The 576,716-nt window shown below is 41.8% G+C and overlaps 1 protein-coding gene across 1 annotated transcript; it reads left to right on the plus strand.

The window, feature by feature from the left end:
- Positions 1-102,606: 102,606 nt before the first annotated feature.
- On the plus strand, positions 102,607-443,642 carry LOC309563930 (melanopsin-B-like). The gene is made up of 10 exons (XM_082268561.1): positions 102,607-102,772; positions 308,474-308,613; positions 312,185-312,318; positions 322,016-322,219; positions 323,736-323,907; positions 334,153-334,308; positions 336,599-336,706; positions 351,605-351,779; positions 428,655-428,798; positions 443,070-443,642. Exons 1-10 carry the CDS (start codon positions 102,746-102,748, stop codon positions 443,481-443,483), a joined length of 1,674 nt encoding a protein of 557 aa, XP_082124687.1. The 5' UTR covers positions 102,607-102,745; the 3' UTR covers positions 443,484-443,642.
- The last annotated feature ends 133,074 nt before the right edge of the window (positions 443,643-576,716 follow it).

Raw genomic sequence — 576,716 nt, forward strand, 5'->3', positions numbered from 1 at the left:
CTTAAAAGCCATACCAGACCCAAAGGGTCCCCCCAAGCTGTTTTTACCCAAATTATTTTCATTTACATTTTGTTTTTACAATTATTTTTTTAAATTCAGCTTTCAGCAGGGAAGCCTTAACAACCTATTGCGCTCCATGGGCGAACATCCCGCTAAGTGCCAAGAAAGTTCAGGTGCTAAGCAAGTACATGAATGGGCGATGTTCAAACCAAACTTATGCTCGGCCCAAACTGTTTGCCCATCCCTAGTGGTGCCTGAACACTGCAACCCCTCACATTTACTTTTGCTGGGCGCAGGAATGGGCCCTGCTGTTAAAAATTTTAAATAAAGAATGAAACTACATGTACCTGTCACACAGGTGCAGAAAAATTGGGCCTTGGGTGTTGGTGGTGCCATAAACCAAAAATATTGTTGGAAGCTAGCATAATCAATATTCAGGAATAGGATAGGCAGCATAGGCAGTCTTCAAAAGATCCCAGATCCCTAGCAAATTCAATCAGTTACATCAGCATCTCTTTTGTTCATCACAAAACCCTCAGCAGCACTGAATGTCTGTTCAGAAAGCACACTGGAAGCAGGACAGGCCAGTAGCTCGATTGCATATTGAGCAAATTCTGGCCAGTGGTCTATCCTCAAGACCCAGTAACCCAGTGGATGCTCAATTAGAAAGGTCTCCAAGTCTGCTCTTGCCCCTAGATAATCCTGCACCATATGATGCAGACGGTTGCCTAAATCTAACAGCCCCAGGCCCTGAGGACTAAAGAATTGTTTGAAGGCATCGGTCAGCCAGCTTCCTTCTCTACTGCTCTTCCTTTGATCGAATGAAGCCTCAGAAACACATTGTCCAGGAAATGGTAACCTCCCAGTGTCTGAAAAGGTATTACACACATTTTTCTTCAAGGCATCCTCAAGTTGTTTCAACCTCTGTTCCCTTTATAAAGGCAGGATGAGCTCTGCAACTTTACCCTTTTAACGTGGATCAAGAAGGGTTGCCAAACAGTAATGAATCTGATCCCTCTCCTTGATATTACAAATCCTTTGGGTCCTTTCGCAGGCTTTGCAGAATCAGGGAGCCCATGCAGCATGAGTTTGAGGAGGCATAATATTCTGAGTCCTCTGCGTCACTAAGGATGACATTATCAGGAACTACCTCTCCCCAGCCACGTAAAACTCCTGGGGTTTCTGGGGAATAAAAACCATCCCCTGAGGATTGCTGTATGTTATCCTCTACATCCATGCTGCCACAATCCTTCTCCTCCTGTGTGTTTTGCGGCCCCGCAGGATTAGTATCTGCATAAAGGGGGCCTTGTGAGGAAAGGAAGTCCTCCTCTTCCTCCAGCTGTTCTGCCTCAAGTGCCCTGTCCATGATTACAAGAAATGTGTGCTCCAGCTGGAAGACTAGAGTGATAGTGTCACTGATGCATGCATTGTCGTGACTCACTATTCTTGTGGCCTCCTCAAATGGTGACAGGATAGTGTATGCATCCTTAATCAGCAGCCACTGGCATAGCAAAAAGAAGCCAAGCTCCCCTGAGCCTGTCCTTGTGCCATACTCACACAGGTACTCATTAATGGCCCTCTGCTGTGTGTGCAGCCACTGCAGCATTGCCAATGTTGAGTTCCACCTGGTGGACAATGAGGCAGTATACTAATCATTACTTTGGAGCACTTTATATGAACATTTAGGTTTCATCAGAGCACATATGATGGACACCATATTTTGTTGATAACACTTGTTGATTCATGTAATCACTAATTATTTTTGTGCACTTCTGGCGCAGCACGTTTTTTGATTTTTATACTCACACAGGTACTCATTGATGGCCCTCTGCTGTGTGTGCAGCCACTGCAGCATTGCCAATGTTGAGTTCCACCTGGTGGACAATGAGGCAGTTGGTGGGCAGGTTGAATTCCCATTAAATTCCCATCCGAGCACTGGCATTGTATGACCGCTGGAAATGGCCACAGACTTTTCTGGCCTGCCTCAGAAGATCTTTTAATCCCCTGGTACATGTTCAAGAAACGCTGCACCAGCAAATTCAGGACATGTGCCAAGCATGGAATGTGTCAAGTGTCCCTGTCTGAGGGCACGGAGAAGGTTAGTGCCATCGTCACATACAACCATTCCTAGCTCAAGCTGCCATGGTGTCAACCACCTCTGAGCCTGCCCCTGCAGAGCTGACAGAATCTCTGGCCCGTTGTGCCTGTGCCCCAGGACAGACCAACTGAAGCACCACATGGCATCTTTTAGCCTGACTGCTTGTGTAGCCCCTTGAACGCTTAGGGAGCACTGCTGGTTCAGAGGACAATTCAGCAGAAAAGGCCATTGAGGAAGAAGAAGAGGAGGGGGTGGAGCAGACAGATGTGGCAGAATTACCACCAGCTTTTTTGAGGCGTGGTGGCGGAACAAGCTCCAGCACTGAACCCTGTCCTGCATCCTTCCCAGTTGCCAGCATAGTTACCCAGTGTGCTGTGAAGGAAATGTAACATCCCTGGCCATGCCTGCTGGACCAAGAGTCAGCAGTAATATGAACCTTGCTGCTGAATGCTCTGTCCAACGAGGCCAAAACATTGCATTCCACATGATGGTACAAAGCTGGAATGGCCTTACGTGAAAATACATTTCTTTTTGGAACCTGCCACTATGGTACAGCTCATTCCACAAATTGACGAAAGGGGACAGAGTATACCAGATGAAAAAGCAGCAGTTGTAGTGCTAGCAATTTGTTCAAGCTAGCATTTAGACGTTGAACATGTGGATGGCTGGGACAGTATTTTTTTCTTTACGTTTCAGCAACTGGGGTAGCGAAATGTGTCTGGTGAAATGAACAGGTGGTGTGCTGCTAGCAAATTGGGTGCTCCAATTGCAATACCATCATCCCTCTCAGTGCAGATTTTTGAGAAGACTTGAGATATAGTAGGGGTAGAGATTCTAGATGAGGGGCAGGGAGAAGTCTGCATTTTTTTATGATGTGGGTCTTTCAGGTGCTGCCAATGGACTGCGTGGTAGGTCATCATATGTCTCAATGTTGCCCAAGCGGCTGGTGTATTTGCTATGCTTGATCTGCTTCAGACAGAGATTGCAAACAGCAACGCTGCGGTCTGTTGCACATGAATTGAAAAAAGCTCACACCAATGAACTTTTGGAAGTCAGTCGGGAGTTAGCAGTGCCCTATACCTGTGGAGCTTTGTGGTGTGATGCAATAGGGTGGCTGCCCTCAAGCCTGCTCTTGGAGGACATCCTGGCTCTTTGGAGTTGTGCCTCCTCCTCCTCACTTTTCCTACTCTGTTCTCTCAGACACCCAAGTACAGTCAGTGACCTTATCATCCCCTCCCTCCTCATCACTGGAGAAAACTTGGCAGTATGCTGCAGCTGGGGGGGGGCATGACTGCTAGTTTCTCATCCATCATCGGTAGCCCCTCTCTCTAGGCTTGCGTTACTCCCTTCCTCAACCTGGGAATCAACATCAGAGCATTCACATTGCTGTGCATCCTCCAGCAGCATGCAACTGACACTATGATCGAATAATTCAGGTGACTCCTCTGTGTATGATGGTGGGGCTATGGAAGGAGTAGCTGTGGACAAGGAGCCTGTGCAATAGGCTGCTTTGGCAGCTGTGGTGGTAGGCAAACTAGTATAAGCTTGGGTGACAGAGGATGAGGAGGATGAGGATGGCTTAGTTATCCACTCCACCAACTCTTCTACATTTTGTGGTTTAATAACATGGCCAGCAACAGAAATAAAAGGACTGCAGATGAATGCAGAGGAATGTCCACAACAACCACTTTTTACTGTGGACACAGAAGCTGCTTGCCCTGTTTTGGTGGCCTGCGAGTGTCTGCCTCTTCTTGTTGACCTTTTGGACATAAAGGGTTTTTTTTGGGAGGATTATAACTTGTTGTTATAGAGTGTGGGATGAAAATATGGTGCTTGGGTGCAATACTTTTGTGCTTGGTGCACTATAAACCATTTTATTAAGTTTTTTTTAATAAACAAAAAATGAATAAAGCCAAAAAAAAAAAAAAGGAAGAATTGAGGAACAGCAATTATGCCCTAAATATTATTAATGATGCTGCACCACAAGAAAATAAAAAAAAAACACTGCTGACGCAGAAGTAATAGCACCTGCGATGCAGAAGGGGGGAAAGCAATTATTATGCCATAAATATTATTAGTGCTGATGCGCCACAAAAAATAAGAAAACCACTGCTGATGCAGAAGAAATTGCACCTGCAATGGGGGGACAGAAATTATGACCTTAATATTTTTAGTGCTGCTACACTACAAAAAAAAGCAAAAACAAAAGAAAACCCTTGTTGACACAGAAGGAATAGCACCTGCAATGCAGAAGGGGGACAGCAATTATGCCCTAAATAATATTGGTGCTGCTGCGCCACAAAAAAGAAAAACACTGCTGACGCAGAAGGAATAGCACCTGCGAAGGGGGACAGCAGTTATGCCCTAAATATTATTAGTGCTGCTGCGCCACAAAAAGAAAGAAAACCACTGCTGACACAGAAGAAGTAGCACCTGTGACGCAGAAGGGGGGACAGCAATTATTCCCCAGATATTATTAGTGCTGCTGCACCACAAAAAGAAGAAAACCACTGCTGAAACAGAAGCAATAGCACCTGCGACACAGAAGAAGGGACAACAATTTTGCCCTAAATATTTTTCGTGCTGCTGCGCCACAAAAAAGAAAAACACTGCTGACGCAGAAGGAATAGCACCTGCGAAGGGGGACAGCAGTTATGCCCTAAATATTATTAGTGCTGCTGCTCCACAAAAAAAAAATAAAACCCTTGCTGACACAGATAGAATAGCACCTGCGATGCAGAAAGGGGCACAGCAATTATGCCCTAAATTTTATTAGTGCTACTGCACCACAAAAAAAAAAGAAAATCACTGCCGACGCAGAACGAATAGCACTTGCGGCACAGATGGGGAGTACTAATAATGCAGCTTTGGCCCGGCCTGACCCCGCACCTTTCGCTCCTCATTGGCTGACTTTGACAGCAGAAGGAGCTGTCTGTGCCAATGAGGAGGGAGAGTCCCGGGCAGTTGAGACACTTCTGCAACATTGCTGGATCAAGATGGGCTCAGGTATGTATTAGGGGGGCTGAGGGGGGCTGCTGCACACCAAAGGCTTGTTATCTTAATGCATGAAATGCATTAAAATAAAAAACCTTCTGACTTTACAACCAGCTTGTCTGTGCCATAGTGGCGGTAGTAAGTGCTATCTGAATTTGTCAAGCGCAGTGTTACCAACATTGCCATAATTGCTTGTCTGAATAAAGGGCAGTTAGTTCTTAGGGAACGCCAGAGTAATTTTCTACAGTGTTAGATGAAATAATAGTAATTATATTGTTTCAGTTATCTTAGACATCTGGTGACCCTGTTGATCATGCTTTACCATAAGAGTAAATTCTTTCAGAATAATTAGTTTTCTGCTGTGAATAGCAGATCTCAACATATCTCTTAATCAGGAGTTACACTAATACATATGCTATGCAGCGAAGCTAGGATTTGTTTCATAGCACCATCCTCCAGTATAATTCAATCAATCTTTTAAGCCTGTCTTAATTAATAGTGACATTTAATGTTTGATGATAGGCAAGTCCCATCATGGAAATATGATTCATAGATTAATGTGTTGTATTTTCATATTATGCTATAGAAAAGAGATGTCTGCACAGAGATATTAGATATTTTACAATTGACATAAAAGCAGTCTTCTGCCTTTTTCTTTTCTCTTTGATTGAATGACAGGCTATTTCAATAAATGGAAAGCTTAGGTCTTAAGAGAAAAGGGATTACTGCTCTTTAGTGCTGGTGCCATCATGTAAAGATAGACCTTATCCAAAGCACAATCATTCTGTCAAATGAACATCTAAATAAACAGCCATTACTCACAGGTGATCTAACTGTCTCTAATGTCAATGCAAGGAATGTGTCTTTTGAAATTGTATCGTTAGTCTCAGTGGTACATTTCACGAATGTAAAAGTAATTTGTATGAGATGTTTGTGCTGTTTAGTGGACACAAATTTGGGTTGCGCCAGAAAACTTCAGCACTGCAAGTAGATATTAAAACAAACATTTACTCCAGTTGTGTTTTTAACATGTTTTAAATACATTTAGTGTAAGTACTTGAATGTGTCTTTAAATTTGCTTCCATTATTTCCCTGCACATCAGGAAACAGACAAGCAGTGAAAAGGCAGCCAATCGACTTATACTTCCTTGCATAGTACACAGTCAAACACTGGAAGCTTGCTGACAGCAGGAGAAAGCAGAGTGTGTAACAGTATCACCAGTTAGTGCTTCCCCTTCATTATCTGAAAATATCCAACAAACACTATATTGTCAATATTATTGGGACGCCTGCCTTTACACGCACATAAACTTTAATGGCACCCCGATCTTAGTCCGTAGGATTTAATATTTAGTTGGCCTACCCTTTGCAGCTATACCCACTTTAACTCTTTTGGAAAGGCTGTCCACAAAGTTTAGGATTGTGTCTATGGGAATGTTTGACCATTCTTCCAGAAGTGCATTTGTGAGGTCAAGCACTGATGTGGAGGAGAAAGCCTGGCCCACAGTCTCTGCTCTAATTCATCCCACAGGTGTTCTATTTGGTTGAGGTCAGTATTCTGTGCAGACTAGTCAACTTCCTCCACCCCAAACTCACTCATTCATGTCTTTATGGATCTTGCTTTGTGCACTGGTGCGCAGTCATGCTGGAACAGGAAGGGGCCATTCACAAACTGTTCCCACAAAGTTAAAGTGGAGTTCCACCCTGGTTATACATTTTTTTATAAAAATACCCCCGGGACAGTCAGGGCTAGCACATTCCACAATGGCTAGCCTCTGATCTGTACCGGGTTGCACTTACCTTTCAGGAGAAGTACTTACCTTGAAATTGTCTTATCCAGCGCTGCCATCTCAGGTGTGGGCAGCTTGAAGCCAGCGCGATCCTCTTCCGCGTCCTCTTCGGTCCTCTTCCTTCTTCTTCGGTCCCACGATGCACTGGCCCCGACTTCACTTCCGGGTCGTGCGCGTCATCCCTCCAGAAGCTGTTTAGAAGGGAATGACGCGCGCGCCCCGGAACTGACGTCGGGGCCGGTGCAGGCGCAATGATTCCTGGAAGCGATGACGTTCAGCTCCCAGGAATCATTGCAAAAGCCAGGAAGTGACGAATCGCCGTGGCCGCCGAGGGGAGGAAGAAGGAAGTAAGGTGAGTATATTTTCTCTAAAAGGTAAGTGAAAAAAAAAAAAATTGCGATTATCCATTTGTTTTTCAGGTGACCGGGAGCGAGAAGATGGAGGTAAGTATACATTTCGGGTGGAACTCCACTTTAAGACAATGAAATTGTCCAAAATGTCTTGGAGTGTTCTTCACTGAGAACCCCTGAAACACAACCCTACATCATAATCCCCTCTCCACCTAATGATTTGGGCCAGTGCACAAAGCAAGGTCCATAAAAACATGGATGAGTGAGTTTGGGGTAGAGAAACTTAACTGGCCTGCACAGATTACTGACCTCAACCTGACAGAACTTCTTTGGGATGAATTAGAGCGAAGACTGCTAGCCAGGCCTTCTTGTCCAACACCAGTGCCTGACCTCACAAATGTGCTTCTGGAAGAATGGTCAAACATTCCCATAGACACACTCCTAAACCTTGTGGACAGCCTTACCAGAATAATTGAAGCTTCTATAGCTGCAAAGGGTGGGCCAACTCAATATTGAACCCTACGGACTAAGACTGGGATGCCATTAAAATTCATGTGCGTGTAAAGGCAGGTGTCCCAATACTTTTGACAATATAGTATATGAAGTGCATACAAAAATATAGGTGAGAGTTTCGTAAAATTTAATGAACTTTATATGTTGGACATTTTATGAACTCTTCTGAACAGCCTGATGCTACTGTTGCACAGGATTTCCACTTTGAATAGTATTGGTGCCCTGAGATAGTAGTACTCTTTAGGGAGTTTATATTGATTTTCTACTTAATATTTTGAGATTTTTAGCACATATTAATTTATCACTTATTTTGCACTAGGGTTTTTTTTAGTTAGTTTTTGTTAGCAATGTATAATATTAATCTATTCATACTTATATCCTAATGGATATCAATACAGCAGCTAGGATATTTATTTATTTATTTAGATTTATTTAGCATGTATTAATGATAGATAGATAGATAGATAGATAGATAGATAGATAGATAGATAGATAGATAGATAGATAGATAGATAGATAGATAGATAGATAGATAGATAGATAGATAGATAGATAGATAGATAGATAGATAGATAGATAGATAGATAGATAGATAGATAGATAGATAGATAGATAGATAGATAGATAGATAGATAGATAGATAGATAGATAGATAGATAGATAGATAGATAGATAGATAGATAGATAGATAGATAGATAGATAGATAGATAGATAGATAGATAGATAGATAGATAGATAGATAGATAGATAGATAGATAGATAGATAGATAGATAGATAGATAGATAGATAGATAGATAGATAGATAGATAGATAGATAGATAGATAGATAGATAGATAGATAGATAGATAGATAGATAGATAGATAGATAGATAGATAGATAGATAGATAGATAGATAGATAGATAGATAGATAGATAGATAGATAGATAGATAGATAGATAGATAGATAGATAGATAGATAGATAGATAGATAGATAGATAGATAGATAGATAGATAGATAGATAGATAGATAGATAGATAGATAGATAGATAGATAGATAGATAGATAGATAGATAGATAGATAGATAGATAGATAGATAGATAGATAGATAGATAGATAGATAGATAGATAGATAGATAGATAGATAGATAGATAGATAGATAGATAGATAGATAGATAGATAGATAGATAGATAGATAGATAGATAGATAGATAGATAGATAGATAGATAGATAGATAGATAGATAGATAGATAGATAGATAGATAGATAGATAGATAGATAGATAGATAGATAGATAGATAGATAGATAGATAGATAGATAGATAGATAGATAGATAGATAGATAGATAGATAGATAGATAGATAGATAGATAGATAGATAGATAGATAGATAGATAGATAGATAGATAGATAGATAGATAGATAGATAGATAGATAGATAGATAGATAGATAGATAGATAGATAGATAGATAGATAGATAGATAGATAGATAGATAGATAGATAGATAGATAGATAGATAGATAGATAGATAGATAGATAGATAGATAGATAGATAGATAGATAGATAGATAGATAGATAGATAGATAGATAGATAGATAGATAGATAGATAGATAGATAGATAGATAGATAGATAGATAGATAGATAGATAGATAGATAGATAGATAGATAGATAGATAGATAGATAGATAGATAGATAGATAGATAGATAGATAGATAGATAGATAGATAGATAGATAGATAGATAGATAGATAGATAGATAGATAGATAGATAGATAGATAGATAGATAGATAGATAGATAGATAGATAGATAGATAGATAGATAGATAGATAGATAGATAGATAGATAGATAGATAGATAGATAGATAGATAGATAGATAGATAGATAGATAGATAGATAGATAGATAGATAGATAGATAGATAGATAGATAGATAGATAGATAGATAGATAGATAGATAGATAGATAGATAGATAGATAGATAGATAGATAGATAGATAGATAGATAGATAGATAGATAGATAGATAGATAGATAGATAGATAGATAGATAGATAGATAGATAGATAGATAGATAGATAGATAGATAGATAGATAGATAGATAGATAGATAGATAGATAGATAGATAGATAGATAGATAGATAGATAGATAGATAGATAGATAGATAGATAGATAGATAGATAGATAGATAGATAGATAGATAGATAGATAGATAGATAGATAGATAGATAGATAGATAGATGGATCAAGGGTCCCTTGATCAGAGAAACTGCAGAACAAAATGCCCCATACTTTGGTGCGAAGACATTTTACAATATCATTTTTTTAATTCTATATTTGGCTGTTTACTGGTGTTGGGCTTTAAACTTTTCAGTTGATATATTCTCTCAAACTTTAAAATGGAAAAACGTGCATAACGAGGCTGATTTGCTAAAGGTGTATTTTCTCTGAAAAAAAATATGAATATTCACATCAGTTATCCAGTTGTGTGAGAAGCACATTTTGTTCACTTAAAATACCCAATCTTGTGCAGATGATCTTCACATGATTGGATGATTTAATTTAGGTGAGTATTCACACAACATTTTAAGTAAAGATTCTCAATTTCTTTGGTAAATTAACCTCATCGACTCTATACACAGTAGTGACCCTTAAACATGATTATTTGCTGCAGGCAGCAGCTATTTGTCTTTTAGCTTTCGTTGATACAATATTTATATAACAACCCATGTAGTAGCATAAAACTATAACCTAAATTCAGTTACATATTGCAGAATATTAAATAGTTCAAACAGACCACTAATGCTTTGCAAAGGCCTCATTCTCTGCACAATGTTGGTTTCCCCTATATTTACATATATTGTGAGTAGTATATTTCAGCATGCAGCAAAATACACTATGGGTTTTTTTTTTTTTTTTTACTAAGGGCTCTTTCACACACGGAGTCAGCCGATCCCCCCCTGAGCAGGCGGATTACAGTTGTGTCTCTGCGCTGTGTGCGGAGACACAGCTGTCAGGTCCCTATTCATCTCTAAGGGGGAATCAGATGGGAACGGACCGTCTGCCCGTTTTCATCCGATCCGCCAGACGAATGGAAAATAGGGTTGCCATCCGTCCGGTTTTGACGGATCGGATCAGATGTCAGCGGACATGTCTCCGCTGACATCCGATGCCCCATAGGGATGCATGGGGCGACCGTTTAGATCCACCAAAAAAACTGACAGGCGGATCTGAACAGACTCTATGTGTGAAAGGGGCCTTAAGCTGGAGAGTGCAAAATCAGTCTCACTTCAGAGGGAAACCAATCAGCTTCTAACTTCAGCTTTATCTCCATTAAGCTTGTTCAATTAAGCTTTGGCAATTAAACCTGAAAGCCGATTGGTTTCTATGCAGAAGTGAACCTGATTCTGCGCTCTCCAGCTTTAGTAAATAAATCCCTATGTTTAGCAGCATACTTAATAAGAAACTACTCTGTCATGTAGAAATTAGCAGATTTTCCAGATCATACATTCTTATTCACATAAAACATAGTTTTACAAACCTTTACTGACTGTAAATAGAAAGGGACATACATAGGCATATTTTTTATCCACCTATGTTTACCATAAGTTAAATACAATCTAGAGTATTTATGGCTGTGCATAGTGTTAACTGTGCAGAATACCAAGAATGCTTATTCCATTGGGCTGAACATAAGGCTGTAGGAGTTATCAATGTTTATAATTAAATGGAATGGTTCAAATGGTTGAAACCAGATTTGAAGGAGAAAAAGGTGCTGAAATTGCAATTATTTGTGCTAGTTGGTATAGATTATATTTACATGTAGTTTATATTTAGTTATATGTAGATTATATTTATATGTAGTTTATATTTAGTTATATGTAGATTATATTTATATGTAGTTTATATTTAGTTATATGTAGATTATATTTATATGTAGTTTATATTTAGTTATATGTAGATTATATTTATATGTAGTTGGTGCAGTGGCGGCTGGTGCTCAAAATTTTTGGGGGGGCGCAAAAACAAAAATGTAATAGGTATTGCTTCGCGGCAAAAAACGAGGTAAAAAAATTGCATGACTTTGAGGTCATGGTACAGGCATGGCACATGTGATGGTATAGGCATGGCACAGATGGTACAGGCATGGCACAGGTGATGGAATAGGCATGGCACAGATGGTATAGGCATGGAACAGGTGGTAGAATAGGCATGGCACAGGTGATGGTATAGGCATGGCACAGGTGATGGTATAGGCATGGCACAGGTGATGGTATAGGCATGGCGCAGGTGATGGAATAGGCATTGCACAGGTGATGGTACAGGCATGGCACAGGTGATGGAATAGGCATGGCACAGATGGTATAGGCATGGCACAGGTGATGGAATAGGCATGGCACAGATGGTACAGGCATGGCACAGGTGATGGTACAGGCATGGCACAGGTGATGAAATAGGCATTGCACAGGTGATGGTACAGGCATTGCACAGGTGATGGTACAGGCATGGCACAGGTGATGGAATAGGCATGGCACAGATGGTATAGGCATGGCACAGGTGATGGAATAGGCATGGCACAGATGGTACAGGCATGGCACAGGTGATGGTACAGGCATGGCACAGGTGATGGTACAGGCAGGGCACAGATGGTACAGGCATGGCACAGGTGATGGAATAGGCATGGCACAGATGGTATAGGCATGGCACAGGTGATGGAATAGGCATGGCACAGATGGTACAGGCATGGCACAGGTGGTGGAATAGGCATGGCACAGATGGTACAGGCATGGCGCAGGTGGTGGAATAGGCATGGCACAGGCATGGCGCAGGTGGTGGAATAGGCATGGCACAGATGGTATAGGCATGGCACAGGTGATGGAATAGGCATGGCACAGATGGTACAGGCATGGCACAGGTGGTGGAATAGGCATGGCACAGATGGTACAGGCATGGCGCAGGTGATGGAATAGGCATGGAACAGATGGTACAGGCATGGCACAGGTGATGGAATAGGCATGGCGCAGGTGATGGTAAGGTCATGGCACAGGTGGTGGAATAGGCATGGCACAGATGGTACAGGCATGGCGCAGGTGATGGAATAGGCATGGAACAGATGGTACAGGCATGGCACAGGTGATGGAATAGGCATGGAACAGGTGATGGTAAGGTCATGGCACAGGTGGTGGAATTGGCATGGCACAGATGGTACAGGCATGGCGCAGGTGATGGAATAGGCATGGCACAGGTAATGGAATAGGCATGGCACAGGTGATGGTAAGGTCATGGCACAGGTGGTGGAATAGGCATGGCACAGGTGATGGAATCGGCATGGCACAGGTGATGGTAAGGTCATGGCACAGGTGGTGGAATAGGCATGGCACAGATGGTACAGGCATGGCGCAGGTGATGGAATAGGCATGGCACAGGTGATGGTAAGGTCATGGCACAGGTGGTGGAATAGGCATGGCGCAGGTGGTGGAATAGGCATGGCACAGATGGTACAGGCATGGCACAGGTGATGGTAAGGTCATGGCACAGGTGGTGGAATAGGCATGGCACAGATGGTACAGGCATGGGGCAGGTGATGGAATAGGCATGGCACAGGTGATGGTAAGGCCATGGCACAGGTGGTGGAATAGGCATGGCGCAGGTGGTGGAATAGGCATGGCACAGATGGTACAGGCATGGCACAGGTGATGGTAAGGTCATGGCACAGGTGGTGGAATAGGCATGGCACAGATGGTACAGGCATGGCGCAGGTGGTGGAATAGGCATGGCACAGGTGATGGAATAGGCATGGCACAGATGGTACAGGCATGGCGCAGGTGGTGGAATAGGCATGGCACAGGTGATGGAATAGGCATGGCACAGATGGTACAGGCATGGCGCAGGTGGTGGAATAAGCATGGCACAGGCATGGCGCAGGTGGTGGAATAGGCATGGCACAGATGGTACAGGCATGGCACAGGTGGTGGAATAGGCATGCCGCAGATGGTACAGGCATGGCGCAGGTGATGGAATAGGCATGGCACAGATGTTACAGGCATGGCACAGGTGATGGAATAGGCATGGCACAGGTGATGGTAAGGTCATGGCACAGGTGGTGGAATAGGCATGGCACAGATGGTACAGGCATGGCGCAGGTGATTGAATAGGCATGGCACAGGTGATGGAATAGGCATGGCACAGGTGATGGAATAGGCATGCCGCAGATGGTACAGGCATGGCGCAGGTGATGGAATAGGCATGGCACAGATGGTACAGGCATGGCACAGGTGATGGTAAGGTCATGGCACAGGTGATGGTAAGGTCATGGCACAGGTGGTGGAATAGGCATGGCACAGATGGTACAGGCATGGCGCAGGTGGTGGAATAGGCATGGCACAGGTGATGTAATAGGCATGGCACAGATGGTACAGGCATGGCGCAGGTGGTGGAATAGGCATGGCACAGGCATGGCGCAGGTGGTGGAATAGGCATGGCACAGATGGTACAGGCATGGCACAGGTGGTGGAATAGGCATGGCACAGGCTTGGCACAGGTGATGGAATAGGCATGGCACAGATGGTACAGGCATGGCGCAGGTGGTGGAATAGGCATGGCACAGGCATGGCGCAGGTGGTGGAATAGGCATGGCACAGATGGTACAGGCATGGCACAGGTGGTGGAATAGGCATGGCGCAGATGGTACAGGCATGGCGCAGGTGATGGAATAGGCATGGCACAGATGGTACAGGCATGGCACAGGTGATGGAATAGGCATGGCACAGGTGATGGTAAGGTCATGGCACAGGTGGTGGAATAGGCATGGCACAGGCATGGCGCAGGTGGTGGAATAGGCATGGCACAGGCATGGCGCTGGTGGTGGAATGGGCATGGCACAGGCATGGCGCAGGTGGTGGAATAGGCATGGCACAGATGGTACAGGCATGGCACAGGTGGTGGAATAGGCATGGCACAGATGGTACAGGCATGGCACAGGTGATGGTAAGGTCATGGCACAGGTGATGGTAAGGTCATGGCACAGGTGGTGGAATAGGCATGGCACAGATGGTACAGGCATGGCGCAGGTGGTGGAATAGGCATGGCACAGGCATGGCGCAGGTGGTGGAATAGGCATGGCACAGGCATGGCGCTGGTGGTGGAATGGGCATGGCACAGGCATGGCGCAGGTGGTGGAATAGGCATGGCACAGATGGTACAGGCATGGCACAGGTGGTGAAATAGGCATGGCACAGATGGTACAGGCATGGCACAGGTGATGGTAAGGTCATGGCACAGGTGGTGGTAAGGTCATGGCACAGGTGATGGTAAGGTCATGGCACAGGTGGTGGTAAGGTCATGGCACAGGTGGTGGAATAGGCATGGCACAGATGGTACAGGCATGGCGCAGGTGGTGGAATAGGCATGGCACAGGCATGGCGCAGGTGGTGGAATAGGCATGGCACAGATGGTACAGGCATGGCACAGGTGATGGTAAGGTCATGGCACAGGTGGTGGTAAGGTCATGGCACAGGTGGTGGTAAGGTCATGGCACAGGTGGTGGAATAGGCATGGCACAGATGGTACAGGCATGGCGCAGGTGGTGGAATAGGCATGGCACAGGCATGGCGCAGGTGGTGGAATAGGCATGGCACAGATGGTACAGGCATGGCACAGGTGATGGTAAGGTCATGGCACAGGTGGTGGTAAGGTCATGGCACAGGTGGTGGTAAGGTCATGGCACAGGTGGTGGAATAGGCATGGCACAGATGGCACAGGTGGTGGAATAGGCATGGCACAGGCATGGCGCAGGTGGTGGAATAGGCATGGCACAGATGGCACAGGTGGTGGAATAGGCATGGCACAGGCATGGCGCAGGTGGTGGAATAGGCATGGCACAGATGGTACAGGCATGGCGCAGGTGATGGAATAGGCATGGCACAGATGGTACAGGCATGGCACAGGTGATGGAATAGGCATGGCACAGGTGATGGTAAGGTCATGGCACAGGTGGTGGAATAGGCATGGCACAGATGGTACAGGCATGGCGCAGGTGGTGGAATAGGCATGGCACAGGTGATGGAATAGGCATGGCACAGATGGTACAGGCATGGCGCAGGTGGTGGAATAGGCATGGCACAGGTGATGGAATAGGCATGGCACAGATGGTACAGGCATGGCGCAGGTGGTGGAATAAGCATGGCACAGGCATGGCGCAGGTGGTGGAATAGGCATGGCACAGATGGTACAGGCATGGCACAGGTGGTGGAATAGGCATGCCGCAGATGGTACAGGCATGGCGCAGGTGATGGAATAGGCATGGCACAGATGTTACAGGCATGGCACAGGTGATGGAATAGGCATGGCACAGGTGATGGTAAGGTCATGGCACAGGTGGTGGAATAGGCATGGCACAGATGGTACAGGCATGGCGCAGGTGATTGAATAGGCATGGCACAGGTGATGGAATAGGCATGGCACAGGTGATGGAATAGGCATGCCGCAGATGGTACAGGCATGGCGCAGGTGATGGAATAGGCATGGCACAGATGGTACAGGCATGGCACAGGTGATGGTAAGGTCATGGCACAGGTGATGGTAAGGTCATGGCACAGGTGGTGGAATAGGCATGGCACAGATGGTACAGGCATGGCGCAGGTGGTGGAATAGGCATGGCACAGGTGATGTAATAGGCATGGCACAGATGGTACAGGCATGGCGCAGGTGGTGGAATAGGCATGGCACAGGCATGGCGCAGGTGGTGGAATAGGCATGGCACAGATGGTACAGGCATGGCACAGGTGGTGGAATAGGCATGGCACAGGCTTGGCACAGGTGATGGAATAGGCATGGCACAGATGGTACAGGCATGGCGCAGGTGGTGGAATAGGCATGGCACAGGCATGGCGCAGGTGGTGGAATAGGCATGGCACAGATGGTACAGGCATGGCACAGGTGGTGGAATAGGCATGGCGCAGATGGTACAGGCATGGCGCAGGTGATGGAATAGGCATGGCACAGATGGTACAGGCATGGCACAGGTGATGGAATAGGCATGGCACAGGTGATGGTAAGGTCATGGCACAGGTGGTGGAATAGGCATGGCACAGGCATGGCGCAGGTGGTGGAATAGGCATGGCACAGGCATGGCGCTGGTGGTGGAATGGGCATGGCACAGGCATGGCGCAGGTGGTGGAATAGGCATGGCACAGATGGTACAGGCATGGCACAGGTGGTGGAATAGGCATGGCACAGATGGTACAGGCATGGCACAGGTGATGGTAAGGTCATGGCACAGGTGATGGTAAGGTCATGGCACAGGTGGTGGAATAGGCATGGCACAGATGGTACAGGCATGGCGCAGGTGGTGGAATAGGCATGGCACAGGCATGGCGCAGGTGGTGGAATAGGCATGGCACAGGCATGGCGCTGGTGGTGGAATGGGCATGGCACAGGCATGGCGCAGGTGGTGGAATAGGCATGGCACAGATGGTACAGGCATGGCACAGGTGGTGAAATAGGCATGGCACAGATGGTACAGGCATGGCACAGGTGATGGTAAGGTCATGGCACAGGTGGTGGTAAGGTCATGGCACAGGTGATGGTAAGGTCATGGCACAGGTGGTGGTAAGGTCATGGCACAGGTGGTGGAATAGGCATGGCACAGATGGTACAGGCATGGCGCAGGTGGTGGAATAGGCATGGCACAGGCATGGCGCAGGTGGTGGAATAGGCATGGCACAGATGGTACAGGCATGGCACAGGTGATGGTAAGGTCATGGCACAGGTGGTGGTAAGGTCATGGCACAGGTGGTGGTAAGGTCATGGCACAGGTGGTGGAATAGGCATGGCACAGATGGTACAGGCATGGCGCAGGTGGTGGAATAGGCATGGCACAGGCATGGCGCAGGTGGTGGAATAGGCATGGCACAGATGGTACAGGCATGGTACAGGTGATGGTAAGGTCATGGCACAGGTGGTGGTAAGGTCATGGCACAGGTGGTGGAATAGGCATGGCACAGATGGCACAGGTGGTGGAATAGGCATGGCACAGGCATGGCGCAGGTGGTGGAATAGGCATGGCACAGATGGCACAGGTGGTGGAATAGGCATGGCACAGGCATGGCGCAGGTGGTGGAATAGGCATGGCACAGGCATGGCGCAGGTGGTGGAATAGGCATGGCACAGGCATGGCGCAGGTGGTGGAATAGGCATGGCACAGGCATGGCGCAGGTGGTGGAATAGGCATGGCACAGGCATGGCGCAGGTGGTGGAATAGGCACTTACCTGGCGACGGCTCGGCTCCCGGCGGCGGCTTCTCCCCTCCTCGCGACTCTGATGTCCGTCCTCTTCTGCTCGGCTCCTGGCGGCGGCTTCTCCCCTCCTCGCGACTCCTCTTCTTCGCGGGCTGCGGCGGGAAAGTGACCGGGCGGTGACGGTGAGTGACTGATGCACGCACCGGCACCGCCCCCAACGAGGTCACCATGGATGTCCTGAATCATGATTGGTCCAGGCTGGAGTCTGGACCAATCATGATCCAAGACATCACAAAAGGGGGTGGTGTAGCGCATTTTTCTGCGCTACAGTTACGCCCCAGAAGGCCGCCAATTGGCGCCTCTGCTGGTGGAAAACCCCACCCCCCATCGGCACCAATGCGGCGGACGCCGAAAGAGGGGTGGTGGAGCGCAGAGCTCTGCGCTACAGTTACGCCCCAGAAGGCCGTCTATCGGCGCCTCTGCGGGTGGAAAACCCCACCCCCATAGGCACCAATGAGACGGGCGCCCCTTGTGGGCAAAAATTTTTTTTTTTTTTTTTTAAATCTTTTTTTTTTCTTTTTTTGGGGGGGGGGGGGGGGGGGTCGGCGCCCCTGCGCCCCCTATGGGCCGGCCGCCACTGAGTTGGTGCAAAATGGTTTATATCCATATAACCTATAGATAGAGATAAAATGTATGAATGATGTTAATAGATTCAGGGACTATTCATAGGATTCAGATATATTGGGCAGACTAGATGGGCCAAATGGTTCTTATCTGCCGACACATTCTATGTTTCTATGTTTCATTTTTATGTAGCACCTGCAGACAGGCTATTGCAAAACTGAAGAGACTAAACTCAAGAAAGACTTGCTGGACCTCAGTCTCAGGAAGATGTATTGAATGCATTCTTTCTTGAGATGGAGCATTTAAGGGAGTAAGATCCCCTTGTATAAATACATGCATAGTCCCTATAGTAAGCATGGTGCAAAGTTGTTCACTTTACAGCAGAGTTCAACCCAAAAGTGGAACTTCCACTTTAAATACTGCTGACCCCCCCCCCCTGACATGCCACATTTGACATGTAATTTTTTGGGGGGGAGAGTGGGTACCTAGATTTGACAGGTACCAGCTCCCACTTCCGCTTGGGCCGCCTAGGCGGCTCGAGCGGAAGTCCTCCTCACCCCCTCCCTGCAATCTTGTTGGACACGTCACAGGTCCCAGAAGATTGCCCAGCCTTTCACAAAGTGCAGCACGACTCGCACATGTGCAGTGCGCACCTGCCTGCTGTGAAGCCACAAGCTGTCCACACTAGAGATGCCAGTGCCACCAAGACGAGAGGGAGAGGATGGAGGCTTTGGGTGGCCGCATCGCTGGACTGTGAGACAGGTGAGTGTGTGTTTATTAAAAGTCAGCAGCTACACTTATTGTAGCTGCTGACTTTTATTAAACACAAAAATGAGTGGAACTCCGCTTTAAGGACTTTAATAGAGGAAAATAGACTTAAAGTGAAAGTAGACCCTAATAAAGTATGTTGATTCTTTACATTTTAATTCTTGCCTATGTTCCAGTTAAGGTGGGTGCCATGACCACTGCTCCAGGTTTCCTGTTTCAGGGTGGCTCCTTTCTCTAGCAGCATCCTATGTAGATACACCTGCATGCAGGGACTACAGCTGTGTCTCCTTACACTGTTATTGTCATCTGGTACATAGGATGATGTACTGTACCTCATCAATAAATATACAAAGCAAAAACAATATTCAAACCCATGGGATTTTATAGAGGGTACATCACCAAAATATACCACCCTGTTTATCGTCAAAAGTCATATATTTTATTATCACAAAATTCAGTAAAAACATATAAAGTTTATGGCTAATAGCATATAGTCACAGTATAGCGAATTTGTCACATTATCTTCATGTAAATGAGGATTAGTTACACTTAGTATTACTTCCACAGGATTAGCATTAAGCATTAGCTTTAGCATTTACACAGGTTCATCAGGTAAGGAAGCTTTTCTCTGAACATGTATTGTGAAATTTGATTCACTTCACCAGAAGCAGATATTAATTTGTACTATAGCTAAAAGAACAATAATACATTGTAAAATAAATAACATGATTATGACAATGTGTTTATACATACATGTTTTTGTGTAATTCTTTACAATGTGGATCAAACACAAAAAACATAAATATCTCTTACAGTTAACAGGGGGGTCAGGTGCCTAGGCAATCAAAGGTTAAATCAACAGAAATGGAGGGAACAAAAGTGTTGCTAATCTACTGCAGGTGTACTACATATAGATAGGGAATGATGTGATCAGTGCAAATTTGAGTAAACAAAATATCTCATATATAATCTATGGATGGAGAAATATGTGTAACTCCCAAATTGTCTAAATAAAAAAGGTGTTGAAGTGCCAATCAATTGAATAAATAATCAATGTTATATCTCACAAAATAGATAAAGATGATCTGTATGTATATGTAATAGAGTATATGTAATAGAGTAAATAGAGTGTTTGTCATTAAATACATTAAATATAGAACGTATAACAAAAACATTCCCAAAAAAAAAGTGCAAGTGTGATAACTTGTAAGAATGTATATCCTAAAAGTGCGAGTGCAATCAATCACTAAAAAATCTTCAACAAACTCTAAAAATGAATCAATGAATGAAAAATAATTAATTAAGAAGTAATCGATAAATAGTCCATTAAGAAAAAGTCCCAAGTGAAAAAAGTGCAAATAGTGATGAAATCCACTCGATGAATAAATGATCCTCAGTGATCACACGTGAAGAAAACACACCATATGTGCTCCACCGTTTCCACTAAATTTGACTAACCAGATATAGAGCTGGTCAAGCAAATTCACGTGTTAAAAATTATCCAGCATGATGGTTACAGCTTTGATCCTTTATCGGCTGATTGTCCTCATCCTGCAATATTGGGGAAGCAATGGGTGAGAGGAGAAAGAATACCCAAAATAGTGTAATTCTGTCTTAAAATCGCAATCTTTATTAAAAGAAGATAGGTTACACTCACATTTTTCAGTGTCTGCCTGACACTAGGGATCTCTGCCTCATAACTCTTATGCTCCGGCTGTAGCCCTAAACCGTGGGCATGGAGTATAGTAAGCGTGCGGTGTTTCCTCAGTGTCCTAGCCCTGCCCTACTAGTTTCGTCATTCGACGTCTTCTTGGAGCCGTCGGCTGTATCACCGAGAAGACGTCGAATGACGAAACTAGTAGGGCGGGGCTAAGACGCAGAGGAAACACCGCACGCTTACCTTACTCCACGTCCTCGGCTTGGAGAAACAGCTCGAGAGTAGGAGTTACGAGGCAGAGATCCGTAGTGTCAGGCAGAAACTGAAAAATGTGAGTGTAACCTATCTTCTTTTAATAAAGATTGTGATTTTAAGACGGAATTACACTATTTTGGGTATTATTTCTCCTCTCACACATTGTCCTCATCCTGCAATATTGGGGAAGCAATCAGCCAATGAAGGATCAAAGCTGTAACCATCATGCTGGATAATATTTAACAAGTGAATTTGCTGGTTTATAACTTGAACAGCTCTATATCTGGTGAGTCAGATTTAGTGGAAATGGTGGAGCACATATGGTGTGGTTTCTTCACATGTGATCACTGAGGATCATTTATTCATCGTTTGGATTTCATCACTATTTGCACTTTTTCACTTGGGACTTTTTCTTAATGGACTATTTATTGATTATTTATTAATTCATTCTCATTCATTCATTGATTGAATTTTAGAATTTGTTCAAGATTTTTTAGTGATTGATTGCACTCGCTCCTTTAGGATGTACGTTCCAGTAGTTTTTTGATGAATTATCGCACTTGGACTTTTTTTGGAATTTTTTTGTTTTACGTTATATAGTTAATATTGTATTTAGTGACAAATTGGCACTCTATTTGGGAGTAACATATACATACAGATCATCTTTATCTGTTTTGTGAGATATAACATTGATTATTTATTCAATTGATTGGCACTTCAGCACCTTTTTTTATTTAGACACTTTGGGAGTTACACATATTTCTCCACTCATAGTTTATATATCGAGATATTTTGGGAGTTAAACAAACTTGCGCTGATCACATCATTCCCTATAAATATCTCTTACAATCAAGCAACATTAAAATCATGGAAATCCAGAAGAGCAATGCCAGGGTTGGCCTAGCCCTGGAGCCATGGTGAACCAGGGCACAGTGACGTGTGTCATGGTAAAACGGTTTGGTCTACATGGTGCATGTGGCGCGGTGTGGGGCGGTCCCAGTGGTACTTGGGAAGCCCTGAATACATGTATATCACATTTTTGTAAATATTTTATCTTTTCACGTGACAACACTGAAGAAATGACGCTTTGCTATAATATAAAGTAGTGAGTGTATAGCTTGTATAACAGTATACATTTGCTGTCCCCTCAAAATAAGTCAACACACAGCCATTAATGTCTAAAATGCTGGCAACAAAAGTGAGTACAGTCCTAAGTCCAAATTGGGCCAAAAATGTCAATATTTTGTGTGGCCACCATTATTTTCCAGTACTGCCTTAACCGTTTTGGGCATGGAGTTCACCAGAGCTTCACAGGTTGCCACTGGAGTCCTCTTCTACTCCTCCATGACAACATCACAGAGCTGGTGTATGTTAGAGACCTTGCGCTTCTCCGCCTTCCACTTGAGGATGCCACACAGATGCTCAATAGGGTTTAGGTCTGGAGACATGCTTGGCCAGTCCACCCCTTTACCCTCAGCTTCTTTAGCAAGGCAGTGGTTGTCTTGGAGATGTGCTTGGGGTCATTATCATTCTGGAATACTGCCCTGCGGCCCAGTCTCCGAAGAGAGGGGATCATGTTCTGCTTCAAAACGTCACAGTACATGTTGGCATTCATGGTTCCCTCAATGAACTGTAGCTCTCCAGTGCCCGCAGCAGTCCTGCAGCCCCAGACCATGACACTCCCACCACCATGCTTGACTGTAGGCAAGACACAGTTGTCTTTTGAAAGAAAATGGGTGCGCAGTCCTGAAGTGATGGGGAGTGAAGTGAAAGCAGCACTGAAATTTGAATTAAACGTGAGAAGATGGCAATATGGAAAACATTACCAAAGTGCGCTAACAAATAATGAATCAAGTGTTCAAAAAGTACATGGATGGTGACCGGATTTAAAAAATCATATGCATTCAGTCCAAAACAAAAGTGCAAAAAACTGTGAAAAAGTCTTTCTTTTCAAATTGGAGTGAAGGTAAGGGAGTGTTGGGAGGTGGGTGGGGCCTCGTCCCAAAAAATGATCCAAAGTGGTTCTCAGTGGCCTGATATACACATGTGGACACCCAGTGTTAGGAGTGGACTCTTACCACAATGTGGAGAGATGTGAGCATGTACTTGGTTGTATCTAGAAGTCCCCAACTGATCAAGCTGGCAGGGATGGCTCTCGGAATGGACCGGAACAATCAGCTGCTTCCAAAGTGGGGGGGATCTGTAGGCTTCCAAGCAGGGGGAGATGCCAAGACTCCAAATCCTTTCAGCTCAGCATGGCTGTATCACTTTCCTTCGTTCCTTCGAAGCCTACAGATCCCCCCCACTTCGGAAGCAGCTGATTGTTCCGGTCCATTCCGAGAGCCATCCCTGCCAGCTTGATCAGTTGGGGACTTCTAGATACAACCAAGTACATGCTCACATCTCTCCACATTGTGGTAAGAGTCCACTCCTAACACTGGGTGTCCACATGTGTATATCAGGCCACTGAGAACCACTTTGGATCATTTTTTGGGACGAGGCCCCACCCACCTCCCAACACTCCCTTACCTTCACTCCAATTTGAAAAGAAAGACTTTTTCACAGTTTTTTGCACTTTTGTTTTGGACTGAATGCATATGATTTTTTAAATCCGGTCACCATCCATGTACTTTTTGAACACTTGATTCATTATTTGTTAGCGCACTTTGGTAATGTTTTCCATATTGCCATCTTCTCACAGTTGTCTTTGTACTCCTCACCTGGTTGCCACCACACGCTTGAAACCATCTGAACCAAATACATTTATCTTGGTCTCATCAGACCACAGGACATGGTTCCAATAATCCATGGCATTAGTCTGCTTGTCTTCAGCAAACTGTTTGCAGGCTTTCTTGTGCATCATCTTTAGAAGTGTAGAAGAGGCTTCCTTCTGGGACGACAGTCATGCAGACCAATTTGATGCAGTGTGTGGCGTATGGTCTGAGCACTCAGAGGCTGACCCCCCACCCCTTCAACCTCTGCAGCAATGCTGGCAGAACTCATACATCTATTTCCCAAAGACAACCTTTGGATATGACGCTGAGCCCGTGCACTCAACTTCTTTGGTCGACCATGGTGAGGTGAGGCCTGTTCTGAGTGGAACCTGTCCTGTTAAACCACTGTATGGTCTTGACCACCGTGCTGCAGCTCAGTTTCAGGGTCTTGGAAATCTTCATATAGCCTAGGCCATATTTATATAGAGCAACAATTCTTTTTTTCATATCCTCAGAGAGTTCTTTGCCATGAGGTGCCATGTTGAACTTTCAGTTACCAGTATTAGAGAGTGAGAGCGATAACACCAAATCGACCACACCTGCTCCCCATTCACACCTGAGACCTTGTAACACTAATGAGTCACATGACACCGGGGATGGAAAATGGCTAATTGGGCCCAATTTGGACATTTTCACTTAGGGGTGTACACACTTTTTTTGCCAGCGGTTTTGACATTAATGGCTGTGTGTTAAGTTATTTTGAGGGGACAGCAAATTTACATTGTCATACAATGTGAGGGGTGTACTCACTTTTATGAGATACTGTATATGGGGGGAGTGGTGGAGGTGGTAACAAAGGGAGGTGCCACATTGTGAGATGAGACAGGAAGAATACATACTGGCTTGGCCCTGTTACTATTCTGAGGTATGTTCTATGTTATTTATATATGCTCACCTATGCTGTTTGTTGACACGCTTATCTAACTGGGTGATCACTTTGAAACATTTGTATGTGGACTGTATTGCTATGTTTCTTCTAAATTTATTAAGTAATTTATACTTGGTAATTGGGTCCAGTGCAGGTTTTCTCTTGGAAATGGGTATGTCCCTAGTATTATGTTAAACATATAGTATGTAAATGCATATTAATAATTTCTCCATCTTTGAGCATCCAGTACTTTCAATAATATATGGAACTTTAGGTTAATGTACCTAGGCAAATTCAAGAATATTGTGAGTTTGATCTAACTCCAGACATGTGTAGCACCTTCCTACGTAGGTGCTAGAAAAGAGAGTATAGTTTTTTATTCTATAGTTGGGTAAAGTTTTTTTATTCTATTTAAAAATTAAAATTTCAGAAGATGGTTATATTCTTTATATTTTATTAATTCTTTTTTATTCTATTCTATTTAATTCTATTCATTTTCAAATTTATTCTATTTGAAATTCGAAGATGATTGTATTAGTTCTATTCTATTGTAGTCTGTTGTTTTTTTCTATACTATTCTGTTATTTGCTATTCTATTCAAATATATTATTTTCTATTCTTTTAAAATTCCAATTGATTCTATTTGAATTCTGGGACATGGTTATATTTATTCTATTCTATAGTTTTTTTAAATTCTATTATTTTCTATTATAGTCTATTCTATTCTTTTTTTTCTATTTAATTATTTTCTATTCTATTCTATTCTTTTTTTTTCTTATGTATTCAAATTTGAATTTATTCTGTTTGAAAACTCGAATTTCAAAAGATGGTTATATTCTTTATATTTTATTTAATTTTTATTCTGTTTTATTCTTTTCTATTGTGTTATTTTTTTACTCTTTTCATTTCAATTCTATTCTATTCTATTCAAATTCAAATTTATTCTGGTCAAAATTCAAATTTCAGAAGATCATTATTTTCGTTCTATTCTATTCTTTTTTTTCTATACTATTGTTATTTTCTATTCCATTCTAATATAGTCTATTCAAATTTTAATTTATTCTATTTGAATTCTGGGATATGGTTATATTTATTCTATTTTTTCAATTCTATTCTTTTCTATTCTATTATAGTCTATTCTATTCTTTTTTTCTATTCTTTTTTTTTTCTTTTCTTATGTATTTGAATTTATTCTATTTAAAAATTCCAGTTTCAGAAGATAGTTATATTCTTTATATTTTATACAATTCTTTTTTATTCTATTCTAGTCTATGTTTTCCAATTTTCATTCCTTTACTTTCTATTCTATTTTATTCTCTTTGGAGACTGGAAAACAAATCGAAAACTATTTGAAAGCTATTCAAATTTGAAAATGATTTGAATTCAAAAACTATTTGAAATTGATTTGAAAACTATTCAAATTGATTTGAATTCAAATTTTGTCTGAATTTTTTTCCAGTTATTTTTCAGGTTTGTTTAAATTTGGTACTATTGTAATTTGAAAACTCGGATACAAACGAATTTTTGAAAACGTAAAATTCGTCCTAATTTCAAATTGAACTGCACATGTCTAAAAGTGAAACTCGTATATTTTATATAGATGTGTTACAAATTGAGTGATATATTTCAAACTTTTCTTACTTTTAATTTTAATGATTATGGCTCACAGCTAGTGAAAACCTAAAATTCAGTATCTCAGAAAATTAGGATATTACATAAGACCAATTAAAAAAAAAAAAAGGATTTTTAATACAGAAATGTTGGCTTACTGAAAAGTATGTCCATGTAAAGTATAGTATGCACTCAATACTTGGTCGGGTTTCCTTTTGCATGAAATACTGCATCAATGCGGCGTGGCATGGAGGTGATCAGCCTGTGGCACTGCTGAGGTGTTATGGAAGCCCAGGTTGCTTTGATAGCAGCCTTCAGCTCATCTGCATTGTTGGGTCTGGTGTCTCTCATCTTCCTCTTGACAATACCCCACAGATTCTCTATGGGGTTTAGGTCAGGTGAGTTTGCTGGCCAATCAAGCACAGTAATACCATTAACATTAAACCAGGTATTGGTACTTTTGGCAGCCAAGTCCTGCTGTAAAATGAAATCTGCATCTCCATAAAGCTGATCAGAGAGAAGCATGAAGTGCTCTAGAATTTCCTGGTAGAGGACTGCACTGACTTTGGACTTGATAAAACACAGTGGACCAAAACCAGCAGATGACATGGCTACCCAAATCATCATATAATATATATATTTATTCACTTTTTGAATTGACTGCAATAAATTACCTTTTTGATGATATTCTAATTTTATGAGATGCACCTGTAAGTGATGTGGAGATTATAATAATTATAATGACAGTAATAATAATTATAATGACAGTGTCGAATTATAATAGCATATATTACACATAAATGGACAAGAAAGCATGATTTTGCAAGTGATGGTGAGTGTACAGAATTCACCCTCTGTGGTAGCCTGGACTTGACTTTAGTAAATCAGGATTAATAGTGTCACTACCCTTCCATTAATAACAGGCTTCAGTTATGCCCCCAAAGGTTCATTTTCCTATGGTTATTTTTCAGCACTCAAATAACAGTAGCTGGAACCTGGCTTGATTGATTTTATTTTTTGGTCACAGATGCCCTACAGTTAACATAACAAAGGAATAGTACATATTTAAATTCTCTATTACCTTTTATGCATTAGAATAAAATAGACTGTAATTACAAATTTGACTATTAAATTGTTGTTACTTCATTCTACATGCATTGTACTCTAACAATATTGTGAGCGTTCATAACAGCAAATATGTATTGTATGTTTGTAACTGTTAAAGTAATTGTAAAGGTACATTTATTTATTTATTTTTTAAAATAACAAACATGTCTATAGTTACCTACTGTGTGCAATAGAATGTCACAGAGCAGCCGCGAACCTCCTCTTTTTGGGTCCCCCCGCTGGTGCTCCTGACTCCCCTCCCTCTGTCCTGTCCCCCATGGAAAGCGGCTTTCCCGGGGGGGGGGGGCACTCATGCATGCTCGCTCGCTCCCAAGCCCGGCTGCCACGTCTATTGACACAGACATCGGGACTCGGCCCCGCCCCCTGATCCCCCATTACTTGCTTTCATTGACAGCACTTCAAACCAGTGGCTCCCGGTGACCCATGAGTGAGGGGAGAGAAGAGCTGCAAACATACACGGCGCTGGATAGAATGGGGGCTCAGGTAAGTAAAAGGGGGGGGGATGAGGGGGATGCTGATACCTAAACATTTTTTACCTCAATGCAAGGAATGCATTAAGGTGAAAAATGATTAGGCTTTAGAACCATTTTAACACAAACTATTCTTTACCAAATAAGAGCTTTTCTTGTTCTATAGCAATATGTTTAGCTATGTGTTTAATTTTTTTTATGTGTGTAAAAAATCAAGAATATATTTCAGATGCTTCAGGTCAATATCTACATATCTTGTTAGGGAACATAACGTGCCCCAATGTAATCCTAAATCCATTTTAAACAGTGTCACACTGACACTATTAGATTAGCCTACGGCCTTGACTCTCAGCATAATAAACTAATATGAATAAAATGATTAACATTTACATTGGATATAAGTGGGTATTTCCAGCAGGGTATATTCAGAAAGGTTTCCCAGGGGTATTAAGTTTGTACATACTTCTGCCATATTAGCTTCAGTTGTTTATAAAAAATCCGTAACAATTGGAGCATATAAATTGGAGAAAGGGACGCAACTACTCATGGAAACCTGTCAGCCTTTTTCTCAAATTTACCAGGGATTTCTTTCTATATTCAAATGTTCAAGTTTTCGTTCACATGCCCTTGCTCTGGTTTTTATACAGCTGTGTTTGCTCTAGCAGGTAATTATAGTATTCCATTAATTCTCTTACCCACACTAGCAAAGTGACAGCTGGAATTTGGTAGGTTGGAATAGGCACACAGACACTTTTAGGTCCTGTTATCATGCCATTGATGAACCCTGTAATTCTCATTCATGCATGTTGCTTAAGCGGGTTATGCATGCGTTTTGGGGGTACGTCACAGGAAAAAATAAATCGTATGCTAACAGTAGAATATATTTACATAGTTAGTCTAGTTAAAAAAAGGCCATACAGTTCAACCAATAGAAGGGATTTTTTTTTTTATACAATCCTATACACACAATCCTATGCTTAAATTGATCCAGAGGAAGGCAAAAAACCCACAGTAAAGCATGGTCCAATTTGCTTCGGCTGGGGAAAGAGTTCTTTCCTGATCTCCAAGGAGGCAATTTGATATTCCCTGGATCAACTTCACTATATAAATATTAGCATCCTGTTATATTATGTGCATTTAGGAAATAATCCAGGCCTTTTTTAAAACAACCTACTGAGCTAGCCAGAACCAGCCCTTGAAGGAATTTATTCCACATTTTCACAGCTCTTACTGTGAAGAAGCCTTTTAATATTTGGTGATTAAATCTTCTTTTCTCCAGACCTCTGTGAGGACTTTAAAGTGAATAACCCAACACCAAGTTCACTATATGCACCCCCTTATGTATTTATACATGTTGATCATATCCCCCCTTAAACTCCTCTTCTCAAGAGAGAATAGATTTAGTTCAGCTCCTCCTCATTCAGTTATTTCCTCATAGCTGAGCTACTCAATGCCTCTTATCAGTTTGGTTGCTCTTCTCTGCACTTTCTGCAATTCCCCGATATCCTTTTCATGAACTGGTGCCCAAAACTGAACTGCATATTCTAGTTTAGCTATAGGTAATTTGTACAGGGGTAAAATGATCTCTCTCTCTCTCTCTCTGGAGTCTATACCTTGTTTAACACAAGAAATGATTTTGTTAATTTGTGAACCTGCAGCTTGGCATTGCATGCTAATATTAAGCTAATGATCTACCAGAAACCCCAGATCCATCTCCATCATTGACTCACCTAGTTATACTCCTCCTAGTATGTATAATGCATACATATTCTTAACCCCCAAGTGCATAACTTTACATTTATCAACATTAAACCTCATCTGCCACATAGTTGCTCAATTAAACAGTGCATTGAGGATGGCTTGTAAGTTGGAAACATCCTGTAAGGATGGTATTCCAGTGCATAACTTGATGTCATCTGCAAACACTGAAATAGTACTTTTATTTCCAGACCCAATGTCATTTATAAATATTGTAGCAGGCTTTTCAATACATTTTCAATAAATTGGTGGTTTATGCCAGATTTTGAGAGAAGCAAGCATACTGATGGCTCAGGTGTGTGCTGGCTTCATAATAGAGCCAGAGTTAGAGCTGAGACCCCACTCTCCTGAGGAAGGTCAGTGTTATCTAAGGGGAGCCGTGGGAGATGCTGCGGTGTGTCAAGGTCAGGTTGGGACAGCGGAAGGCCCAAGCCTTAGAGGAAGTCCATGTGGGACGGGAGCAGCCTGGAAGCTATAGAGTCCAGGAGGGACAAGCACAGCTAGGGAGTTGCAAGGAAAGATGCCAAGCTAAAGTTCACTGGGAAGCATTTGATGGTCAGAAAAACCAAAAGCTGCAGTAAAGCTGCTGCAAGAGAGCCAGGAGGTTGACGTTATGCTTTTCCATTGATGGTTAGAACCCCCTGCGTGGAAAGACCTGTGTGAACTTTGACTTGCTTTTAAATAAAAGTGGGCTGCTATGCCCTAAAAATACAGTTTTGGACTGATGCAACTCATTGTTCACGTACCTACTATTCGAGTCTAATCACCCCAAATCTTACAATATATTAAAAAATAAGGGTCCCAACACTGAACCTTGGGGTACACCACTGATAACCTTAGACAATTCAGAGTATGAATCGTTAACCACTACTCTCTGAATACTGTCTTTTAGCTAGTTTTCTATTCATTTACAAACTGATTTTTCCAAGCCTGTAGACATTACCTTATACATTAGCTGTCAGGTCTGCCAGGAAACTCTAACCGCCCTTCCGGTTTCCTGACTGGTAGTCTTCTTATCCCAGTATCAGGTGGAAGGGCAGTGGAATCCTACAGCCAGAAATATGGGACCACAATAGAAAGTGCAAACAGACTATATCAAGAAACAAAAACAAGCACTTACAGTTAGTGGAGAGAGAAGTAAGCGAACCAAGGCAGCAGTCCATGGGGTATACCAGGAAGAGGTGTCAGGAACAGGCAGAGTCAGCAACCTCGATCAACGATATCCAAAGGAATAGTCCAGGAGGCAAGGTCGGGAACAGGCAGAGTTAGCAACAACAATCAATGATATCCAAAGGAGTAGTCGAAGAAACGTAGTTCAAGGGGAACAAAAAAAGGTATTGGGCATAACAGAGAGATTAGAAGGTGCCCGAGATTGTGCAGTCAACAAGTTCCTTTGTAGAGTCGTATCCAGTTGAGCAATAATTCCTTCAGGGGAACAATATGATTCGGAGATACTTGCAGACTCTCACAAGGAAATTGCAGAGACAGGGCATCGGCCTTGGCGTTCTTGGTGCCTGGAATGTATGTTATTACAAAGTTAAACTGGGAGAAAAAAAGTGCCCAGCGGGCTTGTCTGGAATTCAGTCTTTGAGCTTTCTCCAAGTAGGTCAGATTCTTATGGTCAGTTTGAACCGCAACCAGAATTTCCGTACCTTCTAATAAGTGTCTCCATTCGGAGAATGCTAGCTTTACTGTATAACCAAAAGCTATCTATTCCCTATGTTGTAGTTTTGTTCTGCAACAGAGATTTTCTTGAAGAAGAAGGCGACCGGATGAAGTCTTTTGGAAGTAGGTTCTAGTTGAGATAATACTGCTCTGGCGCCTACTTCGGAGGCATCAATCTCCAAGAAAAAATGAGCAGATGGCAGAGGATGGCGGAGTACAGGAGCGGAGCAAAAGGCAGATTTTAAAAGATCGAATTCCTCCAGAGCTTCTGGAGGCAACGGAGAGCAGTTGGTCCCTTTCTTAGTGAGAGCAGTGATGGGAGCCAGAATCTTGGAAAAAATCTTCATAAACTTCCGATAATATTTACAGAACCCAATGAAACGCTGAATTTCTTTTAAGGTGGTCGATCTGGGCCATAGTAAGATGGCATTGAGCTTCTTGGAATCTATCTGGAATCCTTTGGACCAAATTATATAACCCAGGAAGGGTATTTCTGGTGGCTCAAAGGAGCACTTGGAAAGTTTGGCGTACAACTTATGATCCCTTAAATGTTGGAGAACCGTGCTTACATGGCGGCGATGATGCTGTATTATGTGTGATGTTAGAGTGAATGAGTATATCATCCAAGTATACGACAACAAAAGTGTCAAGTAGATCTCTGAAAATGTCGTTTATAAACTCCTGGAATACAGCGGGGGCATTGCAAAGGCCAAATGGCATCACAAGACACTCATAATGCCCCCTACAAGTATAGAAAGAGGTCTTCCATTCGTCCCCTGCTTTGATTCTAATGAGATTGTAGGCAGAATGAAGGTTGGTAAAGATCTTTGATCCTTGAACACAGTAAAACAGTTCAGTAATGAAGGGGAGAGGATATGGATTTTTCACAGTGATACGATTGAGAGCCCTGTTGTCAACGCAGGGCCTAAGTCCTCCATCTTTTTTCTCCACAAAAAAGAATCCTGCCCCCACGGGAGAGGTGGAAGGGCGAATTAAACCCTTCCTTAGACTGTCTTTAATGTACTCTTCCTTAGCCTTATTCTCCCCGATGCTGAAGGGATAGGTTCTCCCCTTAGGTAGGGGAGCCCCAGGTAGAAAATCAATAGCTCAGTCATAAGGGCGGTGGAGAAGGAGAACCTCTGCTTCCTTTACAGAAAACACATCAGAAAAATCAGCATAGGCTTCAGGTAATTTAGGGGCAGTAGTCACCAAATGAATGGACACACTACCTTCTGGAGACAGTTGACATTGCAGGATGTGCTCAAGGCAGAAATTTGACCAGAGGACCAGTCAATAGATGGGTTGTGTTTACATAGCCATGGGAAACCAAGAATTACTGGGTACTTAGGAGACTAAATGATGTCAAACGATAAGACTTCAAAATACAGGGCATCCAATAGGATGGAAAGAGGCTTGGATTCATGAGTGAGAGTAGTTACACAGAGTGGTGGATCTTTAGGAACAGTCGGGATTTGAAGTCTCTTAACCAGTGCTGCATCGAGAAATACCCCACCAGCACCAGAATCAATAAAAGCAACTGTGGAACAGCAGTTATCATTTCAGGACAATGATAAGGGACTACAAGTCTCTCTTGAGGAGGATTCAAAATAGCATGGCCTAATGGGACTCCTCGAACACCCATTAAACTCAGAAGTATTTCGGCCGAACAGGACAAGTATGCAGGAGGTGGCCCGGCTTTCCACAATATAGACAGAGGCCTAGGGTCCTGCGTTTGGTACTATCATTGTCAGACAAATGCACAGCCCCTACATCCATGGGTTCTTCCTCAGACCCAACAGAAGAAGGGACAGAAGGGGCTAGTAATTGCACAGGGGGAGATTTAGCACCAAACCTTTGAGGAATAAATTGTCTCTGGCGTTCAGAGAAGCGAGTGTCCACCAGGATACACAAATTGGTGAAATCCTCCAGGGCTACTGAGACCTCACGGTAGGTTAATTCGTCCTTTATGCGCTCTGCAAGCCCTCTGCGGAAGGCAGCCTCAAGGGTGCAATCAGCCCAGGTAGTCTCTGCCGCAAATGTGCGGGATTTAATGGCATAAGATGCTACCGTGCGTTTACCCTGATGCAGATCGAGAATGCAGGACTCGGCTGCAGATACTCTGCTAGGATCGTCAAATACTTTCTCAAAGGTTTTCATAAATGTGGGGTAGTCAGAAAGTATAGGAGAATCTTTCTCAAGAGGAGGGGACACCCAGGACAAAGCTCTGCCCTTTAGCAAGAGAATAATAAAAGTCCCATTGGCTTGAGCAGAGGCAAACACAGAAGGTTGGTCTTTAAAATGTAAGTGGCAGTGGTTGAGAAACCCCCTGCAATCCAAAGGGTTCCCATCGTACTTCTCTGGGAAAGGAATCTTAGGGGCGGAAGAACCCTGGGGGCTAGACACAACAACAGGTTCCCTAGCCCTAGATCTTGGTTACTAGATGTAGCAGGACTAGAACCACGTACAGTGGACAAAGAAGATAACATAGCCATGATAGCATTCAATTTCTCCTCTAATGCCTGCACACGGTTGGCCTGGTCTCCCAACAGTTGTCCCTGAAGACAGACTGCCTGCATCAACTCGCTGAGGTCCATCTGGCCCTAGTATAATGTCAGGTCTGCCAGGAAACTCTAACCATCCGTCCGGTTTACTGACCGGTAGTCTTCTTATCCCAGTATCAGGTGGAAGGGCAGTAGAGACCCTACAGCCAGAAATATGGGACCACAATAGAAAGTGCAAACAGGCTATATCAAGGAACTAAAACAAGCACTCATAGTTAGTGGAGAGAGATGTCAGCGAACCAAGGCAGCAGTCCACGGGGTATACCAGGAAGAGGCGTCAGGAACAGGCAGAGTCAGCAACCTCGATCAACGATATCCAAATGAGTAGTCCAAGAGGCAAGGTCAGGAACAGAGTCGCCACTCGGCAACAACGATCAACAATATCCAAAGGAGTAGTCGAAGAAACGTAGTCGGAAACACGCAGAGTCAGTCAAAAAGGAAAGCAATGTAAATAAGAAATGTAAAAATGTTTTTAAAAATTATTTATTTTTTTTTTTTTTTTCGTACTGTCACCAGTCAGTGTCCCTGTTCACTGCCATACCAGTTATATGATGTATTGCACTGGTGATAGAATGTAAAAAAAGAAAATTGTGAAAATTATTTTTTAATTTCTTAATTTCTCAAAAAATGAGGACAAAACAATACAACTTAAAAAAACCCGCTATGCCTCTTACTATGTACCTTGGACTGTCTACTTTCCAAAAAGGGGTAGTTTGGGGAATATTTGTACTGTCTTGACATTTTTGGGCCTCAAGAAATGAGATAGGCTGTCAGAACATCGGGATTGATTAATTTTTTCCATTTATTTAGCAAAAAATAAAAAACTCAGTGGTGATTAAATACCACCAAAAGAAATCTTAAGTTGTGTGAACAAAATTGTAAAAATTTAGTTTGGGTAAAGTGTTGCATGACTGCGTAATTATCATTCAAAATGTGACAGCGCTGAAAGCTGAAAAAATTGGCCTGGGCAGGAGGAGGGCAAAGTGTGCGGTATTGAAGTGGTTACATGTAGTTGCCTTAGAGTCTTAGACTGCAAGTAGTCTTTCATAGTGAGCACTTATAAATACCACTTTGCAAGAGCCCTTTCTCTAGTCAAAACCTTTTTTCTTCAGTTTTGTTGGCTGTCATCGTGCCCGCTGGGAAATCTACCCTCACTTTTTTTCCCAGTGGCTATCAAAAGGAGGAAAAGTAAGGGAGAAAAAATGTTGTTACCAGAAAAGAAGTAGAGGGGATTTTTTCCAATGAAGGCACCTGTTGCGGTGCCAACTCTTTTTTTTTTTTTCATGCCTACGGTACAGTGTGAAAACTAAACACCAAAGGGAGCAAAAAAGTGTACTAGGGTTTGTCATGTGGCCCCCTCTCAAAGAGGAAGGACCATTTCCTGACATCTCTGGGGCACAAGTATTCTGAGAGGGGCAAGGTGCTCTGGTCCACCTAGACAAAACGCCCAAATGGACCCCTCTCCTCATAATCAGGTAAAACCAATAACTGATTAAATAGGTTAGGGGCTTTCCTGAAGAGAGACCCACCAGGCAGGATAGTAAAAACCTAAGGGCCACACATTCTCCCATTAGATTTCAGGGTAGTCCTTAGAACCCACACCCTACCATCCTGTGAGTAAAGAAGACACATAACTAACTGCAGTAACATACATGAAGAAAAAATAAAGTGCCAATGTGCAAGACAATGGTTGGGCCCATGCAGCCTGGTAACAAAAATGTCCCCGGTCTCAGCCAAAGACCTAGCCAATGAGGCGTAATGCATAAAAAAAGCTGTGGTTGTTACAATGCCAACTGTCATAGATGGGATTTTTCTTCACTTCGTAGAGATTTAGGGATTAATTTACTAAAGGCAAATAGACTATGCTCTTTGCAAAGTGCCGGTGCACTCTGTGAGTGCAGTTGTTCCAGAGCTTAGTAAATGAGCACAAGCTCTGTTGACTTCCATCATCCAATCATGTGCAAGCAACAATGCTGTTTTTTTCTTTTTTCCTTGCGTGTGATTGGGTATTCATTGCAAAGTGAAGCTTTACCTCATTTATTAAGCTCTGGAGCAACTGCACTTGTAGAGGGCAACTGCACTTTGCAAAGTGCACAGTCTGTTTGCCTTTAGTAAATCAACCCCTTATTCTCACCTGCTGTTGTGTCCAGACGTGTGGGAAGACAAGACGTGTGGGAAGACGTGTGGGAAGATTATTGGAGATATAGATAGCTATACAAACTTAGCAGATGTTTTACCTTTCTCATTCTATCCAAAGGTAAAATAAATAATAATTAAACCCCCCCCCCAAAAAAAAAAACAGTTTTATAGTAATGGGCCAATAGAAATGAGAATTGGGAGGGCCTGAGGCAATAATTGATGCTATGAGGAAGTGCGAAACCTTAAGGAGTAGTGCAGCCAAATAAGCAAAATTCTGCACCAGGGAGTAAGCAACTCTATCAGGGTAATCTCACCTTGCTGATTCTGCCATTGAACATATGTGTTCACGCTTTCGCTATCATTTTTGACAATTTCACCCAAACATAGTAAGCTTTACTATTGATTTGTAATATATGAGGCCGGATTTATAAAGTTTACATTAAAGCAAAATTAAAAGATACAGGATAAAGATTATTTTGAAAAATTGTAATTCCTCAAAGAAAGGCTCAACATATGAAGACAAGCAGGTTATACATTCTTAGCGTTGGCTGGAACTTGGTTCCAAATCCGCTGAGCAGGAAATTACTCAGTTAGAAAATGTTATTATAATATGTTGTGCAGAAATTAAGTATTTTAACTTATGCAGCAGTGGGACAATAATCTTGTTAATCCAAAGTCTTAAATGCACATCTGTTCTGACCTTCTACTGCACAGTTGACAATGTTTTGAGATGCTAAAATTAAATTCTCTGAGGCTTATTTACTAAAAGAGATTTTTTTATTAGGCAATTGTCCTGTGTTTCCTTCACCAATCATGTGATGGTAAAGCTTATTTCTTTTTTATTTTATTTTATTTTACACTGGGACAGCTTCTAGGTTTTTGTTGCTGTTTAATTATCCGCTTGCTGACCACTGACCAGGCCTTTTTCTGACACTTGTTGTTTGCAAGTAAAAATCAATATTTTTTTGATAGAAAATTACTTAGGACCACAAAAATTATATATTTAGGCAGAGACCCAAAAGAATAAAATGGCAGTTATTGCAATTTTTTATGTCACAAGGTTTTTACTCAGCAGTTTACCAAATGCAATGTTTTGGGGAAAAAAATACACTTTAATGAATAATAAAAAAACTTAATCTACACCCTAGTTTTTTTTAATAATATGTAAGACGATGTTATGCAGAGTAAATAGATACCTAACATGTCATGCTTTAAAATTGCATGCCCTCGTGGAAGGGTGCCAAACTACGATACTTAAAAGTCTCCATAGGTAATGCTTAAAAAATGTCTACAGGTTACTAGTTTAGAGTTACAGAGGAGGTCCAGTGCTAGAATTATTGCTCTTGCTCAGATGTTCGCGGGGATACCTCACATTTGTGGTGCAAGCACCGTTTACATACGTGAGCGTGACCTACATATGCGATCACCACTGCGCACCACCACATGGGGAGATGTGGGCGCTTTAAAAAAAAAAAAATAAAAATTATACATTTTATTACATTTTTTACAATTTTTACACTGTTCCTTTAAAAGAGAAAGAATGTAATGTAAATTTCAACATTTTTTTTGCAATTGCAATACAGCACAACAGGTCCACTTTATGGAGAGATCTGAGGTCTGAAGGAGCCCAAATCTCTCCTCTACCCTCTACCCTTCTCTCCTCTACCCTTAAAATCAAAAGATTTTAAAAATATGCTTTTTTGATCTCTTGCTCTTAAAAAAAGGACCTTTTTTACATGTGGCTGGAACTGGAAGTGATGTCATGATGTCGCTCCGGTCCTCCTAGGGCATAGAGATGAGTGGAGACCATCTTTCCTTCGCTCATCTCTGTGCCCAGCACCAGATCAGTTTTTGGGCTTCCTAATCCCCCAGGTAAGCCCAAAAACCACCAGAATCTTTCACCCAGAGAACTTTTATGAGAAAGACTGGCATCTGAGGGAAAAAAAATTATATCGGGCATGGCATCTAGCTACAGCCTTAACCCCAGTATTTAATGCCAAAGTAATAGCATTTTTTCCTAGTTAGGCAGTCAGCAAGTAGTTATAAAGCACTCATGTAAGCGTAAAATGTGTTGATGAATTTTCAAAAAAATATTTACAATGCTGTCAGGGCAGCAGTGTTTGTTTTCTGGGTATTATGGTAATAGCCAATTGATGGGGCATGAAGAAAATAGACTTGGAAGAAGTACAGTAAAAGTGACTATTTAGTGGTTGATATAATACTATGTAATTATTCTGAATTATAAAATGTTTCAAAATGGTATAATTATCATAATTCGCTAGGAAGAAAAATTATGGTCTGTTTCAGTTATGTGCAATTATATTCTTGCATACATTTGTATTGCATTTTGTTTATGAGAAATTCCCTTAAACATTTTTAGGAGAGGATAGTTGTCCAGCATGTAGAAACAACATCTCCACTCTCAAAGTATAAGATACAGTTTCCATTTGCAGCACCTACTGATACTATAATTTAGTAACCTGTTAGGAAATATTCTGACCAATGATAAGGTACAGTGTATGTCAATCCAAAGCTTTATATTTTTTGCTTCTTGGTCTCCTGGGGGAGATATAATTTTGCTTCCTGGCTTAGAGACACAGCAGAAAATAAAAGAAAAACTCTTCAAAGGGAATGGAATTGTCACAGGAATAGGGTTTCCCTTTGGAGGATTTTCCCTACACTGATGATAAATTAAACATTTTTGGATCACCAGGACAAAACAAGGGGTGAATCTCCACAGTGGGAACACAGAGAGGTATAAAACTGGACAAAAAGTCTGACTTTTTCCCACTCTATCCAGAAAGAACAAATACCAATAAGAAGGAAATGCCTGGAGTTTCCAATATAATCCTGTTGAATTATTAACCACTTTACCCCCACTCACTTTGCTGCTACTGCAGCAAAGTGGCTCGTTCCCGTCCAGCGACGTAGACCTACGTCGCTGGACTCCGCCCCTTGTGGGCGGCGCACGCGCGCCGCCGGAGGCTCGCTCCCGCTGTTTTCAGTCACAGCGAGAGTCGGGCCAGGGGAGGAGCGGCGGCGATCGCCGCTGCTCTTACCCGATCGTCGGGGATCGAGTCTGGAGATCCGCCCGCTGTGTGTAAACACAGTGGGCGGATCTCTGAAGTGACAGGCAGGGTCAGATTGCAGGGTTCAGCATAGCTGAACCCTGGATCTGTCCTTGTGTCACTCAGTCACCCCCCCCCCCCACACGTCAGTAAGCACCAGGCATACATTAACCCCTCCCTCTCCAATAAAATTAACCCCTTCCCTGCCAGTGTCATTTTTACAGTAACAGTGCATATATATAGCACTGATTACTGCAGTAATGTCACTGGTACCCCCAAAAGTGTCAAAAATGTCAGTCAAGGGTCCGAACTGTCCACCGCAATGTCGCAGTCCCGCAAAAAAAATCGCAGATTGCCGCCATTACGCGTTTAAAAAAAAAAACAACAAAAATGAAAAATCTTTCCCTTTGTTAGTAAACGCAATAACTTTTGCGCAAACCAATAAAAATACGCTTATTGGGATTTCTTTTACCAAAAATATGTAGCAAAAAACAAATTGGCCAAAAATTAAAAAAAAATTTGATTTTTACATTTTTTTGGGGGGGGGGGGGGGGGGGAATTTCATATAAAAAAATGTGAAAAATATTGTTATTTTTTCAAAATAAAGGCTCTTTTTTTGTTTATAGCGCAAAAACTAAAAATCGCACAGGTGATCAAATACCACCAAAAGAAAGCTCTGTTTGTGGGAAAAAAAGGACGTAAATTTCGTTTGGGTACAGTGTCGCACGACCGCGCAATTGTCAGTTAAAGTCGCACAGCGCCGAATCGCAAAAAGTGGCCTGGACGGAAGACAGCAAAATCCTCCGGTGGTAAAGTGGATAAAGGGGCATAAACAGTTCACTAAGCAAAGTGATCACTGATCAGTCACTGATGCTTTAAAATCCTAAGGTACCTGTAGGCATAGTATATGTTGTTGGAATGTTAGCAGGTCTGTTGGTCTTGCCTGGTGTATTCTAGCCAAGCATGCTCTAAAGAAAATATGATAAATCAGAACCCAGACAGCAAGGATAACTTGCCACAAGATTTGTGGCAGTGTTGAATTGCAAGTCTGTTAACGTGCTGCTTATTTTCACTGGCAAGTTGTACACATGCAGAGCATTTAAAGCTCAAGTTCTAGTTGACACTTTTCCAATTTGTAGCACATCTGTGTGGCAAGTCTCTAGCAAGAGCAAAGTTACAGTGCGGAGTCTACAGCAAGAGCTCTGCAAGTCTACAACATGAACAATTCAGCCACAGTGACCTCTGTGGTGGATGACTATTGCACAACATAACTGAATCAGAACTCGCAGAAGACTTTAAGAAAGTTTGCAAAGAAATATGATCTGGAGTCATGCAATGCGGACTTGCTGCGATTGTGCAACAAACCTGTGAAGCTTGACAAGTCTAGCAATAGTTTAGCAAGTCATATACAAAATTGCAGCACAATTGCTTGCTATCTGGGAACTGACTTTTCTGGCCAATCACAATTATTTTGCCCAGAGGCAAGCAGGTCTCTAACAATCCCACTTCTGATCTCCATAGGTACAACAATGTGAGTTTGTAGAGGTATATTTTCACGTTCATTAGAACAAACCTCCACAGCTATATTGTGCATGCACAGTTAGACACCATCTGTCTGTGGGCGCCCAATGCTGAGTTTCAAGGGTCATCAAAGTCACCAAAGATCAGAGGTATACACAGTGCAAAAAACATCTGTTTGATATAATTGAGGTGCTTGAAGCAGTAACAGCAACGTTTTGAGGACAAGCCATAATTGTCATCTATTATTGTCTTGATAAAGAATGATTGGCCTATTCATTCTTATGTTTGGCACTTGCACCTGAATTAATATGTACTACTGTCTGAGTCTATAAAAATGTTTGCCATGGTCTAAAGGCAACAGGCTGCAGAAGATGTTTGATAAGCCTGAAAAGCCAATGTTCCTTTACAATTAGGAAGAGTAATAATCTGGTTTAACTAGTTCCCATCCGCGCTACAGCCTATATACGGCTGCAGCACGGACTCGAATTTTCGGGAGGCCGTTTTTAAATGGCCTCCCAGTGACACGCCCCCCGCGCGCTCCCGCGAGCGCGCAGTGGGGACAAATCGTGGTGAATGGCCAATCACAGCGGCCATTCACCACGTGATCGGATCATCCAATGAGAGATGATCTCATATGTAAACATATGAGATCATCTCTCATCGCTGGCGCTCCTTCCTCACACGGAGCCTGCAGTGTGAGGAAGGAGGGAGAGCTGCACAGCGCCAGGGACAAAGAGACATGTAATCAGGGCACTGATCACCAGTGCCCTGATTACTAAAAGGTAAAAAACATACACAGTGCCCCCCCATCAGTGCCCACAGTGCCCGCCATCAGTGTCCCCCATCAATGCCCACAATCAGTGCCCATAGTGCTGCCAGTCAGTGCCCATCAGTGCCTGCTCATCTAGGCACTGATAAGCACTGACTGGCAGCACTATGGGCACTGAGTGTGGGCACTGATGGTGCTGCCCATCAGTGCTCATCAGTGCTGCCCATCAGTGCTCATCAGTGCCACCCGTCAGTGTCCATCAGTGCCATCCGCCAGTGCCCATCAGTGCCGCTTCTCAGTGCCCATCAGTGCCGCCCGCCAGTGCCACCTCTCAGTGCCCAGCAGTGCCACCTCAGTGCCCAGCAGTGCCACCTCTCAGTGCCCAGCAGTGCCGCCTATCAGTGCTCATCAGTGCCGCCTATCAGTGCCGCCTATCAGTGCCACCTATCAGTGCCGCCTATCAGTGCCACCTATCAATGCCGCCTATCAGTGCTCATCATTGCGGCATATTAGTACCTCCTCATCAGTGCCCATAAGTGCCACCTCATCAGTGCCCATAAGTGCCACCTCATCAGTGCCCATAAGTGCCACCTCATCAGTGCCCATCAGTGCAGCCTATCAGTGCCCATCAGTGCCGCCTCATCAGCGCCCTTCAGTGAAGGAGAAAAATTTATTTTCAAAATTTACTCACAGAAAATAAGAAAAACTTTTTTTTTTTTTCAAAATTTTCTGTCTTTATTCTTTTTTTTTGTAAAAAATAAAAAACCCAGAGATGATTAAATACCACCAAAAGAAAGCTCTATTTGTGTGAAAAAAATGATAAAAATTTCAAATGGGTACAGTGTAGCATGACCACGCAATTGTCAGTCAAAGTGTGACAGCGCTGAAAGCTGAAAATTGGCCTGGATGGGAAGGGTGTTTAAGTGCACAGTAGGCAAGTGGTTAAATGTAAGTGAAAACAGGAAAAACTTTTCACATAAATTTAGATTTGCAAATTTTCATACATTTTTTAAAGCCCCTCTCCAGGAGATATTCTTCCTCCCCACCCTCCTCTAACCGATTGCTGTATTAAAAAAAAAAAAAAAAAACAAGACTAAATGCCCCTTTTTACTTACCTAATGTTGCAGTCAGGGGATTAGGCAATTTTTATAAAAAAAAAAAGTCTTGGAAAAAAAGTCTGCACTATATTGGCACGTGAAAACATTCCAGAGACACATTGATGAAAAAATTAATCCTATCGGATTACGTGTACAAATATTTCCAACCATTGACAACATCTCTACTACATTAAAAACAGAATGGGAAAACATTCTAAACGAGTGTTCTTCCAATCTTATGCGTCTCCTCCAAGAGGAGTACAGACGACAAATTAAATCATTAGAGGACGACACCAAAATACTATATACCCAACTTACACCACTTAAAACAGGACCACTGTACAGTGATCAAGAAACAAAACTAAAGCTGCATTTGGAGGAGTACAGCAATAACATACTAAGGAACAAAGAGAAAAAGTACTGGAGAGACAAAAATGCCTTCATACAAGGCAGAGCCTACAGGTGGAACAACAATAGGAAAACAAGACCCAAACAAAATCAAGGCAACAAAACCTTTAACCCCTATTCATCCAATTCGTCCTCTTTTTCCAATGCCTCAGGCACTAAGGAATCAGTTGTTAGAAGACGAGGACCCTTCCAAAAACAACAAAATAGAGAACCACAAGTCCCAAACAAACCCAAAAAGGGCAAGGACATTAACCCCGACAATCCACAAGATGGCACCTTAGAAGTCACAAGCCAGGAAGAGGCTGAGGACACCAATACCACAGTTAGAAACCATGACATCTTCACAAGACTAAGAAGGAGAGAGCAAGAACCCTCAGCTAGTGGTCAACCTTTTTTAGGCAAAGGCAGAGCACCCCAGAAACAACCAACAGACAATTAAACACTGAAGAAGAATCACCCGGGATGTCTATCATCAACCTTTCACGTTACACCTTAACTAAAGAGGAAAAAGAAGTCCTCTCCCTTGGCTTATCTTTTTGCCCAAATCGCAAAATCGACAAATTTGAAACCATTAAAGATCTCAATCTCTTTGCTCGTAAATTACTATTTAAGCGTCTTTATGACAAAAAATATACCAGAAGCCCATTTGACGGCCGCAGAATACAGAGCCATACGGGATTTAAATCTTCTTCTCGAGGAGGGAGGACTAGATGATCCCGACGACCCCTGGAACGAAAATTCCTCAGAGGGTGACGATTCATCTGAACCGACACAGAGTCAACCCATGACATTCAAAAAGAAATCACAAAAATTTCCCTCTTTAAACCAAAACCCCGCTATAGCTCTCTTCATTAGACAGACCACCAAAGACATCGACAAAATGAAGGATGATCAACGCATGAACAACTTAACCACGGAACAACGGAAAGCTCTTAAAAACCTCAAATTAAATGACGACATCATAATTAAACCATCTGATAAAGGTGGCAACGTTGTCGTCATGGACAAGGAACAATACAAAACCATGTGTCACAGGATTCTAAACAACACAGCATATTATCAAAAAATCTCACCTGTTCTAATTCAAAGATACAACGAAGAATTCTATCTCAAGGTAGACGGAGCCCTGAATGAAGGGGTAATTTCTAAACCACTGTGGGAATTCATTCGTATACCTCATCCCCGCACACCGACCCTGTACGCACTCCCCAAAGTACACAAGAATCTCGAAGACCCCCCCGGAAGACCAATTGTGTCAGGAAATGGCAACATTACTGAGGCAATCAGCCAAGTAATCGATGCATACCTGAAGCCGCATGTTCAAAACCTTTCCTCCTACACCAAGGACACGATCCACCTTTTACAAATCCTGGAAGGGATGGAGGTCCCCATCAATGCACATCTCCCAACCGTAGATGTTGAATCTTTATACAATAATATTCCGCACAACAAGGGACTGGCTGCAGTCCAATATGTTCTCTGCCAAGAAAGTCTTCACGATATCCCATTCAACAACTTCATAATTAAAATGCTGGAATACATATTTACCCATAATTATTTTTCTTTTGCTGGTTCATATTATTTACAGATCCGTGGCGTTGCGATGGGGACAAGCTGTGCCCCATCGTACACAAACCTTTATCTTGGGGTTTGGGAGCAGGAGTTCTTAGCATCAGAAGGAAACGCATATCTCTGCAAACACATATTACTTTGGCAGAGATACATAGACGATTTGTTTATTGTCTGGAATGGCCCTGAAATCCTCATTGAAGAATGTATAAGGAAAATGAATAATAACTACAATTTGTATTTTACAAGCTCACATAGCACCCAAGAGGTTACTTTTTGGACACAAGCATAATGAAAGACCAATCAGGCAAACTCCACACCAAACTCTTCAGAAAAACAACCGCCGGCAATACTATATTGCACGCTGAGAGTTTTCATCCAACATCCCTCAAACAATCCATCCCGTATAGTCAATTTCTACGCGTCAAGCGGAATAGCACCAAATATGAAGACTTTCAAAGAGATGCTGACGCTCTCACAGTACGCCTATTGGAAAGAGGCTATACAAAATCCTGCTTAAAATGGGCATTCAACAGAGTTAGAACCCTGGACCGTCAGGACTTACTATACAAACCCCCAAAAAAACCTCAAAAACAGAGCTCTGATGAGACAAGGGTAATCCTCACTTTTTCAAATCAACACCGACAAGTTAAAAAGATACATGAAAACAATTGGTCTATACTCACAGAAGATGACCTACTTAAAAATCTTGTACCACCTAAACCACTCATAACCTACAGGAAAGCAGGTTCCATCCAAAATTCACTCGTACACAGTGAATTCAAAGAATGCTACAACAAAGATCCTTGCAAACAAAAAGGCACCTTCCCGTGCGGAAGTTGCATGCAATGTCAGGTGATCCCCAGGAGCATCTCTAAAGTACTCCCCAACGGAGAAATCTTCGAACCAAGGCATTTCGCAAACTGTCGAACAAAAGGGGTGGTATACATGATGAACTGTCAGTGTGGAGCCTTTTACATAGGCAAAACACGGCAAGAGTTTGGCCGTCGGGTTAATAAACATATGCAAACCATGACCATGGGTAACTTCCATCTCCCCTTGGAAAGACATATTACCCAAACACACGGCAATAAAATACTCCAAAAAACCATAAGGTGTGACCACCTTTCTCCTGCGCTTGGTATCCCAGCCCCACTACCGCACTCCTTACGGGACTCAATCCTGGCTTCTCAAATGGCTATGGTCTTGCTGCCCAAAATGGACTGGGGTAGTCCACCGATACTGAAAGCAAAAAAAACAAAAAGAGGGCGCACCGACCTAGCGCATTATCCTCAATAACAGGCTTTATTGTATAACATTAAAAATGGCTACTCACAGACGTAGATGATAGTAAAGCATATCGAGCTTAACTGCTCAAATGTCCGGGTCCGTCCATGTAAATGTCCATGACCGATGAGATGATGGCTGACGCGTTTCGAGGCTCAGCCTCTTCTTCAGAGCTACTGTGTCATGGCTATCTCCTTGGTTTAAATAATCAGGCAATGGTCCAGTCCCCACCCCCAGGTGGGAGTATCCCCTCCCCCGGGGAGTGGCCTGAGCACCATTACATTCTCCCTCATGACATCTTTGGTGATAGTCTCCCCATGGGGTAATATACAATGGCATATATCGATCATGCAATTAGAGTATAATACAAAAATGTGAAGGCATATGATTAAAACCATATACATAAAAAATATATATATATACATATAGCATCCAATATAGGACCAATAAGAGACCAATAAGAATCAATACACTGCAATGTTAGAGGCTAATAAAACTGCATCATCAATCCACACTGGGGCATAGTAAATTCTTTTCAGACTAGCAATGGAGGGCAGCTGGAATGTTACCTGGTATATAGTCTCCCCTGGTCTTCTATATGCTGGGGTCTCCAGTGTGGTCCAAGCCATATCCCTGTCCCTGTATGGTAGTTGTCTTAACCATACAAGCATAGTAAGCTCTTCCACTAGCTGATGTTAAGTTCCAAAGGGAGAGGGGAGAGGGGGGCGGTATCTGTGGTCAAAGCGGGGGAGACACAGAGGAAATATGGAGCCGATCGGTCACTGTATACCAATCGCCGGCCCCGTGGAACGCACGCCGCTAGACAACTTCCGGGTTGTCGCGTCATGCGTACCATCCGACGTCACTTCCTCTCACGAGAGATGTTGTATACAGGGGAACGATCTATCCCCAAGGCAACTTAGCCTAGCCCTCCATTGGGTCCGACCAGAAACGACCACGCCCCTTCAGCATAGCATCATGTCTCCACCTAGCTTCACCTCGGGGTTTTACTTGCAATCCTGCATAAATACCTCAATCATAATGCTGCCCCTTTGTAACGCTCCTGCGTTTTTATATGGTGTGGATTTTCAGCTGCAGAAATAGTTCCACGTCAGTAGCCATGTAAGAGATATGCTGAGATACCATTCCCAACCTCAATGACTCATCATTTGTGGAAGGTCTTATTTCAGCCAGTAAATACACACAATTAGCAAGCTGGTTCTTAGAGTGACTTTATGCATGTGGTAACACAATGATGAAGGTTGAGGGGAGGTGGTAGGTGATAGACACTTGAAGGTGAGACAGTAGCAGATGGATGCAGGAAGGTTTAGCAATGTTGTATGATAGCAGATGATAGAATAGCAGGTGGACATACAAAAGAGATCAACCCAGTGCAGAAAAGTAGCAGTAGTCTCAAGAGCTAGCAATCTAGTTTATGCAGATGTGATAAACAGTCTCTACTATGCAGAGCTAGATAGTGTAAGCTTAGTATAAGTTTATAGAGAATTCCCCTGCGGGGTACTTAGCACTATTAGCGATACAGCCGAAGGGTGGTTCAGGAGAGGCGGATGATCCAGTAGCGGGATACAGGGATCAGCGCAGCTAGGTTCCGTCAGCGAAGTAAGCTTGCAAGCATGGAAGCTTCAAGCAAGGTTAGCATCCAGATAAGGGTGTTTGAACGAACACATGTGAGTGAGAACCGACGCCTTAAATAGCCATCTAGTCCGGCGCTGAGTGATGACAGCTCCAGTCTTAAAGGTGTATGCGCACCTTTCCAAAAGTAAATGGTAAGACACATACACTTGTGGAAAGTGTAATTTAGGGTACCAAAAGGTACCGGAACATTACAATACCCCCCCCTTAAGGCCTGCTCCTGAAGGCCTCTGGAGCTGGTTTGTCTGGGTATCTCGCATGAAAATTGCGGATTAATCTAGGGGCATGTATGTCAGAGGTGTTTAGCCAGGTGTCGTCTTGGGGCCCATAGTTCTTCCATCTAACCAAGTACTGAAGTCTTCTTCTGTAGATACGAGAATCCAGAATCTCTTTTATCTCGTATTCTTCTCCACCTACAACTTGTACAGGAGGGGGAGGTGGAATATTAGGCCTTATTCCTTGGTCCGGAACATGGGGTTTTAGTAGCGACACATGGAAAATGGGATGGATTTTTAGGTCCATTGGCAATGTAAGCTGCACTGCAGCTTTTCCAATAAGTTTCTTGATTGGGAAAGGTCCCAAGAACAGAGGTCCAAGCTTTTTGCTAGGGATCTTCAGTCTCAAGTTTTTTGTTGAGAGCCAAACGAGGTCCCCGATAGTATACTGTGGAGAAGGTCTTCTACGAAGATCATAGTACTTCTTTTGTTGACTGTGAGCGTGTGCAATGGTAGTATTTAGTAAACCCAGAGAATCCTTTATTTGGGAAAGATAGTCTGAGGCTACTGGGTTATTTGAAGGAAGGATGCGTGGAGGGAGAATAGAGGGATGGAACCCATAGTTCAAGTAGAACGGACTCTGCTTGGTTGTACTGTGAGTTGCGTTGTTGTAGGCAAATTCTGCCAGGGGAAGAAGATCCAACCAATCATCCTGTTGGTAAGAAGTGTAACAACGTAAATACTGCTCGATGCATTGGTTGACTCTTTCAGTCTGTCCGTTGGTCTGCGGATGGTAAGGAGAAGTGAGCTTCCGCTCAATCCGTAGTATGTGACATAGTTCTTGCCAGAATTTAGAAATAAATTGGGATCCACGGTCAGACAAAAGAGTTTTTGGGATACCATGTAATCTAAAGACATGTTTCATCAGGAGTTCTGCCGTTTGTTTGGACGAAGGTAGTCTGCGAATAGCAATGAAATGTGCCATCTTTGTCAGATGGTCCACTGACACCAAGATGGTATTAAATCCTTTGGAAGGAGGCAATTCTACGATGAAGTCCAATGACAGAACCTCCCATGGAGTTTGGGGTATTGGTAGACTGCATAGTAGACCGGATGGTCTCATAGTGTCAATTTTGGACCTGGCACAGACATTGCATGAAGAGACGAATTTTTGTATAGATGTTTTCATGTCAGGCCACCAGAATTGCCGAGAAATCAAATTGAAAGTCTTTGTCATACCCATATGTCCTGCCATAGGCACATCATGCGATAATTCCAAGATCTTGGTGCGTAGGGTAGGTGGTATGTAAAGTTTGTCGTTGTAGTAGAGGAAGCCTTCTGCATTGGTATTTAGTTGTGGTGGGGGTGAATCCAACCTTATACCATGCAGAACCTCTTCCTTCAAGGAACGGACAACTCCAATAATGCGTTTGTGAGGTATTATAGGAACGGAAGGAATTTCAAAGTAGTTTTCTTCAGTTAGTCGTGATAGTGCATCCGCCTTTTTGTTCTTATCTGCAGGTGTGTAGGTCACTAGGAAGTTAAACCTTAGAAAGAATAGTGACCATCGTACCTGTCGATGCGAGAGAGTTTTGCTAGTCTTAAGATATTGGAGGTTTTTATGGTCCGTGTATATAATTATTGGTAATTGGGTGCCTTCGAGTAAATGTCGCCAATTCTCCAGAGCCAATTTTATAGCAAGCAGTTCCTTCTCACCCACGGGGTAATTTATCTCGGGACTGCTCAGGGATTTAGAAAAAAAGGCGACTGGATGAAGTGGTGAAGTGGGGGTAGGTCGTTGGGAGAGTATTGCTCCTACTGCCAGGTTTGACGCATCTACCTCCAGAATGTATTGGAGGGATGGGTCTGGATGGCGTAATATGGGAGCGGAAGTAAACCTTGTCTTTAACAAGTGGAAAGCCTTATTTGCTTCTTCTGACCATTTAAATGGTATTTTTATGCTAGTGAGCTGTGTGAGGGGTCTCACAATAGCAGAAAAGTTTTTTATGAACTTCCTGTAGAAATTTGAAAATCCCAGGAATCGCTGTAGCGCCTTGCGTGTAGTTGGTGTAGGCCAATCCTGAATGCAGGATATTTTACTCATGTCCATCTCGATTCCTGTTTTGGATATGATGTAGCCTAGAAAGAGTACCTCATCTTTATGGAACAAGCATTTCTTCAGCTTCACATAAAGATTATGTGCAAGCAATCTCGATAATACAAGTCTTACATGTCTTATGTGTTCAGACAGGGTCCGTGAATATATAAGTATATCGTCCAGATATACCACAACACAGACATCTAGTAAGTCTTTAAAAATATCGTTTATAAATCGTTGGAAAACTGCAGGGGCATTGCATAGGCCGAATGGCATCACAAGATATTCGAACAATCCGTATCTAGTTCTGAACGCAGTCTTCCACTCGTGTCCATCACGGATTCGAATGAGATTGTATGCTCCTTTCAGGTCTAATTTTGAAAAATAGGTAGCTCCACGCACCTGCTCAATGAGCTCAGGGATAAGCGGTAGAGGATAGCGATCTTTTATTGTGATAGCATTCAATTTCCTGTAGTCGATGATAGGTCTGAGACTTGAATCTTTATTGCGAACAAAAAAGAGTCCTGCTGCTGTGGAAGAAGTGGAAGGTCTAATAAAACCTTTTTCCAAGTTCTCATCCAAATAGGTTTTGAGATGGGCAAGTTCATCCCGTGAAAGAGGATAAACATGACCGAACGGCAATTTGCTATTTGGGAGTAGATCAATGCTACAATCATAGTCTCGATGAGGAGGTAATGCTTGAGCATTTTTCTCAAGAAAAACCTCAGAAAGATCCTGATAACATAGTGGTGCAATCTCATCTGTCACCACAGACAGAATCTTCCCGGAAAACGGGAGGTTACACGTTTCCTCGCAATAACAAGAAGGGAAGGTCAAGGACCGTTTCTTCCAATCTATGGTTGGTTGGTGTGTGTGCAACCAGGGAAGTCCCAACACAATGGGAAAGTGGGGTGATGGTATTAAATCGAAGGTAGAAGTCTCCCTATGAGACTCGTTAATAGTGACTAGAAGTGCTTGTGTCTGATCGGTGATCGGACCAGAGGATAACGGAACACCGGTAATAAGACTTACTGAGACAGGTTTGAGTTTAGAAATAATAGGAATTTTATTTAAAGCAGCAAAACATATATCCATATAATTTCCACAAGATCCTGTGTCAATCATGGCCTTAGTAGTAATCCTGTTCTGGTCCCACTGTAATGTCAGAAAAACAGAAATGTAGGGGTTAGTGAATGAAGTTGTCAATCCTCCTAGGGAGATATGTGAACACTCACCCTTCTTTTTGTTGACTAGGGGACAGACGTTTATCTTGTGATCCGGGGATGCACAGTACAAGCAGAGATTTTCATTTCGTCTTTTGGCTTTTTCCATAGTTGATAGCGGTGGGCGTATGGTTCCTACCTCCATAGGAACGGCCAGACTCCGAGAGAAAACGAAAAATGGCATTCCCATCTTTTCAGCCTTTCTTTCTCGTAGTCTTCTATCTATGGTAATACTGAGTTGTATTAATGCATCCAGGGTTTTTGGCAGATCCGCTCGGGCGAGCTCGTCCTTAACGGCTTCTGATAGGCCAAGCCTAAATTGGGTTTTCAGAGATGCATCATTCCATTCTGAATCAAGGGTCCATCTCTTGAACTCTGCAACAAAGTCTTCCACAGGCCTCCTTCCTTGTTTCAAGGATCTTAACTGAAGATCAGCAGTACTCTGCCTATTGGGGTCATCATATAGGCTAGTGAGCTCTGCCAGGAACAAGGCATAGGAGTTGAGAAGCTGGTCGTTTTTCTCAAAAAGAGAATCTGCCCAGGCTCGAGGATTGCTTGATAGGTAAGAAATAATAGTACAAACCTTAATGTGATCAGTAAGGTAGGTACGAGGTTTTAGCAAAAAAAGTAACTCACATGCGTTTTTAAATTCGCGAAATTTTTTGCGATCGCCTGTAAATACCAAAGGGGGATTTATCTTGGGTTCAGGGGACTGAGCAGAGGTAAGTTGTGTCAGTCTAATTACCTGCTGCGACAGAGCCTGATTGTCTTCTTTTAATTCAGCAAGTGCGTGTATTAACGCAGATACTTGCTGTTTTAATTGTGTCACCTGAGTGGTTATTTCTGGAACTATTTCTGCTGAATCCATTTTTTAGGTTCGTTCAATCTGTACCGCTCCTGCGTTTTTATATGGTGTGGATTTTCAGCTGCAGAAATAGTTCCACGTCAGTAGCCATGTAAGAGATATGCTGAGATACCATTCCCAACCTCAATGACTCATCATTTGTGGAAGGTCTTATTTCAGCCAGTAAATACACACAATTAGCAAGCTGGTTCTTAGAGTGACTTTATGCATGTGGTAACACAATGATGAAGGTTGAGGGGAGGTGGTAGGTGATAGACACTTGAAGGTGAGACAGTAGCAGATGGATGCAGGAAGGTTTAGCAATGTTGTATGATAGCAGATGATAGAATAGCAGGTGGACATACAAAAGAGATCAACCCAGTGCAGAAAAGTAGCAGTAGTCTCAAGAGCTAGCAATCTAGTTTATGCAGATGTGATAAACAGTCTCTACTATGCAGAGCTAGATAGTGTAAGCTTAGTATAAGTTTATAGAGAATTCCCCTGCGGGGTACTTAGCACTATTAGCGATACAGCCGAAGGGTGGTTCAGGAGAGGCGGATGATCCAGTAGCGGGATACAGGGATCAGCGCAGCGAGGTTCCGTCAGCGAAGTAAGCTTGCAAGCATGGAAGCTTCAAGCAAGGTTAGCATCCAGATAAGGGTGTTTGAACGAACACATGTGAGTGAGAACCGACGCCTTAAATAGCCATCTAGTCCGGCGCTGAGTGATGACAGCTCCAGTCTTAAAGGTGTATGCGCACCTTTCCAAAAGTAAATGGTAAGACACATACACTTGTGGAAAGTGTAATTTAGGGTACCAAAAGGTACCGGAACATTACACCCTTAGTGCATCGTTACTTGGTCAAATATCCACAAAGATATGTGCATCTATATAAAAGTAAGGACAGATATATACATATGTGAATATACCTATATGCTACACTGTATATCTAAAATTGTACAATACAGACTCAGTATAGTCACAAAATAGAAAAACAATTAAAATTACAATTAAAATCAATGTATATAAATAAAATATTATAACCAAGGAGAATGCTTGGATAAACCTGTACATCTACTTTTGGGGGTTGACCCGAGGGCAATCTGTTCCTCCAAGGGAAAACCCGTCCTCCAGACTGGGTGAACCGATAACCTCGTTCACTAACAGTCACAGGTTTAATTCAGGCTTTGTTCAACACTGTGCGAATAACCCTTTCGGGATCTCTTTCACTCAGGTAGTTGATGAAACCCGTTTAGTCTTTCTAGACCTGGAACTGCGAGCCGACTCCGATGGAAGTATAGTCTCTAAAACTCACTTTAAGCCGAGTGGGGGCAATGCCTACCTCCATGCAACCAGCAATCACCATCCTAGATGGATAAAAAATATCCCCTTTGGGCAGTTCTGCAGATTGCATAGGACCTGCACAAAAAGGACTGACTATGAGGAGCAAGGTGTAATCCTTAAAGAGAGGTTTGTAGAGAAGGGTTACAAAGTAGAACATATCGAAGAGGCATACGACAAATATTGGTCAATGTATGAGAGTAACATCTCTGTTAAATACCCTTCTCTGACAGATAACCCCCAATACACCAACAAAAAGCCTCCTAAAGTCAGGAGTTTCGAGTCAGTCAGGTTCAGTACTGTATATAGCAATAAAGCTTTCGACATCCAACGCGTTATTCAGCGGAACTGGAAAATTCTTAAGCAGGACCCGGTTTTGGGAAGTATACTGCCACCAAGACCGGAAATAGTGTTTAGGAAGCCAAAGGATTTGAGGAGCCAAATCGCACCCAGCAGGGTTCGTAAACCTAGAGCCCCTAGAGGGGTACCAGCATCTAATCCATGGTTCTCAACCTTTGACCAGAAGGGTAATTTCAGGTGTGGGGTCAAAAATTGTGGAGCCTGCTCCTACATGTGGCACAGAAAAAAAGAGGTAGCTGGTACAGATGGGCGTAGCCACGTGATTAAACAGTTTATTAATTGTGGCACTAACTACCTTGTCTACGCTCTTATCTGCCCATGCGGCCTACTATACATCGGACGCACCATACGACCCCTGAGAGTAAGATTCGGGGAGCACAAATGTAGCATACTCAGCAAAAAGACGAAGGAAAGACCAAGAGACCGCAATAACTACTCAGTACCCCGCCATTTCTGTCAGTTCCATGATGGAGACCCCACAGGGTTAAGGGTGTTTGGGATTGAAGCCATCAGTAAGGATCAGGATGACAGGGTGAGGTTCCAGAAACTTTGTAAGAGGGAATCATACTGGATATTCACTCTAGGGTCCCTATCACCAGGGGGTATCAATGAGGATCTTGAGATCCATGGGGTCATGTAGGGCCAAGGAGTATATATAATTTGATTAGCCCCTAGGACGAAAGGCCCATGGGTTCTTTACATGTCAGGCCGGGTACAGGGTCCGCTGGCTGGACAGTGCCACGAATACCCTTTATTTGGTCCGTTCATTTCTCTGCTTTCTGATATTTTTATAAAAACATTTTTATGAGAATTTTTTAATATTTTTAATACTAATAATATTTATAATTTCATCTGGCGTTTCTAGAACAATATGTATTGATGTTGCCTGGAATTCCAGAATTACACCTCAAATTATAGTCCCAACTAGTTGCAATTAGCCGTGCAGTCACGGGTCTGAATTAAACCTGTGACTGTTAGTGAACGAGGTTATCGGTTCACCCAGTCTGGAGGACGGGTTTTCCCTTGGAGGAACAGATTGCCCTCGGGTCAACCCCCAAAAGTAGATGTACAGGTTTATCCAAGCATTCTCCTCGGTTATAATATTTTATTTATATACATTGATTTTAATTGTAATTTTAATTGTTTTTCTATTTTGTGACTATACTGAGTCTGTATTGTACAATTTTAGATATACAGTGTAGCATATAGGCATATTCACATATGTATATATCTGTCCTTACTTTTATATAGATGCACATATCTTTGTGGATATTTGACCAAGTAACGAGGCACTAAGGGGCAGCATTATGATTGAGGTATTTATGCAGGATTGCAAGTAAAACCCCGAGGTGAAGCTAGGTGGAGACATGATGCTATGCTGAAGGGGCGTGGTCGTTTCTGGTCGGACCCAATGGAGGGCTAGGCTAAGTTGCCTTGGGGATAGATCGTTCCCCTGTATACAACATCTCTCGTGAGAGGAAGTGACGTCAGCGGAAGTGACGTCGGATGGTACGCATGACGCGACAACCCGGAAGTTGTCTAGCGGCGTGCGTTCCACGGGGCCGGCGATCGGTATACAGTGACCGATCGGCTCCATATTTCCTCCGTGTCTCCCCCGCTTTGACCACAGATCCCGCCCCCCCCTCCCCTCTCCCTTTGGAACTTAACATCAGCTAGTGGAAGAGCTTACTATGCTTATATGGTTAAGACAACTACCATACAGGGACAGGGATATGGCTTGGACCACACTGGAGACCCCAGCATATAGAAGACCAGGGGAGACTATATACCAGGTAACATTCCAGCTGCCCTCCATTGCTAGTCTGAAAAGAATTTACTATGCCCCAGTGTGGATTGATGATGCAGTTTTATTAGCCTCTAACATTGCAGTGTATTGATTCTTATTGGTCTCTTATTGGTCCTATATTGGATGCTATATGTATATATATATATTTTTTATGTATATGGTTTTAATCATATGCCTTCACATTTTTGTATTATACTCTAATTGCATGATCGATATATGCCATTGTATATTACCCCATGGGGAGACTATCACCAAAGATGTCATGAGGGAGAATGTAATGGTGCTCAGGCCACTCCCCGGGGGAGGGGATACTCCCACCTGGGGGTGGGGACTGGACCATTGCCTGATTATTTAAACCAAGGAGATAGCCATGACACAGTAGCTCTGAAGAAGAGGCTGAGCCTTGAAACGCGTCAGCCATCATCTCATCGGTCATGGACATTTACATGGACGGACCCGGACATTTGAGCAGTTAAGCTCGATATGCTTTACTATCATCTACGTCTGTGAGTAGCCATTTTTAATGTTATACAATAAAGCCTGTTATTGAGGATAATGCGCTAGGTCGTTGCGCCCTCTTTTTGTTTTTTTTACACGGCAATAAAATGCCGCAAGTAACCTTTTCAGTATTAGACAGAGTCCATATCCCCCCCCCCCCCCCGTGGGGGAGATTGGAACAAGACCTTATTACAAAGGGAAATGCGTTGGATTAAACGCCTAAAAGCTACCTCCTTTCCCAATCTCAATGAAAACGAGAGCTACCGGGCATTTTTGGAGGGTTTCTCATCTGGGAAAACAGATTAACTTTATCACATGCAGGAAACCCCCCCCCCCCCTCCCAAACATATCAAACTCCCCTTTCCCCTTTTCTCCGTTTTTTCCTCCCCTGTATATACAACAATCAATCCCTTTCCCCGCACTCTATATATTGCGGGCCAACCAAACCTTCCTGTCTTCACGTGTAACATCTATTCTTCCCTTCCTCCTTCTACCCCCCCCTTTTTCCAGTTTCAGATTGCTGTCTTAATAGGAGATTTTCTCCTTATATACAGATTGTTTACTTTCTCCCTTTGACCATGATGATATAACAAAATAATGTTTGATATTGACAGTGAATCAGAATGTGATTGTGTCCAAGTATTTCAGAGATTTTTTTCACCCATTGGGAGGATTGTGTGTCCCTTAGGTTCACCCAGGTTTTGCACCCGGCACGGTAAGCCCCCATTTGGGGGCTCTACAAGGAACTAGCTCAAAACATCCGCGCTCATGTAGCCCTCCCAGCTTATTGCTGGGACACACTAGTTCCAAACCCCGTGTCGGCGGCTTCCTCTAGTGTCCAGCCGCGACACGGTACTGACAGGCTGCGCGCGCAGCCTCCTGGCGCGCACGCGCAGCGTGCGCCCGAAGTCCGTGAGGTAGGCATACCAGCGTCGCGCGGCGTGGGACCGCGCATGCGCGACCGACATAAAAAGGACGCCGGGGATCCACAGGATGTCACTCCGCTCCAACCGGCAAGGAGTGAACATCCGGAGCGAACGGTCTGCCACCCTCCAGGACATCTCCTCCCTCCACTCTCCTTAAAGGACCCGGAGCCCAACCTTTTCGTTGACCTAGTAAGTAATGGCCCAGTGCCACCTTCTGGCAAACAATGCAGACTCCTTTTTTTTTTTTCAACAAATATATTCTCATCACCACTACCCTCATTACAGATATGGACCAAAAGGATATCTCACCCCTTTAACCAGGGATCCCTTTTTTTCGGTACTAAAGGATTCCACCATATTTGGGGACCCTTACCAAAAAGTAAGCACTCAGAAGCCCCCTCTTTCTTGAAAACCCTTTACTTTACAAAGATATCCTTGGAACTAATTGTCCCTAAACAAATATTATGCTTTAATACAGGGTTACCGGCTCCTATCACAGGGACTGTTGGAGGGTCTTCTGTGTCCCAATCTTCCATTTAAATAGAACGTGAGTCATATTTATACTCCCCACTTCCCCCAACATCTACAACACTCTCCCCTCCATGTATATACTCTTATCCATTCCTCCAGGAAACCGGACGTCTGGAATACATGAGCATAAGAGTTCAGTACTCAGATACACCCTAGGATCCTCATCCCCACCTGGATGCACCATCCGTGGGCCTGAGGTAATTAAAATTCTGTCTACTCTCAAGGGATCTGGCAATCCTTGCTTGCCCTAACACCCAATTTACTTTTTTAGACCCAACACGTTCAGGATCCAGTAGCAAACCTGGGGGCCTTGGACCACAAAACTCTCCCATCAATACTTATAGGGATAATCGTCTCTGCAATCTAGGTACACAACCAGAAAAAAACTATGTTATTATGATATAATTTGTCTTGCACAACAGTCACTAATTTTGTATTTCTTCACTTTTCACTTTATAGAGTTTGGTGATTTTTCCTTGATAAAGGCTATAAATGTAAATGCCGAAACGCGTCGGAACCCCAGTTCTACAACCGGGAATCACCACTCCGATTAAATAAGTAAAATGGTTCTTAAGTTGATTGTTATATTTTGCATATGACCTTGCATCACATCACTGGAATTTTTTCTTTGCTTTGCTTTATTTATTCATGTATATAAACTTTTTAATAAAATTGATATAATTTACCATTGCCTACAAAATCCCACCTTTTTCTTCCCCTTGGCCTGAGGAACCAAACCCCTTTTTCTCTAGTATTTTTATAAATCAAGCTGAGATTGTTTAAAAAAAAAAATCTGTCCCACTGCTCCTGCTCTGTAGACTCCTTTTCAGCAAAGTGAACAAACCACCATATATGTAAACAAAAACAAATAAAAGAGTAACGGGACTTTAAGTATGCCCATGAGAGCCCAGTAAGCACTACATTTTTTTTGTAAAAATACAACATTTTTATTCAAAATAGAAATTAAAAAGGTATCATAACATGTACCATAAAACACACAATTAAAATATACATATGATGATAAAAGGATGTAGGGGCGCTGATAAATAGGGTGTCTCAAATTATATTCATAAATATTCCAACAGTATATACTGTATACAAATGTTTAAATCATATAAGGTGAACACAATATGTTTTGGTGTGCAGTAACAAAGAAAATATTCTTGGTGTGCAGTGCTAAACCAGGCATAGATGTATTGTATACCAATGGGTGGCCTGATTAGTGAAGTAACGTGCTAAAGTGAAAATAAGTGAATCAATACATTACAATACAAAAAATAAATATATATATAAATAGCAAAAAATAATAATATATGTGAAGTGCCAGGTCCAATAGGCCTGGTTTCTATATCTAAAGTGCTGAAGTGATGGACTGAATTCCAGTACAAGTGAACTAATATACGCTGGTGATGCATTTAGTAATATTCTATGCATATAAGGGACATACAGTATGCTGTGAATATATTTCACGGTGGATCAAGTGCAAGATATTACTCAAGCAATATATATCAGTCCATATAGTGATATTCCAGAAAAAGATTTAAATAATATCCAGGTGTTCCACCGCGTGATCCTTGTGAGCTCGGTGGTAAAGATTAAATGCTCACCAGAGGTAGGCGGGTCACACAGACCAAGCGGGCTTAGTAATATTTATCTATATGGATATGTGCGGTTATGGCCACTCCTTCTTTCGCCTCTTTCCTTTATGGGATCACACACTTAGCAATTTCTTACACCTTGGGTCATCAGGGGTTTTTTACTCCATCACCTTTTTCTGCTCCAATGGGGGGTCTCTGGGTATATGTCTCAGTAATAGAGGTATAGGAGACAGGAAGCCGCATATAGTGTAACACCGTTTATTTAAATATTAAAAACGACAAGTTAAAAAATGGGTTCTTACATTTGTAGGTGCCCTACTGGTACAGATAAGAAAGCCAGGGTGTCTGCTAACAGACAGGCTCCCTCTGCAGTGACTGGTAGCGTGGCAGCGGTCGGCGTGCATTCCACCGTGCGTTTCACCGTCGGCAGGATGTGACGTAATTGGTTTTAGAGTCCTAAGCTTAGACCACAATGCATTTCGCATCAACTATGCGCCATCAAGAACTTTTGTGGTCTAAGCTTAGGACTCTGAAACCAATTACGTCACATCCTGCCGACGGTGGAACGCATATATATTATTCTTTTTTGCTATTTATATATATATATTTATTTTTTGTATTGAAATGTATTGATTCACTTATTTTCACTTTAGCACGTTACTTCACTAATTAGGCCACCCATTGGTATACAATCCATCTATGCCTGGTTTAGCAGAAGAAAGAATATTTTTCTTTGTCACTGCACACCAATACATATTGTGTTCACCTTATATGATTTAAACATTTTTATATATACCGTTGGAATATTTATGAATATAATTTGAGACACCCTATTTATCAGCACCCCTACATCCTTTTATCATCATTTATTTAAATTGTGCACACACCTTTTAAAGGAGGTAGCAGATAACCCTCCCTAGTGTCTATAGTTATTAGAAACCAGGCGCCTTCACCCCCCCCTTTTATTTAAAATATACATATAATACAGTGCTTAATTATACGTAATCAATAGAAAGATGGTCTATGCGTTTCGTGGGAGCACCCGCTTCTTAAGGACCGAGTAGATTCAATATCACAGAAAGCTCTGATTAAATATAGATATATATAAAAAAAAAAAAACAGATATATCACAGAAAATGTACAAATATCTATATAATTGCAACATCTCATTATTATGAATGATAACTCTGGAACTCGAAACTCTGGAAAGGCAGATGTGTGGGGGGGGGGGGGAACTAAACAAAATAAATAAATTGAGACGGGGGTTCTAACCCTCCATTTAAAAAAAAGAAATTATGACAGTGGTTGTAACCCTCCATAAGAAAAAAAACCCAATAAACAAACAACGATGACCATAAATTGATAAATATGAATGCACAGCAATAATCCATAATCCAAATATCAGTACACAACAGACTGAAGAGGTTTTCTGTTTGCATCCATCAAGTAGTGGCATACCTAAAATAGGCGCCATATGTTTTAATCACATTTTTAAATAGATATAGATCTTACCTGCAGTAGTAAAAGGTAATTTCTATCACTACAAGAGATATCCAAAGTATACTAAAGAAAAAAAGAGAGTAAGTGAAGACATAAATTCCCCTAGTGTTAATACGCCTACTGGCCCATGGGAGACTTCCAAGTTCTATATATGCCCAAAAAGAAAAATGAGGGAGAAAATCACCAAATAAAAAGCCACATCTCCATGCATTATCAGGGAGGAAAATTTGTAAATGTGTGCAGAAATCCATATCCATATATCAAATATTATAAAGAGAGCTTACCCAGGGGATAGAACTATTGGAAACTGCAGCTACAAGTAGCCAACGGTAACTAATGATAGTTTTGGATATATACTGTAAATAAATTCCCCAGTGTTGGATAGATAAAGGGTCCAACGCTGTCCTAGGTAGGTATGATTTACTCAGTTACACTACATAGACAGGTACAGTATATGCCTGCAAAGGTTTTATATATATATATATATATATATATATATATATATTTATACATATATATATATTGTAAGGGATTAGCTCGGTGGTAGGCGTGGATGACCCCTTTGGGGGTGCGTTTTCACAGAGAGATAGCCCAAAAGTGCTTGCAAACAACAGGTTTATTCTTCAAACAAGTGCATGCAGCAAAACATCCAAAATAAAATAAAACAAAATAAATCCTTGCCTCTGTGGGCGGCTACCTTCTCACAACTGGAACCTACCTAAGAAGTCTTTCCAACCTACTGTTGGGCCGACACTGCTGATCCTACAGCAGACACTCAAATGTCCATTTGTTTGCTTTTCACACAGCACAAACATTGTCCATTGAACATGTCCCTTTGTTTTCTTTCACACAGCACATGTCCATTTATAACAGGATCCTTTACTCTTCACACTCTTCACATGGAACACTTTGTCTTCTCACCTTTGAGACGTCTTCACTCGTGGTTACCCTCCTTAGCTTCACATCGCTGTAGGGGGTCTTCTCCCATGCTCACCAGCTTGTCGGGAGGCACACATCCGACTGTCCCCCTCTCCCAGCCTACACGGCGACAGGCGGCAGCAGTCCTTCTCCCATGCCCACCAGCTTCGGGAGGTACACGTATGTCTGTCCTCCTCTCCCAGCCTACACGGCGACAGGAGGCAGCTTCTGGAGGCAGCAAACAACAGGAATTTCTCTGAACAAATTATAGAGCCTTAACTCCCTCATTCTGAACAGGTGAAGGCCTTTCAACTTCCTGCTGGCTAGCTCTGTAGCCAACACCCTAAATTAATTAATGGACTTCTCAATCAGGTGGAAAATGTATCTCCTTCCTGTGACTACATTCCCAGATTTAGCTGACTTCCTGTCACATACCCCCCCCTCTTGTTTCAACCCTAGGGTTGGGACACATATTTCCAGGCACGCATGTGTCAGGCACTGCTGACTCACTGATAAGCCTCCTATTATCCTCAAGCTTCCGGATGAAACTGTTTTGTCATCTTCATTGACGGATTTCTCATAAATGCCACACAGTTTGTCTCTCATCTCATATACACATTCTTCAACTGCATTTTTGGCATCATTTCGCTCCTTCTCGTTTCTGTCATCTTCATTGACAGCTTTCTCATAAATGTCAGACAGCTTGTCCCTCATAACCGTCTGTCCAATCCACCATGGAGGACCGTGATCCATAGGCAACTCAATTGGGCTAGTCTTAATGTCTTCAACATTCTTAAGACGCCTCTCTCTGCAATCCATAAATGTTTTCCACAAAACTTTGAGAACCTTTGCTTCACTAAGCTTTGTTCCAAGTAGGGACTCTTGACATCCCTCTGTGACTTGAGTTGCCTCTCCATACATCTGTACACAATCATTGACTTTTTGTTGTAAAAGGGAATGATCTTCCTTCTTGAGCTTTGCTTGCTCTAAGATGCTGTGCAGAGGATTTTCCAATTGAGACAACAGGCTGTCACACATTTCTTCAAAGTGACCCCTGTTCCTTTTCCCAGAGATATCAATATCATTCACCAAACATTTCATATTCATAGGCAGATCTGAAGCATTTGCACTCATCAACTTCTTAAACTTTTCGCCCTCCTGAGCGAGTCGCAGTAAAGGCCTACTATTTGATTTGATATTGAGTTTATATTTCTTGCCAAACTCTTCACAGAAGAAGCCAACCAGAACATCATCAACTTTCCTTCCACCAACATAGGGGTCAAAGGCAACAACACAGTTGAACCCAGCGATCTGGGTGGTATCCATTATAGACCTCCTCTCTGCATCAGTGAAGAAGCATGGAACTGCAACACATTCTTTTACAGGTTTCTTCAATGCACTTTCTGCTGAACTATTTGACCGCTCAAGGTCACCTAGTTCTTTTTCTCTATCTGAATTCCACATGGAATGCATCTCAAGATCACGATCAAACTTCTGCCACCCGTCTTTCACCAGTTTCATTTTAGAAATATTCTCTGAAAGGCACTTGAAATTCATTTGCTTCACGTTTTCACCAACAGCCTTAGTTTTCTCCACTAGGTGGCGTTTGCTTTTTCCTCCCAGATTTATATCACTTGCTTTAGTTTTCTCCGCTTTAGTTTTCTCCACTAGGTTTTCAGCCTGAACTGAGAAATCATCACATTTCTTACACAACTCCTTTATTTGCTGAAGTTCTAATGATACATTTTCCAATGCTTGAAGTTTTTGAAGGAACGGTTTATTCCAAAGGGGTGATTCAAGCCACGTGTCATCACATTTCTGAGGCTCACTCAGGACAGACCCCAAAACACTGATCCTTTTAAAAACTGCATCAGGCACACTATCCCCTCTTTGGGACAGATCCTCTGTTGCCTGGAATTCCTCTTCCAGTTCCTGCAACGGAATCTTCATCTCTTCTACTTGCTGTTCTAAGGCTCGCTTAGACTTTTCTAGCTCCTGAACGCTTTTCACAACATCATCCTTGGAGCTGACCAATTCTTCCATTTCTGTACGCAGCTGTTTAACACTTTCTAGTTCAGCCTTACACTCTAGAGCTTCCTCCAAAGAGCGAGCCAAGAACAGGGCTTTGCTCTCGTTATCACGCACCTCCGTTTCTGCACGTGCGCGTTCTTCTGCATATTTTGCAGACACAGTCTTCTCTTCACCAAGCATCTGATCAAACTTCTTTTTCACATCTTCAACACACTGTAATGAACCAACGCTTTCTTCCATGCGTTTTTTCATATCCGCTATCTGAGCTTGCAATGTTGCGACTTGCTCTGATAGGTTTTTCTTTGCTTCCGCCTCCTCTTTTAATTGTTCCAGGAAGCCATTTTTCTCATCTTCCATTTGTTTGAGCTTTGTGCTAAAACTCAGCCTTTGACACCTCTCTTCCTGTAAGAGTTCCTGCGTGTCTTGCAGCTGCGATTCCAAGATAGAAAAATCTTCCGCAATTTCTCTAGATTTGCGGTCTGCTTGAGAAAGCCGATTTGTGACACTGTCCAACTCAACCTGCAATCGGTTTGCCTTCTCTGACAGCTTAGCACACAATCGGTCACCTTCTGACACCTTGACTTGCGATTCCAGAAGCTGTGCCTCTACTTTTTCCCTCTTATGTTCACAATCTCCTTTTCCCTGCATAAGAGCCTTCACCTCATTGGCTAGCATCTGGGAATAAGAATGTAATTCTGCCACACAGGCTTCTTTCTCCTTTAACTGCTGCTGGACACGTTGGGCTTCCCCTTTCCAACTTTCACAGTCCGCACGCCATTCATCTACCACATTGCTCAAAGTAGTGAGCTCATACACAGTACTCAGTAATTTAGCCTCTCTTTCACTTTTCTCTTTGTCGCTGAGAGACAATGTCGCTTTCAGAGCAACATTCTGTTCCTGCGACTCCTGCAGGTCTATTTTTGTAGCTCCCAAAGACTGAAGACTTTTTTCCAGCTGATTACGCAACTCCAACATATCAGCCATACTTTGCTTCTGCAAAGTCTGAATTTCACTTTCCTTTTCCATGAGGATGGTATCTTTCTCCATTATAGTCTCTCTGCGTTTTTGCAACTCGACCAAAAGAAGAGCAGTGGATTCTTCCCACTGTAACACATGAGACTTGAGTAGTTCATTCGTTTCCTGCAAGTTTCTATGCTCCATTTTAAGCAATTCCAAGGCTTGTTCCTTTTCTTCCATTTTCCGTTGCAAGGCATCCAACTTAGCCCTGCACACATACTCGGTTTCCTCCATACCGATGGCCTCCATTGGCTGCTGGCGTCTCTGTTTCCAGCCTGCCATGCTCTCTTGATGAGCCTTTTGTTGAGCTGCAAAGCTCTGCTGAAAATCCGCATTTGCTTGCTGTTGAGCTGCATTTGATATAATCAGATGTTTCAACATCTCCTCCATTTTGAGTTTACTTTTCATCTGAGCACACTGCGTCTCCATAGCGGTTTCATCAGTGTTGCTAGGGACAACAACCTTCCTCTTTAGTAGACTCTCTTTAGGCATGGATGGGGCTGGTTCAGACGGCAACATCCCCTCCATCCATAGAATCCGGTCTCTCATTTCATCTATCTTTGCATTCTTCAGGCGTTTGGATCGCCCCATCTTCAATAACTCCACAAACAAATTTTTCACAGTCCAGCAAACAATTTTCAGACCACTGTCTCTTCAACACATGTAGTTTTTCTCTCTCTTGCAGGATCTCTTTTCCTGCGCACACAGTTTGTGCAGTCACTTGCACCAGACACAACAAAGTTCATCAAAAAATTTTGAGACCCCTGTCTCTTTAAAACACTTTTTTTTTTTTTTTTCTGTCAGGATCTTCTCTCCTGCACACATAGATTGTGCAATCTCATGCACCAGACAAAGTTCATCAAACATTTGCACTTCCTTGCAGGGATCTCTGCTTATGCCCACTGCATACCTCCACCATATGTGAGGGATTAGCTCGGTGGTAGGCGTGGATGACCCCTTTGGGGGTGCGTTTTCACAGAGAGATAGCCCAAAAGTGCTTGCAAACAACAGGTTTATTCTTCAAACAAGTGCATGCAGCAAAACATCCAAAATAAAATAAAACAAAATAAATCCTTGCCTCTGTGGGCGGCTACCTTCTCACAACTGGAACCTACCTAAGAAGTCTTTCCAACCTACTGTTGGGCCGACACTGCTGATCCTACAGCAGACACTCAAATGTCCATTTGTTTGCTTTTCACACAGCACAAACATTGTCCATTGAACATGTCCCTTTGTTTTCTTTCACACAGCACATGTCCATTTATAACAGGATCCTTTACTCTTCACACTCTTCACATGGAACACTTTGTCTTCTCACCTTTGAGACGTCTTCACTCGTGGTTACCCTCCTTAGCTTCACATCGCTGTAGGGGGTCTTCTCCCATGCTCACCAGCTTGTCGGGAGGCACACATCCGACTGTCCCCCTCTCCCAGCCTACACGGCGACAGGCGGCAGCAGTCCTTCTCCCATGCCCACCAGCTTCGGGAGGTACACGTATGTCTGTCCTCCTCTCCCAGCCTACACGGCGACAGGAGGCAGCTTCTGGAGGCAGCAAACAACAGGAATTTCTCTGAACAAATTATAGAGCCTTAACTCCCTCATTCTGAACAGGTGAAGGCCTTTCAACTTCCTGCTGGCTAGCTCTGTAGCCAACACCCTAAATTAATTAATGGACTTCTCAATCAGGTGGAAAATGTATCTCCTTCCTGTGACTACATTCCCAGATTTAGCTGACTTCCTGTCACAATATATATATATATATTTATATTTACATTTATATATATATATATATATATATTTATACATATATATATATATATATATATATATATATTTATATTTACATTTTTGTAAATATTTTATTATATATTTATATATTTTCATGTGACAACACTGAAGAAATGACACTTTGCTACAATATAAAGTAGTGAGTGTATAGCTTGTATAACAGTGTAAATTTGCTGTCCCCTCAAAATAACTCAACACACAGCCATTAATGTCTAAACCGCTGCCAACAAAAGTGAGTACACCCCTAAGATAAAATGTCCAAATTGTGCCCAAAGTGTCATTATTTTGTGTGGCCACCCTTTTTTTCCAGCACTGCCTTAACCCTCTTGGGCATGGAGTTCACCAGAGCTTCACAGGTTGCCACTGGAGCCCTCTTCCACTCCTGCATGACGACATCACTGAGCTGGTGGATGTTAGAGACCTCAAGCTCCTCCACCTTCCATTTGAGGATGCCCCACAGATGCTCAATAGGGTTTAGGTCTGGAGACATGCTTGGCCAGTCCATCACCTTTACCCTTAGCTTCTTTAGCAAGGCAGTGGTCATCTTGGAGGTGTGTTTGGGGTCGTGAATAGTGCCCTGCAGCCCAGTCTCCAAAGGGAGGGGATCATGCTCTGCTTCAGTATGTCCTAGTACATGTTGGCAATCATGGTTCCCTCAATGAACTGTAGCTCCCCAGTGCCAGCAGCACTCATGCAGCCCCAGACCATGGCACTCCCACCACCATGCTTGACTGTAGGCAAGACACACTTGTCTTTGTACTCCTCACCTGGTTGCAGCTATAAACACTTGACACCATCTGAACCAAAAAAGTTCATCATGGTCTCATCAGACCACAGGACATGGTTCTAGTAATCCATGTCCTTAGTCTGCTTGCTTTCAGCAAACTGTTTGCGGGCTTTCTTATGCCCATCTGGGACGACAGCCATGCAGACCAATTTGATGCAGTGTGCGGTGTATGGTTTGAGCACTGACAGACTGACTCCCTCAACCCTTCAACCTCTGCAGCAATGCTGGCAACACTCATACGTCTATTTCCCAAAGACAACCTCTGGATATGACGCTGAGCACGTGCACTCAACTTCTATGGTCGACAATAACGAGGCCTGTTCTGAGTGGGACCTGTCCTGTTACCAATGTATGGTCTTGGCCACTGTGCTGCAGCTTAGTTTCAGGGTCTGGCAATCTTTTCATTGCCTAGGCCATCTTTATGTAGAGCAACAATTTTTTTTTTCAGATCTCAGAGAGTTCTTTGCCATGAGGTGCCATGTAGAGACCTTAGAACACTAACGAGTCACATGACATCGGGGAGGGAAAATGGATAATTGAGCCCAATTTGAACAATTTCTTTTAAGGGTGTACTCACTTTGTTTCCAGCGGTTTAGACATTAATGGCTGTGTGCTGAGTTGTTTTGAGGGGACAGCAAATTTACACTGTTATACAAGATGTACACTCAATACTTTAAATTGTAGCAAAGTGTAATTTCTTCAGTATAGTCACATGAAAAGATACAATAAAATATTTACATAAATGTAAGGGGGGTATACAGTATATATGCGTACACACACAGTATATCAGTAATCATCAGTATACTGTTTATAGGATCTGTTTTCCGAGTGGCACAGACACGCTTGGAACTTTTAGAGTGGAACAGGGCAGAAAACCTTAAAAGGGAAATTGGCAATGCAGAATTACAGTTTGAAAAATCATCACAATTATTATATTACAAATGTATGAAAATCATGAGGCATTTCTAGAGTACAAGCCAGAGGCGTAACTAGAACCTTCAGGGCCCCGGTGCAAGAAACCATGGAGGGCCCTCCAGACCCCTGGCCGGGGCCCTTTTCTTCAAGCCTGGGGCTCTTTCCACTGATCCTGGGGCCCTTTACTCTCGTTGCAGGGCCCCTTATTACAGTCCACACGGCGGGACCCTTTCACGAGTTCTGCAGTGGGCCCCCTTCCTGCCATCTTGGGGCCTACCCACAGTGGTAGAATGCCAGGGCCCGGTTGCAAGTTTGACCTTTGCGATCCTGCAAGCTCACCCACTGGTGTCAGTAGTTTTTATTTTTTGGTATTTTAACCACTTCCATACCGAGTCATGTAAAATGACGTCGGCAAAATGGTTGTCTAGATCCGGGCCGCCGTCATATGACGTCGGCCCGTTCTAGCTGCTACTGCGCGCCCCCGGCGGCGCGCAGTGGCGCGATCAGGGATGAGGCTCGTCCCTCGGACATAGCCCATCCCTGATCAAGGTAAACAGCCAATAGAAATTGGCTGTTTACCACGTGATCGGCTGTGTCAATCACAGCCGATCACATGAGAGGCTCCAGCACGAGCCGGGGGGCGCGCAGAGCAGCGATCGGGGACGAGGCTCGTCCCTCGGACAGAGTCGATCCCCGATCTAGGTAAAGAGCCAATGAAATTGGCTCTTTACCACGTGACCGGCTGTGTCCAATCACAGCCGGTCACAAATGTCAACAGAGAACACGGTAACTAGCTGTCACCGTGTTCTCCTCCTAACACACTGATCCTGTGTGAGGAGGAGATTGTGGTAACAGCTAGTTACCAACTACAGTGCACCCTAAACACACTGATTGCCCCCCCCCCCAATAAAGAGCACCTGTCACTAGCCCATCAAAGTACCCGAGTACCTGTCACCAGCCCATCAGGTACTCAGATGACAGGTACTTGGGTACTCTGATGGGCTGGTGACAGGTATTCGGGTACTCTGATGATAGGTACTCAGGTACTCTGATGACGGATACTCTGATGACAGGTACTCGGGTACTCTGATGACAGGTACTCGGGTACTCTGACGGGTACTCGGGTACTCTGCTGACAGGTACTCGGGTACTCTGATGACAGGTACTCGGGTACTCTGATGACGGGTACTCGGGTACTCTGATGACGGGTACTCGGGTACTCTGATGACAGGTACTCGAGTACTCTGATGACGGGTACTCGGGTACTCTGATGACGGGTACTCGGGTACTCTGATGACGGGTACTCGGGTACTCTGACAGGTACTCGGGTACTCTGATGACAGGTACTCGGGTACTCTGATGACGGGTACTCGGGTACTCTGATGACAGGTACTCGGGTACTCTGATGACAGGTACTCGGGTACTTTGAGTACCTGTCAACGGAGTACCCGTCATCAGAGTACCTGAGTACCTGTCACTTACCCATCAGAGTACCCGAGTACCTTCCACCTGCTCATCAGAGTACCTGACGCCTGAAGTACCCAAGTACTTGCCGCCTGCTCATCAGTACCCATCACTACTCATCAGTACTCATCAGTACCTATCACGTATCAGTACTGATCATCAGTACCCATCAGTACAGTATCACCTATCAGTCAGTGAGTACTACTCATCAGTACCTATCACCTGCCTGTCACCTGCCCATCAGAGTACCCGAGTACCTGTCACCTGCCTATCGGAGTACCCGAGTACCTGCCACCTGCTCATCAGTACCAGAGTACCTGTCACCTGCCCAACAAAGTACCCGAGTACCTGTCACCCTTCATACAGCCACCATGTCCAAGTCCAAAAAGGTTTATATACGTCCTCCGTTTAAACCTAAATACCGGTGTTATGGCAGCAGATAGCTGCCATAACCCTGGTATTTTTTTAAACGGTGGACGGTTGGCTTTCCGATAAGGGTGGTCCCAGCGGCGGATTCGCCGTGGGATCACCCTTCCGGGATGGCGGAAGAGGCGCCCCCCCCCTCCCGACGCGTTCGGGTCCTTTTCCCCGCTTACCGGACCCGCCGGCAGCGGGGAAAACGATCCGGTCCCGAATCCTCACAGACAGGATGTCGAGTGAGGGCAAGCTTGCCCTCACTTGACTCTATGGTCTTGGAGGACCGGAGCTACGGAAAATGTTGTTGCCTAGCAACCGGTTTAAAGGTCCTTTTTTTTTTTTTTTTCATTTTATATTATAATTATTATTTTTTTTTTCTATCTTTTAGTGTACTTGTGAGATCTGAGGACTTTTTGACCCCAGATCTCACAAAAAAGAGGTCCTGTCCTGCCTATTTCTATTACGAGGAATATTTACATTTCTTTTAATAGAAATAAAAATGATCAATTTTTTTTTTTTTTAAACGGTGTAAAAATAAAAAATAATAAATAAAATAAATAGTAAAAAAAAAAAAAAAAAAAATTAAAGCGCCCTGTCCCCGTTAGCTCGCGCGCAGAAGCGAATGCATACAGAAACCCCGCCCACATATGTAAACGGTGTAACTCAAAGATGGCAACCTGTAGAAATTTTTAAATTGTCGCCTATGGGGATTTTTAAGTACCAAAGTTTGTCACCATTCCGTGAGCGTGCGCAATTTTGAAACATGACATGTTGGGTATCTATTTACTCGGCGTAACATTATCTTTCACATTATGGAAAAAAATTGGGCTAACTTTACTGGTTTCTTATTTTTTAATTAAAAAAAGTGAATTTTTTCCAAAAAAATTGCGTTTGGAAGACCGCTACGCAAATACGGTGTGATAAAAAATATTGCAATAATCTCCATTTTATTCTCTAGGGTCTCTGCTAAAAAAAAATATATAATGTTTGGGGGTTCTAAGCAGTTTTCTAGCAAAACAACTGATTTTAGCTTGTAAACACCAAATGTCAAAAATAGGCCTAGGTAAGTGGCTAGGATGCATGATGATGCTCCTTGGATGTTAGGCCCCTCTATATGGCTAGGCTGTGAAAAAGTCTCACACATGTGGTATTGCCATACTCAGGAGGAGTGGCAGAATGTATTTTGGGGTGTCATTTTTGCTGTGTACATGCTATGTGTTAGGAATATCCTATAAATTGACAACTTTGTGTAAAAAAAAAAAGTTTTCATTTTTTTCCCACATTTTCCAAAAACCTGTGGAAAAAAATGATATGTTCAAACGACCCATAATGCCTCATAGAATATACGTTGGAGTGTTTGTTTTCCAAAATGGGGTCATTTTGTGGACTTTTCCATTGTATTGGTGCTCTAGGGCCTTGAAAAGTGTGATAGGTAGTAAGAAAGTTTTATGTGTATTTATGCTCCTAGAACGCCTGAATGTGCTTCTTGGACGTGGAGTCTCTTTTTGTGGCCAGGCTGTGTAAAAGTCTCACACATGTGGTATCGCCATACTCGGAAGGAGTAGCAGAATGTATTTTTGGGTGTAATTTTTGCTGTGTACATGCTATGTGTTAGAAATAGCTTATAAATTGACAACTTTGTGGGAAAAAAAAGAAAAAAAAAATTTTTCTTCATTTTCCCAAGAATTGTGGGAAAAAATTACAACTTCAAAAAACTCACCATGCCTCTTACTAAATACCTTGGACTGTCTACTTTACAAAAAGGGGTCATTTGGTCTGTATTTGTACTGTCCTGACATTTCAGGGCCTCAAGAAAGGAGATAGGCAGTCAGTACATCTGGTGTGATCAATTTTCAGTAATTGGTACCATAGCTTCTAGACTCAATAACTTTCACACAGACTAAATAATATACACTAATTTGGGTTAATTTTACCAGAGACATGTAGCAGTATACATTTTGGCCCAAATGTATGAAGAAAAATTTATTTTTTGCAAAATTTCATAATTGAAACTAAAAAAAAGTGTTTTTTTTTCAAAATTTTTGCTCTTTTTTTGCATATATCACGAAAAAAAAACCCCAGTTGTGATCAAATACCACCAAAAGAAAGCTATATTTGTGTGAAAAAAATGATAAAAATTTTGTTTGGTTACAGTGTAGCATGACTGAGCAATTGTATTTCAAATTGTGAGAGTGCTGAAAGCTGAAAATTGGTCTGGGCAGGAAGGGTGTCTAACTGCTCTGTATGAAAGCGGTTAATTGAATTATTTTTTATCATTTTATTTTTTTACAATGTCCCTGACTATGATTCCGTTCAGAAAAGGAAGGAGCTGGTAAATTACATATTTACTAACCCCTTTCTGGTTCTCTATTGTGACACATCCCCTACAGCAGCCGGCCAGGGAGGGTAGGGAGCACATTGGGGGGGACCGGGGAGCACACGGGGGCCCAGAGACAGCAGAACACAAGTAAACTGGATAGGGGGAGTGGTGGGGGAAGCATACAGAGGAACCAATCTCCTCCATTTTCCTCCTCAGCTACAGGAGGAAAAAGGAGGACAGTGATTTCTCTACATGCTGCCCGCGCCCCTCCTATCTAGGTGTACAGGGGATCCGCACAGGCCCCCTGGAGCATGGGGCCCGGTAGCAATTGCAACCCCTGCAACCCCTGTAGTTATGCCCCTGGTACAAGCAACCCTGTCTAAACCACTGGCCAGTATGAACTCAGTGCTGCCGGTGTTGGGGCCCTTGGATTTCTTGTGAGAGAGCACACTAACAACTGGGAGTGTTTGTAGTCCAAAGTAAGTTAACAAAATCCCCTTTCGGAAAAACTCATTTTAAAACCAGCAACGATAGTGACAATAGCAATTAAACCTTTCAAGGTGTTCTCTTGATGCATCAATTGGGACTGAGTCTAGCATTCCCTGTTCTCACCTTCAGGGGTGATTGGAACTTAGCCACAAGAAAAAACCCTCTCGTCAAATCAGCCTCAGACCAGTAGTCAGTGACTACAGTATGGTAATGAAATTCTTCATTAACCACTTTAGCGCTGGACACTTTCACCTCCCTCCTGCCCAGGCCATTTTTAAGCTTTCAGTGCTCTCATAGTTTAAATGAAAATTACTTGCAACACTGTACCAAATTACATTTTTATCATTTTTTTTTAGAATGATAGCTTATTTTTAGCTATCTAAATGAAAGTCTGTGTGAAAGTTATAGAGTCTACAAACCATGGTGTATATATGAAAAACATCAATTACAAAAGTGCGCTAAAAAATAAGGAACACAAATGTTCACAAAAAGTGGTGTCTGCTGAAATTCAGCTAAAGAATAAAGTCTATATTCCAGATAGTGAGACGGTGAATAAGGTCTTAAAAATCCAGAAAATATAGTGAGGTTGAGGAGTGATGGGAGGTGGGTGTAGCCTCTTCCTAAACGGTGATCCAAACTGTGCTCTAATGTACACGTGATGCACCCAGTGTTAGGAAAGGACTCTTACCAGATAATAAAGAGATGCAAACATATGGCGTATTTTCCTGGAGTCCGTTAGGGTCAGCTTGTTGAAGGAAATTCTCAGAAGGAATAAAGCGACCACCTGCTTCCAAAATGTGGGGATCTAGAGACTTCCACTCAGGGGGATATCGCCACAAAGAACATGCCCAAGGAAGAGAAGGGGACTATAGTGCATTACCTCAATTTATTGAACCAATAAAGGTAGAGTAACACTTACAATTTCAGGAGAAATAAACAGCATATGTCAATGTGGATCGAGGATTGAGAATATTTAATCCTTTAGCCAGAATCCAAATTAATATTTAAGCCACTTCTTTGTCCCTAGACAACGATTGTGGTATTTTTAGGGAAATTAATTTGTTAATTTTAACCCTTTTTAATCATATTTTAAAATAAATAGGTTTTTATATCTGCCAAATATTCATAAATAAGAGAATTCTGTTTGCCTTTTATTTTAAAAGAATTCCTCTTTTGATGATATTATTAACAGATGAAACTGCTTGCCCTTATATACAATCTAAATATTACTGGCACCGATAAAAGTAGATAGGTTTTTTCCCCTATACTCCGGTGTCATGGATGATTCGTTTCTATTGACATCTGATATGATTGGTCGGAGAAGTCTCCGGAAGTGCTTCTTAGGACTTCCGGGTCCTCGTTCCAACATACCATGATTGGTTGACATTTGAACCGGAATTGCGTCACAACACTTCCGGGTCCCCGCTACGGCCGCACCGGAAGTGTCCATTAGCCACATTATTTGTATGAGAGATGCGAGCAGCACGGCCACAGCTCCAATCCCAGAAGCCGACTTGTTAGTGGAAACGCGTCGGGGGGAGCTAGCCGTGCTGCTATCGGTCCCGGACTTACTGCAGAGGTCCTCGATCCACATTGACATATGCTGTTTATTTCTCCTGAAATTGTAAGTGTTACTCTACCTTTATTGGTTCAATAAATTGAGGTAATGCACTATAGTCCCCTTCTCTTCCTTGGGCATGTTCTTTGTGGCGATATCCCCCTGAGTGGAAGTCTCTAGATCCCCACATTTTGGAAGCAGGTGGTCGCTTTATTCCTTCTGAGAATTTCCTTCAACAAGCTGACCCTAACGGACTCCAGGAAAATACGCCATATGTTTGCATCTCTTTATTATCTGGTAAGAGTCCTTTCCTAACACTGGGTGCATCACGTGTACATTAGAGCACAGTTTGGATCACCGTTTAGGAAGAGGCTACACCCACCTCCCATCACTCCTCAACCTCACTATATTTTCTGGATTTTTAAGACCTTATTCACCGTCTCACTATCTGGAATATAGACTTTATTCTTTAGCTGAATTTCAGCAGACACCACTTTTTGTGAACATTTGTGTTCCTTATTTTTTAGCGCACTTTTGTAATTGATGTTTTTCATTTGTTACAACCTTCTCCTAGTTATATTATTTCAGTGCTGCTTTTCCCCACTTTTTTCTCACCCAAGGTTCGCGCACCTATTTTCTATTTACCATTGATTACACACCTTCACAGGTCAGCTGCGTCCTTTTGGAAATGGATATCTTTGAATATCATAGTTCCCGCAAACTAGCAGTGGATGATGTATTCATCAGAACGAAACCTGAATCCACTGATCTCAGAGGAATATTCATGCGACTTAAGAATGTAATGGTGGCAGAATTACATGCCGCATGGGATATAGTCTTCCTAGAGAAATATATAGAAGAAAAAATGGTTCCCCGTAGCCTCAGGTGGAACATTAATCCCGATCAGGGGGACACAGAGCTTCTTGAGTGGAGTCAGTTTTTCAATGGAGCAGGCATTAGCCTACTAAATTTCCTTGTTGACAGAAAAAGGAGGAAAACCATCAGACTCAACAAGGAGATTTTAGAAATCAAGGAGAAGCTGACACCATTCAAAGAAGAAGAGGCTTATAAAATTTACACTAAAGAACTTAGAGAAATCCTCGCCATGGAGGAGGAGGAACAAAAAATAAAGAAAAGAAAAAAGTACTTTCGGGATGTGGAAGATTATAACTCCACCCGTGTGTTCAAATGGCAATTGAACACTGGGGAAAAATCTGGCTCCACTACTAGCGGTTTAGCTAACCCCGAGGTTACTAGTACCAACCCTAAAGAGACACAGGATACTGTGAACTCCAATAACCAGAAATTCCCTTCTATGGGAGATGCGGTACCCTCCACGTCTGGAGCCTATTATTCCAAATTCAAACCCTTAAAGGAGACCATTCCCTCAAAAGGGAAGGGGAACAGTGGCAAAGGGTCCAACCACCCCCAGGTCAAAAACCTAAGGTGGGAAGAGGAAGGCCATAAATCCACTAGACATCACGCTTCACCCTCTCCTAAATTATCCAGGAGATCTTCCCTGGATTATGAAGGAAACTATCTTGGACCTTCATATCAAGATCCAAGACAGCTAGTGTCCCACAACAGATACGAATCTTTGCAAGAAGACACGGATGAGAGTGAAGATGATGAATATGAACATCCAAATAATCATCAGAAAAATACCCCCATCAGTCAGAAAACGAGGGGTTTTTTAGGGAAGGGCCACAACAAAGGCAAAAGAAAAAAACGAGGGGGTGCAGAGGAGGTGACTCCCGGAAAAAGAAAAAGATGAAGGGACAGGGCATCTTTAATTTAAGTGGAATCACGCTGACAGACTCTGAACAACGCACCCTTGATAAAGGCCTAAAATATGCACCAAAGAAAGGTATTAACAAATTTGACACATTTATTGATGTGCACAAGTTTGTTAGAAAACTCAATGTGAAGAGACATTTTCTATCAAATGCTAAGGAAAGAAATTATACTAGCTACCAAGTCTCTCCATACACCCATACCAAACTCAAAAATGCCTCACTTTTCAATCCTCAAGGTGTAAAAAGTAGCAACATCACGGTATTTAAAGACCTTGTTCTGAAAGACCTAGACGAAGCTAAATTTCACCATCATCGTCAGAAGGATTTAATGACAGGAGTTAAGTCACTGTGTGAACGGAAAGACTTAATCATCCGCCCAGCCGATAAGGGAGGCGGAGTTGTACTGCTCAAAAAAGAGGATTATATAGAGGAGATGGATCGCCTCCTGTCTGACAGCGACACGTATCGGATACTTCCAAATGATCCAACCTATTCATATAAGAGACAACTTGAGCGGTTGGTCTTAAGGGGTCACCAAGAAGGCATTCTCAATGATAAAGAGAAAGAACATCTAGTTCCTCTAGCCCCGAGAATCCCACTTATTTATTATTTACCCAAGGTCCACAAAAGTTTATTAAAACCTCCGGGCCGCCCAATAATAAGTGGCATAGATTCAGTGACCTCTCGAATAGGGAAATACGTGGATCATTTCCTCCAACCTCTGGTGCAACAAACTCCTGCATACTTGAAAGACACGTCCCAATGCATCCAGGAACTTACCAACCTGGAGGTAGAAGGTGAGGTATTGATGGTTACAGCGGATGTTTCATCCCTGTATACCATCATACCTCACCAGATGGGATATGAGGCAGTCAGCACCTTTCTGGAGAGTAATTACGACCTCCCACTTAAACAGAAAATATTCATTCTCGAGTTATTACAATTCGGAATGGAGCACAATTATTTTTTCTACGGTGGGAATTTTTATTTACAACAGACTGGCGTGGCAATGGGAGCCAAATTTGCTCCCAGCCTTGCCAATCTGTTTATGGCACTTTGGGAGGACCGCAACATTTATGCCGCTAGAGAACCCAACATCTTTCTATGGAGAAGATACATAGATGATGTTCTGTTGCTGTGGAAAGGGGATATCTCTTCTCTCCAATTATTTATGGATCGACTGAACTGTAACGATTGGGGCATTCGCCTCACTTACCAGTTCAGTGAAGTATCCATAAATTTCCTAGATCTTGTCATATACAGGATGGGATGTAAATTTGGTACGAGAACCTTTTTCAAACCCACGGACAAGAATGGGTTCATCTCCCTGGATAGTTGCCATCACCCTAATTGGCTAACCTCGGTCCCCATTAGCCAATTTAGAAGGATACGTCGTAATTGCACTGACTCCCAAGATTTTGAGGTACAAAGCAAAATACTGAAGGATAGATTTGTAGAAAAGGGGTTCAAAGAGGAAATTCTGGAACAAAATATCCTTCAAGTAAAAGATTTACCCCAAAAAGAGTTAGTGGTGCCCAAACCCAAACCAGAAAGTGCCTTTTCCAAGTTTGAATATGCCTTTATCACCTCGTTCTCTACTGGCTATAGGTGGGTCAATCACACTTTCAGGAAGTATTGGCATATATTAAAAGGAGATAAAATACTAGGACCAACACTCCCCGAGAGACCCCCTATTATCTTTAGGAGGACTAAGAATCTGAAGGACATTATTGCCCCTACTCCAGTTGAGAAACCTACTATCCCGAGAATGTTTTCTAACATGAAAGGATTTTATCCCTGTAAGAAATGTCGGGTTTGTAAAGAGTTGAACACACAGAGGACTCAGTCCTTCAACTCCACAGTAACCAAGAAAAAATACGATATCCAAAACTTCACCACCTGTCACCACAAAGGGGCTGTGTATCTCCTAACATGTGGATGTGGACTACAGTATGTTGGGAGAACGATCAGGACTCCCAGTATCAGAATAGGTGAGCATCTCACCAACATACAAATAGGTTTCCCTGGTCATAGTCTCTCCTCCCATCATGACAAGTGTCACCATAGAAGCTACTCAAAATTGAAAGCTGTTGTAATTGAGTGCTATTCCCCACATTGGAGGGGGAGTGACATGAAGAGATCTATATCTAGGAGAGAAACGTTTTGGATTCATGAACTAAAATGCTATCAGCCATGGGGTATGAATGTGGAATGGGACATTAATGCCCATATTAACAATGATTAACCACACACCTACATAGGACAATAACATTTTCCCAAGTTCTGGTTTTTTCTGGTAAACCTTTCCCTTCCCTTTTCTGCTCTGCCCTTTCCCTTCCTTTCTCTCTCCCTTTATGTTTGAAATTAATTGGAATATAAATATGTATCTATATATGTTTTTATATGCTTTTATATGCCTGTATTAACATCAAGGCTTTGTACGTTTGTATATATATATGAGATGGTGGATGGAGACTTCTGGTGTCACACACCCTAAATAATTATACAACGTTGGATGATCCCAAGATGTTTTTATATATTTTTTATATATTATGATTTTTAATAAAATATTTAATCCTTTAGCCAGAATCTAAATTAATATTTAAGCCACTTCTTTGTCCCTAGACAACGATTGTGGTATTTTTAGGGAAATTAATTTGTTAATTTTAACCCTTTTTAATCATATTTTAAAATAAATAGGTTTTTATATCTGCCAAATATTCATAAATAAGAGAATTCTGTTTGCCTTTTATTTTAAAAGAATTCCTCTTTTGATGATATTATTAACAGATGAAACTGCTTGCCCTTATATACAATCTAAATATTACTGGCACCGATAAAAGTAGATAGGTTTTTTCCCCTATACTCCGGTGTCATGGATGATTCGTTTCTATTGACATCTGATATGATTGGTCGGAGAAGTCTCCGGAAGTGCTTCTTAGGACTTCCGGGTCCTCGTTCCAACATACCATGATTGGTTGACATTTGAACCGGAATTGCGTCACAACACTTCCGGGTCCCCGCTACGGCCGCACCGGAAGTGTCCATTAGCCACATTATTTGTATGAGAGATGCGAGCAGCACGGCCACAGCTCCAATCCCAGAAGCCGACTTGTTAGTGGAAACGCGTCGGGGGGAGCTAGCCGTGCTGCTATCGGTCCCGGACTTACTGCAGAGGTCCTCGATCCACATTGACATATGCTGTTTATTTCTCCTGAAATTGTAAGTGTTACTCTACCTTTATTGGTTCAATAAATTGAGGTAATGCACTATAGTCCCCTTCTCTTCCTTGGGCATGTTCTTTGTGGCGATATCCCCCTGAGTGGAAGTCTCTAGATCCCCACATTTTGGAAGCAGGTGGTCGCTTTATTCCTTCTGAGAATTTCCTTCAACAAGCTGACCCTAACGGACTCCAGGAAAATACGCCATATGTTTGCATCTCTTTATTATCTGGTAAGAGTCCTTTCCTAACACTGGGTGCATCACGTGTACATTAGAGCACAGTTTGGATCACCGTTTAGGAAGAGGCTACACCCACCTCCCATCACTCCTCAACCTCACTATATTTTCTGGATTTTTAAGACCTTATTCACCGTCTCACTATCTGGAATATAGACTTTATTCTTTAGCTGAATTTCAGCAGACACCACTTTTTGTGAACATTTGTGTTCCTTATTTTTTAGCGCACTTTTGTAATTGATGTTTTTCATTTGTTACAACCTTCTCCTAGTTATATTATTTCAGTGCTGCTTTTCCCCACTTTTTTCTCACCCAAGGTTCGCGCACCTATTTTCTATTTACCATGGTGTATATATATTTACAGTATTTCTTAAAAGTAATTAATACAGTTCTGGTCAGTTTTTTGAAGTTCTACTTTTTCTGTCACTATTTTATGGAAAATGTAAAAAATAAATAAAATCAGTTTTTTTTTTTCTGCAAAGTTGTCATTTAGACAAGTTATGTCTCATACACAGCATATTCATACTTATAGTTATGCCTCAAAACCCATTCTGCTATGCCTCCAGAGTGTGGGGATACCACATGTGTGAGACTTTTTCAGCCTAGATGCAATAGGGGCCCAAATTCCATGGTGCACCTTTGTGCTTTCAAGCAGCATAAATTACATTTTAAATTACAGATCTACTTTCCTGACTACCTTCAACATTTTTGGAGGCCCTGGAATGCCAAGACAGTGGAAACACTCACACGATGGCTCCATTTTAAGAAGCATACACTCTAATGCATTTTCTAAGAGGCATATTTTTATTTTTTTAAATGTAATTTAAATGTAATTTTTTGTAACAAGTTTTTGGAAAAGCAGGAAAGAAAATGAAAATGTATTTTTTTTATATAAAGTTGTCAATTAATAAGATGTTTCTAACACATATCATATGCATAACACCCCAAAACACATTCTGCTCCTTATGAGTATGGGAATACTGCATGTGTGAGAGTTTTTCACAGCCTAGCTACACAGAGGAACCCAAAATCCAGGGAGCACCTTTAGGCTTTTTAGGGACATCTAATTTCCTGGCTACCTCTCACATTTTCTGAGGCCTTGGAGCACCAGAACAGTGGAAACACTCATAAAATGACTACATTTTGGAAATCAAACACACCAAGGTATTTTTTAAGAGCGATGGTGAGTCTTTTGACTCTTTGACTTTTTTTGCCACACATTTCTGGAAAATGCGGAATGAAAATGAAAATTCATTTTTTTACATAAAGTTGTCAATTTATTAAGATATTTCACACATACAGCATGGGCATAGTAATAATTATAACCTAAAACAAATTGTGCTACTCAGTATGGCGATACCACGTGTATGAGACTATTTCAGTGCCTGCACTGATTATGTACCAGACATTGTATCTTGTGTATCACACAAATCAACCAATTGTATCCAAACCAAGTTCTGTAATAGTTACTTCTATACATGTGGTCATGGAATATAGCTTTGTGTAGCATCACCTATAGCAGTCTCAATTCCTAAAAGCCAAGTAAGCCTAGCCTACTGGTACAGTGCTGCCCCCAGAAATGCCATGTTTACTGGCAAGGAAGTACAGGAGGCTAAAGAAAAGAACAACAAAAGAGTTCATGTGGCTCCCAGAATACAGTTGCCTCGTCCGCAGGGAATGGCTGGGACTGGTGTTTTACAGGAACATAGTCAATGCAGATGGGTCAGTTCAGGGGCAGGCAGAGACATTGTCAGCATACAGTCAAATGATCGGTCCAGGTAATGGGCATAAGGGCAGAAACATGGTCAATAAAAAGGCAAATCAGGAACACTGATTCTAGCTACACTGGTCTGGCAAAAAATTTAGCTGGTGTGGTTGCAATCAGAGAACTGTTTCTGGCTGCACTACTAGGGCTTGTTCATACTCAAGGTTGAGGGGTGGGCGGTAAAACATTGTGGTTGAGCCATGGTTTTACCACCCCTCAACCACTGCCAACTTTAGGTGCAGAAGCAGTGGCTGGGGGTGTGCACATGCCATGGAGCAATGCTTTGCTTCACAGCTGTGGAAGGAATTATGCACTTTGTCCACCTGCCAATAATGACTCAATCAAGTGAATGGGATTGCTTGTGTGGGGTCCAAGGGGTTAATGCAGGTGGTGAGAAGGTGATACAATGACTCTTCACTGTCTGTCAAATGCTCTCTGAAGAGCAATCTGAACATGATCACACATGTCAAGAAGTCCTAACAGTGACACAATGACTGCTGTGGCGGGGATCAGGGATACTGTAGCTGAAGTGGTGGTAATGATCAGGGACACTGTAACTGGTGAGACAGTGATCAAGGACACTATACCTTGGATGGCGGTGATCAAGGACACTGTAACTGGGATGGCAGGGATTATGACAATATGACTAATGTGGCCATGATCAGGGACAATGGGCCTGGTGTGGCGGTGACTAAGGACACTGTAAATGGTTTGGAGGTGATCAGGGACACTGTAAATGGTTTGGAGGTGATCAGGAACACTGTAACTTGTGTGGCAATGATTAGAGACAATGTGACTGGTGTGGTGGGAATTTGGGGCAATATGACTGGTGTGGCGGTGATAGGGTTGCCACCTCATCGCTTTAAACCAGGACACACATTAATTACACAGGTTCTGTGGCTGATTAAGGTGGCCATTGAAAACAACTGGTGCCTTATGTGCATTATATCAGCCTCAGAACCTGTGTAATTAATATGTGTCCTGGATTAAAGGGATGAGATGGCAACCCTAGGCGGTGATCAGGGACACTGTGCTTGGTGAGTGTAATGGTGCTGGTGGCTGAGCCTGACGTGCAGAGGTAGCCTCGTGTGATCCGGTAAAACAGGAACACGGACAGGTCACACTGGTGGTAGACACAGGCTAGCCCGAGGTGCAGAGTCTAAGTGACAGCAGGCCTTCACCAGAGCCTCTGATGGTGAGGATGGATTTTGCTGCGTGCTGAACACCAGGTCATGGTCCTCAGGGTTGCCCCACCAGGAGGTGAACAAGTCTAGAACCCGAAGCAGATAAGCCGACAAGGATAAGGCAGGAGAGTGGTCACAGGAATGAGCCAAGGTCAGGGCGGGCAGCAAGCAGACGAAGTAGTGGACAAGCCGGGAGGTCAATCAGGAAGTCAACAGGAAACAGCAGGTTCAGGAACAGGAAGTACAGGTAAAGCTGCAGACAAGACAGCAAAGACACAGTGATGCTGAGGTGTTTTAATAAGGCTGTCAGGGCTGTCATGGCAGAGCCTGACGTGATGAGGAATAACTCACTGGATGAGCAGTCTGGAACTTTGTGCGATCCCAGGACAGGTATGCTAACCGGATATCTGGCGGGAAGCAGGTTCACCAAAGGCGCGGAGTCTAAGTGCTAGCCAGTTTTCACCAGGGCCCCAGATGGTGGGGATGGACTTGGCTACATGCTAACACCAGGTCGTGATCCTCTGGGTTCCCCGGTCGAGCCAGGAGCAGGTCCAGGTCCAATAGCCGGTAACAGAGAAGCAGATCAGGGTGAGGGAGAAGAATAGTCAAGACAAGCCGAAGTCAGGGCGGGCAACAGGTAATCAAGGTCAAAAGGCAAGCCGGGTCAGATGATCAGGAACAGCAGATAATATCAGATACAGGGAACAGGAGAGCTGAAGATCACACAGCAAAGATTTAGTGTGACCGCTGGCTTTAAATAGGACACTTGGCGCCAAAGAGGATTGCGTGCGCAGGCGAGTTTGCGTGAACGCAGGATAGTCGAGAACTATCCCAAGGTAGCCTCAGCGTACGCGCATGCGCATAGGCGTTCGCCGGTTAGCAGCGCCAGTGCATCTGCGCATGTTAGTGAATCCCTGACAAAGGCAGTCTGTTGCCAATTACTGCAATTAGTCTGCACTAGGTTAACCCTTAAGTGGCAGATTCATGACAGCACTTCAGTGTGCACAGGGAGCGTTTCTAACATTGCCCCCCCCCCACTTAAGGGCAACCTCCGGGTGCCCAATAGGTTTCTCTTTGTGTGGGTGACTGCGAAAGAAACCGTAGTTCAGTTCTTTAGCATGGATATTCCGTTCCAGTTCCCAGGAATTTTCTTCCAGGCCATAACCTTTCCACTTGATGAGAAACTGTAATTGATCTCTCCTCCTCCTGCAATCCAAAATAGCCTCCACCTCATATTCTTCCTCTCCATCAACAATCACAGGTTTGGGTGGTTCCGAGCTTCTGCCCGGAAAGGAGTTAGGGACTGTAGGTTTTAACAAAGAGACATGAAACACCGGATGAATTCTAAGTGAATCAGGTAAGTGTAATTCATACGAGACCTCGTTGAGTTTCCTCTTGACCGGGAAGGGTCCAATAAACTTGGGTGCCAATTTCTTTGAGGGACAGGCTAGGCAGAGGTTGCATGTAGATAGCCATACTTGGTCACCTGGTTAAAGGATTAGTTCCCCTCTCCTCTTCTTGTCAAAAATCTTTTTAGAGGCTACTTGTGCCTTTATTATAGCATCCTGCAGCAGTTTACAATTGCGGTTGAGGAAACTAATGATATCCTGTACTGCTGGAACTGTGGGTTCAGCGGGAATGTCCGGTAAGAAGGACGGATGGAAACCGTAGTTTGCGAAGAACGGGAATTGCCCTGTCGCAGAATGTTTAGCATTGTTGTATGCAAACTCTGCCAATGGTAGTAGGGCCCCCCAGTCATCCTGGACAAATGTGGTGAAACAACGGATATACTGTTCCAACGTCTGGTTTGTCTTTTCGGTTTGTCCATTAGTCTGAGCATGGTAGGCGGAAGACAAGGACAGCTCAATCTTCAATGCGTCGCACAAGGCTTTCCAGAAGCAGGAGGTAAACTGGACCCCTCTATCTGAAACAATATTTGCAGAAACCCCATGAAGCCTAACTATCTCTTTAATAAAAACTTCTGCAGTCTCCTTGGCCATGGGCGTATTCCTGAGTGGCAGGAAATGGGCCATCTTAGATAGACGGTCAACGACCCCAAAAATGGCGGAACAGCCTTCTGAGGGGGGAAGTTCCACTATGAAGTCCATGGCGACCATCTTCCAAGGCCTGTCAGGGACTGGTAGTGGCCTGAGCAGGCCCCACGCCTTGTTTCTTACAGACTTGCTCTGGGTACAGACGGTACAAGACTTCACATACTCCCTGCAACTCTGTTCCAGATCTGGCCACCAAAATGTTTGTTGTAATAGATCCAGGGTCTTATGAGTACCAAAATGGCCCGCCAGAGAGTTGTCATGGCATAACCCTAAAACCGTCACTTGGACCTCTTCAGGGACAAAGATCTTGTCTTCAAACCATAATAACCCATCTCTGGGTACCAGGGACCCCTCAGGGAGACAGAGATACTTTGCAGAAGCTTGCTTTATTTGGGCCATGAGGTTGGTCTGTAATTACAAGAAATTACCTTCGGACAGGATGGTGTCGGTACTGGCACTTTCTTTGGATCATCAAACATGTGAGAGAGCGCATCTGGCTTGACATTTTTAAATCCCGGCCGGTAGGTAATATGGAAGGAGAATCTCGAGTAAAACAATGCCCAACGTGCCTGACGTGGCCTCAGCCGTTTAGCAGCTCTTAAATACTCGAGATTTTGTGATCTGTGAAGATGAGGATAGGATGGGCTGCCCCTTCCAACAAGTACCTCAACTCCTCAAGGGCAGCCTTAATCACCAACGTCATAGTTCCTTTCTGCTGGGGAAAGTTTACGAGAGGAGAAGGCTATAGGATGTATGAGATCTTTAGTACCCTGCCTTTGCGAAATAACTGCCCCCACTGCCGCTTCTGATGCATCTACTTCGAGAAGGTAAGGAAGGGCAGGATTCGGGTGACTCAGGATGGGAGCAGTTGTAAAGAGCCTTTTCAAGGTTAGAAAGGCAGTCTGGGCTTCAGGAGACCAATTAAACCAGGTATTCTGCTTCGTGAGCTGTGTAATGGGGTAAATGATGTCAGAGAATCCCTTAATAAACCTCCTGTAAAAGTTGGCAAAACCTACAAAGTGCTGGACCCCCTTCTTGTCTGACGGGGGTGGCCAGTCCAAGATGGCTGAGACCTTTTGGGGATCCATCTTAATTCCTTCAGTGGAAATTATGAGACCTAGGAACTGAATACTCTGACGTTCAAGATCGGACTTCTCAGGCTTGGCATATAATCCATGTTGGCGGAGTCGGCCGAGGACGTTTTTGACATGTCCCCGATGATACAATAACAAAGATATCTAACCAGTCTCTGAAAATATCATTTACAAAATGTTACAAGGTTGCTGGGGCATTGCACAGGCATCCCCAGATATTCAAAATGCCCAAACCTGGTGCGAAACGCTGTTTTCCACTCATCCCCCTCACGAATACGGACCAAATTATAGGCCCCACATAAGTCTAACTTAGTAAAAATGGAGGCTGATCTCAGTCTTTGGAAAAGTTCTGGTACCAGGGGAAGAGGGTAACGGTTCTTGACCGTTATCTTATTTAGTTCCCGGTAGTCCACACAGGGGCGGAGAGAGTGGTCCTTTTTTTCCACGAAGAAGATTCCTGCCCCTGCTGGGGATGTCAATGGAAAAATGAACCCCTTCTTTAGATTTTCATCCACATATTCTTTCAGAGCCTCCAATTCCCGTTCTGACAAAGGGAAGATCCGACCAAATGGAATGTCGGCCCCAAGAAGTAACTCGATCGGGCAGTCGTATGTGCGATGAGGAGGAAGGGACTCGGCCCCCCGTTTACTAAAAAATGTCCACGTAGCCATGATAAGGCTTAGGTACAGCAGAAAGCAGATCTGTGTCAGAGTCCAAACAGAGCAGGGTACTGGCAGGGCTGAGAGAGACCGGTAAACAGGAGTTTAACCACTTGCCGACCGCCGCAAGTACATACATATACTGCGGCGGTCAGCCCCTCCCAGGCAAAGTGACGTATATATACGTCACTAGCCTGTGAGGCTCTGGGGAGCAAGCGTGCGCCGCCGGAGGCTCGCTCCCGCGCGGTCACGGACCCCCCCCCCCGCGCGCGTGACCGGCGGACCCGATGTCCACCGGTCACTCAGCGATCGTCGGTGGAGAGGGAGAAAGGCAGGCGGCTAATGTAAACACAGTGTAGGAATAGTGATTATACGGTTCTACTATGTAGGACCGTTGATCACTGTTCCTACACCTCAAGCCACAGCCAATCACAGTTAGAATCACGCCTCTAGGGACACACACCACCCCTCCCTCTCAAAAAAAAGTTAACCCCTTCACTGCCAGTGTAATTTTACAGTAACAATGCATATGTATAGCACTGATTACTGTAGTAATGTCACTGGTAACCCCAAAAGTGTAAAAAATGTCAGTCAAGGGTCCGATCTGTCCACCCCAATGTCGCAGTCCTGCAAAAAAAATCGCAGATCGCCGCCATTATGCGTTAAAAAAAAAAAAACAAAAAAAATTACAAAAATCTTTCCCTTTGTTAGTAAACGCGATAACTTTTGCGCAAACCAATCAAAATACGCTTTTTGCAATTTTTTTTACCAAACATATGTAGCATAAAACAAATTGGCCGAAAATGTTAAAAAATTTTGATTTTTACATTTTTTTTGGGGAATTTCATATAAAAAAATGTGAAAAATATTGTTATTTTTGCAAAATTGACGCTCTTTTTTTGTTTATAGCGCATGATCAAAAAATCGCACAGGTGATCAAATACCACCAAAAGAAAGCTCTGTTTGTGGGAAAAAAAGGACGTCAAATTTGTTTAGGTACAGCGTCGCACGACTGCGCAATTGTCCGTTAAAGTCAAGCAGTGCAGAATCGCAAAAATAGGCCCTGGTCAGGAAGGGGGTAAAATCTTCCGGGGCTTAAGTGGTTAAGCAGTAATTAGACTGAAACTTGATACAGTAGTTCCTGTCATCCAATCGATTTGCGGGTTGTGGGCCTGCAGCCACGCCAATCCCAGGACGACTGGAAATAAAGGGGAAGCAATAGCATCCAGGCTGAGTAGCTCTTTGTGACCTGAAGAAGTGACCATAGGAAGTGGAGGGTTCTCCTGAGTCACAGACCAGACTTAATATGAGACCCATCTGCAAGAAAAATGGAAAGTTCTTGAGTCTTAGTTTGAAGAGGGATGTGTTGTTGGATGGCGAACGTGAGATCAATGAAACAGCTGCATGCTCCAGAATCAATAATTGCGGTGACTGGTATTGTACCTCCCGGGAGCTGAAACGAAACAGGGAGAGCTAAGTGAGTAGCGCTGGCAGCAGATGCTGGATAACTTGAAGGAGAGATGGAGAGAAACTTACATAACTTTGCTGGGCAAGAACGTACGTAATGGCCGGCTTCACCACAGTATAGGCAGAGGTTATTCTTTTGCTGGCGGTGCTGATCTTCAGCGGTTAGAGTAGACCGCATAACTCCAAGCTGCATGGGTTCTGGGGCATCTGGTGTGAAGTTAGCAGGAGCCGGGTTGGCCGGAATGGGCCTAGTGGAGGTGACATGAGCCGGAGTTGCAAACCGCAGCATCATCCAGACCAGGCGGGGGTGACAAGCGCGGGGGGGGGTGGGAATTTTATTGCAGCCACTGTCACCAGTGCTGGGGGAATTTTATAGCAGCCACTGACACCAGCACTGGAAATTAATATTTCTCCCACTAAGACCAATGCTGGGGGTAATTATTGCCCCCACTGATACAAACAATACGACTTATTTAAAGAATACAGTATGTTACCCCAACGTTTCATTTGTGCCTGTTGTACCATCTGCTTATATGAAAAAGTATCCTCTTCTGTTTGTATTGCTTCCTTTGTGTGAAATGCCTGGTGATCCTGCCAGGCTCTCTGCTTTACTAAAAAAAACTGACCATTCTGGGAACACAGTCTGCTCTCCTACAATAATAAGACTTGTGCTGACATGCCCCTCCCTACACAGTCATTCACTGGTAAGATCAGTAGTATGTGATCACTTATAAAAAAGGGAAAGAAAAGTTGTTTATAATTATTTTTATACTGTATGTATTCACAAATATTTTGCCTTTCATTTCTATTCAAGGCTGGGTTCACACTGGTGCGAGTACAGACATTGCATGTGATTTGCACCGCATTGCTGTGCAGATCACATGCGATGTCTGTATGATGCGAGTTCAGCCATACAGTTTGTATGGCTGAATATGCATCGCATCTAGATCAAAATGGTGCAGGACCCCCTTTTTTTTTGTTAACACTCATGCGATCCAATTCCTGTCCGATTTCACAGTTTGCACTACGTTATTAGAACCGATTTGGGGGTGTCTTAACTTTACATTGATACCTTCAGCAGTTTGCAGAGGGCTGTGTGAACTGCCTGCAAGTGAGATGTGATGATTGAACCAGTACTGGAATCTCACTGGTTCCCGCATCACACAAGTGTGAACCGAGCCTTAAACTAAATGTTTTATTGTTTTAGAAGGTGAAGGTTTACACATACTTTGATTAAATGTAAATGGTGCTGCGTAATTTCTATGTAAATGCATGACACGTGCACTCAAAATCAATAAAAACAATATTTGCTTTAAACATGTATTCAATCAATATAACATAAAATCTTAAGTGCACCAATATAAAATAAATGTTGGCAGTGGTTAAACAATAAAGTCCCAGTGAGATGAATTTAATATACACATAGTCCGCTAAAGTGATATGTTCTCCTTATTTCTTTTGGGGGGGCGGGGTAGACACTGTTCTTCTTCCACCAAACACCTCAGTGCTCAGAGAACTCTCACCATACTCCCATATAACAAGAGCCTAGAAGCAAGATGGGAGAAGTATGGGAGTAAGGTGAGAGTTCTTCTGAGCACTGAGGTGTTTGGTGGAAGAAGAACAGTGTCTACCCCCCCCCCCCACCCCCCCAACAAAAAAAAAAGAACATATCACTTGAGTGGACTATGTATATATTGATTTCCTCGCACTGGGACTTTATTTTTTACCCACAACCAACATTTGTTTTATATTGGTGCACTTGAGATTTTATGTTATATTGATTTCATAGAATACATGTTTGCTACAAATATTGTTTTATTGATTTTGAGTGCACGGTCACATGCATTAATTTAGGAACTGCGCAGCACCATTTACATTTAACAATTGATCTAGTGTGTATGTGTGAACACAGTTGGTGTTGCAGCAATTCCCTATTCAGATTTTCATTTTATTTTGTATAACACTTTTTATTATTTGTTGAATATTCTAAATATCCTTTAGAAGTTCATCCCTATTAACACTATCAGGTAGCGCAGGGGATAACACATATATTTTGAGTTTCACATATACTTTAATTCCCCTTTCTCTAGTGTACTCCCATACCTTAATTTATTATACTGTAAAATATAGCAAAGAAATTGGTAGGAGTTGCAAAACTACAAGCCATATGCCATGAATCGACACCAACTTGTTTAACCATGCTCACAGGTCTTCTACTGATACTGTTTATGATATAGGTTATATAGCAACTGCAATGTGCCATCTGTTCCATACTTGGAATATTATTGCTGTATGAAAATGGACAAGGGCCATCATGATTGCAGATTTATCCTTGTTACTCACCCCTGTCCTGCCACAACCTGGCTACTTCTGGCTACAGCAATTCACTGTCATCGTTCCTGCACATACTAGCCATCCACACTATGCACAGAATCAGGCACCAGCCTTTACAGCCTTGGCGCATTATATTTTATTACTTTTATTAACACCCACTTACGCGGCCCCTGTCAGATGTTTTCTACCTTAAAGGTGATGCTAAGGTCTCATTTTTTGAATACTGCAACTCCCTCCTCATTGGCTTACCATTAAATAGGCCACCCCCCTTCAGATCATCATGAATGCTCCTTCCAGACCCATTTACTTTACTAATTGTTCAGTGTCTGCTACCCCTCTCTGCCAATTAATCCTTTGGCACCAAACTCATCCAACAAATAAATACTAACAACAACTTACAAAGCCATCCACAGTTTTACCCCAAGCTACATCACTAACCTTGTCTCAAAATATCTTCTAAACCATTCCCTCCGGTCCTTAAAAGACTCCTGCTCTCTAAATTTTATATCATTAGAGTTGGGCTAACAGTTCGAGGCAAGCAAAGGTTCGGCCTGAACATTGCCTGTTCACCCGTTGACGAACACCTGGATTTGCGGGAAGGATGTTGTTCACCACCAAGCACTCCATTGTAGGGCCCGATTGTCAGGTGCAAAGCTTTGCCCAATCAGGGCACAGTCACTGTCAGAGCTGACTGGAAAAAATCATGATGACTTTGCCAAATCACGGCTCAGTGCTTATAGTCCTACACCACATTATAAAAAGTTCATTCCCACAGGAAGCTTTTGCAGTGTGTTGTTGGAGATAGATAGAGCAGTGCTTAAGTTGCTACTAGCGAGTTAGTGTGTTATTGTGATTCAGAGTGTAGAGTGTGAGTATAGTGTGTCAGTATAGTGTAGTGTCATTAAAAGTGTTTTAGTATAGTGTGAGTAGTGTTAGAGTTGAGTTAGAGCTGCACGATAAATCATTAAAAATTTGCAATCTCAATTCAACCCCCTCATGATCTTAATCCAACATTTCCACGATTCATGTATATAGTGCAGAGCAGTTCTCCTGCTCACAGCTTTTAAAAAAAAAAAAAACAGCCGGCAATGTTTATCAACAATATTGCTGAGTTCTGAAAGAGAGATAATAGGAAACATTGTATCCTTTTGTTCTTTTAGAGATCAAAGGAATGGACTTCGGTCTGTAAATGAGGTCGGTTTAGTCACCTAAAGACTAAACCTTTTTATGACACTTGTTGCTTATAAGTTAAAATCAGCATTTTTTACTAGAAAATTACTTAGATCCCCCTAAACATTATATATATATTTTTTTATCAGAGACCCTAGAGAAAAAAATGGCCATTGTTGCAATATTTTATGTCACTATATTTGTGCAGGGGTCTTTTTAACACAATTTTTGGGAAAAGAATACACTTCAATTTTTAGAAAAAAAAAAAAACTGAACAGTAAAGTTTTTTGTATAATGTAAAAGATGATGTTACGCCAAGAATTGTGATCTTTATTCTAAGCAAAAAAAATTGTGATTCTCCTTTTATCCAGAATCGTGCAGCTCTAGTGTGAGTATAGTGTGTAAGTATAGTGTGTCAGTATAGTGTGAATATAGTGTAGTGTGTCAGTATAGTGTGAGTATAGTGTAGTATGCCAGTATAGTGTGTCAGTATAGTGTGAGTATAGTGTAGTGTGCCAGTATAGTGTTTCAGTATAGTGTGAGTATAGTGTAGTGTGCCAGTATAGTGTGTGAGTATAGCGTGAGTATAGTGTAGTGAGCCAGTATAGTATGTCAGTATAGTGTGAGTATAGTGTAGTGAGTCAGTATAGTGTTTCAGTATAGTGTAGTGTGCCTGTATAGTGTGAGTATAGTGTAGTGTGCCAGTATAGTGTGTCAGTATAGTGTGAGTATAGTGTGTCAGTATAGTGTGTTAGTGTTGTGCAGTGTTTAACACAGCATTACATAACATGTAATGCTGTAAACTGTATACCCCTTTTTTTCAAAAAACTTAAAAGGAGTTTATGTAACACCTTTCCAGACTTCAGTAGGTTACCAGCTTGTGAAAAAGCTAGTTTTAAAGCTGATGCTGGTCAAAGAAGGAGCAGTGGAGAAGGGGGCCACCTCAATGATGCATTTCAGAATTTTGTCCGTGGCGCCCAGAGCTGTAAACTTCAAGATCCCATTGGCAGTGTCTGCATAGTGTCAGCCCCTTTATGATTTTTCCACATTATCATTTCCCTTTCTATAGTGATGCTGACATAGCCTAATCCCTGTTTACTTCCTTTGACTACCCTGACTCTGTCCCCACCCAGCTCCTTCCTCTGCAATGGAGGAATAAAGCCTGACCTAAAAACATGTCAGTTGCATTTCCAATCCGAGTGCCTGCATCATCCTGTTTTTAGCCCTGATGAAGGGGGAGTGTTGAGCCCCTGAAACGCATTTGCTGTTCCAAAACAAAAATATTTTAAAAGTTTCTACAAGCCGGTTTAGTGCTCCTATCCTTTCAAAACTTATTTGAACTCTGTAGTACAGTAAGTGACACCGAGCTAAGAAGAAGTGACTCAGAGGTCAGTAGTAAATGAAGCAGAGTTCCAGGGTCAGTAGTAATTAAGAGAGAGTTCAATGGTCAGTAGTAATTAACGGTCAACTTGTCTTTCGTATTAATGCAGTGTGGTTTTCCCGCACTATATGTGCAGCACATTGTACCTGTGCTTTTCATGCAGATTAACCGCACTTTGCAATGGACCCCTGTCCCATATTTTTGATGCACCAAAACCACACTTTGATTTTTTTTTCACAAAGCACAGCAAAACCGTGAGACACAATAGAAGTCTATGGCAAACTGCAGCTAACCCACAAGAAAACCATGGGTACGCTGCACTGCACCCATGGTACTGGAAAACTACATAGTATCAGTGTGAAAGCGCCCTACTGGGGAGAGAGGAACCAAAAGCATATTTTATGGGTACAGAAAGGCTTTTGTTTTTTTTTTAATCACATCCTTTTAAGCCCCTCACACTGTTAACACAAGTCGGCCTTGCTCGCTTTGGGCTTTTAGCTATGGGGTGCACACCCTAATGCAATAGGCCATGCACACCTCTGACCACTGTAAAGTATGGGCCTGTTTTTTATCCTCTGTATTCAGCTGACAGCTTTACCTTGACTACAAAAATGCAGTCTATAACATGATATGATGAACAGATTGTAAGGACACCCCGGGTATGAAAGGGGTTACAGTCGTTTAGGACATTTCATTCCAGAACACAAAAGCAGCTACCGGACACTCCACTCAGTCGAACCAGAAACCCATATGAATAATCCCCCCCCCTCCCCAAGTACGAGACGGGGCTCTGTATTGAGGGTCAAGCAGGAATTGGACTCTTTATTGAAAAGGAATACACGCTTTATATACACGTTAGAAGTAATGCAGTCATCACAGGATAATGACCCAAATCCAGCCCCCAACATCACACAATGGTTATATAACGAGCCCCCAATACACATTACTCTGAGTGTCAATACATCCCTTAGCAGACAACAGGTGAGTTCATTAGCACACTTAACAATAGGTGAATGGAAAGCCACCTCAGACAAAAGCAACATCGTTAGACAGTCAGTCTCCACATTGAACTTCCTGGAATGCCCATATTAGAAGCCTTCTTGTCAGCTCAGCCTCTACCACTTGACACTTTGACAGTAACGACCACATGACACTTTGTTCTTTCCCCTAAGCCCAGTGCTGCTGTCACATCTGCCTGCTGTCAGATGTCACTGGTACCTCTGGTAATATAATTAGTTGTTACAGTAATACAGTAATACTGGGTTAAATGAATGAATTGAATGAATATTTATATCTTTATTTATATCTTTCTCTGGCCAACCACTAGGAGTTTTATTGCCAGTGGTGCATTACGGGAAAGGGTATAAATAATTGTGACTGTCCTGGAACAAGCTCTCTTCCCCCTGGGGCTTTGGCCTGGGGAAGGTATGTGCATAGTTTTCTGGAAAATCCTGACCCAGTTAGGCATGTGGTATAGAAAGCCTTTGCAAGTGCTTAATCCTAATTCCTGAGTTAAATGTTAACTCACCCTGTCTCTGGGGGTCAGGGGGATACTACACCCACGTACAGTCATATCCTGTAGTTCATTTGTACAGATGGCTGGATAACAGCTCGTGAAAAATATTATACAGTTCTGACATTCAAGAGATAAATATATCTGCTTTCCAAAATAAAACAGTTTTGCAGTACATGTACACAATAGGTGACTAGCAATTGTCTCTGAGGTGGCTACAAATAAACACACTTTTGATAATTGCTGTTCAGCAACTTGTTTTAGGAGTGCTTTCTCTTAAGTGGCTCAATAAAATGATTTACATTTCTTACTGTGATCTCCATATGTAAAAGTAGTCCAAATTACAGTTCCAAAAAGTTTAGTGACTCATAACTTCCATACCTTGAATTACATAGTTACAGTAGATTTAGTTGTAGAAAAGATTGGTTGCACATACTGATTTCAAAATAGAATAAATGTTTCCTAAAAGCCTGTGGGAGTTACACTGCTCAAAAAAATTAAAGGAACACTTTTTAATCAGGGTATAGCATTCATTCAATAAACTCCCGGGATATAGATCTGGTCAGTTAAGTAGCAGAGGGGGTCGTTAATCAGTTTCAGCTACTTTGGTGTTAATGTAATTAACAACAGGTGCACACTAATGGGCAATGATCAGACAACCTCCAAAACAGGAATGGTTTTACAGGTTGAGGCCACTGACATTTTTTTCCCTACTCATCTTTTCTGACTGTTTTTCACTAATTTTGCATTTGGCTAGGGTCAGTGTCACTACTTGTAGCATGAGGCGATACCTGGACCCTTTAGAAGTTGCACAGGCAGTCCAACACCTCCAGGATGGTACATCAATATGCGCCTTTGCCAGAAGGTTTGCTGTGTGTCTCAGCACAGTCAGCAGAGTGTGGAGGAGAGTCCAGGAGACAGGCAGTTACTCTAGGAAAGCTAAACAGGGCCATAGAAGAACCTTAACCCATGGTGTGAATGTCTCTGACGAAACAATCAGAAACAGACTTCATGAGAGTGGCCTGAGGGCCTGACGTCCTCTAGTGGGCCCTCTGCTCACTGCCTGGCACCGTGGAGCTTGATTGGTATTTGCCATTGAACACCAGAATTGTCAGGTCTGCCACTGGCACCCTGTGCTTTTCACAAGTAAGAACAAGTTCACTCTGAGCACATGTGACAGACATGAAAGGGTCTGGAGAAGCAGTGGAGAATGTTATGCTACCTGTTTGGTGATAGGTCAGTGATGGCCCGGGGAGGCATATCCATGGAGGGATGCACAGACCTCTACAGGCTAGACAATGGCACCCTGACTGGCATTAGGTGTCGGGATGAAATCCTTGGACCCAATGTCAGACCATGCGCTAGTGCAGTCGGTCCTGGGTTCCTCCTGGTGCATAACAATGCCTGGCCTCATGTGGGAAGAGTATGCAGCCAGTTCCAGGAGGATGAAAGAATTGATACCATTGAATGGCCCCTACGCTCACCTGACCTAAATCCAATAGAACACCTCTGGGACATTATGTTTTGTCCATTTGACGCCGCCTGGTTGCACCTCAGTCTGTTCAGAAGCTCAGTGATGCCCTGGTCCAGATCTGGGAGGAAATACCCCAGGACACCATCCATCGTCTCATTAGGAGCATGCCCGATGTTGTAAGGCATGCATACAAGCATGTGGGGGCCATTCAAACTTCTGAGTTGCATTTTGATTGCTGCAATGAAATTACAGCAAAATGGACTAGCCTGCTGCATAATTTTTTTTACTTTGATTTTAGTGGTGTCTTTGAATTCAGCCTTCTATAGGATGATAAGTTTCATTTCCATCAAAAGATGTGGCATCCTTTTGTTCCTAACACATTACCCAGTTCATATCAGTATAGATATCCACCATTAAAGTTTTTTCCCATTAAGATCTGATGTGTTTTCAAAGTGTTCCTTTAATTTTTTTGAGCAGTGCATATATAATTTAGGTGTCTGATGGACTATAACAGGTCTGATATCTGTGTTTTTAGGTCTGTCAATAAGGTTAAACATTTGGAAAGGTAAGCACAGGATGCTAATATAGGCACTTTGGAATGTCGCAAGGGCATGCATTTTAATTACATGTTCTCTTTTGATCTTGCATTACTGTTTACATCATTTTTATTGCTTTAAGTAAGTGTTTGGGCTATTGACTTTGAATTGATAGTATGCTGACACCAGACAACCTAAAGGTAGCCGCTACAGCATCAGGACAGCGCACAATGGGAATATATTGACCGATATCTGTGTCTGGTCTCCAAATGTTTTAACTGCTAGAAAAAGCAATTTACTGTATTAGCTTGTAAAATGCTATGTACTAGTCTGTCGGACAGCAAAGTCTAGAAGAAGTAAGGAGGCTGGGTGTAGTGCATGGTTGTAATTTTTGAATGGTGTCCATATCACATTTTTTAATGTGCTAGAACATTTTCAAGTATTGACTTATCCTTTTCTCCTTTCCCTCCAACTATCTATGACACCCGTGTCATGAAAGAAATATTGAGGCTGTCACTGCTAACCTGTTAGGGAAAAGCTAGTTTCATGATGCTTGTCTCAATTTGCATGACAGGCGAGTGTGACAGGCTCTCAATGGAGCCAATTTACACAGGGCGGAGGCGGCCGCCGTCCACATTCCAAAAGGGTCCTGTGCATGTTTGGGTCCGGTTCAGGTGGGAATTCAGGCACAAATTTGGACCTGATTCGCACCTGAACCAGTAAACAGGAATGCACCTTACCCCATGCTGGAAACCACAGCTGCACATATGTGAACTTGGCCTTAATGAGTATGCAACTGTTAAAGTAAAAATTCCTACTCTGTGTAATTGTCATTCAGGGACCCATGAAGGACATTTTAAGCACAGGTTTCTTTTTAAACATATGTCAAGCCCAAATTTGTTTTAGTTTTGAATAGAGAGTGTAAATCGGTTGGGTTTATACTGCTATCCAGGGCTCCAAGGCATTTCCCCATACTTTCTGTCCCAGTGATAACAACATTTCTAGACAGGACTTGATAGAAAAGCCATACCAGGTATACTAGAGAAATTTGACTGGAGTTTTAGCCTTTCTTTTACTCTAATAATATGTGTTTGTTCATGGTTATATGTATCTCTCTAACAAAGCTCTGGATAGCAGTTAAAACCAAAAGGTGTTAAAATCTTCCTTACTCTATCCAAGCATAAATAAAAATTGTAGTCTGACAGGCACATACGCATTCTGGGAGTGACTAATTTATTACAATCAGTTGCGGCTCTCTGTGTTCTACTGAGAAACGTGGCACTGTCTGCATCCCTTTAAGTATCTAACTGAAATTTAATTTGCAGAAAATACCTAAAATTGGACTTGGATCTTAGTGTAGACTTCTAGGAAAATCAGTGAGCCTATTACACCAGCAATAAATTACATTTCGGGGGGCTTCCTGTACGGTACAAAACACCTCCTGGTTGCCATATTGCATTGAATTTGTAAGAAAATTACAGCAACTGTAGTTTGAAATAGAAAGGTCATTTTTAATAACACTAAATTACAATATGACTTTTGTAGCAATTGTAGATGCTCCATTTTTATTTGCTTATTTTTTGTTCATGAAATTGGAGTTACCTTTTAACACTGTTCCAATCATACAATAAAATGCTTAGGTCCGTTCTTTTTTTTAACTGTTGAAAATTTCAAAATGGGGGCATTGCATAAATTTATGGATAAATGTTTGCTAATTCGACATGTTAGTACTGTTTATTACCTGGGCGCTGTCTCCTTAGTAACAAAAATATTCTAAATATGGGATGACCATTAATTTGTCTGCTCTTACAAAAAGGTAAAACACTATGACAAGGACTTTGTGTACCGATTTGTAATGGAATAAAGGGTAAAATAGAATGATTATATATTTTTTTTATTTTGTTTTTCACTAGAATGTCAGTGATCTAAACAGTCATTCAGTTATTTACACATAGGGTTTCTTTTTTTTTGGGGGTTATTTTTATTTATTTATTTATTTTCTTGTTAGGTTTTTTTTTTTTTTTTTTTACTTGTTTTTCAAAGAAATTTGTTTCCCCTGGTTGTTATTGCTCAATGACAAATACCTTGAGTTACAAACATCCACCATAATGTAGCCGGACATTTAAAGTCAATTCCAAATGGAATACCGTGTAACAGACATTCTATTACCTACTGTTTTGTGTTGACTGTAGATGTCCACTGCGTGCTCTGCAGTCTCTCAGTAGGGTTTGCTTGTTAAGAACAGAACTTTGTTCAGATGCAACAGAAGAGTACAGAAAGCATCTGAGCACACTAAACATGCACATACAAGCATAAAATTTTAAGCGGTAACATTAATAATTCATTATTTTAACTTTGATACTAGTAAGAGCCATGAAAGAAAACCTATGTTGAGTGAACTATATAGGCTGTCATTGCTAATTTTCTTTCTGAAAATAAGTGGTTTCCTGGATGTTTTTGGTTTTAGTACTGTCATAGTCACTGGCCTGGACCACATGTGCAGAGAAAGATGTGGGAGATCTTCTAATCTGCATAGTTGATCCAAGTCAGTAGTAGAATTTACTGAAACATCATGACAGTCAAAGAACTAGTCAGCAACAGAAGCCTACATACTCCATTAGTACAGATTTTCTTTAACGCTGAAGGGCTGTAAAAAGCTTGTTGTAAAACATGTGTTTTTTCATAAGAGGCACCTATGAGAAACTGCACAGCTCAGTTATAATCTCAGATCTAGCATATTAGAACAAAACAGTTGCCCAAAACGGGTATCAGTGTCAGGGGAAGGTCCTCTAATATCCATGTTGAAGACCATGTTTGCTATTTATCACTTTTATTAAGACAATAAAAGTTAGTAAAATGTTTTTTTTTTTTAAATAACATAAATAAAAAAATGAACACTTAAACGTAGAAAGAACGTTAAACGTAGAAAGAAAATTAGAAAACAAAAAAGGCCAAATAATGAAAAGGAGGAAAGAGCTAGTAAGAGCTAATTAGCTGACTAAAGGATTATGAGATTTTCTGGGGGTTGAGATCATTTTAAGGAGATGTACAGCCAAAGCTCGTTTTGGCTGTACATCTGCTATGGATCACAGGAGTGTGACCCATTTTCAGCAGAGAGCGGACTGAAGTCGGTCCAGGCACCGTATCATCGCAACAATGGAAGTCGGGATCCGCCAGGTGCCTGGACCGATACTTTTTGTCTTATAATAAATTCTGATTTTTACTAAATATTAACCATTTCATCCTTCTAAAATCAAGTTTATTTTATTCTAAACTTAAGATCATAAACACTTGAAACCTAACAACTTTTGAATAAAATATATAACATTTTTTTCAGGAAAAATAGTTTATATAAGCTAGGGGTGTCCAATCGTTTTAAACAAAGAGCCAGTTTACTGTTCTGCAGACTTTAGGGGGGCTGTAGAACTGTGGCTAGTGCAAGTAGAAAATGCCCTGGCATCGCTGGGAGTAAATAATGTCCCATCTTTGGTATTAGTGTAAGGTTTAGTGCCTCATTGTTGGTGCCAAGAGGAGGAATAGTGCCCTATTGTTGGTGTAAGTTGGAGGAATAGTGTCCCATTGTTGGTGTCAGTGTTGGTGTTGTTGGTGTCAGTAAGAGGAAGAGTGGTACATCATTGGAGCCAGTGAGAGGTATAGTGCTCCAAGAGCAGGAAAGCAAGCACAGGGCCACCTCTAACCCTTAGGGCGCTATTTGGAGACCACTGATATAAACAATTCTAACATTGTAGCAGTATATATGGTTTAGAGGGAAACCCTACTTTTTACTAATATGGTAGGAGCATATTTTTCCAGTATACATAGATGACAATCATCTCCCCTGAAGCACGGAATGAGATTTGGCTGTCAAACTAACAAATGAGCTCTTCAGAGTATAGTGGGAATGTGAGTGTGGAAGAATATGTAATATTCATGGTTTTGAAAATCTATAGTCTAGTATTTTCACAATATAGAAATAGTGAACACATCTGAAATATGTATGTGATTGTTTCTCAGTAACATAAATCACTAGTATAATAAGTAGGTTTGTGTTTTAGATTGCAGTTTCTCAAGGACCAAACTAAATTTTCATACAGTGCTTCAGCAGCAGTTCCCTGCCTCAGCAACATTTTAAAACCTTCTCAGTTTCAGTGGTGCAGCAGGTCCCAGTGGTTCACAAATATCTACTGTCATTGGTTATTGATTATTAGTGGTTCACAAATATCTACTGTCATTGGTCATTGGTTATTAGATATATTAATATTAAAGGAATCATATACAGAAGAATCAAGGCTGCTGTCAATGGAGCCATTGCTGTCCTCCCCATCTGAAAAATGCTAGTTGACTTTCTGACTCTCTGAGATGCAACATGAATACAGATGAAAAGTTCTCACTCATTTTCTCCATCTGATTAATTCTGATTGTACTGAAGCCAGAGACAGCCGGAATTTTCAGAAGGTCACTGACAGCCAACATGTTTCAACATATTTTAGGCAAAATACTGAAAATGTTGGATCAATATGACAGCCAAAGCACAAACATTTTTAGAAAAAAGTCCAGATTCCCTGTACAGTATTTTTTTTTTACATAAACGTTATTTTTTTTAAATATTTACTGTACTTGGATTGGTCTTCTAAAATATGTATAAAAACACTTTTAATTCAGAGTATAGCATCAAGTCAATTAAACTCCTGGAATATTGATCTGGTCAGTTAAGTAGCAGAGGTGGTTGTTAATCAGTTTCAACTGCTTTGGTGTTAATGCAATTAGCAACAGGTGCACTAGATGGGCATAAAATGAGACAACCTCCAAAACAGGAATGGTTTTACAGGTGGAGGCCACAGACATTTTTTTCCCTACTCATCTTTTCTGACTGTTTTTCACTAGTTTTGCATTTGGCCAGGGTCAGTGTTACTACTAGTAGCATGAGGTGATACCTGGACCCTAGGTTGAATAGGCAGTCCAACTTTTCCAGGATGGCACATCAATATGTGCCATTGCCTGAAGGTTTGCTGTGTCTCCCAGCACAGTCTCAAGAGCATGGGGGAGAGTCCAGGAGACAGGCAGTTACTCTAGGAGAGCAGGACAGGGCCATAGAAGGTCTTTAACTCACCAGCAGGACCAGTATCTGCTCCTTTGTGCAAGAAGGAACAGGATGAGCATTGCCAGAACCCTACAAAATGACCTCCAGCAGGCCACTGGTGTGAAAGTCTCTGACGAAACAATCAGAATCAGACTTCATGAGGGTGGCCTTAGAGCCTGACATCCTCTAGTGGGCCCTAAGCTCACTGCCTGGAACTGTAGAGCTCGATTGGCATTTGCCATTGAACACCAGAATTGGCAGGTCCGCCACTGGTGCCCTGTGCTTTTCAGATGAGAGCAGGTTCACTCTGAGCACATGTGCTAGACATGAAAGGGTCTGGAGAAGCCATGGAGAACTGCCTGTAACATCATTCAGCATGACCGGTTTTGTGGTGAGTCAGTGATGGTCTGGGGAAGCATTTCCATGGAGGGATGCACAGACCTCTACAGGTTAGACAATGAAACCCTGACTGCCATTAGGTATTGGTATGAGATTCTTGGACCCATTGTCAGACCCTACACTGGTGAAGTGGGTTCTGGGTTCCTCCTGGTGCACGACAATGCCCGGCCTCATGTGGCGAGAGTATGCAGAATGTTCAGGGAGGATGAAGGAATTGATACCATTGAATGGCCCCCACGCTCATCTGACCTAAATCCAATAGAACACCTCTGGGACATTATGTTTTGGTCCATCCGATGCGACCAGGTTGCACCTCAGTCTGTTCAGGAGCTCAGTGATGGTCCAGATGTGGGAGAAAATACCCAAGGACACCATCCGTCTTCTTATTAGGAACATGCCCCGACATTGTCAGGCATGCATACAAGCATGTGGGGGCCATACAAACTGCTGTGTACCATTGTGAGTTGCTACAATGAAATTTCAGCTGAATGGACTATCCTGCTGCATCATTTTTTCACTTTGATTTTCAGGGTGTCTTTGAATTCAGCCATCTGTAGGTTAATCATTTTCATTTCCATCAAACAATGTGGCATCCTTTCATTCCTAACACTTTACCCAGTCCATAGCAGTATAGATATCTAGCATGATGTTTTTCCCCATTGAGAGTTTTAAAAGTGTTTTTTTTTTGTGTGTATAATTCCTATGTGGATAAAATGAACAAATGCCAAGTAATTTGCCAATCGTTCCACATGAGACATTTCTATGCAATGGCTTATCAGGCAAATGAAATGCAAACTATTACAACTGTATAATTAGTGGAATTAGTGATGAAAGAAGGCGAACAAATAAAATAATCCACCTGTCTCCCATCCCACTCCTCCTCCTGCTCAGTCATGGGTGGTAGATGTGTCTCACAGCAGCCACAGACAAGAACAGGGCTGTGTGCAGGCTGATGAGAGGGGGGGAGAAAGGAGATCTCAGCTGTGCTGTTGAACACCATGTGCTGAGACAGTCGCTTTTACTCAGATCTCAACAACTGCTCAGAGGACAGGAGCCCCAAATACCGCTAGGGGCTAACCTGCCACATTCACAACGCATCCACTAGTCTCATGGACAGGAGCATGGCAGAGCTGGAGGTAAGGACCTGCTGCATCCACTTTATACCCTTCTCTGATCATTTAGCTATGTCTCTTGGCTGCGTTGCTATAACTGTGATGAACTGCTTCGCAATATAAAGGACTAATGTCAAACACATACAGATGTGATGTGCTTAGTCCTTTACTGATTTTACCATCCCTGTATCGTTGCATTTGATGAAATATTCTGTGTCCATATATAAAACATCTGCAGTTATTCATATGAAAACTAAATGTGCAGTACAGAAATAGTGTCACTTCTGATCAGTTACTGTGCATTGCCTACATAATCTTTTAAATGTAATATTGATCCTTGTTTATTTTAGCATTGTGTTCATTAATATTGATTGATTTCTGTATAATTACAGGATAGCTCTACTAATACTGTGATTACAAACAATTTTTCTTGTAGTAAAGGTCATTGTTCCCAAGGTTCATGAGTCTTCTCATTTCACATTCATTTTATATTTACCTGTTGATGATTTTTTTTTTAATTTGTTATTATGAACAGTAAGTAATATTTTATTATTATGGTGCCTTCAGTTTTTTATTATTGCGAGGGCTGCTTTTTGTCAGGGCAAAGTTTATTTAAATGCAAATATTTGCTAAGGAGCACGTAATTTAATTTTCTGTAAATTACTTAAGGAAACAATCATTTTTATGATACATTTAATTAGTTAGTTTCTCTCGAGGCAAGTTAGACAATGTAGAAAATTTTGCTATGCAAAAACAACAAAAAGATATTCATTGACATGTCTTGGAGGATACGGCATAATTACTTTCAGGCAGAAAAAAATGTGTGCCTTCCCATGATGTAATATGGCAAGGAATACAAGGGTCCTTGATGCTGATATTTCTAGAATTCTTTGGGCTGCAGATCAGTCAATTGCTGAATACTGATTTTTTGTGGCACTCAAGCAGTTTGCATGCAGGCAAGAGCCTACCTATTCACAACTTAAAAAAAAAAAATATATGATTTTCCTGTTACAGTTTTTGTTGCATTTCACAATATTTTTCAAAATATATGGTATCTAGTTGATGAAACAGAATGATACAGTACATTCATAATTAATTTTAACATTACTGAACATACAATTCAGCTACTGATATTGATGCTAAAAAGCATCAAAAGAAATCATGAGATTATAAATTCATGACATTATAAACCAGCAACTGCCCAACTCTGATTTTGTTGGTCACATTATAGCGGATGTCAGCAACCAGTATATTGTAGCCAGGTGACTGGTAGATCCTGGTCTGGACTTGCTGACCCGCCATCCTGGTGCATCAAACAAAGTGTAATGCAGAGGGACTACTTGTAAAGTTGGAGCTGTAGTAGGGAGCCAGAGCCACATAAGCCAATGCCTCCTCTGTAGTGCTGGCTCCAATCCCATGCGGAATGATACTAACTGCACTCCACCTTTTATCCCAGAGTGGTGCCAGCAGCAGGAAAGAACAGATCGGGTCAGTGTGAAGCAAAACACTGGGCATAATAGTATAGGGCAGTGATGGCGAACCTTGGCACCCCAGATGCTTTGGAACTACATTTCCCATGATGCTCATGCACTCTGCAGTGTAGTCGAGCATCATGGGAAATGTAGTTCCAAAACATCTGGGGTGCCAAGGTTTGCCATCACTGGTATAGGGCTTCTTTCACACTCATGCGCTTCGGTTTACCCACACTGCGGGTGCAGTGCAGTGTGCCTGAAGCTTTCCTGGGGGTTCACAATATTTTGCAAAAGCTGGTGAAACAGAATTATACAGTACAATCATAACGCATTTTAACATCACTGAACACACAATTCCCCTACTAATATTGATGCTAAAATGCATCAAAAGAAATCAGAAATGTACCACGCCTGCAAGAGATGTATATGGCAAAGCGCAGCTAACTAACCCAGGAAAGTCACAGATGCACTGCAGGTAAAACAAAGCACATTAGTGTAAAAGCAGCCTTATATGAGAGGCTCAGAACAGTAAGGGTTCATTTACATTTGTAGTTTGGGAGGTGGTAAAACCCCATAGTTAAGTCATGTTTTTACCACCCATCCATACTGCACCCCCTTTAGCTGCAATGGCCAGGGGTGTAAATGTCGCAGCAGCAGCAGCAGGTGTTACATGCCCTGTCATAGTTAGTGGGTATAGCACCTGCCAAGCATGACCCATTCAAGTCAGGGCATTCTTCTTCTCATAGAAATGCAGTCCGGATGCGTTTAGGATGCTTTCCTGCATACGCTTTTTTGACGCATTTTCGATGTGTTCCAGTGCATTGTTGATGGGTTTTTGGTGTGTTTTTGATGTGTTCCAGTGCATTTTTCTTCACCTTAAATAAGGACATTTGTGTTCAAGTGCGCTTATAGTGCGTTCCAGTGCATTTTTTATGCGTTTTTCCGCATTCCAGTACAGTTCAGAACAAATGCAGCATGTTCTACTTTTTTTTCCTGGAACTGGAACGCACTGGAACTGACTGCACTGGAGTGAATACGCCAAAGAAAACCATATAACCTACTATCCATGCATTTCTGTTTCAGAAAAAAATGCACTGGACTGCGTGTGGTCTGAACTGGCCATGAATGAGGTCGCTCTGAAAATGCCCTGCAACCTTGTGCAGTACAGCAAAACAACAGGTTAAAGCAGGCAGTGTTGTGTTGCTTTCTCACCACCTAGACCCTAATCCCTTGGACCCTGCAGAAGCATGCAGTTATGGGTTGCTTGTAGAGTAGCCCCATTTGCTTGAATGGGTCGCGATTGGCAGGCAATGGCACCCACCAAAAGCAATAGGGAAAGAGAGCATGGAGTGTGGGTCTTTTAAGGTGCTCAGACAGAAAGTAGCAAATACATATTTATAAAAAGATAAACATTTATTTCTTAAAATATTTTGAAAACATTAAAGCACAAACTCATATTTGGTATAAAAAGAAGAAGTAAGCATCCTTCACTGCGTTTTTATTGTCTCCGACCGGTTTCGCCAACATGGCTTCTTCAGGGAAGCGCATGAAGAATTTTTGCAGAATCTTTACTAATGAGCAAAATAAAAAATACAATAAGTACTAAACTGTTGAAAAAAATGCATGTACATAAGTGCAATACATTGCAGTGATCCAAATAAACTGCACTTGATCTATCATGTAAGGTTAGACAACTGTCTCCATACCTGTAATGGCATGGAGCTCTACAGAAACGATCGATGATGAAGGTAAGTTTATCACAAGGAACCCATGCAGCAACCGATTTTGGTGGCCTACATACTAGGTCTCCCGCAGAGGGGGCAAAAGGTCTCAATAAGAATGAAGTTGACCTGCATTTACAACAGCGACATATCAAAGTGGGGCCCTCAACGACTTCTACCAAATAGATTCACAGGACTAACACAATATAATCTGTCTTATTTTACTTACAAATACAGAAAAATAGAGATCCAGGAGAGTGTGCTCTAAATGCTGGGATAGTCTGCAGAGGGCCGTGCTTCACACCAGTGTTTAGCTTTTAATGATCCCTCCGTGAGCATCTGTCACACTTGCCAGACATCACTGAGCCTTCAATAAATACCAGTCTATACAAAGGAAGAGAATCAGAAGGTAATTGTGTTCCCAAAGCAAGTATCCCATAGCTGTAGCAAAAAACCCCCCATCATTCTTATAACATTTGTCTGGGCAAATACCTGTATTCACTGTGCGGTTAAACAAACCCTTGCGCTGCTCCAGCTGGCAGGCATAATGTTAATGACTCCCTTTTATACCCATCCCACCCCACCGGCGTCTGACGTCAGTGCGGGGATGCAGATGCTAACGACAGGGCTTCGCGCACGCGCGCCGGTAGAGTCCAGCCCCTGTATACCAGCTACCTGATTCATAACCACTCCCACCTGGGAACGGCATCGCCTACTGTCCGCAATTGCCTAGAATGATACCAGGCTGATCAGGAGGGAGGAGTTGAAACTGGATGGGGTGCTGGCACTGGCGGCAATGGAGATGGAGGCTTCCTCTGTACCACGTGTACACTTACCCTGTAGGCACAGCGCCCATGTCCCCGCGGCCACAGCGCCAACCTAGGTGGAGGCATTCAGCACTGGGACTGAGCGTACTGATGGATGACTCAGGCGTCCGTACGGGGACCCATGGCAACATGAGCCATCCTATCCATGTGCACCTGATCCCCCGTGATAGACTCTAAAAATAAAAATGAAGGGAAAATGCATTAAGCCATTATACGTTATGCAAGTATGATAAAAAAAATCCTTCACATGAGAGATCTGTGCAGCTTATATCAAAACCTGGTATACATACCGAAAGATACAAAACAGTGTACAATTAATGTGATCCTTATTGCAAATACACAAATATACTAACTCAAAAACGTACACATATATATGTAGGCAGGTTGTCTTAAAAAAAACAGATCTTACATTCTACAAAGATATTATATTATGGTAAATTCTAAGCACCTATACAAATAAAAGGAGGAAGAAGTGAAAATAGCATATCCAAAAGGAAAAAAGGGGGCTATTGGTTCATGTATTACAAAAAGGGTTTATAACTAATCCCTTCATTAAATCCAGAATATTTCATAGCCTGTAAAGAGTAGATACATTGAGTCTCAAATTGTAATAGTCTCCTATCTATGTCCCCACCTCGTTCATGTGGCGGAACATGCTTCACTGTAAAAAAGTCAATAGAGTTGATATTAAACTTATGATAAAATCCTACAAGCCTACTAATAGGTGTTTCCATTTTTTTATTCTTAATGCGGAGTTCCAGCCTCAAAATTGAAAGAAATCGATTTTGGGCCATCCGCTTGCTGAGGACCACCTGAAAAAGAAATGGATGCTCCCAATTTTTTTTTTGGTCACTTACCTTGATATTGAAGAAAATATAGTCACCTTTCTTCCACCTCCTCCCTCTGCGGCCGCGGCCTGCGCCGTCACTTCCGGCTTGTGATGACTCCTAGGAGCTGAATGTCATCGCTACCAGGAGTCAATGCGCCTGCACCAGCCCCGCTCGTCACTTCCGGTGCAGGCGCGGCATTCCCTGCTAAACAGCTTCTGGGCATGCCAGCAGCTTTACAGGTACAGTTCAGAGGCTATCCATTGTGAAGTGTACTAGCCCTGACTGTCCCGGGGGTATTTTTATCTAAATTTGACCCCCCGAGGCCGGAACTCCACTTTAATCAGAGATACATGATCCCTGGTTCTTTTAAAGAAAGGGTTCTTAGTTTTTCCTATATAGATGGCATTACATTTGCATTTTATAATGTAAACTAGACCTATTGTCTGACAGGTTATTCTATGTTTTGGTGTCCATATAGAGTTATTAGAGAGCCAAATGTCTCTACCTGTCATAATCTAAGGACAGTAATTACATTTTCCACATGGGAAAGACCTTGTTGCATAGGCCCTCTTATTGGTGTTAACTGAGTGATGGGTTATTACTAGACTATCTCTAAGTGATCTTAAGCGTTTACAGTGTATGTTATTTTCGGATATGGTTTATTATATTTATTAATCTTCTGAACTGAGGTCAAGAGATACCAATATTTGTTATATATGGCTTTAATCTTTTGATCTAAATTATATTAAAAGTGCTGCACTTTCAAAATATATGTGTAAATATATCTAATAATGAAAATATAGTGGTCAAAAAATTATAAAACTTAATAGATAAATTAATGTGTTGAAGTGTGATGACTAAAAATAATCCAGTTTATAGCCTAAATATGTTTATATGCTAATATCATGAAGCATTATAAAACATATAATCCTAATAAATGCAAACACCCCATCGTGCTAATAATCCCAATTAACAATATATGTGTATCACAACATCCAAAAAATTTACCTGGTCACCTATACCAAAAAAATTGCTAAATGAGAATGATTGCAGTCTTTCATACGTGGTGATATAACAAATACAAACAAGCCACTGAGCAACACAGTATCACATAAAGATCAAAGTCCTTATTATTGTTGCATTCCAACCACCAATGTTCTGTTTAACCTTATCCTGGATAACTCTGTGACTGCTATGTAATACTGGAGATCTCCCCTTTCTCTTGCAAGTCCCCCTAATGTTATGCGGTCACCTCAATAGATGTAATGCTGTGCTCAGATATATTTAAACCCGATCCACACCAACAAGAACTACATGTTAGCCTCAGGATAATCAGTTCAGCTGTCCACTGGGATTTGCCACCACATCAATCTGATAGGAATCCTCCAAAATCAATGGCTTCTAATCCTCAGATGTGACACTTAGCCATGGATATATAAATAAGGGATGCAAAAACACAAAGTGCAAATACCATTTGATACAAAAAAATATTTATTTAAATGCACTAAAAACACTCACATGGTTCCGGTGCATGAGAGCACCAGTCTATACAAAGGAAGTAAAAATTATAAACGATCAGCCTAATGGTGACGATGCTAGTATACTCCAAAAAAATTATAATCATCTCTGTTCACTGTACCAAATCCACATCCCTAAGTATGCAAATTTGAGATTATTAAATAAGAGACCTGCTAGTCCTAACACCTAGTCATGGCCGTATTTGTATGTGGGACTTTATAGCATTGGGTACACTAAGTAAAGAAGGTAAACACATATAGAAAAAATAGAAAATATTTATTAACCTTTTCCATTGGAGTCCGCTTAAATGGTTGACAACTATGAAGTATGGTAAGCTTGTATATCTTTGAATAATGTCTTGAATACAATTCAGTTGTGATAATATTGTTATACAAAAAAGTTGTTTAGTCTTTTATGATTTATTTTTGTTCTTTTGTATTATTTCAAGTTTTGGAAGATGATTCCACTGCCCCTATTCCTGATGAAGCGGTGTCTGTTTAAATCAGTCCGTGAAACGCGTTGAATGGGCAAAACCGAATCATCTATTTATCTACATATCTGTATATAAAATTTAATGAATGTATACATTGATTCTATTGGTTTTAATATGAATTTTGTAAAAAATATTTTCTATTTTTTTATATGTGCTTACCTTCTTTACTTAGTGTACCCAATAAGTCCCACATACAAATACGACCATGACTAGGTGCTAGGACTAGCAGGTCTGTTATTTAATTAATCTCAAGCTAGTATACTCCAAGTTCACCGACAATAGCCTGGCCCTTCCCCTGGGAATACTTTTTACTTCCCAGGGAATACTTTTAACTAGGATGTGAACTTGTTGCATGTAGTACTGTGTTACCAGCTGATGGTTTTTTGTATAATGCGGAGAAGAAGACCTGCCTCATTGATGAAGATCTCCACATCCAAGAAGGAAATATTTTCTTGGTGGAAGTTGTATGTGAACTTGAGAATATGTATTACATTCCAAATTCTTCAAAAATAAAGTAAGCTCATCTCTACTTTGCTACTTTCTGTCTGAGCACCTTAAAAATCCCACACTCCATGTTCTCTTTCCCTGTTAGAATATTTGGGATGTTGGTGCATATATTTCTCTTGTAATTGGTCCCATTCATAATAATCTATACACCAAAAGCAACAGGTGGCAGCGGCAGAGTGTGTGTACACCTTTTTGGCAGATGCCTAGCTAAAGGGGGTAGGGTTTGAGGGGAGGTAAACCACAACTCAACCGCAGGGTTTTACCACTCCCCAACTTTATGTTTTGTGAATGAGCCCTAAGGGTTCTGCTGCCGATTGCAGATAAGGGCTCATTCACAAGTACAGCAGGTACTACTGCTCCTCTGAAAAGCAATCCAAGTGTATTTGGCAGGTGGTGAGGAGGCGATATGTTGATTTAAACCCATGATTTCCGTGCAATGCACGTGATTGTGATACGGTAGTACGGGAATTAGACATTTAAATCAGGTGTGAATGGGCGACACTGTGCCTGGTGATCTTCGACTTCTCCCATGTAATTCAGGTGGGTCTCCATCTCTTTAAGGATGCCTACCCCTGCATTATAGGATACTGAAAGACAATAGCTCCTACCTATATAAAGGACCAGTTTCATAATAGGGAAAATCAATAATAACCCCAGGCCTGCGAAGACAGGAGCACTGTGCAAGCAATGGAGCTTGGAACTTGAATGTGTAAAGAAGCTTACTGTATATCACAGCTTATGGTAGTAGGTAACCAGGTAGCTCTGTACTTTTCAGTGTATGGAATTGATGTGTCCTTGATGGAAACGTGTGCTCTGAGAAATATGGTGGCTTCCATAGCTGACCTCCATGTCAAAATGATTGCCTATCCTGCTAACCAATCGGTTACAAGACTTTCTAAACCATGCATGCTTGGTTTGGGTTAGTATACAAAGTACTGAAGCAAGAGGAGTAGCATGACAGCTGGGAAACTAGCATTTTCAGGAGAACACAGAAATGGCTGCCTCCATGTCTCTAACATGACTTGCTTGGTTTAAATATCTTCGGTCAGATTAAAAAATGAATAGAGTGCAACTTTTAAGTATTTATTATATATTATATTCTTAGCAAGCAGTAAATTATATTTTAGGCAACCCCACACTGACATCTGAATTGCAGGCACTGAGTAATGCATCCTCAAAGCTCACACCAGAAACATTGAAGGTATTGTCTAATCCAGCTCTTCTCATCCTGGTCCCCTCTCCCAGCAGTGATTTGGAAGCCTTGCAGTCTTTTAATCTCTAAGGCAAACACGCCTATAGCTATACAAGATCCAAATATAAGAAAATGTTGGTATAGCCACATGGGGGGGGGGGGGGGGGTTAGCCTCTAAAAAAAAAGGTTGCAAAAAGCCAAGATCTCTCAACATTTGTCAATAATCTGGGACCAGGAAATGTTATTGGATAAATTGCAATATTCATTTGGAAACTGACAGACTTAGCAAAAACATATTACTTTTCCTAATAAAATAGCTGCCTGTTTACAAAACAGAGCCTGTGGCTTATTAAAACAATAATTAATAGCATGCTATGTACATATATATATATATATATATATATATACAGCAATCTGCAAGTGGTGGATAAAATGTCTGACTATTTCATATTAAACAAATGCTACTAGACAAATCACACTGCTGACCGTTTCCACTGGCCTTGGAACCCTGACCTTCTGGTTCCAATAGAATTTGCATTAACTGACATAGCCCTTCTGTTTAAAAACAAAAAAAAAAATGTATGCAGTACATATTTGCAATGCATGCACCTTTTCCGTGTTTCATATTTTTATGACCATGCAAGTACAAACAAATACATTTTATTTGCCAGAAATGCACTTAGTTTATAAGTCCTGTTGTGGGCTGGAAAAACACAGAATTTTGGTGGCCAGAAGGGTGTCAGCCCTGCTCAGTTAACTTTTATTAAATTACTGAAGGCCTCCCATTGTCTTCATCTACACAACATATGGATTAATTGTTCTGAAGATTAAGATAGACAGTATACACAAGACACGGGATAGCTCTATATTTCTGGCATAAATACCAGGTATTTTTTCTCAACAAATATAAAAAAACACTTTTAAATGTATATTTAAATGAGCAAACAGGAGCAAAACATCTTTTATTTGCACCCCCTTTACTAATTTAAATATAATATAATATATTAGGACTATATATATTAGGGATTGTGTTAGGAATCAGGATAGAAATGAAGCCTCTGAGATTACTGATTTATCTTTGGAAGTGCAAATTCTACCAGTGGAGGTCTAGAGCAGTGGTCCTCAACCCTGGCCCTCAGGGCCCACTAAAGCTGGATACACACTATCCAACTTTTGTGGTTAGATTTCCTTCAGATTTACCTTTTCTATGTAGTGCAAGGGCCTGCCAGGTTGCATACAAATTGAAAGTGTTTAGGTTTGACCTGATATTATATGGTTTTGGTAAGTCTAAAGGAAAAAGTCTTCAGAAAATCTTATAGTGTGTATGGCCCTTAACAGGCCAGGTTTCCAAGATAACTGAAATACATCTCAGGTGATCTCATATGCTGCTCAGTGATTGCAGTACTCTAGTCTGCATCTCTCCAAGGTAATACTTAAAATCTGGCCTGTTAGTGGGCCCTGAGGAACGGAGTTTAGGACCACTGGTCTAGAGGACCCAGATACCAGATACCAATCACATAGAGCAATTACTCAGAACTGCACACTTGCTATCACTTCACAAAGTAAACTTGTAGGAAGTTGGTGTCTGATGGTGGTATGCCAATACAGATAATGCAAAGGAGTGCTGTCTAATGTACCATTTGCAATCCTTATCAATCAAAGTAAATAAAAGGGATTGTGTGCAGGCAAAGCTGCTACCTTACCAAGGATATCATTCTCCCATGTTCTATATTAGATTTTTTTCCAAAATGTAATACTAAGAGGCCCAAAGCAAGCATATGAAAGGGTCCCAACAACTGATATTTACATGCTTGTCCAGGGAATTGGCTGAGCAAGTAGTAAAAAAGGGACGAGGGTGACAGAAATTGAGCTTGGACCTTCAAAGACAAATAAGCAACTGCAACCCATATATTTCTATCCTGTCAGGTTCTTTTGGTACCTCGTGATTCACAGAGCCACCTACACTTGAACAGTTGTGTTTATTTTAGAAATGTTATAGTGTTGTTCCTTGTATGCAAATAGTTGTTAAGTACTTTATTTTAAGGTTAAAACGAATCTATGGTAAAAGAAGGACTTGGTCTAATATTTTCATTATTGTACACTGCAATGTAAAAATGTGTATATAAACATGTGAAATAGATATTCTATATCATTTTCATTCCTCCTGAATTAGGTGCTGGGTTTGTACTATATACTGTATGCACTAAGCAAAGAACTTGTATACAACATAAATAATTATTTTCCCTGGGGGAATATATAAGCACATTAAGACGTTAAAGATAAGGTTCCATAAAAATGAAATCGATGGTATAGCATAAACTGCTAACCTTACTATTTATGTGTTGCTCTATATGTGATATCACATCTGATGTGGTCCTTCTTGGTAATATGTTGAGATGAAGATCTTATCTCAAATGCTCTCTAAATTCAAATTGTTTAATTCTAGTGGAAGGGAAACATGATAGATTTTCCACTTTTATGACCTACAGTATATTTTTCATAAATGTCAACCAAAACTCTTTATTTTCGGGAAATGTCCACTATTACTCTTCACAATTATCTTGGCTAAATGACTTTTTTAGTAGATCAATTTATCAATCTTATTGCAACTTCGGGAAACAACATGTAAGCTTAGGGAATAGCTGAATCCCCTACCCCTCCATCTCCAAACACACATACGCTGGACATAAACAATATAGATCAGAGTCACATGTGTCTATTTTATAAAGACAAATTAGAAGATATCTTTGGGGGCCTAAAATGTGCTTTATGCAGCATTAACGTGAGTTGAGTTGAATGGATTGTAAACCTCAGACATGAAATATGAACAAAGTATATTCTTCTATTTATACTTGTCCTAAATAAGAGCACTAAGTGTGATTTATGGCTGCTGCCTTGTTCCTTTGCTGTCAGCATGAATCACTTCTAGCAAGCTTTCCTGACACCAAGAGAAAGAAGGTGACATGGGAGGCAGCCCCAGCTGATTGACAGCCTCAGCTCTGTCCCTGTGTGCTGTGTGATGGGGAGTTTGTGTCCCTTTCCTCCAATCAGCTTCCAGAGCTCTCCTCACTGAGCTCTGCAGAGTGTACCTTTAGTTTTCTCTGTTCCTTTTTCTGCAAGCTTTATAAGTTCTGGACTTTGAACCAATTTAGAGAAGAGAAGGCTGCAGATAAACAGGTTCAGCTCATGTAGGATAATTGGTTTTATCTCTTTTTGTCATCTGAGGCCAGTCACTTCACTAGGTATATGTAAGGGTATGCAACCACTTTAAGGCAGCCCATTCAAAACAAATTGACTACCAACACACCCTCATGTGCTGAACATTGAACATGAGTCTTTTATCAAACGTAAGACACGATACCTTGGCTTGACAGGTGTTGCAGTGCACAACAATGCATGTGCACTGCCTTAATGCTTTGGATTTGCAATGAATGTGTGTAACTTAGGGCACATTTGTATCTATGTGCGTGTTTTGTAGAGCACATAGTAACATGTATGTGCAGGTGTAAATGGGACCTTATAGTTTCCCTTTAAAATCACACTAAGCTGCAGTGCATGGATGCTAACCAGCTACATAGGAGAGAATGAGATTTATGTGTAATGCATTTTTATGTAGTGTTTTACTACACGTTGAAATAGTATGAAAATCCCCTAAAATTACACTCCAGTCAGATATGAAATGTTGCACTTTGTCTTCATCTGTCAATTGTTATATTCCTCATTGTTCGAAATTCTTATCTTACCTGTATGTTTTAGGGAAACCATTAAATAAAGAATTAGAAAAAGAAAATGTTGCATGGAATTTTAGCAACAGCCATGTCAAAGTCGTCATATATCTCTTGGGGATCTTAAGTAACAAGACAACTTCTTTATGGCCATTGGCAAGCTTACGTTTTTTTAAGGACCGTCCCCTAGCTCACGACTTTTATATTTTCTGCAGTAACTTTGCAGGTAATTTTTGAAAATGTTTTCTGCAAACATGTACTGTAAGTACATTTTTTTCACAGAATAGACAACTCAACATGGCCAAGTTTGAAGCCAGCAAGCTATTTCTTCAAATCATCGGAAAGTAAAGCAATGTGAACATCAAAAAGCCGTTACATGTTATGTACCGCGATGCTCACTTACAAGACCTTTATGATAACATAGCAACTCTTGAGAGCCTCTGAGAGACTCCTTTCTTAAAAAGTATTATGCTTTAATACACTCATTACAGTTTGCAACACAGCCAGGGAAACTATGGGGTTCAAGGTCAATGCCAGAAAAGAGGTGTAACAGTTTTTTTTTTTCCATTTGACAACAGTGTGTTTATTCAGCCTGTATATAACATGGCAACATGTATTAAATATTGTAGAATTACTAATATTGTTCTTATTATTGTGCTAATCAACATTCTGTTTTAGTATTTTTTAGATTAGATAGTCATGGTATTGAACGAATATAAGAAGATTATCTACTAAAGAAATAGAGAGTGATCTTTTAAAATTAATGTCTATTTAGTTACATTGATGTGGTGAAGCTTTGTTCAGCTTTAACCACTTAAGCCCTGGAAGATTTTACCCCCTTCCTGACCAGGCCCTATTTTGCGATTCGGCACTGTGTGAATTTAACGGACAATTGCGCAGTCGTGCGACGCTGTACCTAAACAAATTTGACGTCCTTTTTTTCCCACAAACAGAGCTTTCTTTTGGTGGTATTTGATCACCTGTACAATTCTTTGATCATGCGCTGAAAACAAAAAAAGTGCGACAATTTTGCAAATATAACAATATTTTTGACAATTTTTTATATGAAATTCCCCCCAAAAAATGTAAAAATCTAAATTTTTTAACATTTTAGGCCAATTTGTTTTTTGCTACATATGTTTGGTAAAAAAATCGCAAAAAGTGTATTTTGAATGGTTTGCGCTAAAGTTATTGTGTTTACTAATTAAGGGAAAGATTTTTGTCATTTTTGTTGTTTTTTTTTTTAACAAGTAATGGCGGCGATCTGCGATTTTTTTTTTGCGGGATTGCAACATTGGGGCGGACAGATCGGACCCTTGACTGACATTTTTTACACTTTTGGGGGTACCAGTGACATTACTACAGTAATCAGTGCTATAAATATGCACTGTTACTATAAAAATGACACTGGCAGGGAAGGGGTTAATTTTATTGGAGAGGGAGGGGTTAAGTGTGTCCCCAGGGGCGTGCTTCTAACTGTGATTGAATGTGGCTTGTGATGTAACAGCAGAGATCTACGGTCCTACATAGCAGGACCGTTTGATCTCTGCTGTTACACAGGGGAGAAAGACAGGCGGCTTTGTTTACATTAGCCTCCTGCCCTTCTCCCGGTGTAACCGACGATCGCGAGTGACCGTCGGACATCGCACTCACTCCCTAGAGCCTCACAGGCAAGCAACGTAGTACTACGTCACTTTGCCTGTGAGGGGCTGACCGCCACAGTAAATAGTCGCGCGGTGGTCGGCAAGTGGTTAATACCAAATAATATATTAGGGCAGGGGGGCCGTGTTTTTGCTTTCATATAATTGCATGATTACACTGAACATCTCTTAAAATTATTAATTGAGTTAAGTGAAAATTTGCATTGAAAAGCAAACTTTCTTTTTTTTTATCCTTTTAGTATATTAACCCTAAAGACTGCCATTATTAAGTTTTTTTTTTCATTTGCAATAATTTTTATTACATTTTCCAAAAACTGGGTAACAATCATAAACAAATTGAGCAAGTCAAATTCAAACGAACATAAAGCGTATCATAAAGAACACAGGCAACAATAAACAGTGGAACAGCATAGGTACATGAGGCAAGCATGGCCAAAAAAAAAAAAAAGGTGGAAATATAGCACATGTGCCAAGTGATTTACTCAAAAGGCAATATCCGTCCCCAACACTGATAGCAACCAGAGAATCCAGGGCGCCCAGCATTCCCATTGAGGACGCTACCCGGGCGCACCGGAAAGGTGGACATCGCCCACCCCCCACCTGGCCTCAAACATTTCAGGGCATTAAGTTTTTTTTTAAAAGGTCCTGGCTCATAGCCTGTAAAAATAGACGATTTCTGTATGACTGTTGCTCAGTAAAAATGAATACGATAAACATTTTCATCTTAAAGCAATGTGAGAAATCTTAGTAATCATAGTCATGATTACTACATTTCTGTAAACCTATTCATTCAAGGGACAATGACAGCAGATGAAAAGTCCATCTGCTGGCATTCTGATTAGGCACCTGCAACTAGTTATACTGAAAACCTAATAGCATTAAAAGAGTCATTACAACAGCAATACTTCATCAAAAGATGCCAATAAGTACTACTAGCAAGCACAGCTGGGTAATTGACAGTAAATTAGATGGGTTACTCATATGTAAGTGTTGTAATATAAGTAATTGCAAAGCCCCTTGAGGTTTTTCAGTGGGTGTAGAATATGTGTTACAACAACCTGCTCCTATTAGTTCTATAATTACTGGTGATAAATATTGTGAGAGAAAACCTCAAAATGTGTTGATGTCACAGGATAAGGCTGTTGGCTATGGAAGAGCCCTGGGGCCATCATAAAAAAATGTAAAAGATTTCTAGCTTGAAAATTTTTTTTTGCCCTGGGGCCATCATAAAGAAAAAATTTCAAAGATTTCTGAGCTTGAAACTTTTTTTTTTGAGTTTGAATATCAGAATTCTGGGTTTGAAAGTCAGATTTCTGAGATTAAAAGTCAGAATTCTGACTTTGAAAGTCAGAATTCTGAGATTACAAGTTTGGACTCTTAGACAAATTATTTATTCTGAATTATTCATTTTCACTTTTTATTTGCAACTTGAGCAACAGTTTATTTACTTTTCCTTCTTACAAAATGCTAAATCTATGTATTTTACAATGTTTCAGCATTCAAGTATCACACATTATTAGAGAGAATCCTCTAATATACTGAAAAATTATAAGATGTGACGATTGGTATTGGCGCTACCTTAAGGTGATATAAAAGATACAATGCCACGAACTGGCGTGAGTGGAAATAATATAAGAAAATAAAATACCCACAAATGTTAAAGTGTCACCAATTATTGTGAGTGGAACCTCCTTAGGAAATTAATACATGAACAATGTGTTTATTCAAATTATAAAAAGTCAAATCAACAACCAATATAGTGATGTGTGAAATAACAAAATGTATATATAATAATGTGACAAGCGTGAAATAAAGATTTCTCCCACAACCACAAGTGTATTTACCAGGTTACAATTGCCTGATATATGTGCCACACATAATGTGATTGAATGGTGAAGAAATGCTGCTACGTAGAGTCCAAACTGGCCACTAGGTGGCGTTTTCAATAATACGACCTGTACAGCGATCCACAGTCAGTATAGTGGTATTGAGGGGGTCTCTTCTCCGTTGAGGGGGAGCAGCTTTGAGCCGTTGATGTTTGCCCTAGGTGCTCACACAGAGAGAAGGCCCCATAGTGAATGAACAATCCATACAATAATGACAGAAAGCGCAGTACACTCACTCGTTACGATGATCTGGATCAGAAAAGGACAGGATGCTTCCGCGTTCCACGGCCGATAACCGGAAGTGACTTTAGACGTACGAGACTCCGCCCTACGCGTTTCGTCAGAGGGATTTTATAATTTGAATAAACACATTGTTCATGTATTAATTTCCTAAGGAGGTTCCACTCACACTAATTGGTGACACTTTAACATTTGTGGGTATTTTATTTTCTTATATTATTTCCACTCACGCCAGTTCGTGGCATTGTATCTTTTATATCACCTTAAGGTAGCGCCAATACCAATCGTCACATCTTATAATTTTTCACTTTCACCCTTGCACTCAAGGGTTGATTGGTGGCAGCTCACACCTTCTATTCACACTCTCTTCATATATTATAATCCGTAGCGCTGGTCATCTTCTCTTTATTATTCACCTCTAATATACTGCCACAAAGCAAAAGGGTGTAAAAGGAAAAAATGAAATAATACATGTTGAATGTATTTTTCAAAAATATTTTTTTTGTAAAGTCGAGCGCACGACTAAAATTATTCAGTTGCAATGCTTATATGAGAACAATTCTGCCTGTCAAAAGATTTTTAATTGTGTAGTAGAGGGGCAGCTGACAAACTGCACAGCACGTCACTGCACTGCCTTAGACCTCCCCACAGGCTTTACCATAACTGATCAATAAAAACTTTGATTAGTCCCAGCCTCAGCTCCAAAGGAGAAGCAGCACACTGATTAGATTTCACTCTGCTCTCTTCTCCTGGGAACTGGAAAGTTTGGACAGATGGGCAGCACTGTGCAATGCCTGGCTACCAAACCATCCTCTCCCAGCCTGAGTCCTACTATGCAGGGTAACATAGGAGGCTTCTTTCAAATTAGAAGTATAACTAAAGGCAAAATGCTCTTTTCGTTTTGGATTGAATGGAGAGGAATTAAAACACCTGTTATCCTTTATTGCTGTCTATGTCCCCAGCTTTATCAAAAAAATCAATGTAATGATCTCTAGTTATAGGTTAATTAAAAGCATAACTCCACTTTTGTTGAGAAAAAAAAAAACATTCCCCTCTGGGTGATCTATGTACATTGCAAGGATTATACCAAACTTTGTTGCAGATTCCTACCTTTTTGTTATTCTGAAGAAATCACTGTTTGTTCCTCTGTGCCGCTGTGAGTCTAATGGGAGTGGTTTCATAATTATCATTTAGCTGTGTAGCTGCTAAGCACCAATAAGGAAATCTGCTGGACCTACATCCCTTTAGATGTGTTCCTATTGTGAGTATCTCAACACAAATACCATTTTTGTTGCAGAGGATGCCTGAAATCTGACTTGTATCTTAGGCAGACTTCTGGGAAAATTGGTGAGCCAATCAGACAAGCAGGAAATGATGTTTCTGTGGGGTGTTCAGTACAAATTCTGTATACAAGACAACTCAAGGTAGCCATATTGCATTGCATTTTCGGGAAAAGGAAAGGGAATTTTTAATAACATTCAATTACAATATGACTTGTGTCGCAATTCTATACGCTAGATTTTTTTTAAGTGGTGGTGATGTTTTACATGTTCTTGGAGTTCAGCTTTAAGCCCCATCTGAGTCATATTTAGCCCTTCTCTCCATTACTTATATGCTGTAACCTTCTTGGAATACAATGTACTTCAAAAGAAACATCAAATAGAAAAAGATGATAAGAAATCTTAAAATTAAAGCCTGCTTTTTATTCTATAGCTTCCTCTATCTACCAACTTGTTATAGGAACATTGATACTCATTTAGAGATGGGAGGGCCTGGAAAAAAAACTGAAAAACTGGGCAAATGTTATTTCAAAGCCATTTTTTGTTTTTTGTTTTCCTGGACAAATTGGAAAAAAAAAAAAAGAAGTAAGGAATATGTCCTTTTACAATAATAAAATATATATAACATGTTATTCAAACTATATATCATGAGGACATTAACTAAAGATTTCTGAGGCTTTATGTAAAGTCTTAATTTATTGCAAGTTCTCCCCACTGAGGGCAAGCAAATCCTGGAATACAATTCAAGTAACACTGTACTTCTCAATGCAGTTCTCAAACAAGATACACATGCATATATTCCACTAGGGGGCACTGCAGGGGAAAGGCTCAGTTTAGTTTGCTTGTGGGATCCATCTTGTACCTCCTATAGTGGGGTGAGTGTTGGGATACAGTAGATAATAGTTTCTGTCCTCTCAGGCTTTAATTGACAGGTAAGAGGATACATTTGTCTGGCAAATTTAGTTTATCTTTATAACCTTTAAATGATTCCTATTAATGTTCTCCACCATAACAGGATTGTGTTTACTTATAGTCTGATCAGTAAATTGGTTCTTCTTTTCCTCCTCTCAGTAAAATCCTGAGACCAACATCTACAGTTTGGAAACATTTCCACAGGGCAATTTATGCATTGCAAAGCTGCAATTTACAAATACTGTGAGAAGAAATATTGTTTTCCGAATGCTACAGGGATGATAAAACACATCCTTGCATGCCAGAGGTGCCCTAAAGACATAAAATAATACTTTATGGAATTAAATGATTTGGACCATAATTAAAGTGCAAGGAGCTTTTTCCTCCAGATTTCTGCTTCCAGAAACAATCTTTCTGCTGCTTTCTGGATCATCACAAAGTGTTTCCCCACCTCCAGTATCTTCAAGTAAAGAAGTGTTGCAAACCATGACCTCCCAAAATTAGGAAATACCTTCATTTATAGAAAAAATTAAGTCTAAAAACGTCAACATCGATCAAGTTCTTCATATAGTAATATATGCTTCTGGATCAGCATTATCAATAACTGAAAATGCATACTGGCAGGAAGCTTTTAAATTATTATGAGGGGGGGGGGTTCCTGTTTTTATGTATAGTTGAAATGTTTTTAACATATATAGTCCTTGTTATTCAATTTCTAATTAAAAAAAATACAATTTTAAAAAGCAAGCTTAGTGTAACAAACTGACTCTCAATTTGTAAAACTACTCCACACTGATTTTTTTTTTTTCACTGTTTCCAAAATTTACATTTTTTTTCCCAGGGCTTCAAAATTTCCAAAACTTTTACATCTCTATACTTATCACACTTATTACAGTGAGGAAACTAACATATCCTGTAAGGTAGGCATACAAATAAGCAAATTAGGGCATACTGTAATCCATACGCCTCACTATGGTCTTCCTAACAGCAACAAATGTTCATCCTTTCCCACCCATCTCTGTTTCAGCATTTTTTCCACTGAAGCTGCAAGGTCCCTATCAAGACTATAAAAATGAAGGCAGACAGTCATTATTGGCTTTTAGTGGTTCCTTATTGAGCAATCTTCTTTATCAGCCCTTATGTCTCCATTTCTTTGCATTTGTTGTCAGTGAAGCTCTGTGTCAAGATGTGTCCAGACGCTGCAAGCTGCACGTTTATAGAATGCAATAAGGATTGCACCACATTGCACTTTACCCACCACAGGCTCAGGAAAGTTTATATGTTGCTGAATTACATATAATCCTATGCTGAGTGCAGAGCCTTGAATACACAGGGCATGGGAGCTGTCCAGTCAGCACCAGGTTTACTTTTGTTCTTGTCATTGAAATTAGTACAAGCCTACCTAAAATCTTTTTATTCAGCTTTGAATACAGTAGGAAAAAAATGTCAGGTTTATATTGTCATTGTTGGGGAGCTTTTAAAGCGGAGATCCAGCCTTTTCACTCACCTGTCCGACGGTCCAGCGATGCGGCCGCCCGAAGCCTCGATCCTCTTCCCTCTGGTCTCGGCGGCGCCGGGATCAATGGTGTGGGCACCCGGCTGTGACAGTTTGCGGCTTCACAGCCAGGTACGCACTGCGCATGCGCGAGTTGCGCTGCGCGTCTTGATTGGCCGGCAATCTTCTGGGACCTCTGACATGTCCCAGACGATTGCAGGGAGGGAGGGGGAGAGGAGAACTTCCGTTCAGGGCGCCGCGGCGCTCCGAGCGGAAGTGGGAGCGGGTACCTGTCAAAACTAGGTACCCGCTCCCCCCCAAAAAAAATGACATGCCAAATGTTGCATGTCAGGGGGTTATTACTACCTAAAAGTTCCACTTTTGGGTGGAACTCCGCTTTAAGTTCGGCTTTAGGTGGCATCAGTTGGCTTAGGAAGTGAGGGAAATCTCTACAATCCTGGCCTAAGAAAGCAAAAAGTGTTGCCTTCTTTGCAAAAAAAAAGCACTTTTAATGCTATCAGTGTCATTTTTTTCTTCACTTCCTATGTTCGGTTATATAGGTCACTTAATAAGAAAGTAAAGGTCCTACTAATATAAATTGGGGTTGTTCCTGTAAGTATGAGAAAGTTTGGTCTTCTTGGACTTCAAGTTGAATGCTGCTGACTATTTCCGTCTTACTCTTCAATGTTAGACAGTTAGACAGATGGTTTTCCAGCTTTTGTTCTGTGTCCTATGTAAGAATTCTGAAACTCCAAACCCCCTCCCCCCTTTCCCCCCTTTTTAAAAAAAAAAAAAGTGGCATTGTTATTTCTGTCAGTGTACGAGGTATATGCATTATGGCAATGTACGGTTGGGTCTTGTAGCCTTATTCAACTGCTACTCAGTTATGGCATTGCACTTCTGAGCCTTATTAAGCTGTATTGTCCTGTTGTTCAATAAAGCACTCCTGATTTGTTAAAAAAATAAATAAATAAAAAATAAAGTAAAGGTAAAGCTGATGGTTTGACTTGTTTGCAGTGTCATGTATTGTTTTCTGTTGATTATTGTTTTTCCAAGTGGCATTTCAATAAATAAAGAATTAAAAAAAAAAAAAAGTAAAGGTAAATCTTTGATCCCATTATACTGGGGAAAGAGATATATACCTACTATATAGGTATACTATACTGGAATAAGGGGCTGACCGGAAAATATCTTAAAACATGGGCAAATTGGTTTGAATTTAAGACTACTATGCCATAATAGTGCACTACTATGTTATACTATGAATTAATCTCAGACTCCTGAATAAAGCAAGTCAAAGTATGTCATTCAAGTTAACATTAATTATTTTTTAACCTTTTGATAGATTTATTTACTTACCTATCGTAGGCTTCTTCCCCTTTTCTCCCCTCAACCTTTTTTTTTTCTTCCTTCTGTTTTTTTTTTTTTTTTGTTTTTCCCTCCCTCCTCCCCTTATTTTTTCGTTGAAGGGGAGAGAGTGGGAATTAAAAATTAAAAACTTGCAGGTATGTGTTTAAAGGCAATGTAAGGTATACTTATGATTGGAACATATTGAAATTTGAACTACACCTGTGGCAGGGAATAACTTTGCTAGCAATAGGAATATGTGATTTAATGGTAGTTTTGATATTATTTATACAATTTGATATATAATGCATTGTATTGTTCCTCTACCTGAAATAGCAATAAAAAATTATTAAATAAAAAACATAATAAGAACGTGAGTGATCATACCCCCAGTGGCTACACATACATCAGTAAAAATCAGTTCCAATGCTTCCCAATTCTTTTTAAAATAGAAAGAAATTGTTTTGGTAAACTTTTACTTTAAAGCGGTAGTATACCGGTTTTTTCCACTTTTAACTACTGGTAAGCCTATAATAAGGCTTACCTGTAGGTACAATTAATATCTCCTAAACCGGCACGGTTTAGGAGATATTTACACTGCATGCAGCCGCTCACGCGAGCGGCGCATGCGCTCTGAAGGTCCGGCGGACCTTCAACTTTCCGTGCCGGGAGCTTGCCGGAAAATGACTCCCACGCGCTGTGATTGGCCAGAGCCGCCGAACCCAGGAGAGACGCCGAGGGATCATGTCAGCTCCCACAGCGGTGTCCGGGGGTCCGTGTTGGGGCTTCGTTCTAAGGTAAGTAATTCATAATGGGCTAGTATGTGATGCATACTAGCTCATTATGCCTTTATCTTGCAGGGTTTTTTTTTTTTTTTTTTTTTTTAGGTTTACAACCGCTTTAACCACTTGCCGACCGCCGCGCGACTATCTACGTCGGCGGTCAGCCCCTCACAGGCAAACTAACGTAGGTCTATGTCGCTTGCCTGTGAGGGTCTAGGGAGCGAGCGCGCGCCGCCGGAGGCGCGCTCCCGCTCCCGCGTGGTCACGGACCCCCCCGCGCGTGTGACCAGCGGACCCGATGTCCGCCGGTCACTCGGCGATCGACGGGGGAGAGGGAGAATGTCAGGCAGCTTGTGTAAACAAGCCACCTGTCATTCTCCTCGCTGTAAAGACACTGATCACACGGATCTAGTATGTAGATCCCTTGATCAGTGTCCTTACAGCTGAAGCCACAGCCAATCACAGTAGAAAGCACGCCCCTAGGGACACACACAGCCCCTCCCTTTCAAATAAAGTTAACCCCTTCACTACCAGTGTATTTTTACAGTAACAGTGCATATGTATAGCACTGATTACTGTAGAAATGTCACTGGGACCCCCAAAAGTGTCACAAATGTCAGTCAAGGGTCCGATCTGTCCGCTCCAATGTCGCAGTACCGCAAAAAAAATTGCAGATCGCCGCCATTACGCGTTAAAAAAAAAAACAACAAAAATGACAAAAATCTTTCCCTTTGTTAGTAAGCTTTTTGCGATTTTTTTTACCAAACATATGTAGCATAAAACAAATTGGCCGAAAATGTTAAAAAATTTTGATTTTTACATTTTTTTGGGGGGGAATTTCATATAAAAAAAATGTGAAAAATATTGCTATTTTTGCAAAATTGACGCTCTTTTTTTGTTTATAGCGAGTGATCAAAAAATCGCACAGGTGATCAAATACCACCAAAAGAAAGCTCTGTTTGTGGGAAAAAAAGGACGCCAAATTCGTTTAGGTACAGCGTCGCATGACCGCGCAATCGTCCGTTAAATTCACGCAGTGCCGAATCGCAAAATACCCCCTGGTCAGGAAGGGGGTAAAATCTTCCGGGGCTTAAGTGGTTAAGTGAAGGGCATTGTGTAACTCCCTTTCTTACCAGAGGAAAGGGGGGGGGGGTGAGACAGGTCCACATTTTCTTAAGTGATAAATAATATTTAAAATAAAGACATTTTGAATTAAAAGAATTTCATAGATTACAACGAACAAGTAGCTTTGCTCAATCTATTCAGAATGCATTTATATATAATCATTGTGTAATAATTATTTATTGAAAATTCAAATAGAAAACAGTACAATATATAAAGTATAAAAATAAAAAGTAAATGAAACATAAGATATAACCTTTATAAGTCATATATTATCATAAAAAGTTATCTTCCAGACATACTGTATGAGCTATTTTTCATTGTGTTTCAGTTTTGTCTGAGCTGCTTAGTACAAAAGTTATAGTAAAGCAGTTAAATGGTAAATACCAATGCCCGGATACTTTTTGTGTATCAATGGGGATTCTGCTAATTCTCCTCCCTCTCTACTGCAAATAGTAATAGTAATTTGAATCAAATCTTTGTAATATGGTCATATTTGGAAATTTGCTCCAGCGGGGGTAGATGTTCTCAGTTTTGCTGCCATAATAGTGCACTTATCATTTTCGCATCTGCTGTGTAGCTGAAATATCTTATAATCCTTATATTCATAGTCATGGTTCATTTGCTGCACATAATGTTTAGTGCGGCTTGTTTTGGAGCTTTATATTCTAGTTGATACATTCCATATCTAAAAAAGTAATTACAGTGATGTGTCAGATTCAACGATAATACTGTTAAGGATCGATGCGTATGGTCAGCCTGTCAGATGTTGACATTGTGGAATACCCTTTGGGTTCAGTAATACAATTCTAATGATTTGTCAGTCTAAGTAATTCTAAATCAAATGGATAAGAATTTCCTAGCTATGCAGCAATACTGTATACGACTAAGAGATACATTTGGAAAGAGTAGAAAGAGGTGGCCACATATCAACAGGTACTGTAATTTACAGAGAATGCCAGTTAACCACTTCTGGACCAGAACATTTTCCCCCTAATGACCAGGCCATTTTTTGCAATTCGGCACTGCATTACTTTAATGGACAATTGCGCAGTCCTGAGATGCTGTACCAAAATAAAATTGATGTGCCACAAATAGAGCTTTCTTTTCGTGGTATTTGATGATCAACTGTGCGATTTTTTTTTTTTTTGTGCTGTAAACAAAAATAGAGCGACAATTCTGAAAAAAAAAAAACAATGTTTTTACTTTCTGCTATTTAACATCCCCCCCCCCCCCCCCCCCAAAAAAAAAAAAAAAAAATTTTCATAATTTTAGGCCAATTTGTATTCTGCTACATATTTTTGGTAATAAAAAAACCCAGCAAGCTTATTTTGGTTGGTTTGCGCAAAAGTTATTGCGTCTACAAACTAGGGGAAAGAGTTATGTCATTTATTTTTTACTAGTAATGGTGCCGATTAGTGATTTTTAGCAGGACTGCGACATTGCAGTAGACAGATCGGACCCCTAACTGACATTTTTGACACTTTTGTGGGGACCAGTGACATTACTACAGTAATCAGTGCTAAACATATGCACTGTTACTGTAATAATGACACTGGCCGGGAAGGTGTTTAACCCAGGGGTATTTAAAGGGTTAAATGTGAGCCTAAGGGGTGTTTTCCAACTGTGGGGGTGGGTGGGCTTGTGAAATCAATAAGAGACCTGTGTTCCTAAATAGGAGGAACACAGGACCGATGTATTGATTCCAGAGAGAATAACTGTCCGCTGTGTTTACAACAGCAGAAAATCGTTCTCTCTTCACGAGGAGCGATCACGGGGGCACGGCAGCTATCGCGATTTAGCGATTTACACTGGTGTATGGGATTGCACTTTTTTTCACGGGCATTGAATCATTTATTGATGGACTGTAGATATATATTTAAAAGAAAAGATGTACTCGCATAACTTTATTATATATTGATGATATTTACACTGTTTTCAGATATTTATTGATTCACTATAATTTGAATGCACTTTAGTGAAGGAGAGCACTGCACTTTTTTGTGACAATCAATATTGAGATGGCCCACCCTTTGCAGCTATAACAGCTTCAACTTTTCTGGGAAGGCTGTCCAGAAGGTTTAGGAGTGTGTCTGTGGGAATGTTTGACCATTCTTCCAGAAGCACATTTGTGAGGTCAGGTACTGATATTGGACAAGAAGGCCTGGCTCACAGTTTCCACTATAATTCATCCCAAAGATATTCTATCGAGTTGAGGTCAGGACTCTGTGCAGGCCAGTCAAGTTCTTCCACCCCAAAACTCGCTCATCGATTGTCTTTATGGACCTTGCATTGTCCACTGGTCCAAATCATTTGGTGGAGTTGGGATTATGATGTGGGGTCATTTTTCAGGGGTTGGGCTTGGCCCCTTAGTTCCAGTGAAGGGAACTCTTAAGGCATCAGCATAACAAGACATTTTGGACAATTTCATGCTCCCAACTTCATGGGAACAGTTTAGGGATAGCCCCTTCCTGTTCCAACATGACTGTGCGCCAGTGCACAAAGCAAGGTCCATAAAGATATGGATGAGTGAGTTTGGGGTGGAGGAACTTGACTCCTGATAACCTCCCCAGAGCAGTACAGCAGAGACTGTGAGCCAGGCCTTCTCATCCAACATCCGTGCCTGACCTCACAAATGCGCTTCTAGAAGGATAGTCAAGCAAACCCATAGACACACCAGAGATCACCAGAGTTTCACAGGTTGCCACTGGAGTCCTTTTCCACTCTTCCATGACGACCTCACGGAGCTGGTGGATGTTAGAGACCTTGCGCTCCTCCACCTTTCGTTTAAAGATGCCCCACAGATGCTCAATAGGGTTTAGGTCTGGAGACATGCTTTGCCAGTCCATCACCTTTAACCTCAGCTTCTTTAGCAAGGCAGTGCTCGTCTTAGAGGTGTGTTTGGGGTCATTATCATGTAGGAATTCTTCCCTGTGGCCCAGTCTCCGAAGGGAGGGGTCCATGCTCTGCTTCAGTATGTCAAGTACATGTTGGCATTCATGGTTCCCTCAATGAACTGTAACTTCCCAGTGCCGACAGCACTCATGCAACCCCAGACCATGACACTCCCACCACTATGCTTGATTGTAGACAGGACACATTTGTCTTTGCATGCCTCACCCGGTTGCCGCCACACACACTTGACACCATCCAAACCAAATAAGTATATCTTGGTCTCATCAGACTACAGGGCATTGTTCCAGTAATCTATGTCCTTAGTCTGCTCGTCTTCAGCAAACTATTTGCTGGCTTTCTTGTGCATCATCTTTAGAAGAGGCTTCCTTCTGGGACGACAGCCATGCAGATCAATTTGATGCAGTGTGCGGCGTATGGTCTGAGCACTGACAGGCTGACCCTCCACCCCATTCAACCTTTGCAGCAATACTGGCAGCACTCATACGTTTATTTTCCAAAGACAACCTCTGGCTATGACGCTGAGCACATGCACTCAAATTCTTTGGTCGACCATGCAAGGCCTGTTCTGAGTGGAACCTGTCCTGTTAAACTGCTGTATGGTCTTGGCCACCAAACTGCAGCTCAGTTTCAGGGTCTTGGCAATCTTCTTATATCCTAGGCCATCTTTATGTAGAGCAACAATTCTTTTTCAGGATCCTCAGAGAGATCTTTGCCATGAGGTACCATGTTGAACTTCCAGTGACCAGTATGAGAGAGTGAGAGTGATAGCACCAAATTTAAGACCTGAGACCTTGTAACACTAACAAGTCACATGACACCGGTGAGGGAAAATGGCTAATCTGGCCCAATTTGGACATTTTAATCTAGGGGTGTACTCACTTTTGTTGCCAGCGGTTAAGACATTATTGGCTGTGTGTTGAGTTATTTTGAGGGGACAGCAAATTTACACTGTTATACAAGCTGTACACTCACTACTTTACATTGTAGCAAATGGTAATTTCTTCAGTGTTGTCACATGAAAAGATATAATAAAATATTTACAAAAATGTGAGAGGTGTACAGTACTCCCTTTTGTGAGATATTGTGTGTGTACAGACTGACCAGGCCACTTGGTCTTTTTATGCCTTCACTTTTCTGTGTTTATATGTAAATCTTCATTGTCTCATCTGCAGAAAAAAGAGAATTACCCTCTATTGATGGAAAAAAATATTCCATGATATTCATGAAAAATCTCTTAATTTTTAAACAGTTCTGAATGACCTGTCACAGGTGAAATGAGAGACTTTGCTTTAAAGTACATTGTCACAAGAGAATTATATCGGATGCCACTGATGACATTTTCTTCTAAAAATGTTAGTTCCCTGGCAGTCATGCTGACTCTTTGGCTTCATTACTTTTCGAGTCGCTAAACCAGAACAAACATAGAGATAAGTAATTCTGATATTCTTCATACACTCACTGCCAGCATGTTTGCTTGGGATTTAAAAATAATACATAGACACAGCCAGGGAACTGGCATTATCAGAAAAGGCCAGCAATGACAGCTGTTATACCTTTCTCGTGACACACATACTTTAAATGGGCCATATACAGTCGTTAAATACAGTAAAACCTTGGATTGTGAGCATAATCTGTTCCGGAAACGTGCTTGTAATCCAAAGCACTCTTATATCAAACTGCATTTCCCCATAAGAAATAATGAAAACTCAGATGATTCGTTCCACGATCATTTATTCATAAGTCCTTCAGTTTATAGTCCATATACAAAGATTATAGCAATGTGGTAGGTTGTGCAACTATAAAAATGTCCATCTACAAATGGCAGCCTCCACAAAGGGATTAGAAGCAAAATCCAGCAAGAGCTGTCCACATAGACCATCTTCTGCACCGCCGGCTCTCACCGCTGGCAGTAAAGCGATCTGAAAGCAAGCCTTGAAGCGCTCGTGGAGCACAGCGCGGAAGGGAGGACATTGATGGCGGTGCGAAGGAGACAATCACAGCTGTCATGTAATGTAAACACAGCCGTTGTAACGGCTTTGATCTCTTCTTTTCCTCACACAGATCCTGTCAGTGAGGAGAAGAAGAGACAATCTGTGCTGCAGCCAGGGGATCAGTGAGTTTTAAGCATTTCTTTGCTATTTACACACTGATCACCCTGTTAGTGTCCCCAAACACAGTGTCCCCAAACACAGTGTCCCCAAACACAGTGTCCCCAAAACACAGTGTCCCCAAAACACCAATATAAAAATCATCAGGCGCACATCTGTCCGTGGATCATCCCGCGCACACCGTCACCTGATCTGCTACACCTGTCTGATCTGACACATCTGTCCGTGGATCATCCCGCGCACACCGTCACCTGATCTGCTACACCTGTCTGGTCTGACACATCTGTCCGTGGATCATCCCGCGCACACCGTCACCTGATCTGCTACACCTGTCTGATCTGACACATCTGTCCGTGGATCATCCCGCGCACATCGTCACCTGATCTGCTACACCTGTCCGTGATCTGACGCACCTGTCCCAGTGAACATCTGCCGCATCTCACTTCAACACCTGTCCCAGAAATCATCTGTCCACATGGCGAAAAAATTTTATAGCGGCGAAGAGGCTGTCCAAATTATTCAGGGTATGTCGGATGAGAGTACCGGGGAACTCTCTCCGTCAGACTCGGATAGCGAGTATGAGCCAGTAGAAAGCAGTGGCTCAGAAATGGAAACGGAGGATGACAGAATCCTTACAAAGAGGATCAGGAGATTTGAGCAGGCGCAGGCTTCCACCAGCAGCGCAACAACTCCGCAGGCATCCACCAGCCGCGCAACCACTCCGCAGGCATCCACCAGCCGCGCAACCACTTCGCAGGCATCCACCAGCCGCGCAACCACTCCTCAGGCATCCACCAGCCGCGCAACCACTCCGCAGGCATCCACCAGCCGTGCAACCACTCCGCAGGCATCCACCAGCCGCGCAACAACTCCGCAGGCATCCACCAGCCGCGCAACAACTCCGCAGGCATCCACCAGCAGTGCAGCACTCCACGCAAACAGGGCATCATCCCTGCATGACAGGCCAGCTGCTGGTAACGGGGCGTCCCACCCACAACGAGGCAGGGCCCATACTAGCCTTCCGGATGTTCTGTTATATCCGACATGGCTGCCCGATACTTCAGCAGAACCTGTAATTCCCCCTTTTACAGCACAGCCAGGCCCTCAAATCCAATCGGATAATGTAACCCCACTTTATTATTTTAATTTGTTTTTCACGAATGATCTGCTGAACTACATCGTGGAGCAGTGTAATCTGTACGCCAGCCAACATATTGCCAGCAATCCGGATTCATCCTATGCCCGCCCCTTTGTTTGGAAACCCCTCACCGTGGAAGAATTTAAACTTTTCCTTGGACTGACCCTCAACATGGGTCTGACAAAAAAAAATGAACTCCACTCCTACTGGTCTACCGTACCTTGCCATCATATGCCAGTCTACTCCTCTTTGATGCCCAGACACCGTTATGAAATGATAATGCGATTTTTACATTTCAACGACAATGCCCAGTGCCTCCCCCGAAATCATCCAAATTATGATAAATTATTCAAAATTCGGCCCCTAATCAATTTTCTTTGCTCCAGCTTCAAGCAAATGTTTACCCCTGATAAAAACATTTGTGTGGATGAATCCCTAGTCCACTTCACCGGAAGACTTGGGATAAAACAATACCTCCCAAGTAAACGTGCCAGATATGGGGTAAAGTTTTACAAAGTATGCGACAGGGCCACGGGCTACATTTTTGATTTCAAAATTTATGAGGGAAAGGACAGTCAGATAAACCCCCCTGGGTGCCCTACTTATATCGGGACAAGTGGCAAAATTGTCTGGCAGCTGATTGAACCACTGCTTGGGAAGGGTTACCACCTATATGTTGACAATTTTTATACAAGTCTCCCACTTTTCCGCCATCTATACCTAAAAAACACTGTGGCTTGTGGGACAGCACGGTCCAACCGCAAGGGCTTCCCACAGATATTGATCAGCCAAAGATTAAATCGGGGGGAAAAAGCCAGTATGCGCAATGAAGAGGTACTAGCTCTGAAGTGGAAAGATAAAAGGGACGTCTACATCCTTTCCACAATACATGAGGACACCCTGGTGGAACTTCAGACAAGACGAGGTCCCATCCAGAAGCCAAAATGCATCCATGACTATAACCTATTCATGGGGGGGGGTGGATATGAGCGACCAGCTGATGCAGCCCTACTTGGCCACCAGGAGATCACTGTTCTGGTATAAAAAAGTAGCCATTTATATCATTCAGCTAGCCCTGTTAAATTCCTATGTCATTTTTTCCAAGTGTACCCAAGGATCCCTAACCTATTTAAAATATCAAGAGGACGTTATCATGGCCCTTCTCTATCCCCATGGCCACCCCCCCGAACAAATTCGCTCTGATGCATTAGCCAGACTTCATGAAAGGCACTTCCCGGATATCCTCCCTCCTACCCGCACAGGCCGCAGACACCAAAAAAAATGTCGTGTATGTTCAAGTAGAGGAATTCGCCGCGACACCAGATACTACTGTCCCCAATGTACCTCCCAGCCAGGCCTCTGTATTGTAGGGTGCTATCGTGTTTATCACACTTCAGTACACTATTAGTAAAGACATTTTCCCAGTTTCCACTATCTGCTATTTCTGTGTATGACCCGGACTGTTTATCGACTATGATGTGAAGATATTTTTCCAGTTTCTGCTATTTTTGTGTATGACCCGGACTGTTGAATGACCATTCTTTTTGCCTGCCTCCTGGAACTGATTATTTGCTCTGCCACTGTACTATTCAACACAGGGGTCTCACACAGGTGAGGGGATCCAGAATAGAAATTCCGAGTGGAGAAAACTTTTTTTTCTCCAGGTTTTTGTTTTCTCGGATTAGGGTCTGGATCTCGGAGGCTTCAAAGAGATTTGGGTGGGAGAAGCCTCTAACCCTGTCCTCAGGTCTTACCTGACCAAGGCCCCCAAGCCTTATAGTGCTGCCTGCTGCCACCTGAACTGGCCATGCCTATGCCTGCCACCTGAACTGGCCATGACTATGCCTGCTAACTGAACTACTGCCAGGACCAATACTTTGGAATATCCCTGCCTGCTGCCTGGAAAATTCCTGAACATCTCCATTGGCTGCCTGGACCAATGCTTTTCCTGTGCTGGGACCGTATTCGTGCCTGCTAAAACCACAGGTAATCATTATTTTTTACCCTTTGCTCAGCAGAATGTATTTTGGGTTGTAATTCTTGATCTGTACATGCTATGTGTTAGAAGCCTGACTGTGCTACTTGGATGTTGGGCCTCTGTATGTGGCCAGGCTGTGGAAAAGTGTCACACATGTGGTATCGCCATACTCAGGACGAGTAGCAGAATGCATTTTGGGGTGTAATTTTTGCTATGTACATGCTTTGTATTAGAAATATCTTAGAAATGGACAACTTTGTGTAAAAAAAAAAATACTTTTTTATTTTTTCAACATTTTCCAAAAACTTGTGGAAAAAAATGACATCTTCAAAAGACTCATAATGCCTCATAGAATATACATTGGGGTGTTTTCTTTCCAAAATGGGGTCATTTTGTGGGTAGTTCCATTGTCTTGGTGCTCCAGGGCCTTCAAAAATGTGATAGGTACTCAGGAAATGAAATGTGTAATTTATGCCTTTAGAACGCCTGACTGTGCAACTTGGATGTTGGACCTCTGTATGTGGCCAGGCTGTGGAAAAGTCTCACACATGTGGTATCGTCATACTCAGGACGAGTAGCAGAATGCATTTTGGGGTGTCATTTTTGCTATGTACATGCTATGTATTAGAAATATCTTATAAATTGACAACTTTGTGTAAAAAAAAATACGTTTTTATTTTTTCCCACATTTTCCAAAAACTTGTGGAAAAAAATTACATCTTCAAAAGACTTATTATGCCTCATAGAATATACATTGGGGTGTTTTCTTTCCAAAATGGGGTCATTTTGTGGGTAATTCCATTGTTCTGGTGCTCCAGGGCCTTCAAAAATGTGATAGGTTGTTAGGAAATCAAATGTGTAATTTATGGCTTTCGAACGCCTGACCGTGCTACTTGAATGTTGGGCTTCTGTATGTGGCCAGGCTGTGGAAAAGTCTCACACATGTGGTATCGCCATACTCAGGACGAGTAGCAGAATGCATTTTGGGGTGTAATTTTTGCTATGTACATGCTATGTATTAGAAATATCTTATAAATTGACAACTTTGTGTAAAAAAAAATACGTTTTTATTTTTTCCCACATTTTCCAAAAACTTGTGGAAAAAAATTACATCTTCAAAAGACTTATTATGCCTCATAGAATATACATTGGGGTGTTTTCTTTCCAAAATGGGGTCATTTTGTGGGTAATTCCATTGTTCTGGTGCTCCAGGGCCTTCAAAAATGTGATAGGTTGTTAGGAAATGAAATGTGTAATTTATGGCTTTCGAACGCCTGACCGTGCTACTTGAATGTTGGGCTTCTGTATGTGGCCAGGCTGTGGAAAAGTCTCACACATGTGGTATCGCCATACTCAGGAGGAGTAGCAGAATATATTTTGGGTTGTATTTGCAAGTTTATGTATGTCATGTGTGAGAAATACCTTGTTAATTTAACAATTTTGTGGGAAAAAAAAAAAAAAAAAAAATCTTCATTACCAAAACTATTGTGGCCAAAAAATTGCAACTTCAAAAAACTCACAATGCCTCTTACTAAATACCTTGGACTGTCCTCTTTACAAAAAGTGGTAATTTGGGGGGTATTTGTACTCTCCTGACATTTTAGGGCCTGAAGAAATGAGATAGGTAGTCAGTACATCAGGACTGTTAAATTTTCAATGATACGTAGCCTAGCTTGAGGGCGCTCTAACTTTCACAAAAACCTATTTTCATACACTTATCAGGATTTTTTTTACCAAAGACATGTAGCAGAATACATTTTGGCCTAAATTTATGACAAAATTTGATTTTATTGGATTTCTTTTAAAACAGACAATAGAAAATATATATATATTTTTTTTTTTCGCTATTTTTTCGCTTATATCACAAAAAATAAAAAATCCAGCGGTGAATAAATACCACCAAAAGAAAGCTCTATTTGTGGGAACAAAATGATAAAAAATTCATTTGGGTACAATGTAGCATGACTGAGTAATTGTGATTCAAAGTGCGAGAGCACCGAAAGCTGAAAATTGGTCTGGGAAGGAAGGGGGTTTAAGTGCCCAGTATTGAGGTGGTTAAATGGGCGGACCATATACTGCCCAAAGACAAGGCTTTACAGATCATTCAAGAATTGACAGATCTAAGTGTTTTAATTACTCCTTTATTTCATACTAATACAAAATAACATTTTTTAGCACATAGCAGGCTATTGGCCCATAGGAACTAACACTTCATTGATTTATTTCTGCACTATAGGCTGAGAAGACTAGGAATTAGCTGAGTTTTCTTCCTCTCGTTGCATCCATATTTTATGATATTGGTATTCAGAGATTGCCAGTTGTTCCTAATACACCATAAAGATACAATGCGTATACTTTCAAACCTTCCATATGATGTGTGAGTTTGTTTCAGTGTATGGCTTGTCTTAAGCTATCCATCAGCCATGAAATGACAGCTGCAAGTGGCAGGATTAGGTAACAATTTGATATCTATTGATGCATCCAAACACTGCTGTCAATTCTTAAGGGTAAATAGCCACTGAACAAATTAGGAGAAAAAAAATTGTGCTTGATTGATATTTTCTTTCCAGATAAGCCAGAGCCAAAGATATTTTGTGCACTTACCTACCTTTTATTGGTAGGTATTAACAAAAATGTATGTCTGACTGTGTTTTGATACCCATGGTCAGTTTTAATCTTGATTTTATCTATTTAGGGAAACACAGTCAGGATCAATGTAAAATTACTGAAACAGATAGAAATACAATGGCTACAGCATGATGTAATTCAAACAGCAAAAATGACTGATCACAAGTACTGATAAGATATTTAAACTTTTATTTATGTGGTATGTTGGCTAGCTGTTAATGTTACAGTATCTTTTCAAAAGTGAGTACACCCGTCACATTTTTGTAATTATTTTATATCTTTTTTTTGCGACAACACTGAAGAAATGACACTTTGCTACAATGTAAAGTAGTGAGTGTACAGCTTGTATAACAGTGTAATTTTGCTGTCCCCTCAAAATAACTCAACACAAAGCCATTAGTGTCTAAACCACTGGCAACAAAAGTGAGTACACCCCTAAATGAAATGTCCAAATTGGGCCCAAAGTGTCAATATTTTGCGTGGCCACCATTATTTTCCAGCACTGCCTTAAAACTCTTGGGCATCGAATTCACCAGAGCTTCACAGGTTGCCACTGGAGTTCTCTTCCACTCCTCCATGATGACATTACGGACCTTGCGGTCCTCCACCTTTCATTTGAGTATGCCCCACAGATGATTAATAGGGTTTAGATCTGGAGACATGCTTGGCCAGTCCATCACCTTTACCCTCAGCTTCTTTAGCAAGGCAGTGGTAGTCTTGGAGGTGTGCTTGGGGTCATTATCATGTTGGAATACTGCCCTACGGCCCAGTCTCCGAAGGGAGGGGATCATGATCTGCTTCCGTATGTCACAGTACATATTGGCATTCATGGTTCCCTCAATGAACTGTAGCTCCCCAGTGCCGGCAGCATTCATGCAGCCCCAGACCATGACACTCCCATCACCATGTTAGACTGTAGGCAGGACACACTTGTCTTTGTACTCCTCACCTGGTTGTCGCCACACACGCTTGACACCATCTGAGAAAAATAAGTTTATCTTGGTCTTATCAGACCACAGGACATGAATTCCAGTAATCCGTGTTCTTAGTCTGCTTGTTTTCAGCAAGCTGTTTGGGGGCTTTCTTGTGCATCATCTTTAGAAGAGGCTTCCTTCTGGGACGACAGCCATGCAGACCAATTTGATGCAGTGTGCGGCGTATGGTATGAGCACTGATAGAGTACTAATTTACTCTACATTTCTTTAAACTCATTTATATAGTTTAGAGTTTAGAGGTGTGGGCAGGCTTCATGTAATGTCGCTGGCTTATAGAGAGTGATTTATTTTCACATTATTTGTATTGTGTATCAACTGCTTTACTATACAGTACCTAGCACATTACAAAAATGCTCTGACATACTGCAATCAATCAGCAATCGGATTCAAAAAAAGAAGTGCAGCTTAGCTAATTAGAGTCAATTGAAACAGTAGGAGATTTTCTTGTAACTTTATATAATTGCATAGGGGGCTGAACTTTAGCATACAGCTACATTCATAATGACCAGACTACCAGAATTGAATTCCAATACAAGTATTAGTAGCAAATAACAGCTTTCAAATGCCTTGGTACCAAAATCATGTTTGAAAATGTGTCTCTTGGCTCTCTAAAGAAAAGGTCTAAAGCTAAATGTATTGAATTAAAATCCACGGGGGTCCAGTCAGTAAAGCTTTCTTCCAGCAGAGGTGCAAATCACATGTTTGATTCTTAATGGCACCTCGGAGCATCAATAAATGTGGTGCATTTTTGCGAGTGCCAATCTGCATGGTTCTGCAGCCCATGTGGCTTGCTGTGGTGCAATTTCACCACTTCAATACCGGGCACTTTTATCCCCTTCATGCCCAGGCCAAGCGAGTTGGGTGAGGCTGGGGGGAGGGCAGGGTGAGGGGCAGTAGGGTTGCAAGTGAGGGAAAGGAAGTTGAGGTTGGGGTGGATTAGGGGTTGAGGGCAGGGGTGATTGGAATGCCGCTTCTTATAAGGGGGATCCTCTCGAACTAGGAGCATGGGACCAGCTGAGCACTGCTAATATATCCTGGTCCTGTCCCTTCCTCCTGGGCAACTGGAGCTAGAGGGAACTCAGTGGGGGGTGGAGGTGGAGCAGGTGGAAAATCCAAAACTCTGTGTACCAATGATCTAATTCCCTACTGTGCAGCAATTCTTTAAAAAAGTTCTCCAGGTCCTCCTATGTTCAGTGGGTGCTTGGGGACAGAAAGCGCACTATTTAACTACTTTCGGGGGTTCGGCAGATTAATCCACAGCAGCGCTGCCCCAGTGTACTGATATAGAATTAAGGGAAACAGAAACAAAGAAAGGGCGCACTGACCTAGCGCATTATCCTCAATATTAGGCTTTATTCACGCAACATATAAAATGGCTACTCACAAACACAGGTGAAAAATGATCATATCAAGCTCAGTTGCTCCAGTGTCAGGAAAAGTCCATATGTTAGTCCATAATCCGATAAGATGACGGATGATGCGTTTCGAGGCTCAGCCTCTTCCTCTGAGCCTCTTCCTCGGTGGCTCTGAGGAAGAGGCTAAGCCTTGAAACGGGTCAGCCGTCATTGACACTGGAGCAACTGAGCTTGATATGATCATTTTTTACCTGTGTTTGTGAGTAGCCATTTTATATGTTGTGTGAATAAAGCCTAATATTGAGGATAATGCGCTAGGTCGGTGCGCCCTTTCTTTGTTTCTGTTTGCCTTTAGTACCGTTGGACTACCCCAGTCCTTTTTGGGCAGCAAGACCTTAGCCATCCAAGACGCCAGCAGTGAGTCCCGTGGGGAGTGTGGTCGGGGAGCTTGGATTCTTAGCGCAGGAGAAGGGTGGTATCACCTTGTTTTTTTACTGATATAGAATAGGCTGACCTTCGATGAAAGGGCCTAAACCTAAAAGTGGTTTAATAGTCTGCTTCCTGTCCCCCGGCATCCACTGACCATAGGAGACCCGGAGACCTTTTTTAAAAAAATTGCTGCACAGGGGGGGATTAGCTCATTGGTACACAGAATGTTGGAGTCTCCATCCGCTCTACCTCCACTCTACCTCCGCCCCCCCCACCCCACTGAGTTTGCAGAGCCGGGCCAAGACAAGAGGGCTAGAGGCTGGTGTGGTATGAGCGGTGGGGGTGGAGATGGGGCAGAAGTGACAGCTGGTGGGAGAGGAGTAGGAGGAGGTAGGGAGGGGAATCCCACGGACAGCTAAAATGTCATTGGTTGTTAAGGACGCGGTGGCCCTGCTCCTTAACCAATAATTGCAAGTATTATTTTCTTTACATTTCTGATGTTAGTGGGGTTAGGTCAGGTTTGTGTGTATTTGTGATCCAGTAAAGATTTAATCAAGGTTTTAAGCTTCAATGTATGATTGATTTAATCTTTCAAGGATGTCCTTTCCTGTACCGTTGCTGGCTTGCCTTCAGTTGTCTAGATACACTTTTACCTTTAGTATTTGTTTGGTTGAGGGAACCCCCTACACTTGCTATTGCTACAGAGTACAACAGACACCAGCAGACAGACATGCGTTGCAATAAATTCCAGGTGTGTGCCATAACCTGTCCTCTACAAAACAGAGCACTTCCTGACTAGTAGCAAATATCAAAGGTGAACCTGGCAATAGTGCACTGCTGCATAACTTCCATGTTCACCGTGATGTTTGTTTCCCCCTCCAACTGCCAGTCAACTCAAGTGAAGTGAGTTGATGGCTGCTAGAGGGGAGTTATACAAATATAAGCTTAAGCTTAAATATCAATTCACTTATGTGAATGGACCAATTTTGAAAACAAGCCATTCTCCATCTCTCCAGTGCCAGAAAAGCTATAAAAAATATAAAATGTTCCAGGTTCACTGCAATTGTGTTTGCCCCTGCCATTGCCAGTCAACTAAACACAGTGTGTGTGTGTCGTGACTCGTGACAACTGAAAAGCTTATGCAGCCTCAGCATCAACTCAACACACACACACACTGTGTGTGTGTGTTTGTGTTGAGTTAATGCTAGAGCTGCGTTATAAGCTCTTGAGTTGTCACGACAGTCAGTCAGTCACGTTACAGAAAGAAAACTTTACCTGCACTGCACTGAGCAGCTACCATGTCGATTACATCTGCAACTGAAGCCAAGCTAGCCAACAAGCCACCATTAGAGGAAGGAAAATCCTTGAGAGAATAAATTGTAAACTGAAGCTTAACCTTGAGGAAATCCTATGGGGGTCACATTCACAAACTCACAAATATAGTATAATACACAAGAATCCACAATTGGTGTATTTATTTGTGATCCAATAAGATAAGATTTACTCGAGGTTAAGCTTCAAATGTACAAGTTATTTCTCTCAATGATTTTCCTTCCTATAATGCTGCACCGTGGCTGGCTTGGTTGTCTAGAAGAAAATACACTTTAATATTATTTATTTGGTTGAGGGTTAAATGAACCCCTGCCTACTTGCCTAGACACTTTTAGTGTGAAGCAACGGAACGGATTATGGATTGGAAATGGACACATTGGACAGGACAATCTTCAAAAACAAACCATCAGTGCTATAAAGCTATAAAACAAGACTGGTGGTGTGACTGACTGGTGACTGGCGGCAGACTGAATTAGTAATTACTAATTCATTAAAAACATGAATTAGTAATTATTTCAGTGCTTAGCATTTGGGAACATGTAGGTTTTTCTGTAAAAACACTAGATGATCCACATGCTCAGGTTTCAGACTGCTTCTTTTCGCTGTTATAACATCTCCTGCAGTAGAGAAAACCCGCTCTGCAGATACACTTGTACCTGGGATACACAAGTATTGCTTTGACAGCTGAGAGAGGAGGGGGAATATGACCTCATGCTTACTAATCGATTATGCCGGCAACCCGCATCGATGCAGAATCGCGAAGGGTCGAATCGCGATGCATCGATCTTTCGATTATATTCAGCAGCCCTAATATATATATATATATATATATATATATATATATATATATATGTACAGTATCTCACAAAATTAAGTACATCCCTAACATTTTTGTAAATATTTTAATATATCTTTTCATGTGACAACACTGAAGAAATGACACTTTGCTACAATGTAAAGTAGTGAGTGTACAGCTTTTATAACAGTGTACATTTGCTGTCCCCTCAAAATAACTCAACACACAGCCATTAATGTCTAAACCACTGGCAACAAAAGTGATTACACCCCTAGGTGAAAATGTCCAAATTGGGCCCAATTAGCCTTTTTCCCTCCCCCCTGTCATTTGACGCGTTAGTGTTACAAAGTCTCAGGTGTGAATGGGGAGCAGGTGTGTTAAATTTGGTGTTATCGCTCTCCCTCATACTGGTCACTGGAAGTTTACATGGCACCTCATGGCAAAGAACTCTTTGAGGATCTGAAAAAGGAATTGTTGCTCTACATAAAGATGGCCGAGGCTTTAAGAAGATTGTCAAGACCCTGAAACTGAGCTGCAGCACGGTGGCCAAGACCATAACAGGACAGGTTCCACTCAGAACAGGCCTCGTCATGGTCGACCAAAGAAGTTGAGTGCATGTGCTCAGCATTATATCCAGAGGTTGTCTTTGGGAAATAGATGTATGAGTTCTGCCAGGATTGCTGCAGAAGTTGAAGTTGTGGGGGGTCAACCTGTCAGTGCTCAGACGATATGCGGCACACTGCATCAAATTGGTCTGCATGGCTGTCGTCCGAGAAGGAAGCCTCTTTTAAAGATGATGCAAAGGAAAGCCTGGCACTTTGCTGAAGACAAGCAGACTAAGGACATGGATTACTGGAATCATATCCTGTGGTCTGAGGAGACCAAGCTAAACTTATTTGGTTCAGATGGTGTCAGCATGTGTGGCAGCAACCAGGTGAGGAGTACAAAGACAAGTGTATCTTGCCTACAGTCAAGCATGGTGGTGGGAGTGTCATGGTCTGGGGCGGCATGAGTGCTGCCGGCACTGGGGAGCTAAAGTTCATTGAGGGAACCATGAATGCGAGTATGTACTGTGACATACTGAAGCAGAGCATGATCCCCTCCCTTCAGAGACAGGGCTGCACGGCAGTATTCCAACATAACGACCCCAAACACACCTCCAAGATGAACACTGCCTTTCTAAAGAAGCTTAGGGTAAAGGTGATGAACTGGCCAAGCATGTCCCCAGACCTAAACCCTATTGAGCATCTGTGGGGCATCCTCAAACAGAAGGTGGAGGAGCGCAAGGTCTCTAACATCCACCAGCTCCATGATTTCGTAATCGAAATAGTAACACTTTGGGCCTAATTTTTTAATTTTTACTTAGGGTTGTACTCATTTTTGTTGCCAGCGGTTTAGACAATAATGGCTGTCTCTTGAGTTATTTTGAGGGGACAGCAAATTTACACAAGCTATACACTCACTACTTCACATTGTAGCAAACTGTCATTTCTTCAGTGTTGCCACATGAAAAGATATAATAAAATATTTACAAAAATGTGAGGGGTGTATATATACACACACACATGTACAGGTGCATGCCAAAAAATCAGAATATAATCAAAAAATGTATTTATTTCAGTAATTCAATTCAAAAAGTGAAACTCATATATTATATAGATTCGTTATGCACAGAATGATATATTTCAAGCATTTCTTTCTTTTAATTTTGATGATTATGGCTTACAGCTAGTGAAAACCCAACATTCTGTATCTCCAGAAAATTAGAATATTACCTAAGACCATAAAAAAATTGATTTTTATTACAGAAATGTTGGGTTACTGAAAAGTATGTTCATGTACAGTATAATATGCACTCAATAGTTGGTCGAGATTCTTTTGCATGAATTACTGAATCAATGCGGCGTGGCATGGGGGCGATCAGCCTGTGGCACTGCTAAGGTGCTATGGAAGCCCAGGTTGCTTTGATAGTGGCCTTCAGCTCATCTGCATGGTTGGGTCTGGTGTCTCCCATCTTCATCTTGACAATACCCCACAGATTTTCTATGGTGTTTAAGTCAGACAAGTTTGCTGGCCAATCAAGCACAGTGATACCATGATCATTAAACCAGCTATTGGTACTTTTTGCAGTGTGGGCAGGTGCCAAGTCCTGCTGGAAAATTAAATCAACATCTCTAGCAGAGGGAAGCATGAAGTGCTCTAGAATTTCCTGGTAGAGGGCTGCGCTGACTTTGGACTTGATTAAACACAGTGGAACAACACCAGCAGATGACATGGATCCCCAAATCATCACTGACTGTGGAAACTTCACACTGGACCTCATGCAACTTGGATTCTGTGCCTCTCCACTCTTCCTCCAGACTCTGGGATTGATTTCCAAATGAAATGCAAAATTTACTTTCATCCAAAAAGAGAACTTTGGACCACTGAGCAACAGTCCAGTCCTTTTTCTCCTTAACCCAGGTAAGACGCTACTGACATTGTCTTGTGTTCAGGAGTAGCTTAACGCAAGGCATGTGACAGTTGTAGCCTATGTCCTGGATATCTCTATGTGTGGTGGCTCTTGAAGCACTGACACCAGCAATAGTCCACTTCTTGTGAATCTCCCCCAAATTCTTGAATGGCCTTTGCTTCACAATCCTCTCAAGACTATGGTTATCCCTGTTTTTTGTGTACCCTTTTCAATCACACTTTTTCTTTCCACTCAACTTTAAATGAATATGCTTGGATACAGCACTCTGTGAACAGCCATCTTCTTTAGCAATGACCTTTTGTGTCTTACTCTCCCTGTGGAGGGTATCAATGACTATCTTCGGAAGTCTTCCCCATGGTTGTGTAACCTACTGAACCAGACTGAGAGACCATTTAAAGGCTCAGGAAACCTTTACAGATGTTTTGAGTTAATTAGCTGATTAGAGTGTGACAACATGAGTCTACAATATTGAACTTTTTCAAACTATTCTAATTTTGAATTTAGGGTTTTCACCAGCTGTAAGTAGGGATGGGCCAAATACTCCCCTGTTTGGTTCGCAGCAGAACTCCCGAACAGGGGAAATGTTCTAACCTGAACGACAAATCCCATTGAAGTCTATAGGAGCCAAACAGGAAAAATAAAAATGCCCATTTTGAGGGCTTATATGCAAGTAATAGGCCATAAAAGTGGTATAAGGGTCTGTGTACTGCCCTGGGGAACATGTATCAATAAAAAAATAATATTTTTTTTTCAGGAGCTTTAAATATAGTGCTTGGGGGGGGGGGGGTCCCCTTAGTCTGCCGCTAAAGTGGCACATCTGTAGCATGTATAGATCTTGCTACAGCAAAAATTACATTTTCTAAAGAAAAAAAATTCCATTCCATTCAAATTCAATTCAAAATGACCTGTGATTACAATTTCCGGCTCTCAGCTATTAAAAAATTAAAGAAAGAAATGGTGTAGGGTTTTCGTCCCCCCCCCCCCCTGTTTATACCAAGCCCTTCGGGTCTGGCATGAGTTTTAAGGTGAACCTCATGCCAAAATTTTAAAGAAAAAATGGTGTTCCCCGACCCCAAAATTCATACCAGATCCTTATCTGGGCGCACAACCTGGCAGATCAGGAAACCATACAAGGCCACATGCCCTCAACATGGGGGGGGGGGATGCACCTTGTCCCCATGTTGATGGGGACAAGGGCCTCCTCCTGACAACCCTGGGCTGTGGTTGTCGGGTCTGCAGGTGGGGGGCTTATCAGAAAACTTTAAGCATTAAACGCTTCTCGCGGAAGCAGTTTAACAGTTCTTATATATATATATATATATATATATATATATATATATATATCGCTCATCCTCCTGACCTGCTAGGCTGCCTGCGAGAAGGGTCTGGCATGGATTTTGAGGGGGACCCTACGCCATTTTTTTCTTTAATTTTTTAATAGCCGGGAGCCAGCAATTGTAACCGTGAGTCATTTTAAATGGGATTTGACTTGTTTTTTTTTTCTTTAGAAATGTCATTTTTTACTGTAGCATGTTTATTGCACACTAAAGATGCACCACTTCACAGGTAGACTAAAGTGACCCCCCCAGGCACTATATTTAAAGGATTTTTATCTTTTTTTTTAACCGGCACTTTTTTTTTGTTCAGCTGTTAACGGGGAAATCCATTGACCACTGATGACTCATCGGTTGTTAACCACTTGCCGACCGCCGCACGACTATCTACGTCGGCGGTCAGCCCCTCACAGGCAAACTAACGTAGGGCTACGTTGCTTGCTTGTGAGCGTCTAGGGAGCGAGCGCGCGCCCCCGGAGGCGCGCTCCCGCTCCCGCGTGGTCACGGACCCCCCCGCGCGTGTGACCAGCGGACCCGATGTCCGCCGGCCACTCGGCGATCGGCGGTGGAGAGGGAGAATGTCAGGCAGCTTGTGTAAACAAGCTGCCTGTCATTCTCCTCGCTGTAAAGACACTGATCACATGGATCTACTATGTAGATCCGTTGATCAGTGTCCTTACAGCTCAAGCCACAGCCAATCACAGTAGAAAGCACGCCCCTAGGGACACACACAGCCCCTCCCTCCCAAATAAAGTTAACCCCTTCACTACCAGTGTATTTTTACAGTAACAGTGCATATATATAGCACTGATTACTGTAGAAATGTCACTGGTAACCCCAAAAGTGTCAAAAATGTCAGTCAAGGGTCCGATCTGTCCGCCCCAATGTCGCAGTACCGCAAAAAAAATCGCAGATCGCCGCCATTACGCGTTAAAAAAAAAACAACAAAAATGACAAAAATCTTTCCCTTTGTTAGTAAACGCGATAACTTTTGCGCAAACCAATCAAAATACGCTTTTTGAGATTTTTTTTTACCAAACATAGGTAGCATAAAACAAATTGGCTGAAAATGTTAAAAAATTTTGATTTTTACATTTCTTTTGGGGGGAATTTCATATAAAACATTTGAAAAATATTGCTATTTTTGCAAAATTGACGCTCTTTTTTTGTTTATAGCGCGTGATCAAAAAATCGCACAGGTGATCAAATACCACCAAAAGAAAGCTCTGTTTGTGGGAAAAAAAGGACGCCATATTTGTTTAGGTACAGCGTCGCACGACCGCGCAATTGTCCGTTAAAGTCACGCAGTGCCGAATCGCAAAATACCCCCTGGTCGGAATGGGGGTAAAATCTTCCGGGGCTTAAGTGGTTAAGGACACCACCACCAGCTTCCCGACTCTGTTCCATAACAACCAGCTTATACTCTGCCCTGATTTGGCAAAGCTTTGCCCAATTAGGGCGCAGCATTGCAGGGTGTTTGTCAGGGCGAACACCTGGCGAACACCCTGCAAATCGGGTGTTCAGCGAATGGCCAAAAAGGGAAATGTTCGGCCCAAACTCATGCTAGGGCTGAACCATTCGCCCATCCCTAGCTGTAAGCCATAATCATAAAAATTAAAAGAAAGAAATGCTTAAAATATATCACTCTGTGTGTAATGAATATATAACATAAGTTTCACTTTTTAATTAAATTACTGGAATAAATACACTTTTCGATAACATTCTATTTTTTTTCGGTGTGTGTGTGTATATATATATATATATATATATATATATATATATATATATATATATATATACTGCTCAAAAAAAATAAAGTAACACTTTAATCAGAGTACAGCATCAATTCAGTTAAACTCCTGGAATATTGATCTGGTCAGTTAAATAGCAGAGGGGGTTGTTAATCAGTTTCAGATGCTTTTGGTTTTGAAGAAATTAACAACAGGTGCACTAGATGGGCAACAATGAGAAAACCTCCAAAACAGGAATGGTTTTACAGGTGGAGGCCACTGACATTTTTTTCCATACTCTTTTCTGACTGTTTGTCACTAGTTTTGCTTTTGGCTTGGGTCAGTATCACTACTGGTAGCATGAGGCGATACCTGGACCCTATAGAGGTTGCACAGGCAGTCCAACTTCTCCAGGATGGCACCTCAATACGTGCCATAGCACAGTCTCAAGAGCATTAAGGAGATTCCAGGAGACAGGCAGTTACTCTAGGAGAGCTGGACAGGGCCAAAGAAGATCCTTAACCCATCAGCAGGACCTGTATCTGCTCCTTTGTGCAAGGAGGGACAGGATGAGCACTACCAGAGCCCTACAAAATGACCTCCAACAGGCCACTGGTGTGAATGTCTCTGACCAATCAATTAGAAAGAGAGTTCATAAGGGTGGCCTGAGAGTCCAATGTCCTCTAGTGGGCCATGTGCTCACTGTCTGGCACCGTGGAGCTCGATTGGCATTTGCCATTGAACACCTGAATTGGCAGGTCTGCCACTGGCATCCTGTGATTTTCACAGATGAGAGCAGGTTTACCCAGAGCACATGTGACAGACATGAAAGGGTCTGGAGAAGCCGTGGAGAAAGTTATGCTGCCTGTAACATCTTTCAGCATGACCAGTTTGGTGGTGGGTTAGGGATGGTCTGGAGAGGCATATCCTTAGAGGGACACACAGACCTTCTACAAGGTGGACAATGGCACCCTAACTGCCATTAGGAATCGGGATGAAATCCTTGGATCCATTGTCAGACCCTACGCCCTATGCAGTGGGTCCTGGGTTTCTCCTGGTGCGCGACAATGCCCGGCCTCATGTGGCTAGAGTATGCAGCCAGTCAGTTCTTGGAGGATGAAGGAATTTACACAATTGAATGACCCCCACGCTCCCTGACCTAAATCCAATAGAACACCTCTGGGACATTATGTTTCGGTTCATCTAAGGCCACCAGGTTGCACCTCAGTCTTTTAAGGAGCTCAGAGATTCCCTGTTCCAGATCAGGGAAGAAATACCCCAGGACTCCCTCCGTCGTCTCATTAGAAGCATGCCCCGATGTTGTCAGGCATTCATACAAGCATGTGGGGGCCATACTATCTAGTAATACCATTTTCAGTTGCTGCAATGAAATATTAAAATGTTATTGGGCTCCATTTAATGTGAGTTTGTGGATTTTATCTTTTAACTAAAGTATGCATTGAGGTCTTTACCTATGAATTTGCTTTTTTCTTCTTTGAGAATATTGCAACAAATGCTTTCTAGATAAATTAAAGGGTCACATGAGTTCCTGCTTATGGCGAAGATTCCAACATCTTGAGTCACATTGCTGCTGATTTCAAGCATTTATTGACCTTCCTATAAATAGGGGTCATATCATAACACCAAGCCGTTTTCCTTAGATGGTGGGATGGAATGCTAGGTATTTGAAGATATTTTATCTAGAGTTTCATATACACTTGTTACATTACACTTGTTAAGCACTTTTCTTTGATATATATACTGCATATATAGTGTTTATGTTACACTACATGTTTTTTTCACTTGTAGTTCTTCTGCATATACAGTGTTCATCTTACACTACACTTTTTTTCACTTGTAGTTCCTCTTAAAGGTGCAGTATGTATTTTAATTTGTGGGAGTAACACACAGCTACTTTTGGCACTTTGGTGGTGATGCAAGATTGTGTGCACAACCATCGGCATACTTACTTGGAAGCATGGGTACAAATGTGTGCCTAGCCGCAACTCTGCAGACACGAGCATAGATATAGTGTAAAACCAAGGTAAAAGTGAGCGCTGAGTGATTTTATAGCAGCTGGCACAAAAAAGGTGAATATACAACCTCCGAACAGTAATGGAAAAACGTTTGCAGTGCTTCAATATGTTTGGCAAAGCAAATGTCCTCCTATGCGCAATAAATACAAGTCCAAATGATGAAACTGTGACATAAGCTAGAAAAGATTGTCAATATATTAAAAAAATTGCGGCAGTAATCAGTATAAAGTGCCAAAACACTCACCAGAAACCAGACCTATTCCAGCACTGAATAAACACACTTCACCCAACGTGCTGAAGAATGATCTTCCATAGTGATTCACCTCCCCCAATCTAAACACTCACCAGATGGTAAGTAGTAGCAAGCCTTTAACTGTTGTTATGAAGTATAATAGCGTCATACTTCAGTGTGCTTATTGCGTGCTAGGCTGCAATGAGATCAGACACCGTGCAAAAGGATTATATTAGAAGGGTGACAGCGCTGTGCGAAAAGGAGACTAAGTTTCTCGTTTGCTGTTACTTACTGACTAATAAAATGTTGCTGTTTCAATTATCTAATGTGCTTATTATGTGTTTCTGTCACTTTGCTATAACCATTACATCCTTTGTGTGCTATTAAGTATCCAAAATGGAAAATAAAAAAAAATTCTTATGTTAAACCGTACTCTCTTACAAAAAAGTGCCAACGTGCTAATATAAAATGTTCCCTGTCAAACAATCTGTCGTAAAATGGCCAGGAGTAAAATGCAAATAATATGAATAAATTGTGAACCTGTGCAAACAATACCATGAGAAGAAAAATAAGAAAGACAACTAAAGGAAACATTTTTTTTTTTTTTAGTTTTGGATAGATTTGAGAGGGATAAGAACACCTGTCAGTTTTTATTTGTGTCTGTGACCCCATTAGGCAGATTCACCCTCTCCATTTGTCCTGTTTATATTGAAAGTAAAAGAAAAATCCAAAATTTTTGGTTGTCCCCAGAAAAGTAATAGAAAGAGAATCTTCCAATGGGGATACTAGTTCTGATGACCTGGGCGTCCCCAAGGAATTCCCATAATTTGCATGGATTTCCTCTCACTTCCTATGAGACAGGAAGTGAAGAGAAATTTCAGCAACAGGACACAGATGGTAAAAAATATCTGACAGTGTTTCTAAGCCTCCTTTGCTCTATCCAAAATGAAAAAAAAAAAAAATTGCCTATAATTCTACTTTCAAGCGCTGCTGTGCTAAAAACAAAAAATATATATAAATATAAAAAGTCCCACTGTAATTATCAAATATCTGTGAGCCATAGTGCTGTCAAGAAGTTTTTTTATACTTCCATATGTGGTCCACCACCATTTACTGTATGTCCCAAATAACTCACCAGATCATGTTACTGGTCAAATTATAAGCCAGCCTTTAGCGCCTTCCCTATTAAAGAAGCAATTCCAAGTTGAGGTTTCTTAATTCCAACAGCAGCAATGGTTAAATTAGATCGATTGTCTTGGTGCGGTTCACACTTCCCCTTACTGTGCAAAAGAAGCTTACCAGTCAGAGACCAACTGATAAACATATAGTTTAGCATTTTATTGAAGTTAAAAACAGGTACATCCACTGTAGGACAAAAAAAAAAACAAAACAATAATGGGCAGAACAAACTTACAAAGATAACCACCACTCCTACCACAAGGACACGGCGGTGATGACGTCAGTATGTATGCCCCTCCCAATGAACTTAATGCGCATGCACGTTCTCAAGGGATCCGCCTTGCGAACGTGCATTCGTAAGAAACTCATCGCAAGAAGCCTACATGCTGATGTCATTGCCGTTGTGTCCTCGTTGTAGGAGTGGTAGACATCTTTGTAAGTTTGTTCTGGCCATTATTGTTTGTTATGATACAGTACATGTACTTGTTTTTAACTTCAATAAAATACTACATTATATAAGTATCACTCGGGCTCCCGCTGGTGAGCTTCTTTTGCCCAGTGTCTGATCCCATTGGAGCCTACCATGCAATCAACACACCAGAGCATGACGGCATTATACTTCATAACAACAGTTCAAGGCTTGCTACTACTTACCAACTGGTGAGTGTTTAGATTGGTGGAGGTATATCACTGTGGAAGATCATTCTTCAGCACTTTGGGTGAAGTGTGTTTATTCAGTGCTGGAATATGTCTGGTTTCTGGTGAGTGTTTTGGCACTTCACACTGACTACTGCAACAATTTTTTTTTTGTATATTGAAGACCTTTCCTGGCTTATGTCAACGTTTCATCATTTGGACTTTTATTAATTGCATATAACAGGACTTTTGCTTTAGCAATTATATTGAAGTGGTGTGGACCAATATTTTCCAGTACTGCCCTAACCCACTTGGGTATGGAGTTCCCCACAGCTTCACAGGTTACCACTGTCCTCTTCTACTCCTCCATGATGACATTACAGAGCTGGTGGATGTTAGAGACCTTGCGCTCCTCCACCTTCCATTTGAGGATGCCTCACAGATGCTCAATAGGGTTTAGGTCTGGAGACATGCTTGGCCAGCCCATCACCTTTACCCTCAGCTTCTTTAGCAAGGCAGTGGTCATCTTGAAGGTGTGTTTGAGGTCATTATCATGTAGGAATACTGCCCTGTGGCCCAGTCTCCAAAGGGAGGGGATCATGTTCTGCTTCAGTATGTCACAGTACATGTTGTCATTCATGGTTCCTTCAATGAACTGTAGCTCCACAGTGTCGGCAGCACTCATGCAGCCCCAGACCATGACACTCCCACCACCATGCTTGACTGTAGGCAAGACACACTTGTCTTTGTACTACTCACCTGGTTGCCGCCACACACGCTTGACACAATCTGAATCAAATAAGTTTATCTTGGTCTCATCAGAAAACAGGACATGATTCCAGTAATCAATGTCCTTAGTCTGCTTGTCTCCAGCAAACTGCTTGCTTTCTTGTGCATCATCTTTAGAAAAGGCTTCCTTCTGACATGACAGCCATACAGACCAATTGGATGCAGTGTACAGCATATGGTCTGAGCACTGACAGGCTGACCCCCCACCCTTTCAACCTCTGCAGCAATGCTGGCAGCACTCACACATCTATTTCCCAAAGGCAACTTCTGGATATGTTGCTGAGCATGCACTCAAATTCTTTGATCGACCATGGCGAGGCCTGTTCTGAGTCCTGTCCTGTTAAACTGCTGTATGGTCTTGAACAACGTGCTGCAGCTCAGTTTCAGGGCCTTGGCAATCTTCTTATAGCCTAGGCCAGACTTTTTCAACCAGGGTGCCTAGGCACACTGGGGTGCCTTCAGATGTCTTCAGGGGTACCTTGGCAAAATGCCTAAAAACTGCCCATAACATTGTATACAAGTCAGTGGGTTGATCAAGTCTACCTATTCATTACACAAAGCCACAGGTTTTCATTGTGCACCATTACAACCTTCTAGTCGCCAGTGTCCTATCATCATCAGTTCATAACAAGGACGTCGGGCACCTGCACAATACTCTTATTTGCCCTTCTCCTGCCCCTGTCCATCAGCGCTGTGGGTCACATTAGCTGAGTGAGCGAGAGAAACTGAGGGAGAAGAGAAAAATGGAATACCTAGTCAGTACCAGTGTGCAAAAGTGTTTGTTTTGGAAGAATAAATCACTACTAATGTTGGGTGTCTTAAACATATAGGTGTCCTGAATTATGTAAAATGAATAATTTTGTTTTTTAAATTTTAGAATGGGGTGCCTTGAGATTGTGCGGAATTGTAAAGGGTGCCTTCACTGAAAAAAGGTTGAGAAACACTGGCCTAGGCCATCTTTATGTAGAGCAACAATTCTTTTTTTTCAGATCCTCAGAGAGTTCTTTGCAATGAAGTGCCATGTTGAACTTCCAGTGACCAGTATGAGAGAGTGAGAGCGATAACACTAAATTTAACACATCTGCTCTCCATTCACACCTGAGACCTTGTAACACTAACGAGTCACATGATACGGGGGTGGGAAAATGGCTAATTGGGCCCAATTTGGATATTTTCACTTAGGTGTGTACTCACTTTTTGTTACCAGCGGTTTAGATATTAATAGCTGTGCGTTGAGTTATTTTGAGGGGACAGCAAATTTACACTTTTATACAAGCTGTACACTCACTACTTTACATTGTAGCATAGTTTAATTTCTTCAGTGTTATAACATGAAAAGATATAATAAAATATTTTAAAAAATGTGAGGGGTGTACTCACTTTTGTGAGATACTGCAAAAAAAAAAAAAAATTGCAATTGCATACATTTTAAATAGACATTTTTTTACTGCCTAATTTGTGAAAAAGACTGCTTGAAAATAGTTGACAAAGATGGAATCCTTTTAATCTTTTTTGCACCTTCCTTTACTTAATGTATTCTTCTCTACTACATTGACTTCTTTCTTCATCTCAAAAAAACCTCTCACTTGTATATCCTTTTTCAACAATCTTCTGCCCCAGCTGTTTTGTAGCCTTATCATACATTTTAGTAGCTGAAGTGGCAATGTTGCATGCCCTCAGGAACTGCCCCTTAGTAATTGCTTGGTTCAGGTCGTGGTCATGTAAGCTGTCTATTCGTAGCAAATTGTTTCTATATTTTGAATAAGAATATATAGTAAGTCGGTAATGATTTTTGGACTCATTGTAAATAGTTACATCTAAATGATATATAGGAGTACCAGAGAATTTGGCTTTAATTTTTATAGTAGGGTGTGACCGATTCACTGTAGAGACCATCTAGCACAAAAGTTCTTGTGGCTCCATCTAGAGCAGCATAAACACATCCAAAAACCTGAATTATCTTAAAATATGTGACCTGTACTTATTGTTCTGAGTAAACATCTGTTTCTCTATGACCACTAAGAATATTCTGGCAAAACAAGGCGGCACATGGGACCCATAGTCATGTCTTAGGCTGTAAAAAAAAACTTATGTTCAAAATGAAAAAACATATTTTGTACAGCTACATCCAAATAATCCAATATAAACAATAAACAAATAATTCCATGGGAAATTGATGTTTCTAGTAATTTATTCTCATTATACTAAACTCATGCACTTGCAGAATAGGATATCATTTTAATGCAACTCAAAGCAAAATCTTTTTTTTTTAGTAAGGAAATGTATTTTTCCAACAGGACACAGGCAGCATAAAAAGTCAAACTGGGGCTTTTTTTGCCAAACAAGTTTTATTTGGTAGTTAAAAGCATAAACAAAATCAATGGTACAAACATTTCATACATATAAATAGCAGAGGTTAGTATGGAATATAAACAAGGGGCTTTCGTTGTAATCTTATTTTACCCTTATAACAGCGAACAAATGAGTAACAAGGTTAGGTAACGATATTGTCAAAACCATCTATTAGAGATCAAAGCTTTATTAGACAGATTTAAAATTGCGTATGGTTTGATCTCAGGTAAGGAAGAGTTGTTTTCTCAAAAATCTTATTTTATTTTTTTTCCCTCTTCCTTTCTCCTTCCCTTTTTTCGCAGGCTTGTGATGCTACTCGTGTGAGGGAGGAAAAAGGATATACTGTAGGAGTGGGTGTATGGGGGGTGTATGTAATTAGTTGTATTCTTATCAAGCGAGAGTAGGTGTGTCTTGCTGACTTTGGACGCCTCTTCTATAAAAGTGTATATGAGGCATGCATTTCCGAACAATGTTATCTTCCAAGTAATGTGGAGTTCTAAAAAAAAAAGGGTGTGTGGGGGGGGGACCTTTTCTCTTCCCTCTCTCTCCCTCCCCATCCCCAGTTTCCTGGAGGCAATAGAAATATTTGTAAGATTTCTCAGAGATCTACTCAGCAGCTTCTTTTCCACTATCTCCGGTGCATCATTGTTCATGGGGGGTAGTACTTAGGGTCCAAGTTAGTCAAAGATTTGAGTGTTATAAGAGTATAGGTGTGTGAACGAATGCGATCAGTGGTGAGTAAGCTTTAGGTAAGGTGAAGTTTGTATCCTTCAAGTTTACAATTCATCAGGCAGAGTATATAAATGTTATGTGATGTTCATTTTGCGGTGATATGTGTCTATTTCGAAAATGTGGCCAGCAAGCCCATGTCGAGTTATATTTGTCTATGTATTCCTTTGCCTATGGATTCCTTTACAATATGTATCAGTTCCTCCATTTCTGCTACTTTGTCAATCCGTGTGAACAATTCTCTTAAAGAAGGTACACATGAAGAGTTCCAATGTGCTGGTATACATGACTTAGCTGCAGTAACCATGTGCATTGTGAGCGATTTATGGTATCTTTTAGGTACTATCGGGTCATAGTGTAGCAAGTATTGAGCAGGGGAATACTCTAGGATGTCGGTTGTGACCTGATGGGTAATTGAGTGTACCTCAGTCCAGAAAGATTGGAGGGGTGGGAATTCCCACCATATGTGTAGAAGCATGCCTACTTCTTGCTGGCATCTCCAGCAACTGCTGGGATGTGAGGCATTATATTTGTTTTCCATTTCTGGAGTCCTGTACCATCTAGATAGAAGTTTATAATTGGTTTCCTGAATGGAGAAATTGGCTGAATCTTTATGGGTAAAGTGGAAAATACATTCCCAGCCCTGCTGGGGTATGTCTACAGTTAAGTCCATATCCCAGGCATGACACGATTTCCCTGTATTAGGTGGTACATGATCTCAGTGGAGACCATAGATTTTAGAAATAACATGTTGTTGACGGGTGGCTTTTGAGCTTATGTTTTCAAATGGGGTAAGCAATCGGGACATGCTTATGGAAAAGCCTGGGGTTAGGAAAGAAGTGGTGTTGTTGGATTTATGCCCAAGGGGTTATATGAGCATCTGGCCACTGGGAGGCAAGTTAGGCTTTGTTAAGATATATTCCTGTTTTGAAGAAGGGATGTGCTCTCAATACATCATTTGGGTCTGTTCCTTCTAGGAAGGCTGGGGACATCCCAGGCTGAAAGTCTGGGTTCATCCACACTGGGGTTAAGGGGCCTATTGTAGATGAGATCTTAGTTTTGTCACATGCTTTTGGAAAACAGGTGATAGTTGGTTTAATAGGTGGGTGTTCTCACACGGGAGTGGGGAGTTGATGGATTGTCAACCCCCGGAGTGACTTTTAAAGGGATTGGTGAGATTGAGGCTTCTAGTTTCACCCAATCCTTCGCTTTATTATGTGCATGCCAGTCGATAATTCTGGCCAGATGGTATGCCCAATGATATTTTTCGAGGTCGGGGAAACCTTTCCCCCTTTTTACTTAGGTAGAGTTAGTTGAGCATAGCTGATGTGCGGACGTTTCCTTCCCCATAAAAAGGTTGTGCATATTTTCTGGTAGGTGCGTAGGAATGTTAATGGTAATTGTATCAGCACAGCCTTGAGGATGTAGAGCAAACGTGGAAACACATTCATTTTGAGGATTGCCGCTCTTCCGAACCAGGAAAAAATAGGTTGGTCCCATTTTCAAAGGTCTGCAGTTATAATCTGTAAGATTGGTAGATCATTTCTAGGATATATTTCTGATAATTATGATGGTAGTTGTATGCCTAAGTATGTAATTGCTTCTGATTGCCAAGAAAATGGTTTTGTTTATATTGTTCGACTAGTGAAGCTGGTAAAGTAATATTTAGTGCGTACGTTTTGTTAAAGTTGATTTTAAGTTAGAAATAAATTGAAAGAGACTAAAGTCTTATATGAGGTTGGGGAGGGTGATGTGTGGTTCGGAGAGGAGGAGGACATTGTCCGCAAAAGCTGCTAGTTTATATTGATGATTTGCGATAGGTATACCTTAGATGTTTTCGCTTTCCCCGTATGCGCCTTAGCAGGGGTTCCAGTGTAAGTACAAACAGTAGAGGGGAAAGAGGGCACCCTTGTTTTGTACCCTTGTGTATGGAGAAGGCGTTCAACAGGAGACCATTGACCCAAACCTTAGCTGAGGGCGCAGCGTATAGAGACATAATAAAGTTTAGCATATGAGTCTGAATACCTAGTTTCTGTAGTACCACTGTTAAATAGTCCCAAGCCAGCCTATCAAACGCCTTCTCCGCATCAAGGGAAAGGAAGAAGCCTTGTTTTTTGAAGATGTATAGGGAGCTATCCTTCAACACATCCACATCCCCAGTGCGTTCAAGACCCATGGATAATAACCCCTTCTGGCATTTCCTGAGTCACCGAACCTCCAGTCTGCACCTCATAAAAGAAAGGGCTCCAATCGTGTAATATGTACAAGCTTTTTATTGCATAAAAACCAGAAGAATACTGCTCACATGAAAGTGGATGAAACAGACATGTAAACAAAGATGGCCGTGGCTAGTGCGTGCTTACGTGCGTTATGCATGCCTATTTTTTTAAATTTCCGATTTAGCCTCTCAGTTGGGAGGTGCTGGTCTTTGGCCGGTCATCTATTCATTTGTATTGTGAACTAGCGTGGCTCTTACCCCCCCCCCCCCCTTTTTTTTTCTAGAATATATTGTTTAACTGGTTATCAGCAGAGGGTGAGAAGAGTTATTGTGGAAGATCCCGTCTTCCATTAAATGGGTTTAGAGCAGATCAGCCAAGTTTGGTCGATAGTGTGTCTTTGCTGGCCGTGTTGTTGCCGTGTTGTATAATACTGAAGGCGGCTCCAGAATCGACCCTTTATCAAGAGGAAGACCTGTAAGTTGAAAGTTTCAGCAGGGGTAGTGCATGGATGTTATTGGTGTCAAAATGAAGTAACGTACCTGAACCTTTATGCTTAATGGTTCCACTTCAGATCCCCGATAACTTTGTGGAGACAGCTGAGAAAGAGAGTAATAGGGGTGGAACAAATAGCTCTCAGTCTCAACATGCTTTGCAATGTGCAGAGGAGGAGGGTTGACTCCCTCCGTGTGAAGGTCGCCAGTTAGCTTCAGCTGGGTGGACAGGCTTTGGTGATCTTGGGTGCCTGTAGGTTGGAGGTTGTCCCTGCATCTGTAGCTTCATGGGTTCTTCCTTGGGTAAAGGAGGCAGGTGTAGACCATTGTACCAGTCAGGGAGCTCCACCATAAGGAGGTCTAGGTCATCTCAAAACGATTGCAAGTCCTCAGGGCCTCTCAAATTGACTGCACGACCCAGAAGGGTTACTGAAAGACAGATTGGAAATTTCCATCTGTATGTTATGTTCCTATCTCAAAGGTGATCGAGCAGGGGACGGAGATCTTTCCTGCGCTGAAGAGTGATATGAGAGAGATGCTGATATAGCTTGATTTCAGCTCCCTGAAATAGGATACGGTTTCTATTTCTCACTTTTTGAAGGATCTCTTCTTTAATTCGAAATTTGACTATACAGCAAACTACTTCCTTGGGGGGGTCTGCATCTCTGCCCCTGGGACGTAGAGCTTGATGAAGCCTCTCCATTTCAATTGGTATATTTGGCGGTCTGTCCAAAAGCTCATTAAATATGGTTAATACAGCTTGAGTCAGTTGGCCTTGTTCAATAACCTTTGGGTGACAGGACTTCCAGAGGCTATGTCATCTTCCCCTATTATCTAGGTCTTCCAGGTGTCGGTGAAGTTCACGCAGATGAATCGTGTGCGCATCTTAGGCAAAACTTGGAGAGCAGCATCATGGCGGGTAGTAGTTACTTCTTCTACTTCTTCTAAATGTGCTACCACTCCTTGGATATTAATCCTCAGATCTAAGATTGCTGCCAACAAGGTCTCTTTTATGTCAGCAGCAATAGCTTGCAGATAATCTATGCTAGGTGATCTGTTAGGGATCGGAGCTGCATTCTCTAGCTGAGAAGAGAGTGAGCGTTTCAGACTTCTGCTAGGTGAATGCGTGGTGCGGAGAGGAGTCGCTCCCTTCTGCTGGGTACGGAATGGCTCCGGTATGTTACCGCTTAGTTGGGTATTAGTGTTCCTGGGTGTTTAGGAACGTGATCCTGAGGTATTCCATTCAGGTTTCCCATGTTTCAAGTTGGGTGGCTCCTTCAGCAGGGTTTCCCATATTTCAAGTTGGGTGGCTCCTTCGGCAGGGTATGTAAAGAGCCTTGATGTGCCGGAGCAGGAAGCTTAAGCAGCCATCTTAGTTAGCGTCCAAACCACGCCCCCCAGCTGGGGCTTCAATCATTAGCTACTATATTCAAAATCCACAAAAGAATTGCCTAGAGATACAGTAGAGATAAGTAAAAATCAGTATTTTTTGCTAGGAAATTACTTAGAACCCCAAAATATTATATATATTATTATTTTTTTTTTTTAGCAGAGACCCTAGAGAATAAAATGGCAGTTGTTACAATTTTTTATGTCACGCTGTATTTGTGCAGTGGTCTTTCTGAAAAAAATACACTTTAACCAGTTCTGGACTGGAAGGATTTACCCCCTTAATGACCAGGCCATTTTTTGCGATTCGGCGCTGCGTTACTTTAATGGACAATTGCGCGGTTGTGCGAAGCTGTACCTAAATAAAATTGATGTCCCTTTTTTCCTACTAATAAAGGTTTCTTTTCGTGGTATTTGATCACCTGTGCGATTTGTATTCTGCTACATATTTTCGGTAAAAAAAAAATCACAATAAGCGTATTTTGATTGGTTTACGCAAAAGTTATCACGTCTACAAACTAGGGGAAAGATATTTATGTCATTTTTATTTATTTATTTTTTTACTAGTAATGGTGGCAATCTGAGATTTTTAGCAGGACTGCGACATTGCTGCAGACAGATCGGACCCCTAACTGAAATTTTTGACACTTTTGGGGGGACCAGTGATATTACTACAATAATCAGTGCTAAAAATATGCAGTAACTGTAATAATGACACTTGCAGGGAAGGGGTTAACCTAGGGGTGATCAAAGGGTTAAATTTGAGCCTAGGGGGATGTTTTCCAACTGTGAGGGTAGGAACTTCTGAAATTATCACAGAGACCTGTGTTCCTATTTAGAAGGATCACAGGCGCTCTGTGGTCATTTCAGAGAGAACAACGGTCGGCTCTGTTTACAACAGCTGACCATTGTTCTCTCTCAGCGGGGAGCGATTGCGGGTGCCCGGCGGCAATCAGTGCCGCCCGTCCCGTGCATTGGCATCCCCGCTTGCCCCCCAGGACTGCTCCCGCGAGCCGACATACTCCTACGTCGGTTTGCACAGCCGAGCCCGTCTGCCGCAGTAAATATGCGGTGGGCAGTCAGCAAGCAGGTAATAAATTAACCACTTAAGCCCCGGAGGATTTAGCTGCTCAAAGACCAGGGCCTATTTTGCGATTCGGCACTGCGTGACTTTAACGGACAATTGCGCGGTCGTGCGACGCTGTACCCAAATGAAATTGACGTAATTTTTTTTCCAACAAACAGAGCTTTCTTTTGGTGGTATTTGATCACCTGTGCGATTTTTTCTTTTTGCGCTATAAACAAAAAAAGAGCGACAAATTTGAAAAAACAATATTTTTCACATTTTTTTTTTATGAAATCCCCCCCCCCCCCCCCAAAAATGTAAAAATCTAAATTTTTTAACATTTTAGGCCAATTTGTTTTCTGCTCCATTTTTTTGGTGAAAAAAATTGCAATAAGCGTATTTTGATTGGTTTGCGCAAAAGTTATTGTAGTTTACTAACTACGGGAAAGATTTATGTAATTTTTATTGTTTTTTTTTTAACTAGTAATGGTGGCGATCTGCGATTTTTTTTGCAGGACTGCGACTTTGCGGCGGACAGATCGGACCCTTGACTGACATTTTTGACACTTTTGGGGGTACCAATGACATTACTACAGTAATCAGTGCTATATATATGCACTGTTACTGTAAAAATGACACTGGCAGGGAAGGGGTTAACTTTATTAGAGATCCAGGTGTCAAGTGTGTCCCTAGGGGCATGCTTCTAACTGTCAAGAGGCGTGGCTTTTGATGTAACCACAGAGACATAAGATCCTACATAGCAGGATCGTATGATCTCTGCAGTTACATCAGGTAGAATGACAGGCGGCTTTGTTTGCATTAGCCGCCTGCCTTTCTCCCTCTCCAGCAGGAGATCGCGATTTTGGCTCTGAGGAAGAGGGTCCTCCCTCGAAACGCGTAAGCTACATCAGGTTTTGAGGATGCCATCACGCTATCCAGCAGTAGAGAAGTGTCCTGGAAGCGAGCAGTGATCATTTCCTATATGCTTGTTCATATGCTACGTTTGTGAGTATATTGTACGCTACCCTTCTTTGCTTTTAATAAACTTTTAAGTGGTGATGCACAAGGTCGGTGCGCCCTTCTCTTGTTGTTTTCTTATAAAATCAAAGCCCCTTGAGTGACTCTGTAGAAAATGGCACATCTTCCTCCTTGCAGTGATAGTGTTAATCCTATGTATACATCTACATAATGTACTAGGATCATTGAGCAATGGTATTATTCTCCAGAAAACCATTCACTGTTTTCTACCTAATTCTGCGTATAAGATGCACCATTACAAGACTGTAAAAATGAGACAAACACTGAGCCAGTGAATAAACTTTACAGGGTTAACATTGCTTACGGGAAAAGAGATGTTCTGTGGCAGCACAGTTCTGTAGCAGTGACCGCAGCATTGAGGATATTGGGGTCACTGTACTAATGTGCAATTCCAAAAGAGCAGAAAGAATGTGAATTATCAGGCAGAAATTCAAAACCTTAAACTTCAGCTTGCATTGGGATATACGTTTTATGTCCAGTTATGGTTATGAATAACCCTTTTAACTGCCAAAGACATACACTGTTTATATTGATTGTCCTCCTAAGTAACAAATGACGTATTGAATCACATCTTGTTGATTAAATTGCTTAAACAAGTTCATTGTGAGCTTGTTTTAGTGTGGCATCCATTTAAACTGAACTTTCTGATCACTTCTGGAATCCTAAAAACTAGGCTGCTTCTATAAGGAACGAACACTCTGCTGCCTTGGAGAGTGCAAATGCTGACAGTTATCTACACGTTTTTTTCTTAAACACGGCTCCTGATGAATTTGTTTGAATAATGCCATAAATGTATTTATTTATTTATTTCAGGTACTTATATAGTGCTGTCAATTTATGGAGCGCTTTACATCTACATTGCACATTCACATCAGTCCCTGCCCCAGTTAGGGAGCTTACAATCTAAGGTCCCTAACTTACATTCATACATACATAGTAGGGCCAATTTTTTTATACAGGATCCAATTAACCTACCAGCATGTCTTCGGAGTGTGGGAGGAAACCTGAGTACCCGGAAGAAACCCACGCAGGCACGGGGAGAACATGCAAACTCCAGGCAGGTAGTGTGGTGGTTGGGATTTGAACCAGCAAAAAAAAACAAACACAGAGCGCTAAAAAGACCTCCAGCATATGAGAAATAGATGAAAAAATCCAAAAAGCAACTGAGGACAGGGAAGGGGGAGGGGGGGGGGAAGGAGGGGAGGAAAAAGGCACTGTCAAGTAATAGAATTATACTACAAATGAGCATGAAAATGAAAATTGATATGGTACAATTCAATTAGGTACAACAAGATACCATGAGCATGTGGATGATCCTAAAGGAGAATGTCCATAGGCACTGAGCAGCTTTTCCACAGATGAGAAGGAAAAATCTGTGTAGACAAAAAGAAGAGGGGAGAAGCGCTCTAAGTGCAAACAGTTTATTGTTGATAACAAGGCAAAGTTATGTACACTCACTAGACGTAAAAGGTAAAAGGCTGTATCTTTCCAACAGTCCTGCAGCCATCCTCTGGGGGGTGTCCTCCGTTCACATAAGGCCGTTTGCAGTTCAAACACTGGTGGTGGGAGGAAAGGAAGCCGGCTGCCTTCCACAAACAATCAGCGGTGAGCGATCTGAGGCTCTGGTCTGCGGCTACGTTATGCGGATGGTGGCTGGAGGCACTCTCACAGGCAGGGATGGTGGGATCTGTCCGATGGGTACGGCATGCACGACGCGTTTCTGAGCATGCGTGGGGTCATCTACACCCTGCGCGCTCTTTCAGTAACCTCTACCAATCAGGCATTGTAGCAGCTATAGAGGAAGTTAAAAGCAACTTAGATGTGATAGGGATTTGAACCAGCAACTCTCTTGCTGCTAGGTGAAAGTGCTAACCACTACACCACTGTGCCGCCCCATAATAATATATATATATATATATATATATATATATACATATATATACACATATATATATACACATACACACACACATATATATATATATACACACATAGATATATACACACATATATATATATATATATATATATATATATATATATATATATATATATATATACACATATATATACATATATATGCACAGTGCTCTAAAAATGTAAAGGAACACTTTGAAAACCCATCAGATCTCAATGGGGAAAATTTGCTAGATATCTATGCTGATATGGACTGGGTAGTTTGTTAAGGAACGAAAGAGTGCCACATCGTTTGATGGAAATGAAAATGATCAAGCTTCAGAAGGCTGAAATCAAACACACTCCAAAAATCAAAGTGAAAAAATTATACAGCAGGCTAGTTAAGTTGGCTGAAATTTCATTGCAGCAACTCAAAATGGTTAGTGTTTGGCTTTATGTATGATTATACCATAATTTTCTTCTACTTGAAAACTGCTTCCATCTGTTTTTCATCCACACAAATGTCTCTGCTTCATCACAGTATCCGGATACTACGTCCTCCTAGTATCTGACCTCTTAGAGAATTTGCACTACCTGAAATAGCAATGTGAGTAACCAGCACAGCATAAAAAGTCTACATGTAGACAAATTCTTCACAAGCACCTACACAGGTTCCTTGAGTGAGTAATACCCAGAATATTTAATACTAATCTGTCTATGTTGCCGCTGCTCCTGAAGTCAAATTACTGCACTCTAAATGGCTCTCCATTTTTTTACATATTTCTCATCTTTTGTGAAGAATTTCTTTTTAATAAATATTTGACTTGTGGGGGTCTTTAGTGAACCTTCTGATGTATAGGTTTTGGTAAAAATAAAATAATATCATATAAAATAACAAAAAAAATTGTATCACCTGACGAAATATGCGCGGCGAGGCAATCCCATTCATTGACATTTCCCTTTATTTGCTCCATCTTGCTTACCTGCAGTTGCAGGATTTTGTAACCTTAAAAAGGGTAAAATGGTTTAGCCATCTGAGATGCAAAAAGAAACCCACAGGCAGTTCCAATGCAGTTAACAGCTCTACTAATAGCATTTCCATAATAAAAAGTATTTCATTTTCATATCTGTATTTTTGACCAATTAATTTACATTCCAGAAGACCTGGTAATATCTATGGGTTAATAATGTTCAACACATATATGTCAAACTGATAACAAGTTTATTTTCTTGTCACAGTGTATATAAATGATGAGAATATCAGATTTCTGAACTCCACCATTACTGCAGAAGAGACTTGAGCTGTCAAAATGGGTTGCAGTTGTCTGCTAAGCAAATAAAATGCATAATTTAATACTACATTTGCCTTATCGTTCTGTAACTGTTTTTATTTCTGGGTCATACAGTGGATATCTCATCCTTTTACACTAGGCTTTTATCACAAATGTGTTGCCTAATGTCAGGACACATCTTTCATAGTTACAGGAACATGTTTACATGTGATGCCTGGATGGACAGTTTGTGCACATATAGAGGAGCATTTAACAGCTGGGTCCCCCCTACAGTATAGTTTTAATTACAGCATTTAAATGATTTAGTGTCACATAGTGCGTAGCAGATATTCATAGCAGGCTCATTAGTGCATAGTCCTTTAGCAAATGGTAGCCATAATGAATGCCTGTCCTATACTTGAACTGTTTCACAATACTTCTTCAATTATATCTTTAAAAGGTCAAATTTAAATGATGAAACTTGTACTGCACAAACTACAGTGCAATAATCTTTTATTAGACATAATGGCTTTGATTCACCAAAACCGAAGAGTGCAAAATCTGGTGCGGCTCTGCATAGAAACCATTCATCTTCCAGGTTTTTCCAGGTTTTTGTTAAAGCTTAATTGAACAAGCTGAAGTTTGAAGCTGATTGGCTATCATGTACAGCTGCACCAGATTTTGCACTCTGCATTTTTAGTATGTAACAGGTTTTCCAGGCATTGAGCCTGATGTGGGTCTGCCATTGTTACCGGTTACCTCTCCAGCCCATGTGAGCTGGGACCCTGGGTGTGAGAACTGACACACTGATAACTCCGGCATCTTTGTTTTGTGGTTTTATTGTAGATAAGGGGATGGGAGAAGGGAATGAGTGGGATACTCCTTAGGCTCAACTAAATACACTTGGAATTTTATCCAGGAAAAATGTCTGTTAGCGCTGCCTTGACACCAGCCGATGCTAGCCAACGCTCACTGACTCTCAGAACACACTGTAACTTGATAGAAGTGCTGAATCCTCGACTTTAGGTCCAGAAGACCCAGGACTGTGGATTATAGAACTACTGACACTGCGGTACTGCAAAGTCACTGGCTACTACCCCCAGCCTTGCACTGGCTTGAGGTAGTTTGTTGTAGGTTCCTGTATGGCTGCAACTCTCAACTGACACTCTGTACAATCCAGGGCCCAAACTGCAGGTGCACCCTTTAACCTTGAACTCTTTGGGGTTCACTGACTATGTACCCCCTCGGTAACTTCAGGGTCCTCAACCTAGGTACCCCCTTTCCTCAGCTAGCTGACACTGGATCCTAGAACCTCTTCCAGAGTGGTCCCCTATGACTTTAGGCAGACCCCCAGGGGCAATCCTCAGTACTCACGACCTGTGTTGGCTTTCCTGGGACTGGACCCCTCTCGCTCTCCGCAGGTTCTCGGCGCACCCAATCCCCTCAGCTCAACTCGGCACTCTCTGGATTCCCAGGCGACACCCTGAGACATCCGCTTCCTCAGACAGGAGGAGAGACAGCCATTCTCTCCCTCCTGGGACTCTGCTCCCGCCAAAAGATGCTGAATTAGGCCGTTTGGTCTCTTTTAGTTATTCAGGGCATGTGAAGCCTGGGCATGTGACGCTGGCATCACTTCCTGCCGAGTGGTCAAGACAGGAAGTGACCCAGCTCCTTGGCCTTTTGCATTGGCCGAATCCTGGGCATGTGACGCTGACATCACTTCCTGCCGAGTGGTCACGACAGGAAGTGACCCAGCTCCTTGGCCTTTTGCATTGGCCGAATCCTGGGCATGTGACGCTGACATCACTTCCTGCCGAGTGGTCACGACAGGAAGTACCAGCTGTTCCATATCATTTCCTCCTAGATTTACTTTATATTGATTGGCGTGATGAGTGTTTTCCATACCCCCTTGACAACGTCGGTGGACGAAAAGCTTCGGGAGGTGCTGAGTCTACACTCCTTATCACGCCCGAATACCGGAGTTGCCCGCCCTGTGCCTTGGTGTCATCTATTTACACTTTTGCTGTATTACGTTCACCTCAGGGTGAGTGCATGTCTTTTACCTTTCATTAAATGTTTTAAACGTTATCACGCTATGGGCTTGTTTCCGTTTTGTATTATATGCATACTTTGCTAAAAGTGGATCCAGCCCATTCCAGTGGATTTGGAATTTATCCCAGATGGTTCGCTTCTTTTGAACAAGTTTGGGTGGACTTTCTAGGAGCTGCCTTGCAAGATATGGGTGGTAGTAGTCCCATAACTACTTACTGCTTTAACCCTTCCTTCCTCTGGTAAGAGGCTTCATGTGGTGGAGGTTTCACTGATTGTCTGTGTTTATATACATACACCTGGGTGGACGACCATATGAACTTCATTTCATCTACTTGTTATCTCTTTGGAACTGTATTGATGGTCTTATCCCTCTGTCTTAGCCTTTGTTGTTACGCATGGTTTATGGACTTTAGTTCTCTATATGAGTTCACAGTTCTGCACATTTAGCGCGACTCTTGTTTTATATTATTTGTTCCAGCATTCCAGGTGTTCAGAGTTCGCTGCTATAAAGGCGCAGGTTTCAATTTTTCAATATAAACATTATTATTTGCAAGGATTATTTTCTCAAACTAAAGCACAAACATTTGCAAAGAAAACTTGCAGAGACAAGTGTTCTCTCCTTGAAAATAAAGGTTCGATTGGCATTTACTTTTTGAGCGTATGAAGCTTTCAGTCATCCAGTGTTAGTAGAAAAAAAATCGACCTACTGATTATACTTAATCAAGAATAATCAGCAAAGTCATTACTTTTTGCTTATGCATGGAAGAGCCAGAACTTCAATTCTGTACTTTGAAGAGTCCATTCGATGTGTTGCAATAGTCAAGGCAGGTCAGGGGAGCTGAAGATGGCTTTTGATGTGATGATGGAAACATCTAGCAGAATTATGATTGGTCACAATGGGTAGCCAATCAATCAAGAATGGTTGAAGGTCAAAAGCCAGAGGTAGAAATAAGGTTATTTAAGTAAAAAAGGTCAGTCGGTGAAAACACTAGTGAAAGGAGGAAAGTCTGGTACCCATCCACAAAATAAGGAAACTTTCACATTCTGGGAAAGCTATAGATGCATCGTCTATACACTGAAGATGAGCAGGTGTAGAAACCCAGGAGAAACTGGATGAGACACTGACTGACAGAAAGACACATCATACACAGATGTTGGCAATCTACAGGCAAACAGCGAATTAGGTATCAGGGGGCTGGATCACTGGAAACAAAACACTGACAAGCAATTAAGGAACTAACAGTGAAAGAAAAATTACCTAGCATACAGGAATCAGTCCTTGAGCATAATCTCATTTAAAGTGTGCAAACCTCTGCAGTATGACTAACGTGTTTCAACCTATGTAAGGGAGGCCTTAGTCATAGCTAACTGCTAATATCCTACAATGATTGCAATACCCAACCTCACACACAGGTAGGGGGGAGTAGCATTCATCAGTTGAGACCTATTAAAAAATATCTATACAAAACTATAACATATGGCAACAACATAAAATGCAGCAATCAGGTACAATTAACATACAGAAACAATATTACATACAGTATCTCACAAAAGTGAGTACACCCCTCACATTTTTGTAAATATTTTATTGTATCTTTTCATGTGAAAACATTGAAGAAATGGCACTTTGCTACAATGTAAAAGTGTACAGCTTGTATAAAGCCCCGTACACACGCACCGATTGTCGGCCGAACGATCGGCCGTCTTTTGTCCGGTGCTGTCCTGTAGGTTGAAAAGTGCTAAAGACTGCACACGAATTTTGTCGGCCAACAACAGCCGACTGCAGAAGTGATGTCATGTGATGGTTAACTTTCCGTGTGTTTTTTCTTCTCTGAGCATGCCCAGTCTTGCTCATCTGCTGTTTGTCGGCCGAATTCTGTACTGACTGAGGAACAATCAGCCGTTCTGGTGTTGGCCAACAAAAATTTTAAAGCCTGCACACCAGATTCTGTTCGGGCCGAAAAAGTCGCAGTCGGTTGTCAGAAGCATCATACTAACAAGCCGACAAATGGCCGATCGGACGTTGGCCGATTATTTACGGCCGACAATCGGTACGTGTGTACGGGCCTTAACAATGTAAATTTGCTGTCCCCTCAAAATAACTGAACACACAGCTATTAATGTCTAAACCGCTGGCAACAAAAGTGAGTACACCCCTAAGTCAACATGTCCAAATTGGGCCCAAAGTGTCAATATTTTGTGTGGCCTCCATGTTTTACCAGCACTGCCTTAACCCTCTTGGACATGTCCAACAGATTCCCACAGGTTGCCACTGGAGTCCTCTTCCACTCCTCCATAACAACATCATGGAGCCGGTAGATGTTAGAGACCTTGCACTCCTTCACCTTCCATTTGAGGATGCCCCACAGATGCTCAATAAGATTTAGGTCTTGGCCAGTCCTTCACCTTTACCTTCAGCTTTTTTAGCAAGGCAGTGGTTGTCTTGGAGGTGTGTTTGGAGTCGTTATCGTGTTGGAATTCTGCCCTGCGGCCCAGTCTCCGAAGGGAGGGGATCATGTTCTGCTTCAGTATGTCACAATACATGTTGGCATTCATAGTTTACTCCCCAGTGTCGGCAGCACTCATGCAGGCCCAGACCATGGCATTCCAACCACCATGCCTGACTGTAGGCAAGACACACTTGTCTTCGTACTCCTCACCTGGTTGCCGCCACACATTCCTGACACCATATGAACCAAATAAGTTTATCTTGGTCTCATCAGACCACAGGACATGGTTCCAGTAATCCGTGACCTTAGTCTGCTTGTCTTTAGCAAACTGTTTGCGGGCTTTCTTGTGCATTGTCTTTAGATGAGGCTTCATTCTGGGATGACAGCCATGCAGACCAATTTGATACAGTGTACGGCGTATGGTCTGAGCACTGACAGGCTGACCCCCCACACCTTCAACCTCTGCAGCAAAGCTGGCAGCACTCATACATCTTTTGGATATGATGCTGAGCATGTCCTTAGTCTTCTTGTCTTCAGCAAACTGTTTGCGTGCTTTCTTGTGCATCATCTTTAGCAGAAGCTTACTTCTGGGATGACAGCCATGCAGACCATTTTGGTGCAGTGTGCAGTGTGTAGTCTGAGCACTGACAGGCTGACCCCCCCCCCCCACCCCTTCAACCTCTGCAGCAATGCTAGCAGCACTCATACATCTATTTCCCAAAGGCAACCTCTGGATATGATGATGAGCACGTGCACTCAACTTCTTTGGTCGACCATGGCGAGGCTGTTCTGGGTGGAATCTGTCCTGTTAAACCACTGTATGGTCTTGGCCACCTTGCTGCAGCTCCGTTTAAGGGTCTTGGCAATCTTCTTATAGCCTAGGTCATCTTTATGTAGAGCAACAATTCTTTTTTTCAGATCCTCAGAGAGTTCTTTGCCATGAGGTACCATGTTGAACTTCCAGTGACCAGTTTGAGAGAGTGAGAGCGATAACACCAAATTTAACACATCTGCTCCCCATTCACACCTGAGACCTTGTAACACTAACGAGTCATATGACACCAGGGAGGGAAAATGGCTAATTGGGCCTAACTTGGACATTTTCACTTAGGGGTGTACTCACTTTTGTTGCCAGCGGCTTAGACATCAATGTCTGTGTGTTGAGTTATTTTGAGGGGACAGTAAATATACACTGTTATACAAGCTGCACACTCACTACTTTACATTGTAGCAAAGTGTCATTTCTTCAGTGTTGTCATATCAAAAATCTGAGGAGTGTACTCACTTTTGTGAGATACTGTATGCCCATGTCATAACAGCAAACAAAAAAAAAACTCATTTAAGATACTGTATATTCTCTATTTAAGTATCCAGTACCCCGATGCTCCAGGATCCTATATAGTATGGGAAAGGGTATTTTAATAATTATGAAATATTGTCAGTTAACTATGACTAAGGCCTCTTCAAAGTCTGAAGTGTGTTAGATCTACTGCTGAGGTTTTGCATGCTTTGAATAAACTCATGCTCAAGGACTAGTATCTGTGTGCTGGATTGTTGTGCTTTTCCATATAAATAACTAAACCAATACTCCAAATACAGCTGCTTTACAAAACACACAAAGTGCTTAAATGAGTTGTAAAGGCAGAAGGTTTTTTTATCTTAACTCATTCTATGCATTAAGTTAAAAATGCCTTATGTTTGTAGCAGCCTCCCCAGCACCCCCTAATACTTATCTGAACCCCATCTCTGTCCAGCGATGTGAGACACAGCAGCGATGCCTTTGGCTCCTGCGGCTGTTAATCAAAGATAGTCAGCCAATCAGTAGAGAGAGGGGGCGGATCCAAATGGCAGCTCCATGTCTGAATGGACACCCAGAGCTGCAGTTTGGCTCGGGTGCTCCCATAGCCAGCTGCTTGCTGTGGGGGCACTCAACTGAAGGAAGGGGCTAGGAGCAGCAAAGAGGGACCCAAAAAAAGGAAGATCCAGATTGCCCTGTGCAAAACCTCTTTAGAGGGCAGGTAAGTATAACATGTTTGTTATTTTTTTTTTTTTTAAGCAAGACTTTACAATCACTTTAACTATTAATAATCCTTAGTATGCAGTGCTAAATATCTAATTCCCCTTTAACTGGTGATATGGTGCTGCTGTGTTCAACTACAAATACCTATGCCCCATGTCTTTGTTGCTCACAGGTTGTATAAATAACTCCCTATTGCATATATGTATGCTACAATGTATACATATCAACCAATAATTAGTTACAGTATATAAATAAATCACTCTCTTTTTACATATAAAGTGTTACGGTGCATATATATCAATCCCCAACTAATCAAGTGTATCCATATATGATCGAATGTTCTAAAAAATCAAAATGCCCAAATAAATGGGTCCAAATCAAAATGATTGAAAATGTCAGTTTCCAAAAATTCCATTTTATAAAGTGCTCAGTATATATGCATAAAGTATTTATATGCTTAAAGTTCCTTCAGTGCTTCAAATCCACCACCATGAAACACCACCACTCTCTAGAACTCACCAGATGGCCATAACAGCAAGGTCTCGATGCGCTTTTCCCCAAGAGTCTAAACATCCAGGGCATCTGCTTTACTCTCTGTAATAACACATGCTGTAATGTAACATTCCCCCCAAAAAAAGTAAAAATCAAAATTTTTTAACATTTTAGGCATTTGTTTTCTGCTACATATTTTTGGTAAACAAAAATCACAATAAGTGTATTTTGATTGGTTTGCGCAAAAGTTATCGAATCTACTAACTACGGGAAAGATTTATGTAATTTTTATAATTTTTTTTTTTTTACTAGTAATGGCGGCGATCTGCGATTTTTAGCGGGACTGCGACATTGTGGCGGACAGATCAGACCCCTAACTGACATTTTTGACACTTTTGGGGGGACCAGTGAAATTACTACAGTAATCAGTGCTAAAAATATGCACTGTTATTGTAATAATGACACTGGCAGGGAAGGGGTTAACACTGTGGGTGATCAAGGGGTTAAATGTGAGTCTAGGGGAGTGATTCTAACTGTTTTGGGGCAGGCTTGTGAAATAATCACAGAGAGCAGTGATCCTATATAGAAGGATCACAGGAGCTCTGTGATCACTCCAGAGAGAAGAACGATCAGCTGTGTTTACAACAGCTGACCGTTCTTCTCTCTCAGCGGAGATCGATCACAGGTGGCAGGCGGCAATCGGAGCTGCCTGCCTTGCGCATCAGAGTCCCCTAGCTGCAGGCGCGCGACCGACGAAGCCCTACGTCGGTTTGCGCAGGAGGGCCAGCCTGCCGCAGTATATATGCCGTGGGTAGTCCGAAAACCGGTTAATAAACACTTTACAAAAAGAGGACTAGGCAGAACAGGAGGTTGTCACCAATTCAGGAAACAGCAAGAATAAAAGCAGATCCAATAAAGGTAATATTATATTTCCACAGCAAGACATGATTGCAACTGGCACCCTTAGAGCAGGTTCACACTACTCCGACTTGAAGTCGCCCGTGCAGTACGACTTCATCGTGGCTTGCAAACGACTTCTCATAATAGAAGTCAATGCAAGTCGCTCCGACTTCGCCCAAAAATAGTGCAGGAACCTTTTTCTAAGTCGGAGCGACTTGAGTCGCTCTGATTAGAACGGTTCCATAGCACAGCATGGAACGCTACTTGTCAGGTGACCAAGTCGCCTGACAAGTCGGAGTAGTGTGAACCGGCTCTTATAGTAATTGTAAAGTCTTGTTTGTTTATTTATTTATTTTAAACATGTTATACTTACCTCCTCTGTGCAGTTTGTTTTGCACAGGGCAACCTGGATCCTTTTCTTCTTGGGGGCCCTTGTTGCTGCTACTGGCCCCTCCCTCCTGTTGAGTGCTTGAGCTGAGCTGCAGCTCCGTGTGTCCATTCAGAAATGGAGCTGCTATTATGCCCCACCCCCTATCTCTCCTGATCGGCTAACTGACTTTGATTGACAGCCGTGGGAGCCAATGGCGCCGCGGCTGTGTCCCAACCAATCAGGAGGGAGAGTCCTGGACGGCCAAGGGACTTGTGGACATCGCTGGACAGAGAAGGACCTTAGGTAAGTATTAGGGAGTGCTGGGGAGGCTGCCACACCTAGAAGGTTTTTATCTTAATGCAAAGAATGCATTAAGATAAAGAAAAAACCTTCTGAATTTACAACTCCTTTAAATACACAAAGGAAAAGTGCAACTGACCAATAATTGCATGCACTGGAGGGAAAACTGTAGTTTTAATTTGAATATCTTCCATGATATTCATAAGTTTTGTTTTTTGGCAAGCTGAAGGGTGAGCAGGACAAAGCACAGTGTAATCTCTGCCTTTAAAATTCTCAGCATCAGAAACACTACACTGATAATAATGTTACTTCTCAAACATCAGCACTAAATTAGTGAGTGGCTTTAATCCAGTATATAAACCTAACGTAAAGGATTCTGGCATGTAATTAAACTGACACATCTATACAGCTTAATTTGCTTACAACTGGGGAATAACAATAAGTAGAAAAGAGAATGAGGTGCTTTCATTGTCTAGAAAGAATATAGAGCTCAAAGTGGTTATATCTTATTTTTGACATTATACAGACATGCATTAAAGCTAATAACTCATTAACAACCATTCACACTCTTGTTACATTCTTTACATAAAAAGAAAGGTGAAACCTGATTGGTTGGTATTCACAGCAACTCCACTTTTGTGCTCAGTTTGCTTTCACCAGTTTTAATGAATCAAGCTTACGTTCAGACATATGGTGCAAAAGTCACATACTTTAATTGTAATGATGGGCCTGTATTACATCCTGAATAGGTGGAAATAAAAGAGTCTAAAACATACCCTTTTCTAGTTCTCATTGTGGAAGGCGACCTTGACTTGACCTTTTCATATACTTGAATATTTTCTGTCAGTAATTCTGTTGCAATAATCCTTAAAATCCTTGTCTCCTTACATTTCCATCTTTGTTTGAGATTTAGCTTTTAGACAAGCAGTCTTATATTTTTCCTCTGGAAAACGATGATATCCAAGGAGAGTTTATAAGTAACTTAATGATGGTAAGACTGCTAGGTTCTGTAACAGCAGAATAAATCCAAATCATAGAAAAGGAAGTGGAGAAGGTGTCTCTAAGTGTAGTATTAACATAGTTTATTAATGTATAAAAAGTAATACACTTACAACATGGAAGTGAAAACAGGCATGTCTGATCATCACTGCGAGACTCATCTCATGTCCCTGTGGCTCTGACTCCTCCAGCCAACCAGCAGAAGTGGGGAGGGGGGGGGGGGGGAGAGATAATGAAGCAAGCCGAAGGAAGAACCTGTCAGGAGGCTGCGGTGGCATGCACCAGGGGCGTAACTACAGGGGTTGCAGGGGTTGCAATCGCTACCGGGCCCCATGCTCCAGGGGGCCTGCGTGGCTCCCATGTACACCTGAATAGGAGGAGCGGCGGGGGCAGCATGTAGAGAAATCACTGTCCTCCTTTTTCCTCCTGTAGCTGCAGGAGGAAAATGGAGGAGATTGGTACCTCTGTATGCTGCCCCCGCCACTCCTCCCATCCAGTTCTGCTGTCTCTGGACCCCTGTGTGCTCCCCTGCCCCCCCCAACTGTGCTACCCTGCCCCCCTCCCACTGTGCTGCCCCCCCACCCCACCCCACCCCCCACTGTGCTCCCTCCCCTCTCCTGCCAACTGCTGCAGGGGATGTGTCACAATAGAGAACCAGGAAGGGGTCGGTAAATATGTAATTTACCAGCTCCTTCCTTTTCTGAATGGACAGAGTCATAGTCAGTGACATTGTAAAAAAAAAAAAAAAAATAGAATGATAAAAAATAATACAATTAAAATACCAAAAAGTAAAAACTACTGTCACCAGTGGGTGAACTTCCAGGATTGCAAAGGTCACACTTGCAACCGGGCCCTGGCATTCCGCCACCGTGGGGAGGCCCCAGGATGGCAGGAAGGGGGACCACTGCAGGACCGTAATAAAGGGCCCTGCAATGAGAGTAAAGGGCCCCAGAGTCAGTGGGAAGAGCCCCAGGCTTGAAGGGAGGGGCCAGGGGTCCGGGGGGTCCTTCATGGTTTCTTGCACCGGGGCCCTGAAGGTTCTAGTTACGCCTCTGGCATGCACCCCTCACTCGTGGACCGCATGAGGACGTTAGGGGGGCAGTAACACGTTTCGGAACATGCGCACTTTGTCAGACCAACAGTGTCAGAAGGGATGCCCGGAGTTAAAGTATAACTAAAGGCGAAACATTTTTTTAGTTTTGGATGGAGTGGAAAAGGATCAGGACACATGTCAGTTTTTATTGTTGTCTATTTCTTCGTTAGGGAGATTCACCGTCTCTTTTTGTCCTGTGTACCTTTATCATTAAAAGTAAAATAAAATCCCAAATTTTGAGTTGTCCCCAGAAAAGTAAAAGAGTGGAAATCTTCCAATGAGGACAATAGTTCTGGTGGCCTGGGGGTTCCCATGAAATTCCCTTAAATTGCAGGGGTTTCCTCTAACTTCCTGTTTGGCTATGGGGCAGGAAGTGAACGTAAATCTCCACAATGGGATGCAGATGACAAAAAAAAATTGACAAGGGTTATAACCCTCCTTTACTTTACCCAAAATTAAAAAAAAAAAGTGTTGCCTATAGTTCTTCTCTAAGAAGGGGAAGGGGGAGGGGCGGGGTGGGAAAGGGGTGTGTCTAAATACAGAGGTATACACCGCTACTGGACATCAAGGGAGAGACACAGGAGCAGTATGCATACTAATGAATGTGTCATCAAAATGAGTGAAATAATAACAAATCGCAGAATTACTTTACTAAAAATATATTAGCACATATATAAAAGTATAAGAACATACATCTGAGCCATATGACTATAGCGCTGTATGAAACCAGATAACAGAAATAAAAATAAGTAAGAAAATAAAATACATAATAGACGTTCTCTATTTCATACATGCAGAATATTTAGCTTAACTATACATGTAAGAGTTTGATCTATGCTTTAGTAATTATTATACATTCACATATACTGGAAATACACAAAAGGAGTAAATATATTGAGAATAAAACTGATATAAAAAATAATAATTTAATATAAAAGGTGTTTATGGATACAAAATGAAGCATTCATGGGCAATCCCAGTTCTAAGATTGGTGTGCTGTGGTATAAGGAGATGATGAACACCTATATGCTAGAATACATATACATATATGTGTGTGTATATATATATATATATATATATATATATATACACACACAGTATATATAAATATTGGCGTACATGCCAGGGGCAGCATGTTTCTGTATGGGAATTTACGGTACATTTACTTATCACCATCTATCGGATATGGGACTTACTGTGAATACCTAGGGGGTTGGAGCAGTGGTGTATTTTGGTTTTGTGCTGCCCTAGGCAAGACTAAAATTGCCCCCCCCCCCCCTATGTATATTTGCCCCACTCCTTCCTTTTTAACGGATGTGACTACCTCCAAAATTGAAGGACTACAAGTCCCAGCATGAATACCTGAGATCTCACAAGAGGGGGGAGGGGTGGGAGAGAAAGAGGGGGGTGGGTGAGGGAGGGAGAGAGAGAGGGGGGGATGAGAGACAGTGAGAGAGGGGGTGGGTGAGGGAGAGAGAGAGGGGGAATGAGAGGGGGGTGAGAGAGAGAGGGGGAGTGAGAGAGAGAGAAAGAGACAGAATGAGAGAGAGGGGGGGTAGATGAGAGAGAGGGGGTGAGGGGGAGAGGGGGGATGAGAGAGAGGGGGGGAGAGAGAGGGGGATGAAAGAGAGGGGGATAAGAGAGAGGAGAGAGAGAGAGGGGTGTGAGAGAGAGATGGGGGGTGAGAGAGAGAGATGGGGGGTAAGAGAGAGGGGGGTGAGAGAGAGAGGAGGGAGAGGTGAGAGGGGGGGTGAGAGAGAGAGGTTAGAGAGAGAGAGAGAGGGGGTGAGTGAGAGAGAGAGAGAAAGGGGGTGAGAGAAGCGGGTCTAGCAACAAGTGGCCAAAAGAGTCTCAGGTGGAGGGGGCAGCTTTTTTGCTGCCCCCCTGCAAAGTGCCGGCCTAGGCCTGGGCCTTGTCGGCCTAGGCCAAAATACAGCACTGGGTTGGAGGCAGTCAAAAAGCCTATGTTATTACTATGTGGTGGGTTCAAGTGTAGATGTTGGTGCCTGGAAGAATAAAAATGAACGGTTAGTGTCCTAAGATGGAGCAAAGTAAAATCATAACTGTATGCATTATGAGGCTACAAGATGGTACTAATCTCGAGTTCCTCGTTCAAACTTCCAGGAGAGAGAACATCCAGGGCATATACCCAGAATATCTCCCTTTGGCAGAGAAGCTTGAACCTCTCCACTGCAGGAAGATCTCTCTGGATGGCCTCTATACCAAAACACGGAGTCCTTTGGTGGATTTGTTGTGGTGTTTTTAAAAATGTCTGGGGACACTATGCGCGCCTTTTCCCTACTCAATAAAGCGCCTACACTCACCAAAACGCGCCCTTAGAGCACGGATGGTTCTGCCGACATAATATAGCCAGCAGGGGCAAGTTAAATAGTATACCACAAAGTAAGAGGAGAAGGAATAAAATGAGTTGGTCTTATGCGTAGATCCTTTGATGGTGAATGTTTTCTGACCATGGTTGACAAACTGGCAGGTTAGACATAGTGGTTTCCAGCACTGGTACATTCCAATGATGGAAAATAATTGGAGAGGGAAATATTTGTGCTGTTTGGTAATCAGTTTGCTGGGTGCTACTTTAGTTTTGTTACTAAGGGCTTTTCTGTATGTGAACTTGGGTTTGTTCGGCCAGAGGCCCATGCTTCGGCACTACGTGCTCCATTTGTCTGTAACAGTTGTGGAACTGGGTGGTGAATCTTATCTCGAGTTCATCATCTCTGTTGGGCTTGTAGGTGGGGGTTGGTGGATTAATATACTGATAGTATGCTTGGTCTACTAGTTCAGATGGATAGCCTTTATCAAGGAATTTTTTCTTCAGGATATCCCCTTGTGCCTGGTAGTCCATGGATTTCGTAAAGTTGTGCCTTAACCTGCAAAACGGACTCCTTGGTATGCTATGCAGCCAGCGCGGGTGGCAGCAGCTCCTGTAATGTAAGAAGTTGCCCGCTGTAGGCTTAGTATAGTTTTTGCCATAAATGCAATTACATTACAGCAGCTGCCACCCGCGCTGGCTGTAAAACGTGCCTGAGTTAGTTTTGCAGGTTTGCCTTTAAAAAATCCATCCTCTTGTCTTTTTGTTCAGTCTTTTGAATATTTACCAGATTCTAAAAAGCCTATAAATCCCTGGGCCCTTTACGAATTATAAAGCATCTTGTGGCATGCAATATTAATACATTTTCTGTCACACTCACTCCTAGGAAGAATTACAGCTGTTTTGAATAAAAAAATATTTCTTGCTGCAAAATGATGGAGTTATGACAAAATCCTAAAGTAACTTAGCAAACACATAAAGTATAAGTTTATGTATTCAGTAAGGGTTGAATGACAAATTAATTTGTTATAAGCTTCATCATTAAGACTAGTGGGTCTTTCTGTAGCAATATAAAGCCACAAGAATCAGAGTGCCAAAACGCCTTGTCTAGGGATGCTGGCATCTGCAATGCATGAGGTCTATTAAAACACTTTTAACATTGTATGACCAAATCGTAAATGCAGCATACCTTGTTAAACCATTTAGTTTAAAATTAACATTAATTCCATACCCTCTCTTGGTAGTTAAATATGCCTATAAGATAAGCCAGGCTATTGCTTCATTGCTAAAATAATTATTTTATTAGATTCTTAAGATTACCTGGAGTCTGTTGATGACTGAAGAGGCAATGAAATGATTGAATACAAAAACGACAAGATTGAATCATGTATAAATATGCTCTAGTATATTTATTCATTAGCCAGATACAGTATATAAACTGAGTTATAGTGGCTCTATCAGTTTTCAAAAAGGTCGCAAATTTAATAAGTGCTGACTTTTTCCTCTAAAAAAGGAATAAGGTCCTTTCTGCTAACCAACTCATTGCAGTACTTTTTAATGTCACTAGATGTCCTCAGTCCAATGGTCAGCATCATAAAAACTACTTCCTCTGAGCCCAGATCCTCCTGGACCTGCCCCAGGCTGTGACTGGACACTGAGAGGTGTCACTCTTTTTTCTCTTCCTATCAGCATGTTTCAAGTCAGCGCATGAATGGATTGTTTCTTTGTGTTGCTTCTTTCCTTCACACTCCAACCTTCCTTTACTGGGGCCAGGACAGACCATCAGAAATGTTGGGGCCCTTACACAGCTTTAAGTCTAGGCCCCCCTGGAGCTGACCACAAACATTCCTCAAGGCCCGCCCACTGGCTGACCCACCAAATCCACCCACTGGCCATCCCACCAAGTCCTTCAGTGCACCCACTTTTATTTTAATACTTTTACAACCTAATATATCCTCCATCCCATGTCCTCTTCCTCCTTCACTCCCATGTCCTCCTCCTTCTCCATCCCATGCACTCCTCTTCCTCTTCCTGTCCCATTTCCCCATCCCATGCCCTCCTCCTCCATCCCATGTCCTCCTGCTCCTCCAGCCCCATCTCCAACATCCTCCTCCTTCTGTAGTCCCATCTTCACCATCCCATGTCTTCTTTCTCCAGTCACTCCTCCTCCACCCCATGTCCTCCTCCTCGATCCCATGTTGTCCTTCTCCAGTCTCATCTCCCCTCTATATCAGTCCTCTCTCGCAGTGTCCTCCCACTGTAGTTGTTATATTCCTTCTGAGCCCTCAGTACAGCCCAGATCCAGTCCAGTGTAGTCCCTCCAGTATGTAGAGGAGTGTGGAGGGTATGACAGTGGCAGAATGGGAAAGGATTTATTTTAATGGCAGTCTGTGGAGTGACTAGGGAGTGATGTTGGGCAGATAAGGGTCAGAGTGATGTCCGTCAGCTGGATGTATGAAGTGGTCTGGGGGTGATGCAAACTGGGGGGAGTAGAGGGCTAAGATATGGTCAGATAGTGATGTTTAGAATTAAAAAAATATATATATTGTGCTCATCAACTAATATATACAACAATACATAATACAAAATTGGTATTTAAAGAAAGCATCCTCCTGTTATAAGATGTAAATCTATATCTACAGTATATAATCCAGCCCCCAGCACTCTGTTTATGTCCAGATGATGTGAAATTAATTTAAAATCTCAGCTCACCTCCTCCCTGTAGTGTGACCAGCCATCCCAGCCAGCAGTAGCTACAGGGCGTTTCACCTTCCTTCAGCACACTGCACTGGTGATCGGAAGGGGGGGGGGGGTTGAGTCACTGCAGGAGGTGAGGGAGGAGAGGAAGGAGCTTTGGAGATACTAAATACATACCTCGCCGGTGCAGTGTATGTATTTAGAAGCAATGACACTGATGCTGTCCCCACAGTGGCAAGTATATCCCCCCTCCACTTACCTTGGGCCCTCAGTCCGGCCCTGGTCAGAAGGGAGGAGGAGCCTACGCTCCATTGGCTAGGTGTGCTGTTTTGATAAGCAGCTGGGACCTGTCACAGAGTGGTTCATTGTGGCATCAGTCCTCAGAGAATATGCGGGGAAGGTGCCCAGAGAAGCGATCCCTGCCCGGGTCCCTAGGGACATCTGGGCCCCCTACAGGTGTATGGGCTGTACCCCCCTCATGGCAGGCCCTGACTGGGGCTGCATTAAGGGCTGATACCAGGTCAGATTTGGGTATTTACTCACATTAAAAAATACATTTAATAGGGTATTAATGGCTGCAAAGCTGCATTATTGTGTGTCTTTTATATCTGTTCAGAGTTTAGATTTAAAGGATGAGTAGGCAACAAAGAAAAACACTTTCAGTTTACCTAATTTCAGCATTGTTTCTAGAGACATGTTTGGTGCAATTACTGCTCATTTTTCACTATCAACAAAGTTTCCCAAATATATTAATCACTAGGCTTACATTTTTTTAGTCTTGTTATTGCCAGTAACTATAGCACAATCACCAACGAGATGAAGGGGAGGTTTCTAGGGTTGAGCGAACACGGACTGTATTATTCGTGTTCGTACCGAATAATTGGATTTTTGTTACCCGAACACGGACACGAAAACTTTACTGTATATTCGGGTAAAAATCCGCGTTCGGTCGTTTTATTTCCGGGTTTTGCATGCTTTGGCGCGCTTTTCATGGCGGGCTTTCAACAGCCAATCAACAAGCGTTTAACTGGTGTGCCTAAGCCATCCCAGCCATGCCTACAAATGTATCAGTAGCTGTGATTGGCCGTCTGAAGCATGTGACCAAGTCTTTATAAGTTCGAGGCAGCGCCGCTGCGGCGTCATTCTGCTGTTTAGTTCAGGGAGAGAGCACACATCAACGTGCTGGTTGCTGATTAGGGACAGACAGGAAAAAAAAAACATTTGTGTCCGGATAGAATTGAGGGACAGGTCGGAGTGTGTTAGGCAGGGCGAGTTGTAGGCATTTTAGGGAGAGAGTCTGCTGATTTTTAGGGTCAGTGTGTTCTACAAACTACAATCGATATTGCTGTGTGGGGTGGGGTTTGCAGTGACCGATCTACGATCTTAGCAATCCTTTTAGGGACAGAGTCTGCTGATTTTTAGGGTCAGACAGTGCGTTCTACAAACTACAATCGATATTGCTGTGTGGGGTGGGGTTTGCAGTGACCGATCTACGATCTTAGCAATCCTTTTAGGGAGAGAGTCTGCTGATTTTTAGGGTCAGTGTGTTCTACAAACTACAATCAATATTGCTGTGTGGGGTGGGGTTTGCAGTGACCGATCTACGATCTTATCAATCCTTTTAAGGAGAGAGTCTGCTGATTTTTAGGGTCAGTGTGTTCTACAAACTACAATAGATATTGCTGTGTGGTGTTGGATAGGAGATAGGCAGGTGTCAGTGGTCCACATCCATTTTGCTGTGTGTGGGCTGCAGTGAACACAATCTTTTTGGGCTGCAGTAAACACAATCTTTTTGGGGTGCAGTGAACACAAGCATGTGACCAAGTCTTTATAAGTTCGAGGCAGCGCCGCTGCGGCGTCATTCTGCTGTTTAGTTCAGGGAGAGAGCACACATCAACGTGCCGGGTGCTGATTAGGGACAGACAGGAAAAAAAAAACATTTGTGTCCGGATAGAATTGAGGGACAGGTCGGAGTGTGTTAGGCAGGGCGAGTTGTAGGCATTTTAGGGAGAGAGTCTGCTGATTTTTAGGGTCAGTGTGTTCTACAAACTACAATCGATATTGCTGTGTGGGGTGGGGTTTGCAGTGACCGATCTACGATCTTAGCAATCCTTTTAGGGACAGAGTCTGCTGATTTTTAGGGTCAGACAGTGCGTTCTACAAACTACAATCGATATTGCTGTGTGGGTTGGGGTTTGCAGTGACCGATCTACGATCTTAGCAATCCTTTTAGGGAGAGAGTTTGCTGATTTTTAGGGTCAGTGTGTTCTACAAACTACAATAGATATTGCTGTGTGGTGTGGGATAGGAGATAGGCAGGTGTCAGTGGTCCACATCCATTTTGCTGTGTGTGGGCTCCAGTGAACACAATCTTTTTGGGCTGCAGTAAACACAATCTTTTTGGGGTGCAGTGAACACAATCTTTTTGGGGTACAGTGAACACAATCTTTTTGGGCTGCAGTAAACACAATCTTTTTGGGGTGCAGTGAACACAATCTTTTTGGGGTACAGTGAACACAATCTTTTTGGGGTGCTGGCTGCTGATTAGGGACAGACAGGAAAAAAAAACATTTGTGTCCGGATAGAATTGAGGGACAGGTCGGAGTGTGTTAGGCAGGGCGAGTTGTAGGCATTTTAGGGAGAGAGTCTGCTGATTTTTAGGGTCAGTGTGTTCTACAAACTACAATCGATATTGCTGTGTGGGGTGGGGTTTGCAGTGACCGATCTACGATCTTATCAATCCTTTTAGGGAGAGAGTCTGCTGATTTTTAGGGTCAGTGTGTTCTACAAACTACAATCGATATTGCTGTGTGGTGTGGGATAGGAGATAGGCAGGTGTCAGTGGTCCACATCCATTTTGCTGTGTGTGGGCTGCAGTGAACACAATCTTTTTGGGCTGCAGTAAACACAATCTGTTCCATACTCCTCCTACTCCTCATTCAGCCTTTTAGGGGTACAAACAATAGTAATTGGGGCCTAGTGTGCTTCTGTACGTGTGAGATACATACACTTTTTTTGACCATATTTCCTATTCCGCTATTCAATAAAAACCTTTGGGGATGAATTAAATTGCGGGATAGTTTGTGTTGGTACGTGTGAGATCCACCTTTCCATGTTTTTGGGGTTCATCTCATACTTCTGAAGATTTGAGGGTGCTGCCTGTTCCATACTCCTCCTACTCCTCATTCAGCCTTTTAGGGGTACAAACAATAGTAATTGGGGCCTAGTGTGCTTCTGTTTGTGTGAGATACATACACTTTTTTTGATCATATTTCCTATTCCGCTATTCAATAAAAACCTTTGGGGATCAATTAAATTGCGGGATAGTTTGTGTTGGTACGTGTGAGATCCACCTTTCCAAGTTTTTGGGGTTCATCTCATACTTCTGAAGATTTGAGGGTGCTGCCTGTTCCATACTCCTCCTACTCCTCATTCAGCCTTTTAGGAGTACAAACAATAGTAATTGGGGCCTAGTGTGCTTCTGTACGTGTGAGATACATACACTTTTTTTTATCATATTTCCTATTCCGCTATTCAATAAAAACCTTTGGGGATCAATTAAATTGCGGGATAGTTTGTGTTGGTACGTTTGAGATCCACCTTTCCAAGTTTTTGGGGTTCATCTCATACTTCTGAAGATTTGAGGGTGCTTCAGTCTGCCTCCTGCCTGTTCCGAACTCCTCCTACTCCTCATCCTGCCTTTAGGGTACAAAAAATTGTAATCGGGGTCTAGATTGTGTTTGTACGTGTGAGATACAGCGTTTTGTAAAATTTGTCCTATTCCGCTATTCAATATACACCCTGTTTGAGTGTAAAAAATTAAATTGCGGGATAGTCTGTATCGGTACATGTGAGATACACCTTTTTAAATTTGTTTGGCGCATCTCCTTCTACCGCCGAGGATTTTAGGGCGCTTCAGTTTGCCTCCTGTTCCCAACTCCTCCTACTCCTCTTCCTCATCCTGCCTTTAGGGTACAAAAAATTGTAATCGGGGCCTAGTTGGTGTTTGTACGTGTGAGATACACCGTTTTGTAAAATTTGTCCTATTCCGCTATTCAATATACACCCTGTTTGAGTGTAAAAAATTAAATTGCGGGATAGTCTGTATCGGTACATGTGAGATACACCTTTTTAAATTTGTTTGGCGCATCTCCTTCTACCGCCGAGGATTGCAGGGCGCTTCAGTTTGCCTCCTGTTCCCAACTCCTCCTACTCCTCTTCCTCATCCTGCCTTTAGGGTACAAAAAATTGTAATCAGGGCCTAGTCTGTGTTTGTACGTGTGAGATACACCGTATTATAACATTTTTCCTATTCCGCTATTCAATATACACCCTTTTGGAGTGTAAGAAAATTAAATTACTGCATAGTCTGTATCGGTACGTGTGAGATAAACCTTTTAAATTTGTTTGGCGCATCTCCTTCCACCGCCAAGGATTGCAGGGCGCTTCAGTTTGCCTCCTGTTCCCAACTCCTCCTACTCCTCTTCCTCATCCTCCCTTTAGGGTACAAAAAATTTTAATCGGGGCCTAGTCTGTGTTTGTACGTGTGAGATACACCGTTTTTTTATCCTTTTTCCTATTCCACTATTCAATATACATCCTTTTGGGGTAAAAAACATTAAATTGCGGCATAGTTTGCATATTTGACTGTCAGATACACCCGTGCGATACTGTTGTTGTTTTGTTCCGCTATTCAATAAACACCTTTCTAGGGCAAGATCATAAATTACAGAAATATGAGGAGACCGTCAAATAGGGGCCGTGGCCTGGGTCGTGGTGCTGCTGGTAGAGCTCCTGTTGCAAGGAGAGGACGTGGTCGATCTGTGCCAGCTACACGCACAAGTGAAACACCTTCCTCAAGTGTTAGTAGGCGACAGAACCTGCATCAGTATTTGGTAGGGCATCATACGCCTCTAGAAGTGATGAGGCCAGAACACAGAGAGGCGATAGTAGATTGGTTTGCTGCTGACAGTGCCTCCAGTTCCTTCACATTGTCTCCCACCCAGTCTACTGCAGAAAGGTCAGAGTTGGCACCTGCAGCCGATGTCCAACCGTCTTTCACCTCACCCCCTTGCAAATCAGGCAAGCAGTCTGAGCCCCAAGCCATACAGCAGTCTCTTCTTCTTTTTGAGGACTCTGTCAGCAGGGTTTCCCAGGGCCATCCACCTAGCCCTGCCCCAGAAGTTGAAGAGATTGAGTGCAGCGATGCCCAACCACTCATTTCTCAAGATGAGTACATGCAAGGACCATCGCAGCACGTCTCCGATGATGACGAAACGAAGGTGCCAACTGCTGCGGCGTTCAGCATTGTGGAGACCGACAAGGAGGGCAGGGGTGAAGACTGGGTGGAAGATGATGTGGAGGACGATGTGGTCCTCGACCCCACATGGAATGAACGTCATGCAGGTGACCTGAGTAGTTTGGAGGAAGAGGCGGTGGTCGCACAGAGCCACCAGCACAGCAGAAGAGGGAGCAGGGTGCAGAAGCGGAGAGCCCGTGCCCTAGACACTACGCCTGCTACTGCCCAATGCAGCAAGGGAACGAGCGCACCAAAGTCAGCTCAAAGGAGTTCTCTAGCGTGAAAGTTCTTTAGAAAATGTGCTGATGACAGGACACGAGTGGTTTGCACCCTGTGCAATCAGAGCCTGAAGCGAGGCATAAACCTTCTCAACCTGAGCACAACCTGCATAATCAGGCATCTAAGTGCAAAGCACGAGCTGCAGTGGAGTAGACACCTTCAAAACCAAGAAACGTCTCTGGCTCATCCTGCTTCCTCTTCTGCTGCAGTCTCGGCCGCTCCAGCCACATCTGTAGTGATACCGGCACTTGCCACCCCGCAAACAGAGGATCTGTCAGCAACACCACCACCTGGGTCACCAACCATCTCCACAATGTCCCGTGGAAGCGTTCAGCTTTCCATCTCCCAAACACTTGAGAGGAAGAGGAAGTACCCCCCTACCCACCCGCGATCCCTGGCCCTGAATGCCAGCATTTCAAAATTCTTGGCCTTTGAAATGCTGTCATTCCGTCTGGTGGAGATGCACAGTTTTAAAAACCTTATGTCGGTGGCTGTCCCACAGTACGTCGTGCCCAGCCGCCACTACTTTTCCAGGCAAGCAATCCCTTCCCTGCACAACCAAGTGGGGGAAAAAATCAGGTGTGCACTGCGCAACGCCATCTCTGGCAAGGTCCACCTAACTACCGATACGTGGACCAGTAAGCACGGTCAGAGGCGTTATATCTCCCTAACGGCACACTGGGTAAATGCAGTGGCGGATGGGCCTGAGGCGGATAGCAATTTGGCGCATGTCCTTCCACCACCGAGGATTGCAGGGCACTTCAGTTTGCCTCCTGTTCCTAACTCCTCCTACTCCGCTTCCTCATCCTCTACCGCCTCCTCATCCGGACAGCGTAACACCTTCACCACCAACTTCAGCACGGCCAGGGGTAAACGACAGCAGGCAGTTTTAAAACTTGCCTGTTTGGGGGACAAACCACACACCACGCAGGAGTTGTGGAGGAGCATGGAACAGCAGACAAATGAGTGGTTGCTGCCAGCGAGCCTCAAGCCCGGCCTGGTGGTGTGCGATAACTGGCGAAATCTCATAGCAGCTCTGGGCCTAGCCGGTTTGACGCACATCCCTTGCCTGGCGCATGTGCTGAATTTGGTGGTGCAGAGGTTCCTTAAAAACTACCCCGATATGTCAGAGCTGCTGCAGAAAGTGCGGTCCGTCTGTGCGCACTTTCGGCGTTCTCACCCTGCTGCTGCTCGCCTGTCAGCGCTGCAGCGTAACTTCCATAGTGGAGTTTCAGCTGCAGCATGCACGCGTGAGTCGCTCTGCGGAAGAGCACCACTTCACCACCAATAACTGGGCCTCCATGCGAGACCTGTGTGCCTTGTTGCGCTGTTTTGATTACTCCACCAACATGGCCAGTGCCGATGATGCTGTTCTCAGCTTAACTATCCCACTTCTATGCCTCCTTGAAAAAACAATTCGGGCGATGATGGAAGAGGATGTGGCACAGGATGAGGAGGAGGAGGAGGATGAAGAGGTAACATTTCCAAGGCTTTCAGGGCAGTCATTCGCAAGGGGCTCCGAGGGTGGGTTCCTGCACACACAAACGCCAGGGACACAATTGTCCAGCAGGGGCACAGTTCTGGAGGATGAGGAGGATGAGGAGGAGGAGCTGGAGGAGGAGATGGAAACATGTTCACAGCAGGGTGGCACCCAGGCCAGCTCATGGCCATCACTGGTGCGTGGCTGGGGGGATACAGAGGACACGGACGATACACCTCCCACAGAGGACAGCCTTTCGTTGCCTCTGGGCAGCCTGGCACACATGAGCGATTACATGCTGCAGTGTCTCCACAATGACCGCTGAGTTGCCCACATTCTAACTTGTGCTGATTACTGGGTGGCCACGCTGCTGGATCCCCATTACAAGGACAACGTACCGTCCTTAATTCACTCACTGGAGCAAGTACAAGCGCACGCTGGTAGACGCCATGCTGCTGGCATTCCCACCTGACAGCGGGGCCACAGTGGAAGCACAAGGCAGAGGAGGAGGAGGAGGAGGAAGAGGTCGCCAACGCAACCAGGGCACCGCCAGCACCTCAGAAGGCAGGGTTAGCATGGCCGAAATGTGGAAAAGCTTTGTTAGCACGCCACAACAAACAGCAGCACCAGCAGCTCATATGGAACGTCTTAGCAGGAGGCAGCATTTCACCAACATGGTGGAGCAGTATGTGTGCACACGCCTAGACGTACTGAATGAGGGGTCTGCCCCCTTCAACTTCTGGGTCTCCAAGTTGGGCACATGGCCTGAGCTTGCCCTTTACGCCTTGGAGGTGCTGGCGTGCCCTGCAGCCAGTGTATTATCTGAACGGGTATTTAGCACGGCTGGGGGCGTTATCACAGACAAGCGCAGCCGCCTGTCCAGAGACAATGTGGACAAGCTCACGTTCATTAAAATGATCCAGGCATGGATCCCACGGGACTTTTCCGTACCTTGTGCAGAATAGCGATGGATACCGACCTTACCCAGCCATTGTTCCATTTTTGCTCTTTCTCACTCTTTTGGGGTGTACCCTCATTTAAAATTTGTGAAAAGAAGCAGTGTTGGCTACCTCGTCCTCCCTCCACCGCCGCTTCCACCTACACCGCCCATAGGTGTGCGCAGCCTATTGCATTAGGGTGTGCACCCCAAAGTTTAAATACACATGCATGTGTTTGCCTACATGTACATGGCCCCGATACATTACTCTCACTGCTGGCAAAGTGAAATAGAGCAGAGCAGGTCCGAGGGAAATCTTTCCCATCTCCTCACTGGCAAACAGAGCGATAATGCTATGTGCCCTAGGTGATTAGGGTGTGCCCAGGCACATCCGGCACACCCTGTGTGCATGCCTATGACACTGCCACATCCACCACCACCTCAACCTCCCTCCTACTCCATATGGGCCTCGTCCTTCAGAGATGAAGAACATTGTTTTATTTTTCTGTTTTTGTTTTAAGTTATTTCCCTATCCACATTTGTTTGTAAAGCACTTGCCATGCTCTTAACTACGTTTTGCTGCCATTTGCAGCACTCTAGCCCTTTCCATTGGTGTTTTAGAGCCATTTTAGTGCCTGAAAGTTCGGGTCCCCATTGACTTCAATGGGGTTCGGTGTCCGGGAAAAGTTCGGCAAAAGTCCGGGACACGGACCCGGACTTTTTTTTAAAGTTCGGCCGAACCCGCCGAACACGGACATCCAGGTGTCCGCTCAACTCTAGAGGTTTCTGTAAGACATTGTGGTCTGTGTTGAAAAGGGAGCCAACAAGAGTGCAGCAGACAGGCCCACCCATCAACCTGGGACTTTACCTGCATGAGGTTTGTATGTACGTTATGCGTGTATCTATGTGGGTTCCACATTTTACATTTTAACAGATATACTAGTAGGTAAATTAGTATCCTGCCAAATTTGGTAGAAATTGTGTGTGTGTGTGTATATATATATATATATATATATATATATATATATTCAAGCACCATCTGTATCTTAACGTAGGGCCTGTTCGTGGAAATTGGCATTCTACATTTTTTTTTTTTTTTGTAGGGCATCTAGTTAAAAAAAAACAGATAACTCTGAAGAAATGGAACTATGATGTCAACTACTTTGCTGGAGGGGGCTTTCATTATTATTCTTAAAAATGTATGTGCAGAGAGCTGCATTGCTTTATAAGAATCAATGGTTTTTGTGTGTATATGTCTCCTCCTTCTCTGACTTTGAAATCAAGAAGAATATGAGAAAAAATGTATTGAGCCCTTACTTTTGTATACACAGATGCTGATGCATTTTGAGGAACAGAACAACAGACATAGCATCTACCCTTATGTATTGAGGCAAGGGTTATAGTTGGAATATTTTGTCAATCCCATGAATTGCAAACTGCTTAGAAGTATGTTCATTTATTATAAAAATTTGACATAAACAGTATATAAAGCTAATACAACAGGAAGTCTCTCAAAAATTAAGGTATATCTCTCTTAGACAGTTGTCACCAAAACAGATTTCTCCATTGCAAGATTTCCTTTACCTGCTGTTTTCCATCCAAAAATTTGGATTTTCTTTTATGTTCTGGTCACCAAGACAAATAGAGAGTGTAATTCTCCCCAGCAGGAACATAGACAAAAATGACAACCTGACTTTGAGATATTTGGTTCAGTATCCAGGAAGCTATAAGCACAGGTGGATTTAAGGCAGCATTACCAGAATTTTTCTATACATGCAAAAATGCATGCAGCCTGAAAAAAAAACAAAAAAACTAAAAGAATGTAACCACCAAATCTATTGACTGATAAGCTGCAAAAAATTACATTTTGTTCTTGGGTTTGGGAAAATTGAATTTAAATCAGGCCTAGTTGTTGGGAAAACTGATAGTGATCTTTTGGTTCAGCTTAGTTTTATGTTTCTAAAACAAAATCTCAAAAAGCTCTGTAATCCCCATACAGACAACAGAGTATAAATGTTTGATGTCTCATGTCTATGGATTATGTTTTTCTGATACTTTAGCATATCAGTCATTTCATGCTGAAAATGACTTTTTTTTACTGATCCTGCACATTGTTTCTCACATTTATAATCTGCAATATTGTGCTCTGCTATTGTTTGTCTTTTAGATTATTCGTCTTTCATTATTATCTTTCATCTGTAGACTAAACAAGTGGATTGTCCTCAGAGTCCAGACACTACACACCAACACAAATTTTTAAGTGACATTTAATGTAGGTTTCTCCTATTACTTAACGAGTTACAAAAATTAGATTTACGAAAAATGCAAATGTTTGAAACCAAGGTTTGAAATTGAATTTCTGAATATAAAAAGTAAAACACAGAAAAAGAATGTTTAAAGGGATTGGGAACCTTGCAAGGAAAAGGGAAATTCTGTTTATCTTTTAGACCCTCATCTCCTCACCCTTCACCCTGGCTTCTGACTAGGTTAGGGTGGTGTCACTGGCTTTCCAGCAAAGATTCTGGAAAATCTTATGAAAGAATGCTCCAGCACTGTGCAGGAGTGTCTTACCATGAGTTTAGGACATTTTGGAGAACACATGATTGTTTATTAGTATTAGTAAAATATTTACTAGCATTCGCTTTACATATCTTGGAGAACTAACCACAGATCATCTGTGGATGTAGGCAGCCCTCAAATTCTCATGTCTCTTCATGTTATCCCAGACATACTCGATAATGTTGAGATCAGGGCTCTGCAGTTTAGTCATATAGTAGTTGTATGAATGTAGTGTATAGTTGTAGGATGATGATAGGTATTATGATAATTTGAGTTATTCCCAGATGACAAAATGTATTTGTAAATATTACAATGAACATCAGCCTCCAGAGTCCCATTTGTCATTAATATCCTAGCAAGCGTAAAGGCACTACAGTCCAATGTGAAATCTATATTATGCACCTAAATAGCTTCCATGCCTGCAATAATGTGTGTTACAATCTAGGCCTGTGCCTCTATCTTGATGAAGAAAGAATGTATGTATAAATGAATGCCTCCAGCAGCTAAAACTTCACCTGAAATACTAGTCTGACACTGAAGGGGTTTCTAATTGGTTGACCAAATGCATTGATCTTAACATGAACAGACCCTATTTGTAATTACTGACAATAGCTATTCAGGTCTCTAAAATGCTTACTAGGCCAACATATCACCATCTCCCATGAATAACCCCTCAAGTCTAACTACTATCAATAAATCAATAAATACTTCTTCTATGGTTCTTTATAATGCTTAAGTATGTAAACAATGTACCCTCTGAAATGCCTAATTAGATAAACAGGCTGTTCCCCACATGGCCTGCATGTCTTGAAACAGAGAAAAGAATGTGTGAGACATATATATATATATATATATATATATATATATATATATATAGTGCAAAAGTGAATATATCGGCGCAAACAATTGGCTGTATGCAATGAACTAAAAGTGCTAAAATAAGCTGCTATACCAACTGAGTTTACTACTACAAAGCAATTCAATAATCCAAAACAACGGTACAGCGCTAATAAGGTGCATTTAGTGATAATATGTAAAAATAAAAGAACATATATCTATGCAATATTAAGGTGCTATAATACATAAATCTGTGCAGTATTAAAGTGCCATAGTACAAATAACTGCACAATATTAAGGTGCTATAATAGAAATAAAGTGCTTGTAATAAATCAAATTCATATAATATATAAATAAATAATTGATAGATCCAAAGAGTCCAGTGGTCTTGTGCTAGAATTGGTGCAAAATTAGCTTGATGACGATAATCCAGCCAGGACCCCCCTACTGAAGAAGTCAAGCGTCTGATTGACAGATGACGTAATGCGTATAGGGGGGCTGAGTCTTCACCGGCAACCTGGAAGCTTACAGCTAGTTTGCTGCTCTATAAATGCGGTTTCCATGCACTATCAGTAGTGCCTGTACATGTGAGTTTTTTACCATTTTTTGTCCTGAATAAAAACCCCTGTTCATACTGAGAGCATTAGATCCTGTGCCTTTTATTTTTTATGTGATATCCATGATGAGATCCGTGTCCCTATGTTTGGCTATCTTCGGGCAGCAGTATGTCTACTGAGAGGCTGTGAGAGAACCTGCGAATCCCTGCTGGTGATTATTTGCTTATTTTGACCTTGTGGTGAAACACAGGTCAAAACTTCAGGTGAGAGGCCAATTATCTTAGGTGTTGGTGGTGGAAGACACACAGATTCACTTGTAAAACACTGGCTGGATTATCGTCATTAAGCTAATTTTGCACCAATTCTAGCACAAGACCACTGGACTCTTTGGATCTATCAATTATTTATTTATATATTATATGAATTTGATTTATTACAAGCACTTTATTTCTATTATAGCACCTTAATATTGCGCAGTTTTTTGTACTATGGCACTTTAATACTGCACAGATTTATGTATTATAGCACCTTAATATTGCATAGATATATGTTCTTTTATTTTTACATATTATCACTGAATGCACCTTATTAGCGCTGTACCGTTGTTTTGGAATATATATATATATATATATATATATATATATATATATATATATATATATATTAAATGCATACACTATCCTACATAAATCATTAACCTTGATGGGTTCTAACTGCTAGAACTGACAAATTATTCATCATCACTTCCACGACTCTTGTTGTTCTTTATGCTTAAGATAGTTCTTTAAATGACTTTGGCTGTATGTTTGGGGTCATTGTCCTGCTGCAGAATACATTTGGGTCCAATCACGTGCCTCTCTGATGGTAAGGCATGATGGATAAGTATCTGCCTTTATTTCTCAGGATTGAGGACCGCATTGATTGGGCAATGTTGAGGACCGTAGAGGCAGTGGTTGGCAAAGGATACAGCAGATGAAAGACACATTATGCTTACTTCCCTTTGACATTGGAAGATGTCCAGTGGTGCCATCAGCACACAACTGGTTGAATCTGGTGGGACCCATGTGCACCTATCTACTATCCTGAGTAAAATATTGGTTGTAGCAGGAGGCAGTTTGTTCACTGAAGGGTTGGTGAGTGCTAAAATAATGAGTGTCTGCAGGAAACAGTGAAGCATGGTAGAGGTTCCTTGTATGTTTGGGGCTGCATTTCTGCAAATGGAGTAGGAGATTTGTTTAGGATCAGTGGTGTCCTCAATGCTAGGAAAAACAGACATATACTTCTGCCATCATGTCATACCATCAGAAAGGCATTTGATTGGCCCCACATGTAGCAGCACAATGACCCCAAGTATACAGCCAATGTAATTTAGAACTATCTTCAGTGTAAAGAAGAACAAGGAGTCCTGGAAGTGATGGTTTGGCCCCCACAGAGCCTTGATCTCAATATCATTGAACCTATCTGGGATTACATGAAGAGACAGAAAGATTTTAGGATACCTACAGTACATCCACAAAATATATGTGGTTAGTTCTCCAAGATGTTTGGAACAACATAACTGCTAAGTTCATCCAAAAACTGTTTGCAAGTGTACCTAGAAGAATTGATGCATTAACAGTGTTTTGAAGGCAAAGGGTGGTAACACCAAATATTGATTTGATTTGCATTTCACTGCTCATGTCCTTTCCATCCTGTTAATTGATAAAAAATAAATTATTAACACTTATATTTCTGAAAGAATTCTTAATTTATAGCATTTTTTTCACACCTGCTTAAAACATTTGCACAGTACTGTAAATATAATGGGCTAGCTAGCTGATTCAAGAAAATTGTCAGGGCAGCAAATTATTAAAAAAAAAACATTGGTATTGTTGAATTAATTTAGTTCAATTTTTTTTATGTAATTTATTTTAGCTGATTTTATATCTATTTTCTAGTTTGTATGTACTGTGACAGGAAGTCAGGTAAATCTGTGAATGTAGTCACAGACAGGAGCTACACTTCCACCTGGGTTAGACAAATCACCAATTACTATAGGGTGTCGGCTGCAGAGGTAGCCAGAACTGTCTAAGGAAGTTGAAAGGCCTTCAGCTGTTCAGAATGAGGGAATGAAGGCCTCTATAATTTGTCCAAAGGAAGTCTAATGGATTGCTGCCTACGGAAGCTGTCTCCTGAAGCCATGTGGGCTGGGAGAAGGAGGACAGTCAGATGTGTGCCTCCCGACAAGCTGGTGAGCATGGGAGAAGACCCCCTGAAGTGATGTGTGCTAAGGAGGGTAACCAAGTGTGAAGACGTCTCAAAGGTGAGAAAACGAACTATTTCTATGTGAAAGAAATAAAGGAATGTTTGCCATGTGGAGAGACAAGCCAAGAGACATTCTCATTGTGATGAGTTAAGCGACATGTTCAATGGACATTTGTGCTGCGTGAAGAGATTATAAATGGACTATTGAGTGTCCGCTGTAGGACAAGAAAGTCTGCCCAACAGTAGGTTGGAGACAGACTCTTAGGTAGGTTCCAGTGTGTGAAGGTAGCCGCCCACCGTGGCAAGGATTTATTTTGTTTTATTTTATTTTGGCTGGTTTGATGCTTGCACTGGTATGAAGAAAAATTGCAAGAATAAAACTCATACACTGTTTTTGCAACCACTTCTCGGCTATCTTAATGTGTAAATGCACCCCCCCAAGGGGTCATCCACGCCTACCACCGAGCTAATCCCTCACAGTACAGTATGTGAAATTCCTATTATAATTGTTATGTGGCATCCGAGGAGTATTCTTGTAATATGGAGTACATAGCCTTGGTAGTGGTTTGGGGATATATAGTTCTCATAGAGGTGTCGCAAGTGCAGTAGTGATTGAGAGCCACAGTAGGGAAACAATGCTCTTCCAGGTAGCATCGCTAGAGACTTGGTCTCAGTCTGGCTGCGCCCCTTCCGTTTTTATTGGTTGCAACCCGGCGATGAGTAACTGGCACCCAACTCCTGTCTTACCTGGCAAAACATTCACGTTAGTTCTCTCTGGTTTACTGTATCGTATTTCATTTGCTACATGTGTGTATATATTCTCCAAACCATGATATTTTTGGCAATGTAGCAGCCTGTAAACTCCAATGGTACCACAGTTTTGGAATGGCCTGTAAGTGCCAGTTCACACTGATCCGACTTGTCAGGCGACTTGGTCGCCTGACAAGTAGCTTCCAATGCTGTGCAATGGAACCTTTCTAATCAGAGCGACTCAAGTCGCACCGACTTAGAAAAAGGTTCCTGCACTATTTTTTTGCAAAGTCGGAGCAACTTGCATCGACTTCCATTATGGAAGCCGCGCCGAAGTCACGGTGCACGGGCGACTTCATTAGTCACCCGAAGTCAGGGCGACTTCGAGTCGGATCAGTGTGAACCGACACTAAGAGCATTCTTTTAATACATTGTATATACTTTTTTTTGTTTTGGTTTATTTCATACCATATGGTGTTCATTTATATTTTTATTTATTTTATTTTTTCAAAATGTTCTTTATTAGAGTTTTATAGTGAACAGACATGAAAAAGCCATAATCATAGTTATAGATAATAGTTCCGACTTGGTATTAGCACAACTAATAAACAACATCTTAATAGATGAAACAGTGGGTTGCTAAATGAAGTGAAGTAGTTCAGGCAATTATATTAGTTTGAGGGGGAGAGAGAGGGAGTGGGAAGGGTATTAGGGAGACATAAAGGAGAGAACAAAGCGCCAGCTGGTTTCAAGTAGAAAGACAGATAGGTAGGTTACATTTGAACTATAATATATGAACATTACATTCACATATATCTATCATTACATATCACATCTTGGCTACCATTCTTTCCATTTCACATTGGAGGTTGAGGGTAGCTATAGTATTGGAGATAGAGGGAGTTTCACAAGCTTTCCACAACCTAGTGATGCTAAATTTTGCAGAATGTAATAAGTGGATGACAATAGAGCGAGATTGGGGTGGGTTTTTTCTATGCCTACATGATGTAGGGCTAAATCTTGTGAGAGGAATCCTGAGCGTTGTGGTCTGCCATTGCCTGTATGAGAGGAGATCTGAGATGCATGTCTGTGTAGGCCACCGGCGCCATCTTGAACGTGACCGACCTGCTCTGGCTGGAGGAAAGAAGCATGTCAGCTTTTGGGACATTTTCAGCTGTTTTCTCCTTTTGGACATTATTCTCAAGTGTTGTCTGTCTCTCTGGGGAAAGGTGGGGTCCCGTTCTGTATGCTGTGGAGCCGCTGAGAACCGAGTAATGTGCAGAGTAGCAAGATTAGACAGCCATCAGTGGTGTCGGCAAGCCACACACCTCCCCCCCCCCTTTTATATTGTTTACTTATCAATTTCCATTGATATTTTGTTGTCGTGGCTGTCCACTAGCCCTGAGAGCCAAGTCTTGAGCACCTTAATAAGTTAAGCTGCCCCCTCATTATTTGAGGGTGGAGCAAGTGGTATTGGTGATATTATGGATTTATAGTATATAAGCACACAATGATGCAGCAGACATTCAGCTCTTAGAAAGAGGAAACACCCTTAAAATGCATCAGTATCTGTGGGCCTTTTTGGGTGCCATCATGCCCATCTGGGGCATGGATAATGATTCTGGTTGAAATCTCTCCTGATTAGCACTATATTGTCACAAATATTGGGATGCGTGCCTTTACATGCAAATGATCATTATTGGCACCCCAGTCTTAGTTCGTAGGGTTAATATTAGGTTGACCTACCCTTTGCAGCTATAACATATATATATATATATATATATTCTGGGAAGGCTGTCCACAAAGTTTAGGAGTGTGTCTATGGGAATGTTTGACCATTCTTCCAGAAGGGCATTTGTGAGGTTAGGCACCGATGCTGGATGAGAAGGTCTGGCTCGCAGTTTTTGCTCTAATTCATCCCAAAGATGTTCTATCGGGTAAGCCAGTCAAGTTCCTCTCCCCCAAACCTGCTCGTCCAAGTCTTTATGGACCTTGCTTTGTGCACTGTTCCAAATATTTTGGTAGAGGGGAGGATTATGGTGTGGGCTTGAGTTTCAGGAGTTGGGCTTGGCCCCTTAGTTCCAGTAAAGGGAACTCTTAAGGCGTCATCATACCAAGACATTTTGGACAATTTCATGCTCCCAACTTTGTGGGAACAGTTTGCAAGTGGCACCTTCCTGTTCCAACATGGTTGCGCACCAGTGCACAAAGCAAGGTCCATAAAGACATGGATGAGCAAGCTTGGGGTGGAGGAACTTGACTGGCCTGCAGAGAGTCCTAACCTCAACCTGATAGAACACCTTTGATATGATTTAGTGCGGAGACTGTGATGCCAGGCCTTCTCATGCAACATCAGTGCCTGACCCCAAAAATGCACTTCTGGAAGAATGGTCAAGCATTCCCATAGACACACTCCTAAACCGTGTGGACAGCCTTCCCAGAAGAGTTGAAGCTGTTATAGCTGTAAAGGGTGGGCCAACTCAATATTGAACCCTATGGAAAACAACGGGGATGTCATGTTCATGTGCGTGTTAAGGCAGGCGTCTCAACACTTTTGACAATATAGTGTATGTGATGAGCTTTTTATGCCATTTTGTTTGTGCATATATTATCTTTAACTTTAAATAAACTATGTTTTGGATAACGCACTAGGCGGGTGCGCCCTCTTTGATCACAGTGTAACTATTACTTGCTTATGTTAAGTTGTCTGCAGGGTCCAAAACATGTTGTTTTCCGTGGAGAATTCAGTTAGCTAAGAAAGACATCAGACAGCATTCTGGATGCCCTTTCTGCATTCTATAGTAGGCTGGCTAGGATCACCTGGAATGGGCAGGTTTCTGTTTCTTCAGTGATTACATGGTTACTTTGTGGTTTGCGTAAGTTTAGTGCATTATAGAAACTATAATTTTTCAATCCTGACACAGAAGAAATAAAATCATACAGGTATTTAACAAAGCATAACTTGTAGTTTTGTTTTTTTACCTGAATGTACCTGAAGACAAGTACACATGCACAAGTGGGCAGAGATGACAACCATCATTAAAAATATTTAAACCCAAGAAAAAATGAACAGTAACTAAGCTTGTTACCCACACCACTTCTAAGAACCATACACATGCTCGAAAAATACATTTCTTTTGCATGTTCAAGAAACATGTTTTCAACATGAACCTCAATGCTAATAGTTTAGTATTACTTCTCATACGTAAAAACATGGGGGGAGGAGGAAGTAATTTCAAGACAACTGAACACTGATGCTGATACAGAAAATGGTCAGACTCTAAATCTTAGTTCTACAAATGTATTGATATAGTAAAAATGTCAGAAATATGTTAGCCATATGACCTTAAAGCGGAGTTCCACCCTAAAATTAAACTTACCTCCATCTTCTCGCTCCGGGTCACCTGAAAAACAAATGGATAATCGCAATTTTTTATTTTTTTTTTACGTACCTGTTTTAGAATAGAATATACTTACCTTACTTCCTCTTCCTCCCCTCGCCGCCCACGGCGATTCGTCACTTCCTGGCTTTGCAATGATTCCTGGGAGCTGAACATCATCGCTCCCAGGAATCAATGCGCCTGCACCGGCCCCGACGTCAGTTCCGGTGCAGGCGCCGTCATACCTTGCTCAACAGCTTCTGGGCATGCCCAGAAGCTGTGCAGGGATGACGCTGCCGCACCGGAAGTGGCGGCGGGGCCGGTGCAGTGCATCGTGGGACCGAAGAAGACGGAAGAGGACACAGAAGAGGATCGCGCTGGCTTCAAGCTGCCCACACCTGAGATGGCAGCGCTGGACAATACATTTTCAAGGTAAGTATTTCTTTTTGCAGGTAAGTGCAACCCGGGACAGATCAGAGGCTAGCCATTGTGGAATGCACTAGTCCTGACTGTCCCGGGGGTATTTTTATTAAAAAAAATGTCCCAGGGTGGAACTCCGCTTTAATGCTATTTCCCATTCTGTTCTTTGACAGTTTCCAGGACTGCACTGACAAATTAGAACAAGATAACATATAATTCTGTTTTGGGTAGGGGTCTACACCCCCAATATTTAATCCCATGTTTTATTCTATCCAATCTTTCTATTTTCCCCTGGAAATATTTCAAGATGGAATTATATTCCACAATTTCAAATGTTCCTAATAGTAATTGTCTCTCATTTGGGAAAGAATGCTACATGGGTATTAAAATATAATACATTCTCTGTGGTTCATAGTTTTGTGCAGAAGGATCATTTTGTCATGCTAAATGTGGATGATTACTGACAGCTGTCTATGGTAAAATGTCAGATTCAGCTACCTATTTATAATTATCAAGTGATCTTAGGCTAATGTAATATGGGCAATTTTGTAGCAGCTATTCTTTTCTACTACACATTGCTAATGCCAGCAATAATGCTTATTTGTAGCTAGTCAGATGGGGGTTTGTCATTAACAAGTCTTATTTCACAGATTCTTGCTACTCCACTGTGTTACTGTTTGCTGCTACAAAGCGCTCTCCTTCAGCTAATGCACAAGTGTGAATATAGAGTGATTGTCACTGAGAGCTTGTTGCCAACATGATTTGAGAATTGATTGACAGGAGGCTCAGCAAACACAGCAAAACTTCCACTAACTCCAAACATAATTCCCATTGCAGTCTACAGGAACAAAAATTTTCAAGGCAAGTTTGCAAGTTTATGTTAGAAAAGGGCATGGACATCTGTTACAAATTTACCAAAGAAAAAAAAATGTAAATACCATTCACCAGAGAGAGTGTCTTTTAATGTGGCTTAAAGGAAAAAATTAAAAAATGCATGAAAAGTAACATTTATGGTTTACAAACAGAGACCAGGGATTTGTCATTTAACCATGGTAACACCACTACCACTAAATGACAGATCCACACTGGCTTCTGTGTGTAAACAAAGAAGCCAGGAATCCTGGGTGATGTAATTTACCAAATACTGTCATGGGAATATTTGGTCAATAATATTGTATAACCTAAAATCCTGAGCCCATTTATTTACATACACAGGCCTGAAGGGTAATTGCCGTTTGCGATATGGAATAGCAGTAGGTACACATTGTTAGGCGTGCTGGGGAATCATAACTGATGTGGATGTTTATCTTTGGATGACGTGATTAACATTGGATTTGCGTCAGGGGGCATATTTTTTTTTTTTTTTAACAGGACTTTTTTCATTTTTCAAGTTTTTGTGAATGAGAAATAAGGGGTACTTATTACTTAGTTTTAAAAACATAAATTTAGCCTGTTCTAAGTTGCTATGAACAATTCTATTATTTTCCAAAAATGCAGAAATCTTTGACACAGCCATACGTTGGACCAATCATTCTAGGAATATGGTAATTCTTTTTAACCTTACCCTGCACTTAGCTTTTTCACCATAGTTAAGTTATGGTGAAAATCAATTTGTCAATTAGTCATATGGAAATTAAGCTACATACATTTTGCAGAATTGCTGCAGATTTGTACAGATGAAATGCTCTCCTTTGCCTTTCATTCTGATTCCTAGCTCATACATATACAAAATAAACAATAGAACAGATATTTGGTTATATAATTGAGAATCATTTCCATATAGATCTAGACAATATAAATGCTACTCTTTTCATTCTTTTTCAAGGTCCCTTGTGTCTACAGTCACACAAAATGTATTTTCTGTTGATTATTACATTTATTGTAATTCTAAATATGTTGAATATTTAATAGTTTGTATTGCATTCCACATTCAAGGTGTGAGTTGCACGTATCAATACCTTAAAGACAGAATTTAAAATAAATTTGAAAACTCAATATAATGTTATTTTGTTTTAAAATGCTATACTAAGTTTTTTATTTTTCTTTTTTTTTTCATGAATCTCTAGTGTAATCAAACACTTTAATATTTATCATCAGGAGCATCCTCCAGTTTTAGATTACATAAATTATTGTTTTGGGAGAAACCATATATGTCCAATAGATTAAATTTCTTATAAACATTGCTTTACAAATTTAAAGTGGTTGTTAAGTCTTTTTTCTACAATCCCCTTTGTTACATTAACTGATGTGCCCCAGTGTATGTGTTTTTATAAAAATTAGCCACTTATTTTATGGCGCTCATGTCACCGGCTGCCTCTCTGGATCTGACAGCCACAGCAGGGGGGGCAGAGAAACCACTGCTGACGTCAGCCAGGAGGAGGAAAGGGAGGGAGGAGAGAGGTGACCGGTCATGTGAGAGCTGAGTGGTGCTATTAATTAGCGGCTTTTTTTTTTTCAGACACGTACACTGGAGCACATCATTTAAAAGAGGGGATTGTAGAAAGAAGACTCGGTTATTTACCAGCCAGGGAGGAGGGGGAGAGAAAAGGATAGAGGAGAGCTATGGATGTAAACTGACTGTCAGGGCTCGGCAGCCATGATAAACCGTGGTCAGTGTACAGGAGGGAAGGCAGAACCAGGCAGGATCAACCAGGTATTTTAGATGATACAAGGGGCCAAATGATACAGCACAAGCACTGCTGTTGCTCGTGCTTTAAAGGAACAGGATCCTTTTTATGTAGGGTTACAAACACTTTAAGCTTATGTCTTACTGATGTTTATATATTTTTAATAAGTGTATGTTAGATTAGCTTTTATTCTTTGTTGAGAGTCACAGAGCATACAGCACACCCAGGGAGATAATCCAAACAAACAGGCACTGAGTAACCAGGAGTGCTGCTATTTATGGGCTGGTTAAATTGTACATTGTTCACAGCTGGACGCAGGCGGGGCTAGTGAGTTCAAAACAATGCATCAGGCTGGAAAATCACTGCAAAGACTCAAGAGCTTCCCTGTGGCACAACATGCAAGGCTGCAGGCTGCAAAACTGGGAACCGCCCAGTTCAAGGACACCCAGGTACATGACAAATATTTCACATGGAGGTTGAAACATTGCCTAATAAATGGATGAAACATATACATAATCACTAAGATATGGCCAAAAACATTGAAAAATGTATTTTAAAGAAACCAATATCTGTAGAACAGTACACGTGAACCATAGTGCTAACATGGATTGTTGAAATTATAACCCATTCAGGTTAGCTCATGTTTGCAGACTGGTAGGTCTCAGGTGAACCAGCTAGGGTGATAAAGGACCAGAGAAGTTGAATAATAAGGGGGTTAGAAAAAGGGAAGGGAAGAAGAGGGGAGGGGGGAGACAGGAATGAATGAAAACCACCTCCTTCGGACTGTGTGATCATGGTGGGCGCATAGTCGGATGTGCGTATCCTGCAGACTCCACAAAGTGGTTTTCTGGGGATCTTCTGAAGGCCGATATGTTTGAATACACATTCTCGTGCATTAACTAAATGCATGGCTAGCAAATTGAACTATCCCATCTTTTGAAGGGAGGAGTAGTGAAGGAGGAACTGGTCTGGGATGTAATCCAATGCATAGGTCATGATAAGGGTGATGAGACAATGGACCTTGGACCAAAAGGTTTGGATTACCGGGCATGGTCACCATACATTTAAGAGGGTGCCCGGTTCGGTTTGACATCTCCAGCATTGGAGAAAAAATAGATGAGATTTTATGAAGTTGTAAGGGGGTTCTATACCATCTTGAGAAGACTTTAAAGCCATTTTCCAGTATAGAGACATTAACTGTGCCCTTATGCAAGTATGTAAAAATGTGCTCCCATTCTTCCACAGAGAGGTCCAAGGCAAGGTCTTGTTCCCATTTTTGACGTGCCCTGCCAGTCTAAGGCTGATAGTTAGAGAAGAGAAATGCATAAATATCTGAGCTCAGGTGGCTTTGGGGGTCTTTTATCGTGTGTAACACTTCAAAGGGGGTTTGCGACTAGTTGGAAAGGAGATTGGGACAGCCCAAGAAGTGCCGCAACTGAACATAGGACCAGAAGGGGAATGTTTGTCCCATCATATGGGAGGCAGTGAGGCATGTGATAGAAGGGCCCCTCTGTCGAAAAAGCATTCTGTGCAGATTTAAGGATAAGGTCAGATCGCAGTCCAATAATTGTCTGACATGCCAGGGGGGACATCCGGGTTATGTTGGAGTGGGGTTAAGGGTCCAGGAGAGGAGGATATTCCATATTACTTGCAGGCTGCATGAAAAATCGGAATGGCGGGGCAAATAAGGGGGTGGTCATTTTTTATTAAAGGCGTATGGTGTGGTGGTAACCAGGGGAGTTGATGGAGAGGTGAGGGTGCCAGGGCGTGTTCCAGTTGGACCCATGCCTTGACTTGGGAATGCACATTCCAGTACACCACCCTAGATATTATTATTATTATTAGTATTATTATTATTATACAGGATTTATATAGCTTTCTTTGAAAAATATATCTCTTCTGATGGAATGTCCCACCCAATGATGGCTTACTTGATGAAGAGTCATTACAGGAATGGAGCAGCTTCTTTAATCTGAAGGGGTTGGAATTGCTCTCCTTTCTGATTAAAAGAAAGCAGAGAAAGATGAGATTGTTATAGGAACAAATTAAGGACATCCAGGTCAAAATGGAACCATTTAAGGATGATGGTGACTTTGTCAGATTGTCAGGGGACCTTAGAGCCAAAATGATGAAATGGGATAGAGAGGCCTCTGACAAGAAAAGGGACAGATTTATTAGGGATACAGGTGAATTTTCTAGAGGTGAAGTATATAGATGGCAGTCCAATCCCCCTGTGGGTTATAACCCACCTGCCCCAGGACCAGTTGTTCCTGTGGATATTCCCAGAAACACGGTTCCTAATAGACCCAATGGACCACCCACTGGGGGATCAGTGGATCATCACTATTTGCCCCCATGAGGAGTACGGGGGGGGGGGGACAGACCCCGGGGTGGGAGAAATAGGGGTAGGGGTGGAAGGGTCCATTCTCCTCCTCTGCCTGATTATATTTCCGGTCAAGGAAGGTTTCCTCCGGACCATTCACGCCAACAGAATGATTTTTACCATCATGTTACACCTGTTAGAAACTCCAATAATCATGCTATTCCTGTTCATCACCTTCATAGGAATGCATATTCACAGATTAGGGATCCGGTCCCCGTATATAATAGATTTCAGCCTCTGGGTGGTAGAGAGGATGTAGCAGACCCTCATTTTTTAGGGACCCATGGCCCAGTGAGGGGGGGGGGCTTTCCAATATACCCCCAGAGGAAAAAGAAGAGAACGAGAGGGAGGAGATCAGGAAGATGCCTCCAACAGAAAAAGATACCGATAGGAGCGGATATTTTTAATATCAGTAGTACTGATCTCACTAAGGAGGAACTTAAAGTCTTGGATAGGGGACTTAAGTTCACCCCAGTGAGGATTTTAGATAAGTTCCACACTTATGTAAATGTCCAGAAATTTGTGAGGACACTGAACATGAAAAAGTATTTTTTGACAAAACCAGGTGACAGGTCGGCATTACCCCAAGGAGGTGTTCATTCCCACCTTTCAAACAAATCCATTTTCAACCCTCTTAATAAGGATAACAAGCACCTTGAGGTGTTTAGGAATATGGTTGTGAAGAATTTGGATGAATTACAGATCAAAAGGGTGCAGGATCCTGCTTATATTAAGCAGAGGATCAAATCCCTGGAGCAGAAACGTGATTTAGTCATCCGCCGTGCTGATAGGAGGGGGGGGGGTATTCGTCATGTCAAAATCCTATTATAAGGAGGAGATGGGGCGGTTATTACCAACTTCTGAGGAAAGACCCTGTCTTTGACTTTAATAAAGACCTGCATTCTTTGGTCAAGAAGGGGAAGGACATGGGTATCCTAAACAAAAAATAATCCCTATTTCTTGATCCAGTTACATGTTGCACTCCCATCGTTTAATTCCTCCCTAAGGTGCAAAGGATGCTATCCGGCCCCCAGGGAGGCCTATAGGGAATGGGATTGGGTCTGTGACTGCACGCCTTGGTCAATACATTGATCATTTTTTGAAGCCCCTGGTATGTGAGACCAAGGCATACCTGAGGGACACTAGGCATATCATCCAGATCCTAGAGACGATTACACTCCCGTCCGAGTCTTACCTTGTGACAGCTGACGTTGGGTCGCTCTACACTATTATTGGCCATGAGGATGCCATGTCATCGGTACAGTGGGCTTTGGAAGCCTCAGAAATATGTGGAACATAGATCTTATTTATTGGAGTGTCTGGATTTTTGCCTACAAAAAAATTACTTTTGGTATGACCATTGCTTCTACCTTCAAAGTAAAGGAGTTATGATGGGAGCCCGCTTTGCTCCCAAGTGTGGCCAACTTGTTTATGACCCACTGGGAGGAAGGTGTGGTTTTCCATCAGTGCCCAGACCAACTTGTATGCTACTGAAGGTACATTGACGATGTGTTCCTGATTTGGAAGGGGGATAAGGACAGTTTGAGGTTATTCATGGAAAAGTTAAATTTTAACATCCGAAACATTGTCCTCACTTGGAACACTGATTCTGATAGAATGGTCTTTCTGGATTTGGAGATCTTTAGGGACGGTGATTCCCTTAAGACCCGGAGTTATTTTAAGCCGACTGATCGGTATGGGTACATCCCACTAAGTAGTTGCCACCATAAATTGTGGCTCTGTAATATTCCCAGGGGACAATTTGTCTATCTAAGGAGGCTGATTTTCTTTCCCAGTCGGCTCAATTACCTGAAAGGTTCATTCAAAAAGGATATCAGAAGGATGACATTGAGTTGGAAGTTGAGAGGGTGGCGAGTCTTGATAGGACCACTCTTTGTCAGGGTCTAAGCGAATTAAAGAGAATTCCCAAGAGTTTAGGATGATCCTGGATTATAATATGCAATATAAGAAAGATGAAAGGATTGTCTGTAGACATTGGGGTATTCTACTGAGGGACAAAGTTTTGGGACCTGTATTACCCCCGCCCCCCCCCCGACCTTGTTTCATTTATAGGAAGGCTGAGAGATATGATAGCCCCCGGAGTGGTGGATCCCCCTGCTCCGAGGGTTAACAGTCTTTTTTCTTTTATGTCAGGGTTTTATGCCTGTGGACGCTGTCGAGCCTGTAAACACTCCAAATGCAACCTGAAGAAAAGTAATGAATTTGTGGCAGCAGCCACGGGTAAGACTTACCCGATTAGGGAATTGATTACGTGTCAAACCCAAGGGGTTGTCTACATGCTGGAGTGCGATTGTGGCCTCCAGTATGTTGGCAGAACCTCAAGGGCTCTGGATGTTCGCATTGGCGAGCATGTTAGCAATATTATAAAGGGCCTAAGTTCACACAATGTGTCTAAACATTTCAGATTGTTTCATAATAGAGACTCCAGAGGTTTACGTTTTTGGGGCGTGGAGAAGGTCAGCAGGCATTAGAGAGGGGGTCATTTTGTTTGTTTTTAAGTCGAAGAGAATCCTACTGGATATACGAGACTAAGGTCTCCAATCCATTAGGATTGAATGTAGAATTTGATATTAATTGCTTTATTTCAGATAGGTATAAAATGTCTTTATCTTTTTGTTTCTCATTGGATTTTCCTCTTATATATATTTATGTGTATACATTTTCTTTTTATATATATATATATATATTTATTTGTATACATTTTCTTCTTATATAAATATATATATTTTTTTGTGTGTTTTTTGTTCAGTTTATTGTAATTGTATTGGTTATGTATAACAACAGCAGATGATGTCAGTATTTTTTATCAATATTCACACATTTGGCATTTTGAATTTTAGGTATGATTTTATGATTTAAATGTTCTTTTTTGTATTCGCTTTTTGTGGCGGATGCAATATATTTTATGGCCACTAGATGTCAGCATCATTTGGGCAGCTTGAGAATTTACATTGCCGCTTCCCAGAACAGCGCTCGCTCTATTTATATGCGAGGGTGATGTGGTGACTCCACCCCCGCTGACGAAGTCCCGTAGGACGTAACGCCTACGGGAGGTGGAGTCGCCCACATCTGATGTCACCCGCTGCTGTTCCGAGCACCGTGCGGCTGGCTTCATCTTAGTGGAGACCACGGTGCTATCTACTTTTATCCTGATGTTTACCGATGCGCCTACATTACACTACTACATTGTAAGCGAGATTCTTTTTAATAAAATACTTACTTACGGTTTACACTTAGAGTTGTCTCTCTTCTTTGTATGCGATTACCTGGTTCACGGTTTATCTGTGTTGTTGGACCCGGGATTTTGTCCTAATCTCTGCTGCTGATATACTTTGGATGGACCAGCAATCCATGTTCCTGCTTATTAGACCCGCTGGTAATACAGGGGTCTAATCTTGAGGTGAGCGCATGTGTGTGCTCTTGGTGAAGGGGATCAACACTGGATGTAGCCTTTCTTTCTCAGCACTTTGTGTGGATTCTCCTTATAATTTATTTATTATTTATTTACATCCTCTTGCTTGAATCTTGGGACTTTATCTTCTTCATATGGACTGCTCCTTCATTTATCACTTGTTCAGTTTATTATTTGCTTAGTTATAGATTTGCACTGCACCAATATTTTTGTATATAGGATTTATATAGCGCCAACAGTTTGTGCAGCGCTTTACAATGTGAGGGAAGACAATACAGTTACAGTACAATTCAATACAGGAGAAATCAGAGGGCCCTGCTCGTTAGAGCTTACAATCTAGAAGATATATATATATATATATATACAGTATATATATATATATATATATATATATATATATATATATATATATATATAGAGGCTCCAATGAACAATAGGGTACAATAGCAGGAATAGTAAAGCAGGACTAGGCCAATGCCAGTCCATTGAAGGAAGAAGCCTGGATGAAGTGGACTTTGTTTTGTGAACCTGAAGTTACTAAACAGCTAGGAATTTGACAGGCATTAAAATAAAATGGTTACAGAACAAGTGGGGTATGGGTGAATGGGGGAGAGGGAGGGAAGCAAGGGCATGAAGACATGATGAGATGGGGGGAGCATGGGGGACAAGGCGAAGGAGGGGGAAAAAATGGAGATTGGGGCAAGGCTATTATGGTGAGGGGAGTGAGGCTAGACCGGACTATACAATAAGGATTTTGTGATGGGAAAGTAGCAGTCTGATCCCTCCAAGCTTTTCAAACAAGGGTATACAGGATATATATACCAGATTTGACAAGTCACAGTAAAGACAGCTCAGTATTGCAGGCTAGCAAAGAGATAGGGGTGTAGCCCCATTTGGGAGCAGCTGTTCAGGTATCCTATTGCAGACAGAACAAAGCTACGGTGAGTCATATATATTTCAATAATGTTAAATGGCTAAATGTAGCTGACAGGGATCAAGGGTGCAGAATAATTAAGAGTTGTAGGCTTGGAGAATGCACTAATCCGTTAGGAGGGGCTTCTGATATGGAATACTTGATAGTAAAAAGGGACAGGAGACACAGTATAAGTCCCGAGAACAGCATGAGGAACTTCCCTCCCCTGAGATGCTTCCATTTGCAATAAGGCAGTAAGGGCTAGAAGATCCTGTGAACTATTGGAACACATAGGATTCATGTGGGGTTGGTTCAAACAAGGCATATATATGTAAAAAAAAAAAAAAAGGTAAGGGGGAGGGGAATGCGGAAACATGGGGACGAGAGGGGGGAGGAAGAAGAAAGGGAAGGAGGGGTCCAGGGGGAGGGGAGATGAAGGGGAAGGTAGAAGAAGGTGGGAGGGGAGGAAAGGGGTGGAGGGGAGCAGGAGAATCCTCTTTCAGAAAAAAAAAGGATAGATGAGGGTTATCTGAAGGTGCGGAAATCTAAAGATGATGGAACACACATTAGGGGGCAATGTTCAAAAGTCAATGAAAGCATAAATTCAACCGCTCGTCATCTGAGCATTGAGCTGTGGAATACTCGTCTGCTGGTATGTGCAGGACAGTCCTACCAAGAAAGGAGTTAAGCAGAACGAAAGACTGGGCAGGCAAAGGGGGGGAATCAAACAAGCAGTTGTGCAGGGAGTCTTCCGAGCTTGGGAGGCAGAGAGAACATGATAAAATGGAGAACAGAAGTGAGCATCCAATGGGTGATGAGGCTCTTTCACAATGGGGTAGCAAAAATAGCACATAAAGGGGGGAGCCTGGCACAAAGTCATAGGCTGCTAATCATATAGGGGGTATCTTGGCAGACATAGTGCAACAATAAGCAGGATAATGCAAAACCAGTGACTTATCTGTTCCATTGATGAAAAATGTAGGAATGATCTGGAGATTTCGTAGGGCTCGCTTCGTACTGCATCCCCTGAAAGTCCAGGTGCGAGCGTCCTCTGGCTGGGAATCGATGGCATTGGTGTCACGGAGTCTGGGAATCCATGGCCTATGCCCAGGCTGGAGGGTGCCCTGCAGGTGTCGGGCAGAAGTCTCTGTACCAATTTGGAAGATCAACCAGTGGAAGATTCAGCATTTTGCAGAAAAGCTGTAGGTCTTCCGGGACTCGGATATATGCAGTGCAGCCTAAAGCAAAAGCTGTGAGACAAAAAGTGAAATTCTATAAGTAATGTAGAGTATGCCCCTAGAATGTAGGATATCCAATAGGGGATGAAAAATGTAAAGATCTGCCCTGCTGTGTGTGATATGAATTCTTTTACAAACTTTTCGCAATATTTATTCTTTAATTTGGTAGTTTACATGGCAGCACATCACATCCCTCGGGAGGTCAGATTCTTGGCCCCTTGGGTGCAAGGCTCAGTGGATATGCTTAATTTCAATGAGGCTAAATGGTGGTTGGTCCAGGAGGTTGTTTGAAAATGCCCACTACTGTGGGGAGAGTCAGGGAGGCCATGGACCCTGAGGTTGTGTCACCTACCTTGATTACCCAGATCCTCCAAGTGACAGTGTTGGTCGTGAAGCTGGAGCGTATGTGTGTCTACCACTTGATTTATGCAGTGAATGGCGGATCCCTGTTGGGTAGCAGCCTTCTCCACATCATGCTGCCAGCCGGCTAATGCCTGTATATCATGGCGCAGATCTGGGATGGCGGCCGATAAAGTCTCTTCGATATCTGCTGTGATGATGTGTAGGTAGCTTAGCCGGGGCTGCTGCTGTGATGGCAGAACTTCTGCTGGGAAAGAGAGAGACAGGGTGCATATGAGCCAGGCTAGCATTAGGAGAGAAGAGTGCAGGCATAGATCCCTGGGAGGAGGCTGCAATAGTACTCACTGGTGTACAGAAGAGCTCCAGGATGGTTTGGCTGAGCCACACACTTGTGTCCCTCGGGGATTGAAAGTGGGAATTTAGAGTGCTGCAAGATGATTTCCGCATGGAAAGCGAACCTCTGATGGAGCTGAATGTATTCCTCTGGAGCTGAGAGCCTTGAAGCTAAGCAGCCATTCTACTCCAAGGTCAAACAAAGCCCTCTGAAATAATTATTTTTAGTATTATCGTTTAAAAAATGTTGATCTGTTTAGATTTATCACTCACCGCTATGAATGCGTGAATTTATCTGGGTTAGGTATGTGGGGAATTTTACAAGCCCATTCTGAAGACTGAATACAAAATAAAATGTTAATGCAAATTTGAGGTTGACATGGGAAAAACACCAATTCTTTCAAATACTTGCTTCGAGATGCCTTTAACCCTTGTCTACCGGCAGGGTCCAGTGTGTTGTATTTTTTTAAATGAAATTTATTATTTGATAAGAACTTTTTTTTACTGCAAATTAGACAGCTAGTTATAAATTTGAAAGCATGATTTTTTTTTATTTAGACTTTTTATGTAAATTCAAATTATAGCTTTGTACACTGGCAGGGTCCATCTGACCCATGTTGCTTTTCAGTGGTTTCTCCGTTATGACTCATCAAGTCACATGATTACTGTACTGCACTCTGTGAACCATTTTCAGCCTGCAAGTTTGGAGATGTTTCTGCATGTTAGAACTTGCTTTATTAGCTTTTGAAGATTTTTTATGCTTTCCTGACTTGGTGGTGTAGTTTCATCATGGCTCATAAATGCCTCAGTAATGAAGAAATACTTTGTTTGTTCAACTCAGATTCTGGAGAAGATCAACGTGCATTAGATTACGAGCCATCAGATGATGAAAATGAAATAGACAACATCCTTGTAGAAGACAACTCTGATTCTGATGATAGCAACGTCACAGCACCTACCACCCAAACTGATTTGTCATCTTCATCTGCGAATAGAACTATTTACTTTGAAGGGGGAGGTTTGGTGCCTCAGGTCAAGGTTTGTGGGACTTTAAAGGGGCTAATACACAAGAAAGTATCTTAAATATAATATTTATTTCAAAATAACATAAAAGTAGTTATCATACGTTTCTGGTTAGCAGGAAATATGTTACATGTGATGTATGGGCTAAGGACCCATAGGTGAGAGTGAAGAAGAGTAGTATGAAAAAAGTGACATGGTGGTAATGTGACATTAGTCTCTCTCTTGTGGTCCGAACGTCTTGAGTTGGCGTTGGATCTTTGTATGAGAGAGTATTTTAATTCCTACGCGTTTCGGCGGGGGGCCTTTGTCAAGGAAAAATGTCAACCATCTCTGCAAGATATATGAAATGGTAGTGAGGGTATTTAATTTTTTGACCATCCTGAGACATTTGTTTCACGGTTGGTCATATAATACATACTTAGATAATAAAGTGCCTGGGCCTGCTTGTGGTCCTCCGCTCATATGAATCAACAGGATATAGCTACTGGGATATAACCCTCATCCGGCACAGGTAACCCCGGTGGATAAGACCGGGGAACAAGGAGTTAAGCAGACCTCTTGTCATCTTCTGCCAATAGGACCCTGAACTGGGACCCAAACTCCGCCTCCTGTGTCGGCGGCCGCATCGGATGTATCGTTCACAACGAAGACAGGATGCGCGCGCACCCGCGACGCGTCATCCGGAAAGGATCTTCAGTTACATAAACATGCACCCACTGCGCATGCGCGAACGATATAAAAGGCCGGGAATCTCAAACAGGGCGTCACTTCCCTCGAGCTGAGGGACGGTGAGGACGCTCGGACCACGCTACTCGGACCTTCTACCTCTCTTTCTCCTAAACTGAAGGACAAAAAACTGTAAGTATACCACAGTGCAAAAGATGCACTGATGGTATCTTCATATTGGGATATATTTTTAACAAGACTTCTCCTGTTCACTGTATTTAGAACAGGAACAGTCGGACCAGCACCCCACAGTGGAGACCACTGGAACTGTATAGTGCTACAAGACCAGTTGGGACAACACGCCACCTAGTGGACAATGCTGGAACCAATACTGATTATATAACCTTATGTCGCAAAGTAAGTACTAAAATAATATGGAACATATAAAAGTAAATATTGTTCTTAAATATTTAAATAAAAACACTCCCTTCCATATACAGACCTGACCAAACACGGATTGATCTAATACCTTCTTCCCTCAACTGGTCCAGAGAATATATTTACCCAGTAAGTACATAACCAATACAACTGGCACATGTACTATAAACACACAAACGTATATTAATACCTTCACCTTATATATCCCAGTAGCTATATCCTGTTGATTCATATGAGGACCGGAGGACCACAAGCAGGCCCAGGCACTTTATTATCTAAGTATGTATTATATGACCAACCGTGAAACAAATGCCTCAGGATGGTCAAAAAATTAAATACCCTCACTACCATTTCATATATCTTGCAGAGATGGTTGACATTTTTCCTTGACAAAGGCCCCCCGCCGAAACGCGTAGGAATTAAAATACTCTCTCATACAAAGATCCAACGCCAACTCAAGACGTTCGGACCACAAGAGAGAGACTAATGTCACATTACCACCATGTCACTTTTTTCATACTACTCTTCTTCACTCTCACCTATGGGTCCTTAGCCCATACATCACATGTAACATATTTCCTGCTAACCAGAAATGTATGATAACTACTTTTATGTTATTTTGAAATAAATATTATATTTATATTTAAGATACTTTCTTGTGTATTAGCCCCTTTAAAGTCCCACAAACCTTGACCTGAGGCACCAAACCTCCCCCTTCAAAGATATTTTAGGGATTATGGCTAAAACTGAACTAAAAACTTCTTAAGGAATCGCATACCCAAAAATAGAACTATTTACTATTCATAATAAGAATGAAAAATGGAGTTCTGTGCCTATCAACAATCCACAAGGCAGAATGAGGCAAGTGAACATCATTCGAGAATCACCAGGTGCCATCCATTTTGCAAAAAGAGAGACAGACACAATCGAATCATCATTTGTGTTTTTTTTTTTCGGAAACCCTTTTTTGAAACCATCTGTAAATGGACCAAAAAAAAAAGGTTCGGCTGTATATGGAGCTCGATGGTCTTATCTACCTACAGATGAATTGTACAAGTTCATTGTTGTACTCATTTTCATCTGCGTTTGCAAGGGTAAGGATGAAGAAGTGTCTCATTTATGGAGCAGAGAACATGGTCGCCCAATATTCAACAAATCAATGAGCAGAACTCGCTTTCAGAACATTTCTAGATTTCTGAGATTTGATGATGCTGCTGCTAGACGACAAAACCGATCTACTGATAAGTTGCAGCCCATTCGAGAATGCTTCGATCTTTGGGTAAAAACTCTTTCTGAAGCATTTGTTCCTGCAACCAATTTTGGCGATGACAGCTGATGAACAACTAGTAACCTTTTGTGTTTTTTTCCCTTTCAAACAATATACTGTATTACATCGAAGCCAGGGAAATATTGCATAAAAATATGGGCAATATGCGACAGCAGATCTTCCTATGCATACGATATGCAGGTGTACACCAGGAAATGTCCAGACCAAGGAAGGGAAGTGATGAATCAGGTGGTAATGGATTTGGCTTAAGGAATATTATATTCTGGAAGAAACATCCCTGCTGATAACTTCTTCACAAGCCTACAGTTAGCTAAAAAATTACTGTAGAAGAAAATCACAGTTGTTGGAACAATTTGTAAAAACAAAAAAGAACTGCCCCAAGAATTAGTGACTACAAAAAACAAAAAAAAAAAATTTCTACTCTACTCTGTTTGGTTTCTAGAAAGACTTGACGATTGCATCATACTGTCCCAAGAAAAACAAAGTTGTTACCCTCTTGAGCTCTATGCATTCCAAACCTACTGTTCAAAATCGAGAAGACAAAAAAAAGCAGAGATAATTCAGTCATACAATGTGAGACAAAAGGAGGCGTTGATGGTTTGTACTTACAGTACTAAATGAATGACTAGAAGAGGGCCAATGGTTGTATTGTATATCATGTTGGATATTAGTGCTATCAAGGCCTATATTATCTGGATGTCGCTAAAATCAGACTGGAATGCAAATAAATCACTCAAAAGGAAGGTTTTCCTTACACATCTTGGGAAAGCACTGGCTGGAGTATCTGAGGGGCCTGACATTCCTCAAACTTCTACCTCAGAAGAACCACCAAGAAAGAAAGCATGTTGCAGTATCTGCCCTAACAGCAAAGACAGAAAGACTTGAACAGTGTGTTGTGTGTGCAAAAAAAAAAAAAATGTATGTCAAGAACATCTGAAAGTTGTGTTTAAACTGTGGACAGTGAAACTTTTTCATCATATTAGCATAACTTTTCTAACTGCCTATACTCTACACCTTCATATCAAAATTGATTTTTCTCTCAATTGACAATTTCTTTATCATTTTTATTGTTATCTGTGAATTATATATAAAATAATATAAGATAAAATACTCTTCACAGTTAGTACTCAAAATATGGAGAATGCACTTTATTATCACCAAATGAGTAAGCATTTCATAGTATTTCATGGTTATTTAATATTTTACTAGCGACAGTTATAACCTAAATTCATAATTACCCTGTTAAACAATAAAAATAATTATACTAAAACTTGATGCAACATTTATTCATGATATGTACCAAACTATAGTATAGAGCCTATTGGAACCTGGCGGTGCAAGGTGGTACAAAAAAAAGCTTGTAGACCTTAAATACAGCAGCAGCACCTCAATCTGATTCTTTACAACTTGGAAGAAAAGTTTTTTTCTTAAATACTGTAGGTTAACTGCAACACCTATTTTTTTTTCTCACTATAATAGGTTATTGGCCTGGTTAGTGAAAGTAGAAGCCACAACAGATCTAAAAGCTATAGGGAAGTGCACACTTAAAACAAAATAAGAATAAAACCCTCAACTTTATGCCAATTAGACAGTGACAAAACCATTGCATAATATACATTGTAAGCTTCCTTTTTTTTTTTTTTTGTGCAGTGCCACACTTTTTAGAATTCCATCGCACCTCTGCAACATAAATAGGTATATATCATAGGTAAAAAGGCGCTGGTAATCTTAATATATCACGTGTTATAAAAATTAATAGGTGATTTAAAGTGTAATATATGTGATTAAAAATTGCTACAAATATATATATGATCTACTATTGGTGCAATTAGCAAAGAAAAGTGCATACCAGTGCAATTTCAATTCAGAAGTGTTTGTGCTTCTCAAAGTAAATTAATCCACAAAGGTGTGGATCAGTGAACCAATAAATAGATATATAAAGAATTCCATACAAAAATCACATAAGAATATATAAAAATATAAATATATAAATGTGCTCCAAGTAGTGTTTAAAAGTCCAGGCAATAGCATGCAATCAAAATTGTGCTTGGTGGATTCTTATTAATCCCTTCACAGTGCTCCAGGTGCTGGGATGTGACAACCGTCAATTAAGAAGTGCTTGTGCTTCTCAAAGTAAATGAATCCACAAAGGTGTGGATCAGTGAACCAATAAATAAATATATAAAGAATTCCATACAAAAATCACATAAGGATATATAAAAAAATCACATAAGAATATATAAAAAAGTATAAATATATAAATGTGCTCCAAGTAGTGTTTAAAAGTCCAAGCAATAGCATGCAATCAAAATTGTGCTTGGTGAATTCTTATTAATCCATTCACAGTGCTCCAGGTGCTGGGATGTGACAACCGTGGCCTCTTACCAGCTAGCAGCAGGTCACAAGGACCCCCAACGCCTGTGATCCCTTTATTGGGTGGATCAGACCTCTCCTCGATTGCTTGGATCTCTGGCTCCTATATTACTCGAGTTGGACCATGTAGTCCCCCCATACACATAAAGATATAGAAGAACAAATAGCCTCCAATAGTGAAATACTGTTTTATTCTCCAAAAAACATACACTATAAGGTGACAATTAGCCTCTTACTATTTGTTGTGCCCTCCTGGCACTGGGCAATTCGGCAGTACAAAATCGTTTTTTTGGGTCTTAGGAAGATATTCTCCGGGGATCTGCAGCACCCTGTATCTCCTTTCCCCCTTTCTTTGTATTGCAGCGGTGGATGTGTATCCCAGCCTCTGTTCCGAATGCCTCTGTGTGTTACTTCCGGGTTAGCATTGACCACAATGCATTTCGCTTAACGAGCGTCCTCAGGCAGTCTATGCTGGCCCTGTCAGTCACATCTTAAGTATCGCTATCTCTATTATGATTGGCCGGTGTTTAATTTTGCTTTTGTAGCGCCATTCATTTATTTTTATTGACATTAAGTGCCGATCTGTATATTTAACAAGATGGTATCGATTTATTACGTGACCCTTTTATTTTATGTGTATTTGACATTTGCTGCAAATCGCCCGGGTATATTCCTATTCCCCGCATTATACAAACAGCAATTCACATCCAATAATTCTTAAAAACACATAATGTATTTCCCACAATTATAAAACTATTTATATCTAGTATTAAATCTTTATTAATAAAACATTATAAATTAAAATTGAAATTAGACATTATAAAATAAAAAAATATATATCTTTAATTGACGCCATCTAGTGGTCATCTAATTTTTCCTACATTCTTTTTAGTGTAATTCGGGACTATAACTCCATCTAGTGGCCATATATAGGAACAATTATTTTTTATTTTATCATTCTTATGGACATAGATATTAATTTATAGGGACATATGCGTATTAAAAGGTACAGTGTACATTATAAATTTTTTTAAAATAATATTATCTATATAAAAATCCATAATTTGTATTAAAAAATATATATATAAAATGGATATATAAAATATAAATATGAGATATATTATCTAAAGGCAAGGGATATATTCAATTAAATTCCTAAAAATTATTTAAAAAGCAATTAAGGTCTATGTCTGCATTTAACCCCATGGGTTTTAATGTTTTTAGTCTATGGATCCATGCGGTTTCGTTCTGCGATATCATTTTTCGCATATCTGAGCCTCTCCAATGACTGAATATTTTGTCAATTCCACAGAACCAAAGGAGGGAGGGATCTTGGTTGTGGAAAATTCTGAAGTGATTGGACAGGCTGTGCTTTTTGAAGCCTTTCTTTATGTTATCGACATGTTCTCCTATCCTAATTGCTAAAGTGCGGGTCGTGCGTCCGATGTATTTTAATCCGCAAGGGCAAGTACACATGTATGTAACAAATCTAGTATCGCAGGTGATGAATTTTTTAATCTCAAATTCCCGATTATCCGCGGAGAAGAACTTGTGTTCAATCCTTTTCTTAAATCTGCTTGTCCTGCATGCTTTACATCTTCTGCACCTATAGAAGCCATTTTTTGCAAAAAACATTTGTGTTTTTTTTGGTGGGTCTGGAACATTTTTTGATAGGATATTCCGTAGTCCCGGGGCTCTTTTATAAATAAATTTTGGATTCTTTGGGAGGAGTGTTTTTAAAGTGTCATCCCTTAATAGGATGTGCCAATTTTTCTTTATGCATTTTTCAACCTCTTTGTATTGGGTGTTGAATCCCGTAATAAAAGCTAGTTCAAAGTTTGGGTTTTCTTTCTTCTTTTTCTTCTTATTCTTTAGGAGGTCTTCTCTCTTCAATTCGGATATTTTCTTTTGTGTGATTCTCAGGTCTTTCTCTTTGTATCCCTTTTCTCTGAATCTTTCTATTAATTTATCTGTCTGTGTATTGTAGTCTTTTAAATCTGTACAATTTCTTCTAATTCGGGTGAATTGCCCTTTTGGTATCGCTTGTATCCAAGCCGGGTGATGGCAACTCCTCTTAGAGATGTAGCCATTAGTATCCACCTTTTTAAAGAAGGTTCTGGTGTTTAAAGTGCCGTTGTGCTTAAAGATCTCCAAGTCGAGAAATTGCACTGTATTTTTGTCCATATTACCTGTAAATTTGATCTGATATTTGTTTTTATTCATTTTCTTGAAGAAATGTTCCAGGGATTCTTGCGATCCTTCCCACACAACCAAGATATCATCAAGATATCGGCGGTAATACTTCAGTTGTTGTGGAAGTTTTGAGTAGATATCCTCCTCTTCCCATTTGGCTAAAAATATATTTGCTACGCTGGGAGCATAACGTGCTCCCATAGCTACACCCTTTATTTGGTTATAGTACTCATTCTTATACCAAAAATGATGATTTGACATAGCCATATTCAGGCCTTCCAATAGGAAATCTCTTTGTGGTTCCTTTAAATTGGTGTATTTTTCTAAGGCCCATTTGATAGCCCTTGATGCATCCTTCTGTCTGATGTTCGTATATAATGATTCCACATCGATCGATGCCAATATTGTGTTTTCGGTGATATTTATGTCCACTAGTGAGGTTAATGTTTCCTTGGTATCCTTTAAAAAGGATTTTCCAATAGCAGCTATAGGCTGAAAAAATGTATCCAAATATTCACCCATCCTAGCATATAAAGATTCTATGCCACTGATTATGGGTCTTCCCGGTGGCTGCTGTAGATTTTTATGAATCTTGGGGATTTGATATATCACCGGCATACGAGGGGCTTTAATATTCAGGTATTTTCCTTCTTTTTTGTTCAGGAGGCCCTTTTTCATCCCTTTATTAATCCACTGTATCATTTTGGCTTTCAATTTATTTGTAGGATTTCCAGGTAATTTAACATATGTATCTTCATCATTTACAATACGATCCAGTTCCTTGATATAATCTTCTTTTTTGAGAATCACTAGACCCCCTCCTTTATCAGCTGCTCTAATAATGATATTCTTCTTTTCTTCCAAACTTCTGATGGCTTCCCAAACTTCCTTTGTATTTTTAGTTGGCTTCCTTTTCATCATCTGTACCTCTTTTTGAACAATATTCCTGAACACTTGGATATATTGGTAGGTACTGGATTTAGGATTAAAAACTGATTTATTCCGAAGTTGGGTATGTTGGTATTCTGTTTCTTCCTCTCCTCCTATCCCTTTCTTGTGTTGTTCCGCAAAAAATTTCTTAATATTAAGTTTTCGTGTAAACTTTTCTAGATCGATAAAAGTCTCAAAATGATCTAGAGATTTAGCAGGGGCAAATTTCAGTCCCTCTTGTAATATTTTCAATTCTGATGGTGTAAATTCCACCCCTGCTAAATTGAATATCCCTTGCTCTAGACGTCCCTTTTCCGTTTTCTTTCTCCCTCCTCTACATCCTCTTTTTTTGCGTTTTCCCGCATGTTGGCCCAATAATTGTCTTTCCAAGACCTCTCTTCCCCCTGTTGCTTGAATTGTCCCGAGGGACCTGGCTTTTGTCCATCATTGGGATGAGGGTAGATATAGTGTTCTGAAGGTCCTGGTCTTTGGCCATCTGAGGGGTATGGGTAATGATGTTGGTTGTTCCTATATTCCTGATGGGAAGGGAGTCGTTCTCTCTCTCTATACATTCCCGAGGGTTCCTGTCTTAATCTGCCCGGCGGTTGATAATATTCTTGGTCATTTCTATATGTTGTCTGTCTTTCTCCTCCTCTTTGTTGTTGGTAATTGTTATAATTATCATATTGATAGTTATTTTTCTTATATCCTCTCCCTCTTCCCCGTCCTCTTCCTCTCCCTCTGCCTCTCCCTCTCCCTCTCACCGGCTTAAATTGGGGTTGTTGGAAGGTATGTTGGGGTGTATAGGGTGTAGAGTTGGAGTTCCTCCGTTCATAGTTATGATTTTCCCTTATTTTTGGGTGTTCCATATATCTAGGAGTAGAGAATTCTTCTCTATTCCTTAAGGGTGAGAATCTATTACTTGTGGTTATCAAGATGGTATTGGCAGTAGTGTCCCCCTCGTCATCTTCACAAATGATGGGAGTCATCTCTTCTCTCCTTATATTTCTATGTGGTGTTACCCTGAAGTCTTTCATAAGGTTGTATCTTACGTCCAGGCTATTAGGTTCCCTTTCTGGGGATGATTCCCTTGAATTAGTACCTATTACTTCTTGCCATTTGTAAACCACACCCTTTTTGTAATCTTCTATGTCACGTTGGTATTTCTTTATTTTTTTCCTTTTTATCTCAATGTCATATTGTGCGATATGTTTTTGCATCATTGTTATTTTATCTTTATATTCTTGGGTCTCGTTGAGTGGAGCTAGTTTTTCTTTAATATTTTGTATTTTTGATTCTATAATACTGAGTTTGGTTTTCCTCCTTTTAGTTAAGAGTTCCATTAGTTGTTTCTCTTTATTATTGAAAAATTTGAACCATTCCTCCATAGAGGTTTTGTCCTCTATTCCATCATTGGGATTGACATCCCATCTAAGGCGTCTGGGGGTAATATCTTCCTCTATGTACCTATCAAAGGTAGTGATATCCCACCAGGTTCTTATTTGTCTCTCCAAATTATATTGTAGCTGTTTAAAATTTTGGGACATATTAACCTCATTAATTGATCTTTGTTGGAAGATCTCACTAGAGTTATAGGTTCTTTCTTTTAATAAGTTAAATACATCCATTTTCTCAGTTGCTTTAGAGCCGGCTGCCATTCAATAGATACAGAGTATCTAAAATAGCAATAAAAAGAAAAGAGAAGGCGCCTGGCCCTTTAAATAAAAGATTGTTGAACCTGCTGCCCTTTTAATTGTAATAAAACAATAAATAGGTATATATCATAGGTAAAAAGGCGCTGGTAATCTTAATATATCACGTGTTATAAAAATTAATAGGTGATTTAAAGTGTAATATATGTGATTAAAAATTGCTACAAATATATATATGATCTACTATTGGTGCAATTAGCAAAGAAAAGTGCATACCAGTGCAATTTCAATTCAGAAGTGTTTGTGCTTCTCAAAGTAAATTAATCCACAAAGGTGTGGATCAGTGAACCAATAAATAGATATATAAAGAATTCCATACAAAAATCACATAAGAATATATAAAAATATAAATATATAAATGTGCTCCAAGTAGTGTTTAAAAGTCCAGGCAATAGCATGCAATCAAAATTGTGCTTGGTGGATTCTTATTAATCCCTTCACAGTGCTCCAGGTGCTGGGATGTGACAACCGTCAATTAAGAAGTGCTTGTGCTTCTCAAAGTAAATGAATCCACAAAGGTGTGGATCAGTGAACCAATAAATAAATATATAAAGAATTCCATACAAAAATCACATAAGGATATATAAAAAAATCACATAAGAATATATAAAAAAGTATAAATATATAAATGTGCTCCAAGTAGTGTTTAAAAGTCCAAGCAATAGCATGCAATCTGCAACATAAATGTCGGTGCTTGGGACTGACTCATGTTGGGAATAGGTACATGAATTTGCCATAGAAGGTGGCTGGCATCATTAAAGAAGGCCATGCCAGACACTCCATCCTCTGCAGCTCAGTAATGCTGAGCCTAATAAAATCACACGCTCAAAGTGGCCACTGCACCCATCACACAGTCAGATGTATTGGCTGAGTTTTTAGACTGTGTCCTAGCAACCAATAAAGCAAATGCAAAAGTTAACAATGCAACACCTTTGCAACCTAACAACTCTGACCTGTCTGTAGGCCCCCTTTGAGTTGATCTTAATTCGATTTGGTTTTACTATCTACAAAATGGTTGCAATTATTTAGTAATTAGTCAGCCATGTGCCTCGCAGGAAAGCAAATTGGCTTGAAAACATACAATAAACAGACTATCAGGCATAAAAACAATGAATAAATAATGTTTAAGTGTAAAAGAAAGATAGACGCAGACCAAAGAGGCTGAAAATTCAAAAACTTTAAACAGGGGGTAGTTCAAAAATAAAAAAATAATAAAATCCCAATGAAAAGTATAAGGTCCAAAAACAAAAATCAGTCCTCTGTATACTGAGCAATGGGAGTGCTGCTGCTGGTTAGCTGTGTGGGGAGCACTGCAATCTGTATAAAACAAGACGAGAGAAATAAAAAAGAAAGCACACATCTCATAGTACAGTAATATAGGGAGAGATTTAAAGCGGAGATCCAGCCGTTTCTGTGTTTATTAAAAGTCAGCAGTTACAAAAAATGTAGCTGCTTACTTTTAGTAAATATACACTCACCTGACCCAGGATCCAGCGATGTGGCCGCCCAAGCCTTCAGTTCCCTCCCTCTCTTCTCCTCGGTGCCGGCATTACTAGTGTGAACACCCAGCCGTGACAGCTTACAGCTACACAGCCAGGTGCACACTGTGCATGTGCGAGTTGCGCTGCACCTCCTCAATGGTCAGGCAATACCACATGTGTGAGACTTTTTCACTGTCTGGGCTGATCATATACCGGATATTGTATCTTGTGTATCACACAAACCAGCCGCCTCTTTGGTCAGGGGCTGGTGTGGTGGTGATTGGATAACTGTGACTGGCTGCATTATTAGGGCTCGTTCACACATTAGGTTGGAAGCTATGGTTTTACCACCTGTCTACTGCCTCCCTCCTTAGTTGCAGAGGCAGCAGCTGAGGGTGTACACCTGCCATGGCTGCGATGCGCAGCTTAGCAGCTGTGGCAGGAATTATATCCCCATGCAAGTGAATGCAGTTGCTTATTTGGGGTCCAAGGGGGTTAAAGCAGGTGGTGAGGAGGTGATTAGATGTCTGTCAAATGCTCTCTGAAGAGCAATCCAAACATGAATGGCTCTTCAGACAGCATCTATCACGTACCTGGTAGCAGAACTTGATATGGCGAGGAAGGCCTCTCTTACACCTCTGATTCAGGGCCCCTGATAGTGTAGACAGTAGGCGCAGGAGCACAGAGTGACACGAGTGTCTGTAAGTCTTGCTAGCAGTAGGGCAGATGTCCACACTTGGCAGCAGAATTTGTCAGACAGCTCAAATAAGCAGGTGGGCAGCTGATACTAGTGACAGCAGGCAGGATAGCAGAGTCAGGCAGGTCAAGTCATACACAGACAGGACCGGGTATAGGGCACAGGCAGGTGCAGGGTCAGGAAACAAGCTGAGTTTGGAACCAGTCAGTAGGGCAGGAGCCAATGGAGCAGACAAGAGCAGAGGTCAGGGGACAAGCCTAAGTCAGTTCCGGTGGGGTTCACAGTGTGGTCAAGACAAGCCGGGACAGCAGCTGGAATCAGGATACAGAATCACAGGGTCACAGGATACACAGCAGGCTGAAGGCAAAGCAGCACTGATCGTGAGCACTGGTTGAGTTTAAATAGCCCATTTGGAACCAACATCTGTCACAGGTGCATTTGAGCATCGGCACTCATGGGAAAGCATGACGGCACATGTACGCGAGTGAGTATGTGTCCTGCACATATGCATTAGCCAGTGCCTAATTCTTGTGATCACAAAAGAGAACATGTTTAACCTGTGCACAGAAGTCCTTCCAGTGGAGTCATCTTGTCTATTTGCAAGCCTTTCCTTACAGCATTGCTCAGTGCTTATGGTGATACAATGACTGCTGTGGTGGTGGTCAGGGACACTGTAACTGCTGTGGCAGTGATTAGGGACAATATGACTGGTGTGGCGGTGATCAGGGACACAGGGACTGGTGTGGCAGTTATCAGGGATATTACAACTGGTGCTGAGGTAATTAGGGATATTGTAGCTGGTATGGAGATGATTAGAGACACTGTAACTGGTGTGTCAGTGATCAGGGACACTGTAACTGGTGTGGCAGTGATTAAGGATGCTGTAACTGGTGTGGAGGTAATCAGGGACAATATGCTTGGTATGGCAGGGATCAGGGACACTGTGACTGGTGTGGTGATGAAAAGGGACACTCTATTTGGTGTGGTAGTGATTAGAGACACTGTGAGTGTCCCTCTGCCTGCAACTTATCAGCTGTGGTAAAAGTACCAACCATTTGGGTATTACATGCATGAAAAAAACACATCACAGAGCTCAGTAGCAGCGACTCAATGAGACAACTCAACAGGAAAAGGCCTTTCCCCTTAAGGCACAATGCAGTAATTCTCCTTTTATAATGCTGCAAATGTGCAATGTGGACTCAGGGACAGGCTGTGGAAAAAAAACAAATTGTAGAGAGCAACAAAAAGGAAATTAATATTTTTAAAAACACCCATACAGCCTGTTATGACTGTAGACAGCGCATGTACAGCAAATAGGACTGATCACAAATTCTGACAAGATATTTAAACTTTTATTTATGTGGTATGTTATCTAGCTGGTAATGTCACAGTATCTCACAAAAGTGAGTACACCCCTCACATTTTTGTAAATATTTTATTATATCCTTTCATGTGACAACACTGAAGAAATTACACTTTGCTACAATGTAAAGTAGTGAGTGTACAGCTTGTATTACAGTGTGAATTTGCTGTCCCCTCAAAATAACTCAACACACAGCCATTAATGTCTAAACCGCTGGCAACAAAAGTGAGTACACCCCTAAGTTAAAATGTCCAAATTGGGCCCAAAGTATTAATATGTTGTGTGGCCACCATTATTTTCCAGCACTGCCTTAACCCTTTTGGGCATGGAGTTCACCAGAGCTTCACAGGTTGCCACTGGAGTCCTCTTCCACTCCTCTGAGATGACATCACAGAGCTCGTGAATGTTAGAGACCTTGCGCTCCTTTACCTTCAGTTTGAGGAAGCCCCACAGATGCTCAATAAGGGTTTAGGTCAGTGGTGGGATTCAGCCGGTTCGCACCGGTTCCATAGAACCGGTTGCTAACTTTCTGCAAGTTCGCAGAACCGGCTGAATTCCTCTGCGCGTCTGAGGAAGCGCAGGACAATTGAATGTCCCGCGCTCGGACAGACGTGGCGGCCGGGGGGCGGAGCAGTGCGCTCCTCCCCGCCCATTCTGTGACAATAGCGAATGAGAATTAGCTATTGTCACATGATCCTCCTCCTGGCCAATCAGGGAGCGGGTCCTCCCGCTTCCTGATTGGCCAAAAGGCAAACACCGTGCCATTGGACGAGGAGGAGGCGCCGCGGGAGGACTCGGAGACGCGGGGAGCCGACTGCGAGACCGTCCATGAGGTAAGTGCATGGGTCTCGCGGGGGGGATCGCTGGCACTCTGCAATTGGGGGCAATGCTGTGGCTGGCACTCTGCAATTGGGGGCAATGTTGTGGCTGGCGCTCTGCAATTGGGGGCAATACTCTGGCTGGCACTCTGCAATTGGGGGCAATGCTGTGGCTGGCGCTCTGCAATTGGGGGCAATGTTGTGGCTGGCGCTCTGCAATTGGGGGCAATACTCTGGCTGGCACTCTGCAATTGGGGGCAATGTTGTGGCTGGCACTCTGCAATTTGGGGCAATGCTGTGGCTGGCGCTCTGCAATTGGGGGCAATACTCTGGCTGGCACTCTGCAATTGGGGGCAATGTTGTGGCTGGCACTCTGCAATTTGGGGCAATGTTGTGGCTGGCACTCTGCAATTTGGGGCAATGCTGTGGCTGGCGCTCTGCAATTGGGGGCAATACTCTGGCTGGCACTCTGCAATTGGGGGGCAATGTTGTGGCTGGCGCTCTGCAATTGGGGGCAATGTTGTGGCTGGCGCTCTGCAATTGGGGGCAATGTTGTGGCTGGCGCTCTGCAATTGGGGGCAATACTCTGGCTGGCACTCTGCAATTGGGGGCAATGTTGTGGCTGGCACTCTGCAATTTGGGGCAATGCTGTGGCTGGCGCTCTGCAATTGGGGGCAATACTCTGGCTGGCACTCTGCAATTGGGGGCAATGTTGTGGCTGGCACTCTGCAATTTGGGGCAATGCTGTGGCTGGCGCTCTGCAATTGGGGGCAATACTCTGGCTGGCACTCTGCAATTGGGGGCAATGTTGTGGCTGGTGCTCTGCAATTGGGGGCAATGTTGTGGCTGGCACTCTGCAATTTGGGGCAATGCTGGGGCTGGCACTCTGCAATTGGGATCAATGCTGTGGCTGGCGCTCTGCAATTGGGGGCAATGTTGTGGCTGGCACTCTGCAATTTGGGGCAATGTTGTGGCTGGCACTCTGCAATTTGGGGCAATGCTGGGGCTGGCACTCTGCAATTGGGGGCAATGCTGTGGCTGGCGCTCTGCAATTGGGGGCAATACTCTGGCTGGCACTCTGCAATCATTAGGGGCAATGCTGTGGCTGGCACTCTGCAATCATTGGGGGCAATGCTGTGGCTGGCACTCTGCAATCATTGGGGGCAATGCTGTGGCTGGCACTCTGCAATCATTGGGGGCAATGCTGTGGCTGGCACTCTGCAATCATTGGGGGCAATGCTGTGGCTGGCACTCTGCAATCATTGGGGGCAATGCTGTGGCTGGCACTCTGCAATTTGGGAGCAATGCTGTGGCTGACACTCTGCAATCATTGGGGGCAATGCTGTGGCTGACACTCTGCAATCATTGGGGGCAATGCTGTGGCTGGCACTCTGCAATCATTGGGGGCAATGCTGTGGCTGGCACTCTGCAATCATTGGGGGCAATGCTGCCGCTGGCACTCTGCAATTTGGGAGCAATGCTGTGGCTGGCACTCTGCAATCATTGGGGGCAATGCTGTGGCTGGCACTCTGCAATCATTGGGGGCAATGCTGTGGCTGGCACTCTGCAATCATTGGGGGCAATGCTGTGGCTGGCACTCTGCAATCATTGGGGGCAATGCTGTGGTCACTGTGCATTGAAAGGGGGCATGCTGGTCTCTCTGCATTGAAAGGGGGCACTCTGGTCACTGTGCATTGAAGGGGGCATGTACACTGGTCACTGTGCATTGAAAGGGGGCACGCTGGTCACTGTGCATTGAAAGGGGGCACGCTGGTCTCTCTGCATTGAAAGGGGGGCACGCTGGTCTCTCTGCATTGAAAGGGGGGCACGCTGGTCTCTCTGCATTGAAAGGGGGAACGCTGGTCATTCTGCTGGGAAAGTCGGAACTGGTTACTAAAATTTTTTTGAATCCCACCACTGGTTTAGGTCTATAGACATGCTTGGCCAGTCCATCACCTTTACCCACAGCTTCTTTAGCAAGGAAGTGATCATCCTGGAGGTGTGTTTGGGGTGATTATCATGTTGGAATTTTGCCCTGTGGCTCCGTTTTCGAGGGGAGGGGATCATGCTCTGCTTTAGTATGTCACAGTACATGTTGGCATTCATGGTTCCCTCAATGAACTGTAGCTCCTCAGTGTTGGCAACACTTATGCAGCCCCAGACCATGACACCCCCACCACCATGCTTGACTAGTCAAGACACACTTGACACACTTGTCTTGTATTCTTCACCTGGTTGCAGCCACACACGCTTGACATCATCCGAACCAAATACGTTTATCTTGGTCTCATCAGACCACAGGACATGGTTTCTTTAATCCATGTCCTTAGTCTGCGTGTCTTCAGCAAACTGTTTGCAGGCTTTCTTGTGCATCATCTTTAGAAGAGGCTTCCTTTAGGGATGACAGGCATGCAGACCAATTTGATGCAGTGTGCAACGTATATGTCTGAGCACTGACAGGCTGATCCCCCCACCCCTTCAACCTCTGCAGCAATGCTGGCAGCACTCATATGTATATTTCCCAAAGACAAACTCTGGATATGACGTTGAGCACGTGCACTCAACTTCTTTGGTAGACCATGGCAAGGCCTGTTCTGAGTGGAACCTGTCCTGTTAAACTGCTGTATGGTCTTGGCCTCAGTGCTGCAGCTCAGTTTCAGGGTCTTGGCAATCTTCTTATAGCCTATGCCATCTTTATGCAGAGCAACAATTATTTTTTTCAGATCCTCAGAGAGTTCTTTGCCATGAGGTGCCATGTTGAACTTCCAGTGACCAGTATGAGAGAGTGAGAGTGATAACACCAAATATAACACACCTGCTCCCCATTCACACCTGAGACCTTGTAACACTAATGAGTCACTTGACACCGGGGAGGGAAAATGGTTAATTTGGCCCAATTTGGACATTCAATTGGGGTTGTACTCACTTTTCTTGCCAGCGGTTTAGACATTAATGGCTGTGTGTTGAGTTATTTTGAAGGGACAGCAAATTTACACTGTTATACAAGCTGTACACTCACTACTTTACATTGTAGCAAAGTGTCATTTCTTCAGTGTTGTTACATGAAAAGATATAATAAAATATTTACAAAAATGTGAGGGGTGTACTCACTTTTGTCAGATCCTGTACCTGTAGAGAGGATGTAAATAGGCTGTAAGATATACATCCTTCTCTCCCCTCACCACTTTACTTACCCTAAAATTGTACTTGATGGTAGTTTTTTAGTATACAAAGTTATGTTATATATGTTGTTCTTTCATATATTGACATACTATTCCTGTCAACATGAATAGAATATTCCTTTCCTTTTATGAAATTGGCTTTAATTGATTGATAGTGCTTCCCCGTGTCGAGTGTTGGTGTGTTTCATTTGTGTTTGCCACCTGCAATTTCTCTATCAATATTAATGTTCTCACTTACTATGCACAAGGAATGAAGTTATACCACAGTGTGCAAGTGGGAGAATGGACAGTCTTAAGTATTGAGTATTGTGATTGTGTGTTTATACAAGGAATGGGGTGCAAGCCAAAATGTCTATTCATCATGACCTCATGCTGTACTAATTTTAAATTTAGCACCGTACAGGTAGGTGCTAGGTAAAATATAGTGGGCTTTGTCTGCCTAACAGCAGAGCCATGTTTTCTTTTGTACAGGTAGGTTGTCATGGCTACCAAGTGTGTCTGCTGAGAGGGGAGTCTCCTCACTGGCCCTGTGAGAGGCTTCTCATTGGGCAGTGGAGGAAACCAAATCAGAGATACAGTCAGGCTTGTAACTACCTCAGAATGCAGATTCTGCCGCAGAAGATTCTGGGAGTGGGTATAAGTCTGAGGGAGAGCATGACTCATTGTCTTTGGCAGGAAGCAGAGTCCCAGGAGGGAGAGGACATCTGTCTCTCCTCCTGTCAGAGGAGGTAGATGTCTCAGGTGCTGCCGGAGAATCCAGAGAGTGCTGAGTTGAGCTGAGGGGGATCCGGTGTGCCGAGAACCAGCGGAGAGCGAGAGGGGTCCAGTCCCAGGAAAGCCTACACAGGTCGTGAGTACTGAGGATTGCCCCTGGGGGTCTGCCTAGAGACAGTGGGGATCACTCCGGAGAAGGTTCTAGGATCCAAGTGTCAGCTAGCGACAAAGGGGGTACCTAGTCAAAGGACCCTGAAGTGACAGATGGGGTACCTAGTCAGGGGACCCTGAAGAGTTAAAGGGTGCACCTGCAGAGTGGCCCTGAAGAGACAGTGTGCAGTGTCTTAGTTGAGAGTTGCAGCCATACAGGATTTCACAACAGTCTACCTCAAGCCAGTGCAAGGCTGGGGAGGAAGTTAGTGACTTTGTGGTACAGCAGTGTTCGCAGCTCATTGCTCTACAGTCCTGGATCTTCTAAACTCAAGGTTGAGGATCTAGCACTTCATTCAAGTTACAGTGTGTTCTGAGCGTCAGTGAGCATTGGCTGGCGTCAAAGCAGCATTAACAGACTTTTTCTTGAGGAAGTCCCAAGTTGTACTTAGTTGAGCCTAAAGGAGTATTCCACTCATTGCCTTCTCCCATCCCCTAAAACTACAATAAAACAACCAAACAAAGATGCCAGAGTTGTCAATGTGTCAGTTCTCACACCCAGGGCCGCAGCTCACATGGGCTGGAGAGGTAACAGGTATCAATGGCAGACCCCTCTCAGACCACAGGCCTGGAAATCTTGCTACATAAATATTGCTTATAGATGTGGATTTTATTGCAGAAGGCTCCATTCACACCTATGCATGTTGCTTTTGAGCATTTCTATAGTGCTTTTTGATGTGCTTTCCGCGTTTTTGGTCATTTTTATGATTTTTTTCTTTTTATTTGGCCAATTTGTTGTTGGGCAGATTAAATAATAAAAAATTGAAAAAAAAAATCAAAAATGCGCTAATAACGCTCTACATGCTTTTCTGCAGCTTCCATTGAAGTCTATTGAACAAAAAAAAAACCAGCGTTTTGCGCTTGAAAAGAACACAGAGGCAAAAAAATGCATTGATATGAATGTGTTCCCTAGGAACCCGTGTTAAAAATAATTTCTTGCATTTCTGCAAAAAGCATGAAAAAACACATTGGTGTGAATGGAGTCTAACTGGTGGATGTTCCATATTTGCTGCTAAGAATTTGTGGTAACTATTTTAATTGTTTTTTGCATAGTTACTTGTGCCCCCTATCTATTCTTAAAATAGCTATTCTTTTTATAATAGTACAATTACCATTTAAGAAGAATAAATGGATGAATAGCTCTTGATTTCAAAAGACCAATATTCCTATTCACAAGGCATTCATTTTGAATTATCATAACCATACCACTAGTTATAAAAAAACAAACCGTGGTATGCTTTACATATGCATTACATTCTGCTTGTTTCGAGATTATTAAGATAGTGGAACACTATTCAAATGAATGTGTAGAAATAAAAACTCTAAGAGGAAAGTCCATTTGGGTTGACCTGTCAAAGTCATGTGACCAACCTCTTCTCCAATTATGGAGTTTTATTTTTAGTGTTAAGAAGATAAATCTCAGTAGGACACTGCAGGCTTCACATAGTGGTCTGAATTTTATGAATGGCATGTACAATTCAAACGCTGTGGTGTGGAATAACATTGTATAGTCTAGCATAGAGCAGATAGTGGAGGCATGTGCCTGACGAAGGGGTCCTGTGCGGCTCCGAAACATTGCACTATATTTTTCTGATGTGATCTTATCTGGAATAAAGTTTTTTGGACTGCTTTTGCAAGATCCTTGGTGTGCTGGCGAATATGTATCTACTTGTAATTGATCCAGTTGCTAACTAGTGATTGCTTCAGCACCCAGTACACAAGAGCCTACAAACCAGGAAGGTGTGCGATAGGAATATAAACTATACAGTAAATAGAAGGAGAACGGCTGAAGTGACAGGCAGGGTAAAAGGTTAGTAATGTAAAACGGACACAGATGATTTATTTTATGCAAAGTTGTCAAAATGAGTATACTACCGCTTTAAGATACTTATAACACCACAACTCAGTTTTTCCCCAGAAATGCTGTTAAAATGCTCAGACCAATGCATTACTTATTTATAGGCATCAATAGGTTCAGAGCAACTTTGGGACAAAAGCAGATGTATCTTGTGGCATGCAGGAGCACAAAAATACAATTAGTATTCAGCTTCTACTGCTTATCTCAAAAAGAAAAAGAAAATTGTTTTCTGATTGAATATTGCTGTATGAGTGTATTTACAAAGTATTCGTTAGCTGTTTTTGTTCTTTTTTGTTCTTTTGTTCCTTTTTGTTCTGTTAATAAATGTGGGTTTGCTATTTTTTTTCAGACTTTTTAGATTTTCATTTTTCCCACATTTTTTCAGCCATTTGATTTAGTTCATTATTATGCCAGCTTTTCAACTGTTTGCTTTAGTAATGAAACTTCAAAACAGTTAGTGCACAAACTCCAGGGAAGGGAATTTGTTTGGTCAGGTATTGCTCAAAACATGAAAAGTTGTCTACTTTTCATGTTTTGAGCAATACCCCCCCTGCATTCATATTTTATTAAAACCTGTGTAGGGATCTGGTGCCCTCTGCTGTTTGATGCTAATATTACAGTGTTTTGTATAATTATGTATTAGCACTTCCTGTCTCTGAGAAGCTGGTTGAGAAACCTCAGAAGGAGTAAGTGGAGAGCGAGAGAGAGAGAGGAGTTGACACCACATGTCCATGTATAGGAGCTGCATTACTGTAATACTGTATTTTAGCCAGACTGAAGTCTTCTGGCTGTTTAACTGTAGCTGCCCATAACGTCTTGAATTGAAGATCAAAAGCGCGGTGTGTCGCTCTGACACACCTCATGTCCGATCACGGTTAGGGGCTATGGTGTAGGCTCTTAACCATGTGATCAGCTGTGTTCAATCACAGCTGGTCACATCGTAACCAGAAAGTACAGTTTATCGGCTTTTCCTCTATTCGCAATAACAAGGCGCAAGTAGAGGAGAGCCGATCAGCACATTCATTATAAGTGCAGACCCATCAAGGATGCCCATCAGGAATGCCAGCCCATGCCCAAAGGTATGCCATACCATGTCCACCAGTGCCACCTATCAGTGCCCATCAATGCCGCCTATCAGTGCCACCTATCAGTGCCCATCAGTGCTGCATATCAGTACCGCATATCAGTGCTGCATATCAGTGCTGCCTAACAGTGATGCATATTAGTGCCTCATCAGTGCCCATCAGTGCCTAGCAGTGTGGCCTTTCAAAATTTTCGGTCTTTTTATATTTGTTTAGCATAAAAAAAAAAAAACAGTGGTGACCAAATACCACAAAAACAAAGCTCTATTTGTGGAAAAAAAAAGATAAAAGTTTCATATGGGTACAGTGTTGCATGACCGCGCAATTGTCATTCAGCGCTGAAAGCTAGCCTGGGCAGGAAGGGGATGAATGTGCCCTGTATTGAAGTGGTTAATTATTTATCAATTTATATCAATTTTTTAATTGTGAGCTTCATGAATACTTGTTATATAAAAAAAATGTTTTCCACATTTTACACCTATGACTTTATATGAACTGTAGATCTTGATCTGTTTCTTTAAAAATTATAAGTAAAAAAATAATATATTATATTACCGAAGGCTACCATTATTTGAGTCCCAAGGGTGAACAGTGCTAATAAGATTGCATATTACATTTGGGTACCCATAAACAAGTTTTATAGTCTTCACACCGACAACAACATATTGGCAGCTATTTCTATCCATTCCTATTTTATGTTATTTTATTTTGGGATTCACACTACACTTTTGCCCATTAGTGTAGATAAACTTGACTTCATGAGTGTTGTTGTGGGTGTGCACTGGTAGTATGGATCCCTCCACCATCAAGGGCTTGTTCTTTGTGAAACGAGATTGATGAAGGTTTTGTGGGAGATCCGAGTTGACCACTAACGTGCAGAGATAGACAAAGTCGTGGTTACAGGGCTTCTCTGTTTTTACATTGAGCATTGGATATGCGCCTCAGTAAGCAAGCTGCAGTCGGTCTCTCCCATTGGAGTAATGCGATCTCTCTCCAAGGGGTGTTCCTAGATAGAGTATGATCGTCCTTCCTTTCTAAGGCGTCTTGCAGGGTGGGACGATCAGTGGCATCCATGGTAACAGTTGAGTGGCTTGGGAACATAGCCCTGCCCCTAGATGTGACGCGCAGCAAGCCGGATGTGCTTCCAGCGGTTAGATCCGGTGTTCTGTTGAAATAGCCAACTCCAATTACGTCACTTTGGGTGACTCTCCAGCAGCAGATTTTCGATGAGTTGGCTCTAGTGTCCATGTGCGCGCCTTCACCCAACAGAATAACAGAAACCCCGTCCAATCTTTCAGTCGCCACAGTGTGTTGGGGACAGCTGTGTTTGTTTACGCTTTAATTAGTGGAACACTGATGGAGCGCTGCAGAGGACTGTGGGCATTGTAGTTGTAATGGTGTGTGAAGCTCAGACAGGGTTTCTGTTATTCTGTTGAGTATATGCGCGTGCATGGGCAGTAGAGCCAACTCATCTAAATCTGCTGCTGGAGAGTCACTAGTTGCTAATTCGCCAGAACACCAGAAGCCCCCTTTGGGTCAGGACTGATGGCGTGCGTTCATAATACTGGACACACAGTTTAGGGACATAGAGTGTAGATAGCGTGTGTTCCAATTACTGGATGCATGCTTCAATAATCCAGTGAGTGGTGATGGCTCTTTTGAACAAAATAGGCACATGAAGGTTCGAACGGCTACATTTTAACTATATTAGGCTGTATATGCAATACTGCCACTTTAGCAGGAACGAAAATAAAGGCATACATCCAATAATACCCTAGCGCTATAAGATCCCTGTAGCACTGCTTATAGCATCATGACTCAAGACTGACAGGTTTTTTTTTTTCCTTTGTTGTTGGTGGACGCATATCTCCCATTACCTCATTAGAGGTTTGTCCTGCCCAGTGCAGACTGTGCAGGAGAGGGATCTAGGTTTGTGGACAGTATAGAAATCTTGCCCTCAGCAAGTTGGATTAGCTCTGAGGAAGGGAGCTTGCCTCCAGAAAAACGTCAGCTTTCCAATCGCAGAGATGTTTAATCCCTGTTACTGGAGTTGTACATGACATTTTTATTTTTATTTTTTTATCCTTTTACGTTTGTGAGTATGCTTTTGGCATTTTTCAACAACATTTCTAAGGTGTCTAAAGTAATGCACTATGCTTTTGCGCCCTCCTTTTTTTTTGTTACACGGGATGTGGACTACAAGGATTCTGGGAGGTATTTCCATACAGACTAAGTTGAGTTATGGACTGAGCAAAGGGAATTTCAAATCCCAGAGTTATTAGCTTTCTTAACAGAAAGGAAAAGGCATACTGATTTTCCCAAACTGTTGGAAGGACTGAATGCACAGTCAGATGCCAGCAGACTGCTCACCATTGTAGCTGATAGGCATAGAGGCACAGTGACAGAGCATTGAACATATGGTAGATCCACAGATGTTGGTGGATTCTGCTGCCTGGCCAAAGGGGAAGGACGCTGTGGGCACTAACTGGCTATGTTTCACAAAGTGCACAGAGGGAGATGATATGCTGACACAGGAGTTGATGAGCAGCTTCTGGCCAAAATCACACTACACTTTGACCAAAGAAGGACAGAGTTATCCACAAGTAACAGTGTCAGCATTTGTATCAGTTCTTAAATGGACACTAACCAGAGCATTCCAGTTTAAAAATGTGGGCCCCAACAAGTTAGCCATCAGAAGAAAGGGGGCTATATTATAGACTGCTGAACTGTAATGGTGTTGTAATACTCCCTAGTTAGGAATTAAGAGGAGTTACTCTCTACAATAATTGATTGATTTATTTACAGGACATCTCTTTCTACTGATCACCTATTTGCAATATATTCCTTGCTTTGAATTAACTGTTTGCTGTCTCGTGTTTCTTCCGCCATTGGAATACAGCATATACATCTGCAATAAATATTCCCCACACAGGGAGATGTGTCAAAGTGTGTGTGGGGCTGTTTGCAGAGTCATGGGCACAGGAACAGGGGACCCAATACATACATCCTGATTAAAAGTTTGCAAAGTGGCAAAAATCGAAATCCCCTGTCGGAATACTAAAGCCATAAAGAAAAATCTGCTTTGCAGTGCTATTAATTGGTGGTGCTTTACTGCTCCTTTTCACAACACAAATCGCTAAGTTCCCCAACTCACTGAAAATATGTGCTTCCAATGTGGCAGATAAAGTATCTTTACAGTTGTTAAAAAATGGCTAATTCCAACAACAATAATTTCATATATTGCAGCTTACCAGTCCTTAGATGAGATGGCTGCATTATATTTCCTTTTTTAAGCGTTTTTTCCCTTCCCTGTAATCTTGTGAATAGCACACTTCCTGTTACTAGGTGACTACAATCATTCCAGTGTATCTATGGAGGAATGCATGGTTGTCACCCAGACTGAACTTGTCTTCCTCTAATAAATGCATAGTGGGGAAATTAGTCGTTTACAAAAGGAAGACATCATTGGTTGTATTTTTAGTTTGGCTCACATTAAACAACAAGGACACTTAATTTCAGGTCTTTTTCTGTACTTGCTGAAATGTTCTAAGCCTGAAAGAAGAAAATCCCCAAAGTATATATTTTCTCAAAGCAAAGACCCTATAGAAAAAAAATAATTGCATTTGCAATGTTTTGTATGTTGCCCTGAGTAAATAGACACCAAAAATGTCAAGCCTCAAAATTGTGTGAAGCAGCAAAATAATATTACAGTACCCAAAACTGTCCACAGGTGACGCTTGAAAAGCCTTTACTGCTCATCAATTTAGAGTTAACAGTGAATTATGTATGGTGTAATCATCGTTTTGGTATACAAACATTTTTGTTCGTTTGTGCATGTATGTACGGTGTACTACTGGTTAAAAATGTACATCAATTCAGCTTGGAAATAAGCACAATATGGCGTCACCAAATTACAAAGGCTCTATATTAAGGTCAAGAGTCAAGACCAAAGCGGACTAGATGAATGCATGAAGTCATTATCATCTTACCGCCTGTCCAGGTTCCTGAAGGGGGAGGAATTGGATAGACATCCGGAGTGATCATCTGCTCCAACGAAACTCAACTCTGAAGTCTGGGACAGGAATTAACTTGCGTAACCTTTGGTTTATTTATCTTCCACAAAGGATCAAGGACAAGATTTGCTGAGACCCATCGGAGGGTGGATGCTAAGACTAGACAAGAAGCCTTGGTGTGTGTGAAAGATTCAATGAGAATGCGTGCATGATAGAGTAGAGATCTCTTTTCTTCCCCTTTTCCTTGCCCACTTATTATGTTGTACCCTTTCCTATTTTTAATTACAATGTACGCATATCTGTATTTGTAAAAAAAAAAAAAGAAAACAGCCCTTATTTAAGATCTAGTCATCCTTCATTAAAATTAAGACACCCCAAGTAGAGCACATTTTACATATGGTCTGGGGGGTGGGCTGGGGGATTTAAACTTTTTTTTTGGAGTGTTTTTTAAATTATTTTAATAAAATTATATATATTATTAATATTCTACATTTTTTTCTTAACTTTATTTCTGTCACAAGGTGACTGATAACCCCACTATGCAATCAAATAGTGCAGATGACAGGTTCTCTTTAATGAGACATCAGAGGTCTATTAGACCTCTAATGTATCCTGCGCACTCCGTGTAGGAAAGGTTTAACTGTGTATAGTATAGTGAACCAGCGGCTGGGGAAAGGGTTAAATATTTTTGGTTCAATTACCAGGCTTTTGGTCCCAGCCAGCCCATCTGTGCTATAAAAAGAGGGACAGATGAGGTCCAGGAGTTCCAGGTTCTGGTGGGTCCATTGAGTTCAAGCATCAACTGTGAGTTGGCGCTGCTAAAGAGACCATGGTTTTCGGAAGACATCCAGCCATGAATAATTCCAATTTGGACTCTCACCTCACCTCACCAGGGTATTCCTGGGCCACTACACTACTCTAGTTAGGATTAGGGGACGAACATTGCTCATATTGAACTGTGTGCTGCAACTTGTTCAGTAAAGATAAATTACTATTTTGAGCCTAGTCTGAAGTTATTCAAAGGGGAGCATGTGGGTACTAGCATATCAAGAGAACTTGGGTATGTAAATGTACTACGAGGTATGAAGTAACACCGCTACAAAAGGTTAACTCGGCAAGTCAAGAAAATGAAAATTGTTGCTAAAAGTTACTAAGTTACTAAGTAAGGTACAAACTACAAGCAATCAGTCGTTAGGCATGGTACCTGGTGAGAGAGACAGGTCCTCCAGTAGCAAAGGGGACATTGGCTCTCTTCCTAGTGTTTGGTACAGAACATCAACCGGATTTGAGTCTGCATTACGAAGATCTATGGCCTGGTCACAAGGTACGGGAAGGAGGTAGTTAAGTGAGAGCTTGCATGAGGTCTGCGCTAAGTGCTCAGCAGTACCCCATTCTGTTAATGGGTGTAAGGTAGCAGAGGTAGGCTGGACTAGTGGAGTGGGCGCTGGCTCAGCACTTCCCTCCTAATGCAACATACAAGTTACAGTGTGTAATGACATGGGACAGCACCTTTCAGAGGAACTCTGTACTTCAATTATGGCACAAAGTGAAGGCTCATCTCTAAGTCGGGGAATTGCCTTAATGTTAGATTTTTCACATGACCGCAGTCTCCGCCTGGTCCCAGGCACTAAAGGGCGTGCTCTGTGTGAAAGGTACCCCCACATGCACAGGTGTAGATGATCCCACCCACAACCATGCTCCATTAGCTTCTTTACCACCCAGAGCAACTGGTGATTGACAGCTATCAACCCAGACATTCTCAGAGCTGAGTGTCCCCAGGAGAGGTCAGTGAACAGACGTTCACTGATCCCCTGCTGCTCCTCATCCTGACACTCTGATGGTCTTGGAAACCCAGGAGGAACAGATGTGCCCAGGACACTTGGCCGGGGTGGGTCAGGCAAGGGGTTATACACTCTATTTGTAGAGCTAAATTACTTCTACTAGAAGCCAATGCTTCATTGTGAAAATGTAACTGATGACTAATGACTGGGTTCTTGTTTTAAAGTTAGTGACTCTGTTGACATAATAGTTGTAGTGTTAAATATACTGTACTTTCCCTTTAAAGGATAAGTCCAGTCAAAAACTAACGCTAAACCTGCTCTTTGCCACATTCTAAGACTATTCTATCTAACCCTGTAAAGCAAAAATCACTGTACTTACCTTTTCTTCACCCTATCCGGTCTAGTCTCCAGTGACTGAAATTCTGTGGCAAAGAGCAGGTTTAGCATTATTATTATTTTTTTTTTTTTTGACTGGACTTATCTATTAATGTAAAGAAGTAAGGAAACTGTAATAGTATATTTTTGTGAATAAGGCTTTTCTCATGCAAAAAAATGTTTTGATTCTGGTTGTTGCTTTCTAATAGAACAATGCCACCACCCTGATTATTACTTATCAAATGTAAATGTGGAATTTATTTCTTACTCAAGTGTCATATCAATATTGAAATAAATACATTATTTTTATATAATAAAAGATCCTAAATGTGCTATTCAGTTATAAAGTGGCATATTTTTTTATTCATATATTCTGCAATTTGTTAACAAAATATAATTTTCTTACATTCTATAGAGCCTCAGTGAATTGAAGCAATAATCTGTATACATTTTAATTACATATTAACATATCTGCCTGATAAAAACAGACAGTAATAAGTAATCTCATCTCAGGATAAAGGGAATTGATGAATAATTATCATAACTTTATGGCTGATAAAAAAGGTGGTAAAGCTTATTTATTAAAACAGGGGGTCTCCAAACTTTCTAAACAAGGGGCCAATTTATTGTTCTTCAGACTTTAGAGGGGCTAAACTGTGGCCAGGGGGAGTGGAAATTTTCCTGTCATCAGTGGGAGAAAACATCACCACCTTTGACATAAGTAGGAGGAGTAGTGCCCCATCGTTGGTAATATTGGGAAGAATAGTGCTCCATTGTTGCTATTAGTGGGAGAAATGGTGCCCCCTTATTTATGTCAGTTGGCAAAATAGCGTCTCGTATCAGTGGGAGGAATATTGCACCAAGGTCTGCATAAAAGCAAGCAGAGGGCCACATCAGGCCCCGGGCCACAGTTTGGAGACCACTGTATTAAAATAAACAAGCGCAATGATAAAATACAAGAGTACATTTGGATCACATGCCTGCACACACATGTGGACCTCTGTAACATGTGTGATCACCATGGAGTCATATTATTATCTTTATTCTTCTTGTTTTCATAACATGTATTTAAGAACGCGTATGGAAAAAAAAAACTGATGGGTATATTCAATATGAGTGCAATACAGCATTATTATAAATAAACCTAATTTTCCATGGTAACTATTTATAAGCCCCTAACATTCCGCTACTCCAAATATAGATTCTCCTATATGTATATATCCTCACCTTATCCATAAGTTGGTTTGAGGCAGAAGAAGAAGCGTGCGTCACGTATGCGAAACGCGTTGCCTTTACGCGCCACGACCCGCCCCGCCCCTACAGCGAACCCCATCCATGCCAAGCTGATCCCCGCTGAATACGGCGTAGCACAATTGCGGAAGCCAGGAGCAAAGCTTCCGGTCTCAGCGGGGAAGTGCGGTAAGACCATGGGAGGAGTCCGTTCAAACAACCTGGCGCGAACTGCACTCAACTGCACTGAACCCAATAGCGAAAGGAATGTGTGAGCCTGCGGGACTGTGAAATCCAGAATTGCATAGGAGATCGAGTACAAGTAAGCAACAAGTGGCGGTTTCTTTCCCCCAGTGACAACAGGAATCTGGTAAGATCATTCCTCTTCTTAAACAGTGGGACTGCCATACCATCACTGTCTGGATTCATTCAGCTCATGTTTTCCCATGTGAGGCATAGCCACGCTTACCTCTCTCCTTATTAGACCATCATGGATACCTTTATACAGCTCACACTTATGTCCTCCTTTTGCTGGTCCCCCTTCCCCCACTGCACTTAAAGGACTATCAGCACTTCACTGCTGCCTTCTGAAGATTTCTCTCAGACACCCCTGTGCCATGTACTCTGATTCTCTGTATTGCAGGGAGTACTATATCTTTCAATCAGCTCTGCCAACAGCCTTCTTGAATCCAGAAATATTTTGTCCCACTTTACCACATCACTTGATTACTTTACAAATGGCCTTTTTTCAATGGTAAAATCAAGGACTTCCTTAAACACATGTGTGTTTTATTCAATGGCATCATTCTAAGTAATCCCAGGATAGATACATGGTACATTCTGGACACCTACACCAGATTTTTCCATTATTAATCACCAACCTTCATATTTGATTTTAGGGATTTTCCAAGACACCATATGAGCACCTCTACGGTGTCCTTGGAATCCCTACAGAGATTGGCATGCCAGCTTGCACACAGTATCTAGTCAGCAGTGATTCAAAGTCCTGTTTTGACCAATCACTCCTATTCACTGAACATCATGCTATATTGGTTCCTGGGGCGTGGGCATGTTATGTGTCGCGTGTGTCTGTGTTTTTATGCTGTCTGTGTTATTTGTTAGTCTGTCTACATCCTCATTGGTTGAGACCATTCAACACCTACTGTGGTGGACGGTGCACATTTTTTGTATGTTTTTATCTGTTAATAAAGCATTTTTCTAATTTCAATATATCAGAGTTGAGCATCCCTTTGTGCAACCCCTTTGAGGTTTTACCTTGCTAATTCCTCATCCTCTCTCCCCCTTTCTATGAGGCAGAAACCTGATTATGATTATTCTCATATTCTCTTTTGTTAGAAGGAGGTGCATGACCTTGAACATTAAAGGTTCCCAAGGTATGAATATTGTGAGCATTTAATGGTTTGCTAATTTTTACTAATCAAGTGAAATTACATAAAAAAAATAGATGTTGTGGGAGGCGTGGCTTGGCCGCTGATGGAGATGGCCACCTGATCTCGGAGCTCCGTTCCTCACAGCAACAATCCAGCGGCATCCAGTGGGCTCATACAGCTCAGGATCCCCTGAGCAGGACCATTGGCCACCTAGAAGCCTACAGAGCATGACCTGCCAGCGAGCAGAGTCGAAAGGATTGTGGAGGCTGCTTGAATTCTACATGAGGCCTGCTCAGCTCCCTGCCCAAGATGGCGCCAGGTGCCACAGCACGGACACACAACAGTCAGCTCCAGTACCTGAAGGGGACCATCTCTCAGATATGGAGGACACAGAGGAGAGACACAGTGCCGCTGAGCCCTCCCTTACCGACAGAGGTAAGTGTTCAGCGAACTCCCCTGCACACTTACCATCTAAAACCTCCCCAGATGAAGAAGCAACATGGGACTGAGACCTGTAGTCCCACAGACTCTGCCAACCATATCTCCTCACTAGCAGAGATTATCACCACAGACAGCCCAGCTTCTGAATATTCCCTAAAAGCAATGCTCCTCTAGCTTCAGGCTGACATGCAAAGAGAACCAAGATTCTCTATTACACAGCTGCATGACAGGATGGATGGCCTGGAAGGCCACACAGAACACATAGAGAAGCATCTCTCAGCAGCTGCTGTGGCCCATAACAGCATGGTGGACATTCAGGATGAACACTCAGAAGCAATAAGGCAAATGCGCCTCAAAATAGCTGACCTGGAGGATCGCTCCAGGCGAAACAACATCAAAATAAGGGGGTTACCTGAAGCGATCACAGCCGCAGAAATGACCCCCTACCTACAGCAATTGTTTTGCAAAATACTCCCCTCACTCACTGCGCAAAAACTGCTCATTGACAGGGCACATAGGATTCACAAGCAACAGCACTTACATGACTCAGTACCCAGAGATATTCTGGCCCGCGTCCATTTCTACCAAACTAAAGAAAACCTCATGAGAGCTGCCCGATCTATGCCAACCCTGCCTGAAACCTAAACTATCACTTTACAATGATATCTCAGCAGCCATTTCACAAGCCCGCAAGGCCCTCTCCCCAGTCACCTCGGTCCTGATTGAACACAGGATAACCAACAAATGGGCATACCCCACTAAGTTTCTGGTCACTTACCAGTGCTGGCAAATATCAATCCTAACGTCAAAGGATGGGCTCAAGCAGCTACACAACTGGGGCATACTCCCCAACTCGCCTCCTACAACCCCATTGAGCAGACCCTCCTCTAAGATTGCCAACTCGTGGGCTACGAGAGACAAAACCTGAAGTGACTGGTCCACTACCTTTGTGAGTTACCCTGCTAGAGTTACTACCAGCGCTGGCTGGCGCACTTCTTTTTTTTCTTGTGGAAATGAAAAGAGGAACCACTCTACTTTCGTTTAACTTACCCCGCCCTAGCGCCATAGTGTGCAAAGCACACGGCATTCGATAGAGTTTCATTGTTTTACTTTCAATACTGCATCATAAACTGGTTATAACCTAGTTACTTAAGCTTATATAACCTCTACAGGACACCCGTCTGCCCTGTAGATGTCGAGTACATACTTATTGAACTATTGTACACTCTTCAGTGAACTTGGTGATCTGTGCACTATCTACCTGTTTATCTCTACCGCTGCAGATCTTGGTGCCACTTTGACACTCTCATTAACTTTGCTTAACGTTAAGGGCCTCAATAGCCCATACAAAAGGTCCCTATTATGGTGGGAAGCAAATGCTCAAAAAGCTGACATCCTGTGTATACAGGAAACACACCTTTCCTCCACAAATCCCCCGCATTGCACCCACAAATTTTACCCTTATATTTTCCACGCACAAGCTACCAAAAAAAACAAAGGGGTAATAATTGTGATACGCTCCACCATAGCCTTCACTAAGTCACACATTGATCAGGACCCTTCTGGGAGATTCTTAACTCTCTCCGGAAACCTTCAACAATACGCCCTTAACAATAGTGAACATTTATGCCCCAAACACACACCAGAAACCCTTTCACAAATCGGTACTCCAAAAGCTCCAACATATTCCCAGAGACCAAAAATATAATCTGTGGTGACTTTAATGAAGTCCTCGATCACTCGCTTGACATGTCCAATACAAACGGAGGAGATCCACAGCCCTTTCCTCCCTAGTTCTCTTGGAGGAATTTTATGATCCCTGGAGATGTCAGCATGGCACCGAGAAGGACTACAACTTCTACTCAAACTCTCAGAGGACCTACTCAAGAATCGACCTGTTCCTTCTGTCTAAAATACTATTACAGTCCGTAACCACTTCCTCGATTGGGATGATCACGTGGTCTGACCACGCCTCAGTCTCTATTACACTCGCCACCTGACCTCCAACCTCCTCACATAGGTTGTGGCACCTAAACTCCTCTCTCCTGAGCTCTAAAGACCACAGGGAGCAGGTCAATTCTGCGATTAGGGGCTTTTTGGCTCTCAACACTGGCTCTGTCTCGAACTTCACCACATTATGGAACGCACACAAGTCTGTAATAAGAGGGAAGTTACTGACTTTGGGAGCCCAGGAGAAAAAGAAATGAACGACAGCCCTTAATACATTTTTAGATAAACTTAGAGATTTGGAAACACGTAGCAAGCTATCCCCCACACCTATCCTCCACGACGAGCTCAGTAAAACAAGATCCGAACTTAGCTCCTACCTGCATTCTGGCTTTCCCTTTTACCTCCAAAAACTTAAAATGACATGGTACTCTCAAGGGAATAGAGCAGGGAAGAGTTAGCACAGCAATATAAACGTATGGCAGCACAGTCCAAAATACCCTTTCTCTTAGATTCCAATGGCCAAAGGATCACAAACCCCTAAAGATATTGCCAACTGCTTCAGCTCCTTCTATTCTAAACTTTATAATCTCAATGAATCTGATGCTGAGCCACAACTAGACCGCACAGTCATTACAGAATTCCTCTCCTCCTTGGACCTCCCCTCCTTGACCTCTGACCAGGCATCTTTGCTAGCCCAACCCTTTTCGATTCAAGAAGACGCCATAAAATCACTCCCCTCACACAAAGCCCCAGGCCCCGACAGCTTTAGCAATGAGTATTACAAATCCTTCCATACATCATTGGCCCCCCCGCCTATGCAACTCCTTGACTAGGATTCTCAAAATGGGCGAAATTCCTCCCGAATCTATTGAAGCAGTCATCACGACTATCCATAAGCAGGACAAACCCTCTCATGACCCTGCCAATTACCACCCCATTTCCCTCCTTAATACAGACCTCAAGATCTACGCCAAGCTTCTAGCTTTTCGTATCGCACAACACATGCCCACTCTGGTACATCCAGACCAAGTGGGTTTATATCCCACGACAAGCCTCTGATGGAACGTGACAGTTTGTAGACCTTATTCACTGGGCAGAACATCATCAAACGCCTTCTCTGCTGATCTCTTTAGATGCAGTTCTAAGACAAACAATATTTTTTTTCTGGTTCTGGACATGCTACAGAGCTGAAACTTCACAGATACACTTTTTAGACCCCCCAGACACTAAATCCAAAGAAATCTCTTTTTTTGTTTTTCAATAATGTTTTCAATAATTGGCTCTCTATCAAAAATGACAATTTTTAAGAATTTTTTTTTGTGTGATTAATAGTCCCTGGGGCATGACCCTGAACCCTAGGCACTTTTTAGGGGCATTTATTGGGTTTTAGGGCTTCAAAATTGTGTTTTTTGATTCCAGAAGTTCGGGTCCTATTGATTTCAATGGGGTTCTGGAATCCGAACCGAACTTTCAGGAAATTCAGGTGTTCTGGTCGAACCAAACTTTTCAAAAGTTCGATCATCCCTAGTAAAGACTTTTACATATACCTAAGGATCCGCCATCTTCTCTCTGATGTTCAGACATCCTCATCGCCAACTACCAAAGAAGTTCTCTTATTGATTACTGACAAAGCAAAGAACTCATTATCAACATTATCCGGTTTCTACAAAATCCTGACCTGTCCCACCACCACTGACAAACTTGCAGCAATGACTTTTTGGGAACACAAACTACAAATCTCCTACCCCGCAACAACATGGTATCGCCCTCTTCAGCTGCCACTCACTATATCCAAAAATGTCTCGCATTGGGAAACACTTATGAAAATATATTATAAATGGTATTACCCCCTGGACAGACTCGCGAACATCTCACCCTCCTGCTCCCTAAAATGTTGGAGGAACTGTGCTGCGACTGGAGACATTCTCCACATTTAGTGGGAATGTCCAATAATCCGCCCTTACTGGAAAAAGGTTTTAAAGCTCATCTCTAATGTGACAAAAACTACTCAAGGCCTTACCCCACAAATGGCTCTCTTTGGTCTCAGCCCTTTTCCATCGTCCGAAAAATGCCCCCCAATTGCACACCATATCCTGATCTCGGCACGCATAGTATTAGCTAAGGCATGGAAAAACCCCTCTCTACCGACCATCACGGCATTAATTAATACCATCAATGAGCATTGCAACATGGAATACCTCTTTTCCAAAACACATCTAACTGAGGATAAATTCCGGAAGCAATGGTCATCATGGCTATCTCACCCTAGAAGCATTAAAATCTGATTATTATTATATCGATCTATTCTGGCATACCCGGAGCTACTCATAATTTTTATCTAAATTTTAGACCAAAGAGGGCCACAGTGGCACTTATATCTATATCAATACTAAACCTGGCTGCCTATCTATGCATGATCACCAGATCTCTGTTACAAGCACAATCTCTCTTTGATCTCAACTGACACTTAATATTTTTATCTGCTTTTTCTTACTAGTCCTTTCTACCTTCCCAGGCGGGCATCGATACCATACCCTCAGGGGTTGGATGTCGACCCCCTACTCTGTCATAGAGTTGTTTTGTTTTAGTTAGAGTAACAGTCATATTAACCACTTGCCGACCGCCGCACGACTATCTACGTCGGCGGTCAGCCCCTCACAGGCAAACTAACGTAGGTCTACGTCGCTTGCCTGTGAGGGTCTAGGGAGCGAGCGCGCGCCGCCGGAGGCGCGCTCCCGCTCCCGCGTGGTCACGGACCCCCCCGCGCGTGTGACCAGCGGACCCGATGTCCGCCGGTCACTCGGCGATCGGCGGGGGAGAGGGAGAATGTCAGGCAGCTTGTGTAAACAAGCCACCTGTCATTCTCCTCGCTGTAAAGACACTGATCACACGGATCTAGTATGTAGATCCGTTGATCAGTGTCCTTACAGCTGAAGCCACAGCCAATCACAGTAGAAAGCACGCCCCTAGGGACACACACACAGCCCCTCCCTCCCAAATAAAGTTAACCCCTTCACTACCAGTGTATTTTTACAGTAACAGTGCATATGTATAGCACTGATTACTGTAGAAATGTCACTGGGACCCCCAAAAGTGTCACAAATGTCAGTCAAGGGTCCGATCTGTCCGCCCCAATGTCGAAGTACCGCAAACAAATCGCAGCTCGCCGCCATTAACGCGTTAAAAAAAAAAAACAACAAAAATGACAAAAATCTTTCCCTTTGTTAGTAAACGCGATAACTTTTGCGCAAACCAATCAAAATACGCTTTTTGCGATTTTTTTTACCAAACATAGGTAGCATAAAACAAATTGGCCGAAAATGTTAAAAAATTTTGATTTTTACATTTTTTTGGGGGGAATTTCATATAAAAAAATGTGAAAAATATTGCTATTTTTGCAAAATTGACGCTCTTTTTTTGTTTATAGCGCGTGATCAAAAAATTGCACAGGTGATCAAATACCACCAAAAGAAAGCTCTGTTTGTGGGAAAAAAAAAAACGCCAAATTCGCTTAGGTACAGCGTCGCACGACCGCGCAATTGTCCGTTAAAGTCACGCAGTGCCGAATCGCAAAATACCCCCTGGTCAGGAAGGGGGTAAAATCTTCCGGGGCTTAAGTGGTTAAAGCTCTTAACTTGCATATTGATTACTACATGCTATGTAACTTTAATGCATACGTTAGCTGATTGCCCCATGTTTACTCATGTAGTTTGCACTGTTTATTTTTTTGTTTACTCTTTGTATAAGTGCACAAAACCCATAAAATGATTTAAAATACAAAAATAGATGTTATAAAAGCTTACTTTTTCAATATCTGTCAATAGACTTTTGAACAGACAATAAGCTTTAAATACGTTTTCCAAAATGCCACAAAACTAAATTTTGCTGTCAGAATACTAAAGCCCCAAAGACAAATCAGAAAATTATATAATTAAGTCATTTAAAATCTGTTTTTAGATGTTCAGCTTTAACAATAGGTAAATTGCATGGAATAAAAAGCGGAAACTTAATGGAGCTGTTAATTTTCTAGAAATGACTGTGAAATTATTTTTAAGAACTTGTACTTAACTTAACTTGTACTTAAATATAAGTTAACACAAGAGCATTAAACGCCAAAAAACATGGATGCAGCAAGCCTTTGGATAGGTTGCTTAGACTTAGAATGTTGTACAGTTTACATAGGAAATGTATGCATTAGGCGAGCAGCAGCCTACCTATATTTATAAATGAATCTTAAAGACATTTGCTCTACTAAAACCAATGTGATTTTTAAACTGTAAGTAATATGGCAATATACCAATTGGTTTCATTAGAAAAAGATTCTGTATGCATTCAATTTATCTAGACACTTTCCTTATGTTATTCTTGACTCAATAAATCAATATACTGTACAGCTAACCTGTATTTGCAAGCAAGGTTAAATTGGTTCAGCACACTTAGCTAAAGTGATCACTATTTGGCATAACAATTATTATTTTCTACAATAAGTGTCAGGAATAACAATTGCATGCTTGAAAATAATCACTGTTTTAGTGAATTGAACTTACTGTTTATATTGGAGGAGTAAGTCACTCGTGGCACATGGCACTTGCTACCTGTCTTTCAATAACAGTGGGATTTAACACCTTTTATTTTATTAGTAAATAACTTCAGAACAATGAGTTATAACGGAAAATTCAGATAAAAAAATGAAAAAGAGCGCTTTAAGTATATAAGTGTAAGTGACTTTCATAATGCTTATGCAACCAAGTTATTTATCCACCAAGAAAATAATAGTACTTAAAAAAAGCAGCAGTCAAAAAAAAAAAAAAAAAAAAGCCTTCAATTCAAATGAAAAGTAAACTGGTGTTTTAAAATAATATCTATTGAAAGTACTAAAATCACCAAACTAAGTTGCCAACACCTTACAACCTCTGTGCAAATAAATTCATCAAGAGCCTACTTTAAGAATCAAATTAATTTAAATCTACTCAGATGTGCTGGTAATATCTAAAGAAGGTTTTGCAATTACATTGTGTGGCCATCTTTCCTTGCAATCCAACTGCAGTTTTCGTTGTATATTTTGTATATGTTTTGTATTTTATGTGTCCATCCCTTTACTATATCATGGACACGTAGCATAGTCAGGCATATTTCCAAAAAGATTTTTTAGCAGAGCATGGTCTTTATAAAAGAGAAGGTATCTGTTTGTCTCAATTTAATCACAAATACAAGAAATAGGGGGTTTACACCTTAGTTTTGAATAGCGAACAGGACCTTGCAAATCATTCATTTTGCCCCTGGGTCAACTGCACATGCAGAAGTGATTTTTACAGAACACATGCAGGTTAATAATATAGAGCCATTCATTTCAAAGATCAATCACCTCTTTATAACCTTGCCGGTTTAGTAGCAAGCGTTTTTTTGGGCATTTTTTGGGGGACTTCGGAGGCAGGCAAAACATCTGAACTTCTGTGTAGGGGTATATATACATACACCCATGTCTGTATATATACACATGCACATATATAGGTGTGAAAATAGCAGAAATCTATGCTTGCGCTAATTCACACTAATATGGCTTCTCTCCTATAACACCTATATATGTGTATGTGTAAAATACATATAAGTGTGTGTGTATATATAACCCTATACAGAAGTTCAGATGTTTTGCCTGCCTCCAAAGACCCCAAAAAAATGCCCAAAAAAAATGCCTGCAAGAACACACCTGGGCATTTTTTTTTTGGCGCAGGCATTTTTTTGGGCATTTTTTTGGGGGGTCTTTGGAGGCAGGCAAAACATCTGAACTTCTGTATAGGGTTATATATACACACACACTTATATGTATTTTTACACATACACATATATAGGTGTGATAAGAGAGAAGCCATATTAGTGTGAATTAGCGCAAGCATAGATTTCTGCTATTTTCACACCTATATATGTGTATGTGTATATATGCAGACATGGGTGTATATATATATATACCCATACACAGAAGTTCAGATGTTTTGCCTGCCTCCAAAGACCCAAAAAAAAATGCCCAAAAAAATGCCTGCGCCAAAAACAAAAGCCCAGGTGTGTTGTTGCAGGCGTTTTTTTTGGGGCATTTTTTGGGCGTCTTTGGAGGCAGGCAAAACATCTGAACTTCTGTGTAGGGGTATATACACCCATGTATGTATATATACACATACACATATATAGGTGTGAAAATAGCAGAAATCTATGCTTGCGCTAATTCACACTAATATGGCTCCGCTCCTATAACACCTATATGTGTGTATGTGTATAAATACATACAAGTGTGTGTGTATATATAACCCTATACAGAAGTTCAGATGTTTAGCCTCCCTCCAAAGACCCCAAAAAATGCCCAAAAAAAACGCCTGCAAGAACACACCTGGGCATTTTTTTTGGCGCAGGAGTTTTTTTTGGGCATTTTTTTGGGTCTTTGGAGGCAGGCAAAACATCTGAACTTCTGTATAGGGTTATACATATATATATATATATATATATATATATATATATATACACACACACTTGTATATATTTATACACATACACACATATAGGTGTTATAGGAGCGGAGCTGTATGCCTGTTAATTATTTAATTAGCGCAAGCTCAAGCATATGTTTCTGCTACTTTCACACCTATATATGTGTATGTGTATATATACAGACATGGGTGTAAGTATATATACACCTACACAGTTGTTAAGATGTCATGCCTGACTCCAAACATCTCCTCAAAAAAGCCCTATAAACACCTGCAGCAAAAAGAATGCTCACAGGTGAGAAGCCATATCAGTGCACTGAATGTGACACAAGAGAAACAATCTTTTCTCTATAGTGGTCACCCTGATATGGAAGGGTTTTGTCACCCTGCCATAGCAGTCAGAGTCAGTTAACCCTACACTACACTACAGTCCCCTTACACTTAACACTTTCCCTACAGAAACTGAATAATTAAAACTAACTATAGTGGAAAATAGCACCCTAACTACACTAGATATCCCTTTCCTCACACTAAAAATTGCTAAATGACACTTTGTAACAGAAGTCACAGAACTGCTTCCACTCTCTTCCATGTCCCTGTATAACAATGCTAGGAATTTGGTGGGGGCTATCTTATATACTGGGGGGCGTATTCACTAATGATTGGACTATGGACCCCCTAGTCACTCCAATCACATTCCTAGCATTCTCCTGCCCCCTCAATTGGCTTTTACTGATGGTTCTGGTCCAATCACGGGCTTTTAAAGCCCATTTCCTGAACCATTGCATTTTGGTCAGTTCTGGTTGCCGAATTCCGAACTTTTTCAGCAAAAAGTTCTAAATTCGGCCGAACCTCGAACAGCCAATGTCGATGGTCGACCCGAACCTTTCGATCATCCCTAGTGGGGAAGGCCTCAGGACCGGATGGGTTTACCATCCAATATTATAAAACACTCTTGTCATTTGGACAGTTTATGGTTGACATGTTTAATACATGGGGCTCTGGAACATCCATCCCTAAGGAGACCTTACAAGCTCACATTTTGGTCATTCCTAAAGAGGGAAAAGATCCCACCTCCTGTAGTATCTACCGACTGATTTCCTTGCTAAATGTCGATCTTAAACTGTTCACCAAAATCCCAGCAACTAGAATCCAACAACATCTGACGCAACTGATCCATTTGGATCAATTTGGATTTGTGCCTACACGTGAGGCATGGGATAACACAACCAAGGTCCTAAAACCTCCTACACGTAGCCAACAAGTCCCGCACGCCTTCTGTCCTTCTAAGCATAGACTCTGAGAAGGCCTTTGATCCAGTAAACTGGAGTTTTATGTTTGCAGTACTTCAACATGTGGGCATCGGCAACACTATGCTACATTGCATATCACATGGGACAAGACAGGGGTGCCCCCTATAACCCTTACTCTTCGCTTTATCGCTAGAACCCTTTTTATGTAGAATATGCCTTCACCCGGATATCTCAGGCATTACTGTTGGGGTAACCCAACAGAAAATATCACCGTATGCAGACGACATGTTATTTTCCCTCACAAATCCCATAATTTCTCTACCGATCCTCCTTCATGAGTTTGAGGAATATGGTGCACTGTCCAATCTAAAAATCTATGTTACTAAATCTGAAGCTATGGGTGTAGGTATTACAAACCCCCTCCTCCACCAGCTGCAATTGAACTTTAAGCTAAAATAAACAAACTCAGAGTTGAAATACCTGTGCACCCTCATCCCACCTAAATTTTCACGCATACTCACACTCAACTTCCCCCCTCCTAAGGAAAGTCCAAACTCTATTAGATAAATGGAATTCTGGTCTCTGTTCATGGTTTGGAAGATGCAATATTATTAAAATGTGCATACTCCCTAAGTTTATATACCTCTTTCAAGCACTTCTGATATTTATCCCTTCTCATTACTTTAGACAGGTTGACACCCTACTAGTGAATTTTATCTGGGCACATAAGCAACCTAGGCTATGTAGGAGACTGCTCTCACTTCCTAAACGACTAGGTGGACTGGCAATTCTGGACTTACGCAAGTACTATCAGGCCATACAATTGGGGAGACTTATTGACTAGTGTCTTCATAGTGAAACAAAGCTCTGGCCCAGAATAGAACAGGCCCAATGTGACATATCTCTCCATAGAGCTCCATGGTGCCACCATAAACTACCAGACTCCATAAAACGCCATCCCCTCGTTGGTCACACGATAAAAACCTGCTCGAAATTGTTCGCACAACTTTCACTTAGCCAGACGCACTCGCCACTGACACCCATACTGGGGAACCCCAGTTTACCCTGGGGTACCAATATAAAACATTTAGGACCTTGATGGAATCAGTTTATTTCCAAGCCTCCCATTTTCAGCATCATCTTGCTGGCCTGCACTCATTGACCTCATAGACTCCTCTGGACCCTACCATCTAGATTTCTGGAGGGCATTGCAACTCAATTATTTCTTAAACTCATTTCCACCCCCCCCCCCCCCCCACAGCGAGCGCAACCCAAAACTCACACCCTTTGAAGAACACTGCTCTCAAGACGGAATACTGCCACACATGTTGTCCAAGACCTATGCATTATTGATCACACCCCAGGGGTCTTACCAACCCCCATTCTTAGCTAAATGGGAAGGGGACCTAGATTGTATCTTTAATCAGGACCAACAAAACCACATTATTAAGGTTACTTTTACGTCATTCATCTGTATGAAAACCAAGAAACCAACTTCAAACTTCTAACAAGGTGGTACCACACGCAGTCTAGGTTGTGCAGGTTCTTCCTCATACTCACGGATCACTGCTGGAGATGCCGGGAGAGAAGGGGACACTCCTATATGCAAGACAGTACGTGACATATCTCAGAGATTTATAGACTGACCGATCCCCAATAACCCTGCTCTCTTCCTTCTCCCTGCCTCTAACATCCCAGCCCAGAACTATAACATTTCTGTCATTCATCACCTTCTAAATGCTGTCAAAATGTGCATTCCTCTTAAATGGAAAAAATAAAAAGCTCTGACTGTTAGCATGTGGCTCAAAAAAATTGACTGGAAAACATTGTTCTCTCTACACATCACCAACATGAATGGTACACCAAAACCTGGTGTCAGTGGAATTTGTTTGTCCTCTCCGATGAAGGCTGCTCTTTAATTAATGGCAATAACTCTGAGGAGACCTCCAGTTTAGTCTGGGGGAGCTCTGGATATTGGTGAAGGGTATTGCTGATTTAGGGCCACAGCTTTGCCAGTGCCAACCCTTCAACCTCCCCCTTACCCTACAACCCTCCTCACCCCTCCTTCTTCCAGTTCCACCTCATCCCATTTACTTGTGCTCGTCTGCCTCTCTCTTTTCTAAAAGTTTAGTTAAAAGTTTCTTTTACCTTTCTTTCTCTTCTCACTACTTATTCACTTTACTTCCTCCTTCTTCTTCTATACGTTATGCGAAACTGAAACGGACAACTCCGGGTACTTTCTAGTCCTGAATGCCTCCTCCCATTAGAGGAATTGTAGAACACCTCTTATTCTACGATCAAGGTAGATCTCAACTTTGTGACTGAATTTGTCATTAATGCTGTAATACACTGACTCGGCATATTTTCTATTTGGAATGCTACTGTTTATTATGCTTGGAAGTTGTAATTCCTATAAATAAAAGAATTGAAAAAAAAAAAAGAAGCCATGGTTCCTATACACTGCAGTGATGATAGAATCAAACCAGAAACAGCTATTTTTTTGCAGCTGTTTTTTTGCAATAAGGCTACGTTCACATCTTGGCGTTGCTATTTACAGGTGTTTTTTAGGCATTTTTTCAGGTGTTTTTTCAGGCATTTTAGAGGCATTTTACAGGCGTTTTTACAGGCGTTTCTGTGCAGGCATTTATAGGTTGTCAAGTGACCAATAGAAAAACATAAAACCGCCTGTAATCTGCCCAAAAAGAAGCTCATGTACTTTTTTGAGCGCTGGTCGTTTTGCTTAAAACGTCAAAACGCTCAGTTGTGAACAGGGACCATTGAAATTAATAGGATTTGTCTTGTTGGGCGTTTTTTGAGTTGATCCTAGAGCAGAAAACACCCCCAAAACACCCCAAAACTCCTACATGTGAACTTAGCCTAAATGTTTTTAAAAAACAGTGGCTCTGGATACACAGTTGACCTAGCAGCAAAAGAGAAATGCTTTGCATGGCTTTGCAAGTATTCTGAAATTAGGGATTCCCATAGTAGTATAGATTATCTAAAGGGACAGTACAATAAAAACTTCCTGCCTTGACAACTGCCTTGTCTGACTGAAGTCTAATGCTCAACCATCCAATATAGAACTAGTCCTGCAATTGTGTGTGTCAGTTTAGCTGACTTTAACTTTAAAGATTGATACCTGTAGTTTTGTCCACTGTAAACTGTTTATGTCATACTGGGGCTGATTTACTAAAACTGGAGAGTGCAAAATCTGGTGCAGCTTTACATGGTAGCCAATTCATTTCTAACTTCAACTTGTTCAATTAAGCTTTTGAAAAAAGCCGGGAAGCTGATTGGTTTCTTTGCAGAGCTGCACCAGATTTTGCACTCTCCAGTTTTAGTAAATCAATCCCATTGTATTGCTAACATTTGTGTGTGTTGGAAACATCAGCTAAGCAGAAGTGTTTAATTGTTGGTTAACCACTTGCCGACTGCCGCACGACTATTTACGTCGGCAGTCAGCCCCTCACAAGCACAGCACGTAGTACTACGTCGCTAGCCTGTGAGGGTCTAGGGAGAGTGCGCGCGCCCCCGGAGGCGCGCTCCCGTGCGGTCACGGACCCCCCTGCGCATGTGACAGGTGGACCCGATGTCCGCCGGTCACTCGGCGATCGTCGGTGCAGAGGGAGAAAGGCAGGCGGCTGATGTAAACAAGCCGCCTGTCATTCTCCCGTGTGTAGGAATAGTGATCATACGGTTCTACTATGTAGGACCGTTGATCACTGTTCCTACACCTCAAGCCACAGCCAATCACAGTTAGAATCACGCCCCTAGGGACATACCTAACCCCTCCCTCTCAAAAAAAGTTAACCCCTTCACTGCCAGTGTAATTTTACAGTAACAGTGCATATGTGTAGCACTGATTACTGTAGAAATGTCACTGGTAACCCCAAAAGTGTCAAAAATGTCAGTCAAGGGTCCGATCTGTCCGCGACAATGTCGCAGTCCCGCAAAAAAAAATCGCAGATCGCCGTCATTACGCGATAAAAAAAAAACAACAAAAATGACAAAAATCTTTCCCTTTGTTAGTAAACGCGATAACTTTTGCGCAAACCAATCAAAATACGCTTTGTGCGATTTTTTTTACCAAACATATGTAGCATAAAACAAATTGGCAAAAAATGTTAAAAAATTTTGATTTTTACATTTTTTTGGGGGGGAATTTCATATAAAAAAATGTGAAAAATATTGTTATTTTTGCAAAATTGATGCTCTTTTTTTGTTTATAGCGCATGATCAAAAAATCGCACAGGTGATCAAATACCACCAAAAGAAAGCTCTGTTTGTGGGAAAAAAAGGACGTCAAATTCATTTGGGTACAGCGTTGCATGACCGCGCAATTGTCCGTTAAAGTAATGCAGTGCTGAATCGCAAAATAGGCCCTGGTCAGGAAGGGGGTAAAATCTTCCGGGGCTTAAGTGGTTAAACCTTTTTAATATTTACCCAACTATAATATTGCAAACCTTATGTGCGGTTACAGCAAATATTTGCCCACCACGTTCTTGTTTCCCTGAGCACTTGTTACTGTGGAGTCAAAGCTCAGTTACTTGCCCCAAATATTTTCAATACACTCATCTTAGTCATTCATGTGACTAGAAATCTTGGGGGCATTCTTTTGAAGGTGTTCTGTTCACACATTACATTGACAGCAGCAGCAGAACTAACTGTTTAATATCTGTATACGTGCATTCCTATGAAAACCAGACTAACCTAGCACAGGATTTGCCTGCAAAACATATTCATTTGTTCCAAGAACTGTGTGGATGTACTTTCTTTACAAAAAACTTAATGGGAGAGATTTACTTAAACTAGAGCACTCAGAATCTAGTGCAACTGTGCATGGTAGCCAATCAGCTTCTAACTTCAGCCAATGGAGGGCTGCACCATATTTTTTACTCTCCACGTTTAGTAAATTATTACTATTACAAAATTATTATTACGAAATTATATAAGGCTGATCCTGTATATCAATATACAGGATCAGTATGCCTATAGAGGACTTCACTAAACAATTACAGAAAAACAGAAAGTAGAGGCAGGCCAAAACCAGAGGAAAGAGCGTTAATTTTTGGATAAGAAAAAATCATATAAAAACAGCCAATGTGTTTCAGGTGCAACACCACTAGCCTTTCATCTGTTCTCAACACAAGATAAAACTTAAAAGCAGTTGCTGAATCCAAGTTGTATCCTGTGTTGATCTCTAATGCAGAGGGAGGGGTGTTTTCCATGAAATAAGTTGGATGTTTTTATATACTTTTTTTTTTTCCAACAATAAAAAATGATATTGGACTCTTTGATCTGGTTTTGGCCTGGTGCTCCTTTCTGTATTGCTATGGTTTGAGCTACTGTTGGGTCCACATCGAAGGAAAACTTGCTGTGTGGGAGCCGCCTCGTCAGTGCTATTGAGTTTGTTTGACGTTTTCCTTCCTGTAACTAGGCATCCAAGTCTTAAAGTTCCCAGCGCCTCTTTGAGTATGTTGTTCTAGAGTCCTCTAAATAATAATCTGCTTGTGTGCTTACATTTTCTCAGGCAAACTGCATATGATCTGCGTCACACTACATGTCCTTCTGCAGTTTGACTTGCCAATGGCTTTGTTACCATTGTGCACAGCATTTATCTCTATATATACATTCCTGTAGATGAATAATTTTATAATTGTGTCACACGCTGAATGTGTTTTTTTTTTTTTCTTAGTTTAAGGACCTGAGGTCTTTGTTAATGTGATGAGTACTTCTATATATTGGTTTCAGGGACTTTCATCTTGGATGAGTCCTATACCACTTGAAGGTTTACTATCTAAAATCATTATTGGTTATGTGAATGTACAATATAATATACTGTATATACACTGGAGATCAAAATTAGAGACCAATTTATGAACACTTTATTTGTTCAAAAATAATGTAATCTTCATTGCTCAACAGTTGTGGCTATATCATGCAAATAGAACAGTGTTTTTCAAAATAACCAAGGGACTTCAACAAAAAAAAAAAAAAAAAAAACTTTTTTGTAGAAAACACAATGAACAGAGAACAGCAATGACTGTAGCACACAGAAAGATTACAACTAACATTTCTGAAGGTTACAACAAACAACAATTAATAGGGGGTGGAGCCGGCAACCGGAGCGGATGGCTGTGTGAGCTCTCTGCTCTGTCTCTCCGGGTGTTCCAACGACGAATTGCAGTGATCATACCGATCCTCCCAATGGCCACAGGATACCCTGACATCCCTATCTAACAGATGGCCACCATGGGGAAGCGAAAGGAGCAAGAGGGACCCCGGAAGCTCACCGAGTTCTTCTCCCCAGCGACAGGCCGCAAGTCCCAAGATGGCGCCGGGACACGCGCTGTGCAACCCATCGGCACAGGACAGCTCCGCTATGACCCTCTCAGAGCGGATGGTGAGTCACAGGGGAAACACAATCAAATGCCGTCCTCAGGCTTATTACAGCCCTATTAAGCAGAAACGGCAGATTTCAGGGCAGGATGACCCGCACAATCACCAGGATGGGGAAGGGGAGCTGATGGAAGAGACAGCTATGTATGGCCAGCAATTGGATCTTTTCCCTAACACTGGGCAACCAATTACTGATAATACTCTCAAAGACATGCTGCTGACACTGAGGGGTGCACTACAGCAGGACATGGCATCATTTATGCGCTGTACCCACAGAGATATCACTGAGTTAGGCGACAGGATTGATCACACAGAAAACAAAATGGATGAATTCACAAATGCCTATAATGAGCTAGTGGATGCTCACTATGAGATGGCAACTGAGCTCAAGCAACTGAGAATTAAAGTGGCAGATATTGAAGACAGGGCACGCTGCAATAATATCAAATTTAGAGGCATTCCTGAAACAGTCGCAAACGCAGAACTTCAGGGCTTCGTCCAACAGCTTATGCTTAAAACTATCCCCTCATTGACTCCAGCTGACCTACTCATAGATAGAGTGCATAGACTTCCTAAACTGCCCCACATTGCCGAACAGGTACCCAGACATGTAATCGCCCGTATTCACTTCTTTCATGTAAAAGACTAATTGATGCGTTACTCCAGAATGAACCCATCACTTCCTTATCCCTTTGAAGGTATAGCACTATACGCGGATCTCTCCCAAGCTACGCTTGCGGTGAGAAGTAACCTAACCTCTATCACTAAGATTCTAAGGAATCACAAAATTCCATATAAATGGGGTTTTCCTGCTAAATTGCTTGTTACAATGCAGAATGTTTCCCACTCTATTTCTTCTTTGGATAGAGGTTTGGAGCTGCTGCGCACGTGAAGCCTGCTTCCACAGGAAGAACAACAACAATTAATAGGAAGTGTACAGGCCCTTGCTTTGAATGATGTTAGCACACCTGCAGTCACAGGACATCACTAGTCTCTCACACTGCTCTGGTGTGATTTTGTTCCACTCTTCTTTCAGTCTCTTTCACAATTCGGTGACTGTAGTGGGTTTCTTGGCCATAACTTTGTTGCCAATGATTTTCCAGAGGCTTTCTATTGGGTTTAGATCAGGACTCTGGGCTGGCCATATCATTCTTTCAATGTTTTCCATTTCAAGGAACTGCTTTACCCATTTTGCTGTGTGACAGGGGGCATTGTCGTGCATGACAATTGTGGGCTGATTGGGTGATGAACGCAGGGAAGAACCACATGTTGTCGAAGAAGGTTTTGATAAACATTTGCGTTCACTCTGCCATGTAGCTGTATAAAAGGCCCAACTTCTGGTACAGAAAACATCGCCCAAACCATGACGCTTCCCCCTCCACCTTTCACTGACTTCTTTACACACTTTGGGTTCAGCCTTTCCCCAGTTTGACAACAAACACAATGTTTCCCATCAGACCCAATTCAATTAAACTTGCTTTTATCACTAAAGTGAACTTTGGACCAGTTCTCCTCTGTCCACACAACATGCTTCTCAGTTAGTCTATCACTGCAGGGTGGGCTTTCAGTCCAAATTTTCTTAAACACAGAGACACTATTATGAGACAGATCCTTACTGTGTTCAGCGCTGAACTGGTGAAAAGTCGCAGCTGCAGTGTTGAATCGTTTGCCATTGAGATTCTTCGCAATATACTGTTCTCTCTTGCATTTATCTTTCGTGAACCACCAGCCTTCTTGGGGGACTTAAATGAGTTTGTGACGTTGTAAAGATGAAATATTCTAGAAATCACAGATTTAGAACAACAAACTTCTCTTGCTATGGCTAAAAGGGTCATCCATTAGGCCTTCATCTGGACAACCTACTACTGGAGGGTTTCAGTCACTTTAGAATGGCTCACCATCTTGCAAAGTTAATGAAAATTGTAAAGTTAGGCTGCCAGTTAACCACTTGCCGACCGAGTACGGTAATAGTACTGCGGCAAAGTGGTTCGTTATCGTCTGACGACGTAGTATTAACGTCGTCAGACACTCCCCCTTCTGGGCGGCGCTTGCGCGCCGCCGGAGGCTCGCTCCCGCTGTTTTCATTCACAGCGGGAGTCGGGCCAGGGGAGGAGCAGCGGCGATCGCCGCTGCTCTGTCCCGATCGCCGGGGATCTAGTGTGGAGATCCGCCCGCTGTGTGTAAACACAGCGGGCGGATCTCCATAGTGACAGGGAGTGACAGATCGGACTGTTCAGCATAGCTGGACATCCGATCTGTCCATGACTCACACAGTCACCTCCCCCCCTACACGTCAGTAAGCACCAGGCATACATTAACCCCTCCCTCTCCAACAAAATTAACCCCTTCCCTGCCAGTGTCATTTTTACAGTAACAGTGCATATATATAGCACTGATTACTGCAGTAATGTCACTGGTAACCCCAAAAGTGTCAAAAATGTCAGTCAAGGGTCCGATCTGTCCGCCGCAATGTCGCAGTCCCACAAAAAAAATTGCAGATCGCCGCCATTACGCGTTAAAAAAAAAACACCAAAAATGACAGAAATCTTTCCCTTTGTTAGTAAACGCAATAACTTTTGCGCAAACCAATCAAAATACGCTTATTGTGATTTTTTTTACCAAACATAGGTAGCAGAAAACAAATTGGCCAAAAATTTTTTTAAAAATTGGTTTTTACATCTTTTTTGGGGGGGAATTTCATATAAAAAAATGTTAAAAATATTGTTATTTTTTCAAAATAAACGCTCTTTTTTTGTTTATAGCGCAAAAAGTAAAAATCGCACAGGTGATCAAATACCACCAAAAGAAAGCTCTGTTTGTGGGAAAAAAAGGACGTAAATTTCGTTTGGGTACGGCGTCGCACGACCGCGCAATTGTCAGTTGAAGTCGCACAGCGCCGAATCGCAAAAAGTGGCCTGGACGGAAGACAGCAAAATCCTCCGGTGGTAAAGTGGTTAAATAGAGTTTGTCTCAGACAATTAAAGAAATTAGCACAAGGTGCCAGAATAACACCAATTAAAGTATCTGAAAGTGTTCTTTAATTTTGATCAATATTCTTTTTCAAATCTGATTGAAGTTTTTTATTCTGTTGCACAAAACACATAACACATTTTATATTATATATATGCATATATATATGCATATATATATATATATATATATATATATATATATATATATATATATATATCCATATATATATATATATATATATATATATATATATATATATATATATATATATATATGCATATATATATATATATATGCATATATATATATATATATATATATGCATATATATATATATATGCATATATATATATATATATGCATATGTATATATGTATATATATATATATATATATACCTATAAACACACACACATATATATATATCTCTATATACACACATATATATATATATATATATATATATATATATATATATATATACACACATATATATATATAATATATAACGCATGAATTATAATCTAATCAATAATATAATTTTATTATATATATTATATATTAAATAATAAAATAATATTATTGATTCGATTATAATTCACTTGTTTGTGTTTCAAATTTATCACATCTGGGATGTCTACTAGAGACTTGTTTTGGTCAGGTTTAAGTCAGTAATTACTAAGAATTGTAGGCCTATAATACATAACGCCAAATTTCCATGAAAAGAATTGTACCGCTTTTGGAACAGAATTCCTGACAGAATCATACCGCCAGGGAGGTTAATGACCAGGCCATTTTTTGCGATTCGGCACTGCGTTATTTTAATGGAAAATTGCGTGGTCATGCGACGCTGTGCACTGCGACTTCACAGGTCGCCCCATTAAGTCATGTCGCCCCTGTCTGAACGGGGTCTAAGATTCACTGGGGAAAAGCTAATGTTTGTCAGATATATTCCTGTTGTTCTAATATTATATTATACAATGCTTGTTTAGTATTAGGCCTTCAGTTTTAAAATGTATAGCAACTTTATAAAATATTAAACGTTGATTCATATCCAGCTAATAATCCCCGCTAGCTGCTAGTTATTTCACTACTGTCAAAGCTTTAGTATTTTAGAGAAAAAAAAATATTTTAGGTAAAAGTCTGAACCCCTCAGGGCACAATTCTAGAGATTTTACAAAGTAAGAAGGTTAAACATAGCCTAAAGTGAATTAACTGACAGAGAACATCATTGTTGTATTGGCCCATGGTATAGTGCCACAATGCATACTAAGTTTTCGCCTCTTAGAAATAACATTCCTAAGCTTGCTCTTGCTTAGGTTCATTGTGTCATCTTGTATTAACCAAAGGAATCCTCTCCTTGTTTTCTGGTTTACTCAATTGTCACTTTGTAGCTTAGTCTTAAGTTCATGTCATTACCTGTATACAGTAAAAGCAAAATAATGCTTTATATAAACATCGGTTAGTGTTTTTACATCTAAACTCTGGGCAATGTACTCTCTAAAGCTGACACATGACAAGATTTTCTATAATTCAGCCTGCAGGCTGAACAAAAATAAAATATTTTTTTCAGAAACACCTGTAATTAGCAAAACACTATTAACCGCAAATTTGTGAACATAATGGGTGAGACTTTAAAGGCATCAAGAGAATATCTCAACCATGTAAACTGAAAAAGTTTATTGTACATAATGATTAAAAAAAGATACAAAGATTAAAAACATATGAATGGATCATATATTGATACATACAGTATATACCCCAAAGAATCACATAGGTGTAAGTCTGAAAATCGCACCCCAACAGGTTTCAATCATAATAGTCTTCCTCAGATATATACCCTCTTTGGAGTATATAAGTATCTATATATGAATCATTCATATGTTAATCTTTATATCTTTTTTTAATCATTATGTACAATAAACGTTTTCAATTTACATGGTTGTGATATGCTCTTGATGCCTGCGCAAATGGAAAAAAGTGAGCAATACTCAAAAATGTGTATTAAATTAAATCTGTACAGTGCAATATATAAAGGTGCATAAGTGACACAATTATATGTTGGTATATAACCAAAAAAGGGGGCTGCAACAAAACCGTGAAAACGTATAAGTGAAATAAAACTACACCTGAAGTGTACAATGCTGCGCTCACCTATAGTGCACTAAATATAAACATGAATATAGTGTGAGTCCATAAACAACATAATCAAATAACTGAATACAAAGTGCATCCACAGATCATATAAAAGCGAATAATAAATTGGTGAATAAAGTCCCATATACCTACAAGAAAACTGAAATGGTGCAGTCTCTAAAGGATGACTTCTCCACATAAATGTATATATAGGCTCTTCAATCCCTTCACCACATGGACACCCAATGTGTGGGAACGCTTACCAGAAGGCACCGACCCCTTAATTATAGGGGGTCAGTGCAAGTGGAGTTGTACACAATGTTCAGAATCCAGAGTGTGTCTGAGCCCTGCAGAAGGATCCACCTTACAATCCCCTGTTACATAAGTATGCTCCGCACTCCTCTGCCAACCCAACGCTCCTCAGAGGTTAAATGAATAAAAGGAAGGCCAAAATAGTGAAGTACGTTCAGGCAGTTTAATAAAGATAAGGTAGATACACTTACATTAGATAAAATACAACGGGCATTCAGTCAGACAAAGTCCGGGGATAACACAGGCAAGTGCCGCTTCTGCGTCGCTCTTTGCGTGTCACCTGATCCCGGGAAGTGGCGTAACAGCATGATTGCGCTCCAGAAGTCCTGACCGATTTCGTCAGCACGCAGGCCGTTGTTGTTAAGGGTCAAACATAGAAAGTGTATAGTTACTTTTTGCCTGACATATGTGTGTTCACTATTACCCGCACTATTTTGCAACCAACAATAAAAGATTTTTGGGTGCATAAACACATCCACAGTGTATTAACATGTTCTAAAAAAAAATTAAATATACAGAGCAAACAAACGTACTAACAAGAATGTTTTTGTAGTAAAAATTGTATTCAGCATATAAGCACAATTATACAATAGGGTGCAAATATCCAAGTGTGTTGTATTACATCAAGTAAAATAAAGCAAAGGTATTTGCTCCATTGTTAGGCTGGCCATACGCGGTGCAAATTTCTTTCCTGCAACCACGGATTGCAGGAAAGAAATTCACATGTTTCCCCCATCAACACAGACAGTGCAGACAGGGAAATTAGCAGTTGTCTTTTCCCAGAGAGGGGGGTGGGGCAGTTGAGGAAAGCCATTCCTACTGGGAGAAGACAATGATTGTCTCTAGCGGCCGCTAGCGATAACTGTAGGAGAATCCAGCAGGCTGGCTGTACCCAAGTCAATCGATCGATCAACTTGGTGCATTCAGCTTGCCCATTAATGTTTCGAATCTTTGCCGGTTCCTGCTGATGGCCTGCCTTATTTCCTATTTACACCAAAAAGCATACATGTGCATAGGTAAAGTGAGCACCACTTAGTCACAAAGAACCTGATGTTCAGAAATAAACTATAAACTATATTCACAATAATTCAATACTCAGAATGTATATGGCAAAGTCTGACACGTCAGAGCAGGATGGCTTAGGAAAGTTGAAGTAGCAAAGGCATTTACCTAGAAAGGTTTATCACCAACCTAATGAGGTGGTACTGGTTTGGCTTGGGTGCTGACATCTGAGTTGACAGCCAGATTCTCTGTTGTCTTCAATGCAAATGTTCTGGTATGGGTTGAGCATTCAGCTTGATGGGTAGAGGAACAATAGGTTTGCCACATTCAATAGTAGTCACTCATAGTTCAGGAATCTTAAAGCAGGGTCACCTGGAACTTTAGAGATAACTGAGAACATGCTGCTCTGGCTTGAAACACATTACTTACTATACTCTATGGTTTTTTTGTGTTTACATGACTGACACTGTTAATTTACTCACAGTAGCTGCTTCCTTTCCATCTGAAAGACTTTCAATACTGCTTCTACCATGGTGTGCATTGTCTTTGCCTCTGCTTGTGCTCCCTTTGGGCCACTTGTGCTTGAACCTGTACCCCAGCATCTTGTGCCTTAATTACTGATTACTTCTTTGTGCAATCAGCCTGTGCCTTTGCTGCTTCTGCCTAAGCAAAAGCCCGTGTATGACTAGAGGAGGGAACAGAGGAGCATACCAAGTACCCACAATAACAAGTTTCTGTGGTACTGTAGACATCAAAACATAAAGCAATAAATATAAAAAAGCTGAGGATCAGTACGCTACCTAGAGGGTTAAACCTCAGGACTTACTTCTAATGCAATGGGATAAAAAAAGGTGTGCAAAAACCGCAAAGAACAGCAGCCAATCTTAATCAGTGTCCCCACTGTGGATAATAACTTAAGAATCTCAAGAAGATCGGCGCTAATTCTCAATCTGCCAATAATTTACAAATACAAGATAAAACCAATGTGCTACAATAAATATGATAGCAAAAATGAATAAATAATAAAATTTGTTTTGTGAATATATATCTTCTTATGTGATAATATATCAATCCTCACTCAAATATTCAAGAAGATGCAAATAAATGAATGGAGTGCTGATAGATAAATCAGTATGATAAGTATGATGTTCTACACGATAATTATCCATTTGCACTATTTTTAGTTTTTTAAAAAAGATTTATTCACCATCTTACCCATTCACATCACGATTTTTCACATCTTTAAAAAATAAAAAAAATATATTTTTTTGAAGAAATTTTAAATAGAAGATACATAGACTTTTTTCTTATTAATTTTATTATACGGATTCATCCACCAGCACCTCATCCATTATCATACTGATTTATCTATCAGCACTCCATTCATTTATTTGCGTCTTCTTGAATATTCGAGTGAGGATTGATATATTATCACATAAGAAGATATATATTCACAAAACTAATTTTATTATTTATTCATTTTTGCTATCATGTTTATTGTAGCACATTTGTTTTATCTTGTATTTGTAAATTATTGGCAGATTGAGAATTAGCGCCGATCTTCTTGAGATTCTTAAATAAAGCAATAAATGTAACAGTAGAAAAAAAATATGATAGGTGGGACAAAACATACACACAAATTTAGACCAAGAAAACATTTCCGTTTTCCTGGTACCTAGTATCATAATTTAGAATTATAAAAGAAACACAATCTACATCTCCCAGGCTGACTGTCTTCAAAGAGAACCCTCAATATTTTTAATGAAAAAATCTAAACTTTAAATTTCCTTATATTATCTTCTCCTGTGTTCATATATTTACATTTCCTAAAACATGTGATTGGTAAAACAGGATAAGTGAATATAAGGCCAGAAAAATGAACAATGAGGGAGAACAAAAAAGTTTAGTAACCATAGATCATATTTAAAGGATAAGTTCACCTTTTAGAACATGTTACATGTTCCACCCATATTTAGGCTGTCACTGTTTGAAAAAACATGACCACATCATTCATTCACAGTCTTCTGTGAATACCAAACTAGAAATACCAACAGGCTTTATGGTTGTCAGCTTGTAGTTTCAATGAACTACCATGGTGCTATTTAGCGCTCTGGTGGTTCATTTATTCTTTCTATCAGTATGTATCTCTCTGGTTGTACGAGGGGTATACCTGTAAATGCCTATGTGTGCATGGACACATAGGCTAACATAGAGGGGAGTTTAGGGGTATGAAAAAGAAAAAATGACAAACGCCTGTAAAACGGGAATTTTTTAGCTGCAGTGTGCATGAGGCCTTAGTCTTACTTAAAGGATATGAAATACGGTCACCAGAGATGAGAAAAATAATTTCAGTAGTGGATGGATTATAGTCTAGAAGAGTATTTTAATATGGGGCTATTTTAGGTACAGTATTATTTAACTATAATCCTTAGTAAGCATATTTTGCTTTAATGACATGTACTTTAATTTTCACATGTTTTGCAAGTAATACAATATAATACTTTTATTAGTTAATCATCATTAATAAGTGGCCTGTTGATAAACTGAAATATGAATTATTTATTATTGTATAACAATGGAAAAAAAATGTTTTTTAACCAACTCCTACCCGCCGTATTGTATGACGAGTGCAAGGTGGCCCTCTAGTTCTGGGATGATATCATATGACATCGTCCCACTCTTGCACGACTACGCAAGAGTGGGACACATATTGCAGCTGTGTCCCTGGGATGACGAGGCTCTTTACCCATGTGATCAGCTGTGTCCAATCACAGCTGATCACATGTACACAATGAAGTGCCAGTTATCGGCATTCACACACAGACAGCATGTGAGGAGAGGAGAGCCAATCAGTGGCATTTTCTCACAGGGGAGATCTTCACAGACAATCATTGCACTGATCATCAGTGCCCTGATGATCAGTGCAGCCCTAACAGTGCCCAGCAGTGATGCCAGCCAGTGCCCAGCAGTGATGTCAGTCAGTGCCCAGCAGTGATGCCAATCAGTGCTCATCAGTGATGCCAGTCAATGCTGCCTTTCAGTGCCTGCTCATCACTCCTGCCCACCAAAGCCCATCAGTGCCACCAACCAGTGTCCATCAGTCCTGCATATCCGTGCTCATCAGTGCTGCATATCAGTGCTTATCAGTGCCGCCGCCTATTAGTACTCATTAGTGCTGCATATCAGTGCCCATCAGTGCAGTCAGTGAAGTAGAAAAATTACTTATTTACAAAAAATTTTAACAGACGAAAAGGTTTTTTCTCAAACATTTTTGGTCTTTTTTAGTTTTGTTAGCAAAAAAAAAAAACAGTGGTGATTAAATACCACTAAAAGAAAACTCTGTCTCAAAAAATTATAAAAATGTTGTTTGGGTACAGCGTTGCATGACCACGCAATTATCATTCAAATTGCGAAAACGCTGAAAGCTGAAAATTGGCCTGGGCAGGAAGGGGGTGAAAAATGCCCAGCATTGAAGCGGTTAAAAGCCCATCCCCAGGAACAAAGTTGCTGCCCCCTCACACCTACCATGTTTATTTTGTAGTGTCCCTATCAAGAATGCTTTCTGTAATGCATGAAAATGTAATTTCCCAGGCGGTCACCTTGTGATGTCTGTCATAGAAGGGGGGCTGTCCTTAAGATAAATATGTTACTGGGCCACAGATTTATATGCTGGAGATCACATACTTCTCATCTATCTGTAATCCAGACAAGTTCCAAAATGAGCCTACACTGCAAATTCATAATCCTTTACTTCTACCTCCTCATTTGTGACAGCCAGAGAACTATAAGGGAGGAATCACAGCACAGAAAACATTGCAGCCAAACAACCGGTTCTAGTTGCAAGGTTTGTTTTGCACTTCATGGAGCTTGATGAATGAACTATAATGTGACAGCTTTGCATGTCTTCTCATTCAAAGCTGATGCACAATATGCACAAGATAATGAAATGGTTCAAGTTGAGTGAGCTTTTAAATGACTTGGAATTGTACTCATTTTGCCTGCCTGGTCAATCTAGTTGTTGTGTTCTGGAACTCTTTAATGTCTCTACAAGCTCTAATGAAAGTCAATAAAAATATTATCTTAGAGCCTTAACCTTAGATATTAACCTTACAACCTATAGGTTAGATTACAAACCTTCTTTTAATAATACAGCTCTATTTATCCTTCCCTTATATAAAGAGAACCTTCACTCAAGAATGATACTTTAACCCACTGTGACCCTTCCCCCTCTTGACCAATTGAAGCTTTAGAAGTAGGGACACAGAACTGCCAGTAAGCGGAGCTGCACATGTCATCAGGTGTTAGAAGCCTTAACCTAAAAAGGAAGCTAACTTCTGATGATTGAAGAGCACCAAGATGGCGACATGGGCCCCAGGCTAAGTCATCTGAACAGTGGATTGCAGTGGGACAATACTGGATTATCTGGCAGGTGAGTATGCTAATTGACAAAAAGGTGTCAAAAAAAACGAGGGAGTGAAGTTGCTCTTTAAATATTTTTGACAGAGAAACTATTCTGTATAAAAGAGATAATACTGTTTGTAAGATGAGCCTGTCCTTTTGAACTATCCTATAAAATGTTATAACAGTTAAAGCCTGAAGTTCTGTTGTTTTTGTGGCAGATGTTTGCTGCCGAGAAAGCTGTTTGAAAGAGCATCAAAAGCTGTCTAGTAAATTCAATAACTCTGCCAGAAATGAATTCAGTTTACTGGCTCTGAGTTCAATATAACCCCCTTCAGATCAAGTACCATGGCTCAACAGACTGTCAGTACAATGACTGTAACAGTGAACTTCCTAAACCCTTTGCAACTATTTCCCTACTTGCTTCCCGGCATCAGCAGTCACATTCAAACTTCCAAGGTGACTGTAAAAAAACTTCTTTGTAAAGGCATTCTGCATGTACAATGTAGTAAGGAAGGTGTTCCAGCATCTCAAGTAGGTGGAAAAGAGAGTGAAGATTGAAAACAACACCATTCCCTATTGAGTTTGGCGGTAAACTGATAGGTGGACACATAATTAATGGTGTGACCGTTTGGCGAGCTGTATGAGAGAATTTGGAGGTTCCCGAGGAGTATTAATTAAGTGCTGGCTGACCATTCAACTAGGGGTCATTGGGTTTTTGTAAGCCCCCACTTTTTCTAGACACCATGGTGGTCGTCTGTCCTATGGAGGCTCTTGGTGCTTCCATCTGCTTTTCTCTAGTCACTCATAGAGAAGAGTGATGCATCTATCTTTTTGGTTCTTCAGTGAGACTTTTTTTGCTCATCACCTTTGCACTTATATGTTTTATAGATTTCTTTAAATTGTAATTTTCATCATGTACAATTGTATTTTTTGTATGTAACCCTTTTTCATAGCGCTGCACTGTTGTTTTCCATTATTTTATGTACACTGGGTATTAGTTTATTGTGCTAGCGGCTTTTATATATATTGGAGCCCTAGTGTGTTTTTTTCCAAATACACATCTCAACCAGGTGCATGGGAAGGCAGGCAGATATAAAGAACCTTTGTACTTTCAGACAAACAACAAACACAGAATTCCTGGTTGGATAAATATTTTGGCCGCCTTTGTTTATTGGTTTAAACAAATATTATAAAAAATTAAATATCACTTCACCATATATCTTTCAATCAACATTAACATATTCAACCACAAATAAACAAACCCAGCTTTTGGAGCTCGGGTTATCTTAAATGTTTATATTTCATAAACATTTTGTCCCCCTTTATTACAAAGGTGACCCAACCACATAAACAAGGCCGCGCCTATTGAAAGGGTGGGTGGGTGGGTCGCTCCGCCTCTGCTGGTGCTCTGAGGTGACTGGCAAGCCCGCTCTAGCGCTGCCCTTTTTATCAGCTTTCCTAGCTTCTAGAATTTACCTTTCTTTCAACCAATCGTTGACTGGCCCTTTTCCCTATGTGCTGTAGCTACTCCCTATATCTATCTGAGGTAAAAATAAGCTGTATCTGCTGCCTTCCCATGCAGAAAAAAGGCGGTAAAGGGGGTATTACCCCTTACTCCTTTTTTCCCTATATTCCAGGATCATACAGACAAGGAGTGGGGTGTACTGATAAAGCAAAGCAATCTGGATAAAGATTAATTTCCAACTTTTGCCCCTTAAGGTTTTATTTTCGATTCTATACAATGTGCACCTTTGTGTTTTTATTTTTTGCTGAATTCCTGTATGGACTTATGAGAAAGCAGCTTTATTCTGGCTAAAGCTGAACTCCAGGTGTCCTAGAAAATGACATGCTGCTGTGGAGACCCCCTGCACTGCAAGGTAAAAAATGGTCACTTCATCTTACCGTATTCCTTTCTTCTCTAGCAGCCAGTGCTCTTTTCTGCTCTCCCAGAATGTGGACAGACCCATGGCATCCTAATATACAAGCATTGATCACATTTAAAAGCTGCCACCAGTCAAGTGACAAAGAGAAGGGGGTGACCTGGTTGTATAGCAGGGAGGAAGCCTCTTACATTCTTCATGAAATAATTGAGCAGTTAAACCTTGCAGTGTAGAAAGGGTCGTCTGCAAGATGAATTTTTAAGCACTGCTTTAATTCTGCTTTAACCTATGTGCCATGTCAAGCTTATCATGTAACTAAAGGCAAACCATTTATTTATGTATTTATTTTTTATAGATTAAGGGAGGATTATAACAATTGTTAGTTCATTTTTTGTTTTTTGGCATCTGTGTCCCATCGGGATTTCTCTTCACTCCATGTGTAAGCAAATCCCAGTGTGTCACCAGAACTAACCTCCCCATTGGAAGATTTCCCCTGTATTAGGAACTGAAGGGAAAACCATGCAGATTTCACTTGCAGAGACATCAGTTTTCATGCCCGTCAGTTATGTGCACTGTTCACGCTAAGGTTGTTGTCATGTCAGTTTTTTGCATATGCAGAAAACTGCCTACATGTTGCAGATACATGCGCAGAAAAAATCCACACAATGTGGTGTGAACAGTGCACATAGAGAACAATTGTTTTTTTTTTTTTTTTTGGTGCACTTGCAGAATGCGTGCAGAAAGACTGACATCTTTGCACCATGGTGTGAACAAGGCCTTAGTGTTCTGATGTCAACCTAAAGATAATAGTAAACAGGACCAATAAATAGAGTAAGTCTCCCTGACAGGGGCACAGACAACAATCAGAACTCTATCTAAAACGAAAAAAGTAAGTGGAAATCCCTCCAAAGTGAGGGATTTACAGTATGTCACCAGGGTCACCAGAACTAACCTCCCTATTAGAAGATTTCCCCTGTATTAGTTCTGATGTCAACCTGAAGATAATAGTAAACAGGACCAATAAAGAGAGTGAGTTATCCTGACAGGGGCACAGACAGCAAAAATAACTCTATCTAAGACTTAAAAAAGTGAGAGGAAATCCCAGTGTGTCACCAGGGTCAGTAGAACTAACCTCCCCATTGGAAGATTTCCTCTGTATTAGTTCTGATGTCAACCCAAAGATAATAGTAAACAGGACCAATAAAGAGAGTGGCTTTAGTTACACTTGTTAGGTTGCCTTTTCAGAAAAAAAAAAGTACTAACACCTTACTCCCTCCCCACCCACTCGGTCCCCACTGCACTTATCTCCATGACTTGTTCAGTTTTACTGTTCACATAGCACAGTGTAGCGGTCCTAAGGTTTAAAAACCATGTGGATCAGAGCAGTTAAAAATTGGTCAGCGCTGGCAGGTTCTCTATGATTGGAGGGTGGACAAATGATTGAAAGGTCCACTCTCTCTATTCATAGATTGTGTTTCATTTATAGAAGCCATAGTACCAGCTTCTATGAATTAAGGAGCTGGGTGGCACGGCGGGCATAGTCAACACTCTTGATGAGTGTAAACAACAGCTCCCTCAATTCTATTAACCCCTGCTCCCCAGAAAATTATGGTGGAAGGGGGGTAAGGTAAGTAGATGAAATATAGTTTCTAGGATACCAAGAGGCAGCAGCACAAGGGATATGGTGCATTAATTGTAAGGTACGTCTCTTTAGCTGGTTTTCGTGTTTTTTTATTTTGCCTGCACTTAGGGCTCAATATTCAGGAGCAGATGGCAAACTTCAACAGAAAAACAGCTGCCTGTGCGATATCAACATTTTTCAGATCCCCATATAGCCAGGCACAGTAGAAAGGCAATCTGTCATGAAGCTAAATACCTGTCATAGAATCCTTAGATTATTCCGAGACAGGTTTTAGTTTAATAAGAGATTCCTTTTTAACCACACAGTCCATGGTATCAGTGCTTACAGTAAGTGAATTAGAATCACAAACATTCATCACACCTTTTTAAAATACAGTTAAGGGAGCCCAGACTAAAAGTATTTTATTTTAAAATATATCATAAGCTATGGTTTTAAAGAGAGAGAGGGCATACATGTACAGCACTGAAATACATGGGTGTGTGTTCTCTGCAATTTATGACTGACACAGCAAAATGCAATCTTCCCCAGATAAGTAAGATGAGAAAACTCCTTCACTTACATCCAGCTGATAGTTTAAAGCTGGAGGAACTGAGATGTACCAGCCCAACTCCGTGCAGACCAGACCTAACTGTTTAGCATGCTTCACAGACCAGAGACTTCTACCATGGCTACTTCTGCCTCACGCTCAGCGTCATCTAAACTCCCCGAAGCCCTTCAGTGATCCAGCCAAAGGTGTCTTGAATGACAGGATACATCAAGCATTCACTATGCCCAGAAATTAAGATGTACATAGGAAAAGATTTGGTGTAACCCATCCTGCACACCTTTCTGCCCAGTCACCTTTGTTCTCCACAAGCTGAAATTTGCTATAAATATGTCTTTCCATTTAACCCTGCAGGAAACCTCCCTGCTGTGTCATTGTATTCTGTTGGCTCCCCTGCCATCAGAATACATAGATCAGTGCTGCAGTCTATACTGTAGTCTGCAGCACTAATCAAGTGAGAATATACCAACAGCGCAGTTGAACAGTGGCCACATATGGATCAAAACTTCTCGAGCCCCTGCTACACCAGCTTATAATAAATATATCTATAAAAATTGAAAATGAAGTATATATTGAAATAGATAAATGTATACGGGTAGGAAAGTGTCATAGATATACTGATGAAGTGTGCTAAAATTGGAAAATGAGAATGTGAGAATAAGTGATGGAAGTGGGGTAAGAGGGTATCTGAAAACAAGCAACAAGCCAAGAAGTAGATGAAACCACCTGGTGGCATGAAGGAAGGTAATGAAGGAAAACACAGAGGGGGCACATTTGGCGGTGATTTACTTTTTTATCACATTTAGCAGTGATTTACTTTTTTAGCACATTTAGCAGTGATTTATTTTTTTAGCACATTTAGCAGTGATTTACTCTTTTAGCACATTTAGCACATTTAGCAGTGATTTATGGGACTAATGTGTGTTTCTCTATGTGTTATGATTCACGTTTTTTAAGTCAATTTATTTTTTTGGTTTCTGAATTTGAGTTGCATTATCACATGTACAATTTGAGGAGATATTATTAAGTAGCATGACAATAATGTGTTATTATACGGTATACATTTTAACTACATTTTAAAATCAATAGTTAAAATAAAAACAATAAAAATAATTTGTGCTACCCTGTTGTAACCTGTTGTGACCAAACAAGTTCTATAATTGCATGCGTAACAAAATACGCAAGATATAATAAAGAAAATGCATTAAACTAGTGCACCCAAACATTCAAAATAAATGCAATCACAGCATAATTTCAGGATAAAAACATAACTGTGTTTAAAAATGTCCCAGCAATATAACCTGTAGATATTGTTCTTCTGTGTTTCACAAAGTCCCAATGTAAAGCCTTTATATAAGTTAAACACCACCTGTAGTAATATGGAAGAAATAGCAACCACCTGTTATTACATGAAGCCACAACTTCTGAGGGTACAGAGAACTCACTGGAGTATTTATGACCCCTATATTTCAGAAAAGTGAAAACAAACCCTAACGGACATACACTCTCTGATCTCTTCCCCCGTTTTTTTCCTTCCTTTCAATCACTCAATCTTCTCTAAAGATAATGATGGACTGCTAGAAGCCAGGAATGATCTCACAGTGTATAATAATAAGCCAGCTCTATACCATATCTTCTAAAAATTTTCTCATTCATATGACAAAAAAAACAAACAAAAACTAACATAGTGTAAAACTGTAACAAATTTATTCAAGGATTAAAGTGTTATTAAACACACAACAGTAAAATCAGTGTGCATTTGCAGTAAAGCATGCTTGTTATACTCACTGTGGAACCTAATGGGTTAATCCTCCACATTGCGTAAAAAGGCTGTCTTCTCTTGTCCTCCCATTCTTACACTGTCCCTTATCTATCTCCTGATAAGACAGAGCTTTTGGAGGGACTCTGCATATGCTCAGTTTGGTGTGTATTGCTAGAGAGTTTTTTTTTTTTTTGGGAGGGTGCATGTGATCATCACAGGGCCAATCATCACTGTCCAGACAGAGGGTCCGGAGTCATGCAGCTTCATGGGACAGTCAGTGGAGAATAAAAACTAACCCTACAAGCTTTAACCAGACACTGATAGAGATCACAAGACTGCAATATACTGCTGATGAGAAAAGGTACAGTATTTAGCAGTTTATATTTACTAAAACAATTGCATTTTCATGTTTTGGACCAGATATAGTGAATGTAGGGTCTAGGGTTTAGTAACACTTTAATATCAAAATCCACTCACATTGGGTAGTGCTTCCAATTAGAAAAATATAATAAATCAGGGCACCTGAACAATATTGATAGAAGCTGCTAAGCACCAAGGGTCAATACATCAAAATCCCCCAAAAAATAAGTAAACAATAATTAGTGCAGCGCTAATAGATTAAATAAACACAAATAACTAAAATAAAATAAAAATGAAAACGAAAGTCCCAATGTGAAGAAGTGTGATCATGCACAAGACATGGTACAATGTGCTCCGCTCAGTGGATCCAACACCCAGTCACACTATCTCCTCACTTCAGCATTAGCCCCTGTGTCACTAGACGGGCTAATAAGGCTTTGTGCTGTCTCCAAAAGCAACGTGGTCCTGATCCAGATGACCCAAATCATAAGACCGCAGATCCTTAACCAAGGGACTCTCAGTAGGGTACCAGACTGCTTACTTAAGATGTATAGACAAGCGCATTCCAATCCACAGAATTCCGCTCAACCATGTAGGAAAGAAAGTCTGGACACAGTGCTTTATCCCTCAATTCAACTTTATTGATATACGTGCATAAAATTACCTGAACAAGCACTGTACACAATGCACTGAAATTGCCTGTCAGAAACACACTCCGATCTCGATGAATGGCGGGTGACATCACTGGCCCCTCCCCCTCCGTACGCATTACGTCCCTGGGTGGGACTTCCTCAGCTATTGAGCTGAGATTGGAGAGACTAGTGCTTACTAATCCATCCTCATCCTCCATCTCCCAAGCAGAGACTAGTACGCAGTCCACCTCAGCTGCCAGAGTGGCTTATTCTGCCACCTTGTTCACTGCCAGCACCTAAATCCCAATTTTTCCGTCACTGTTTGACCGGGGCATATCATTTAACCACTTAAGCCCCGGAAGATTTTACCCCCTTCCTGACCAGGGCCTATTTTGCGATTCGGCACTGCGTGACTTTAACGGACAATTGCGCGGTCGTGCGACCCTGTGGTATTTGATCACCTGTGCGATTTTTTGATCATGCACTATAAACAAAAAAAGAGCGTCAATTTTGCAAAAATAACAATATTTTTCACATTTTTTTATATGGAATTCCCCAAAAAAATGTAAAAATCTAAATTTTTTAACATTTTAGGCCAATTTGTTTTATGCTACATATGTTTGGTAAAAAAAATCTCAAAAAGCGTATTTTGATTGGTTTGCGCAAAAGTTATTGCGTTTACTAACTAAGGAAAAGATTTTTGTCATTTTTGTTGTTTTTTTTTTTTAAACAAGTAATGGGGCAATCTGCGTTTTTTTTTGCGGGACTGCGACATTGCGGCGGACAGATCGGAACCTTGACTGACATATTTGACACTTTTGGGGTTACCAGTGACATTACTGCAGTAATCAGTGCTATACATATGCACTGTTACTATAAAAATTACACTGGCAGTGAAGGAGTTAACTTTATTGGAGAGGGAGGGGTTAAGTGTGTCCCTAGGGGCGTGTTACACAGGGAAGAATGACAGATGGCTTTGTTTACATTAGCCGCCTGCCTTTCTTCCGATGTAACGGAAGATCGCGAGTGCCCAGCGGACATCGGGTCCGCCGGCACACGCACGGGAAGTCCGTGTCCGCGCGGGAGCGCACCTCCGGCGCCGCGCGCTCGTTCCCTAGAGCCTCACAGGCTAGCGACGTAGACCTACGTCGCTTTGCCTGTGAGGGGCTGACTGCCGCTATAAATAGTCGTGCACCGGTCGGCAAGCGGTTAAATTTTTGACAGCAGGGCAAATTCTTGCTTTCATTAAGAATACCTCTATAGGGTTACGTTGTGAAGGCACCACCAAGCTAAATTTTTCTGCACCTGTTACTTTTATCCAAAAATTGCAAAAGAGACACCAAAATGTATACAAAAAAATCTCTAATCTTGTTCCAAGTGCACTAAATTGTGACCATATCATACAGACTGGCTCCATAAGCCGTTGTTTACAAAAAAAAAGCTTGCAGGGATAATGTCATTTTTTAGCTTTACAAATGTCATTATTGCTGCAGCAGGTTCTATACATGGTACAGATGTGCCACTTTACAAGCAGACTAAGGGGAACTTTTCAATTTTGTTGTTATATCTTATTTTTATAATTTCACTTTAAGCATTAGTAAATCACTGCTCATTTAAAAATTATGTTTTTTACAGACTTTGTGTTCATTGATACATGTCCCCCAGGGCATCACCTGGATCCCCATAACCATTGTTTGCCAAATTACTTGCATATAAGCCTTTAAAATGGGCACTTTTGATTTTTCCAGTTCGGGTCCCATAGAATTCAATGGGGTTCATTATTCAGTTTCCAAACGTTTGCGATGAGGGTCGTTTGGCCCATGTCTATCAACATTATCAAATTCCTGTTCAGAGAATAACTTTGTTATTTCAGTATTTCAATTTCAATCAGAAAATTGCATATGTTATAAATGACACCTTAATGAAGCTAGTTTTGCAAATCCTGAGATTAACATTAGATTTCTCAATCAATTTATACAGTTTTCTTCATTCAACATCACTCCAACTCCAGCTAATATGTCATCTCTCTCTCATAATGCATTCATAAGAAGATTTCTAACCTAATCTATAGCTTAAAAGAAAACCAACAATGACTGGGAATCAAAATGCTCCTACTGAAGAAATCAATAAAGTTAATCAAATGTTATCTCCTTCTGAACAACTAATCTCCAATAATAACAACATATATACAGTAAAAAAATGAATGAACTATTCATATAAAAAAAGAATGTTATGCTACCGCTTCACAAATCCTGTCCACATAGCAACATTTCTCAGGCAGATAAATACAACTAGACTATCATCTTATGCTTGAATAACCATATGGCTGAGACCACACAGAAGACACTGCCTGCTTTAATAATCCATAAAACAACATACATTGCTATAGGTTGTAAATAACACTATTAAAAAAGTACAGTGGTGCAAATAATAAACCCCAAATAAATGAAACAACCATTATTACTCTCTATGTGCAATCAAAAAAAAAATATATACATAAAGCGGTATAGTGCAAACAATGAACCCCAAATAGATGTAACAACCCTTATTGATCTCTATGCGCAATCAAAAATCATATAAAATGACCAGTGTAAAATAAAAATGAAGACAAAAAAATGTAATAAAAAAAATAATTCTAATTTTAAAAAACAGTCCAATCCAGTATTTATGAAAAATCTGCAAAGTATAAACAAATGGTTAAAGTCCAAAAATAAGTGACAACTCGTGCAACAAGCTCCACAGTGTTCAAAGACACTCTCGGTTTCAGGGGCAGTGGTAGGAGGGTGCTTTGGTGTACAAACATTTTTTACAACACCCCAATGAATGCAACTGCCTGGACCATGCACATTGCTTTGAAAAATTACAACATTCACTCTGGATCGATGCAAACTTACAAAGCAATGTAAGTAGGCAGGGACTTGCTGTGCAGTTGAGACAATGGCTCAGAGCCACATATTCCAATAATCCTATAGCTCTCTCAGGGCTGTCACACTGGCAGCTTGATATTGTTTAAGCTGGGTTGCAGTTATGGGTGAAAACTGCAAAGGGGCTTGCTTGCAGTGTTACCAGTCAGAAGATACGGAGAGAAGCTGGCTGCCAGTCACCTAACAGTCAACAAAGACTCTCACCAGAGAGAGTGAGAAACCCAATTCACTGACCACCATTGTACAAGGGGACTGACGACCAGTATACAGGGGGACTGAATATCAGTATACAAGGGATTTACCACCAGTATTCAGGGGGATGACCACCAGTATACAGAAGAAATGACCACCAGTATACAAGGGAACTGACCACCAACATGAAGGAGAACTGACCACCAGTATACAGAAGAACTGACCACCAGTATATAGGGGACTGACCACCAGTAAACAGGAGAAATAACCACCAATATATAGGGGAACTGATCATCAGTATTTGGGGGAACTGACCACCACTATACAGGAGAACCGACCACCAATATACAGGGAAACTGATTACCAGTATACAGGACAACTAAACACCTAGTATACAGGAGAACTGACCACCAATATACAGAGGAAATGACCACCAGTATGAAGGAGAACTGACCACCATTATACAGGGACACAATGACCACCAGTGTGCAGGGCCACTTACCACCATTATGCTATATCCATATGTATATATGGCTGGGAGTTTATTATTGTGTAGTGCTAGGGGTTTATTATTGTGTAGTGCTGGGTTTTAATATCGTTTAGTGCTGGGGGTTTATTATTGTGTAGTACTGGGGGTTTATTATTGTGTAGTGCTGGGGGTTTATTATTGTATAGTGTTGGGGGTTTATTACTGTGTGGTGCTGGGGTTTAAAATGTTATAGTGCTGGGGTTTATTATTGTGTAATGCTGGGGTTTATTATTGTGTAGTGCTGGGGGTATATTATTGCATAGCGCTGGGGGTTTATTATTGCATAGTGCTGGGAGTTTATTAATGTGTAGTTCTGGGGATTTATTATTGTCTAGTGCTGGGGGTTTATTATTGTGTAATGCTGGGGGTTTATTATTGTACAGTGCTGGGGGTTTATTATTGTGCAGTGCTGGGGGTTTGTTACTGTGCAGTGCTGGGGATATTATTGTGCATTGTTGAGGTTTTATTGTTGTTTAATGCTGGGGGTTAATTCATGTGTTTTCCTGGCAGTTAATTATTGTGTGGTGCATGGGGTTTATTATTGTCATACTAGCGGTTTATTATTGTGTTGTGCTGGGGGTTTTATTACTGTGCCTTGCTGGGGTTTAATTATTGTGACATGATGAGGGTTCATTACTGTGCAACATTTAGGGTTAATTATCATGCAATGCTGGTTAATTACTGTGCTGGGTGTTAAGTATTAAGATGTGCCCTGGTTATTTACTGTGTCGTACCAGGGGTTAAATATTTTGGAATGCTGAGAGATTTAATTGTGCTGGGGTCATTGCTGAGCCTGGAATATGCTATCCCTACAGTCTCCATAGTTTACCCCAGGCCTTATTAGGGTTACACAAAGGGAGAAAAGTGTCACACTACAAGGCATAGACTATGAAGAAACACTCACTTGCTGAGCATGGCCATTTGCTGGCCACACTCACTTTTGACCACACCCAAAAAAACACGGAAGGTTGCTCGCTTTGCATGCCACATTAGCACCCCTCTTGTTCTTGGAGCACCAGCACAGAACCCCCAAAAATAATTGTGGGAACCGTTTCTTCTCAGTGTTTTTTTATCTCTCACTTTGTGCCACTATCAGACAACGCTGTAACATACCTGGCAATGAAGCCTGAAGTGTAGAGGAAGGCCTCTCCCACAACTCTGGTTCAGGAGCCCTGGTAAAGTAACAGGGAATGCCAGAGTACAGAGTGGCACAAGTGCCTAATAATACTTGCTGGAGAATGCAGATGTTAGGCTTGGGCAGCTGGCTGGTGGCACATTGGCAAAAGAGCAGAAATAGATGTCAGACACAGCTACGGCTGGATTAGGTGCTGAAAGAAGAGCAACGTAAGGACAGACAGTCAAGGTCATTAACTAGCAGGCAGATGAGACACAGGCGGTAGGCAAAACAGTAATCAGAAGTCAGGCCCGGGATTGGTAATGACAAGGGAGATGAGCAGAAAGGTAAGGCAGGATTGTAATCCAGAGGCAAGCCAGGGGTTGGTGCAGGCTGAGTTCAGACAAAGTCAAGAGCAGATCAGCAACAGAAGGCCAATGCAGAAAGAGATACACAGATGTTACAGGAATGTATTAGACCAATGGCACTGACACAAGGAACTAGTGCAGTATAAATAGCCAGCCTAGTGCCAATGCTGCACCAGATAGAGAGAGAAGGACCACTTATTTTTATAAGTGGGTCCTTTGCACTTTTTTATTATTCTAGGTATGAAAATCACCATTCATATGATCCCCACTGTAAATGAAAAGATTAGGAGAGGACCAAAGACTCTATAGCAAAAAACATTTATTAAATAAATTCAATATATAAAAGACTTTATGGAACTCACACAACCTAGTGCCCAATCCCCTCACTGAGGTAGAACTTGGTGGCTTATTTTTAAAGTCTATGCTATGCCCATAACACTTCTATGTAATAAAAAGTATTATAATAAATAGTATAAGGTGAGTGACTTCAAAATATTTCTTAGGCTCACGTTCCTGATAAAGTGCAAGTGACATTATAATGGACTAGCTAAAAGGAAACCCTTATAAATAAATATACTCATAAAATATAACATTACTAATAAATAGTTTTGGGCGAACAGTTCCGCCCGAGCATGACTTCAGGCCGAACATTTGCCTGTTCGGCCATTCACTGAACACCCTGCAATGCAGTGCGTGCTGCACAGTGCATTCTGCCCCTTGATTGGGCAAAGCCTTGCCCAATCAGGGCGCAGTGTAAGCTGGTTGTTAAGGAGCGAAAAGCCAGCTCTGGGTCCATAACAATTAATGAGTCATCAGTTGTCAATGGGTTTTCCCGCTGACAGCTGAATAAAGAAAAAGTGGTGGTAAAAAGGGTATTGATTTTTAGGGGAGGAATGCCATGGGGTCCTCCCCAAAATTCATACCATACCTTTATCTGAGCATGCAGCCTGGCAGGTCAGAAAAGGGGGAGGACAAGCGAGTGCCCCCCCTCGTGAACTATACTAGGCCACATGCCCTCAACCTGGGGGGGTGCTTGGGGCAGGGGGGCTCTGCCCCCCGCCCCAAAGCACCTTGTCCCTATATTGATGTGGACAAGGGTCTCTTCCTGACAACCCTGGGCTGTGGTTGTTGGGGTCTGCAGGTGGGTGCTTATCGGAATCTGGAAGCCCCCTTTAACAAGGAGCCCCTATATCCCCCCTATGTGAGTGGGTATGGGGTATCCCATAAAAATGCTCTTCCTTCTAGGACGGCCGCCCGTGAAATGCCTCCTCCGCGCTTTGACAGTTCTTATATAGGTAGGGGCAGGGCCACCTGGCAACGTCCCCTGGTGGGTGCGCACTCTTGTAATGTTACAGACCAGTGCATTCTGGGCCAGTAACGTCACAAGTAATGGGGCCACCAGGTGACGTTGCCAGGTTTTTTTATTTTTGGGTCATCGGGCGGCATGATTGACTATGAATTTACATCGAGGGACACTTTTTAAATTTTTGTATAAAGAAATTGTTTTTTTTTATTTTGTACACTTTTTTTGGTGAATGGGTAGAGGTATTAGGTACCCCATACCCATTCACATAGAGGGGGGCTGGGATCTGGGGGCCCTTTGTTAAAGGGAGCTTCCAGATTCAGATAAGCCCCTCTCTTGCAGACCCTGACAACCACAGCCCAGGATTGTCGGGAAGAGACCCTTGTCCCTATTAACATGCCTGGTATAGTTCAGGAGGGGGGCCTCTCACTGTATGCCCGGATAAGAGTCTGATATGGATTTTGGGGGGACCCCACACTGTTTTTTTAGGATGGGATTACCCTAAAATTCATACCAGACCCAAAGGATTGAATGGGGGGACCCCACATCAGATTTTTCTTTTAATTCTTTTCTTTAATTTTTTAATAGCCGGATGACAGCAATTGCAAACACGAGTCAATTTAAATGTGATTTGACTCAGTTTATAAATGTTTGGTGTAGCATGTTATATACACAGTACAGATGCGTCACTTTTTTGCGATACAGCACTGCGTTACTTAAATTGACAATTGCGCGATCGTGCAATGCTGTACCCTAATAAAATTGATGTCCTTTTTTTGCACTATAAACAAAAAAAGAGTGACCACACTTTCTGCTATATAACATTCCTTATAAAAAAAAAAATTAAAAATCAAATTTTTTCATCAATTTAGGCCAATATGTATTCTGCCACATATTTTTGGTAAAAAAAGAAAAAAAAAAACCCAATACGTGTATATTGATTAAAACTAGGGAAAAGATTTAGGCCATTTTTATTTATTTTTTTATTTTTACTAGTAATGGTGGCGATCAACGATTTTTAGCGGGACTGCGACATTGCAGCGGACAGATCGAACACCTAACTGACATTTTTGACGCTTTGGGGGGGGGGGGGCCAGTGACATTACTACAGTAATCAGTGCTAAAAATATGCACTGTTAGGGTCCATGTACACGGGACGCTGGAAATGGCCGTTTAGGAGCAGTTGGGCGTTTTTTTCAGAAGCCCCTGAACCCATCTACATTTTATCTTATCTGTCCATGTACACCAGGTCGTTTACAGTCATTTGCAGGCAGCTGCGTTCAGGGACTTTTTTTAGAATGCAATTGTTTGCGTTCGAACGTGTGTTTCCCGGCGCTTCAAACGCACAAACGCGTCCGAACGTGTCTGAATGCGATGACCCGCGTTTAGCATTCGCGTTTTTCCATTTTAAAGGGGAATCATTTTTTTGACCTCTAGGAACGGTTATAAACGCAAACGCCCGCAAACGCCGCTAAATGCCCGCTAAACGCGGGTACAAACGCGACCAAACGGACGTTTGAAATGTCCTAAAAATTCCAGCATTCAAAGGGACTTTTAACAACGTCCCGTGTACATGGAGCCTTACTGTACTAATGACGATGACAGGGAAGGTGCTAACACCAGGGGCGATCAAAGGGTTAAATGTGTCCCTAGGGCATGCTTTCTAACTGTGTGGGGGATGGACTTGCTGCATGAACACATAGACCTGTGTTCCTAAATAAGAGGAACACAGGGTCCCTGTGTTCATAACTGACAGAACAGATGTTTGAATCTTCACACGTGGTTGCAGGAAAGAAAATTGCACCTATGGTGGTGTCTATAGCTTGCCTTATTGTTCAGATGTGCTGTGAGTATGGGCATCCCACAGAAAGTGGAAGTAAAACTCCACATGACTGGGAGGGAAAGAACAGTGCTTCACTCCCTGGTGGGTGCCTGTGCTGATGAGAGGTCTGGTGTTACTCTGCATCAGGAAAGGTATTGATCTACATACCATGGTGTGGTGGTTGTTCCTGTGGATGATCAAGTCTCACCAGCAGAGACACTGAAAACTTGGTAAAGGGTCTAACCCTACCCTATTCTATCCAAAATTAAAACAAGAAATGTCTTTAAATATGATGTATACCCCATCACCTCCTATGAATCAGCTGAAATGTTAAACCACCTGCCTGCATTTTGAAAGTAGACAGAGGAAAGAAATGTAAAATTACATGTTCTTGTACTGTTGCGGCAGTTGTTTTGGCTAGTATTTCTCAGCTTTTCATAACAGTCAAAGCTCTTTCTTGAGCATTTAAATAATTAAAATACTTCTTTTTCTAAAACCTGCTGATAAGATAAGCAGAGCAGCCAAATGAAGCTCTCATAAAAGTACAGGTTGGAAAATTATAGTTTACACATATAGTTCACAAATCTCCAGCAGAGATTTAATGTGTCAGCAGAATCAAATGATGAAGGTCTCAGAAAAATTGCACAGGGCTCACTAATACAATCAGCAGCTGGCTACATTGAAACAGTAGAGGAAACTCTTTGTCTTTTTTGACCAGAAGGACTTTCAAATATATAGGTATTTTTAAAGTAGTGTTAAAAACAAAAATGTAATATACAGTAATGCAGCTTATCAGTCTTTATGTGTTGGACTCAATAGTTTTCTTTTTTTTTTTAGGCTTTTACTTTCACCTTACAGTCTGACCAGTAACAATTTTCCTGTCTTATGCCCCTTTCAGATGTAACGAAATCCATCAAAGTGGATCCGCCTGCTCAGCGGGGGATCTCTCCACTGATCCCTGCTGAGCAGGCAGATGACAGGTCCGCGTCCACTCCGCTCCAGCCTGCTGTTCTCTATGGGGCGAACGGATGGAAACAAACTGCGCGTTGGTTTCCATCTGATTGTCATCCATAGTTACATAGTTTGTCGGGTTGAAAAAAGAAACAAGTCCATCTAGTTCAAGTAATAAAAGGGAAATAAAAAAAAGTATACAATCCATATACACAATCCTATACCCACAGTTGATCCAGACAGATTAGCATGATCCAATTTGCTCCAGCAGGGGCAATCAGAATTATTCGCTGGATCAAATTTACCTATAAATGTTAGTGTCCAGTTATATTACGTACATTTAGAAAAGAATACAGTCTTTTTTTAAAACGTGTAAGTGTCAGACTTAACTTCAGCCCATCCACCACAGACAAAATCTGCCTCTCACCTGCGTGAATCGACCAAAAAGGTCAGCGTTATCCCATAACAAGGGGTGACATCTCCTGCATTCAGACTCCAGTGTGGGTCACAACATCTCAGTGTGGCACCATAGAAAAATGGGGACAAAACACACAATCTAGTGCTCTCTGTAACTCCACGCTTTATTAAATGAAGATAAAATACTTACACCCTTTCACCAAGTGCATGTAATCTGCATTTGCTATAGATAAACAAACCATAAAGATGGCAGTGGGTGACATCATGCGTTTCTCCTCCTCCCGTACGTGATACGTCCATGGGTGGGACTTCGTCAGCGGGATCTGAGCAAAGCACTCAACCAGCTCTTATATGTCCAGCATCATAGCAACAGGACGCTAAGACATCAATCTCCCAGGGAAGAGAGGCACCGCCCCCCACCCCAATGAGAGACGTAATCTGCCTCATATTTAACACTAGAAAGAGACATGCTTATAAAGAATAAAATGTAAACTGTATAATGTTTACATGTAGTAAATACACACAGATCAACGATTTCGTTTGAATACCAACAGAAATCATGCTAGCTCATAATGCCTTTGTCTTACATGTTTTTTTTTTTTTGAGGGGGGGGGGGGTTTACAACCTCTTTAATGTTTACTTTTGAACTCTCACGGGCCGCACATCTCCCACATACATATAATCCCGTCAAGAAAGTAAAAAGCCTATTGTCAGGATTCTTTGGCGGGTCAACTACCCCTGGAGCTAAACAGTCTCGAAACGAGAGTGCTTTTCTATAGATAAATTGTGAACGTGCTGGACCAAGCACTCAATCATGCTTGAGTATAGCCCAATGTTTGGTTACAATTCTCTTAAATTTTCTATAATGGATATTATAATCCAATATCATACGGTACTCACTATTATTCACATCCCTCTAAATTCCAGGACTCAGATATGAGTTTCAGCTATAATCATGTCTCTATCAAGAGCCTTAATTCTTTCTATCTCACTCTCAATGATCGATCGATCATAACCTTTTTGTTGGAACCTTTTTGCTAATACCTGAGACTGGGAAAGATAATCCACCTCATATGAACAGTCCCCTAGGGATATTACATAGCCACATTTTGTGATGGCAACTATTCATAGGGATGTAAGCATTCCTATCGGTGGGCTTGAAATGATTCCGGGTCGTAAATGTATCCCTCTTCTTAAAGATCTCCAGATCAAAAAAAAACATTTGATGCATATCCATTTTCTAAGTAAGACTGATGTTTTTAGTATTATCATTCAATGTGTTGGTAAATTCTTTAGGGCTAGTCATATCTCCCTCCCAGATCATAATCAGATCACCTATGTACCTCCTGTAACAGACCGGCTCTGGCGGTTGATCTTTAGACATCATTTCCTCCTCCCAGTGGGCCATAAAAAGATTGGCCACACCAGGGGCAAACCAGGCGCCCATCACCACTCCCCTAGTCTGCAGGAAGTACCGACGATTATACCAAAAGTAATTTTTTAAAAAACAAAATCTGTCAACGCCCATTTGACTGATGCCAAAGCATCAGAATCAGAGGGATGTAAATAATAGTGAGTACCGTATGATATTGGATTATAATATCCAATCTAAAAATTTGAGAGAATTGTGACCAAACATTGGGCTGTACTCAAGCATGATCGAGTGCTTGGTCCATTGCTTCCAGCATGTCCACAATTTATGTAAAGAAAAGCACCCTCGTTAAAAGAACATTTAGCTCCAGGGATAGTTGACCCGCCAAAGAATCCTGACAATAGGCTTTTTGCATTCTTGATGGGATTCTATGCATGTGGGAGATGTGCGGCCCGTGAGAGTTCAAAAGTAAACATTAAAGAGGTTGTAAACCCCCCCCCCTCAAAAAAAAAAAAAAAAACATGTAAGACAAAGGCATTATGAGCTAGCATGATTTCTGTTGGTATTCAAACGAAATCGTTGATCTGTGTGTATTTACTATAATGTAAGAGTTCAAAGGTAAAGATAAAGAAGCAGAAAGAGTTTATGTCTTTAACCACACAGAAACAGTACAAAATCAATGATTTGATTACTTGTACTACTCAGGGTGTAATTTATATGCTCAAATGTGAGTGTGGGCTGCAGTATGTTGGTAGAACATCTAGGGCCCTTCATGGATGGATAGGTAAGCATATAAATAATATCAAGAAGGGCCTCACTACTCAGTGTGTCGAGACATTTTAAGATTTGTCACCATCGGAATCCCAAAGGCCTCAAATTTTGGGGCATTGAGAAAGTCTCGCAACACTGGAGAGGGGATAATTTTATATGAGAAATAAGATGCAGGGAGTCCTTTTAGATTTACAAAACAAAGGTCCTGACCCCTGCAGGCTTGAATGTCAATTTTGACCTCAATTTTTTAATTTCTGACAGATAGATGTTTTAAATAGATGTTTTCATAAATGCGGTTAAAATATGTTACCTTTTCTACATGTCATTTAGGTCATTTTATTTTATGAAAAGATGGCCGTGGTGTGTTCTTTTAATAATTTTTAATCAGTTTTTTATCAACCATTTATTATTTTTATTCCTGTCCCGTTGTGAATTTTTTTTTTTGGAGGAAGAGTTCCCCTTTATATTGTGAATATACAGTCAGGTCCATAAATATTGGGACATCGACACAATTCTAATCTTTTTGGCTCTATACACCATCACAATGGATTTGAAATGAAACGAACAAGATGTGCTTTAACTTCAGACTTTCAGAGGGTATATACATTCAAATTAGGTGAACGGTGTAGCAATTACAACAGTTTGTATATGTGCCTCCCACTAAGGGACCAAAAGTAATGGGACAGATTAACAATCATAAATCAAACTTTCACTTTTTAATACTTGGTTGCAAATCCTTTGCAGTAAATTACAGCCTGAAGTCTGGAACGCATATACATCACCAGACGCTGGTTTTTCATCCCTGGTGATGCTCTGCCAAGCCTCTACTGCAACTGTCTTCAGTTCCTGCTTGTTCTTGGGGCATTTTCCCTTCTGTTTTGTCTTCAGCAAGTGAAATGCATGCTCAATCGGATTCAGGTCAGGTGATTGACTTGGCCATTGCATAACATTCCACTTATTTCCCTTAAAAAACTCTTTAGTTGCTTTCGCTGTATGTTTCAGGTCATTGTCCATCTGCACTGTGAAGCGCCGTCCAATGAGTTCTGAAGCATTTGGCTGAATATGAGCAGATAATATTGCCCGAAACACTTCAGTGTCTATGTCCCAATATTTATGGACCTGACTGTATGTAGGTGAGCTGCGCTCCCCTTTAAATGATTTTGCTATTGTTCATTTATAGTACAGCGGTCTGTTGGTATTCAACTAAACTGGTGATCTGTGTGTATTTACTACATGTAAACATTATAGATACATTTTATGCTTTATAAGCATGTAATTTTCTAGTGTTAAATATGAGGCAGATTACATCTGTCATTGGGGTGGGGGGCGGTGCCTCTCTTCCCTGGGAGATTGATTTCTCAGCGTCCTGTTGCTATGATTCTGGGCACATAAAAGCGCATTCAGTGCCTTGCTCTGATCCCACTGACGAAGTCCCACCCACACACATAATGCATACTGAAGGAGGAGCAACGTATGACATCAATCGTGGCCATCTTTATGGTTTGTTTAACCATTGCAAAGGCCAATTACATGCACTTGGTGAAAGTGCTATATCTGTAAGTGTATTTTATCTTCATTCAATAAATCGTGGAGTTACAGAGAGCACTAGATTGTGTTTTTTTCCCCATTTATTTATGATTCCGCACGGAGATGTTTTGACCCACAGTGGGAGCTGAATGCAGGAGATATGCTGTGACCTTTTTGGTCGAATCAAGGAGGTGAGAGGCAGATTTTGTCTGTGGTGGATGGGCTGAAATCGCTTTTGACACTTGCACGTTTTACAGAAACACATTCTACTCCACAGTGGTTGTCATCTTGATACCCTTGGGCTGTTTATGGACTTATCTTATTTTATTATATTACTGTTTTCTCTCTTGCACTGCACTTATTTGTGTTATATGTTTATCGAGGGTTTATGTTTTTGGCTTTGAAGTGTTCAGCTGGCATATAATATGCAATGTTAGGTATATCTGCACTTAACAGTGTTTTGCTTTTAGTCCTTTTTTAAAGCAAACTACTGAGCTAGATAGTACCATTTCTTAAAGGAGTCTATTCCACATTTTCACAACTCTTACTGTGAAGAAACCTTTCCGTATTTGAATATTAAATCTCTTTTCCTCCTTCCCCCTGCCCCCTTGTCCTCTGTGATGACCTTAAAGTGAATAACTCAAAACCAAGTTTACTATATGGACCACTTATATCAGAGGCGTAACTAGAACCTTCAGGACCCTGGTGCAAGAAACCATGAAGGGCCCCCTGACCTCTGGCCTCGGTCCTTTCCTCTGAGCCCAGACCCCCGCCCACTGGTCCCAGGACCCTTTACGGTCCCGCAGCTAAACCCCTTTCACATGTTGTGCAGCGGACTCACTTCCTGTAGTCCTGGTCCCTACCATGGTGATGGAAGGCCAGGGCCTAGTCGCAAGTGTGACCTTTGCAACCCTGGGAGTTCTGCCAATGGTGTCAGTGTGGACTGTGAACAGTGTCAGTCAGTACAGCAGTGGACATGGTCAGTAAGGCAGTTGAGATGGTCAGTAAGTCAGTGGACATGGTCAGTAAGGCAGTTGACACTATCAGTAAGGCAGTGGATATGGTCAGTAAGGCAGTACACCTGGTCAGTAAGGCAATGAACATGGTCAGTAAGGCAGTGGACATGGTCTGTGGGGCAGTAGACGTGGTCAGTATGGCAGTAGACATAGTCAGTAGAGCAGTGACTATGGTCAGTATGACAGTAGACATGGTCAGTAGGGCAGTGTACATGGTAAGTAGGGCAGTGGACATGGTCATTAGGGCAGTGGACATGCTCAGTAAGGCAGTGGGCATGGTCAGTAAGGCAGTGGACATGGTCAGTATGGCAGTAGACATGGTCAGTATGGCAGTGGACATGGTCAGTATGGCGATGGACATGGTCAGTATGGTGGTGGACATGGTCAGTAGGGTGGTGGACATGGTTTGTAGGGCGGTGGACATGGTCAGTAGGGCTGTGGACATGGTCAGTATGGAAGTGGTCGGGCCAGACGTTTTTAACTTTTGGTATTTTGTTTTTTTTATATATATTTTACCATTTTATTTTATTTTAGAATTTTATTCTTTAATGTTTTTACAATTTTTTAGGAGCCCTGTTGGGAGGCTTTGCTGAGATATCAGGGGGAGAGGGGAGGGTGGATGCTGGGACAAGGGAACACACAGAAAACAAGTAACCTGTATGCAGGCCCAGGGCAAGGACTTTTGTCTACAAAGGGGAGGATGTATTTTACAGCTTCCCGCTCTCTACCACCATCCTCCCGCCAAACTTGCCAAACACACAGTAACACCTTCTGTATTAGAGTGCCTCAATCTGGATTCTGGATGAGGGAGCACAGGGGGCAACTTCAGCAAAGCAGGGGGGGTGTTAAAGTTAGTAGCAGGTTTAAATACACTGACAATCTGAAGCCAAACTCCAGCTAACTCAAGCTAAATAAAAGCTGATCATTGTAAGCACTCCTGTCAGTGGGAGATAGTTTGTCATATCCCTCTAACTGCTTCCTCTGCAGGAGAGGTTGTTCTGTTGAAAAATAACAGACTTACTAGCCAGATCACCAGATGAAAATAAAAGAAAATCTAAACAAGAAAACAAAAGCAGCCACCCAATCTAAGAAGGGTACCTGGGCAATGTTACAGGAGGGGGCTGTGTGACAGGAGGGGGGCAGTGGATGACAGTATAGGGAGCCAGTGTGAAAGGAGGGGGCAGTGTGATGGGGGGCAATGTTATGGGAGGGGGCAGTGGACAGAAGTATGGGGAGGCAGTGTGACAGGAGGGGGCAGTGTGACAGGAGGAGGGCAGTGTGACAGGAGGGGGCAGTATGGAGGGACAGCATGATGGGAGGGGGGCAGTGGAGAGCAGTATATGAGGAGAGTGTGCCAGGAGGGGGCAGTATGGGGGGGCAGCATGATGGGAGGGGGGCATTGGAGGGCAGTATAGGGGGACAGTGTGCCAGGAGGGGGCAATATGATGGGAGGGAGACAGTGTGATGGGAGGGGAGCAGTGGAAGGCAGTATGGGGGGCAGCGTGACGGGAGGGGGGACAATCTGTCCGCCGCAACTTTGCAGTCCTGCTAAAAATCGCTGATCGCTGCCATTACTAGTAAAAAAAAATAAAACAAATGAAAATGCCATAAATCTATCCTTATTTATACACTTTCTGGGATTTTTTACCAAAAATATGTAGCGAAATACATATTGGCCTAAAATAATGAAAACATTTTATTTATTTATTTTTTTTCGTTGGCTGTGTTTTATAGCAGAAAGTAAAAATATTGTTTTTTTTTTTTCTTCCCAGTTGTCGCTCCTTTTTTGTTTATAGCACAAAAAAAAAAAAAACGCAGATATGATCAAAGACCACCAAAAGAAAGCACTATTTGTGGAGAAAAAAGGACATCAATTTTATTTGGGTGCAGCGTCGCATGGCCGCACAATTGTCAGTTAAGGGAATGCAGTGCTGTATCGTAAAAAATGACCTGGTCGTTAAGGGGGTAAAACCTTCTGGAGCTGAAGTGGTTAATACAAGAAAGGACTTTGCTTGCTTTGGAAACTGCAGCTTGGCATTGCATGCTATTATTAGGCTTCTGATCCACCAAAACACCCAGATCCTTCTCCACCATTGATTCCCCTAGTTGTACTTCCCCTAGTATGTATGATGCATGCATATTCTTAGCCCCCAAGTGCATAACTTTACATTTATCAACATTAAACCTCATTTGCCACATAATTGCCCAATTAAACAATGCACTGAGGTTGGCTTGTAAGTTTGAGACATCTTATAAGGATATTATTCCACTGCAGAGCTCGGTGTGATCTGCAAACACTGAAATGGTACTTTAAATACCAGACCCTAGATCATTTATAAATATATTAAAAAGTAAGGGTCCCAACACTGAACCTTGGGGTACACAACTAACCTTAGACCATTCAAAATATGAATCATTAACCACTACTCTCTGAATACAGTCTTTTAGCCAGTTTTCTATCCATTTATAAACTGTTTTTTTTCAGACCTGTAGACTTAACCTTACACATTTGCCGTGTGTGGGGAACTGTGTCAAACATTTTTGCAAAATCCAAGTATACTATGGCCACCCTTCTGTCCAAGGTTTTATTTACCTCCTCATAGAAAGAAATCAGATTTGTCTGACAACTTCTGTCTTTCATGAATCCATGCTTTTTCTGCTGCTTAAATTACTTTTTTTTCCAGTAATAACTCATATATGTGGTCTTTTATTACACTCTCCAGTATCTTTCCAAATTTAAATTTTAAACAAACAGGTCTATAGTTACTTCGTGAAGACTTTGGTCCCTTTTTAAAAATAGGCACCACGTTGGCCTTACATCAATCCAGTGGTACTGTTCAGTCATTAAAGAGTCCCTAAAAAATAGAAACCATGGCTTTGCAATGACAGGGCTCTATTATTTTAGGATCCGTGGATGGTCCAGGTGCTTTATCCACATTTATTCTGTCAAAATATTTCTGGACCCTATAACTTTTGAGGATCATTTGGGGCAGTGTCAATACCATCCCCATTATGGACATGAGCTCCCCCATGCTCCTTTGTCAATATGTAAAGTACTGTGCAAACATTTTAGGCAGTTGTGCAGAAATGCTGTAAAGTAAGAATGCTTTCAAAAAAATATTTGCTTTTAAGGTTTATTTCTATCAATTTACAAAATGCAAAGAAAGCAAACAGAAGAAAAATCTAAATCAAATCAATACTTGTTGTGTCTACCCTTTGGCTTCAAACCAGCATCAGTTCTTACAGCTTTAAAATTGGTACACTTGCAGAAAGCCAGGGACTTTGAAGGAATGAAATAAGGTGTATAATTTAGAATCATACCAAGCAGGTGCTAATGACCATCAATTTCATATGTAGGTTGAAACATAGTAATTACCTGAAACAGACATAGCTGTGTAGGAGGCTTAAAACTGGGTGAGGAACAGTCATACTCTGCTACTAAGGTGAAGTTGTGGAAGACAGTTTAATTTCCCTGGTTATACATGGCAAGACTGAGCACAGCAACAAGACACAAGGTAGTTATACTGCTTAAGCAAGGTCTCTCAAGCAAGTGTTTTCATGTTTCAAGCTGTTCATGTTTTGAAGAAGCGCAAAGAAATGGGCAACATTGAGGACCGTAAATGCAATGGTTGGCCAAGGAAATGTAATTTAGCAGATGAAAGACATCATGCTTACTTCCCTTCAACATTGGAAGATGTCCAGCAGTGCCATCAGTGCAGAACTCGTGGAAATCAGTGGAACCCAAGTATACCCATCTACTGTCTGGAGAAGTCTGGCCAGAAGTCTTGAGGGAAGAATTGCTGTCCAAAAGCCATATCTCTGACAAAGATACAAGGCTAAGCAACTCAACTGCTGTAGGCATGAAAACATAGTCACCGAGGTTCAAAAAAATGGCAGCAGGTGCTCTGGACTTATTAGTCAAAATGTAAATACTTGCCAAAGCTTGATCCTGGAAGCACCCTTTAGTTCACATTGCTATGTTTAGGCGCAAAGTTTCCCGGGTAATGCATAATGAACACCTGGCAAGTAAGCTCTCACAATCTGTGCCTCAGTTTTGGAAAATATGGGAACCATAGGTTAAATATGTTGAAATAGATTTGTAAATTCTCTGAGATTTCCTTTTCTCAGGCACCCATTCTGGGTCTTGGTATTGTGTATTGACAATGCTGATATCATCTCTGATTTACCTCCCCCTTCTTTTATTTTTCTTCTCTCTAATTTCTATTTTTTCCTCTCTGTTGGACCTAAAGCAAGTCTTCTCACCATGCCCCTCTCCCTACTTTCTACTTTTCCTCTTCTTTACTCTTCCCCTTTTTTCTATCTTTGAGCTATATGCTCTTTTGGTTGGAGCTATTCCCCGCTTTACATTTTATGAAGGTGTAAGGTCATATGGGTGGGATACCTTCCCCTAATTGTTTGCTTTTGGGTAACTCTGAATAGTAATATTTAACGTCTAACAAATGACCAATTTTCGCAGTTAGGCGGTCGGCAAGTGGTTAATCTAGTTATGTTACCCAGCACAAACACAGGTATGCATATATGTGGTCCCACAGGATTAACACTCACTTCCATGTGGCTGCATAATGGTGCCCATAGATTTCCCAGGCTCTGCCCGCATGTAACAGAAAAAGAGGAGGAGATCAGGAACAAAAGCAATTGCCATAGGTTTGCAGAAAAATACTGCTACAAGCTGTTTACTCAGGGCAACCTACTGTACAACACTATGAAACTATATAATTAATGCAATAGTGTTAACCACAAAATTAAACTTACAAATCACTACAATTCCATAAAATAAATGTAACCAGATTTCCACAGCCTCCTTAATTAAATAATGAGCATAACAAAAGAAATCAAAAAATTTAGATTCCAGGAGGCGCTGGATACTTAAGTGTCTCTATTAATTAGCAAGTCCCAAACAGTCCCACAAATAGAAAAAAGTGTTGAGATTGGTGTAGAAAAAAAATGCAGAGTGCAGATATCACACGTCAGTTAGCCACCAAGAGTGCTTCACCGCCCCCCAATGTGAGTATCAGATGCAGTCGTTTGGCCTCTCAAAACTCACTTGTTTTAAATCCCTTGCTCTGGTGTTTCTTCATGTCCACATGTACTCCTTCATAACCCAAAAGCTTTCCATTCCGTGGTCCCTCAAATATCAGACAAGAAGAACTCCAATAGTGTATTACCGTAAAAACAACTTAAAATGTATTCCTCAAAAAGCTACTCACAAGAACATTAAAAGCATAGACACATAAAATATCAAGATAAATCAATACTTATATATGCCTGACTGTCCCCCGTGTTTCGCTCAGTGTGCCGATACTCCAGCATCTCACCGGCTATGTGTGTTTTTACAATATATACACAACCACCCTACTCATAGAGAAAAAATAATGAGCATTTTAAGGTGAAAGTGTTACAGAAAAGACTTAAAGTGTTTGTAACCCTAAAAAAAAATGGATCCTGTTCCCTTAAAGCATGAATAACAGCACAGTGCTTGTGCTGTGTTATTTGGCCCTTTGTATAATCTAAAATACCTAGCTGATCCTGCATGGTTCTGCCCCCCCGCCCCTGTAAACTGACCACCATTTATCATGGCTGCTGAGCCCTGACAACGTGGTCAGTTTACGTGCCTCCATCATCCACAGCTCTCCTCTGTCTTTCTCTCGCCCCTTCTCCCTGCCTGTCAGCTCATAACAGTGCTGCTCTGCTTCCCGCCCCTTTCCTTCCTGCTGCTTTAGTAGTTTGGTTACATTCCTACAATCGCCTCTGTTAGACAAAATGTGCCCCACTATATGTGCTGTATAAAAAATATGCCAATTTCTAAATTATTTCTGGCATCATTGGGAGTTTTCAGCCCTTCCCTCTGTAGCTGCCAGACTAGGAGAGAAGCAAGTAGTCATGTGAGCGCCGGGAGGCACTCTGAAATAAGGTAGAAACCTGCATTTTCTTTTATACAACACATACAGTGGGGCACACATCATTATCTAACAGAGGTGATTGTTTAATCATGACCAAGTGACTTTACAACCACTTTAATTCAGTGTATAATATCTTTTAACAAATGTTTACTGTATTGTTTGTATAGTTTTCTATCAAACTGTTGTTGATTTTGCTTCATACATACAGTATCTTGCTTACTTTAACAATTTTATTTTAAACAACAGTTAAATCTATATAGATGCATGTAGTGTATAAACACAATGATTTTGACCTTCAGCATTCAATAGGAAAAAATGACACTTCAATGGATCAATCGTCACGTAGTGACACTTAAGCAATGACTTTCAGAACACTGTTATACATTATAAATAACTAACAGCAATGAGCAAAACATGGATTTCAAAAAATGCTGGTAACATAATTCAAGTCTGCTGGAAAGAAGAAGCCTTACCTTTCCTTAATGTATTCATAGATCTTAACTTTCCTCAAGTGCCTGTGCACTTGCTTGTTCCCCTTCCACCATGTATATTCATATGTATTACTGACTTACCTCTTTTCGTTTCCGACATTATACTAAAAGCCAAATGTATTAACAGGTTACACAGTGATAAAATAGAGCTCCAGTATTGCTGGTCCAAATAAACTGATCCCTTTATATAACTATGTAGCCATTGTGTGAGCAATCCACTGTTGCAGTTACAGCTACATACACTGTGTTTCAGCTTCAGTACGGGTGACTTCTGTTATACCTGAAGGGTTTCACATGTACTGTCACTTTTAGGCTGGCTCCACCCAGGAGTGATGACAGGGGTCAACGGGCAGAGTGGCCATCTTGGAGACATGTAGGAGATGTGTGGTTATACAGAGCTGTCCTGTAATGCATGTTGTAGTGTACAGAGAGTCCTGAATAAACAACCGTTGTTCCAGACCAAAGTCCTGTGTCTCTCACAACACAGAGAATATAACAGTGGCGACAAGGATGGGATTTACAAGGTTTCTATCAGTGTGAGAAAAGAAAAGAAGTAAAAAAACTCTGGATTGTCAGCTGGATACAAACACCCACAGAGCTCAGCAGGAAAATGTCATTGATCGGGACATTAAGTGAATTTGATGGAGAACAGACATCGTGGAGTTCCTGGATTGAGAGACTAGAACAGTATTTTTATGCAAATGCCATCCCAGGCGACAGGCAAGTAGCAGTATTTCTGACACTGGTTGGTGCTAGGACATATGACACTCTTAGGGATCTCCTTTTCCCTGAAAAACCAGGAACTAAGACTTTGGCAGTGCTCCTGACACTGTTAGGGAATCACTTCCAGCCTAAACCACTAGAGATTGCAGAAAGATTACCGGTTCTATCAGCGGCAGCAGCAGCCGGGTGAAGATATTAAGGCTTATGTGCTCGCCCTTCGCAGACTAGCCTCAACCTGTTCTTTTGGGGAGTACTTACCGACTGTACTGAGGGATAAGTTTGTCATGGGACTAAATAGTGAGTCTAGCCAAAAGAGACTGTTAACAGAGAAAGACCTTACTCTTACAAAGGCAATTGAGATAGCTTCAGTGATGGAAATGGCTGTGAAAGATACAGAGGCATTTAACCCCCAGAGCAGAAGGGAAGAGGTTAAAGAGGAAGATTTCAGAACAGCAGTCAAGCCAACTGCAGCAAACTGGAAATATAGACCCTCACCAACCCGGGAGTCAGCTTGCTACCATTGTGGGAATATAGACCATGATCACAAAGTCTGCCAGTTTAAGGATCAGCTCTGTCATAATTGTGGTAAGGCAGGCCATCTGAAACGAGTCTGCCGTAGTAAGAAGGTGCGAAATAAACAACCTCTGAACACCAGGACAAAGGCATATATGGTGGGAAGATATACATCGTCATCGGAATCAGAGGATGAGGAAGTGCTCCACAGATTGGACATACATCATATGCATTCAGCACCCTCAGCATGCTTGATCTCATCCTCAGAAATTGCAGTCTAATAAAGCTGCACTCTGATTCTGCAATATTTGGGGCTATTTCCTATAAAATATCATAGTCTCATTTTTAAAACTAATGTAACAGTGGTGCTGCCCTCTCTATGACAATAAAAAGTATACAGAATATAAGTGACTGTAAGTGACTGTAATATATATAGGTATAGCCAAATGCATAAAGAAGATAATATATATGTGAAAATGATATGTGAACACTCAGTGAAGCACACTTCCTAGGTAAATTAACGTGAAACAGTGTAAAAAAACGGAAACACTTAAAATCTCAGGTGATGAACACTTCTTAATTGTAGTGCACAGATAACTCTAAAAATACAACAACAAACAAACAATCCTAAGGTGAGAAGTGAATAGACGACTGGTGATCTTGACTGTGTGTCACCCAACACTGTGAAAAATAATAGTGACAATTGTCTTGGTGATCTAATGCAGTGACACCTCCGTGCGTGCTATACCCTTACCTTACAAATGTAAGGCAACAGCATGGATAGCACTCTGTAGGCAGGTATTAGGTAAGTGATGGAGCAGATGCCTGTAGGAGGTCTCCTACCACAGCCTCCAATAGTAATGCTCTGGGGTTGATGATATCTGATGGAATCAGCGGAAGTCCACTAGATGGTCCGGATATCAGCTCAAAGTAATATATAATATGTAAAGAGAGGGAGACTCCTCATAGGGTAATACTGTCTCTTACTTTTTATTGAAAACGAGGATTAAAAACACTCACATATGTAAAGCAGGTATAATACATAGAATCCACAAGCCGCAAGCTCATCCTCCGGCAGCACTTCCGGTATTGCCTATCAAGCGCGGCCTCGACGCGTAGTGTCACACACACACGTGACTTCATCAGGGGAAGCTGATAGGCTATTAAGTTTTACTTTATATAGAGGAATACCATGTTGTTTATTAGTTGTAGCTCATCGGCAGGCTCCAATAGAATACAATAGTGGCCATATTCATGTAGTCTCATATTTAATTATATTAAAAACACTAAACAAGTGGCCATTTTCTTATAGTTTAATGTTCAAATATAAGGGGTCCTACTTGTTTGTAATCTGTCAACCTTAAGATAAATGGAGCAAGAGCCGTATTTACAAAAGTAATCAAAAATGCTAACCAAGCTGGTGCTAGGGATATATAACTGGCTGAGTCCTTAGTAAGGGACAATATAAATCGGACAACGGAATTAATAAATCATACCTTTGTCCCATTGCTGGTCTGTAAATGGCAATATCACAGCAAAAAAAGTTAATTTATTTTTTATAAAAATAAGACATCTTAATAAAACAGTAGGGATACCAGAAATGTTACAGGGGTTTTCAAAGGAGATGGCACTCATGGGGACAGGTGAGCAGGGCAAGTAAAAAATGTAATACATAATGGGAAATAAATCCTATAGCAGTACACAAATATCAATCTAAACAGTGTGTACATTAACATGGAAAGACACCGAAACCCATCACCTGGTCCTAAATAGATAAGCAGAGAGAATGAGGGTAAGGGGACTAGAATGTAAGTAGATATATTTAGATATATTAAAACTAACAATACAAAATATAAAGGGGAATAACCCCTAAAGTGGGGTAACAGTCCTAAGCATATCCTATAACCCCTATTGACATCAAAAAGGTGCGTCCAACTGACATAGTGTCAGAATATTTATACTGCTCTGATATAACAGTGTCTATTTATGTAAATAAGCAAAGATCTGTAAGTTAGGAGAATCTCAACTTATTTCCATAAATCAATATGCAACGAGTTATTTTTAATCGATGAATTTCTTTTTAACAGCATATACCAATCTTAGTGAATACAGTCTACAGTAGGGAATATATAAGTATATTTATTCACAAGACATGTATGCACAATAAATGGTTAGACTTGAGGTGACACAAAGAGATAACTCTGACATAAAATACAAACTTAAAACGATAAATGCAATGATAACATTAAAAAGAAAGCAAGATTAAGTTTTCCCCAGGTTTTCCCCAGGTATAGTAGAAACCTTAGATAAGTGTTCTATATAATCAAACCACAATTGTCTGCGAATTGTGCAGCCAACAGTCACTCCGCTGCAGTTGGAGTGAGAGTAGGCTAATATTGCGTTAAAATCTGATATTAATAAAAAACGTATAAAAACAAAAATCAGTTTTTAGAGAAAAATCGAATATGGTTCATACGGCTGGGATTGTAATCTCATTACCCTTTAATATGAAATATAAAACATATAAGGAAGGAAATAAACAATAGTAAATAATAATAAAATAAACAGCAAGGTATATTTACCACATTTAAAATGGCTGCTAGCTTAAAATGGTCGTTACCAGAGTCCTTGAGATGGCTGTCTTTCCAAAATTGGTGCCAGTTAGGGAGGAGTTTCATCTGGCGTCCTTCAAAGTTTCAGATACAGGGATGGAGCAAGATGGAGTATGTATAGATGAGTATATATATGGATGTAAGTAGCATGTGTGTTGAAAGTGTAATGAGTGTTGTTGTAATGTGTGTGTGTCCTATTACATCTGGGTTTCCCTTTTTATATTGTGTTGAACAAAAGGCTAGTAAAATTACCATAAGCTGAACCCAGAAGGAGGAACTTTATCCCCATTGGTTGGGATTACTTATCCATTAACTGGTGAGGTCATTGGGTGAAACCTCTACTAGTCATACAGTATATTGGATATTAGAATTATATGATAAGTTCTTAATTTAAGAATAATCATAAAAACAACATAAAAATCTATCCATACTCTCATAGTATAGACATGTCCATCTAATATCTCCATCATGTATCTAGGTAAGGATTGAACCTGGTAACGCCATTTGATAAGGATATATTATTAATACAATATATATATAGATTGGAAATTACTGCTTTACCCACAGACTACATTTAGTAGCAGTCACAAAAGGGGGCAGTGTTTTGTATTACTTATTAGATTCAGTATATAGCAAACAATAGCACCACTATTATACTGATAACCTTATGACCTAGCTGGGCAAAAGTAATTAAATCACTTGAATTCTGTCATATGCTGTCAGACCTTGCGTCTGGCTTGTGGGATTTATATGACCTAGCCCAGGCTGAGACAAATCTTATATAAACACTTCCTATACATGCCTTAAAATGAAGTAATTAGTTTCAAGACACATAAGTCCTTACACTTAAAAGAAATATTCTAAAATATATATATATATATATATATATATATATATATATCCAACATTATATAAATTCCAAGTTCACAATTGCTATATCAATAATAAAACAATATATTATTGTTAATATACATCTTACACATGATGGTGTTTTCTAAAACGTATTTTTAAATGAATCTTTAAAAAGAAATATACTGAACTTATTTTTCATTGTAAAATACAGACAGACTGGTACTACTATTACCTCTTATCTGATAAGATGTAAATAGGGCCTCATTATTTACAACCAAAGAAAGACATAAATATCTGCTGAAAATATAAAACTTTTTTGTAAGAGACATCTTGTAAAAGAACATGAACTGACGGTCACCCCTAACAAAATGGATGCTGTACTATTCAAAATCTCTATATAGGACTGAATATACATGGCCTTTTTAATTCCATTTTTCTTTTATTTAATCTCCCCAATAATCCTGACAGTAGTATGGCGAGAACTACAAAACTGGACCATAAATGCCATACAGGAGATGTAAATTGATCCAAGGTGGAGAGGAACAAAGAAGAAAGTATAACCAAAAAAAAAAACAAAGCACACGCAATCATGGATAATACATCAATAATAAATCAAAAATCATTACTAAAGCAATTTAAATCAAATTCAATGTTCAATCTATATTGAGTCAGGGTATCCATAAGAAATATCCATTTTGATTCAAGTTGGCTAAAAGTTCTGATTTTATGGCTGCCTCGCCAATGTCTGTTGTAGGGGGTAATACCTCAAAATTTCAAATGCGTGGGATCTTTATTGTAAATTTTAGCAAAATGTTTAGAAGCACTATGCTTTTTGTATCCTTTAATGATATTCTGGACATGTTCTTTAATGCGTATTCTCAATAGTCTCTTTGTATGTCCCACATATTGTAGCCCACAGCTACATTCTGTAATGTTCAGGTACCTTTGGTACCCTAAATTACACTTTCCACAAGTGTATGCGCCCCACCATTTACTTTTGGAAAGGTGCGCATACACCTTTAAGACTGGAGCTGTCATCACCCAGCGCCGGACTAGATGGCTATTTAAAGCGCCGGTTCTCACTCACATGTGTTCGTTCAAACACCTTTACCTGGATGCTATCCTTGCTTGAAGCTTCCATGCTTGCAAGCTTACCTCGCTGACGGAACCTCGCTGCGCTGATCCCTGTATCCCGCTACTGGATCATCCGCCTCTCCTGAACCACCCTTCGGCTGTATCGCTAATAGTGCTAAGTACCCCGCAGGGGAAATCTCTATAAACTTATACTAAGCTTACACTATCTAGCTCTGCATAGTAAAGACTGTTTATTACATCTGCATAACTAGATTGCTAGCTCTTGAGACTACTGCTACTTTTCTGCACGGGGTTGATCTCTTTTGTATGTCCACCTGCTATTCTGTCATCTGCTACCATACAACATTGCTAAACCTTCCTGCATCCATCTGCTACTGTCTCACCTTCAAGTGTCTATCACCTACCACCTCCACTCAACCTATCCCTCAACCTTCATCATTGTGTTACCACATACATAAAGTCACTCTAGGAACCAGCTTGCTAATTGTGTGTATTTACTGGCTGAAATAAGACCTTCCACACATGATGAGTCATTGAGGTTGGGAATGGTATCTCAGCATATCTCTTACATGACTACTGACGTGGAACTATTTCTGCAGCTGAAAATCCACACCATATAAGAAACGCAGGAGCGTTACAGATTGAACGAACCAAAAAATGGATTCAGTAGAAATAACCACTCAGGTGACACAATTAAAACAGCAAGTATCTGCGTTAATACACGCACTTGCTGAATTAAAAGAAGACAATCAGGCTCTGTCGCAGCAGGTAATTAGACTGACACAACTTACCTCTGCTCAGTCCCCTGAACCCAAGATAAATCCCCCTTTGGTATTTACAGGCGATCGCAAAAAATTTAGCGAATTTAAAAACGCATGTGAATTACTTTTTTTGCTAAAACCTCGTACCTACCTTACTGATCACATTAAGGTTTGTACTATTATTTCTTACCTATCAAGCGATCCTCGAGCCTGGGCAGATTCTCTTTTTGAGAAAAACGACCAGCTTCTCAACTCCTATGCCTTGTTCCTGGCAGAGCTCACTAGCCTATATGATGACCCCAATAGGCAGAGTACTGCTGATCTTCAGTTAAGATCCTTGAAACAAGGAAGGAGGCCTGTAGAAGACTTTGTCGCAGAGTTCAAGAGATGGAACCTTGATTCAGAATGGAATGATGCATCTCTGAAAACCCAATTTAGGCTTGGCCTATCAGAAGCCGTTAAGGACGAGCTCGCCCGAGCGGATCTGCCAAAAACCCTGGATGCATTAATCCAACTCAGTATTACCATAGATAGAAGACTACGAGAAAGAAAGGCTGAAAAGATGGAAATGCCATTATCCATTTCCTCTCGGAGTCTGGCCGTTCCTATGGAGGTAGGAACCATACGCCCACCGCTATCAACTATGCAAAAAGCCAAAAGACGAAATGAAAATCTCTGCTTGTACTGTGCATCCCCGGATCACAAGATAAACGTCTGTCCCCTAGTCAACAAAAAGAAGGGTGAGTGTTCACATGTCTCCCTAGGAGGATTGACAACTTCATTCACTAACCCCTACATTTCTGTTTTTTTGACATTACAGTGGGACCAGAACAGGATTACTACTAAGGCCATGATTGACACAGGATCTTGTGGAAATTATATGGATATATGTTTTGCTGCTTTAAATAAAATTCCTATTATTTCTAAACTCAAACCTGTCTCAGTAAGTCTTATTACCGGTGTTCCGTTATCCTCTGGTCCGATCACCGATCAGACACAAGCACTTCTAGTCACTATTAACGAGTCTCATAGGGAGACTTCTACCTTCGATTTAATACCATCACCCCACTTTCCCATTGTGTTGGGACTTCCCTGGTTGCACACACACCAACCAACCATAGATTGGAAGAAACGGTCCTTGACCTTCCCTTCTTGTTATTGCGAGGAAACGTGTAACCTCCCGTTTTCCGGGAAGATTCTGTCTGTGGTGACAGATGAGATTGCACCACTATGTTATCAGGATCTTTCTGAGGTTTTTCTTGAGAAAAATGCTCAAGCATTACCTCCTCATCTAGACTATGATTGTAGCATTGATCTACTCCCAAATAGCAAATTGCCGTTCGGTCATGTTTATCCTCTTTCACAGGATGAACTTTCCCATCTCAAAACCTATTTGGATGAGAACTTGGAAAAAGGTTTTATTAGACCTTCCACTTCTTCCACAGCAGCAGGACTCTTTTTTGTTCGCAATAAAGATTCAAGTCTCAGACCTATCATCGACTACAGGAAATTAAATGCTATCACAATAAAAGATCGCTATCCTCTACCGCTTATCCCTGAGCTCATTGAGCAGGTGCGTGGAGCTACCTATTTTTCAAAATTAGACCTGAAAGGAGCATACAATCTCATTCGAATCCGTGATGGACACGAGTGGAAGACTGCATTCAGAACTAGATACGGATTGTTCGAATATCTTGTGATGCCATTCGGCCTATGCAATGCCCCTGCAGTTTTCCAACGATTTATAAACGATATTTTTAAAGACTTACTAGATGTCTGTGTTGTGGTATATCTGGACGATATACTTATATATTCAAGGACCCTGTCTGAACACATAAGACATGTAAGACTTGTATTATCGAGATTGCTTGCACATAATCTTTATGTGAAGCTGAAGAAATGCTTGCTCCATAAAGATGAGGTACTCTTTCTAGGCTACATCATATCCAAAACAGGAATCGAGATGGACATGAGTAAAATATCCTGCATTCAGGACTGGCCTACACCAACTACACGCAAGGCGCTACAGCGATTCCTGGGATTTTCAAATTTCTACAGGAAGTTCATAAAAAACTTTTATGCTATTGTGAGACACCCCTCACACAGCTCACTAGCATAAAAATACCATTTAAATGGTCAGAAGAAGCAAATAAGGCTTTCCACTTGTTAAAGACAAGGTTTACTTCCGCTCCCATATTACGCCATCCAGACCCATCCCTCCAATACATTCTGGAGGTAGATGCGTCAAACATGGCAGTAGGAGCAATACTCTCCCAACGATCTACCCACACTTCACCACTTCATCCAGTCGCTTTTTTTTCTAAATCCCTGAGCAGTCCCGAGATAAATTACCCCGTGGGTGAAAAGGAACTGCTTGCTATAAAATTGGCTCTGGAGAATTGGCGACATTTACTCGAAGGCACCCAATTACCAATAATTATATACACGGACCATAAAAACCTCCAATATCTTCAGACTAGCAAAACTCTCTCGCATCGACAGGTACGATGGTCACTATTCTTTCTAAGGTTTAACTTCCTAGTGACCTACACACCTGCAGATAAGAACAAAAAGGCGGATGCACTATCACGACTAACTGAAGAAAACTACTTTGAAATCCCTTCCGTTCCTATAATACCTCACAAACGCATTATTGGAGTTGTCCGTTCCTTAAAGGAAGAGGTTCTGCATGGTATAAGTTTGGATTCACCCCCACCACAACTAAATACTGATGCAGAAGGCTTCCTCTACTACAACGACAAACTTTACATACCACCTACCCTACGCACCAAGATCTTGGAATTATCGCATGATGTGCCTATGGCAGGACATATGGGTATGACAAAGACTTTCAATTTGATTTCTCGACAATTCTGGTGGCCTGACATGAAAACATCTATACAAAAATTAGTCTCTTCATGCAATGTCTGTGCCAGGTCCAAAATTGACACTACGAGACCATCCGGTCTACTATGCAGTCTACCAATACCCCAAACTCCATGGGAGGTTTTGTCATTGGACTTCATTGTAGAATTGCCTCCTTCCAAAGGATTTAATACCATCTTGGTGTCAGTGGACCATCTGACAAAGATGGCACATTTCATTGCTATTCGCAGACTACCTTCGTCCAAACAAACGGCAGAACTCCTGATGAAACATGTCTTCAGATTACATGGTATCCCAAAAACACTTCTGTCTGACCGTGGATCCCAATTTATTTCTAAATTCTGGCAAGAACTATGTCACATACTACGGATTGAGCGGAAGCTCACTTCTCCTTACCATCCGCAGACCAACGGACAGACTGAAAGAGTCAACCAATGCATCGAGCAGTATTTACGTTGTTACACTTCTTACCAACAGGATGATTGGTTGGATCTTCTCCCCCTGGCAGAATTTGCCTACAACAACGCAACTCACAGTACAACCAAGCAGAGTCCGTTCTACTTGAACTATGGGTTCCATCCCTCTATTCTCCCTCCACGCATCCTTCCTTCAAGTAACCCAGTGGCCTCAGACTATCTTACCCAGATAAAGGATTCTCTGGGTTTACTAAATACTACCATTGCACACGCTCACAGTCAACAAAAGAAGTACTATGATCTTCGTAGAAGACCTTCTCCACAGTATACTATACAGTATACTATCGGGGCCTCGTTTGGCTCTCAACAAAAAACTTGAGACTGAAGATCCCTAGCAAAAAGCTTGGACCTCTGTTCTTGGGACCTTTCCCAATCAAGAAACTTATTGGAAAAGCTGCAGTGCAGCTTACATTGCCAATGGACCTAAAAATCCATCCCATTTTCCATGTGTCGCTACTAAAACCCCATGTTCCGGACCAAGGAATAAGGCCTAATAATTCACCTCCCCCTCCTGTACAAGTTGAAGGTGGAGAAGAATACGAGATAAAAGAGATTCTGGATTCTCGTATCTACAGAAGAAGACTTCAGTACTTGGTTAGATGGAAGAACTATGGGCCTCAAGACGACACCTGGCTAAACACCTCTGACATACATGCCCCTAGATTAATCCGCAATTTTCATGCGAGATACCCAGACAAACCAGCTCCAGAGGCCTTCAGGAGCAGGCCTTAAGGGGGGGGTATTGTAATGTTCCGGTACCTTTGGTACCCTAAATTACACTTTCCACAAGTGTATGCGCCCCACCATTTACTTTTGGAAAGGTGCACATACACCTTTAAGACTGGAGCTGTCATCACCCAGCGCCGGACTAGATGGCTATTTAAAGCGCCGGTTCTCACTCACATGTGTTCGTTCAAACACCTTTACCTGGATGCTATCCTTGCTTGAAGCTTCCATGCTTGCAAGCTTACCTCGCTGACGAACCTCGCTGCGCTGATCCCTGTATCCCGCTACTGGATCATCCGCCTCTCCTGAACCACCCTTCGGCTGTATCGCTAATAGTGCTAAGTACCCCGCAGGGGAATTCTCTATAAACTTATACTAAGCTTACACTATCTAGCTCTGCATAGTAAAGACTGTTTATTACATCTGCATAACTAGATTGCTAGCTCTTGAGACTACTGCTACTTTTCTGCACGGGGTTGATCTCTTTTGTATGTCCACCTGCTATTCTGTCATCTGCTACCATACAACATTGCTAAACCTTCCTGCATCCATCTGCTACTGTCTCACCTTCAAGTGTCTATCACCTACCACCTCCACTCAACCTATCCCTCAACCTTCATCATTGTGTTACCACATACATAAAGTCACTCCAGGAACCAGCTTGCTAATTGTGTGTATTTACTGGCTGAAATAAGACCTTCCACACATGATGAGTCATTGAGGTTGGGAATGGTATCTCAGCATATCTCTTACATGACTACTGACGTGGAACTATTTCTGCAGCTGAAAATCCACACCATATAAGAAACGCAGGAGCGTTACACATTCAAGGGCATACACTGCACCCTCTGTGTTACAACAGATGAAATCTTTGATGTCAAACATAGTGCCCATACTAGTGGCGCTGAACTTGAACTTCTTCTCATAGAATGTCTAGTGAGTATGTGAGTGTTTTTAATCCTCGTTTTTAATAAAAACTAAGAGACAGTATTAGGCTATGTGGAGCCTCCCTCTCTTTACATATTATATACTTTGAGCTGATATCCGTACCATCTAGTGGACTTCCGCTGATTCCATCAGATATCATCAACCCCAGATGAGTCACTGAGTATTCACATATTTTTTCACATATATATTTTCTTCTTAATGCAGTTGGCTTTACCTTTATATGTCACAGTCACTTATATTCTGTATACTTTTATTTTCATAGACAGCGCAGCACCACCCTTACATTAGTTTTGATTTTTTTCAGCCACGGATATGCTGACCGGTGCATGCAGCAGTCTATCTAGCTGTTTATTCTATTAGTGATAGCGCGGGGGTACCTTTGTTTTATAGTCTCATTTTTTCTTCTTGATTAAAGCCTTATCTATCCCTCAGAATTTTTGGCATAATAAATATGCTAACATACAGTGCATCAACTGTACAATATTGTTTGTGAAAGAATAAACTGTAATCTTCATTTTTTTAGTAAACACGCCTCATCCGCTTCTGAAATTGTGGCCTAATAAAGCTTCTTACAGCACATTTAAAACCTTTCTTGTCTTTGCCTCTGAAACTGTGGCCTAATAAAGCACATTCGATTGTGTGCATTGAGCCTGTACAGGCTATAACTTCTAAAAAAAATTGCACTCTATTTTTAATTTTTGATAATTTTTGATAAAACCTGCCTTGTGTCTCCCTCCTAATTTGTGGTAGAAAAACTGCTTACATACTGTGTATTGATCATGTATATTTCTGACTATTGTCTCTAAAATAATACACTATAGTTTTTATTTCACAACAAAAGCTGCCTACTATCTTCTACTTAAATTGCAGCCTAAAAACTGTTAACACAGTGTACATTGAGTGTCCACAAATTTTCTGGCTGTTGTCCCTGAAATAAAACTTTCTTAATTTACCTAACTGGTCTCTACCTCTTAAATTGCACTGTACTAAAGTTGCTTACATAATGCCTATTGAGTCTGTGCAACTATCGACACTCTGTGATGACCCAATGTGAACTACTCCTGCAAGTGTTTAAATGAGATTTCATTCTAGTGAAAGGGTCTTTTTAAATGTTTACACGGGTATATCTAATTCCATTTTTTATTTTATCTTTATATCGCAGGCATTGGAGCTTTCATCCCAGAGGGAGATCATACTGCCAGATGTTCCTGAACAAATACTCCACACATTCGGAAGCTGCATTCTTATTATTGGTTCAGTTGGGGTGGTTGGAAACCTTCTTGTTCTCTATGCATTCTATAGGTACTTACAAACATCATTACAGTAATGTAAAGAAGATCAGCTTAATGTAAACAATCCTATCAATATGCATTAATGTATTACAAGCACATGTGTATAGTACAGAATCATCTATTTAAAAGGAAACAGCTTTTTGATCCTCTTACCTCACTGCTAACTGAAAATCACATACTCTTGGCACTAACATTTGGCTGTCAGAGACTATGGGATCTATCTGGAGATCATGGGTTGTATGTCATCAAGTGGTGTATATCATTGCTGAGGAACAGAATTTTTTTTTATTAATAGAAGAAATAGGTACACTTTTACTGACAATTATATTGTAATATGTAAATTGTAGTGCAAATTGATTTTTCATTTAATGTAATTAAACCGTGTGTAGGTGTATTTGTGTGCAATGTCCGCCTGCCCATCTTTTTTTTTTTTTGTATTCTTCAACTTGCTTCTATTTTCTTAATGAACTGTAGCTAAATTAGCCAACATATCACAGAAATTAAATTTAAAAAATGAATTAAATCAGCTAGAAATATAACAAAACACACATACTTTTCTTAGAGGGATGTGACTCCGTGTTATATTTCATAATGTACCCTCTATTATAGCTTATGGAAAACCCATCAGTCATGACAGAAATAAAAAATCTGTAAAGGAGCCTGTAGTTTTGTGTTTTTATATGCTCATAAAATTCTACTATGACTTTTAGTGTATGTTTTGTATGGCCATCTTTTGGGGGGTTATGAGAAATGGTCCTCCCCAAACAGGATATTGTGTCAAACCTGTAGGTAAATAGGATATCCAGAACCTTCGTCAAATGGAAGAGTGGGTCTGATTACAAAGTTGGCAGTACCTTCACACAGGACATGGCCTCATTGGATTCCCTTCCTAGTAAAATACCAGTAATCTAATCAAATTAATTGGAAGCAGAGGAACTACTGCAACCAGCATATAATATTAACCATAAGTATATAAATGCACACCTTTATGAAAATAATACAAGCTTGATATAAGAAATGATTCATACAGTACATATACCAATGTACAAACAAGTACTATCAATAAAAGGCCTAACAAGAGTCCTGGTGGAATTGTGCACATATACTAGGGTATATAACATTATTAATAGAAATACCTCCAGATGAATGTTGCATCAAAGTCCAGTTGCAGGAGCCTCTAAGGATGATCAGGACGTGGCATTTATCTTGGTGTTAGAGACCTGAAGACAAAATCTGTGGTGATGAGAAGATCCTTTAAGTGTTGTCCAACCAGCCTGGGATGCAGCTTCTCACCTACAGAAACTGTGGTGTGGCATTGGAACTCAGAGTTGCCAATATATTCTGCTGCTTAGTCCCTAGAAGTTTCTAATCTGTTATGTAACTGGGCCTCTAACAACCAGAAGCGGCTGTCAGATGCCTAACCCACTCTAGCTTTTGCTGTATATAGAGCCCTGAGCTAAAACTAGCTATAGAGAGAAGAAAAAAAAAAGTTACACACTAAAGGAGTTAATGATAATCTCTGCACTGCAAAAGCAGCATATCATTAAAATGGATGTCCATAATATTCCGGTGATATCAAGAAAAGTCTATGCAAAGTCCATATAACACTACAAGCATAGCGGCAGCTGTCCCAGAGGTGGCCAGCTCTGTGTGTAGGAGATAAGAACAAAGTGGGGAATCACCAGCTAAGTGCAATATTAAACACAAATGTAATTCCTAGATGGTTAAAAACACTTACAAGATGTATGCAGCAAGATCGCTCATCAGTGGAGAAAGCACCATCACTCAATCCCGTCTTGCAAGATTCGCTGGTGTCCTCCTTGTGGCTGTAGATGGGTGAGGGGAAGCCAGGACGTTGTGTACACACAACAGGAGGTCTCCTGGGCCAGCTTTGAATGCACACGTGGGTGGATGTAACATCACAGAGGGGAAGGATCAGTGTTTTAACAGTCCTGTTGTGTGTACGTAGCGTACTGGCTTTATCTCACCCATCTACAGCCACAGGGAGTATACCAGTGGATCTTGCAAGACATGGTTAAGTGATGGTGCTTTTTCCACTGATGAGTATTCTTTCTGCATGCATCTTGTGAGCATTGAGAACCATTTAGGAACTAAATTTGTGTTTAATACTGCACTTAGCTGGCACTTCTCCACTTTGTTCCTAAATCTAGCTTCAGAATCCTAGACCAGAAAGGACAGGGTTAACTAAAATAACAGAAGCTGCATATAAACTCTATTGCAATAAACAGTTTTGCCTACTAGTATACTGGAAGGTGACCACTAAATACAAACAGTAGCACATCTAGCTATCTAGCACTGCGCATATGAAATAATAACAATAGACAACACAGAGATAAGTCTGTCACAGGGAGTTAGATACACACTCCAGAAGCTATGAGCAGCTGAAGTTAAACTATTATACCATGGGAATACTTGCATATTAGTCTCTGCTTCTGATCTTAGTAAAATCCAACAACTTTCCCATGTACAGGACACTTGTCTTCTTTCTCTGGGGTTCCAAAGCCAGCCACTCAGAGACAGAAAGTGCTAATACATAATTATACATAACACTGTGATATAAGCAGCTAACAGTAGAGTGCAGCAGATCCCTACATGTTCATTGTCATTGAATAGACAATGCATAGGTGATTTACTAGAAGAGAAAACATTTTCATGTTGTTTGCTGTTACAGCTGAACTCCAGGCCAATCAAAAATAATAAAGACTGCAAAAGTCACATTTGGTGTGTGTTACATGCATAAGTATCCAATAAAGAGTAATCACTATCGCCTTTCTGTAAACGCCTGTTTTTTCCCAAGTTTCCCAGCCAGGGAACCCCTCTCAGTAACATTCATACAAGACAGGTTACATACATCCCAGTGAGCTTTTGTTTACCTCAGAACTGTTTATCGCCCTCATATAGGTCAAATGAAATGCAAAAGCATTTTAAAGCAGATTGCTGCAGCTCTAGAAGTACAGTAGGTAAATGCTGCACAGAAGGACCTGTCAGTGAACTTTTAGTGATCTCAAAAGCATCGTAAAATAATGTTATATGCAAGCAGAATGCATCTAAAAGTACTGTAAGCTGCATTTGCCCAAAAGCCCAAAGCTTGTCAATATACGTAGATCCTAAAAGTGATTTCAGATTTATCAATGGTGGACAATAAGTTACTCATAACTCATTTTACTACATGTTTGGAGTTCAGCTTAAACATTTACCCGGATACGGAGGAAGACGTTTTTGGTGTATTCTACATAATGGATTAGAAAACATGGCATTCATACAATTCATACAAATGACTGCCTCCTTTCATTTCTGACATTTTTAATAACATATCACATAGTGTTAAGACTGCTAAGACTTTGTGAACTGCCAATATGTGAGTGATATTCCAATGCTAATATCCTAAAGTTGTACTAAAAGCTGTAATTTAGTGCTTGGCTAACACTTCTCCTCACAGGGGGGCATGTCTTCTAAGTCATACTGGGTTAAAGAAAGGTGTCTTGAGATATGATTGAACTCAGCTTTCTATGTTTTAAATCATTAAGTAACTTTCTTAGTTCTCCTCATTTTATTTTCAGTAACAAGAAGTTAAGAACAGCCGCAAACTACTTCATAATGAATTTGGCAGTGAGTGATTTGCTCATGTCATCCACCCAAGCACCTATATGTTTTCTGAACAGCTTCAACCGCCAATGGATTCTTGGAGAAATAGGTACTAAGCCAGTTTTTCATTTATATGACAAATATACATATATATGCATCACTTACAGTTTTTAGTGAATTACTAATTACTAGAGCCATATGTTATTCTGTATACTCTGTTCACAACCTATCCTCAGCTATCACCATGAATTACCTCCTTTTATGCAGCTTATATTCATATTTCTGCTTTTAATATAGTTCTAATTTACAAACCAATTAAGCTGATATGTATCATTTTCGGCTTCTGGCCATTCTGTTAGTAAAATTCATTAATGATGAAACTATTGGTCATATGTCAGTCATTGTAAAATAAATAAGATGCGCTGTTTTTGACTGAGGTATTATCCTAAAAGTGATTAGGTAGCAGATTCAATAAACAATGTGCAATAAGCAAAATCAATCAATAGTGAATACTCAAATGGCAAAGTGTCACTAGATAAGTGAAACTCTTGTTGCCTAGAATGGTGTAACAAGTAAATTACATTAAAAATAATTTATTTGTGAATAAAATCTGTGAAGAATTGCGCTGGATTGGAGTTGGCAAATTGACATCAACTAGCGTGGACAGCACTGCAGGCGGCCATGCAAGATTTTATCCCATATCGCTCGATATCATTGTGCTTGATGTAAATGCAATTTGTATTTAATAAACCAGTTTTATACACATTAATACACTATGAGCTATCTTTTATAACGACATGATGTGATTAACGAGATTAAGGATCACCATAAGCCTGGATACATTGGAGCACTGGACTATTTATGAACTTTTTATACCATTTATTATTTGTCATTTTTTGTGAACAGATCGTGTCATCTTATTCAGAAACAAATTATTTTTGATGTAATTCACTTGTTACACCGTTCTAAGCAACAAGAGTTTAACTTATCTAGTAACACTTTGCCATTTGAACATTCACTATTGATTGATTTTGCCTATTGCACATTGTTTATTGCTTCTGGTACCTAATCACTTTTAGGATAATATCTCAGTCAAAAACAGCGCATTTTATTCATTTTACAACATCTTTTACTCCTCACTATTCAAGGAGTGTTTGATTGCAGCAGTTTTTTGATTTCACATATTTGCAGCTGAGCACACCTTTTGTATTGTTCATATGTCAGTCATGTTTTATGAATGAACTTTTTTTATTCTGTGATTGCCTTCCTTACCGACATCTTCTGACGTCACTCCTTTCTTCTTTAGCAGCTTCTTGGACTGCCACTGGCACTCCATCCATTTGCCTGCATCAAAAAGCTGCTTCTGAATGTGACGTCATGAAGATGGCGGAAGACAGTTTCATCTAGATGAAATACAAATACAGGTATGTTAGCTTTGTGGCTTTCTTAACAATGGATAGAAATGTAGCTGGTTAAATATAGGAATATATATTTTTAATTACGTTAGGTAAACCTGTAGACTTACCTTCAAAAATGGGTCTCAGAGCCAAAGAACAGACATCTCCAGGCGCATACTTGTATCTATGTGTAAGGACACTGCCCTTAACCTTTTTTCTTTATGTACAAATTATTTTCAGCCGCACTAACCCTTTTCTACTCAGCTTTTGTACCAAATCACCACTAATGTGATCAAACTATTTTCCATATATATATATATATATATATATATACAGAATTATAACTAAAAATTAATATGAGCTCATATACAGTAGCTTCTCCAATTCATGAAAATATATACTCAAAACTAAAATCTTATAAAAGTAAAAATCCTATAAAAAATGGATATGTGCCCATAAATCTTAACAAACCATAAATATATCCCCAAGTAAAAAAAAATTACATAAAGTGCAATTGCAGATAAAATGCCACATTTTATAAAGTGCGTAATGCTTCGTATAAAACACAAAAGTTCAAGTGTCTACTTTCAGTGTTATGAAATAAAAAATGAAGTGCTCATTCAATGTGTCCTCTCCTCCACTGTCTGTCACCACATGAATATCCTTCACTTCTCACTCACCAGATGATTTGATCCACTCAGCCCTGGATCAACTTGCACTCATAGAAAACAACTGGGAGTTTCCATCACTCCTCCACCCCTGGTCCACCATCAAATCTGGTCCCTTTAACTCTTCCTCTTCTTCTTCTCACATACTCATGCAGACTCAGTAACACTTACATTACTCTATGCTGTCTCCCAGCACCCTCTGCCCCTATGCATTTCGTCCTTGCCAATGAGCTATGTGTTCTTTCAAAAATAAAAGAGGAATATTATGTTATGGCATTCCTTTCTGCTTTTCCCGTGGCCTGCATGACTGTGATAGGAAGGAGATGTGTTAAAAGCACCAGCCTTGAGATATTGAAGGAGATGTGGATGACCCTGGTGGACATGGAGTGGAGGAGTGGTGGAAACCCCCAGTTGTTTTCTATGAGCGCAAGTTGACCCAGGGTTGAATGGGTTAAAACATCTTGTGAGTGAGGAGTAAAAGAGGAGGATATTCACATGGTGATGGACAGTGGAGGAAAGGACACATTTATTGAGCACTTTTTTTTTAATCATAAGACTAAAAGTGGACACTCAAACATTTGTGTTTTACACGAAGCACTGAGCACTTTCTCTGCAATTGCACTATGTTTATTGATATACTTTTGTTATGGTTTATGGGCACATGCGGTATTATATTTTACAGGATATTTACTTTCATATTAATTTTTTTTTCTTTATATATTTGTATGAATTGGAGAAACTAAACGATTTTTAGTTGAAGCATTGTGTATGCAGTATATGTGGAAAAAATGTTGTTCTCTTTGGTATTGTGTCTTTCTGATGCTACCAGTTGGTCAGGGAGTGTCTGGAGGAAGCTCCAGGGCAGGTCACTAGTAGAAAGAGCAGGAAAGCATGTTAAAATAAACAGCAGCTCCCTAGGAGGTCATTGTTTCATACAGATTATGTTCACAGTCCTCTGGGGACACAAGAAAAAAATGATCATACATTTCAAAATAACCACAGAAGAAAGAAGGCATCTGGTGGCCTGGTGGATCTGTTGCTACTTTAAAAGCATAGTGAGTCCACAGGTTGTGAATGTACAGAGCTGTACTGTATATTACTATTAGGGATGAGCTTCGAGTTCGAGTCAAACATTGGCTGTTCGCTTGTTCGTCAAATGACTCTCTCTTATCATGGACTCTCTGACTTCTGAATTCCAATAAATAAATCACTGGCTGGCAGGGGGAATTGAACTCACAGCTCTTATCATTGCAAGCCCAGTATTCTACCACCTATGCCACCAAGCCTGCTTAAACTCAGTGCACTCTCCCTAACTTTTATCTCATCCACTGTGTGTAGGGTGAGCTATGAATTAGTTAGTTAGGCAGGGAAAGTGTGTTCAACCTGACTGTACTTGACAGTGGTTGAGCTGGTAGAATAACAGACTTGCAATTGTGATGGTTGTGAGATTGAATCCCTTGGCCAGTGGGTCATTAATAAGTGGAATTTTATAATTAATAATACATTGCTAGCAGGGAGACATATTTTTTCTTTTTAGTTTGTTGAGATCAAAGTTATTTATATATATGGTTGTGGGGGTCTGTGGGGGAGGCTTATTGGAATCTGGAAGCCCCCTTTAAGAAGGGGACCCCCAGATCCCCCCCCCATGTGAATGGATATTGGGTACATGGTACCCCTACTAAATCATCAAAAAAGTGTACAAAAAAATAATGACAAAAGCCAGTTTTGGAAAAGTCCTTTATTAAAAAATAAAAAAAATACTGTCCCCCAATGATCCGCCTGTCGCCAGTCCGCCCGAAAAATAGAAAAAAAAAATAGAAGAAGCTCCTGCTTCCCTGGACGCTTCCCATGGAATGAGCTTTTTTGATTTTGACAGCTCTTATATAGTGACCTGACGTCACAAGCCATCCCATAATGCACTGCTCAGGTGCAGTATATAAATGACTGATGTCAGTCATTTATTCACTGCACCTAAGCAATGGATTATGGGGCGATGTCAGAGCCCCTATAAAAGAGCTGTCAAACTCATATAGGAGTTAGTTAGCCAGAAAGAGGCCAAGGTAAATCATCTGGCTCGGTGGCTTACCTGGTAGAATAACGGGCTTGCAAACGAAAGGCTGTGAGTTTGAATCCCCAGGGCAGTGAGTGATTAATATTAATTATGGAGAACATAACCAATCATACCAACTTAAAAATTAACTGTTGGGTTTTTTCTGTCTTTACAAGACTTATGGTATGACGAAAACATTATTAATAAATGAATCTAAAATTGAGATTTTTGTTCAGTTTTTTTATTGGGAGATTTCTAAAAAAGAATTGTCTGTTTTATTTTTTGGAGTGGAGCTCAGCATTAATAAATTGGTCATGCCTACAAGAATCAGATTAATTTATTTATGTGAGTCCTCATCTGGGAAAACATGAGTATGGTCTACTTAACATTTTCATTTCGTAAAAAACATCACCCTTTTAAATGTTACATAATGTAACAAAGTTCTATATCATTTACAAGAAAATAGCTTTTTTTCCTCTTCTTCTCCTGTTTACTAAGGCTCTTCCACAGGGATGATCTCTACTTAAGCATCCCTTTGTTTCATGCATAGTGGACCCAATATATAAGCATCTTATCCGCCAGCGTCTAGTTCTCCCGTATAGGCGTACGGATTCCATTTCCTTTTATCAACAATGTTCTTCTGTTATGGCATGATTAATGTGCTCGTTGACATGCTAAATGTTTTGTAATTAGCTATAATTTCTCTACTTGATGTACAACTGTTACTGGCTTGCAAGTCATTGATATTATACTTTTATCTGTATATCTGATTGCAGGTACACACTGCATTCCTTTAAACTTTTCAATAAAAATGTATTGAAAGAGAAATTAGCATAAAGAAGTAGTAAGATTAGGATATGTGTACATAAGTTTTATTGCGGGTGGCATACCTATGGCTTTATTTGGAACATTCTTATAACTTCTTTTGGTGCTAAATGTTTCCATTTCAGAACAGAACACAGGAATGAGTAACAGTGGTCTTTCTAATGACTTCAATTTAGTATTTTATAAAAGAAAACAATGTCAGAATAAAACCACCCTTTAACTGCCCATGTGCTTGTGCCCTGTACCTGGCCATATACATATGCGGCCAGAAAAAAGAAAGCAACATGACCAATCTGGCCATAGCTTGAAACAGTCAGGCTGTGTGAAGTTGCACAATAAGCACTTCCTTTTAACAATAGAAAACATTTTTGCAAAAAAAAAAAGAACAAACCTGGAAAATTGGAACAAAACTGGAAAATTGAATGTTAGAAACTGACTTTTCAACTGATATCTGATCATTTCCTTTTTTATGAAGAAAAAGAAAAAAAGCTCCCACCATGTGTGCAATGTAATTATATTTTTTTGTTGATTTAGGAAGAAAATGATAGCTCTCTTTGAATTGCAAGATGTTTCCAGGTGGTCATGTGTCTAACCTCCTATAGTTCTTTAAGAAACATCTGCCTATTTTGGTCACATTAAAGCAGATGGTAACCCATTTCTTCTTCTTTAAAAAAAAGTAGACTATAAACCATGCTTATAACCATTGGACATTATTAGCCCTTTAGAAAATATATGTAAATGCCTATTTTATTTGTTTTTATTGGCTGTGGGGGATATTTACTAAAACTGGAGACTGCAAAATTTGGTGCAGCTCCATATTGAAACCACCTTCCAAGTTTTATTGCCAAAGCTTAATTAAACAAGCTGAAGTTAGAAGCTTATTGGCTACAATGCACAGCTGCACCAGATTCTGAGTGCACCAGCTTTAGTAAATCCCCCCTGTGTGACTGCCTCCAGTGTCCTTTCCCAATACAATGTTTTGAGAACCAGGAGTGAATTGTCGCTTCCTGGTCCATGACTTTTAACCTTTTCTGCCATTGCCCACTGCTGTAGGTGAAAATCAGTGGGTGCATTATTTCTCTGATCCTCTCCTAATCTTCAGCAGTTGGAAGAAGAAAAACTTAGAGCATGTTGACACAAGGCACATCAGCATGCACACTATAATGCATGCACAGGTTTAAATGGGCCCTTACAGGCATACTGTGCAAGAACACATCTTTCTTTAGACCTTTCTTAAAGCAGAAGTAAATCCATCAATGAAACAGTTTAAAAAAACAGGTACATTTCCGGCATGCTGGAAATGTTAACTGTCACATTGGTTGCGCTCTCAACCAAAAACTGTCAAACCATCCAATGGCTGGTGTCCTAACTGATCACATCAGGGACATTGTGTGAACATTGTCACCCTACAAAAATAACTTTTTTTCTGAATGAGAGTGACTGGTAGAATCCACAGGCAAAATTGCTACATCAAAAATTAGAATGGCTATGCAAAATACAGTTAACCACTTGCCATCCTGCTCACAGTAATTATATAATGTGGACGGGTGGCACAGCCAGGCACAATCACGTACCTGTATGTTGCTGGCTGATGGGTACACCATGTGCCGCTCCCATAACCACTGTGTCCACCACAGTGGATTGTGGCTCCGGGTACCTGGCCACTTTGAGCCACCGGGGTATCACGTGATCACTATGTGATCACATGATCACAATGTAAGCACAACTGCTTTGAATGGATTTCATTAATACCAGCTGTGCTTAGTATTGTGATGCCATTATTGGCCCATAGCCACCACATGGTACCTGGGCCAATCACAGCACGCTGTACCATGTGATAGCTGTGGGCCAATCACAGCACACAATAGTAATCACATCTGTTATGAATATAACTCATTCATGACAGTTCAAAACATGCTGTTACAGTGATCATCAGTAATCAAGTGTAAAGAAATTAAAAAATCTCTGAACTACTCTGATGAAAGCATGTAAAAAATAGTATTAAAACAGGGTTACAAAATGTAACAAAAAGTTATTTATTCTTTTTTTTTATTTTAAACATACTGTCATCAGTCAGTATCCTTGATCACCGCCACAGCAATCATATGACGATGCTGTACTGCACTGGTGACAGTATGTAAAAAAATGTGAAAAAAAACTATTTTGTTTAATTTCTTCATATTCCTAAAAATTGTGACAGAAAATGACTACTTTAAAAAACTCGCCATGCTTCTTACTAAATACCTCAGACTGTCTACTTTCCAAAAAGTGGCCATTTGGGGGGTATTTGTTGTACTGCCCTGGCATTTTAAGGGCCTTTAAGGAATAAGATAGGCTGTCCATACATGAGGATTGATCAATTTTCAAATATACAGTATATACTATAGTTTGTAGACATCAACAATTTCACACAAACCAATAATATACAATTTTTGGGATTTTATTTTTAACAAAGACATGTAGCAAAATAAATTTTTGCCTACAATTTTTAAGAAATTTGATTTTAATAAATATGTTTTATAATGGAAAACAGAAAATATTGTTTTGTTTTTTTTTAAATCTTCAGTATTTTTTTTATTTACATAAGAAAAAATAAAAAACGCAGTGGAGGTCAAATACCACTAAAAGAAAGCTCTATTTGTGTGAAAAAATATATAAATGTATTTCCGTACAGTGCTGCATGACTGCGCAATTGCCAGTTAAAGTAGAAAAGTGCTGACTAGCAAAAAATTACCTGGCCATGAAGAGGCTGGGGGGGAGGCAGAGCAGAGAGCCAGTGACTGACAGACACCATCTCTCTGCTCAAGGAGCTGTAAGAACTGAGCGATTGGTGGTGTTCAATTGCTCGGTTCTCAGTGTTAGGGCCGGCGGGGGACAGATGCAGCATCGGACTGAAGCTGCATCCACCTAGGTAATTATGATTCTGAAAAAAAAACAAATCCCATACTTCTCTTTTAACCATGTAATGGCACAGAAAAAAAAAACAATACAATAGGAATAGCACTACCATGGCAGAATTAGTAACCGCATGTATGAGATCAAATATACAGCATGAGAATGGTTGTTGCACCTATGTCTGTATAAATGGCATGCAGACACATATTGGCACATCTTCAGTGAGCGAATCGATACCCCAAAATTAAGAATCCCCTTTAGAGTAAATAAATAAGGCATTGGTATGCAGAAAACCACCCACGCCATGGGGCAAAACTGATTTTAGAGTAGAGGAGCACACCAATATGCAGAAACTTCCTGGCACTGTATAGAAATATATACCCTCAGTGTGCAAAAAGGATCCACGATAAACACAGCAGCACTGCAAACTGCAAGCTCAAATTTTTTAAACTGGCCAAAAAAAATGATATGATAACCAAAGTCCATGATTTTTATGTTCACGTACTGTACATACAATTTAGATTAAAATAAAAAAAAAGGGTGCAAAGTGTTAGAACATTCCTTTATTTGAGAAATACATACATGTGCAAATGCATAGGGTAGTTGGTTGGTGGTTCTCAGAAACACAGCAGTGGTGAATAAAGATGCAACCTGTTTCTGTAGCTCATAATTTTATCTATACTGCTGAATAACTGGAGCAGCAGGGCGAGTCAAACTCACTTTACCTTGGGCACCCTAGCACTAGCCTCCCTAGTGGTTCTGCTGTCCTGATGGTAACCTTGCTTCTGCTTATTAGCTAAATCACAAGCTACAGTGAAAAGGAGCTCAGTGGGTTTAAGTTGTCTCACCACCTGTGGTTACCTTATTTCCAGCTTTTGGAACTTGTTTGAGGAACATATTTTTTTATTACTAATATAATTAGCTTTAAGTGTGAAAATAAAGTATGTTGACATCAATGTTACTTTTCATTTAACCAATGTGCATTGTTTACATCACTTAGTTTTAGTATGTTTGTTGCATCAAAACCTAAAATCCAATCCTTCTTTAAAAAATGTATCTGGAAGGATTTGCATTTACGTGCACACTATGCATTCTGTTTCAGCATAGTCTGCTATACTGTACACTATCATAACAGGAGCTGTAATAGCACCTTCCTTAAACTTAAACCTACTTCTGAACTCTAAACAGTCCAGCTGAGACTAATGCAAACTGTATTGTAATTCCAAGTAGTTTGAAATGTTCAGAATAAGCTTTCAGGTGTAAAGGATTTTGTTGGTGCTACAGTATGTGTTGCCATGTAGAAAACAATCCTGGTTTGAAGTCAATATAATTTACTTTTTGTCTGTGAATGGCGTGCAGGAAAGGATAGTAATTTTCAGCACCACCTAGGGGAAATGATAGATCTAATCTGCCATTTCTAGTCTGGAAAAGAGAATAGCATATTTTTTGAACTGATTGTTTTTTTTTAGGCTACTTCTGTTTCAAGGTAGAGCCTTAGGGTGACAATAGACTTTAAGTCTGCCATGTATGCAAGCTTTAGCTGCCAAATGATCATTTTTATGAACAACTATTGTAAAACATGCAAGCTCTTTTAGATAAACTTGCCTGTTTTTGTCCATGGGGTGGGAAGAATTAGCTTTGGAATAGCTGACTATCTAAAAATAATAGCATTACACAGAGAAAACTGAGTAGCTTTGGGCAGGAAGATTTGGAGGTTATAGCTGTCTCCAAATTCTTAGGTACCTATAGATAACTTTAAAAAGTTAAATATTATAGAGTTTGTTGAGGGTGGGGACCAAAATTACACTTCCTATATTGTGATGTTTATGTGCCAGGAGCCTAAATTTTTGTTAGTTTGTTTCCTGATCTAGGAATTGTGATCTATTTTAATTTGTTTACAAAACTCTGGTGGAATAATATTATAATATTTTCCTTCTTTGATTTTCATTTGTGTTCTGATTTTATGCCTAGCTTGTAACATCTATGCATTCTGTGGAGCTCTGTTTGGAATAACATCTATGATGACTTTACTGGCTATTGCTGTTGACCGGTATCTGGTAATCACCAAACCCCTACAATCCATACAATGGTCATCCAAGAAACGAACAGTACAAGTCATTGTTCTAGTCTGGCTGTATTCTTTAATGTGGAGCATGGCACCAATACTTGGCTGGAGTAAGTTGAATAATTTTAACAAGCCGTATTAAAGAGGCACTCAGACTGATTAAATGTTCATGGATAAACCAGAGACTTAATTCAAAAGGAGATTTAATATTGTGTAATGTTACTAAGATAAGTAGACTCGTTGTTTTAGATATTGTATTACTTACAAAGCCTTTGAATTCTGTCACAGGATTTATGAATATCTCTTTTTAATTGTGACGTAAAGGAACATGACCTATTAATGGGAAACTCTTTACTATTAGACAATTTTAAATCTTTATGGCAAAGTTAGATAATTTGGTAATGGTTACAATATTCAAAATGCATTATATAATATTTTTTTTCCAGTGGCACTAGGATCTGTAAAGAAAATTGTGAAAATGAAAAATAGTAATACAGAGGTTATCCAGAGGAGGTTGTATTTTTGTATTCAAAAGATTGTAACTGAACTATCAGTACAACCTTACACCGTACAATTATTTTGTGTGTTTTATATGACTTCAGGAAAAAAATATATTTTGTTCCCTCATAGGGACTCCTTATACTATCGGACTCCTTGCTGATAATATCTGCAGCAAAATATTTTTTAACATACTGTATTGGAACATCATGTTTCATAATATTAAATACAGCAATAGTTTGTGAAAGAAGTATTTATATACTGGTCTCTGTGGTTCCTCCCACCAGCCCCTAAGTCACTACTGGGTCCTTCAGTGTCATATGGGTTGACAGGAAGAATCCCATGAAAGTAGATGACACTGTCCAACTCACCTCAGATGTCCAATAGTGCCAGTAGTGAATGAAGTTTTGGCTCACCAGTAACCAGATATATACATACAATGGTATTTTCACAAGATATTGCCCCTGAATTTTTTTCCCCCTATCACTTTAAAAAAGCATTATTTAGAAAATGTCAATGTAATTTCCCAAACAAGAACCACACACAACACACACTGTTATAAATGTGTTCATTAGAGAGAAATTTTCTATCCCTTTCCTTCAAATGTTATTGTCACTACAGTCAAAAACAAACGGTGATTTGGCCCCAAAGAAAATCAATCATTCTGAAAATGAACTTTTGAAAGAAATGTAGGAAGGTTCATAATTACTCAATAAAGTACAGTCCTTGACTCAACACCTGGTAGGACACTTAGTGAAGAATCAATCCATTTATGGTTACCTTAGGGAGATTACTACACCTTGGAATTTTCCAACTCGGTTAGGAGAGGGAAGGAATGTGTTAACAATGCATTCTATATAGCCCATCTTAATGATGGGGCTGCCTCACTGGCCAATAGGAATGTGTGGCAGAAGGTAGTGAGCAGATAAGCTGTAACACTACCAGGAAATATTGGAACTTTTCCCTTCAAAGCAGCTTTGTCCTCCATCTTAGCAGCAGGCTTTGGAGACTCAAAGAGATAATTGAGCAAACTCTGGGTACCCGACAGCAGATTTTATTTTATTATTTTTTTTAAATCTCTTACAAATACTGTTGTTTGGATAATTAATACTTCCTACTTTTCCTTAGGTTCCTATGTACCTGAGGGTTTGATGATATCATGCACATGGGACTATACAACAGCCACAACAGCAAACAAAAGTTACACTATGATGCTATGCTGCTTTGTGTTCTTCATCCCGCTGCTTGTGATTTCACACTGTTATCTTCTAATGTTCCTGGCAATTAGAAGTACAGGCAGGTAAGAGACCATTCCCTGGTAATTACCACTGATGTTTATTTATTTATTTTTTATTTATTTATATATACATATTATTAAAAAACAGTAGATATTCTGGTTTCCCCAAAATGTTGCAATTTTGGTAAATGTACTGTATAAAAGTCACACTGGATGGTGAAATTAAGGCAGTTTCTCAAGGTTCAATTGTGCAGTGGGCTTTAAATATCTTCTAAAGAATACAAAATCCCCTTTCACCTTTCATGGACCTATTGTTGTGCCAAAACAGCCACTTAACCACTTAAGCCCCGGAGGATTTGGCTCCTCAAAGACCAGAGGTCTTTTTTCAACTTGGCACTTCGTGACTAAAACTGACAATTGCGCAGTCATGCAATGCTGTACCCAAACGAAATTTACGTCCTTTTTTTTTCCCACAATCAGAGCTTTCTTTTGGTGGTATTTGATCATTTCTGGGCTTTTTATTTTTGCGATATTAACTACTTGCCTACTGTGCACTTAAACCCCCTTCCCATCCAGACCAATTTTTAGCTTTCAGCGCTCTCACACTTTGACTGACAATTGCGCGGTCATGCTACACTGTACCCATATGAAATTTTTATCATTTTTTTCACACAAATAGAGCTTTCTTTTGGTGGTATGTAATCACCTCTGGGTTTTTTTTTTGATAGGCGGCACTGATAGGCGGCCCTGATGAGCACTGATAGGCGGCACTGATGAGCACTGATAGGCGGCACTGCTGGACACTGAGAGGTGGCACTGCTGGGCACTGAGAGGTGGCACTGAGAGGTGGCACTGAGAGGTGGCACTGAGAGGTGGCACTGCTGGGCACTGAGAGGCGGCACTGACGGGCAGCACTGATGGGCACTGATAGGCGGCACTGATGGGCACTGGCGGATGGCACTGATGGACACTGACGGGTGGCACTGATGAGCACTGATGGGCGGCACTGATGAGCAGCACCATTAGTGCCCACACTCAGTGCCCACCATAGTGCTGCCAGTCAGTGCTCATCAGTGCCTAGATGAGCAGGCACTGATGGGCACTGACTGACAGCACTATGGGCACTGATTGTGGGCATTGATGGGGGGCACTGATGGCGGGCACTGTGGGCACTGATGGTGGCAATTTGTGTATGTGTTTTACCTCTAGTAATCAGGGCACTGGTGATTACTACAGGTATACCACATGTGTGAGACTTTTTGGGAACCTAGCTGTGTACAGGACCCCGAAAACTAATCAACACTCTCAGGTTTTCTAATGGCGTAAATTGTGCATTTCACCTCTGCACTACCTGTCACAGTTTCGGAGGCCCTAATATTTCAAGATAGCACAAAACACCCCTAAATGAGCCCATTTTGGAAAGTAGACACCCCAATCTATTTGCTGAGAGGCATGGTGAGTCCATGGAATATTTTATATTTTGCCACAAGTTCCGGGAATTATATATATATTTTTTTTTTTTACACAAAGTTGTCACTAAATTATATATTGCTCACACATGCCATGGGTATATGTGAAATTACACCCCAAAATACATTCTGCTGCTTCTCCTGAGTACAAGGATACCCCATGTGTGAGACTTTTTTGCAGTCTAGCCGAGTACAGGACCCCGAAAACCAATCCCCACTTTCAGGCTTTCCAAGGGCGTAAATTGTTGATTTCACTCCTGACTACCTATCACAGTTTCGGAGGCCATGAAATGCCAAGACAGCACAACCCCTCCCCAAATGACCCCTTTTCGGAAAGTAGATACCCTAAGCTATTTTCAGAGAGGCATGTTGAGTGTTTTGCAGATCTGACTTTTTGTCACAAAGTTTTGGAAATTGAAAAAAGAGGGGAAAAAATGCATTTTCCTGTTTTTTCTTCATTTTCCAAAAAAAATGAGAGCTGAAAAATACTCACCATGACTCTCAGCAAATAGATTGATAGATAGAGTGTCTACTTTGTAAAATGGGGTAATTTGGGGGGGGGGTTTGTGCCATCTTGGCATTTCATGGCCTTCAAAAGTGTGATAGGTAGTAAGGAGTGAGATCAACAATTTACGCCCTTAGAAAGCCAGAAGGTGCGGATTGGTTTTCAGGGTCCTGTACATGGCTAGACTGCCAAAAAGTCTAACACATGGGGTATCCCTGTGTTTTGTGCTATCTTGAAATTTCAGGGCCTCTGAAACTGTGACTGTACAGAGGTAAAATAAGCAATTTACGCCATTAGAAAACCTGAAGATGGGGATTGGTTTTCGGGGTCCGTACACAGCTAGGCTCCCAAAAAGTCTCACACATGTGTATCCCTGTACTCAGGAGAAGCAGCAGAATGTATTTTGGGGTGTCATTTCACATATATCCATGGCATGTGTGAGCAATACATCATTTAGTGACAACTTTGTGTAAAAAAACAAAAAAAAAAATAAATAATAATATTCCTGAAACTTGTGGCAAAATATGAAATATTCCATGGACTTACCATGCCTCTCAGCAAATAGCACAGAGTGTCTACTTTGCAAAATGGGGTAATTTGAGGGGGTTTTGTGCTATCTTGAAATTTCAGGGCCTCTGAAACTGTGACAGGTAGTGCAGAGGTAAAATAAGCAATTTACGCCATTAGAAAACTTGAAGATGGGGATTGGTTTTCGGGGTCCTGTACACAGCTAGGCTCCCAAAAAGTCTCACACATGTGGTATCCCTGTACTCAGGAGAAGCAACAAAATATATTTTGGGGTGTCATTTCACATATACCCATGGCATGCGTAAACAATATATCATTTAGTGACAACTTTCTGTAAAACAAAAAAACAAAAAAAAAAACAAATTGTCATCTTCCCGAAACTTAGGGCAAAATATGAAATACTCCATGGACTCAATATGCCTCTCAGCAAATAGCTTTGGGTGTCTAATTTTCAAAAAGGGGTCATTTGGGGGGTGTTTAAACTGTCCCGGCATTTTATGCTCAATCTTAACCACACATCACCCACTCTTCTAACCACTTGAAAACCAAGCCTTTTCTGAGACATTTTATTACATGAAAAAATATTTTTTTTTACTAGAAAATTACTTTGAACCCCCAAACATTATATATTTCTTTAAAGCAGAGGCCCTATAGAACAAAATGGTGGATGTTGCAAATGTTTTTGTCACGCGGTATTTACGGACAGATTTTCCAAACGCAATTTCTGCGAAAACAATTTTTTTTAAAATGTATTGCACAAATACACTATATAATTCCAAATTGTTTGGTAAAATTTAAAAGATGATCTTATGCAGAGTACATAGATACCAAACATGACATGCTTTAAAAATTGCGCACGCCTGTGCAGCGGCAACAAACTACGCACATTTTTAAAAGCATTTAAAAGTCTTTACAGGTTACCACTTTAGACTTACAGAGGAGGTTTACTGCAATAATTACTGCACTCGACCTGGCGTTTGCGGCGATACCTCACATGCATGCTGCAATTGCGGTTTACATATGACACTAGACCAACCCTTTCGTGCGCCTTTGCGCGCAAGCATGGGGGGACAGGGGTGCTTGATTTTTTATTTTTATTTTTTTGTTTTGCTTTTTTATGTTATTTTGACACCTTTCCTTTCATTTTTTTTTTTTATCGTTTTTATTGTTAACACAGTGAATTTAAATATCCCCTATGATAGCAATCTGTAGTGACAGGTACTCTTTTGTTTAAAAATTGGGGTCTTTTAGACTCTAGATCTCTCCTCTGACCTTAACGCATCTGACCACACCAAAATTGTTGTGATAAAATACTTTCTCAAATTCCCAATGGCGCTGTATATTTCTGACGAAACAGAAGTCATGAAATGCTCGTAGCTTCCGGTATCTTAGGCCATAGAGATGATTGGAGCAATTCTCATCTCCAATCAGCTCTATGGTTAGATAATTGAACCACCGGCTGCACTCTCGGGTTAACCGGTGGGACAGGAGAGCCCGAGAAAAACCACGGAAGGCGTCCCCTCCCACTGCATGTAAAAACAGTCTAGCGGCCAATTATCCGCTAGGATTGCTTTTACATGTATGCCGACCGCTGGCTGTAAAAAACGATACCAAGGCGATGCCTAAATCTGCAGGCATCATCCTTGTATAACCACTCAAAGTCCAGCAACGTACCAGTACATTGCTGGTCCTTGTTTGGCATATAGTGTAGGTTTTTTTTTTTTTATGCAGCCTGTGGGCTGAACGAAAAAAAAGAGAACCTAACAGAAATCACTACAGGAATATTGTGTATTATTACACACCATTAACCGCCCAAACAGCCACCCACTGATTTTAATGGTGAGTATACATAACAATATTCCACGTATACCTAAAGGTATTTTAACTGCAGTGGTGAAATCAGCCTACCACAGCTGCTGCCATCAGAGGTATCCATATATGCTGAGCGCAAACGCTGTTTGTGTAAGAATATATAAAATCAGTGTGGCAGCTGACGGGTACCTGCAAGAGAAACAGGTTAACAAAAGAATGAAAAACAAACAAAGTACAGTAAAAGTACAGTAGGAAGAGTAGAAGAACAATAAAAATGACTGACACGACAACTGTTTTTGGATTTTTTATTTTTTCTGTAACACTTTTTTTTTCTGTGAACTGCGATTTTCCAGCTTGGGTCTCTCAAAATGTCGATAGCCATCAAACATCTTTCGAGACCCTCTGTTTGTGTGCCCTACACTATGCCGTGCTGCACCCTACACTAATATTCTACTAGTGTATGGTAGCGCTCAAAACATTCCCCGATGCAGAGACCAGGTTGGTAAGGACATCTGGGACAATAATAGCGGGTGTCATGCCTACATCCGTTCCTGCTACAGACATGACATCTTCTTTGGGGGTGTCTTTGGGTAGGGGTACGCGGGAGGACATGTGGAAAATGTCTCTCATGCAGCCGGCTCACTGCATCTGGAAGGGGAAGTTGGGCAGGCATATCTCCTGGGTACAGATAGGCTTTGAAGATCGCTTCCTGGAATTCTCAGAAGTATCTATTTCGTCCTGACGCCCTGTATAGGACAAAGGCATTCAGCATAGCCAATTGGAAAAAAAAAACAGACACTTTTTTGTACCAGCGTCTGGCTTTACGGGCAACTAAATACGGCGCCAAAAGCTGGTCGTTAAGGTCCACCCCTCCCATATTAAGGTTATATTCGTGGACACAGAGGGGTTTCTCCATAACGCCAGTTGCCGTAGAAATTTCGATCGTCGTGTCTGCGTGAAGGGAGGAAAGAACGAAAACATCCCGTGTATCCCTCCACTTCACTGCAAGCAATTTGTCCGTTTTTAAGCAGGCTCTCTCCCCCGACTAAGACGGGAATTTACAAGCCATTGGGGGAAGCCCCGCGATTAGGTCGCACGGTGCCACATGCGCCAATTTGTAATTCAAGAAGGTGAATAAATAGTGGCACGCTTGTGTAGAAGTTGTCCACGTACAAATAGTACTCCTTTCCGGATAAGGGTGACACCAAGTCCCAAACTATCTTGCCGCTGCTGCCTATGTAGTTTGGGCAGTTGGGGGGCTCCACAGTGCTATCTTTTCCCTCATAGACCCGGAAACTAACTGTATAGCCTGTGGCCCTGTCACAGAGCTTGTTCAGCTTGACCCCGTATCTGGCACGCTTGCTGGGGAGGTACTGTTTCATAGCAAGGCGGCCAGTAAACGTAATCAGGGACTCGTCAACGCAGACAACCTGTTCGGGCATAAACAAGGCTGCAAACCGCTGATTGAAGTGGTCTATGAGGGGCCGAATTTTGTGGAGCTGATCATATTCAGGGTCTCCCCGAGGACGACAGATTTAATTGTCGTTGAAATGCATAAATTGCAGAATTTGCTCATATAGTATAGTACATGCGCATATGGTGAAGTGGGCTAGTGCCCTGGTCCTCAACCCTGGTCCTCAGGGCCCACTAACAGGCCAGGTTTGCAAGATAACTGAAATACATCCCAGGTGATATAATTTGCTGCTCAGTGATTGCAGTACTCTAGTCTGCATCTCCCCAAGGTAATACCTAAAATCTGGCCTGTTAGTGGGCCCTGAGGACCGGAGTTGAGGACCACTGGGCTAGTGGACCAATATAGCCGCAATTCACCCTGTTTGGTTATGCCCATGTGGAGGGAAAGGCCCAGAAAGATTTTAAAATCGGGAACCGTTATAGGTTTCCAGCCAAATGGTCTGGCAAGGGGCGAATTTGGGTTGGCGGTGATAAATTGTTGTGCATATAAATTTGATTGATCCACGATAGATCCGTAAAGATCTTCCGTGAAGAACAGCTCAAAAAAATTCAGGGGCGTAAAACCAGCTGTCTCTACGTGGATTCCAGGTTGGGCAGAGAATGGGGGAAGTACTGGCGCTGTAGAATCAGTGGGTTGCCAATTGGGATATGCCAGCACATCAGGGAGGGCACTATGGGCTCTACGGGCCTGTTTTCGAATACGCGATTAACATGTCCAGGCCAAAAATCATTGGCCTGGACCTGATGACTGATGGGTTCTGAACCCAATCAAGCCATCGGCGGTGGCGGGGAGCGCGCACCAGACCGGCGGGAATGAGCGACGTAGTACTACGTCACTTTGCCTGCACGGGGCTGACTGCCGCAGTAAATGTACTTGTGGCAGTCGGCAAGTGGTTAATAGCCTCATTATTTTTGTTTTTCAGAAGAAAAGGAAATAAAAAATAAAAAAATACAGTGAAAAAAATAAATAATAATTAATTTCTCTCTTCTCCCCCACCCACCTTCCTTATTTGTTTAAAGGGAGACTCTCATTACCTTTAATCTACCAGTTCACCATTTAACCCAACTACCTCTCATCTTACGATCACAATTAATGAGCTATTTAACTTCCAATCCTTTCCCTTCAACCAATACTCAGTCCTAGCAACAAATACCCCTAGAAACCCACTTTAGCAAACTCATACATAAAACTGCATGTAAACCCATAAACTAAAACATTATTTTCACTTAATAATCTACCTACTTGGGTTTTTCTTTTTCTTTCCTTTTCTCTTGTAGCTGTTAGTTTAAATTCTAGCTTTTACAATAAGTCTTCCTTCTTTATAATGGTTGTTTGTAATTCTTATGTACACTACTTATCACTGTTTTCACTTCCTGTGTGGGGTTTACTCCAAATATTGTAAGAAAAACATATTTTACCTACCGTATATACTCGAGTATAAGCCGACCCGAGTATAAGTATACAAAAAAATGTGCTGAAAAACTCGGCTTATACTCGAGTATATACGGTACTAGAAAGTACACATTTAACAATCAAGTATGCACAAAAAAGGGGAAAAAAACACAAAACCAAAAAATGCCACCTAAATAAAACATTGTACTCTAACCCCACTCTATATAAAAAAAATGTAACACAACTATGAATTGCTTTTGCAAGCTAAATATGCCAGTTAGTTAAATGAGTACAATTAAAGGGTAACTCCACTTTTGTGGGGGAAAAAAATAGCAAATAAAGAAAAAACAATATAGCGTATACAATTGCGACACAAATCATATTGTAATTGAATGTTATTAAAAATTACCTTTCTGTTTCAATCTGCAGCTGTTGTAATTTTCTGAAAATGCAATGCAACATGGCTACCTGGAGCTGTTCTGTACTTAGAATGTGTACTAGAGATTATTCGGGTTCAGTGTTTTATCCTGGGAATTGCCAACATCCCTCTGGAATATGTAGAAAGAAAATTCCCCTAAGGGTGGGATTTTTAAGGCAAAAACCAGGAGTTGAGTATGTTTAGTATAGAATTTATTAGACAATTGTAATACAAATAGTATGCAAAAAAAATGTATTAAAGCCAAAACAAAGACAAAAAAAAACACATGTTTATTGTAAAAACATGGCCATAGATACGTCTCTGATGCTGAAGATGTCTGAGATGTCTGGGTGGGACCAGACGCGTTTCGGTCAGTTTGCCTTTTTCAATAGTCCAACAAGAGGAACCATATCTCAGACAGATGGAGGAGTTCTCTGTGAGACGAAAAAAGAAAGGCCATGTGGGAAGTTAAAATCTTAGCGGGTTTAAGAACCTGTGTTGCCAAAAGCCGCTACTGGTATACACTAGATTGTAGTTGTCTGTATTTACAGACCGCAAAATATATGCTGAATAGTGCGTTTTAGGGTTTAAAGGGGAACCCCCAAGGCGTTGTTCATGGTTTGTGGGGAACAGGGTAAGTATATGGACCCCGCATTTGATGGTGGCTATGCTCCTCCAAACATAGTTCCCACAAGGATCCCAAAAGGTAGGTCCGCATTAAAAGGCGGCGTGTATATTTGTAGAGTTACACGTATCTTGAATGGCCTACTGTAGTATATATTGTACCGGCTTCTCCAGTACCTAGTCCAAATTTGGACAAGTGGTCTTCGTAGCCCAGAGTCAATGAGTAATGGCGCCGCACTATTCAGCATATATTTTGCGGTCTGTAAATACAGACAACTACAATCTAGTGTATACCAGTAGCGGCTTTTGGCAACACGGGTTCTTAAACCCGCTAAGATTTTAACTTCCCACATGGCCTTTCTTTTTTCGTCTCACAGAGAACTCCTCCATCTGTCTGAGATATGGTTCCTCTTGTTGGACTATTGAAAAAGGCAAACTGACTGAAACGCGTCTGGTCCCACCCAGACATCTCAGACATCTTCAGCATCAGAGACGTATCTATGGCCATGTTTTTACAATACACATGTGGTTTTTTTGTCTTTGTTTTGGCTTTAATACATGTTTTTTTGCATACTATTTGTATTACAATTGTCTAATAAATTCTATACTAAACATACTCAAGTCCTGGTTTTTGCCTTAAAAATCCCACCCTTAGGGGAATTTTCTTTCTACTAGAATGTGTACTGACCACACCCCAGACACATAATTTCCTGCTTGTGTGATTGGCTCACCAATTTTCCCAGAAGTCTACCTAAGATACAAGTCGGATTTCTGGCATCCCGCAACAAAAATGTCATTTTTGGTGAGATACTCCCAATAGGAACAGATCTAAAGGGATGCAGGCCCAGCAGATTTCTTCATTAGATCTCTGCAGCTTCCACAGCTGACAGATAATTATGAAACCACTCCCATTAGACCCACTCAGCACAGAGGCACAGAGGAACAAACAGGGATTTCTTCAGAATAACGAAAGGCAGGAATGTGCAACATAGTTTGTTACAATCCTTGTAATGTACAGAGATCACCCAGAGGGGAATGTTTTTTTTCTCAACAAAAGTGGAGTTACACTTAATGTGTTTGTTTCTACTAATTTTGTCTAAACAGCATATTTTATCCAAAGTCTTTGTATGGATTAGCCACTCAGTTTTTTTTTTAAATGTCTGTAACGTGGCAGGGGAATGTCTCTGTACCTGATTTATGGCAATGACAAGAACTGTATGACTCAACTTTTTGTCAGGCTGTAGCCATGTCACTTGACCAATAGCCATGCTCAGATTCTTCACATCATTCTCTTAAGATTAGAGCATGAATCTCTGAAAATAACATTTATCTTTATTGATCCAAAATGGTCTTTTGAAATGTCTCTAACATGCTTGATACACCAACGGTAAAGTTGTAATTCATTTTTGGTGAGTTCACAAATGCTCATAGCCAGCTGAGTAGCATGTCAACTAATGCATTCTAAGTAGATAATTACTTGTCAACAAGATTAGCAGAAAAGCACTGGTCAAAGATAAAGAAATCATTATTTTTTTAATTAGATTAAATAAATTATTTAAAAATGTGATATTGTAAATTTATTTTACATCAAATTACAAATACCATAACATGGATGAAAATAGGAGCTATCATTGCAATGTCTCTGATGCATGTCAATATTTTATGACAAATGTCACATATAAAACATGTTGCTTACTACTACTTCTAATTATAATAAAATGTGGCATTTTTTATAAATCATAATTAGAATTATTCTGTATTGAACATAGTATAAAGCAATAGTTGAAATTAATTTCTCACAAAGTGCCTCAGCATATAGACTATATTTAGAAATCCAGATATACGTAATGGGAAATATTTTAATATAGTTACTGGCTAAAAGGACACAGTGAAAATATAATGCTTTCATCTATAATTAGGATGATTAAGAGAAAATCAAAAGTCCTGCTTGATTTCACTAAGTATCATAAAAATGAACAATAACTTACCATCATTTTAAAAGCACAGGAGAAGTGTCACTAGGTAAAAGCTCGGGTAGCATTCACAATTTGGGAGTGGCATTAATTGTTAATGTTCTTCTCTTCAGAAATGTTCAGAAACTTGGATCATGTGGACGCCAATCCTATATGCCATCAACTATAAAAAATGAATGGAAAATGGCAAAAATTGCTTTAGTTATCATCACTGTCTATGTTTTGTCTTGGTCGCCCTATGCTTGTGTTACGCTAATTGCATGGGCTGGGTAAGTAGTTAATTTGTCTTTAAATGTGGCTTTTGATAATTCATATATTTTGTCATTCGATCTAGGTTACTGACATGTTATGTTTTTAAATGTTTGATCTGTATTACTCCCCTAATATTTACTGGGGTAAACTAAACTGAGATGTAAAATATAAAAGGAATAAAAAAAAAAACATCTGGACAGAAAAAAAAAAACGCAATTGTGAAAAAATTATTATAAACTGAAACATTATCACCTGAAATTTTTCCATGCATTTGCCAAATTTAAATCCAACAACTTTGTGGTCCCAAAATATTCCCTGACCACCAATATATGTTTTATTATATATGTTTTATATGCACTGGGGCATTGTCACTCACAGAGTAAAATCAGCTTCAGCCTGGCTCCATTCAGACCATGCACCCAAAGGACACTGGGGCTGCTTTTAAATAGGGTGGCATTCTGTTTTTTCTTCCTTTACATGTTTGTAAGGTTGAATAAATCACACATTTTGGAACTCTCAGACTTCCCAGGGTCATATTCCCATGTGAACACACACTGTGCTTAGATGGCCAAGATGACCCTGAGCCTGGCTAGAGTTTTTCCTTTGAATTTACAATAGATGTAAACCCTCACATATACCCGGTGAAGTAAACAGCCTCAGATGATACACAGAGATGAAACAAATCCTCCTACATAGGCTTTACTTGTTTATCTGCAGTCTTCTCCTCTCTACACTCCTTCAAAAGAGCAGTGTTAAAAAATGTTCTTCATCTGTCAGCAGCATAGAAGAGAGGGCGGAGATATTGCACTTACAGTGTGTAAGAGCTGATTGGAGGAAAGGAACACACAGTAGAAGTACTGTGTTGTGAAAAAAGAAGCTCCTTTCTGAGCTCCTCCCGTCCCTGTCCCTTCCTTCGGACACAAATTTATCTCATGTGTTTGGAAAACTTCTCAGAAGTGACTCATGCTGATAACAGAGGAACAAAGCACCAGAGAAAAACAAAACTTAGAGCTTTGGAGAGAGATAAGTAAACATTGCAGATATATGTACTTTGTTCAGATTTCATGATTTAGGTTAAAAACCACTTTAAGATACTACTTGGCATTCTGAAGTTTTCAGTCAAAGTAGGCCTTTTGAAGTTTCCCCATTCAAAAGGGGGCTAGCACAACAGCCCAGCCTTGGATGGCGTCTTATGTTCAGCAATTTTCTCAAAGATGCTAAGGTTGGTTTCAATATAATCCTTGAGGAACAATATCTATAAAGCACTCTTTATCAGTTGTTGAGGTGTAGAAGTCATCTATTGTGATACCGCTTTCCTCACTAAAAAGACCTTTATCTACCTCTGTAAAGAGAGGTTCACTTCCTGATGGCCCTCTAATGAGGCCTGGTGGACTACATTTAACTGTTGCCTTATTTGGGTGGGTAAACAGTTTTCCTCTTGCTGGATAGCATTTGTTATTATGATCTTTTTTTTTTTACTTTCTTTGACTTTGTTCAGCAATAGGTGTTTGTCTCTTTAGGGTACTGCCCACATCCAAGCACCAAGTTGTAAGGAGAGCTAGCCCGACTGGTATTGGCAGCTATAGGCATGAGACAGGGACACCAGGAATAGTCCAAGCAGGTTTCCCTCACATTTCTACTCAGTATGGCAGCTAACAACCAGAGTTTTCAGTACAGTTTTAGGTACAGGAGGGATTTGTAGAGCAAAGTCCATAGCATAAACAAACTAAATATCTGCTCATCTGAACCACAATTTAAACTCAGGTCAGTTCTTGACTAACAGGGTGCCCTCTAATGGGTTCTAAATTAACCCCCTGCAGGCGATTATACACCCTTATATATTTCTAGCAAACATTTGCATAAAAATATGGATTCTTGGTTTGCATATATTGCAACACATGTTCATGTTTAACAACTGCATCAAAGTCATCCCTCTATGGCTAGTCCCCACTCTGCTGTGCAAATTCAAAATATTTTCTTGCTTATTGAGCAGATGGGCACAACTGGCCTGCTGTATGCAATAGAAATGGAAAGATTATATTACACATGAGCTGCTAAAGGGGTGTGACCACATGGTAACACTGAAGATTCTAAATTGCTATACACAATTACATATTTTAAATACATTTTGCATAAAACAGAGATTCCTAATGCACATATTGTATATTGCAATACTTGTACTAGCTGACCACTGCGTTAAAGTGATTCCTCTATGCCCCTTAATGGGTTCCTAAACAACCAGGCAGAACTTTTTTATATTTTTTACTTTTTTTTTAATTTATTCATTTTCTGTCTCATTTATTTTAGCCATGGGAAATCGTTAACCCCATATTCTAAGAGTGTTCCTGCAGTTATTGCTAAAGCCTCTGCAATTTATAATCCTATTATTTATGGAATAATTCATCCAAAGTATAGGTAACTATTATTGATATTGTTTTTGACTTTATGTTCACCTTCTTTTTATGATTGGAAGTTGAATGTTCTCTAATTTTTTAACTAACAAAAGATGTACAAATTCTGTTTAAATCATTTTCAGTACAGAATGGCCAGATTTAGAACATGCTATAGAAGTATTGTATCCGTGCTGTATAATAAAATCTGATTTCCAGTTCATAAACTGAGTTATACTAAGTCCTTTTGCAAATTCTTAACATATTCATTTAGTTTATGGGCTTAGATTTTTAAAAATGGGAAGTTATAAATGACATAAAAAAGAGAGGTAATGAAAGGCAATAAAAAGAGAAAAGAGAAAAGAAAAAAAAGAAAGAGGTAGGGATATCCAATTTTGAATCTACCAGTTTGTTTGTGAATGAGCATTTCAAGATTACAGGAGAGAGTCTGAATTGCTATGGAAATGTAAGTCAAATAGGGTCTAGTGTGGCAATAGTGAGGAGTATTTTAAAAGTCTTAGGAGTTTTTAAATTCAAATCAGTAATGACGTGAAATAAAAAAGGGGTCATCAAAAGTCATTTGTATTGTTTCTTGACTAGATTTGGGTATTCATTAATTTGTACATGATATTCATCATCATGATAGTCATCATTTTTTGCTATCTAGCACTGTGCTACTTCAATAGGCCCAAACAAAAGACAGCATAAAACATGAATTAAGATATTTTGGTAAACATGGGTATAATTATTAAATCAACCGCTCTGAGGATCAACCATACAATGATGCCCATGAAGAGTACATAGTTATGTCATCAGGTGTGCAATAAAACCCAGTATAACATGTAGATAAAGTGAAGAATGGGCTAGGTGTAGTTCTGATGAAATAAGTACTGCATTCACAGGTTGAATCCTAATGACTATAGTAAGTGAAAGTGGAGTTCCATTCATTTGTGTGTATATTAAAAGTCAGCAGCTACAAAAAGTGGCACCAAAGGAAGTGGTAGGGGGTACCTGTCAAAACTAGGTACCCACTTGTTTTGCTTACGCCTATCTAGCAAGGTTACATTGCGGTATAATCAAGGAAGCTCAGACCTTTGCAGTGTATAAATGTGCTTTTACTATACAAAACATGCTGTACATACAAAACTATTACAATATTAGGAACATAATACAAGAATGGCAGATATAACAATGCCTAACAAATGAACAGCCTATGGTCTGTAAAGATCAGAAATACGCTTAAAGTTACTTAACTTATTAGGAACAGTGTGTTCGTGATCTCCGATGACAACGAGGACTCAGGTTCTTAAGCAGTTGCTGGAGAATCAGGTGAAAGCATCTTGGTTGCAGGGGTCTCTGGTGTTCACTGCATCATGGAGTCCTCGTTCTCATTTGCCTGACAACCTTTTATATATAAGGTTTGTTTACCTTAACTACAGAACAACAGAAAAAAAACAGCTTACCTTAACGACAAGCTATTTCCTATTAGAGAGGTGTTCTCAAATTCTACCTCAAGGTGGCACTCTGGGCTTTTTGACCAGGTTACTTGTTTACTGTATCTATAGAGACAATAGACTGTTTAAACTGTCAACTGAATACAACAATGGTATCTAAGTTCCCATTGTATCCAACAGCATTTGTTTGACAAGTATCAAACACAACCTGATTTTGTGTGTCTGTGAACATGTAATGTTATGTCTGATTAATATAAAAAAATCATATTGTTTTATTAAACGCAACACACCGCTCCCCCCCAAAAAAATGAGATGCCAAATGTGGCAAAGGAGGGAGGAGGAATGCTTAAAATTGAACTTCCCCTTTTGGGTGGAGTTCTGCTTGAAGTTGGATTTACATCTAAGCTGTAACATGGGATATAAAATCAAACTTATAGGTGTGCTACCAACCCAACAAAGAACAGCGTTTGAGGTCAGTATCCTTGAGGAAGGGGGAAGAAAGTCTACTTCCAGAACCAGAATACATATTGACAGTAGTATGAAGTTTTAATGCCCAGCCTGATGCCTAAGTCAGGAACTAGTGATTGTGTTGACAAGGGAGAAAAGCGATGAGAATTGAAGATGCTCACTGCATCAGTTTAAAGAGTTTGAAACATAACAATGAAGAATAATGGTTTACCATTTGTAGTAGGAACCAGGATGAGTCTCAGGTAAGATCAAGAGGGTGTGAGAAAGGGGTGCCCTTCAGGAAGGAAGAAGAGCTGGATGACTTTTGAGATGAGACCGTGCATATCAGCAAGGAACAGTATGGTCTGATGAAGATTATGAAGATTAAGACTCTCAAGGATCCTGTGCTTAATCTGATGAGGTGATAATGTGTGTTTTGCTGTAGTTTTGAAACACCAGCTTGAAAAAAAAAAGCCCCAGGCATATTTAATTTGGTTCAAATCAGATTAGATAGATAGGGCTGAAGTCGTTTTCTTTTTCATATTCCAATAGTATTGAGATTGAAACAGAGTTCATATTAGTGGCATTGGAAAATTAGGTTGTTTCAAGCTGCCTGAAAGATTGCCTTCTCCTTTGTAATAGCTAGGTCTCCTGATTATGTCTATTTTTGGGCCATCTGGTCATTGTGGCCTCAGGGCCACGTGGAGTCTGTCAAACTCCAGGCTTTTAATGGTTGTTTCAGGCTAGAGTTCTTGGAATATCATTGTGACTCGGGTTTAAAGGTCTTTAGGCTCAAGGAAGCCTTTGATGAGGATGTTCCTGCACCAAGCTAAATTTTCAAAAAGCCCTTTATGCAGTATTAAACCCAAAAGCAAACATTTAATATGTTGCAGCTTACCAGTTCATAGATGTGATGGTTGAATTAGTCTTCTTTTTTAGGTATTATTTTCAGATGGTGATGTGGCCAGTATATATATATATATGTTGTTTTTAGCAGAACATGCTCTTCTGCAAATGTAGCAGTTAGAGTATTGAGACAAACAATTTTCTACTGACAGGTGTGCTTACAATATTCAGCTTTCATTTACTTATGTAAAACCTGTATCTGCAAGAAAAAACTGTTTGCTGTAACTGCTTTCAAAGTGTTAGCTGGAATTTGACATTAATTTGTTAGTGTATCTAAATCTGCTCCATTACCCCCCGACTGACAGTGCTGCTGTCCAAAGGCTCTCCTCTGCTACTTCATCCAGAGTGGGGGCACTCTAATGTAGGAGGTATATTACTGGCCAGATCACGGTGTGAAAACATTGAAAATAAACCTAAAAAAGAAAAGGAATGCAGCCACCACATCTAAGGATTGGTAAGCTTTTGGGTCAGTGACCATGATGCCCTATATATGTGAGTCAATTACAGAGTGAATGCCTAATCCTCTCATCTCTTTAGTGAGGGCTGCTGTAATGTTTCCAAAGCAGTGGTTGATTCCCATTGAAGGATTACTTTGAAGCATTCTAAAATGTATCTCTGTTTAAAGCTTCCTGAATTCTGATCAGTGGTCCTGAGTAGGGTTGAGCAAACCCGGACTGTATTGTTCGGGATCATACCAGACTTTTGGGTATTCAGTACCTGGACACGGACTCGAACATTTCATTGTATGTTCGGGATACAGTCCGTTGTTCGGTAATGTTATTTCATGTTTTGGCGCGGTTTTAATGTTTTGGCGTGGTTTTAATGGTGCGGTTTCAACAGCTGCAAGGCAGACAATCAGCAAGCGTTTAACTAGTGTGCCCTTAGAAGCAATCACAGCCATGCCTACTAATGGCAGGCTGTGATTGGCCAGTGCAGCATGTGACCCAGCCTCTATATAAGCTGGAGTCACATAGCGTCGTGCGTCACTCTGCTCTAACTATACTAGGGACAGGTTCCTGATGCTGCTGAGGGAGAGATAGGAGATTATTGTAGGGGCAGGCTGGAGATTGCTTTCAGGGAAAGAATAGGAAGAATCTTCTTTGATCAGATAGCAATCTACATTGATTTTATTGTGTTGGGGTGCAGTGCACAATCTTTATGCCCGGACCTGAGCCCAGTGAGGAGGAGGGAGAAAAAAAACTTTTATCAGTCTGTTAGGTGGGCAGCGTGCGGCGTGCAGCGGCCATGTAATGCAAGATCAGTGCATACGTGTCTGCTTAATCTGGATGTAAAAAAGAAAAACACTTTTTTCCTTCATATTTTACTTTGACATACAATGTTTTAGACACTGCTTTTCTAATCTGCACTTCAAAAAGCACCAATTTAAGGGGAAAATAATTTTTTTTTTCAGTTTTAAGGGGGGAAAATTACTTTTTTCCTTCATATTTTACTTTGACATACAGTGTTTAGACACTGCTTTTCTAATCTGCTCTTCAAAATGCACCAATGTAAGGGAAAAATAATTATTTTTTAGTTTTTAGGGAAAAAAATATTTTTCAGTTTTTCATTCAAATGTTTTTTTTTATTCAATAGCGGAATAGAACAACAACAGTATCCAACCTGTTAGGCGTGCGGCGTGTAACAGCCATGTAATGCAAGCTCAGTGCATATGTGTCTGCTTAATCTGGATTTTAAAAAAAACTTTTTTCCTTCATATTTTACTGTCACTTACAGCGTTTAGACACTGCAGTTCTAATCTGATATTCAACAAGCACCAATTAAGGGGACAATTATTTTTCAGTTTTTCATTCATACTTTACTGTGACACTGTCATACAGCGTTTAGACACTGCTGTTCAAATCTGCTCTTCAAAAATCACCAATTTAAGGGTAAAATAAAAAATTTTCATTCATACGTTACAGTGAGATACACCCATTGGATACTGCTGTTGTATTCCGCTTTGCAATAAAAACCAATTTAAGGGAAAAAAATTAATTTGCAGCCTAGTCTGTATATGTTACAGTGAGATACACCCATTGGATACTGCTGTTGTATTCCGCTTTGCAATAAAAACCCATTTAGGGGAAAGAAATTAAATTGCAGCCTAGTCTGCATATGTTACAGCGATATACACCCATTGGATACTGTTGTTGTATTCCGCTTATCAATAAAAACCCATTTAGGGGAAAAAAATGTAATTGCGGGCTAGTCTGCATATGTTACAGTGAGATACACCCATTGGATACTGTTGTTGTATTCCGCTTATCAATAAAAACCCATTTAGGGGAAAAAAAATTAATTGCGGGCTAGTCTGCATATGTTATAGTGAGATACACCCATTGGATACTGTTGTTGTATTCCGCTTATCAATAAAAACCCATTTAGCGGGAAAAAATAAATTGCGGCCTAGACTGCATATGTTACAGTAAGATACACCCATTGGATACTGTTGTTGTATTCCGCTTATCAATAAAAACCCATTTAGGGGAAAAAAAATTAATTGCGGGCTAGTCTGCATATGTTACAGTGAGATACACCCATTGGATACTGTTGTTCTATTCCGCTTATCAATAAATAAGTCAATAAGTCAATCAATAAGTCAATCAGTAAGTCTGGCCAGCATGTGCAAGGTGGAGTTCCACCTTGTGGGCACGTCACATATGAGGCGGTGAGCGGGAAGGCCGAAGTTACGCTGCAGCGCTGACAGGCGATAAGCAGCAGGGTGAGAATGCCGAAAGTGCGCACAGACGGCCCACACTATCTGCAACAGCTCTGACATATCGGGGTAATTTTTAAGGAAGCTCTGTACCACCAAATTCAGCACATGCACCAGGCAAGGGATGTGCATCAAACCGGCTAGACCCAGAGCTGCTACGAGATTTTGCCCATTATCGCACACCACCAGGCCAGGCTTGAGGCTCACTGGCACCAACCACTCATCAGTCTGCTGTTCCATGCTCCTCCACAACTCCTGCATGGTGTGGGGTTTTTCCCCAAACAGGCAAGTTTTAAAACTGCCTGCTGTCGTTTACCCCTGGCTGTGCTGAAGTTGGTAGTGTAGGTGTCACGCTGACCAGATGAGGCAGTAGAGGATGAGGAAGCGGAGTAGGAGGAGTTAGGAACAGGAGGCTGTAATGGTATCGTGCGCTGGGACACCATTTTGTCATCACGGGGATCCATGTTGTCCAGTAACACAGGCTAGCAAGCAAAGGTGTACTCAGAGATATTTCCCCCCCCCTCTCTCTCTTCAAACTAATTACCCCCCTGGGTCCCTTTTGCATTAGTATGCAAGGCTTCAAACAACCCGTATCTTAGCAGCAGACTGACATCCTAGCCGATATGTCTCTTCCTGGCCAGAGCTATGTCGTAATCTGAGCAGAGCCATAAACGAACAAGCCATTAAGACTGACCAGGCTGGGTAATAAATAACCCACAGCCAGATGGTCATTAGACCTGTAATACATTCACACACAAATTCATAATTGTAAACACAGCCAAGATATGTCTCTAGAAAGTATATATTTGAATGCCAAATAAAATACCGATCAAATTAAGATCATACATGATCACATTCGCTCCAAGGGAAGACAAGCTAGCCATCAGATGCCTTATGGGTCAGAGGTTATTCCGAGATAACCCGTGTTTAGTGTCTGTGGATAATAAATTCAATGCCGCACAATAAAATATCAGTTTCAAGAATGTAACCATTACATATTCGAGATATGAATTATTTTAGTAATCTGTCTAATCGGGAGGTGTCTTGGCATTTTGCTAAGCTTCAGGGCCGCCCATGACCCCAGTGTTTATTAGTCAGGGACCTCTGGTGACGCCCCCTGCGGGTCAGAGAAAAAGAGAGAAGCTGAGGGAGTTCTCAGTTCTCATTTTTAACATCAAGCAGTAACATCGCTCAAGGGACGAACCGATCACACAGGTTCAGCTCTGAACCTCTGATAATACAAGGACTTTTAAATGCAAGTATTTCCATTTCTAATTCTTTATCTATTCTTCTAAATTGCTGAATTGTGTCTCTATTTCTTTGTAACCCATTTTTCTGTAAATATTTTATTTGCACCAATTTTAATCTTTTTTATAATTAAACCTTATTTTGAAAAGTGTTAATTTTGTCTCTAAGCTCTTAACGCAAGCTAACCAAAGAACCTGCCTCTTGGAAGAGCGCTACTGTATAGAATAAATCCCCTGAACAATCCTGGCTGAGGTGACAGTGTGTGTTACAGATGATTATTCTAAAGTCATAATTGGTATTTCTAAAATTACGAGCGTCCGCTGGGCTCATCCTAACGTAGTGGTGGTGGCAGAGAAAGGGTTAATTGCTTAATTAGCCCGGTGACCATCTCTCTCAGCCTGCTGGCATCTAGATTGTGGTCCCGCAAGCTGGACAATCTGTGTGCCGGGTGCAGCTGAGAGTGGCATTGTTACGGAAGTGACGGCAGGGTGTGAGATTGCCTGGTCTTTGGTCACGAGTTGGATGAGAAGGCCAGGGGTCTGATACCCGCCACCGTCACAGAGGCAATTTGAAGCGCCCTGCAATCCTCAGTGGTGGAAGGACATGCGCCAAACTGCTATCTGCCTCAGGCTCAGCTGCCACTGCATTAACCCAGTGTGCTGTTAGGGAGATATAACGTCCCTGACCGTGCTTACTGGTCCACGTATCCGTAGTTAGGTGGACCTTGCCACAGATGGCGTTGCGCAGTGTACACCTGATTTTGTCACCCACTTGGTTGTGCAGGGAAGGGATGGCTTGCCTGGAAAAGTAGTGGTGGCTGGGCACGACGTACTGTGGGACAGCCACCACCATAAGGCTTTTAAAACTCTGCGTCTCCAGCAGACAGAATGACAGCATTTCAAAGGCCAGTAATTTTGAAATGCTGGCATTCAGGGCCAGGGTTCGCTGCTGGGTAGGGGGGTACTTCCTCTTCCGCTCCAGTTTTTGGGAGATAGAAAGCTGAACGCTTCCATGGGACATTGTGGAGATGGTTGCTGCTGACCCAGGTGGGGGTGTAGCTGGCAGATCCTTTGTTTGCGGGCTGGCAGGTGCCACTGTCACTACAGAGGTGGATGAAGAGGCAGAGACTGCAGCAGCAGAAGAGGAAGCAGGAGGAGCCAGAGACCTTTCTTGGTTTTTGAGGTGTCTACTCCACTGCAGCTCGTGATTTGCACTTAGATGCCTGGTCATGCAGGTTGTGCTCAGATTGAGAAGGTTTATGCCTCGCTTCAGGCTCTGAATGCACAACGTGCAAACCACTTGTGTCCTGCTGTCATCATCACATTGTCTGAAGAACTGCCTCGCTAGGGAACTCCTTTGAGCTGGCTTTGGTGTGCTCGGTCCCTTGCTGCGTTGGGCAGTAGCAGGCGTAGTGTCTAGGGCACGGCCACTCTGCTTTTGCACCCAGCTCCCTCTACTGCTGTGCTGGTGGCTCTGTGCGACCACTGCCTCTTCCTCCAAACTACTCAGGTCACCTGCATGACGTTCATTCCGTGTGGGGTCGAGGACCTCATCGTCCACCACATCATCTTCAACCCAGTCTTCACCCCTGCCCTCCTTGTCGATCTCCACAATTCAGAATTCCACAGCAGTTGGCATCTGTGTTTCGTCATCATCCGAGATGTGCTGTGATGGTCCTCCCATGTACTCATCTTGAGACATAAGTGGTTGGGCATTGGTGCACTCAATCTCTTCCACTTCTGGGGCAGGGCTAGGTGGATGGCCCTGGGAAACCATGCTAACAGAGTCATCAAAAAGAAGAAGCGACTGCTGCATGACTTGGGGCTCAGACTGCTTGGCTGATTTGCAAGGGGGTGAGGTTAAAGATTGATTGACATCGACTGCAGGTGCCAACTCTGACCTTTCAGCAGAAGACTGGGTGGGAGACAATGTGAAGGAACTAGAGGAACTGTCAGCAACCCAATCTACTATCGTCTGTACTTGTTCTGGCCTCAACATTTGTAGAGGCACATTAGGCCCTGCCAAATACTGCTGCAGGTTCTGTCGCATACTCGCAGCTGAGAAAGGTGTTTCACTTGTGCGTGTAGCTGGCACAGATCAACCACATCCTCTCCTTGCAACAGGAGCTCCACAAACAGCACCACAACCCAGCACTAACATGGTGGATCAGTATGTGTGCACCTAGACATACTGAATGACGGGTCTGCCCCCTTCAACTTCTGGGTCTCCAAATTAGGGCACATGGCCTGAGCTTTCCCTTTACGCCTTGGAGGTGCTGGCCTGCCCTACAGCCAATGTATTATCTGAACGGGTATTTGGCATGGCTGGGGGCGTTATCACAGACAAGCGCAGCCATCTGTCCAGAGCCAATGTGGACAAGCTCACGTTCATTAAAATGAACCAGGCATGTATCCCACAGGACTTGTCCGTACCTTGTGCAGAATAGACATGTATACCGGCCTTACCCAGCCATTGTTGTATTTGATCTTTCTTACTCTTTTGGGGTGTACCCTAATTTAAAAAAAAAAATTAAATTAAAAACCAAAACCAGTGTTGGCTACCTCATCCTCCTCCTCCACCGCCTCCGCTTCCACCTACACCGCCATATCCACCGCCATCTCAACCTCCTACTCCATAGGGGCCTCGTCCTCCTCCTACATCATTCAAGATTATCATTTTTTATCTTTATGTATTTTATGTTATTTTAAGTTATTTCCCTATCCACATTTGTTTGCAGAGCACTTGCCATGCTCTTAAGAAGATTTTGCTGCCATTTTCAGCCCTCTAGCCCTTTCCATGTTTGTTTTAGAGCCATTTTAGTGCTCAAAAGTTCGGGTCACCATTGACTTCAATAGGGTTCAGGATCGGGATCAAGTTCGGGTTAAGTCCGGGTCACGAACCTGGACTTTTATTTCAAGTTCGGCCGGACCCGCCGAACCCGGACATCCAGGTGTTCGCTCAACTCTAGTCCTGAGGGCTTTCACCCAATGAGAAATCCAGAAGTCTGGTTGAGATTTTAAGTGGTTGAGTTGTTGTCATTCTAAAGTCTCGTATACACGATCAGACTATCGGATGAATTTTCATCCGTTTTTTGTTGCATGCTAGTCTCATATCCAAAATGAAGAGGTTACTTTCATACGAAGATTCTCCTGCGACAGAATTCAACTTTTAGAAGAGATGTAATGCGTTGAGTTGTTTTGTATGTATTCTTTAGTTTCTAAGCATGTGTAGTCTTTTTACGATTTTTTTTAATCAAAAACTGTACTATTTAAATGAAAATCGGACGTTCAGGTAAGATAAAAATGTTATAGCTTGCACATCCAGTTTTTGTCGTATGAAAATTAGTAATTGGCTGTTGAAAGCACTATACTAAGGATCCAAAATCAACAGATCGTTCGTCGGATGAAATTTTACTTCCAATTGCGTGTGTACGGGCCTTAGAGGTGAAGGTATCATGATCATGTGAGTAGGCTGCGCCAGGGTTTTGCTGACAGAAGTTTTTTGCAGAATTTTTCTTTAGTAGTTTGTATAGGGATTTTTTTTACCTATCAAAATCCTACTGGTATTACCATGGGAAAATTGGAAGTATTTGTGTAAGGCCTCTTTGTTCCATCTGGTAAGTATTCTGTAATCAAAATTCAGGACTGTTTGAAACTTAGAATCTAAGAGTCTCTGAGGGCCTATTAGTATTCTACACTACACTAAATTACAAATAATCTATATGGGAGTTAGCCATTTGAACAGGGTGTTGGTTTACATGGAAAAATTTCTTACTGCAAGCAGAGAGCTTTGGAGCACCACAAACTTTTTAAAACGAAAATGTTTACCTTTTTTTTTTTTTTTTTTTTTACAAATACAGCTTTCCCTGTGCACCAATATACCAATAATGTACCTCTGTTGCAGAAAAGAAAAAGCTGTATTTATGTTAAGGTTGCCACTTGTCCCTTGTTCAGTCTGGGTTTTGAATCATGTGTCTGGATTTCAGATTGCCTGAAATCCAGCAGACACAATATTCAGGCTGGGGTTTGGCTCCCCAAGTAACCAAGCACCACAATTGTTGTAGAGAGTGCTACCCTTCTATGTCTGCCTATACTCCAATCCCCAGTGTGCTGTGCCATAGAAAAGGGATGTGTGTGCTGGAATTTTGAAGCCAAGCAGCCGGAAGCTACATAGTGGATGAAAGGTGCCGATGCCTGATCCTCAATCCTCGGGTGAGTGAGCTCACCATCCACCGTCTGCGACTAAAGTCTCCCCCCTCCCTTACTTCTCTCTACTGCTTACAAGCAAGTGAGTGTATTAAGGTAAGGGGGACTTAGATGTAAGGGGGGCTCTGCAGACTTTATTGAAGGGGGGCTATGGGAACCCTGATTTAGGGGGGACTGCTGAGAACTCTGATGTAAGTGGGGGCTGTGGTAAGGAGAAGCCCTCTTACATCAGAGTTCCACTTTAGACCAGAGTCCACAGTGTTTCTCCTTAAAAGAAAACTCCATGTGCCACTAAAGTATTCAGGTTTGGCTTGAAGAAAAGGTGGAAACCCTACATAATGTACTGGAGTAGGCATAACCTCAGTCTCTGTTTCTTCTATAGAAAACTCCTCCATGACTTCCTGGTATCCATCCTGCAGGATGACACAACTATTAGTGAAGAAGTTATTCAGCAGCTGATATAATATAACCACCTATTTTCCCATGCCCCTCCCACCTCTGTAGTTACATGCTTCTACAATGCAATAATTTTTAGTGTGCACCGTTCTCCCTGAATACATAGCCAGTGTCGTCCTCTGCTTGTGGTTCAATTTATACCTTTCCTTCTCCCTGCATAGATCATTCATTTGGCAGAGTGTGTGTACTGGATCAGAAAAAGGAGCTGAGTGATCACATAAAACACGACATGTAGCAAAGGAGAAGTGTGTACCTAGAAGTCTATAAAGCTCACCATACACTATACAATCTGATTGTACACTCTCCTTTACATCGACTATGTAGTGCAATGGCCTACCCAATTGGATGCAGAGTGATTGGATAGATAGGTGTCTCCTCTTATTATATAATTTTGGTGAATCTATAGGTAACTGTACAGAGATTTTACAATCAGATTGTGTAGTATATGGCCACCTTTATACACCTGAAATTATCTAGTTTACATGTGCCCATTGGTTAAGGTGGGGGAGAGAGTGAGGAAGAAAGCAGAGAGAGAGGAAGAGGAGAGACAGCAGGAAGTGCAAAGGGATAGAGGAAAGATTGATTCTCTGATCACTTTCCCCTGGATTTAGATGTTCCTCAATACAATTTTTTTGTGCAATGTCCAGTGTTACTCATGTGCTTTGATTAGCAGATTTGGGGCTCAATCAGACAGGCATTGAGGCTCATCCTCTAAGCTGAGTCTGTAAGGTTGATTTTCTACAGGCAAATGTGCAAAGTGATGATAGGATGTGAAGTTACCTGGATGGTCACATGATGTTACAGAAAATTACATTTTAAATTTTTGGAGAGGTACAGATTGAAGACTGCCATGGACTACACAAGTGACAGATACTCACATTGGGATGGCTTGGGCAGAAATTATATTGGAAAAGGTTTCTTTTTTTTTTGCAAAGTAAAATGCTGCCTGAAAAGATGAACTTAGCCTTTAAGATCATTTTTAAATTAGAAGGCTTTACAATACATATTCGGTATTTCAAGTATAATGGATAAGAGAAATTCTACTCTATGGGCAAAAACGAAAGGTCATCCACATAGGTTGCAATTTTATGGTTTCTAATCACAATGCTGAGACATCTAATGAGGCTTAGATTGTATGGATAAGGGGTTTGAGGGTTTTAATAAAGATTGGTAATGACAATATACAATTCTGTTGCATTACATTTGTGAACATAAAAACACATATAATAAAATTAGATTTTTATCTTTACTGAAGTGTTAAAACACAATTGTGTTCATCATTTGAAGGAACTTCTCACCCATACACATATGGGCAAACTTTTACCTAATGAAAAGCAGGTCTACCTAGTTAAATGTCTTCTCTGCATCTGTGGACACCATCATCATTGGTAAGAGCCTTCTACCAATCATAGTGGATAGCATTCAGGGTTTTCATGGTAGTGGTGCCCCTGGTATCTTTTGTTGGCATTAAGCGTACTTGCTACAGGGAGATCAGCTTGTGCCTTTACCATTTTTAGATTTACATAAAGTGGGTCCTTTCCTAATTTCAAGATTACCAACATAAAGCTCTGAAGGAGCTTAGTAGCATGAAGGTGTGCTAGTTGACTGCAAAATATTCTGTTCATTTCAATGGCCAGACATTTCTTGCTTCATAAAGTTGTAAGATTAGATTGACTGACATGTTCTAGAGCATTAAGAAGGCTAATTTAACATAGATGGTTAACTCAAGGAAGAGTTCTCCAGAGAACTGTTATTAAACATATAGCTAGGCTCAGTCACATCGAAAGGAGCACCGGGGTCGCGCTGCTCCTACACTAGACTCCTAGACTATGTCACATCTAAAAAAACCCTGGGGATTTACAGTTTCTATGATGTGACACATCTAAAAGGAGCGCTGGTGCCCTGGGACCACCACAAAGTTTTTTTTTTTTTAATTAAGCTATTGTTTTTTACTGTATTATAAAATTAAATATTTTTTTATACTCTTGGTTGTTTTGTTATAACTTTATTTTACATTGCATTTCTTGTATATCTAGGCCCAGACTCCTGTCTTGTTTAGTGTATTGTGGTTTAAGAAATATAAACATTGTATTACAATTTATTGCCTAAAATATTGTTCAATATATCTATATTTTTTACAGAGTATTGTTCAATACAGTTAATAACATTTTAAATTTGTGTGGTTTATTTGTCCTACGGGTTTGTCAGAGTGGTTGAGATACCCCTCTATTTAAACATTTTAGTTACAGAAAAATATTAAAGCTTCTAAGGTGGAGAGCTCTAAGAAAATTGTAATTTTTTAATTTAATTTGTATTTCCAAAGTGCATTTTTCCCTGGGGATTCAAAGCACATACTGTAGGTGAGGCAGCCATCTTGGGCAAACTCAATTGATTAAATTATTCTACCAACCTTTCTTTAGAGTGTGGGAGGAAACTGAGGGGAAAACTAAATAAGCACAGGGAGAACATGCAAGCTCCATAACGTGTCATGGTCAAGATTTGAACCAAGGACCCTGTTCTGCAAGGCAGAAGTGCATATAAAAGCAAAAGAAAAATAAGACTGGTACATTTCTGTATTTTGCTGGGAAATACAGGCCTTGCACATAAAACACTTTTACCAGTAGGCTCCCCACCCAAGCAAACACCACTTTAACTGCATATCTTATTTCACTGGGAAATGATTTGCAACCTCATGCATGGGTAGTTTTGCAAATTAAAATGTTAAACTCTAACACTCAGGTTACTGCAATAAGGCAGTGTATTTATGAAGTGCATTGTCCAGTTACTCATAGTAGATGTGAGATTTCTATTAGTCAGATAATTACATTATCAATGGTAATTAAATTGTTTTTTTTTTCTGCTGACTGAGCTTAGCAGTACACTCATTATTTTTTAGGCTTAATGGTGATATTTATACAGACTTGATTTGTCCTAATACTTGTAGACATGTTTTCCTAAAGGGAGCATTATGTGTATACATTTTACTTGCCGATGGATTTATTATTGTGTCCAGCTAGTCCTGAGATTAACTCTGCCAGGCAGCACAGCCGGCTGGTGACCTCACTTATTCCTACTGAAGCTAAGCAATATCATTTAGCAACTTCTTTGCCCCCTCCCCCCCCCAACCTCCAAGGAAGCCTGAGAGTTTAGAATAATTAAGGAGCAACAGAAAGACAGCGTGTTCCTTGACAGCACAAGTACTTGCATTGGAGTTTAATTGCTCAATTATTTAAAAGTACTCACCCACCTCTCAGCTTAAGTGCTATTGGAAAAAGATTACAAAATGCTGATATCAAAACAAAATCAGGAACTTACATTAGTTGCATTTAATGATTTTTAAATGAATACAGTGGACAGGTAACTGAATCATAGTGTTTTATTTTTTACCTGCATAGATTACAGCTTTAAATGTGTTTAGCAAGTGATTCATATTGTAATACAGATATACAGTATGCTTGTACAATGAATTTAAAAAGCACCTATTTTTCCAGGGAAACTATCCACAAGCGCGTACCTTGTCTTCGTTTCCTCATCAGACTACCAAAGAAAGACAGTTTGACAGCATCCAATTTTGAATCTTCATTTAGAGCTTCTGTCTACAGTCGACAGTCAACAGTATTGAGGAAAAAAAACAGCTGCATTTCCACAGTTTCCACAGCAGAAACAGTAAGTTGATATTTTTGTTAAAAAAAATAGTGGACTGTGTAGATATGTTTTTTTATAAATAGATAGAGTAAGTATACAGAGTCTTACTATGAGCTCTTTTAAACCATAGACATTCTACATTGAAAATGATATTTTCACTATAAGTGCATTAAAATAATTATTAGCGGAGACAAACATAACATACCTTACAATTTTTTTTTCTAATGTCGCTATTGCTGTGTGCAGGCAGCCTATGTTATGCTATGGGGACACACCAGCTGTACGAACACAGCTGCACGAACACAGCTGCAGGTCCTATTTTGACAGGCATGTGGATGCTGGAGTATGGTCTTCAAACACTAACAGTAGTTATTTGGAACAGCTCACACACAGCTGCACACAAATTAGAACCTGTGGCTGTGTTCATACAAAACATAAAGAGAAGAAAGAGACCGCTCCAGTGTAGGAATGTCCTGACAGTCGGAAGGGTGCTGGTTAGATCTGTACAAGCTGTACAATTAGGAAGTAGGCAACCGCACACCAACTTGAAAGTTGAAAACGATAAAATCCATTTATTGAGAGTCCAAAAAATCCATAGTGACAAACCAGAGACAGGAGACAAATACAGTTGACGCGTTTCACGAAATTATATTCGCTTAGTCATAAACAAGCGAAAATAATTTAGTAAAACACGTTTCAAGTTGGTGCACGGTTGCCTACTTCTTAATTGTACAGTATGAACACAGCCACTGCATCCTCATCGTAACAGACAGCTCCAGTCGCACAAACCAACTTGTTGTTCAATCACACTGTATTGGCTACAGAACTCGCGTGGATGAGCCCTAGTTCATTTTTTTACATTAATGTTTACCTTTTTTCTAAGTTTTTTCTTGTTACAATTTAAAAAATAAATATTTTCCGCAATTTCTTTTTTTTTACATTTTTAAAATTATTTTTTTTACAATTTTTCTCTTTTACAACACTGTTGGGGGAGGCTTGGGTTGAATATCAGGGGTCCCCTGGCACCTCATCTTTGAGACAGAGAAAGGAATTGAGGACACAGATTCTTCAATTCCTTTTACTGCAGCCTCAACTGCACTGCAGATGAATTTAACTTATACATTTTATTAATTTTCAATTCAGTATAAACAAATAGGTATAAAAATACTTCAAAAATTTCAGTAAAGACCTTTTCTCCCTGTATCCCTTAACCCCTAAACCCTCTCTCCCCATTTCTTTTAACCCTCTTTTCCTTTAAGCGTGCCTCTTCTCCCACTTCTCCAATTTCCCAACTCTTCAATTTCACCCCTGATCTACCCATACTTCTATGTATTTTTGTTCTTGTTGTTTTTTTTTAAATCTGCCCATTTTCTCCATTTATCTGAAAAGCTCACTGTCTTTTCTTCGTCTCTACTACCAAGGTACTCCATATTGAATATATATATATTCGGTTCTTTTGAACAAGTCTCTAGGAGTGGGACTTTCTGCATCTAGCCATTTTTTTGGTATTGCCCCTTTGTTGCATTTATCAGATTTGGAACTATCGTGTTTTTATACTGTTTTTTTATTTATTTATCTGTTTTGTGAAATAAGCACGTCCAAGGATCATCCGTGATGGTTACTCCTGTAGTTTCCCTAATAAACTGTTGTACCTTATGCCAGCAATCATGGATCTTAGGGCAGTCCCACAAGGTATGATACATTGTACCCAGCACATTGCATCCCCTCCAGCACAATTTTCAATTTCTCTGGGTGGTATTTACGTGCTTTTACCGGCATTTTGTACCATCTCGATAGGCATTTGTAATTAATTTCAATAGTGTTTACATCTATCGCGGAGTGATGTACGGCTCTAGGTATAGTGTTCACTTTGTGCTCTTTTAGATGTGATCCTGTCTCTTTTTCCCATGATTACATGAATGGAGGTTTCCTCGGGCCCGCCATCTCTGTTAACATTTTGTATATCTGAGATATACTATGTTTTATTTTTGTTAGTGGGTTACAAAGTTTTTCCACCTAGTTCAGATCCTTTTTGGATCTGATAGGTTGAGGCAGGGATCTCACAAATTGTTTTAACTGAAGATATCTCCATTCATTCAGTATCATGTTTTCTCCCCTAGTGTTGAGTTTGTGATATGACCTAATTTTTCCTCCTTGTGTAATATCTTTTAACTGTGTGTTTTTTATCCAATTACCAAATTGTGTCTCATTCCCTGGTGCAAAATATTTTGTGCCTTCTAGTGGTAGTAGTGGAGAGTTATATTCCCATTTAGCTTTTTTGTGTGTCTTGTCCCATATTTTGTATGCGACTCTCATCACTTCATGTGTGTCTTCATGTATATCCCTATATTTTGGTGAAATCCAGATATTCTTATTTAATTGTGTTCTGTTTAGTATGGTTTCAATCTTAACCCATCTTTTATCCGAATTTATTTTTGTCCACTCTATCATGCGTGAGATTATGACTGCTGTGTAATATCTTTTAATGTCTGGTGCTGCTAATCCCCCCTGTGATTTGTCTTTACTGAGAACCGTATATTGTATTTTAGGCTTTTTCCCCTGCTAGATGAACCTTAAAAATCGATGTTTTTATTGTTTTAAAATATGTCGATGGTATAGCTATTGGTAACATTTGAAATCTGTATAAAATTTTGGGCAATATTATCATCATGATTATATTTATTGTCGTGGGCGACACAATATTTTTTTAATATCTGCTTTTATCTAATTTAACATGGGTATATAGTTGACGTAATAGATATTTTCAAATGATGGGGTTAAATTTATCCCAAGGTATTTTAATTTAGATTTTGCGCAGGTGAATGGAAATTCCCTCTGGAGTGCTTGTTCTTCTTTCTTACTTAGTCTGATGTTCGAAATTTCTGACTTTTTTGGGTTGATCTTAAAGTTAGATACTGTAGTTCCCCATATTTCTTTAGCTCTTTAATAACATTTGGGAGGGTTATTCTGGGTTTGGTGATGTAAAACAGCATGTCGTCGGCATATGCTGCTACTTTATGTTCCTTCTGCCCAACCTTTACACCCCCTAGATCTACATTGTTCCTTATAGTTGCCAGTAATAGTTCTAGCGACAATACAAACAACAGGGACGAGAGAGAACACCTCTGTCTTGTTCCTTTGCGTATTACAAACTGGGGGGGGGGGGTAAAATTCCATTTATCTTTACCCATGATGTGGGTTTCCTGTACAGTGCTCTTATCCATTGGATCATCTTCGGGCCAATGCCTAGATCCTCTACTGTTCCCAGCATAAACTCCCAGTCCACCCTGTCAAATGCTTTCTCAACATCTATTGACAGCAGAAGGGCTGGGGTACTAAGAACTCTAGCTTTGTGTAGTAGCAATAATGTTCTAATCCCGTTATCTCTCCCCTTTCTACCTGGGATAAATCCTGTCTGGTCAGCATGGATCACTCTGGCATTAACTCTTTTAATCGAGTTGCTAGTACTTTTGCATAAAGTTTTGTGTCAGCGTTAAACAGAGCTATTGGTCAATAGCTAGAATACAGAGTTGCATCCTTCCCTTCTTTAGGTATTACCGTTATATGAGCCTTTAATGATTCTCCTCTCATCTTCCTCTATATGTGCAAAGCTTTTGGTACTAATATTTCCCCAAACCTTCTATAGTAACGAGTTGCATACCCATCTGGTCCTGGACTTTTCCCCATTCGTGAATTTTTTAATGCCTCCATTACTCCTTCTGAGAGATTGATGCCTCTAGAGCTAATAGTTTTTCAGTTGATAATTTAGGTAGTTTTGATTCCCTTATATATTTGTGTAACCTTTGTTTTTTATTTTGCTTTGCTTCGTGTGACTCCTTTTGCCGCACGATATATAAAGCATTGAAATAACTATGAAATGCTTTAGCTATTTCTGTTGTTGAATGGACCATTCCTTCCTATTATTTTTTTCTATGTAGTTGTTCGACTTTTTACTCTTTAGTATTCTTGCTAAATATTTTCCTGGTTTGTTTCCCCATTTGGCTCTTGCCCTGGCAACTCTATTAAAGTTACATCTAGTCTCTTCCTCCAATAGCAATCTTAATTTAACTTTTTTCAGTACCAGAGCTTGTTGTATCTCGCCCTGCATGCTCTTTTTATGTTTCTGTTCAGCTCATGTATCTTTGTTGTTAGTCTGTGTATATTAATAGTTCTTTCCTTTTTTTTTATCCTAGAGCCTTTTGAGATATTCCCCTAATATATGTTTTATGGGCCTTCCATATCGTAGCATCTGGGACACCTCAGGTTTCATTCTAGAAATATTGTTCCAGTTCTTTCTCTATCCTTTTCCCTACTTCTACACCCTGTATCAGATCTTACTTTATCCTCCAAATATTTCTCTTTCTCTGGGATTCTGGGAGTTTTATTTTCATCGTACCTGGGGTGTGATCGGATATGGTCATTGTCCCTATTGATGTGTTAACAACTGCTTTTATCAATCTATGTTCTATTATATTATAGTCTAATCTTGAGAATATGGAATGCATGGGGAATGGAAGGAATAATCCCTCTCCCCAGATGTTGGACTCTCCAAGCGTCCACCAGTTGACAATGAAATAGCTTTTTCCTTACCATTCTGAGTTGATGTCCTCCCATCCCCTGTGCACTCGACGTATAAAGGTGGGTCCATGCAGAAATTAAAGTCACCTGCTGGAATAAAAAAACTTTTTTTTTAAATGTGTCAGCTTCTCCAATATTTTTTTCAAGTATCCCCTCGGATTTTTGTTTGGGCAGTATACGTTTGCCAGAGTGCAATCTATTCCTTGTAGTTGTCCCTTCAGGAAAATATATCGTCCTTCTGGGTCAACTAACCTTATTATCTCCCCTTCCCCCACTCGGTGTAGGCTGAGTGTGGGAATAGAAGCGTCCTCCAGGGGTCCTCCACTGGAGTTTATACTTGAGTTCTTGAGTTCCGGAGGAGAAGCGGAATCAACAAATATTACCATGGGGTCAGCACACCCTTGTTTGTCTCCTAATTCCCCCCCACCCCAATCTCCCACCCTCCCACGTGACTTCTCCCTCCCCCCCCCACCATCTGCTTACCCCTACACTTGGCATGAAGTTGTTATGACCAACTCATGGTTCTGGAGTAGTTGAAAAGTTATCTCTTGGGCACACCTGGCCCTTCTACCCCTTTGCCTCTGGGTTGTGCTTTACTTGCCTGCTTGTGAACCTCGTTCTCCCTATCTTGGGAGAAGAGAGGCCAGGGAGAAACTAGGTTACCATCCCGCATTGTCTGACACCTTCCTTCCCCCTTGCCCATCCCCCTCACCCCCCACCCAACACAGTCCCCCCCAGTGACTTTTCTTTGCCTGCATTTGGACAGCTCTATAGTTCAATTTATTTTCTTTGAAGCCAGCCGCTGTTCTTCTTCTTGTGTTAAATTTTCTATTACTGTCTCTTTGGGCCAGCCAGGCATCTTCGGTATGAAGCCGTGGGATGTTTTCACAGAAGCCCTGAATCTCCTCAGGGAGTCTTCGTCTTGTCAAACAGCCGTCCCTCTTACCTATTAGACAGACTGGGAAGCTCCAGTTATACTGTATTCCCTGTTTTTGCATCGACTCCACAAGTGGTTTCAGTAGTCTCCTCCTTCTTAACGTGGCCTGTGATAGGTCTGTGAAGATCTGAATATTGGCACTTTCATAATTTATAGGTGGTTTTCTTTTCAGGCTCTCCCAGATCTGGGCCTTTTCTGTGTAATTCTGAAATCTTATGATTACATCTTTGGGGGCGTTCCCCTGTTATACCTTTTAGTCTTCTAACTCAATGTTCTCTCTCAACCTTTATCTGTTCTGCTTCCCCTCTACCCAAAAGAGGAGATTTTCCTCATTTTGTCTGTTAAGTCTTCACCATGTGTCGGTTCTTGCAGGCCTCGTATTCCCAAGTTCTTCCTCCTACTCCCGTTTTCTTGATCTTCCATTTTATATGCAAGGTTTCTGTGTTTTTTTTTTAAATCTTTTATCTCTCTTCTTAGATCTTTTATTGTTTGTATATAGCTTTCTTGTTTTTTTCTAAATCTTGCACTCATGTTAATAGGTGACTCAAACAATTATCAATTGTTTTCAGTTCTGTTTTCAGGGAGTTTTCTAATGCTGAGAGCATGACGGCCATTTTGCCCTTTGTGGGCAACTGATCGGTCACTGTTTGCTCTGTATTGCGCTCTGTCCCAGCATTGGCTAATAAATCTTGTTCCGACCTTGATTGCCCTGTGGTATCTAAGCCTAATGATGACCTGTTTTGTCCGCTTTTCTCTCTTGCTTCCAGTTGTTTTATACGGGTTACTTGTGGTTTCTCTGGGATCTGTTTGTCCAGAGGATCATCTTGTATCATAAATTTCTTGATTGTTCCGGGGGTTGGAGCTCACTTTAGGCGACCTTATGGTCGCTTCACCTCTTGCTGATTTGCCTTTAATGGTTTTAAGTTTCGTTATCCGACCCCTCCTGAGACTCACAAACCCCTGAGGTAGTTGCAGAGGAAGTTACAGGAGACAGAGGTTCAACGTGAAGCAGAGTAAACACACTTTACTACATAGTACGGATCACTCACTGTGTTTATTCAGAAAAAGAAGGGGCCAGTAAATTACATATTTACCAGCCCTTTCCACAGTCACCATCCTGAACATACCCCTGTGTACCTGCAGCAGCTAGTAAGGAAAGGGAAGCCGGCAGCCCTCTGGGGGGGTGTGAGGGGGGATAGGCACACAGCAGGGGAAATCAGTAATGCATTAAGATAAAAAAAACCTTCTGTGTACAGCAGTCCCCCTCAGCCCCCATAATACTGAGCCCATCTTCATCCAGCGATGTTGCAGGAGTATCTCAGTTGCCTGTGACTTCCCTCCTCATTGACTAAGACACCAGTGTGGTGCGATTGGCTCCCGCTGCTGTCAATCAAAGTAAGTCAGCTCAGGAGAGAGAGAGAGAGGTTGCGGCTCCGTGTCTGAATGGACACAGGGAGCTGTGACATGGCTCAGATGCCCCCATAGCACACACTTAATAGGAGGGAGGGGCCTGGAGCACAGAAGAGGGACCAGAGAAGAGGAGGATCCGGGCCACTCTCTGCGAAACCAACTGCACAGAGAAGGTAAGTATTTCACGTTTGTTATTAGAAAAAACAATTTGACTTTACAATTACTTTCACATTACCCATCTCGGCCTGATCCCTGAAAACTCTCCTGCCTGTCACCTGAAACTGATGTGTTCACTAGTTGCTGACCCTGACTTGTGTCTAATCCATATTTGCACCTGCTGTTCCTGCTCTTCCCTTGCTCTAGCCCTGCCGCCAGCATGTTCGGTTCAGTGGTTCCTGTGTTCCAGCTGCACACCAGCACCAGCTAGCAAGAGACTTACCAGGCACTCTTGCCACCTTGTGCTCTGGCATTTCATGTTACCTTACTAGGGACTCCGAAGCCAGGGCTGTAAGAGGGGCCTTTCTCGATACTTCATGCTCCACCATCAGGTACATTACATGTAAACACAGAGAGCAGAGCTCAGGAGTGAGCACACATGAGTGCTCCCAAAGCAAGCAACTTGCTATAGGGGCACTCAGTAGGGGGGAGGGGCCCAGAGCAGACTTGAGTACAGGAGCATCGGGGCTGCCCTGTGAAAAACCACTTCACAGAGCAGGTAAGTATGATGTGTTTGTTATTTTTTATTTTTTTTGCCTTTGCAAAAGCTTTAAATAAAGACATAAAATGCACTGCAAATGCATGTAAATTTTTCACTCTTTGTTATATTGCAGCCATTTGCTAAAATCATTTAAGTTCATTCTTCTTCCTCATGAATGTACACATAGCACCCCATACTGACAGAAAAACACAGAATTGTTGACATTGATGCAGATTTATTAAAAAAAGAAAAACTGAAATATCACATGGTCCTAAGTATTCAGACCCTTTGCTGTGACACTCATATATTTAACTCAGGTGCTTTCCATTTCTTCTGATCATCCTTGAGATGGTTCTACACCTTCATTTGAGTCCAGCTGTGTTTGATTATACTGATTGGACTTGATTAGGAAAGCCACACACCTGTCTATATAAGACCTTCCAGATCACAATGCTTGTCAGAGCAAATGAGAATCATGAGGTCAAAGGAACTGCCTGAAGAGCTCAGAGACAGAATTGTGGCAAGGCACAGATCTGGCCAAGGTTACAAAAAGATTTCTGCTGCACTTAAGGTTCCTAAGAGCACAGTGGCCTCCATAATCCTCAAATGGTAGACGTTTGGGACGACCAGAACCCTTCCTCGAGCTGGCCGTCCGGCCAAACTGAGCTATCGGGGGAGAAGAGCCTTGGTGAGAGAGGTAAAGAAGAACCCAAAGATCACTGTGGCTGAGATCCAGAGATGCAGTCAGGAGATGGGAGAAAGTTGTAGAAAGTCAACCATCACTGCAGCCCTCCACCAGTCGGGGCTTTATGGCAGAGTGGCCCGACGGAAGCCTCTCCTCAGTGTAAGACACATGAAAGCCCGCATGGAGTTTGCTAAAAAACACCTGAAGGACTCCAAGATGGTGAGAAATAAGATTCTCTGGTCTGATGAGACCAAAATAGAACTTTTTGGCCTTAATTCTAAGCGGTATGTGTGGAGAAAACCAGGCACTGCTCATCACCTGTCCAATACAGTCCCAACAGTGAAGCATGGTGGTGGCAGCATCATGCTGTGGGGGTGTTTTTCAGCTGCAGGGACAGGACAACTGGTTGCAATCGAGGGAAAGATGAATGCGGATGCGGCCAAGTACAGGGATATCCTGGACAAAAACCTTCTCCAGAGTGCTCTGGACCTCAGACTGGGCCGAAGGTTTACCTTCCAACAAGACAATGACCCTAAGCACACAGCTAAAATAACGAAGGAGTGGCTTCACAACAACTCTGTGACTGTTCTTGAATGGCCCAGCCAGAGCCCTGACTTAAACCCAATTGAGCATCTCTGGAGAGACCTAAAAATGGCTGTCCACCAACGTTTACCATCCAACCTGACAGAACTGGAGAGGATCTGCAAGGAGGAATGGCAGAGGATCCCCAAATCCAGGTGTGAAAGACTTGTTGCATCTTTCTCAAAAAGACTCCTGGCTGTATTAGATCAAAAGGGGGCTTCTACTAAATACTGAGCAAAGGGTCTGAATACTTAGGACCATGTGATATTTCAGTTTTTCTTTTTTAATAAATCTGCAACAATGTCAACAATTCTGTGTTTTTCTGTCAGTATGGGGTGCTATGTGTACATTCATGAGGAAGAAGAATGAACTTAAATGATTTTAGCAAAAGGCTGCAATATAACAAAGAATGAAAAATTTAAGGGGGTCTGAATACTTTCCGTACCCACTGTAAGTAAGTTTTCAGAACTGCCCTCAGAACACAGGCATTTTGGTGTAAAGGAGCTTTTTTTTTTTTTTTTTTTTTAATTCCCCACTCTTTAAAATACACAACACAACAGTATGGCTTTAGATACTTTAGATATACAGTCCCGCCCAGAGCTCCAGTAAGCATGGGGGGGGGGGTAGAGCAGAGAGCGGTGACTCACAAGCTCTCTGCTCTCAGAGCGGAAGGGAGAACTGAGCGATCAGTGGTGTTTGATCACTCAATTCTCACCCTTAGAGATGGAAGGGGACAAATGCAGCATCAATCCTAGGTCATTTAAATTCCTAGATCTTAGGATTTAAAAGAAACAAAAAAACAAATCCGTACTTCTCCTTTAAGTCTCTGCCAGTATTTATTTTTTTGTCTGTGTCCCTATTGAGGAGATTTCCCTGTAATTCATGTGAGGCAGGAAGCAATGTGCATCTCTCCAAAGAGAGATACAAACTAAAATACATTTTTAATAAATAATGGTGAAGGTTTAGTGCTTTTGTTAATGTTTTATTCTGTTTATGTCTTCATGTTCTTGTAATGATATCACACGGACAGTGATGTCTTCCTTACCAATAACTTCATACTTACAAAGTTTTACTCTCACAGCACTCATTGTTTGCAAATGCTATCCTTGTTTGCATACTAGTAGGCTGCCGACCTTTGAAATGGAAGTCAAGCTAATGTTTTTTTTTTTTTTATATGGGATAAATGAAGGAAAGAGTTAACATAGCTCCCTTCCAGCAAGTCATTGTAGGTGGAAAGTGTACTTGGAAAGGTGGATGGTAATTCAATATACCCCCCTTTTTTACTTTTTCTCTTTGTTCTACCCTCACAAATAGATATATCTTATCCCCTGCCTTCCAATATATTCCCACTACTCCTGCCCCATCTCTTCCAATTCTTGCTTCCTTATTCTTTGCCCTAACCTCCCCATCCTTCCACCCCACCCCCCCCCCTCTTTTTTTTTCTTCTTTCCTCTACCACCCTGCCTGGTGGACTTTGCGTTACACATTCCCGCACAGTCTTCATAAAAAGCCAAGCGATCGCATGGCACTCCGACTTTCAAGTTCTTAGGCCCTGTTCCTTACTCCACACCGAAGCAATTGTTCATGTCCAAGCTACCTCATCCAGTTCAGATGCTATACATTTCATATTCTCGCACTCCCGTCTTTTCTTTTCTTTCTTAACACCTATGTTTGTGAGGCTGATCCTTGAGACTCAGTATATGACCACCTTTAAGCAATCATTGGTTTAGGAACCTACACTGGTGTGAGGTTTCATGGCCTCTGACAAAAATTACGTGCTAACCTACTCAAGGTCTCATTGCTTCAACTAATTTAATCCTTTGCATTTCTCTTCAACCAATTTGTGGATGTGCCTATATTATGCATACCGATTGTTATACTTCTTGTTGGAATTCTAAAGCCTGAATACAGTTTTTTTTTGGGAAAAAAAAAGGGCTGGGCAATCATTTAAAATAGGAGTGGTTCTACAAGCGGCACTTTGTTAAACTATTATACAATTTAATGATAAATACTGTATACATATGGATGTAGCACCCTCCAAGGTAGGTGCTAGGAAAACGCATCTATTTGCTCCTTCTGCTTATCAGGGGAGCCTGATCTGTTAGGTTGCCTGTTGCATGTCTCCAGGTGTGATTCACTGGGTCTCAGGGAGTGTCCCCACTGCATCCAATGAGGGAGCTTGTTGGACAGTGGAGGAAACCCAGCCAGTGACACATCAGGTTTTATGGCAGTCCCAGTGGGAAGGCATTCTTGCACTGCATCCTGGGATTGACCATAAATACTGAGGGGACATGTGACAGGGCATCTTTGGCGGGAAGCAGAGTCCCAGGAGGAGGCTGACGGCTGTCTCTCCTTCTGCAGTGTGTGAGGAAGGTGGTCTTAGGCGGTCGGCCTAGTGAACCAGGTGTGGAGCTGAGCTACAGAAGATCCTGTAGAGCTCACAGTGGAGCTGCTGGCAGAGTCTCTCTGGAAAGCAATAATTCCTCCTACTGATATAAACAATTAGGCACTATTCCTACCACTAATATCAATGATGGGGCACTATTCCTCCTTCTACCGACTACAGGCACTTTTTTTTACTTTCACTGACGCTGGGGCATTTTCTACTTCCACTGGCCACTTTGGCCTCCCTAAAGTATTCAGGAAAGTAAACTGGCCCCATGTTTAGAAAGTTTGGAGACCCCTGATCTAGAGTGTAGGCTCAATAGTGGGACTGTATCATGATTAGGCTATGCTGGGGCTTGCTTAGTGTTTCCAAGGGGTCAGTGTATATGTGTTCTGTTTCATTGTAAGCAGGTGCTTACTGAGGTATTTAAGTTAGACATGGATAGAATGGAACAATTTGTTTAGTTTCTGATAGATTTGTTATGTCACTAATTTTGTTTAGTTGATTCATTTCTGAATTAATTTAGTTTTGGTTTAATTAAATTTTGTTTTGTTTTTTAATTTTCTAACGAATTTTTAATTTTTAGAATGATTCAAATTCAGATCGATCGAAAAATGATTCTTATTCTGTGTGAAGGATAGCTGGTTGTTAAGGAGTGGGCTGGGAAACCAGCCGCCACCTCCTTAACAACCAATGACAAAAGGACAACTAATGTCCCTTTGAATCTGGTATGGATATTAAGAGGAACCCAACACCAAAATAAAAAAAAAAAATGGTGTGCTGCCCCTCCCAAAAGCCATGCCAGACCCTTATAATACATGTACGCACTGCGCTTTTGAAAGAAAAAACAATTTATGCTGCTACTTAAAGAAAGTAATCACATAAAGCAATTCACTCCTTTAAGAATAAAGTTCACCAGATGTAATTGCCATTCACTCTCGTATCTGGCCATCTTGCTTTTGTTATTATATTGAAGAGCCTCTACAGAACGCCAACCTTCATCCAGATAGTGACAACAATCTCCACATGTAGGGATAAAAGCCGAGACAGAGCTTTCATTAGTTTAAAACGCCTTAAGGTGACTTTTTAATTCAAAAGTAATGCACTTACATTATAAAACCCCTAAAATCGCCTTTGTATTTGACAATCTCAATCATGCCGGGTGCCACAGTCCTGCGATCTCATCATTCCTTCGTTCGCACGCCCAGGGTTATCTTCTCAGCGTAAGTGTTGCCATATCACCACTCCCTTAAGCATTTCGTCACTACCGACTTTGTCACAGGAGGTGGCGACACAGCACGGCAACAGAGCTTAAGTTTCCTCCTCCTTCCCTTAACTTTTATTGTTCTGAAATGGTAAACATCCTACAAGTCAGCCCGTACAATGTTGTCCATCTGTACCATTAATACTAATAATGCCGGTTGAAGGTTAGTTTCAAACAAATCACCGCAAACATTAGGTACGATGTCAAAACATATCGCACCAATGTGCGGGACTACTAGTATACTGATCCGATACTTATATCAAGCTTACGGGGGACTTAAGGACAAAATCATCCATCTGCTCAATAAACCCTGCAACTGCTGGAAATAATTAGGGCCTATTAGATATAACTATCCACATATGCTTTATCAATATCTATATCGGCCATCAGACACTGATAATAGATCGGTGACATTAGGATACTACATATATTAATTAATCATCTTAATAGTTAAAGGGTTGGAGGATTGATACCCATGCTTTACAAAACTAGATTGAATCCTATATTCTGTATAAGATATAGCAATAACAATCTTATTTAATAAAAGTATATATAAATTATTACATCTATATTTAAGATTAAAGTAAAAGAAAACTTCAATTTGAACCTGTCTAATATATATTAATCTCTAATGATCACTAATAAAACAGTTGATATCAAGTTCGATGTTTAATCAACCTAGGCTCAGGCTCATCGTCTGTAACAAATGAATCCACTTAGTTTCTCTTTTAGAGAGGTCCCTGACTCTTGTCAGAATGTTTATACTGCTCTGAATTTAACAGTGTCTACATATATGTCAATAAGCAAAGATCTGTAAGGTAGGAGAATCTCAACTTATTTGCACAAATCAATATGTAACAAGTTCTTTTTAATCAATTAATTTATTTTTAAAAGCATATACCAATCTTAGTGAAAACAGTCTACAGTAGGGAATATATAAGAATATTTATTCACAAGACATGTATTCACAATAAATGATCAGACTTGAGATGACACAAAAAGATAACTTTACATAAAATACAAACTTCAAACAATAAATGCAATGTGATATGTAGCTCAATGATGAAAGTAAAAATAAAGCAAGATTATGTTTTTTTTTCCAGGTATAGTAAAAACCATATTTAAATGTTCTATATAATCAGACCACAATTGTCTGCGAATTACGCAGCCGACAGTCACTCCACTTGCTGATGGAGCGAGAATAGGCTATGCAAAACGGAAGACTAATACGCTAATAATGCGGTAAATCTGATATTAATAAAAATGTATAAAAAGCAAAAATCAGCTCTTAGAGAAAAATCTACATATGGTTAATACGGCTGGGACGGTATTCTCGTTACCCTTAAATATGAAATGCAAAACATTTAAGGAAGTACATAAACAATATTGAATAATATTCAAATAAACTGCAAGGTATATTTACCACATTTAAAATAGCTGCTAGCCATTTAAAATGGCTGCTAGCTTAAATGGTCGCTACCAGAGTCCTTAAGATGGCTGCCTTCCCAAAATGGTGGCCAGTTAGGGAGGAGTTTCATTTGGCGTCCTTCAAAGTTTCAGATACATGATGGAGCAAAATGGAGTATGTATAGATGAGTATATGTATGGATGTAGTAGCGTGTGTGTTGTAAGTGTAATGAGTGTTGTCAGTAATGTGTAATGTCTCTCTCACATCTGGGTTATCCTTTTTATATTGTATTGAACAAAAGGGCTGTAAAATTACCATAAGTTAAACCCAGAGGGAGGAACAATTTTCCGCATTGGTTGCTGTTATTCTACCCATTAACTGGTGATGTCATTGGGTGACACCTCCTGGTTGACCAATATATTGGATATTTAAAACTATATGATAATTTCTCAATTTAAGAATATCATAAAAACAACATAAGAATCTTATCCATACTTTCATCTAATATACATGTCCATCTAATATATCCATCATGTATCTAAGTAAGGATTGAATCTGGTAACACTATTTAAAAATAATCTATTATTAATATATATATTTATATATATTGGAAATGACTGTCTAAACCCAAAGACTTCACTTAGTATCAGTCACTAGTGTTGAGCGAACACGGACTGTATTATTCGTGTTCGTACCGAATAATTGGATTTTTTGTACCCGAACACGGACACGGACACTTTACTGTATGTTCGGGTAAAAATCCGTGTTCGGTCGTTTTATTTCCGGGTTTTGCATGCTTTGGCGCTCTTTTCATGGCGGGCTTTCAACAGCCAATCAACAATCGTTTAACTGGTGTGCCTTAAGCCATCCCAGCCATGCCTGCAAATGTCTCAGTAGCTGTGATTGGCCGTCTGAAGCATGTGACCAAGTCTTTATAAGTTCGAGGCAGCCGCAGCGGCGTCATTATGCTGCTTAGATTCAGGGACAGAGCACACATCAACGTGCTGGCTGCTGATTAGGGAAAGATAGGCAGGAAAAAACCATTTGTGTCCGGATAGAATTGAGGGACAGGTCGGAGTGTTTAGGCAGGGCGAGTTGTAGGCATTTTAGGGATAGAGTCTGCTGAATTATAGGGTCAGTGTCTTCTACAAACTACAATCGATATTGCTGTGTGGGGGGTGGGGTCTGCACTCAATCCTGATCTACGATCTCTTCTCAATCCTGTTAGGGACAGAGTCTGCTGAATTTTAGGGAAACTGTGTTCTACAAACTACAATCGATATTGCTGTGTGGTGTGGGATTGGAGATAGGCAGGTGTCAGTGATCCACATCCATTTTTCTGTGTGTGAGCTGCAGTGAACACAATCTTTTTGGGCTGCAGTGAACACAATCTTTTTGGGCTGCAGTGAACACAATCTTTTTGGGCTGCAGTGAACACAATCTTTTTGGGCTGCAGTGAACACAATCTTTTTGGGCTGCAGTGAACACAATCTTTTTGGGGTGCAGTGAACAAAATCTTTTTGGGGTGCAGTGAACACAATCCTTTTTGGTGTGCAGTGAACACAATCTTTGTGGGGTGCAGTGAACAAAATCCTTTGTGGGGTGCAGTGAACACAATCTTTTTGGGGTGCAGTGAACAAAATCCTTTTTGGGGTGCAGTGAACAACATCCTTTTTGGGGTGCAGTGAACACAATCTTTTTGGGGTGCAGTGAACAAAATCCTTTGTGGGGTGCAGTGAACACAATCTTTTTGGGGTGCAGTGAACACAATCTTTTTGGGGTGGAGTGAACAACATCCTTTTTGGGGTGCAGTGAACAAAATCCTTTTTGGGGTGCAGTGAACAAAATCATTTTTGGGGTGCAGTGAACACAATCTTTTTGGGGTGCAGTGAACACAATCTTTGTGGGGTGCAGTGAACACAATCTTTTTGGGGTGGAGTGAACAACATCCTTTTTGGGGTGCAGTGAACACAATCTTTTTGGGGTGCAGTGAACACAATCTTTGTGGGGTACAGTGAACAGAATCTTTGTGGGGTGCAGTGAACACAATCTTTGGGGGGTACAGTGAACACAATCTTTGTGAGGTGCAGTGAACACAATCTTTGTGGGGTGCAGTGAACACAATCATTGTGGGGTGCAGTGAACTCAATCTTTGTGGGGTACAGTGAACACAATCTCATACTTCTGAAGGTTTGAGGGTGCTGCCTGTTCCATACTCCCCCTACTCCTCATCTAGCCTTTTAGGGGTACAAACAATAGTAATTGGGGCCTAGTGTGGTTGTGTACGTGTGATATACATACACTTTTTTGGGATCATATTTTCTATTCCGCTATTTAATCAAAAACCTTTGGGGATCAGTTAAATTGGGGGATAGTCTGTGTTGGTACGTGTGAGAGAGATCCACCTTTCCAAGTTGTTGGGGTTCATCTCATACTTCTGAAGGTTTGAGGGTGCTGCCTGTTCCATACTCCCCCTACTCCTAGCCTTTTAGGGGTACAAACAATAGTAATTGGGGCCTAGTGTGGTTGTGTACGTGTGATATACATACACTTTTTTGGGATCATATTTTCTATTCCGCTATTTAATCAAAAACCTTTGGGGATCAGTTAAATTGGGGGATAGTCTGTGTTGGTACGTGTGAGAGAGATCCACCTTTCCAAGTTGTTGGGGTTCATCTCATACTTCTGAAGGTTTGAGGGTGCTGCCTGTTCCATACTCCCCCTACTCCTAGCCTTTTAGGGGTACAAACAATAGTAATTGGGGCCTAGTGTGGTTGTGTACGTGTGATATACATACACTTTTTTGGGATCATATTTTCTATTCCGCTATTTAATCAAAAACCTTTGGGGATCAGTTAAATTGGGGGATAGTCTGTGTTGGTACGTGTGAGAGAGATCCACCTTTCCAAGTTGTTGGGGTTCATCTCATACTTCTGAAGGTTTGAGGGTGCTGCCTGTTCCATACTCCCCCCTACTCCTAGCCTTTTAGGGGTACAAACAATAGTAATTGGGGCCTAGTGTGGTTGTGTACGTGTGATATACATACACTTTTTTGGGATCATATTTTCTATTCCGCTATTTAATCAAAAACCTTTGGGGATCAGTTAAATTGGGGGATAGTCTGTGTTGGTACGTGTGAGAGAGATCCACCTTTCCAAGTTGTTGGGGTTCATCTCATACTTCTGAAGGTTTGAGGGTGCTGCCTGTTCCATACTCCCCCTACTCCTAGCCTTTTAGGGGTACAAACAATAGTAATTGGGGCCTAGTGTGGTTGTGTACGTGTGATATACATACACTTTTTTGGGATCATATTTTCTATTCCGCTATTTAATCAAAAACCTTTGGGGATCAGTTAAATTGGGGGATAGTCTGTGTTGGTACGTGTGAGAGAGATCCACCTTTCCAAGTTGTTGGGGTTCATCTCATACTTCTGAAGGTTTGAGGGTGCTGCCTGTTCCATACTCCCCCTACTCCTAGCCTTTTAGGGGTACAAACAATAGTATTTGGGGCCTAGTGTGGTTGTGTACGTGTGATATACATACACTTTTTTGGGATCATATTTTCTATTCCGCTATTTAATCAAAAACCTTTGGGGATCAGTTAAATTGGGGGATAGTCTGTGTTGGTACGTGTGAGAGAGATCCACCTTTCCAAGTTGTTGGGGTTCATCTCATACTTCTGAAGGTTTGAGGGTGCTGCCTGTTCCATACTCCCCCTACTCCTAGCCTTTTAGGGGTACAAACAATAGTAATTGGGGCCTAGTGTGGTTGTGTACGTGTGATATACATACACTTTTTTGGGATCATATTTTCTATTCCGCTATTTAATCAAAAACCTTTGGGGATCAGTTAAATTGGGGGATAGTCTGTGTTGGTACGTGTGAGAGAGATCCACCTTTCCAAGTTGTTGGGGTTCATCTCATACTTCTGAAGGTTTGAGGGTGCTGCCTGTTCCATACTCCCCCTACTCCTAGCCTTTTAGGGGTACAAACAATAGTAATTGGGGCCTAGTGTGGTTGTGTACGTGTGATATACATACACTTTTTTGGGATCATATTTTCTATTCCGCTATTTAATCAAAAACCTTTGGGGATCAGTTAAATTGGGGGATAGTCTGTGTTGGTACGTGTGAGAGAGATCCACCTTTCCAAGTTGTTGGGGTTCATCTCATACTTCTGAAGGTTTGAGGGTGCTGCCTGTTCCATACTCCCCCTACTCCTAGCCTTTTAGGGGTACAAACAATAGTAATTGGGGCCTAGTGTGGTTGTGTACGTGTGATATACATACACTTTTTTGGGATCATATTTTCTATTCCGCTATTTAATCAAAAACCTTTGGGGATCAGTTAAATTGGGGGATAGTCTGTGTTGGTACATGTGAGAGAGATCCACCTTTCCAAGTTGTTGGGGTTCATCTCATACTTCTGAAGGTTTGAGGGTGCTGCCTGTTCCATACTCCCCCTACTCCTAGCCTTTTAGGGGTACAAACAATAGTAATTGGGGCCTAGTGTGGTTGTGTACGTGTGATATACATACACTTTTTTGGGATCATATTTTCTATTCCGCTATTTAATCAAAAACCTTTGGGGATCAGTTAAATTGGGGGATAGTCTGTGTTGGTACGTGTGAGAGAGATCCACCTTTCCAAGTTGTTGGGGTTCATCTCATACTTCTGAAGGTTTGAGGGTGCTGCCTGTTCCATACTCCCCCTACTCCTAGCCTTTTAGGGGTACAAACAATAGTAATTGGGGCCTAGTGTGGTTGTGTACGTGTGATATACATACACTTTTTTGGGATCATATTTTCTATTCCGCTATTTAATCAAAAACCTTTGGGGATCAGTTAAATTGGGGGATAGTCTGTGTTGGTACGTGTGAGAGAGATCCACCTTTCCAAGTTGTTGGGGTTCATCTCATACTTCTGAAGGTTTGAGGGTGCTGCCTGTTCCATACTCCCCCTACTCCTAGCCTTTTAGGGGTACAAACAATAGTAATTGGGGCCTAGTGTGGTTGTGTACGTGTGATATACATACACTTTTTTTGGATCATATTTTCTATTCCGCTATTTAATCAAAAACCTTTGGGGATCAGTTAAATTGGGGGATAGTCTGTGTCGGTACGTGTGAGAGAGATCCACCTTTCCAAGTTGTTGGGGTTCATCTCATACTTCTGAAGGTTTGAGGGTGCTGCCTGTTCCATACTCCCCCTTCTCCTCATCTAGCCTTTTAGGGGTACAAACAATAGTAATTGGGGCCTAGTGTGGTTGTGTACGTGCGAGATACATACACTTTTTTTGATCATATTTCCTATTCCGCTATTCAATAAAAACCTTTGAGGATCAATTGAATTGCGGGATAGTCTGTGTCGGTACGTGTGAGAGAGATCCACCTTTCCAAGTTGTTGGGGTTCATCTCATACTTCTGAAGGTTTGAGGGTGCTGCCTGTTCCATACTCCCCCTACTCCTCATCTAGCCTTTTAGGGGTACAAACAATAGTAATTGGGGCCTAGTGTGGTTGTGTACGTGTGATATACATACACTTTTTTTGGATCATATTTTCTATTCCGCTATTTAATCAAAAACCTTTGGGGATCAGTTAAATTGGGGGATAGTCTGTGTTGGTACGTGTGAGAGAGATCCACCTTTCCAAGTTGTTGGGGTTCATCTCATACTTCTGAAGGTTTGAGGGTGCTGCCTGTTCCATACTCCCCCTACTCCTCATCTAGCCTTTTAGGGGTACAAACAATAGTAATTGGGGCCCAGTGTGGTTGTGTACGTGTGATATACATACACTTTTTTGGGATCATATTTTCTATTCCGCTATTTAATCAAAAACCTTTGGGGATCAGTTAAATTGGGGGATAGTCTGTGTCGGTACGTGTGAGAGAGATCCACCTTTCCAAGTTGTTGGGGTTCATCTCATACTTCTGAAGGTTTGAGGGTGCTGCCTGTTCCATACCCCCCCTACTCCTCATCTAGCCTTTTAGGGGTACAAACAATAGTAATTGGGGCCTAGTGTGGTTGTGTACGTGCGAGATACATACACTTTTTTTGATCATATTTCCTATTCCGCTATTCAATAAAAACCTTTGAGGATCAATTGAATTGCGGGATAGTCTGTGTCGGTACGTGTGAGAGAGATCCACCTTTCCAAGTTGTTGGGGTTCATCTCATACTTCTGAAGGTTTGAGGGTGCTGCCTGTTCCATACTCCCCCTACTCCTCATCTAGCCTTTTAGGGGTACAAACAATAGTAATTGGGGCCCAGTGTGGTTGTGTACGTGTGATATACATACACTTTTTTGGGATCATATTTTCTATTCCGCTATTTAATCAAAAACCTTTGGGGATCAGTTAAATTGGGGGATAGTCTGTGTCGGTACGTGTGAGAGAGATCCACCTTTCCAAGTTGTTGGGGTTCATCTCATACTTCTGAAGGTTTGAGGGTGCTGCCTGTTCCATACCCCCCCTACTCCTCATCTAGCCTTTTAGGGGTACAAACAATAGTAATTGGGGCCTAGTGTGGTTGTGTACGTGCGAGATACATACACTTTTTTTGATCATATTTCCTATTCCGCTATTCAATAAAAACCTTTGAGGATCAATTGAATTGCGGGATAGTCTGTGTCGGTACGTGTGAGAGAGATCCACCTTTCCAAGTTGTTGGGGTTCATCTCATACTTCTGAAGGTTTGAGGGTGCTGCCTGTTCCATACTCCCCCTACTCCTCATCTAGCCTTTTAGGGGTACAAACAATAGTAATTGGGGCCTAGTGTGGTTGTGTACGTGTGATATACATACACTTTTTTTGGATCATATTTTCTATTCCGCTATTTAATCAAAAACCTTTGGGGATCAGTTAAATTGGGGGATAGTCTGTGTTGGTACGTGTGAGAGAGATCCACCTTTCCAAGTTGTTGGGGTTCATCTCATACTTCTGAAGGTTTGAGGGTGCTGCCTGTTCCATACTCCCCCTACTCCTCATCTAGCCTTTTAGGGGTACAAACAATAGTAATTGGGGCCCAGTGTGGTTGTGTACGTGTGATATACATACACTTTTTTGGGATCATATTTTCTATTCCGCTATTTAATCAAAAACCTTTGGGGATCAGTTAAATTGGGGGATAGTCTGTGTCGGTACGTGTGAGAGAGATCCACCTTTCCAAGTTGTTGGGGTTCATCTCATACTTCTGAAGGTTTGAGGGTGCTGCCTGTTCCATACTCCCCCTACTCCTCATCTAGCCTTTTAGGGGTACAAACAATAGTAATTGGGGCCCAGTGTGGTTGTGTACGTGTGATATACATACACTTTTTTGGGATCATATTTTCTATTCCGCTATTTAATCAAAAACCTTTGGGGATCAGTTAAATTGGGGGATAGTCTGTGTCGGTACGTGTGAGAGAGATCCACCTTTCCAAGTTGTTGGGGTTCATCTCATACTTCTGAAGGTTTGAGGGTGCTGCCTGTTCCATACCCCCCCTACTCCTCATCTAGCCTTTTAGGGGTACAAACAATAGTAATTGGGGCCTAGTGTGGTTGTGTACGTGTGATATACATACACTTTTTTTGGATCATATTTTCTATTCCGCTATTTAATCAAAAACCTTTGGGGATCAGTTAAATTGGGGGATAGTCTGTGTCGGTACGTGTGAGAGAGATCCACCTTTCCAAGTTGTTGGGGTTCATCTCATACTTCTGAAGGTTTGAGGGTGCTGCCTGTTCCATACCCCCCCTACTCCTCATCTAGCCTTTTAGGGGTACAAACAATAGTAATTGGGGCCTAGTGTGGTTGTGTACGTGCGAGATACATACACTTTTTTTGATCATATTTCCTATTCCGCTATTCAATAAAAACCTTTGAGGATCAATTGAATTGCGGGATAGTCTGTGTCGGTACGTGTGAGAGAGATCCACCTTTCCAAGTTGTTGGGGTTCATCTCATACTTCTGAAGGTTTGAGGGTGCTGCCTGTTCCATACTCCCCCTACTCCTCATCTAGCCTTTTAGGGGTACAAACAATAGTAATTGGGGCCCAGTGTGGTTGTGTACGTGTGATATACATACACTTTTTTTGGATCATATTTTCTATTCCGCTATTTAATTTAACTGGGCCTCCATGCGAGACCTGTGTGCCTTGTTGCGCTGTTTTGAGTACTCCACCAACATGGCCAGTGGCAATGACGCCGTTCTCAGCTTAACTATCCCACTTCTATGCCTCCTTGAAAAAACAATTCGGGCGATGATGGAAGAGGATGTGGCACAGGATGAGGAGGAGGAGGAGGATGAAGAGGTAACATTTCCAAGGCTTTCAGGGCAGTCATTCGCAAGGGGCTCCGAGGGTGGGTTCCTGCACACGCAAACGCCAGGGACGCAATTGTCCAGCAGGGGCACAGTTCTGGAGGATGAGGAGGATGAGGAGGAGGAGGAGCTGGAGGAGGAGATGGAACCATGTTCACAGCAGGGTGGCACCCAGGCCAGCTCATGGCCATCACTGGTGCGTGGCTGGGGGGATACAGAGGACACGGACGATACACCTCCCACAGAGGACAGCCTTTCGTTGCCTCTGGGCAGCCTGGCACACATGAGCGATTACATGCTGCAGTGTCTCCACAACGACCGCCGAGTTGCCCACATTCTAACTTGTGCTGATTACTGGGTGGCCACGCTGCTGGATCCCCGTTACAAGGACAACGTACCGTCCTTAATTCACTCACTGGAGCGCGATCGCAAGATGCGCGAGTACAAGCGCACGCTGGTAGACGCCATGCTGCTGGCATTCCCATCTGACAGCGGGGCCACAGTGGAAGCACAAGGCAGAGGAGGAGGAGGAGGAGGTCGCCAACGCAACCAGGGCACCGCCAGCACCTCAGAAGGCAGGGTTAGCATGGCCGAAATGTGGAAAAGCTTTGTCAGCACGCCACAACAAACAGCAGCACCAGCAGCTCAGATGGAACGTCTTAGCAGGAGGCAGCATTTTACCAACATGGTGGAGCAGTATGTGTGCACACGCCTACATGTAGTGAATGACGGGTCTGCCCCCTTCAACTTCTGGGTCTCCAAATTGGGCACATGGCTTGAGCTTGCCCTTTACGCCTTGGAGGTGCTGGCGTGCCCTGCAGCCAGTGTATTATCTGAACGGGTATTTAGCACGGCTGGGGGCGTTATAACAGACAAGCGCAGCCGCCTGTCCAGAGACAATGTGGACAAGCTCACGTTCATTAAAATGAACCAGGCATGGATCCCACGGGACTTTTCCGTACCTTATGCAGAATAGCAATGGATACCGACCTTACCCACCCATTGTTCCATTTTTGCTCTTTCTCACTCTTTTGGGGTGTACCCTCATTTAAAATTTTTGAAAAGAAGCAGTGTTGGCTACCTCGTCCTCCTCCTCAGGGCCAGATTAATGTAGGGGCTATTGGAGCTGCAGCTCCAGGCCCCTACCTTTTATATAGGCCCCGGGTTGGCCATATTCACTGTTACCGCTCTTCTGTCACTTGTAAACACAGAAGTCTGGCTTCTATGCTCGCTTCCCCAGGCAGCACCCTCAGAACCTCCCCACACAGCGTGAAGGCCGGACAAGGAGGGACAGTTGGCGATGCATGGATGTGTTTATGGGCTTCAGAGACAGCATCCCATGTTGAATTAGGCATGCATGGCTGCACCCTTCCTCCTCTGGGTGCATGGCAAGGCACGGCCCTTAAGGCCCTTCAAAATCCTCAGCACCAAGCCCATGATGCTGTTAATCCGGCCCTGGTCCTCCTCCACCGCCGCTTCCACCTACACCGCCCATAGGTGTGCGCAGCCTATTGCATTAAGGTGTGCACCCCAAAGTTGAAATACACATGCATGTGTTTGCCAGCAGGGAGAGTAATGTATCGGGGCCATGTACCTGTAGGCAAGGAGAAATAGAGCAGAGCAGGTCCCAGGGAGATCTTTCCCATCTCCTCACTGGCAATGCTATGTGCCCTAGGTGATTAGGGTGTGCCCAGGCACACCCAGCACACCCTGTGCGCACGCCTATGTCACCGCTAGGCTTGTGACGGTATCAGATTTTCATGCTGCGATTAATTGATTAAGGTTTTGCCACGGTATACGGTATTATCACGGTATTCTATTATTAAATTTAAATTATTAAATTTCCACCTCACTTCAATTTCATTGCTGAATTTAGGGGCTTTGGTTCGCTTATGCACATTATTATATAGTCAGTCAGTACAGACTCTGTGAACCAGGCCTAAAATAGGTCATCAAGCAGTGTCTGGCCTAACTGGTGATAACTGGTTCTGGCGCTCGGCTCCGATCCGATGGCCTGGTCATTAAGAGGGCAAATCCTTGTGGTCAAGAAGTGGTTAAACCTGAAGGAGGTGTTGTTTATAAATTACTTTACTATTGCTTTAGGCCTGGTTCACATGTATGCGGGTTGGTGGTTCACATTTGCACAGGCATAGCAGCCCATTGATTTGAATGGGCTGCTATGCCCTCATTTTCCGCAGAAAAAAGGTGCATGCAGCATTTTTTTAAAATTCAGTGGCCTTGAAATCCATCCTGCTTTTGCACCATGCGACTAACCTGCAGTTCCTGCTCTGGCAAGCTTTCTGCATTTTTTGTATACGTGGGCACGGCATTTAAAAATAAACAGTTTGCGTGTGCAGCAACGGCAGGTAAGTCGCATGGTGCAAAAGAAGGATGGATTTCATGGCCACTGCATTTTTTTAAATTCTGCATGCACCTTTTTTCAGCTGAAAACGCAGGCATAGCAGCTCAAGCCCATTCACATCAATGGGCTGCTATGCCTGTGCAAATGTGGGCCCCCAACCCGCATACATGTGAACCAGGCCTAAAGCAATAGTAAAGTCATTAATTGGTTAAACCTGCAGGAGGACCGGTGTTTTTATCTATTAATGACTTTACTATTGCTTTAGGCCTGGTTCACATGTATGCGGGTTGGGGGCCCACATTTGCACAGGCATAGCAGCCCATTGATGTGAATGGGCTTGAGCTGCTATGCCTGCGTTTTCAGCTGAAAAAAGGTGCATGCAGAATTTAAAAAAATGCAGTGGCCATGAAATCCATCCTTCTTTTGCACCATGCGACTTACCTGCCGTTGCTGCACACGCAAACTGTTTATTTTTAAATGCCGTGCCCACGTATACAAAAAATGCAGAAAGCTTGCCAGAGCAGGAACTGCAGGTTAGTCGCATGGTGCAAAAGCAGGATGGATTTCAAGGCCACTGAATTTAAAAAAAATGCTGCATGCACCTTTTTTCTGCGGAAAATGAGGGCATAGCAGCCCGTTCAAATCAATGGGCTGCTATGCCTGTGCAAATGTGGGCCGCCAACCCGCATACATGTGAACCGCCAACCCGCATACATGTGAACCACCAACCCGCATACATGTGAACCAGGCCTAAAGCAATAGTAAAGTCATTAATAGATAAAAACACCGGTCCTCCTGCAGGTTTAACCACTTCTGGATCGCAAGGATTTGCCCCTTTAAAGACCAGGCCATCGGATCAGAGCGCCAGGACCAGTCATCACCAGGTAGGCCAGACACTGCTTGATGGCTATATAATAATGTAATGTGGGCTGCTAGGCGTGTGTGTGTGTATATATATATTTATTAGAGCTGCACGATTCTGGCCAAAATGAGAATCACGATTTTTTAGCTTGGAATAAAGATCACGATTCTCTCACGATTCTCTGTGTAACAAAAAAAAAAAAAATTGGGATAACTTTACTGTTACGTTTTTTTTTTTTTTTTATTCATTAAAGTCTAATCATTGCGTTTGAAAGACTGCTGCGCAAATACAGTGTGACATAAAATATTACAACAATCGCCATTTTATTCTGTAGGGTCTCTGCTAAAAAAATATATAAAATGTTTGGGGGTTCTAAGTACTTTTCTAGCAAAAAAAAAACTGATTTTAACTTGCAAGCAGCAAGTGTCAGAAAAAGATCCAGTCTTTAAGAGGTTAAACTTCCTTTCTCCCTGGCAGAGGGAAGGAAAAGATACAAATGTAATCATTTTTGTTTATAGTTAGGAGACTTAGAGCTGGTTCACACTACCACTACCAGAAAGTCGCCCCGTGACTTGAAGAGACTTGTTTAGAGACTTGGAAGAGACTTGGAAGAGACTTGGAAGAGACTTGGAAGAGACTTGTGCACTACTTTGAAGAGACAGGCGACTTTGTCTGTGGGGAATGCCTGGCTAATCTCTTTCTTCTTCCTGGAAAGTCTGATAACAAGTCGTGTCAATTAAGATAAGGAGGCGACTCCAATTGGAGTATATGGGACAGTCGGATCACAGGTCGCTTCAAAGTAGTACAGGACCCTTTTCTGAAGTCGGAGCGACTTCAGTAGTGCCAATTAAGACGGCACTGATTGATTAACATTGCTTTTGTTATGTCAAGCTACCTGGGGCAACACAAGTTGCCTCACAAGTCGCCCTAGTGTGAATGGGCTCTTAATGCTGAAAGGTGTTAGCTGAGTGAGTGAATGAGTCATCCAGCTCACTGAAATGTATCAATTCACAAGTCAGGCAGACTTGACAGAGAAACTCGGTATTTTAAAAATGCCACAATAACAATACCGTGGCTATGCAATACCGCGATATATCGAATTACCGAAAACCGGCATATGTCTAGTCACCGCCACATCCACCACCACCTCAACCTCCCTCCTACTCCATATGGGCCTCGTCCTTCAGAGATGAAGAAGAACATTGTTTTATTTTTCTGTTTTTTTTTGTTGTTTTAAGTTATTTCCCTATCCACATTTGTTTGCAGAGCACTTGCCATGCTCTTAATTACGTTTTGCTGCCATTTGCAGCACTCTAGCCCTTTCCTTTGGTGTTTTAGAGCCATTTTAGTGCCTTAAAGTTCGGGTCCCCATTGACTTCAATGGGGTTCGGTGTCCGGGAAAAGTTCGGTAAAAGTCCGGGACACGGACCCGGACTTTTTTTTAAAGTTCGGCCGAACCCGTCGAACACGGACATCTAGGTGTTCGCTCAACCCTATCAGTCACCAAAGATGGCAATATTGTATTGCTCTTAGGTTCAGTATATAGAATATAACAAATAAACTTTGAACCTTATATTGACAAAGAGCTTTCTGTTAGAATCCCTCCAAGATGGAAAGACTCTTGGGTATTATGTACAACATACTCATTCACATAGTTTAAGGAAGCGGCAGCTGGGTTCCCGGCCCTTCCCCTAACAACCAGCTATTCTTCAACCAGAATTTTAATGTGGTGCTGCCTAAGAAGCTAGGGTTAATGCTGCTAGCCAGATTTTCCCAGTTTTTTCTGAAGAGCCCTGCACTCTGCTGGAGAAAAAGAGCAGAGTGGCTAGTGTTTTTGTAGGCAAATTCCACCAATGGTAGCAGCGATACCCAGTCATCCTGGATGAATGTAGTGAAGCATTAGATGTATTGCTCAAAAGTCTGGCTGGTGCTCTCTTTTTTCCCATTGGCTTGAGGATGGTAGGCAGAATACAAGGACAGTTGAACTTTTAAGATCTTGCACTGAGCCCTCCAGAACCAAGAGGTAAATTGGACCCCCAATCAAAAACGACCCCATGAAGTCTTATTATCTCTTTAATGAATACCTGAGCAGTCTCCATAGCAGAAGGAGTATTCTTTAGAGGCAAAAAATAGCCATTTTAGACAGGTGGTCTACTACTACGAAAATAGCTGTGCACTCTTCTGATGGAGGAAACGCCAATATAAAGTCCATAGATATCATCCTCCATGGCCTGTCATGAACTGGTATTGGTCTGTGTAGACCCCAGGCTCTGCTCCAAGTTCTCCTCTTCTGGGTACTAATGGCACTCTTCTGGGTACAAATGGCACAAGAATTTACATACTTCTGGCAATTCTTCTGTAAGTCTTGCCACCAGAATATTCATTGCAGTAGATCAAGCTTTATATGGATTCCAAAGTGGCCCACCAAGGGATGATCATGGCAAAGTCCCAGAACAGTTACTCGATTACTCCCTTGCAAAAGCAGTTTATCTTCCATCCATAGTAATCCTTCCCTAGGCCCCACGTGACCCCTGGAGGACAAGCCTGCTTTATTCGGGACAGAAGATCAGTTTGCAAAAGCAAAAATTTACCTTCAGACAAGATGGTATTCAGCACAAGTGGTTTCTTTGGGTCATTGAACATGAGGGAAAATGCATCTGGCTTGATGTTCTTTGAACCGGGCCAGTAGGTAATGTGGAAAAATAATCTTGAAAAGAACAACACCCACGGAGCTTGACATGGTTTCAGATGTTTGGCAGTCCTCAGATATTCAAGATTCTTGTGGTCTGTGTAGATAAGTATGGGATGTGGTGTCCCTTTTAGCAGATACCTCCACACTTCAAGAGCAGGTTTGATGGCAAGAAGCTTCCGATCCCTCACATCATAATTCCTCTCAGCTAGAGAAAGCTTGTGCAAGGAGAAGGCTACTGAATGCATTAAGTTTGAGACCCTGGCGTTAAGAAATAACTGCCCCTACTGCAGTTTCTGATGCATTCACTTAGTGTATGTAAAGCAGAGCAGGGTCTGGGTGATTCAAGTTAGGGTCAGATGAAAAAATGTCCCTTTAAAGTTACAGCAGAAGTTATAGGGGTCTAGCAGAATTTAATATTCTGTTTAGTCAGCTGTAAGATAGGGGTGATGATGGCTGAAAATCCCTTTGGTAAATCTCTGATAAAAATTTTTTGAACCCCACAAAATGCTGCAGCCCCTTCTTGTTTGTGAGTGCAGGCTAGTCCAAGATGGTTGAGACCTTTTGCGGGTCCATCTTAATCCCCTCTGTAGCTATAGTCTCCAAGGACCCTGTGGCTATGCTTGGGCACATGAAGAGCAGCCTCAGCCGTGACAGTGCATTGTGATCGTCACACAACAGCAGTGGGCTTAAATCTTCTGCCTTTCCCTAAAATATCTCCAGAGAGTCAGCCGGGTGGGCTGCTTAAGGGTTAGCCAGTTGGGCTGGGGTAGAGAGTCAGCCGGTTGGGGCTGATAAAGAAACAGCCAAATGGGCTGGTGAAGGAGGCAGATACAGCCAGGGCAGGCTAGCATTGTCTGATGCACCTAAAGTTGTACATAGGGAGATGTCGCCAAAGTTATTATTGCCATCAAGTGGGCTACAAAAACAATGCTTCGGACTGTTTTCTGACTTTGCGTACCTGTAAAGATTTGGTGTGCCTGGCTGTGGGTAATCCCTGTTCATCTGCAGCTCCTACGTCGGGTGTGCTACACCTGTAATAGCGCCAAGACTACAGTGATTGTCAGCTGCCCCAGCAAGTCCATAGGTATGAAATATGCACAGTCACATTGGTCCAAGCTGGAACAATGTAAGTAAGCAACTAAGATCATACCTGGAATTCAGGTTTAAGACCTAAAATATGCATTTTAACATGTGTGCAAAAATATTTTTTGTAAAAATGGCTCTGACAGCAATAGTGATACACAATGCCAAAAATGCACCTTTTCAATATTTATATCCAACTTTTACTGTACCCTTGAAGTATATAACAGTATCAAAAATCCCATGAACTTCAGCGCATGTTATCTACCTTATTGACCATATTTAGTGTTCCCTTACTCTTCAAATTATAAGTTCCTTCAAACTGAGTCGTTATCCTATTTAGCTAGGGTTTGTAATTCACATTACAATTATGGTGTTTGATTTACTATACATCATTGTGTAATATTTTGACAGTTTATAGTTTGTATTTTGATAGTATATAGTAATGACTAATAATAATACAATTCGTTCCCTGTTTATTGATTATATTATTGTAATAACAGCTACATCATACACAGATTATCCACTTCTGTTTAGGGTTGAGCGGACACCTAGATGTCCGTGTTCGACGGGTTCGGCCGAACTTTAAAAAAAAGTCCGGGTCCGTGTCCCGGACTTTTACCGAACTTTTCCCGGACACCGAACCCCATTGAAGTCAATGGGGACCCGAACTTTAAGGCACTAAAATGGCTCTAAAACACCAAAGGAAAGGGCTAGAGTGCTGCAAATGGCAGCAAAACGTAATTAAGAGCATGGCAAGTGCTCTGCAAACAAATGTGGATAGGGAAATAACTTAAAACAAAAAAAAAAAAACAGAAAAATAAAACAATGTTCTTCTTCATCTCTGAAGGACGAGGCCCATATGGAGTAGGAGGGAGGTTGAGGTGGTGGTGGATGTGGCGGTGACATAGGCGTGCGCACAGGGTGTGCTGGGTGTGCCTGGGCACACCCTAATCACCTAGGGCACATAGCATTGCCAGTGAGGAGATGGGAAAGATCTCCCTGGGACCTGCTCTGCTCTATTTCTCCTTGCCTACAGGTACATGGCCCCGATACATTACTCTCCCTGCTGGCAAACACATGCATGTGTATTTCAACTTTGGGGTGCACACCTTAATGCAATAGGCTGCGCACACCTATGGGCGGTGTAGGTGGAAGCGGCGGTGGAGGAGGACCAGGGCCGGATTAACAGCATCATGGGCTTGGTGCTGAGGATTTTGAAGGGCCTTAAGGGCCGTGCCTTGCCATGCACCCAGAGGAGGAAGGGTGCAGCCATGCATGCCTAATTCAACATGGGATGCTGTCTCTGAAGCCCATAAACACATCCATGCATCGCCAACTGTCCCTCCTTGTCCGGCCTTCACGCTGTGTGGGGAGGTTCTGAGGGTGCTGCCTGGGGAAGCGAGCATAGAAGCCAGACTTCTGTGTTTACAAGTGACAGAAGAGCGGTAACAGTGAATATGGCCAACCCGGGGCCTATATAAAAGGTAGGGGCCTGGAGCTGCAGCTCCAATAGCCCCTACATTAATCTGGCCCTGAGGAGGAGGACGAGGTAGCCAACACTGCTTCTTTTCAAAAATTTTAAATGAGGGTACACCCCAAAAGAGTGAGAAAGAGCAAAAATGGAACAATGGGTGGGTAAGGTCGGTATCCATTGCTATTCTGCATAAGGTACGGAAAAGTCCCGTGGGATCCATGCCTGGTTCATTTTAATGAACGTGAGCTTGTCCACATTGTCTCTGGACAGGCGGCTGCGCTTGTCTGTTATAACGCCCCCAGCCGTGCTAAATACCCGTTCAGATAATACACTGGCTGCAGGGCACGCCAGCACCTCCAAGGCGTAAAGGGCAAGCTCAGGCCATGTGCCCAATTTGGAGACCCAGAAGTTGAAGGGGGCAGACCCGTCATTCACTACATGTAGGCGTGTGCACACATACTGCTCCACCATGTTGGTAAAATGCTGCCTCCTGCTAAGACGTTCCATCTGAGCTGCTGGTGCTGCTGTTTGTTGTGGCGTGCTGACAAAGCTTTTCCACATTTCGGCCATGCTAACCCTGCCTTCTGAGGTGCTGGCGGTGCCCTGGTTGCGTTGGCGACCTCCTCCTCCTCCTCCTCTGCCTTGTGCTTCCACTGTGGCCCCGCTGTCAGATGGGAATGCCAGCAGCATGGCGTCTACCAGCGTGCGCTTGTACTCGCGCATCTTGCGATCGCGCTCCAGTGAGTGAATTAAGGACGGTACGTTGTCCTTGTAACGGGGATCCAGCAGCGTGGCCACCCAGTAATCAGCACAAGTTAGAATGTGGGCAACTCGGCGGTCGTTGTGGAGACACTGCAGCATGTAATCGCTCATGTGTGCCAGGCTGCCCAGAGGCGACGAAAGGCTGTCCTCTGTGGGAGGTGTATCGTCCGTGTCCTCTGTATCCCCCCAGCCACGCACCAGTGATGGCCATGAGCTGGCCTGGGTGCCACCCTGCTGTGAACATGGTTCCATCTCCTCCTCCAGCTCCTCCTCCTCCTCATCCTCCTCATCCTCCAGAACTGTGCCCCTGCTGGACAATTGTGTCCCTGGCGTTTGTGTGTGCAGGAACCCACCCTCGGAGCCCCTTGCGAATGACTGCCCTGAAAGCCTTTGAAATGTTACCTCTTCATCCTCCTCCTCCTCCTCCTCATCCTGTGCCACATCCTCTTCCATCATCGCCCAAATTGTTTTTTCAAGGAGGCATAGAAGTGGGATAGTTAAGCTGAGAATGGCGTCATTGCCACTGGCCATGTTGGTGGAGTACCCAAAACAGCGCAACAAGGCACAATATATGCAAATGTCAAATATGCAAACTATGCCGCAATTTAATGTTTTTTACACCAAAAGGGTGTGTATTGAATAGCGGAATAGGATAAAAAACTGTGTATCTCACACGTACAAACACAGACTAGGCCCGATTAAATTTTTTCCTACCCTAAAGGGAGGATGAGGAAGAGGAGTATGGAACATGCAGCACCCTCAAATCTTCAGAAGTATGAGATGAACCCCAAAAACTTGGAAAGGTGGATCTCTCTCACACGTACCAACACAGACTATCCCCCAATTTAACTGATCCCCAAAGGTTTTTGATTAAATAGCGGAATAGAAAATATGATCCAAAAAAAGTGTATGTATATCACACGTACACAACCACACTAGGCCCCAATTACTATTGTTTGTACCCCTAAAAGGCTAGATGAGGAGTAGGGGGGGTATGGAACAGGCAGCACCCTCAAACCTTCAGAAGTATGAGATGAACCCCAACAACTTGGAAAGGTGGATCTCTCTCACACGTACCAACACAGACTATCCCCCAATTTAACTGATCCCCAAAGGTTTTTGATTAAATAGCGGAATAGAAAATATGATCCAAAAAAAGTGTATGTATATCACACGTACACAACCACAATAGGCCCCAATTACTATTGTTTGTACCCCTAAAAGGCTAGATGAGGAGTAGGGGGGGTATGGAACAGGCAGCACCCTCAAACCTTCAGAAGTAAGAGATGAACCCCAACAACTTGGAAAGGTGGATCTCTCTCACACGTACCAACACAGACTATCCCCCAATTTAACTGATCCCCAAAGGTTTTTGATTAAATAGCGGAATAGAAAATATGATCCAAAAAAAGTGTATGTATATCACACGTACACAACCACACTAGGCCCCAATTACTATTGTTTGTACCCCTAAAAGGCTAGATGAGGAGTAGGGGGGGTATGGAACAGGCAGCACCCTCAAACCTTCAGAAGTATGAGATGAACCCCAACAACTTGGAAAGGTGGATCTCTCTCACACGTACCAACACAGACTATCCCCCAATTTAACTGATCCCCAAAGGTTTTTGATTAAATAGCGGAATAGAAAATATGATCCAAAAAAAGTGTATGTATATCACACGTACACAACCACACTAGGCCCCAATTACTATTGTTTGTACCCCTAAAAGGCTAGGAGTAGGGGGAGTATGGAACAGGCAGCACCCTCAAACCTTCAGAAGTATGAGATGAACCCCAACAACTTGGAAAGGTGGATCTCTCTCACACGTACCAACACAGACTATCCCCCAATTTAACTGATCCCCAAAGGTTTTTGATTAAATAGCGGAATAGAAAATATGATCCAAAAAAAGTGTATGTATATCACACGTACACAACCACACTAGGCCCCAATTACTATTGTTTGTACCCCTAAAAGGCTAGATGAGGAGTAGGGGGGGTATGGAACAGGCAGCACCCTCAAACCTTCAGAAGTATGAGATGAACCCCAACAACTTGGAAAGGTGGATCTCTCTCACACGTACCAACACAGACTATCCCCCAATTTAACTGATCCCCAAAGGTTTTTGATTAAATAGCGGAATAGAAAATATGATCCAAAAAAAGTGTATGTATATCACACGTACACAACCACACTGGGCCCCAATTACTATTGTTTGTACCCCTAAAAGGCTAGATGAGGAGTAGGGGGAGTATGGAACAGGCAGCACCCTCAAACCTTCAGAAGTATGAGATGAACCCCAACAACTTGGAAAGGTGGATCTCTCTCACACGTACCAACACAGACTATCCCCCAATTTAACTGATCCCCAAAGGTTTTTGATTAAATAGCGGAATAGAAAATATGATCCAAAAAAAGTGTATGTATATCACACGTACACAACCACACTGGGCCCCAATTACTATTGTTTGTACCCCTAAAAGGCTAGATGAGGAGTAGGGGGAGTATGGAACATGCAGCACCCTCAAACCTTCAGAAGTATGAGATGAACCCCAACAACTTGGAAAGGTGGATCTCTCTCACACGTACCAACACAGACTATCCCCCAATTTAACTGATCCCCAAAGGTTTTTGATTAAATAGCGGAATAGAAAATATGATCCAAAAAAAGTGTATGTATATCACACGTACACAACCACACTAGGCCCCAATTACTATTGTTTGTACCCCTAAAAGGCTAGATGAGGAGTAGGGGGGGTATGGAACAGGCAGCACCCTCAAACCTTCAGAAGTATGAGATGAACCCCAACAACTTGGAAAGGTGGATCTCTCTCACACGTACCAACACAGACTATCCCCCAATTTAACTGATCCCCAAAGGTTTTTGATTAAATAGCGGAATAGAAAATATGATCCAAAAAAAGTGTATGTATATCACACGTACACAACCACACTAGGCCCCAATTACTATTGTTTGTACCCCTAAAAGGCTAGGAGTAGGGGGAGTATGGAACAGGCAGCACCCTCAAACCTTCAGAAGTATGAGATGAACCCCAACAACTTGGAAAGGTGGATCTCTCTCACACGTACCAACACAGACTATCCCCCAATTTAACTGATCCCCAAAGGTTTTTGATTAAATAGCGGAATAGAAAATATGATCCAAAAAAAGTGTATGTATATCACACGTACACAACCACACTAGGCCCCAATTACTATTGTTTGTACCCCTAAAAGGCTAGATGAGGAGTAGGGGGAGTATGGAACAGGCAGCACCCTCAAATCTTCAGAAGTATGAGATTGTGTTCACTGTACCCCACAAAGATTGAGTTCACTGCACCCCACAATGATTGTGTTCACTGCACCCCACAAAGATTGTGTTCACTGCACCTCACAAAGATTGTGTTCACTGTACCCCCCAAAGATTGTGTTCACTGCACCCCACAAAGATTCTGTTCACTGTACCCCACAAAGATTGTGTTCACTGCACCCTAAAAGGATGTTGTTCACTGCACCCCACAAAGATTGTGTTCACTGCACCCTAAAAGGATGTTGTTCACTGCACCCCAAAAAGATTGTGTTCACTGTACCCCCCCAAAGATTGTGTTCACTGCACCCCACAAAGATTGTGTTCACTGCACCCCAAAAAGATTGTGTTCACTGTACCCCCCAAAGATTGTGTTCACTGCACCCCAAAAAGATTGTGTTCACTGTACCCCCCAAAGATTGTGTTCACTGCACCCCACAAAGATTCTGTTCACTGTACCCCACAAAGATTGTGTTCACTGCACCCCAAAAAGATTGTGTTCACTGTACCCCCCCAAAGATTGTGTTCACTGCACCCCACAAAGATTCTGTTCACTGCACCCCACAAAGGATTTTGTTCACTGCACCCCAAAAAGATTGTGTTCACTGCACCCCAAAAAGGATTTTGATCACTGCACCCCAAAAAGGATGTTGTTCACTGCACCCCAAAAATGATTTTGTTCACTCCACCCCAAAAAGATTGTGTTCACTGCACCCCACAAAGATTGTGTTCACTGCACCCCAAAAAGATTGTGTTCACTGTACCCCCCAAAGATTGTGTTCACTGCACCCCACAAAGATTCTGTTCACTGTACCCCACAAAGATTGTGTTCACTGCACCCCAAAAAGATTGTGTTCACTGCACCCCAAAAAGGATGTTGTTCACTGCACCCCAAAAAGGATGTTGTTCACTCCACCCCAAAAAGATTGTGTTCACTGCACCCCACAAAGATTGTGTTCACTGCACCCCAAAAAGATTGTGTTCACTGCACCCCAAAAATGATTTTGTTCACTGCACCCCAAAAAGGATTTTGTTCACTGCACCCCAAAAAGGATGTTGTTCACTCCACCCCAAAAAGATTGTGTTCACTGCACCCCAAAAAGATTGTGTTCACTGCACCCCACAAAGGATTTTGTTCACTGCACCCCAAAAAGATTGTGTTCACTGCACCCCAAAAAGGATGTTGTTCACTGCACCCCAAAAAGGATTTTGTTCACTGCACCCCAAAAAGATTGTGTTCACTGCACCCCACAAAGGATTTTGTTCACTGCACCCCACAAAGATTGTGTTCACTGCACACCAAAAAGGATTGTGTTCACTGCACCCCAAAAAGATTTTGTTCACTGCACCCCAAAAAGATTGTGTTCACTGCAGCCCAAAAAGATTGTGTTCACTGCAGCCCAAAAAGATTGTGTTCACTGCAGCCCAAAAAGATTGTGTTCACTGCAGCTCACACACAGAAAAATGGATGTGGATCACTGACACCTGCCTATCTCCAATCCCACACCACACAGCAATATCGATTGTAGTTTGTAGAACACAGTTTCCCTAAAATTCAGCAGACTCTGTCCCTAACAGGATTGAGAAGAGATCGTAGATCAGGATTGAGTGCAGATTCACCCCACCCCCCACACAGCAATATCGATTGTAGTTTGTAGAAGACACTGACCCTATAATTCAGCAGACTCTATCCCTAAAATGCCTACAACTCGCCCTGCCTAAACACTCCGACCTGTCCCTCAATTCTATCCGGACACAAATGGTTTTTTCCTGCCTATCTTTCCCTAATCAGCAGCCAGCACGTTGATGTGTGCTCTGTCCCTGATATAAGCAGCATAATGACGCCGCTGCGGCTGCCTCGAACTTATAAAGACTTGGTCACATGCTTCAGACGGCCAATCACAGCTACTAAGACATTTGCAGGCATGGCTGGGATGGCTTAAGGCACACCAGTTAAACGATTGTTGATTGGCTGTTGAAAGCCCGCCATGAAAAGAGCGCCAAAGCATGCAAAACCCGGAAATAAAACGACCGAACACGGATTTTTACCCGAACATACAGTAAAGTGTCCGTGTCCGTGTTCGGGTACAAAAAATCCAATTATTCGGTACGAACACGAATAATACAGTCCGTGTTCGCTCAACACTACTTCTGTTGTCAGAAATTGCTTCAAAATCCTGCATTGCATAGAAGATAAGATGTTACAGTTACACTGTAATGAAATCTAGATTTTTCTAGAGCACTCTACAAGAGTAATTTCTGTTAATAAAAAGAGCTGCTCTGAGTTCTAAGAGAAAAAAATCTACTTAAGATAATACTGAATAGAAAAAAAAATCGGTTGCGAATGGTATTAGTTAGCATGACTCTTGCAAGAGCTACTAATATTCAGGGCTGAAGCTTACAAATAAATGAATATGTAGCAGGTACAGCAATAGAGAACAATGTGGAGCGAAGTTGGTTTAAGAGCCTAGTGCCATGACCTTTATATTAACTATATATGTTCAGTAGGAAACAATTGTGGTCTTTTGAGACATTGTAATGTGCAACTTGTAGAAATGTTGTGGTGGCACAGTACAAATGTTACATGTTATTTTCTTTTATTTGTAGCATATAACCGTTTACTCCTGAAGTAGCAGAACATTTTCTGAGAAATGTGTCAAGTATAATTGCCTATCTTCCACTGCATATCTTACATGTATGAAAACTACTGAATTTGTAAACCATGAGTGTTCAATAGTTATGTTGCATGAGCTTAGTCAAGTGTGTGCCTCCAAAGGCCTCATTTAGATAGAATATAGTAGAATAGAATAGAATAGAAAACATTTTATCTTAAATGGGGAGACAGTTGAAATTCTAAATATTGTTAGGAAATTATAGAGAAGAATCCTGGGAAATATAATAAAATAAAACTACAGTATAACACTGTTATAGCAAAGATGCTTTGTATAGTAAAGGTACTGCTGCCCACTGCAATTCTCCTGAACAGTCCTCTAGCATCCAGGAGTTCCACTCAAAATGTAAAAGATCAAAATGGAGTAAAGCATATATAATAATGTGTTTTAATTGAATTAATTTTTGGACCAGTGCTTAGAATGGTTTGCAACATTGAGTCAAGTCATCTGAAAGATTTTTCGCATTCATATCAGCTATTGGCAGGAACGTGCATTAGACTATCATCATCATCCCAACTTTCTTAAATAACAAAGACAGACATGTTCTATCACAATGTATGAGGGAAACGAACAAGCATTTGCCATACCCCCAGTTACGTGGACCACAAATAATTTATGCCCAAAAAATGATTAGTTAAACCCACAATTGCTTTTTTTCCCCTCACAATTATTTTAAAATAACGTTTTTTAGAAATAAGATATGCAATATTTAGAAGTTTGGATGAAAGGTTTAGGGGTTGATTTTTTAAAGGCAATTGGTTATAAATTGCAGGTGCACTTTACAAAGTGCAGTTGCTCCAGAGCTTAATACATGAGGGGATCTAATTTGATTAAGGGGGGTAAAATAGGTACCCTTTGTCCTGAAAATGCCTTACCGATAATACAAATGTCAAAGGACTTACCTCATCCGACTGATTATCAGAAACTCCCAGGTGGTCTCAAGCTCCTCCTTTCGGATTCTCAGGGTCACCTGTAAATTCCCTCCTAGGCAAAGTTTGCCAACTGTTCTGGAAATGTTATATATAGGCAACTCCTATCCTTGTATTGATTAGTGGTTCCAAATTAATAATAACAACTGCAGTAGGGAACAGACACAAAAAGACACTCAGCATCTTTCAAAAAGAAAAAAAAACAGTTCTGTTTTATTTGCCGCAATGGAAGGTTTTTATACACATGATTACGTAAACATCACATTAATATTACAATTGTACATATATGGTAACAAGGGGCGTAATATAGGCAGGCTAATTCTAATCAGGACTCAAAGAATGCAAACGTGTAATGAAAACATTATTAGTGCTGTGTGCACAGTGAGTGCAGTGTGCAATACATACAAAATACAGTACAGCTGTTGGCGGCGGTTCCCCATCCGGGGAGGACTGTATGAACACGAGAGAAGCTCAGCACGGGCATTTACATGATCATAGGAGATGTGCTCTACACAATAGGCTCCCTCCTATATAATGTTTGATACTGAACATAGAGTGACCATCCTCACTCTTATGTAACTACTTAGGTGCTAATATATGAGCTCTCTAAAATGCACAACAGTCCTTCTCATTAAAAATTACAGAATTTGAGATATTTGCCTTACCACACAATGTGCAGATAAGTCAAATGATATGCTCCAGACGAAGCTTTTCATAAGAAAGCGAAACATGTTGAGCAAAAGGCAAAATATTGTATGCTAGATTACGATCTCAGCTGACCCTGTTGACCGGCACCTCACTTTCTCGGGTATCCGTCGGCAGGAATCCTCTGATACCAAGTATATAGCTTTGAGAATCATATAACTGCAAATTGTTCAATACTTTGAATTGTATGTAAATCAATGTCTACTATCTCATTAATTAGGACATACTATAATACAGACCACCTGTTGGTCTGATCCTCAATACATAAGTACCTGCCTGTATCTTTCTATGATTTTAAAATGATTCTTTAAATAAAAATGATTTTATATAATCAATGTGCCCGAAATCCTTGTCTCCCAATCCTTCCATTTAATAAACTATTTAAGGATAGGGGCACAATCAAGTACTATATCTCATGGGCCCAGATAGCTGCTGTCTGAAGGCACATGGTTCATAATAAATTCTATCAGAGAGATAGCAAAAACATTAGGTGTGGCCAAATCAACTGTTTGGAACATCCTTAAAAATAAAGAACGCACCGGTGAGCTCAGCAACACCAAAAGACCCGAAAGACCATGGAAAACAACTGTGGTGGATGACCGAATAATTGTTTCCCTGGTGAAGAAAACACCCTTCACAACAGTTGGCCAGATCAAGAACACTCTCCAGGAGGTAGGTGTATGTGTGTCAAAGTCAACAATCAAGAGAAGACTTTACCAAAGTGAATACAGAGGGTTTACCACAAGATGTAAACCATTAGTGAGCCTCAAAAAGAGGAAGGCGGGATTAGATTTTGCCAAACAACAACTAAAAAAGCCTTCACCGTTCTGGAACAATATCCTATGGACAGATGAGACCAAGATCAACTTGTACCAGAGTGATGGGAAGAGAAGAGTATGGAGAAGGAAAGGAACTTCTCATGATGATCCAAAGCATACCACCTCATCAGTGAAGCATGGTGGTGGTAGTGTCATGGCGTGGGCATGTATGGCTGCCAATGGAACTGGTTCTCTTGTATTTATTGATGATGTGACTGCTGACAAAAGCAGCAGGATGAATTCTGAAGTGTTTTGGGCAATATTATCTGCTCATATTCAGCCAAATGCTTCAGAACTCATTGGACGGCGCTTTACAATGCAGATGGACAATAGGGATGATCGAACTTTTCAAAAGTTCGGTTCGACCAGAACACCCGAACTTTCCAAAAGTTCGGCCCGGATTTCAGAACCCCATTGAAATCAATGGGACCCGAACTTCGGTAATCAAAAAAACACAATTTTGAAGCCCTAAAACCCAATAAATGCCCCTAAAAAGTGCCTAGGATCCTGGGTCATGCCCCAGGGACTATTAATCACACAAAAAAAGTTCTTAAAAATTGTCATTTTTGATAGAGAGCGAATTATTGAAAAAGTTATTGAAGAAAAATTAGATTTCTTTGGATTTAGTGTCTGGGGGGTCTGTGAAGTTTCAGCTCTGTAGTATGTCCAGAACCAGAAAAAAAAGATTGTTTGTATTAGAATCAATATAGAACAGGGATATGGCTCCGCTATTTTCACACCTTGCCGGTTTTGTAGCAAGCGTTTTTTGGGCATTTTTTGGGGGACTTTGGAGGCAGGCATGACATCAGAACTTCTGTGTAGGGGTATATATACATACACCCATGTATGTATATATACACATACACATATATAGGTGTGCAAATAGGAGAACCCTATGCTTGCGCTAATGAAATAATTAACACCAATATGTCTCCGCTCCTATCACACCTATGTGTGTATGTGTATAAGTACATATAAATGTGTGTGTATATATACCCCTATACAGAAGTTCAGATGTTTTGCCTGCCTCCAAAGACCCACAAAAAATGCCCAAAAAAACGCCTGCAACAACACACCTGGGAATTTTTTTTGGCACAGGCATTTTTTTGGGCATTTTTTGTGGGTCTTTGGAGGCAGGCAAACCATCTGAACTTCTGTATAGGGGTATATATACAGACACCCATGTCTGTATATATACACATACACATATATAGGTGTGAAAGTAGCAGAACACTATGCTTGCGCTAATGAAATAATTAACACCAATATGTCTCCGCTCCTATCACACCTATATGTGTGTATGTGTATAAATACATATAAGTGTGTGTGTATATATAACCCTATACAGAAGTTCAGATGTTTTGCCTGCCTCCAAAGACCCCAAAAAAAATGCCCAAAAAAAACGTCAGCTGCAAAAACACACCCACAAAACCCACAAAAAATGCCTGCGCCAAAAAAAAAATGCCCAGGTGTGTTGTTGCAGGCGTTTTTTTTGGGCATTTTTTGTGGGTCTTTGAAGGCAGGCAAAACATCTGAACTTCTGTATAGGGGTATATATACACACACACTTATGTATTTATACACATACACACATATAGGTGTGATAGGAGCGGAGACATATTGGTGTTAATTATTTCATTAGCGCAAGCATAGTTTTCTGCTACTTTCACACCTATATATGTGTATGTGTATATATACAGACATGGGTGTTGTATATATACCCCTACAAAGAAGTTCAGATGTCATGCCTGACTCCAAACATGTCCTCAAAAAAGCCCTATAAACGCCTGCAGCAAAAAGCTGGGAGACAGGCGAGAAGCCATATCGCTGTTCTGTAAGTGACCTAAGAGAAACGATCTTTTCTCTATAGCGGTCACCCTGACATGGAAGGGATTTGTCACCCTGCCATAGCAGTCAGAGTCAGTTAACCCTACACTACACTACACTACACTACGGTCCCCTTACACTTAACACTTTCCCTACAGAAACTAGCTTATTAAAACTAACTATAGTGGAAAATAGCACCCTAACTACACTAGATATCCCTTTCCTCACACTAAAAATTGCTAAATGACACTTTGTAGCAGAAGTAACAGAACTGCTTCCACTCTCTTCCATGTCCCTGTATTACAATGCTAGGAATTTAGCGGGGGCTATCTTATATACTGGGGGGCGTATTCACTAATGATTGGCCTATGGACCCCCTAGTCACTTCAATCACATTCCTAGCATTCTCCTGCCCCCCTCAATTGGCTTTTACTGATGGTTCTGGTCCAATCACGGGCTTTTAAATCCCATTTCCTGTACCATTGCATTTTGGTCGGTTCTGGTTGACGAATTCCGAACTTTTTCAGCAAAAAGTTCGGAATTCGGCCGAACCTCGAACAGCCAATGTTCGGGTCGAACCGATGGTCGACCTGAACCATTCGATCATCCCTAATGGACAATGACCCGAAGCATACTGCGAAACAACCAAAGAGTTTTATAAGGGAAAGAAGTGGAATGTTATGCAACAGCCAAGTCAATCACCTGACCTGAATCTGATTGAGCATGCATTTCACTTGCTGAAGACAAAACTGAAGGGAAAATGCCCCAATAACAAGCAGGAACTGAAGACAGTTGCAGTAGAGGCCTGCCAGAGCATCACCAGGGATGAAACCAAGTGTCTGGTGATGTCTATGCGTTCCAGACTTCAGGCTGTAATTGACTGCAAACAATTTGCAACCAAGTATTAAAAAAGTGAAAGTTTGATTTATGATTGTTAATCTGTCCCATTACTTTTGGTCCCTTAAAAAGTGTGAGGCACATATACAAACTGTTGTAATTCCTACACCGTTCACCTGATTTGGATGTAAATACCCTCAAATTAAAGCTGAAAGTTTGCAGTTAAAGCACATCTTGTTTGTTTCATTTCAAATTGTGGTGGTGTATAGAGCCAAAAAGATTAGAATTGTGTTGATGTCCCAATATTTATGGACCTGACTGTAGAATACAATAATATACAGAATATAATATAAAGAAAAGGAGAAGATCTGCTGACTCCCATCATCCAATCATATACAAGCAAAAATTCATTTTTTTTCCTTGCATGTGTTTGGGTATTCTTGACTTGTTGTTTGACAGTGAAGTATTTTTTATTTTGTTACAGTGGTCTGTACATCAAACCAAAAAGAGAGATAACTGAGGAGGACAAAGAACAGAAATACTTGATCCCAAAAGAGTAACAGTACCTCCAAATCAGGGACATTTATGACCTATTGCTATCAAGCCTTTACAGTTGTAGCTGACACACATTTCCATTTCATTTTTGTATGGAGCACAGGTTGACAAAACTAAAGTTATGTTTGGCAGACTCTAAAGTGTATGTTCCCTGAAAGAAGCAATTACCAAATAGATACAAGTTTAAAACCCCTAACCCTGCTGTTATTCATGTTAACCAATTAAGAATATGCTAGCTAACTGCTCAGTATTGTAAAATAAAATGAAAAGACAGTGATGTGAAAGAGTATTTTCTTCTTCATAAGACTGTCAGTGGTTTTCAGCTTGTATTGATTTACTAGCATGTAGATGTTTTAGGAATGGCACCCCTAAGACTAAAACACAAATGTATTAATCTTTTAGGAAAATAATGCATACTCAATACTCAATGTTTGGAGACCCTGCTTTCTTGAGGATGCTTCTGTCTGCTGCAATTAATCAACAGCTGCTTGCTCCTAGCTAAAAACAGTAGATATTGTGACATCCAACCTAAGATGTGCTAGAAATAAACATGCTCTAGTGTAGACAGATTGTGGAGATATTTTTGGATTTATGAGAGAGGACACTAAGTCAAATCTAATTAAAATTTTATCCTATGCTGTTTCTGTATCGTCACGTATTGAGAATAAGTTCTCCACTTAGCCTGGATGTCAGCCTAATATTATTGCTTTTCATTTCATGCAGTGTATAAATATGATGGATTGCGTTTATCCTAGAAAATTAGTGAGAATAGCTTGAATGTGAAACAAGATTTTGAACCACTGACTTAATACATTCCTCAATATAACATATGTACAATGCCTTAAACCACTCCTGTCACATGTAAGAAAAAGATCTATTATACATTCAGAATATGTGCCCAAAGGAAGCCTCTGTATATGTAAATTTAGTTTTTTTTCCTGAACTGACAATTTTCAGCATGTTATGCTGGCCATACAATCAATTTTGTTCTAATGTCAGATACTTGCAAAAATAATAAAGTGAATCATGAATCAGACATGCTGGTAGTTTAATTTGCTCCTGTCAAAATTGGTCCAAATATGTGTAAAGATGTGATTTAGGGACACCTTGATGGTACATAATTATGTCAATGCCCAATATAAATATATATTGCTTATAAAATTGTTGGTGATATAAATACCTCAGTACATACAGTGCTGAGGGTAGGAGTCAATTGCTGTGTGGTGGAGGGGGGACATGCCATCACCCAGGAGGGTGTGACTGTGATGTCAGTTTAATCTATTGAGAGTGAGTCATTTAGATAGCAGAGAGGAGAGAACAGACAGGAACTACACTTGGTGCTTTGGGTGCCCCCCTCCTGCCACTCGCCGGTGTTTCTCAGGCTTACCTATTCCACCAGCGTGCCCAAGAAACGATCTGACTGGTCACGATAGAAGGTTATCATCTTTGATCACCTCTATGGCCTTGGAGCCACGTCATGACATCCCTTCACATCACATCATTTTTTTTTATATTTTGCTTTTAAAGGTAAAAGAGATATTTGGGGTCTTTCTGACCCCAGATCTCTCCATAAAGAGGACCTGCCATCCTTATTTCTATTACAAGGGATGTTTACATTCCTTGTAATAGGAATAGAAGTGCTTAATTAAAATGAAAGGGACAGTTTAAAAATAAATATAAATATATAAAATAAATAAATATATTTAAAAAAAAAATGATTGGTTAAACCCACAAGTGCTTTTTTTCACCCACAATTATTTTAAAATAATGGTTTTAAGAAATAAGATATGCAATATTTAGAAGTTTGGATGAAAGTTTTAGGGGTTGGTTTTTTTTAAAGGCAATTGGTTATAAAGTGCAGGTGCACTCTACAAAATGCAGTTGCTCCAGAGCTTAGTAAAATTAAACAGACAGTGTAAAAATAAAAAAATAAAATAAATGAGAAAACAATTTAAAATGCCCATTGCTCCAAGCTTGCGCGCAGAAGCGAACGCATATGTAGATCACACACGTATATGTAAACAGTGTTTGCACCACACATGTGAAGTATCGCTGCGAACTTTAGAGCGAGAGCACAAATTCTAGCGCTAGACCTCCTCTTTAACTTTTTAAATCATGACATGTTAGGTATCTATTTACATGGTATAATATAATTGTTCATATTTTACATAAAAAGTGAGGTAAATATTGTGTTTTGTTTTGTTTTTTTAAATTCATTAAAGTGTATTTTTTCCCAAATAATTGCGTCTGAAAAACTGCTACGCAAATCCAGTGGGACAAAAAATTGTAGAGATCACCATTTTATTCCCTAGGGTGTCTGCTAAAACAATATATATAATGTTTGGGGGTTATAAGTAATTTCAAGCAAAAAATACTGATTTAAACTTGTAAACAAAAAGTGCCAGAAAACGCTTAGTCTTCAAGTAAAGTCATGCTTATTCACAACATCAAGGTGTAGCTAAAACGGCCACAAGAGAGGCAATAAGACCCTAGCTACAAAATACAAAAAACATTTATATAAACCCATATTTTATAGATGGACATGTGCGTATGTATATACATATAAATTTATAATATGTTAACATATATATATATATATATTGTATATAGATAGATATATATATGTAGCACCCTACAAGGTAGGTGCTAGGTAAAAGCATAATGGGCCTTGGCTGCCTAACAGCAGGGCCATGATTTTCAGCTGGGCTGCCATGTCTCCCAGGTATGACTGCTGAGAGGGGAGTCTCCCCACTGGCTCCATAAGAGGATTCTCATTGGGCCATGGAGGAAACCCAATCAGTGGCTCATTCAGGCCTGTATCTACCCCAGAAGGCAGATTCTGCCACAGAGGATTCTGGGAGTGGGTATAAGTTTGAGGGAAGCGCATGGCGCTGCGTCTTTGGTGGGAAGCAGTGTCCCAGGAGGGAGGGTACGGCTGTCTCTCCTCCTGTGAGAAGGATCGGTGTCTCGGGTGGCTGCCTGAGAGTCCAGAGAGAGAGCTGAGCGGAACTGTAGAGAGGAACCAGTGTGCCGAGGACCAGTGGAGATAGAGGGGTTCAGTTCCAGGAAAGCATGCCAAGTTTGTGAGTACTGTGAATTGCCCCTGCGGGTCTGCCAGAAGTATAGAGAAGTATAGAGGGGAAGGTCCCAGGGATCCGGGAGCCAGCTAGTGTCAAGGGGGTGCCTAGCAAGAGGACCCTGAAGTGTTAGAGGGGGTGCCTAGCAAAAGGACCCTGGAGTGTTAGAGGGGTGCCTAGTGAGAGGACCCTGAAGTGTAGAGGGGGCGCCAGTGGTTGGGCACTGAAGAGTTAAGTGTACAGTGTGAAGTGCACAGTGTTAAGAGTTGCAGCAGCACAAGCAGTTACAAAGAGCTACCTCAGTCAGTGAAGGGCTGGAGAGAGCTGTTTACCGGACTTTTGAGCTAAACAGAGTGTCAGGAGTCAAATATCTTACAGTCCTGGATCTTCTGAGTTAATCTGAGTATTAAAGTCGAAGTTTCAACACAGTTCAGCAGAACAGTATCTTCAAGCACCAGGGAGCATTGGTCGGCACTCAGCTGGCGTCAAGACAGCGCTAACAGGCATTTTTCTGTACAGTGTCCCAGTTGAACATAGTTGAGCCAGAGGAGTATCCCACTCATTCCCTTCTCCCATCCCCATTACAAAATAAACAAAACAAACCAAAGATGCCGGAATGATCATTGTCTCAGTTCTCACACTTGGGTTTTCAACTTAAATGTGTTGGAAGTGTTACCGGTGATGATAGCAGAAACATATCAGGCCCAATGCCTGGAAATATTGCTACATTTGGGGGCTCATCCGGGATTTTGCCATTGGGTACTGGGCCAGTTGCCCCTGGCAAAGGCAGAAGAAAAAGTTGGAAATGTAAATTTTTGTGGCCAGAACTGTTGTTCAAGTATCAAGCCAAGTGTGAGACCGGATCTGCGGGAGGCAGGGAGAGTGGGATGAAGCTAGAAGTGCATATGGAGGGTTGCTTGTGGCAACGCAAATGTTCAAGTAAAACCTGCAGTCTGATGAGAACTTTTGATATGGACTATGAAATGTATTCTGCTGTCAGAAAATGGATAGCAGGTGGGAAAAGTGTAAAAGTGCCTGAACGCTACAACCGCTTAACGGAAAGAGGTCCCAGTGGGGACGGTGAAGATGGAGGCCGGGGGCATGGGAAGAGAGGTGCCAGGGGTGTACGTGCAAGCTATGTGGACTGATGTTGACCGCGCATTTGACAGCGGGACATTTATTCTGTATAGCGATTGCAACGATACTGTGAGGATTGTAGTCGGCCATGCCGAGAGGGGCTATGGGGCTAGCCTTGGAGACAGTATGGAAGATGTGAATTGCACATGTGTGGCTAGGAAGAGGACTATCGACCGTACGACCGACAGCGGGATATTACTCTTGCCAAGCAAAGAGGGACAGCTGGTTTCAGTGAAGGAAGATGCAGTTGTGGCCCTAGTGCAATTGAGAAGAGTGGATGCATGTCTGGCAAGTGACATGATCCGCTTAGCAGCTATTTCCCTGTGGGCTAAAGTAGAAGAGCATGGCAGGGGAAGAGTTACAGCACCGCGTGGGAAAGTGCGCCATGTGCAGACTTGCCTAGCAGGAGGAGTCATCGCCCAATATGGTGAAAGGGTGGAGACAGCGGGAACATCAAGCCAATCAGGAGTGACCAAGGGGACCCTATTAATATTCTCTCCTTCGGGTGTGGCTGTACGGGGGTCACGTGTAGGAGAGAGGAGTATGTCGTTCGTGAGCGAGACAAAGAGTGTACCTGCTATCACTGCCACCATGGGTGAAGACTCTGCCAGGCAGAACCCAGAGCAGATCCACCAGCCCAATCCGTCCCTAGTCTGGGACACCGGTATCCGGATGGTGCTGGACTGCAGACTCGCGCTGTGCAAAGGAGGCGGCCGGGAGTTCCTAGTCTCATTAAGAGTACAAGCGTGGGTCCAGTGTGGGCAGTGTGGTTATCTGCTGCTTCGGGCGGAAAAGAGTGAAGGCCGACCCAAGAAGCTATGTGTTACATGGGAATCAGGCCTCACACAGGAGGTGACCGGGACTGAATCCAAGTTCCTCCGCGGAGGCGGGAGGGGCATGTTGCATCTGATGATGCCGTTAGAGGCCTTGCCAGCAGTCGGTGGGCCTTCAATATGTGGAAGGGAAACTCGGTCGCAGAGCTCCCTAGGGAGGGGATTCATGCCAGCATCAGTGCCAGGACGGTGGCCGGAGGATGTATCTACCTCAGCAGCAATGGCAGGATCCACCCATATTAGCATTTGGCAGCCTGAAAAGTCTGCAGTTACTCTGGCCTCACCCACCAGCACTAGTGGTGAGGGAAGCATGCCCTGTACTCATCGGGTCCCCATCTTTCAGTACAAATACGGTTCAATTGACGAGGGAATCGATGACTGGGGATCCACGGATGAAACAGAGTGGGACTTGGGGTCGGAAGCTGGGAGCAGCTCCCCAGGTCCTTATGTGCCAGTGACTATTGATAAGGAGGCCAAGGAAGCCCTGGAGAGGGGGGACTTAGCCCAGAAACTGGGGTTCTGTGATACGTATTGTAGCAGGGTGCTGGTAAAACAGCTCTAAATGGCAGGGGAAGTGGTTGATTGGATCTATGTTCCTCCACGGTTTCTTAGATTTTTCAATCTAAGGTAAAATCAGCAAAGACATTATGGTAAAGAGTGCTAGTCTTTACCCTTTATTAGTAAGGTCTGTTCCGGGGCTGGTTTTACTGGGAATCTGATAGGGCTCTGGGTGGGACAGATTCCCAACTCCGTGGACCACAGTTTGTTGGTCTCTGGCTAGGCCTTGATTAAGGCAGCTGGACCTGGATATCAGAGAGAGTGTGGATGTCTCCATTACAGGAAGCAAATGGGAGCATGGCTGCTTGTCTCTGAAACCTGGGATATTATCGTTTGTTCCAGAAAGGACACTTACCTGAACAAGGACTTTAAAGGGACTACAAACACAGTTTTTAGTTTGTTTGGCCAGGAGCCAGTTTCTTTTGTTATGAACTTTTGAGAGTGCATTAAACCTGTCATTTTCTAAAGAAACTGTGAGCATGTCCCTTCCTTGAGTCTTTTCCCCTACAATTGGTGGCTTGGAGCGGGCACAAGACCCAGAGACTGTACCTCTTGCAGTGACATTTTGTTATAAAGGTGAAATATATATAGCCAGCACTCTTAAAGGGACAGTATACTGGTGCCAGTAAAAATGGAGAAACTATTGAAACAGTTGGTGCAAGCAGGCACTGAGCAACAGGAAACAAATCGTTTGTTTACTGCAGCTTCCCAGGTGGCCATGCAAGAACAAAAAGAGTTCAATAAGCTCATACAGAGACAGTTACAGTCCCTGGCTGACAAGGCTCTACAAGTGGACAATGTTGCAGATATACGCAAGCGAGTGCAGGCGGCACTACAGAAAATGACAGCCGAGGACGACGTGGAGGCTTTCCTCACGGTATTTGAGAGGGTGGCAGAGTGAGATGGGCTTTCCCAGGACCTGTGGGCTGAGGTCCTTGCCCCTTTTCTGACCGGAGATCCCCAAAAGGCCTATTTTGATCTGAGTGCTGCTGAAGCCCGCAAATACCAGAGCCTTAAGACAGAGATTTTGGCCCGCCTTGGGGTTACAATGGCCTTGAGGGCCCAGCGTCCATGCCTGGCAGTACAAGGTGGACCAACCTGCAAGGTCCCAGATGTATGACCTCATTCATCTCACACAGATGTGGTTACAACCAGAGGTCGCCACTCCAGCTCAGATCGTGGAGAGAGTGGTAGTGGATTGCTTTGTGAGAGCCCTTCCCATCCCTATACAGCGGTTTGCCGGGCAAGCAGATCCTAAAGATGCCCATGAGTTGGTGGCCCTCGTGGAGCGGTACTTATGTACTGAGGACTTTCTTCAGGGGGTAGCACCCAAAGAGTCCTTCTCCCAGAGACAAAAGCCCACCAACGTGGAAAAAAAACGCTCCAGCCCTAAAGTGGGGGAAAAGGGAGGTAAATACCGACACTGATGCGCAAGGCATGAGGAAGTCACATCGCCAGACGGAGACCCGACAGGACCGGGGACCTGTAGTGTGCTGGCGGTGCCAAGAACCAGGACACCTGGTCGCCAGTTGTCCCCTAACCCAGGAACCCCACGGCTAAGAGTATTGCTAAAGAACTTTCGCTTATATTTTCACGTGTGGGTATTCCCCGGGAGCTGTTGACTGACCAAGGCACTCCCTTCATGTCGAAGGTTACCAAATAGTTGTGCAAATTGTTAAAAATTAATCACTTACACACTTCTGTGTACCACCCGCAAACGGATGGTCTGGTGTAAAGGTTTAACAAAACCTTGAAAGGAATGTTAAAACGAGTGGTAGCAGTAGGGACTGGGACTGCCTCTTGCCCTACCTCATGTTTGCTGTACGGGAAGTACCGCAAGCCTCCACTGGTTTTTCTCCATTTGAGTTGCTATATGGCCGACATCCAAGGGGCCTATTAGATATAGCAAAAGAGACCTGGGAACAAGAGGCAACCCCACTCAAAAGCGTAGTGGAGCATATTGCTCAAATGCAAGACCGGATTGAAAAAGTCATGCCCATTGTTAAACTCCACTTGCAACAGGCTCAGCAGGCTCAGGCTAGAGTCTATAACCGTTCAGCCAAGATCCGAACCGTTAACCCCGGTGACAGAGTTCTTGTGCTGGTACCTACAGTGGAGAGTAAATTTCTGGCAAAATGGCAAGGGCCCTACGAGGTTGTAGAACAGGTGGGCAAAGTTAACTATAGAGTACACAAGCCAGGCAAAAGGAAACCCTACCAAATATATCATGTCAATCTATTGAAGCCCTGGAAGGACAGAGAGTCCCTTATGGTCCAAGTGCCCTCGACCATGTCTACCACAGGTCCTTCTTCTATGCCTGGGGTAGAGATCGCTGAGGCACTGTCAGTAAGCCAAAAACAAGAGACCAAGGAATTTCTGCAAAGAAATAAGGAGTTATTTTCTGATCTTCCAGGGATAGCTTCAATGTACAAGCATGATATTGTGACAGAGCCTGGGGTGAAAGTTAATGTAAAACCCTATCGGATCCCGGAAGCCCGGTGCCAAGTAGTCTCGGAGGAAATAAAGAGGATGTTGGAGCTGGAAGTGATAGAGGAATCCCATAGTGAGTGGTGTAGTCCAATCGTCCTGATTCCCAAGCCGGATGGAAGCATCCGATTTTGTAACGATTTTCGAAAGTTAAATGAGGTATCAAAATTTGATGCCTATCCCATGCCCAGAGTAGATGAGCTAATTGAGCGTCTAGGACATGCCCGATATATCACCACCCTGGATCTTACGAAGGGGTATTGGCAAATACCTCTTACAGATTGTGCCAAGGAGAAGACAGCTTTTTCTACTCCTGAGGGGCACTGGCAGTACAGGAGGATGCCATTTGGCCTACATGGGGCACCGGCCACTTTTCAGCGGATGATGGATCGTGTCCTTAAACCCCACCGAGCCTATGCATCTGCCTATTTAGATGACGTGGTCATTTTTAGTGCAGACTGGGAGAGCCACTTACCTAAAGTACAGGCTGTTATTAATGCCCTCCGTGGTGAGGGTTTGACGGCTAATCGAAAAAAATGTGCAGTGGGATTAGAGGAGGCCCGATATTTGGGGTACATTATTGGCCGGGGATGGTAAAACCCCAGGTCACAAAGATACAGGCCATCCAAAGTTGGCCAAGACCCCTCAATAAAAAACAGGTGAGGGCCTTTTTGGGGCTAATAGGCTATTACAGAAGGTTTATCCCCAATTTTGCGACATTGGCGTCTCCCCTTACGGATCTTACCAAGGGGGGTAAGTCCTTAGCAGTAACTTGGACCCCAGAAGCCGAGAAAGCTTTCCTGGACATAAAGACAGCCATCTGTAATAGCCCTGTCCTAATTTCCCCGGATTTTACACAGGAATTTATAGTGCAGACTGATGCGTCAGAAGTGGGATTAGGTGCAGTACTGTCCCAAGTGGTGAATGGGGATGAACACCCCATAGCATTCCTAAGTAGGAAATTGACCCCCGCAGAAAAAAGATATGCTATTGTAGAACGGGAATGTCTTGCAATCAAATGGGCTCTGGGGAGTTTAAAATACTACCTGTTAGGGCGACAGTTTAGGCTCTTAACAGACCATGCCCCTCTCAAGTGGATGGCCAAAAATAAAGAGAAAAATGCAAGAGTTACCAGATGGTTCTTGGCTCTACAGAGTTTCAAATTTGTGGTAGAACATAGACCAGGTAGCCAACAAGCTAATGCTGATGCCCTCTCCAGAGTACACAGTTTGATTGCCCAAGGTGCTCAACCCCCCGAGTTTGAGCAGAGGGAGTGATATGTAGCAGGGTGCTGGTAAAACAGCTCCAAATGGCAGGGGAAGTGGTTGATGGGATCTATGTTCCTCCACGGTTTCTTAGATTTTTCAATCTAAGGTAAAATCAGCAAAGACATTATGGTAAAGAGTGCTAGTCTTTACCCTTTATTAGTTAGGTCTGTTCCGGGGCTGGTTTTACTGGGAATCTGATAGTGCTCTGGGTGGGACAGATTCCCAACTCCGTGGACCACAGTTTGTTGGTCTCTGGCTAGGCCTAAATTAAGGCAGCTGGACCTGGATATCAGAGAGAGTGTGGATGTCTCCATTACAGTAAGCAAATGGGAGCATGGCTGCTTGTCTCTGAAACCTGGGATATCATCGTTTGTTCCAGAAAACTTACCTGAACAAGGACTTTAAAAGGACTACAAACACAGTAAGGCTCAGTTGAGCGGAAGTTTATTTAGTTTGTTTGGCCAGGAGCCAGTTTCTTTTGTTATGAACTTTTGAGAGTGCATTAAACCTGTCATTTTCTAAAGAAACTGTGAGCGTGTCCCTGCCTTGAGTCTGATCCCCTACAGTATGTTGAGAGAATTCCAGACCTCACTCCCCCAGGGATGATTGCAAAAGGGAGAGACCAGAACACGGCCCATGAGAATATGATACAAAGAGTGTTCACTCCATTTTCTCCACAAGGCTGGGGTAACAGGAGAACTCTTCCTCGGCTTTCCCAAATGTGGGCTAAAGTAGAGTGTGGATATGACTACCCGTATGCACCCAGAGAGGTGATGTTGATGGTAGAGAAATTCAGAGACTTTTGGTGCGATGAAATGATCTGGGATTTCCTGTTTGTCCCCAAGCCATATAGGGACTCACTGGAGGAGAAGTTAAAAGAGAAATTTAACAGTGTGAAAGCTCAGTGGAACTTTGGGCGCTCCATTTACATAGACAGAGTGGAGGTCCGTCGCCCGGATGGGTCAGGTCAGGCCTGGTCCATCAGAGTCAAGAATGAGAAAGGTGTTTATGTCCGTGTCCCTCACCCTGATTATTATATCTGAGGGAAGCCAGTGGTTCATTAAAAGAAATTTTGAGAGAGACTGTGTTGGCCGGCTGGCAACCGCAACTGACCAAGGAACTTTGAAAATGTAATGCTGAAAATACAAGTTGCTGAAAGTGTTCAAGTTCAATGCAGACCCCTTGGGCCATTTGGCCAGGGTCTTGGAAAGAATGTTGCTATGTTATACCCCTTGCCCTGTTTCCTTCAAGAAGTACTTTGAAAGACAGCAGGCGGGCGCTGTGTTTCACTTCATCAAAGGACTCTGCATAGTTAGCAGGTAGACGTCTGTACCCTATCACTGGCTAAGGAGTGGACCTGGCGAGTCAAGACACTGGACAGCAGAGGTAGTTAGGGAAGGGAGTGGAAAGGTCACCCTTAGAGACAAAAGGAGGGTCTTTCCACTCAACTCTCTAGATAGTTAGTCTTGTATTTTCCTAAGTGTATGCAGTTGACTAACTTTTGCTTCCATTTTTTTTCTAAAGGTGGGATCATCTCAGAGATAGGTAGTTAGGAAATGTACATTGTGTTTTTCTTCGAGGTCCCCACCAAGCGAGTTTGTTTGTTGAGGGTGCATCAGTTCTCATGCACCTTAAATGTTTGTATATTTGTACAGCAGAGTATGTAAAGCTATATTTTTTTCACCGTATTTATTTGTACATTCGTTTTTTCCTTTTTCCCCCTTTCCAGGTTTGTGGGATACTCCTGAGTTTTTGGCCAGTGTTTTTGATAGGAGGCGGTTTCCTCAGAGTCAGAAGGACCTGACTCCGTTTGGTGTGGGATGGATGTAGCACCCTACAAGGTAGGTGCTAGGTAAAAGCATAATGGGCCTTGGCTGCCTAACAGCAGGGCCATGATTTTCAGCTGGGCTGTCATGTCTCCCAGGTGTGACTGCTGAGAGGAGAGTCTTCCCACTGGCTCCATGAGAGGATTCTCATTGGACCATGGAGGAAACCCAATCAGTGGCTCATTCAGGCCTGTATCTACCCCAGAGCCAGATTCTGGGAATGGGTATAAGTTTGAGGGGAGCGCATGATGCAGCGTCTTTGGCGGGAAGCGGGAGTCCCAGGAGGGAGGGTATGGATGTCTCTCCTCCTGTCAGAAGGATCGGGTGTCTCGGGTGGCTGCCTGAGAGTCCAGAGAGAGAGAACTGAGCTGAACTGTAGAGAGGATCCGGTGTGCCGAGGACCAGTGGAGATAGAGGGGTTCAGTTCCAGGAAAGCATGCCAAGTTCGTGAGTACTGTGAATTGCCCCTGTGGGTCTGCCTGAAGTTTAGAGAGGACCACTCCGTTGAAGGTCCCAGGGATCCGGGAGCCAGCTAGTGTCAAGGGGGTGCCTAGCAAGAGGACCCTGATGTGTTAGAGGGGGTGCCTAGCAAGAGGAACCTGGAGTGTTAGAGGGGGTGCCTAGTGAGAGGACCATGAAGGTGGTTGGGCACTGAAGAGTTAAGTGTACAGTGTGAAGTGTACAGTGTTAAGAGTTGCAGCAGCACAAGCAGTTACAAGGAGTTACCTCAGTCAGTGAAGGGTTGGAGGGAGCTGTACACCGGACTTTTGAGCTAAAGAGAATGTCAGGAGTCAAATGTCTTACAGTCCTGGATCTTCTGAGTTAATCTGAGTATTAAAGTCGAAGTTTCAGCACAGTTCAGCAGAACAGTATCTTCAAGCGCCAGGGAGCATTGGTCGGCACTTAGCTGGTGTCAAGACAGCGCTAACAGGCATTTTTCTGTACAGTGTCCCAGTTGAACCTAGTTGAGTCAGAGGAGTATCCCACTCATTCCCTTCTCCCATCCCCATTACAAAATAAACAAAACAAACCAAAGATGCCGGAATGGTCATTGTCTCAGTTCTCACACTTGGGTTTTCAACTTAAATGTGTTGGAAGTGTTACCGGTAATGATGGCAGAACCATATCAGGCCCAATGCCTGGAAATATTGCTATATATATATATATATATATATACACTGCTCAAAAAATTAAAGGAACACTTTGAAAACACATCAGATCTCAATGGGAAAACAAAATTATGCTCGATATCTATACTGATATGGACTGGGTAATGTGTTAGGAACGAAAGGATGCCACATCATTTGATGGAAATCAAAATTATCAAACTACAGAGGGCTGAAACCAAAGACACCCCCAAAAATCAAAGTGAAAGTTGTATGCAGCAGTCTAGTCCATTTTGCTGAAATTTCATTGCAGCAACAAAAAATGGTACTCAGTAATTTGTATGCCAGCCAGGTTGAGGGTATGACTGAGCCAGGTGGACAGAGGAGAGGAGGGGATGGAGCCAGGTGGAGGGGAGGACTGAGACAGGTGGACAGGGGAGAGAAGGGAATGGAGCCAGGTGGAGGGGAGGGTAAAGGAGAGAAGGAGATGCAGACAGGTGGACCAAGGAGAGGGGGATGCAGCCAGGTGGACAGAGTACGGTGGGATGCAGCCAGATGGAGTTGAGGCCAGAGCCAGGTGGACAAAGAAAAGGGCAGAGGGGAGAGGGGAGCCAGGCAGAGGGGAGGTTGGAGCTAGGTGGACAGAGGAGAGGGGGGATGCAGCCAGGTGGACAGAGGAGAGGGGTGATGTAGCCAGGTGGACAGAGGAGAGGGGGGATGCAGGCAGGTAGACAGAGGAGAGCAGGGATGAAGCCAGTTGAACAGAGGAGAGGGAGGATGCAGCCAGGTGGGGGGAAGGCTGGAGCCAGGAGGACAGTGGAGAGGGAGGATGCAGCCAGGTGGACAGAGGAGAGGAGGGATGCAGCCAGGTGGACAGAAGAGAGGGGGGATGCAGCCAGGTGGAGGGAAAGTTAGAGCCAGGTGGACAGAGGAGAGTTTGGATGGAGCCAGGTGGACAGAGGAGAGTTTGGATGCAGTCAGGTAGACAGAGGAGAGGAGGGATGCAGCCAGGTAGACAGAGGAGAGGGGGGATGCAGCCAGGTGAAGGGGAGATTGGAGCCAAGTGGACAGAGGAGATGGGGGATGCAGCGAGTTGGACAGAGGAGATGGGGATGCAGCCAGATGAACAGAGGAGATGGGGGATGTAGCTAGACAGACACAAGAGAGGGCAGTCTAGTCCTCCTTTGGAAGCCATTATCCCCATCATCATCCCCGGTCCCCCGATCCCCAATGCTTCTTGCCACCTGACAAGTTCTTACTTTAGGGGATATATTTACAGTATCATAGGGGATATATTTACAGTATCACACAAAAGTGAGTACACCCCTCACATTTTTGAAAATATTTTATTATACCTTTTCATGTGACAACACTGAAGAAATTACACTTGGCTACAATGTAAAGTAGTGAATGCACAGCTTGAATAACAGTGTAAAGTTGCTGTCCCCTCAAAATAACTCAACACAGCCATTAATGTCTAAACCGCTGGCAACAAAATGAGTACACCCCTAAGTCAAAATGTCCAAATTGGGCCCAATTAGCCATTTTCCCTCCCCGGTGTCATGTGACTCGGTAGTGTTACAAGGTCTCAGTTGTGAATGGGGAGCAGGTGTCTTAAATTTGGTGTTATCGCTTTCACTCTCCCATACTGGTCACTGGCAGTTCAACATGGCACCTCATGGCAAAGAACTCTCTGAGGATCTGAAAAAAAGCTTTGTTGCTGCACATAAAGATGGCCTAGGCTATAGGAAGATTACATGGCCATGAGCGGAAGTGATGTCTTTGAAAAAACCCCTTGTAGACAGGCAAAACGCGTCAATGCACTTCCGGCAAATGGCAAACCACACAACGTCACTTCCTGTACTCACGCCGGCTGCGTTCCCGGAAGGAGCTGGGATCACCCTTGATGTGGATTTTTTTGTCTTTTATATGCCTATTATCTTCTATTCATTGTGAGTATTTTTAATCCTATATTAAATAAAGCTATTTTGCGGGCCTCACTATGTCAGCTTATTTGTTCCTTTGAGTGACACCGGAGGGGCATTTACAGTGTTGGAGATCTATTGGTCTATTAATTCCTGAGGCCCATTTGACCCATTGATCCCTTGGGGGACACTGGAGAGTGATTTACTGTGTTGGAAATCTATTGGTTCATTCATGTCTAAGGCTCATTTGACCCAATGGCTCTGGTGAGTGGATTCCCTTAGGGGATTTGAGGCACCTTCCACTGTGTGGAGCAACATAGCACCTTTTGGCATCAGCACTTTATTGAGCATGGCTGCACCTGGCATTGGACTGTTTATATAATTTGTGCAATTCATAGAATTGCCACATTGTGGACATTTATCGTCACCATTTGCACTTTAGCACATATATTGAGCACTTTGCTTTTTCGCATATTATTATTGTATTTATTCCTAAATTAGGTTTGGATCAAGCATGATTGCACTTTATGCACCCACATTTTTTATGATCCAGCTTGTATTCAGCACTATTGCACTTTATGGTTATTATTTTCTATGAATTTATGTTATTCCTACCTACATAATTTTTGTTATTTATATTATTGCAAGCGCTGTTTTTTGGCACATCTATAGGAAGATTTCCAAGACCCTGAAACTGAACTGCAGCACAATGGTCAAGACCAAATGGCGGTTTAACAGGACAGGTTCCACTCAAAACAAGCCTTGCCATGGTCGACCAAATAAGTTGAGTGCACATGCGTAATGTCATATCCAGAGGTTGTCTTTGGGAAATAGACGTATGAGTGCTGCCAGCATTGCTGCAGAGGTTGAAGGGATGGGATGGGGGGGGGGGGGTCAGCCTGTCAGTGCTCAGACCATATGCTGCACACTGCATAAAGTTGGTCTGCATGGCTGTGAACCCAGAAGGAAGCCTGTTCTAAAGATGATGCACAAGAAAGCCTGCAAACAGTTTGCTGAAGACAAGTAGACTAAGGATTACTGGAACCATGTCCTTGTAACGCTCCTGCGTTTTTATATGGTGTGGATTTTCAGCTGCAGAAATAGTTCCACGTCAGTAGTCATGTAAGAGATATGCTGAGATACCATTCCCAACCTCAATGACTCATCATGTGTGGAAGGTCTTATTTCAGCCAGTAAATACACACAATTAGCAAGCTGGTTCTTAGAGTGACTTTATGCATGTGGTAACACAATGATGAAGGTTGAGGGATAGGTTGAGTGGAGGTGGTAGATGATAGACACTTGAAGGTGAGACAGTAGCAGATGGATGCAGGAAGGTTTAGCAATGTTGTATGATAGCAGATGATAGAATAGCAGGTGGACATACAAAAGAGATCAACCCAGTGCAGAAAAGTAGCAGTAGTCTCAAGAGCTAGCAATCTAGTTTATGCAGATGTGATAAACAGTCTCTACTATGCAGAGCTAGATAGTGTAAGCTTAGTATAAGTTTATAGAGAATTCCCCTGCGGGGTACTTAGCACTATTAGCGATACAGCCGAAGGGTGGTTCAGGAGAGGCGGATGATCCAGTAGCGGGATACAGGGATCAGCGCAGCGAGGTTCCGTCAGCGAAGTAAGCTTGCAAGCATGGAAGCTTCAAGCAAGGTTAGCATCCAGATAAGGGTGTTTGAACGAACACATGTGAGTGAGAACCGACGCCTTAAATAGCCATCTAGTCCGGCGCTGAGTGATGACAGCTCCAGTCTTAAAGGTGTATGCGCACCTTTCCAAAAGTACACTTGTACACTTGTGGAAACTGTAATTTAGGGTACCAAAGGTACCGGAACATTACAGTCCTGTGGTCCGATGAGACCAAGATAAATGTATTTGATTCAGATGGTGTCAAGCGTGTGTGGCGGCAACCAGGTGAGCAGTACAAATACAAGTGTGTCTTGCCTACAGCCAGGCATGGTGGTGGGAGTGTCATGGTTTGCATGAGTGCTGCCGGCACCGGGGAGCTACAGTTCATTGAGGTAACCATGAATGCCAACATGTGTTGTGACATATTGAAGCAAAGCATGATCCCCTCCCTTCAGAGACTGGGCCGCAGGGCAGTATTCCAACTTAATACTGATCCCAAGCACACCTCCAAGGCGACAACTGCCTTGCTAAAGAAGCTGAGGGTAAAGGTGAGGACTGGCCATGCATGTCCCCAGACCTAAACCCTATGAGCATCTGTGGGGGCATCCTCAAACGGAAGGTGGACGAGTGCAAGGTCTCTAACATCCACCAGCTCTGTGATGTCATCCTAGAGGAGAGTAAGAGGGCTCCAGTGTAAATCTGTGAAGCTCTGGTGAACTCCATGCCCAAGAGGGTTAAGGCAGTGCTGGAAAATAATGGTGGCCACACAAAATATTGACACTTTGGGCCCAATTTGGATATTTTACCTAAGTGGCGTACTCACTTTTGTTGCCAGCAGTTCAGATATTATTGGCTGTGTGTTGAGTTATTTTGAGGGGACAGCAAATTTACACTGTTATACAAGCTGTGCACTCACTTCTTTACATTGTAGTAAAGTGTAATTTCTTCAGTGTTGTTCCACATGTCAGGCAGTAGCAGTCTGTGTTACTGTGATACCTGTCCCAAGATCCTGACATGTGGTCTCCTCACAGGCTGTGAGTCACAGCTCAAGCAGGGGAGACCTTCTCCAGCTCCTCCCACATCACTGGTCAGCTGATCTCTAACTTCTGCCCCCCCAGGGTCCGCCGGCCGGCTGCTGACCTAATAGATGGCCATGGACTTAATGGATGCCTGTGGACTTAAAGGCAGCAAGAATAGTGACATCATCTTGAGTGTATTGTAGCAAAAATCTGAAACAAAAACAAATACAAAAATGAATTATGCAAAGTTTAAAATCACACATAAATTTCCTGTTTTGTATTTCAATAGATTTAGCTTAATTCTACTATTTTAATAACTGTCAAAGGCTTACTTTTTATCATAATTCTAAAAATGGTTTATAACTTATAGATTCATTCAACCCAGGGTGTTTGGTGGCATTAGGGATTAGATCCATTAGGTATTCCTCTGGAGTAGCAATTTAACTATATTTCCCCTGTTCATGACTGGGTATGTGTTCCATTGCAAAGAATTTCATCACATTCAAATCAAAATTATGGTAAAGGACAAAATGGGCTTATGGGGGGTCTCTATTTTTTCGCTTTGAGATCAAAGATACATGATCCCTGATTCTCTGAAAAAACAAACATTTTTTTTTTACCTATATAGAAGCATCCACACAGATACTTAATTTGATATACAACCCCCGTGATCTGACAAGTCACTCTATGATGAGTTTTCCAAATTCTGCAAATGAGAAGAATTACCTCACTGTCATAAAGGGCAAAAAATGACAAATCCTACAAGGGAAAATTCCCAAAAATACAATTTAAAAACTTGAAGTTGTGTAATGATTCCTCATTCCTCACTAGTGTATCTTTCAGAGAATTTGATCTCATGAAGGTAATCTCAGAGTAGCTTTTTATATATTTATTTATGGTTGGATCAGTTGTAGTTCATACGATTTGATGTATTTTGAGTATCTCGTTAATATATGTATAGGTCGTGTCTTAGGTCTTTCTCATTCCCCAAAGGTCAGGGAGTTTCTATCCAGGCATTTACCTCTGTTGTAGGTTATTGACCTCCGTCTAAATCAACCTCTCTACTGCAATTTCTTCACATTCAAAGATATTGACTATAAGTTATGCTCAATATCAATGGTCTTGGATGGGAACTGAATGCTTGTAGGATTGTGTTTCCCACAGAGTGTTTCCTATAAAGTGTCAAGCCCAATGTTCCACCCTGGTCAATAAAGATCTCCACATCAAAGAAAGTTATCTTATGCTGATCACAATTCATTGTACATTTTAAATTGAACGTATTATTCCTTAGGGTGTCCATAAACACATTTAGTCCTTCCCGGGAATAACTACAAACTAACAAGACATCATCCAGATAGCGATGCCAGGTTATGACTTGATTCAAGTCATCTAAAATATCCTCCTGAGAAAACAGGTGGGGCTCCCACCCCTCCAGGTACCGGTTTGCATATGAGGATGCACAATGTGTCCCCCTAACAACACCCTGTACCTGGAGGTAGTGGGAGCATTTTAACATGAATACATTCCGGGTTAGCATGAACCTCAAGACTGATCCCGTTCTAGCAAATGACTCTGCACCACCTGCACATCCTTTTTCATGTGGTATTGAATTATAAATACATTCCAAATCTATGGTGACTAGCCAAGCATTTCTTGTAATCCTTCTATGATAATGAGACGATCTATGGTGTTTTTTACAAAGGAAAAAGAAGCTTTAGCATGGTGACTTCAATATTCATCAACAATTCTACTAGCGTTCTCTGTCCACTTTCACAACATAAAACAATGGGTCTTCCTGGGGGAGCCATCAAACTTTAAAGCACTTTAGTTAGTGCATAAATGGTTGGTACTTTTGGTTCTTTAACATTTAAGAAAGTCATTGTGGATTAATCCTGATTGGTATGCTTTGCTAAGAAGGCTTCTATATCCTTGAATATATCCATCAAAACCAATCCTTATAATTTCAATTAAAAAAATTTATTGGGTTGGCTCATTTAGGTTTTGTGCATTTGTACCTCCTTGTTCCATATTTTTTTGTGTTCGAGAATTGGGGTGCCTAAAAAAATAGAGGTTACATGATGGTCTGGTTGTGAAATATTTATAACTGAATAACTGTTATCATTTACCTTGGTTTGGTTGGTGTTTGTCATTGTAGAGAAGGAACCAGTGCCTATAGTGTCAATGGATGTGACCGGTAAAATAGAAGCTGATTTTTGAAAAGAATAGGAAAGTGAATCATGTGAAGTAGTTGTTTATTTTGAACTTGATCACGTATTGATCTGTTTATGTGTTTAAAATGTTCCGTTTGTGCGTCATCCTTTTAATCTTTTGTGGGGATTTTGTGAGCATTCCTTCCTGCTGAGTCAGTTCCTCCCTGAGTATGTTCTACATGATTATTTGGTCAACCATTCATTTCTCTTCTACGTAGTCTATTGGTCGTAGGTCTGACCTATGTCATATGACATATTGTCCCTGGCAAATATTTTCTTCTCATTATTGATAATGTCCATAATGTATTTTTCTATGATCTCTCAAATATTTCTCTCTGTCTGTGTAAGCAGAGTTGATGTTGCTAGTTTCACATGCTCAAGGTACCATTTTTGAGTATCTCTATCTATTTACAACAATTCAACCTCAAATTGTTTACTTAAAGAGGAAGTAAACTCTAACATTTTTTTTCTTTTTTTTCCCCTGCAAAGTAAATGCATAATGGGCTAGTATGCATTATATTATGTGACACTCACCTGCAACGAAGCCCGCGTGGTCCCTGTTGCTGACCAGGGCTCTGAAGAAACAGCACGGGCGGCCGTTTCTTCAGAGCACATTCGCCAGTAACGGCATCGGCTGCATGCACTGTAAATATCTCCTAAACGGTGCAAGTTTAAGAGATATTTACAGCACCTATAGGTAAGGCTTAATATAGGCTTACCTATAGGTAAAAGTAATTAAAGTGGGTTTACAACCACTTTAAGGTGTCTATCATAACAAGTGAGCAAGACTGTAAGTTTTGTTCCTAAGTATTTTTCAAACCATCATCAACTTTTTCAAGATAGGTAAGATCTGAATCCTCAATCCCCATGAGAGGATTTTGTTTTTACTATATTTATCAAATATTTTTTTGATATGCGGGCACACGGAGCGGATGACACAAATGTCCGTGTGAAAGGACCCTTACTCTAATAAACTTTGCAATCTCAAAAATAATCTATCCAAGTCCCCCTCCCTAATCACTAAATTACCCTGGGTTTGGTGAATCTTATCCAGGGGTGGGGAACCTTTTTTTTCTGCCAAGGGCCATTTGGATATTTATAACATAATTCGGGGGCCGTACAAAATTTTCAACTTAAAACGTAGCCTGTTATATTTGGTCAAACATTTAATAAACTCACCCCTGGAACTGCTTCTTTTTTGTGAGGTGTGTGATGTTAGCTAGTATTGATGATGTTGCTACTTGCAAGGGGTTTATCAGGTTTGCCTCGGTCAGTCTGGAGCGCAGTCAACTCTTTGCTGGCTGGCTGGTACTGCTGGCTGGTACTGCTGGCTGGTACTGCTGGTGGGTACAGTTGGTGGGTACAGCTGGCTGGTACTGCTGGTAGTTACTGCTGGCTGGTAATGCTGGTGGGAAATGGTGGGAAATTCTGGCTGGTACTCCTAGTGGGTACTGCTGGTGGGTACTGCTGGCTGGTACTGTTGGTGGGTACAGCTGGCTGGTACTGCTGGTGAGTACTGCTGGCTGGAGCTGCTGGTGGGTACTGCTGGCTGGTACTGCTGGTGGGTACTGCTGGCTGGTACTGCTGTGGGTACTGCTGGCTGGTAATCTGCTGGCTGGTACTGCTGTGGGTACTGCTGGCTGGTACTGCTGGCTGGTATTGCTGGTGGTTACTGCTGGCTGGTACTGCTGGTGGGCAGGGCTGGCTGGTACAGCTGGCGGGTACTGCTGGCTGATACTGCTGGTGGGTACTGTTGGCTGGTACTGCTCATGGGTACTGCTGGCTGGTACTGCTGGCTGGTACTGCTGATGAGTAAGGCTGGCTGGTACTGCTGGTGAGTACAGCTGGCTGGTACTGCTGGTGAGTACAGCTGGCTGGTACTGCTGGTGGGTACTGCTGGTTGGTACTGCTGGTGGGTACAGCTGGCTGGTACTGCTGGTGGGTACTGCTGGCTGGTACTGCTGTGAGTACAGCTGGCTGGAACTGCTGGTGGGAAATACTGGCTGGCACGCTTGGCTGGTACTGCTGGTGGGTATAGCTGGCTGGTACTGCTGGTGGTTACTGCTGACTGGTAATGCTGGTGGGAAATGGTGGGAAATGCTGGCTGGTACTCCTAGTGGGTACTGCTGGTGGGTACTGCTGGCTGGTACTGCTGGTGGGTACTGCTGGCTGGTTCTGTTGGTGGGTACAGCTGGCTGGTACTGCTGGTGAGTACTGTTGGCTGGTACTGCTGTTGGGTACAGCTGGCTGGTACTGCTGTTGGGTACAGATGGCTGGTACTGCTGGTGAGTACAGCTGGCTGGTACTGCTGGTGAGTACAGCTGGCTGGTACTGCTGGTGGGTACTACTGGCTGGTACTGCTGGTGGGTACAGCTGGCTGGTACTGCTTGTGGGTACTGCTGGCTGGTACTGCTGTGAGTACAGCTGGCTGGAACTGCTGGTGGGAAATACTGGCTGGTATTGCTGGCTGTTACTGCTGTGGATACTGCTAACTGGTACTGCTGTGGCTACTGCTGGCTAGTACTGCTGGCGGGAAATGCTGGCTCGAGATGCATGATGACATCAACATCATGGAGGAAGCACGCTGCAAAGCCATCAGTCCTGAACACGTGACACTGCGCGCCTCTACGGTCTTCCTCCACATAATTAGATAGTGCTGCTGCCTGGCTGCCTGCAGTGCCATAGGGGGGCCAGACCAAATGATTTGTGGGCCACATATGGCCCACGGGCCATACATTCCCCACCTCTGATCTTGTCCATGGAATTATCATAAGCAAAACTACAAAATAAATGTAAAATGTATAATACATACAAAAATGAAAAAAGGGAAAAATACAATAATACCAAAAAGTGATCTAATAATTCAATCAATTATATTCTCCCATTGCAAGTTAAAGGTATTTAAGGGTGTATTATCCACCCAATTATTCAGAATAGTTTTGCACAGAGCAGCCCTGATCCTCGATTCTGGGATACCCCGTCAGTGCTGCTGGCTCCTCCTCTTCATCGGGTGCCCCCACGGAAAGCCGCTTTCCATGAGGGCACCTGTGCGGGCTTGCTCCCGGCCCCCCTCTCCCGTGTCACAGCTTTTGATTGACAGCAGCGGGAGGCAATGGCTCCTACTGCTATCAATCTGTCCAATGAGGACACATCGCTGGACCAGATCAGTCCAGGCTCAGGTAAGAAAAAGTGAAGGTGAAGCACAGAAGGTTTTTCACCTTAATGGATAGACAGCATTAAGATGAAAAAACCTTAAGGCTTTACAACCCTTTAAGGAAATTTAACTTTTGAGAGTAAAGTTCCAGTTTAAGGAACTATATAAATATAGGAGATCCTGAGCGAAGCAAGGACTGCATGTACAAAAATGGAAAAATAACATAGGCACCCAGGGATCATAGAAACAGCTTGAATAATAGCTTTTTGTTTTCTAAGTTTTCAAAGTAAGTTTTTTATTAAAAGAATGTATCAACAGCAATAAATGCAAACACCAAATAGCAGAAGCACACGTAAAATACAGGATCAAACCGTAAATGAGGAAATAAGTTACAGTGCACATCAATACAAAAATACACTATATTGTCAAAAGTATTGCGACACCTGCCTTTACACACACATAAACTTTAATGGCATCCCAGTCTTAGTCCGTAGGGTTCAATATTGAGTTGGCCCACCCTTTGCAGCTATAACAGCTTAAACTCTTCTGGGAAGATTGTACACAAGGTTTAGGAGTGTGTCTATGGAAATGTTTGACAATTCTTGCAGAAGTGCATTTGTGGGGTCAGGCATTGATGTTAGACGAGAAAGTCTGGCTCACAGTTTCCACTCTAATTCATCCCAAAGGTGTTTTTTGTAGGGTTGAGGTCTGGACTCTGTGCAGGCCAGTCAAGTTCCTCCACCCCTACCTCACTCATCCATGTATTTATTGACCTTGCTTTGTGCACTAGTCCAAATCATTTGGTGGAGGGGTCATTATGGTGTGAGGTTGTTTTTCAACAGTTGGGCCTGGCCCCTTAGCTCCAGTGTAGGGAACCCTTAAGGCGTCAGCATACCAATACATTTTGGAGAATTTCATGCTGCCAACTTTGTGGGAACAGTTTGGGGATGGCCACTTCCTGTTCCAACATGACTGCACACCAGTGTACAAAGCAAGGTCCATAAGGACATGGATGAGTAAGTTTGGGGTGAAAAGTTGACTGGCCTGCACAGAGTTCTAACCTCAACCCATTCAAACACCTTTGAGATGAATTAAAGCGGATACTGTGAGCCAGACCTTCTCATCCAACATCAGTGCCTGACCTCACAAATGTGCTTCTGGAAGAATGGTCAAACATTCCTATAGACACACTCCTAAACCTTGTGGACGGCCTTCCTAGAAGAATTAAAGCTATTATAGCTGCAAAGAGTGGGCCAACTCAGTATTGAACCCTACGGACTAAGACTGGGATCCCAATAAAGTTCATGTGCGTGGAAAGGCGGGTTTGCGGCGTGCCCCATTGACTTTAATGGGAGGCGAACTTAAAAAACCTTTAGGTCCTATTTGCAGCCACAAAAGACGTACTAGCTGTGCACAATTTGTCCCAGCACATGGACAATGTCATAACAGAAGTATTGCAATTGAAAAAGTTGCCCTAAATTTTTTTCTTTTTTTTTTTTTACAGCAAAAACATGTTTTTTTTCCATAAATCAGACAGAACTGATAGCAGCTGGTAAATACATGGTCTAATACATATAGGGTCCATTCACACATCTGTAAAATGGGTCTGCATCCATTCCACAATTTGGCGGAAACCTTTACAGACCCATTGTTTTTCATTTCCAGTCTGAAAAATTAGGCATTCACAGGATAAAGAAGTAAGTGTCGGCCATTCCAGGCCCCAAAAATTAACCCACATGCGTTTACCTGACAGCTAAGAATGTAGTACTCTGTGGCTGAAGGTACATTAGGCATTCACAGGTAACTGAAGTAAGTGTCGGCCATAAAAGGCACCAAAAAATAGCCCACATGGGTTTACCTGACAGCTAAGAATGTAGTATTCTGTGGCTGAAGGTACATTAGGCATTCACAGGATACAGAAGTAAGTGTCGCCCATTCCAGGCCCCAAACATTAGCCCACATGGGTTTACCTGACAGCTAAGTATGTAGTATTCTGTGGCTGAAGGTACATTAGGCATTCACACAGTATACAGAAGTAAGTGTCGGCCTGTATAGGCTGCAAAAATTAGCTCACATGGTTTAAACTGACAGTAAAAAACGTAGTTTTTAATGGCTAGAGGTATGGTAGGCGTTTACAGTACACAGAACCGTAAGTGTCGGCCTGTATAGGCTCCAAAAATTAGCTCACATGGTTTGAACTGACAGCAAAAAACATAGTTTTTGATGGCTAGAGGTATGGTAGGCGTTCACAGTACACAGAACCATAAGTGTCGGCCTGTATATTCCCTGCCCATGTTTGCTAGACCATGTGTCTGTGTAGATAACACCCCGCTTCAATCTGTGGTATTGGGGGGGGGCACAGGTTTATCACACCAGTTCTACAAATAATTGGCCAGTATCTGTTGTCAATATGTGTAGCACAGTTAACACAGCAAAAGAGGCCAAATTTTTGCAGGACTAAAATACAATCTTAGAAAAGTATACTGTTAAATAACACCCCGCTTCAATATGTGCTATTGGGGGCCCACTGGTCTATCACACCAGTTGTTCAAAAAATTGGCCAGTGAGTTTGGCACTGTTTGTATCAGAGTTAACACAGCAAAAGAGGCAATATTTTTGCAGGACACAAATACACGATTTCTGTGTGACTGCAGCCAATCTCTAACTGCCCCTAAAGCAACCAAAGGTTACCTCTCCCTAAGCTCAAAAGATACTAGACCTATACCGAAAAATACCAGCCCTGAAAAGGACATTTGTGGATCTTCACAGCGCTATATGTGTCTAGCAAAATCTCCCTGGTGAGCACAGCAGACCTCTCCCTACACTGGCAGAAAGCGGAATGTGAAATGGCCGCCAGATCGGGTCTATTTATAGGGTAGGGGGACTGTCCATGTGCTGGAATGTTTCAATTGACTGTCCCGTTCCACCTGACGGCTGTGTCATGGGTCAAAGTTCTTCTAAATGAAAAAGAAAATGGCGGCGCGGACATATTTGCGAACATCGTCAAAAGTCCGACTTTTTGCGAATTTGTGAACAAGTAAAATTTGCCGCGAACCGACCGCCGGGCGAACCGCAAGGCCATCTCTAGTTGTCAACAATAGCCTATGTCCATAGGATCTGACTCGTGCCCAGCTACTCAAGTTGTGTGCTTTTGAAAAGGGTATGAGGTAGCTGAATAGCCATTTTGTAGTCATAAACAAAGTAATAGATTGGCGCTATAGCATAAAAAACAAAAACAGCGTAAAATGCAACTAATGCATAAAAATATGTCCAACCCGTGAGAAAGTCACGTGTTGTGATGCAACGCATCAAAAGGAGGCGGGTGACATCACTTCTGGTCTACGGCTGAAACTGGAAGTTCGATGATTTACACACTGTTGTTGTTACAGGAACCCCTCGGTCCTATTTGGGAAAACTATACCTGCATTAGTTTATTACTCTGTAAGTGATTTATGTTTTATATTAAACTACTATTTCTATACTACACTATGGAGATACTTATCTGTTTTTTCATGAGCTTATCATTACTTGCTGCAGAGTTTTCCCTCTAATAGGATTGCCTTATATGAAAACGCATCATTATCTTGATCTACCATTTGCCACGGAGTGAACTCCATGATTTGGAATGCCTCATATGAAAATGCATTATTTTCCATGAATTAAGGTGAGCGGCCATTGCACTTGATGGTGGATAGTGGTTGCTGGGATTATACACTGCTGACACCCTTATCACTGGACATTACTACCCATGATTTATATGGATTTCTTATTTTTTATTTCACATTCTTTTGCACAAATTTGGTTCACAATATTTACGGACTTTTGAATATGTAAAAATGATATATATATTTTTTGTGATTTGTTTTTCACATCTACTGATCTATATTTTTTACACGTGGGATTAAATAATAATTTTGTTAATTTTAGCATGATATGCACTTTACATATATATATATATATATATATATATATATATATATATATATATATATATCATAATGTGTTCACGCTGATTTAATAATATTTTTATGCATTAGTTGCATTCTACGCTGTTTTTGATTTTTATGCTAAAGCGTTGATCTATTACTTTTTTTAACAAAAACATTTTTAGTCATCTCAAAATAGCCAATTTATTACTTTATGTATCACTGTTATTGTATGGGGTGACACTGCAGTGATTGGCTGCTAATGCTTGTTCTACCTTATTATACTTAGGGAATTGTGCTATTTTTCTTTATACCTGCTAAATACTGGTAGCGCATTGGTTTTTTATATATTACATTTTGTAGGAAGCTTTAGGCTTTTTGGGTCCAGCATGGAGAAAACATCAATCCTAAGAACCCTTCCTTGACCAGAGTACCAAAAGTGCATAACTAAGATAGATAAAGAAACATGAAAGAAGGATAAAGAAACAAATGGGAAAGGTAACAAGGAAGGAGCAATAGGAGAAGAAAGTGTAAGGGGATGGGGCAAAGCGAGGTATAAGGTGGGACGAAGCAGGATCGGTCAGGATGCCCACCAGCCCTGGTCCACATCCTCCTTATCTGGGTAAATGTTAGATAGTCAACAGGGAATCATAAAAATCACCCAGAAAATAATGTGTTATCTATGGGGTCCAAAGTTTGTTTTTTCATTTCTTGACTTTATCATAAAAAAATATTTTTTTAATATATACCACTTGTTTATCTTGTGTTACTGAACTAATGTACTGACTACTCCGCAGCCCCTAAAAAATAAAAGTCAGAGGCACCCCAAGCTAATTCAGTAAGTCTTTGATGTGCTAGGGAAATAAAAGTTTGTAGCTAGGCTCAGTAAATGCAAAGTTAACTGACCCATGTGCTGTCATATGGCAAGGTTTTTGGATTTGAATGGAATTTCTCCCACTATTTTTCCTGTCTGATAACTATTTATGATGGGTTGACTTCCAATGGCCTCCCATTTGTTTAATTCTCACTCTACAGACATATACACCTTGTCTTCAGTTCTGAGAAATACCCTGAATAAATATTGTTTCAGTTCACATTATATACATTTTTTTGACACTTCTTTGGAGTATTGCATTCTTTCTTGACTACATAACTAGATGAAACCGTTAGTGACAAAGGCTACGAAGGCTGCATGTTCAAAGGGGATACATTCAAAGTTTCATTTGATAAGATAGATCAGTGGCTCATCAAACTCAGCAATATGACAGTAAGATACAATTTCCAGCCAATAGGAACTCCAGATTGAGTATATAGATTTTGAAGTTACCCTAATACATCAGTCATGAAATGAAGCCTTCATTTATTTTTGAGTTTATAGATTCTGAAGCTGTTACAGATACATAAATCATGAAATAATGCCTTCTTTTATTTTATTATACTGTACATAATTCTGGCTAATGTAAAATAACATAGTTTTATATGTTAAAATATTTAAAGTCATATTCTTTCTGCTTTACAAAATGTAATTATTTAGGTATCAGGAAGCAAATGTTATCACATTATTTAATGGAATGATGCACTTCAAAATTGGAATGGTATGCAGTAACAAAATGCATTACCTGACTGGTTGGAAAAGCCAATTTTGGGTAATAACAATAGCCTATACAGAGCAACCTGCATTAATGCAATGGCTTATGTTTAAACAGAATGTTATTCCACAGTAAATAGACCAAAATTTAGAATAATAATATTATAAAAGGTCTAGCAAGCTGTATTTATTTGCATTTTTTTTAAAGCCTAGGTGATAGTTAGTTACCTTTCTGCTCTTTACGCAGTTTAAAGCATTTAACCACGTCAGTACTAAGCACCCCCCCCCCTTCCTTCCCAGACCAATTTTCAGCTTTCAGTGCTCTCGCACTTTGAATGACAATTACTCAATCATGCTACACTTACCCAAATTAAATGTTTTTAATTTTGTTCACAGAATTAGGGCTTTCTTTTGGTGGTATTTATTTACTACCTGTTTTTTTATTTATTGTGATATAAGCGAAAAAATTGTGAAAATTTTGAAAAATAAAAAAACAACAACATTTTTTTACTTTCTGTTTCAAAAGAAATCCAATAAAATCTAATTTCTTCATAAATTTGGGCCAGAATGTATTCTGCTACATGTCTTTGGTAAAATAAATCCTGATAAGTGTTGATAATAGGTTTGTGTGAAAGTTAAAGAGCCTACAAGCTAGGCTACGTATCATTGAAAATTTATCTATCCTGATGTACTGACTACCTATCTCATTTCTTGAGGCCCTAAAATGTCAGGACAGTACAAATACCCCACAAATTACCCCTTTTTGTAAAGATGACAGTCCAAGGTATTTAGTAAGAGGCATAGTGAGTTTTTTGAAGTTGCAATTTTTTGCCCACAATAGTTTGGGTAATGAAGATTTTTTCCCACAAAATTGTCATATAACAAGTTATTTCTTTTATATGGCATAGATAAACTTGCAATTACACCCCAAAATATATTCTGCTACTCCTCCTGAGTATAGCAATACCACATGTGTGAGACTTTTCCACAGCCTGGGCACATACAGAGGCCCAACATCCAAGTAGCACCCTCAGGTGTTCTAGGAGCATAATTTACACATTTCATTTCCTGAGTACCTACATTTTTAAAGGCCCTGGATAATGTTTTAGCCAAGTGGACAGATGTGTGCAGATGATCCCTGGGACAGATGTGTGACAGATGTTGATCCCTGGGATGTGGTAGATGTTCACTGGGACAGATGTGGCAGATGTTCACTAGGACAGATGTGGCAGATGTTCACTGGGACAAATGTGGCAGATTATGGACAGATGTGGCAGATCACTGACAGTTGTGGCAAGTGATTACAGACAGATGTGGCAGATGATTACAGATGTGGCAGATGATGATGGCCAGATGTGGCAGATGTTCACTGGGATAGAATATTTTACTAGGACAGATGTGTGACAGGTGTTTTCACTGTGTTGGGGACACTGTTTTTGGGACACTACCTGGGTGGTCAGTGAGGAAAAAGCAGTAAAAGTGCTGTAAACTCACTGATTTATGGCTGGCAGCACAGATCTGCTCTTCTTCACCTCACTGACAGGCTCTGTGTGAGAAGAAGCAGAGCCGATCACCGTTACAATGGCTGTGTTTACATTACATGATGGCTGTGATTGGAAACAGCCATCATGTGATCAGGAGGGCCAATTACAAAGCCCTCCGGCCGAGCTGTGCTTCACTGTGTCTAGGGAAAACAGGCACACCAGGATTGCGCAGCTGCACGGGCACGCAGCTGCACAATCTTCCTCCTTCTGAAGGACGTTCAGGAACATCCACTCAACAACATCATCAGCAGTAATCAGCACAGGTTTACAAAAGGGCGCTCTTGTCAAACCAATCTGTTAACATTCTACGAGGAAGTGAGCTGTGAGCTAGATAGGGGGAGACCAGTGGATGTGGTGTACCTGGATTTTGCTAAGGCATTTGATACAGTTCTCCACAAGCGCTTAATTTATAAAATAAGGTCTGCAGGCATCAACCACAAGGTTTGCTCTTGGATACGCAACTGGTTAAAAGGGTGTGTCCAAAGGGTGGTGATAAATAATGCATACTCAGACTGGTCTGGGGTGGTAATTGGGGTCCCCCAAGGCTCAGTCCTGGGACCAACCTTGTTCAATTTATTCATAAACAGCATTGAGGACGGGATCATCAACTCAATCTTAGTTTTTGCAGATGACGCAAAATTGGGCAGGGCAATAACTTCCCAACCTGAGGCAGAAATCTTACAGAATGACCTAAACAAAATATCAAAGTGGGCAACCAAATGGCAAATGAGACATAATGTGGAAAAGTGTAAGGTTTTGCACTTGGGGACTAAAAACAAAAAAGCACAATACACTTTAGGGGGGGGGGACCTTTGGGTGAATCAAAAATGGAGAAAGATCTGGGAGTCTTAGTAGAAGATAGACTAAGCAATGTCAAGCTGAAGCTGCCAAAGCCAGAAGGATATTAGCATGCATAAGGAAATTAATGTATTCCAGAGATAAAACTATAATCCTACCACTGTATAAAACTCTGGTCTGACTGCATCTGGAGTATTCTGTCCAGTTCTGGTCGCCAGTCCTCAGAAGGGATGTGTTGGAGGTGGAGAGAGTTCAGAGAAGGGCAATTAAACTAATTAGGGGATTGGAGGACCTTAATTATGAAGAGCGTTTACAATCGCTTGATTTATTCTCCCTGGAGAAGAGACGCCTGAGAGGGGACATGATAGCAATTTACAAATACCTCAATGGTGATCTCAGCATAGGAAAAAAAAAAACAATTAAGTCGCAAGGATTGCATGAGGACACGAGGCCATACAATGCGATTAGAGGAGAAGCGTTTTAACCTCAGGCAACGCAGGGGGTTCTTTACTGTTAGGGCTACAAGACTGTGGAATTCTCTGCCACAAAAGGTAGTTACTGCGGAAAGTATGGCTACTTTCAAAAGACTCTTGGACGTACATTTCAAGGATCAGAACATTCAGGGGTATGTGAAATTATTATGGCCACACACACACCTACACAGGTTGAACTGGATGGACTATAGTCTTTATTCAACCTCAACTACTATGTAACTATGTAAGGAGGAAGCATGCTCCTGGCCGTATATGTGCAGTGGCCGGGTGGCAGGAGGTTAAGTTAAATTTTACATACATCATTAGTGGCTGCTAGGTTAAAACACTGCATTTCTAATTCATTATGAGAATTTGTCTTGAGCTATTTATTCCTTAAGCGCACGTTCATATTGGTTCGATTTGACATGCGGTTTGACATGTCAAATCACATGTCAATTCAGAGCCATTTGCCTGAAATTGCACTTTGTGAATTGGTGCGACGCTGACTTTGTGGCGCCACACCGATTCCTAAAAGTAGTTTCTGTACTACTTTTGGTGACTTCGGGGGGCAATTTTCATAGACATCTGAGCAGGAACCCGCACAGATGTCTGTGAAATCGCCCCCGAAGTCGGACTGAAATGCTGGCTTGAAATCGTGCAAATTAAGCTGAACTGGCACGATTTCAAAATGGCCTCAGTGTGAACCTAGGCTAAAGTTTGTGTGAACACACGTATTAACAAGCAAGCTGCCAAATAATGTAGAATGAATTCATACTTATTGATTACATGAATGCATATGCTCCTTTCTCATCCTGGTTCTCAAGTGCAGCAAGGTTAACTCAATGTGCAGCTGCTCTTTTGATAGGGAAGCTCCTAATAGAAGCCAGGCTATGCAGGAAGTGTATCAGTTAGGCTGGCTGTGGGACTACAGGCGCACTGTGAGTCAAGGGCAGTTTGATGTTTCACCTACAGGGGGCATCTCCCTGATGCCCTGGGCTCAAAGGAAGTGTTAAATGACAGTGAAATATCATTCAATGTGAAAGAAGACTGGCACTGAACCGCAGATGAAGACACTTAGGACAGTGATATAGTGTTGAATGGACTAGTACTACTGTAAAAAAAAATGTTTTGTTTTGTTTAATTTTTTTATTCAGGAGGTGAGGGGGCAAAACCAATAATATAGTCAGACTTCAGTAGGCACGAGAATATATATTTTTTCTCCCTTTTCACAAACTTTTTCTCATTTTGTACATGTTTCAGGAACAATGTGTGCTGTTAATACTTCAATTTGTATTTGTCTGCATAATCAGAAATTCATAATTTCTTCATACCTTGTTTTATGTGCCACCAAATATTTTTTTCTTATGCCCTTTTATTTTTCTCTCTTTTCTTTTTATAATTTGAGGTTTGCACAAAGGTGAGCATTTTTTAATGCAGTTTTGTCTTTAGTTTGATTACATTTAATTCCATATTTTCTTTACCCTTTGTTTCTTTGGCAATATTATACAAAGTCTAAATGTATTTTTTTGGCTTAAACTTTGTATTGTCATGTGCATTATAAAGAGTTGGATTCATTTACTAAAGAAATAGGGACTGTTTATTTGTTAAAAGGAATACTCTATTTAGTATACAGTAAACCCCCCTCCATTGCGGGGGTTACGTTCCGGACCCAGCCGCGAAAAGTGAAAATCCGCGAAAAAGAAAAACCCTATTAAAATGCATTGCAGGCATGTTTTTTTTTACTGTCACTGTACGTGTAAAAGCATTTTAAGGTCTTTAAACACACTTTTAAAACAATATAAACTAATTTAAACACATAAAAGATACTGAGAGACATAGCAAGAGCTATGGAAAACACAAAAATATTTCATTTTTAATGATTTATATAGTAAAATAACATTACAAAAAAAAACGCAATATATCGGGACCGCAAAAACTGAACCGCGATGGAGCAGGAGTTTACTGTATATGGTAAAGCAATGTTCAATTTGAATAGCCAATCATGTGAAAAGAAATGTTTAAAACTGAATTTATTGCTTTCAATTTAATGAATGTTTGAAGTGAAGTGAATATGGTGCCATCTTATTCACTAGGCCATTAACTTTGCAAAATGTGCATAAACTTTCTAAAGTGAACATTCAGTTTTCAAAATAAACAGTCTCTGTTCATTTAATAAAAAATTCCCCTATGCACATTACATTTGTCTTTAGTAAAGAAGCCTATTTGATATATTTTAATATAATTTAATTTAAATGAAATCACATGCAACTTTTTAGTTTAGATGTGGACCTAGGAATGGAGGCTCATGCCCACCCAAAGCTCTACAAAGCATCTGGGCTTCAGGACCCATAACATAACTTATTAATATTATGAGAAAACAACAAGTTTGTTTTCTCCATATCAGCCATCAACTGTTGAACACCTTACCATGTATAGGTGAAAAAACTGTGTGACACACATTCACATTTCACAATCCTGACAGTCAGTGCCTAACAGCACTTTAACAGAAATCAGGTATAATATTTCAAAAGAAATCAGTGCTAAGATAAATATATACAGTAAGCTGCCATTGCTTTCTCCCTTTGGAAAAAGCTAGTTTATGACTATCTCTGGTTCCAACACTTTCTGGGTCAATGCTTCTTAATAAAGGTTTCCTTTAGTCATATATGGCAAGAGAATTATGCAGAGATATTCATTAAATGGTTTAATTAATTGGCTAAACGTTCCAAACTGACAATGCTTATAAGTACAGTTTATATCACACATTGCTTTGAAAACTGATAGAACCAACATTCATCCTTGTGTTTACATTCCTATAAACTGGGTAATGTTGCAATCTTGAAGCAAAGAAAAATTTAGAGGTTCCCACGTACATGAGATGATTTGAAGAAGACTCAAATGCCAAGCAATCCTAGTTTTCTAGTATCTCAATGGGGATGCTTGTTGATGCCAGCCAATTACAGTATGTCAGCAAACAGCCTGGTCGGATCTCAGGGGATCAAGAGCAATCATACAGGTAGATCCAGCCAGCCAGTCTATTCCTCCCACTGAGATTGTTCAGGCAGGGATTGTCTGCAGATTTTATAAAGCACCAAAAGCCATACGTTTCCTTTACAAAAAACTTGACTTCTGTTATTCTTTCCTAATATGACCAAATGGAATTATTTATTATCTGTGAACACAACATTTGTTTTCCATTTAGATACTCAGTGACATAGAACAAGAAGCAATTTACAAGAACACATGCTTTCAAAGAAGCAATTCCTTTTCACTGAACCAAAAACGGGAACAGAAGGGAGAGATGCTACTGAAGGCTTGGAGCTGCAATGCTTTACCAGAGGGGAAGGTAAAGTATACTATGTGCCCAAATTACAGTTAACAAAAAAATTATAAAATAATATACTGTATATAATAAAGTCATTTGTTGAATTAATACTTAAAGTGTTATTAAACCCACAACAGTAAAATTAGTCTGTATATACAATAAAGCATGCTCGTTACACTCACTGTGGAACCTAAGGGGTTGATGTTACGCATTGTGCAAAAAGACAGTTTAAACCTGTCTTCTGATCTTCCCCTTCTTCCACTGTCCCCAATCCATCTCCTGATAACACAGAGCCTTTGGAGTCACTCTGCACATGCTCAGTTTGGTGTATATTGCTTGCTAGAGTTTTTTTCTTGGGAAGGTGCATATGATCAGCACAGGGCCGATCATCAGAGGGTCAGGGGTCCAGCAGCCTCATAGGACAGTCAGAGGAGAATGAAAACTCCTCCTATAAGGTTTAACCAGACACTGATAGAATTCACAAGACTGCTTTAAACTGCTGAAGAGAAAAAGGTAATTAGCAGTTTATATTTACTAAAATAATTGTATTTCCATGTTCTGCGGGAGACCAAATATAGGGAATGCAGGGTCCTGGGTATAGTAACACTTTAAAATTGACAAAAAAAATTGCTTCCATCTGGTATTAACAAATCATTAGCTTTCAATATGGTTTTAAAGAGATAAGCTAAACACAGATATTTTGACCATGTGCTCTTAGCAACATTCACCATTTATAGCGCTACCTAACTGCATTATGAACAAATTGGAGCTAGGGGCATTTGGGAAATTCTGTGGATTTGTAATATTGGTAAACATCATTCTCCAAGTTTAATATTCTGCATATAACATATATTCTGCATATATTCTGCAGTTTAAAGACTTCAGCTCTGTGAAAGGTTTACCCCCCTTCATGAGCAGGCCATTTCTTGTGATACGCCACTGCATTACTTTAACTGACACAATTGTACGGTCGTGCGGCGCTGTACCCAAATAAAATTGATGTCCCTTTTTCCCATAAATAGAGCTTTCTTTTGGTGGTATTTGATCACCTCTGTGGTTTTTATTTTTTGCGCTATAAACAAAAAAAGATTGAAAATTGTAAAAAAATATATATTTTTTTTACTTTTTGCTATAAACCACATCCAATAAAAAAATCTTCATCAGTTTGTGGGTATTTTCACTGTCCTGGTGCTCCAGGACCTCGAAAATTGTGATAGTAAGCCAGGTAGTTGGATGTATAATTTATGCCCCTGGAATGCCTGAAAGTGCTCCTTAAATGTTGGGCCCCTCTATATGGCTAGGCTGTGAAAAAGTTACACGCATGTGATAAGCCATTCTTGGGAGGAAGAGTAGAATGTGTTTTGGGTTGTAATTCTGAGTATGCCTATGCTGTGTGTGAGAAATCTTATTAATTTGACAACTTTGTGTAAGAAAAAAAAATAATAAAATTGGGGCGGAGCTTGGCCACGCATGCAAATACTCGCTTAGATCTCCCTCTCTGCCAGCATGGGAAAGATACCCGATTGTCCCGCCTACTACAGCCATGATTGCTGCATACCATTAGGCAAGACAGCTCCCGATGACCTCGCCAGACATGATGCGGAAGAAAACTCCGCCGGTGGGCACTCGTAAGCTTACTGACTTCTTCAGTGGCTCAGAGCCCGGAGACAGCCAAAATAGCGTCCGCTCATTTCACAGATTGACGCTGCCAGCTCCACAACGTGCTTCTCCTACAGCAGCCCAGAGGACATACATTGTTCTACCCTGAAGGGGAACTGTGCCAGAGACAGCACAAAGAGGGCAGTCTTCTATCCCACTAAGCACCAGTAAGCAAGAAGCATCTCACATTTCAACAGGCTGCATTAATGATAATGACCCTGATTCCGAGGAGGAACAGACAGCCACTCTTGCTGCTTTACCGCCTACTGATAGCTCTGTATCTGAGAATGTGCTTAAACCTATGCTTCTTTCTCTACAAAAAGATCTTAGGAAGGACATGAATAAATCTATTTTTCACATGCAATCTCAAATTCATGACCTGGGGGAGTGCTCAGGTACACTTGAACACCAATTGAGTAATTATGTCACCACATATAATCAATTGGTTGACGCACATCAACATCAAGTGGAAGAGTTGCAGTGCATTACTGCACAGGACCACTCTTGCAGAAATAATATCAAAATCAGAGGCATCCTAGAAACTGTTTCCCCTGCAGAGCTGACCTCTTATTTGCAACAAATTGTTAAGCTTCTGGTCCCCTCGCTCACTACCCTAGGTCTCACTATCGACATGGCACACAGAATTTTTAAGCTGCCACACATCCCAGCAGAAAAACCTTGAGATTTACTAGCTCAACTCAATTTTTTCCAATCTAAGGAACGAATACTCCTGTCCGCTAATAATATGTCAGCATTTACAGAGTTCTATGTGGCCTTAAAGTAGAAGTCCACCTTAACACTAAAATCCCTGCATCTACAGGCATCCTTGATCTAACACTAAGTTATCTAACCTATCTAGCCCTGTCCTCTGCACCCGCCTGCACAACAAAGCTGCAGCTGACAGGTCAGCGATGGATTGTGTCAGATCGGCTTCAAAAAAGGTATGTATACTGATTTCTTCTTTACAGGGCTAGATAGATTAGTGTTAGATCATAGATACCTAAAGATGCATAGATTTTAGTTTTAGGGTAGATCTACATTTTAACACTCTATAGAGATATACCTGCAGCCACTGCCCAAAAGCGCAAAGAGCTTTCATCTATTACATCCGCCCTGAGGGATTACAATATTACCTACAAATGGGAATTCCCTATAAAGCTTATTGTCACATTCCAGGGCAAATCAGTGACCATCCACCAACTCATTCCGGGCTTGAAAAATCTCCAAAATTGGGGCCTATCCCTACCTCCAATTGCTACCCTTTCTAATGCTACATTACCACATCTCAGATGTATGACAATGACCTGATAACACCGGACAACTGCCACTATGACTGACCATCATAGGCCTTCGTAGCCTTTACAGCTATTCATACTGTTCTCTGTGCTGGGTTCTCATGTTCAAACCAGTTGACATTTGATCTTTATTCTTATTTGTTATTTTTCAGTTATTACCCTCCTAACCCAGGGTACTGGTGTGCTATGTACACAAATTTGTATACCTGTTTCTGTATCCTCCTACTCTGACTACCACCTTCCTCTCCCCCCCCCCCCTCCCATGGACTGGTATGTTCTTTTTTTGTTTTACACCAGATAGTCTAACCTGCGGATTTTTTATCTTTTTTGCTGTGGAGGAAGGAAGTCGAGTCGGGGGCACGGCCACAGTGGCTTCCAACTCACTGAAGGCAGAGGCTGCCTTGGACGGGAAGAGGGGGGGGGGCAAGCACCGCCGGATTACAAACAGACTGAGTTCTCCTGCTTACCCGGCGGCTGCTGTCATACAAAGCCCCGCCTCCTTGACCGGCTCCTATGATAGACAGCACATTGGTGACATCTATAATAGGAGCCAGTCCAGGAGGCAGGACTTCGTATGACAGTGGTCGCTGGGTAAGCAGGAGTTCCCCCCTCTGTGTAATCCAGCTGCTCTCCTCTCTCTTCATTGCAGACTGCATTGGATGGACACGCACTGCTGAGGCTGCATTGGATGGGCACTGATCAGGCTGCATTGGATGGGCACGCACTAGGCTGCAAGTGCGGTGCGATTTTTGGCTGCTGCGGGTGACTTGGGATGTCTGCAGTCCGCCTGTGACAGAGCCGGAACTATACAGGGAGCAACGGCTCTGTCACAGGTGGAGTGATATAAAATGCACTATGCCTGTGACAGGAGGCATACAGGAAGCAGCGGCTCTGCTCTCTACTGCAGCCGCTGCTTCCTCCAGCAGTATCCACAAAACCAGCAGTACCTGCCAGCAGTAATTGCACCAGCAGTAACCGCAGTCTGCAAAATAAGTAGAAAGGGTATGTGCAAAATTTAGACTGTCATGTGAAAGGTAATACCTAGTGTCTTTGACCTCATATGCCTTGTAGTGTCTTTGAGAGTCGATTCTCTCACGTTGCCCTTGTTAAACATCTGAGAGGTTTACACCCCCTCATATATATTGTCATGTCGCTTAAAATGCTATCCTTGAATGTTAAGGGGCCTACTAGCCCTTTTAAGAGCTCATTGTTATGGCGAAGCTCTTTCTGCTAAGTGTGACGTTGTATGTGTCCAGGAGACACATTTAGCCGCTTCTAAGCCACCAAAATGTTCTCATCTGAAATTCCCCCACAACTTTTTTGTCAATACTGATTCCAAGCGGAAAGGAGTTATGGTAGCTATCCGTCACTCAGCTTCCTTCCACCTACACTCCTTAGATGTTGATCCCAATGGCCGGTTTCTCATTATCACAGCGATAATTAATAACTATCGTACAACCCTGGTTAACCCTTATGCTCCCAACACCCACAAGAAATCCTTTTCTTAAATCTCTTTTCTCTAAACTTCAACCTTACAAATCCAATCCTATAGTAATATGCAGAGACTTCAATGTAGTTGGTGACCCCTCAATGGACTCTACTAACCCTACTCATAGGTCACCCTCCTCTCTCCTGTTCCTTATCTCCTAAGAGAACCTTTTCAATCCCTAGCTGTGTAAACATGGCAATGAGAGAGATTTTATCTTCTATTCTTTCTCACACAAAGTTTACTCTAGACCCAGTCTCTTTCTTCTAAACAATTTTACTTTATAGTAAGCATCCTCAGCCTCTATCGAATTTACCACTTGGTCCAACCATGCACCTGCGGTAAAATCCTGGAACCCTCTATTTCAGCTAATAGCTGCACTCCTTATCTGTGGAGACTAGACTAGAGACTAGAAACCAAAAACAGATTGACTCTGCCCTTGAGAATTTATTCATAACCAATTCTAGTTCAGTTTCTGGCCCTACAATTGTTTGGAATAGTCCCAAGGCCTTAGAGGAATACTCATCATAATTTCAGCCCATAAAAAACCCCAACATATGCACTCCATTACCCAACTTACCTCCCAAATACATCTTTTGGATTCCCAAAAACAAGCGACAATTTGACCCTGTCACTGCTGCCAAACTAAAAGACTTACGATCGCAACTTAGTGAACTTTTTCAACGTTCCTCCCACATCGACTCTGTCTCTCCTTTTATGCATTAAACAACAGACTTGGTGCCTTCTTAGCAAAACAACATAAACATAAGGTAGCAGCCTCTAAGATACCCTTCTAAACAGTTAACAACAACTGTAAAATCTTTAACCCCTCAGAAATTGTGAACCAGTTTTGTCAATTTTACTCCTGATTATATAATCTGCATGACACTCCCACCTCCTCGCCTTTAAACCCAGATGCACTTCATCAGTTCTTAGACTCTATTAACCACTTGCCGACCGCCTCCTGTAAATTTACTGCGGCACTCAGTTGCTTACAGGCAAAGCAACATTGTACTGCGTCGCTCGCCCATGAGCCTGTAGGGGGAGATCGACGTAGTAGCGCCCCCGCTTCGTTCCCTGCTGAGCCAGCGCGTGTGACCGGTGGCTCCGATGGCCGCCGGCCACTCGCGATCTCCCGCAGGAGAGAGAGAAAGACAGACGGCTTGTGGTCTCACTAAAGTAATCACAGAGGCTATGCAATCCTGCTATGTAGGATCGTATGTCTCTGTGATTACATCACAAGCCACGCCCCCCATAGTTAGAATCACGCCCCTAGGGACATACTTAACCTCTTGATCACCAGTAAAGTTAACCCCGTCCCTGCCAGTGTCATTTTTACAGTAACAGCGCATATTTATAGCACTGATTACTGTAGTAATGTCACTGGTACTCCCAAAAGTGTCAAAAATGTCAGTCAGGGGTCCGATCTGTCTGCCGCAATCTCACAGTTCCGCAAAAAAAATTGCAGATCGCCACCATTACTAGTTATAAAAAACAATAAAAATGACATAAATTACATAAATCTTTTCCGTAGTTAGTAAACGCAATAACTTTTGCACAAACCAATCAAAATACGCTTATTGCGATTTTTTTACCAAAAATATGTAGCAAAAATGTTAAAAATTTTTGATTTTTTACATTTTTTTGAGAATTTTTATATAAAAAAAAAAATGTGAAAAATACTGTTATTTTTTCAAAATTGTCGCTCTTTTTTTGTTTATAGCGCAAAAAATAAAAATCGCACAGGTGATCAAATACCACCAAAAGAAAGCTCTGTTTGTGGGAAAAAAAGACATAAATGTCATTTGGGTACAGCGTTGCATAACTGCGCAATTGTCCGTTAAAGTCACGCAGTGCCGAATCGCAAAATAGGGCCTGGTCTTTGAGCAGCCAAATCCTCCGGGGCTTAAGTGGTTAACCTTTCATCCATATCTGACTCACAACTTGCAGAACTCTCATCTCCGATTACCCCAACAGAAGTATCTAAGGCTAATAAATACCTCCCATTACATAAATCTCCAGGCCCTAATGGCTTTGTAAACAAATATTATAGACAATTTAATGATCGTTTGGCTCCCTACCTGACTGACACCTTTAACAGTACTATAAACAAGTGACCAAGGTGCTGAACCATGAATTTTAAAAGTTTATTTATTAAGCATTAGCTAAGACTTACATAGATGTCTTGGACCACAGTGGAGGAGATGAGGGGGAATCCACAGACTGTCATAGCACAGATCAGGGGGAGGCAGCGGCTGGGTGGTGGTTAGCCGGAGCAGGATGGATGCAGGCAAGCCACCTGACGGCCAGTGTGGGATGTTCAATGCAATGATGAACAAATAATATCTGTGCTCGGTTTTAAAATGGAATAAAGAAAATACATAGGCAGCCAGCACCAATAGGTAAGATTGTACACCCACAACAATATATCAACAGCAGGGTGCAGCGCCACTAATAACAATGATCAGTCCAATAAAGGAATGTCCATATATAAAAATCAGTTGTATCTGGAAGAGTCCCCACACCAAATGTCATGAATCCTAGAAGCACAAATCACCACTGTGAAAAAGGAGGGGGTCCTGCTTACCAGATTTTGTTGACCCTGAAATTATAGAGAAGTCAACGTAATCGATCTATGGCTGGACCAGAAATTCACAGTGTCATCTGAGTTGAAGCCACAGTTCACCTCCTCTCCAAATCCTTATTGCACTCCCAGCCGGGAGGTAAATGGACACACCTCAGAAATGTGAAAATACTGACATGGTGTAGTAGTTCTAAACAATGTATTTGGATAAAACAAAGAAGGACACTTACATATATATAAACGGATAAAAGCATATCTATCTGTAAACAATGATGGCCATGGCATGCTTGCGTCATGTCATTTCTGTCTTGCGCGTTTCATCATCAATAGACGATGTCGACCCATCGCAAGCGTGCTATAAATAATGCAAAAAAACTGAAATGACCGGAACCGGAAGAAAACCTTCTTGCTTGCACTTCACAATGCGCTTCAAAGGAAAGAAGTGGAAATATGCTACTCATTCATGTATGCATTCCAAACGGAGGAAACGGGTCAAAAATCCTCCGATTCATGTTAAAAATATGACAGGAACGACATATGAGGAGTGAGTGCATATTTGACATAAATAATCATGAACAAAAGTTACATAAAACAATACAAAAAGGGAAAAAAAATTCAAAAAAGAATTTAAATCCAATTAAAACCTAACAATAAAACCTAATCAGGCACATAGTGAAGTGCTGTCTAGTGAATATTGAACAATATTACAATTAAAAATACAAAGCAAAATGACAATGAATGAATAAACCGTAAAAAATATAAACAAAGAATATCATTAAAAAATAATAACAAAACGAATTCCAATGTGATACAGACATCAACTGTTATTCACAATACAATTGGTATCCCATTCAATATTCAAACCAAAGGGAGTATAACTTTTGAGGTCATAAATCCAACAGGTGTCAAGTTTAGAGATCTCACGTCGGACATGACTCCCTCTCCAATGTGCAGAAAAATGGTCTATGCCCAATGTGATAGTACCTTCAGTTTTCTTACCATGGCACTGGGTATAGAGTTTAGACACACTATAGTTGGGTAACCCTCATTTGATGATACCTAAGTGTTCATTAACCCTTACTTCCATGGTTCTGATGGTACGAACTACATATTGTAGGCTGCAAGGGCACTGCAAAAGATATACCAAATTTTTGGATGAGCACATAATAAAGGCCTCAATGTTATAGACTCTACAAGTGATCTTAAAATTTAAACGTGCACACCCTCCTGTCCCTTACGGAATTATTACGGCGTACAACACATTTGCTGCACAGGAAACCCTGAAGATCCTGAAAGAAAGTAGTTCTGACAGAATTATCAATGATATTAGGAGCCACTTGTAACCTTAAAGTAGTGGGTATAATCCCTCTCTACTCTAGGCTTATCCTCCAGCAAATTAGCTCTATTACGGCTTCCTTCATCAGAAATGATCAAATCCAATTCAAGGAAACGATGGAATGATAAAGCCTGCAGATGATGGGCAAAAAAAGCGATGGACAGCAGGGGTGCCCGAGATCTCGATGACCAACGCACTTGAATGGGAGGCTGCAAGCCAGGGGTACTAACTGCCAGAGAAGTCGATCCCCAAGCCGCAGCTGCGGTGTATCCTCATACACTGTGCAGTCCTGTGTAGACCTTGTGCAAGGGATAGCAGTGGGTAGGTGTACACGTTTCGGGTCCTGCCCCTTTTTAAACGACATCTAACAGTATTATAGATTGTGCCTCCTCTCCCCAAGAATTTTTACAATCCATCATTGTGACTATACCCAAACCAGATAAATCCTCGGATAACCCTGCTAATTTTCTCTAAATCTCACTCCTTAATTCTGAAACAAAATAATATGTAAAAATCTTAGCTAATCACATTTCCCAACTAACACCATCCCTTATCCACCCTCATCGAGTGAGGTTCGTCCCTGGTCGCCAAACGTCAGATGGTACTCGACGCTCCATCAACCTTATCCAATGGGCTGAATATCCTAGCATACCTTCCTTATTGATCTCTCTTGATGCTGAAAAAGCATTTGATAGAGTACATTGGACATACATGACTGAAGTGCTGTAGAGGTTCGGATTCTAGGGACGAATCAGCCATTACCACCCTGTATACATGTTCTACCACTAAGGCCTTGACTTTAGGTTTTCTCTTAGCTCCGTTCTCTATCACAAATGGAAAGAGGCAAGATTGCCCTATCATCTTTTCCCTCATTATGGAACCACTAGCTGAACATATCTACACGAATCCTTTATTATCTGGAATAAAAGTTGACGACACACAGCACAAAATTGGCCTTTAAGCAGACAACGTAATTCTCTTTCTCACTACCGCCCCTCTGTCAATTAGTTGATCATTTTGGCACCCTTTCTTTATATATATTGAACTATAGCAAATGCCACATGCTCCCCGTTTGCCTAGCACCTTCCATTAAGCATCACAACCGTGCACCTTTAAAATGGGCTGCCTTATCTTCTCTACAATACTTGGGAATTCAGTTATCTTCCCATGGCTCTAAACTACTCTGTAATAATTTTTCTATATTTATTTCCAAACTCACTCAGCTTAGTTCCTCCCTCCAAGCCTTATCTCCATCATGAGCAGGGTGTGTTGCTTTAGTTAAGATGTTTTTATTACCTCAAATCTTATATGTGTACCAAGTCCTTTCGGTACCCTTTCTTTTAGCTCACCTGAAGAAACTGCAATCCATTTTGAATACGCTTAGCTGATGCAGCAAATGCCCCCAGATTAAATCCACCAGTCTTTTCTGACCTACTAAACATAGAGGCTTGGGTGCTCCCAATGTCACACTAGTATACTATAAAGCCACAGTCGTAAACCAACTACACTTGGAATTCCAACTCTACACCATCCTGGATTCAAGTCAAAAGAGCTGCTCTAGGGCATGACCTTAAAATCTTTCTTTCTCTGAGCCATGATTCTTCACCCTCAACCTCAAAATCACTTCTTGTTAAAGTGGCCAACAAGGTCTGGACTCGCCTAATAGATTGATCTTGTAGATTATCTATTACAATCCTGCAAAAAAATCCTCAGAACTCCTTGGAATCCCTTATACCTGATATGTTTACAAGCTCCTGGGAATCTGCTGAAATACAGCACTTACAATTGAATAACTCTACTTCCAAGATCACTCCTTCCAGGGACTGTGTTAGTCTTTTACTATATCACACTCCTCGTTCTTTAAATACGTACAAATCCATCATGCTCTGAGAAATGTTCAAATCGGCAACTCGGACCTCACAGACTCTATCCTGGACATCTTCAGATCTCCTCCACATTTACACAAAGAACTTCTCCCCTTTTACCTCGTGCTACCTACCCCAACTCAACTAGATAAACCTAAGCTGTTGTCATCCTGGTAACAAAAGAAGAGTCATTCTCTTCTACTTTTAAGCAATGGCAACATGCTAAAGCTCTCCCTTTAAAATATTCCTGTTGTATTACTCCCTGGAAATTCCTACAAATGCTGAAATCTATCCCAACTAATCTCCCTTGTGCTGGAGACAATGTGGAACTTCAGGATCATTTCTCCACATCTGGTGGCAATGCCCTGTCATACAATCATTTTGGGCCCAAATATTCCAGGTAATCTCTGCAGTTACCAGCATTAATATCCCTATTGACCCTAAACTGGCTCTGTTGGACATAAGCATGGATTCTTGGTCCTATAAACTTCCCACCTTACTCACCCATTTTTTCATAGCTGCGAGACTCTCCATTCCTGGTAATTGCAAAATACCAGCTTCACCAGACATCAGTAATGTGATCCACACCCTAAAGTTAAATGCTCAACATGAATACTTCTTTGCCAAAGCACATTTGCTACAAGTTAGGTTCTCACATCATTGGCACTTCTGGATGCATCACCCACTTTGCACCCTACAACTTTAAAATACAGATCATTATCACAATATCCTCTTTAATTTCCCACCGAGCCAAAGAATCTATGCCTTTTCCATTTGAGTACAATTTTATTTCCTGAAACTACCTATTACTGGACATTGTTGTGTTACTCTATCTGATGTATACCATGTCTCCCACAACCATTTGTGAACAAATAATATCTATGATTATTCCATGTCTTCTTTACCCAGGTAATATTCTATACTGTACCAGATCCCCCCTGCCCCCCCCAATACCCCCTTCTCCTCTAGCCCCCCCCTTCTTTTCTCTTTTTTGCTTAATGGTTACTTCACTATACATCTTTGAATTACTGTTCAATATCTCTATAAAATCTACAATAAAGAAATATTGAAACGAAAAAAATATATTCATTTTCTTTCTGTATTTTTCAAAAACCTGTGGCAAAAAATGAAGTCTTCAGAAGACTCACCATGCCTCCTAAAAAATACCTTGGAGTTTCTTATTTCCAAAATGTTATCATTTTATGGGTGTTTCAACTGTCCTGGTGCTCCAGGACCTTAAAAAATGTGATCGGTAGTCAGGAAACTGGCTGTGTAATTTATGCCCCTGGAACGCCTAAAGATGCTCCTTGAAAGTTGGGCCCCTCTATGTGGCAAGGCTGTAAAAAAAAGTCTCACGCATATGGTATCGCCATACTTGGGAGGAGTAGTACAATAGTGTTTTGAGGTATAATTCTAAATATGCATATGCATATGATGTGTGTTAGAAATATTTTTATTAATTGACAACCATGTAAAAAAATACATTTTCATTTACTTTCCTGCATTTTCCGAAAACTTTTGACAAAAATTAAATCTTTTTTTACTAAATAATTTTTATTGAGTTTTATAAAAAGAACAAGCCAGAGTGTACAAACAGTTGAGCAATAATACAAGAAAAAACATTGGTACAATCCAGCTAATAACAGACAAAGTCATGAGTACATCTTAAAGGTCGTTTTCTGTGGCTAAAGAATGAAACTGATTGGACTTCACAACATATCTTAGAAACATTACAAAACATAAGAGAAAAGAATTTCAGGACAATAGAACTAAAGCAATAGTGCACTCTAGTGGACAATTCGGGGAAGACAATTGTCATTTGTCATGTGTGAATTCCTGCCAGGGTTTCCAAAATTGGTACATCTTGTGTACAGAACCCTCCTTGAGGGCCATAATATGTTCGTATATGTAAACTTCCCTAAGTAACCTAATAACTTCATTAATTACAGGGACCTCAACAGATTTCCATTTTCTCATCAGGACAGCTCTGGCCGCAAACAAAATCTGCATGGTAACAGGTCTAATGGAACAATGAATCGATTCTCTTCCTATGCTCAAAATAGCAAGGGCAGGGTTCTTCCTGAGTAGGTTACTGGTAACATTCGCAATCAATCGGAAAACGGCCGTCCAAAAACCTCTGACATGTAGGCATGACCATGACATGGCATGACATGACCAATGTCTCCAAACATTGGGCGGAATTATTTTTAGAGAATTTGGCAATCAGATGTGGCGTAAGATACCACCTCTGGTGGAATTTTTGAGCTGACTCCCAGTAGTTTGCGCACCAGGTATATTTTAAATTATTACGGATGGCTCTGATCCACTGATCGGTGGTGAACATTAAGTTCAGGTCCCTCTCCCGTGTAAACATTTGTGGGGTTTTCACAAAGGTTGTTTTCATTTGCAGTAAGTTGTAAAAGACCGAGATACCTTTCACGGAAGGATGGCCCTTAGTCCAAAAATCCCATGCTACAGTTGGCCAAAAATTACATTTTTAAAAGACTCACTATGCCGTTTAGAAAATACCTTGGAATGCTTGCTTTCCAAAATTGGGCCTATGCACCTAGGCTTTGAAAAAGTCTCACACATGTCTAATCCCTATACTTGGGAGGCATAGTAGATTGTATTTTGAGGTGTAATTATAAGTATGCCTATGATGTGTATGAGAAATAATGTGTTAAAATGACAACTTTGTGGGAAGAAAAATTATATAAATTCTTAATTTTCCCAAAAAAGTGAGAAAAAAATATTACAACTTTAAAAAACTAGCCTCTTCCTAAATACCTTGGGCTGTATACTTTCCAAAAAGGTAATTTGGAGGGTGTTTGTACTGTCCTGGCATTTTAGAGCCTCAAGAAATTAGATAGGTAGACACTACATCAGGATTAATCGATTTTCAAATATATATAGAATAGTTTGTAGACTCTATAACTTTTACACAGGCTAAAAAAATATACACTGATTTAGGTTATTTTTACCAAAGAAATGTAGCATGATACATTTAAGCATAAGTTTATGAAGAAAGATTATTTCATTGCAAAATGTTATAACAGAATTTAACAAAAACTTTTTTGTTAAAATTTTCAGTGAATTTAATTAACCAGTTAATGGTGATTAAATACCATGTAGGAGCTCTAGCTGTCTACAAAAAAAATTATAAACTTTTTATTTGGGTACAGTGGTGCATGCTGAAAACTGGCCTGGGCAGGAAGAGGGTAAATGTGTACAGTGTTGAAGTGGTTGAATAAGGGTCTATTATGAGTTACATAGGTAAAAAAAAATTTTCACTTGTACGGTTTTATTTTTGAACTTATATTAAGTGCAGATCAACTTTGATATACACTTAAAGGAGCTAGTCTAAACACACTGGTCTAAGTGCCCATTCACACTACCGGTGACAAGTCGTGGTCCATGCAGTGCTACAGGAACCGTTCTAATAGGAGCGACTCAAGTCGCTCCGACTTAGAAAGTAGTTCCTGTACTACTTCGGGACGACATCAGAGCGACTTGCATTGACATTCATTATATGAAGTCCGTGCAAGTTGCGCCGAAGTCGCGGTGCACACGACTTCACAGGTCGCCCCCGAAGTCGTGCCGCGGTAGTGTGAACCAGCACTAAACCCCCTGTAACAATAATATAGTTACTATAGTATATTTAATAACAAAGATTCTAAACATTGTTTACAAGCTTCACTCATACAAGAGTTGCTGCAATGTCTCCTGAGACATAGCTTGGGAGCCAGATTTTAGCAGGGGTGGGGGCATAAGCACAAGGCATACTAGGTACAAGTACTCTCTAGGTCTGCAACTGGTTAAAAAGGAATCCTAACCCGATGCCTGACTGTTTAGCATGTATTTTAACAAACATCTTAGAGGGAATGTTACGATACAGCGTTACTGAGGTGGTTAAACTACTGATAATAACCTCATAACACACAGAGAATATCATAAAATTTGTTTCCTAGTTTGTAGAAGTTTAAAGTTTTGAGATTTAGAAATGCATTTTAAAATATAAAATTACCTACGTATATAAATATAGTTTATGTTATTTTTCATTTTAATAGGTTTTGCCTGCATTACGCTCATTGGAGGACCCATCAAGAAAATCGGAGAAAGGAAATGGAAAGGATTTTTTTCTATCAAATTCACTGAATGCCGTTACCTATCCCATTGGTTTTGAATCAATTGTCAAGAATCATATGACAAACAACCAAAAAGTAAATGGACTTGATGTTAATCGAGGATTGGATTGGATCATTCATGCCACAATTCCGCGTATTGTCATAATTCCCACATCAGAAAGCAGTATTTCTGAGGGGCAAGATCAACCGGCAGAAAATGAAATAGATGAAAAGTATGAAAAAGATTTGGACGACGATGACTTCTTCAACTTTAATATTGACACTACTTTACTAGACTTTGAAGGACTTTCTTCTAATGCAGACCTTTATGAAGTAGTTGAGAAGTTTTTGTCATAGTGAACATTCTATGTTCACCATTTTCAACTGCCATAAATAGTTCATATGCAATAGCAAAAGCACAGTGTTATTTATTATAAAATGTTTGAAAGAATATACCAAGATAAGAATTAAAGAAGGACATGTCCTGACACTTTAAAAAGGCTAATGATAACCCAAATCCTTTTAATGAAATGCCAATGATGTGAGCCAAACTGATGTTTACTGTGCAAAAGCACCACTAAGGGATAAAGCTACATTGACAATATTAGCAGAGCTGTGCTTCCAACACCGTCACTGCTTGTTTTGAAGCTTTCCATCCATTAATAATAAAGAGAGCTCCAATGAATGTGTAAAGAGCACCAACATTTCTAACTAGAGAGAGAGTACTCATGGCAATGTTGAAAATAGCCCATCCATGAAAAAAACCATAGTAGCAACAAACTTATTTTTTAGGAAGCTAGTGTCTGTGGCATAGATGGCATTGCACTTCTGGTTTTGTACTCTAGAGAATGAAGATAATACAGACATTATTGATACACCTGTAAGTTTAGCTTTTGCTTGGACACACAATTATATTTGTATTTATTACACTTAATTTATAACATTTGGAATGTTATTTTATAACATTTAAAATAGACCAGTCAAATATCTCAGCAAAGCCAGCCTAATAAGTTAAAAGCAATTACCAAATGATGCCTGTACATACCTTTATTTGTCCTCCTGAACCTAGTGCACTTACTATGCAAATAATGGCTTTCAGTTCTAAAGCTGGAGTCGCATTTTCCATATTAACCACCCTGGGTTACAAACGTATTGAGGCACTCTGAAGGGCAAAATAGGTATGGATGGGTGTCCTGCACATATATATTAGATTTAATATGATATGATATGTCATTTTTGTACCTGCCTAACTATAAAGCCCTTGTGAAGAAGCCATTCTCTATCCTTTGGTCTCAGATTCTGAGCTTTAAAGCATCAGTTAAGACTGAATGGGGGGAATTTACTAAAACGAAAGCATTCAGAATCTGGTGGAGCTGTGAATGGTAGCCAGCTTCAAACTTCAGCATGTTTAATATAGCGTTGGCATTAAAACCTAGAAGCTGATTGGTGTCTATACAGAGTTGCACTAGATTTTTCACTCTCCAGTTTTAGTAAGTCCCCCCCCCCCCCCACAATGTCTAAAATGAATGCCTGCACCCTAATATGCAGCCCAGGGATTGAAGAACTGTTCTGCTACTGGAGGCTTCTCCGTCGAGTCACTACTTAAAATTAGGAACCATACAACTTTCATACGAATCATAACAATGCTAATGCAATTTTTTCCACTTTAGCACTTCTAAATACAGATATATCTTTGTCAGATATATGACTTTGTTTTTAATTGCAGAAATGATTTATCAATTTAAGGCCTTAAATATGAGACCCTTGTAAAACTTGTTGTATCTTCTCTATACATTCTTTTGTTTGAACAATGGTGTTGGGGCCGGTCCACACTAGCGCGACTTGTCAGGCGACTTGTCAGCCTGACAAGTCGTGCTCCCTCGCGGTCCATTGACCGCTACAGGACCCGTTCTAATTGGAGCGACACAAGTCGCTCCGACTTAGAAAAAGGGTCCTGTACTACTTCGGGGCGACCTCGGAGCGACTTGCATAGACTTCCATTATGTGAAGTCCCTGCAAGTCGCTCCGAAGTCATGGTGCATGGTAATGCACAAGTCGCCCCCGAAGTAGCAAGGAGTCGTGTCACCTTAGTGTGAACCGACTCTTAAAGAGAACTTATTTAAAGCATGTATCCGCACTCTATTGTACACATTACTGTGTTTCACTCAAGCCATACATAGCCTCTAAGTTCTTCCTGATGGTCCAATCAGTACCAGCGGAGATACCAGATTATGGTGCAGAAATCTATAGGACTCAATTACAATCATCATTTACTGATATGACTTCAGTATACTGAAGAATTGGCTGCTATGATTTACTACACTTCGCACATTAAAATCACATTTTGCAATGCCTTATTGAAAAATCATATTGGTGCCAAACAGTTGACACATTAGTAGTAAATTACATTTCAAAGGAGATCTGCAAGCAAATGCATATTAGGGACTTATGTCATATGGCTTTGGACTTGTGTCAATGTTATCAATGTAATCATTTAGACAACAGTGTAAAACACTTCTGAGATCTTACAGAATTCACTGACAGGTACATTCGGCATGCAGTTCACCTCCTTTTTGACCTTCTTCAAGTGGGTTTTGCAATCCCATACACTTGTATGCAACCAAAAGCCAACTGACACAGGCCCCGATAATGCAGTAAAAACCACAATATGTTGGCCCTATTACAATATGTTGGCCCTATTATTGTGGAATTAAGCGGTACTCCTGACACTATAAAAACCATATATATATATATATATATATATATATATATATATATATATATTTTTTTTTTTTTTTTAACCCATTGGTCATAAGTTGTGTATATTAATGTTAACCATTCAAATAAATATAAAGACTCATACTATTTTTTTACCTAGCATTTAGGGACTAGCATCCACAGAATATTCAGAAATGATGTGTCAAATAATTACTTAAGAAAAACAGAAGCACTGCTTCTGGAAAGCCATACCAATTCAGACAATATACATGTGGATTACAAATGTTTCATTTACTTTGTGTTTTTGGTTCAGTTTCACCATGTAAGTCCAAAACAAAATAATAACTGAAAAATACTTAAACCTATAAAACAGTATATAATTTTCTAAAAGCAGAGAATGTATAGAATAAAAAGGTGATAGTTGCACATTTTTATGTCACCTGATATTTGTACAAGTTTTTTTTTTTTTTTCAAGCCAATGTTTTCAATCAAAGATACACTAAACACTAAAAATACACTAAAACCAGTTTTAGTACAAATAAAACACAAAATTCACATATTTAATTGTTCTTTTTTTAAATATAAAAAATAGGACTATGTGAATAAATAGATACAAAATACACTATACACTTGTCAAAAGTATTGTGACACCTGCCTTTACATGCACATGAACTTTGATGGCATCCCAGTCTTAGTAGGTAGGGTTCAATGTTGAGTTGGCCCACCCTTTAACAGCTTCAACTCTTCTAGGAAGGCTGTCCACAAGGTTTAGGAGTGTGTCTATAGGAATGTTTCACCATTATTCCAGAAGCGTATTTGTGAGGTTATGCACTGATGTTGGACAAGAAGGCCTGGCTCGCAGTCTCCGCTCTAATTTATCCCAACAGGACTCTGTGCAAGCTAGTCAAGTTCCTCCATCCCAAACTCACTCATCCATGTCTTTATGGACCTTGCTTTGTGCACTGTTCTAAATCATTTGGTGAAGGAGGGATTATGGTGCAGGGTTGTTTTTCAGGGGTTGGGCTTGGCCCCTTAGTTCCAGTGAAGGGAACTCTTAAGACATCAGCATGCCAAGACATTTTTGTCAATTTCATGCTCCCAACTTTGTGGGAACAGTTTGGGGATGGCCCCTTCCCCTCCATCATGACTGCACACCAGTGGACAAAGCAAGGTCCATAAAGACATGGAAAAAGAAGGGTGAATGTCTCTATACTGTATTTTTACTATATAGATGTCTTTTTCCTTTCTCTAGTATCCATAAAGGCATGGATGAGCGAGTTTGGGGTGGAGGAACTTGATTGACCTGCACAGAATCCTGACCTTAACCCAATAGAACACCTTTAGGATGAATAAGTGCAGCAACTGCGAGCCAGGCCTTCTCGTCCAACATCAGTGCCCGACTTCACAAATGCGCTTCTGGAAGAATTGTCAAACTTTCCCATAGACCCACTCTTAAACCTTGTGGACAGCCTTCCCAGACGAGTTGAAGCTTTTATAGCTGTAAAGGGTGGGCCAACTCAATATTAAACACTATGGGCTAAAACTGAGATGCTATTAAAGTTCATGTGCGTGTAAAGGCAGGCGTCCCAATACTTTTGACAATATAGTGTATGTAAAGTTGCGTGTAAAATAGCAAAGCAGTGAAAAATTAAGATATTCAAAATGTATCTATAGGCAACATTTTAAGATCCTTTACAGCTCATCCATTTGAAATTAGTTATAAATAATGGCCCTAGAATTTTTCCTCTTATTCTGGCATGTGAGACAATAGCGAATATGTTTTACAAAGTTGTTGTTTATGCATACATGTACTCCCTAGCGGTATTCATGTAAACTTATGTACATGGAGGCCAGGTCTGAGAAGCCCCATGTGATAGCATCGTGCAGGTGATAGGTCCTCTTTATGGAGATTTTAGAACACAAGACTAGAGCACTTTGCCCTTGTGAAGTACATAGTTATAGTTGAGAAAGGAATCAATAAAATCAAATCCACAAATATATGCATAAAACATGCCTGTCACATAAAATCATCCTAGGCCAGTAGAAAGAGCTGTCATTCTCTGTCCACTGTCAAATCAAAAGACTGGGGACACTCCCCCGTCATCAGATCCAATAGGTGCCAAGATCTGGGAGGCCTAAAGGCTTTTTACTCTACATCCACCAATTATAAAATCGTCACACTAGCACTCAGACTTTTCTTCTGGTCTAGGATTGTTTTATGTGATAACCAGGTTTTAAACACCATTTTGTGAATAGGATTTTATTGATTGATTTGTCAAACAAATCTATGTACATCACAAAGACAAGGTGCTCTGTTCTTTTGTTGTATCATTAAACAGAACTTTATTCTGTATGTGAGCTGACAACTGCCCGTGAAGTTAGGATTTAGTATAAAATGAGTATGAAACAGTATAAAAAAGTTTTTCCTGAGCTGCTGCTAGTGCTGAAGAGCCTTGTTCCTGTTTAAAGACATCAGGAGTCCATTGACCATTCTGAATGACACTCATCCATCCAGAATTCCTGGTGGAAATCTCAATTGCTTCTTGAATCGGGAATTCAATGTTAAAAGGGTTAACTGGAAAAATGCTCAGAGTTAATAATTTTTACTTTGAATTCCCAGCTAGAGCAATGCCTTGGGTTAATGCCAAAGAGGTCAAAGAGCGGTTCACGTAGCAAAGTGAATGTTCACTGACATTAGTAAAAAAAAAAAAAAAAAAAAGAATACATTGTATTCATTTCAATCGCCCAGTCATTTTTTTATTTTATTTTCCCTGAACATGGTTGTGTATTCAAAGCAAACAAAGTTTTCATGTTTCATGACATTCACCTTGCTAATTGAAAGGACAGTCAAAAATCCAATGAACAAACCAACTTATTAAAATAATATACTTACTATGTGGCTACATGATTTCAACATGTCTTTAGCAGTTAACAGAATTTTGAAAAGTAGATTATCTGCCTCCAGTGGCTAATTTACACATCTTTACATTTAATATAAAATTAGGAAAAACAAATATGTATAAAATCTGTTACATCACACAAAGTAAACACTTCAGTAGCTCAAAATATGTGCTCACTGAAAAATACACTATACTTTCTCTTTAAATTGGTATTAAAAGGTCTTAAAAAAGGGAATTAAGCTGGAAACACACTATACAATTTTCTTTAGATGTTTTCCTTTAGATTTACCAAAACCATATAATATGAGGACAGACCTAAACATTTTAAATTTGTATGCAATCAGGCAGGCCTTTGTACTACATAGTTGAAGGTAAATCTAAAGGAAATCTAACAACAAAAGTTGTATAGTGTGTATCCTGCCTTAAGCTGCATACACACTATACAACTGTCTTTAGATTTTTTCCTTTAAGCCCCATACACACAAGTAGAAATTCGGCCGGGAAATTTCGTCCGACGACCGATCTGCCGTTTTTTTCGGCTTGTTAGTATGATGCTTCCGACAACCGACTCCGACTTTTTGGCCGAAAAAATCCTGGTGTGCAGGCTATATAATTTTTGACGACCGTCAAAACACGTCCGATTTTCGTCTCATTAGTACAGATTTCGATGGGGAAAAATCTTATGAGCAAGACTAGGCATGCTCAGAGATGAAAGAACACAAAGAAAGCAATCCAACACATGACATCACTTCTGAAGTAGAATTCTGTCGTGCGGGAAAATTTGTGTGCAGTCTAGAGCACATTCCAACCAACAGACACCACTCTGGACAAAAGACGGACGACCGGTCAGCGGAAATTAGTTGCGTGTGTAAGAGGCTTTAGACTTACCAAAACCATATAAGATGAGGACAGACCTAAACGCTTTCAATTTGTATGCAATCAGACAGGCCCTTGCACTACATAGTTGAAGGTAAATCTAATTGAAATCTACCAACAAAAGTTGTATAGTGTGTATCCGGCTTTACTTTTACAGTTAAGTTCTTGCTTATTGTTTTTTTAGCTAGTGTTTGTTTTTTCACTTCTTTTTTTATTTAGCCTAGACCTGGTGTTTCCAAGCTGTGGTCTGCAGGTCACATGCAGCCCGCTACAGTTTTTTCCAAACCACAACTAGGGTTAGAGGCATATCCACTCAGATTGAGGATTATGGTCACCAGAGGCTTCCTATGGTTAATGCTTCAATACCCTTTTATGTAATGTGGGACCCTGAAGTGAACTCTGATGTAAGGGTTACTCTGATGGGGATTTTTTATAGCCCTCATACTAAAAGGTTTGGAAACCCCTGGCAAAGACAATTGTTTTACCCAATTACAACATCTTTCTTAGCACTAAGAATGAGTATACAGAATGAGTATATATTTATTGTATGAATACTTCTATAGAACTGTCATCTACAAATTATCAACCTTTTCATAAATACCTAGAATATTAAACGCTCAGGTGATTGTCTAATAGTGGTTTATTTATTTTAAAGAACTACGAAAAAAACATGTATTTTGCTGGTCAGTTCTATCTAGTAGCCATAATTGAATAATTTCTGGATTGAGATATTTCACCAAAATACCACATTTTGGCCACTAGATGGAACTGACCAGTATAGGAAATAAACATAATAGGCAAAATACAGGGGCTATTCGTGAGAGCTATGTGAATGCTTGAGACATTCAAACATTTTTTTTTTAATTAGACCCCGTAGTTTAATGACTAGAGCCACTCTAAGCTTTATGAGCCAGTTACAAATCATTACCAGCAAGCATTAAAAAAAAAATTATATTTAAAAGATTTGATTTATTGATTTTAAACACAGGGATGAATGGTGAGTGGCATACAACTTACGTGTGCACTAGCCACTTTTATGCATATTTTATGTATGACTTTATTTGTAGAGTGTATTGTAAATCCTGTTAAATTCATATATTCTGTAAGACTATCGGCTAGATTTGCCAAAGTCTAATAAATCTTAATATAATTTTCATTATATTGATTACTGTGATTATATCTGAAAAACACATAAACACAGTCACTAAAATCTCACATTAGCTTTAACCTGTTAATGACATTCAAAAAGTTGTTTTCACTCCTATTAAATCTGCAGTTTTCAATAAAAAAAAATACTAGGTGATCCTGTGATCAAGGTCTTTATTCACCTCTAGGGATATGGTTCAAGTTCGTTGCAGTCATGGGTTTGAGGCAAACCAGGTTTGAGGTTTACAGTTCTTGCAAAGGAATGGGACACCAAATTCTGGCATCAGATATTTAGCATGCGTATTAGCATTAACCACTTAAGCCCCGGAGGATTTGGCTGCTAAAGGACCAGGGGTTTTTTTGCGATTTTTTACTGCGTGACTTTAACGGACAATTGCGCGGTCGTGCGACGCTGTACCTAAACTAATTTGACGTCCTTTTTTTCCCACAAACGGAGCTTTCTTTTGGTGGTATTTGATCACCTGTGCGATTTTTTGATCACGCGCTATAAACAAAAAAAGAGCGTAAATTTTGCAAAAATAACAATATTTTTCACATTTTTTTATATGAAATTCCCCCCAAAAAAAAGTAAAAATCAAAATTTTTTAACATTTTTCGGCCAATTTGTTTTATGCTACCTATGTTTGGTAAAAAAAATCGCAAAAAGCGTATTTTGATTGGTTTGCGCAAAAGTTATCGCGTTTACTAACAAAGGGAAAGATTTTTGTCATTTTTGGTGTTTTTTTTTTTAACGCTTAATGGCGGCGATCTGCGATTTTTTTTTTCGGTACTGCGACATTGCGGCGGACAGATCAGACCCTTGACTGACATTTTTGACACTTTTGGGGGTACCAGTGACATTACTGCAGTAATCAGTGCTATACATATGCACTGTTACTGCAAAAATGACACTGGCAGGGAAGGGGTTAACTTTATTGGACAGGGAGGGGTTAAGTGTGTCCTAGGGGCGTGATTCTAACTGTGCAGGGACATTCCTATTGGTGTAAAAGCAAAGATCAACCGTTCTACATAGTAGAACGGACAGATCTTCACTTTTACACAGGGAGAACTGACAGGCAGCTTGTTTACACAAGCCGCTATGTCTTTCTCCCTTCACAGGAGCGATCGCAGTGTGACTGGCGGACATCGAGTCCGCCGGTCACACGCACTGACTTGTCTGTGAACGAGCCGCGGCGGGCGCGCGCCCGCCCGCGATAGGCTCGCAAGTCAGTGACAGGCGAGTGACGTACCGATACGTCACTCTGCCTGGCCGGGGCTGACCGCCGCAGTATATAGTCGTGCGGCGGTCGGCAACCGGTTAACTTTTACATTATCGCTTGTCCTAAATACAGCATCATCAGCGCACCCATCTTATTCATTATAACTTGAAGAAGAGCTGTTTTAGGTTGTTTAGGGTGCTGCACATGATTATTTTATCCAGTGGTAATGCGTGCATAGCAAACATTTATTTTATGCCTGCTAATGCGCCTCTTCATGTTCATTAATCAGATATTTGAATGGTCTTCTAATGCAGCCTTTTTCCTCTCTTCAAAAGTGCATAGCAGCCATTCATTTTAGGCATGCTTATGCATTGTTTCTTCCCTCGAAAGAAGCTGAAGAGGCATAGATCATCTACTAAAGCCCCATACACACGTACCGATTGTCAGCCAAACGATCGGCCGTCTTTTGTCCAGTGCTGTCGTGTTGGTTGAAAAGTGCTCAAGACTGCACACGAATTTTGTCGGCCAACAACAACCAACTTCAGAAGTGATGTCATGTGATGGTTAACTTTCCGTGTGTTTTTTCTTCTCTGAGCATGCCCAGTCTTGCTCATCTGGCTTTTGTCGGCCGAAATCTGTACTGACTGACGAACAATCGGCCGTTCTGGTGACGGCCAACAAAAGTTTTATAGCATGCAGACCAGATTTTGTTCGGCCGAAAAGTCGCAGTCGGTTGTCGGAAGCATCATACTAACAAGCCGACAATCGGCCGATCGGACGTTGGCCGAACATTTACGGCTGACAATCGGTACGTGTGTACGGGGCTTTAGGTTGTGACTAGTATTAATGGTGCCACGAACCTGGGGGGGCTGCTTTCCGCGAACACTCAGAGGTAGAGAGCCGGAACAGAACACAGGGGGCAAACAGCCCCCACTGAATAAAACTCCAAACATCCCACAGGTGGCCACAAGTCTGGATCGTTGTCAGAATAAAAATCAACATTTGGCATTGCGCAGTTTAAGTTGGATACACACTATCCAACTTTTGTGGTTAGATTTCCTTCAGATTACCTTTTCTATGTAGTGCAAGGGCCTGCCAGATTGCATACAAATTGAAAGTGTTTAGGTTTGACCTCATATTATATGGTTTTGGTAAGTCTAAAGGAAAAAGTCTTCAGAAAATCTTATAGTGTGTATGGCCCATAAGACTAAAAGATTTCATTCCTACACCGTTGATCGCGCACCACCAATGCTGCCTATACACAAGGAGACATCAGGCAGGCTTTTGATCAAGAAATCAAAATTAAAGTATACTATTTCAAAGAAAAAAAGATATGTGTATATATATATATATATAGTGTTAATTCCATGCAAAATATTTAAGCATTTTGTACTACGCCGCATTTCCACAATGAGAGACCAACCAGGTTCAAATTCAGGAAATTAAAATGACAGTGTAACCTGGGTGGAAAAAAAATCCTGTAAGACAAAGGCATAATAGGGTAGTTTGCATCGCATACTAGCTCATTATGAAATCCTTACCTTAGAATAAAGCTGTCTCATTGGTGCCCGCACACCGCTAAAATGGTTGACATCTTCCCGGGTGTTACTTATGGGTTCGCTGGCTCCGGCACTGTGAGTGGCATGGGCTCTGAAGGTCCGGCACGGCAAGACGGACCTTCAGAGCGCATGCGCCAATGATGTCATCGGCTGCATGCACTCTGAATATCTAAATAGTGCAAGTTTAGGAGATATTCACAGTACCTACAGGTAAGCCTTATTATAGGCTTGCCTGTAGCTTCAAGTAAAAAGAGAAGGTTTACTTCCTCTTTAAGCCTCTATTTCAAAGAGAGAGGCAAGGTATGTTTGTCTGTAGGGCAGCTTTTACCAGGCTCAAGTTTTACACGGTGACATGGGGCATTTTAATAATCAAGAAATCAACATTGCAGTACATTTATGGACAGTAATGCATCACTTTTACTAACCCCCAGTTTCACAAGGAGACATCAGTCAGTTTTTAACCTAGAAATCAACATTATAGTGTATTTATTTTACAGCACAGTGGCTGTGGTTTACAGTTCTGCCTAGCAGCACTAGGGTTGTCAGTTCAAATCCCAACCATGGCATTACCTGCCTGGAGTTTGCATGTTCTCCCTGTGCTTGTGCGGGTTTCATCCAGGGTACTCCAGTTTCCTCCTACACTCCAAAGACATGCTGGTAGGTTAATTGGCTCCGGTCTAAATTGGCCCTAGTATGTGTATGTATGAATGTGAGTTAGCAAACTTAGATTGTAAGCTCCTCAAGGGCAGGGATTAATGTGAATGTACATTATATATGTAAAGTGCCACATAAATTGAGGAAGCTATGTAAGTACCTGTAATAATAATAATTATTATTTTACAGGAAAAAAAAACAGCAAATTATTCTACTGATTCCATATACAGTATTCAAGAACTTTCACTATGCTGCATTTTCTGAAAGACCTGACAGATTTTAATAAAGAAATCAAAATGACTATGTAATATTTTACAGAAAAAAACACATATTGTACAAACTCGATGCATACTATGTAAGCAGCTTTTGTAAAAATTGGAGTGTACTATGAAAGCTGCAGCAGCCTGGACACAGTATGCAGTAAGGTCCACTTCTTATTTTAAAGAGTGATCATATGATTCATGCTCATGTTTTCATCTGCAAATGAACAACCTTCTCGCCCCTTACTGGCTGCACATGCATAACCTAGGCCTCCCCCTGGTTTGGATGACATCATAAATATAGGGGACTGTTTAACTTTATTAGCAGTTATGGCAAATAGGTATTTTGGTGCAATAAACTGCACCACACATATTTGTCATGATGTGTTGCAAACATTGTTGACCCTGAAAAAAATCCCATCTAAATTATATTACAATAAAATATAACTTCAATAAAAAAAAATGAAAACATAAAACCCCAACCCTAAAACAGTAAATCCCAACCCCCTAAGTAACCTAACAGAAAGTAAGCAAAAAATAAATGAAATAAACAATAATAAAATACAAAAAAAAAAAACCAACGCTAAAAATAAGGCTAAATAGCAACTGAAGTTGTTGCTGTGTATTGCTTTTATCAATGTGGCTACTTTGCCGCAAATCAAGAAAAAAAATAAAATAAATAATAGCATATTAATGTGGTCATACTAAATAAGAATGCTGTGTATACAATTACTTAGCATTAGGCAAAAAAAAAGCAACCTAGGATATACAGAGTGCTACAAACAGGATTGCACACTTTTGCTAATTAACCTTTCCTAGCAAATGAACATTAGCATAAGTATATAAACAGTAATGATACAACAAAACTCACTTAACTTCTGTTAGTGCTGGTCTACAGTTTCCTCATGAAACAGGATTTCAGGCATTAGGTGCTTGAAGGAAAACAGGTTTTTAATCTTGGTCTCTAGTAGACAGCTTTAGCGTCATCCCATAGTGATGTGAATTTCATCTTTTCAGCTCTTAGCACTACTACACTAGCCTTATATTCACAAAAATCTGTCAGAAGGGCATAGCCCCTTTCCTACTTGTATCCTGCATCAGTTTATATGAAGAAAAATGTTCTGCTTGCAAACTCTAGATGAAAGTTTGGTACCATGAATGCAATCCAGTAGGTCGCAGCCAGGTAGTCTGAGCTTGCTGACCCATCCCACGGCATCAAACAGAGTGCAATGAAGAGGGACTACTTTTAAAGTTGGAGCTGTAGTAGGGTGCAAGAGCCGCATAATCCAATGCCGCCTCTGTAGTGCTGGATCCTGTCCCATGTGGAGTGTTACCAGCAGCAGATTTTTCACAGATTTTTACAAACTGTTCATAAACAGTTGGCAGCCCTGCTATAGGCGCAGAGCCCTGTACAGCCACACTGTTTTTAAAATGTGACAGCATGGGTGGACAGAAGAAACCCTGCCCGCTGTCACAGAGGAGGGGATAAGGGGCTGCATCTGGAGGTGCTGGAGCATGTTACACTTTACATTCTTTTGATTATCACACACGGAGGCGGCAAGATTATTTGTTTGTTTGGCGCAGATCGGTTTTTATTGGTGAATTTTATTGTTTTTTGGACTTTTTTTATGGCAGTCTATTTTCTGATAGACACATTGTATATATGAATATTTTTTTGTATTTCACTTGGGGTGTGTTGTGATTTAGTTAAATTTTGACACAGGTAATATATGTTTATACCCATATTGTTGAGTGGATTAGGCAGTGGCTGAGTGACAGACAACAGAGGGTTGTAGTCAATGGAGAACATTCAGAACAAGGTCATGTTACCAGTGGGGTACCTCAGGGATCTGTACTGGGACCAATTTTGTTTAATATCTTCATAAGTGATATTGCAAAAGGCCTCGATGGTAAGGTTTTTCTTTTTGCTGATGACACAAAGATATGTAACAGGGTTGATGTTCCTGGAGGGAAACGCCAAATGGAAAAGGATTTAGGAAAACTAGAAGAATGGTCAGAACTCTGGCAACTGAAATTTAATGTGGATAAGTGCAAGATAATGCACCTGGGGCGTAAAAACCCAAGGGCAGAATATAGAATATTTGACACAGTCCTGACCTCAGTATCTGAGGAAAGGGATTTAGGAGTAATTATTTCAGAAGACTTAAAGGTGGGAAGACAATGTAATAGAGCAGCACGAAATGCCAGCAGAATGCTTGGATGTATAGGGAGAGGTATAAGCAGTAGAAAGAGAGAAGTGCTTATGCCGCTGTACAGAACACTGGTGAGACCTCACTTGGAGTATTGTGCGCAGTACTGGAGGCCATATCTCCAGAAGGATATAGATACTCTAGAGAGAGTTCAGAGAAGAGCTACTAAACTAGTACATGGATTGCAGGAAAAAACTTACCAGGAAAGGATAAAGGACCTTAACATGTATAGCTTGGAAGAAAGAAGAGACAGAGGGGATATGATAGAAACATTTAAATACATAAAGGGAATCAACTCGGTAAAGGAGGAGAGCATATTTAAAAGAAGAAAAACTACCACAAGAGGACACAGTTTTAAATTAGAGGGGCAAAGGTTTAAAAGTAATATGAGGAAGTATTACTTTACTGAGAGAGTAGTGGATGCATGGAATAACCTTCCTGCAGAAGTGGTAGCTGCAAATACAGTGAAGGAGTTTAAGCATGCATGGGATAGGCATAAGGCTATCCTTCATACAAGATAGGGCCAGGGACTATTCATAGGATTCAGATATATTGGGCAGACTAGATGGGCCAAATGGTTCTTATCTGCCGACACATTCTATGTTTCTATGTTTCTATGTTTATACATATGCTTTCACATGTGTAGCAAATTTTGTGCACATAGATGATAGCGCTGTACTATTTCTATATTTATATTGTTGTGAATGAGGTGAGAACACTTGTTGAGTACTGGCAGCAATCAATTCACATATTTTCACTTCATTTTATTTAGATTTATTTAATTGTGCTGATTAAAATATATAACTTTTGTTTAGGAATAGACTATTGTTTGCTCAGATTAGCTACAGAAGAAGACTGTCTGCTATTTGCTGTTTGCTATTTGTTTTTGAGTATTCCATGCCCCAGTCCCTCTCTTGTTAATAGTTCTGCAAGCAATAAGTTACAAAAAGACAAATTGCTTATTTGAGCCAGAGTGAATGGACTATTGCTTGTGTAGACAGGAAGCCTCTACACTTGTGGAGAAAATCCAAATATTCTCTGTGGCCCATGCAGGGGCAGTGCTACATAATGATCATTGTTCTCAAAAGTTCTTTAATAGTCCCTCCAATTTCTTTGTGGCCTTATGAGAGTTTGTACTGCTTAAGACAGTCTGGCTTCTCTGGTGGAGAAATGTAGATAGGGGTCCATCGTGCATTATCTTTTACCACAGCCTTCACCACCCTTACTAAATACAATTCGTGAGGTTACCCAACAATTTGACTTGACAAAGGGCAACACCTGAAATGCGTTGTCATGATGACAGCTCAAGCCTTCTTTTGACTCCAGCTTGGCTTGCACTCCAGCCACACTCGGCTTCCAGCCTCACTCGGACTCCAGCCAGCGGCTCCCCTTCTGGGTCCAGGATGTCATGTCCAGCGCGCTGTCTCCAGGAACAGGCTGAATGTCAGTTATGGCTCTTGGTTTACAGTGGCATTCCAAGCACAATACTGGCTTGCACCTGAGTCTCTACACCATTTGGATATCATTCTGAAGTTACCAGTTGTGGTTTCTCCTCTATATCGCAGTACCGGCATACCACCATCTTTAATCTGGGGCCATATAAGCTATTCTTTTTGGATTTAATTTATACCAATGGTATCTTTGAACTGCTTTGGCACATCATGCACATTTGTGGACTGTTGTGTATTTTTACCATATGGAATTATTTTATGACAGATTGCTTGACTCTTTAATAAACTGTTTTATGGGTTCACAAACATTGTGGTACAGTGGTATAACATTGGAATTTATATATTGAGTATATACTGTGACAGGAAGTCAGCTAAATCTGTGAGTGTTGTCACAGATCGGAGATACAATTCACTAGTTACTATAGGGCGTCGGCTGCAGAAGGCAGCAGGAAGGTGTAAAGAAGTTGAAAGGCCTTCAGCTGTTCAGAATGAGGGAGTTAAGGCTTCTATAATTGTCCAAAGGAACTCTGAGGATTGCTGCCTCCGGAAGCTGTCTCCTGAAGCCATGTGGGCTGGGAGAAGGAGGACAGTCAGACGTGCGCCTCCCGACAGGATGTGTGGGCCTGGGAGAAGACCCCCCGGAGTAATGCGTACCAGGGAGGGTAACCAAGTGTGAAGACGTCTCAAAGGTGAGAAGACTAACTGTTTCTGTGTGAAAGAAACAAAGGACTGTTTTGCCCTGTGAAGATATTAAAACATGGACTATTGATTGTCTGCTGTATGATCAGCCAAGTCTGCCCAAACAGTAGGTTGGGGTCAGACTCTTAGGTAGGTTCCAGAGTGAGTAGGTAGCCGCCCACAGAGGCAAGGATTTATTTTGTCTTTTATTTTATTTTGCTTTTTTTGATGCTTTCACTGGTATGAAGAAAATTGACCTAATAAACCAAACTGTTGTTTGCAAGCACTTATTGGTTGTTTCTCTGTGAAAACGCACCCCCCCAAGGGGTCATCCACACCCACCACCGAGCTTATCCCTCACATATGGTGGAGGTATGCAGTGGGCAGAAGCAGAGATCCTTGCAAAGAAGTGCATATGTTTGATGAACTTTGTCTGTTGCACAATCTATGTGTGCAGGAGAGAAGATCCTGAAAGAAAAAAAAAAAAAAACGTGTTTTAAAGAGACAGTGGTCTTAACAGTTTTACTGGACTTTGAAACAATTTTTTTGTGGAGTGACTAAAGATGGGGCGATCCAAACGCCTGAAAGATGCAGGGATCGCTGAAATCAGAGACCGGATTCTATGGATGGAGGGGATGCTACCGTTTGAACCAGCCCCATCCATGCCTGAACGGAATCGGCTAAAGAGAAAAGTTGTTGTCCCTAGCAACGCTGGTGTAAATGAAACGGTTATGGAGACACAGTGTTCTCAGATGGAAAGTAAGCCCAAAATGGAGGAGATGTTGAAACAACTGATTATATCAAATGCAGCTCAACAGCAGGCAAATGCGGATTTTCAGCGGAGCTTTGCAGCTCAACAAAAGGCTCATCAAGAGAGCATGGCAGGCTGGAAACAGAGACGCCAGCAACAAATGGAGGCCATCGGTATGGAGGAAACCGAGCATGTGTGCAGGGCTGAGCTGGCTGCCGTACAACGGAAAATGGAAGAAAAGGAACAACCCCTGGGGGTACAGTTACAGTGGGAAGAAACCACTGCTCTTCTTTTTTCTGAGTTGAAAAACCCTAGAAAGCCTATAATGGAGAAAGATACCATCCTCATGGAAAAGGAAATTGAAATTCAGACTTTGCAGAAGCAAAGTATTTGTGAAAGGTTGGAGTTGCGTAATCAGCTGGAAAAAGTCTTCAGTATTTGGAAGCTACAAAAATAGACCTGCAGGGGGCGCAGGAACAGAATGTCGCTCTGAAAACGACATTGTCTCTCAGCAACAACGAGACAAGTGAAAGAGAGGCTAAATTACTGAGTACTGTGTGTGAGCTCACTACTTTGAGCAATGTGGTAGATGAATTGCGTGCGGACTGTGAAAGTTGGAAAGGGGAAGCCCAACGTGTCCAGCAGCAGTTAAAGGAAAAAGAAGCCTGTGTGGCAGAATTACATTGTTATTCCCAGATGCTAGCCAGTGAGGTGAAAGCTCTTATGCAGGGAAAAGGAGATTCTGAACACAAGAGAAAAAAAGTAGAGGCACAGCTGCAGGAATCGCAAGTCAAGGTGTCAGAAGGTGACCGAGTGTGTGCTAAGCTGTCAGAGAAGGCAAACCGACTGCAGGTTGAGCTGGACAATGTTACAAATCAGCTTTCTCAAGCAGACAGCAAAATCTAGAGAAATTGCGGAAGATTTTTCTATCTTGGAATCGCAGCTGCAAGACACGCAGGAACTCTTACAGGAAGAGAGGTGTCTAAGGCTGAGTTTTAGTACAAAGCTCAAACAAATGGAAGATGAGAAAAATGGCTTCCTGGAACAATTTAAAGGGGAGGAGGAAGCAAAGAAAAACCTATCAGAGCAAGTCGCAACATTGCAAGCTCAGATAGCGGTTATGAAAAAACGCATGGAAGAAAGCATTTGTTCATTAGAGAGTGTTGAAGTTGTGAAAAAGAAACTGCAGAAAGACCTTGAAGTTGCTAATCAACGCTATGAGAAAAAAACAGCTGCTTATGACAAGCTTGAGAAGACCAAGACAAGACTTCAGCAGGAATTGGATGAACTGAGTGTGAATCTGGATCACCAGAATCAGATTGTGTCCAACCTGGAGAAGAAGCAAAAGAAGTTTGATTAGATGCTTGGTGAGGAGAAGACTGTGTCTGCAAAATATGCAGTAGAACGCGACCGTGCAAAAACGGAGGCGCGTGATAACGAGAGCAAAGCCCTGTTCTTGGCTCGCTCCTTGGAGGAAGCTTTAGAGTGTAAGGTTGAACTAGAAAGAGTTAACCAACAGCTGCGTACAGAAATGGAAGAATTGGTCAGCTCCAAGGATGATGTTGTGAAAAGCGTTCAGGAGCTAGAAGAGTCTAGGCGAGCCTTAGAACAGCAAGTAGAAGAGATGAAGATTCCGTTGCAGGAACTGGAAGAGGAATTACAGGCAACAGAGGATCTGTCCCAAAGAGGGGATAGTGTGCCTGATGCGGTTTTTAAAAGGATCACAGTTTTGGGGTCTGTCCTGAGTGAGCCTCAGAAATGTGATGACATGTGGCTTGAATCACCCCTTTGGAGTAAACCGTTCCTTCAAAAACTTCAAGCATTGGAAAATGTATCATTAGAACTTCAGCAAACAAAGGAGCTGTGTAAGAAATGTGATGATTTCTCAGTTCAGGCTGAAAACCTAGTGGAGAAAACTAAAACGGAGAAAACTAAAGCAAGTGATATAAATCTGGGAGAAAAAAGCAAACGCCACCTAGTGGAGAAAACTAAGGCTGTTGCTGAAAACGTGAAGCAAAGGAATTTCAAGTGCCTTTCAGGGAATATTTCCAAAATGGAACTGGTGAAAGACAGGTGGCAGTAGTTTGATTGTGATCTTGAGATGCATTCCATGTGGAATTCAGATAGAGTAAAGGAACTAGGTGACCTTGAGCGGTCAAATAGTTCAGCAGAAAGTGCATTGAAGAAACCTGTAAAAGAATGTGTTGCAGTTCCATGCTTCTTCACTGATGCAGAGAGGAGGTCTATAATGGATACCACCCAGATCGCTGGGTTCAAATGTGTTGCCTTTGACCCCTATGTTGGTGGAAGGAAAGTTGATGATGTTCTGGTTGGCTACTTCTGTGAAGAGTTTGGCAAGAAATATAAACTGAATATCAAATCAAATAGTAGGCCTTTACTGCGACTCGCTCAGGAGGGCGAACAGTTTAAGAAGTTGATGAGTGCAAATGCTTCAGATCTGCCTATGAATATGAAATGTTTGGTGAATGATATTGATGTCTCTGGGAAAAGGAACAGGGGTCACTTTGAAGAAATGTGTGACAGCCTGTTGTCTCAATTGGAAAATCCTCTGCACAGCATCTTAGAGCAAGCCAAGCTCAAGAAGGAAGATCATTCCCTTTTACAACAAAAAGTCAATGATTGTGTACAGCTGTATGGAGAGGCAACTCAAGTCACAGAGGGAAGTCAAGAATCCCTACTTGGAACAAAGCTTAGTGAAGCAGAGGTTCTCAAAGTGTTGTGGAAATCATTTGTTGATTGCAGAGAGAGGCGGCTCAAGAATGTTGAAGACATTAAGACTAGCACAATTGAGTTGCCTATGGATCACGGTCCTCCATGGCGGATAGGACAAACTTGTATGCAAGACAAACTTGAGAAGGAGCGAAATGATGACAAAAATACAGTTGAGGAATGTGTAAATGAGATGAGAGACAAACTGTTTGACATTTATGAGAAATCTGTCAATGAAGATGACAGAAACAGTTTCATTCGGAAGCTTGAAGATACTAAGAGGCGTATCAGTGAGTGTCAAGAGCAGTGCCTGACACATACGTGTCTGGAAATCTGTGTCCCAACGCTAGGGTTGAAACAAGAGGGGGGGGTATGTGACAGGAAGTTAGCTAAATCTGTGAGTGTTGTCACAGATCGGAGATACAATTCACTAGTTACTATAGGGTGTCGGCTGCAGAAGGCAGCAGGAAGGTGTAAAGAAGTTGAAAGGCCTTCAGCTGTTCAGAATGAGGGAGTTAAGGCTTCTATAATTGTCCAAAGGAACTCTGAGGATTGCTGCCTCCGGAAGCTGTCTCCTGAACCCATGTGGGCTGGGAGAAGGAGGACAGTCAGACGTGCGCCTCCCGACAGGATGTGTGGGCCTGGGAGAAGACCCCCCGGAGTAATGCGTACCAGGGAGGGTAACCAAGTGTGAAGACGTCTCAAAGGTGAGAAGACTAACTGTTTCTGTGTGAAAGAAACAAAGGACTGTTTTGCCCTGTGAAGATATTAAAACATGGACTATTGATTGTCTGCTGTATGATCAGCCAAGTCTGCCCAAACAGTAGGTTGGGGTCAGACTCTTAGGTAGGTTCCAGAGTGAGTAGGTAGCCGCCCATAGAGGCAAGGATTTATTTTGTCTTTTATTTTATTTTGCTGTTTTTGATGCTTTCACTGGTATGAAGAAAATTGACCTAATAAACCAAACTGTTGTTTGCAAGCACTTATCGGTTGTTTCTCTGTGAAAACGCACCCCCCCCAAGGGGTCATCCACACCCACCACCGAGCTTATCCCTCACATATGGTGGAGGTATGCAGTGGGCAGAAGCAGAGATCCTTGCAAAGAAGTGCATATGTTTGATGAACTTTGTCTGTTGCACAATCTATGTGTGCAGGAGAGAAGATCCTGAAAGAAAAAAAAAAAAAAACGTGTTTTAAAGAGACAGTGGTCTTAACAGTTTTACTGGACTTTGAAACAATTTTTTTGTGGAGTGACTAAAGATGGGGCGATCCAAACGCCTGAAAGATGCAGGGATCGCTGAAATCAGAGACCGAATTCTATGGATGGAGGGGATGCTACCGTTTGAACCAGCCCCATTCATGCCTGAACGGAATCGGCTAAAGAGAAAAGTTGTTGTCCCTAGCAACGCTGGTGTAAATGAAACGGTTATGGAGACACAGTGTTCTCAGATGGAAAGTAAGCCCAAAATGGAGGAGATGTTGAAACAACTGATTATATCAAATGCAGCTCAACAGCAGGCAAATGCGGATTTTCAGCGGAGCTTTGCAGCTCAACAAAAGGCTCATCAAGAGAGCATGGCAGGCTGGAAACAGAGACGCCAGCAACAAATGGAGGCCATCGGTATGGAGGAAACCGAGCATGTGTGCAGGGCTGAGCTGGCTGCCGTACAACGGAAAATGGAAGAAAAGGAACAACCCCTGGGGGTACAGTTACAGTGGGAAGAAACCACTGCTCTTCTTTTTTCTGAGTTGAAAAACCCTAGAAAGCCTATAATGGAGAAAGATACCATCCTCATGGAAAAGGAAATTGAAATTCAGACTTTGCAGAAGCAAAGTATTTGTGAAAGGTTGGAGTTGCGTAATCAGCTGGAAAAAGTCTTCAGTATTTGGAAGCTACAAAAATAGACCTGCAGGGGGCGCAGGAACAGAATGTCGCTCTGAAAACGACATTGTCTCTCAGCAACAACGAGACAAGTGAAAGAGAGGCTAAATTACTGAGTACTGTGTGTGAGCTCACTACTTTGAGCAATGTGGTAGATGAATTGCGTGCGGACTGTGAAAGTTGGAAAGGGGAAGCCCAACGTGTCCAGCAGCAGTTAAAGGAAAAAGAAGCCTGTGTGGCAGAATTACATTGTTATTCCCAGATGCTAGCCAGTGAGGTGAAAGCTCTTATGCAGGGAAAAGGAGATTCTGAACACAAGAGAAAAAAAGTAGAGGCACAGCTGCAGGAATCGCAAGTCAAGGTGTCAGAAGGTGACCGAGTGTGTGCTAAGTTGTCAGAGAAGGCAAACCGACTGCAGGTTGAGCTGGACAATGTTACAAATCAGCTTTCTCAAGCAGACAGCAAAATCTAGAGAAATTGCGGAAGATTTTTCTATCTTGGAATCGCAGCTGCCAGACACGCAGGAACTCTTACAGGAAGAGAGGTGTCTAAGGCTGAGTTTTAGTACAAAGCTCAAACAAATGGAAGATGAGAAAAATGGCTTCCTGGAACAATTTAAAGAGGAGGAGGAAGCAAAGAAAAACCTATCAGAGCAAGTCGCAACATTGCAAGCTCAGATAGCGGTTATGAAAAAACGCATGGAAGAAAGCATTTGTTCATTAGAGAGTGTTGAAGTTGTGAAAAAGAAACTGCAGAAAGACCTTGAAGTTGCTAATCAACGCTATGAGAAAAAAACAGCTGCTTATGACAAGCTTGAAAAGACCAAGACAAGACTTCAGCAGGAATTGGATGAACTGAGTGTGAATCTGGATCACCAGAATCAGATTGTGTCCAACCTGGAGAAGAAGCAAAAGAAGTTTGATCAGATGCTTGGTGAGGAGAAGACTGTGTCTGCAAAATATGCAGTAGAACGCGACCGTGCAAAAACGGAGGCGCGTGATAACGAGAGCAAAGCCCTGTTCTTGGCTCGCTCCTTGGAGGAAGCTTTAGAGTGTAAGGTTGAACTAGAAAGAGTTAACCAACAGCTGCGTACAGAAATGGAAGAATTGGTCAGCTCCAAGGATGATGTTGTGAAAAGCGTTCAGGAGCTAGAAGAGTCTAGGCGAGCCTTAGAACAGCAAGTAGAAGAGATGAAGATTCCGTTGCAGGAACTGGAAGAGGAATTACAGGCAACAGAGGATCTGTCCCAAAGAGGGGATAGTGTGCCTGATGCGGTTTTTAAAAGGATCACAGTTTTGGGGTCTGTCCTGAGTGAGCCTCAGAAATGTGATGACATGTGGCTTGAATCACCCCTTTGGAGTAAACCGTTCCTTCAAAAACTTCAAGCATTGGAAAATGTATCATTAGAACTTCAGCAAACAAAGGAGCTGTGTAAGAAATGTGATGATTTCTCAGTTCAGGCTGAAAACCTAGTGGAGAAAACTAAAACGGAGAAAACTAAATCAAGTGATATAAATCTGGGAGAAAAAAGCAAACGCCACCTAGTGGAGAAAACTAAGGCTGTTGCTGAAAACGTGAAGCAAAGGAATTTCAAGTGCCTTTCAGGGAATATTTCCAAAATGGAACTGGTGAAAGACAGGTGGCAGAAGTTTGATTGTGATCTTGAGATGCATTCCATGTGGAATTCAGATAGAGAAAAGGAACTAGGTGACCTTGAGCGGTCAAATAGTTCAGCAGAAAGTGCATTGAAAAAACCTGTAAAAGAATGTGTTGCAGTTCCATGCTTCTTCACTGATGCAGAGAGGAGGTCTATAATGGATACCACCCAGATCGCTGGGTTCAAATGTGTTGCCTTTGACCCCTATGTTGGTGGAAGGAAAGTTGATGATGTTCTGGTTGGCTACTTCTGTGAAGAGTTTGGCAAGAAATATAAACTGAATATCAAATCAAATAGTAGGCCTTTACTGCGACTCGCTCAGGAGGGCGAACAGTTTAAGAAGTTGATGAGTGCAAATGCTTCAGATCTGCCTATGAATATGAAATGTTTGGTGAATGATATTGATGTCTCTGGGAAAAGGAACAGGGGTCACTTTGAAGAAATGTGTGACAGCCTGTTGTCTCAATTGGAAAATCCTCTGCACAGCATCTTAGAGCAAGCCAAGCTCAAGAAGGAAGATCATTCCCTTTTACAACAAAAAGTCAATGATTGTGTACAGCTGTATGGAGAGGCAACTCAAGTCACAGAGGGAAGTCAAGAGTCCCTACTTGGAACAAAGCTTAGTGAAGCAGAGGTTCTCAAAGTGTTGTGGAAATCATTTGTTGATTGCAGAGAGAGGCGGCTCAAGAATGTTGAAGACATTAAGACTAGCACAATTGAGTTGCCTATGGATCACGGTCCTCCATGGCGGATAGGACAAACTTGTATGCAAGACAAACTTGAGAAGGAGCGAAATGATGACAAAAATACAGTTGAGGAATGTGTAAATGAGATGAGAGACAAACTGTTTGACATTTATGAGAAATCTGTCAATGAAGATGACAGAAACAGTTTCATTCGGAAGCTTGAAGATACTAAGAGGCGTATCAGTGAGTGTCAAGAGCAGTGCCTGACACATACGTGTCTGGAAATCTGTGTCCCAACCCTAGGGTTGAAACAAGAGGGGGGGGTATGTGACAGGAAGTTAGCTAAATCTGTGAGTGTTGTCACAGATCGGAGATACAATTCACTAGTTACTATAGGGTGTCGGCTGCAGAAGGCAGCAGGAAGGTGTAAAGAAGTTGAAAGGCCTTCAGCTGTTCAGAATGAGGGAGTTAAGGCTTCTATAATTGTCCAAAGGAACTCTGAGGATTGCTGCCTCCGGAAGCTGTCTCCTGAAGCCATGTGGGCTGGGAGAAGGAGGACAGTCAGACGTGCGCCTCCCGACAGGATGTGTGGGCCTGGGAGAAGACCCCCCGGAGTAATGTGTACCAGGGAGGGTAACCAAGTGTGAAGACATCTCAAAGGTGAGAAGACTAACTGTTTCTGTGTAAAAGAAACAAAGGACTGTTTTGCCCTGTGAAGATATTAAAACATGGACTATTGATTGTCTGCTGTATGATCAGCCAAGTCTGCCCAAACAGTAGGTTGGGGTCAGACTCTTAGGTAGGTTCCAGAGTAAGTAGGTAGCCGCCCACAGAGGCAAGCATTTATTTTGTCTTTTATTTTATTTTGCTGTTTTTGATGCTTTCACTGGTATGAAGAAAATTGACCTAATAAACCAAACTGTTGTTTGCAAGCACTTATCGGTTGTTTCTCTGTGAAAATGCACCCCCCCAAGGGGTCATCCACACCCACCACCGAGCTAATCCCTCACAATACCCATATACATTGACCTGAATGTGAATGTACCCTATTTACTCTAGACTGACTGACCTTGAAATACATCCATTTAAAGAATATTTTAGGAGTAGCTCTGATACCAAATCATGAATCCAAAATCCCGGTCCCTTACCAATAGCTAATTTAAACCGATTGCTGGTGTGGTCTGTCCTCCCAAACCTTCTACATGAATCACTTCTCTATTGTGATAGGAGGGGTTTCACGCAAAAGTTTCATTTCAGTTTCTACAGCTCCACCAGCTGTGAAGAAACACCTGTCTTGGAAAGGATGCTGCAGGAGATGGGTGAAGGCAAACTCTGCAGAGGTTTGACACTTTGCTAGACCCTTCTTTGAGTGGCCTCATGAGACCCCTCTGAAGCCTCTTATGTGCCTTTCCTTCCTTTCACTAGAAGGCACAGATGTTACAACAGATGCAGTAGGAGAATGTAAGGAATGGGGAGGAGTGTGGATCTTTTGCTGTCACGTTTTATTGAGGTGCTCCTTCCACCAAAATATCATCATATCAAAGACATATATTTCCTCATGCATGTGGTAACCGATTAGCTGATGCTTTAATCACAGCTGATGCACTGCATGCACTGCAGTGCTAATAATATACACTGTCACTGTACTAATGGCACTGGCCACTTCCTGAGGACGCCATTCGGTGAAATGCATAGAGGTTAATCCCACGGCATCACTTCCGATCACATCATTTCCAGTTAAGGTGATTCACGATTTGGCACGCACGCTATGCGAGCGGCGGTTCCTTAACAATACAATTGAACCAGAGTCAGTGCTTCTTCAAAAGCACCATCAAATGTGAGTTTATCAGCTTTTATATTTACTATGAACATCCTTTCTTAAATAAATATATCTGCGCAATGAGGTTTCTATGTGCTTCTTCTCCCTGAGTTACCCCCGAGCCACTTTTATGTGACCTCAACCCCAAGGAGTCTGACCAGACCATACAGAGGATCCAGATAAAAACAGGGTTTATACCAGCTCTATAGTTCCCGGAGGCCTGAAATTTCTGGTGAGTTGCTAGCACATATTTAGGCTGGAGAGAACGGATCACTCACCAAGAGCACAACCTATTTTTGGGCATGGATCACCCCAAATAACGGGATAGAAGAGACCTCACAGAATTTTTTTGGACTGTACACTTATTCATATATATATTGGTCCACACTCCCTTGGACGCTTTGAAGTGTAGCATATTGCACTTATAAAATAGTCATACCTTTCTTGTCATATACTGTACATATTATTTATTTTCATATAATTTTTTGAGCATAATTATATCCACCAAACACTTTATTATGAACATACTGCACTCTGTTACTTGAGCATAAATGGTCATCCTTTATTGCACAAATTTCATGCCATATTCTATAATCTACGTTTGCACAAAATCACTTTAAAAATACCAAGTTGTGGACTATAGAAAAACAAATATAACCCACACATATTTGTATCAATTTCACATTTTCTTGATTGCACTGGGAATTGCACTATTGCACTTTGGAATTTCTTATAACATTCATGATGAAAAAATTATTTTTATATATATTTATGCGTTTTTGCACATTTTGCATTGGTTTGCACATTTGTTTGATTGCACTTAACATTGTATAATTGCACTTTCATATAACTTGAATATTCAGGGCCAAACATAAACCAAACTTGTGCCTACACAGGATAGTAGTGATACACTGCATCCTATATAGCAAAAATCTTGATTGCATTTGTAAAAAATCTTGATTGCACTTAAAAAAAAAAACTCTTGGTTGCACTAGGAAAAGGCACGATTGCACTTTAACACTGGAAATTGATTTCTTTTCTGGGTCTGATCTAAACGAGTTTAAAAAATCATTACTCAGCAAGGGTAGTAGTGCCTCATTACACCACATTTCCTAATTTAAGCATACACTTAAATTGACGGTGAAATTACCCCAATTTTTTTACATTTTAAGGGTAGGCTCAGCATTTCATATATACATAAACATAAGTTGCGCTGAATGATGTGAACAAATCAATGTCCAAAATAAATCAAGTCCTAGTGTAAAGTAAGTCCTAGTGTAAAAGTAGATAATCCCCAAATTGATGTGACTAGTGTGATCCGCACTTTAGGAATCCAAAATCCCCTTTGAAAACGTCTTCTAGGACGAAACGTCGTTAGATCACGGCGTGCTGACGTCATCCCTGGAAGCGTTCCAAGCGAGCGGATGTGCCTTGCCGTCCGGCAGGCGGCTTTACATGCTCTATGATTTTAACAGAATGTAAGTGTATCTCTTTTACACAATAAAATAGTGGTTACGTTATTACACTATTGGCGCTTTTCTTTGTATTTGGGATTGGCTCTTTGCCCATCTGCTGAGAATATTGGCTCATCTGTTGGGATCATCATCAACTTTGACCCTGCTATGTGAGTTTACCTGTTATCAGTGGTGAATGTCGGTGGACTGGATCTGGTCTGATTTCATACATTGAGCAATCACTACCTTAGTCCGGTAAGGGGCCCTTATTGTCAATGTTGGTGGTCCTGGTGCGTTTGGGATTTTGTCTCTATCTGCCTTGTCCATCCTTAATCTGGTAAGCGGCTCAGAAAACGGTGGTGGTTTTCTTCCACTTTTTTCCATTATTTGTTTTTGTTGTTCACTAATTTGGGGAGTGTCCTATATGCCTGCATACAAGTTTATTTCTGGTAAGCAGTTTCACAACTGGGGACAGATTCACACACCTTCTATATGGTGCACTTTTAGGGTGTATAAGGAACAACACATATTGTTATGGTATTATGCTATGGCGTTTCTTCTTTTTTCCATGACCCTATGACATCATTTCTTGGGAGTTCATCACATGTGTTTCTACAATCAAGTCCACTTTGCGATTTATTTCTGCAATCACTTATTGTTTGTTCGGTAAGCGCATTACCTAAGAGATTTTGGATTCCTAAAGTGCGGATCACACTAGTCACATCAATTTGGGGATTACCTACTTTTACACTAGGACTTACTTTACACTAGGACTTGATTTATTTTGGACATTGATTTGTTCACATCATTCAGCACAACTTATGTTTATGTATTACTTTTAGGGTGTGGTCACACTTGAAGTTGCTGCTATTATTTGCCATTCACCTCTAGCGCAGTTATTTTCCCTTTTTTTGTATTTCATATATACAACTGGCTGGGGCTAACATCAAGGGCAATCAAGGGGTTAATTGTGTGCTTAACAATGTGTAATTTGTGTAAAATCTGCTGCGTTTTTACTACAGATTTATTTGTTTTGTGATTCGGCACAGCCAATTAGCCGGTCCCGGCCATGGCGCATTAACCATGATCTGCTGACAAAACTCCCGCTGTGTTAAATCACAGGGGAGTTGGTGGGCGGGGGCATGTGCCTGACACCCTGGAAACAGGCAGCAAAATATATGTACTATACTGTACTATATAGCGAATAATGAACCTAGAACATTTGCTCTCACTCTGATGTGCACAGCGATATGCACACCCAACGTATTGGTGTTTACTCTCATAAGTGGATGTACGTAGGGGCAAGGGCTTTAAAAAAAAATGTTAATTAATTTAGTGTAACTTTCTTTTTTTTTACACTTTTTAACGTAACTTTTTTGCTATGACATATCATTTGCACAACAGACATGAGAGGTCCTTTAAGGAGATATCAAGAATCTGTTGAACCTCTTATGTCATCTATAGGCCCCACTATAGCTGATCAAGCACAGAGAAAATATATCTCTGAACCTGGAGTTGTTAAAAAGCTTTTTGCTTCCGGCATCATTCAGTGCAGAGACAATTAGGAAATGGGTGTTTTCTGATTGTCCTCCACACTCCCTGTGGATGCCCACCATGGTCGTTCTGGGCATCCAGGAGGGGCAGCAGAGCCCAGGGGGCTATATGTTGCCGCACCTGTGGAAGTGATTGGGCAGCTTTACTGCTGCCTGTAATCACCTTGACTAGAAGGCCAAGATTCGCCCTGACAGATATACAGACTCCCAGTTGTTACGGTCATTCTGGGCAGCCAGGAGTCAGTTTACAGGGCTGAGATGCCATTGATGTGATTCTTACATCTGTGGCAGTAAAAGGGTTTAAGGACTAGTGTTTTTTTTACATGTCAGATTAAAAGGTTTGCCTCCCCACTGTATAGTGTTTTTTTTTTTTTAAAGGTTTTGCTTTGTCAAATGTGTGTCATGGGAGTACCCAGTTCCCTTGCCTAGCAGACTTGAAAATTGACAGCATTTACCGGAAGCAGGCCTTGTTCCCAAGTTTAGGTTTCACAAATTAAAGATTTGAAGAACATCCCACAAAGCAAGCCTGTGCATTTCACTTATACCATCATTTATTCAACAGTAGGGATGGGCGAACGGTTCAGGCCGAGCATTAGTTCGACTCTGAACAGCGCCACAATGCATTGTAGGTCCTGATTGGCTGAACCTAATCAAGGCACAGTGAATAGCTGGTTGTCAAGGAGCAGGCCAGGAAGACGGCCGCCACGTCCTTAACAATGGATGAGTCATTCAGCTTGCCTGCTGATAACTGAATGAAAAAAAAAAAAAACATTGCTGGCAATACAAAAATGTGGAAAAAAAACGGCATGGGGGTCCCCCCCCCAATCCTTACCAGGCCCTTTGGATCTGGTATGGATTTTAAGAGGAACCCCCACACCAAAATAAAAAAGAAAATGCCAAAATCCATACAAGACCCTTATCTGAGCATGCAGCCGGCATGCCAGGAAAGGGGGGGGGCCCCATGACATTTTTTTTTTCACATTTTTGTACAGTTTTGCTGCAGAAGGTTCTATACAGATGTGCCACTTTACAGGCAGACTAAGGGGACTCCCATGCACTATATTGGCATCATTGAAATCACTGCTCTTTTATAAACCAACTTTTTAAAAATAATTTTCAACATTGACACATGTGCCCCAGGGCAGTCGGCTGGGCCCCCATACACTTTTTTGGCCAATAACTTGCATATAAGCCTTTAAAATGTGGACTTTTGATTTTTCAAGTTTGGCTCCCATAGACTTCAATTGGGTTTGTGTTTAGGGTCCTAACTTTTTCCATGTTCGTGAGTTCTGGTGCAAACCAAATTGGGGGATGTTTGGCCAATCATTATTCCACAGCTGCATTCAAGGACTGTAAGTGAAGGACATATAGGACATGTGAGTCAAACCAAAATAAGGTATGTTCCTGCTATAAGAACCCCTGAAACATTGTGGCACAAATATGTACTTTTTAACAGGAAAAACAACATGATTTTAATGCACATACTGTATATAACAACTATTTTCCAGAAAGCAAGCAAAAATATAGCCATTTATTTTAAAGCATGGCTAAATCCTGAAGGTGTATCGGTTCAAGCTGAGTTAAGTATTTGCGCCATGAATAATCATAGTATAACCGAACATCTGTGGAAGCACTTGAAAGAGAGATAACCGTAGCAATTTAGAGATCTGACAATGTTGCCTTCACATCGACAGTTTATTTTCACAGATACAGTATGTTCCATATATGTGCTGAAGGATAATCTAATTAGGCTGAAATAATACATGAAACAACTTTCAAGCACATATGAAAGATAGCTCCACTCTTGGAAATTATTTTAATTACAGTTTATGTTGCAGCATGTTTAATTTTGAAATGAAACAAATGTAGGTCAACAACTTAACATTATTGTGACAAATTTCTTGATAATCATGATTTCTTTGCTACTTTTATGAAAATAAAGAAATGAAAAATATGTTATTTTGCACTTCTAACCATTTGCAAGTATTTATTTCACATCATAATTTCTTTTCAGCATTTGAACAGTAAATTTACTGAGTTTTGTGATTGGTCTCCACAGTTTTTTCATGCAGCATGATTAATTTAAAATTTGTTAACTAGAGTATGCATGCAAAGAATCTATAATTAATTATTTAAAAGGAGTATTCATTTCATATTTTCATTTTCACATTTAGACAGCAGAAATTATGGTTAGGTACAAATAAGCTTTGGGTTTGGGTTGACTGTTAGTTAGATTGTTTGCGGTTCTCAAAATGTACATCATGGGACATGTTTTTTCTTTTGTGGTGTCTTTCTGTGGTGTCTGTTTATTTGTTTTATCAAGTTTTGAAGTGAATGAGTAACAAGGGGTATTATGTACCTCTTACTCATTCATGAATGGGGGGGATCCCCTATTTTAAGCAAGACTTCCATATTTTAAGTCACCCCTCCCGCACAGACCCCACATTTACTAGGCCAGGACTGTGGAGATGAGGCCCCTTTCCTCATCAACACAAGGAAAGATACCTTACCAGGGGTGGCCACTCTAGGAGGTTAACTTCCCCATGCAGAGGGCATGTAGCCTGGTATTATTCAGGAGGAGTTGCTCTGCAGAGGGGGCAAGGGCAAAGAATGTTGGACAAAGGTCTCATTTCCACATACCTCCCCCTCCCTCAACAAGTGGATGAAAAACGGAGAGAGGGAAGGCCCATGTGAAAAGGGCCTATACTCTTAAGACACAGAGGTTGAATGTGATGGAATCTGGACACCGCGACTGGGTGTCTCCGCCAAGAAGCTGCTTCCTAAGCTCTGGAACACGGGATCTGTAAATCTGACTATAGTTACCCCAAGAACAAGACAGTACAAGTTTTGGAGTCAACCAAAATAAAACTGTTTTTTCAAAACACATGCACACAGAGATATACAATCTGACAACCCCTCCCCTTAGCCAATCCACACAAACATACACATCCCATAATAAGCTTACTCAAGGCAGCCAGGAAAAATAGAACAATGGAATGCAGGTATTCATCAACAACAAACCCCACCCCACTAGCAAGGGTTCCACAAGCCCCCCAGCCAAAGTGACTCATTGAATACAATGCAATTGTACATTTTACTCCTTAGATTGCATTAAAGATGATGTTTTCCAGTCTTTTGAAGTGTAAGAAGAAAATGTTGTTCCTAAGCCCTATTCCTGTGAACACTCAACACTGACTGGGGATCTAGCTAGGACTGAAGTAGCAAGCACTAAACAGAAGGGGAAGACATAGGTAGAACTTTATTTTCCTAACTGATCCTAGTCTTGAAAAAAAAAAAATAAACTATTTAGTTTGGCAGATTCCAATTCATTAACACTATGGCTGCTCTGCATCCTGATTTTATAGTGAAGAGGCTGACTTATTCAACAGACCCCTCATTGGCCCTTTAAAACAAGTTGGACTAAGGATTTACAGTGCATTATGGTTTAGACATATTCTCCTGGGCAGATCTGCAAGTTCGCTGAGAGCATCAATCTCAAGCTCGCTGAGAGCATCAATCTCAAGCTCGCTGGATTCCCCTTAAATCCATGGTAGCAGTGAACCTAAATCTCATCTCTAATTACAGTTGTTAGGAGATGGTTTGGGGCAGGTTAGTATTGTGGGGCAATAGTACCAGCACACTATATGTTGGGATAGCTCAATGATGTACCTCCTATATTTTGCTCCACACCCCAGCCTATAGCCAAATACTTACCTTCTTGTACCCCATGGAGGCTACCACCTATGGTGTGTTTTTTGCTAAAACACTTTTTTTTTTCATAGATACCATCAGTCTTTATTTCCTGTGTTTTATTTTTTTTTTTCTCTTTGCTTGTCTCTTTACTTGTCTCTTTGCATGTTTATTTATTTATGTATTATAGTTTTTCTGTTGAGTTTGATGTGTCTGCACACTACTGCTCCTTCTATACTTTATCTGAATCTGCATTTTTTTTGTGAATCTGTATCTGTAATCCAATCTCTATCTCCTGTTTTACATGCAATGATCATTATTATGCCCCTGGCAGGTCTGACAACATGGGATATGTCCAGCTCCATTGCTCAGTGGAGCCAGGACCTGTTGTAACCTGACTTCCATGTGGTGTATATGCCATGCTTACCAGAACACTGCAGTACTCTGCTTGGCATCCTCATGGCTGAAATCATGGAGGAGGTGTGCTAAGCTCTGTTGTTTCCCTGCTGGGTGACATCCATTCTCTTACCTGTTCTTCTCATTTTTGCCCTCCTGGTATATGATTTATGTTAATAATGTTTTTAGTTACTTACCTTTATTCTTTAGTAGTGATGGATGTATGCCTTCTGTTTTTATTATTGTTTGGTGTATTCACATTTGGGTGTGGGATATGCCATTTATGGAAGGGGGTTATTTGGGTATATACTGTAAAGTCGCAGTTTAGAGTTTGAGGCCTCAGTCAATTATGCGGATTTTCTTTACCCTACTTAAACCAAAGAAAATGCACTTGCATGAATTACAGTACATATAGGGGTAACAACGGTATTTTACATTCTAGCACTGCAGGAGACATACGGGTTTACCTTTACATTCTTCTTTTTTTCTTTTTTTTTTTTTTTTTTAAGGGTAACCTATTAAGCTGAGTTTGAAATGAAAATAAAGTGTTTTGGGAGCATATTTGGGGGAATCTTTAGGGTTTAAACTTTAAAAATAGGCATTTCTAGGCATTTTTTGGACCATATCCAAAATTTGCAGTTTTCCACAATTCACGGGTGCTCTAGGGACGTAACCCCCGGGGTAGACTGTATATACTGTATATACATATATATATATATATATATATATATATATATATATATATAGGCAATCTGTGCCTGTTTGCTCCATGTTGGCAACATGTACTGTGACATTCTGAAGAAGAACATGATCCCCCTCCCTTTGGTGACTGGGGCGCAGGGCAGTATTCCAACATGATAATGACCCCAAACACACCTCCAAGATGACCACTGCCTTGCTAAAGAAGCTAAGGGTAAAGATGATTGACTTGTCAAGCATGTGTCTAGACCTAAACCCTATTGAGGATCTGTGAGGCATCCTCAAATGGAAGGTGGAAGAGCGCCAGGTCTCTAACATCCACCACATCTGTGATGTCTTCATGGAGGAGTGGAAGAGGACTCCAGTGGCAACCTGTGAAGTTCTGGTGAACCCCATGCTCAAGAGGGCTATGGCAGTGCTGGAAAATAATGGTGGCCACACAAAATATTGACACTTTTGGGCCCAATTTGGACATTGTCAATTAGGGGTGTACTCACTTTTATTGCCAGTGGTTTAGACATTAATGGCTGTGTGTTGAGTTATTTTTGGGGGGACAGCAAATTTACACTGTTATACAAGGTGTACACTTACTACTTTACATTGTAGCAAATTGTAGTTTCTTCATTGTTGTCACATAAAAAGATAAAATAAAATATTTACAAAAATGTGAGGGGTGTATTCACTTTCGTGAGATACTGTATATATATATATATATATATATATATATATATATATATATATACACTATCAGAAGGTTGTGTTGTATAGAGAATTATTTATTCGATACCTACATCCTGGTTTGCATGTGAAGAATTACCAATGTCCATAAGGACATTGGAAAAAGGGGGGGAGAAAGGGGCTTAATGGGACTTTAATGGTATCATACTCAAATGATGTATGACTAGGTAGATAAAATCAAGTATATTTTATTAAATTTTCTCCTTTAAAAGCCAAGAATATTGACAATTGGATACTATTAACATAATATCGTCAGACATACAAGAAACATATAGACAACAGTACACATGTAATCATTTACAAAACTGGTGAGTTTCCAAAATCGTCATTGATAAGATCCTCCTTATTGAGGTGTGAGGTTTGTAATGCCTCCACTGGAATTCTAGCCTGACATGTTTCGCAAAGGATTATTGCTTCCTCAGGGGCAGAGAGAATTCAATAAAGATTATCATCTATGGAAATATCAAATACAGATAGTTAGCATTGCATATATAGTGGTATCCTTGAGAGCATTGGCATATAGGCAAAATGGCAGTCCCAAATCTACACCCCCCAGCCCATGTATACCCTTGGAGACATGGTCAGATGGAAATTACTAGGTGGCTAGAAAGTGACATATCTAGTCTCCACGGCGAGTGTTTATAATTGTCTATATGTTTCTTGTATGTCTGACGATATTATGTTAATAGTATCCAATTGTCAATATTCTTGGCTTTTAAAGGAGAAAATTTAATAAAATATACTTGATTTTATCTACCTAGTCATACATCATTTGAGTATGATACCATTAAAGTCCCATTAAGCCCCTTTCTCCCCCCCCCTTTTTCCAACGTCCTTATGGACATTGGTAATTCTTTATATATATATATATATATATATATATATATATATATATATACAGTCACAATTCACATAATGCAGCCACATTCACTTCTATTGGGCGCATTGGCAGGCAAGATTGCCTCCTGTGGTGTGCGTTTAGTAAACTGAGAAGTTTTCTCTCAGTTCAATTCTCGGCAGTTCTCAGAGAAAAAATATCTCCTCTGGCACCCAGTTTAGAAGGCGGAGAACTTCACTTCTCACAGGGTGATCAGAGGAGAAGTTTTTTCTCTGAGAACTGCCGTGACCTGTGTATAACTGGGTGGACTGCCTGTAATCTCACGAGATATTGTGAGATTACAGGCACTGCTAAGTTTAAAAAGTGAAACTAAAGTTTAAAAGAACTCGTAATGACATGTTCTGACACATGAAAACATATCTATACACACACACATGCACGGTATATATACATACAGTATATATATATATATATATATATATACACACACATATATATATATATATATATATATATATATATATATATATATATATATATATATATATATACACACACATACATACCAGTACATACAGTACATACATACATACATGCCAATCTGTATGCAATTGCACTGTGTGTTGGCAGATTGCATGCAGATTGTACACCAGACGGAGATCTGCGTGTGTGTGGTGTCCCAGCAGACAAGTCTGCGGACAAACTGTTGTGTGGTGGCAGGCTATCGTTTGTGGTGTGTGGGTGTGGGGACAGTGGGAAGAGTGATCAACACAGGGGTTCTGGCTTGTAGGATAGCTGGAGGAATCCTAGTAGTGTGTGGTAATTGCTAAACTGCTCCCCAACCCTTAGAGTGCACCAGATTGTATGTAAGATTTGTATCTGCCTGTGTGTGGTCAGCCAGCTGGATTGGAGTGGAGTCTCCCTCTAGTGGTGACCGAAGGCAGTGCAGGCTGTGAAAGTATTGCAGCCAATCTAATTACTTAAGCCCCGTACGGCTGAACGATCGGCCGTCTTTTGTCCCCGGGCTGTCGTGTCCGCTGAAAAGTGCAAAAGACTGCACACGAATTTTGTCCGCCGACTGCAGAAGTGATGTCATGTGATGGTTAACTTTCCGTGTGTTTTTTCTTTTCTGAGCATGCCCAGTCTTGAAAATCTGCTGTCTGTCGGCCGAATTCTGTACTGACTGGCGAACAATCGACCGTTCTGGTGTCGGCATACAAAAATTTTAATGCTTGCACAACAGATTCTGTTCGGCCGAAAGTGCGCTGTCGGCTGTCGGAAGCATCATACTAACAAGCCTACATTTGGCCGATCGGTCGTCGGCCGAATCTTTTCGGCCGACAATCAGTACGTGTGTACGGGCCTTTAGTAGGAATTTTCTTTATTTCCTTTATCCCCTTATACTGCCCAGTCACGATTCATCACGTCTCGGTTAGAATCGGTGGTCGGTGGTCGGTGGTCGAATCGTGACAGATTGGTTTCCTCCCACACTCCAAAGACATGCTGGTAGGTTAATTGGATTCTGTATAAAAAATTGGCCCTGCTGTGTATGTATGTGAGTGATGCCTCCTACACACGTACCGATCTGTCCTGCAGGCATTAAAATTTTTGTTGGCCAACACCTGAACGGCCGATTGTTCGCCAGTCAGTACAGAATTCGGCCGTCAGACAGCAGATTTGCAAGACTGGGCATGCTCAGAAAAGAAAAAACACACGGAAAGTTAACCATCACATGACATCACTTCTGCAGTCGGCTGTTGTTGGCCGACAAAATTCGTGTGCAGTCTTTTGCACTTTTCAGCGGACAGGACAGCCCTGGACAAAAGATGGCCGATCGGTCGGCCGACGGTCGGTACATGTGTACGAGGCATTAGGGACCTTAGATTGTAAGCTCCTTGAGGGCAGGGACTGATGTGAATGTGCAATGTATATGTAAAGCGCTGCGTAAATTGACAGCACTATATAAGTACCTGAAAAAAATAAATAAATATATATATATATATATATATAATATAAATATATATATATTGTGACAGGAAGTCAGCTAAATCTGGGAATGTAGTCACAGGAAGGAGATACATTTTCCACCTGATTGAGAAGTCCATTAATTAATTTAGGGTGTTGGCTACAGAGCTAGCCAGCAGGAAGTTGAAAGGCCTTCACCTGTTCAGAATGAGGGAGTTAAGGCTCTATAATTTGTTCAGAGAAATTCCTGTTGTTTGCTGCCTCCAGAAGCTGCATCCTGAAGCCATGTGGGCTGGGAGCAGGAGGACAGTCAGCGTGTGCCTCCCGACAGGATGTGTGGGCCTGGGAGAAGACCCCCCGGAGTGATGTGTGCCCGGGACGGTAACCAAGGGTGAATACGTCTCAAAGGTGAGAAGACGAAGTGTTTCTGTGTGAAAGAAACGAAAGGACTGTGTTGCCCTGTGAAACTATTATAAAAGGACTATTGAGTGTCCACTGTAGGACAAGGAAGTCTGCCCGACGGTAGGTTGGAGACAGACACTTAGGCAGGTTCCAGTTGTGAGAAGGTAGCCGCCCACAGAGGCAAGGATTTATTTTCTGTTTTATTTTATTTTGGATGTTTTGCTGCATACAGCCTGGTGAAGAAAACACCATTTAATAAACCACACTGTTTGTTTGCAAGCACTTGTCGGCTACCTCTCTGGGAAAAAACACCCCCCAAGGGGTCATCCACACCCGCCACCGAGCTAATCCCTCACATATGGTGGAGGTATGCAGTGGGCAGAAGCAGCAAGATCCCTGCAAGGAAGTGCAAATGTTTGATGAACTTTGTCTGGTGCATGAGATTGCACAATCTATGTGTGCAGGAGAGAAGATCCTGACAGAAAAAAAAAAAAAAAAAAAAAGTGTTTTAAAGAGACAGGGGTCTCAAAATTTTTTGATGAACTTTGTTGTGTCTGGTGCAAGTGACTGCACAAACTGTGTGCGCAGGAAAAGAGATCCTGCAAGAGAGAGAAAAACTACATGTGTTGAAGAGACAGTGGTCTGAAAATTGTTTGCTGGACTGTGAAAAATTTGTTTGTGGAGTTATTGAAGATGGGGCGGTCCAAACGCCTGAAGAATGCAAAGATAGATGAAATGAGAGACCGGATTCTATGGATGGAGGGGATGTTGCCGTCTGAACCAGCCCCATCCATGCCTAAAGAGAGTCTACTAAAGAGGAAGGTTGTTGTCCCTAGCAACACTGATGAAACCGCTATGGAGACGCAGTGTGCTCAGATGAAAAGTAAACTCAAAATGGAGGAGATGTTGAAACATCTGATTATATCAAATGCAGCTCAACAGCAAGCAAATACAGCTCAACAGCAGGCAAATGCGGATTTTCAGCAGAGCTTTGCAGCTCAACAAAAGGCTCATCAAGAGAGCATGGCAGGCTGGAAACAGAGACGCCAGCAGCCAATGGAGGCCATCGGTATGGAGGAAACTGAGTATGTGTGCAGGGCTAAGTTGGATGCCTTGCAACGGAAAATGGAAGAAAAGGAACAAGCCTTGGAATTGCTTAAAATGGAGCATAGAAACTTGCAGGAAATGAATGAACTACTCAAGTCTCATGTGTTACAGTGGGAAGAATCCACTGCTCTTCTTTTGGTCGAGTTGCAAAAACGCAGAGAGACTATAATGGAGAAAGATACCATCCTCATGGAAAAGGAAAGTGAAATTCAGACTTTGCAGAAGCAAAGTATGGCTGATATGTTGGAGTTGCGTAATCAGCTGGAAAAAAGTCTTCAGTCTTTGGGAGCTACAAAAATAGACCTGCAGGAGTCGCAGGAACAGAATGTTGCTCTGAAAGCGACATTGTCTCTCAGCGACAAAGAGAAAAGTGAAAGAGAGGCTAAATTACTGAGTACTGTGTATGAGCTCACTACTTTGAGCAATGTGGTAGATGAATGGCGTGCGGACTGTGAAAGTTGGAAAGGGGAAGCCCAACGTGTCCAGCAGCAGTTAAAGGAGAAAGAAGCCTGTGTGGCAGAATTACATTCTTATTCCCAGATGCTAGCCAATGAGGTGAAGGCTCTTATGCAGGGAAAAGGAGATTGTGAACATAAGAGGGAAAAAGTAGAGGCACAGCTTCTGGAATCGCAAGTCAAGGTGTCAGAAGGTGACCGATTGTGTGCTAAGCTGTCAGAGAAGGCAAACCGATTGCAGGTTGAGTTGGACAGTGTCACAAATCGGCTTTCTCAAGCAGACCGCAAATCTAGAGAAATTGCGGAAGATTTTTCTATCTTGGAATCGCAGCTGCAAGACACGCAGGAACTCTTACAGGAAGAGAGGTGTCAAAGGCTGAGTTTTAGCACAAAGCTCAAACAAATGGAAGATGAGAAAAATGGCTTCCTGGAACAATTAAAAGAGGAGGCGGAAGCAAAGAAAAACCTATCAGAGCAAGTCGCAACATTGCAAGCTCAGATAGCGGATATGAAAAAACGCATGGAAGAAAGCGTTGGTTCATTACAGAGTGTTGAAGATGTGAAAAAGAAGTTTGATCAGATGCTTGGTGAAGAGAAGACTGTGTCTGCAAAATATGCAGAAGAACGCGACCGTGCAAAAACGGAGGCGCGTGATAACGAGAGCAAAGCCCTGTTCTTGGCTCGCTCTTTGGAGGAAGTTCTAGAGTGTAAGGCTGAACTAGAAAGTGTTAACAAACAGCTGCGTACAGAAATGGAAGAATTGGTCAGCTCCAAGGATGATGTTGTGAAAAGCGTTCAGGAGCTAGAAAAGTCTAAACGAGCCTTAGAACAGCAAGTAGAAGAGATGAAGATTCCGTTGCAGGAACTGGAAGAGGAATTCCAGGCAACAGAGGATCTGTCCCAAAGAGGGGATAGTGTGCCTGATGCAGTTTTTAAAAGGATCAGTGTTTTGGGGTCTGTCCTGAGTGAGCCTCAGAAATGTGATGACACGTGGCTTGAATCACCCTTTTGGAATAAACCGTTCCTTCAAAAACTTCAAGCATTGGAAAATGTATCATTAGAACTTCAGCAAATAAAGGAGTTGTGTAAGAAATGTGATGATTTCTCAGTTCAGGCTGAAAACCTAGTGGAGAAAACTAAAGCGGAGAAAACTAAAGCAAGTGATATAAATCTGGGAGGAAAAAGCAAACGCCACCTAGTGGAGAAAACTAAGGCTGTTGGTGAAAACGTGAAGCAAATGAATTTCAAGTGCCTTTCAGAGAATATTTCTAAAATGAAACTGGTAAAAGACGGGTGGCAGAAGTTTGATCGTGATCTTGAGATGCATTCCATGTGGAATTCAGATAGAGAAAAAGAACTAGGTGACCTTGAGCGGTCAAATAGTTCAGCAGAAAGTGCATTGAAGAAACCTGTAAAAGAATGTGTTGCAGTTCCATGCTTCTTCACTGATGCAGAGAGGAGGTCTATAATGGATACCACCCAGATCGCTGGGTTCAACTGTGTTGTTGCCTTTGACCCCTATGTTGGTGGAAGGAAAGTTGATGATGTTCTGGTTGGCTTCTTCTGTGAAGAGTTTGGCAAGAAATATAAACTCAATATCAAATCAAATAGTAGGCCTTTACTGCGACTCGCTCAGGAGGGCGAAAAGTTTAAGAAGTTGATGAGTGCAAATGCTTCAGATCTGCCTATGAATATGAAATGTTTGGTGAATGATATTGATATCTCTGGGAAAAGGAACAGGGGTCACTTTGAAGAAATGTGTGACAGCCTGTTGTCTCAATTGGAAAATCCTCTGCACAGCATCTTAGAGCAAGCAAAGCTCAAGAAGGAAGATCATTCCCTTTTACAACAAAAAGTCAATGATTGTGTACAGATGTATGGAGAGGCAACTCAAGTCACAGAGGGATGTCAAGAGTCCCTACTTGGAACAAAGCTTAGTGAAGCAAAGGTTCTCAAAGTTTTGTGGAAAACATTTATGGATTGCAGAGAGAGGCGTCTTAAGAATGTTGAAGACATTAAGACTAGCCCAATTGAGTTGCCTATGGATCACGGTCCTCCATGGTGGATTGGACAGACGGTTATGAGGGACAAGCTGTCTGACATTTATGAGAAAGCTGTCAATGAAGATGACAGAAACGAGAAGGAGCGAAATGATGCCAAAAATGCAGTTGAAGAATGTGTATATGAGATGAGAGACAAACTGTGTGGCATTTATGAGAAATCCGTCAATGAAGATGACAAAACAGTTTCATCCGGAAGCTTGAGGATAATAGGAGGCTTATCAGTGAGTCAGCAGTGCCTGACACATGCGTGCCTGGAAATATGTGTCCCAACCCTAGGGTTGAAACAAGAGGGGGGGGTATGTGACAGGAAGTCAGCTAAATCTGGGAATGTAGTCACAGGAAGGAGATACATTTTCCACCTGATTGAGAAGTCCATTAATTAATTTAGGGTGTTGGCTACAGAGCTAGCCAGCAGGAAGTTGAAAGGCCTTCACCTGTTCAGAATGAGGGAGTTAAGGCTCTATAATTTGTTCAGAGAAATTCCTGTTGTTTGCTGCCTCCAGAAGCTGCATCCTGAAGCCATGTGGGCTGGGAGCAGGAGGACAGTCAGCGTGTGCCTCCCGACAGGATGTGTGGGCCTGGGAGAAGACCCCCCGGAGTGATGTGTGCCCGGGACGGTAACCAAGGGTGAATACGTCTCAAAGGTGAGAAGACGAAGTGTTTCTGTGTGAAAGAAACGAAAGGACTGTGTTGCCCTGTGAAACTATTATAAAAGGACTATTGAGTGTCCACTGTAGGACAAGGAAGTCTGCCCGACGGTAGGTTGGAGACAGACACTTAGGCAGGTTCCAGTTGTGAGAAGGTAGCCGCCCACAGAGGCAAGGATTTATTTTCTGTTTTATTTTATTTTGGATGTTTTGCTGCATACAGCCTGGTGAAGAAAACACCATTTAATAAACCACACTGTTTGTTTGCAAGCACTTGTCGGCTACCTCTCTGGGAAAAAACACCCCCCAAGGGGTCATCCACACCCGCCACCGAGCTAATCCCTCACAATATATATATATATACATACATACACACCAGTACATACAGTATATATACATATATATATATATATATATATATATACACACACACACACCAGTGCATACAGTATGTATGTGTATATATATATATATATATATATATATATATATATATATATATATATATATATATATATATATATTTATATATATATACACACACCAGTACATACAGTATATATATACATATATACATACATATATATATATATATATATATATATATATATATATATACATACACACACCAGTACATACAGTATATATATATATATACACACACAGATATATATGTGATTGTATAGTTAATGTGTTTCTAACCTGCTGTTGATGTATATTTCACTGCAGTAGGGAGAGTTTTTACTTTCACTTTTGGGCACGGGAACATTCACAGCAGAGATCTCCTATTTCTTCCTGCTATCTCCACCTCTGAGCTGGAGAAGCTGGGAGAGGAGATCTTCAAAGAGAAGCACAGTGATCAGGTGACATCATGTGTTACTAAACTGGCTGTTTCTATTGCAGTGAATGCAAGCCGTTTGTGTACTGAGATGAGAAGAGAAGACTATGTTCTCCACTACTCTTCTCAGTAATTTAAACCGGCAATGCTCTGAGACAAGCCGTGATCATCCAGATCTCGGCTTATCTCAGTTTACTAAACGTACACCTATATGTGATATGTCCTACTGCCTATATCACAGAACACAGAGATGCGGCCGCAGCAATGTGAATAGAACCATCAGTGGACATTGCTGGGTTTTGAAAGGTGGCTGAGGCAAATTAAATGCAACTTATCTGTATACAGCTGCCTCACCTAATGCAACTCAATAGGAGGCTGTATACAGTACAGCAGCAATGGGTCCCAGAAATGTTAGTATGCAGGTTCTGCATGCTGGATGGCCTCTGTACAGGTGTGTGCATGAGACCTTACTGACTTGAGCCTCAGACAGGGAGTCCAGTGGAACTCTTATTTAAAACAATGTAACTTCTGTATTGTAACACATGCACTGATGTGCCGCCTAATACATTGTAGCAAATACTTCTATAAGTCATGAAGAAAAGACATATTCTGTAACTGAAGAAATTATGTGAAATTATGTGATGATGATTTGAGCCTCTTGTGAAGACAGAGAGTAACGCTCTTAGTGCTAAAAGGCATGAAGGGAAAATGATGTTGATGACAAGGTGAACATCCCTGATGTGTTCTTTTCACTGGAATTCTAGCTTCACTGCAGCTGGATAGTGCTGGCAGGCTCAAAGATGATTTGCTTGTCACCGACTATCATGCACATGCTTGCTATGCAAAGATTTTAATTTGTGAGTATAGCGATTTTTTTTTAAACTTAAATGTTTATTTAAGAAAATTTGTGATACAGAGTCAATATATCTTTTCACATAAACAGGTACTTAGAGAGCAAATATATGAATTAAACAAGTACAGTAAGACATGTCGGTATAGTTTGTGATAGTCATTAAAGAAAATTATAGAGCACGTGTAGAGAGGTGTATTGCTTACAGAGTGTATGATTGCAATTTTAATTAGAATAGAGGAGTAGGTGGTAGTGTCAGGTTTTGGAATTTGATGTTGGATTATATGGAGAATGAATCAAGGCAGGGATATGCTTTTAGAGTGAGCAAGCCAGGGGTTTCACTTTTTTTGGAATGTTGGAACATGTAAGTGGGCCTTGGCATACATGTATTCCATTAAACAGTGGTTGTTTAATGATGATATTACTTCTGTGATGGATGGGGGGTTTAGAGATTTCCAATCTCTAGCAATAGCTAGACGTGTGGCAATAAAGATGTGGGATATGATGGTGTGTGCATGTGGAGGCCAGTGGTCGATGTCTAGACCCAAGAGGACCATTTGTGGAGAAAGGGAAATAGAAGTAAGGATAGAGGAGATAAATCAAATGAAGGTAGACTAAAAGGGCTTTAAATTGGGGCAAGCCCACCAAATTTGTAGAGGAGTTTCAGGATGATATGGATTAAAGGGCAGAACGAATTTTTAGAAATTTGAAAAAAGTCTTTAGAAGGGATGTGATGGTTCTTTTGTAAGTGTTGCAATGAGATGAGTGAGGAGTTTTGGTAGAGATCTCTGATTGTTTGGAGACCAGCAGAGAGACAGTTTTGGGATATTAGGCGTGATGGTTTGTATCGTGTTGAGGTGTATAAGATTCAGAAGTCAGAGGGGTATGCCTCCACAGTGTTGATAGGCTGCTCGCTATGTACTGATAGTAGCATTGATAGTGCTAAGATAGCATTTTTCTCCATGGTGATGCAGAAGTAGAGCACTGAGGAGCATCTTGGGGCAAGTTGCTCAGGGCGTTGCTTCTATCTGGAGCCAAGTATGGTGTAGGCCAGGTTTCCACCATTGTTTAGCTTGGTCAAGGATGGTTGCCTTAAAGTATGCTGGGATGTTTGGTGCTCCCATTCCACCGGCAGATGTTGTTGAGCATTAGGTAGAGCTTTTAAGTCTGGGGTGTTTCCTATTCCATATAAAGGAGGCCAATATAGCTTGTAATTTGTTGAGGTGGAATTGTAGGAAGGTGATAGACAAAGTTCAGAATACATATAGTATGTGTGGCAGTAGGAACATCTTGGTTAGTGCAGTGCGCCCAACCCATAAGGCTTGGATATTTTGTAGGTCACAAGCTGTTTTTTGAAGATTGGATATCAGATACATGAGGTTAAGTAGGAGAGTCAGGAGGTTGGAGTAATCAGACATATGCCTAGGTAAGAAAGGGTAGAATCAGAAGCCCATCAAAAAGATGTGTGTTGAGCAATGCTATGAATGATAGTCAGATCAATATTTGCTCCAACCATAGAGGATTAAGAGTTGTTGATTTTGTACAGAGAGGCTTTGCTGAAGAGGTCTAGGGTGTGATGGAGGTGAGGAAGTAATTGTGTGGGGTTGGTTGTGATTGACGTTGTGATTGATGTTGCCAACTGTAATGCCAGAAATAAGAGGGTTGGAGCGGATGGAATGGGCCAGTGGTTCCATTATGAGAGGAAAAAGATTAGAGGGGAGAGGGGGCGACCTTGACGAGTTCCTTTGGTTATGTGGAAGGGGTCGCTTAGGATGCCTGAGGTTACAACTTTAGCGCTAGGGGAGGAGTAAAGTGCCAAAAGCGCCTTAAGGATCGGACCAGAGAAACCAAATTTTGTTAGAACTGCATTTAAACAATTCCAGTCCACTCTGTCGAATGCCTTATCTGCATCCAAGAAGATGAACAGAGAGGGCGTTCGGTGACGGTCAATGTATCGACGGGTGCCATCAGACCCTTGATTACCAGCCACAAATCGCACTTGGTTGGGGTGTACTAGGTGTGGAATGTTGTAGTGAGTGTAGAATTGGAGTTTAAGCTTTTTCAGGGACAAGTCAAAGTTTACATGTAAGTGGTCGCTAAGTTTTTGACTTGCATTGCATAATTTAGTTTCTACGAGTGTAGAGGGATGAGTCGTATGCACAATTTCAAGGGAATGTATTTGCGCCAATAATTTATAAGTGGTAGCATTGCATTTCTTTTTTTCGTGAGCCCCAAGTTTAACCACTAAAAAAAAAAATAAAAGAGGGTTTGGGATACATGCGTTTCAGCCTTATCTCCAACGCCATGTACAACCCGAGCTGTATGTAAGTGAGGGATTTTGGGTGGTGTATGTCCCCCCTCCCTCCCCTCTCCCTGTTGGTATTTTCCCCACACATATTTTTAAATTATTTGCAGATATGCATCACTTTTTTGCTCCTGATGAAGTGGCGATTTTTGGCCCACGATACATGTCAAGCTTATTGATGATATGACTTCAATACTAAGTGTCTACTATTTGTATACTTCATGGGATGTTTATATGTTGGTTTTTATTAACCTGGACTTGGACACCACTTACCAGCTCTCATGTCTACTGAGTTATTTTATTCTGTAACATATTATGTCTTCACCAATTTGTACACCAATAAATGATAATGTATATCCCTGCCATGTAAGAACAATGTAGCGAAAATCATCAATAAAAAGTTCTCAGAAAGATTAAAAAGTCCATGTAAAGTCCCAATATGATCAGATGAAAAAATGTAGCGAATCTGTGATACCACAACCAGACACCCAGTTCACACTGACCCTTACCACATAACGATGATCCCCATGACAGAGATCCCAAATGCCAAAAATAGACTCAGTAGGACTCGATATGTATCCTGGATAATATGCGTCCTTCCCTGGAAGTCTCAGGTCAGTAGTCACAGATATGTAAGGAATGAAGCACAAAGCAGTATCATAGCGCAGACCATTTATTAACCAGATCAAAATAATGGATTAAAAACACTTACAAGGATCCAATCATAACGATCATGTAAAGCAGTCCAAATTGTTTCCAAGCATGTTCCACCACGGCAATCCACCAAAATGATGGCCACCACGTCTCCTCACTGTGGGCGAGCGTGTCCACTGTGACCGCCCGACGTACGTTTCGTTACACTGAACGTCTTCAAGAGGCGCGGTCCGGCAGTCGTCACAGCTCTAAATACCATTGGGGAGAGAGCGGATATGAACGGTGACCCGGAGACCGGAAGTCGACCCCGAAACCGGAAGTCGACCCGGAAACAGGAAGTCGACCCCGAAACCGGAAGTCGACCCAGAGACCGGAAGTCACCTGCGTTCCACAACCAGGAAGTGAGCCGGATGTGCAACTAATAATATATATGAAGGGAATGAACCCATCTTTTATTCGCATTACATGCCAGATCTAAAATATTCACGCAGCCATATATATCACAATAGGCATAACGAACAGAATATAAGATTAACATTAATACTGTCAGTAGAACCGTCCACTAGTAGAGAAAATGACGCGATCTGGTGGGCATATAGCGGAACATGCTGCAAACATTACAATTAAAAGCCATACACACACATATTGAACAATACGAGAAGTAAACGATAAAAATAAATAATACAATGTGTAAGCTGCAATATATTAAGACTATGGAAAAAAGCGGAATTAAAAAGATAAAAAATGTGGAATTAAGAAATGTGTCAGGAATTTTTAATAAAAGCATTGAGGTCCCACTCAATATTCAACCCCCTAGGGGTATGGCACCTCATCTTAAAAATCCAATTAGTTTCAAGTTTCGCGTGTCATATTACTGCCTCTCCAATTCCCAATGTATCTGTCTATCCCCAAAAACAAAGTCCCAGTAGGGTCTCTGTTATGGAACTTGTCATAATGACGCGATACGTTGTGCTTGGGGCAGCCCTTGACTATGCTGGCCACATGCTCCTTGAGCCTCACTTGGAGCTCTCGGATGGTGCGGCCAACATAGTCAAGGCCACACGGGCATCGAATCAAGTAAACCACGTGTGTGGTGGAGCACAAAATAAAAGGTTTAATCTTAAATTCCTCTCCTGTGGAGCCCAAAGTAAAACTCTCAACGCATCTTCTCCTTTCTTTATTGAGTTGGCAAATCGCACATTTCCTGCATCTATAGAAACCCCCCTTCTGCTGGAAGAAGGACACCTTCTTTGGGGGGTCCCTAATGTTCGGGGCTACCTGAAGTTTTAGGGGTGGGACTCCCCTATAAATGACCTGAGGTTGTTGTGGTAGCAATGGACCCAATACATTGTCATTCTGCAGAATGTGCCAATGTCGACGCAAGATCTTTTTCACAGAGAAATATTGCGTAGAGAATGAGGAGAAAAAAGCAAAATCAAATGCCTTTCCACCACCGTCTCTAACTCTGGGCTGTAACAAGTCATCTCTGACTCTCCTATCAGCCCGAGTGATGGCGTCATTCAAAACCGCCTCTCCATAGCCTTTCTCCAGAAATGTATTCTTTAACACCTCTGCTTCGCCTAAAAAATCCTCACGGCGCGAGCAGTTGCGTTTCAAACGTAAAAACTGACTGACAGGAACGGACTCCAACCACGCCTTACGATGGCAACTTGTGGTGTCTATGAATCCGTTCCTGTCAGTCGGCTTAAAAAATGTTGAGGTGAGAATCTGTCCTTCCTCCACACGAATACGCAGATCCAAAAAATGAATCTCGGTATTACTGGACTCAAACTGAAGGCTGATACCCCTCTCGTTTGCATTAAGATCTGCCATAAAGCACGACAATGAGTCCGGGCTACCGTTCCATAGGAAGAGGATGTCGTCTATGTACCTACGCCAGAGCACAAGCTCCGGCCTAGGCACACCTAAGACAACATCCTCCTCCCACTTGCCCATAAAAAGGTTGGCCATACTGGGGGAAAACTTAGCCCCCATGGCCACCCCTCTATTCTACAAGTAGAACTGGCTGCCGTACCAGAAGTAATTCCGGGTCATAGCAAAGTCATGGAGTGTAAGAATAAATTCTCTTTGCAGGCTCAACAAGTTACCCCTTTCCAAGAAGAAAGAGACAGCTTCTTTCCCATGTTGATGAGAAATAATGGTATACAGAGACGAAACGTCAGCTGTAACCATTATGTAACCCTCACTCCAAGTAATATTTTGAAGATCATTAATCATCTGCATCGAGTCACGTAAATAAGAGGGCAACTTCGTGACCACTGGCTGAAGAAAATGATCAATATATCGGCCCACCCGGGAGGTGATGGAATCTATCCCACTGATGATAGGCCGCCCGGGTGGGCAGATAGGATACTTGTGCACTTTCGGCAGAAAGTAAATTACAGGGATCCTGGGAGCCGAGGGTACTAAAAATTCCCTTTCCTTCTTGGTCAATAACTTTCTGTCAAAACCCGTTTGGACCAAATCTACAAGTTCCCGCTTATATCGCTTGGTAGGATCACCCCTTAAAGGGATATAGGTTTCCCTATCGGAACACAGCCTCTGCATCTCTGCATCATAGGCGGTGGAGTCCATTATGACAATCCCACCGCCCTTGTCGGCTGGTCTAACCATAATGTCCGTTCTTTCCTTAAGCGATTTGAGTCCTCGATTAAATGCCGAGTCCATACCACACTTCTTAATTGGGAGGTCTTCAATATCCTTAGTAACAAGATCCCTAAACACTGACAAAGTCAGTGGTAGGGATCCTGGGGGATTGAACATAGAGGCGTTACTAAGATTCGTACTCTTAATCCCCATATTGTACTCCTCTCTGGTGGTTGTTGGGTTAGTGGCAAAATGCCTTTTGATATTGACCTTCCTGATAAATTTTTGAAGGTCAATAAAAGTCCCAAATTTATCAAAAGGCTTAAGGGGGGCATATTTGAGGCCTTTATTGAGAACATGTTTCTCATCGTTAGTGATGATTGCTGAACTCAAATTAAAGAGTCCTCCATTTTTCAGAGCCGCCTCTTTTTTGTAACGGAGCCTCTTCCCCCTTCTTGTCCCCCTTTTCCTTGATTTTTTCTTCTTTTTGTTTTGGGGGTGGCCCCAAAAAATATCCCTGCCAACTTTGTCCTGCCTCTCATTCAAAGTCCCAAACCCTCTTTTATTTTTTCTGCATATTATGGATGGAGACGCATGGCAATCCCCCCCTGCGTTTCATGTAAAGTCCCAAAATTCCCCCTTTTTTTGTACATTGAATTAGGGATGGAGAGGCATGACCCTAGCTGGCAGGTGTGTAATTGTTTAATTGCTGATCTTTTTCTTTTTGTCCATGTAGGATGGTTTTTTTCCCAAAGCCATGTTGTATCAAAAAAAAACCCTTCGATCTGCTGGGGATTATGTGCAATTAAAATTTTTCATCATGCGTTTATTAGACCTGTGTGTAACTTGGTTTGCAGTATGTCTTCACCATGCTCCTTTTTTTATATATATATATATATACCCACATTGGCCTGTTGGATGGGTTGACCGTTGTTTTCCAGTCCCGGGAGCTGCGATGCGCATTGGGGCCCTCCCTTCCTCTCTCCCATTGTTTATTTGACTCGAGGGAGTGGGTGGGCATTACCGCTGTGCATCGGCGCCATGCCCCACGCCCCACACCTGCACGTGCTGTCATTATTGGCGCACCTGTGGCGACTGTGTGTTCCGTTCCCAGTGTGTTTCTGGCATCCCACTGGGCGGTCTCACCTCCTGTGTTCACCGCCACTCTGGAGATCTTACCAGCACACTAGCGTGATGCTGGGAGCGCCATATTTGGCTTTTTTTGGTGGCCATGGCACGCATACATGGGGATATGGAGGTTTGTTTCTTGGCACCTCTCTTAACTGACAAACTCTTATCTTTCATTACCCCTTGTTTCTTTTCCATCTCTTTCACCTGCATCATGGCTATTCTGGCTCCATCTTCCTTGTCCTTATTGCTTTCTCCAGCAATTATTTTGGTAATTTAACCACCTGGGTTATCCTCTTTAGTTTTACACTCACTCATCTGTCATCACTCACCATACTCTTGGTCACCTCTCTCCCAATGTTTGGTCTTTATCTGCATTTACTCCACTTACTTAAATTTTTTTACCTACATCTGGTTTCATTATTTTTTTTTTTCACCAATTCTTTTAATATGCAAGCAGCAATATTGTATCTGATTTATTATACCCTACATATACATATATACTCTTTATATAAAATTCCCCCTTTTTTTGTACAAGTTTAACCACATGCCTACCAGCCGCCGGCTCTATTACGCAAAAAAAAGAAAAAAAAAAAAAAAGGATAGCAGCTCAACCTTTTTTTTAAACTAGAACAATGTCTTGCTATAGTGTGAAATAAAGAAAATTGTGAAAAAAATTTTTTTTTATAGGATTTTATAGACTGTTGAAGAACTTCTTTCCTGTTATGGATATCAGTGTATACCCATCCTTTAAGTAAAAGAAAAATGGTTATGGAGATATAATGTAAAGCTTGTATGTAGTGGTATATCAAATTGGACAAGTCTCTTCAAACTTTTTCCCCATCAGTAACCACTTTCTCAAGCTCAACCTCAGTTGTTTCTGAGGACTACACTGTGCATGGTGGGTGGGATTTTTGGTGAATTCCTCAAAATACTGGTTCCATTGTTCATTTGTTCATTTATTTGAACTACATCCCGGCTTTAATTATTCAATATGTTTTTCATAGGAATACATTACAATTTGTCAAAACCAATCATCCAGGTGGGGAGGGATGAGCAGCGAGGGGGGGGGGGGTTAATGTTTTTAGATGTTTTTTGTGATACCTTGTTTATATGTATGTTTTAAAGCGGAGTTCCACCCTGGAATTTATTTATTTTTTTTAAATATCCCCGGGACAGTCAGGGCTAGTGCATTCCACAATGGCTAGCCTCTGATCTGTCCCGGGTTGCACTTACCTGTTAGGACAAATACTTACCTTGAAAAAGTCTTGTCCAGCGCTGCCATCTCAGATGTGGGCAGCTTGAAGCCAGCGCGATCCTCTTCGGAGTCCTCTTCCGCCTTCTTCGGTCCCACGATGCCCGGCCCCGCCGTCACTTCCGGGCGCGCGCCTCATCCCTCCACAGCTTCTGGGCATGCCCAGAAGCTGTTTAGAAGGGGATGACGCGCGCGCCCCGGAACTGACGTCGGGGCCGGTGCAGGCGCAATGATTCCTGGGAGCTATGACGTTCAGCTCCCAGGAATCATTGCAGAGCCAGGAAGTGACGACGGGCCGCGGCCGAGGAAGGAGGAAGAAGGAAGTAAGGTAAGTATATTTTCTTTGCTACGAGGTAAGTTAAAAAAAAAAAAAAATGCGATTAGCCATTTGTTTTTCAGGTGACCCGGAGCGAGAAGATGGAGGTAAGTATAAAATTAGGGTGGAACTCCACTTTAACTATGTTTGTTTGGTGAGATTAAAGGTTAATCAAAATTACCACTTGTAGCCCTGTCGCATTTACATTCAGTCCATATTTTATGGTATATCTGTGGCTGACTTACAGTTACCACATTAAAAAAAAAAAAAAAAAAAACATTGTTGTCACGATTTTCTTTATTTCACATTATAGCAACACATTGTTCTAGTTAAAAAGAAGGTTGAGCTGTTATCCATTTATTTATTTGTCTATGTATTATATTGTGGAGAAGCTCCCCTCTCAGTGGTCTATTACATGAAACGACGTACCCGTACTTCTCTTTGTGTAAAAGACAGTGGGGGCACGCACCTGCCGGCGGAGGTGCTCACACCTGCCGGCGGAGGTGCTCACACCTGCCGGCGGAGGTGCTCACACATGCCAATTGGCCAGAGGAGGAGCCAATCAGCTGGTCCGCCGGCCACCCGCGATTGCTCCCCATGGCGACAGAATTGCAGTCTGCTTATGTAAATAAGGCACACTGCCGTTCTGTCACAGATGAACACAGGGATTCCGTGTTCCTACAATTTAGGAACACAGGTCTCTATGTTCATCTATTGCGTACATTTATTTATTTCAGGTACTTATATAGCGCTGTCAATTTACGCAGCGCTTTAACATATACATTGTACATTCACATCAGTCCCTGCCCTCAAGGAGATTACAATCTAAGGTCCCTAACTCACATACATAAACAGTAGGGCCAATTTTTTTTTACAGGATCCAATTAACCTACCAGCATGTCTTTGGAGTGTGGGAGGAAACCGGAGTACCCGGAGGAAACCCACGCAGGCACAGGGAGAACATGCAAACTCCAGGCAGGTAGTGTCGTGCTTGGGATTCAAACCAGCGATCCTCTTGTTGCTAGGTGAAAGTGCTAACCACTACACCACTGTGCCACCCCTACACAGTTAGAAAGCAGTCCCTAGGAGCACACTTAACCCTTTGATCTGGTGTTAATCCCTTCCCTGCCAGTGTCATTAGTACAGTAACAGTGTATTATTTTAGCACTGATTACTGTAGTAATGTCACTGGTCCCCTCAAAAGTCTGACAGTTAGGTGTCCAATTTGTCTGTCACAATGTCGCAGTCCTGCTAAAAATCGCTGGTCGCCACCATTGCTAGTAAAAAAATTAATAAAATAGATAAAAATGACATAAATATATCCCCTAGTTTGCAGACGTGATAACTTTTGCGCAAACCAATCAATATACACTTATTGGGATTTTTTTTACCAAAAATATGTGGCAGAATACATATTGGCCTAAATTGATGAAAAAAATCTGATTTTTTTATTTTTTTATTGGATATGTTTAATAGCAGAAACTAAAAAATATTGTATTATTTTTTTTTTAATTGTTGCTGTTTTTTTGTTTTCATTTTGTTTATAGCGCTAAAAAGGTGATCAAATACCACCAAAAGAAAGCTCTAGTTTTGGGAAAAAAGGACATCAATTTTATTTGGGTACAACGTCGCATGACCGTGCAATTGTCAGTTAACCACTAAACGCAAACTGATGTAGACCTACATCAGCTGACTTTAAGTGGTTGTACCGGGATGATGCCTCTAGCTAGAGGCATTATCCCAGTACCGTTTTTTAGAGCCGACGGTCTGCTTTCCGGCGGTAATGACCGATGCGTTACCCCGGCGAGCAAGAGGGGACGCCCCCCCCTCCTGCCGCCTTCCGTGGCTCTGCCCGTGTCTCCAGTCCCGCCGGCTGGATGGAGACCTGATCTAAGCCGGATGCGGCTTCGATCGGGTCTCCGATGACGTAACCCGAAGGCGGCGTCCATGACGTCACATCCGGGTTACTTGGCTGCTAAAGGCGGTAGTTTCAAAAAGTGAGTGTATTCAAAAATGCAGTTTTCGGCGTTTTGAATACATGGAAGTGAAGTGGAGGGGTCTAGGGTCTTTTAGACCCTCAATCCCTCCATAAAGAGTACCTGTACATTGCTTGTGACAGCAATAAAAGTGATCAGATTTTTTTTTTTTTTTAAACCTGTGTTAAAATTAAAAAATACATAAATAATTAGGAAAAAAAAAAATGTTAGCTGCCCCCGTTGCCGCGAGCTTGCGCACGAAAGAAAACGCATACTGAAGTCGCGTCGCAAATGAAATCGCTGTTTAAACCACACATGTGAGGTATCGCCGCGATCACCAGAGCGTGAGCAATAATTTAAATAAAAGAGCTACACTCTAGCTCTAAACTCGTTAAAATTTTTTAAAGCGTCGCCTATGGAGATTTTTATTGACCGTAGTTTGTCGCCATTCCGCGGGTGTGCGCAATTTTAAACCGTAACATGTTGGGTATCTATTTACTCGGCGTTACATCATCTTTTACAATATACAAAAACATGAGCTAACTTTACTGTTTAGTTTTTTTTTAAATGTGATTTTTCGTAATTTTTCCAAAAAATGGTGTTTGAAAGACTGCTGCGCAAACACCGCGTGACAAAAAATTTGGCAATGACCCCTATTTTATTCTCCAGAGTCTTTGCTAAAAATATATATATAATGTTTGGGGGTTCTAAGTAGTTTTCTAGAAAAAAATACTGATTTTAACTTGTAAACAAAAAGTGTCAAAAATAGGCTCAGTCTTAAAGTGGTTAAATTAACGCAGTGCCATATCGCCAAAAATGGCCTGGTCATTAAGGGGGTAAAATCCTCCGGTCCTTAAGTGGTTAATAAGAAGGCCTCCGAGATATGCCTTATCTGCATTCCAACAAACTGTGGGATCAGATACAGAGCCAGCATTGGTTAAGAGATAGCTTTTGATCTCATATGCGACATGTTTCTGAAGATGGGGGTAAAAGTGAAGAGAGGTATTGAGCCTTCACATGGTCCCCAATTGTGTGTGGTGAGGAGGGAATAGTTTAAGCAGTATTGGGGTGGGGTCAGACCATGTAATGGTGTCAATTTTGGCATCATGGACAGCTTGGAGGGTATGTTTTTGTCTACCAGAAACATGTCTATCCTGGAATAGGACTTTTGAGCATGCGAATAGAAGATGTAATCCTTCTCCGTGCCATGGAGGCATCTCCAAGGGTCATATAAGTCTTTAGATCAAAGTAGAGAAGAGAGAGCAGTGGGTTGTTTATAGGAAGGGTTTGAGCAGTCTAAATCTGGATCTAATATTTGGTTAAAATCGCCTCATATGATTAGGGTATTTTGCTGTAAGGATTCTAGTTTCCCCATTACAGTTTTATAAAACTGGCCTTTAGGTGGTATTCAGGGCATAGACATTGACAATAGTCATAATGTTCTTGCTAATGGAGGCATGTAGAATGACATATCTGCGATAGGGGTCATTTTCAGAATGAAGTAGTGGTACTGTGGAACATATAGCATTGAGGACACCTGCTTTTTTCTTTGGGGAGTTAGCAAAGAAACAGTGTGGAAACTGTTTATGAGTGCATGATGGGGGTTTAGCACGATGGGGGATAAGTGAGTCACCTGCACACATATGAGGTCAGAGTTGAGTCTTAGAGCCTCTCTCTATAGTAGATGTCTTTTAAAGGGAGAGTTTAGGCCCTTGACATTCAGGGAGGTAATAGTAATAGCCATAGCTTTTGCTTGTTAGTGGTAGAATTTAAGAATAAAAAGCACAAAAGGGGAAGGAACAGCACCTGCTATTGTAGCACACCCAATGCTTCAGTACGTGTTCTATAGCACAAATATTAACGTTGATAAAGTATAGTAATACAAATAACGTAAAAAGGCTTTAGAAAATTGTAATAAACATAAAACACACTTTTTTTACTCGGGAGAGAGTGATTAGCACTCTGTTGTACCAGGGGGATACAGTAGGTACAGAGATAACAGAGAAACAAAAGAGAAGAAAAAAAAAAAAGGAACACTGAGTATGGTTAGGTTAATACTCATCCGGGACAAGTCCACTGCAGAAGAGAAGTGCAACATTTTAGTCGCCATGTAGCAGTGCCATCTTAAGAGCATTATAGGCCCCCGGGCAATGCAGTGCACTGGGGCCCCGCCTACACAATCACCCATGAGAATAAAAATGCTAATTATCGATAAGGCGATATTTATTGGTACAGCAGTGCCAGGCTAATGACAGCTTCCAAATTCGGCAGCTGGGTCCGGTGAACAAACACACGGAAGGGAGTCAGACTCGACTGTCCTGTGTGTGTCTGTTCCCTTGGAGGTAGACAGGCATTCCTGCAGTTGTGGGCCCCCCTCCACGGCCCAAGTGGCCTGACAGTAGCACAGGGCCAACAGGCGCTTGCCACCTGCTAAGTTCGGCGGCGGAATCGGGAATAATGCTTGGCTGAGTTGCTGGGCAGGTGGGGCCCCCCAGGCAAGTGGGGCCCCCCGGCAACTGCCCAGCATGCCCATTCGGTAAGATGGCCCTGCTATGTAGGGAACAAGGACAACTGAGGGTAAAACTGAAACCTCACCAGTGATTTTGGTTAGCGAGGTGGAGCACGATTGGAGTTGTTATGGCCATGACCGTGTGTTAGCTGTCGGCGTGGCTCAGGATCCGGCGAAGGTGAAGAGAAAAGGCCCCAGTTTAACAACCTTTTTATGCCTTCCTTGCGTGTGTAGATATTGTTTGTCCGATTTTAAAAAGTCACTAACAATTTGATGGGATAGCCCCATTTGAAAGTGATATGACGCTCACTGAGAACTGTAGTGATTTGAGCAATTTCTCTATGGTTCTAAATGGTGGCAGCAGATATATTAGTGTAGATAGATACAGGAGTAGGGATCTGGCAGTGTGGCAGTAGAACGGGCTGCAGCCATAATTTCCTCTTTTACTTATAAGCACAATCTTTAGATGGAGATTGAGCTTGAGAAACAATTGTTGGATAAAGTGGATTAGATCTGGAGGTTTCAGATATTCCCCTGAACTTGATATTATTTCTTCTGGAACGGTCCTTGTAGTAGGAAAATTTCCTCAGAGTGTTGGTGAAAGGCCTCAGATGCAGTGGTGGCTGGTGCATATGGGGCGCAGGGGCGCCGCCCCCCATCCATGCGTCCGGCCCCCTAATCTACATTCGGGGCACCGTACGCATGGAGTTCAATGGGGATTTTTTTTTTTAACCATGTGATTAGAGCCAGAGGCTCTCACAGGCTAAAAAAAAATGTTGCACTGCGCCCCGAGCCCACCCAGTTGTGTGACAATAGCGAATGAAAATTTGCTATTGTCACACGGATCCTCCTCCTGGCCAATCAGGAAGCGGGTCATGAGGAGAGGCCATGCTATTGGCCAATGAGGAGGAGGAGGGAGGAGACGCCAGGGAAGCTGCCGCCGCCGGAGATGAATCTGATGTGAGGCTTCTAATAGGGCCAGGCAGGAGTGTTCCAGGGCATCTTTAGTGCTTTAATGTAAGTGAGCCAGCGATGGGGGGGGGGGGGAGTGGTGGGCGAGCTGGTGTGGTCCAGGGGGGGGAAGGGTGGTGGTCCGCCTGCTGCCCCCCCGGCCCATGGAGCACCAGCTGCCACTGCTCAGATGCCTCATGAGCAGAGGCATGTTCTGTGATCTGCCTTCTTAAGAACTTTTGTGCTTTCCTCTACCTGTCCCAATCTGGTATATAGGATAATGATGAGCGAAGCTCATTACGGAGATCCTTCTGTAGAGAAAGGCACAATGGCTTAAGGGATTGCTCTGAAGCAGGTTGGTCACTGGCTAAGTGTGCAGCTAGATGTTCCTGATCATCCACATCATCTGTCAGGGGTATCCCAGTGCTGTTTCTTGTACAGCGGGTCTTTGTTAGGTGAGAGTACTGGAGATTGTGCTGCCCACTTACTTCTATCAGTGGGTAAGCCTTGGTAAGGGACTAGAGCGGGCTCCATGCTGTCCGTGTAATCTGCGGTAGAAGCAGGGTCCTGTGTCTCGCTGTCTGCTGGCAGGGAGGGAGGAGGAGATGCCGATCTGGCGCCAACTTGTGCACGCTGCATAGCTGGATGAGTAAAAGTCAGTGAGTTGGCGGGACTTATACAGGCAGAGGTTCTTCTTTCTGGACATACCATCCACTTTGTACTGGCTCCCCTCTGGTTTAGGGGAAAAGGGATTAGAGTCGCTATGTTAGGCAGAGGGTTGCTTCTTGTCCCAAGGCTGAGTGGAACTTATGGATCAAGCAGCCATTTTGCTCCACCTGTGAGTCATGACGTGGTGGCCCAGCCTCTAGTGTCCCTGCTGTAGAGAGTAAAAAAATAAAATCCCAAACATATCAAAAAGGCAAGGTCAGAGTATATTAAACTATATAATAGTTAATCAGAGGAAGATGGTTACAAGTAACAAGGAAAAGGCAACTGTATTACATACATTCTTCTCCTCAGTTTTTAAAAAGGAAATGGAGGGCTATAACAAACAAGACTATATGATTAGTAATACAACACGGAATGTACCCTTGTGGCAAAAAAAAAAAGTGTGCAAAAAAGACTCACAAAATGTAATATCAATAACTCACCAAGACCAGATGGCTTGCACCCAAGAGCCCTCAAGGAACGCAACCATATTATTCATAAACCTTAAGGACAGTATGCTCAGACCAGTCAGTCTAACATCAATAATATGTAAACTATTAGCAGGGATGACAAGGGACCATATCCAAGAATCTGTTGATGAAAAGGGTATTATTACTAATAGTAATCAGCATGGATTCATGGAGGATCTTTCTTGAAAAGACCAACCTGTTAACATTCTATGAGGAAGTAAGCTGTAATCTGTATAGAAGAATGCCTGTAGACGGGGTGTATCTGGATTTTGCCAAAGCATGGATAGAAAACTTGTTACAGGAGCGCATCCAGAGGGTGGTGATAAATAGCATATCTTTAAAATGGTCTGGCGCAAGTGGGGTACCCCAAGGCTCTGTCCTGGGACCAATTATGTTTAATTTGTTCATAAACAATATGGATGATGGTGTATATAGTTAAATCTCAGTATTCATTGACAAAGCTAAGCAGGGTAGTAACAGCAGGATATAGACACCTTACAAGAAGACCTCCATAAAATAAAGAGGTGGGCAACTACATGGCAAATGAGATTTATTATTGAAAAATGTAAAGTAATGCATTTGTGAGCTAAAACTGAATGCAAGTTACTCCCTAAGGGGAGAACTTCTGGTGGAATCAAGTATGGAAAAGGATATGAGGGTCCTAGTAGATCACAAACTCAGCAATAGCATGTAATGTCTATCTGCAGCAAGCAAAGTTAGCAGACTATTGCCATGCATTAAAAGGGTATTTACTCAAGAAAGAGGACTATAAATATATCACTTTACAAAACTCTGATTCGGCTACATCTTGAGCATGCTGTTCAGTTCTGGTCACCAGTCCTCAGGAAGGATGTGTTGGACAAAGAAATGAACCGAGGTTCAGAAGGGGGGACTTTAAATGAGGCTCTACCTAATAGGGGCAAGATGCCTCCATCCCTATTCATGTTGAATATGAGGGGAATATCATAACAAAACAATAACTAAATATAATACATCAGGCAGTGGGCTTGTGCGGAGATAATAATAACGTAGAAGCATAGTAATATAGCAGTAATTATTGTACATCAGTACATTGGAGCCCACTGCCTACAAAAAGGTACAAAAATGGGGGGACGGTAAAAAAAAGGGGGGGAAATGGGACTTTAAATGAAGTGTGAGGACATGCAGTTGGTAATAATTGTTTAGAGAACATTGATAAAAAATAAAACAGGTTTATTTTTACATATAAACTTGTGTAACATTGCATCAATTGCATAGTACATGCATATAGTATTGGCAGATCATGGTACAGTACAGAGCATAATATCGAAAACACATGATGTAATAGACTTGTACATAGGTTCCTTGGTAGCTATGGGTACATATTGTAGAATCCAAATCGTAGTAGGGTAGATGCATCGATAAAAAGCTCGACGCGTTTCGTGGACATAACCACTTTATCAAGAGCAGGTGCATCATAAAATATATATAAATATACAGCAGTAGAATCAGTATGCAAGACTGAGAGAACATCATGTAGCTTGGGTCAAGAGGGCAACATGTCCACACCGGGAGCTGAGGGAGTCCAACCAGCAGCCACATGGGGCACATCAAGAGGACATTCATAGAGAGGAAATGTAGCCAAGATATTAACAAGGGAGCGGTTTCAAATTAGCAGTCACCAAAGTAATCTGTAGGGGTGAGTACAAAAATATGTATAATTATTCAAAAACTGGTGACATTTATAGTGGTGTGACTTAAAGAATGATAGGAAAAGAAGGTTTCTTACAAAAAGGTAGGATACCAAAATAGTGATGTAAGTGGCCTATGCCAGGGAGGTATGGTGATAAATATGGGGAAAAAGTGAACATAGAGAAGATAGGTATGGAGTACCATAGGAACCAATAGGCATTGACATGGAAAGAGTACCACTGCCAAGAGACCCAATAGTGAGAGTGAGACCAGAAAAGCTAGTGAACAAAAAGGGGGAGAGTGTCCAAGTCAAATATCCGAGTCAGTCATGGTTGAGCTCCCAGCGTCACGTCCACGCTTGCAGTGGGAAGGAAGTCGCCGCCTCCCGGACAAAGCATCATCCCGGAAGGCGGCGAACAATCCTCCCCATATAAGGGCGCGAGATGGAATCACGTGCCGAGCGCAGTGGCGTCAACAGACGTCACGCGTGCGGCAGTGATGGCGTGACGCCGATGCGCCATGATAGGACCGCCCACATCGCCCGCGTCCAAACAGGGCGAAGGGGGAGGAGGGGGGCCGCCAGAGCGCATCGCAGCTCCCGGCATGGAACAATGCCTATCTGATAGGACCAAATTGTAGCAAAACAGAACATGTCACTGTACACATATTGATTGGACCAGCTGTAAAGCCAATAGGGAATACAATGCAGGCAAACCGCCTGACATTACAACCAAACTGCAGCCACAAACTTCCATCCCTAAATCATTAAACAAAGAAATGAACCGAGGTTCAGAAGGTGGGACTTTAAATGAGGCTCTACCTAATAGGGGCAAGATGCCTCCATCCCTATTCATGTTGAATATGAGGGGAATATCATAACAAAACAATAACTAAATATAATACATCAGGCAGTGGGCTTGTGCGGAGATAATAATAACGTAGAAGCATAGTAATATAGCAGTAATTATTGTACATCAGTACATTGGAGCCCACTGCCTACAAAAAGGTACAAAAATGGGGGGACGGTAAAAAAAAGGGGGGAAAATGGGACTTTAAATGAAGTGTGAGGACATGCAGTTGGTAATAATTGTTTAGAGAACATTGATAAAAAATAAAACAGGTTTATTTTTACATATAAACTTGTGTAACATTGCATCAATTGCATAGTACATGCATATAGTATTGGCAGATCATGGTACAGTACAGAGCATAATATCGAAAACACATGATGTAATAGACTTGTACATAGGTTCCTTGGTAGCTATGGGTACATATTGTAGAATCCAAATCGTAGTAGGGTAGATGCATCGATAAAAAGCTCGACGCGTTTCGTGGACATAACCACTTTATCAAGAGCAGGTGCATCATAAAATATATATAAATATACAGCAGTAGAATCAGTATGCAAGACTGAGAGAACATCATGTAGCTTGGGTCAAGAGGGCAACATGTCCACACCGGGAGCTGAGGGAGTCCAACCAGCAGCCACATGGGGCACATCAAGAGGACATTCATAGAGAGGAAATGTAGCCAAGATATTAACAAGGGAGCGGTTTCAAATTAGCAGTCACCAAAGTAATCTGTAGGGGTGAGTACAAAAATATGTATAATTATTCAAAAACTGGTGACATTTATAGTGGTGTGACTTAAAGAATGATAGGAAAAGAAGGTTTCTTACAAAAAGGTAGGATACCAAAATAGTGATGTAAGTGGCCTATGCCAGGGAGGTATGGTGATAAATATGGGGAAAAAGTGAACATAGAGAAGATAGGTATGGAGTACCATAGGAACCAATAGGCATTGACATGGAAAGAGTACCACTGCCAAGAGACCCAATAGTGAGAGTGAGACCAGAAAAGCTAGTGAACAAAAAGGGGGAGAGTGTCCAAGTCAAATACCCGAGTCAGTCATGGTTGAGCTCCCAGCGTCACGTCCACGCTTGCAGTGGGAAGGAAGTCGCCGCCTCCCGGACAAAGCATCATCCCGGAAGGCGGCGAACAATCCTCCCCATATAAGGGCGCGAGATGGAATCACGTGCCGAGCGCAGTGGCGTCAACAGACGTCACGCGTGCGGCAGTGATGGCGTGACGCCGATGCGCCATGATAGGACCGCCCACATCGCCCGCGTCCAAACAGGGCGAAGGGGGAGGAGGGGGGCCGCCAGAGCGCATCGCAGCTCCCGGCATGGAACAATGCCTATCTGATAGGACCAAATTGTAGCAAAACAGAACATGTCACTGTACACATATTGATTGGACCAGCTGTAAAGCCAATAGGGAATACAATGCAGGCAAACCGCCTGACATTACAACCAAACTGCAGCCACACACTTCCATCCCTAAATCATTAAACAAAGAAATGAACCGAGGTTCAGAAGGTGGGACTTTAAATGAGGCTCTACCTAATAGGGGCAAGATGCCTCCATCCCTATTCATGTTGAATATGAGGGGAATATCATAACAAAACAATAACTAAATATAATACATCAGGCAGTGGGCTTGTGCGGAGATAATAATAACGTAGAAGCATAGTAATATAGCAGTAATTATTGTACATCAGTACATTGGAGCCCACTGCCTACAAAAAGGTACAAAAATGGGGGGACGGTAAAAAAAAGGGGGGAAAATGGGACTTTAAATGAAGTGTGAGGACATGCAGTTGGTAATAATTGTTTAGAGAACATTGATAAAAAATAAAACAGGTTTATTTTTACATATAAACTTGTGTAACATTGCATCAATTGCATAGTACATGCATATAGTATTGGCAGATCATGGTACAGTACAGAGCATAATATCGAAAACACATGATGTAATAGACTTGTACATAGGTTCCTTGGTAGCTATGGGTACATATTGTAGAATCCAAATCGTAGTAGGGTAGATGCATCGATAAAAAGCTCGACGCGTTTCGTGGACATAACCACTTTATCAAGAGCAGGTGCATCATAAAATATATATAAATATACAGCAGTAGAATCAGTATGCAAGACTGAGAGAACATCATGTAGCTTGGGTCAAGAGGGCAACATGTCCACACCGGGAGCTGAGGGAGTCCAACCAGCAGCCACATGGGGCACATCAAGAGGACATTCATAGAGAGGAAATGTAGCCAAGATATTAACAAGGGAGCGGTTTCAAATTAGCAGTCACCAAAGTAATCTGTAGGGGTGAGTACAAAAATATGTATAATTATTCAAAAACTGGTGACATTTATAGTGGTGTGACTTAAAGAATGATAGGAAAAGAAGGTTTCTTACAAAAAGGTAGGATACCAAAATAGTGATGTAAGTGGCCTATGCCAGGGAGGTATGGTGATAAATATGGGGAAAAAGTGAACATAGAGAAGATAGGTATGGAGTACCATAGGAACCAATAGGCATTGACATGGAAAGAGTACCACTGCCAAGAGACCCAATAGTGAGAGTGAGACCAGAAAAGCTAGTGAACAAAAAGGGGGAGAGTGTCCAAGTCAAATACCCGAGTCAGTCATGGTTGAGCTCCCAGCGTCACGTCCACGCTTGCAGTGGGAAGGAAGTCGCCGCCTCCCGGACAAAGCATCATCCCGGAAGGCGGCGAACAATCCTCCCCATATAAGGGCGCGAGATGGAATCACGTGCCGAGCGCAGTGGCGTCAACAGACGTCACGCGTGCGGCAGTGATGGCGTGACGCCGATGCGCCATGATAGGACCGCCCACATCGCCCGCGTCCAAACAGGGCGAAGGGGGAGGAGGGGGGCCGCCAGAGCGCATCGCAGCTCCCGGCATGGAACAATGCCTATCTGATAGGACCAAATTGTAGCAAAACAGAACATGTCACTGTACACATATTGATTGGACCAGCTGTAAAGCCAATAGGGAATACAATGCAGGCAAACCGCCTGACATTACAACCAAACTGCAGCCACACACTTCCATCCCTAAATCATTAAACAAAGAAATGAACCGAGGTTCAGAAGGTGGGACTTTAAATGAGGCTCTACCTAATAGGGGCAAGATGCCTCCATCCCTATTCATGTTGAATATGAGGGGAATATCATAACAAAACAATAACTAAATATAATACATCAGGCAGTGGGCTTGTGCGGAGATAATAATAACGTAGAAGCATAGTAATATAGCAGTAATTATTGTACATCAGTACATTGGAGCCCACTGCCTACAAAAAGGTACAAAAATGGGGGGACGGTAAAAAAAAAGGGGGGAAAATGGGACTTTAAATGAAGTGTGAGGACATGCAGTTGGTAATAATTGTTTAGAGAACATTGATAAAAAATAAAACAGGTTTATTTTTACATATAAACTTGTGTAACATTGCATCAATTGCATAGTACATGCATATAGTATTGGCAGATCATGGTACAGTACAGAGCATAATATCGAAAACACATGATGTAATAGACTTGTACATAGGTTCCTTGGTAGCTATGGGTACATATTGTAGAATCCAAATCGTAGTAGGGTAGATGCATCGATAAAAAGCTCGACGCGTTTCGTGGACATAACCACTTTATCAAGAGCAGGTGCATCATAAAATATATATAAATATACAGCAGTAGAATCAGTATGCAAGACTGAGAGAACATCATGTAGCTTGGGTCAAGAGGGCAACATGTCCACACCGGGAGCTGAGGGAGTCCAACCAGCAGCCACATGGGGCACATCAAGAGGACATTCATAGAGAGGAAATGTAGCCAAGATATTAACAAGGGAGCGGTTTCAAATTAGCAGTCACCAAAGTAATCTGTAGGGGTGAGTACAAAAATATGTATAATTATTCAAAAACTGGTGACATTTATAGTGGTGTGACTTAAAGAATGATAGGAAAAGAAGGTTTCTTACAAAAAGGTAGGATACCAAAATAGTGATGTAAGTGGCCTATGCCAGGGAGGTATGGTGATAAATATGGGGAAAAAGTGAACATAGAGAAGATAGGTATGGAGTACCATAGGAACCAATAGGCATTGACATGGAAAGAGTACCACTGCCAAGAGACCCAATAGTGAGAGTGAGACCAGAAAAGCTAGTGAACAAAAAGGGGGAGAGTGTCCAAGTCAAATACCCGAGTCAGTCATGGTTGAGCTCCCAGCGTCACGTCCACGCTTGCAGTGGGAAGGAAGTCGCCGCCTCCCGGACAAAGCATCATCCCGGAAGGCGGCGAACAATCCTCCCCATATAAGGGCGCGAGATGGAATCACGTGCCGAGCGCAGTGGCGTCAACAGACGTCACGCGTGCGGCAGTGATGGCGTGACGCCGATGCGCCATGATAGGACCGCCCACATCGCCCGCGTCCAAACAGGGCGAAGGGGGAGGAGGGGGGCCGCCAGAGCGCATCGCAGCTCCCGGCATGGAACAATGCCTATCTGATAGGACCAAATTGTAGCAAAACAGAACATGTCACTGTACACATATTGATTGGACCAGCTGTAAAGCCAATAGGGAATACAATGCAGGCAAACCGCCTGACATTACAACCAAACTGCAGCCACACACTTCCATCCCTAAATCATTAAACAAAGAAATGAACCGAGGTTCAGAAGGTGGGACTTTAAATGAGGCTCTACCTAATAGGGGCAAGATGCCTCCATCCCTATTCATGTTGAATATGAGGGGAATATCATAACAAAACAATAACTAAATATAATACATCAGGCAGTGGGCTTGTGCGGAGATAATAATAACGTAGAAGCATAGTAATATAGCAGTAATTATTGTACATCAGTACATTGGAGCCCACTGCCTACAAAAAGGTACAAAAATGGGGGGACGGTAAAAAAAAGGGGGGAAAATGGGACTTTAAATGAAGTGTGAGGACATGCAGTTGGTAACAATTGTTTAGAGAACATTGATAAAAAATAAAACAGGTTTATTTTTACATATAAACTTGTGTAACATTGCATCAATTGCATAGTACATGCATATAGTATTGGCAGATCATGGTACAGTACAGAGCATAATATCGAAAACACATGATGTAATAGACTTGTACATAGGTTCCTTGGTAGCTATGGGTACATATTGCACAAGCCCACTGCCTGATGTATTATATTTAGTTATTGTTTTGTTATGATATTCCCCTCATATTCAACATGAATAGGGATGGAGGCATCTTGCCCCTATTAGGTAGAGCCTCATTTAAAGTCCCACCTTCTGAACCTCGGTTCATTTCTTTGTTTAATGATTTAGGGATGGAAGTGTGTGGCTGCAGTTTGGTTGTAATGTCAGGCGGTTTGCCTGCATTGTATTCCCTATTGGCTTTACAGCTGGTCCAATCAATATGTGTACAGTGACATGTTCTGTTTTGCTACAATTTGGTCCTATCAGATAGGCATTGTTCCATGCCGGGAGCTGCGATGCGCTCTGGCGGCCCCCCTCCTCCCCCTTCGCCCTGTTTGGACGCGGGCGATGTGGGCGGTCCTATCATGGCGCATCGGCGTCACGCCATCACTGCCGCACGCGTGACGTCTGTTGACGCCACTGCGCTCGGCACGTGATTCCATCTCGCGCCCTTATATGGGGAGGATTGTTCGCCGCCTTCCGGGATGATGCTTTGTCCGGGAGGCGGCGACTTCCTTCCCACTGCAAGCGTGGACGTGACGCTGGGAGCTCAACCATGACTGACTCGGGTATTTGACTTGGACACTCTCCCCCTTTTTGTTCACTAGCTTTTCTGGTCTCACTCTCACTATTGGGTCTCTTGGCAGTGGTACTCTTTCCATGTCAATGCCTATTGGTTCCTATGGTACTCCATACCTATCTTCTCTATGTTCACTTTTTCCCCATATTTATCACCATACCTCCCTGGCATAGGCCACTTACATCACTATTTTGGTATCCTACCTTTTTGTAAGAAACCTTCTTTTCCTATCATTCTTTAAGTCACACCACTATAAATGTCACCAGTTTTTGAATAATTATACATATTTTTGTACTCACCCCTACAGATTACTTTGGTGACTGCTAATTTGAAACCGCTCCCTTGTTAATATCTTGGCTACATTTCCTCTCTATGAATGTCCTCTTGATGTGCCCCATGTGGCTGCTGGTTGGACTCCCTCAGCTCCCGGTGTGGACATGTTGCCCTCTTGACCCAAGCTACATGATGTTCTCTCAGTCTTGCATACTGATTCTACTGCTGTATATTTATATATATTTTATGATGCACCTGCTCTTGATAAAGTGGTTATGTCCACGAAACGCGTCGAGCTTTTTATCGATGCATCTACCCTACTACGATTTGGATTCTACAATATGTACCCATAGCTACCAAGGAACCTATGTACAAGTCTATTACATCATGTGTTTTCGATATTATGCTCTGTACTGTACCATGATCTGCCAATACTATATGCATGTACTATGCAATTGATGCAATGTTACACAAGTTTATATGTAAAAATAAACCTGTTTTATTTTTTATCAATGTTCTCTAAACAATTATTACCAACTGCATGTCCTCACACTTCATTTAAAGTCCCATTTTCCCCCCTTTTTTTTACCGTCCCCCCATTTTTGTACCTTTTTGTAGGCAGTGGGCTCCAATGTACTGATGTACAATAATTACTGCTATATTACTATGCTTCTACGTTATTATTATCTCCGCACAAGCCCACTGCCTGATGTATTATATTTAGTTATTGTTTTGTTATGATATTCCCCTCATATTCAACATGAATAGGGATGGAGGCATCTTGCCCCTATTAGGTAGAGCCTCATTTAAAGTCCCACCTTCTGAACCTCGGTTCATTTCTTTGTTTAATGATTTAGGGATGGAAGTGTGTGGCTGCAGTTTGGTTGTAATGTCAGGCGGTTTGCCTGCATTGTATTCCCTATTGGCTTTACAGCTGGTCCAATCAATATGTGTACAGTGACATGTTCTGTTTTGCTACAATTTGGTCCTATCAGATAGGCATTGTTCCATGCCGGGAGCTGCGATGCGCTCTGGCGGCCCCCCTCCTCCCCCTTCGCCCTGTTTGGACGCGGGCGATGTGGGCGGTCCTATCATGGCGCATCGGCGTCACGCCATCACTGCCGCACGCGTGACGTCTGTTGACGCCACTGCGCTCGGCACGTGATTCCATCTCGCGCCCTTATATGGGGAGGATTGTTCGCCGCCTTCCGGGATGATGCTTTGTCCGGGAGGCGGCGACTTCCTTCCCACTGCAAGCGTGGACGTGACGCTGGGAGCTCAACCATGACTGACTCGGGTATTTGACTTGGACACTCTCCCCCTTTTTGTTCACTAGCTTTTCTGGTCTCACTCTCACTATTGGGTCTCTTGGCAGTGGTACTCTTTCCATGTCAATGCCTATTGGTTCCTATGGTACTCCATACCTATCTTCTCTATGTTCACTTTTTCCCCATATTTATCACCATACCTCCCTGGCATAGGCCACTTACATCACTATTTTGGTATCCTACCTTTTTGTAAGAAACCTTCTTTTCCTATCATTCTTTAAGTCACACCACTATAAATGTCACCAGTTTTTGAATAATTATACATATTTTTGTACTCACCCCTACAGATTACTTTGGTGACTGCTAATTTGAAACCGCTCCCTTGTTAATATCTTGGCTACATTTCCTCTCTATGAATGTCCTCTTGATGTGCCCCATGTGGCTGCTGGTTGGACTCCCTCAGCTCCCGGTGTGGACATGTTGCCCTCTTGACCCAAGCTACATGATGTTCTCTCAGTCTTGCATACTGATTCTACTGCTGTATATTTATATATATTTTATGATGCACCTGCTCTTGATAAAGTGGTTATGTCCACGAAACGCGTCGAGCTTTTTATCGATGCATCTACCCTACTACGATTTGGATTCTACAATATGTACCCATAGCTACCAAGGAACCTATGTACAAGTCTATTACATCATGTGTTTTCGATATTATGCTCTGTACTGTACCATGATCTGCCAATACTATATGCATGTACTATGCAATTGATGCAATGTTACACAAGTTTATATGTAAAAATAAACCTGTTTTATTTTTTATCAATGTTCTCTAAACAATTATTACCAACTGCATGTCCTCACACTTCATTTAAAGTCCCATTTTCCCCCCTTTTTTTTTTACCGTCCCCCCATTTTTGTACCTTTTTGTAGGCAGTGGGCTCCAATGTACTGATGTACAATAATTACTGCTATATTACTATGCTTCTACGTTATTATTATCTCCGCACAAGCCCACTGCCTGATGTATTATATTTAGTTATTGTTTTGTTATGATATTCCCCTCATATTCAACATGAATAGGGATGGAGGCATCTTGCCCCTATTAGGTAGAGCCTCATTTAAAGTCCCACCTTCTGAACCTCGGTTCATTTCTTTGTTTAATGATTTAGGGATGGAAGTGTGTGGCTGCAGTTTGGTTGTAATGTCAGGCGGTTTGCCTGCATTGTATTCCCTATTGGCTTTACAGCTGGTCCAATCAATATGTGTACAGTGACATGTTCTGTTTTGCTACAATTTGGTCCTATCAGATAGGCATTGTTCCATGCCGGGAGCTGCGATGCGCTCTGGCGGCCCCCCTCCTCCCCCTTCGCCCTGTTTGGACGCGGGCGATGTGGGCGGTCCTATCATGGCGCATCGGCGTCACGCCATCACTGCCGCACGCGTGACGTCTGTTGACGCCACTGCGCTCGGCACGTGATTCCATCTCGCGCCCTTATATGGGGAGGATTGTTCGCCGCCTTCCGGGATGATGCTTTGTCCGGGAGGCGGCGACTTCCTTCCCACTGCAAGCGTGGACGTGACGCTGGGAGCTCAACCATGACTGACTCGGGTATTTGACTTGGACACTCTCCCCCTTTTTGTTCACTAGCTTTTCTGGTCTCACTCTCACTATTGGGTCTCTTGGCAGTGGTACTCTTTCCATGTCAATGCCTATTGGTTCCTATGGTACTCCATACCTATCTTCTCTATGTTCACTTTTTCCCCATATTTATCACCATACCTCCCTGGCATAGGCCACTTACATCACTATTTTGGTATCCTACCTTTTTGTAAGAAACCTTCTTTTCCTATCATTCTTTAAGTCACACCACTATAAATGTCACCAGTTTTTGAATAATTATACATATTTTTGTACTCACCCCTACAGATTACTTTGGTGACTGCTAATTTGAAACCGCTCCCTTGTTAATATCTTGGCTACATTTCCTCTCTATGAATGTCCTCTTGATGTGCCCCATGTGGCTGCTGGTTGGACTCCCTCAGCTCCCGGTGTGGACATGTTGCCCTCTTGACCCAAGCTACATGATGTTCTCTCAGTCTTGCATACTGATTCTACTGCTGTATATTTATATATATTTTATGATGCACCTGCTCTTGATAAAGTGGTTATGTCCACGAAACGCGTCGAGCTTTTTATCGATGCATCTACCCTACTACGATTTGGATTCTACAATATGTACCCATAGCTACCAAGGAACCTATGTACAAGTCTATTACATCATGTGTTTTCGATATTATGCTCTGTACTGTACCATGATCTGCCAATACTATATGCATGTACTATGCAATTGATGCAATGTTACACAAGTTTATATGTAAAAATAAACCTGTTTTATTTTTTATCAATGTTCTCTAAACAATTATTACCAACTGCATGTCCTCACACTTCATTTAAAGTCCCATTTTCCCCCCTTTTTTTTTACCGTCCCCCCATTTTTGTACCTTTTTGTAGGCAGTGGGCTCCAATGTACTGATGTACAATAATTACTGCTATATTACTATGCTTCTACGTTATTATTATCTCCGCACAAGCCCACTGCCTGATGTATTATATTTAGTTATTGTTTTGTTATGATATTCCCCTCATATTCAACATGAATAGGGATGGAGGCATCTTGCCCCTATTAGGTAGAGCCTCATTTAAAGTCCCACCTTCTGAACCTCGGTTCATTTCTTTGTTTAATGATTTAGGGATGGAAGTGTGTGGCTGCAGTTTGGTTGTAATGTCAGGCGGTTTGCCTGCATTGTATTCCCTATTGGCTTTACAGCTGGTCCAATCAATATGTGTACAGTGACATGTTCTGTTTTGCTACAATTTGGTCCTATCAGATAGGCATTGTTATATGCCGGGAGCTGCGATGCGCTCTGGCGGCCCCCCTCCTCCCCCTTCGCCCTGTTTGGACGCGGGCGATGTGGGCGGTCCTATCATGGCGCATCGGCGTCACGCCATCACTGCCGCACGCGTGACGTCTGTTGACGCCACTGCGCTCGGCACGTGATTCCATCTCGCGCCCTTATATGGGGAGGATTGTTCGCCGCCTTCCGGGATGATGCTTTGTCCGGGAGGCGGCGACTTCCTTCCCACTGCAAGCGTGGACGTGACGCTGGGAGCTCAACCATGACTGACTCGGGTATTTGACTTGGACACTCTCCCCCTTTTTGTTCACTAGCTTTTCTGGTCTCACTCTCACTATTGGGTCTCTTGGCAGTGGTACTCTTTCCATGTCAATGCCTATTGGTTCCTATGGTACTCCATACCTATCTTCTCTATATTCACTTTTTCCCCATATTTATCACCATACCTCCCTGGCATAGGCCACTTACATCACTATTTTGGTATCCTACCTTTTTGTAAGAAACCTTCTTTTCCTATCATTCTTTAAGTCACACCACTATAAATGTCACCAGTTTTTGAATAATTATACATATTTTTGTACTCACCCCTACAGATTACTTTGGTGACTGCTAATTTGAAACCGCTCCCTTGTTAATATCTTGGCTACATTTCCTCTCTATGAATGTCCTCTTGATGTGCCCCATGTGGCTGCTGGTTGGACTCCCTCAGCTCCCGGTGTGGACATGTTGCCCTCTTGACCCAAGCTACATGATGTTCTCTCAGTCTTGCATACTGATTCTACTGCTGTATATTTATATATATTTTATGATGCACCTGCTCTTGATAAAGTGGTTATGTCCACGAAACGCGTCGAGCTTTTTATCGATGCATCTACCCTACTACGATTTGGATTCTACAATATGTACCCATAGCTACCAAGGAACCTATGTACAAGTCTATTACATCATGTGTTTTCGATATTATGCTCTGTACTGTACCATGATCTGCCAATACTATATGCATGTACTATGCAATTGATGCAATGTTACACAAGTTTATATGTAAAAATAAACCTGTTTTATTTTTTATCAATGTTCTCTAAACAATTATTACCAACTGCATGTCCTCACACTTCATTTAAAGTCCCATTTTCCCCCCTTTTTTTTACCGTCCCCCCATTTTTGTACCTTTTTGTAGGCAGTGGGCTCCAATGTACTGATGTACAATAATTACTGCTATATTACTATGCATGTATTATATTTAGTTATTGTTTTGTTATGATATTCCCCTCATATTCAAGGATGTGTTGGAACTGGACAGAGCCAAGAGAAGGGCAACCAATCTGATAAGGGGACTGGAAGATCTCAGTTATGGGGAGTGACTGCAATCATTAAACGTATGCTTCCTGGACAGGAGACACTTAAGAGGTGACAATATCCCAATATACAAATACCTCAATGGTGATCCTAGCATAGGGAGAATCCATTCAGTCTCAGGTCGCTTAAGAGGACGCACGAGCCACTCAATGAGGCGGGACGAAAAGTGGTTTAATTGCAAACTGTTTTCAGGGCTCTTTTTTTTTTTTTTTTAGAGTGATAAAGATGTGGAACTCCCTTCCACAGTTGGTGGTGTCAACAGGGAGTGTTATGTTCAAAAAAAATTTAGGTGGGCATCTGAGTGAACGCAATATATGGGGATATGGGAAATAGTTACGATTTAAATACACACAATAACGCAGGTTGAACTCGATAGACTGGTTTCTTTATTCCTTCAACCTTACCAACTATGTTACGATCTTGTTGGACAATTGGTATCTGGCTTGCATCTGGGTAAATGAGAGCAACCTACCATTGCTATAAATGTCACAAAGGTGAGTAATACTAAATGCTCGCCATCTGGCAGTGTGCCAGCTTTGCTAGCTCCAGGTAAATATCATTATACAACCGTTGGTATGAACTGTTGGGTTTCAGAAAGAGCTGAGCCTCGAGAGCTTCCAAGAGAGTATGGGCTCCCACACAATGCAGCTCCAAGGTCGATTTGGGATCAGTAATTGCCCCCCCCCCCCCAATGTGGATTCATTCATACCATTCTGCAGCTGTTGCAGCTGGGCTGCCAAGTAGTCCTGGCCCCCATTATCTTTGGACCTCTAAAGTTGCTCCAGTCTTCCATAGCAACATGCGGAGTATGGAATTAACTACTCTATATTTTCAGGGGTATTATGAAGGAAATAGATTAGCTGGGACATTTTTGCTAGATTAGCTCTACCCACAACCGACAGCAACAGTTTAGATTATATGTTTACCTTATCCCTGAATCGTGACAACAGGGGGAGTATAATTAGGTGGCAATAGTCCGCAATCTCTTCCGAGATTATGATACCCAAATATCTGAACTGTGCAACTATAGGCACTGGGCAGAAGGAAGATAGCTGGGGGTCAAGAGTTTGGTCAAGGAGCAGAAGAGCTGAATTAATTGTCTGACCAGAATTTGTGCCGAACTCAGTGATTATGCCCATTGCTGCTCGCAATGAGGGGCCTGTGTCTCCCATTAATAGCAGCATGTCATCTGCATATAACATAATCTTTTCATGGAGTGGTCCATATCTAAAGCCCTCTACAAGAATACTGGTCTTAATTTGAACTGCCAAGAGCTCTATTGCAAGGGCGAACAGGAGGGGGGAAACGGGAATAGTTCCCCTACTCAGCAGAAATGGCTGTGAGATGCTGTCACCCTCCGGAATAGCTGTGGGAGGACTGTGATACAGTAAGTGAACCCATGCAATACATTTCTCGCCAAAGATAAATCTTTCCAGCTCTGCCCATAGATAACATCACTCCACCCTATCAAAGGCTTTGTTTGCGTCCAATGACAAAAGGGCGCTAGCCCCTCCATTATCAGCTGTGGTTTGCATATTTATATATAATCTCCTAAGGTTAACATCAGTGGATATGTTAGGCATGAAGCCGGCTTGGTCCGTATGTACAATATCAGAAATTATTTTGTTCAGCCTTCGAGCCAGCACATTAGCTAAAATCTTTATATCCGCTTGTAACAAAGAAATTGGTCTATAAGAATTAGACTCAAGAGCTGTCTTATCAGGCTTCAAAAGCAGAATAATATTAGCCCTGGCCATGGATGGCGGTAAGCGTCCATTCTCATGAGGATCATTAAATACCTTTAACAGCCAAGGGGTAACAGCATGATTTTGAAAGACCTCCATAAGCAGCCCATCGTCCCCAGGAGCCTTGGAGGTGGAAAAAGAGCTGGTTGCCTTCTGAATCTCCCCCCAACAATAGAGGGTTATCTCCAGACTGTCTCGGTGAACATCTGAAAGATTAGGTAATGCTATAGATTGTACATAGCTCAATAAGGCCTCCAGGGTATAAGAAACCTTAAAAGCATATAGATCAGAATAGAATTTCATGAGCTCCACCATACCAGATTCCGGGGAATTGGCAAAACCATTTACCGGAGCTGCTGTGCGTACATTACCAATTTTTGCGAGCAGGCGATCAGTCTGTTTCCCCGCCTCATAGAAGGTTTCCTTAATCTCTTTTTTCCACCTTAAAGTTAATCAATTGCATCAAGGCATCTTGTGTGGCAAGCCAAGCTAATCTAGACTCATCTGTAGGTTGTGACATATACACTCTCTCCTGTGCCTGAACATGCTGAGTAAGAAGCCTTTCTTGGTTTTTAGATTCTGTCTTGATACTATTAACTGCAGATATAAAAACTCCACATAGATAACATTTAAATGAGTCCCACTTGAGAAGGTTATTAACATATTGGGCATTATCCTCAAAAAAGTCAATCATACTATGTTCAATACAAGCACTATCAGGTAACAGTTTCAACCAAAAAGCATTTAAACGCCATTGCGCTTTGGTTAAATTCAATCTCTGTCTAACTGTAATCCAGCATATCAGGGGCCACTGATCTGACACCCCTTTAGGAGCATACTGTATCTTAGAGACCAGACCAATCAATCGAGCTGAAACAAGGCAAAGATCTATAGGGGACAGCGACCCATGTGTTTTAGAATAGCAAGAAAATTGTAGTTTCTGGATGCTTTGCTCTCCACACATCCACCCAATTCACCTCAATCTCAGGTTTCAACATTATCCCTGTTCCTAGCTTGTAGACTAGACTTGTTGATGTAGTATGCGCCCTCCCTGGCTGAGTTGAAAAAGTGGGTTTGGCCTCTAGCTGTAATCCACAAACATGCAGGGTAAGGCATTGCATAAGGCAAATAAGGCTTTGGAGGTGCTGTATAACATCCAGGAAATTGGCTTGCTTCTTCTGTACCGAAAAGTCGGGGGTAGAAGGAGACTCTGGTGCAGTTGTAGTGTATAGTGGATTTCTCCCTGGCCAACCATAGGATTTTCCTCTCCCAGTCACGGTAATGTAGAATCTGTGCCAGGATAGGTCTGGTTGAGTTGCCCTGGTAGGAGTGCCCCATACAGCCCTCCCAACCCCACCTACACCCCACCTACCCCCCCCCCCCAGGTGCCTACACCTCGGAAATGTAAAAAAAAGTCCCTTCATTTTATTTTGGTTATAAATAAATGCAAGTAACAATTAAGGTTCAGACAGGGAAGTGCAGAGGTATGTGGTGCTTTACATTGAGTAATGGCGGTGATGCGGTAACCTATGTGATACATTAAACACAATAATAAAGTTATTAATAGTGAATGTGACCCAGTGGGGGTGACAAGTAAATAATGCTATGCATGGTGAACATATACACACTAATAATAATACAAACAATTAAACAAACGGATGTCCAATGGAGGGATGACACTGTCAGGGTGATCCCGCTGGCCGATAGCCAAGTGTGGAGGTTATGTTACAAATAGTATGTAGGGAGATCAAGGGGAAGGCGATGACAATATCAACCCTGCATGCATGAACTGTGTATGCCAGTACTGGCTACAGTGCACAGGTTCCTCCTATGTAGTAGTAGGTAAGCAAGGGAGGAATGGGAAACCGAGGATGGACAGTGCCTAGGAGAGTATCCTGGCCAGGATTGTCACAAGGATATGAGCCAAAGGCTAGTTCAGGGAGGAGGGGGAGAGGGGGAGGGAGGCAAGTAGCAAAGCACAGGAGACAGTTGCTAGTAGATCAGGGGGGGCCGGATGGTCCGGATATCCAGAAAGATCAAGAAATGGGGGGAAGGAGAAGGTACAGGGATCCTGGGGGGATAGTAAGTCAGCCCTTATAGGGTAATTGCATAGTACCTCTATCCTGTGTGCTCAGGTCGGCTGGTAACCGCCGCTGCTGCGAGCTGAATGTGTCCCTGGGGACCGAAGGGATGGATGAGTCTCCGCTGCTCCACTGATGTGTGGGCTGATTTTAGCTCTTGTCCTGGCTCTCTTGTGGGTGAGTGATTCCAGTGGTCCTGTAGGTTCTGGTTGTCCTGGTCAGGGTCCTTGTGCTGTCCTGTTGGAGTCTGTTTGGATCAGGCAGTGAGGTACAGTGGCGGGGAAACAGATCGGTTACTGTGTTCCCTCGTGCTGCTGCAGGGATCCGCCCATTAACATCCGGGTGCGGGTAGTGTCATGTCGTCTACATGTTTCGCAAAGAGCAGTGCATAGCTTTGTCTGGACGGAAAGTAAAGCAAAGTAAAGCTGGAAACACACTATACACCTTTTGTTGTAATATTTCCTTTAGATTTACCTTCAACTATGTAGTGCAAGGGCCTGCCGGATTGCATACAAATTGAAAGTTTTTAGATTTGACCGCATATTATATGGTTTTGGTAAATCTAAAGGAAAAAATCTAAAGACAATTGTATAGTGTGTATGGTGTATGTGTATTAGTGTGAAGAAGCCCTAAGTCCCCGTTCACATTAGGTCGCTCCGACTTAAGTCACATAATGGAAGTCAATGCAAGTCGCCTCCAGGTCGCCCCCAAGTAGTACAGGACCCTTTTTCTGAGTCGGAGCGACTTGTGTCGCTCCTATTAGAACGGCTCCTGTACTACACAGTGGGAGCGATTGTGCACGACTTGTCAGGCTGACCAAGTCGCCTGACAAGTCTTACCAGTGTGAATGGACACTAAAGCAGCTCTCATGTTGCAAAGTGTCATAGAATGGAACAGAATACACAGAAAGCTCATTGCACAGACATTTTTATCATAAGAATTATTTATGGAACTATTCTATTCAACTTTTTATAGATTCTTTGCATGCATATAGTTCACATATGGCATTTGTTTTTTTGGTAAGATGGATTATTAGGGATTTTTTTTTATGTTCATATCGTCACTGATATTTATACAGCTGCTTTTTTATTTTAGTACATAATTATATGTGTATTTAAATGAATGCTAAACTGCTTAATTAATTTGGTATTCCCCATTAATTTAACTATACAACTACAATAACCTATTCTTTTTCATATGTGTATGTAAAATCACATAAAGGACTTCAGTTTCCTTTAACTAGATTAGAAGGGGGGAAAAAAAGCTTTTTCTAAAAACACCACTAGGTGTCCCATATGACCTACGTATTTTATTTGTCTAGCCTAAACAGACAGACGGTGTCAATGTAAAGTGCTTATAAAAGTTTATCAAAACCCTAATCAAGGTCTTTTTTTATACCAAATGCAGTCGAACACATTTTTAAACAAAGTACAATATGTGAGAAAAAAAACCTATCTCAATGAACCTAGTTTACATTACATGGTGCTGTTACGTGTGTTTAAAAAAGCACATAATGCTGCATTTTCTTGTGCTTAATCGTATTGTAACACACAAGAATGCACTGTAAACACATGTAACCGAAACTCAGTAAAAATAAGATAATAAATAATGCCAAAAAATGCAGTGCAAACGCATTTCAATGCATGTAAAAACATGCGTGCAGAACTGCACAATGAAAGGGGGGATTGCAGTATAAACAATCCATAGAGAGCGAAAATGCTTTGCCTAACATACATAAGAGAAAGAAAAGCTGAAAAATACATGGACATTGACATATTTAGGGATTGAAGCAGTACTTACCTTTACATATGGAGAACAGAAATCTTTGGGCTCATTTAATAGAACACAAACAACTGGATTTTCAGTGATCAATATATGTCTCTATTTACATGTAGCCATGGCAAAATTTGCTATTAGTAGACCATCATAAATCATGGGGCCTCCATGGCCTCTCTTTCGGAGTCAATGTACCCCCCTAAAAAAAAAAAAATATATATATATATATATATATATATATATATATATATATATATATTTGGCAGTCTAATAAGAAGAGTGTTTCTTTTATTCCCTGGTGGTAAAGCAGGGCATTCTGTGAAAAACATTTTACCAGCTACCCATATGGTACACCAGAGCATGTCATCACTATGGTTCCAGAGCACTGAGGAGATTTACTAAAACTGGAGCAGTCAGAATTCGGTGCAGTTGTGCATTGTAGCCAATCAGCTTCTAACTTCAGCTTGTTCATTTAAGCTTTGACAATAAAACCTGGAAGCTGATTGGTTTCTGTGCAGAGCTGCACCAGATTTTGCATGCTCCAGTTTTAGCAAACCTCCCCTACTATGTGGAGCTTCTCTTCCTCTGATACCCAGGTCTCTCTTTTGGGTATCTGAGGGAGACTGCAGCAGTTCTGATGATTGAGTTGTAAGGCTTCCAATAGGCACCTCCTGACATAGTGCCTGATGTCACTTTGCATGGGGACTGGTCACTCACTTTACAGTGGGAGGACCCAGTACCTATATACTGCCTGTACCTCCCAGTCGGCAGCCCTGAGTAGATCTGTATCTATAGGCAGATAGGTGGCTTTTCCCTTTTTTGGTCTTGCACAATCTTACATACATTTTTTATACTTTAGGTTTTTATTAAAATACCATTTTATATACAAAAAAAACGTACAGTAATATAATATGTATGTAGCACCATCTACTGTGCGCTAGATGTAGGTTAGGTTTTGTAGTGTAGGTTTGTCAGAATAGGTAAATTTAGTTAGCTCAGGGCTAAGCCTGAGCTGTGAATCTGGGTCACGGTTCAGTGAGTCAGGGCTGGATGACTCTTCCTGACAGCTCCTCTGGTGCCTCCCTCTGGTCTAGAAGGTTGTAGAAACTTCTAGAGCTGGTCGGTGGAGGTTAGGAGGAGCTGCCTGGAATATTTATGAGGGTCTCAGCCAGATGCCAGTAAAGAGTTGGTAGGGGGGCAAGGTTTACCTCATAAATAGACATGAGTCATGCCAGCAGGGGCAGTCAGTGGAAGATTGGAGATGCAGTGCTGAGGAGGCTGTCAGTGGCACTCAGGGGTGCCCCCTAGTCTGGGGGGGGGGTGTGACCTTGGGTCAGGGCTTGGGTCCTGGGAGATTCCTGCTAAGACAGAGGAGGAAGTCTTCCTGGAGGCACAGGAGCAAGAGAGGACAGAGTGAGTAGCACTGTGGGCAGTACAAAGGGGGGAGACTGCCACATGTAGTCAGTCTCCCTTGAAGACAGCGTGCTTAAGTCTTCTGTCTTTCTCTGGAGATCTCCTGAGAGTCAGCCAGATGGGCTGGTTTAGAGTCAGTCAGGTAGACTGGTGTAAAGGGCCAGATGCAGCCAGGTAGGTTGGCATTGCCTGAAGATGTGGTGCTGAGCTCAGTGACCACAGAGAGGAAGCGATGTGAAACTCTAAGCTGTGTCACTGCAGTGTAATATTGTCAATGGACTGCGAGTTCCTGCCTGTAATGGGCTATTGCTGAGCTGACAGCCAGGCCCTGTCAGCTAACCTCAAGGAGTAAGCCAGCAAGAACCAAGTGTGTGCAGGTGGCTGAAGTAGAGGAGACTGTATATAGAGACTGGATGTAGGAAGGTGTCCCTGAAGTTATTGAAGTCAAGTGGGCATCCCATAACATCCCATCCCTATCCAAGTTGAAACTCCATAATAAAACATAAAAACAAAGCTATGTGTAGCAGGATTCCCAGCCGTTTTGCTGGATATGGGTCCGCCTGGGTTACCGCTAGCAACAACAGCACATTTAACCATGTTCTATACGTGTGAGCACTGAGACAATGACCAGCCCAGTATCTTTGGGTTTTTATATTTATTGAGAACTTGAATGGGAGAAGGGTATGAGTGGGATACTCCTTTGGCTCAACTATGCACAAATTGCTAGGGACAACTGAAAAATGCCGTTTGGCGCTGATTAACGCTGGCTTGCTGCCCGTTAACTCCAAACTGACTTTGGACTGCTTTCCTTGCTGAGGTAGCTACTTTTATAACTGATGCGCTGCTGAACACTTCAGGGCCCGCACCGGTGCCCCCTTTCACTCACTTATCTTCAGGGCTTAAACTCTGGAAACCCCTTTCTAAGCCTTCTCTACTGGTTAGCTGGCTCCCGGATCCCTCTGACCTTCTGGAGTGGTCCCCTCTCCTAGGCAGACCCCTGGGCAGTTTCGAGTACTCACAATACTGTTTTTCCTGGAAATTTCTGCCCAGCAGCTCCACTATGTCCACAGCACACTGGATCCCTCTCTGCAGCTCAGCTCAACCTTCGTCCTCTAGGCCGACTCCCCAAGACACCCTCACTAGCGCTGACAGGAGGAGAGACAGCCGCCACCCTCCTCCTGAGACTCTACTTCCCGCCAAAGATGCCCTGTCACATGCTCCCCTCAGACTTATAGCTCATCCCAGTGTGCATTGCGGCAAACTCCACCCACTGAGATAGCCATAAGCCCTGGTGTGCTATTGGCTAGGTTTCCTCCATTGTCCAATAAGAGCCCTCATTGGAAACAGTGGGGAGACTCCCTAGGCTCAACAGGTCACACCTGGAAACATGTGACAGCCTAACTAAATGATCAGGCCCCCCTGATATGCAGACAGGGCCACCTGTATGCTTTTTCCTAGCACCTACCTCGGAGGGTGCTACATATGGACTGTCTCTGGAGTGTTGCTCCTATGTGGGGTGTGCTACATATAACAGCAAGTAAAAAAAATGAAAAAAAAATGTAATTTTACAAAGTTGTCCTAAACATAGAAACAGGTTTTCCAACAAACAGATCATTCCAGGTAAGAAACTCTTGCGGTTTTCGTTTAAGTCCTGGTTCACACTGGTGTTATGCGAGAATTCTATATATCCACTGCGGGTTCCCGCATCACACCTGACTCAGGCAGTTCACACTGCCATATGCGAGTGTCAATACAAAGTTAATGACACCCCCAGACTAGTTCGCATATTGCAGTGCAAACTGTCAATTCATGCAAAAATCAGATCGCATAGGTATGAACACCCATGCGATCCGATTCTGGTGCCAACCAAAAAAAGGGTCCTGTACGACTTTGGTTTGAATGCAATGCGAATTCAGCCATACAATCTGTATGGCTGAATTTGCATCGCACAGACATCGCATATGATTTGCATAGCAGTGCACTGCAAATCACATGCAATGTCTGAGATCGCTATAGTGTGAACCGGCACAAAATGTTTTTATTCCACCCATGACGTGACAATAGGATCATATGTATTCAGAAAGGAATCCAAACCATCACCTAGGGTTCCAAAGCACTTGAAATGTCTAAAAAATCATTATTATCTGTCAATGTTTTACTATGCCTAAACACAAGGGGATTAAAGCATTATTCTAATGAGTAAATGGAATGTAAAACTGTTCCTATGTTAGTGTAGGATAAACCGTTTGTTTCTTTTTCAGATACATGCCTTGCTCTACAAGTATAAATAGACAGCAGATAAACAGCTCAAGTCACACACACATGTTTAGAAGCAATAAACACTTTCGTTCTTGTACTGTAAGGCGTTTTCAATAATATGCTGGTGGTGAAATCACGCAATAAGCTTAAAGCACTGCAAATAATGGGAAATATTTATAATAATCACTAACTTTTAATGAATTTGTCTGCTTACACCCACTACACCTGGGAAGTGTTCTCTTTTAGGCCCCTTTCACACAGGCGGACCGTTCAGATCCGCCTGTCCGTTTTTTTGGCGGATCTGAACGGTCCCCCCATGCATTCCTATGGGGCATCCGATGGCAGAAAAGGGTGGACCCAGGGCGCAGAGCACTGTACCCTAGCCCACCCATTTGTGTGACAATAGCGAATGAAAATTCGCTATTGTCACACGGATCCTTCTCCTGGCCAATCAGGAAGCGGGTCCAAGACCCGCTTCCTGATTGGCTGAAAGGCAAACTCATGCCATTGGCTGAGGAGGAGGCGGGAGGACTCAAGGAGACGCGGGGGACTGAGGAGAAGCCGCAGCTGCAGGTAAGTGCACTGGTCTCTCTGCATTGAAGGGGGCACAGCACGCTGTGGTCACTCTGCATTAAAGGGGGCACACTGTGGTCACTCTGCATTAAAAGGGGGCACGCTGTGGTCACTCTGCATTGAAAGGGGGCATGCTGTGGTCACTCTGCATTGAAAGGGGGCACGCTGTGGTTACTCTGCATTGAAAGGGGGCACGCTGTGGTCACTCTGCATTGAAAGGGGGCACGCTGTGGTCACTCTGCATTGAAAGGGGGCACGCTGTGGTCACTCTGCAATGAAAGGGGTTACGCTGTGGTCATATATATAAAAATAAAACAATAAATATTGTATTGTTTTTCCTGTTTTTTTTGTGCACTACAAATAAAATATGCGCATTGGAATTCGTTCATATTTTTTTTCAAACTATAGTCTGGCCCCCAACAGTGTCTGAGGGACCGTGAACTGGCCCCCTGTTTAAAAAGTTTGAGGACCCCTGCTTTAAAGTGTTACTAAACCCAGGACCCTGCATTCATTATATCTGGTCTCCCACATAACACAGACCATGTAAATGCAATTATTTAAGTATATATAAACTGCTAAATACCTTTTCTCATCAGCAGTATATAGCAGTCTTGTGACTTCTATGTGTCTGGTTTAAGCTTGTATGAGTTTTCATTCTCATCTGACTGTCCTATGAGGCATCAGGACCCCTGACCCTCTGTCTGGACAGTGCTGATTGGACCTGTGCTGATCACATGCACCCTCCCAAGAGAAAAAAAAAACTCTCTAGCAATACACACCGCACTGCGCATGTGCAGAGTGACTCCAAATGCTCTGCGCTATCAGGAGATGGATTGGGGACAGTGGTAGATGGGGAGGATCAGAGAAGCCATGATCAAACAGCTTTTTTACACAATGCAGAGGATTAACCCCTTAGGTTCCACAGTGAGTATAACAAGCATGCTTTACTGCATATACAGACGGATGATACTGTTGTGGGTTTAATAACACTTTAAATTATGCTCACATTGTCAGATAAAACTGTATGTTATCATTTTGTGTGCTCCTCTAAACAGAGCCCTCTTTATCCTCTTGTATTTTATTGTATTGCAACTGTATAGTCTCCCTTTTATATTGTAAAGCGCTGAGTAAACTGTTGGTGCTATATAAATTCTGTATAATATAATGATGATAATATTAATAATAATAATAACTGTGTAAATATCTTGTCAAAATCTGTCTACAGCTGAATTATTTTTTTTTCTTAATGCAAAACTCCAGCTACTTCTGTTTTTATGAAGGAATACAAGCTCTTTTATGTTTTCATTGCATTCTGTGTTCCCGTGCCTGGTGACAGTAGCAGAACATAAGTAAATCTGCCTTTATGGTTACAAAGTTACAAAAACCTTCACGACAGGTAGTAAAGGAAAATACTGGAGTTCTGCTTTAATGTTGTTTAATAACATTATTAAATACAACAACTTTGATTAAGCACTTAAGTAATAGAAATATACTTTCCTTTAGTACATCTTGACAGAGTTATGTTAAGGAAATTTAGAACATATGGTGTTATGAAACACATGGGGCTAAAAATTAGTAATCTTTTCAAAGCATCATTAGCTGAGTATCAGATTGCTCTTTTGATAAGAACTCTTTTGAGAAGTACTGATGTTTGGCAAAAAATGCACAGGTTTTAGAAAACTGATGTACCTCAATAAGTGTTTTCACAGCTAGGTAGGGTTCTTATAAGATTCCACCAAAGCTTATTTTATAGATACACTTCACCAGACTTGTCTGCTGTGTCTGCCACAAAATGTTTCACAAAGAACATATGGCATTCTCAGTGCAGGGAAGATGAAAAAATGTACCAAGCCTAAAAGATGTATTTGTATTGTTTATTCTCTGCCAGTGGTGGCTGGTGCTTAATAATTCAGAGGGGGGGGGGGGGTCAAACCAAACTACACCCCCCCTGGAGACAGACATGAATGCAGGGAACACACCCCATTCATGACATTGTTAAAAAGGGGCGGAGCATGGGTGACCTTAAAATTATGCCCCCCCCTGAAAAAAGTTCTGTGGACGCCCATGCATGAAACATGTCTCCATCAGTCTCACAGCCATGAAAACAAACTGTTAGATAATAGGGAATGGCATGGACAATGTAAAGAGACCCTGTTCCCATACTCTTATTATCAGAAATATTCTTCCCATATGATTATGTAGCTCTATCCCTGCAGGAACTGCTGGTATGTAGCCCGGGTCTTCTCCACTTTGCTCCGCAGCCGGGCACAAGATAGATTCACACAGCCAGGTGCAAACACACACTTCCACTCATTGTCTTCAATGACCAGTCTTTGGGTTTTGATTTGTTGTTTTATTGGAGAACTTGGATAGGGAAGGGATATAGTAGGATACCTCAAATTGAACTATTCACACCGAAGACTCTAACTTCCTTTTCTAACAAACTTGGTTGAAGTCCTTGCAGAAAGCATATAAAGACTTATTCACAGCAGATGCAAACTGGTTGCAGATCTGAGCAATGTACTGGACAAAGGTCTAAAAACAATAGCCAGTGTTCTCTTTGTGTGAACCCTCAGCTGACTTAAAGCACAAGAGGAGATTTAACTGTCTAAGGCTCCTTAGGGTTCAGTTAGGGGGGTGGGATTAGTCCACTGATGGTGGTGGGAATTGGATCAGTGGCAGTAGTGGTGATGGGGATGGGATCAGTCCACTGAGGGTGGTGGGAGGAATGTGATGAGTGGCAGTGGTGGTGGGATCAGTCCACTGATCTGATGGCGGTGGGGGATGGGATCAGTGGCAGCAGTGGTGGTGGGGGAAAGGATCAATCCACTGATATTGGTGGGGGGATGGGATCAGGGGCAGTGGTGGTGGGGGGATTGGATCAGTCTACTGATGGTTGTGCAGGGGATGGGATCAGTAGCAGCGGTGGTGGGATAGCGATGACATCAGTGGAGAGAGCAGTGGTGGAGATAGGGATGACATCAGTGGCGGTTGTGGGGAAAGGGATGACATCAGTGGCGGTGGTGGGGATAGAGACAACATCAGTCCACTGCCACTAATGTCATCCCTATTCCCCCCATAACCACTGCCAGATGGGAGGGGGTGGAATCAGTTAGAGGCAGCGGTAGTGGTGGGATCAGTGGCAGAGGGATGGTGGTGGAGGGATGCAATCAGTGGCAGAGGGATGGTGGTGGAGGGATGGAATTAGTGGCAGAGGGATGGTGGAGGAGGGATGCAATCAGTGGCAGAGGGATGGTGGTGGAGGGATGGAATCAGTGGCAGAGGGATGGTTGTGGTGAGATGGAATCAGTGGCAGAGGGATGGTGGTGGAGGGATGGGATCAGTGGCAGATGGCAGATGGATGGTGGTGGAGGGATGGGATCAGTGGCGGTGGGATGTGGTGAAGGGATGGAATCAGTGGCAGAGGGATGGTGGTGGAGGGATGGGATTGGAGGCAGAGGGATGGTGGTGGAGGCATGGTCTAAGTGACACTGTCACTCACCTGCTCTCAGTGTCAGTCAATTCCCCCTCCTCCTTACTCAGTGTGTCTCTGCCTTTCTGCTCTCTTCCAGTGCCTCCAGTGATTCATCTCCTGACATGGAGTCTCCATCCCCATCACTCTACTGGCAGTCAGCTCGCAAGCTGACTCACAGCTCCAGTCTGCTCCACCTACTGATGTCATATCAGCATCTGACTGCAGCAAAAGGTGGCGATGGGCACTCGGCACCCCCCCCCCCGCAGACAACCCCCACAGTGGCGTAAAGGGCGAGCAGGGCCTCCACAGTGGTGGAAAGGGTGGACGGGGACCCCCACAGTGGTGGAACTCCAGGGCCTGGTGGCAAGTGCAGCTGCTGCGACCCTGGTAGTTCCGCCACTGGAGCCAAGGTCAGCCACTCAGACTTTGGACCCTCAGGTTGCCCACCTGAGGCCCCATGGCAGCCAGGGCTGGGGGAGGCAGTGCCTCTTCTCCAGCCTGGTGCAATCCTCTGCTAGGAATGACCCTGAGTCCATGTGCTCCTAAAATATAAATACTGGCACCTAGCATACCTAAGGGCACCTCCCTTTGTAATTAACCAGAACAGGAATATTCTTGCTCCCATCTGCATGGTTTTTACCTACTATCCAGCACTTTCCATAGTTGCTAGGACACAGTGAAACTTTAAAACAGCATGAACAGCACCAGAAAACATTGAGCAGATTACACTTGCCGATCTCTGCTCTCTGTTAAGCAGACAGAAAGTAAATTTACCTAGCTGTTATTATATTATGTTAAAGTATCATATACTAATCCTAACACCTAAGGAGGTGCACAAATAACAATCAGCTTGTGCTTTGTTTACATTTATGCTTGCAGATAATAAATTGTTGATCTTGTCTGAAGTCCTAAAGTTTCCATGTAACATGGGGCTTTCAAAGCTCCTGCTGTCTGCCTACATAGCAGCAGTGGGAAGCAGCAGTGGGAAGCAGCAGTGGGAAGGGGCAGGGGCAGAGGCTCACACAAACAAGAATTGACTCTTCCAGGAAGTGGTCTCTTTAAAGTGGTTCTACAGGCAGAAGGTTTTTTACCTTAATGTATTCTATGCAGTAGAGTAAAAACCCTCCTGGGTGCAGCTCCCTCTTAGCCTCCCCCCCCCATACTTACCTGAGACCCATCTCGATCCAACAATGTGCATGAGAGCAGTGGCTCTCTTAGGTCTCTCTCTTCTCATTGGCTCACACAGCAGAAGGAGCCACTGGCAGGTAAGTATAACATGTTTGTTATAAAAAAAAAAAACAAAACCTTTAGAATCACCTTAGGATCCATTCACACCTAAGTGTGCTGCAGCGACACCTGCTGCACCTTGTTTTTTTGAGCATTTTTGTGGCGTGTTTTTAGAGCGGCACTATTCATTTGAATAGGCCTCCCTCTGCCAAAGAAACTCATGTAGCAAATTTTGGCACAGAGCCAGGAGCGTTTGGGGTTGCGTTTTTTGCTGCAATTTTAGCACATTTTGTCACTCGACAATGGCAGATAAATTGCACCGCGTTTGGGGTGCCATAAAGAAACAATGGCATCGCAAATGTGTCCCGTGTTTTGCAGCGATTCTGGAATCGTGGGAGTGAATGAAACCAATAGGATAGGGCTTTTATTGAGCACTTAGCTATGGTAGACCAGATGACTATCCATTATCAAAATTTTAGTTTAGCACTGTTCCCGCAGGGCCTGCTAAATAGTGACTTGATGGGCTCCCCTGTTTATCAACACACGGTTACCTTGAAATGTGGTCTGTGAATCCCTCCTTGCTCCTGATGGCTCGTCACACAAATAAACAGTCTAGGGGTGTTGGTTTTTTGGTGTTTTTTTTGGAACTGGGATAGGAGAAGGGAATAGTGGGATACTCCAGTTGAACTAATCACATTAGTTGAGGACTTCTACCTATCAGGCCTTTTAGGTTAATTGGAAGCAGCTAAGCTGCTTAATCCACACTGCCACAAAGGTAGAAAGGGTTAGGTCTCTTGCTCTTTACTTCCTAACAAGACGACTTGGTGGATAATGACTTATCTTCAGGACACTCTCACTAGCATCTCCTTTCAACTGACACCCGTCTACTGACTATCCTAGGAGCAGGGGTGGCCCCCCTCAGGTCAGGCCCCTTAACATGAGATTCTGTACTCACTGTACTGCAGAGACAGATCCTCCAGTGTCTCCCCTCTCAGTCAGCTTCTCTGGACCTCCAGGTTCATTTTCTCATTGCTACTCTCCAGGCCCTCAGGACAACCCCCTGAGGCCACATGGCACCTCTACAGAGGAGGAGGCAGCCACCCCCCTCCCTCTGGGAATCCACTATCCAGATGAAAGACCTCAAGCACATGTGCTCCTGGCTTTTATACAGTATCCCAACATGCACCAAGGCACTTTCCCTTTGCCAATGATCAGGACTGTATCAAAAGCCTGTGCACCCGTCAGGTTTCCTACCACTGTTCAACATGCCTCCCTATCGGACCAGTGTGAAACATTCTCTAGACAGAATGAGTTGCATCCTGAGCACAATGAGCAGACCTCACTAACAGATCCTGCTCTCTGGTAGGCAGAAAACAATATAGATTTACCTGCAACTCTTCTGGTAAGAAGACAGAGCTAAAACTATACTTACTCACTAGCATCTACCTAGGAGGGTGCTACAATAGGATAATAGATTGTGTGCTACATTGGAAATCATGAAGCCCGACATGTCTCAAGTGAAATTTCGATCTGTGTATGGCTGCCCCTACGCCACAAAAGTCTATAGTCTGATAAACTTCTGTTAAAGAGACAGGTTGGAAATATTTTTCCAATCAGTGGCTGCAGGCAATCAGTTGCAGCCACTGACCAGTATATTCGGACAGCTGTAGGTTTTTCTGTTAAAAGACAATGCCCCAGTTGAGGATTCATCCATCCACCTTGCTTTTTTTTTGTATTTTGTTTGGTCCACTGAAGCTAATTGTTTATGACCAGCCTTAGGCTCCTTTCACACACTCCGTCCGTTGGACGGAGTCCGTTTTTCTCAGCGGGGGTTCGAGCCACCGATCCCCCGCTGAGCAGCAGGAGGACAGCTGTGTCTCCGTGCTGTGTGCGGAGACACAGCTGTCAGTTCCCCATGCATCTCTATGGGGGAAATCGGATGGGAACGGACCGTCGGCCCGTTCTCATCCGATGCCATCCGATCCGATCCGCTGGACGGATGGAAAATAGGGTTTCCATCCGTCCAGATTTGACGGATCGGATCGGGTCGGATGTCAGCGGACATGTCCGCTGACATCCGACCCGATCCGATCCGTCAAATCTGGACGGATGGAAACCCTATTTTCCATCCGTCCAGCGGATCGGATCGGATGGCATCGGATGAGAACGGGCCGACGGTCCGTTCCCATCCGATTTCCCCCATAGAGATGCATGGGGAACTGACAGCTGTGTCTCCGCACACAGCACGGAGACACAGCTGTCCTCCTGCTGCTCAGCGGGGGATCGGTGGCTCGAACCCCCGCTGAGAAAAACGGACTCCGTCCAACGGACGGAGTGTGTGAAAGGAGCCTAAGGCTGGTCATAAACAATTAGCTTCAGTGGACCAAACAAAATACAAAAAAAAAGCAAGGTGGATGGATGAATCCTCAACTGGGGCATTGTCTTTTAACAGAAAAACCTACAGCTGTCCGAATATACTGGTCAGTGGCTGCAACTGATTGCCTGCAGCCACTGATTGGAAAAATATTTCCAACCTGTCTCTTTAACAGAAGTTTATCAGACTATAGACTTTTGTGGCGTAGGGGCAGCCATACACAGATCGAAATTTCACTTGAGACATGTCGGGCTTCATGATTTCCAATGTAGCACACAATCTATTATCCTATTGTAGCACCCTCCTAGGTAGATGCTAGTGAGTAAGTATAGTTTTAGCTCTGTCTTCTTACCAGAAGAGTTGCAGGTAAATCTATATTGTTTTCTGCCTACCAGAGAGCAGGATCTGTTAGTGAGGTCTGCTCATTGTGCTCAGGATGCAACTCATTCTGTCTAGAGAATGTTTCACACTGGTCCGATAGGGAGGCATGTTGAACAGTGGTAGGAAACCTGACGGGTGCACAGGCTTTTGATACAGTCCTGATCATTGGCAAAGGGAAAGTGCCTTGGTGCATGTTGGGATACTGTATAAAAGCCAGGAGCACATGTGCTTGAGGTCTTTCATCTGGATAGTGGATTCCCAGAGGGAGGGGGGTGGCTGCCTCCTCCTCTGTAGAGGTGCCATGTGGCCTCAGGGGGTTGTCCTGAGGGCCTGGAGAGTAGCAATGAGAAAATGAACCTGGAGGTCCAGAGAAGCTGACTGAGAGGGGAGACACTGGAGGATCTGTCTCTGCAGTACAGTGAGTACAGAATCTCATGTTAAGGGGCCTGACCTGAGGGGGGCCACCCCTGCTCCTAGGATAGTCAGTAGACGGGTGTCAGTTGAAAGGAGATGCTAGTGAGAGTGTCCTGAAGATAAGTCATTATCCACCAAGTCGTCTTGTTAGGAAGTAAAGAGCAAGAGACCTAACCCTTTCTACCTTTGTGGCAGTGTGGATTAAGCAGCTTAGCTGCTTCCAATTAACCTAAAAGGCCTGATAGGTAGAAGTCCTCAACTAATGTGATTAGTTCAACTGGAGTATCCCACTATTCCCTTCTCCTATCCCAGTTCCAAAAAAAACACCAAAAAACCAACACCCCTAGACTGTTTATTTGTGTGACGAGCCATCAGGAGCAAGGAGGGATTCACAGACCACATTTCAAGGTAACCGTGTGTTGATAAACAGGGGAGCCCATCAAGTCACTATTTAGCAGGCCCTGCGGGAACAGTGCTAAACTAAAATTTTGATAATGGATAGTCATCTGGTCTACCATAGCTAAGTGCTCAATAAAAGCCCTATCCTATTGGTTTCATTCACTCCCACGATTCCAGAATCGCTGCAAAACACGGGACACATTTGCGATGCCATTGTTTCTTTATGGCACCCCAAACGCGGTGCAATTTATCTGCCATTGTCGAGTGACAAAATGTGCTAAAATTGCAGCAAAAAACGCAACCCCAAACGCTCCTGGCTCTGTGCCAAAATTTGCTACATGAGTTTCTTTGGCAGAGGGAGGCCTATTCAAATGAATAGTGCCGCTCTAAAAACACGCCACAAAAATGCTCAAAAAAACAAGGTGCAGCAGGTGTCGCTGCAGCACACTTAGGTGTGAATGGATCCTAAGGTGATTCTAAAGGTTTTGTTTTTTTTTTTTATAACAAACATGTTATACTTACCTGCCAGTGGCTCCTTCTGCTGTGTGAGCCAATGAGAAGAGAGAGACCTAAGAGAGCCACTGCTCTCATGCACATTGTTGGATCGAGATGGGTCTCAGGTAAGTATGGGGGGGGAGGCTAAGAGGGAGCTGCACCCAGGAGGGTTTTTACTCTACTGCATAGAATACATTAAGGTAAAAAACCTTCTGCCTGTAGAACCACTTTAAAGAGACCACTTCCTGGAAGAGTCAATTCTTGTTTGTGTGAGCCTCTGCCCCTGCCCCTTCCCACTGCTGCTTCCCACTGCTGCTTCCCACTGCTGCTATGTAGGCAGACAGCAGGAGCTTTGAAAGCCCCATGTTACATGGAAACTTTAGGACTTCAGACAAGATCAACAATTTATTATCTGCAAGCATAAATGTAAACAAAGCACAAGCTGATTGTTATTTGTGCACCTCCTTAGGTGTTAGGATTAGTATATGATACTTTAACATAATATAATAACAGCTAGGTAAATTTACTTTCTGTCTGCTTAACAGAGAGCAGAGATCGGCAAGTGTAATCTGCTCAATGTTTTCTGGTGCTGTTCATGCTGTTTTAAAGTTTCACTGTGTCCTAGCAACTATGGAAAGTGCTGGATAGTAGGTAAAAACCATGCAGATGGGAGCAAGAATATTCCTGTTCTGGTTAATTACAAAGGGAGGTGCCCTTAGGTATGCTAGGTGCCAGTATTTATATTTTAGGAGCACATGGACTCAGGGTCATTCCTAGCAGAGGATTGCACCAGGCTGGAGAAGAGGCACTGCCTCCCCCAGCCCTGGCTGCCATGGGGCCTCAGGTGGGCAACCTGAGGGTCCAAAGTCTGAGTGGCTGACCTTGGCTCCAGTGGCGGAACTACCAGGGTCGCAGCAGCTGCACTTGCCACCAGGCCCTGGAGTTCCACCACTGTGGGGGTCCCCGTCCACCCTTTCCACCACTGTGGAGGCCCTGCTCGCCCTTTACGCCACTGTGGGGGTTGTCTGCGGGGGGGGGGTGCCGAGTGCCCATCGCCACCTTTTGCTGCAGTCAGATGCTGATATGACATCAGTAGGTGGAGCAGACTGGAGCTGTGAGTCAGCTTGCGAGCTGACTGCCAGTAGAGTGATGGGGATGGAGACTCCATGTCAGGAGATGAATCACTGGAGGCACTGGAAGAGAGCAGAAAGGCAGAGACACACTGAGTAAGGAGGAGGGGGAATTGACTGACACTGAGAGCAGGTGAGTGACAGTGTCACTTAGACCATGCCTCCACCACCATCCCTCTGCCTCCAATCCCATCCCTCCACCACCATCCCTCTGCCACTGATTCCATCCCTTCACCACATCCCACCGCCACTGATCCCATCCCTCCACCACCATCCATCTGCCATCTGCCACTGATCCCATCCCTCCACCACCATCCCTCTGCCACTGATTCCATCTCACCACAACCATCCCTCTGCCACTGATTCCATCCCTCCACCACCATCCCTCTGCCACTGATTGCATCCCTCCTCCACCATCCCTCTGCCACTAATTCCATCCCTCCACCACCATCCCTCTGCCACTGATTGCATCCCTCCACCACCATCCCTCTGCCACTGATCCCACCACTACCGCTGCCTCTAACTGATTCCACCCCCTCCCATCTGGCAGTGGTTATGGGGGGAATAGGGATGACATTAGTGGCAGTGGACTGATGTTGTCTCTATCCCCACCACCGCCACTGATGTCATCCCTTTCCCCACAACCGCCACTGATGTCATCCCTATCTCCACCACTGCTCTCTCCACTGATGTCATCGCTATCCCACCACCGCTGCTACTGATCCCATCCCCTGCACAACCATCAGTAGACTGATCCAATCCCCCCACCACCACTGCCCCTGATCCCATCCCCCCACCAATATCAGTGGATTGATCCTTTCCCCCACCACCACTGCTGCCACTGATCCCATCCCCCACCGCCATCAGATCAGTGGACTGATCCCACCACCACTGCCACTCATCACATTCCTCCCACCACCCTCAGTGGACTGATCCCATCCCCATCACCACTACTGCCACTGATCCAATTCCCACCACCATCAGTGGACTAATCCCACCCCCCTAACTGAACCCTAAGGAGCCTTAGACAGTTAAATCTCCTCTTGTGCTTTAAGTCAGCTGAGGGTTCACACAAAGAGAACACTGGCTATTGTTTTTAGACCTTTGTCCAGTACATTGCTCAGATCTGCAACCAGTTTGCATCTGCTGTGAATAAGTCTTTATATGCTTTCTGCAAGGACTTCAACCAAGTTTGTTAGAAAAGGAAGTTAGAGTCTTCGGTGTGAATAGTTCAATTTGAGGTATCCTACTATATCCCTTCCCTATCCAAGTTCTCCAATAAAACAACAAATCAAAACCCAAAGACTGGTCATTGAAGACAATGAGTGGAAGTGTGTGTTTGCACCTGGCTGTGTGAATCTATCTTGTGCCCGGCTGCGGAGCAAAGTGGAGAAGACCCGGGCTACATACCAGCAGTTCCTGCAGGGATAGAGCTACATAATCATATGGGAAGAATATTTCTGATAATAAGAGTATGGGAACAGGGTCTCTTTACATTGTCCATGCCATTCCCTATTATCTAACAGTTTGTTTTCATGGCTGTGAGACTGATGGAGACATGTTTCATGCATGGGCGTCCACAGAACTTTTTTCAGGGGGGGGCATAATTTTAAGGTCACCCATGCTCCGCCCCTTTTTAACAATGTCATGAATGGGGTGTGTTCCCTGCATTCATGTCTGTCTCCAGGGGGGGTGTAGTTTGGTTTGACCCCCCCCCCCCTCTGAATTATTAAGCACCAGCCACCACTGGCAGAGAATAAACAATACAAATACATCTTTTAGGCTTGGTACATTTTTTCATCTTCCCTGCACTGAGAATGCCATATGTTCTTTGTGAAACATTTTGTGACAGACACAGCAGACAAGTCTGGTGAAGTGTATCTATAAAATAAGCTTTGGTGGAATCTTATAAGAACCCTACCTAGCTGTGAAAACACTTATTGAGGTACATCAGTTTTCTAAAACCTGTGCATTTTTTGCCAAACATCAGTACTTCTCAAAAGAGTTCTTATCAAAAGAGCAATCTGATACTCAGCTAATGATGCTTTGAAAAGATTACTAATTTTTAGCCCCATGTGTTTCATAACACCATATGTTCTAAATTTCCTTAACATAACTCTGTCAAGATGTACTAAAGGAAAGTATATTTCTATTACTTAAGTGCTTAATCAAAGTTGTTGTATTTAATAATGTTATTAAACAACATTAAAGCAGAACTCCAGTATTTTCCTTTACTACCTGTCGTGAAGGTTTTTGTAACTTTGTAACCATAAAGGCAGATTTACTTATGTTCTGCTACTGTCACCAGGCACGGGAACACAGAATGCAATGAAAACATAAAAGAGCTTGTATTCCTTCATAAAAACAGAAGTAGCTGGAGTTTTGCATTAAGAAAAAAAAATAATTCAGCTGTAGACAGATTTTGACAAGATATTTACACAGTTATTATTATTATTAATATTATCATCATTATATTATACAGAATTTATATAGCACCAACAGTTTACTCAGCGCTTTACAATATAAAAGGGAGACTATACAGTTGCAATACAATAAAATACAAGAGGATAAAGAGGGCTCTGTTTAGAGGAGCACACAAAATGATAACATACAGTTTTATCTGACAATGTGAGCATAATTTAAAGTGTTATTAAACCCACAACAGTATCATCCGTCTGTATATGCAGTAAAGCATGCTTGTTATACTCACTGTGGAACCTAAGGGGTTAATCCTCTGCATTGTGTAAAAAAGCTGTTTGATCATGGCTTCTCTGATCCTCCCCATCTACCACTGTCCCCAATCCATCTCCTGATAGCGCAGAGCATTTGGAGTCACTCTGCACATGCGCAGTGCGGTGTGTATTGCTAGAGAGTTTTTTTTTTCTCTTGGGAGGGTGCATGTGATCAGCACAGGTCCAATCAGCACTGTCCAGACAGAGGGTCAGGGGTCCTGATGCCTCATAGGACAGTCAGATGAGAATGAAAACTCATACAAGCTTAAACCAGACACATAGAAGTCACAAGACTGCTATATACTGCTGATGAGAAAAGGTATTTAGCAGTTTATATATACTTAAATAATTGCATTTACATGGTCTGTGTTATGTGGGAGACCAGATATAATGAATGCAGGGTCCTGGGTTTAGTAACACTTTAAAGCAGGGGTCCTCAAACTTTTTAAACAGGGGGCCAGTTCACGGTCCCTCAGACACTGTTGGGGGCCAGACTATAGTTTGAAAAAAAATATGAACGAATTCCAATGCGCATATTTTATTTGTAGTGCACAAAAAAAACAGGAAAAACAATACAATATTTATTGTTTTATTTTTATATATATGACCACAGCGTAACCCCTTTCATTGCAGAGTGACCACAGCGTGCCCCCTTTCAATGCAGAGTGACCACAGCGTGCCCCCTTTCAATGCAGAGTGACCACAGCGTGCCCCCTTTCAATGCAGAGTAACCACAGCGTGCCCCCTTTCAATGCAGAGTGACCACAGCATGCCCCCTTTCAATGCAGAGTGACCACAGCGTGCCCCCTTTTAATGCAGAGTGACCACAGTGTGCCCCCTTTAATGCAGAGTGACCACAGCGTGCTGTGCCCCCTTCAATGCAGAGAGACCAGTGCACTTACCTGCAGCTGCGGCTTCTCCTCAGTCCCCCGCGTCTCCTTGAGTCCTCCCGCCTCCTCCTCAGCCAATGGCATGAGTTTGCCTTTCAGCCAATCAGGAAGCGGGTCTTGGACCCGCTTCCTGATTGGCCAGGAGAAGGATCCGTGTGACAATAGCGAATTTTCATTCGCTATTGTCACACAAATGGGTTGTTGTGCGTTTTGGTATAAAATTTGACTATTTTTAATTTATTACAAAAAGGCGGTGTCTGAACTATCAATAAAATTATGACGCAGTGCCTCCAGCCGATTACGGCAAATAATTTAATAACTAAGAAAAACCCAATCAATTTTGTTCAGACCTCCAATAATATACCACAATAATTTTCCCGAGTTCTTTTTTTATCAGTTAATTTCTTTTTAAAAGCATATACCAATCTTAGTGAAACAGTCTACAATAGGGAATATATATATAAGAATATTTATTCGCAAGACATATTTTCACCATAAATGATCATACTTGAGTGACACAAAGAGATAACCTTACATAAAATACCAACTTAAAACGATAAATGCAATGTGATATTTAGCTAAACGATGAAAGTAAAATAAAGCAAGATTATGTATTTCCCAGGTGTAGTATGAACCATAAATTAATATTCTATATAATCAGACCACAATAGTCTGCGAATCACATGGCCGAAAGTCATTCCACTGCAGATGAAGTGAGAATAAGCCATGCAAAACGGAAGACGTAAAATCGCAAATAATGCGCTTAATCTGATATTAAAAATGTTATAAAAACAAAAATCATCTCTTTAGAGAAAAATCTACATATGGTTTATACGGCTGGGATTGTACTTTCGTTACCTTTTAAATAGGAAATGTAAAACATTTAAGGAAGTACATAAACAATATTGAATAATAATCAAGTAACAGCAAGGCATAATTACTATATTTAAAATGGCCGCTTAGCTTAGAATAGTAGTTACCAGGTTCCTTAAGATGGCTGCATTTCCAAGATGGTGGCCAATTAGGGAGGAGTTTCGCCTGGCGTCCCTCAAAGGTTCAGATACATGGCAGATTGAAATGGAGTCGTCTGTGTAGATGAGTCTGTGCATGGCTGTTAGTAGTGTGTATGTTGTAAGTGTGATGTATATTGGGCAAGATATGATGTGTGTTGTGTTGTGTTTTCCTATTACATCTCCCATTCCTTTTTATTTTGTGTTGAACAAAAGGGCAGTAAAAATTATCATAAGCCAAACCCAGTGGGAGGAACATTATTCCTATTGGTTGGAACATCTTATTCATTAACTGGTGATGTCATAGGGTGACACCTCTTGGTTAACCAGTATATTAAAATTAATTAAAGATTTCTCCATTTAAGACTATTATAAAAAACATAAATGTAATCATGCTCTCATCTATGACGTCCATTTAATCCACCAGGTATCTGAATAAAGATTAATCTGGATACCACCATTCTCATATTTAATATCTCTTATGTAATATATATATATATTGGATTTTACTCTTTAACCCAAGACTTCAATTAGTAGCAGTAAGAATTATATCGAAAAATATACGGTTATATATATATTGATACACAACAGCTTGTATATGTAACTTGTCCTATACATGGTTACTTCTGATCATAATATATTATCCATTTAGGCATTATTATGTTAACAACAGTACATTCATGATATGGGGACTGGATTATAAAATATGGGCGAAATGTCTGACCCTTTGACACTACTATATGATAGAATATAATGTACTTCTCAGTAGGAGGTTGTCATAACATCATAGTTCCATAACACCTTTTGTATATGATGGGGCAAAGATATCAATTTATGATTTTCTGAAATTCATTTTGAGATTTGCAGTTCTCATCAATCTAAGTGACAATGTTTATGTGACTCCGTGTAGATTTCAACGACTTTATCCCCCTGTTTGTGTTTAGGTAAATAAATGACAGATTCTAGTCTTTGTCCGTTTCCGTTTGTTTGTCTCCTCATGATATAGACAATAGCTTATCCTGCTTGTGGATGGGTGAACACAGGTGTTATCCTGAAATTGAGTTTCGCCCATTGTGTGAGTCATGGCCTGAACATAAAGTTTTACGACCTCTCTGGTTTTTCGTGTTTCAAGACCAGGGGAAGGATGTCTTATGTAAACCTTTTCCCCCAAAGGCCGATCCACCTGTGATAAGCGATTTATTTATCTGTCTTTCTGAGTATTGTATTTAAAAGTTTGTCAAACACAGTTTCCTTTCGGGGGGCAGATAACACAGCTTTTTATCTCAAAGTACATGCAAACAAAACCATCTCAACAATGGACGCAATGTGTGTTTCAAACTGAAAGAGTTTTGACTCAATATGTAGCAAGGTCAATGGAGGCCTCAAAGTTCACAATTCTTGACCTGTAATAATAAAAATGTATTTCTATTTCGCACTGAAAGTTTAACAAATCCCCCCTCCTTGGAAAAAGTGTGAAAAAAAATGCCGTAGCCATTTGAAACATTTTTCCAAGGCAGACTCTTGAAGAAATAGGGCTTAAATCGGACTTTGACAGCTTTGTAGATAGGTATGGAATAGTTGAATGGGGTGTAGACACCTGCAAGTAGGTGTAGTGACTTCAGTAAACAAGCATGGTGACTCCGAGTGAGGTGTGGATCCAAGGGTGATCATCTGTTGGTCAGTGGAATGTGGATTTCTCCGGGCACTTTTGCCTTTGGCTGTCTTGACAGGTTCGTCTTGGTAGACCGGCCATCAGGGATATCCCGGGGTCCTTCACACTGTCACCCCCCTCGGGTGTCTCAGATACATCAGACTCTCGGTTTCCTGCTTACTTCCTGGGTCTCTTAGTCCTATAAAGGGAAATGGATTCCATGAGAAAATGATACATACAGTTTTCAGCCATAACTTTTAGTTGGGATTTCAATGTAAAGTTAGTATCCTGAGCTTCCTCAGAGTCCTCCTTTTATTCCATCGTGTGATCAGCCTTTTATCTGACCACCATGGACGGTGAGACTATATATGCAACCTTTCCCAGGGGAGACTGACTTCTGGGGCTCATTAACATGGGGACGTATTCATCACCATGGATACCACACATTGAACAATTGAACAGTGATATACTATTTTGTTAGAATTTACCTTCTACTTGGGAGGAAAAAAAAAAAATATAATATCCCCCCTTTGGGGCATCAATGCAATTCATGGTAGGCAACAAAACTACCTGACATTGAGGATTCTTCTTGGTTACCGTAATACCACCTTTAACCTCTTGACTTCATTACGTCATTAGGGTTTGATCCTCCTTGTATCACCGCCATTGGCGATTTTTCGAAATGTGCCCGCTTTGAGCGACCTGTTTGAGTCAGAGGGATGAAGTGACCACTGAAAAATAGGAGAGTAGTTATTATCTAACAACCAAGATCCCCCTGGCAGGGATTTTCAGGATCCTCAATACTGTGACCTGGGGATAAAATGGTGTTAGAACCTCTGTCTCCTATGCATCCATTCAGTGTGTCCCTCTGATCCCTTGCTATTTGGGCATTTAAGGATTTTGTGGCCTTTGGCTGGCCACAAGATTTGTTCCTAAAGAGGAATTATTTTAGTTCGGGCTACAGTGCCCTGAGTGAACCAAGTGATCATCCGATCCACCTTGGCATCTACTCTGCTGAAAAACCTTTTCAGAAATAGAATTATTGGCTTTTTTTTTTTTTTTATATATTTGGCTCCGCCTCCGGCGGTGCCTATGTCTCTCGGGTACAGACAGATGGGACAGATCCCTATCAGAACCATTTGCTCGGTTCTGGCGGGGTCTGGGCCTTAATGTCTCCATCTTCCCGATGATTTTGGGGAGCCCTAAGATGGGGCAAATCCCTATTTATTTGTGGGGTCCCCCCTTTTGTTGAGGATATTTGGCATAGCGAGGATTTCCATCCTCAAGGGTGAATTGGGCTCTTTGGGGATACTCTCTGGAGATTCTTTTAAACCTTGGGCCCTGTCCCCTTGGAAAGAAATCCTAAAATGGCCTCTGTTCCCCCCTCCTTATTGGTGGGGTGTCCGGTGTCCTCCTTGAGGTATCCAGTATAAAATCTTGCACCTTTTTATTTATTTATTTATTATTATTTTTTTTTTTTTTTTTTAGTGTTAAGGTTGAGGAGAAAGGTGTGTTTCTGCCACAATTTTGGTGACAGGCTCACGCCTTTCTTTGTTCACTGGTCTGTTGGATGGAGTGCAAATTGTCGCTCTCTTTTGCCAACCATTCCAGTGAACACCCCAACTTGTAGTCCCTGGCCAAACTTATTTTTATGTACCTGGCCGATGCCTCAAAGCACAGGGTTTTAAATTCTGGATGGTTGTACTCAGGCTCCTCCATTGAAGGGTGTTAGGCACTTTTGAGTACAGTACAGCAAAAATTCAGTGGGCTTTGGTGCTGTGTACATTTTAAATTATATATAGCAGCTCTAGCAGAGTTAAGGATTTTCTTTTTTTTTTTATGTGTGGGCCGACTTTTAAATTACATCCTTGAGGCACAACACAGATAGGCTGTTTTCGTAGGCCTAAAGATGATTAGTAATGTCTAAGGACCCTTTCTTAATAAAAATCGGGACAGTACTCTTTTTAAAACAAACTTTTTAAATTCTGGAGGTGTATGGTATCTCTTTAGGGGTGCTAGTCTTTTTGCGGTGACCCGATATGACTCATACCTAGTTATGTATGGCTGCCCAATTTCTGCCCTCCTATCTTAGGAATATGGCTGGGGTAGGACGTGGACTCTTTGCCTAACTCTCCCCCCCTTGTCTGGGTCTTAACCATCAGACTGGGAGTCATATCTGGGTCTAATTAATTACTTCATTTTATTTATAATGCAGGACTGATAAGCAGTACCCTTTTGTATGGACACCATAACCTTTTTGAATTTTCCTATTTATTTTTTGATGAATTCCTGTCCTTACTGGAACTGTTACATTTTTATTTTTATTTATTTATTTTTAAATTTTCCACTGCTGGTTACTCGGCAACTTAATTTTCAACTGCTGGTTACTCGGCAACTTCCACTAATGAAAAAAAAAACATTTCCTTGCTCAAAACTTCCTACTTCTTGCATTAATCGTTTACATTGTTCTTTCAAATGGTTGCTTCTATTACAGCTTTCTGAACAAAACTTCTGCCACAGTTCTACTTTTTCCTGCAGTTTCACGCTACATTTTCTTAACCTATGTGTCCCAATAGAGGTCACTTTCACCTGCTCAAGGAGGTTCCTTATCTCACTTCTTATTATTTGGAGTGGAGATTAGAACTTTACTAAATTCCTTTTTGCTGAGCCTTATGGTGCAGTTCCTCACAGAGATACAGTAAGATTGGCCATGATTCTAAAAGTATGTGATCACGCTTCCTGAAGTCTTTGGGGTTAGAGAAGCTTTCGGTGAGTTCATACATCAGGTTTTCCCCTACCCACGTCTGGTGCCCATTTTTGGCCCGACTTTTTCTGAGGATTTTGGTATGACTCCAACTAGCCTATACATATACCACCATTTTAGACTCAGAGAGGTGTCTCTACATATTCTAGATCTGTGCCGAATCTACTGGGGCTGTGGGATTGACATCTAGCCAGAGTTGGCAGCGTGAACCTTACCTTATGTAGACATTTTAGGGCATTACTATCAATATTCACAATTAAATAATTTAAAAAAAAAAATATTAAAAAAAAATTCTATTTTTTTTTTTTTGCAAAGTTATTAATTATGTCACCATGATCAAAATTATGATTGGCATATGTAAGAAATTAATGATATCTCAGCAGTGCAACTCCATTTAATATGTTGTGCGTTTTGGTATAAAATTTGACTATTTTTAATTTATTACAAAAAGGCGGTGTCTGAACTATCAATAAAATTATGACGCAGTGCCTCCAGCCGATTACGGCAAATAATTTAATAACTAAGAAAAACCCAATCAATTTTGTTCAGACCTCCAATAATATACCACAATAATTTTCCCGAGTTCTTTTTTTATCAGTTAATTTCTTTTTAAAAGCATATACCAATCTTAGTGAAACAGTCTACAATAGGGAATATATATATAAGAATATTTATTCGCAAGACATATTTTCACCATAAATGATCATACTTGAGTGACACAAAGAGATAACCTTACATAAAATACCAACTTAAAACGATAAATGCAATGTGATATTTAGCTAAACGATGAAAGTAAAATAAAGCAAGATTATGTATTTCCCAGGTGTAGTATGAACCATAAATTAATATTCTATATAATCAGACCACAATAGTCTGCGAATCACATGGCCGAAAGTCATTCCACTGCAGATGAAGTGAGAATAAGCCATGCAAAACGGAAGACGTAAAATCGCAAATAATGCGCTTAATCTGATATTAAAAATGTTATAAAAACAAAAATCATCTCTTTAGAGAAAAATCTACATATGGTTTATACGGCTGGGATTGTACTTTCGTTACCTTTTAAATAGGAAATGTAAAACATTTAAGGAAGTACATAAACAATATTGAATAATAATCAAGTAACAGCAAGGCATAATTACTATATTTAAAATGGCCGCTTAGCTTAGAATAGTAGTTACCAGGTTCCTTAAGATGGCTGCATTTCCAAGATGGTGGCCAATTAGGGAGGAGTTTCGCCTGGCGTCCCTCAAAGGTTCAGATACATGGCAGATTGAAATGGAGTCGTCTGTGTAGATGAGTCTGTGCATGGCTGTTAGTAGTGTGTATGTTGTAAGTGTGATGTATATTGGGCAAGATATGATGTGTGTTGTGTTGTGTTTTCCTATTACATCTCCCATTCCTTTTTATTTTGTGTTGAACAAAAGGGCAGTAAAAATTATCATAAGCCAAACCCAGTGGGAGGAACATTATTCCTATTGGTTGGAACATCTTATTCATTAACTGGTGATGTCATAGGGTGACACCTCTTGGTTAACCAGTATATTAAAATTAATTAAAGATTTCTCCATTTAAGACTATTATAAAAAACATAAATGTAATCATGCTCTCATCTATGACGTCCATTTAATCCACCAGGTATCTGAATAAAGATTAATCTGGATACCACCATTCTCATATTTAATATCTCTTATGTAATATATATATATATTGGATTTTACTCTTTAACCCAAGACTTCAATTAGTAGCAGTAAGAATTATATCGAAAAATATACGGTTATATATATATTGATACACAACAGCTTGTATATGTAACTTGTCCTATACATGGTTACTTCTGATCATAATATATTATCCATTTAGGCATTATTATGTTAACAACAGTACATTCATGATATGGGGACTGGATTATAAAATATGGGCGAAATGTCTGACCCTTTGACACTACTATATGATAGAATATAATGTACTTCTCAGTAGGAGGTTGTCATAACATCATAGTTCCATAACACCTTTTGTATATGATGGGGCAAAGATATCAATTTATGATTTTCTGAAATTCATTTTGAGATTTGCAGTTCTCATCAATCTAAGTGACAATGTTTATGTGACTCCGTGTAGATTTCAACGACTTTATCCCCCTGTTTGTGTTTAGGTAAATAAATGACAGATTCTAGTCTTTGTCCGTTTCCGTTTGTTTGTCTCCTCATGATATAGACAATAGCTTATCCTGCTTGTGGATGGGTGAACACAGGTGTTATCCTGAAATTGAGTTTCGCCCATTGTGTGAGTCATGGCCTGAACATAAAGTTTTACGACCTCTCTGGTTTTTCGTGTTTCAAGACCAGGGGAAGGATGTCTTATGTAAACCTTTTCCCCCAAAGGCCGATCCACCTGTGATAAGCGATTTATTTATCTGTCTTTCTGAGTATTGTATTTAAAAGTTTGTCAAACACAGTTTCCTTTCGGGGGGCAGATAACACAGCTTTTTATCTCAAAGTACATGCAAACAAAACCATCTCAACAATGGACGCAATGTGTGTTTCAAACTGAAAGAGTTTTGACTCAATATGTAGCAAGGTCAATGGAGGCCTCAAAGTTCACAATTCTTGACCTGTAATAATAAAAATGTATTTCTATTTCGCACTGAAAGTTTAACAGGGTGGGCTAGGGTACAGTGCTCTGCGCCCTGGGTCCACCCTTTTCTGAAGCCTATTAGAGCTTCAGTGAGTGACAGGCAGTCAGCCCTATGCCGATCCCGGCCGGCGGGCCGGGTTCAAGACCATGGCGGGCCTCATGCAGCCCGCGGGCCGTAGTTTGATGACCCCTGCTTTAAATACTAAATAGAGAGTACATAGGAGATGTAGACTTTCTACATAGGGATATATTACATCTTGCTAAACTAAGTTCAATGCCAGTAAAATAAATATTCTGCATGTAATCTCTTGTCAGCAGCTAACATACTAGCGACTATTTTCTGTATGACTCACTTCTCTTTGCTGATGACTGTATTTCCCTGCAGTCTCCCCACTCTTTCATTATGATTATAATTCAATTGGATTAATTTACTAACGGAAAATAGACTGTTCACTGTGCAAGGGAAGATGCATATTGCAAGGGAATTTTTTCCAGGACTTAGTGAAGGAGGAAAGTCAGCTGACTTCTATAATCCAATCATGCGCAAGCAAAAAAAGCAGTTTTTTCCCCTTGCATGTAAATGGGCATTCGTAGCAAAGTGAAATTTCACCACATTCAATAATCTCTTAGGAAACTTCCCTTGCAAAGTAAAAAGCCGATTTGCCTTTTTTTGGGTAACCCCAATGCATCACTGATGGTAGCAAAACCAACTGTAAATTCCAGTAGTAATTGACAATATTAGAGAGCTGCATAAGCAGCCACCTTGGGGGCCAGACATTTTCTGTTCTGGTTTTAATGTGAAAGCCTAATGTCACTGGCTAATTCGATTTTTCAAATTGGCCCATTTGGATCTTAACGGGAACCTGTGCTTTGCACATGCAGGAAAGAGCAAAAGGTTTATTTTAAAGTAGGCCCCTACAAAATCTGATTCTTATCTGATTTCAGTGCTTTTCTCCACCCAGTGCCATCCTCTCTGGCTCTTTTTTCAGCTCAGCCTCCCCGAACTCCAAGATGCCAAGAATGTGAGGATGCTTTGAAATGAATAGCTGGTTGTCACCTTGCCAGAGGGTAAATCAGTTTTTCAGGCATGCTGCAGTAATGTGACACTGGTGAAAGGGAAGCTTTGGGCTCCCATTTTACCAACCACTAAGCCACACACCATTCTGGTTACCCACCAAAGTGCCTGCCAACACGCTTTCTGTACATGCAAGCAGGATGTTATATAGGGTACAAAACCCTCCTCTTATCAGCAAGATTGACCAATGACTGATGAGGTCCCTGACCTTTAAACAGTAGAAGAGTCAGGTAGAAAACCAAATTATCATGGATGATGTAAAGCAGGGGTCTCCAAACTGCAGCTCGAGGGTCAGATGCGACCCTTTGCTCGCTTTTATCTAGCGCTCAGGCACTTTCCTTCAATTGATATAAGACACTATTCCTTCCACTGACACCAACAATGGGACAATATTCCTGCTACTGACATCAACAATGGGGCACTATTTCTCCCATTGACGCCAACAATGGGGCACTATTATTTTCACTGACACCAACAATGGAGCATTATTTCTCCCACTGGCACTAATGATGGGGCACTAATGATTACACTGACACCAACGATGGAGCACTAATTCTCACTCTGACACCAACAATGGGGCACTATTCCTCCCACTGACACCAATGATGGGGCGCTATTCCTCCCACTGACACCAGCGATAGGGCACTTTTCCTACCCCTAATACCAAAGATGCAGTGTTTAATATCACTGACATGAGGATAACTTTTACTCCCAATGGCCACAGCCCATTGCCTCCTTAACAGTAAACTGTCCCTTTGTTTAGAAAGGTTGGAGACCCCTGATGTAGAAGAACAAAGGAAGGTTAAGGAAAATTCCAAAGGATGTTCCCTGCAATGGAAGACTATAAATATTTACCTTTCCGGTAGGCAGTAAGTCCAAATTCTACTGAGTTCAAGTGATACAGTATTTGGCAAACTTTTGGGTGTGTTTGACGGCTGGATCCCCACTCCACTCAATGGTTGCTCCTGCGGGCCTCAACATCACTTCTATATCCTGCAGTGACATAAGAGTCAGTGGGAGGAACCACACCCTCCAGCAGGGATGCAACTATTGACACTCAAGGGATTATGATTTGATTAAGACCTTTCTGGAGGCTGTATTACGTGAACACAGTGGAGTTCAGAATTTCTGCCCACATTAGAAATAAGTATTCACAGTCTAGCATTCTTTGAAGCAACCGTAACAGCATTCATTGACTTTTTTTTATCTTCCTGGAGTTCAACTGAACAAATCTGAGACCTACTAACATGATAAATAGTTCAGCCTTGAAAAAATGTGCCCTACTCCCTATTTAATTGTTTTCTGTTCAGCTTAACCGTCCATGATTTCTGCTCACACCCTCTTCTTCCTTTAAATGTAGGAATGTTGATTTGTCATTCTGAGGAATATGACGCATTAATGTAAACACTTGAACTGAGAAAAAAAAATGTGTGTTTCAAACCAATTTATAAAAGTAACTAGATACATTGTAAATCTTCATGTGTTAAGCTGAGCATTTTCTACCAGGGGAAATGAAACAATGCAATACTATGGGTGTTTGTAGATAATCTGACATTGTAAAGCACAGGAAGCTGCCAAGTTACATCTCCTGTGACAATTAAACAAGGGCACATGAACACTTTAAACAGTTTAGGAATGCCAATTTAATCTTAATTGGGGTCAGAATGTTCTATGAGTCTCCTGGAATCTAAAGAACTTGGAATGCTCTTTGTAACATAACGTACAGCATTAGGCAGCATCTGACATGTTAAAAACATGTATAAATGAATTATGCCTTATAAATCCTTTGATTTACAATAATCCACTGTGCAGAAAATGCTTCCAAAAAAAGCCTTATAGGGGCCTAGTGATTAATTCAACCTTTCTCTGGCACTACCTTCACTGTATACAATGCCTTTTTCCATTTGGCACTTGAGACATACAGCTGTATTTACATCCAGGGGTTTCAAAAATTCTCCACCACCAAGCCCTTTTAACCAACAAAAGTATCCTAATAAAATATATATGTACCATCTTAAAAAGAGCTCTCAGTTGCAGTGGTTTGCAAAAATGTATGTGGAAGCTATACAACCCTTGGAAAGTACAACATAAATGTAATCCTATAGTAATATGTGAGTGCCAATATAGTGATACAATTTTTTACCAGCTATCAAGTCAGAACCAGTATCCATCAATCATAAATTTTCACCAATATTAAGATCCATTTTTAGTTGTGATTGTGTAGTTCACCTATTCATTTGCCTTGCTTGTCCTCTTCTACCTTTCCCAGCATAGGGTTTTTTTTTTTGGATCAGTGTTTCTCTTTTTTTTAGTCAAGGCACCCTTTAAAATTATGGACAATCTCAAGGCACCCTCCAAAATTATGGACGCCCCATTCTAAAATGTAAAAACTATTCCAATAGTTTTACATAATGCAGCAACATCAATACACGTAGGACACCCAACATTAGAGGTGATTTATTCTTCCCAACCAAATACACTTTTGCAAACTGGTACTGACTATTAATCCAATGATTCTCTTCTCCTTTAGTTTTTCTCCCTCAATCAGCTAATGTGACCCCAAAGCTGATGGAGAGAGGCGAGGGAGAGTCAAATAAGGATGATATGCAGGCGACTGACATCCTCCTTATCAACTGATGATGTCATTAGTTGTTAGGACCTCGGCAGCTAGAAGGTTATAATAGTGCACAATAAAAACCTGTGACTTTGTGTAACTAAAAGGCTTTATCCACCCACTGGCTTATATATCATTTTAGGGCAATTTTTAGGCATTTTTTAAAAAACCTCAAGGTACCCCAGGGTGTCTGGGCATCCTGATTAAAAAAGGCTGGTCTGGATATCTCAGTCTGGTCATCTGAGTCCACCATGAATGTACAGGCTTAAGAATCCATTGTTTTGTGCTACAGGCTGTCTGTAAAATTTGTAAGGGACTCTACCAAAACTAGAGAGATTTTCCCTGAAACTGTAGGGTTTATTTACTAAAGCTAGAGAGTGCGAAAGCAGGCTCATTTCTGCATAGAAACCAATCAGCTTACAGGTTTTATTGCCAACGCTTAATTAACCACTTGCCACCCGCCCACCATCAAATGACAGTGGAGCCGTGAGGCTCTCATTCTGTGAAGTTGTCATATGACGGCACCTCAGAACCAGAGATGTATAGTAACGAAGTAGAACTACTTAAGTACTGTACTTAAGTACCGAAATGCGGTATCTTTACTTTCCTAGAGTAGAATTTTTTTCTCCTACTTCTACTTTTACTTCACTACATTTTTTCGATGATTTCGATACTTCTACTCCGATATTTTTTTTTTGTGCTGCATAGTTACTCGTTACTTTTAAAAAAATTACCACTGCCAGAACAGTAGATGGCAGGTTTCATGAAGCTCAAAAAAATGTGTATAATGTCATTTGTAAATCAGCGCATACGAAAATAAAGGCTGTGTATAATAAAAGCTGCTATACCAAATCTTTCCAATAAAAAGAAAATATGAAACAAACAAATAAATGGTGCTACAGCGCTTAAAGTGCATCAAGAAACTACTAACAAACACAGGTTAATCATTTGAATAAATCATTTGAAATAATAAAAAACAATATGATGTTCAAACTTTTGACTTCTTTCTTTAATAACTACATAACACAGTACTTGTACTTCTACTTTCAGTACTTGAGTAGAATTTTTTTTTCAAAACTACTGGTACTTTTTACTTTTAGTACTTAAGTAGCACATTTTTTGAAAAAACTACTTTACTTAAGTAAAAAAAATGTTGAATACTTTAGTACTTCTACTTAAGTAACTTTTTCTGCGAGCACTTCTACTTCTACTCAAGTCACTTTTTGATCGAGCACTTGTACTTTTACTCAAGTAGAAATTTCGAGTACTTTATACAAGTCTGCTCAGAACGGCCGTCCTCGCGTGCCCACGGGGGGGCGCTTCGCAGCGATCGCAGCCGCGCCATGTTCCTAGGACACATCATTGGCTCTTTACCCATGTGATCGGCTTTGTCCAATCACAGCTGATCACATGTAAATATGGAAGTGCCGTTTATCGTCACTCCTCGCCTCACACTGTCAGATCGTGTGGGGAGGACAGCCGATCAGTGGCTCCTCCTCAAAGGGGAGTCTAGGACAGGTAATCAGGGCACTGATCATCAGTGCCCTGATTACAGTAAAGTAAAAATAGTGCCCACAAGTCACCCATCAGACACACCAACCAATGCCCATCAGTGACCCAATTAGTGCCCACAGTGACCTCAATCAATGTCCACAGTGACCTCAATCAGTGCCTGCTCATCTGTGCTGCCCATCAGTGCTGTCCATCGGTGCCCATCAGTGTCATCCATCAGTGCCCATCAGTGTCGTCCTTCAGTGCCACCTTTCAGTGCCTGTCAATGCCACCTCTCAGTGCTCATCAGTGCCACCTCTCAGTGCCCATCAGTGCTGCATATTAGTGTCTCCTCATCAGTGCCCACAAGTGCCACCTCGTTAGTGCCCATCAATGCCGCCTCATCAGCGCACATCAGTGAAGGAGAAAAATTCCTTATTTACAAAATTTACTAACAGAAATTAAGAAAAAAAACGTATAAAAATAAAAACCCAGCAGTGAATAAATACCACCAAAAGAAAACTCTATTTGTGTGAAAAAAATGCAAAAAATTGCATTTGGGTACAGTGTAGCATGACCGCGCAATTGTCATTCAAAATGTGACAGCGCTGAAAGCTGAAAATTTACCTGGGCAGGAAGAGGGTGAAAGTGGCCTGTATTGAAGAGGTTAAACAAGCTGAGGTAAGAAGCTGATTGGTTTCCATGCAGAAATTAGCCTGATTTTTGCACGCTCCAGCATTTGTAAATAAACCCCTATGTATACATTTGTTCTGTGCAAATGAAATGGGGCAAAATTGAGAGTTATTTTTTATTTTCTCCCCAGGTCAAATGTTTTAAAGAAGATGGTAAATTAGGATAATATTGCAATATAATCACTAGATGACCCAAGGTACATGCAGTTTCCAAGGATGAATAGTTCTACACATATTTTTATGAATACCCCTATTCGCAACCATCTAACTGTTCGCCATATCAATCATGAAAAACAGGCATCTGTCCCTGATAGATAGACAAAAATTGCCAAATAGGCAAGAAGGGGAAGAGGTGGGACTTTGAGTGATGCCAAAAATCATGTAATCAATATGAGCAATGTTAAATAAAAAGTTATAAAAGTATTAACATGAGTGAAAACATCACCACAAACTGGGACTCAAATGACAAATGGTTAAAACAACCACATAAGCGATCAAACCTATGTAGCATATCACAGCATGGGCCTGACAGTGTTAGTGCACAGAGTACAGTCCCATTGGTTCTTGTCCAAAGCCCCAACGCATTTCAACTTATCCAAGTCAACTGACTTCCTGCTTTAGTTTCCGCCTCCCTAAAGCATCAAGCTTCTCTCTCTGTAGTGGCACTGCTCAGCCTCCCCTTTGCAGCGAGCAGACAATGGCGGAAAACGGCGGCCACCCCGCCCTCCAGTCACACAGTGGCGGCATGCCAGCACGGGCCCTCTCTTAGCGGCGGAACAGGCGGGCCCCCTTACAGTGGCAGGTTGGGTGCTCTAGGCTGGCACCTACCTTGCTGTAGCACCGGCCCTGAGTGCCGCTGCCCCCAAAGCAGCCCAAGGGCAGTCAGCCTACCCGGTATCCCGGTAGGCCAGTCCAGCCCTGTACAAGGCACAGCATGTCTTATGGTCACATGATGGGGGGGGGGGTCTCATATAGAACTACAAAGCACAGCATGTCTTATTTATGGTCACATGATGAGGGGGGGTCTCATATAGGACTACAAGGCACAGCATGTCTTATTTATGGTCACATGATGGGGGGGTCTCATATAGGACTACAAGGCACAGCATGTCTTATTTAAGGTCACATGATGGGGGGGCATTTCCTATAGGTGGGGCAACTGGTGGCGAGTAACCCTTAAGGCCTGGCTAGTAGCCCAGGACTTGAAATTTTGAGCCCTGCAATAAACGATAGTCAACCAAGCACATGAATTTTAAAAATAGGGGAGCAAAAACAACAAAAGGGAATGCTTCCACTCAGCGCTAAAGTAAATCAGTCAATGGTATAACAGTCATAAAAGACATAACAGCAGCCACTATAATAAATGGCAACAATGTAAAAAAGATGCTAATTTCCCTCAAAAGAAGCTCAGCATTAGTAGTGCTGAAAATTACTGATTAAAGTAAAAAGTCCATGCAAGAAAGGTCCATAACATGAGCCAGGAAGGAGGAAGATGAACAGTCACTAAATGGTGAAATCAACCACAGGTGCAGGAAGCTGGAACTGAATGTGAAGCCGACACCTCACCTAGTGAATTCCTCTCCCCTTAAGAATTGCACTCACCAGAAATCAAATTGTCACAAGCTCATCAACATAATAATGATATCAAGCCTGGATAGATCACCAATAAGGAAACCTTCCTCACATACAGTATAGCCCTGGTACTCAGAGATGGCAGCTCGAACAGGATTGCTCCAGATAAGTGTATATCAGCCAATCAAACAAACCATAGAAGAAAGGGAAGGATTGCACATAGTGTAACTCTGTAAACTTTTATTGATCCCTTAAACAAGAAAAGGTCTATAACTGATAATTTCATTTGGTCGCCCCCAGCTTTTGTATCCAGCGGGTTTTTTTTTGAAGTAGTACTTTGTTCCAGTCTCCACCCCTGGGGTCTGGAGGATGTATGTCCAGGCCCCAGAAGAGGAGCGGGGGAACATGATATTGGTGATTTAGGAGAGGGGGCTCTCCTAAAGGTGATCAGAGGAGTTGGAGGAATAACTTGTGCAATTCTGGGATCAGCCTGTAACAGATGCCAATATTTTGAAATTTGTTTTCTAACAAGATTATGTTGAGAATTGAACGTTGTGATGATCCTCAATGAATGTCGCTGATCATCAGTTTCTTTAGGCAAAGTTTTGAATAATAATGAAGTTCATGACTGAGCGAGTGCCTTGTTGAAGGTCTTACGCAAGAAAGACTTTGAATACCCTCTCTCCAGAAGGCAGTTTCTTAAGTTATCAGCAGCCCTTTTATATTTGATATCATTGCTGCAGTTGCATCGCAATCTGAGGTATTGGGAATAGGGAATAGAATGAAGAAGTGGTTGAGGGTGAAAACTGTCCGCTCGAAGTATAGTGTTTCCCGCAGAGGGTTTGTGAAAGAGGTCAGGTCACTAACCAGGAGACCTCCCAGTGCAACTTCTACTGTTATATCCAAAAAAGTAATTTTGGATTTATCAAAAGTCATGGTTAAGGTCAAATTGTGATTATTTGAGTTCATAGTGTTAAGGAAGTCGTGTAGTAGTTCAATTGGACCATCCCATAACATGAAGACGTAATCTATATACCTTTACCACAACAAAATGTGTCTGGAAAATTTAGAAAATTCCTCAGATAACAAAAAATGGCATTCCCACTCTCCCAGGTCCAGATTGGCGTAGGATGGTGCACAGCAAGTCCTCTTTGCCACGCCCTGTACCTGGAGAAAGTGGGAACCATCAAACATGAAGATATTGTTAAACAAAATAAACCTCAACATCGTAAGGACAAACTCGAACAATTTTTTGGGGTGCGCATTGCTCTGATCGAAAAAGCCTTTAATAGCCGCCAATCCCTTGTCATGGGGGATAGAGCAGTAAAGAGCTTCTACATCAATTGTAGCCAAAATCATATGTTGGGAAATTGTGATGCCTTCAATAGATTGCAGAAAATGAGATGTATCTTTGACTTAAGAGGGCAAGCTGACAACGAATGGTCTTAAAAAACTGTCTATCCATTTACTTGCATTTTCAGATATATTCCCCTTGCCTGAGATTATTGGTCTACCCAGACGGTCAACCAATGATTTATGTATCTTAGAGAGAGCATAGAAAACTGGCGTGCGAGGGTGGGTGGTTTTCAAAAAAGAGTTAGTTTGGGTAGAGATGAGCCCATCACGAAGACCAGCATTTACAAGGGAGTAGAAATGTGCATTGGATCTCTAAATCCAAGACGATGATACGGTTTTGTACCATTCCTGATTATTAAGAATCTTGAAACACATATTTTTGTAGTCCTTGCTGTCCATTATAACAGTGTTACCTCCCTTGTCAGCTTGTTTAATCGTGATGGACTCATCCCCAGCCAATTCCCTCAAATGCAATTTCTGTGTATAGGTAAGATTGTGAGTGTTAGAAAAAAGGAAAAGGGATGGTTTCCTGGCTGTGGTGTCACCGGTATTATCCCACTGTCCAGCATCTCCCTGAAGAAGACTTGGATAAGTTGAAACATGTTGGGACTTTGGACAAGAACCAATGGGACTGTACTCTGCTGTGCACTAACACTGTCAGGCCCATGCTGTGATGTGCTACATGGGTTTGACTGCTTATGTGGTTGTTTTAACCGTTTGTCATGCCCCACTTTGTGGGGAGGTTTTTAACTCATGTTAATAAATTTATCACTTTTCATTTAACATTTGTCAAGACTCTGGCGGGAAGCCTGAGTTGCAGAGTTTAGCCTCATGGTCACCAGGGGACAGAACACAGACAAGTCACCTTGGTAGTAGACACAAGCTATCCTTGTTCAAAGGTCCCTGGTGGTACATCCCACATATTTTGTTTGCAAAATGTCTCGGTTTCATGTGCAGATCACAGTATCTACAGGTGAATATCCCACATATAAAGGAACCGCTAACTGACAACCAAATATTCCTACATCCTCAAGATCAGAGGTCTCCAAACTTTCTAAACAAAGGGCCAGTTTACTGTTGTTCAGACTTGGGGGGGGGGCAGAATGTGTCCAGTGGGAGTAGAAATTGCCCTTTAGTCAGTGGGAGTAAACAGTGCATCTTTTGCATTAAGGGGTGGACTAGTGCACCATCATTGGTGTCAGTGGGAGGAATAGTGCCCCATCCTTTGTGTCAGTGGGACATATAGTATACCATCATTGGTGTCAGTGGGAGGTATAGTACCGCATCATTGGTGTCAGTGGGAGGAATAGTGCACCATCAATGGTGTCAGTGGGAGGAAAAGTGCACCATCATTGGTATCATTGGGAGGAATAGTGCTCCATCGTTGGTTTTAGTCATAAGAATAGAGCCCCATTGCTGGTGTCAGTGGGAGGAATGGTGCCCCATTGTTGGTGTCAGTGGGAGGAATAATGCACCATCATTGGTGTCTGTGGGAGAAATAGTGCCCCATCATTGGTGTCATTGGATGGAATAGTGCACAATCGTTGGTGTCAGTGGGAGGAATAGTGTCCCATTATTGGTGTCAATAACAGGAGTTCTGCCCCATTGTTGGCATCAGTGGGAGAAATAGTGTCTTGCATCAGAGGGAAGAAAAGTACCCCAAGGGCCAGGTAAAGGCAAGCATTCGGCTCCCCGACCCGCAGTTTGGAGACCACTGTTCTAGATGGATCCCTGAACAAAGAAGTCAACAGTAAAGAGTCTAATTTTGAAGCCTTCATGCTAGAAAACATACATCTGTTTTTCAAGACAATATAAATGTGTCTGTCTCAACAATAGAGGGGGGGGTTCTTTTAACAATGTTCTTTCTTTTAAAAAATCCTCTCTGTCTTTCTCTATGGCTCATTGGGATTGATTTACTAAAACTGGTTCACTCGTAATCTGGTGCAGTTGTGCATGGCAGCCAATCAGCTTATAACTTCACTACAAATACAAAAATATGTGCAGCGCTAGAAGAAAAAAATTTCCAACAAAATAAATTGTCCAATCGCAGGAAGCATTCCACAAGTAACATAAACAATGGATGGTGAGAAAAAGTCCAATATATAATGGTGCAAATCATATATAAGTGCAGCAAATCCCGTCACCAGTGAAGGTAGAAATATATTGCGCTCACCAGATGGATGGGACCCCAAAACACCTTATAGTGTAAGAGTCAAACAGGCTTAAGAATGATGGAGTATCCCCACAGATTTTACACCGATTCCAACGGCAACCATGCAAATCTCCAGTAGATGAAATAATTCAGAGATTCCCCTTCCACATGGTGGGTGGTAAAACCGAAAAAAATGGAGGGACATATAGCGTAATATTGCTCAAATCAATTTAATATCAATAAAGCTGATACACTTACAGACATCCGTGAAAGACAGGCATATAAGATGTAAAACAGCTGGGCTGACCAAGTCCTCTTTACATGTTTCGGCATAAATGGTTTATCTTTTGAAAAAGGCATTTATGCCGAAACATGTAAAGAGGACTTGGTCAGCCCAGCTGTTTTACATCTTATATGCCTGTCTTTCACGGATGTCTGTAAGTGTATCAGCTTTATTGATATTAAATTGATTTTAGCAATATTACGCTATATGTCCCTCCATTTTTTTCGGTTTTACCACCCACCATGTGGAAGGGGAATCTCTGAATTATTTCATCTACTGGAGATTTGCATGGTTGCGCAGAGAGAGGGGAGCCTCGTGAGGATTCGGACGGACTCCACTGGATCCAGCCGCCCGAAGCAGTCTCGCACCGGCCGCCGACTCAGAAGAAGCTGAGCTGACCTGACCTCTGACGCGAGGTGACCACACTACCTGGACTCGGACTCCGTCACGTTCGTCTCCGCGACAGTAAGAGAAGGCAGTACAGCCATGCATGCACCTCCCGCAGCACTCTACCATCCAGCACCATCCTCCATCCATTGCCACTTGCCAGCCCACTAGCCCAGTACAGTACTGTCTGCTTTGAAGGGGGCACGCACGCTGGTCTCTGCATTGAAAGGGGGCATGTATGCTGGTCACTACATTGAGGGGCATGTATGCTGGTCACTACATTGAAAGGGGGCATGTATGCTGGTCACTACATTGTAAGGGGCATGTATGCTGGTCACTACATTGAAAGGGGCATGTATGCTGGTCACTACATTGAAAGGGGGCCTGTACGCTTGTCACTGCATTGAAAGGGGGCATGTACGCTTGTCACTGCATTGAAAGGGGGCCTGTACGCTTGTCACTGCATTGAAAGGGGGCGTGTATGCTGGTCACTACATTGAGGGGCATGTATGCTGGTCACTACATTGAAAGGGGGCATTTATACTGGTCACTACATTGAAAGGGGCATGTATGCTGGTCACTACATTGAAAGGGGTATGTATGCTGGTCACTACATTGAAAGGGGGCCTGTACGCTTGTCACTGCATTGAAAGGGGGCCTGTACGCTTGTCACTGCATTGAAAGGGGGCCTGCACGCTTGTCACTGCATTGAAAGGGGGCCTGTATACTGGTCACTACATTGAAAGGGGCATGTATGCTGGTCACTACATTGAAAGGGGGCATGTACGCTGGTCACTATATTAAAAAGGGGGCATGTGCACTAGTCACTACATTGAAAGGGGGCATGTACGCTGGTCACTACATTGAAAGGGGGCATGTACGCTGGTCACTGCATTGAAAGGGGGCCTGTACTGTGGGATTAGTGCTAGGGGGTCTGTACTGTGGGATTAGTGCTAGGCGGCCTGTACTGTGGGGATTGTGCTAGGGGGTCTGTACTGTGGGGTTTGTGCTAGGGGGTCTGTACTGTTGGATTAGTGCTAGGGGGTCTGTACTGTTGGATTAGTGCTAGGGGGCCTGTACTGTGGGGTTTGTGCTAGGGGGTCCGTACTGTGGGGTTTGTGCTAGGGGGTCTGTACTGTGGTTTGTGCCACTCTCAGTCAGTGTATCCCATAATAGGGTGTCTCTCACAGTATATCCCATAATAGGGCCCCTGATCCCTATTATGGGATATACTAGTACTGATGGACCCCTTAATATGTGATATATTGGGAGAATTTGTTCACGCAAGCAAGATGCAGGGGACAAAATGGGTGGAGTCTATAATGGGTGGGGCTTCTGAGAAATGGGAGGGGTCAAAATAGAAGGGCGGGGTCTTGCGCCCCCCCATCTTAAAACTTCACCAGCCGCCATTGCTATAGACCAAGGTTTCTCAACCGTTTTACCTTGGAGGAACCTTTGCCAACAATTTTGAGATCTTGTTCAGATGTTTACAATTACAGCTTACAGAACATTGGATTTGATCAGCAAGCTTTAGATTTAACAAAAATTATTGTAAATAATAGAATACCTATTAGAAAAAACTTACCTCCTTTTACCTGCTTTTTTTCTGCAGAGAAATATCCAACATGTCAATTACACTTTGCTACAATGTAAAGTAGTGAGTGTACAGTTTGAATGACAATGTAAATTTGATGTCCCCTCAAAATAACTCAACACAGTAAGTATGAGAATAGGCATCCCCATAACTTGCAGTGCATTAATTTAAAGTGATTGTAAAGTCTCGTTTTTTTTTTTTTTAAATAACAAACGTTATACCTCCCTGCTCTGTGCTATGATTTTGCACAGAGTAGCCCATGTCCTCTTCTTCTTGGGTTCCTATTTGGTGCTCCTGGCCCCTCCCTCCTGTTGATTGCCCCCACAACAAGCAGCTTGCTATGGGGGCACCTGAGCCGAGCTGTAGCTCTCTTTGTCCATTTAGACACTGAGCCGCTGTCCTGCCCAGCCCCCCTTGTCTCCTCATTGGCTTACTGAATTTGCTTGACAGCAGTGGGAGCCAGTGATGACGGCCTTCCATCTCAGCCAATGAGGAGGGAGAGTCTCGGGGAGCCGAGACACTCCTGCATCATCGCTGGATTGAGATGGGCTCAGGTAAGTTTTAGGGGGGCTGAGGGTGGCTGCTGCACAAAGAAGGCGTTTTATCTTAATGCGTAGAATGCCTTAAGATAAAAAATCCTTCTGACTTTACAACCACTTTAAGTCTCTCCTGAATAGTATTCACCTTATGATTAACTGACTAACTATTCTAACTAGGAATATGTTATAGTTTATTCACTTATTGAGTGTTTAAACTTTCAAACTTGAAAGTAAAAATTCCGAACTTAATCTCAGGTCGATGACTTGGTGTTGTACTGTGTCACACCACAGGTTGTATTTTTTACTAAGGCTTGGTTCACACTAGTGCGAATTGGATGTGAGTTTCCCCACATCCAATTCGCATGTTAGGAGACTGTGACCGGCTCTCAATGGAGCCAGTTTCCACAGCTCCAGGACGACTGTGGAGCAGTTTGCAGAAGAGACCTGTGTGTTTTCTGGTCTGTTTCAGGTCCAAATCCAGCCAACCATTCAGGCCTGATGCGTCCCTGAAACAGAACAGGGAAGCATTGGACCCCTGATGTGAGCTGCCCTGCACAGCAGTGTGAACCCAGCCTAAACCTTCTGACCAGAGCCCTAATAAAGTATCCAGGCACTTCCTCCTGTTCTTTTATGAGGACTTTCCTACAGGATGGTCAACACCTGGGTTGCTGTGTACTCCTCTCTGGACATGCTTACCCAATATTTCCAATTCTACTCTGTGGATACCCGCAGGAGAACACCCCCACAGATTACAACGCAAGGGAACTGCAAAAAAAGTACAGACAAACACTCGCTCTGCTGAACTCCTAATGGTCAGAGTACCCAATATAACCACTTTAGGACTGAACAGTTTCACCCCCTTCCTACTCATGCAATGTTATACTATGAATGAAAATCACTTACTTTAATCATGAAACACTGTACCCAAATTAAAGAGTCATCATTTTTGGTGGTATTTACTCACCATTGGGTGAAATATTAATGAAAAAAAGACTAAACTTTTTAAACAAATGTTTTTCTAAGTTTCTGATTAATAATTTTGCAAATAAATAATCTATCTTCATAAATGTAGCCCAACATGTATCCTGCAACATTTCTTCGTAAAAAAGGTGGTGGCAATCAAGAACACTAATTCTAGCTTTACAAATCTGGTGATGTAGTTGCTGGTGTGGTAATAATCAATGAACTGTGACTAACTACACTATTAGGGCTCATTCACATGTGAGGTTAGGGGGCTGTAAAACCTCATGGTCGAGCCGCAGATTTCCCACCCCTTAACCACTACCCCTTTTAGCTGCAGAGGCAGCAGCCAGGGATGTACACATGCAGCGGCTGCTATGCTTTGGTTTGCAGCTGTAGCAGGAATTATACCCTCTCCATGCTGCCAATTGTGACCCATTAAAGTGAATGGGGGTGCTTGTTTGGGGTCCAAGGGTTAAAGCAGGTAGTGAGAAGGCGACACGATGCCTTCCCCATTGCCTGTCAAATGCTCTCTTAAGAGTGATCCAAACACAGTTGGCTCTTCAGAGAGCATTGCACATGTGAACAAATCCTTATGGTGACACTATGACTGATGTGGGGATGATCAGGAACACTGAGACTGCTGTGGCAGTGATCATGGACACTTTAACTAGTGTGGCGGTGATTAGGGACAATATGACTGATGTGGTGGTGATGAAGGACACTGACTGGTGCGTTGGTGATTAGGAACACCATGAGCAGTTGACAGTGATTAGGGACACTAGGCTCAAGTCACTAAAGAATATTACATGAGGTATTTGGGTTATCTGACATATTTTTCACAAATATCACGTGTGATATGGAAAATGTCAATTTGCTATCTCTTTATACTGTATTTAACTCAAAAAGCAAAAACAGTCAGTAAATACCGCATAAAGCAGCGTTAAAGCTGTTAAAGCGGAGTTCCGGCCTCAAAATCAATAAAATCGATTTTGGGCCATCCGCTTGCTGAGGGCAACCTGAAAAAGAAGTGGATACTGGCGACTGTCAGTGGTCAGTGCAGTGCATTGTGGGATTCCGACGTCAGGGAGGAGGACACGAAGAGGGACGCTGCGGCTTCAGCTGCCCACACCTGCCCACACCTGAGATGGCAGCGCTGGAGAAGATATTTTCAAGGTAAGTATTTCTTCTTACAGGTAAGTGTGACCCGGGACAGTTCAGAGGCTATCCATTATGGAATGTACTAGCCCTGACTGTCCCGGGGGTATTTTTAGCTCAAATTGACCCCCGAGGCCGGAACTCCGCTTTAAATAAATTCATGCATTAAATAAGTAATAGTCCAGGCATGCGAAATTTAAGAAATGTATGAATTCATAGCTGGTTGTTGAGGATCCATCACCCACAGATATCCTTAATAACCAGTGAATAGCTGGTTGTTAAAGCGGTGGTAAAAAGTGAAAAAAACATCTTACCCCTGCAAGTTAACGTCATAGTGTGCTAGTATGCTTTGCATACTAGCACATTAATGGAGATTTACCTTAAAACAAAGCCATGCCGCGGCGCACTGTCACCGCTGACAGTGCTTTCATTTTTACCCGGTCTTCCTTCTGGGTTCACGGGCTCACGGGAGTCGTGATAACGTCACTCCCAAGCATGGGAACCACAGTCACAGAGCAGCACTCAGTATGCCATCCATTTAGAGCGCAGTGAACCATCAACTAGTTTGCATTAGGGGTGACACCCAGGCAGATTGGTTAACGAATCGGATAGCACTAGACGATATAAAGGACTTTGAGAAAATGGCCACCACTCGACTTCCTGATGACGCCTTCCAGTAAAAGCGGCAAGGATTGCTTTTGAAAAGGCTCTGCATAGTGGGTACCCCTTTAGGCTACACGAAAACATGAGTGTACCGGCTTTCATTTTTAATTACCACTTTTAATAAACCTATTGCAGGATCACCCCATTATTGTTGTTTTATTCTGGGTTAAACCTGCAGTTAACATTGCTTGTAAGTAGTGTTGAGCGAACACGGACTGTATTATTCGTGTTCGTACCGAATAATTGGATTTTTTGTACCCGAACACGGACACGGACACTTTACTGTATGTTCGGGTAAAAATCCGTGTTCGGTCGTTTTATTTCCGGGTTTTGCATGCTTTGGCGCTCTTTTCATGGCGGGCTTTCAACAGCCAATCAACAATCGTTTAACTGGTGTGCCTTAAGCCATCCCAGCCATGCCTGCAAATGTCTTAGTAGCTGTGATTGGCCGTCTGAAGCATGTGACCAAGTCTTTATAAGTTCGAGGCAGCCGCAGCGGCGTCATTATGCTGCTTATATCAGGGACAGAGCACACATCAACGTGCTGGCTGCTGATTAGGGAAAGATAGGCAGGAAAAAACCATTTGTGTCCGGATAGAATTGAGGGACAGGTCGGAGTGTTTAGGCAGGGCGAGTTGTAGGCATTTTAGGGATAGAGTCTGCTGAATTATAGGGTCAGTGTCTTCTACAAACTACAATCGATATTGCTGTGTGGGGGGTGGGGTGAATCTGCACTCAATCCTGATCTACGATCTCTTCTCAATCCTGTTAGGGACAGAGTCTGCTGAATTTTAGGGAAACTGTGTTCTACAAACTACAATCGATATTGCTGTGTGGTGTGGGATTGGAGATAGGCAGGTGTCAGTGATCCACATCCATTTTTCTGTGTGTGAGCTGCAGTGAACACAATCTTTTTGGGCTGCAGTGAACACAATCTTTTTGGGCTGCAGTGAACACAATCTTTTTGGGCTGCAGTGAACACAATCTTTTTGGGCTGCAGTGAACACAATCTTTTTGGGGTGCAGTGAACACAATCTTTTTGGGGTGCAGTGAACACAATCCTTTTTGGTGTGCAGTGAACACAATCTTTGTGGGGTGCAGTGAACAAAATCCTTTGTGGGGTGCAGTGAACACAATCTTTTTGGGGTGCAGTGAACAAAATCCTTTTTGGGGTGCAGTGAACAACATCCTTTTTGGGGTGCAGTGAACACAATCTTTTTGGGGTGCAGTGAACAAAATCCTTTGTGGGGTGCAGTGAACACAATCTTTTTGGGGTGCAGTGAACACAATCTTTTTGGGGTGGAGTGAACAACATCCTTTTTGGGGTGCAGTGAACAAAATCCTTTTTGGGGTGCAGTGAACAAAATCATTTTTGGGGTGCAGTGAACACAATCTTTTTGGGGTGCAGTGAACACAATCTTTGTGGGGTGCAGTGAACACAATCTTTTTGGGGTGGAGTGAACAACATCCTTTTTGGGGTGCAGTGAACAACATCCTTTTTGGGGTGCAGTGAACACAATCTTTTTGGGGTGCAGTGAACACAATCTTTGTGGGGTACAGTGAACAGAATCTTTGTGGGGTGCAGTGAACACAATCTTTGGGGGGTACAGTGAACACAATCTTTTTGGGGTGCAGTGAACACAATCTTTGTGGGGTGCAGTGAACACAATCTTTTTGGGGTGGAGTGAACAAAATCATTTTTGGGGTGCAGTGAACAACATCCTTTTTGGGGTGCAGTGATCAAAATCCTTTTTGGGGTGCAGTGAACACAATCTTTTTGGGGTGCAGTGAACAAAATCCTTTGTGGGGTGCAGTGAACAGAATCTTTGTGGGGTGCAGTGAACACAATCTTTGGGGGGGTACAGTGAACACAATCTTTTTGGGGTGCAGTGAACACAATCTTTGTGGGGTACAGTGAACAGAATCTTTGTGGGGTGCAGTGAACACAATCTTTGGGGGGTACAGTGAACACAATCTTTTTGGGGTGCAGTGAACACAATCTTTGGGGGGTACAGTGAACACAATCTTTTTGGGGTGCAGTGAACACAATCTTTGTGGGGTGCAGTGAACACAATCTTTGGGGGGGTACAGTGAACACAATCTTTTTGGGGTGCAGTGAACAACATCCTTTTAGGGTGCAGTGAACACAATCTTTGTGGGGTGCAGTGAACAACATCCTTTTAGGGTGCAGTGAACACAATCTTTGTGGGGTACAGTGAACAGAATCTTTGTGGGGTGCAGTGAACAGAATCTTTGGGGGGTACAGTGAACACAATCTTTGTGAGGTGCAGTGAACACAATCTTTGTGGGGTGCAGTGAACACAATCATTGTGGGGTGCAGTGAACTCAATCTTTGTGGGGTACAGTGAACACAATCTCATACTTCTGAAGATTTGAGGGTGCTGCCTGTTCCATACTCCCCCTACTCCTCATCTAGCCTTTTAGGGGTACAAACAATAGTAATTGGGGCCTAGTGTGGTTGTGTACGTGTGATATACATACACTTTTTTTGGATCATATTTTCTATTCCGCTATTTAATCAAAAACCTTTGGGGATCAGTTAAATTGGGGGATAGTCTGTGTTGGTACGTGTGAGAGAGATCCACCTTTCCAAGTTGTTGGGGTTCATCTCATACATCTGAAGGTTTGAGGGTGCTGCCTGTTCCATACTCCCCCTACTCCTAGCCTTTTAGGGGTACAAACAATAGTAATTGGGGCCTAGTGTGGTTGTGTACGTGTGATATACATACACTTTTTTTGGATCATATTTTCTATTCCGCTATTTAATCAAAAACCTTTGGGGATCAGTTAAATTGGGGGATAGTCTGTGTTGGTACGTGTGAGAGAGATCCACCTTTCCAAGTTGTTGGGGTTCATCTCATACTTCTGAAGGTTTGAGGGTGCTGCCTGTTCCATACCCCCCCTACTCCTCATCTAGCCTTTTAGGGGTACAAACAATAGTAATTGGGGCCTAGTGTGGTTGTGTACGTGTGATATACATACACTTTTTTTGGATCATATTTTCTATTCCGCTATTTAATCAAAAACCTTTGGGGATCAGTTAAATTGGGGGATAGTCTGTGTTGGTACGTGTGAGAGAGATCCACCTTTCCAAGTTGTTGGGGTTCATCTCATACTTCTGAAGGTTTGAGGGTGCTGCCTGTTCCATACCCCCCCTACTCCTCATCTAGCCTTTTAGGGGTACAAACAATAGTAATTGGGGCCTAGTGTGGTTGTGTACGTGTGATATACATACACTTTTTTTGGATCATATTTTCTATTCCGCTATTTAATCAAAAACCTTTGGGGATCAGTTAAATTGGGGGATAGTCTGTGTTGGTACGTGTGAGAGAGATCCACCTTTCCAAGTTGTTGGGGTTCATCTCATACTTCTGAAGGTTTGAGGGTGCTGCCTGTTCCATACCCCCCCTACTCCTCATCTAGCCTTTTAGGGGTACAAACAATAGTAATTGGGGCCTAGTGTGGTTGTGTACGTGTGATATACATACACTTTTTTTGGATCATATTTTCTATTCCGCTATTTAATCAAAAACCTTTGGGGATCAGTTAAATTGGGGGATAGTCTGTGTTGGTACGTGTGAGAGAGATCCACCTTTCCAAGTTTTTGGGGTTCATCTCATACTTCTGAAGATTTGAGGGTGCTGCCTGTTCCATACCCCCCCTACTCCTCATCTAGCCTTTTAGGGGTACAAACAATAGTAATTGGGGCCTAGTGTGGTTGTGTACGTGTGATATACATACACTTTTTTTGGATCATATTTTCTATTCCGCTATTTAATCAAAAACCTTTGGGGATCAGTTAAATTGGGGGATAGTCTGTGTTGGTACGTGTGAGAGAGATCCACCTTTCCAAGTTTTTGGGGTTCATCTCATACTTCTGAAGATTTGAGGGTGCTGCCTGTTCCATACCCCCCCTACTCCTCATCTAGCCTTTTAGGGGTACAAACAATAGTAATTGGGGCCTAGTGTGGTTGTGTACGTGTGATATACATACACTTTTTTTGGATCATATTTTCTATTCCGCTATTTAATCAAAAACCTTTGGGGATCAGTTAAATTGGGGGATAGTCTGTGTTGGTACGTGTGAGAGAGATCCACCTTTCCAAGTTGTTGGGGTTCATCTCATACTTCTGAAGGTTTGAGGGTGCTGCCTGTTCCATACTCCCCCTACTCCTAGCCTTTTAGGGGTACAAACAATAGTAATTGGGGCCTAGTGTGGTTGTGTACGTGTGATATACATACACTTTTTTTGGATCATATTTTCTATTCCGCTATTTAATCAAAAACCTTTGGGGATCAGTTAAATTGGGGGATAGTCTGTGTTGGTACGTGTGAGAGAGATCCACCTTTCCAAGTTGTTGGGGTTCATCTCATACTTCTGAAGGTTTGAGGGTGCTGCCTGTTCCATACTCCCCCTACTCCTAGCCTTTTAGGGGTACAAACAATAGTAATTGGGGCCTAGTGTGGTTGTGTACGTGTGATATACATACACTTTTTTTGGATCATATTTTCTATTCCGCTATTTAATCAAAAACCTTTGGGGATCAGTTAAATTGGGGGATAGTCTGTGTTGGTACGTGTGAGAGAGATCCACCTTTCCAAGTTTTTGGGGTTCATCTCATACTTCTGAAGATTTGAGGGTGCTGCCTGTTCCATACCCCCCCTACTCCTCATCTAGCCTTTTAGGGGTACAAACAATAGTAATTGGGGCCTAGTGTGGTTGTGTACGTGTGATATACATACACTTTTTTTGGATCATATTTTCTATTCCGCTATTTAATCAAAAACCTTTGGGGATCAGTTAAATTGGGGGATAGTCTGTGTTGGTACGTGTGAGAGAGATCCACCTTTCCAAGTTGTTGGGGTTCATCTCATACTTCTGAAGGTTTGAGGGTGCTGCCTGTTCCATACTCCCCCTACTCCTCATCTAGCCTTTTAGGGGTACAAACAATAGTAATTGGGGCCTAGTGTGGTTGTGTACGTGTGATATACATACACTTTTTTTGGATCATATTTTCTATTCCGCTATTTAATCAAAAACCTTTGGGGATCAGTTAAATTGGGGGATAGTCTGTGTTGGTACGTGTGAGAGAGATCCACCTTTCCAAGTTGTTGGGGTTCATCTCATACTTCTGAAGGTTTGAGGGTGCTGCCTGTTCCATACTCCCCCTACTCCTAGCCTTTTAGGGGTACAAACAATAGTAATTGGGGCCTAGTGTGGTTGTGTACGTGTGATATACATACACTTTTTTTGGATCATATTTTCTATTCCGCTATTTAATCAAAAACCTTTGGGGATCAGTTAAATTGGGGGATAGTCTGTGTTGGTACGTGTGAGAGAGATCCACCTTTCCAAGTTGTTGGGGTTCATCTCATACTTCTGAAGGTTTGAGGGTGCTGCCTGTTCCATACCCCCCCTACTCCTCATCTAGCCTTTTAGGGGTACAAACAATAGTAATTGGGGCCTAGTGTGGTTGTGTACGTGTGATATACATACACTTTTTTTGGATCATATTTTCTATTCCGCTATTTAATCAAAAACCTTTGGGGATCAGTTAAATTGGGGGATAGTCTGTGTTGGTACGTGTGAGAGAGATCCACCTTTCCAAGTTGTTGGGGTTCATCTCATACTTCTGAAGGTTTGAGGGTGCTGCCTGTTCCATACTCCCCCTACTCCTCATCTAGCCTTTTAGGGGTACAAACAATAGTAATTGGGGCCCAGTGTGGTTGTGTACGTGTGATATACATACACTTTTTTTGGATCATATTTTCTATTCCGCTATTTAATCAAAAACCTTTGGGGATCAGTTAAATTGGGGGATAGTCTGTGTTGGTACGTGTGAGAGAGATCCACCTTTCCAAGTTGTTGGGGTTCATCTCATACTTCTGAAGGTTTGAGGGTGCTGCCTGTTCCATACCCCCCCTACTCCTCATCTAGCCTTTTAGGGGTACAAACAATAGTAATTGGGGCCTAGTGTGGTTGTGTACGTGTGATATACATACACTTTTTTTGGATAATATTTTCTATTCCGCTATTTAATCAAAAACCTTTGGGGATCAGTTAAATTGGGGGATAGTCTGTGTTGGTACGTGTGAGAGAGATCCACCTTTCCAAGTTTTTGGGGTTCATCTCATACTTCTGAAGATTTGAGGGTGCTGCCTGTTCCATACCCCCCCTACTCCTCATCTAGCCTTTTAGGGGTACAAACAATAGTAATTGGGGCCTAGTGTGGTTGTGTACGTGTGATATACATACACTTTTTTTGGATCATATTTTCTATTCCGCTATTTAATCAAAAACCTTTGGGGATCAGTTAAATTGGGGGATAGTCTGTGTTGGTACGTGTGAGAGAGATCCACCTTTCCAAGTTTTTGGGGTTCATCTCATACTTCTGAAGATTTGAGGGTGCTGCCTGTTCCATACCCCCCCTACTCCTCATCTAGCCTTTTAGGGGTACAAACAATAGTAATTGGGGCCTAGTGTGGTTGTGTACGTGTGATATACATACACTTTTTTTGGATCATATTTTCTATTCCGCTATTTAATCAAAAACCTTTGGGGATCAGTTAAATTGGGGGATAGTCTGTGTTGGTACGTGTGAGAGAGATCCACCTTTCCAAGTTTTTGGGGTTCATCTCATACTTCTGAAGATTTGAGGGTGCTGCCTGTTCCATACTCCTCCTCCTACTGCTCAACCATCCTTTTAGGGGTACAAACAATAGTAGTTGGGGCCTAGTGTGGTGGTGTACGTGCGAGATACATACACTTTCTTTTTGATAATATTTTCTATTCCGCTATTCAATTAAAACCTTTGGGGATCAATTCAATTGCGAGATAGTCTGTGTCGGTACGTGTGAGATCCACCTTTCCAAGTTGTTGGGGTTCATCTCATACTTCTGAAGATTTGAGGGTGCTGCCTGTTCCATACTCCTGCTCCTACTGCTCAACCATCCTTTTAGGGGTACAAACAATAGTAATTGGGGCCTAGTGTGGTTGTGTACGTGCGAGATACATACACTTTTTTTGATCATATTTCCTATTCCGCTATTCAATAAAAACCTTTGAGGATCAATTGAATTGCGGGATAGTCTGTGTCGGTACGTGTGAGATCCACCTTTCCAAGTTTTTGGGGTTCATCTCATACTTCTGAAGATTTGAGGGTGCTGCCTGTTCCATACTCCTCCTCCTACTCCTCATCCATCCTTTTAGGGGTACAAACAATAGTAATTGGGGCCTAGTGTGGTTGTGTACGTGCGAGATACATACACTTTTTTTGATCATATTTCCTATTCCGCTATTCAATAAAAACCTTTGAGGATCAATTGAATTGCGGGATAGTCTGTGTCGGTACGTGTGAGATCCACCTTTCCAAGTTTTTGGGGTTCATCTCATACTTCTGAAGATTTGAGGGTGCTGCCTGTTCCATACTCCTCCTCCTACTCCTCATCCATCCTTTTAGGGGTACAAACAATAGTAATTGGGGCCTAGTGTGGTTGTGTACGTGCGAGATACATACACTTTTTTTGATCATATTTCCTATTCCGCTATTCAATAAAAACCTTTGAGGATCAATTGAATTGCGGGATAGTCTGTGTCGGTACGTGTGAGATCCACCTTTCCAAGTTTTTGGGGTTCATCTCATACTTCTGAAGATTTGAGGGTGCTGTCTGTTCCATACTCCTCCTACTCCTCATCCATCCTTTTAGGGGTAGAAACAATAGTAATTGGGGCCTAGTGTGGTTTTGTACGTGCGAGATACATACACTTTTTTGGATCATATTTCCTATTCCGCTATTCAATAAAAACCTTTCTAGGGCAAGATCTTAAATTACAGAAATATGAGGAGACCGTCAAATAAGGGCCGTGGCCTGGGTCGTGGTGCTGCTGGTAGAGCTCCTGTTGCAAGGAGAGGACGTGGTCGATCTGTGCCAGCTACACGCACAAGTGAAACACCTTCCTCAAGTGTGAGTAGGCGACAGAACCTGCATCAGTATTTGGTAGGGCATCAAACGCCCCTAGAAGTGATGAGGCCAGAACAAGTTGAGGCGATAGTAGATTGGTTTGCTGCTGACAGTGCCTCCAGTTCCTTCACATTGTCTCCCACCCAGTCTACTGCAGAAAGGTCAGAGTTGGCACCTGCAGCCAATGTCCAACCGTCTTTCACCTCACCCCCTTGCAAATCAGGCCAGCAGTCTGAGCCCCAAGCCATACAGCAGTCTCTTATTCTTTTTGAGGACTCTGTCAGCAGGGTTTCCCAGGGCCATCCACCTAGCCCTGCCCCAGAAGTGGAAGAGATTGAGTGCAGCGATGCCCAACCACTTATTTCTCAAGATGAGTACATGCAAGGATCATCGCAGCACGTCTCCGATGATGACGAAACGCAGGTGCCAACTGCTGCGGCGTTCAGCATTGTGGAGACCGACAAGGAGGGCAGGGGTGAAGACTGGGTGGAAGATGATGTGGAGGACGATGAGGTCCTCGACCCCACATGGAATGAACGTCATGCAGGTGACCTGAGTAGTTTGGAGGAAGAGGCGGTGGTCGCACAGAGCCACCAGCACAGCAGAAGAGGGAGCAGGGTGCAGAAGCGGAGCGGCCGTGCCCTAGACACTACGCCCGCTACTGCCCAACGCAGCAAGGGAACGAGCGCACCAAAGTCAGCTCAAAGGAGTTCTCTAGCGTGGAAGTTCTTTAGAAAATGTGCTGATGACAGGACACGAGTGGTTTGCACCCTGTGCAATCAGAGCTTGAAGCGAGGCATAAACCTTCTCAACCTGAGCACAACCTGCATGATCAGGCATCTAAGTGCAAAGCACGAGCTGCAGTGGAGTACACACCTTCAAAACCAAGAAACGTCTCTGGCTCATCCTGCTTCCTCTTCTGCTGCAGTCTCGGCCGCTCCAGCCACATCTGTAGTGATACCGGCACCTGCCACCCCGCAAACAGACGATCTGTCAGCAACACCACCACCTGGGTCACCAACAACCATCTCCACAATGTCCCGTGGAAGCGTTCAGATTTCCATCTCCCAAACACTTGAGAGGAAGAGGAAGTACCCCCCTACCCACCCGCGATCCCTGGCCCTGAATGCCAGCATTTCAAAATTATTGGCCTTTGAAATGCTGTCATTCCGTCTGGTGGAGACGCACAGTTTTAAAAACCTTATGTCGGTGGCTGTCCCACAGTACGTCGTGCCCAGCCGCCACTACTTTTCCAGGCAAGCCATCCCTTCCCTGCACAACCAAGTGGGGGAAAATATCAGGTGTGCACTGCGCAACGCCATCTGTGCCAAGGTCCACCTAACTACGGATACGTGGACCAGTAAGCACGGTCAGGGGCGTTATATCTCCCTAACGGCACACTGGGTAAATGCAGTGGCGGATGGGCCTGAGGCGGATAGCAATTTGGCGCATGTCCTTCCACCACCGAGGATTGCAGGGCGCTTCAGTTTGCCTCCTGTTCCTAACTCCTCCTACTCCGCTTCCTCATCCTCTACCGCCTCCTCATCCGGACAGCGTAACACCTTCACCACCAACTTCAGCACGGCCAGGGGTAAACGACAGCAGGCAGTTTTACAACTTGCCTGTTTGGGGGACAAACCACACACCGCGCAGGAGTTGTGGAGGAGCATGGAACAGCAGACAAATGAGTGGTTGCTGCCAGCGAGCCTCAAGCCCGGCCTGGTGGTGTGCGATAACGGGCGAAATCTCATAGCAGCTCTGGGCCTAGCCGGTTTGACGCACATCCCTTGCCTGGCGCATGTGCTGAATTTGGTGGTGCAGAGGTTCCTTAAAAACTACCCCGATATGTCAGAGCTGCTGCAGAAAGTGCGGGCCGTTTGTGCGCACTTTCGGCGTTCTCACCCTGCTGCTGCTCGCCTGGCAGCGCTGCAGCGTAACTTCGGCCTTCCCGCTCACCGCCTCATATGTGACGTGCCCACAAGGTGGAACTCCACCTTGCACATGCTGGAAAGACTGTGCGAGCAGCAGCAGGCCATAGTGGAGTTTCAGCTGCAGCACGCACGCGTGAGTCGCTCTGCGGAACAGCACCACTTCACCACCAATAACTGGGCCTCCATGCGAGACCTGTGTGCCTTGTTGCGCTGTTTTGAGTACTCCACCAACATGGCCAGTGGCAATGACGCCGTTCTCAGCTTAACTATCCCACTTCTATGCCTCCTTGAAAAAACAATTCGGGCGATGATGGAAGAGGATGTGGCACAGGATGAGGAGGAGGAGGAGGATGAAGAGGTAACATTTCCAAGGCTTTCAGGGCAGTCATTCGCAAGGGGCTCCGAGGGTGGGTTCCTGCACACGCAAACGCCAGGGACGCAATTGTCCAGCAGGGGCACAGTTCTGGAGGATGAGGAGGATGAGGAGGAGGAGGAGCTGGAGGAGGAGATGGAACCATGTTCACAGCAGGGTGGCACCCAGGCCAGCTCATGGCCATCACTGGTGCGTGGCTGGGGGGATACAGAGGACACGGACGATACACCTCCCACAGAGGACAGCCTTTCGTCGCCTCTGGGCAGCCTGGCACACATGAGCGATTACATGCTGCAGTGTCTCCACAACGACCGCCGAGTTGCCCACATTCTAACTTGTGCTGATTACTGGGTGGCCACGCTGCTGGATCCCCGTTACAAGGACAACGTACCGTCCTTAATTCACTCACTGGAGCGCGATCGCAAGATGCGCGAGTACAAGCGCACGCTGGTAGACGCCATGCTGCTGGCATTCCCATCTGACAGCGGGGCCACAGTGGAAGCACAAGGCAGAGGAGGAGGAGGTCGCCAACGCAACCAGGGCACCGCCAGCACCTCAGAAGGCAGGGTTAGCATGGCCGAAATGTGGAAAAGCTTTGTCAGCACGCCACAACAAACAGCAGCACCAGCAGCTCAGATGGAACGTCTTAGCAGGAGGCAGCATTTTACCAACATGGTGGAGCAGTATGTGTGCACACGCCTACATGTAGTGAATGACGGGTCTGCCCCCTTCAACTTCTGGGTCTCCAAATTGGGCACATGGCCTGAGCTTGCCCTTTACGCCTTGGAGGTGCTGGCGTGCCCTGCAGCCAGTGTATTATCTGAACGGGTATTTAGCACGGCTGGGGGCGTTATAACAGACAAGCGCAGCCGCCTGTCCAGAGACAATGTGGACAAGCTCACGTTCATTAAAATGAACCAGGCATGGATCCCACGGGACTTTTCCGTACCTTATGCAGAATAGCAATGGATACCGACCTTACCCACCCATTGTTCCATTTTTGCTCTTTCTCACTCTTTTGGGGTGTACCCTCATTTAAAATTTTTGAAAAGAAGCAGTGTTGGCTACCTCGTCCTCCTCCTCAGGGCCAGATTAATGTAGGGGCTATTGGAGCTGCAGCTCCAGGCCCCTACCTTTTATATAGGCCCCGGGTTGGCCATATTCACTGTTACCGCTCTTCTGTCACTTGTAAACACAGAAGTCTGGCTTCTATGCTCGCTTCCCCAGGCAGCACCCTCAGAACCTCCCCACACAGCGTGAAGGCCGGACAAGGAGGGACAGTTGGCGATGCATGGATGTGTTTATGGGCTTCAGAGACAGCATCCCATGTTGAATTAGGCATGCATGGCTGCACCCTTCCTCCTCTGGGTGCATGGCAAGGCACGGCCCTTAAGGCCCTTCAAAATCCTCAGCACCAAGCCCATGATGCTGTTAATCCGGCCCTGGTCCTCCTCCACCGCCGCTTCCACCTACACCGCCCATAGGTGTGCGCAGCCTATTGCATTAAGGTGTGCACCCCAAAGTTGAAATACACATGCATGTGTTTGCCAGCAGGGAGAGTAATGTATCGGGGCCATGTACCTGTAGGCAAGGAGAAATAGAGCAGAGCAGGTCCCAGGGAGATCTTTCCCATCTCCTCACTGGCAATGCTATGTGCCCTAGGTGATTAGGGTGTGCCCAGGCACACCCAGCACACCCTGTGCGCACGCCTATGTCACCGCCACATCCACCACCACCTCAACCTCCCTCCTACTCCATATGGGCCTCGTCCTTCAGAGATGAAGAAGAACATTGTTTTATTTTTCTGTTTTTTTTTGTTGTTTTAAGTTATTTCCCTATCCACATTTGTTTGCAGAGCACTTGCCATGCTCTTAATTACGTTTTGCTGCCATTTGCAGCACTCTAGCCCTTTCCTTTGGTGTTTTAGAGCCATTTTAGTGCCTTAAAGTTCGGGTCCCCATTGACTTCAATGGGGTTCGGTGTCCGGGAAAAGTTCGGTAAAAGTCCGGGACACGGACCCGGACTTTTTTTTAAAGTTCGGCCGAACCCGTCGAACACGGACATCTAGGTGTCCGCTCAACCCTACTTGTAAGCAATAAGGAAGTGGATGTATACTGCAAACCCAACATAGGAATCAGCATATAAGTCCTAGTGGCCCAAAGCCTTCTGGCGAGTGACCCCTCATATACTAGGTGATGGAGCACTGTATATAAGTGGAGCAAAGTTATATAAGAAGAGCGTGCATCACTAATTCACAGATGGTGGAAATTTTATTGCAAATTTGTATTCTTTTGGTGAATAGTTTGCAAAATATTGTTGGTTGCACTATTTTGTTTATTTGATGGAATTTTTTTAAACACATTTGCATTATTAAGCTAGCACCTCAACAAAAGAAAACCCTGCATTAAAAAAAAAAAAAAATGTATAAAAAAAACATCATAATCTGTATTAGGCCCTGGGGGCCTGGTATGGATTTTGGGGAAAGCATCACACCAAAAACAAAATTGCTATGAAGTTCCTTCAAAATCTATACCAGACCCTTGTTCCAGCATGTAGCTTGGCAGGCCAGGAAAGGAGTGGGGGGGGGGGGGGTTTGAGCAAGGACATATGTTCTTAAAGACAAGGTACCCCAAGTACCTCTATGTGCTCACTCCACTAGATTTGAGGAGCTCCCTGGGTTTTCTGACATCTTGCTTCTGTTTCCAAGCTTTGTAAGACCACCACCTGGATTTCAGTTTATACCTTCTCCAAGTTCTAGAGCCCTGCAGATGCGGTGTTTGGCCACAAGGTTCTTTTAGCGGCACTCTGAATTTACTGTTTGACCCTTGTTTGTTTGGTTGGGCCTGGTAGCACTGTTCTGTTTGCCCTGTTGTCATCTACCCCTCTGATTCCTTGCTCAGGGATGTCCCAGGGTCTTTAATTATCAAGCCAGTGTCCTGAATTATACATTTAAAGTTGCCTAAACACTAGTAGAATTTTGAATGTTTCAAAGTAGTTCAAGATTTGGTTTGCTTTTAAAATTTGATTTTGGATTGGATAGACCTTACCAAATAAAAATCACATGTTAGACATTCATATATTCAAGAAAATTTTCCATCCTGGTCTCAGTTTTCTCATCACTGAGGTAGAAAACAAACGTTAATTCGACCCCACTAATGATTAGAAAAATGAACAAAACTTTCTTACAACAAAAAATAATAAACAAAATTCTACTAATGTATAGTCAGTTTTAGATAAATAAATTTTGACTTACCTGTGAGTTTCATATGGTGGAGAACAATACAAGAAACAGGCCACCCTCTCTTCTGTTCCTGTGTTAAGCTGGCCATAGATAAGTAGAAAAACGAACAAAAGTTTGAAAAAAAAAATAAAAATGAAAATTCTTTCTGTAGCGCTTACCTCCAAAAGGGGCCACTAGAAATATTCTGGTCTCCCTTACCTGTTCA

This window comes from Pelophylax lessonae (genome assembly GCF_965119305.1).
Source record: "Pelophylax lessonae genome assembly, chromosome: 1".
NCBI lineage: Eukaryota > Metazoa > Chordata > Amphibia > Anura > Ranidae > Pelophylax > Pelophylax lessonae.

Bases quoted from the DNA above. Each gene is read 5' to 3' on its own strand.
- LOC309563930 (XM_082268561.1), top strand. From the start codon at position 102,746: ATGGACAGGAGCATGGCAGAGCTGGAG. The intron at 308,614-312,184 runs GTACTTACAAAC...TTTTATTTTCAG, and splicing joins GTTCTCTATGCATTCTATAG to TAACAAGAAGTTAAGAACAG. The intron at 428,799-443,069 runs GTAAAGTATACT...TCATTTTAATAG, and splicing joins ATGCTTTACCAGAGGGGAAG to GTTTTGCCTGCATTACGCTC.